Here is a 470,398-nt window from a genome sequence, read left to right as displayed (position 1 = left end):
ATTTTGGCAATTGTATTTCACTGTTTTCTCTATTTGGTCATCGTATTTTTTTTGTTGTTGATTGACGATTGCAATGAATTTTTTGATTTTTTTTTCTCGCTCTGTTTTTTGCTATTCAATTTCATTATTTGTAATTCCAAATGATGAATTGTTATTGAAGAATGTAAAATGAAACCATAAACTCAAGTTGTTTACCCAAAAAATATAATCTAATCGAAATATTTGGTTTATGTTTATATTATCGATATGTTATTATTGTATTTCAGTTGTGTTGATTTGAAGCAGATTTTATGTTTTCTCTTGACATTCTCAAATCGTGATTCTCAATAATAATAATAAGAAGAAGAAAAATGATGTATAAGGAACATTTCTTGAAACAAGTTTAATTGAATTTTTTTTCTTTTTTTTTGTTATGATTTCCACCATATATACTTGACCGTTTTGAAAAATTAATTTCATTAGGAATCATAAACAGGCGAACAAAAAATCGTTATTCTTTTTCTTTCTTTTTTGTTGTTGTTGTTGGTTGTTTCTTATGTGAATGATGAATTATTTATGAAATCATTTTCAAATTTAATCTTAAGAAAATAAAAAAAAACGAATTCAATCAAAGAATTTCTGGTTTTGGTCAACAACAAAAAAAAATGGATCAACAAACAAACAAAACTCCGGTGCCCTCTGGCGATTGACATAGATATCTATTCTATCTAATCTAATCTAATTCGTTAACGTAATCAACAACAGAATTTGAAGAAAAAAAACATTATTTGCTAATCAAGTTTATTCATTCATTCATTCATTCAATTCTGTGGAAAGTCAACAAGGAAAAATGAATCTTGTATCTTGTCTATTTCGATTTTTTCTTTCATTTTAAAGATTCATGTTTCCCGGTTTTTTTTTGTTTAGTTTCCGTAAAGAAGAAAGATCAACTATGATATTTATATTGAACAACAACAAACCAAACACAACACTTATGAACGAAAAAAAAAACATATAGCACAAAACATCATTGGATGGGAATTTCTTTTCCATTCATTGAAACTTTCATATTATCAAAATAACGGAAAATGAAATAGAGAAAAAAAATCAAAAGATGTGGGTATGTTTACGGTGTATGATGATGATGATGATGATAATCATCATCATATTAATGATAATAATCATATACCGAGTTGCTCCAGAATTCACTATATGTGTACACTGTGCATATTTTTCATAGTATTTTTTTTTCCTTCCTCTATCATTTCGGTTTTCGTTAATATTTCTGATGATAGTAAAAATTGTTTTTTTTCTCTCTTGGTTCTTTCATTTGCTTCGTGATTCTATCTGCCGTGCAATGGTAATACAACCAACAAAAAAAAAAGAAAAAGATTCAATCATTGACACATGTGCATTAATATATTTTTTTTCGAAATGGTCGAATGAGAAGAGAAAAAAAACCTTCGTAAACGTTTTCATTTTTTCATTATATCATTTCTATTGTTAAAATATCTGGATTATATTTGAATGAAAATATACCGCATGTGTGTATGTGTCTGTGCATGTGTTTTTATCATGACGATCCTGGACGATGTGTGTGTGTGTAAAAGATGACATCAACATTGAATAAAAACCAAATATACCATGTGTGTGTGTATAACTAATATAATTTATTTCTATACTGTTTTGAAGTTTGTTATAATATCCGATAATAATTTATGGAACATCAACATCAATATTGAATCGCAAGAAAAAAAAACATGATGAGATAAAAATCCATAACGACTACAAATATCAGCATCAACCAAACCAAACCAAATATCTCGCATCCATTGAAAAGAAGTGGCAAAAATAAATACATGGTGAATTCAAAATGTCAATGTTGTTGTTGTTGTTGTTGTTGTTCTTGCTTCAAATACAATAGATGTTGTATTCTGTTATTCTGTTTAGATATACGGAAATATGAAAACTGGAAAGAAAAAACAAAGCAAAACAAAAAACTTGTTTTTTAAAGAATAGCCAAAAAAAAATGTAGAAGAATCAATATCTTTAAACATTCACTAAACATCATCATTCTCATTGACTATGCCCGCCAAAAAAAATGAATGAATGAATGAATAAATATAGAATATAACAAAAAACCTGTGCCATGTGTGTGTTTGTGTATTTTGAAACAGAAAATTTTTACAATGAATTAGTTTGAAAAACTCGTGTTTTTTTTAAATTTTTTTTCAGTTTTGTTTTATTTAGTTTTATTTAGTTTTGTTTTGTTATTTGAGAATCTATCCTCTTTGTTTTACTTTTTGTTCAAATATTTTTTATTTTCTCTAAATTTCCTTCTTACATTTTTTTGTTTCTCCTGTCTTCAATTTCATTTAATTTCATTAATTTAATTTGATTCTAAATCAAGATTCTTGTCAAAGTTTTTGTGTGTGTGTGTGTGCCGGAAAAATCATCATCAAATTATTGTTATTCTTGTCATAATTATGAACTGAATAAAAATGGAATCAAATTTTGAAAATACATTTGTTACACAATTGAATAATTTCTTCAATTGAATTCAACTGAAAAAAAATAGTGAGATAGAGAAAAGAAAAAAAAATATCATTAATTTAATTTAATCATTTTCGATTCTTAATGTGTTAATTTCATAATGTGCCTATCATCATTATCATCACAGCTGCTGTCATCATTATAATATAATGATAATCATCATCATCATAATATGAATTTATTAATAATAATTTCATTCAATCAAATGTGTGAATGTTATTCGTTTTAATTCAATTGAAAAGCCTTTATCTTTTGCTTTTGATAATCATTTTTTTAAAAAAAAAGTTTGATTTGATTTGTCACATTTTGTTTGGATTGATCAAATTAATTGTGATCAGCAAATTGATAAGAAACAAAAGAAAAAAATGTATTCAATTTGAATCTGCAACTTTATCAATCACTGGATTGAATTATTCATTTGTGGTCAAAAATTCAACATTGACAATTATAAAGAATCGATATTGTTTGGTATGAAAAAAATGTTTTAATATTGTAATACATTCATATAGACAATATTATAAAGAATTTTGTTTTAAATGATAATAAAACCATTAAAAAATATCATAATGAAAAAATTATTCTATAATTTATAAATGAATGAATTAATAATGCATGTTTGAATGAATTCATGATTATAATGATGATTATAATGATTTAAGAGTAAAATGATTCACCCAAAAAAAACACAAATTGAAAATTATAGAAAGATTATCGAAAAATAAGATTTTTATTTTCTTCTTCTTTTTTTTTGTCATATTTTATCTGTCTAATGCAGGTGACGATGATGAAATGGCTGACAGAATATTCGGTCAATAATGGTAATTTATCGTTCTAAACAACAACAATGAATAATAGAATCTAATCACAATTGGTCATAACAATCAACATTGTTGATAGTTGTTACAACAAACTGGGAAAATGTAAATCATAATTTTCTGTTACGATGGTAACGATAATAATAGCAAATATTATTTTTTCAAAAAAAAAGAAGAAAAATGTGAAAAGAATCGAAACAACAAAACAACAACCATATATAGAATATATAATAGAATTAAAAAAAAATGATGAAAGATGTCGATTTAATCGATCAATGAGAATGTCGTCCTCATCAAAAACTAAAACAACAACGACAACAACAAAAACTAATGAAAAGTTTACGATTGCTGCAACCACAACAACAACAACAACATCATCATCATCAGCAGCAGTTACGACGACAACGGTGTCATCGTCATCATCATTATCATCAGAAATAGCAACAATAACCGCAACAACAACAACAACAACAACAAATACTATAATAAACGCAACTATAACAGACGCAATGACAACAACAACAACAATAAAAACATTGACAAAATCCAATAATAATAATAATAATGATAAATGTGTTGGTGGAGCTAATAAAGTAGGCGGTGGTAATGATGATGATGATGATAATGATAATGATGGTGTTGAAGATAATGGCGACAAGAATAATGATAATAAAAAAATGAAAAAAATTGAAAAAAATTATCGTGGTTATGGTGATGACCAATCAAAATTAATCAGTAGTACGCCATTATTGAAAAATTTGTTTATATCAACAACAACAACAACAGCAACAACATCGAATTCGGTAATCGTACCGCCTACAATTGTACCACCAAAAACATTAATAGCAAATATTATGACAACGACCAGTAATAATCAGATTTTCAGTTCGAATAATAATAATAATATAACTGTGACAACTGCAGAAGTTGCAGCTGTTGCTGCTTCTACTGATTATTTTCCCGATGATGATGATGATGTTGATAGTAATATTGAAAATAAAGATGGTGGTGGTGTTGGAACAACAGCAAAATCAGCACCACCAATACCACAAGCACCATGTTTTATATTTGATTATGATCCACCTAGTTCACCATCATTACCATCATCATCATTGTTAGAATTACATGATTATCATCATTCTCATCATCATCATCATCATCAACAACAACATCTGCAACAACAAAGTTCAATCGATTTATTTTGTTCAAAAGAATTGATAGATCAACATAATAATAATAATAATAAAAATCAAGAAACAGACAATCACTATCATAATCGTCATCAACAACGAGAATATTCATTAGAAAATAGTGTGGTTATTGTAACAAATGATGAAATCAATCAACAAAAAAATGATGAATTCAATTCGATCATGTATCATCATCAACAACAACAACAAAAACAGCAACAACATCATCCTCATTATTATCATCATCAACCACATCCACATCCACATAAACAAACAACATCATCATCATTATTAACAAGACAATCAAATTTTGGCACAAATAAAAAAAATATTCTTTTAACACATAGTTATAATGCTATTAATCAGCCAACAACATCATCATCATCAACTTTGATATTTGAACGAATGCATTCGGAACCGGAACGTACAGTTGTACCATCGATCGAATTGATATCACCACCACCATCATTGTCAACGACAAATGCTATTGATTCTGTTTCTAAAATTGATGGAAATTCAATTGAATGTTCATCACCGCCTTTGTCATCGTTATCCGCTGTCCAAGAACAACAACAACAACAGCTAACAACAGAACAATCATCATTGATCGAATTACAGCCATTGAATAATCATCCAAATCATCGTTCTTGTCCAGATATTCTTCCTGATCGTATATCATTGATGATGATGGCAACCACAAATTTGAATTCAAGTTTAAATAGCAATAACTCAAGTTTGATTCGTCGTGATTCAAGTATTACAAGTAGTAACCGTGGTTCATTCTCCCGAACAAATACATTGATTTCAACGTCGACGGTCGGAGGACATCGATGTTCGATAAGTGGTGGTCCTACTTCTTCGGGTATGAATAGTGGTGGTTCTGGTACAGTAGTAGGATCTGGTTCGGGTACTGTTAATTATGTTGGTAACGTTACTAGCGGCGGTAGCGGATACGTCTGTCGGGTCAGCCCTCGTGTCAAGCGCCATCTCTGGCCATCGCATGCGCGTTCATTGTTGAGTTCCCGTTTGGAACATAGTTTCCTCACACGTACAGTATCTCGGGAGTCGATGCGATTATCCACGCACGCTCTCAATGTTAATCCAAATAACAACAACAACAACAACAACAACAGTAATAACAATAACAATAATAATAACAATAGTAGTAGTTGTAACGAGATACAACCTATGATGGCTTCGAATTGTCACTCGGGTACATCGTCTAACTACCTGAGCTCGTGTCCTCTGTCATCACAAGGCCCATATGCTTTAAGTTCGCATCTAGTGTACAGTCCAACAACGACATTATTTCGATCACAGAATTGTGCGCCAAACTGTTTATATCATCATCATCATCATTATCATCATCATCAACCACAAAATCATCCATTTCATCATAATCATAGTATTACAAGTCAATATTCAGGCCATCATCGTACATCCGTACTGGATAATGAAATTGCTGAAATTGCAGCTGATTCATTACGAATCAATGGTGCACTTCGTCAATTTCGTCAGTTAAGAAATGCATCAACATTATCAATGCCAGCTGAAGATAAGGGCGCATATATCGCCACAAATTCATTAGATGTTACAGCCGATGCTAGTACACCTCTAATGAATGCAACCACTGATCATCGATCACCACAACCATTCAATTCACAACGTTCATTTGCCTCTAATTCATTAGATAGTGACAAGAAAAAATCCACAACAAATAAAAGTGGCTTCCATAAGCCCAATGTGGGCTATCGTTTAGGTCGCCGTAAGGCCCTATTCGAAAAACGTAAACGAATCAGTGATTATTCACTATTAATGGCCTTATTGGGTATATTATTAATGGTTTTTGAAAATGAATTATCATTACCACACATCTATGAAAAGGTTTGTATTATAAATTTAAATTATTTTTCAATCAATGAATTCAAATATTCAAATATTCAACCGTCATTGATTGATTTTTTTTTCTTTCTTTGATGATATTCTCTTTCCTAACATTCATTCACATTAATATTCATATAATTCCATTCATTTTGTCAACAAAAAAAAATTATATCATTTTGACTATTTTCAACCGTTATGTTTTGTTCATTTATTAGAGAAATGAAAGATGAAGAAAAAAAAATGGTGTGAATTTTTCTACATAACATGTATAGAATTGTGAATAGTGTTTATTATCAGATTGTAATCCATTTTGATTACTATGCCGACGAAATGTGCTAAATATTCTTTATTTGTAATCAAAAAAAAAAAAAAAATACCTGTACTTTGTTGTTGTTTCCAAATTGAAACAAGAATATTGAAAAAAAACAACAACAACAACAACCCGAATATATTTTCGATTTCGATTCTAATCAAAGATCAGTAGTTCGATTCAAGATAGAGAGTGAGAGAAAAAAGCTAATTCAGTTATGTTTAATTAAATTTTTTATTATTATAATACCTATTCTTTAAATTCATTCATGTGAAAGATTCGAACGATGGATAAGTAATCTGAATTTGAATTTTGAATTTGAATTTAATAAACAAAAACCCCTATTCCATAAAATTATAGGGGGGAAAAAATAAATAAAAATAAAAATAACAAAATTCAAAGATTATTATAAATGAAAAAACAAATTTCAAAAAATGATCAAAATTATTAGAGTTACAAAAATATGTACAATCATCGGAATTTATCAAATTATAAAAATTAAATCTCTCATATGCAAAACGATTACAATTGTTAATTAGGTGCAGTGATGATTGAACTTGACAAGAACAAAAATTGCAAACGGAAGAATTTGAAATACGGAAACGCGAAAGATATTGATTAAATTTTCCATGATTCGTTAAAAATTGAGTAATGATAAAACCTGGTATCAAACAAGAATCCAATCGATGTTGAATAGTAGGAAAAAATTTCTTAGTACACGAGCCATTAGTTGTTGTAGTCCAATTCTGTTGCCAATTGTTAATCATTAAGGATTTTAAATTACGATGCGCGAAAGACAGAGGAAGAAGATCGAAAGAAACATCCATCAAAAGAGTAGCTTGCTTGGCGTAAAAATCAGCTAAATCATTACCGAAGCAACCATTATGAGCCTTTATCCACTTTATGCAAATGCGACCGGTATAATCAGCAACCATCTTAAAAATAAGTTGTACCAAAAAATTAGTAGAATGAAAGTTACAGATAGATTGGATAGCAGACTTGGAATCGGAAAGAATAACTGCATCCGAGACGCCATTCTCGATGACCCAGGATATAGCATTGCAAATTCCGAAAAGTTCAGCTTGATACACTGAACAATTACTATTTAAACGATAGGTCAATACCAAAAGAGGAGAACGTTTTTCATCATTAGCAAAAATAACGACCGCGGAACCAACTTCATCATTAATTTTCGATCCATCTGTATATATGGTATAACCAGAACTATTACGATCATTATCAAAGACGTCGGATCCACAAAAATCAAATAAGATATTAAATTTAGCAGGATGAACTGTAACAGAATAATCAACCGGCAACTGATAAATATGTTCTGAAGAAAGACCATGTTTGATAGCAAAAATTTTAGTAAAATAAAGAATCTTCAGATCAATAGGTGGAATATTAGCAATGACTAAAGCAGCTTCCAAAGAAACAGTGCGGTAAGCTCGAATCATACTAATAGCAAAACAACGTTGCAAACTTAAAAGACTACAACATTTGGTTGAACAATTCAAAATATCCGACCAAACCGGACAAGCATATAAAATAATAGGTTCTATTGCTTGAAGATAAATAGTGCGTAGTACATCAAAACTCAAACCCCAATTTGATCCATGTTTCCATCTTATCAGGTTATAAATTTTCATGGCTTTCGATTTAATATAAGAAATATGATCATTCCAAGTTAATTTGGAGTCAATCAGAACGCCAAGAATTTTGATACAACGTACTATATTAATCATGTGTCCATTCAAGAAAAGATCCGGAAGAACGAAATTACGTCGTTTTGTTACCATCATAGCTTGTGTTTTCATAGGATTAAAAACAAGACCATTATTCAAACCCCATTGTTCAATAATCTGTAAAGCATTGTTAGTTAAAAACGCACAATTTTCAATGCTCCTATGCTCACAAAACAAAATGGTATCATCTGCATAAGCCTGTAAAAAGCAATTGGAAGGTAGTGGTAATTTGAGCAAATCATCGAGCAAAACATTCCATAATAAAGGGGAAATCTTCCCTCCTTGTGGACAACCACCAGTAACTCGTTTTGATACCATAACATTCAATAATGGCAATTCCACAATACGATCTTTGAAATAATCAACAATTACAGCATAAATATTAGGCGGAATTTCGAAATTTCGTAATCTTTGCAAAATGATATCATATCTGGCACTATCAAAGGCTCCTTTAATATCCAAAGAAACCATAAATGCAAAAGATTTGTTGTCGAAAACACGCTTCATTTTATCGACAAGCGAAAACAAAGCCAATTCTGTTGATTTTTGGGGTAGAAATCCGAATTGTACATACGATAATTTAGAATTAGAAAGCAGAAAATGTTGTAATCGGCGTGCAATGATCCCCTCAAAAATTTTGCCCAAAACGGGAAGTAAAGAAATTGGTCTATAACTATTTCCAATATTTTTCGGGATCAGTTTCACTATAGATTTTTTCCAACATTTGGGAAAATTAGCAAAAAATAAACATTTGTTGAACAATGACTTTAAAAATGAAGGGAAAAGTGAATGAATCGATTTGATAATGTTGGCGGAAATCGCATCATAACCAGGACTTTTAGCGTCATTTTCCACCTTGATTGCATAATCGACTTCTTTATCAGTGATCAATAAATCATTTTCAGTTAAACAGGAAGAACAATACCATGCATGGATAGGATCATCAAGATCGTGTGAAAGATTCGGAAAAAATTTATCCAAAAGATAATTAGCAGTATCAATAGGAAGAATGGTACACGTATCATCATCTTTTTTAATAGTTGTTAGTGTTTGATTAGTCATTGAAGGGTTTTTCCAGAAACGATAAGCACTTTTCCAAATATTATTACGATCAAGCGAGGAGAAGAACTCCTTACAAGCATTAATTTTCGATAAATACAATGATTCCTTAAAATCTTTAACACATGTTAAATAACGGTCACGCCATAAAATTCTATTCGTAGTATTACGTTGCCGCTGAAATCTACGTCTTAGACACTTAAGCAAGGACAATTTAGCAATCAGCTCCGACGACAATTTCTTTTTGGTTAAATTTTGCTTCAAAATAGGTAAACAATCATTACAAATCTGCATCAAAGAAAGCATAAAATTATTCACAAACAAATCAATTTGATCATATGACATTATATTGTTTACGGAATCTGCAAAAACAGAGAGATTAGAGGCAGCGTGACGAAAATTGGACCAATCAATATTTTTGTATAAAATTTTCGTGTTAAAGATTTTGAATTAAACGACAAAGATGAATTATAACAAAAAGAAAATAAACGATGATCAGAACCAGAAACCACATCTTCTATTTTCCAGTCAGAAACTAATGATAATGCATTTTGATTTACAAAAGTAATATCTATTGCACTCTGATGTCTGTCATTATCAAATGTCACCGAGCCATCATTCAATAAAATCATATTTTGACCAAGGATCAAATCCATCACCATCGTACCACGTTCATCATTAACTTCACTGCCCCAAACTGTATGATGAGCATTTACATCTCCCGTAATTATAACTGGATAAGACGAAAAGACGTGATCAAATTATCAATATGTGCCAGATCCTGTTCCAAACAAGACAAACCATCATTACGAGAAAAGTAGACCGAACAAAGAATAAAAGGTTTAAAACAATTAACAATAGCACAAGCACAAGTTGATGTCGTGAATTGATCAATTTTAAATAAATCAAAGGTTGACACAATAGCACTTCTCGGATTCGTCACATGATGAACCTTATTAAAACAAGGAAAACCATTCAACGAATCCGAGAAGTGTGGTTCTTGTATACAGAAGACAGAAGAATGTAAATATTCAGCATTAGTAGTAAAGACTGTCGTTGATTTAAGACTATGTTGAAGATTTTGATTCAGAATTTTTATCTTTTCTTGATCAATAGCCATAATCAATACTATTATTAATGCGCTCAAGCGCCAGTTTGTAATGGGGACAGTCTTTACTAAAAACCGAATGGCCTGTATCAACGTTAGCATTAGATCTTCTAGGACGATGCTGGTTAGACCACATACAATTTATGCAAGACGATATTTGGTCAGTAACAGAACAATCTTTTGATTCATGATTTTGATTGCATTTGAAACAAACTGGAGCATTAGTACAATTGACTGTTTTGTGACCAAATCGTAAACATTTAAGACACTGACGTACAGTTACATTATTCATAACAGGACAACACTTGTATCCGATGAAAAGCTTGCCAAGACCAACACAGACTTGCCAAACAAGAGGAGAAGCATCAAGTAATACCATTTTTGTGCCAACTTTGTCATCATTTGAGAAAGCAAATTTTAAAAATTGTTCCTTTTGATTTAAACAGCTTTTAACTTGATCATTTTGAGAGGAAATAAGTTCAACAATTTCAGCGTCCAGAACATCTTTTTCGACGCCCAGAATCTTCAATTGTGGATTACGTTTATTAGGAATTTTGGCTTTTATACCACATTTAGCCTTAGCAATTTCTTCTTGAATTTTTAAGCAATCGGATTTTGTATCACATTTTATTAAGACTTTTTTATTTCGGATCGGTATTTGTTTATTAATTTTTACTCCACATTCAGCAATTTTTTTACTTGAGATCGCACCTTTAAAACAGCTGATCGTTTGATTAGAATCAATAATTGAGGCATTACCTTCTTCGGGTTCCACAATACATACAAATTCGGTTTTTTTACCATTATTATTATCAGTAACATTGCGTACAACTTGTGCATAACTTTTGTTATTCAAGTCCGAAACAGATTTTTCAAGATAATCAACTGTTGCTTTAGCCGATGAAACCAAAGATTCGATGAAAACAGCACAATTCGCCAAATCAGCTTTATAAGGATTAATACCTGTATTACCATGCATTTTTGATAAATCATCTAGGTACTTAACCCATTTTACGGCACAATCACAATTCTTAAGAAAATTCGAAGAAAAATTGGTTGTCATTGTTCTTGACAAAAATAGACACCAAAATATGAACAAGAACAATAGCAACCACCAAGAATCAGAAAATGATGAATACGATAAAGAATGATACCAATTAATAAGGTATAATTAACGAAAATTGCAAATTAAGAAAACAATCAAAAAATAAACACGTGTGTTCACAACAGTGCAAATTTTATCATTATATGGATAAGTAATCATCAAAAGTTTCAATGAAATTTATTTATCTCCCTTCAGGAAATAGTACTATAGGAAAAAGAATTCCAGGGAAAATTCTCGAAATAAAAAAAAACGTCATCTATAATGTATCATTTGATAACATTGTTTTTTTTACTGTTTGACAAGTTTTTCATTTTCACTTGTTTTTTACAGATTAGAATTGAAAATTTTCAATTCTCTTTTTTCTTTTCTTCACTCGGGTTCAGATGGTTAAATTTCTGGTGAATTTTTTTTTTTTTTGCTTTTTGATATTTATGTTAGTGTAACCATAGAGACCTGACAGGAAAATTTACAATCGCCATCATGATATACACGAACAAAAAAAAACATATGTCACACAAGTGTTTACTATAGAGAACCTCTATTTTTATAATACAACAACAACAACAACAACAAAAATCAAGTTTCTTTTATTAATGTCCTATCATTTTGGTACAAATTTGTAAATATGATTTTAATTAATATTAATAGAATACTGAGCTTGAATCATTATGTGAGCACAATGGCAAAACAGTAGCAAAAAAAGAAAAAGTTTTTCAAATCAGAAAAAAAAGATCATTTTCCACTTTGATGAATTTGTCTGGGAAGAAAAAAAAAGAAAAGAATTTAAAAATTTACCGTTACCGAAATGAACAACAAACAAACAAAAAAAACGATCATATCGTCTACCTGTAAAATAAACATTTTCTCTCGAACAACAACGATGAAATTGTTCTTCAGTTGTTGTTATTATCGATTTTGGCAATCATTAACATTTGTAATGGAAATATACTTTTTTTCCACTTTTCTGTTTCTGAATCTATTATATTGATGTCGTGTTACATTCATTCATTTTATATTGTCAACAATCATTTTGTTGTTGTTTTTTTTCCACTGTTTGGTTCGTTGAACATTTTGTCTTGGTTAATATTCTTGGGCTGTCAAATTTTTTTTCTACTACTAAATGTCCAGAATCGCCCTGTTTTCCATTTTCTGTTCTGTGAATCTTCTATTTTGTCTCTGAATCCTGAATGACTGGATGTTATCAAATGTAAATGATGATGAAGTAAAGGGATAAAGAAATAAGGAAAATGAATTGTTTTTTTTCTTCTGTTGTATATGTCAAAAAAATGACTGAATTAAAGAAGTGAGAATAAGAATAATGATTATGATGATGATGATGATGATGATGATCCTTACTAATGATAAATGTTTTCAATTAATTCATTCATTTATTCATACATTCATTCATTCATTCATTATATAAATAACATTGAAATTAGTTTTACTGTAGTATAATATGAATGATGCTCTTCAAAAATAAAAATAATGTTCGTATATATTTTTGAATTGAAAATTGCTTTGTAAACAAACACAGACACAAACACCCAACAAATAATTGTTACCATTATAACAAACATTCCAAAAAAAACAACCATATATCATTTGGTATACTCAAGAACCAAAAAAAATACGACATATCTCTTAATGGATTATTAGAATTAGTAGCAACCAAAGAATTTTTTTTTGTGTTTTGCAAAAAAAAGAGCCATTTAAAACAAACAATAATTTAAAATGCAAAAAAAGACGAATAATTTCATGCAATTTAAAAAAAAAGAAGAAATTTTTTTGCTTTCGAACAAAAAAAAACAAACAAACAATTCTTGCCAAAATTCTTCAAGCAACATTGATTTATTCAAAGTATTGAAAACAATAGGAAACTAATGAAGATATTTTCTCTTTTTCTCTCTTTCGGATTTGAAGTGTTTGATACATTTGTTTTGCATACCAAATTTGTGATTTTTTTCTATTTCTGTTTTTTCCCAACACTCAATTTTGCAGAACAGAAAAAAACGAATCAATGGACAGTTGATGAAACTTTTGATTCAAAAAAGAAATGCTATTTCCAAATGAATCATTGAATGAATAATTTCTGTGTAAGGCTTTGTTATCTTTTTTTTTGCAAATCATAGAATTTTATCTATTTTCTGCTAATGTTTGCAAAAAAAAGAACGAAACAAAAGCTTAAATTTTTCAAAATCAAATGAATTCCAATACTGAACAATAATAATGATGAATCCCTTCAGATGATTGAAAATTTTTGAGTGAAAATAGTGGAAACAAAAAAAAAATCAATTTCGATCATTATCACAAATATATTGTGTGTCGGGTTTCATTTGCAACAAATTGATTACTGCTCAGCATCAGTCGGTTTTTCTTTCATGATCATTGATTGTTTGTGTTTTCTACATTCATTTTATTCATAATGTTTTTGAATTATCGCTTTTTCTTCTTTTCATTCAGCAAGAGAATCCTTATTATTATTCTCGGGCTTTTATCAAGAATTTCATTTGAATGTCCATTTTTACTTTTAATTAAAAATTATAATTTTTTTTTCTTCCAATTATCAACAACAATAAACCAAAAAAAAACAAAAATAAATTATATTCATTAGTCATTAATTTATTGGCTATCCCCAAAAGTATTTTCAAATCATATTCATTAATTAAATTCCAAGAATAATGAATATTTAAATTAATTAAATTTGCATAACTATCTTTGTAAATGAATGAATGAATGTTATCCTCTAATGATTAGGCCATAATTAATGTTACTGTCATGAAAGAATAACGATTTTTTCATTATAATTCTAATTTGAGTTTTTTTTCAAAATTCTTTTTTATTTTATTTTCTGTTTTTATTATCATTATTGGTGCTTGAAAAAAAATAAAAATTTAAATTCATTCAAGGATTCCGTCTACTCATATGCAGTAAAGACGTTAATAACTGTTTCTACATTAATATTATTAGGATTAATTCTTGCCTATCATTCATTAGAAGTACAGGTATGTTTTTTTCATAAAATTCACTAATTAGACAACAACAACAACATTTAAATTCAAAAAAAACTCTTCTTTTTTCTAGCTATTCATGATTGATAATTGTCTGGAAGATTGGCGAATTGCAATGACATCACAACGTATTGCATTAATATGTTTAGAATTATTCATTTGTTCTGTACATCCAATACCGGGTAAATATGAATTCGATTGGACGACAAAACTTGTCAATCATGGTGGACGTTTTGAAACCAGATCGGTTACGGTAAGTGTAGCAACAACAAACAAGAAATAATTTTTATTATATTCTTTTAACTAATAATAATCAAGGTGCCTGTCGATGTCATATTATCATTGCCTATGTTTTTACGCCTTTATCTCATATGTCGTGTTATGTTATTACATAGCAAATTATTCACGGATGCCTCATCACGTAGTATTGGTGCATTAAATCGTATCAATTTTAATACACGTTTTGTATTGAAAACATTGATGACAATTTGTCCAGGTACATGTTTAATGGTTGTATTAGTATCATTATGGATTATTGGATCATGGACAATGCGTTTATGTGAACGGTATGTGTTGTTCTTTTGTAATCATTCTTTTCTTTTCAAAATAAATTAAAATAATTACCATTTGAAAGTCTACTGTCGATCATCGTTTCCCATTCAAATTGATCAATTTTATAGAAAATTTTTATCATTGCTTGGTTGATTGACAATGACATAACTGTTATTACATTGATTGTATATCAAAATAGATACCTTCCAAATGAAAATCTTGATAAAATAAAATTTAAATTCTTTCAAAAAATGAAATGAAGCAAAAGAATAAAAAAAAAATCATATCAAGCAAATTATTAAAAAAAATGAAAAGAATAAAAGTAGAAGTAGAAAAAGAGACATAGTTGAACAAAAAAATTTCTATATATACGATTATGGTTTTTCTTCGGAAAAAAATTCGTTTTAAAAAAATTCACTTTTTAGTTATTATTATTATTATCAAAATTATATGTTCAAAAAAAAAAAAATAAAAAACTCATAATCTAAATGTCAAGAATTTCCAGGAACGGCTGCTACACTTTCATTTTTTTTTACCTGTAAACCGACAATTTTCTTCCCTTGAGAAACCAGGTTGATGATGATAATCCAAACAACAAAAAAAATTTTATTTCATAATGTGTGACATTTTTTTTTTTTTGTTATAAAAATATCTTTTCCACTTTTTTCTTGATTCTGGATCATTATTATTATTATTATTATTATTACAGGTTATTTGGCCTTACAGAACACTAGAAATGGAAAAAAATTTTATAATAATAAAAAAAACAAAAATATAATCAATTTTAATGAGAATGATGATTCATTGAAACGATTATTTTTTTTCTCAGTGACAGTTATTTCGAAATATGTGAAAAAAAACAACAATAATCAGGATGATTCAATTCAATTTATTACAATAATAATTTGTTCAAATCCAATCAGTCTGACCATTCTTTTTATTTTTTGGTCTGAGTGTTACATTTTTGTCATTGTTTTGTCACATGTTTGCGTGTGTGTGTGTGTGTGTGTGTGTCAATTGTCATATAATAAATAAATGAAAATAAAGTCAATGTAATTTTACGAAAACCGAAAGAATTATAATTTCGGTAATCGTTTTTACTTTTCTTGCATTGAAATTTATTAATATTTTATTTTCGTAATCTGGTATTTTTAATAATAACTTTTCATTAAATAACAGTCTTTGTTGTCTATAGTATTTCATTCATTTTACATTAAGATTTGTAAATTTTATTTGTTCTTTGTGATTAAAAATAATAAATCTTTCATAAAAATAACAATCACAAATGATATGTTTGTTTAATGATCATTGATTTGTAATCGAACATTTGTGGATCAAAAAAAAAATCATATAATTTATGCTACTGTTTTCGATGATGATGATGATGATTGTGATTCTTATGGTTGGATCATTTACATTTCTATTCAAGATTCATCCGAATGATCATTATCTTAATGACGTTATTGTTAAGTATTCATTCTATGATCATTTTCATTTATCCAAAAAAAAAGAAAATGTATAGAATTTTTCACATTTTTATGGTTAGAATTATAAATAATAAATCTATGGATATCATTTTCATTCTAGATTATAATTATCATTATTTTTTTCGAGACAAATAAAAAGACAATATTTGTTCAACCATCGTCATCGAATGAAATAATGATAATGATTATATTTCATTACATTGAAGAAAAAAAAATATGAAATCAAAAACTTTTTGTCCATCCTATTTTTTTTGTTTTTTTTTTTTTGTCTGAATGTCTCTTACCAAACATCAATCAGCCATAAGAATGTCAATGTTATGTGAATCAAAGTTTTCAAAAAAAAATATTCTTAATTCTTTCATTTATCCGATTAAAAAAAAATAAAGTAGTTGATGAGATATAGATGTTTCCATTGAAATTTCAAACAAAAAACTTTTGTTCTGACATATGGCCAATTTTGAAATGAATTTGGGATTTTGTTGTTGCTTCAGTTTTCCATGTTAATTTAATTAATATATTATTTCAACTGATTAGATTATATAATGATCTTTTCATTAGTCAGACAAAGAAAAAAATCTTTTAATAGCTTTTCGTTTGTCTTTTTGAAAAAAAAGATCGGATTCTTTTTTTTTCTTCTTCTTTTATCTTCTGTTAGTGATGACCATTACACTTACCAAAACATACATTGGCGTCATCCGAAATGATATCTGGTCGAATAAATAAATGAATGAACAAAAAAAAACGAAACTTTCTTTTTAATAGTCATCCTTGATGACGCCTTTTTTTGACGCTAGGAAACAATATTATTAATGATAAAATGATCACATTCACATCTTGGCCTGGTTTGTTTTTTTGTTGTTGTTTCGATTATAACGATCATTGAAATTGAATAATGTTTAGATCAAACACACACACACAAACAAAATATTAATCAATCTAATTTCAATCTGAATTCAACATTCACCCGAATAAATAACATTAAAATGAAAAAATAAAATGACAATGATAAATGCTTTTTAGATATTTATGGTCCTTGTCCTTGTTAGCAGTTGTCAGCATGTATTATCTATTGGGTCCATTGACTTTTTTTTTATCATACTAAATCATTCAATCAAGATTTTTTAATCTTTTGTTTCATTGATTTTTTTTTGTTTCGTTTTGCTTTGTTTTGTTTGTCATTTCCAAAATAAAACATTGATTTTATTTTGTATACGATAATGAAGATGATGATGATAACAATACCGATGGACTGAAACTTTTGTTTTATCCAACCAACACAAAAGAAAATTGTTTCAGTTAAAATAGTTTTTGTTAAATAATGATTTTTTTCTTTGTAATTCATTTCTCTTCCCAATAAATAATATAGACATCATGATGAAGAACATGCCAATCTATTGAATACAATGTGGCTTACTGCAATCACATTTCTTTCTATTGGTTATGGTGATATTGTGCCTAATACGTAAGTTTTATTTTTATTTTTTTAATGATATCAAAATTTTCAATTTCATCCTATTTACATATTCTGATTATCAATTTAATCTTTATTTCTTTTTCTTTTTCTATTGATGCGAAAATAAAATCCATATCAAACAACAATAATGATGATAATTCTCTAGATACTGTGGCCGTGGAATTGCCGTCTTTTCCGGTTTAATGGTATGTTGTATAGTTGATCAAATGATTGTAACTGCAAACTAAAAAAAAAACAAACTTCAATCCATAAACATATATACATTTAGAATAGAAATAAAATTTTCAAAAAAGTAAACAGAAAAATTATGATAAAAAAAATGAAGAAAAATATATAAATCCATTTCCCTAATGACTATTTGAAAATAATAATGATTTTTCGTTGTCGATATGTATATTATATGTATTCTGTTCTGTTTCTTATTAATATTATCATCATATTGTAACTTAATTAATTGGAATTATTAGGCCAATTTTTTTTTATTTGCTTTTATCTTTTTTTTTGTCCGAAGCAAGAAAATCGAAATTTTCATTATAATGCATGCATATGCATATGATGAAAACAACATACATAATCACTTTAGTATTGATTTTCCATTTTATTTTATTTTCTGTTTTTTTTCCAAAATCTTGTGATGATTCTCATAATTTATTTTCGATTATTCTGTATTATTATCATTATTATTTTGATTCTAATAATGTTTATTGCAAAAAAAATAATAATAATAAAGGGTGCCGGTTGTACTGCATTAGTTGTGGCTGTTATTGCAAGAAAATTAGAATTAACTCGAGCCGAAAAACATGTACACAATTTTATGATGGATACACAGCTAACAAAAAGGGTATGTTTATATCTCTTATTTTGTGCGTATGTTTTTTTATTGTTGTTGTTCCAAATTTAGCTAAAAAATGCAGCAGCAAATGTTTTACGTGAAACATGGTTAATCTATAAGAATACAAAATTAACAAAAAAAGTTAACACATCTAGAGTTCGGACACATCAACGAAAATTTTTACTTGCCATTTACAGGTAATAATGTTTGTTAAATGTTTGAAATTTTGTTGAAATTTAATTTAAATTTCTATTTATTTTATAGTTTACGAAAAGTAAAAATGGATCAAAGAAAATTAATGGACAATGCCAATACAATCACCGACATGGCCAAGGTAATAATTGATATTAATAATTTTTGACAATTGCAATAAAAAAATAAATAGTTTTTTATATTTGTCAAATTCAATGTATTCATCAGTGTCTTTATAAAGTGTTATAAAATAAAAATAAAAATACAATCTTATTTTTTATTTATTTTTATTTTTATTTATTTTAGTTACAAAATAATGTTTATGAAATCGTATCGGATATTAATGCTAGACAAACATTAATTGATGCAAAAGTTCTTACACTTGAAGAACGTTTATTAATTATTTATGAACAAATTGAACAATTACCTGAAATGATCAAAAAAACACTACTATCAAATCCACATCAACGTAGTTCACTGCCAACATTAGTCGAAAATTTAACGATTAATGGCCAGAATATTAATGTTCCAAATAATAATGCTAGTAATAGTTTTGATGATAGTCAATCTCAACAACTTCCACCACCATCATCATCATCATTACAGCCACCACCACCACCACAAACATCATCATCATCCCCATCACATCAACTAACACAATCACATTTAACTAAACATACATTTTTACATCCAAATGATGCTGCATGGCTATCATCAAGACCATCTTGGTCAACATCAAATATAAGTCCATCAAATCCAAATTATTCTTCCGGTATTGGCAGTAGTGGTGTACAGCAAACAATTCAAACTGCAAGTAGTAGTAGTAGCAATACTAAACATTATCTTACACCAAATGTATTACGGACAACATCATTCGATACCTGATAACAAATCAATCGATAATACAAAAAAAATAGGAAATTTTAATTTTTTTTTTAACAAACAGAAAAACAAAAACTAATTGTCCATATTTCAAATTTTGTTTTTCAAAATTCTCTTATCAAATCACTTATAAACATTACACAAACACAATTCGTTGTTGTTGAAAACACATAAACAAAATACCAATTTTTTTTTCAATGGTGATATTTCAATAAATAATTTGTTGCCTAATATATTCTATATATATCTATCAATTATTTTTGAAAGAAAATAATTGTTTTATACACAAACATTATATTCTCACAATAAACTCACATACACACACGTTAACTAAAACTTGAAAAACGCCCAACACCGAATACATACCTGAAACACACACACAGAATTTTTCTTCATGGTGTGTAAAACAAAATTCAAAAAATGTACATTTATAAAAATTCCACCATCATTCTCATCGTCATCATCGATATCAATGAAATAAAAACCATTTTTTTATTATTTAAATTCTCTTGATTATCATTCGATGGACAGTACCATGATTTGTAAATTATGAAAATGTAATCACACATTTAGTTGATTACAATTAATGATGACTACGTGATATAAATCCATATATATTTTTTCTCCTTCTCCTATCATCATCATCATCATCATCATCATCATCATCATCATCATCATCATCATCATAGTCATCTTCATTTTCATTCATCATTTTTTTCTATAGTTTTATTTTCAATCCTGTTAAATTCATAATAATAATTGCAAAGTTTTGTTATTCTTTTTCATTTAGCCGATATAAAGATATACACACACAGGAAACACATTCTGTAACGAATGTACTTTGTGAAACAAATGAATTTCAATTCCAAATAAATTAAAATCACTGATGGAATCCAGAATATTTCTATACACACACACACACCAAACACATTCACAAATCAATCAATCAATTTTTTTTCTTTCGTTCAATCATAATGAACATTTATTATTTTGACCAATGGTGACCACACCATATGTTACCAATTTCAATTTGAACCTTTAGAAATATTGTTAAATAATTTATTTTGAAGAAAAAACTGAAATATAAAATTCAATCATTTTTGATTAGTATCATAATATTTTCAGGAAATATACCTCATAATCATTACACCCACAAACATACACATCACTTACACCCACACACATACACTTAAGCGACCAATATCGAATAATTTTAATTTTCGATTTTTTTTCACATAATTCAATTCATTAACAAATGTTGTTGAATTTCTATCTTTTTTTCTGTTGTTAAACATGATTCATTTTGTCTTTCTGTATATTTTATTTAAGAAATAATAAAAATTACCAAAAAGAAAATCAAAAAAGAAATATTTTGTTCCAACATGGACAGATGGCAGTGTTGGTTGGTGTGTTTGATCAGAATAAATTCTGCACAACAAAAAAATAAAAATGATTGATATAAAAGTGGTGTTAATGGTATATGATGTGTTATCATCATCATTAATCTATTGCTAGGCGCGATCAATGTGTGATATTTGTGATCACCGATATACACACACACATATTGTGACCAATTATAAGATGAACGATAATTTGTTGTTGTTGTTGCTGCAAAAATGATAGATTACAAAATAAAATTACATTCGAATTCATAATAATTCGTTTGACCTTCAATCGATGACGTCTGATCATTGGATACTGGAGGTATTGAGAATTGAGAAAAGAAAAAGAGAGATTAAAATGAATGTGTTTAGTTATTGATAAGGTTCAAAACGATTCACATATTTTTCATCTTTTTTTTCAATTGATGATGATGATAAAATCTATCATCATCAATATCAATGAATTTGATTTGAAAGCGACAATATTAATGACTTGGGAAACATTATTCATTCACATCATCATCGTTAACTTTGTTTTATAGTTTAATTTTTGTTTTTTCAATTAATAAAATTTGAAAAAAAAACATTTTGTTGTCCTATAATTTCAGATTTTTTGTTCATTCAATCATTTGGATCAAAAATCAAACAGAAGCTGCAACGAAAAACAAAATTTTTTAAATTTCTAAATTTTTATCAATGAAAACAACAACAACGGAATTTCATTCATTCCTTTGCACAGAAACAAATTCATTGAGAAAAAAAAATTAATAAATATTATCCCCGGATGTCTTCAGGCGGCAATCAACTATTGACGAATTTTGATTAAGAAAAAATTTTTTTCCCAAAAAAATTATAACTGTAAATAAGAAGAAAAAAATATCTTTAAAAAAGATATGATGATAGGCATTATCATCATTAACAGGAAACCGTAATAACGATATAACAACATTACTACTACAGATATTATTATCATTATCATTATGATGATTTTGATGTTGATGATGACAATTTTTTTTTGTTTTTGGTCACGATCATGATGGCGACGACCACCATCAATGGTAATATTATTATTATCATCATAATATATGTGAATGACAAATCTTATCGGACCTGATTTGTTTGTTGGTGGTGGTGGTGGTGATGGTGATGGTCAACATCGATCTTCGAGCTGGTTGATAGAAAAACTGAGAGAGAGAGAGAAATGCCTTGGCCGTCGAAATTGTCGCCTTTTAACCAAAGATTGTGTTGAAAGAAAAAAAAAGTGTCTCACATTCGTAGTGACCATTGGAGAAGGTCACGATCATATACAAAAAAAAAGATTGTCATCTATAGAAGAAGAAGGAAAAAAAACGACAAAATGTTAAGAAAACTAAAATCTAAAATCAAACATGCAAATATATAAAAAAAAATTTCTCACTAATCAAATCTTCACATATATACGGTATCTAGTCAATGAATTCGGAAGATGAAGACTTTTGAGAAAAAAAAATTTTAAAATCGATAAAAAAAATTGAAATTATATCGAAGAAAGAGCCATGAAAAAAAGGCCAAGCTATTTGAAAAATTTTTACCCATCATTCATTCGTTTGCACTATTCAAGTGAATGAATGAATGAATGAATTCAAACATTGATAAAACAATTAAATTGTCAATTCAATCACAAAATACAGGTAATAATTGATAGAACAGGTACACTGAAAAAAAAATATAAAATAACCTTAGAAAAGGTTCAAAAATTGAAGATTGCCATTACAAGCAAAAAAAAAAAATGAAGAAGAAGACGACATACCAGACACGGATGCAACAAAACATGATGATCACACAAATGATGATCATCTTTCAAAAAGATCGAATCAGATGGTCATTCTATTTTTGCTATTAATATTTAACCATTATGGCGGATCAAAGAAACAAACGATAATTTTTTTGAAAAGTTTAGAAGTAAATTTATTACCACGACCTTGTTGTTGTATGTTTGCATTTCATATAGATTTTTTTTCCGAAAATTTTTATTTTATTTTTCATTTTAAAGTTCCAAAAAACAAAAAAAACAAGACAAGACTAAATGGACAAACAAACAAATAGAAAACAACAACAACAAAATGCAAAATTCTTTCCTTTTTGTTTTCATTATCATCATCTGAAAATTAAAAATCCAAACCGAAATGGATGTATTTGTTTGTTTATTTATTTCAAATGTTTGGTTTGTTTGAAATGTTTGATTGGCTCAATAGGTTCGTGGTGGCAATGATGATGATGATGTTGGTGATGGCCATGGTCACCAATTTCACGATGGGAGACAAATATATGCCAAATGGTAATAAAAGCAACCCAGAAAAAGAAGAAGAACATCAGGTTATTGAAAAGATTTTCTTTAAAAAAAAAGTCGACCGAAGAATTAAGATGGAAAAAAAAGGTAAACGAAGTTTTGTTTTTCTTTCGTCTTATTCTTGTTCTTGTATGGTTTGATTTTTTTGTAGCGTTCATATGAATGGCCACAAAATTTTTAATTTTTTCTTTTTATTACGTCTGATGATGATGATTGCTTTTATGGTGATGAGGATGATGATGATCAACCATTACTCGATAATTATTGTTTTGTTTTGTTTTTGTTCATTTGGTGATCAAAGAAAACCAAAATGATATGAACCGATATGGTTGAATTTGTGTTTTTTTAAAGAATTTTTTGTGTATGTTTGATGTTTGTCACTTGCGCAACATGACAATTTTTTTGTTGATTGAAAAAAATACATAATTTTTCTTCATCGTTTTTTTTAGTTTTCTCAATGTTTTTTACAATAATAATTTATTCCGACTATAATGAACTAAGCAAAAAAAAAACAAGAATTTCTTGAATAATCTTCGTGTATTGTATATCCTATAATACTTTTATACCGAATGAATGAATATGGGCCGGTTTATTTTTTATTTTGGCTTTGCCTTCTTATAACATACATCGACATTCACTATTATTGCTATTTGTTGCCGCATCAATCACCAAAATGATAATGATAATAATAATAATAGTGATAATAATATAAAAATGATGCTTAAAGTGGGATGGATGAATCTTTCTTTATTTTTTTTCGGTTGTTGTTGTGCTGCTCTTTTTTTTTGTATTATATTTCGAATGAATGCCAACCCAGAATAAATGATAAAGTATATTCATTCCAGTGTATTCAAGTATGTGTTGATTATCAAAAAAAAATAATCTTCAAGGACATTATGCATCAACACAAAGATATTATAGATATTATCAATGGAGAAAATTTATTTTTGGATAAAATTTTCAAATTTTTGATGACTAAATTACAATTATAAATGTTTGTTGTTATACAGAATTTGTTTTTTATTTGTGGTTTTTCTCCTTTCCAGAACCGTATCCTTGATAAATTGTGATTGTAGAAAACTGTCAATCAACGATCAATAACCCAATAACAATCAATATTGAATCATCATATGAGTAATACAGGAAAAAAATAAACAAACATTACAACAACATAAACATATTGCAAATTTGTAACAAAATCCTGTTTGCGAACAATGGCACAGGACATTGTTTTTGCTTCACTTTTTTTCAAATTACGGAATTAATGATGATGATGATAATAGAATAATCAAATTTCCAATCAAAACAAAAACAATCAATTATTTTCATATTGATCCTTGAAGTTCTGAATTTATTTATTTTTTCCTTTTCTTTTCGCAAATACAGAAAAATTTTCTTCAAATAGTTTCTTATGAATGGATAATTGAATAAATAAATGAATGAATGAATGAATCATTGAATTATTACATCAAAATATCGTTTTTTTTTCTTCTTATCATTGATTGACAAGAAAAAATAAAAAACAAAATTGTCCACTGAAATTATATTCGACCGGACTTGATTTTTCTTGTTTTTTTTCTCTCTCACTGTTGGATGCGAAATTTTTTCTTCTCAACAACACTCTGCGCCTCAATATATTGTCGCCATATAATGTTTGTTGCTGTTTTGACATTTATTCAATGAATATTTGCTAAAATCAATGTCTGCAATGATAATATAAGATAGTTTTGGTTGGATTTTTCTTCGATAATGATGATAATGATGATCAATCCACTGCGCACAAAGCGATGGGTCATCATCATCAACATAGGGAATTTCGATGAAAACATATTTTTTTCTAGTTTGTCATCGATAAAATAAGAGAAACTTTTTTTTTGGCCAAGAGAAACCTTTATTGCAATTGATGATTATGATGATGACCGAAAAAAATTAAAAAATTCCTCATTAGTTGTTATACATAAAGATGAAATAAATACAGAAGCAATTAATTAATGACATTTTTGAAATTGATTCGATTGATATCGGCTATTACTTTGATTCTAATGATAAAATGATGGCTGTATTTGAAAAAAAAGTAATATCAATTTCATATCAACATGGATGAAAAATTTGAAGCAAAATTCAAACCATGGTGGCATTTTTTTATTGAAAAAAAAACAAAATCCAATCAAACTAGTTGAAAGGATTTTCTTCAAATAAAAAAACTGATTACTTAATCGTGATCATTGACCACAGCCAATGAAACATCAACACTTCTACAAAAAAATGTTGATTTAATGGCCAATGACCAACAACAAATAGATGGTCAGGATTAATTAGTCAAATTACATTTATTTGAATCGAATATTTATAAATTCATTTTGTTTATAAGCTGAGAAAATAATTAATCAATCAATGTACGGGAGCATCAACACACGAAGAAAATTAATGAATGAAATAAATAAAAAAAATGGCATTTTTCTTCAATGATTTCAAAATCATCATGAAGTTTTCCCAGGATAAAATTCTATCAATGGATTGATAATTTCAATGGAATTTATGCGGAAACATGTGAGAAAGAATACACCCAAAAACAATATTGACATTATTATCATCCATTCATTCATTCATTTTTTTTTTGCTCCAACAAACAACAACAAGTCATAGATCATTGGATTATCAATTGAAAAAACAATCCGATTATCAATGACAATCTATTCAATTATCACTAATTTTAACCATCATTACATCATTTAATTCTTTTTTTTCGATTTAACGAAAGAAACAGATGAATAAACGAATATTTTTTTTACAAAAAAGACCGAAGAATTGAACCAGAAAAATATAAATAACCCACAAATACCAATTCCAACAAACAAAACATTGAAAAGATTTTTTTGAATCAAAAATGAAAATGAAAATAAACGAGAAATTCTCAGCATGTGTATACTGAATGTATGCTGAAATATTCGTTTCATTCACTTATTGATATGGTTGAAATATCGTGCTTGGACAAACTAAAAAAAAATCAAAAGAAAATCAAAATCAAAAAGCAATGTTTGGCCCAAATATTGCAAACCGTTTTCGTTGAATGATAGCAATCATTATCGGCTTTTGTTGTTGTTGTTGCTGTATTAGTTGGCTGTCGTTGAATCGTTTTGGTTTATTAGCAAAGAATTTAGCGCAAAATTTATTACCCTTAAAAATGTTCAAATTCAATTGAAACACTTATACACACATACACAAACATACGGATTGTCGTGGTCGTCGTCGTCATATTATATTGGACGATTGGTAATCATCCACAAACAAACAAACAAACAAACGAAAAAACAGCCGAACAATTTCAAATGTTTTCTCTCTCTCTCGCTCTCCATATGATGATGATGATATCTTTTCGCCTCATGTTGACGAGATTCATAATGGCCATCATCAAAAAATGTTTGAAATGTTTTTTAAAAAATAAAAAATTTAAATGTTAAATCGCTAATACATAAAAAAAGTGGCTGGAAATTTACCTGAACAAAGAATTTTCGTAAATGTATGTTGATCATCAGCAGAAGTAATGATAAAAATAAATAAAGAATTGATTTTTTTACAACTTTTTGGCAAAGTGATCTTAATCTGATGACTTGGATTTTGTTTTTTCTGTTTATTCGATTCAGATATTTTTTTTGGCTCTAAATTCCTCAAACAATTGGTGGTAATTCTTGTGCTATTTTTTTCCAACTTTGATTGATTAATTATTGGTTTTTGATTATCCCGTTTTTTCATTATCATTATAATAATCTTGAAAATCAATAATCAATCAATTTGACAATGTTTGATTCATACAGGCCAAAATCATAGATTCTATCGCTTTATCCATATTTTCAAATAGAATAATTGAACAAACATACAACAGAATTCAATTTGATGGTAGCCTGCTGGCTAATGTTTGTTGATTGTCTTCGCCAATCAATATATGTGTGTTTTGAGTTTGTATGATTTTTGTTGTTATTATGTGTGTATCTAATCGGTTAAATGAGTTGGTACAAGAAAAAACCTGAAAAAACTTGTGTGTGTGTGTGTGTGTGTGTTAAGTTTCATAATAGAAATCATATTTACTTCATATTCATTTATTTATGGGAAAATAAGGCCATACCAAATGCAAAACAGAAAAAAAGGTGAAAAAGCATGCCAAAAAAAAAATCCTTATTTACGATAAATATTTAAGTTTTTTTTATCCAAAACAAAAAAAAAGGAAGTTACCCATTTGCAAAGATAAAGTTAATGATGTCTAAATGATGTCCAAACCATTACTACAAACACACTAGGCCATCGAAAATCAATTGAACCCAAGTCCATTTAAATACAATTTCCTTTTGGTCTTCAATATGATTTTTTTGGTTTTGTTGAGAAACTACCAAAAAAAAACGACCAAGACCAAGACAACGATTTGAAATTTGCCCGAAAGCCATCGACACTTCATGCTTTGATCATCATCATCATCATTTTTTACACTATTTTCATTTTAATCGTCATCATCTTTGATCATCGTCTAGTTTTTTTTTCTTTGACTTAAAATGAGCAAGTAATTCGTAAAATGTTGGACAAAGGTATTTGTATAATAATTTTGTTCTGCTTGCTAATACTTGGAATTTGTTTTAGCCAGGTATTTGCTTATTGCACATACAGTATGGTTGAAATTTCATTTCATTCTTGAGATTTTTCTATTTCATCTTTCTCTAGCATATTTTATTCATCATCATCATCATACCATCGACCTCTTAACCGACTAACTATCAATGATATGATGATACCTTTAGAAAAGTTCAAAATTTACAAAGTAAAAGGAAATGAAAATTCGTCAACCGAAATAAATCTGCTATGATGATGGTCATTGCCATCGATGTAAGAAATGATCAAATTTTTGATGAAAACCATAGAGAGAGAGAAGAAAACTATACGGACACACACGTTAAAATATTGCAATTAGTGTTATAAATCAGTAATCAGATACCGAAAAAAAGGGTGTGTGTGTGTGTGTGTGAGTTTTGATTCAAATCAACGTTGTCGTCGTCGTCGTCGTTGATGATGTTAATTATGATCATATTACCGAGGCGACGAAATTTTTTGAAAAATTCCATTGATAAAAATGATTCCGTTATATGTGTTTATTCATATTTTAATCGTAATTTATTTATCAATTTTGGGGTTTTTAATAAATAAAAAATTCCAATGAGAATTATCCAGGTAAAATAATTATTTGGAAAACACAGATAGAAACAATGACAAGTAACGAAGAAAAAAAAATTCCTTTTAAAATTATAATTACGGTAGTTTTGGTTCATTTTTTTAAAAAAACTACGACGGGCGTGTTTGGTCATTGATGATTATGATGATGATGGTGATCAAGTTCAATCAATTGATTATGATGGCTACCAACTAACGAAAGCAGAAAAAAACCGACACAAATCATTTTAAACTCAATGATGATCATTGACGTTCTATTCTTTCTTCTTCTTCATTTTCTGTTTTTCTGGATGATAATAACAAAACAAACATGCTAATATAACATCATCACTATTCACAAAACAATTGCACGAGTATATTTGCAAAATTGCATTGCAAAAAAAAAAAAAGAGAATGCGACAAGAAGAGAAGAGATAGAAGAAAATCAAAATCATTTCTGTTGAAGATTACCTCGCCAGAGACAGTTCCCACGGCCAAAAGTTTCGATCGAAATATTTTCTCGTCTTTTTTTTCCAATCATGATTTCTTTAAACTTGTCTATCGTATCTTTTTTGTTTATTGATAATCAATAGGAATACCAACAACAAAAAAAGAGAGATGATTAATAATGATGATGATTATTATTCTGATGAGCATTTATATACAAAAGACAATAAGATGACATAGTTTCAAGTTTAGATTCCTTAACAAACGAATGTTATAATCAAAACCGTTTTTTTTTGTTTTGTTTGAGGTGAGGGAAATTGTTTTCAATTAATTCCTATTGCCGCCATTCAATTTATCTGTCTATATGTGTTTATTTTCGGGATTTTTGTTTTTTTCACTGATTTGATTTGAAAAACATTTTTATCTTGAATTTTTTTTTCTTTCACTTGCTACTGTTATTTGATATAATTTTCTTTTTTGTTGGTTTAAATCATTTGATCATTAAAAATCGCCTTCTAGGCACAAATATCATGGCTAATCTTTGATTGAAATGAAAATGAAAATGAACATTTTTCTCAATGAAAAAATGCTAATATAATATGTAAACGATGACGACAACAACAACAACGTTACAAGAATCAAGATTAAGCATCTCCGTTTCACATTTATCAAACGGTATTTTCTGTGTTTGTGTCGTTTGACATTGTCAACATACATACATAGAGACAACCCCAAACAAAACAAACAGGTAGAAAAATGTCGAAGAAAATGAGAAAAAATAAATTCAGTTAGAACATATAATGATGGTAGCTATTATCGTCCAAAAAGTAAAAAATCTTCTTGACTCTCACCTGTTGCTCTGATGATGATATTCAAGTAGCTACCAGATTTCTCTTTTTCTCTCTCACTGATTTTTTTTCAAAGTCCAGGTTCAAATGTCACACACACACACACAATATTGTTGAGAATGTCATAGACCCCCTAAAGTTCGTAATCATTTATCTTTAAAATGTTTGTTTGTTTGAAGAAGAAGAAGAAGAAAAATTCTATACGAATTTAGTCAACAAAAACCAAGAGAAGAACACGTGTGTTTAGGGTTTTTTCCAGGTTAAGCTACCTGATAACAAAAAAAAAAATGAAAAAAAAGGATTTTATTTTCTGAAATTATCATATCAGGATTATTTATTGTTGTTGTTGTTAAATAAATAATCATCAATCTAGAATCCAAAAACATTTTCATGTATGACATCATCATCGATCAGAAAAAGAAATTGACCATTTTCAAAATGATCATATATGATCGATGTCGATGACATTTTTTTTTCCTGAACAAATATATCAGAAATTTTATTTTTCACTCTTTAAATTTTCACAATTTTACAAAATTCAATTCATATTTTTTTCACCTAAATATGAAAAAAAAAAATTAAAGGGGGTACATTTTTTTGTATATTTTCCCATGGAATTTTGTTTTTTTTTACATAGGTTATTGTTCTTTACCTAAATATCGATGATAATGATGATGATCATAGTGACAACACACAGTATCGATTCATTCATAAATTCTTTAATAATCACAATAAAGAAGATGTTTAAATCACACTTACACAACAGATACAAAACACACACACATGATATTTGATAGATTCACACTTGTGATATTTGTCATTTGATTTTCAAGTATTCATGTGTGGATGACCTAATAATGTAAATAAAATCTTCTTCATTTTAATGATAGATCAATTGTGTATGATGAACGATATTATCATCAAATATTTTATTTCATTGACAACTTTGTAGAACGTTCTATTATCATTGAATGATTTAATGTGTATAATTTAAAAGTATCTAACACACACCGAAAATGATAATCTGTGTTAAAAAATATATTGTTTTTTTTTCTTCTACCCGTCATTTAATGATTATAATCATCAAAACAGTTTTTTTAAAAAAAAAACTGACCATATAATTTTGTTTCGAGAATTGAAAAATTCCCAAAATTGAAAAGAATTTGTTTATATCTATTTCTTCATTTGTTTGTTTGTTTGTTTGTTCAAAACTTGTCAAATCTTGAAATCCAAGTTGATGATGATGATGGTATGGTGTTTTCTTTTTCAAAAAAAAAAAAAAAAAATTGGATTCTAATTTTGAAGTGAAAAGAATTTTTATTTGAAAATGATCCGCCAATTTTATCATTTTGGAGGGTAAGATAAACAATCAAGTTGATTATCAATCAAACCCAAAGTCAAGGTTGTTTGTTGTCGTCGTTGTTTTTGTTATTAGCCACGAAATCTGATCGAATTTTTTTGTAACACAAGCGAAGAAGAAAAAAGTTTTCCCAAATTCCAAACCAAAACATGTTTTGTTTACCCGCTTGAATCAATTGAATATTTTTCTGTTTTTGATTCTGGTTTTGTTTGTCTGGTTCGGCCATGTTTTTTTTAAAATATTTTTCGGCTTCTTCTTCTTCATTTTGTTTATTTTCTTTGTTGTTTCAGTTTTTTTCTTCAGGAATGGAATGGGGTGTTTAAAAAAAAGGGAATGGGAAAAAAACTCCTCACAATAATTTTTGGTAATGAGGAAAGAACGAAAAAATAGTGAAAAACGATTCTGCGCAAGCTAGTCCCCTTTAGGTTGTAATAGTTTCTTTTGTGGAGAAATAAAAAAAAAAATGTTCGATTTCTATATCGACACTTGTTGAATTGAGAATATTTTATTTGAAGCAAAACATACTGAGACGATTCGAAATGCTGTATAGTTGTTGTTGTGCTGATCACTCCCCTTAATATCTTATGAAAATATATAAATCGAAATCTTGGCCATTTTAGCAACAAATAAAAAAAATATGCGTTTCAAACACTTAGCCATTCACCAAGCTAGACACTTGTTGTTGTCAATGATGATGATGTAGATATTGAGCTTGGTACGTACAATCAATTCGGCAGACGAATTTTCCCAAATTTTTTTCTTTTTCTTTTCTATTTGCAATGCACGAAGAAAAATACACTAAAAAGAAGGTGTTGTTGTTTCATTCATTCATTCATTCTTGTTGTGATTAATAATAAAGTGCATTGATTTTTTTTTCTTCAAAAAATATTCCATTTTGAACGTTCAGTCGAGAACAGACGCTCGGCTAGATTATATCGTTATGATTGGCTATCTGTGTGTGTGCATGTGATTCGAAAGAATTTAAAAGTCATAATATTCATTTAAAAGTTAAAAAAATCAACAAACAACAACAATCATATCATCATCATAATGGAATAATCGATTCTTGATTTTTATTTGAAACACCAAAAATCCAAATTCTTTCTTTGTGTGTGTGTGATGTTCTTTCAATTCTTCGTTGTTTGTTTGTTCCTATATTTTCATCAATAACAACCATATGTGAATAAAAACAACCAACAAAAAAAACATATCGAAAACCGGCATCGATTATGGAATTATTATGCATTGAATCTGAAACTGAACCAATTGCTTTATTCGATCCAAATATTGTTGATGATGATCGAACATTAACAAATTTAATATTTACTGAAGAACATTATCTAATAACCGGATCATATTTCAAATGTTTACAAACCGATCTAACAACAAATAATCGAACTGAATTGGCCTCATGGATGCTTGAGGTATGTTTATCTTCTTCTCTATGTTATGTGATATGTCTGCCTGCGTGTGTGTGTGTCTTATTTGACATTAGTTTATCTATTAAAAGCATCTTTATTTCGAATTTTTTTTCTTTACACTCATCATTATCATCTTTAAATCTAATAAAAAAAATTCATCGGATATTTTTTATTTTAAATCGTTTTTCTTTAATTTTCTTTTTCTCTTTTGAAATTTCAATTTTGAAAAAAAATCAGGTTTGCGAAGCCGAACAATGTCAAAACGAAATATTTCCATTGGCAATGAATATATTAGATCGTTTTTTAGCATTGGTTAAACTAAGAAAAGGTCAATTACAATTACTTGGATCAGTTTGTCTATTTATTGCATCAAAATTACGTCAATCAAAAACAATATCACCACAGAAGCTTATATATTATACAGATTGGTCGATTACATTGAATGAATTGACTGTATGTTTTGTTTTTTACTTTTCTTGTCTTGATTAAGATTTTATTTATTTATTTTGATTATTATTATTATTTAAATTATTTCCAACCATTTAAACCAATCAAACAACAACAACAACAATAAAAAAGGATTGGGAAATTCTTGTATTAAGCAAACTAAAATGGGATGTAGCGGCTATTACACCAAATGATTTTGTTGATCCATTATTACGTCGTTTATGTAAATATTCAACATTAATTGATGAACATCAGAATCGTATACGAAAACAAACATTAAATATGATTGACCTATGTTCACTTGGTGAGTAAAAATACAAATAATTTTCATTTTAATTACTTTTTCTGTCCTTGAATAATACCATATTACCTTGTTGTTATACCTTGCCGATGATTAATTTACATACAATTCTTTAGACCACATAAACCATAAATTTAATCTAAGCTTTTTTATTTCTATTTCTATATCATTTACTTTTCGGTTGATTTTGTTGATATTTTGTTGCTTGTTAACGATAATTTCGAAGGAGATTTTTTTTCTTCATTTTCCATATGATTGTTTATTTTAATTATTGTTGTTCTTGGTTCTATATTTTCTGGACGATCATCATCACTATTCTTCATTAACAAACAAGCAATTAGATAGATTTTATTAGATTTTTTTGTTTGTTAATTGTGTTTATATTATTATTAATCATAACTAAAGATAGTTATGATTAGATTGGTGAAATATTGGATACATCAATTAATAGACATTATGAAAAATGAAAAACATTTCTGTTTTTTCCCATATATAATGATTATAACCTTTGATTTTGTTTTCACTGATTGAGAATTTGTTATTATTATTATTTCTTGTCTCTGATTCTCAGATGATCATTGTGCAATAATAATTTTTTTCAATTGCTTTTTGCTTGTTGCATCAAGAAAAAAAACACATACATGTAGACAGATTAGCAGACAAAAAGACATCATATTCTGATGTTTTTTTTGAAAGGACCTAGAGAAAAATGATGATAATAATGATTATTTTTTTGACTTTGAGCCATTTTGACACCTTTTTTTTGTTTCGCTGTCATTCATTTCTTCTATTTTCTTTCATTTTTTTTTCAAAATTCTTATTTCGTTCAAAGAAATTATTATTATTATTATTTGTAATAATTCATAGAATTATGTCTAATTTTCAATATGTTCCAAATGATTTTTTTTCTTTTGTGTGTTTGTAATTTTCCAAATAAATACAGGTAGAAGAAGAAGAAAAAATTTCTCTCACAATTTTTCTTCTAATAAAAAACAAAACAAAACAAAATCTATCGAACGGTGCGAAATTCGCGCCTACCACCTACTGATAGTTTTTGAACAAAAAAAAATTCATTTTCGCTTCTTGATTCGTTTCTCATCATCATCATCACTTTTGTTTAGTGTTTTTTTTTCTTTACAGGAAAGATCAAGATCAATTTGTAGGGAATTATATACACATACAGGTTTAACTGAGGTTTTGATAGACAGGTATGAATGTATGTCAAAAATTTCCCTCTCTCTCTGTGTCTTTGTTTTTTGAGAAGACCTCTTGTTTTGAAGGTCGAATGGCGCCGATTGTTTTTGTGTCTGTTTTTTTTTCTTGTTAATACTGTTAAATCTGATCAAATATGCCAGTTCAATTATTAATGTTGTAATTAGCCAATATTCTGTTGCTGTTGTTGTTGTTATTAGGCAAGAAGAATAAATGAGGAAAGCCAAGTAGTTGTTTCGTTTTTTCGCCGGGCAATTTGACCTTTTTTTGTTTTGTTTTATCCTAAGGCTATTTTCATTTATTGATTTTGTTTTTAATTTGGGTTTGAATTAAAAATCAAAATTTCATATGCTTATTTCACCTTTATTTTATCATTAAAATTAGAAAATTTGTTACATTTTTCTATGTTAAAAAAAATAAATTTCCTATTAACAACATTCATATTTTCGCAACAACCAAAAAACAGGAAAAATTTATGAATAGGAACCCATTCTGACAAAAATTGATTCATATCGTATTCGACAAAGGAAGTATGTTGTCTGATGATGATGATTAATAATAATAATATAAGGCGACGGATCTCCTTTTCCTTTTTGTTTTTGCTTAAAGATTTCATCATTAGAATAATTGAATTCTTTTGAATGAAAATCGAAACAAACAAAAAAAAGAGGAAATAAAATACGTACACACATCTTGATATTGAAAAAATGTTTGTGTACTCTAAAGAAAATCAATTAAGATGTTTCTTTGCGTATAATTATTTCATTTTTTTAGTTTAAAAACATCATTCACGTTTCAAACTTTAAACTTTCGTTTGAGGAATATAAATTAATTAAATTATTTAGAAAAGATTGAAAACGGTTAACCACGTTTTTCAATTGAATAACAACAACAAAAAAATAATCAACTGAGAAACATGACAAGCGACAATAAAATCGCCTAGAGTTAAAAGTGTCATATCCTGTGACATTGAATTTTGTTCATTTTCCATTTAAAATGAATGAATGAAATGAAATTCAATAAAAGAATTAATACACTATATTTATCCCATTTGGCTATAATTAATGTCGGATGATGATATTGAATGATGAAATTCATACCATTTAATGGAATAATATTCATTATTTGTCGGTTAACAAAAAACAACAAAAAAAAAAGATTAACAAAATGACAATGTAATTGTAGAAATCTTATTCTGTTTGAAGGTTTTCTTTATTCTGTTGGTTTTACTATAAGATGAAAATTATTTTGTTAAAATGTCAATGTCATTATCAACATCATGATCATCATCATAATCACATCAGCTAAATGATGAGTGAATGATTTTTTTCTAAGTAACTTCTTTCCTTTTAAAATTTTTCTTGAATGATCACCAAGAACGACATTTTATCTGACCAATGTCTTTTGTTTTCAAGGTTGATTTGATTTTTGGTTTAAAGACTGAGGCACATTTTTTCCAAGTAAAGAAAGCAAAAAAAAACAACATATGATTATTACATTTTGACCACCTTGAAAATAATCATAATCTGTTTTTGTTTTGTCGTCGTAACCAAAAGACCGGAAAGACGAAACTTGTCATGTGTCCGACGTTTATTTATTATCAAAAAATCTTTTTTCGTTGGGTGTCAATTTACCACAAACACATGGATAAAATATTGACCACGAAGAAAGAAAAAAATTACATCATCATTATTATGAAAGTCATCGTAGAAATCGATTGTTTTTTTTTCGTAATTATTTAGTTTTTTTTACCGAATATCAGCAATTTGTGTGTATTACGCATCAATGTCTATCATTAAATGTTTAGCCTCACTAAAAATAATTGCTTTAAAACTTGATTACTGGTATTGCTAAACGAAATGAAACATTCTTCGGCTGATTAAAAAAATAGATAAAATCTACATCTACATTTGCAATAAAAGTTTTTTTTAACCAAAAAAATCGGAAAACATTGAGAAATATTTTCATTTTTGATGTGAAATTATTTCTGGAATTTTTTCTTCCAATGTTTATTACAATGTTGACAATTGTTTTTGTTTTCATCTCTTGTTTCATACATATGTGATTTATATTTATTTTGGATTCAATTTATGATGGTCAGAGGTCAGTTATTTTTGGTTGTTGTTGTTTTTACTGATTTTATTCATTTCAACATTTTTTTTTCTCCTTTCTAAATCATAATAATAATTTTTTTTTCTGGTTCAACATTGTCGCAAATGTCTTTTTTTTTCCGTATGTTGTTGTTGTTTGAATATTGGTGTGTGGGAACATTCCAATGTCTTTTCTTTTTTTATTTGGTTGGCTCGTTATTCATATATAATATGTGTTTGTGTGCATATATATTGACCACTTGTTACAAATTTCGGCAAATTTTCTTTCTTAATTCTGGTTGTTCTTGTTGTTGTTTTTCTTAATATTAATATCCAAAGTCTCTTTAAAAAAAGTGAATGAAAAGGAATCAAACTAGATCATAGTTGAAACTTAGTTTTAGCATAACAGTTATTTTTTGAAATAGTAGATTTTCTCTTTAAAGAAAAATGTTCACCATTCATGAATAATAGACAAAAAAAAAAAAAACTGAACTGAATAAAGTTAGAAAAAAAAAAATTTTGATCGGCAAAACTTGGTTCACATAGCCATAAGTTTTTTTTTCGAGAATGGCAAGCCAAGAAACAAAATAATCGACTATTGTATTACGCGTTGTTGTTTTTTTTTCTTCTTCGTTGCTCTTGTTGTCATCGAGGTTCCGAGAGAGAGAGAGAGAGAGAGAGAGAGAGAGAGAGAGAGAGAGAGAGAGAGAAAAAATGTCCAAAGACCGATACCGTTGTTGTGGTGACAGAATTTCTTTTTTCGTAAAAAACTTTCAAGGGAAATTTTATTAATGAAAATAAATGAATGGGTTTTGAACTTTTCATTCATTCATACATTCATTGAAAATTGAAAACTTTCAATGAATTAAATTTTCAATTTTTTTCCCGAGTTGATTGTGGTGGTTGTGGTGATAAGCAACAAATGAATGAATGAATTTTTGAAAGAAATTTCTCCTGTTATCTATCATTTCAGTTTGTTGTTGTTTTCATGATCATCATACATTTCGGTATTTCGATCCATGAATAAATCAAAATAAGAGTGAAATTCTTTTCTTTTCATTTATATCACACTAAACATTACTTTTTTTCATATGTATAGTGGATTACACTTGAATAATGACAATCAAAAAACAACCGATAGTAAGTAATGATCGGGTTTTCGGATTTGTTGAAAAGAAGAAGAAAAAAAATGTCAAAGATTTTTTTTTTTTTTTTTTTTTTTTTGATTAAAAGACGATAGGGAAAAAATGTATGAATGAACGATATGAAACTAGAGAGTGAGAGAGAGGATCCGATTGACGGTCATTATCATCATCATCATCATCATCATCATTATGGTCAGTTGATGTAGAGAAATGCTAATCTTAATGAAAAAATATTTGAAAAAAATTATTTATTTTCATTCATGAAAACCATATTGGTCAACCAGCTGGTCATTCTGATAATTTTTGTTTGTGTCTTTCTCTGTATATTTATGGTGTTTTTATTTAGTGGTGATCCCACAAAAATGTTCCAACAAGGATTATGTGTGTTTTTTTTCACACACACAAACACAAATATTTGGAATAAATGTAAATCTGGAATTTGTTTTCTTTCTTTTTTTCTGGTCACATCAAAATCTATGTCTTGATTATCGTTGTTTTTTACTGTTATGTTTATGAGCGGGAATTTTTTTTTCTTTTGAAAAAAAAGAGGAATCACTAGAATGTGATGACTGAATATATGAAAAGAGTTTGTTCTTGTATTTTAGAAAGGAATGTTGAGTTTTTTTTTCTTCTTGGCAATGAAATTGATGTAAATTGATACCAGAAATTTTGTTTTTCAAGTTTGTCATCAAGTATCATCGGTATGTCGTTTTTATTTATGTTGTAAGGATATGTGCTGTGTGTGTGTGTGTTGAATTACAACCAAAATGTCATTTGACCTTTAAGTTTTTTTCTCTTCTTTTCAACAACAAATAAAAGTTCAATATGGTGTTAAGAATTATAACCGGATGATTAGTTTGTTGGCTTGAAAAACGATCATTATTTCCTTTTATTCAAACACCATTCTTTCTTTTCAAATTTTCTTAATTAAATTCTTATTTTTTTCGTTTGTTAATGACTAAAATATGCTAATTGTTTTCTTATGGTCTTTTTTTCATTCAAACTTTACTTTTTTTTCCAGATTTTAATTTTTCAATGTATCCACCATCGATGATTGCAGCGGCAAGCCTTATATCAGCCATAAATGATCTATTAAAATCATTTAAAAATCATTTTGTTGTTTATCGTTCGATTTCATCACAAATACTTTATCAGCTACACGAATTGACCGGTATTGAAAAGGTAAATATGAATTCTAATTTCATTTTTTTTCCTATTCATCTTTCTTCATATTTCTCTTGTATTCTCATTATCTTAAATCAATCAGTTGTATTCGATAACATTGTTCAAACATTTAAAACATGTTTTTACGATCCCATTTTTTTCCAATCTTGATTCGAGTTTTTCAAATGAAATCAGTGAACGAACCAAAAAAAAACTGTCGCAATACTCTTTGATCACTGAATAATTTTGTTTTGAAAAAAACGAAATATCCATTTTCCCTTTTAAATTTCTTCATTTGAGCTATACAACCAAAAAAAACTCAATCTCAATAGCTACCTCTAATTTCATTATATGATCATTTTTTAAATGCCAATGACATAAAGCTACACATAAGGATTCTTATGTGATCATAGTTTTTTCTCTCAAAACCCTTTTAATTGTTTTGAATTTTATTATTATTTAAAAAAAGAAAAAGAAAATCCATTTGCCAGGGTTAAAGATTTCAATATTCAAAAAAAATCCCAGACATTCTTGTTGATTTTTTTAAGGGTAAAAACAAAAATATCTGGAAAAAAAAATTTTCTTTAAAATAAAAAACAATGAATGAACTTTAGCCTTCATAGCACTTTTTTTTTATTTTGAAAAAAAAATCCCAAGGCCCAAGGTCTACAGGTATTCATTATTCGTTGTTGTTTATTATATGTTGTTTCAAATTTTGTTTTCTCTCAATTTGAAATGGCTTCGAACTATTTTCGACGAGCCTGTAACAATTTTTCTTAGATTTATCCATTTTGGAATTGATTTATATGTTTTTTTTGCTTTTCTTGAGGCCTATTCAACAACAACAACATTATTATATACCCATATATAATCTTTCGTATAAGGCCGCCATCGATTGTACCAAAACTAGCAATTTTTTTCACTTTTCTGATAATGAAAATAACGAAATTGAAGCTCAGAAAATAACAACAACAACAACAACTATTATATCAAGGTGACCGTCATCGTTATCATTAACCAAAAATGATGAAATTTTTTAAATTTTTCCCTATTTTTTTCTTCTTAAATTCAATAATGATAAACAACCAACGTTAGATATATTTTTCACACTCTCACACATATGATGACTGAATATTATCATCATTATTATTAGTATCCATTATTATTAACAGCATAGGTAAATTATCATTATCATCATCATCATCATCATCTTTATCAATCAATATTTTGATGGAAAAATTGTTTATTGAATAATGAACGAATCAAACAAACAAACAACGTGATTCTTCTTATTCTTCTTTTCGGGCAACAAGTTGGATCTTTTGAAGAATAGGAACCCCAAAGTTGCCTTTTGAAGAATAGGAACCCCAAAATTAAGCTATTGAAGAATAGGAACCCTGATTTTTTTGCAAAATGTTTTCATTAATGATTGTTGTTAAATATTGTTAATTAACTAAATTAAATAAAATAACGTAGCATTTTTATTAATTGTAAGTCTTATTTGTTAATCAATCAATCATTTTATTGAAAACTTTTTCCGAAATTTCGGATATTCACGTCGAATAAAAAATTTAAAAATTTAAATTTAAATTGAATGTGAAGTTTGATTTGTTAGATTTTTCTAATCTTTTTTCTTTATTAAAAATTTCAATTTTATTCTTTTATTTAAAAATAATCAAATTGATAGAAAAACACCTGATTTCCGAAAGAAAACCTAATTTCCCTAACCTAAACTAACCTTCCTTAATTAAAGTGGATAATTTTCAACTTTTTTTTGTTTTTTGGAAATATGACTTTTATTCTTTTGTCGTTATTTTCATGTAATTTTTTAATTTTGTTTTAATTATTTTGTTTTTTCTTTTCAAAAAAAAAATACTTCAAAATTCTTCAAGAATACATTTTCATGTTATTTTAAAAATTACATGATGAAAAATTTGTTTTATTATTTTCATATAATTTTTTAATTTTATGTTATTTATTAATTTTAAAAGTAACACTCTACCAAAAAGATGGCATTTGTGTTCATTTTAGAAAAAAGAGAAGAAAAAGAAAAAATTATAATTTTATGTTAACATACTGTTTACATATTTTTAATTTTTCAAATCTTTTTTCTTTATTGCAAATTTTAATTTTATTCTTTTTTTTACAAAAATCAAATTTAAAACAAAACACCCAAAGATGCAAAAGAACCTTCGTTGAACATGATTCAAACAAACATATTGCTGTTTGATAAAATTATTTTGTTTGCAAAATTTGTTCCAAAAATTGCTTTTTTTGAGTTTGATCAGGTAGGTTTTCCTCCGGAAAACCTAACTGACCTAAGAAATTAGGTTTTCCTTCGGAAAACCTAATTTCCCTAACCTAAACTAACCTTCCTTAATTAAGTTAGACAATTTTTAACTTTTTTTTGTTTTTTGGAAATATGACTTTTATTCTTTTGTCGTTATTTTCATGTAATTTTTTAATTTTGTTTTAATTATTTTGTTTATTCTTTTCAAAAAAAAATACTTCAAAATTCTTCAAGAATACATTTTCATGTTATTTTAAAAATTACATGATGAAAAATTTGTTTTTTTTTCAAAATTAACCTATTGAAGAATAGGAACCCAAAATTTAACCAATTGAAGAATAGGAACCCAAAACCACTCTGGGGTTCCTATTCTTCAATTGACCCAACAAGTTTGATCTAAGAGAGAAAAAAAAATCACCCAGTAAAATAAGTAGGAAAAATAATATCAAGTAGTCGCCACTGAAATTATGATTATCTCCTTGTTTTTTTTTGTTGTTCTTGTTTAATTTTCAATCTATAATGTATTCTTTCATTATATTTTCTTTTTAGTAAGTTAATAAGTTTGTTTAATTTATTTTCTCATCATCATCATTGTTGTTGTTGTTACTATCATTATGCAGTCTATTTTCACGTTTGAACCACTAAAATCTATATGTATTTTGTTTTAATATCAGGTTTTAACTGTAAAACAAGATTGAAAATATTCGTGCAATAATTAGCTTTTACAAAAAAAACATCATCATCATCAGCAAATTATGAAAACACAATCAAAAAAAAAAAAAACTTCGGGGCCAAACAAAAAATCGTTCCAACACTCCTAGTGTCTAACTAATATAGGGACTTGTATTGAACCAATATTTTATCCACTTTTTTTTTGGTTGTTTGATCGATTGATTGATCTTTATCATTATCATTATGTTTGTATGTGTGTCTATAGTTTCGACGAAACGAAACGAAAAAAAAATGAATCAAGGTCTCTAATTAAAAACCAAAAAACAAAAAAGTTATTGATCTTGTTCATTTTATTTGTATTCGTGTTTTTCCAATGAACCGAAAGAATATTTGTTTTATATTACCGACTTTTCTGCCCAATTGATTGACCGATTATGAACATCCTTTTCAATGTAGTTTTTTTTATGTTCATATACAAAAAAATACATGATATGTTGTCGATTAATTTTTATTTCCAACAAAAACAAACTTTTTCAAGGCTAAGCAGGAGGTCTTTTTTTTCTAATTTTTATCGATTTCAAAATTTCAGAGGATCGTGACATCGATTAATTTTTTTATTTTCCCGTTTCTTCGAATTTACCTTTTTTTTCTTATAATAATAATTTTCATTGAAAGAAATTATTATTATTACAGCTAAAGAATAATTTACTTTTATGTTGAAATGAGATTTAAAAAAAAATGTAAAGAATGTTTGTTCGTTTGCTTTATAATTCTTACATTACATTTCGATATTGTTCTCAATATTTCGATATCAATCAATCAAATGAAAGAAAAAGAAAATCCTAGAATTTTTTTACCACTTTTCATCAATATCAAAATCTTTTTATTCGATAATGATGACCCACTGACCACGATTCGTTTTCTCTCTCTCTCTTTCTTTCACTCTTTCTTTCCATACTTGACCAATTTCAAGCATAAACCCTTTAAATAATAATAATAATAGATTTTGGGCTAATTTCTGACACTTTTTTTTCTTCTTCGTCGACTATTTTCAATGTTTCTTTTCCATTTTTAATGTAATAATAATGCATATGAAGAAAAAAGTATCTAATTTTGCATGTTAATGGTTTTGTGATTGAAAATTTTCAAAATTCTTTCGTTTTTTTTTCACAGAGTGGTCATTCGTTTTCTTTTTAAGTAAGAAATGAAAATCACATATTGTTGTTATATTGATGATTTTGATGATGATTTTTTTTTGGTGGATATGAGGGGGTGTGTGCGTGTGTTTGAAGCACACAACATAGGAAAATAAATTATCAAGGTCCGTTTGGTAAAAGTACCAGTGTTTGTGCATGTGTGTCATAGTTAGTGAAATAATTTATTTCTTCATCAACATTGAATATCTAAGTGAATTTTTTCCCCATTCGATCCAATATGAATGGAATAACAAAAGTAAATTTATTTAGGGTTGAAGGTGCCACAACAATGTTGGTATGCTATGCTGATTAAAGGGAACGGTCGCAAACACACACCCATTGAAATAAGCCGAAAGAAAAAGTCAAATTTCCATTTATTTTGGACCTTAAGTTTGTTTTTCTTTCTTGTCTTTTCTGGCTTGCATATATAAACAATCTGATCTGAATTTAAACACAAGTTTTTTTATGAAATTTTAATATTCAAAATTGCTATGTTTTTTTTGGGTAAATATTAGAATTAGAAAAATGCCAAAAACATATTCCGACCAAAATAAGTGAAGAAAATTTATTTATTTTCTATACATTGATCCAATTATCATTATTCTCCGGGTTTCGATAAGAAAATGTTATGGAAAATTTGATTCTCTCTTTTTTCTAACCTTAGGTTATTGAATTATGAAAATTTTCATTTTGCCAATGTAAACTAGATCCTATCGATGATTATGTCGTTCACACACACACACACACACAGAAGTTTTTTCTTCTTCCATATTTTCTATTGACTTTAGTAATGATGATGATGATTATGATGATGATACGTGATAGTTGATCATAATTTATAAATTACCATCGTTTCTGTCATTGAAACCATCATCATCATCATCTCCGGAATTTCAAAATTTCCAGATCAACAGAAAAAAAATTGTCGGCAAATTCCTGTTAATTTTTTTGAATTGAATTTTTCATCATCATCATCATCATCGTTTGTGTATAAAATAGGAGAAAAAAAAATGTTGAAATTTCAATCATTCAATTAATAGATTTTCATTGGCTAAATAGTTATTTACATTTTTTTCCGCTCTAAAATGGATTTTTTTGCCTGTCTAGACACTTATACAGATTCATAGAATTATTTTCATATGGGCTGCTACCACTGATTTAATGGTAAACATCATCATCATCAACAACAACAAAAGAAAATTGGCCTATATGCCTCTGGCATCAATTATTATTATCAATGTTGTTGTTCACAAAAAAAAAAATTTCCAGAAAAGTTTCAGAAGCTATTATAAACATCTCACCACACTTTATAACAAGGCCTTCTTTTTTTTAAGGAATTGGTTTTTCTTTCCTCCTTCTCTTTTTTTTTCTTTCTCCCCATTTTTTTCCCGTTTAACCTAAGCTAGGTTTCGAATGATGATAAAAATGTTTGATGATGTTGGTGATGATGATGATCGGTGTGGCAAAGGTGAGAAGTTATAGTCATCATCACGTTGAATTGGTGATTGGTTTGGCATATGATGATAATAATAATAATAAAGGAAAAAAAATCTATTTTAGCCTAAATATGTGTGTGTGTGTGTGTGAACCTTGTCAATGAAAAAAAACTAAGGAATTTTTCTTTTTTTTATTTCGTTTCACGTTTTTTTCGTTGTTGTTGTTGTTGTTCTGTTTACATTAGAATTTATTCACACATGCATGTATATTGGTTGGAAATTATTTTTTTTTACTTTTTCGTGTATAAAACATTAATGTCGAAGTTCAAACATAAGTGTATAAGATGTGGATCGATCCGACAAGTGAATTTTTTTTTTTTGACTCGTGAGATGTGATTAGGTGATAGGTTGATAGGTAGTTGGTTTGTTGGTTTTTTTCTCGTTGGTTGGTAAGCTGGTGTTTGTGATGATGATAATTGATTGGTCAGATCGATTTTTTTTATTTCGTTGTTTTGTTAAAGGTCCAAACCATCAAATTATGACCCCAAGAGAATTTGCATTTTTTTCGAATCCAAATAAAGGAAAGGGAACTGATACGAATTTTGATAGGAAAAATTCAAAATGGCTAAATGAATTAATGGAAAATAATTAAAAATGGGAATATTAGAGCTTAAATACTTTTCTATATTCATTTTTTAAAAAATACCTAAACATTCAATTTAATCAATATTTTATAATGAAATTATTTTCAATTATAGGAATTATTATTCGAATGTCATTTACAAATTGAACAAACAATTTTAATGGCTATGAAAGAAACTGATGATACCATTATACATCAAACATCATTGGATCATAATTATCATTATCATCTTGAACGACAACAAAATGATCATCAACAACATCATTATACTAATAATCGAAATAATCGTTCATTAATATCAAGTGAGAAATTATTATCATCATCACCATCAGCATTTTCACCCGAATCATCCACATCATCATCTTCATCATCATCATCATCATCATTTGATGATTGTCTAAAAGAAAATTATAATTCATCAATCAATTGTACGGATATTCATCATCATCAAACATCGACAAATACAACATCTTCATCATTGATTAAACAACAACAACAACATCATCATCATCATCACCATCATCATCACCATCACCATCATCATCATCATCATGCTAATTGTGTTCCAGTAAATGATACATCCATTGAAGTTGAATATTGAAAATTTTTTTCTTTTTTTTTTGCTCAATTTTTTTGTCAATGAATTAAAAGCACACACAAAAAAAACGGAAACTCCGACCGCATTGTGATTTATTATTTGATTGTGATTTCTTCCTGCATTTTTTTCGAATTACAAATTCTTTTCGAAAAGACAAAAAAAAATAGATACAAACAATACAAAGAAACTTACATACAATAGTACAGGACTAAAAAAATTTGAAAAATTCCCGTGCCTTAATCATCAATAAGAAAGAAACAAAAACAAAAAAAAACCAGAACACAAAACACTGAAGATACATTTCATCATACATACACCAAAAGACACTAGTCACCGATTCAAATTTGAAATTTTTTTCCTCATTCAAGATGCCAAAATTTTGTTTTTTTTTCAAAAAACTTTAAAATTACCTATTGCCATAATGTGATATGAAATTAATTGATGGAATTAACCAAACACCACAACAACGACATTGACAACATCGATGACAACAATCAATCATCAAATCTATCAAAATCTACTTAAAAATATCCGATCAATTTGAATCAAAATATTAACCATTTGCCATAAAAAATTTCAATGAAAAAAACAATAAAAACATCAACGAATTGCTCATTCTAAATACCTCATCTGATTAGTTATTTTAAAGAAAAAAAATCCATTTGCTCAAAATTCTATCGACCATAATATCATTTAGTAATTTGAGTAAGAATTATTATTTTTTTGTTTCATCCGCCAATTTTGTGTTCATCCATTTCATTAAACATCCATCATTAGGTTTAAATAATAATAGATTCAAACAATTTTTTTAAAAATTAAAGAATAAAATTGCTGAGCATTAATACCATCATCATCTAGCAGCTTCATATAATTTGTTTCAATTCGAAATCGATATCTATGGCTTAATACACCATCAACATTATCATCATCAACATTATTATTCATCATACATGACAAATATTGTTGAAAAATTATTGATACAAAATGAATATTACAAAAATAATAACAAAATCAAATCATTTCAACACACAATTTTCCATATTGAATTTGTTTTAATTTTTTTTCTGTTTCTTTTACTTTTTTTCATTATTATTATTTATGTTTGATTAATATTTTTTTTCGGAAAAAAATTGAATTAAAAAAAATTTTATTGAATTTTTATTCAATTTAACAAAATAAATTCTAAAATGATGAAACTTTAAAATCATTTCCATTTCTATAGCCACGATTATTATGGCGACGACGTTTAAGTTGTTGTGAATGTTTTTGATGTTTTCGTTGTTTACGTTTAATTCCAGCCACAGTATTCATTACCATCTATAGAATTTTATTGATTTTTTTTTGAATAAAAGAAAAAAGAATTTCGGATTAATTAAAAATAGCAACAAAAAAATGACAGAAACAAAATCAATAATAATAATTACCTGTACAGCTCTCTGTTTTCTACGTTCTAATCGTCGATGAGAAAGTTGATTTCGGCATTGATTATATTGATCAATAAATAATTCACTACCAACAATATTACGAAACATTTGTAATACTTGTTTAGCTAGATTCTTTAATTCATCAATGCCACCACCAGTACTATTTCCATTTGTTGAAGATTCATTGCCTACGGATGATCGATTGTCCGTTGACGATAAAATCGTTTCACGGCATAAAGGTGGAAGAAAAAGTGGCAAATATTCTTGTAAATGTTCGTGACCAAGTTTCAAAGAAACCGCTGCCAACCATTTGACGAATAATATTCGTTTTCGAGTTTCATTTGGTCTATATTTGATTTCAAATTTGGTCTCGAAAAGTAATTTCTTCACTAACCATTCAAATAAATGTTTTTTTTCAACATTTCGATTTTCTGTTTGTTCAACAGCAACGACATTATCGTAGTCATAGCATGGGTTACTATAGTCCATTATGATGAACACTCGAGCAATATAGATTAGATTTTTAATCAATTGTTCAGCTAAAAATTGACAGGCATAAATATCACGAAATATAAGGGAAAATTTTCTAGCTAAATTGATCATTTTGTCCTCCGGGTTTGTGAATAGAAAAAATGTCAAAATATTCAAACTGACACCTGATAGTTGGCCAAATGATTCCGGATCAAACCAAGAAAATATTTGGCCAAATATTTGAACACAAATACCACGTATCCAAACATGTGGATGAAGAAGATATGTTGAAACAACATAAGCCAATATTTGGTTGATATGATTTTGAAATTTGTTTTTCACGATAAGATTTTTTCCCGTTTCCATTTTCAACAATTTAAAGAGAAAATTGAAATGTTGAAATAATAGATTATCTTCGTCTTTAGCTAAATCATTATTATGTTTTTCACCGGATTTTAATGATTCGTAGCGATCCGGATCTAGTTGTTCGGAGATTAATGGTAAACAACTAGGTAAACGTTTTTCAAAGCTAGATTTTTCATTTTCCAAATATAAAGTTAACATTTTCGAAGCAAGTGTTTGTTTTGGTAACGAATCCGATCTTAGCCAAGATAAAACAAAATTTTCAAACATTTTATCAATATTTTCTTGATCGATTTTTCTCAATAATATTGCCATCGTTTCATGAACAAGTTTCAAACATTCAGGTGATTCTTCATTTACTAATCTAAGGGCTACAATAACAAACAATTGATCATATACCATGGCCAAAATATCACAGGATAGATTTTTAATCACATTTTTAATCATAATGATGGCTGCTTTACGGCCGGAAACATGATCAACTTCTAACTGTTTTGCTAAATTAATCAATTTTCCCTTTAAACGATTACTATTGATAGGATAATCAGTCAAATATTTGACATACAATTCGATGGCATGATCACGAACATGATCAATTTCTGTGACTATAGCTATCACCATCAATCGTTCCATTAGTTGATGAACTTCTTTTGAAATGAATTTTCTTGCCAATATCGATTTAAGTAGATAATAAATTGAAACATTTTGACTATTGTTTTCAATATCATAGTCAGCATAAGCTATCAAAATAGTCAACTGTTGATCGGTTAGTTTACAATCTGAACGAATATTGATAAAATGTGCGATTGTTTTAAAACATAATGTTGTCATTTGTCGATTATCATCATTGAGAAGTCCGGAATATTTTTGCAATAAGAGAAATAATTGTAAAATTATCGATTCAGCATGGCGATCAAATGAAATAATGGCAGAAAATTTTGTCAACATCAACAATAAACAATTTAAAGCTGAAGCAATGACTTTTAAATCGTTTGATTTTTGCAAAAACATATTTAAATGTTCCAATGATTCATTGAGAATGTCATGATAAGCATCTGATGATTTGATAGATTTATTATGCTTAAGGATGTATAGATAACATTCAAGAGCAAAATTTGATACCACATGAAAATGTGAATGTGAATTAATTTTCGAAATTGGATTTACACGACGTAATGATTTTTCCGGTATAATGAAGCTATCGACCATTATTCGTTGTTTTTTGCTACTATCACTATCAATGCTGTTATCATTCATTTCTGATTGAATTTTCAGATTAATAGACAAAGATGAAACAAAGATTTCATTCAAAAATTTTAACAATTTTTCAATAGAGATATGTTGATTGTGAACTAATCCACATCCGATTCGATGAAATGCTTTCTCAATTTTTTGCATCTTTTTATGATCATTTGTTTCGAGCAATAATGCTTTCAATGGTTCAATCAATGTTTGTAATGATGATTCCGATACTGATCTTGCCATTATTTCATATATATCATATGCTTTAATTTTCTTAGCTTCTTTTGTTTTTGTTACTATCTGTGAAATTTCTTTCTCTTCGGATAACGATCCGAATAATTCTTCATGACATGCTTGAATTAAATCTAACAAACATTTGTCTAAATCACCACCATTCAATTTGTTAATAATTCGTTCTAAAAGTAGGTGAACAGTATAAATAAAAACATGTCGTTGATAACCTCTGCATAATAGTACTTTCATTTCATTAAAAATATTGACAAAATATTTCGGTCCAATAACGTCAAGAATCTGTGCCAATGTTTTACGAGCAATTTCACGAATACTTTGAGCTTTTGATTGTAAAAATTGACATAATCTTAATATGATACTATTCAGATTTGTTATGAAAACACGGCGATCGAATTGTACATGCTGTAATAGTTTAACAATGGCCAATGATATTGGTATCGTTCGAATATGAATATTATTATCATTATCATCATCATCATCATTGAATTTGTTAATATCATGAACATTTTCCATACGTGATTGTTGATGTAAACATCTGTGCAACATGGGTAATAATTTTCGACAAAGAGAATCATAAATTTTCTTGTAATGAAGAATGTCGCTGGGGGTGATGTTGTTGTTGTTGTTTTTGTCATTATCACCGTGATCATCGATATCGTTGCAGCTTTTATCGTTTAGAAAATCTTCCGAACCGATCTTATCATCATCGTTAGTAATAATAGCATCAAATGGTTTCTGCTCTTGTTGTACATTTTTCTTGTCGTCGTTTTGATCTTTGCCGTTGCCACAGTTTTGCTTTACTCGTTCTTTTCGATTGTCATTTTTATTATTATTCGACGATTTTTTTGCCTTCGATGACGATTTTCGTAATGATTTACTTCGATAATTAAAACCATATTCCGAAGTAATCCGTTCAAAATCATTTGGCATTAATGTTTTTTCGATTAGTGAAACATGTTCGGGCTTCAAAAATGAAAATTTTTCTAATAAAGCTGATATGATTTTGATTGAAATTTTTGGATCAACAACATTCTTGACATTTGTCGTTGTTGGCGATAGTAAATTATTTACATGTCGAGACAATATGGCATCATATTTAGGCCATGAACAATATTGAAAAAATGTTGCCAATGCTTCCACTGAAGTGTTGAACAAGCTAACATTTGTTTGCTGACCACCGGGAGATGATGAATATGATATTAGATTCTCAACAATTGGTATTAAAAAATTCATATAAACAGCGCTTGAAAATGATTCAAGCAATTCTTTATTTTGCAATAAACGATTCAATGCACGAGCTCGACGATGTAATTGGATATGGCGAATGTTCTGCCAAAAGTCAAGTTCTTCATCATCATCACATAATTTTCGTAATTGATCAATGTGAATATTACCCAAAGACGAAGATGAACGGATAATTTCTACCAATAAGTTTATAAATTCAATCGAAGCTGATTCTTTAGTATTTCGGATTCCTTGTGGAATGATTTCGAACAGTATCATATTAATGACGTATTTGTTGAATAGGTCGGCCGATGATTGCATTTTGAATAATGAACTAATCTTTAATATGATTGAAGATGATAATTCTCGTATGCTAAAATCATCAAACGTATTGAGAAAGAAAGCACAATTTAGCAGTAATAAATCAATAAATTTAAGTTGTGAGAATGATAATTTTGCCGGATTATCAATACCATCTAAATATTCGGAAATTTTATTGAAAGCAGAAATTCTACAATCATAATCCGGTTCTTCGGGATATTTAGAATTCAAAGAATTAAGATCTCGTATCATTTCGGCTAATGGTAAGAAGAATTCATTTTTCTTGCTTAAATTCATTAGATAAATACACAATTCTTTTCTCGGTATTGGTCTCTGTACTAAGGAAAAAAGATTGTAAGATGAAGTGAGAATAACATCAAAACTTTCGACAGATAAGTTCTGAGAAAGATGAGATAATATTTTAATGATGAAAATTTCTTTTTCTTCTTCTGGTCTTTTCTTGCGTGATATCGATCGAATCAATAAAATCATGATTGTATGTGAATCGGTTGCATCAGTCACATAAAGACTAAGACGTGCTAAAATGTTGATTTCTTGTAGCGAAAATTTTGGATTACTTTTTGATTGATAATTTAATTTCATTCGTTCAATAATATCTTTGATATGCGGGATCAGAATCAATGAACCAAAGTTAATGGATTTATTATTGAATTCCGGATACTGTTCAATACTTGGAATCACAAAGTCAAAATTATTGATTGCCAAATGGGCAATTGGTTCATCAGCAATCAATAGATTCTCAATCAATTTCACAATAAATCCAAAAGTTATTGGAGACAGTTTAGAATTCTTGAATAACTGTATAATCGACATCAAGGGCGTCGAATCTGTTTTTGAATCAAAATGCTTGATCAATAAGATAAAATATCGTGGATTTTCACTCCAAACATTGAACAATCGCAATAATGGAGAAGGATAATTTTGACTTTCAGTCGAAATATTAGCAACAAGTGGACGTATCAAGGATTCGAATAGAATGTCGATTTCTATCTGTTCAAATGGATAGGTTAAAAAATTATTGAAAAAATATTCTGTGGCTTTGAAACAGTTTGTACGAAATATCTTCAATTGATCAACAATATGTTCTTTAATTTTGGATCGATATTGAACAGATAAAAGTTGTGAACAAATTGATGAACAAATTATTAAAACTTTGAAAATGTATTGCATGATCCTAGTCGATTGATTGCCAAAGTGTTTCATCAAAAATTCCAAAGTAGTTATAAATGATTGAAAATTTTTGAATGGAATGAATGCTTCAACATTGACAAATTCATTGCTAATTTTTTCCAATAAATAGGCATAATCAGTTTGCAATAATGGTTTTATGGAAGCATAAACAAAATCCATAAACATTATTTGTTGTTCATCATTGAAATTACATAAAATTTTCATTATTAATGAACGAACAAAATCAGCTTTGCTTTTACCATGTGTTTTAGTACCGGCCGAAGCAATCATTTTTCCTATGGTGATTCTTAAAAACAAAGGCAATACTTTTGATCGATCTTCCACAGCAATAACATTATCTTCATCATTGTCACGAATCATAAATGAATTAATTTCCGAAACAAAAGATTTATCATCAATTAATCGTGAAAAATTTTCACGATATTTAGTCAAATGCGTTTGATTATATGTCAGTAAACAATTGAATGCATGATTTTGACATTGAGAATTTGGAGATGATAAAAGATCTAGGTAAATTTGATTTAGTTGAGGTTCTTTATGTACGGCTTTTGGATTCTTGAATTTTCCAAATACATCAAGGAAAGCAAAAAATGTCTTCCAAGTCATTTTAGTATTTTCCATTCTGCTTTCACTAACCATGTCGGATGTAATATTTTCACGACTATTAATACGAGAAATATGATGCTCGTTAAACTCTTTCGATAAAAATTCAAAAAATAAATCAACGAATTCACTATTCCTTCGTTCGATAAGATTTGGAAATTTTTCAAAACATTTCAACAACAACAATCGATGATTCAAATGATCCGAAGCAAAAATGTTTGTTTTGTTAATAAATTCAATTGCAATTTTAGTTCTCAAACTCCAAGAATCTAATTGAGATTGAGATGCTTTGATAAAGGATTCAGTTTGTCGAAAATGATTAAATAAAATTTCAATGAATCTGATTGGTTTATTCGAATTACTTTTAGCATATGTTTCGATAACTTCGATGATTTGTTTCCATAATACATTCAAATTTTCGTACAATGTTCCAAGAAGAAAACATACTGGTGCCATATCAAACTTGACCTCGTTCAATGATTGCGGTTGATACAAAGATATATAAGTTGAATCCAATTTCCAAATTAATCGTAAACGTTCTCGATAGTTTTCCAGATCAACAGGGATTGATTCCGCATTCAAACAAATTTGAAATACGGACATACCTTTGGGATTCTCGTCTGTGATCGGAACATGTAAATCAAGCAATGTCAACAAATGAAGACACACCAAACGATTTAATCTCAGTGGCGAAGAAAGATTATGTTCAAGTAATGGATACAAATCAGAAAGTTCAGCATTCAATTTTTGTGTGAAATCTTGTGATGCAATCGGTTTATTAAAGCTTATAAATAAATCCAATGATTGTAGTATTCGCGTACAATTGGGATTTGCCCTAAAAACAAAAACTATTAAAATAATTTCTCAGAAGATCTTTAATTACCTTAGAAACGTAGTGAACGTTTTAAAATCAAATTTCGTAATAGGAGAATTCGGATGGGAATTAAGAATGGTAAAAATCATCGCTTCGTACAATAATTCTGCATAAATATTTGAATCTTCGAATGAAGATGGTTGTAATAATGAAGAGTCAATAATTTTTATTATATTTTCATTGATGAAATCATCAAAGATAGAATTGAATTTATTAGAAATACTAGACAAAATTGTTAGACAAGAATACATGATTCGAGGATCATCACATTTTATTGTTTCACATAAAATTTCAATAACCTGTTGGTTATCGCAACCAAAATCTATCGAATATTTTTGTATCTTGTCCAAATCTTTTCCCAAAACAGGTCTAGGTTTTTTCTTCAAAATTACATTTGACATGAATTCAATTACACAAATTCGATCGTCGATATTGTTTGATAGTAAAACTTTAAAAAACAATTGATGTAGATATTTGAACAAGATTATATCATAAATTGGACTACAAATAATTTTCGATGTAAAATTCAGTAAATCAATAAGTGATAAACAAGTGTTTGGTGCGTAAAATTTTTCACATAATATTTCCATACGATCCGATGATAAATGTTCATATTTGTGAATGAAAATTTTTTCAATAATTTCAAAGAGTTTTTGCTTTGTTTCAGGATCAAATATTTCGAATAAATAGTTTACCGATTTGAATGCAACATCAAAACCATTGTTAACATGTTTACACCTTTTATAGAGAACAATTTGATGAATCAATTCTATTATTCTAATCTTATGAGCTTCATCATTAGGTTCAATCATTAATAATTTCCAAATGATTGTGAAACAATCAGGTTGCTGAATATTATCAAATGCAAACGTCAAAAAATATTTCATCGAATTTAAAGTTCCATTTGGACTTTTTCCATTCAACTCATCGAAACAAATCTGTAAATAAGATTGAGCTTTATGGTTTATACTGCCTTGAACACCTTTGATACTTTCGAAAATGATTCGGCCCACTGCTTTAGATAAGTTGTCATTTTGCTCAACATTTTCAAAAATGATTTCAAACAATTTGCTCGGATCTTTGGATCGCCGTATCAAAAAAGCAAACGTTTCGCCAGTGAAATTTATGACATATTGTTTTTTGCATGTAAAAGCTTTTTTAAATATCTGAAAATGTTCTTCAATATCTTTGATAATATGCTTCCATAGATATTTGAATAAAAATGTTTGACAAACAAAAATGTTCTCAATAATTTCGGGATCTTCATTTTGCATTGATAGATTGACAAGACGATCAAATATGGGTGAGAAATATTCATAAAATTCTGACTGTAAATCTCGCGACAAAGCAATAAGAAGTTCAAGTATTGCATTCAACGCTTTATTTTCCGGATTGACCATTGCATCTAGAAGCGTATCTATTAGTATTTTTTTCTTATGTACGATTTGAACTAAATTCTGAACATCTAACGGTGAACCGATTCGTTGTCGCAATTGACGAAAATCGTGTGTACAATTTAAATCGGTCCATTTCTCTAAGGCGATGGCAAAAAATGAAATATCTTCATCTGATTGATCATTTTCCACCAGCCGTCTTTTAAGATTATTAACGGCCGATATATTAATCTTATTCAATTTTTCATTGAATGTTTCAAACTGAAAAAAAAACAGAAAAAATTATATCAGCAAAAAATCCTCAAAAAAATGTCAAACCTTGTGTGTATTTTCTTCTTTGTGTGCATGTGATTTAAATTTTTGAAATTCTTTTTTCATGTTTTACGATGTTCAAAAAAATAATACCAGAGAAATGAATCTATTCCTGAAATTTTTTGTTTTCCAACATTAATAAAAAATCAATTCAATTTAAAAAGCGAATTATCAAAACAAATACACGTGGTTGAAACAAACATTTCATGGATAGGTTGAAATATTTGCACATGCATGCATGGGTAAAAATAGAAATAAATATCAAAAAAAAATTTTCATTCGAGCATGCACATTGAAAAGCGCATGGGCTGATTTTTTTTTCTTTCCAATGTTAAATCGGCAAACGACTAGAAAATTCGAGAAAGAACTCGTTTGTCGATCATCAGCGTATGTCGTGGAAAATACTTGCACAAAAATATTACACACAGAAACACGCCACTCAGCCGCAATTCAACCATTTATAAATTTGGTATTATTGAGTGTATTGTGAGTCGTGTCTTTATATTTTTGTGCTCTCTTTGTGTTTTTTTTGTGCGAAGTTGATTTGATTTGATTTTTTTACTTCGTTCATTTTGGTTTATCACAATCGGGTAAAACGTGCATGCAACATATATTTTGGTCCATATTTTAGCATTATCTTGAATTTGAAAAGAAAGCGAACGTAATTAATAATCAAATTTTTCACCTTTTACAATTTCATCATCATTGTATCATCCTCATCACCGTCATCAAGCATTTGTTATTTATCTTTGTTGAATTATTGAACCTCTTATAATTTGTAAGTACTTTTAATCGATTATCGTTAAGGATTATCAAATTTTTTTTTGTTTTCTCCAGAAAAGTTTTTGCTTATCGTTTCCTGAGCTGTTCGATTGGTTTTTTTCTTTCAATCCTAAAACATTAGGCTTGATTTCATTCAATTTTCAATTCAGCGTCACCAAAAAAAAAAAATTTAATTAAATTTGTTTCTACAGTGATTTAAATATATTCCGATTTGATCAATTGTTAATTCTAAGTTAAAGAAATGGTAAAAGAGACCGCTTATTACGATTTACTTGGTGCATCGCCAACATGTTCACAAGATGATCTGAAGAAAGCCTACAGAAAATTAGCCCTCAAATATCATCCCGATAAAAATCCAAATGAAGGTGAAAGATTTAAGGCCATATCTCAAGCATATGAAGTATTAGCAAATGAGGAAAAGCGTCGATTATATGACATGGGCGGTGAGAAAGCCATCAAAGAAGGTGGTATGGCTTCAGCAACATCACCAATGGATATATTTGATATGTTTTTCGGTATGGGCCGATCAAAACGTGATCAAGGACCTCGAAAAGGAAAGGATTTGCATTTCGCATTGGGTGTAACACTCGAAGAACTTTATAATGGTTCCACACGTAAACTTCGTGTCTCACGTAAAGAAATATGTGAAGATTGTAAAGGATCCGGTACTCGCACACCAGGTGTCAGCGCCGAAAAATGTGCTGCTTGTCAAGGATCAGGAATGCAAATTCGTGTTGAACGGTTAAGAAATAATTCTAATTTCATTCAACAAATTCAATCAATTTGTACCGAATGTCAAGGAAATGGTGAAAAAATTGCAGCTAAAGATCGTTGTAAAAAATGTAGTGGAAATAAAGTCATAAAGAATTCGACATTATTAGAGGTTCATATTGATAAAGGCATGACTGATGGTCAGAAAATTGTCTTTTCCGGTGAAGCCGATCAGGATCCATCATATGAACCAGGTGACATTATTGTCATCTTGGAACAAAAGGATCATGATGTTTTCAAACGAAGTCACGGTAACAATCTACTGATGACAATGAAAATCAATATAACCGAAGCATTATGTGGTTTTCAAAAAACTGTCACCACTTTGGACAATCGAACATTATTGATTACTAGCCATCCTGGTGAAGTAGTCAAACATGGTGCTATTAAATATATTGCTGGTGAAGGTATGCCGACATATAGAAATCCATTCGAAAAGGGTAAACTCATTATTAATTTTGCCGTCGAATTTCCGGATTATATTGACCCTGCTCATATTCCAAAATTGGAGGCTATATTACCTCCAAGAGCGATACAAGATATTCCAATGACCGATGTTGAAGAAGTTGAACTACATGATTATTCAATCATAGATGAAGAACGCTCACGACAGAATCATCGTGATGCATATGAAGCATATGAAGAAGATGGTGATATGAATCATGGACCAGGTGTGCAATGTGCCACACACTAAAATTCACACACGAACTTTGAGCATATTAAATGACTCAACTTTTTTTTCATTCACTTTTTTTCTAAAAAAATGGATGAAATTAAACATGAAAAAAAATATTTTCGAAATTGATCGTAATTAAACACATACACACACATTCACACAAATTAAACATACATCATTATAAAATTTATAAATATACTTAGCTTTATTTGTTAATAATGGATTGAATTATTTTTGAAATGAAATAAATTTCAATTCAATTCATTCATCTAATTCTGTGTGTTACTATTAGTCTTTTTTTCAATCCAAAGTACAATTATAAGCAAAAAAAAAATTAAATAATTTTAACAATAATTTTTTTTAATCCAATTCTCAATTGCTTGCTTTTTGAACATCATCCTCTTTGATGATCTATTTTTTTTTTCAATCATCACCTAAACACCCACATGCACTTAAAAACAATGTATTTGATCGACAAGACTTTTTGTTGTTGTTAATTTTGTTTCGTTTCTTTTTTTTCATCATTATCTTCTTTCATCATATTTGAAATTTTCAATTAACACAAGTCAAGTTGTGATATGCTTACAAACATTACATAATAAATTACAATAACACTCTCCTCTCTCTCTCTTTTTTCCCTACATTCATAAATATACATTACAATTTATAAAAAAAAATAATCAATGATTACAATAAAATTAGGTATTTATATACAATTAATAATAATCATATTGATAATACAATTTTTTTTTCTTTTGTTTAAATTTTTAATTTAATTTTCCAATTGTAAATCCTGTTTTTATTTTTTTATCATTATCATTTTAATTTTGATGATGATAATTAATTTGATGAACATGACTATTAAAAGGATTATCAATAATATCAATTTTAAATTTTTCATTAATTAATCAAATTACAAATAAAAATTTTGAAAAAAATTAACATGATTTCTATTTATGGGTTAAATTTTGTTTGAGATTCGGTGGTAAAAGTTTTCTTTTTAAATTATTCATTAATTCGACTGATTATATAGTTTGGATTTTTATTATTATTTGTCGTATTCGTACCAAAATGAGGTAATGATATTTTTCTTGAACGATTATTTTTATTCTTTATTTCCGATGTTCGATTATTATTATTTTGAATTCTATTATTCATCATAATTGAATGATGTTGATTATTATTGATTGTATTCGAATGGCCATAAATTGTATTATTATTTTTTCTATTCAACATTTCAAATGGATTTCTGCCAAAATTATCCGGTTCATTTGAACGTATTATTGGTGTTTGATTATGATTTTCATATGTACCATAATAACCAACATATGGTGTTATAGCTAATGCTGTTATTTTTTCAAATTTTAATCTATTTTCACTTGGTGGATAACGTTCATGAACACTTTGTACGACTAGTATCATCTGTATAATATTGGCTGGTATTAATTTATTTTGTTCGATTAATTCTTTAAGTTTATCTATTCAACAAAATTGAAAAATAAAAGTTTTATTTCATGATAATAGATGGCAACGTTAGATTTATCAATGAATTCATTGTTCCAATTACCTTCAAGTAGACTATCAATGAGAATTTTATCACGAAATATTACCAAAGTTGTTTTACGTATTGAAACATTATTGAATGACTGTTTAAGAAGAAAAAAATTAAATTAATCAATTAATTAGATACAAATTGGATTATTTTTTTTTTGATAGTGATGATGATGATGACAGGAGACGAAAAAGGACATCAAATAATGTTGATCATGGTAATTTTTTTTTGAAGTATAAAGTTTGAACAACAACAAAAAAATATATTTACCTCGATACTGAAAAGCATACATTCCAATGTTGAAAGTATGTCATGGTAGAAAGTTTTCCATACTGATCCTAATGTATTCAAATAATTTTTTCCATCACCATCACTGTCACATCCATCATCATCAAAATCATGATCGATCTTTGATTTAAGTAAACGTACGGCTTTCGGTAGCACTTGACTCTTGATTGATTGAAAATTTTTTTAAATTAAAAAAAAACATCATTATCTGATCTAGATAATAACTGAATGAAAAAATAAAGAAACATTTTATTTATTTACCTTAAGACGATCAAAGACAAAAATACCGAAATTTGAATTCAAAAGTGCCGTAATATCTTCATGTGTTTGTTTCAATTGTCCATCAATTAATTGGCCAGAATTTTTAAATAAATTTATAATAGATTCTTCTAAACTATTGAATAAATTGATGAAATGAAAATTTTCTACTTTTTTTTTAACAAAAAAAAAAAGTGAGACTTACCGTACCCAATTGGCATTTTTAGCACATGGAATTAGAAATTCACTTGATAAATTACCCACACATATTGTATGGAATAATTTTTCTGCTTGTAAATCTTCTAATTCATCGGTTGCAATTTCAATACCATTTGGTTGATGATGATGATTATGGCCACACGGTTTCTGTGAATTTGATCGAAGTTTAGTCAATTCTATTTGTCTTAATGTATCGAATGTTTGTTGACTTTTATTTGCATTAAAAAACGGTACACGACGATTGAATGGCATCGTTTTTTTTCAAAATGATTGACGGATGATGGATGAATAGAAAGATTTTTTGGAAAAATGATTCCTAAATGAGATCAATAGATTGTGTTTGTATACTGAAGAAAAATGCTGAAAAAAAACAAAATTAAAAGAAACATTTCATCACTTTATGAACATGATGAGAAACACGGCTAGAAACGCGTGTTAACTAAAAAAAAAAAATTCAAACATGCACACACCAACAACAGCAATGTTTAAGAATTGGAAAAAAGTTTGAATGAGCGCCAAACAGAAGAAAAAAAAACGAAAGTTAAATGTGATACATCCTGTCATTTTCATCATCATCAACATCAACAATCGTCGTTGCTGTTGTTATTGTTGCTCATCATCATCCTCATCATCATCATCATGAATGTTCGTCGCATTTGGTATTTGGATTTGTTGATGATGATGATTATCATTATTATTATGTTCATGTATGATGTCATCAAAAAATAATCATAAGGTTTTTTTTATGTTTCTATTTCATATTTCGAATCAATTCAATTTTTCTTTCTTTGATGATAATTTTATAGATAAAATAATGAAAAGACGCACTTCTGTTTAATAAGTGAAGAAGAAAAAACTACGAAGAAAACTTTATCAGGATTATGAGATGCTGTACATCATTTACGTCATAATTAACAATTACGATTTGAATTTGAATGATGTATCTGTTTTTGGTAATTTTCTATCAAGATAATCAACAACAAAAAAAATGATTGAAGTATACATTTACATTTTAAGAGTCCGGCTGATTGAATCGATAATCATGTAATCATTAATTGGCAATTATTTTATTGATGGCAATTATCATATTCAAACAGTTTAACTGAATTGATTGAAGAATGATTGATAGATTTTGGATTTTTTTCTTTTCTATTTCGAAAAGAATCGTTTCCTTTTGTTGATAATCGATGAATTTCTTTTTTCTTTGTTTGTTTGTTCATATTTTGTTTCACATTCGATTCACAATCAACAACACAAAACTAACTTGTATGCCATTTCGACTAAAAATCATAATGTGTTTTTTATTTTATGACAATCATTATCATTTATTAGAAAAAGACATTGTTTTTTCTGTTGTTAGCAAGGAAAATGAAAATGAAAAGAAACCAACAGATTAGGGATTAAATAATAAAAATTAAAATAATAAAATTAAAATTGACAATCAACAATTGTCAATTGTTTTTATCGTCATTGTCAGTATTTTGTTAGTATATCACTTGGTGAGGATTATGAGGTCGATCTAAATTCCGTTTGAACAATCTATGTTTGGTTATGGCCATTATTATTTAGCCATTTTGCATTGAAATCAATATATTTTTTTTTATTATCAAAATAGCAATGATTTTTATTTTCCGATTTAGTTTGTCACTTGTTTATGTTTAGCTGTTGATCTAATTTTCTGATTTCTGTCTTTCCGGATATTTTGTTAATGGCAATAGATGGAGCCTTTGAAGTCGATAATGATTTCCTGTTTATTTGTGTTTTGAAAATAAAAAAAAACATTACCACAAATCAAGAAAGATAATCAGGGAGAAAACAAACAAACAAAAAACTGAAACGGCAGCTGACAGGCAATGACAATGGCAAAAAAAATGTTTTTTTTTGTTGTTTTGTTTTGCTGATGAAAATTGCAGCAGGCATAAATTGGGACACACTTCATCTTGGGGAAAAAAAGAAAAGGAAACAACAACAACAGCAACAGAAAACCTGACGATCACCAAACATTGATTGTCAAGGTGTTCGATTTCATATTCATAATACGCAGATGATGATGATGAAATCTTTTTATTATGATGGCACGTGGCCTGTGTGTGTGTGTTCTAATTTGAATCAGAATTCATAATTTTTATTGTAACCGAAAAGGGAAAAAATTTTTTTTGGTCAAAATACATTGTGTGATTTTTTCTCTGTTGTAAATATTTGTTACATCCATAATCAACAACAACAACAAACAATATGCAAATGACCTTGTTTATTTTGCATATTGTTTGTTGTTGTTTATCATGATGCCGAAAAAAATCCTAATGAAATTAGTTAAACAAACAGAAAACCACACAACGAGAGTAAAGGAAAAAAAGGGGGAAAATAATTGAATAATGAGATTTGAGAAACAAAACTAACGAAAAATCCATAATCAATTAGCTTCATTTTAATTTGGATTTTCGTTGTCAAATTTTTTTTTATTTTGTTCACAAATGATTGATTGATTGATTTATGGCAAAACAAATAATAATCATTATCATTAACATAATTTTGTTTTTTTTGTACAAAGTCATTGTCGATTCGATAAATTTGAATTAATTTATGTTTGGATATTTGTTATTGAACGCAATATTCATTTTGAATATTCATTCTGGCTGTATTGTAATGATACGTAAGTAAAATGATGACTTTCATTTTAAATTATATCTTGATTCATAAATTCTGTTTCATATAATGAATTCAAAGTCATTTTGACAAAAGAGTGGGAATTTTTTTGTAACCGTCAAATTCAAATTCAAAAATTTATAATTGTCATTTGATGTTGAAAACACTGTACAGTTATCATCATATAAAATATATTGTCAAAATATTATTATAACTGTACTGTAAATTACGATTGTTGGTTACGATGGAAACCTTTATGTTTATCATATCATAATATCATGGTCATCGAACCAGTAAATAGCAGAATTAGAAACAAGCAAAGGTGAATCAATCAAAAACAAAGAAGAAAGTTGTTTCTCTTACCGCGCACGTTGTGATCATTCAAGCACGAATCAAATTACGGTTTTTTTCTGGTTTTGTTTGGTTCTCATCATTCCCATGGATTTTTTTCGAATTTTTAATTTGTAAAGGATATATAAAATTGTTTATGAAGATCATTCCATTTTAAGCAACCAACAAATGATTATGGCCATGAATTTCGGTTACAAAATTTGTATTTTTTTTGATTATGATTCCCATGCAATTAATCAATGTTTGTGGTTGTCCATTTTATCATATAATAAAAGAAGTACTCACTTGGTCATCATCTTTTCAATTCATTTTCCACCCTATTCATTGATTAACAATGATTCAATGTTGTAATAAAAAATTTACGAGTTTTTCAAGCATAATAATAATCACTGAACAAATTTTTTTTTCATTCTTTCAGTAATTCCTTTGGAATTTCATCATCATCATCATTGTCCATAATCATTGATGATGATGATCGATCAAGTTTTGATCATGATCAAGCATAAATCTTCTTCTTTTTTTTGTATAAAAAAAACAAAATTATTCGTATGAATATCTACATAGTTTTTGTGTGTGTGTAACAGAGAAAATAAAATATTTAATCAAAATGATAGATTTACAGAATTGAGTACTGCTTTTTTTTCCGCTGAATCATATTCTGTTCACAATCTAATATCTCAATTGTCCAATTGATGTGATTGAATCGTTTGAACAAATCTATAATCAAATGACTATAGAACAATTTATATTTTTTTCTGATTACCAAAACAAATCGCATTATTCATATATGAATTGGATTTTGTTTGTTGTTGTTGTTGTTGTTTGTTTTTCCTTACTTGTCATCCAAAAAAATGTTTGAGAAAATTTCTCCACAAAATTTTTTATTTCTAAATTTTTTTCTGTTTAATATTCATTAATTGGATTTCAAATTTATGCATAAATTGATTATAGATTGGGAAATTTGTATATAAAAAAAACAAAAAACAACGATATACCTTTGATGATACTTGAATGTATACATGTACTTGATTGGAATTTATAAAGAAAAGAAAAATTCAAATTCAATCATCAATCAATATCGACAACCAACGTTTTTTTTCTCTGGTTGTTCTATGAACAAAAATGTGATAATAACGTGATTGATATATGATCAATAATCAATAATTTCGAGAAAAACAAAAATCATTTGATCGAAGAATATTCAATAAACAAGTATTACACACATTTAATTCAAAGTAATTTTTATGATTTATAGAAATGTTCTTGGATGCTGAAAATAAAATCAAAAATAATTAAACTGAATAATTATCATTTCATCAGTATTCAAGTGCTTTTGATTTTCTTCAAAATAAAATAAAATAAACAGCTAATTGCCAATGGCAATTGACAATGATGTAACAAATTCAAATTCAAATTTTGTGCTTTATCATTGAAATAAGAATTTTCTATTTCATTTTTGTTCAAAAAGAAACATGAAAAATTCGTTTTTTTTCTTTGCTTGTAAAAAAAATCAAACATTTATCATTCAAATCAATTTCTTGTTATCTTTATTATTATTATATAACGGTTGTTATTATTTTTCCAAAACGATGACGTTTGAAAGATTTTTTTGGGTGTCCATTTCTGAATCATTGTCAATCAGCAGCTGCTACTGCTATCAATTGATACGTTTTTTTCTTTTCTTAAATTTTTGGTCCAAGGATTTTGTTTCTGGTTGTTGTTGTTGTTGTTTTCGTTGTCCAAGTTTTGTCCATTGAAACACCGGTTATTTTTGTTGTTGTTGTTCTTTTCATTTTCATTCGATTTTTCTACCGTTTTTTTTTCATTTTCAATTTCGATAGAGCACGTGCCAGATTTTTTTTTGGGTAATACTTCTTCCTTTCATCAAAGATCTTATTAAATTTTTCCATGTGTTTTTTTTTGGTGAAACCTGATTTTGTGTGTGTGTAGCATCTGCGGGAAGTTTGTATGCAGTCGGCTGGTCTTTTTTTTTAATTGTCATTTTCAATATGGTTAGTTGTCAACATTTGTCACCACAATCTCTATGAACAAAACAACAACAACAACAACAACAAAATTCGTACCGTTTGTTTTCAATAATGTTTATGTAGAAAAATTCAAGGATCCTGGATGTGGATAGAGATCCTATAGGAAAATAAAATGATCCTGTTTGCCTATTTATGTTCGTGTGTGTGTGTGTGTATATACTTTATGGGGTATGGGTGTAAGAAACCGTGTCCTAGGAAATAATGATATTCGGAATAAATAAGTCGAAACAAAACACCCTAAAAATTGATATTTGACAATAATAATAACTACAATCGAAATAAATGAACCATAAACAACGAACGAATTCATGATTGTGACTCGTGACCTAAAGAGACAGTAGATGTTTATTTATTTGTTTGTTAGTTATAGCTGTATCTGGACACATTGAAATAATCATATATAGCTGTACATTATGTATGCACACGTAAAATAAATAAAGCACGTGTTTACCTGCATTGATAATGGCCACTTCATTATGCATTATTTTTTTTTTGTAGATGTTTTTCTTTTTCTTCTTCTTCCTCTACGGAACATTTCCTTTTTCGAAGTTGTTTTATTTCTGAAATATTTTACTCTTTTTTTTCATCGACGAAATCACATCACCTTTTTTTGGATATCTGCTCAATTTAATACGAAATTATTTTTAAAAAATGAAAATTTGACCAAAACAACAATTTCATTAATCATTTCATTAATTATTATTTTCATCACACATTTCTTCGACTAAATCTGAACGAAAATCTCGACAAATCCTTGTTGCTGTTATTTTCGATTAAACATTTCAAAACATTTAGTAAATTTCAATTTTAGAAATTATATTTTCCGTTTCCGTTTATCTCAATCAACAATGATATCAAAGATTCTACATTATTCATTCATAAACAGCAAAATAGAAAAAACAGCCTGAATACCGTAAGATCCAATCGAAATTCCAAATAAATGGAAATGAAAAAAAAAGAAATCATTTTCATAGTAGAAAAAGGTGTCTCTCACTCTCTTTCTTTTTTTCACTTTATGAATGAAATGAATGAATGTTTGATAGTTTCAAACATTCATATGTTATAACTGATGATACTCTTATACGGATCGGGGCGTGTATTTCAATCAATATCGTAAAAGTAAGTTGTAATGTTGATGTGTGTGCGTATATGGGGGAATTGTGTATATGAAATGTGAGGGTTTACTGTTTTTTTCAACATTACTACAGTATATAACCGTATACAATTTATGTCTGTTTGGGCAAGGTATGAACATTTTCTACTTATTCATTGTATTTTTTTCGAATTGAATTAAAATGAAATGATAATCAACAAACATACATTATATACATAGCAAATGTTTGATGGAATTGTTTGGGAAAATAAATGAATTCCTATTTTTTTCAAAATTTTGCGTGTGTGTTGTGCGCACCGTTGAAATAAAAACATTATATTACATCGACAAATGCTACTTCTAGCTTCTAATATGATGATGATGATGATTGTAATCATCATTCTTGTTTAAACATTCTAACTGTGCAGACATACAAACAAGTGATGAAATTTTTTCTTCTTCTAATTTTATCGTTTGTTCCATTTTATATTGTGTGATCTAAATACAATTTGATTGATGATTATTTTATCCATAAAAAAAATAAAATCCAATCATCATCATTAACTTATGATTAAACAAATCTTATCTAATTAATTAATTAATTAATTAATTAATAAGCACTGATTTAATCATTTTGTTGTTGTTGTTCTTGTGGTTGTTATTATAATTCGATTCTTGGAATTTTTTTCTCTTCTTCTCATTTTTATTGATGTTCATTACAAAATTTTTTCATGGCAAATGCTTTTTTGTGGTTTTAGTTTTTGGTTTCTTTTCAATCTCATCTCTATCGGTGTGTGTGTGTTTATCTTTTCCAGCATATTCAATGAATGACAACTATCATCATCGGTGATTCATAGTTTTTTTTAAAATTGTTTGATGAGAATTTACCGTTTTATTGTTTGTTGCTTTATTCCTATTTCTTATCGTCAAAAAAAAAGTTTCCGACATTATTTGTTTAATGATAAGAATGAATTCAAATTAATCATAAAAATTTTTCATCTAAATCCTAATCAATGATTGTGTGTAACCAATGATTTTTTTATTATTATTGTTGTTTTACACTCAAGTTCCGGTTCGCATATCATTGAAATCACTAAAATAATGTAAGTCTAATTAAACTATTGCAGATTTTCAATGAATGATGATTATTTCATCAGAATTCTAACAACAACAACAAAAATTAACTATTTTTTCTCCATAACCATTCATTTTATTAACCATTCATTTTTCGACTATTTCAACATTGATTTTTCATCGAATATTTTTCGGTTTTAGTTTCGAATGAACACCAATATGTTACAATAGCCAAAAAAATGATGATAAATAATCATATTAATTCTTGGCTTCAAATAAAGCCTTATTTTTCAAATAACAACAACAAAAATCCTGCTGTGATGACCACTATTAATGATGATTATTTGAATTGTTGTTGTTGGTGGCTATGGTCATGGCTATGTCCATCAACAATCAATCAACAACAAAATCAACAAATTCATTTCGATTATTATTGGACCAATAATGGTAGATCATCATCAAAAATTACAAATAACACGTGTCTTCACTTCAATACTTTAGTACCTTCAACACTATTATCATCAATATTTTATCAAAATTGTACCATAAACAATTGCCACCACCAACACCAACAACAACAAATAAAAAACAAATGGCAAACATTTACCTTAATCAGTTCAAAACAATCTTTAAATAAACAACCGAATAATTGTATATTCAACAATAGTCATATACAACAACAACAGCAATCAAGGTCGGCAGACCAAAGAATTGGTTCAAATTCATCATCATCATCATATTTAACGCTGAATTCGAAAAAATCTTCACTTACTACAATTCCACCATTATTATCAACAATGTTCATCTTTAGTTTACAGTCATATTTAGTCAAACAATTTTACTATCTATTCTTTCTAGTCTTATTTTTTTCATTATTTACAACAACGTCAGCAACAGCAACAAACGGTAAAAAATATTTTAACTTAATTTTTGGCCTTGATTTTTTACCTTTATGTTTTCTTTTTCACTGAACCATTTTGGTATATTGAAAAACTATTTGTCAATTGTTCTATTTATTTGACGCAAAAAAAACAGAAAATATTTTTAAAATCACCAATTATGGGATTTGTTAATTTTTTTTCTGCACCAATCTTTCATCGTGTGCAATCATGATGATCATCATAAAAAAGCTTGCGCGACAAGACTCTTTTTTTTTTGTTGCTCCATATATTTCATCATTGATTCTGTATGTTTAAAGATTTCATATCATACACACTATAAGATAGAAAACGACAAGTAACTTTTGAAAGAAAGAAATATCCCGGTACATTTGATCAATCTATGATGATTGTGACTTATGATTTGTGCAAGTGGTAAACAGTTTATAGTTTGACAATTATTCTGAAGTAAAATATTGCCTCTTTTTCTCTTATCTCGCTCTATCTTTCTATCTCTCTCGTTCTTTAAATGTGTGTGTGTATATAAATGTGATTGGATGATTCAATTATTAAATCAAAGTTTAATCACATTGCAAATAAATAAATAAATATTTTATTGCAAACTTTTCTATGGAAATATTATCATCATTTTTGAAAAAAAATAATATCACTGGAGCAACCAGATTTTATAAAGATGCCGCATATATTTCATTATGAAAACGTGTGTCATATGTGTAGAAAAAATAATATTAATAATAATGTCATTTTTCGGCAATGTCAAATGGCCAGGTAATTCATGTTTTAATATGGTTACAAATGTCCAAAAAGAAAAAAAAATGTTTGTTGTCTGTGTTTTGGATGTCATTTTGCTATTTAATAGTAATATCCGAATATGAAAATAGTAATAAAAATTTCAATTTGTTTGTCGGGCGACATCATAATGAATCAAAAATTTTTGTTGATGATATATAAAATGTGAACATAATAAAGACACACACCAGCTTGATTCAAAAAGTTGTTTGTTTGTTTGTATATTTTCCGTGTGTGTGTCGCACACACACTGTTTTTTTTGTATCTTGGAAACCAAAATTTTATCCAACAACAACAACAACAACAGAAACAAATCATTAATTTTATGGTCCAAAGGTCATATAAATATTACGATTATTTTATTTTCAGATTGTTTTGACATTTAAGGTCACAATAGTGGAAAAAAATATTGGTCTACAAACATTCCATCATAATCATCATAATTATTATGACAAATATTTGATGAAAAAGTAATTTATTTCAACCAGAAAAACAAATCCTGAATCTTTACCAGATATTTTTATGATTAGATTCATAGAATAAAAAGATATTATATAATTGATTTCAATCAATCAATCAATTCATGAAAGAAAACGTCATAGTCAGAATATTTGAAAAATAAACCGAAAATAATCAAAAAGATAAAAAAAAATGTGAAGCGACAAATTTTTCTTCGAAAAGGTATTGGATGTTGATTATGCAGACAACCAACATTCAGCAAAAAAAACATCCCTGTGGTGAAGTGAAATAAAATAAAAAAAAACACAAAAATTATGTAACGAAAAAAAATCTTATAACGATAATGTTTAAATGATAATGATGATAAATGGTTTGTACGGAATACAAATTCTAATGTGTCAATGTGTCTTGGCGACAATTGATTAGTATAGTCGTTATCATCATCATCATCATCATCATTATCGTCATTATCATCATTATCGTTGTCGTCGACGACTAAGACGACGACAACAACAAAAAATTATTCGTTTTTTAAAAATAGCTAATGAAAATTCGAAATGAGAAAAAAAAATATGATATACCAGAGCTGGCCAAACTGCGGCTCGCGAGCCGCATGTGGCTCGCGAGCCACACTTCTATAATTCAAAAATCGAGGGTGAGGAGGGTGAGCTTGGCCACCCCTGTGATATACATTCTTTTGGATTTAAATTCTAAAGATTTTTCTTTTCTTTGTCCAAAATAAAAAATGAACTTTTTCAAATTTTTTTTTTTGTTTGTTTGTTTCGAAAAAAAGAAACTTTTTCTTGTCGTGTCGTAACAACGATTCGGATGATGATCAATCATTTTTTTCTTTCTTCTTCTTCATATTAACTTTTGAGTTTCTGAATATTTACTTAGAACATGTTGGTTGTTTCAAACAAAAAAAAAAAATCCATACTGTTCAAGAATTTAAAATTAAAAAAATTTATCGATTTATGCAATCTGAATTCTGAACATTGTAAACATTGTGTACATGTTTGACATATTTTAAATCAGCGAATTTTATTTGTAAAATGTGGCCAGGCAATACGCACAGAAACAAAAAAAAATGAAATTCATCCGAATGAATGAGGAATTTCAAATCAAAAAAAATCTCTTGAAGGTAAAATGTTTGTTATGTTTAGTAAATATACAAGATTAGCGTTTTGATTTTATAAGTTTTTTTTTGTTTTGCTTTTCGTAAGTTTTACAAATTCAAATCCACCAATAATAGTTTTAGTTTTGAATTGTGAAAACAAAATTCTTTCTAATTTATTTGACATTGAATTTCTTTTTTCATTCATTTATTGGCAATAAATCATGTTTGATTGTTGATTTTTTTTGGATCACCCACACACACACACAAAACAAATAAAACAAATATGTAATTAAAAGTTTCAAACTTATAATTACATATTTGTGATACAATATAATTATTTATATTCGTTGATAACAAAACAAAATCAACAAGTAATTATGGTTATCCAATCAATTGAAAATGTTAATTCTTTTGCCAAATTCATTTTTGTTTGTAATAATATTTTGTTAATAAAATTATTCCTTTGAACACCCGCACACAACTACAAAAAAAATCTATGATGGTTTGTTGACCTTTAGAGATCAAATTGACAAATACAAATGGATTTTACTTTCTAAATTATGAACAAGACATTTGTATTCATCGATTATTTTGGCCAACTTTTGTTTGCTATAGTTTTTTTTTGTTGAATCAAGATATTTACAGTTGAAAATACATTGCTGCGCCTGTTTTTTTCGCGTACATTTGTTTTGGATCTCCAGACTTCCGTGTTTTTTTTACTATTGGTTATGGTAGGTTGAAAAATAACAAGAAAAAAAGGTTGTCGTGTTTTGGAACACCTTTCACTTTTCATTAGATTTCATTTTCATTACTTAAAGGTTAAAAAGGTTAGCAACCTAAAGACGACAATGATGACAACGACCTAGCCTCACCTATTATGTTTCTTGATCAAAATTAATTCATTGTGATCGATCTTAAAGTTCGTTGTCCAGCAGTGTTTATTAGGTTGGAGTCGAGCTGATTTTTTTTTGGGTGCTGAATTGAATGAATCGAAAGTATCTTGTGTTACGCACGATTAATCATATATTCAGCTGCTGCTGCTATTGCTGTTGACGAATGTATGGATGAAAAAAAAATAAACGTGTGCGACAAACGTGTGTGTGCCTGGTTTCTTGAAGTGAAAAAGCCTAGAGAAACAACTTTGAAACATTTGTCGTTGGGACATCCATCCATTCATCCATTTAACGTCGACCGGCTGCCGTTTATAATACAAGATGATATAGTCAACAACAATTATATATTTTGCCCTATGGTTTTTTTATAATAATGGTACGACACCATCATCATCATCATCATCATGATCATTTGATTCACGTGCCACGTGCTGTCGATATATACCGTTGTGATATCAACCCAAATAAGCAGGTGGTCTTTGATCTTGGCTGATGATGATGATTATTATTTCAAAAAAAATAAGCTCAAGATATATGAAAAGAGTATCAACAATTACCATCTTGTACCGTTTGATTGCGTGTGCCACTTTATTTCTGTTTCTGTTTCTTTTTTTTTCAAAATTTTTACATATAAAAATAATGTAAGCGTGCATAGTTGAACGATGTCGATAAAAACACCGTTATTATGATTATGATTTTTCATCATCATAGAGGAGGTAGAGGACTACTGATGATATTCAGCTAAATGCAAATTTAAATGTTAATCATAATCAACAAGAGAAAGAGAAAAAAAATAATAATTGATGATAATCCAATTGGATTTATGATGATGATGTTGTTGTTGGAAATTCAAATAAGTTTCTCTCTCTGTTACCTTACTCCCTCGCATATATTACCAAAAAAATTTTTTCCTCCCAAATAAATAATCTCCATATGTTGCACATATGTTTTATTCGGTTTTTCTTTTCATCATATATTGAATATAATTGAACGTGTTCGACGTCTACTTTAAATGATTTTGATTAGATTATTACTATAGTACTGTTATAATTTGATGGTTTAATTTAGGAAGCAAAAAAGTCAATAATTTATATGATTATAATTTGATGAAAATTTATTCAATGGTGTTGTTGTTGTTGTAATTGATAGGTGAAAATTATTTGATAATTTGATTCATTGAATTTAAGCTGTCGAAATAGGTGAATTTGATGTTTTAATTTCACTTTTTACAATACCGAGGGCTATTGAATTTTTATATTTGAAAAAAATAAGAATAAAATTTATGGAAACGTTTTTTTGTTCGTTTGCTGTCTTGATTTTTTTTCATTTCACTAATGATAAAAATAAATTTAAAAAAGTAATTAATTTCGTTGTTTGATTTAATTTGGTTTGGTTTACTTTCTGAATGAAAAATGATATTTGAGAAAAAAAAAGAAACCAGACTGAAAAATCTAATAAATAAAACAAAACAAAACAAAATTCATTAAATGAATGGAAAAATTTAAAATAAAGCTAAATTTAGCTAAAATTTTTTCTTGAAAAAAAATTCTAGTTACAAACAGATTCCAAATTCGTTGTCTTTGATCTTTGTTGTCAAAGAAAAAACGTCTTCTGTTCATGGCCATAATGTTGATGATGATAATAATAATTACTGCGTGTGTATTTTCGGTTTGGATTTGGGTGTCCAAAGATTTATGAGTTTTTTCTTGCTTTCTTTCTTTGTTGTTTGTTCAAGTGCAAATGTGTGTGTGCAAATGATTGCTTGATGGTAAAATCAAGCTGAATCTATTCTATGGATAAATTCAATAAACCGCTGAACATGAACCTTAAAGTTTGTTTTTTTCTTTGAATAACAGATTAATATTCCTGATGATGCTTATTGGCGGCCAGAAAAAAAAGAAGGGAAAGAATATTTGCATATCTCGCAGTTTTTTTCTCACTCTTCAATGTCGATTTTGAATTTTGTTTGTTTGAAAACCATAGAATGTTCAGATCATTGACATCGAATTGAATTGAAATGAAATGAAAATAATGAAAACGAAATCAATAACAAAATGAAAATGATCAACCTGTTTAATGTTGGTGTTGATGAAAAATAATCATTTTCAACAAAAAAAAATTTGATTTTTTTTGTTGATGATTACAGTCCAAATGATCTTCGAATCATAAATTATCGACAAGTTTCATGATGAAGGCCATTGGCCATCGATAAGAAAAGTATATCACCTGCTGTGTAACATCGACCAAAACAAAAAAAAACAATCGATTTTTATCATTTACCAACTTGTTGCATCGTACAAAGATAATATCATAAATATTGATAACCTTTTTTTGAAATGATCTGCTGAAATTCGATATTTCCGATATCTATAAACAACAATAGCAATGAGAATTTACTTGCAAATTTACACATTCCTAATCATCAAATTTTATGTCTATGATCGACTGATTGATTTTGTTTGACGATCTTTTTTCCTCATTTGATTATTTTCTATTGTTTCTATTCATCCATATTTTATCGGTTATCGTTCCGTGGTTCAATGCATCGTTTGGCTAGACAAAATATTCATGTTTTGAATGTTATTGATAGATTTAAACATCATTAAATATATATAAAAATAGCATAAAAGAATTAAAAAACATTGAATTCATTAGAAGAGCGAAAAAAATGGTCAAAGGTTGTCTGGTTTTATTTTGATTTTATTAATTTGGCAATCAAACACCATAGCTAAATGATAATTTTTTCTCTCGTTATATGTGTGTGTGTGGCAGCCGGTTTTAAATTTTTTTGTTTTTCTCTAAATTTCAGACATCAAACAGACAGATACAGACAAAGATTAGATCGGATCTTATCCGACACGAATATCATCATCATCTTTAGGCGTCCTGAATCTACTTATGTGGATGGCTGCCGATTTTTTCTCGATCAACAAAATGTATCGATAATGAACAAAAAAAACAAAACAAAAAACATCAATCAATTCATGCAAAATAAAGTTAAATAACCGACAAAAAGATTTGATTTTTTTTCTTGAAAATCAATTTTCACATAGTGATCGATGGATTGATTTATCGTATCAATTGATTAATTCACCTGTATAACACCATTCGTGCTTGTGTTTTTTTTTCAATGAAACTTTGATGAGGTCATGAAAAAATGAAATAAAACTTTTATAATAAAATATTTAAATAGAAACAAAAAAATTCTTCATCGGTCAGTTTGAAAATGTGTAAATGATCGAGACGACAACAAACCAAGCAACAGATTAATCTGGCTTTAATATTTATATACGACGACGATGAAAAAAAAATCCCATTCCAGCCAGTGATTATATAATCTTCTGAACAGAAAGAGAATTAACAAATTTTTTCTATTACTTTTAATCAACGACGACAAATTATTAATAATAAAATGTTCATCTTTTGTTCTACATTTTTTTTGAATTCAGATATAATCAGGAAAAATGCAGCTGTAATCAAATATATGATCTATATTCATTCATTCATTCAGTAGTAAAAACACTAAAAATATCATTGACAATTTTGATAAATAATGTCAATGTCATTTACAATAAGTAAACTTTTTTTTTGTTGTTGTTGGTGGTCTGTCTGATTGCTTGATCCACCAAACTTCATTTCGTTTTTATTTTGTCTGTAAAAAAATCTGGAACTAGCCGGTAGTTGCAGCTGCAATAAAAAAAAATCTAGATTTGTCCTAGTTTTTTGTTTTGTTTTGTTGTTGCTGATGCTGAAAAACATTGCCAAAAGGGGATGGAAAACATTGGATAAACATGTAAATATGTATAATAATAGATATTTTACGAAAAACAACAACAACTGAATGAAAAAGTTTGAACAAGTACCCTTCACATTTCAAATTTATGCAATATCAAAAAAAATCAAAAAAAATGTTAGCTTAATTTGTCAATTCATTCGTGGTTTATTCGTAACACATTTTTCACATAAATATTGTCAAATAATGTTCTTTCGATAGATTGATTGACATTGACAATCAATACTATAAAGTCAATCAACCGTATACGCTAGAATATATTTTTTCCCCTTAAAACAACATCAAACATCTCTCATTTATATCAAACATATTATCATTAAAAACTTTAATTACGGGGGTGGTAATTTTCTTCACTCACTTTTCGGTTCTGTATATAGGTACGAAACAAATGATAAGAGAACATAAATGATTTGTTTTGATTGTGGGTGGAAGAAAAAAAAACTTTGACAATAGGGAACAACAACAACAACAAAAAAAGTAATATTGAATGATTTCAATCAATTTCACATTATAAGTCAATTAAGGTAAATTAACAATTTTTGTATTTCGATTAGATATGTACTAAAAATAAATATTGAATCATTGAACTTTGAATTGAATGGACTGAAATGAAAAGAAACTAGGTCTTTTTTTGGTTCACCTTTTTTTTGTTGATTATTTGATTATTTGATCAATCTAGATCATCATTATTGTCGTTGTCATTGTCGAAAGAAAAAAAAGAGAACGGTAGGTCAATTCAAGGGTTTCTTCTCTCTCAACATTTAGTTTTCTTTATTTCATTTGACCACATAATAAATCAGTAAATGTCTCTGTCTGTATGTCAATATGTTTGTGACTGCAAAACACCGGTATTCAAGATCACAGACACGCGTACAAAATTATTATTATTATTTCAATTCATCATCATCCACATCAAATAAAGTACACACTATTCAACAACCGCCAACGCCAAACAACAACAACCAAAACGTAAATCAAGTCCGGATGCAGATGTTCACGTTGTGAAATCACCAAAAATGACTTATGATTTGAATAGAAATTCACTTTTTTCTTTTTTCTTCTTCACCAATTTTCTTCATTCAACACTATCTTTTATCATCATGATCATATTGGCCATGTCATTGATTAAAGTTATTTGCTTGAATAAATATGAAATTCTTTTATTTTCAAACATTTTCAAATTTTTTTATTCGGGAAACATTTTTTTCGGTTTTCCATTATAAGAAAAATAATATTCTTGTCACTTTTTAGTAAAACTTTTTTTACACTTTCCGTTTTCATCTTTGTCAACGTGTATTTCCTTAAACATGTTCGATTTTGAAATTTTGAAATAATGAATTTTCATTCATGTTTCAAAATTTGAATTTTCCCATCATTTTATTCATCCATCATAATTTTCGAAATAAAAACAGTAAACAAAAGCGAAATTATCCGATCAATTTTGTCCACCGATTCATGATGATGCAAAAAAATCGAAAAAGTTGCAAATAACATCGACCACACATAATTGATTGGATGGCAAAATTCTGATTTTCCAGCAGAAAAACCAAAAATTCAAGATTCCATTATCAACCACATTCACAAATTTTTTGCATTGAAATCATTCCATTAGATAGAACCATAGAATGAAGAAAAAAACAATAAGGAAAATTACAATATCTGGTCGCACATTTGGTTACAAAAAAAACTAACAAATTTAATTTCACAAAAAAAAAGAAAAAGAATAGGAAAAAATTCGCTGTCTTTGTTGATCAACATCATTTTTTGTCATTTTCTGTTTTTATTCAAATTATCAGTGAAAAAAAAGACGGAACAAAAAACATCACAGAATTTTGCTGTCGTTATCACAAAAATGCAAATCACAATCTATGAAGAACATTTGTTTCAAAAAAATTTAAATTTTTTAATTTAAATTTGTTCAATTGTACATCTACTTTTCAACTATTTTAAAATTGTACATTACATTTGTTATCAGCATTTTTCATTTCGTCACCCTGCTCTTTTTTTTTCATTCGTTATTGCCATTTTTCACTGATCATTATATATTGAACGACAATTCGATTCAATTTAGCCAATTGGCCATTGTCGATGTTAATTTTTGTGATTGTTTTTTTCTCATTCTCTTTCTCTATTTATTCACATTTCAATTTTATCTGGCACATATGTGTTTCGAAACATTTCTTTCGTAAATTTGATACCTGTTTTTAAATTGAACATACAATTTTGTCCATTATGAAAATTGGAAAAAATAAAAAGAATTTCGTCGCTTTTTACCATCCATTTTCAAAAAAGTTCCTAATTGAATCAATAAACTAATGATGATAATTGTTATTATTGCTTGAACATTTCGATTTAGCGATTCGATCATTAACATTCAGATTTCCGGTCCAAAATGATTATTTTATTTTTTTTCATTTGTAATAAAAAATAACCTAGCTTTTGTTGTTGTTGTTGTTCATTCCTAATTCAGTTTCTGTGCAAAGTAATGGTTCATAGCATGTATAACTGATGATGATAATGATTTAGTTTGACCATTTAATGATTCTTAATACCGGAGAGAGAGAAAAAAAGAATAAGAATCAGAAAAAAGAAAACAATGCATATGCAGATATGGATTAAATTGTATGCAACCAAGTATGTAATGCTGCTGGTCAATTTCTCATATCTTTTGTTTTTTATTGTTTTTGGTTCAGACTGTTATTGTCTCAAAATTCGGATCCATATGATTATTGTATTTGTCTGTTGTTGTTTCTATGTATGTCTGTGTGTGTGTGTGTGTGTTAATCGAACCATAGAATATTCAATTTATTTTTCGTTTCTTACCATAATGATTTTTCTTTTCCGCCCTTAAACAAAAACAAAAAAATGGAAAAGTGAAAAGTTTTTACAATTTTTATGTCTTTTTTTTGTCTGGCAATATTCCTTTATTGTGGAATATTTTTTTTTTTGTTTCGACCCATATTTTTCCATTACGTTTTCTTATTTTCAACTAAACTATTGAATTGATTGAAAAAAAAGGAATCGATTTGATTGATGACCTTATTTTTTTCATTTTTTTTTAATGATTTGGAATTTTTTTTTTCACCGATTTTAATCGTTTTTTTCTTATATTTTTTTCGATTGAATATATAGAGAAAATAATCTCTTGTCCTGATTTGAACACCGAAACTGAACAATCATATATCAAACAAATAGATCTCATAAATGAATTAAAAATTCAACAACATTCAAATCAACGTTCCTATTATGGCCTGTTATTAGATCAACAAAGAAATATTCTACATTTGTCATCAACAGAAGATGACAATATCGATTCAATCAATCGTCAGATTCGTCTTAATGATAATATTAGCCGAAGGGCAATCGAAATCATATCAAACAGTAATGATGTGACATTTTTGATTACACTCAAACAACATCGTCATAATGCTGGTGTTATATTTGCATTTACAAATGGAATTCATAGGTAAGATTTTTTGTTGTTGTTGTTGTTGTTAACAAAACGAGATTGTGTGATGATAACAATGTCCGATCGATAATACATTTTTTTCCATTTATTTTTTTTTCCTATAATGATCCTGTTTCGTTTAGAATTCTTGAAATACAAAGCAGTAGCCGACGTAAAGAACTACGTTTCCATTATCGTATCAACGATACAATCTATTCAGAATCATTTGATGTTGATATTGTTGATGATAAATGGCATAAAATTGCTCTAACAATTAGCTATTCACAATTAGATCTGCATATTGACTGTATTCATCGATTTCGTCGTACGATACAACCATTGGATAGATATTTATTTGCTCATAATAAAGATAATAATATTACATTATGGTTAGGACAACGTGGTCCGAATCATTTTGTCTACAAGGTAAGAATAAACAACAAAAACAGCAATTCACAATTCTTATTCTTATTCACATATACAGGGCTATATTGGCGATTTAAGAATTATTTCATCAGCGAATGGATTTCGAATACAATGTCCATCCGATCTTGGTGCAGGTAATTCTTTTCTTTTCTTTATTTTGTCAAAATTATAATGTTTTTATTTTTCACTTTTTTTTAAAGCTTGTCCTACCTGTGGCCAATTCAAAGAACTAAAAGATTCAATCAATTATCTGGAGAATACTGTCAAATATTTGACTGAAAAGGTAAGTCAATATTTGAAATGTTGAAATTTTTTTTCATCTACAAAAAAAAACAAACGAATTGATTACACTTGAAAAAACTAGGATTTAATTTAATATTCAGTGTTAGATTTGAATTTGAAATTATCATCATGCATTATTCACACTTTCTCAAATGATAACACCGCAAAAATTAATTAAATTTGAATGGTGCAAATTTATTTATAAATAAACAAAAATTGTGATTTCACTTTTCAATGATTGTTTTTTTATATAGCTGCTGATGATGGAGCAACGATTATCTAATCGTGAACAACAATGTGAATGTTTACGATCCTGTTATATGAATGGTACAAAATATATGGATGGAAATGAATGGATTTCCAATGATAATTGTCATCGTTGTCGATGTTCGGTAAGTTTTTTCTTTCTTTCTTTTTTGTTGGTTGATTGCTTATAATCATCATCAATCATTCGATGAAATTCGATACTGCTTGCTTAATTATTTAATGGTTGAATTTATAATCAAGAATTATGTGCAATATTTGACTGTTTTCTCTGTGTTTATTTTAATCAACGATTCAGATTACAGCGAAAGTGATATTCTAAACATTTGCAATCATATACCCTTTAGCTAAATTTAACATATTTCAAATATTAAAATGATAATGTTGTTTAGTGACAAGAAAAAGCATTTCTGTTCATATTCACAAACCTTAATTAAATCTTGATTTCAATCTAACAAACCACTTATGTACATAATAATTCAATCATTAATCTTTTTTTAACTCTTTTTTTTCATTTTCATACTTTAAATGTCATCATTATTATTTTTTTATTTGATGCTAATTATAGGCCGGTTCGATTGCTTGTTATCCAATGACAGCTTGTCAACATCAACATCATGAATCACATTCACTTCAAAAAGTTGATTCCAATATTCCATCATCATTATTATTGTTGCCAAATAAAAGTGAGAAAAACTCTTCATCATCATCACCATCAACGTCGTCGTCTTCATCAAGTAAGTTTTGATCATGAAATAGTCATCTCACCTGCTGATCAATGTCATCCGCAAAAAAACCTATACATCAATTGAAATCATTGCCAATTATTTTTAACATTTTAATCCTTTTCTCACTTGTCTGGTTTGTCTGTTTCTTAGGATGTCTTTATAACAAGAAAATTTATTACGAAGGTGAATCTATTGAACGTTGGACGAATAAAAATCAACCAAATCGTGCTAAATGTTTTGAATGTGTTTGTCGATCACGTTCGATGCGTTGTAAAGAGAAACATTGTCCGGTATTAAATTGTCCACCATCCAAACGAATACAACCGGATGATAAATGCTGTATGATTTGTGAAACGGATTTCTGTTCACTTGGTCATGATTGTCATCCAATGGCTGAATGCCATAATTTAGCTACGAATTATACTTGTCATTGTAAACCCGGATTCAAAGGAAATGGACACACCTGTCAGGATATTGATGAATGTAATATTCTTAATGATGATGTTGTCGATGATAGAATTACTCATCATAAAATGATTGAAAAACAATTGAATAATAATGTATATCGACATAAATGTAATACTGCCAGTTCGATCTGTGTCAACAAACCTGGTTCATATGAATGTCAATGTAAATCCGGTTTCATACCACAACCAGACAATCAATATGAATGTATCGGTAAGTGTGTACAAAATAAATGAATTCTATTGAATCGATTGACAATTATCTTAATGATAATATAATTATAATAATGATGATGATGATTCCGGCATTGATTTTCCCTTAACATCCGTTATCTTTATTGTTATTGAATAAATCGTATTAAGGTTTTTTTTCGTTTCGTAACATGAATCGAATGCAATAGTATTTTATGACTATTTTTATCAATGTTTTTTTTCAAAAATAAGTGTGGCAGTTAATGATAAATGAAAATTTTGTTTGTTTGCTTGTTTGTTGTTTATCATAGACATTGACGAATGTTTGAATGGTCAAAATAATTGCAGTCAACATGCTATTTGTTTAAATCAGCCTGGCTCTTATCAATGCCAATGTAAACCAGGCTACGAAGGTGATGGAATCAATTGTAAACGTAAGTGAAAAAGATTGCTTTTTAGCTTGACCATCATAGGTCAATACACCTTTAACATTATATATTGGTCAATTTTGGAGCTAATTTTTGTTCTTTTTTTTTGGTCCTGGTTTTCATTTCATGCTGCACGAACGAACGAACAACAGCTGTATGTAAAGATTTGTGCCTGAATGGTGGTCATTGTCAAGCACCAGACACGTGTTCATGCCGAAAAGGTTATTACGGTCATCGTTGTGAAGAGGGTAAGTAAACATACATACACACATTATTTTTGCATTTAGATCATATGGTGTACGAATAAAAAATAATAATTGATTTGATCCATCTTCATCAATCATTATCATATTTATAGATATTGATGAATGTGAACTAGATATACATCAATGTCCAAAAAATTCCAAATGTATCAACAAATTAGGCTGGTATCGATGTGAATGTAATCAAGGTTATGAAGATCGAAAAGAATTATCATTAAATGATGATGAATTTAGTACATTTGATTTTGAATGTCGAGGTTTGTTTCTCTTTTGCTATTCATAGAGAATTTCATTCATTCATTCATTCATTCTTTCCCCGCTTATACGATACAGATATAAATGAATGTATCGATCCATTGTTGAATACATGTCCAAGTAATTCTAAATGTATCAACATTGAAGGAACTTATCGTTGTGATTGTAATATTGATGGCAATAATCATACCTTCCATTTTAATGCAAACATATCATTGACCGATTCAATTTGTCCGAAAACTTGTATCGTCAATGGAATGGAACGTAAACATAATGAACGTTGGCCAGTCAGTTCAAAAGATCCATGTACCATATGTCAATGTGTCCAAGGAGTTGTCAGTTGTCAACTTAAACAATGTGATTGTTCACAAAAGAATTCGATCGATTCTCAATGCTGTCCAGAATGTCATATAAATAGCGATGAAAAAGTTTGTTACCATCAAGAAAATCATCATCGTGTGTATAAAAATGGTGAACGTTGGACATATGAATGTGAAACCTGTGAATGCATGGTAATGTCATTCATTTATCTATCTTGCTAAAAATATTTTCATTTATTGATTTTTTTTCATAGAATGGTGAAATTGATTGTTGGAGTGAGTGTCCGCAAATCAATTGCCTAAATGCTGTACGAATTCCTGGTGATTGTTGTTTACGTTGTGAAGATGATCCATGTCAATCCTCATCAAAATCTGATTTATTAACTTTCAATAATTTTACCGGATTAGCTGGTTGTCGTCATCAAGATCGTCATTATCGATCTGGTGAACAAATAGATTCAATCAAGGATAAATGTGCCACATGTTCATGCCAGGTAAGTAAACATATCAAAACTTTCAAAAAAAAAAAAATTAAAATTTCATCCACATTAACAAACAACCATTTAATTAATTGCTTACTAATTTGATCAATAAAATCATAATTATCTTTTCAAATTAACCAATTATCATTCATATAATATTTTTTTTTGCTCATTATTTAACGATAGAGAAAAATCCTTTGATTAATGATCTTTGATAACTAATCCTTGAAAAAAAATTATAAAGAATCTAATCCATGCTTGATTCAATAATTAATCCTTATAGCTTGAAAATTAACAATTTTAACTCAAATTTAATGGTTTATTTTTCCTGCCAATTCTTATAGCCATTACTTATTGACAATTTTTTTTTGATCATCATTTTCAATGGATTGATGATTCATATCTACTTAAGAAATTTGAAAATTTTGCTGCTTGTGTTTTTGTTTTTGTTCATTATAGTATTCCATCAAAAAAATTAATCATCAATTCCTTATGTAGCAATTACTTTAGATTTTAATCAGCTTTAACAAAAAAAAACCGAATCTTGTAACTCAAAAGTAGACCAAAGTAAACATTTTAGCACACACACACACACACCCACTGAATTTCTGATTCTTTTCTTTGTTGATTTAATTTCGTTTTTTTTTTGTTCGCTTTCTCAAAAAATCTGTTTTTCGGATTCTTTTTTTGTGGAAAAATTTTTCAAGAAAAAAAAACATCATTTCAAATTTGTTTATACAATATGTTCATCATGATTGAACATTTGTAGAATTTTGTTTTGTAGAATTTTAAAGATTTTAGGTAGTTGTTTTTTTTGGTAGTTGTTTTTTGTTTAAATTGGTGGATAATGTTATCATTATTTTTTTCGCTCAAGAAAATCAAGAATATTTTTAGAAATAAGAAATGTTGAAGTATTTCTACAATGATTCAAAAAAAAACATTGATGATCACACACATCAAACAAAATTCAAACATACATTTATAATGCATGATTCATAATTAACTTACCCCTTTTTTCAAATTTTCCATTTTTCTTTCCCCCATATTTCGATTTCGTACAATTTCATCCACGCATCATCGTAGATGTCAAAATTGTTCATTGAACAATTACGATTATCATCAATATTATCAACTATATCCGAATTATCATCATCAACTGATTTATCATCAAAATCTTCAGCCGTAACATCATCCGCATCCTCTATCCCAAAACTACTAATACCAATAGGAAAACCATATATGCCCTTAACGATTTTAGTATTGATAATAATAATGATAATAATAAGCACAATTTCCGGTAATATTATTTGATTATAAATTCTAATTACGAGAAACAGCTTCAGATTTTCTCAATTTTCTTTTTACCACCAATCCGATATTATTGTCGATGCACCTTTTTTTTATTATTGTTGATCACTCTATATGTATGTCTGTGTTTATGATTCTTAATTTTTGCACCGTTTTTTTCTTCGAAATCAAACACACAATCAATCTTTTTTTCTTGATGATTGAAAATTCTTTTTATGGTCATGGTTTTTTCTGATCATCCTCATCATCAATTTGTCTGATTTCATTTTCTTATCTTGATGATGATGATGAAATTATTTATCATCGTCATCATCAATGTTCATTTATTCAATCGTAACCAATCATCATTCAAAATGTCACCTCTATGTTCTTCTTTCAAATCACTTATATTTCTACTGTTTTCATAAATAAATCCATAAATCTCGCATGATGCTTGTATTGAATGCAACCAGAAAACCAAAAAAAAAAAAAAAATCATTTTATTTGATTTTAATCACATTGATTGATTCACAATTTATACAGAAAATATAATTGCAAATAAAAAACAACAACAACAACATATAACTATTTAATCATCTTTTCTTATCTTTATCTATTTAAGATTATTATCTTTTCATGCACCCTACTATTTCTAGATTTAAATTTTTTTTTCCGGTTTATTTTCTGACCTGATATGATTTTATCATAGGTTTTTGGTCAGAATTATCCATTCAACTTCACACATTTTAAATGAAAAAAAAAACATAAAGATTCATGGAAAATGCATGTTATGTTCACATCATTTATTATGAACGCTTTCAATCCTTATTGCATCTTGTTATGTTATTTTGATTTAACGAATTTGAAAAAAAACATTAACCCTCCACTAAATATTGTTGATTTTAAGTGGAAATTATCTTATTTTTATTTTTGTTGTTATTTCATTATCCATTTATCACTAATTTTAATTTGTTTTTTTTTCTTTTGATTTTGTTTTCTATCAATCCTCATCTAATCAAACAAAATGTATTCATATCAACAACAAAAAATCAGAATGGACGTCTTTGTTGTTCATATAGTTATCCATGTTTGAATGAATTAACTAATCATGATTATTCAAGATCATCTTCCATTATGACCGATAAGACTGCTGCTATAAGCCGATCAACTGGTGATATTGCTTCAAATGATGTCGATGATGATGATGATGATGACGGTCGAAAACAACATGGAAATGGAGAATATATGCAATCATCAATCGATGATGATTCTCACAACAGTGAATTACTGAAACCATTCATGAATTCTTTAATCGGTCATGAACAAGAATCAATGGAAAAATTTTCAAAAATTTCGTCTAATAAAAATGCGAAGGAATTCGATGATCGTGACAATAGTATTGATAACGATGATATTGATAATGATGATTTTCCGTTATCGTCATCAAATACAAACATCATGCATATGAATCAACCATTAACAATCAAACAAAAATCAACAAATTCAATCAATAAAATTTATGACAAAAATAATGATGCAATCGACAATGATTGGTCACATGAAATGGCTTCCAATTAATCAATTTAAACTAATTGATTTAACATTTTTTGATTCTAGTCTTGAAACAAAACAAAATTTTTCAATCTTCAACAAATAAAAACTCAATGAAAAAAAAGTATTAATTACAATGCTCACAAAAAGGAATTGAAAATTTTTTTGTTTGTTCAAATTCATTTCAACAAAAAAACTATTTGATGAATCAATTCTATAGGAAAAAATTTAGTCCAAATTTTCATTCAATATTGATTCTCTTTTTTTTCTTTATTACATCAATCTTAATTCGTATTCCCTCAATCATTTGTTAACTCGTTTTTTTTGGTCTTTGTACATATAAATGTTGTAGTAATAATGAATTGTAGATTTTACTATTATTTAAATCAAAAATCTTTTGTTAAATAAGAATAAAAACTCACACACACACACACACACACACACATACGCTTGTATTATAGACATTTTTTTTGATGATAAATGTTGATAATTAAAATAAAAATTTTCATTTCAAAAAAAAAATTCCATTTCTACGATTATGTTTTATTTTCGATCAATATATTATCGAATCATAATGATGCCATTTATGTGTTCACCAATATTAATACTTGAAATTGAATTAATCATCGTTCAATGATAATTTAATTAAGTACATATAAAGTTTATTTGAAATTTGATTCAAAAAATTATTCAATCATACAACCATAATTGTTATTTGATTTCCATCTCTTACTATTTGATTGTAAAAATCTATGGTAAATTTTGAAATAAATTGTTTGTTTTTCTGGCTGATAAGACAAAATTCAAAGTTCTTCGTTTATTATTATTTTTTTTTTGTTTCTCAAGGTAATCGTGTTTATAGAAACTTGTATTTCTGTGTGTATACGAAATGAATTGATTAACAACAGAAACAAAAATCTAATCAAATCGAATCGATATTTTAGCTACCGAAAAATCAAGAAAATTTAAAGCAAGAAATATTTTTTTCTTCAACGTTCAAGAAGGGAATTTCAATTTCTCTCGTATCAAAATCATCATCATCATACTCATTAATCTCGTTCATGATGTCATACGACGGTATATTGTGTGCGTGAATGTGAAATGATATAAATTATCAATCATAACGATCATGAACGAATCGAATCATCCAATAATCATTCGAATATTTCAAATATTTTCAAATCGGAAGATTTTTTCTCTTGAATTTCATTTTTTTCCCGTTCGTTCGCTGTTTTTTTTTTAAATTTCTTTTCTTCTGTCTGGTTATAATTTATTATTATCATCCAAAAAAAATTGAAAAGATATGAAAAACGAAGATAAATTCGATCATGATTGTAATCAAATAAACGATATGATTATTAAATGATAAGTGAAAAGTAAACATTTTTCTTCAAACTATTTACGAATATAGTGATTTTATTTTCAATTTTATTTTCAAGTTTGGTTGGTTGGTCATAAATAAAAAAAAACAAAATACTTATAATCCGAAATTTCCTTAGAATCGTTTTTGTTTATTTTCGTTTTTTTTAAATAAAAAATTATGGCTTTTTCGACAAATATCATTAGATTCTATCAAAATCCAGGTCTTTCAAATGATCAGGAGAAAAATATTCTACATAAAATTCGACAACAATTCAATAATGGCAATGAAATTATCAAATCGATTAAAACAGAATTTTGTTTTAATATTGAACAACAAGGTAATGGTGAATTGATGAAAAAAAAATTACTGTAACATTTATAATCTTTATCTGATTATGATAGACATCAAAAATCAAATCATTTTTTAACTTCTGATAATTAATTATTTTTTTTCCACAATTTTTTTTTTGATTCAAGCTCAACTTTCGTCCGATGAACTTTCGAAAATTGAATGGATTTTAACACCAGATTTCAACGTAAAATTAAACCGTGAATCATCACGGTTACGTTCGTTGAATTCATCCAGCAAGAATACAATATTGATCGAAATTGGACCACGATTGAATTTCAGTACAGCATTATCGACTAATGCTGTTTCGATTTGTAAAAACATTGGACTTGATGAAAAAGTATCTCGAATTGAAAAAAGTACAATCTATTTGTTTGAAATCGAGGTAATAATTTGATTTTTGTGTTTTGTCATTATATTCTGAAATGATTTTTTTTCTTTATTCATAGAAATCGTTGACGAAAGAACAGGAAAATCAACTTGTAGAATTATTACATGATAGAATGACTGAACAACGTTATCATACACCAATTGAATCATTTAAACTTCCACCAAATGATGATAAATGGTTTGAAATTGATGTTATTGGTCGTGGTGAACAGGCATTACGAGAAGTGAGCGAAAAATTAGGTCTATCATTTGATGATTGGGATATTACATATTATTGTTCATTGTTTAGAGATAAACTTAAACGAAATCCAACATCAGTCGAATGTTTTGATTTAGCACAATCGAATTCGGAACATTCACGTCATTGGTTTTTTAAGGTAACGACAAAGTTCATAAATCATCTCTATATATATACAGGATTGATAACAGAATATAAATTTTGTCATTTCAGGGACGAATTTTTATCGATGATAAAGAAGTACCTGAATCATTGTTTGCTATGGTCACCAGTACACAGGAAAATACTAATGATAATAATGTTATCAAATTTAGTGATAATTCATCGGCTATCCGTGGATTTTCCGATCTAAATATTTTGATACCAAAAGATTCTACTGAAGCATCATCGATGGAATTGAAGAAAAATCAAACACGTCATATAATTTTCACTGCGGAAACACATAATTTTCCAACAGGTGTTGCTCCATTTCCTGGTGCTACCACTGGTACTGGTGGACGAATTCGAGATGTTCAAGCTGCTGGTCGTGGTGCACATGTTATAGCTGCAACTGCTGGTTATTCATTTGGAAATCTTCATATTCCTGATTATCATCTTGAATGGGAAGATAATAATGAAATATATCCACATAATTTTGCTTCACCTTTACAAATCTGTATTGAAGCAAGTAATGGAGCATCCGATTATGGTAACAAATTTGGTGAGCCAGTTTTAGCTGGTTTTGCTAGAAGTTTTGGACAACGAATTCAGAGCAGTAAGTCATTTTGTCAAAAAAAAGAAAAGAAAAAAGAAATAGTTTAACATTGATTTTGGATTAGATGAACGAATTGAATATATTAAACCGATTATGTTTACTGGTGGTATCGGTACAATTGATGATGGTTATATTCAAAAAAATCATGCACAAAGCGGTATGAATGTTGCTAAAATTGGTGGACCTGTTTATCGTATTGGTGTTGGTGGTGGTGCTGCAAGTTCCACTGAAGTTCAAGGTAGCGAAGGAAGTGAAAGTTTAGATTTCAATGCAGTACAAAGAGGTGATGCAGAAATGGAACAAAAATTAAATCGATTGATTCGTGCTTGTATTGAACATCAAAAAGGAAATGTTATTGAATCGATTCATGATCAAGGAGCAGGTGGAAATGGAAATGTATTGAAAGAGATTAGTGAACCAATGGGAGCAAAAATCTATTGCAATAAATTTACATTGGGTGATCCAACTATTAACACAATGGAACTTTGGGGTGCCGAATATCAGGAAAGTAATGCCATTCTAATACGAAAGGAAAATCGTGAAATTTTGGACAAAATAAGTAAACGAGAAAAATGTCAAGTTGATTATGTTGGTGAAATTACAGGCGATCATCATATTACATTGATCGAAAATGAATCGGCTCAAAGACATCCAGTACATTTAGATCTTGATCTGGTTTTAGCATCAATGCCAAGGAAAGATTTCCGTTATCAACAGAAAACGATTCCATTGAAACCACTAGTAATTCAAGGAGAAGATAAAACAAGATTAGTTATCGAATCATTACATAAAGTACTTCGATTGCCATCTGTTGCTTCGAAACGTTACCTAACAACCAAAGTGGATCGATGTGTTACAGGACTTGTTGCACAACAACAATGTGTTGGTCCTCAACATACTCCAATCGCTGATTATGCATTGATAGCGTTGAATTATTTTACATATCGTGGCAGTGTTACATCGATTGGTGAACAACCAATCAAAGGATTAATTAGTCCGGAAGCTAATGGAAGACTTTCGGTTGCTGAAGCTGTTACTAATTTGATGTTCTGTGCCATTACCGAAATAGCCGATATCAAATGTGAAGGAAATTGGATGTGGCCTGCTAAATTAGAAGGCGAAGGAGCATTATTAGTACGAACTTGTGAAGCTATGTGTGAATTTATGAAACAAATCAACATAGGTATCGATGGTGGTAAAGATTCACTATCAATGGCCGCTAAAGTTAAGCTTCCAAGTGGTTCGGAAATTGTTAAATCACCCGGTACATTAGTGATCAGTGCCTATGCTCCAGTTCCAGATATTCGCATTAAAGTAACACCCGAATTGAAAATTGATGATTGTAGTTTGATTTATGTCAAACTTAATGGAAACGATAAATTCAGGCTTGGAGGATCAGCATTAGCTCAGGTTTATAAGCAACTTGGAAATGATTGTCCGGATATGGAAAATCCATCCCAATTGAAAAATGGTTTTGGTATTGTTCAGAAATTAATCAAAAATAAATTCTGTACTGCTGGTCATGATGTTAGCGATGGTGGTTTGATAGTCTGTTTGTTGGAAATGGCATTTGTTACCGATTGTGGTCTTGATGTAGACATACCAAGTTTTGGACAAGATCCATTAAATGTATTCTTTGCTGAAGAATGTGCTGTTATTATTGAAGTTCGAAACGAATTTGTTGAATCTGCTCTGAATGAATTCAAATCATGCGATATAATTGCCCATAAAATTGGTAAAGCTATCCGTAAAAAAGATGTTGTCATCCGTTACGATAATACTGTTATGATTTTGGTAAATATTTTTTTCTCCCATTTGTATTTCGTCGTTTGTTTATTGTTCACATTTTATTTTAGGGACATATGTTCACATTACGTGATGTTTGGGAGGAAACAAGTTTCCAATTGGAAAATCATCAAGCTAATCCAGAATGTGTAATGCAAGAAAAGAATGGTTTGAAATTCCGAAAAACACCCAATTGGAAATTAACTTTTGAACCATCTAAAATTAATTTAAGTAAGTGATAAAATGTTTTTTATTTAATCTGTTCTTATTAAAAAAATCATTCATTTTTCTAATTATCATAGACATTGATTCACATATAACTAGTGCTCCAAAAGTTGCTGTACTTCGTGAAGAAGGTATCAATGGTGATCGTGAAATGATTGCCAGTTTTTTCATGGTTGGATTTGATGTTGTCGACATTACTGTTACCGATTTGATTAATCAGGCTGTCAACTTAGATCATTTCCGTGGATTAATTTTTCCCGGAGGTTTTTCATATGCTGATGTTTTGGGAAGTGCTCGCGGTTGGGCTGCAACTCTTAAATATAATTCGAATGTTGAAGCACAATTACAACGATTTAAACATCGAAACGATACTTTTTCACTTGGTGTTTGCAATGGTTGTCAATTGATGGCGCTTTTGGGCTGGGTTGGCAGTAAACCAAATGGTTCGGAAATATTACATCCATCCGCCGTTTTGAATGATTTAATTTTAATTTTTTTTCATCACAGGAACTCAGGGTACTTTGTTAACACATAATACTTCGGGTCGATTTGAATGTCGTTTCTCTTCGGTTATGATACCGGAAAAAACACCTGCTATGATGCTTAATGGAATGCAAGGAAGTGTTATGGGTGTTTGGGTTGCTCATGGTGAAGGTCGATTTGTTTTCGAATCGGATCAGATCAAGAAATCGGTTAAAGATCTTGTATCAGTAATCTATGTCGATGATGATAACAAACCGGCTACAATGTAAGATTGTCTAAGATGATTTCGTGATTCATAAATTGTTATAAATTTTACCTTTTCAAATAGGTATCCAATGAATCCAAACGGAAGTGTTGATGGTATTGCCGGTATTTGTAGTCCAGACGGTCGTCATCTAGCAATGATGCCTCATCCAGAACGAGCAACACTTTCATGGCAATGGCCATACATTCCACCAACGATGGAACATATGAAACAATCATTGGCCAGTCCATGGGCTAAAATGTTTGAAAATGCATACAAATGGTCAATGGCTACTAAAATTTGATTTATTTTGTGTACAGAATTTATTCGTTTTAAAAGAACAAAAAAAATTTTAATTAATTAAAGTAGAAATTTATACAATAATAATTCGGTATAGATGAGCTGCATTTGTATCAAACAGAAAATTTTGTATCTCCATAGATTCTACATAATGATATTTTCGTATCATAAAAATCATAATAAGCTTGAAAGTGGAATAGAATATTGGTCAAAACGAATACATATTCCGATGCTGCAAATAATGAATAAACACCAGTTTCACAATAATCATTATGTCGAACATAAAAAAATAGTGCGAAAATCCATGCAAGTGTATTGGTACAAAAAATTTTCATCTTAAATATTGACCATAATTTATCTTGTAATAGATGGATAAACATTCCTAAGAATGATGTCGATATGAATAGTAAAAAACAATTTGCATGAAATACTGAAAAAAAAGATGAAATAAAATTTGAATAATTAATTTTTTTATCTGATTGAATTTTGTTTACTTACAAAATGATTCGGTTGACGAAACGACACTTAATCCAAGTAATGCACTGATCTCTATCCAATTAATTATTAGTAATTTTTTCGAATCATGGAAAGCCCGATAGTAAATATATGTTACAAGATAACGTGGCGATGAATGCAATGCTATCGTTGAACGCCATAAATACTTTTGTGGCGAAAATGATCCGGTTGATGCACTAACTGATGGAAGATATTCTGCCACGCCACAATGTGTAGAAGTTGAGTCAACAAAATTGAACATCAATGACCAGACAACACAAAATATAAAACCAAACAATGGTAAGGCTGAAGTTATTATCGATAATCGTTGAAACGAAACGATTCCCAATTCATCTTGGAATTGTTGTTGTTTCGAGGCAACGCTTGACGACGATAATGGTTGATAGCGATTTCTAGGACCATAAAAAAGGCGAAGTAAAATTTTTTCTGCTAAAAACCGAAATGGCATTACAATGATATTTATGATAAAAGCAACATCACAGTAATAACCCATAGATAGAATCAAATTTTAAAGCCAAAATAAAATTTTAAAACAAATAAATTTTTTTTATGTCCAAAATTAAATCATTTCGGATTCACAGTAACGAGTTTTATGAACAGCATAGACTGTTTTATTTAAGCCAAGCCACATGTGATTTTGGCCATTCTCATTCGTCGAATTTCTGCTGCTTTATCATTATTATCTCCATTTTCGGTTTCTTTTTTTAATTCGTTATAATTACCTGTATTTAATTTGTCCGTGACAAAAAAGACAAAAATGTCGTCCGAAACAAATGTTCAGCCCGATTCATTGAAAGAGAAAGAAGAAGAAGAAGAAGCAGCTGAAGATGTTGCCAGTGTTGAAGATATTACTGTACTTGTATGTATAATCATGTTTAATAAAATAAAAATTCATTTTTTAATTTGATTTTATTATTTTTTCTATAATTTATATCATAGGATAAGCCTAGTGATGATGATGAAAATAAAACTGATCTGAAATTGGAAGATTTGGCCAGTGATAATGTTTGTATAAATAAATTGTAAAAAATGTAAATAGAAGTTTCATTATTTGGTTATTGAATAATTTTTATAGATAGTTACGCCGATGAATTCGGAAAAAAGTAGCGATAATGGTCCATCCGGAACGGTAGCCAAAATAATTACTATTTTGAATGATGATATCGATGATGATGATGACGATGTAAATAAAATATTTGAAATAACTTTAGAAAATAATCTAAAATTTGATAATTTGTTTTTTAGGAAGAATTTGAGGATGAAACAATTGTTGAAAGATTGATTGGTTTAACCGAAATGTTTCCCGAACCTGTTCGTGATTTTACCTGGAAATTCAGTACAAGTTCGTACAGTTTTGGAAAAGCTTTTTATGAATTTAGTCGTTCGGCCGTATGGATCATATCAACAACAGCGATTATTCTTTCTGCGCCTGTTCTAATCGAAAGTGAAAAATCTCAATTAGAGGAAATGAATCGTCAACAACAGCGTCAGGTATGTATTTTTAAATCTTGACTTGATAACTATCTTAATTATGCCATTTTTTTCTTTTTAATTTAGATATTGTTGGGACCAAGTGCAGTTGGCGCAACACCATCATTGACACCTCCATTAAAATCAGTTTAAATGACGAATGAAAAAAAAAACGATGAAAATGAAAAAAAAATTAATTATCAGTAATAGCCATATTTTGTTTAAATCAATGAATTTCTGTTTGTCAAAATAGTAAACATTTGTATTATTTCCTTTCTGTTTATATTGTCGTTTTGTTTCCGCAAAAAAAACAACAACATTCATGCAAAACGTCACTGAAAACAAAATTGATTTTTTAAAAAAAATTTAGAATAGTTTTTCTCTCTCACATGTTCAACATTCTTGAAGAGGAAAAAAAAATATATAAAATTGAATTGATCATCATTTTTTTTTGCTTGATGATAATGATTAAATTTAGTTAACATTGTAATAATATCGTCATTTCGTTGTATAAAATGATAATAATAATAATATAGAAAGTCAAATTATTTCTTTATCGTTAGTTTTTTTTCTCTTGTTTTCGAATAATGATATTAACCATGAGAATGATGATGATGATGATTTTGTATTTGAAAACCGATTCCAGCGTTCATTTTCTACTGCCGAATCATCATCCATCAAGGGATGTGTGATTATAATGAGAAGAAACAAAAAAAAAAAATGAACGAATCATTTCATGGCTATCATTTTTTTTTTGTCATTGTCATCGGACGCATCATATAATTTCATTAATGCTTTTTCTCTTTCTACAGTCAAGACATTGATCTATCCATGATGAATTTAGCGAATGAAGAAAAAAATTCATACCACCATGAACTAAAATTTTTGCTGTTGTTGATGATTTGCGATTTGTTAAATTTAAATCTATTCGTATTTGCGTCTAAGATGAATGGAACAACAACATAAATTGTTTTTTCCTTGGCTTACACCACACACGCAGACACACAAGTTGAATCTTACTTTTTTTTACCTTATTTCAATTTGTCATTATTCATTGGCAATTTGATCGATTTGAATTGGTCGATCAATGATCCAATCTAGCCCTCTATGATGATGTTGATGATGATACAGCAACATTTTGTTTGAATTACAAATCGTATCAAATTGATTTAATCTTCATTTTTTTTTCTTTTTCTTCTTCTTCTGTCGATTTAACGACGATTTATCTAAAAATCAAGAGAAGAAGAAGAAAAAAAATCATCATCATCTTTGATAAATTATGGCTATGATGATTGCTTAAACTTGGATAAACTTGGATTTTAATATTTTCTTTCCATAATGATTTTTGATTATGATGATGACGATACAGTATGGACTTTTTTGGAACGTACTTATTATATACAAATTAAAATCTGTACCAAACAGCTAAATGATACAGTTATTTTTTCAGTAAAAAAAGGCAAAATTAATTATTATTTTGAACTCTAATATAACAAATTTTCACGTAAGAAAAAAAAACAAAAAATTGTATGAATGAATTAATAATAATTAGGGTCAAAGTTTATTTACATATCCAATTAAAAAATTGATGATTTAAATCAATACAAATAACATTGTAATAATGAAAAATTGAATTTTTGCCTTTGTTATTGATTGTTGAAATCCAAGTTTATTGTTTTTTTAGAAAATAATAATAATTTTATCCAAGAAGTCACATCAGGAAGTTGTTTTTGATTTTTTTTATAATGTTGATTTTTTGATTATTAACGATAGAATTGTATCGATAAAAAAATGATGAAGTAAAATGTGTGAAAATTCAAACATTAAATATTTGAAATAAATTGTCTTCGTTTTTATTATGTTTTTGTTTTAGAAATGTGTGCCTTAGATTTTATTTATTATTATGTAAATGAGATGAAATGAAATGAAATATTGTTTTTCACTATTTAGTTAATATTATGTGTTTGTGTGTGTATATTGTTTCAAGTTTATCCAAATTTGATGATGATCTATTTAAACAGGTAGTTTTATAGTCATATTAGGTATATGAGTGTGTGTTATCTGTGTTTTATAAATCTCATTATTACGCCTTTTCATATTATGGATAATGATAAATATGGATCATTCCTTGAAATCAATGTGTTTCACATTGGTGTGTTTATCTCAAAAAAATGACCGATATTAATCAATAATTGTGTTGTAATAATAAATTCTCATAATGTTTTTTTTTCGTTTTGATTAAAACATTATTCAATTTATTCATTTCATTGAACAAAAAAAAGGTATGTATCTGTTGACACACCTCTTGATCTTCATCATATCCATGTTATTTATGTGTGATTCTATTTGCTAAAGTTTGAAAAAATAAGGAATATCTTGTTTTCTTCAATCTTCTAATAAGATTATCAAATGTAATGTTGTGTTATAATAATAATCATTATGATTAATACACACATTATACAATGTCAATGATTATATGATAATGTTGAAATCAAATTGAAATCATCTTTTTTTTCATTTCAATTTGATTTTGTTTTGTTTTTGTTGTTGTTGTTTTTATTTCATTTAATCAGTATCACCATCAGATTCATTCATTTTTTTCAATATTGCGAAATTCATTCGAAGATGAATCAATTTATAGCATAATCAGTGAAAACAAAAAAAAAAAAGAACAAATGACATCGACATTGATTTCTACATACCTGTTACCTGTCAAATAAATAAAAATATAGAAATTTTTACACAAAATTCAAATGATAATCATTTTTTTCTTTAATATTAACAAAATTATGATTATTATCATCAGTTTTCTTTAGTTTCACGTCCCCATTATTTCTGTTTTTGGCTGAATAAAACTTTTTTTGGAGGTCATTATTTTAAAATTTCAACATTGAATTTAAAAAAAACAACAACAAATAAATTGATTTTCTATATTCATCACTTAATTTAGTTTGTTGTCTTTTTTTCCAACAAAAAAAAGGATTAAGTAATCACACTGTAAATAGTGTTTGGTTGTTTTGGAATGATGATTCCGATATGATTAGTAAATATGTAAACATACGTAAAAAAAGAGCAAATTTGAATATGAAATCAAATACAATCTCAATTCAAAATCGCAAAATCTAAATGATTTGATAATAATATTTTTGTTCGCATCGTATTGAAGCATGAAAAAAAACAAAAACAAAAATGGGAAGTGATTTTGTTGTTGTTGTTGTTGTTGTTTTCACTTTTCATCGTTCAAATATTTAATATGCAAATCAAAATTATTTGATTTGAATCTTTTGCAATTTGCAAGAATTTAGAATGAAATTATTTGCTTAAACATTGCTATCGATAAACAAAACATTAATTTCATCGAATAAGATGATTCGCCAATGGACATACATTGCCATTGTCAATCGTTATTTATTGTTTCTATTGTTTGTTTTTTGGAAAATATCAGACAAGATCAATGATAAAAAGATGAATAGATTATTAATGGATATCCGAAGGATTTTTTTTTACTCATTTCCAAAAAATCATTCATGCCAAGTGATTTATGTTTGAAACATTATACACTATCATTGATATTAAATCACATCATCATCATCATTAGATTATCAAACATTGGTCACCATCATTAATTTGTCTGGATGATCAATGACTGATCATGTTTATATGGTGTGTGTGTGATGTAGTTCCACCTGAGTAGAAGTATTAGTTTCCTGTTTATCATTAAGACCTTTTTTTTTGTTTTTCAATTTTGTTTTTCTATTCTAATTTATCTTGAATTTTGAAATTTATAAATTAAAAACTAAGTAAAATGTGAAAGATTCAATATTGAATGATGGGCATGGTTTTCATCAACGAAACTGAAAATGAGAGAGAGAGAACTGAGAGGGGAAAGAAGGGAAAATCATCATTATTCACATCTTTATTGAATTTATCAATTTTTTATTTATTCGTTTAGAAAAAATAACTCTCATTTTGTTTTAGTATCATTCCATTGTACAAATTTTGTTCGTATATGTTTTTTTTTGTACATCATGAAGAAGATGTTGATGATAAACAAGATGGCCGATAGCCATTATAAAAGCAATGTACAGCAAAATTTTTACTCATTTTTTCCACTGTTTAACCGTATCGACCATTTCATTTTGTTCAACACAAAAAAAAGTGAAAAATGATGTTCAAGGTAAATTCTTTTCTTTTCTTTATTTGATTACCAGTTTGATTCGATTCTATTATTTGCTTAAATTTTTGTGTATTTTTCATAATTATAAAGATTGTCATCTTGTCGGTCATCGTTGCCTTAGCTCATGCTGGTAACAAAATCAAATACAATGCCTTAACTATTGGTGATACATTGGCACATCCTGAAATGGAATTTGAATTGGGCGATCCAAAACCATATGATTGGAAAAATGAACCAACACCAAAACCATATGTAAATGAATTTAAAATCGCTCAACCATTAGATGATGCTGCTCGTCATGCTGAACCGGAAATCCCACAACCACCACAACCATTTTCATTCGGTTTTCAAGCAATGGCTAATGATGGTACACAATCACGACAAGAATCACAAGATGCTTCAGGCAAAGTTACTGGTTCATATACTATTGTTGATGCTAATGGTGCACAACGTATTGTCGAATATTATGCTGATGACACTGGTTTCCATGCTAATATAAAATCTAATGAACCGGGTATCGAACAAGGTGAAGGTGGTGCTGGTGCTACTTATGAAAAACTATAAATAATATTTTTTTAAAAATAAAATTCTATATGTAAAAAAAAATTCAAATAAAAAAAATTTAAAAAACTATTTTATGAGTGCCATCTCTTGTTGAAAATCAAAATATCTTTATTCTTAATTGTAAACACTGAGAAAAAAGTGCTGGAGTTTAAACTCCAATCATGAGGTTTATTTTCAAAATTGGAGTTTAAACTCCATGACAGGATTGTAAACTCCAAAATTGCCTACACTGAGAAGAAATTATTGGAGTTTAAACTTCATTAATAAGCTACAGTCGTCCCTCGTATAACGCGGGAATTGTCGTTCTGCGTAGTATATCGAAACCGCGTTATACGAGGGACGACTGTACAATCAGAGTTTAAACTCCAAAATAGATCCCATAACTGGAGTTTAGACTCCAAAACTCAGCGAATTGACGAGTTTTGAGTTTATTCTGGAGTTTAAACTCCAGCACTTTTTTCTCAGTGAACATGTGACAAATTGAATTGGAATCGTGATGGAAACAAACAAAATAACCAATCATGATAAAACCGAACAAAGTCGTATTGATGAATTCAAAATTGATTGTGATGTTGTAAGTATCGGTATTGTTGAATCAATATTCAATCGAAAAAATGGTACACCACGTCAATCGGGAATCTGTCCACAAAGTAAAGGCATTATTCGTATAAATAAAAAATTATTCAATAATCCTTCACATCCATTGATTGGTATTGAAAAATTTTCATATTTATGGATAATTTTCTATTTTCATGAAAATAAAAACAAACGTCGTTTTATTGCCAAAATACATCCTCCCAGATTAAATGGTTCAAGTTGTGGTGTGTTTGCATCACGTTCACCACATCGACCTAATCCGTTTGGTTTGACGATTGTCAAATTGGATCGAGTCGAAGGTATGTTCGGCTTCATTATGACTATAAAATGTTTTAATTATTCGAATATTGATAATTTTCAGATGGTTGTTTATACATATCTGGTTTGGATATGATTAATGATACTCCTGTTATTGATATTAAACCATTCATTGTTAAATATGATTATCCATACGATTCCATGATATCGAATCAAATCAATCCTAATATTGAACCAGATGAAAAAACTGATGATGTTCAAATCTTTTCTGAACAGAATCAAATGATTCCTGAAGAAAAGACTAAAAATCTAGATTGGATAGATGGTGAAATTGTTCATGAAGTTCAAGTCGATTTTACTGTACGAAGTTTGCAACAATTATCTTCTTTTCATTCTCAATCATTTCATATGGATAATTCTTCTAAATGTAATCATTGTTTTCGTTTACTCAACAATGAACATGATGCAAAAGAAGCAATTATAAATCTATTAAAAGCAGATCCAAGATCAGTTTATCGAAGAAAAAAATGTGTTGATCGTTTATATTATTTTACTATAGATTCTATACATATTACCGCTTGGTTTGACATTGAAACGGATATAGTCGAAGTGATCAAAATTAAACCATGGAATCCAGAAAAAAAATAAAATATGTTGAATTAAAAAAATTGTCAATTATATTTATTTTCTTCAAGAATATATTATTTTTTATACAAATATTTCTATATTTTAAGCATTTTTATATGAATTATTATTATTATTGTTGTTGTAAATATGAAAAACATTATAGAACGTGAGAAAGCCAAAAAAAAAAACGAATTTATAACATTCAATAAGATTGCAATCGAATGAATTGAAATATTATATGAGAGATGAGAAACAATTACATTGGATTTTCATCCATTAATTGAAATATCAAAAGAAAAAAAAATATTGTAAATCAAATTGAATAAAGAATAAAGATCAAATTAGAATATTTTTTTCAACCATTATAATTAAAAATAAATAAAATAATTAATTACAATTTGTTTGTTTTGTTTTTTGTATTCGGAAATATGTGAAAAATCCTACTTATTAAAATTGTGATTGAAATAATGATTCACAATGTGATACATACAAGTTTGATTTATTTCTTATTATATTTTGGTCATCAAAATAGATCATTTTAATTGCAATTACAATCAGATTTTTTGTTTGTTTATTTGTTCATCTTGTTAATCCACTTTGACGACACTATAGATTTTTCGTACAAACCAAAAACAGGCGAAAAATCCAACCGTACCAGTTAATAAAAAGAATAAGAATACCATAATTAATGTATAGCCAAAATATAATAATGTCGATATTGTTCCGGTGATGGTTAGCTTGGTTAGAAAATAATGAATACAATAAACAAACAAATAGAATGCGGTAAAGCCAGATGTCAGAAATGATCGCCACCTATTTATAATTTAAAAAATATATTTTTTTAAAAATTTTGTTCAAAATTGAAATAAGAAAAAATTATCTACTTACCACCAATGATAATCTTCAGCGCATAGATGAAAATAACACAAAAGAATTGTTGTTTCTGAACAGGTAATTATCAATATGATAAATACCAGAAACAAGAACCCAAACATATAATATGTTTGATTTGACCAGATACTATTCAATAAGAAGAATAATTGAATAAATATACAGCCAAATGGTAATATTCCACCCATTATAATACCAGGCAATGGTTTCGTATATACTGATTGTTCGGGTATCTGTCGCGGAATTTGATTCGTTCGAACAGGTTGTTCAATTGCACGTTTACGGAAACCGAAATAAGCACCGACAAATGTTAATGGGAGTGATACCAAAAACCATAATGCCAATAAAGCGATTAATGTTGAAAATGGAATGGCAGCCGAGCTACCTTTTATCCATAAGATGATGTTCATAACGAAAAATAACGAAAACACTATTCCTGGACATAGAAGAGATGTTAATATGACGTTCATTTTCCAACGATAACCTCCACATGATTTGTAGATACGTGCCGAAACAAAACCGGCTGGTGTACCAAGACAAACATAAAGTATTAGAGCACAGGTCATTAATGCACCACGATTAGCTGGTGATAAAAATCCAAGACATGCGAAAAACAATGTGATCACTGCCATACACAAGACTTGAACACCAGAGCCAAGAAACACAGACAATAACATTGAATGTTGAGGTGAACGAAATATATCCCCGTGCACTAATTTCCAACCAAATTCTTCTTGAGCATCATCTTCAAGATCAATTTGATTATATCGAGCAATATCTTTATGAAGAGTGCGAAGCAAAATCATAGCCACCATACCGGTAAGAAATAGTACAATGACCAATGAATTAAGAATCGAAAACCATTGAATATTAGTATGTGGCATTGAATCGAGTATATAGTCCCATCTCGATGACCATTTTATTTTATCATTACGTGAGAAATAGACTGAATATGTATAGTAGACATCGATTATTTGATCTTTACTTAATTCGTTGGGAATTTCCATTGGAAAAGGGGTGGGTGGACAATCGATTGGTGATTCTGGTTTATGTTGTATGCTTTTTGGTACAATATTCACAGCAGTAATTCGACCACCATGATCACCAAAGCCAACACCCCAAGCTTCATTTTGACCACTATGAAATGTGATAGTGATATCAACATGATTGAAAAGATAAAATGTATCCTTTTTATTGAATAATATGTTCATTACACAAGCATCTCTAGCGATGCCTTCTTTATCAACATAACAGCCCATAGGAAAGCCAGTTGAACAATATTTCTGTCCACCTTCGACATCATAGCACCATGTGACGGGCATATTGTCGACGATCCATCGATGTTGATAATTTTTCATCATACCTTTTTTCAATGATTCTAATTTTTCAAAATCTTCACGCTTTGAAGTATCATATTGTTTATGGCATAGAAATTTACATTGTTCATTTTTAAGAAAACTAATGTTATATGGAGAAGTTCGAATACGTTCACCAAATACAATTTGACCAAGATTTTCAACCGGTGATTCATTTTGATTGATTGCTTGACAAAAATCAAAATGAGAATATTCATAAGGGATGACTGAATCCTCAGAATCTAAACGATTAACATATAGTTTAACGTCTGAACGACAATTATCTGCTGGCTTATTGAATTCACAATAATTAACCGGCGCTAGACCAGGCAAATAAAATCCAGATACACGTGCAATCAGTATCAATATGATTGTCGTCAATAATAAACGTGTACATGTTACAAACTTTTCTTTTATTATCAACAGCATTATTATAATTAATGATGATATTCCAACAAATACATTAGTTATTTATTTAGAATGTTTTTCCAATTTTCCCTTCGCTAGAAAATTCAAGAAAATTCCGTTAATAAAAATAGTTCATTCAAGTATTACATAAAAATACATACAATTTTTTTAGGGATCAATTGATAAAAATGATAAAACAAAACCAAATTGAATTGAAAAAAGTGATGACGATTAATTTTAAAAGTTTAAAATTTGATATTTTTTTGAAATATTACTGGCACGATGACATATACACACCAACACACGCACACACATACCGAAAAAAAATACAATACGTTTTGATGATTTGGATTAACAGTATACAGAAAAATACATTTGATGAGAGATAATCATTCGTTAGATACGGAATCCCTTTTTATTTTTATTTTTTGTAACAAATAATAATCAAACACCTAAATGGTAAAAAAAGACACGCCATACATCACCAAGGAAAACAAAAATAACACACACATTCGATTTAGGCAAAAAAAAAAATAGAAAAAAATTAATACTCCTCATCGCATTCACACGTACAAATACAATGGATCATCAATAAAGGACGTGTCCAATTCTGTAATTCTTTTTCAATACCCGAACCAATGAATACAATATTTATATAATAATTTGGTCATAATTTTAAACTTTAATTTTAATCTTAAAATTGTTCAACATTAGAAAATAATTATAATGATGTTTATAATTTTTTTTATAAAATGAATAATTAAAAAAATTGGAAGATAACTTTTTTCGAAAAAAATTCTGCAGCAAATAAGGTGGAAGAAAATTTTGTTTTGTAAATTGAGAGGATAGATTTTTGTTTGTTTGTTTGTTTTTGACTTTATCACTTATAATTAAGCTCGATAAATTTAATTTTGGAATTTATTCAGGATTTTTGATAGCAATCCAAAAGTTCTTGAACGTCTTCACGTGATCCAAGAAATACCGGTACACGTTCATGAATTTTTGTTGGTTGATGATCAAGAATTGGTATTTGGCCAGTGGTTGCTAAGCCTCCTGCTTTTTCAATAATATATGCCATTGGATTACCTTCATACATCAAACGAAGCTGAATGTAAAAAAAAGAGAGAAAATAATGAAATGAATGACAAATAATTTCCGGACAAAGATGAGACATAGAAAAAAATATCGCAATAATAATAATCATTAGACAAATGGACATTTGGGGGAGAAAAAAAATGATTTTTGTTGTAATTTCATTTCCATATAATCATCATTTTACCAAAAATGAATACAATAGAAACAAAAAAAAAGGAAATGCAAATTACTATTTTAACCCAATTGTTTACAGGGGAAACTCCTTTAATAATAATAATGATAATGATATCAAACTTCAATCATTATCTAAATGAATTGAAATGAACAAAATCTTTGCGATCATGATTCATGAAAAAAAATGTGAATCCAGATTTTATTACCTTGCCACTTGGAGCATCTTTGGTAGCTGGATACATGAATATTCCACCATATTTTAATGTACGATGAACATCGGCAACCTAAATTATGAAGAATGGTAACAAAACAACAACAAAAAAAGTTATTATCAGGTTATGGATCTAAATAAAACAATCAATAATTATTCTCTCTTCCGTTTTGTGAATAAATGCAAGAATGGAAGATGACTTAATTAATTAATTAATTGTGTTACCACTATAACCTTAAAACTACCATTCGACACAGATCGATTTGGTCGAGCTAAATTTTGAAATCCGAATAATTATTCAAAAATAATCATTCATGATGATGCAAATGATAATATTATTATGTTGATCATGATAAATGATCTTAATGGTGTGACAGTTGAAAAAATATTTCTAGTTAAATGATCAATGTTAGTTGTGGTGGAAAGATAAACAATAAAATCTAGGGATGTAAACAATGAAATGAAATAAATAGTGCAGAAATAGAAATTTTTATGCATATAGTAATGACAATAAAGAATTATTATAAATGATAATGAACAATACATACCATTGAACCAACATAACGTGCACCATACGGTTTGCCAGTCTAATTTTATTAGACCAAGAAAAAACAATGAGAGAAAAAAAGGGTAAATAATTATCATTTCATAATGATCATCGATCGTCATACCGATGGATGTTTTTTCGAATTAACATATTTTTTTACAGCATCATCCCATTGTGATTCATAACCTTCATTAATGCTATAGATTTTACCACGTGATTTAATTTTCATATCCGGATCGGTAAGAACAAATTCACCGATTGCCTAGAATTTGGAAAAAAAATTATTTTTGATGAAAATCAAAAAAAGTTCAGAAAAAAATGGCTTTCCAACCGGATCAAGAAGAAATCCATTAACTGGTCCACCACCAGCACTTAATACAATCATCGTTGCACTTCCATATAATGCATATCCAGCAGCAACTAATAAATTCAATGATTATAATTATTCAATTTATCAATTAAAGTCCAAAAAAAATCAATCAATGAATTTACCAATTTTTCGTCCAGGCTGCAATGCATCATTAATTGCAGGAGGATTATTATGATCCTTGAAAACAAATAAGAAAAACAAAATTAATTAATTAATTAATTAATTAATATTACATTCTTTATGGAATATTCTAATAAAGATTCTATAATTAAGAATCTGAATTCTAGAAGATGTTAGAAAAAGTGTGTTTTATGTTCTGCGGCAAAGATTGTACCAAAAAAAAAACAACAAACATTAATATTGTCGATAATTATTAATGAATTACGAAACGATAATTAGAACAAAAATCAAGAATCAACCTTGTTCTGTATATTCATTCATACGCAATGTTTTACCATCATAATTAGAGTTTGTGTTTGCCTAAAAATAATAGATCAATTTTGTTATTATTAAAAATTGATGATAAATATTCCAATGTTTTCCGATGATGATGATGGAAAAAAATCAAATATATTGGTTTTTTTCTGACTTTTACCATTACAATTTCTTGCTTAACAGTAATTTTCATTGGAAAAACAACAACAACAACAAAAAAAGAACAAAAGGTCATGACGAAACCAATCACAATTGACCAATCATAATTATGGCACGCAATCATCACCCATCATAATCAAGTTGATAGTATTAGATTTCGGAATTTTCGTTTTTTCTTTCTCGATGTTTTTTTTTCTTTTTTCGTTCAATAAGTTATTCATTTCTAATATTCGATTCACATATATATCATTATAATGCAAAGCAATAATAATAATGATGATTCTTGATATTAAAAATGTCAATTATGATCACTATTATATTGTTATAAACACACACCAAACGCACGAATCAATATTTCATCATCTACTTTTTTTTTGATTCGGTCTCTATTTCACAATTGTCCATTTTTTTTCTCATTATTTTGTCTTTTTTTTGTTTTGTTTTGTTCATAATGTATGTCTAGAATTGTATTTTATTTATATGATTACCTTTTTATAGATGGCAAATATTGAACCAATCGAAACCAAACAATCGATATTTGAAGAACCATCCAATGGATCAAAACATACAATATATTTACCTTGACGATCAGTTTCAACTTCAATTATTGTTTCATTTTCTTCCGATACCAATAAACATGTTGTATATGATGATTTAAGCATATTGATGAATAGATCATTAGCAAGAATATCCAATTTTTTTACTTCTTCACCTTGTACGTTTGTTGAACCGGAAACACCATATCTATTTTTAATAAATGAAGAAAAAATATGAATAAATTCCATTGATTTTTTGAATAAATCATTTTTTTTTTTGTCATTATAAAATAGAATTTTCAGAAGAAAAACTGAATGTTTTTTTTTGTTTTGTTTGTTCGCTACCTAATTAAACATTTCCGATATGATCATTTATTTGATTCAGAATAAATGTCAAACGATTGACCTAATATAACAAAATCGAAAGAATTGAACCTTGACTCATATTGGAATGGAACATTCAAAAAAAAAAATTCATAGACATAAAATACAAATTGTTCATATCATTGATAAACAAAAAGGTATGGATGATTGATTAACATAGAAAAACCATTCTAGCGCAAATATTCATTTGCATATTGTGAACAAACACCAAAATGTGAGAAAAAATCAGAACAGAATTTTTCGCTTCTTTAAATACAAAAAAAAAAAAAAATAAAACCCGAAAAAACTGTTATTGTTTTTTTTCTCTTTTGTCGAATATTCATTATAATAATTTATTATTGATTTCGCTTCATATATTGTTTTTGTTGTCAATGTTACATCATCAAATTAGAAATAAAGAAAGCAGGAAAGCAAAAACAAAAAAACTCCTTTGAAATCAAATTCATTGCAATAGTTTTTGTTTGTTTGTTTGTTTGTTTGTTTTGTTTTTTCTTTTTCTTCATTTTTTTTCTGGATCCAATAAATTAACATTGTTCGGGTTTTTTCTTCTTCTCTTGCTTTCACTGTTGTGACTTAATATTTGGCACATTCTTGTTTAATTGAATCAAACACACACACAAACGAAGAAAAACCCGGAATGATAATTGAATTTTCATCAGAATCGAACCAAACAAACCAAATGAAAAAAGCATAAACACACACACACGAACACATTTTTTCTGGAATCAATGTGAAAACAAATGAAAAAAAATTACAAAAATTGTGAACCTTATCGAACGTGATGTAAATAATCAATCAAAAATAAAAGAATAAGAGAAAAAGAAAACAAAATAAAATGAGAATGAGTTTTGCTTCAACCAACATCAAAAACAATGATGTTATATTCATTTTGACAATTATTATATTCCATATAGGTCATTTTAGCCTACAGTTATAATATGTTCAAATTTTTTCCCTTTTGTAAATTTGAATTTTACAATATAATTTCTCTTATCTTACGTTATTGGGATGGTAGAGAAAAACCAAATGGATAGAAAATTTGTTTTCTTACAAAATTTCTGAAAATGATGAATTTTTGTTATTGTTGTTGTTCCTAAATTGGAAACAAAATCTAATTTCGTTTGTTTTCGTTTTGTATGCTTTTTAAAATTCAGTAAAATATTACATTAATAACAACCGATTCGAAAAGAAAATCGATCCAAAAACGATCAATAACCATTGCCAATTTTTTTTCTGTCAATGAAAAATTCAAATTTTCAATAATCTTTTCTGGTTGAAGCAAAAAAAGGAAAGATGGGATTCTTTCATTTGAAAAAAAGCGAAAGAAAGTTGCTATAAAAAATTCAACAATGTCACATTTTTTTTGCTAAAATGAAAATTTCCATTTTCAACAACATGAAACAGTGTATTGGCGAACACACTCACACAGACACAAAACAAAGCAAATCACAAAAACAAACGCAAAACCATTCCCATTTATGCATATGTCAGGTGGTAATGATGAAAACGAACGAACAAAACGGAAATGAAAGTTTTTCTCCCATAACCGATAAAATGAATTGAGAAATTTTCATTGTGATTGAAAAAAATGAAGAAAATTTGAAAACCAAAAAATAATAATGTCATTCAAGAGGATTCTCAACATCATCATCATCATTTTAAACTGTTTCATCATTGAATCTAATATATTGAAAAAAAAGTTTTTTTTTCTTTATTTTGGTTTATTTTTCTTGTTCATTACCTTCACTTTATATATAGTGATGATAGTGTGTTTTTGTTTGTGTGAACAACAAATGTTTGACAAAAAAAAACCGATTGATTCATGAAAGAAAACAAGAATGAATTCGGAAATCCAGATGTTCATCACAAATATTATTTATAATAAAGTTTTTTTTTCTCATTTTCCATATGAAATATATTGCATGCTGTGTCGAATATACCAGTCAACATTTGTTGGCGTGGGTTCGAATCCCACTCCTGACACCAGTAAGGAAAACCAACACACGTCAATAACACAAGCAGAAAAGAACATTTTATTCATTTTTCAACAATCTTTTTATATACAAGAGCATCGTCAACCAACACCGATGACTTGTGGTCACCTCACACGACCACAAGTCATCGGTGCTGATGACGCGCAGTTCAATACACACTGCAATATACATATTGAATCATGGTATATGCTAATTAGTGAAAAATGAACCTTTCCCATAGGTTTCATAATTCTTCTGACATCTTGATTGGCAACGAAGAAAAGATGCCAGTAGGAAATTTTTTCTTTCTCTCAATTTTTCTTGAACAATTTTCCTATGGAATCTATGTAGTTGTTGTAAAGGTATTCTTAAAGTTTGTCGATGACAACCTACCAATTCTGGTTGCTGATGACATCTTTATTCTGTTGCAATTTTTTTCCGACAAATGACATTGAGATCTATAGAAATCTAGGTATGAACAAGGTTATAATAAAAAAAAAGTTTAAAACTAAAGTTTTTTCGCTCTTCAAATGATTTCATTAAAAAAAACAAAAAATAAAACATTGATAAATTGGATTCTAATGATGATGTTGATCGAATCATGAATGGACAGGAATTTATCATTAGCAAAAAAAAATGATGTGCAAAAAAAAAAACTTTTTTTTTTGCATATTTAATGAGCATGTCAGATTTATTATTTTTTTTTGTATTGAGGGTGTGTGTTTGAATATTGAATTCCAAATAACACACACACACGAATACCACAGCAAAAAATAATTCAAATGTTTCAATGAATCAAGCCGGTTATATGATTTATTCATATTTGTTATTATTATTATAAATATTTTTCCTTTCATTCGTATATAAACTTTTCAATTGTCATCATTTTGTTTTGTTTTGTTTTTTTCCTTCACATTTTGTGAATATTAAAATTCAACAAAAACAAACATTTGCTACAATTATCATCATTGAAATAATGAAGACAAAACGGTCGACACACAGAAAAAAAATTCAATTAAAATTATTTTATGCCCAATAGAAAAAAAACTTTTAGATTTCATTTCCCAGGTTCTTCGATTTTATTTAATTATCAATTTCAACAGAATTGAAAGTGAAGAAAAAACAAATAAAAATTGATTGAAAAACAAGAAAAATATCTGAATAAGTTTTCTTTAATTTGACATTTTCCCTGCAAACACACACACTGTGTGGATCTCATTTGTGTACCAGGAAAAACTAATTTTCATTCTACCGGTACGGTTGTTGTTGTCATTTTAATAAATTTATTCATTCAACAACAAAAAAAAACAACAACATTAACAACGAACAGAAAAACATAATCATTTGCCCAAACGGTTTATTGTTTTTACCTGAATTATTTGCTTTGCATATGAACAACAGTACCAAAAAAAAACAACATTTGATTCGAAAATATTATCCTAATAAATAATGATCTTTACGAAAAATACAACAACAAAATTTCATTTTATTCCACCTTTGACACAAACAAACATACAAGAATACATTACGTTATCAAATTGAAAACATTCAACCAGATTATTATTGTCGTCGTCATTTGTGTTTGTAATTCACATTTTCATCTCTTTTTTTTCCTCTCTATCTTTCTCTTATCATTTAAAATTCATTCGCTTCTTATTATATCTATACAATTCTTTGAAATAGTTTTTATATATTATCATCATACAGGAATAATTCTATCATCATCATCAACAACGATAACAACAACAACAACAATAATCATAATAAACTTGAATTGAAATTGAAAATAAGAGACAACAACAATAAACTAAATGGAATCGTATTATCAACAACAATAATAGCAGCAGCCATCTATGAATTCTATCATTTTATTTCAAATTGAACATTTATTTACTTTATTTTTATCGTTCGTAGAAAAAATTTTTCAATGCAATCACAAAATCCTTTTAATTTGTTCAGTTCTTAATTGTTAAATGCTTTTTTTTCATCTATTATCATCAATATTGTCATTTAACGATATAAATTGTTGATTGAAAAAAATAGCCAATCGTTGTATTCATTGATATAGTGATGATGATTAAGTGTGTTAAAGGTTTCAATGATGATGATCATCATCATCATTAATTCATTAATAATACAAAAATTCATTAAAAATGTACACCATATAGTCAATTCAATTCTATCAATGTTTATTATTATTATCAAAAAAAAAAAAAACAACAAAAATTATTATTACTTATTCTATATAGGAATTTTGAATCTCATCCATTCATTCATTCATTCATTGTGTTCCAGAATTCATTCTTCATCTTTCTTCTTTCTCCTTTCCTTCTTTCATCTCTTTCTCTCTCTCTTCTACAATGATAATTATTGTTGATGAGAATCATAATAGTTATATGGTAGTTTTATGATTCAAAAATGTTTCATTTACGTCTTTTTCATCTTTTTCTATCATCATCATCATCATCATCATTGTGGATCATAAAGAATTTTCCCTTTCTCACTATCTCTTACTTTACTGAACCGTTCAGTGATTGCCATTAATTATTAATAAAGTTCATCTTTTTTTCCCTTTATATATAAAAACACTATATGAATGATGATGATCTTCAAATAGAATATTTATGTTTTGTTTCCCCGTTATATAAATTTTGACTGGGACAAAATTTAGTATATATTTTTAGGTTGACATCGTCAAAATTTTTTCGTTCAATTTTCATTTCAAATTAATCATTCGAATCATAATAATCATCATGAAACGAATCATCAAAATTGTTGATTAATATTAATAAAATAAATCGAAACAAACAAAAAAAAATACTTACAATCGTGCAATACCGGCTTTACGTACAGCAGATGAAACAGCTTTAATAGCTGTTTGTAATGCATTAAGTAATGTTGTTAATTCACCGGTAGCATCTTTACGTGATCGTTGTTCAGTGATTACATAACGAGTTAATGTCATACAATTTGTATCAATTGCTTGTGCCATTCTTTTTGTTTTGTTTCCTTGATGAATTCAATCAAAAGCAAAAACGATGATAATGATGAATAAATTATATTAATAATCGATTCGAATCAAGAATCAAATAGAACCAGTAAGTTTTTTATTTTCGTTCTTTTTTAATGTTCGAAAAATTTCATTATAACATCCCAAAAAATTATCATTCAATTTCAATGATGAATTTTATCACATGTGAACTTTGAATTCTTACAAAATGATAAACCAAAAAACAAATCCACAATCAAAATAAACAAATAAATGAACATAGTAGTTGTTTGACTAGTTTTTTTTTCATTTCGCCAATCAAATATATAATTTTTTAACATAAATTTCTGGTTTTACTTTTGCATTTACTCGAAGAATTTTATCAAAGAAAAAAAAACTTCTCTTTCACATCAACATTATCATGCATTTTTTATTGGTAGTGGTTTTTTAGATTGTTTTGTTTTTTGTTGTTGTTGTTTGGCCATCATCATGGTGTGTGTTTACGGTGTGAGTACGAATGTAAACCATAGCAATACGATGATATTTTCAATGACAAAAATCCTGTTTATGTCTGTGTCTATGTGTATGTGTATCTGGATATGATGATAATAATCAATGTTCAATCAATATTTTTTTTCTTATTTTTCTTTTCTTGTTTATCCTTATTTGATCTAATATATTTATCATATCATCCCTGAATGAATTAATGAAAATTTATTATAATGATATGATCATCGATCGATTATAACTTAATCACTTTAGAATATTGATGTATTTTTTTTTGTTAGTGTGAAGTTTGCTGATTAAATCAATTCTAGTCATGTAAAACAGTAGGAAGATTATTCAATCACACATAGAGATATGTTGATCAATCAAAAAAATTCTTATTCTTTAGATGAAAGAAAATGAAAAAATATTGCTTAATAAATGTTTGGCGATTATTTTTCTTACTTCATTTTTATTTGGCAAACCGTTCACTTGATGATGTGATCAATTATTCAATCATTTCTAATGAAATGATCAACCCAACAGATTGAAAGCTTCGAAAAAATTTAGCTCGATTGATGATAATGATGAAGCCAACAATAACAAAAAGAAGAAAATAAGCTTGACAAGACAATCATATTTGTATTCGATCAAATATTTTGAATGATAATGTTTGAATATAATGTAATAATAGAAAAAAATGAAATATTTTTGTCGTTCGTTAAATCTGATGCAAATTCTGTCAATAGCAAAATGATAAATTTGATTGAATTTTGATCATTGAATGGATATTGAGAGAAATAAAAATATCCAAAATGGATCGATTGGTAGTTTTTTTCAACTTGTCATAGTTTATTTTTTTTATTATTATTTTGGCCAAAAAATTTTTTTATTCTCCTCAAATTTTTACGATCTTATATAAGAATATCACATTAATAGAACATGATAGGTTATTTGTGTAAAATTTTTTTTATTATTTGCACATTTATTCCAATAATGGCCATTATTATTTTTTGGTTGAAATTTCATCAATATGGATTTTATTTGAAAATTTTTATCAATGAAAAAAATGGAATACTGTCTTTTTTTATGGGAAATATTTTGGTAAATAATTCTTTTTTTTGTTAGTCGTTTGTTGAAAATGGTGGGAACAAAAAGTATCAATCATTATTTCTTTATAAAAAGATAATAAAAATCATCATTGATTTATATCATCATCATCATAATCATAAACCAAAGATGTTTAGATCAAGAAAAAGTAATAAAACAAAATGTTTTTAGAAACAAGAAAAAAAGGAATTCTCAACAAACCAAAAAAACGGATATTACACGAAAAAAAAGTTAATAATAATAACTATCAACACGCAACAATGATAGAAATGTATATTTTTCCATCTATATAGGGAAGATACAAACATACAAACTGTATACTCCCACATACAATCTAAAGCAAAAAAAAATGGACAATGGAACTTTTTTTTCAATTTAAACAATAACGTATATGACAAGAAGAAAAAAAAATCTCATCACCGAAAAAAAAACAGGGCCAAGAATCATCAACTATTTATACATGTGTATGTCGATGTGGAGACCTTCGGTACACCTACAACATAAATTACACAGGTATATAATCAAGGATTTTTTTTCCTGGTTCGAACAAAATGGTGCTCTTTGATTTTATAAATATTATTTAGTAAACAAACCCCAGAAGCATTATTGATGATGATGATGATGATGATGATGATGATGATAATGAACACAATGAATCGATTGATCGATCGACCTAAAGATTTTTTGGTTCTTTTTCTGGTTTATTCGACCAACTTTTTTTTAACAGTTGTTACCATCATCATCATCATCAGCCATTACAATTTTTCTTCTTCTTTGCTTTACGTAAAAAACAATAATGATAAAAATGTTGAAAAATATCTTAATTTATTTGGATAAAACAAAGACATAAAGAAACAGCAATATCAACAAACATGATGAAAGATGTTCAGATTTTTCTATTTAGTTTCATTTTGTTGTTGTTATTTGGATGCTAGCTTTTTTTTTGTTGATAACCAACCAAAAAAATACACCATTGTCCATTTTGACTTTTGCTTCTTCTATTCTTCATAAACATTTCTAAATCATAATAAATAAATCTACAAGAATTTTACGCTTATTATTTTTTGTTGTTGTTGTTGTCGTTTATGAATTGAAGCGTTGAATACATATTTTTTCTCTTTTGTTCCTGTGTTTGAGCATCTTATATATGATTTTGTCTTATTAATGTCCAAACAAAATAATAATAATAATATCGTATCTGGCAAGAAAACAAAAAAACGAAGAAAGATAGCAAAAAAATACTTATCATCATCATCATCATTTAAACATACCATCCATCCATTTTAATGTTTAAAAAAACAAACCAGAATATAGAATTCATTCAAGAAAAAAAATAGACAAAACTATAGAGAGATAAATTGATTCGTATAGTCCAGGAACCGAGAAAAAATTCCTCTATTACCTTGTATAATATTTGTAGCTCCAGGTATATATTTTTATTTTTTCCTGTTGTTTTGTTGTTGTTATTATATTATTCCACAACAACAACAAAAAATTATTTGTATGTAGTATTGAGCTATATTCTTTCGCGTTTTTGATGTTGTTGTTGTGAATGAAATGGGAATATAAAACAACTACCCAAAAACAACAGAATCAAAATTTTTATTATTATTATTAATAATAATGAAAAACACATAGTGCAAGAATTTTTTTTCCTTTCTTTCTTTCTTTCTAGTCGTTTTCTGTATCGAACAAGCATGTCATGAATGTATGATATGTGTCATTTGAGAGCTAGACAAAATAATAACAACAACCACAAAACATAATGCTAATGCTATTAACACGACCACAAAAGGTCCAGGTACAAAATGTAAGTAAGTAGATAGATAGATAGATAGATAGTTGAGATGGTCCCCATTTTTGGTTTCATATATTTCATACTGGGAAAAATTTCTGATTTTATATTTGGAGATGCGCTAGATGTTGTTGTTGTTGTTGTCACTTACATGTTACGAAAAAGCCGAACAAAATGAAAATCAAAGAACACTAAATCAGTTTGGTGTAAAAAGTGAAAAAAATGAAAGAAAATGATATGGGAAAATGTACGTGTGTGTGATGTGAAAAGTGAAGAAAAATGAAAATAATAAATTTTCACTTTGGTAGCTATTATCATCATTCAACATCGAACAATGTGTATAATATCCGAAACCAGAAAAAATATAAATTTAGTATAGACTACATCAGAGACAACAAAAAGATTCCTCTATAATTTTCAACAAAAGTTTCAACTTGTAAAGTGAAACAAACAAAAAAAAATTGAAAAAAATGTATTGTGATCGAAACAAACAAAAAAAAACCAAAAGTGAAGGAACCAGAAAAAAAATCTCATTTAAAGCAGTGAAGCCAACCTAAGCAGCCATTCAATAAAGATCCAAAACTGTATCATCATCGAATAGTGTTTATAAGGATTATTAAGATAATGATAAAAAACTGTTTAACCACGTTTAAATTTATTTTAAATGTTTAATATTGAAATTAATAAAAGTTTTTATTCGTTGAGAATGTTTTGTAAAATATTCTTCAGGTTTTTTTTATTGAATTAAATCCGGAAATGGTAAATTAGTTTGTGTTGCTGTCGTTGAAATTATTTGTTTTATTGATCTTCCTGTACGATTCAACTCCGTACTTATCGTTGATGTATTTGACGATGATGTTGATGATTGCGTCTGATTTTGACTTTGTAATTTGATTTCCTGTGAACTTTCTGTTTTATTTTCAAGAATTAAACTTTCGGAATTACCGGTTGATCTCTGGCCAGTAAAAAATTCACTTTTTTCATCAATCATTTCAATTGGCAAACGTTCTATTAATCTAAGGTAAGTTTCTTTCAATCTTTTTATTTTCTCTTCAGTCGTTTCTGGAAAAATTTGTTTTTCGGAGTAGATTTAGCATTAAGGAGAGTTTTTGGCAATTAGAAAGAAATCCATTCACTCAATGATTTTCACTCACCGATTTTATCTATTTTTGTAGATGTAACTGGTGTGAATGTTCTGGACATCAACTGACCGACCGATGTTCTTTTTGTAGATGCAGCTGGTGTGGGTGTTTTGGACTTAATCTCACCAATTTCTGAACTTTCCGGATTACCGGTTGATCTTTGACCAGTAAAAAAATCACTTTTTTCATCAATCATTTCAATTGGCAAACTTGATATTAATCTGAGGTATTTTTCTTTCAATCTTTTTATTTTCTCTTCAACCGTTTCTGGCAAAATTGGTTTTTCGGAGTCTGTTAAGCATTAATGGGAGTTTTTGGCAATTAGAAATATATCCATTCACTCCATGATTTTCACTCACCGATTTTATCTCTTTTTGTAGATGTAACTGGTGTGAATGTTCTGGACTTCAACTGACTGACCGTTGTGTTTTTTGTAGAAGGAATTGTTGTGGGTGTTTTGGACTTCAACTGACTGACCGTTGTGTTTTTTGTAGATGGAATTGTTGTGGGTGTCTTAGACTTCAATTGACTAACCGTTGCTCTTTCTGTAGATGTAACTGGTGTGAATGTTCTGGACTTCAACTGACTGACCGTTGTGTTTTTTGTAGAAGGAATTGTTGTGGGTGTTTTGGACTTCAACTGACTGACCGTTGTGTTTTTTGTAGATGTAACTGGTGTGAATGTTCTGGACATCAACTGACCAACCGATGTTCTTTTTGTAGATGCAGCTGGTGTGGGTGTTTTGGACTTAATCTCACCAATTTCTGAACTTTTTGCAGATGGAATCGCCACTGGTATTTTTGATTTCAGCTTACCAATTTCCGAACTTTTTGCAGATGAAATCGCTATTGGTGTTTTTGATTTTAACTTATCAATTTCCGAACTTTTCGCAGATGGAATCGCTACTGGTATTTTTGATTTCGAATCCCTCACTTCTGATTGCGATTTTCGTGCATGTGTCTCTTGTTCGAGTCCCAAATCCATTTCAAGCTTTTTTGAAATTGAATCCGCTTTTGGCTCTTCAGGTTTGTATTCATTTTGTGATTCAGGATTTTTGACAAATTTTTTTATTGTTTTGGTTAATTTTCTCGCTAGGCTAGACTTTGAGCCTTCACCTACATCGCTTGAGATGTCGATTACTTCTGTGATCACCTGTTCAAGCTTGGCATCTTTATCAATTGGTTCGACATTTTCTGTGATCAAATTTGCTGTTGGAATTTCCGATTTCAAACCACTATCTGATCGCAATTCTGTTCCCTTTGCTTCTTGTTTCATTAAATCTAATGTTGACTTGACTTTTGGAGCTGATTTTAAAGATGGTTTGGCTGATTCACTAATTTTTGTAGAACTTTTTGCAGATGAATTCGCTACTGGTATTTTTGATTTTGAATCGCTGACTGCTGATTGCGAATTTCTTCCTTGTGTCTCTTGTTCGAGTCCTAAATCCATTTCAAGCTTTTTTGAAATCAAATCCCTTTTCAACTCTTCAAGTTTGGATTCATTTTGTGAATCCGGATTTTTGACAGATTTTTTAATTGTTTTGGTTAATGTTCTCGTTAGGCCAGACTTTGAGCCTTGACCTACATCACTTGAGATGTCAATTGTTTCTGTCATCACCTGTTCAATTTGAGCTGATTTTAAAGATGGTTTGTCTGATTCACTAATTTTTGTAGAACTTTTTGCAGATGAATTCACTACTGGTATTTTTGATTTTGAATCGCTGACTGCTGATTGCGAATTCCTTCCTTGTGTCTCTTGTTCGAGTCCCAAATCAATTTCAAGCTTTTTTGAAATTGAATCCTTTTCCAGTTCTTCAAGTTTGGATTCATTTTGTGATTCCTGATTTTTGACAGTTTTTTTAATTGTTTTGGTTAATTTTCTCGTTAGGCTAGACTTTGAGCCTTGACCTACATCACTTGAGATGTCAATTGTTTCTGTCATCACCTGTTCAATTTGAGCTGATTTTAAAGATGGTTTGTCTGATTCACTAATTTTTGTAGAACTTTGGGCTGATGTTGTAGAATCCGTTTCGAATCTATTCGCTGATGGAATTTCTTCTGGTATTTTTGATTTTGACTCACTTACTGTTGATTGCAATTGTTTTTCTGTTGTACCTTGTTTACCAGAATCCGATGTTGTTTCGACTTCTGGAGTTAACAATTGACCGTGTTTATTGGTTGTTGCATATTTTTCTTCTGTCACAGGATCGGCAATTTCAGGATTTGTTGAAATTGTATCCAATTTTTGAGATGTTGATCCTTTGAGTTTGGATTCATTTTGAAATTCAACATTTTCTAAAACTTTTTTTGTTGTTTCGGTATAATTTCTTACTTGTATTGCCTCTGAGTCTTGTCCTTCATCGATTACGGATGATGATGCTGTTTCTTGTTCCACATAAATCTTTTCAGTTTTTTGATTTATCGGTTGCGAGTGTTGAAATTTTTGTGCAATTACTGCTGATGTTGATGTTTGCTCCGGTTTTTCAGATGTTTGAACATCAGCATCAGTGATGATATTGGTTTTTTCTTCATTACTATTAATGTTTTTCAGTTGTGTAGTCTTTAGTGATCCATTATTTTTATCAACTTGATTAAGATTTAGTTCACTTGATTCAAAACTCTTCTCACTTGTTTTAGCTAATCCTTTATTCAAATCAGGAATTGTCAAATTACTTCCTAGCAATGCACTGAAGTCATTTCTACGCTCGTTTCGCATGCTGGTTCTAGTCTCTTCCAATTTTTTCATCCAATTATCCAGTTGATTCATCGTTTCGAATTCGCCAAAATTTCTAGTTCGTAACATTTTATGATGGACATCAACCTGTTCTTGATTAAGACTGACGATTACTTTCGACAAAAGTGAATCGCTTTTTACGTTTTCAATTTTTTGTCTTGGATTCATCAATCTAGTTAATTCCCTTTCCGCTACCGACGTTTGATCAGTTTGTTCCATTTTCGCTAAATTTTCGAAATACTTTTTATCTTCTGTTAATCTTACTTGGTTGTCCTTTTCGATGTCTTCATATTGTAGACGAGCTTCCGTTTGAATTAACTCATTTCTTCTTCCCTTTTCCATGACAGCATCGACAGTTTTCTCTTTTGTTTCTACTTTTTCGGTTGATAATTCAGAATAATATTTTGATGGATCATTTTCAAAATCATCCCAAAAATTCTTGTTTTTTGCTTCTTTATCAATACCTGACTTTAATTTGTTTTTAATCCTCGCCTCCTTCATTTTTTCCCATGGTTTCTTGAACATTTCACCTACGTTTTTCCAGAAACCCTTTTTTTCTGTTTCCACTTCGGTCATTGATTCTAAATTTGAATCACCCTTTATCTGTTTAGATGTATTTCGATACCATTTTTTGTCAAGATTATTTACTTGTTTATCATACACATTGCGAATAGATTCTGCTTCATAGAGTTGATTGATTTTTTCTTGTTTATACAATTCCATTGCTTTCTTTTCGGGAGTAATTGTGAGTCGTTTATAACCTTTTACACAAGCATAAATGGAAATTGCAGTTGTAATGGCTGCACCAATTACATATAGGACATATTTCCAAATTTCTGTTGATCCCTCTTCAACGGCCTTTTTACAAGCATTATTTGACATAATCCGTTGACATGATTTGTCAAACAATCGTCGGGTTTCTTTTTCATTTCGATCAGAATATTCTTGATCACATTGATATAAAACTTTCGTTTCACATTCTAATACTTCATAAACGAAACAACAAAAATTCACTGTTTCGGTATACTATGGAAAATATTTGGAAATTAATTTCATATGCGAAAGATCAATGAATGAATAAAACTTACATAATCAGCCAAAGCTATATTCCATTTTTTAATCGCATTCAATTGACATGTACGATAATTTTCGTCGATTATTCGATGATCAGAATTTTTTGTGCATTTATTTGAAAGACCATACACAGTTTTATAAGGTATTACCTTATTTTCTTCATTATAATTAATGTCGTTTCGTTTTTGATATGCATTCTCAACATGAATTATCATCATTTGTAAAATTATTAGTATCAAACCGAATGAACATACACGTTTCAATTTCATTTGTTTTCTTGTGTTCATTTCGATCCAATAAACAAAGAAATCAAAAAAAAATCGAATCGAATCGATATTTTATAATATTTCTTAATTTTATGTTACAAACAAAGTATTGTTGCTTAATTAAATTAATTTTAATGCATTTTTTCTTCGATAAATTAAAATTCCTTTTGTTTTCCTTGTAACAATTGAATCGATTATTCGATATTGAATCAACAAGTTTTCCAATATAACCGAATCGGAACCAAAAAAAAAAAAAAATTTCTAATGAAAGTAAACGCCATCTAGCGTAATTGAAATTTTTATTTTTTGTTGTTGCGATTGTTGTTGAAATATTGATTTGGGTAAATTTTTACAAAAAAAAAAAATTCTAAAATTCTTGATTCGATGTGCGAAGGGTGTGTGGGAGATTAAAATGATTTATCGATTCAAAAAAAAAAATTGATATAAAAATATTATTGCGCACATGTTTTACCATGATCCGCTTATTTTAAAAAAATGTAATTTTATGTCACAATCATAAAATTAATGTAATCAATGGGAAGAAAAAATTGGAAATAGTTTTGAAAATTTAAGAATTTTAATACTGTGTGGGTGTGAAATGAAAAATAATAATTGGAAAAATTTCATCCAATTCAAGCAATCATTATTCTCCAAATAATTGTCAATAATAATAATAATTTCATTTTTATTTGGTTTATTTCTCAAACCTATCTCTTATTTATTCGTTCATTATTCTGGTTGATTTTTCATTTTTTTTCGCTTAGAAACTGAAACAAATTTCATGATAAACCAAAAAATGGTCATTATTACTACATTTACAGATATATTGTTAGATCAAAGTTGAACAAAAAAAAAAAAGAAAAGAAAAGAAAATTTACTTGAAATAATATTTCAATATAATTTATTCTTTACAATTTTCTTCATTCGAATGTTCATTTGTTCAGTTCGGTTTTGTTTCATCGTAATAATTTGATTTATCATTTCAACAACTCTGGCGCATTCTTGTTGTCTGTAAGAAATTTAAAAACAAAATCGAAAAATTTTTTTTCTAGATTCTTTTCGAATAAAAACATTATTCGGTTTATTATATGGTTGTTTTTGGTTAGGTGTACCAAGTTTTTGTTCACCAAAAGAAAACAAAACCCATAAAACAAACAAATAAAACAAACAGAAACATCTCCACAGTGATCATTTTTTCGAATCGGAAATTTTTTTGTTTTTGTTTCTTTGTCTAATTCTTTCTCTTATGATTAACGATTAGTGAAAAATATTGTGAATTTTCAATTTTGATTATGGTGAACAATTAACGACACAAAATATAATGATAATTTACAAGAAAATTTACTTTTATTTTTGACATTTTTTTTCAAAAATTGCATCCCAAAAATAAATTGAGTGTAAAGTTTTCTTTTCTTTTTATTCTGGAATTTAACAGTGTTCATTATAATAGTGAATATTTCTTAATTATGTTTGAACCGAAAAATAATCATCATCACTATTTGATTGGATGGATGCATGAATGTTCCCGTATATGATCGATGTAAATTATTTTTTCTTGCTTGCCTATGAACCACTAACGATCATGAACTAAATTATATAAATTTCGTTCTCTCACTCTCTCTCTCTCTCCTTCTTTAATCTTTATTATTATTATTATGTGGATGTTGTTTTTTTTCAACTTTATCATTCTTTTCCCTATTAATGTATATGTTCGCTATTGATATTAATTATAATGATTATTTGGGTAAGTTTGGTTTTATTTTTTTTTCTTCTCGGTTCTTGAATCCGTGTTTATATTCTACTTTTATTATTTACCAAGCTAGATCCATGTTGTTGTTGTTGATGTTTTTTTTCCATATTATCATTATTATTATAATCATCAGCATCATGTCAAATGATAAATAGCTAACCGTATGATAAAATAAATATAGTATGATGAATGTAAGTAATGTATGACGCCATAAGCATTAGTTATTAATTATTATTGTTATGGTTGTTGTTGTTGTTGTTGTAGAATATTCATTTTCTTTAGGGCTTAATTTCGATTTTTTTTTTTTTTTGTCTGGTACTGAAAAATTATTTCTTTTCTGGTTTTATTTTTTTGTGGTTTTTATCATCAATGTTTTTTTTCTGGTTCGTGTGTACGTAATGTGTCAAAATAATGATAATGATGATTATCAGCAGAGATACAAAAAGCATCCATTTTTTTGTTGTTGACCATAATTTCTATTTTGTTTTCGATGTAGTTCATTCTATCGATTCGGTATAGAAGAATAGTACCAGAAATTAAGAAGAAGAAAAAAAGATCAACTTTTTTTCTGGTTATCTTTTTTTGAATCGATTTGATTTTGATCAAAAATATTTTCTCATTGATGTTTCTAATGTTGTCCAAATTTCCACCGATAGAGGACGTTGTTTGCAGAAATGTAATTGTTTCATTTCGTTTTGTTTTGTTTTGTTTCAATTCAATTCATAAAATTAGTTTGTACAATTGTTTCGAAAAACGTTGTGACGGAAAAGTGAAAAAAAAATGTAATCAAACAAATCGATTTGATGATGATGATGATGATCAAATGATATTATCACCATCATGTATAATATCGAATCGATATTATAATGTATTCAAGACACTAGTTTTTTTTTCTTCAATAAAATAATTTGATTCTTGAATCGAAAATAATGGAAATGCAAATAATAAAAAATGAAAATACATTTTTTGATTTGGTTGATTGATTTTTCATTTCAAAGAACGAAAAAAAAGCAAAGAAAAAAAATTCAGCTACTTTTTTCCATCATCATCATCATCATCATCATTGTTCGTCAATTCTAAAATCCCCAAAAAATACTAATTCCAAACTATTTGATCATAATAATGAAAAAATGATTGTTAATGGCTTTGTGTATCATTTGATGATATACGAGGTGAATTTGAATATTTAGTTTTGCATAATTTTTTGTTGTTGTTGTTCCTGTTCACTTGCTAAGAAATTCATCGTTGAAATCAAGAAAAAAAAAGAATTGCCTCAAATATGTTTTCACTCAGTACGAGAGAAGATAAGATTTTTTTTTTATTTCTTCTATTTCCAACTTGATTACAAAATTTTTTTTTTTTTTGCTGTTAAGATTTCAGGAAATGAAGAAGAAAAAATTTATAAATTCGCGTGCCATACAATCATCAACAATCATTTTTTTTCGTTGTTGGAAATTTATCATTATATACCCTTTTCAAGGAATCCTGATTCTTTCATTTATGAAAACTTTTTTTTTCGATCACATTAGCCGAGAATAGAAAAATTGAGGTTAACAAAATGTCATCAAATATTTTGAAAGAAGAATTTGTTTGAAATTAAAAATTAAAATAACTTTTTTTCTTCACCGATTTTTTTTTCGATTCTCGTCATCACATTCAATTCATTTTGAATTTAAATTCGTTTCCGTGTAATTCAGTTTTCATGATATAAACAAGGAATAGGAAAACTTTTTTTTTCAAAAATACCATCAGTGGACCAAAATCATTGATTGAATGAAAAAATGCTGGTATGTTTTTTTTTTTTTGATTTTCTCAATTTTTTTTCTCTTGAGCAAAAATCAATTATTAAATTGAATATGATCCTGAATGAAGCGAATGTTAAGGATTAAAAAAAATATTCTACGTTGAACATAATGATAATTGAACCACATTGAATTGGTTCTTTTTTTTTGTTCAAATATAACTATTACCAACAAACTGTGAAAATAATGTGAAAATAATGTCATCATTTTATTCTTTCTTATTTAACTCTTTTTCACATGATTTTCACTATTCAACGATTTATTTTTCAATCTTTATTTCTCGATTTTGTTTGCCATAAAATGAATAAAAATGATTTTGTTTTTTTCGCTGACAAATTGCTCTTTAACAAAAACAGAAATAAAATCCATTTAATGTTGGAAAAAAATTATTCGGAAAAAAAATTATGAATAAAACTTCAAATGACGTATATCGACATAATGTGAACAGATACCATCATTGACATTGATTATGGTTGGTTATTCTCATCTACATCCCTCATATTACATGCACACAACATATTATACAACTCCTCAATTTCAATAAAGAATTGCATTTATAATTGAAAATGTGAAAATCATCCATTTTCAAGTAGCCAAAAAAAAAAATTCACCTTTTTGGTGTGTCAAAATTCTGCAAAACAAATGAAAAAATCTTTCAGGAACAATATAAAAATGAATGTTGAAATGAAACAAAGCCAAACGAACCAGAAATAAATCCAAAATTCAAATATATAAAAAGAAAAAGGAAAAACTATTGACAATTTAGCAAATAAACATCATCATTTTTTAAAAAAGTTTCGTGAAAATTGTTCTTTTCTTTTTGCTGAATAATTTAAATGTTTTTGATCATTCTCTTATTTTTTCTTTCTTTTGTTTTTCACACAATCTGATTCTTGATTACGTGAGATATTATTGAATTGATGAACTGATTTTGGGTTTTTTGTTTCTCGAAAATTTTTTATAATCATTGTTTACTTAAACAACTACTATGTATTAAAAACTTTGGAAATCAAACCAAAAATATATTTTTCAATTTATTTCAAACATATCATCTTTTTCTTTGTTGCTGATATGATTATCATTATTATAATCTCTATATTGACAATAACATTAAATTGAACGACAGATATTTGTGTTTGGGCAATTTATTCATTTCATTTGAACAAAAAAATAAACCAAATATCATGTCATCCACCCAATTCTGGATTCAGATTGAACTCTTTTTCTCTTGAATTTGTTCCTTTTCAGTATAATATATGTTGTGATAATGTAATCTACTTCTGTTAACTTTTTTCTTCTTTTTTGTTCTGCCGAAGAATAAAAAATAAGAGGGTAACAAAATAATACGTCGACACGATAAGAGTTTTCAAACTTACGGTAGCAACTGCGTGTTTTCTGCAAACTTTCATCGGTAGTCGTCATCGTCACCATCATCATCATCATTTGGTTTTTTTTTGTTCGTCATTCGTTCGGTTAGTCGTCCGTTAGATTTCTTTTCTGTTCAAATAATGTCGAATTCTGTTTGGTAGAGGTGTGTATTGTATGAATGTATGTTGGCAAAATCATAACGAAAATGACGCCCGACGCATACACACACACACACACAGCGAATACTTTGACTATTGACGACACGTTTGAATTCATGCCTTCCACTCAAATTGATATTGATAAAAACCAAACGATTTGATTTGAAAAGAATTTACTATCATCATATTCAATGTCTTATATTTCATTCGATCGAATGGACATCAAATGATCATTCTAATGAACATCCTAATCATTAATTAACAAGAAAAATTCTGCCTATTTTATTTTCGCTTTCTTCTTCTGTTTTGTGTGATTGTATTCAATCAATGTTATAAATGTATTATCATTGAATATTTGTCTGATGATAGATGGAAAAAAATTGTCGACTTTATTCTCGTTATCTTCTTCATTATCATCATTATCGTGATAATAATTGTTTTGTCGATGATATTCATTCGAACGAATGAATGAATGAATGAATGAAAAAAACAACTAACCAGATCAACTAAATTGTGTTATGAATAATCAATCAATTATGATAATTAATATTATAAAATTATTATTATGTTTTTGTTCCTATGAATAAAGAAGAAAACTAAAGATGTAAATGAATACGGTAACAATCATCATCATCATCATATTTTGTCATCAGCATTAATTTTCATGTCATTTTCTATGGAATATCAAATTCATCGTTTGATCGATCATTTTATTCTTTCTTATTAATTATTATCAAAATTATTATGATTAAATGATAATTATCGAATGAAGAAATGAATATACAGAGAATATATTGAGAAAAATTGGAAACCACAAATTCGACTTGAAAAATAAAACAATGTTTTCAAATCTATAATATTTTTTTTGGTCGAAATATTATTTGTTTACAGGTGTATTGTTTTTTTTGTACCTGAAAACAAATGAAGATAAATAATGAAAAAAAAGCAAACTTGCATAATAAAACCAAAACAAAAAAAATAGAAGATCAACAAAATTATCATTTATCATTGATTATTATAGAAATTCTGTCCGGACCATAATCATTATTATATCAACAACAAAACAAAAAACAATGAAGTATTTTTTCTTATAATAGTTCAATGTCCACAAATGTCTTGGGTATTACGAAGTGAACAAAAACGAAAAACGAAACAAAAATAAACCGATGAAAGACCGAAGAAAAAAGTAAAAATATTGAACCAAACAAATAATATATTTTTGGGAATAAAACAAAAATAAGAAGAAAAATCAATAATAATAAAAAATAATGAAAAGAAAAAATTTCTGAAGCAATAATTTGAAAAGAAAATAAAATTTTTTTTTTTGAAAACATTAAGATATAGCGGTAAAGACGGTGGTATACAATGTCTACTATTAACAATGATAATGATAATGGAAAAAATCCAGTTGACAATACCGTTACAATGACAACAAAATCATCATCATCATCATCATCAACAAAACAAACACCATCAGTGCCAACAACAACAACAACAATATTACAGTCACAATCGATTTCTTCACAATCGACCAAGTAAGCAAACGAAAAAGACTACCAAGACATCTGCTTTTATCATAAAAATCCAATTAAAATTTCATCGAATACTTTTTTTCGATAAAATTTTAAACTGTTTTCATTTTTCTATTTTTGGTAAAAAAAATTTTCATCATTCCTTGCGAAATAAGTATAGTGAGATTAGAAAAAGATATCCAACAAAAAAATTTGGAATTTTCTATAAGGTATATTTTCAAAGGAAACAATAGCAACAAAGAATATCTATTCTGATCATTATTATTTCATCAGTAATTAATTTGTTTGGTAATTGTCAGTAAATTGTTTTCCTAAAAAACAAAAACAACAAACGATAAAATAATCATTCAATTTGGACATATTGAGAACAAAGAAAACAACAAAACTTTGCAATTCTGAGTTCAGAATTTTTTATTGGAATTGTTTGAATTCAGTTCCAGAATACTTAATGAACAAGAACTGATTGATTAGAAGATATTTATCTTTTTTGTTGTTGTTGTTGACTGTTTTTACTTGAAATTACAAATTGACAATCATCACCATAAATTAGTGAACAACAACATTATTGTTGTTGTTCCTGAATAACAAAAAAAAAGAAAACTTTTATTATTTCCTTGTATTATTTTACGTTATAATACAATTATTATCATCATTTTGGTTGTTCGTGTTTGTCCATCGTTATTTTTTTGTTTGGTTTCCATAGTATGTATGGTGGTGAATTGTGTTTGAATTATTATCAGTTTGATCTCTTTTTTCTTTTTTTTATCTTCTATTTTCGATCGATAAAAAAAACAAAAGAAGAAAAAAAATCGTTAAATTCAATTTATTTGAAATTGAAATTATTTCATTCGACTATAAAATTAGTGTCAAAAAGATTCTGTATTTGGGAAAAATAAAAAATTCTGACAGAATAATTTTCCTTACACACACACCTCACAACACAATAAAATGATTTGATAATGGCAAAAACATTTTTGGATTTTCTGAAAATAAAGTGAAAATTTTTTGCTGTTGCTTGAATTTAATGTCTTCCATTTTTTCTTCAGTTTTTTTATTTTATCATCGTCGGCTGCGGCGATGATCATCATATATGGAAATAAAAGTGAAAAATGATAAAATTTTTTGACATTTACATTTTGTGTAATGATGTGTGTATGGGAAACCCGATTATCGATCAATATTATTTCACAGATATTTTTTTTCTGATCAATCACTTTGATTGATCCTGAATTGATATGTAGGTATATTGGTTGTTTCTACAGAAAAACAGAAAAACAATCTAATTCATTGATGGAATTCATCCATTATTATCATTATGATCCATCATTGTAATATATTTTAAGTTTGTTTTTCTTTGCTTGCTTATCAAGATTAAAAGCTTGATGCAGTGATTATTTGTTGGTGTTTGTTGATTCAAACCATTTTTTTCCACTATATCATTGTCATCATCATCATTTTTCACACACAAACACACTTTATTTTGTTTTTTCTTCCAACTTTTTTTGCTTTTCTTTTTGATACCTCGTAATTGAACTTGTAGTGAGAGTGAAATTCCACATTTATTTTTTTCACAAGTACAAGTTTTGTTCTCACAATAACAACAACAACAACCAAAAAACATTAAATAGAATAGAATTCCTCTATAGAATCAAATCATATAAATACACACAAACAAAAGTATATTATCGTAATGATGATGATGATAATAATAATAATAATAATCTAAACAATGTCTAATGTATTTTCTATGTCACAAATCTTAACCAAAAAAAAATAAGACAATGGTTTTTGTCTTACTTTCATTCAGATGTTTTTCGTTTCGTTTTGTTCTGTTTTTTTCTTTCCCACTTGGAAATTGGCGTCTGTGTGTTTTTCTTGTGGTTATAAGATTCATTCGAAACAGTTTGGTTTTTTATCAGCGTTTGTTTTCTATTTAATGAGGATTTCCTAGATTTGAATTTTGAACCATATTAACATTATGATCATTATACTAACTAACTTTGAACATATCTATCGTATAAAATGACGATTATTATATTTTTTCCGGGAATTTTCAATGATTCGTCATTATTTCTGTCGATTAAACCGAAATAAATGTGTTTGCTCGTTAGCCTGTCAAAATCTATTGATGGTGATTTGACAGTGTTCACCATAAATTCATGATTCAAGAAAGTGAATTCCTTTCGAAAATTATTTCGATAATTTCAAATTCAAATTTTTTCTAGCGATTTTGTAAAATATCGGTTTGGTCATTTAGGTTTTATGGGTAAATTCTTGAATCATATGGACACGATAAAAATAATGAATAATATTAAAAAAACTGTCATCATCATCATCATCATGGTTCTCGATTAAATTTAATTACATTAATTATTATGACTGTCATCAGTAATTGGAAAAGTGAGATTTTTCTTTTCGTTTCTTTTTTCGTCGAACGCAGCATTCGTTCATAGTGTCAGAATGACACTTCAGTATGAAATTCATTTTATTCATTTTTTTTCACGAAGAAAATTCTAAATTTTTTTTTCACAACACTAAATTTGAATTGAATATGAGTGAAAAGTGAATATTAATTTTTTTTTACCCGGCAAATGAATTCCCATGTGAAAATTCATAGATAATGTTATGATCAACAACAACGGAAAAAATTGCTAACAACAAATTCTGATTTAAAAAAAAAATCTTAATGAAAGTCCCTATACAAACATTACAATAATAGTCTATAGAGACATAAGTTTTTTTTCTGTCACTGTCATCAAAAATTATTATTTTACTATGATTATAATTTAAATTGATGTGAATAACAGAAAAATTCTCTCATTGAATTGCTTGAACAGCTTGAAACGAGAATAAATGAACTTTGATTTCTCTATGTGTTCCAACAACAACAAACAAAAAAGAAGAAATTTCCGTGAAATCAAGAAAAATTAAACAAAAACAAAACAAAACAACATAGAATTTACAAGGTGAAAATAAATACAACATGAAATAATTGGGATTTTCATAAACAAAACAACAAAAAAAAAGTCAGAATAATTTGGATGAAAACATTTTCTGTTTTTTGGTCGATAGTTTTTGTTTATCAAGTTTCCATTGTTATTATTATTGTTGTGTTTCTGGCTAATTAAGAATAACGTCGACGACACCAACAATAACATTTAACATTTATATTCACTACCTGATCTTACTCAATCGTTAATAACATTCATTCATTCATTCATTATAAAATGAAGATGAAAATGTTTATTTGAATTCATTCATTCATGTTGAACCATAAGCCTGATTTGATTTTTACTTTTTTACTCTTATTTTTCTTGTCTGTATATCGTTCGATAAGCCGAAAGGAATTTTTTTCCATTTTTGTTGTTGTTGTTGTTGTTGTCTTAGTCATTATTTTTTTCCAATTTTATAAATCTCGATTTGATCCCTATATGTGATTATCAAATATTTTTCTGTTTTTAGTTGGCCATATAAAAACAAAACTAAATTCATTCAATTTAAACAAACAACAAAACAAAACAAAACAAAACAAAAAACATTGATTGTAAAGGAATTTTTCATTAAAATCTTATAATAAAGAAGATTCTTAAGAAAATCGGATATAAAAAATTTTTGTTTTGAAATCCGTATGTTATTTTTTTTTGGTTCGAGTAGATCAAATAAAAAAATGAAACAAATTTCCGGTAGAAATATTATTTCAATTCTTTATTGTGACATTCTTTATTGTGAATCTCCTATTATTATTTGAACAACAGCAGAAAAAAATGATAGTATACTATCGTCATTTCCTATTTAATCTCTTTGTGATTTTATCCACAGAAAAAAAATACAACAACAAGAATTAATCTCATTATTCGATGAATTAAACATAGACAAGCAAACGAACGAAAATCTAAACTTTAAATTAATGGCCATGAACTTTTTTTTTGAAATAAAACTTTTTGATGTAAAACTTTTTTTTTCGTTTTTATTTATTTATTGATAAACACTGTCTATGTGTACTGATCAAATGAATATATGTTCTTTTGAAATCTTAATTTTTTCCTGAATATTTTTTTACCCAATTCATTCACAATCAATCCAAAAGAATGATTGGATATAAACAAAACAACAACAACAAAAAATCCAATTTGATGATTGAACTAATAACGATTACGAACAATAAAAAGATAACTGAATCTATCATTCCGAAAAGAAAAGATATTCACATCGATAGTATGATAAGCATTTTTTTTTGTCTCATTATTTCAGATTGATAGATCAAATTCAAGAAACAAAATCGATCCATTTTTGTTTCCTTGCTTGTTTTATTTTGTTTGTTTGTTTGTATAATAACGACGATGTATAATCAATACAACAACAACAACAACAAAAATGTTTGTATATTTTCGGTATTTTCTTATTCTTGTTATTTTCATTAAAGTAAACAACCAAAAACACACACACACACATATATCGACAAACACACACATAAAAGAATTTAGTAAGAAAACAAAAATCTTCCATTCAGATTCATACGACAACTATTTGATTTTATTCTTTTTTTTCCTTGTCTTTTCGGTTTTCATTTCGATCTGTATTTGTGAATAAAAATCAAATAGAAGAAGAAAAAAAGATTGCTTGTTAGTATTATTAGTTAACAACAAAACATGAAATAAAACGAAACAGCCCAAATAAATCGTTTTAGTCACTTTTGATTCATAATAGAAGAAAATCTTTATTTTGATTCTAAATTTATTTATACACCATACGCGATAGACAATTCTAAATCCTAAGAAAATGAATGGAATGATCTGCTTTTTCTTTTGACGAAATGAACAACAATCAATCGATTGTCATTGTCAGTTATTATTATAAATTCAATTCGAACAAAACTATCGAAAACAAAATAATAATAATAAAATTGGTTCAATTTCAAAAGTCATCACTATAAAGTCATTTACAATGAATGAGTATAGCAGGATGAATGTCAGAATTTGAATCGTTGAAGTAAGGAAAATGAAATTAAAATTCCAGCCAATTACAATTCTCGACAGCAATCGGCAGACATACATTCGAAACAATTTCAATTTTGTGCCCGTTTTTTTTCTTTTAAAATCAATCTTTTTCAACCTCTACAACATTTAATCAAATCAAGTGTAATTGGAAATGAATTACTTTTTCACTTATGAATAATGATAATGATAAGGATAACTTGCTTTTCTGATTTGTTTCTGATCGTCTTTTTTTTCGACAACCATCAAATAATTTTCGATTATCCAAATGGGAATTGCCAATATTGTTTCAATTGACAAAATTAAAAAAAATCGATTAAAACTTACAAATAAACATCAATAATCTTTTTTTTTCAAATTATCTTTTATTCACTACAGTTTCATCTATTCTGTGAAATAATAAAAATCCTGTTTTTGTTCAAATTTTTATTTTTCTTTTTACGAATATCATTTCAGAAAATTTTCATATCTTTTCCACATTGATAAACAAAAAATCATAGAATCTTAGATTGAGAAGTTTTGACAATGCACAACATAATATTTAACGTTTCGAGATGTTTGCAAAAAATGATGATTGTTTTTTTTCTTCTTCTTCTTCTTTGTTGTATGAATGAATGAATGAATTATCATTTTTCGACAAGCAAAGAATGAAAATGTTTATAATAAAAAAAAAACTTTGAAATGATGCATATCTGAAAATGGATATCAGAAGCAAAAAAAAACGAATGCGAAAAAGAAAACATTGTATGTGTATCCTGTGGATGGGTCCAGACGTCAACTTTTTCATTTTGTCACAATGTAATGTTCTGGTTCGGTGTGTGTGTGTGTTTTGTGATATTGACACTCGGTTTCATAATATACAAGTAAATTTGAATGAAAAAAAAATACAACGTCAGCAGGTGAATAATTTTCCGTAAATGTATACATTTACCCGTGAATGATCTATGGTTGGAAACAAACAACAACAAAGGTTATTTATTCTAAATTTTTTTTCATTTCATTTTGATTGATCATGCCCATGTTTATATGGATATGGAGTTTTTCAACTAATTTTATTCATATTTTTTTTGTTGGAAAGTGAATTTTGCTAGAGTTTTAGAAACCAGAAAAAAGGTTTGTGAATTTTCGGTTTTTTCGAAAGAAAAATTCAAATGAAGCATGAATATACCTATCTGGTTTGTTTGTAAGGGGGTTTGTCGAATTTTTTTTTTTGATATTCGTTGTTTTCTCTTTGCCCAATTTAATTTTCAAATACAAACGAATGAATGAATTATTCTGTTTAAATAAATAGAAAAAAATCGAGGGAGAGATAAATATTAAAAAAATAACGCCAGAAGAAATTTCTCGGTTTAATTTGGGAAATGTTTTTCCTGAAAATTCATCCATTATCTTGTCATAATTCTCCTATTTTTCTTTTTTCTATTTTTGATTATGTGTTTTAGGCCAAATTTATTATCATTCGATGATGATTATAAACAACAACAACCACAGTCATTGCAATCAAATGATTCGACGATAATCAAACCAACGATAACAACATTATCATCGACTACCGGTGGAATATCGACAACAACATTAACAGGAAATGTTGTTATAAATTGTAATACTGCAAATAATAGCCTATTATGTCGTCGTAATCGAAGACGTTCATCAAGTTTAAGGGCTTCAACAACACCGAATTTATCGCCTAAATATTCAAGTGATACAAATAATACTAATGATGTTAATGTAAATGCTCAAGTAGCAGCACGTGCATGTTATGATTTTCTTCGACGTTCCGATACAAATAATTTTATAATCGATGCAATCGATGATGAACAATTGGAACAATTATTATTATCAAATAATAAATCACCAACACCTTCTAGTAATCAAACATTACGAAAAAATCTTACCCTATTGGGTACAAATAAAACACGTTTAAGTAATGGTAAATTACAACATCAACAATCAACAACAGCAGCAATCGCAGACAATCATCCTCATTTACATCATACAGATAGTGTTTGTTGTTATCAAACAACAGTCACCGATTTTATTGATGATTATATCACACCGGAAATAATGAATTATACAAAAACGGATAATAATTCAATGTTACCACAGAAATCACCACCAATGATGTTTAAATCATTAGATTCAACTGCATCGGCTGGTGGAATATGGGATAAAGAAGATAATATTAGCCTATATGGAACACCAAAAGAGGAAATGTTACCAAGTCTTGGTGATTCAAAAGGACCATCATTCATGCGCAGCCAAATTGAAGCTTTATTTCAACCCTCAGGTATGAAACAAGTACAAAAATTGATTACCAAACCAAATTAGAAACAATATTTTAATAATTTCAAAATTTAGTCGTAAAAAACATATGTCATCAAACATTTTTTTTTGTTCTGTTTCATAGTCATTAGTCATATGTAAATATCAGTAATCAAGAATAAGTAACCCAAATATGTTGCTGATATTGAAGCAACTAATTGAATGAATTTTGGAAGTTTTATTTCCAAAATGTTCTTTATCATTTCATGTAATTTTTCTTTGTTATTTTCGAGTATTGTATTTATTAATCATTTATTTTGTTTCTCTCTCCCTCTTTTTTTTTGTTCATACAAAAAAAACCAGATAACAAATTGGCAATGAAACTATTTGGTAGTAAGAAAGCCTTAATGAATGAACGAATGCGACAAAAAGAATCGGGCCTATTCATCATTCATCCATGTAGTACATTCAGGTCAGTATTTTTTTTTTTTTTTTTTGTTTTTGTTCTCGGCAATAATTTCTCCCAGTTATTTTAATAATCAAACACTTGTATCCGATAACATTATGAACATTTGTTTCATTTATTCATTCGACATATTTTCAAGCTGTTTTTTTTTGGAACAGATATCAAAATGAAATGAACAGATAATAATAAAAAAGTAAAGAATAAAATGTTACGATACAATTTTTTTTCACTTCCTTACTATTTCCTGGAATATTTCCATATATATTTATATGTGTTTTTCTCTTTGTTTTTTTTAATAATCATTCTAAATCAAGGTTCTATTGGGATCTTTGTATGTTATTATTATTGGTTGCCAATCTGATTGTATTACCAGTGACAATATCATTCTTCAAAGACGATTTATCTACACGTTGGATTGCCTTCAATATTTTATCCGATACTATTTTTTTTACTAGATATTTTGGTCAATTTTCGAACAGGTAATTTATACTATTTTTTTTGTTATTGTTGTTGTTCTTATTATTAAAAAGATTAAACTAATTACAATCGACCAGACATAAATACAAACATTTTGAATAAAATTGAAATTAGTAATTACAAAATAAATTCATTTTCATCATTATAATCATATTTATAATAGCAACAATGATTCTCAATGGAATCGTTTTTTATTTTGGAATTATTTTCCCTATTTATTCATTTTAATAACAAGTGAATGAATGCAAAGAAAAAAATTCGTGTCTAGAATCTTTTTTTTCTCATTCAAATGTGTGTTCAACATTTAATTAAGCAAAAAAATTATGCTCCCTATAGACAATTTATAACCAATAATAATGTTAGTCAAGAGTCAGAATTTCATCAGATCAGAAATTCATAAATTATTAAAAACATTATTATTGTTGTCGAGCCTTAATTAGTTTGTGTGTTTATAATTTGTAAAAATCTAATTTCGTGAGAAATTAAATAATATGTTGATAACTTTCATTTTTCTTTTCTACTTTTCTTCTTTTTTTCATCAAACAAAGGAATAATGAATCCAGATTTGCCAGAACAAGTGATTCTAGATCCAAAACAAATTGCCCATGGTTATATACGTTCTTGGTTTTTTCTTGATCTAATCAGTTCAATTCCATTGGATTATCTTTATCTTGTATTTAATCAAGATTTTGATGATAATTATCAGGCAAGCATCTGGCAAGCTGGACGTGCATTACGTATATTACGTATATTAAAAATGTTAAGTCTTTTACGATTATTACGCCTTTCACGTTTGGTTCGTTATGTTAGCCAATGGGAAGAAGTTTATGTAAGTAAAAATTTTTATTTTTCTGATTCATTTATTTTCATTAATTAAATTTGTTGTTTTTTTATTAAAAAAAAAATTAAATTAAAATTCATTTTCAGATTTTTTTTCACAATAATAATAATAATAATTAGTAATATGCTAATGAGATCAAGAGATACTGATTTTGGAAACAATCAGTATTCTATCACTAATTTGCTTTTTTTTTCCGGTGAATGTGTGTGCGTTCGTCATTGATTGATTGATTGATTAAATGAATTTCATTTTTAGTTAATTAGTTAGTTTGCTTATTCTTTTGATTAATTTTTTTTATCTCTCTACATTTGGAATCGATACAATGAATAGCCGCTTCTTCTTCTTTTTTTTTAAATTTATGTTTTGGTTCATTCACAAAGCAAAAAATGTCACATTTGATTGATTAATTTGATGAAGAACAAATAGAAACAACAAAACCAAAATGTTTAGATTTTTTCTGCTTTATTAACATTTTTTTTTTCATTTTGAAAAATGATTATCTTTTCATTTGCTCGGATTGAAAATTGTCTTTTTTGTTTTGTTTTTTAGTTACAAAGTTTTTTAATTTAATGAATTTCAATTATATCATAACTTTAACATAAAATTTTGGAAACAAATAATGACAATTGACAAAATATAGGGGTTGTCACGACAACCAGAATGACCAGGAAGAAGAGAATTGTTATTTCATTTGGAAAATTTATAAAAATTTTTTTTCATAGAGATTTAAATCCAAATTATAATTGAGTTTTTTTTTAATTTTGTTTTTAAAATTCAATTTTTATCATTCTATTCGTTCAAAATACTAGGCCAAATTTTTACTATAGTTTCTCTCTCTCTTGTTAAGATCTTAATCATTTAATGATGATTTATAAACAAATTCTTTATTATCTTGATTCATAAAATTCATAGAACCATGCAAGAATTATTTCAACAACAACAAAAAAATAACATTTTAATTGTCATTTTTTGTTTTCTAAATCAAAACTGAATAAAATGATGATTATTTCGCCTGTTTTACTACAGTGATATTATAATATTATTCTCGATTCATTTAATTTGACAAGGAATTTTTTTCTCTACCGATATAGCAAACTAAATCACACAATTGCAAACGCAAACAAACTGATGATTAAGCCTTTCATTTTGCTGACTCAATTCATGCAAAAAAGTGAAACAACAAATTTCTTCTCAATTTAAAATTCAAATTTTTTCATTCAAAATTAAAGAGAATAACGACGGGGACCGAAAAGATAAATTGTTGAAAAATCATCTTTGCCAAATCGGTACCAGAATCTCCAAAAAAGAAAAAACTAAGGAATTTCAATTTTGTTTCTTGATTCTAGTACCCAGGAAATCATTAACCTATCTTGGAGCAAAGTAGAAATTAATAATAATCACCAGATTGATAGAAATGAAAAAGAATCACATTGTAGCTATATCATAGATGAGTTTCTATGAGTTTTGTTCATTATATCATCAAATCTTTTCATTATTTTCAATCAGCTTTTGGCTATTTCATCGAAATTTTTATTCTGAAACAAACAAAAATAATTGATTCTTTGTCTTTTCCTTCTTATTTTGCTTTTTTTCTGTTTGTATCTTATGTGTGCATGTTTATCAATTCTTATCATGATAATTGATTTTTTTTCTTGTATTTTCTTTCGCACATTGTTCGTGACGATAATTTTCATCATTTAATGATCATCGCACATCATCATAATGATGATAATAAAAAAAAATATTGACAATGATGATAAAATGAACATTTGCTAAAACAAAAAATAATTTCGTGCCAATTATTGCCAATAATAAAATCGAAACAAAACAAAAAAAACATTTTTATCTTGAAGAATTTGTGATCAGAATTTGCCATTAAACGTATATGTGTGGATGTCTGTTTTTCTCGAATTGTTTGTTGATTTTTTTCCTTTCTCTCTCTCTTCAATTGATTGTCCAAAACTAAATCTTATGAATGGTTACACAATATATGAAATAAGTGGTGCAAAATTATTGCCTGTACTAAATGCTTGTTTGCTTTTTATTGTTTCTCTTTTTTTCCCTAAATCACCTGTTAATTTTGATGTTCAAGTGTTTGCTTATCATTACGTAATTATTATTCGTGTTTGCATGTCTAATAATAATGCTTCATAGATTTCTTTCCATCTATACTACTTGATTGATTTGGTTTCAAGCTTTTGGTTAAAAATGCATTTAGCAAAACATTGTTTGTTTGTTTGTGTGTCGTTTTGTGCTGTGTTTGGAATGTTTCTAGATTCTTGATAGATGATGATAATTTTTACGATTGGATTGTCTAATATAATTGATCTAGTTAATTATAAAGTGTGATATATAGAATAATAATAATTATTGAAAAAATTAAACATCCAATCTAATATAATTCCAATTTATTTTCTCTTTTTTTTTGTCTCTCTTTCTTTCTCTTTTAATTTATTGTTCATTTCTCCTATTGAATCTAAATTTCATCCTCGATCCATCATTATTATTATGATCATCATCATCATCCTTATCTTCATCTGCCAATTAATCTTCACCAAAAACAAAAACAAAATTCTTCCATTGAAAAACAAAACGAAAAATGTTTTTCACTGATATTCCTGTCCCGATTTCTTTTATATGTGCTTGCAAATTATTTATATGTAATGAATGTTCTTCTTCAATCCATCATCTTTTTTCACATTCCTAAAATTCCAAAAAAAATCCAATGTTTTTTTTTCAATTTTCTTTTGTTTCATTTTTTTTGTAACACCCATAATAATAATTGTTAACCTGGAAAATCGCCATTTATATTTATCGCTAATTGACAATAACATTCGCTTTAATCGGAAATTTGATAAATAATAAATAATGAATCTGATTTTTTGGGGGCGAAAACAAACTTTAAAAAACTAAAAAAAAAAATGAATAAAGATGTCAAACTTAGCGAATATGACAATGTCGAAAGATCAAAAATGTTTTTTCATTAATCTAAGCAAAATACCCGGTTATAAAAAGGTAAATCCTTTTTGTTTTAATTTAATTTTAATTTTATTTTTTGTTTTGTTTTGTTTTAAACTCACTAATTAACCTCTTAAAAATTCATTATTAGTTTTTTAATAGTGTTAAAAATACTTATAATTTTCTTGTTATTTTTTTTTCTCTTTCGAAAAATAAATTCCTTCAAAAGCATGATTTGTTCATTCATGTGAAATCGGGATGGATTGAAAGAAAAATTTTCTTGTCCATTTTTTTTTTTGTTGTTTAAATGTGCCTATGCTGTTTGATCTTGTTTTAAATGTTTGTTTGTTTATTTATCTTTTTCTTTTTTCTTTTTTTGGTACGGTCACGATAATACCAAATCAATGTATCTTTTCTTTCTTTTTTCACAAAAATATTCATGAAATGATTTATTTCTTTTCCTTTTTGTTTCTCTTTTCAGCATGAATTCATTTAATCTGTTCATTTTCTTTCTATGTGTGCTATTTGAATAAGAATCTTTTCATTTTTTTTTATTCTGTTTCTTGATTATGCGTGTTTCGCACTTTCTCTCTGTGTGTCTGTGTGTTTTCCAAAAAATTTTCAAAATGCATGCATTTCTTTTCATTGGCTTGAACAAACAAACAGAAAAAAATCATCAATTATTGACAATTACGATTGGATTTTGTTGTTTTTGTTGTCGATGTTGCTGTTTCGATAGTATTATTGTTTGAATCACCGGAACTAGAATCAATCGAGTGAAAAACGTAAGGAAAATAGATCCAAAGATTTGATTTTCTTGTTCGTTATTTTTTTCTTGGTTGCCATTGTAGTTGATCATCATGAATGTTCTTGATTTTTGAAATTTTTGGTCAAACAAAAACAATGAAAATCTTAGTTCAGCAAATTTTTTTGTTTTTGGCCCTTTTTTGGAACAAAATGACCACATAATAAACAGAATATTCAAAAGTCAAAAAACAACACAAGAAAAAATAATGAAAAATGATTTTGAGAATAGCTTTTTTTGCAAAAATTTAAATTTTGTTTTTGTTTTATCCAAAAGAATCAAATTGTACCTAGAGGAGATTTTTAAATAAATAAAAAGTCAACAAAAATTATCGATGATTTATAGCCACCAACACTATCAGGATTTAGATTTTCGTTTTCTACTCCGGATCGATATCTGATCAATAAATTCATTTCTTGCCACCATTCTTGGACATTCGGTTTATACATAAAATAGACAATGTTCTTTTTCCATTCAAAAGTCTCTACATTAGGTATAGGAATGAAAAACTTGAAATTTAAAATTAAAATTAAGTGAAGAAAGAAAAAAAATAAAATTCTAATGAAAAGTTAAAAGTTTAAACTGGGCAATAAATTAAAATGAATAACATTTTTTTTTCTTTCGAAGTGCTAAACTGCATTTCAAACACAAACACACAATCCAATCACCCATTAAGACAACCAGATGTTTTGGCATCTCACTTCTTCTTCATTCGTTTGAATCAATTCATAAACATAGACATATGTTTATGAATTATGATTTATGATGATCATTTTCATTTTACCATATTGTTTTTTTTTGGGAATTCAAAACAATTTCAGAAAACAAAAACATAAAACAAAAGGAAAGTTTTCATTTTCACAATCACTTTCGGATTCAATTTTATTGATTTTTGAAAAAAAATCAATTCATTTCATAATCAGTATCGAAGTTAGAAAATTGAAAAAAAAGCTTGGATTTATTAATGGAATCAATCTAAATTGTTTTTTTTTTCGTTTTGTTGAAATTTTTGAATGCCAATTTTTATTTTATTGTTTGATGATGATGATTATTATTATGTAAATCAATTCACTTTGCAAACAAATTTAAAATATATTAAGAAATGTTGTTGCCTGTTTTTTTCCTGTGTGTGTGTGTGTGTTCGTGTATGGATAATTCACACTAGAATCGGTGGAATTTTTCAAAAAAACCACAACAGAATCATGATTCCAAAAATGTGGTTGATATTTGTGTGTGTGGGCGTATATATTGCCTGTAGATGTTTGTCTTCATTTTTGTTGTTGTTGTTTTTGGATTTTTTTCAATTTTCGTTTTTCATTTTCATTATTATTATTATTATTATGAAATCTAATCAATTATTTTCGGTTTGAATGAGGGCAATGGAATGTATTTGATAAATTAAAAAATAAATTAAATTTTTCAAGCTTTGATATGGCAAATAATAATAATCTAGTCAATCTAATCTGATGTAATGTTTGATTTATCGGAATTGTTATTGATTATTTTGTTAAAAAATATTGTATTTTTTTCCATATTAAATTAATTAATTAATTATGATTTTAGTAACAATATTTTTATTTTGTTTTGTTTTGTTTTGATTGATTGATATTTTTTTTAATCAATATCATTATAATTATTACTTTTTTTTGCAAATTCTCATATGTATCATCATAATATACAGTTTCTTAATATGGCAAGCGTATTTATGAAAATATTCAATCTAATATGTATGATGTTATTGATTGGCCATTGGAGTGGATGTTTACAATTTTTAGTACCAATGTTACAAGGATTTCCATCCAATTCATGGGTAGCAATCAATGAACTTCAGGTAGATTCTTTTTTTTTTAAATTCAAGGATTCATTTCAAGTTTCATTTATGTTTGCTTTGAAACTATAATTCCATAGGATGCCGATTGGTTTGATCAATATTCTTGGTCATTATTCAAAGCAATGTCTCATATGCTTTGTATTGGTTATGGACGTTTTCCACCGCAAAGTTTAACAGATATGTGGCTTACATTGCTCAGTATGATTTCTGGTGCAACTTGTTATGCATTATTTCTTGGTCATACAACTAATCTTATTCAATCACTTGATTCATCTCGTCGTCAATATCGTGAAAAAGTAATTTTTTGAAAAAAAATTTTTGAAAATTTACAATTAATTAATCAATTTTTTTTTTGTTTGAAAAGCTTAAACAAGTTGAAGAATATATGGCATATAGAAAATTACCAAGAGATCTTCGTGTACGAATTGGTGATTATTTTGAACATCGTTATCAAGGAAAATTTTTCAATGAAGATACTATACTTGATGAATTATCTGAAAGATTACGAGAGGTATTTGTTTGTTTGTTTTTTTTTCGTATGATTCATTATTTCAATTTTTTTCTAATAAAAATTATTCTCTATCAATTTCTATGCAATCATCCATTAAAATCACCCGATATCGATAACAACAACAACACACATATACAGGATGTCATTAATTATAATTGTAGGGCGTTGGTTGCATCGGTACCATTTTTTGCCAATGCTGATACCGATTTTGTCAATTCAATTGTTACACGTCTTAAATACGAAGTATTTCAACCTGGAGATATAATCATTAAAGAAGGTACAATAGGAAATAAAATGTATTTCATACAAGAAGGTATTGTCGATATTGTTATGATTACCGGTGAAGTTGCAACCAGTCTTTCTGATGGATCATATTTTGGAGGTAATGCTAATGATGATAGCTCATGAATCAATCATTATTTGAACGTTTTTTTTCTCTTGTTTTATTATTGATTTGATTACATTAATCGTCTAATGATATTTTTCTTCTTCTTTTTCTCTCCCTGCCAAACCATTTTGTATTTTTTCCATTATTTCATTATCTAATAGAAATCTGTCTATTAACCAATACACGTAGAGTGGCAAGTGTTCGAGCTGAAACATATTGTAATCTATTTTCATTATCCGTCGAACATTTTAATGCTGTATTAGATATGTATCCATTAATGCGTCGTACAATGGAATCAATTGCTGCTGAACGTTTAAATAAGATTGGAAAAAATCCAAGTATTGTTTGTCCACGTGAAGATTTTCAATCAGAATTAAAAGCTGTTAGTGAATTATTAACAATGTCGGCACAAAGCCCAAGTGATGATAGTGAAAGTGATGTATCAATATTCAACAAAAAAATGAATCATTCGAAAAATAAATTAAAAACATCAACATCATCATCAAAACTGCCTAGGCCAAAATCTGAATCATGTTTTCCATTAATGAATACATTAAGTATTAGTAATCATGATAATAAAAATGTGGATAACCAACAACAACAACAACAACAGCAATCATCAACACCGACATCAATCAAACAGGATTTTACAACAAGCCTATTTCAACGATCTGGATCATTTTTTCGTGGTAATCGTGGTAATCAAACACAATCATCATCATCATCAACTACCGATCATCATCATCATCAACAACAACAACAACATAGCAATCAATCAGACAATCAAAATCATCATCATCAACAACATCATTATCATCAAAAAAATCAAGAGCAAATTAATTTATCAACATGTATAACGGTAACATCACCATCAACATCATCATTAAATAAACAATAGATTTAGAGCAAACAAACAAACAAAAAGTTGTTTTTCATTCACTTTCATCATCATTATTTGTAACAAATAAATTTGCAAATTTTACAGAATTTTTTTTTCTACTAAAAAAATCACCAAAGAAACTTTGATAATTATTCCAGAATGCGTTGTTATTGTCTTATTGTTTGTTTTCTTCTTCTTTTTCTTATTCAATTTCACTCAATCACAAGCCTTTAGCCTTTCATACACATAAATACACCAATACATTCACACCAACAAACAACTGATAACATAAAGCCAATCATCACTTTAAGATAATTATTTAAAAAAATTGGATTTTTTTCATAATATAATTATTATCGATTATATTCAAATAATTCAAATAGGATTATATATTTGTTAATTATAAATATTTAAGAATGAAATTTTATTTGAAAAATAAATAAATAAATAAATAAATCACAAATTAAAAATAAATAATTCTTTTCCGGTTTATTAATATTATTCTTTGCGAATTTACTAAGATAATCATCAATCATCATTTATAAATAAAATCATTTATATGTGATAAACGTTCGCTATTCATGATAACTGTTTTTCCGAACGTTCTTATCCGTTGAAGGTTGAATTTTTTCTCTGGTGTTTCATCTTCCGAGTACACTTCGTACCAGATGGAACCTTCAACCATAATTTGAAATTTGATCGCCTTCAACCACATCTTGGTTCGATAACCGGGTATGATGAGTCTTTTTAATACATTTTTTCCCAAAATGAAATCTCCTTGATCTTGATTTCCCAACTCGAATCCAAGATTTTGGGCTTCATAAATCGACAACGTGGATTGATTGACCCATTGATCCGTCGTGATTTTTCTGATAGATGTAACCGTTTGCCTCAATGCAAGGCGTTCGGATAATGTAGCTGCTGGAGATTTCCAGCAACCCAGAAACCTGATTTACTATCCAAATTTTCCTCGATCCCCATCCTAAGTATGTTAGAAATATGATTATCAAATTGTGGAAAGCAATAGTTATGAATATTGATGAATTCTCCTTCAAAAAAATGTTCATTACATTCCTGAAGTTTAAAATTTCAAAATAAAAAATAATTAGAAATATATCTAATGAACGATTTGTCTAATATATCTAATCAAACTGTAACACTATCAACTTTCTTTAATAAAAATGAAGAACACGAAAATGGTCTAAGAACAACGATTTTAATTAGACCGTGCGTGAGGGTATACAGCAATCGAATGACATGCGAATGAGTGTGTTCATGTAACTAGCATGTATGTGTGTGCCAAATCCTAGAAAGCACATGGCGGAAAAGGACGAGTGAAAAGGAAACATGCTGCGGTGAGCAAGCGAATGCTACAAAACAAAATTAATACTTGGTCGAATCGCTACTCGCAACTACAAGCTATCAAATTTTGTTCTTGCGTTTCTACCATTATTTTCTTTGTAATCATTACAACTAAATAATGTCTGTTTATCAACGATTCACAGCTATGCGCCTCTACGAGGCATTTGATCCCTTGCTGACTTATTTCCGTCAACAAGATTCCCGTTCCCCTCCCCCCGCCAATATAATCTATGGCTTGACCACTGTCGAGCTTTCTTTCGCATATCTGTTGGGCTTTGAGATCGACGATTTCGTTCGTCCCAACAATGCAATCATCTCAACGCCAACCTTGTCATCGTTGGCCCGTTTCATCGATCGGTTCCCTTCCGCCGATATTGAAATCGTGATGGATTTACTCCTTCCTTTTACTCCTACTTGGTCGAATTTTATATTCAATTGAAATGAATATTTCAATGGAATGATAAAATCGAAGAATGATGTAATGAATTTTCGAAAAACAAAATTAATACTTGGTCGAATTTTATATTCAATTGAAATGAATATTTCAATGGAATGATGAAATCGAAGAATGATGTAATGAATTTTCGAAAAATCAAACAAAAATTGATTCTTCCACTAAAACGTTACCTTCATATAAAGTGTACAATAAAAAATACCACCTTGAAATGATATTGGATCGAAATTTATGAGACAAATTGTTTCATCATGGTTATGACCGCACAAATTACAATTGTATTTTGTGCAATCACGACTCAAATGATCTTGACCAAAACATTTATAACAACGATTTTCCTGAGAAATGATAAAAATTTTGCCGAAAATTTCCATTTTACAGTCTTTAATCGAATGGCCCACGTGCCCTAACCCATTTGGGTTAGTACTAACCCACTTTACTTTTTTTTCAGTGTAACTTTTCTATATTGGAGAGTGCTCTCCAAAATTGGAGAGTAGCCATCGATAATGGAAGAGTATTTCTCGGTTTTTTCCATGTGTGTGTGTTTGTTTACAATTTTGAATTTTGTGATAATCAAAAGTATCAAAGTTTTTTTTCATATTTATCGAATCATGGGCAAAAAACAACATCAAAAAGATAAATTATATTTGACGGCCACCGAATGGCGAACATTATATGGTGGTAGACGTGCCAATGATGAATATCATACACATCAAGAAGGTTTAGAATTTAAACGTTTACCATATGATCATTGTTCATTATCATTACAACCATTTCGTGATCCATATTGTACAAATAATGGCGTTATATATGATCTAACAAGTATTGTTCCATTTATCAAAAAACATGGTATCGATCCATGCACAGGTGAAAAGATTGAACTGAAACAATTGATTAAATTGAATTTTCATAAAAATACAGAAAATCGTCATCATTGTCCAGTTTTGTTTAAAGTATTTAATGAAAATACTCACATTGTTGCCATTAAAACTACAGGAAATGTTTTTAGCTATGAAGCTGTTGAACAATTGAATTTGAAAACAAATCACTTATTCGATTTGATAACAGATCAACCATTTACTAAAAAAGATATTATCGAAATTCAAAATCCGCTTGATTTGAAAAAATTTAATATCAATGATTTTTATTATGTTAAAAATAATTTAAACGTTTCGGATGATAATGATGAAAAATCAAATCTTCGTACAATCAATCCTGAAACAAGAGAAACATTAAAAGAATTGAGCACTAAAGAAGAAAATGAATTTCTTAAGAATTTATCCCAAGAAGCGCAATCATCGAAATCGATATCTAAAGCAAAGACAGATAAATTCAATGCAGCACATTATTCAACTGGTCATGCTGCCGCATCATTTACATCGACAGTTATGCCGGTCGTATCAACTGTTGAAGCTGCCCAAATGGATCAATACGAAATTCGTTATCAATTTGTCAAGAAAAAAGGTTATGTTCGTTTGGTTACTAATTTTGGTAATCTAAATTTGGAATTGTATTGCGATAAAGTGCCACGTACATGTGATAATTTTATTCAACTTTGTCGTCGTGGTTATTATGACAATTGTCGATTTCATCGATTGATTAAAAATTTTATGCTTCAAGGTGGTGATCCAACAGGCACCGGTAAAGGTGGTGAATCAGCTTTTGGCAAATGTTTTGAAGATGAATTCTGCAAATTATATTCACATGAAGGAAGAGGTGTATTAAGCATGGCTAATAATGGACCAAATACAAATAAATCACAGTTTTTCATAACATTTCGTTCATGTAAATATCTTGATAATAAACATACAATTTTTGGACGATTAGTTGGCGGAATGGATGTATTGAATAAGATTGAATCAGTAAAAACGGATGCCAAAACTGATCGACCATTAGAAGATATTATTATACTGAAGACAATGATATTTGTCGATCCATATAAAGAAGCTGAAGAATTGATTGAAAATGAACGAAAACAAGACGAGAAAAAACAGCGACAATCATCATCTCAAATGAAAAAGAAAGATGATATGCCGAAAAAATTACGTAAAGGTGTTGGTGCATTCATTAATTTAAATGCCATCGATAACAATGATAACGAAGACGAGACAAATATTCCCAAAAAGATTTTAAAATCTAAAACAACAATAAAATCAACATTTGGAGATTTTAAAAATTGGTAATCACTTTATTTGAATTATTTTTCAATTATTTCTGTACAATTTATTAAAAATGAATAAAATTAATACAAACGCATTCGTCGTCCAGTTCCTGGACGATCTAATAAAATATTAAATTTGTTTGCATATTGATTAATTGAATTTGAACATTTTGTAAGCGTTCCAAGATAGGTGATCAATGCAACATCATTACATTGAATGTAAAAATCTTCATTAAATGTTTCCGAACTGATTAATGGTAATCGATGACAAAGGTTTAATATTTCACGTAAAATCTCATGATTTGCCGGAATATTTTTGTTTTTAACATCTTTGACAAAATCCAAAATCAATTTAATACGATCACGTAACATTTTAACGGCACTATGTTGCACACGAAGATGTTCGGTAACGACGGAATTGACATTTTCTCCGTTATGCGATGTGGATGTCATTCGAGCCATATGATCCAAAACAATACGTTCAGCTTCTTCAGTGGCCAACGTAAATGGTACATCAACAAACAACATTGTCGGTGCACCGGCAACCATATCGATGATTGATTCATAAATCTTGATCGGCAAACCAGTATGACGGCCCAATGGATTAAGTTTCAAAAACAAACAACTTTCATTAATTTCAACCATTTGTTTATGAATTAGCATATCGTTTTTATTGGCTGCATCGCCATTTGTGTACCAACCAAGGAATTCCATTTCGGCAAATACTTGTTTAAATTGTGCCTCTTTTGATCGATAAAAATCCATATCGACCAATGGTGCATTATCGATTATATCCAATTTAAGTTCGAATGAATTCATAATTTCAATATTGCGTCCTTTTTGTTTACCAATCAGTGCTCCAAAAACTTTTGTTTGCTGTTGTTGACCATTATTACAATTCAAACCATTTTGTGCACATTCTTGAGCACGAATCCGTGTCCAATGTTCGGAAACATTAAGAATAACCAATGGATGTAATGAAACAGAAATAGCAGCTGTAATCACTGAACTTGATGCTAAAACTGATTCACCATTGTTTGTATCTTTCGTGACATCATGCATTTCGCTATCGATTTCCATTGCAGCTCCAACCTCAGGAACGTTATCATTTTCACTAACATCCATTTTAGATATCGAAGTTGTTGTCAATTTGGCTAAAAGAAATAAAAAAACGAATCAAAACTTGAGAAAAATTTCACGATCGAATCAAACAATGAACATGCCAATTTGGATCCATTCAAAGAATCAATGATCTTGAAATATTCGTAATACGCAAACTCCAAATGTGTCTCAATAAATTTTAACGCTGAGGTGTCTTTCGGCGGATTCTTTTTTCATATATGTTCCATTGATTCATTCATTCATCCATTGGATTGTAATATTGTCTGAAAGGTTCCAAACTGTGATATATTCGTTTTAATCATCTCATTATTCAATTAGTAAAATTGTATTCAACATTTGAGAAAATGTGGCCAAATTTTGCCATCATTGTTTTCTTTTTAACATGTTTTATTCTGGTCACTTTTGCTGGGTAAGTTGTTTACCATCAATGTTCTATCATATATTGGCAATTTTTTTCATAAATATAGGCGAGATTTTTATGATATACTTGGAGTGTCCAGAAGTGCAAATATTAACCAAATTAAAAAAGCTTATCGTAAACTTGCCAAAGAGTTGCATCCGGATAAGAATAAAGATGATGCAGATTCGACGAGAAAATTTCAAGATTTAGGTGCTGCATATGAAGTTTTATCTGATCCTGAAAAACGTAAAACATATGATCGATATGGTGAAGAAGGTTTGAAACAGGATTCATTCAGTGGTAGTGATCCATTTTCAAGGTATGTTTTATTACTTTGTTTAACTTATCATTTAAAAATTGATAAAATTTTTTAGTTTTTTTGGTGATTTTGGTTTTTTCGATTTTGGGGGTGGTTCTCGACATGGTGAACAACGAGAAATTCCAAAAGGTGCGGATGTCGTAATGGATCTATGGGTTACATTAGAAGAATTATATTCGGGAAATTTTGTTGAATTAATACGTAACAAAGTTGTGTACAAACCTGCATCTGGTACAAGAAAATGTAATTGTCGTCAGGAAATGGTAACAAGACAGCTAGGTCCAGGTCGTTTTCAAATGATGCAGCAACAAGTTTGTGATGAATGTCCAAATGTCAAATTAGTGAATGAAGAAAAAATGCTAGAAGTAGAAATCGAACCTGGAATGGAAGATGGCCAAGAACAGCGTTTTATTGCCGAAGGTGAACCTCATGTTGATGGAGAACCAGGTGATCTTCGGTTAAAAATTCGTACATTACCTCATCCGGTTTTCGAACGTCGTGGTGATGATCTTTATACTAATGTTACCATTTCATTGGTCGATTCATTGATAGGATTTCAGATGAACATTACACATCTGGATGGACATCAAGTTCATATTACTCGTGATAAGATAACATGGCCTGGTGCACGAATGCGTAAAACGGGTGAAGGAATGCCAAATTATGAAAATAATAATCTTCATGGTATCTTATACATAACATTCGATGTAGAATTTCCCAAAGGTGAACAATTAAGCGAAGAAAAACGTGCTCAGATCAAAGAAATATTCAAAAGTGAAACAAAAGCTAATGCCTATAATGGTCTTCGTGGTTATTAATTTTTAGTATCGGTCTGCAAAAAATGAATATACTCTTCTCTTGTAAAATGATTCTCTTTGGTTGAACCATCTACAATTTTTTTTTTTTTGATTTAATTTTTTTAGGGTGTAAATAATTAAACATTTTGTTTATTGAATAAATAAATAAAAAAAAATTCAAAATATTCTATTTCGAATATATTTCACTAGATGGAAGCTTTGACTTTGATTCGCCATATTGTTAATTTTTTTTTCTTCTTCAATAATTTAATTTATTTTAATGGCTATTTTTTAAAAATGTTTTTTAAATTCGATTTTATGATAATAATGTATTCGTCAAAAGTTTAAAATTTTATATCCCCCTTTTTTTAAAGATATTCTTTTCACTTTCACTTATGCATAAGAAGATTTTTTATTCTCCAAACAAAAAAAAACACACATATGTTTAGCTAATTAAATAGTCAGGAAATTCTGGAAAAAAAACAAAACAATAATAACAATTCAAAAGAAATATATTTCATTTGTAATTGTCATTGTTTTTTGTTTTGTTTGTTTTTATTGCCTGAATTTGCAAGAAAAAGAAGAAAAAATCGGATATAATTCAAATGAAAAAAACACTGTCGTTGTTTTCTATCACTTTTGCCTTATATAACCATTTCGAAACACAACAGAATTGTAAATACACCAAGGACCAGAATGTATTTTTTTTCCTCTATGCTATCATCATTTCAAATTCATAGAATCTTTTTTGTTTTCTCAGTAGGTTTTTCTCTTTATCAATGTTTATTTTTCCATGGAATATATAGATAAATATAAGTGTTTCGTTTTCTTTTCGAGAAAAAAAAATTTATATCTAATGTTACACATCATATCATTTCATTGAAACTACTACCAATATTCTTCCAGTGAAACCAAACAACAACAACAAAAGATTCCAAAAAATTTTCTAAGCAGAAGCAATAATTGACTTGGCAAAACAACAAAGTGATAAAAGAATAAAGAATTTCTAAACACAAATTCTCCCACCAATACACAGACACATAACAAATATGTGCTGTATGTTTTTTTTTGTGTGAATGGTACTATGTTCATTGTATTGAACAAACAAAAAAAAACTAGAACTGGTTTTTTTTGTTTGATTATCAATGAATAGAAAATTGTTAGCAAATGTGCTACTGTTACTATTTACAATTTTGTTGTTGTTGTTGTTTTTGTTCCAGGAACCAAGTGATAACATTAAATAATGCGTCTGCCTTATTTTCTCACACTCATCTTTATCATTTGAATTTAATTCTGTCAATATTTTTTTGGTTTTTTTTTATTTTTATTTAAAAAATTTTCAACTGATAATGTAATTTTCAGCTATTTTCTTCGGATTAAACGGGAATTATTCAAGAATTTCATAATTTGGAAATTATTAATAAATCGATCCAAAAAACGTTCCAAAACTGTTTTTTATTTTCATTTGAAAAAATCAAACTACAATCTAACCACCCAAAAAAAGATTAAAAATTACCTAAATTTGGTTCAAAAAAAAAAAAATCTTTTCAAAATTTGGAATTACTCTCTGTGTGTTATATTTATTTATTTATTACCCGAAGGGAAACACATGGACAAACTACAACATTATTACAGATCAACATAATTTTTTTTTTTTGTTACATGTTTCAAAGATAATAGAACCTAGAAATTTTATACATGCTGTGTGATCAACGAAAAAAAACATGTAAAAATGATCTGTATAGGGGATTGTTATTGAAAATAGGAAGAGACCTCACTGTTTTTTTTTGTTGTTCCATAATGCGATTTTGGACATTGGTCTCTCTCTCACTCACTCATTCAATGATGTCCCCTGGTGTATTTTGTCAAGATTGATGATAATACTTTTGGACTTATGGTTTTCATGTCGGTGTGTGCTGTTTTGGTGGAACAAATCACCATTTTTACTAAAATATTCAACGAATTTGTTAACCAACAACAAAAAAAATGATGAGGATTTTCTGTTTCATTTCCATTTATTTCAAAAAAAAATTAAAAAATAAAATGCTGCAACAGAAAGAAATGATAGATTGATTGATTGATGAAGAGCGAAAATTAATCAAATGAATGCATCGAATAAAAGTTTTCCTGAACAATTTTTAATCGTTAGTTTCCAATTTAAAAAAATTTCAATTTTGATTCATTTTAAACATAATCATTTAGATAACTAATTATCATTCCATCTTTTTTAAATGTCCGAATTTTCTTATTTTTCCAAATATACCGACACATGTAACCGATAACTACTGGAGATAATGTAAATATTTTGTTCCATAAATATTTTACGGGAAGGTAGTAAATGTACGAAAACAAAGAACAACAAAAACAGCAAAATGTCTAATCGAGATTATGCATATAATGTTGAAATGAAATGGCGACTATGATTCGGCTTTTTTTTTTTGCTATTGCTACTTCTACGGGTTGGCTGTTTGGATGATAATGGCTGACAATATCCTCACTCGCTATATACATTGAAGCGGCTTGCCGTTGAAATTTGAATCGATTTTTTTTTCTTCTTTTGCTTTCTTTGATAGAAGAGGCCAGGCATTATGAATTGCCATTCAACTTTTGGTAAGACATGAAACGAAACGAAATGAAATGAAACAAAATGTGAATGCAATGAACACAAAACATACGAACTGATCTGAACTGAACTGAACTGAACTAAACCGACAACTATTCAATGAGATTGAGAGTCAACCATTCATTCATTCATTCTCCATTATCATAGACAAAACATAACTATTACAAAATGGTAATGGCTACAATACAGGAACTTAAACCAAAAAAAAAAAAACAACCAGAATCAAACGAAATGATCATTATGATCCAACAATTCACTGGTCTTTTCGTAGAAAAAAAATGAAATGAAATAAAATTTATGTATTTTTTTTGTAATCACCGATTAGTATCAATAAATTTGCTTAATCGATTGTGACTACACACAATCAACCAGAAAAAAAAAGAATAAAAAATCAAACATGATCATCATGCTGAATGGAACGCGTTTCATCGTTTCATTCATCTTGTTCGCGCTCTATTCTGTGTATATAAAAAAAACACAACCACATCATATCAATTGATATACACTGAACAACGATTAGTATATTTTCAGTGAATATTGTGTGTGTGTGTGGGGCTCTCTTCAGTTCATACACAATATATATTTGGCTTTGCTTTTTAATATTTTCTTCCCCCCGAATGTACTTTGGGTTTTGGGTTTTATTTCCATTCATTCTTGTTGTTTTTCCCCGTCAACGGACTGGACTCTTTTGAAATATTTTTTTTTCTCTCTCTCTCTTGTTTTTCCTTTGGAACCTCTCTTGATAATTCTATATATATAAAAAAAAAAATATTCGACTCTTTGTATTTATATCGAATTTGATTGGAATATTGTTTTTGAGAATATTCTTCGGAATATTGTCAAACAAAAAAAAAATATGCTAATGAATCCTGGATTTTTTTTTCTATTTGCTTGTTTTAAATTTTCACAATCATCATTCAATTCAATTTTTTTCCCTCATACTGATTGATTGGATTTGATTCGGAAGAATTTCTGGGTAAAAATTTTTTTTTCCCTGACCAAATAAAAAAAAATCCTCATTAACACCATCTCATTTTTTTCTCTCACGTTCGATTCAGCCACAAAAAAAAACATTGAGAAAAAAACGAATCAAAAATTATCGAATCATTAGCAAAGAATTTTTATTTTTGATTTTATTTTCTAAATTCTTTAATTTGAATGTTAACAAAAAAATATATATTCGAATGTGATGACATAATAATACAATGTATAATAGTGATGATCATACGAACAGAGCCGAGTGATGACTGTAGTTTTTTTCCGCTCTCTTGTTTCCAAATCTTTTTTTTTCGGCTCATTTTTCCATCTTTTTTTCTATGTGTGTGTGTGTATGTGTGTTGTGGTTCTCACCAATCTTCTTTTTTTTCGACGAATATTCAAGTTGTACTTATATACGTATAGTATTTGGATTGGTATAGTGTGTTCTGTATTTGTATACGAAACTCAGATAATAAAAAAAAAAATGAGCGAGTAAGTGAGTTGGTTTGTCTGTCTGTGTGTGTTTTTTTTTCGGTATAAGAGTTTTATTTTATTTTTTTTTCTTATTCCTTTTACCCGAAATTTTCTTCATCATCATCATCATCTTCGTCTGATTATGATGTTGATGTTGATTGTGATGATGATGATGGTGATGATAATTTTCCAATACACAAACACACAACAACAACAATAACAACCAGATCTTTCTCTATCTTTTCAACAACAACAACAACAGAAAAAACTCCTGGATCCATTCAACCAACTAAGCAAAAGAAGAAGAAAAAAAATGAAAAAACTAAAACCATTGAAAGAAAAACATCCTCACATACATAGACTCATACACAACACAACACACACCTAGCTATTTGTTGTTGTTGTTGTTGATGATGATGATGATTTAGTTTTTTTTTCTTGACTTTTTAATAATTATTCTTTGTTGTTGTTGTTGTTGTTCAATTAGAATTCGATCCAGAAAATCGATGGATTTTATTTTTCTTTTTAAAGAAAAAAACAATTGTGTTGTGTCTGTGTATTCATCATAATTGAATTTTTTTTCTTCTTTATCATCGTTGAAAGAAATGAAATTTCTTTCATCCATTATGATTTCTTCGATTTGATCGAGGAATTGTGTGTGTGTTTGTGAATTTCTTCGAATTTTTTTTTTTTTTTTTTTGATCTCTTCACACCATTTTCAATTCATTCTTTCAACAGCAAAAAAAAATTATTATTTTGTTCCTTTTTGCCGTAAAATATAACACATCTTGTCTCGATGATTAATAATAATAGAAAATATATTTTTCAACAAATTCTTCATTGTAAAAATCTTCAATATTGTTCAACGACGATAAAAACGTCGATGACAATAATTGTCAATAAAATCAATATCCGTATCAATGAAAGAGAAGATTCAAACGGCCGATATTGAGGACCACCATCATAAGGTGGATCAACATCATCATCATCAACATAATCATCATCAACATAATCATAATCAACAAAGTCATAATAATCAGCAACAACAATCGGATCATCTTAATTTACAGCAAAAAAAAGTTAATAATAAATCACAACAATCATCAACAACAATTGTTTCGAATTCATCATCATCATCATCATTATCAACTAATTATCGAAAACAACCATCTTCCGAATCGAGCAATAATAATAATAATAATAATTTTGATGATGATTATAATGAATGGGATATTAGTATTGGAGATTTAATTATCGATTTAGATGCCGATATTGAACGGCAAACCACAACAACAACAACAACAACGACGGCTAGTGAAGGTGATAATAATAATAATAATAATAAACAATCTTTATCAATAAAAAATCGAAATAAATTTATTAAAAATAAATCTAAATCATCATCATCATCATTATCGCCGATAATCAAAAAATCGTGTGGAATGTCTTCCAATTTTAAATTGAATCGTTTAGGATCATCATTAAAATCATCATCACCTTCGTCGTCGTCGTCTTCGTCATCGTCGTCTTCATCTGGAATTTTATCAAAACAAAATTCTGGAAATAGTATTAGTAATAGTAATAGCAATAGTAGTGGTATTAGTAGCGTTGGTGGTGGTGGTGTTAAATTATCACCATCTTCCTTATCATCATCATCATCATCATCGATTCAAACATCAATCAATGGATCATCATCAAAATCAATTATAGCTAATTCAATAAATTCCAATAATACAAATACAAGCAGCAATAATATTAATAATAACGGCCACATGAATCGTCACTCATCAACATCATCTTTACCATCATCATCTAATTCTTCGACATTATCTTCATCCAATGAACCAACATCTTCATCTTCTTCATCATTGAATGTTATTACAAATAGTCATAATACTAATAATAAGAATTATTCAGCCAATTCGACCAATAACACCTCTTCCACATCAGTATTATCGATAGGATCTTCAACTTTAACAACGACAACAACAACAACCCCGACAACTACAACAACTTTATCATCACCAACGACAACAGCATCTACATTATCCATAACCAATAAAAGCCTCAATTCATTATCATCAACAACATCGGTGGCATTATCGGCCACTACGTTGATTGATTATCAACAACCACAACACAACCAACATCAACAGCAACAACATGCCAAAAGTCTTAAAATGAAAATAAAAAGAAAAAATATTGGTGGTAAAATTTCCGAAATTAATCACGAAATTGTTTCATCAGATACAGCAACTGCTTCATCATCATCATCATCGATGGCTTCTGTTACAGCATCACCTTTATCATCATCAACACAATCGATGACATCAAATGTTGTTAGCTCGAAATCCTCACCATATTCAACGATCAATTCACCGGCAACAATTACTGAACAGCAACCAAATTCATCACATATCTCTTTAAATAATCCCACAACAACATCAACATCATCAACAACAACTACAACAGCGAAGAATATAAATGATTCAAATCATCATCAACATAATAATTCTGTGATCATCAATAATAATAAAAAAGATGTTTGTGAATCTTCATCAACAAATAAAAATAAAGATGATATAATTACTTTGAATTCAAATGCTGGTTTATCAACAACTGCTAATAGTTCTGGATCAACATTGGATTCTAAGTCATCATCATCATCATCATCATTATCAACAAGTAAAATGAAAAATATTGGACATCGTGAAAAGAAAGATCATCATCACCATCACCACCATCATCATCATCATCATTCACATAAAGATATTAATAATAAATCAAATCGAGATAAGGTTAATAGTACAACCACCAATAATAATAACTTTTCAATTGCGACTGCAAATAATAATCCGGTTCATCATCAACAACAACAATCAACACTGATCAATGATCAAAATGATGAATTATTAGGTTTGCGATTGAATAGAAATTTTTCGAAAAATTCAAACTAAATCTTTTTCTTTTACCAAATATTTAGCATCATCATCATCGTCATCGTCGTCATCGTCATCAACTTTATCTAATGTGAATGCATCTTCATCATTATCATCATCTGGATCAACGCTTAAATTTACAAATTCAACTGTGATCAATCAAATTCAACAAACGACTGAAAAGGTTTGTTTTATTGATTTATTTATGAAATTTTTCGAAAATGGTTTGTTTCAAAAAAGGTTGATGAAAATATTGCTGATCGAGTGGATTCTGGTACTATGACCAGTATTGCTACTATAACCGAACCGGATTGTCTTGGACCATGTGAACCTGGTACTAGTGTTACGCTTGAAGGAATTGTTTGGCAAGAAACAGAGAATGGTATTCAACAAATTACATTACATTTCTTCTTATCATTAGAATTTTTGTTTTGTTTTTCTGTATAGGTGTTTTGGTTGTGAATATAACTTGGCGTGGCAAAACCTATGTTGGAACTCTGTTGGATTGTACTAAACATGATTGGGCACCACCCAGGTTTTGTGAATCACCTACAAGTGATATTGAATCAAAATCCTTGAAAAATACCCGTGGAAAACGAGCCCGAAATAGTTTTATTGCAGAAAATTCGATCGACACAAGATCAGTTACTAGTAAGCTTAGAAATGGAAAAGGTCGCCGTACAGCAAATTCAGGTTATGTTCCTTCAAGTCCGGCCAAAAGTGATTCCGCAATTAACTCATCATTATCATCATCATCATCGTCAAATAACAAACGTAAAGGTCGACCTAGTGAATTAGATTTAGCTATTGGCGATGATAATGCTATGAGTGGAAACGGAAAACGTAACAAAATTTCCAATATTAATTGCGATTCTGGACAACCAAATTCACCGGCATTGATTGAATGTCCTGAGCCTAATTGTTCAAAAAAATATCGTCATATCAATGGCCTCAAGTATCATCAATCACATGCTCATTTTGGCAGCACGTTTACCGTTAGTGATACTCAAGAATTCAATGATTCTCAAACCAACGATCCCACATCAAACACAGATGAAACAACACCGATTAAAGGTGGCGATGTTTCCGACAGTGATAACAATGATTCTGATTCTCCGATAAAGAAATCTGATTCTCAACAAAATGAAACGCCCGATCAATCATCAGAATTGAAAAACAGTAATGGTACCAACGATGATGCGACACTAGTCGATGATTGTAACAAATCATCCCATTCGGCTTCATCATCTCAGCATAAAATTGTTACAGAATCGATTGATTCAAAGAATATTGATCAAAGTGATGTTGCCAGTGACAGTGATCTTGGAAAGAACAATTGTGAAATGGTTGATGATAAGCCCGTTGCTAGTCCAGCATTTTCAGATATCTCTGATGATAATAGTAATAATAATGACAGTAACAGCGGAAGTGGTGGTGTTGTTGGTGTTGCTTCCACGTCTTCTTCATCCGAATCAAAAGTGACACCAAAAAGCCAGGATTCATCTATCGACACTAATGGATCGAAAAAGATTTCTACTAATCAATTCAATCCACTTGGTGGCAGTTCTAACTCTGTCACGTCATCACCATTACCGCATCACTTTTTCAATAAATCTCAATTTCTTATTCCACCAAATCATCAGACTGATTCTTCGGAACAAAAATCCAATAACAATGATCTCAATAATAAAGAAGATAATAAAGATAATTCAATCACTTCTGATTCTCGTCAACCATTCTCACCGTATCCGCCCTCTTTATATTCTGGGCGTGGATTTGGTGGATCATCATCGAATAACAATGACTGTGGAAATATTAAATCTGATAATGAAACTAAAGATAATTCAATAACTAGTGGTGCCCCTGGTTCTGCTATTGCTGAACTTCAAAATCTAAAGAATCGAATACAATATTCATTTGATCAACAACCAGGCAATAATGTTATCCCATATAGTGAACATTTGCCCAAACAGCCTTCTTTATCACAGCCACCGCCGCCGCTGCAACCATCCCAACATCCGAAATTTTCATCATTTGACATGGAAAGTAGATTAAAAGATAAAGTTGGAAAATATTCATCGACACAGACAAAAATTAAATCCAAAGATCATAAAGACGACAGTAATAGCCATCATCAGCAATCAACAAAGGATTCATCCAATAAAACAAGTAAACATGATGAAGGAATAAAACCCACCATGGAAAGTACCGGACCACCACCCATCACTAATGGTTATTATTACAGTCCCTCATTTTTGCCACCATCATTCGGTGGACCATCACCATTCGATGCAATGTTTCGTAGCGGTGTTGGTCCTAATTCGATGAATCCGATGGTCATGGGACCACCTTATGGTCCATCTCAAACACCATCCGGTTCATCACAATTTTTACATTCACAAATGAGATTTCCATCACATCCAATGAATCCATTGGATGGTCTTCCGTGTATGCCCGGCAGTGTTCCGAACGTGTCAAGAAATTCAACAATATCAACATCATCAACATTACCGCCTCATTCATCATCGACATCTAACAAGCTAAGCTATTCATTATCGCCATCATCTTCACCATTCAATAGTCACAATCCAAAGATATTTTCAACAATTGCATCGAGCTCCGTATGTGTTCCATCATCTTCATCATTGCCTTTATCATCATCATCATTATCAACAACTCCATCAACTTCAACTACATCGATTTATCATAAATCATCGCCAAACAAATCATCTGAATTCCTTGCTAACAATCATTTAACCGGTGTTCCACCCCTTTCTCAATCATCATCATCATCATCATCGATACCTTCAGGACCTGAACGTAGTCATATTCCATCAATGCATCCACCACCGTTGCCACCTAGACATTCATTACATACATCGGCCATTGGATATCCAATATTCGATCCGTACAGTGGTAAGTAGACAATTGAAATTTGTTGTTTTCATGTATTCATTTTTTTTTGTTTTTTGCTAAAAATACAATTTCATTTTGCCATAGCAATGATTGTCAATCATACGGTACCTACTAATACTGTTCATCAATTCACACCCAAATGACGATAATGTTTTGCCGTCAAAACAACAAACCGATCATTAAAACGGCAAAAACATTAACATTATGAATATGAGCTAATTGATATTTCGAACGCTTTTTACTATTTTTTTCCCATAAAAATTTCGAAATGATTTATTTGGAATATGGCCTTGAAGATTCTTTCACATCATAATAATTATTCATTCATGCTGAATTTAATGACAATAATCATCGGGCTGCCGGAATAACATGGTCATTTGTTTTATTTCGACGTTTATCATAATAATCATCAAGCCTTTGGATAGAATCTCGAGTAACTTAATTCTTGATGAATATTTTTGTATTCATGATCATCATTCACCATTTTGACCCGATTTATATTTCACTCCCTACATTGTCATTATTATCATATTTTTCACTTTTGTGATTTTTTTTATATATTGTAAATTCCATTAAATTACTCGCGCACACATCTTTTTCGTGACGTTTTTTTCATCTACATGATAATATACAAATGCCTAATCAAAAAAAAAAAGGATTCAACTTGATTGGGATCGATTTTGTTTGTTCTTTTTTTTCTTGGGTGTTTGGTTGTATTTTTCTTTTCACATCTCTTTCATTATTGTAAATAATCATTTTTTATCATTATTTTTGAATTTAAAATCTTTATCATCATAAATTTTTTATGTAAAATTAATGATTTTCTGTAGCAAATTCACAAAACACACACACACACACATATTATTGTGACCAGAAAACACCTATGATATTTAATCAGTAGGAATTGCTTATTTTTCTAACTAATTATAATTTTAATACAACCGATATAGCACATTACAAACACACAAATATCAATCAGAATAAGTTTTTATTTCCGGCTACGTTCATGATGTTTATAGCATTACTTATGTGTAAACTTTTTTTTTATAATTTACTATAATGACAACACAACCACAATGTCTACACAATGATTTTTAATTTTATTTTGTAAACTATAATTTGAACTAATTAATAACATTTTTTTCGTCAAAAATAATAATTAACAGTTTTTATAGTGTTGATTTTAAATTTCAATTTGATTTTTGATAATTAATTCGACTGATTGATGAATATCATCTGGATATTGAATGCATTTCATATCGACATTGTACTGAATTTCGTTTTGATGATTGATTTTTATCAAATAATAGTAAGATTTTAAAAGTGAACAAATCCTTTCAACTTGTTTTTCACAAATCACCTCATATCTGACCAAATAATAATCAATTACGTAATTGAAAAAAAATGTTTTTTTTAATTGTAAATTTTTTTTTAATACACACTTTCAAACATACGAATTGTATTGTGTAATTTGTAAATTATATTTGTAATGATACAACAAATAAACGCTGATGTTTTTTATATATAAAAATTTTTCAAAAAAGAATAGATTTCGAAATATTATGATAATGTAATTCGAATTCTGTGTACGGGTAAGAATTTAAAAGGGTTTTTAAAAGTTTCGATAAATTCTAATGGAAATAAACAACAATAATGACTAAATTTTTTTTTGTTTGTTTGCTTTTCAACAATAATAATCATACTAATGTCGATAATTCGGCTTGCTGATATGATGTCGATGATAAATTATTCGTATTGTTTAATTGTCCATTTTCATAAACAAATGAGGATTGTTGTTGTTGTTGAAGATTTTGCTGCTGCTGTTGTGATTGTGGTTGTTGTTGTTGTTGTTGATGATAGAATTGTTGCATCTCTTGACTGGCTTTAGTTTTTTCCCACTATTTGTGAAACACAAAAGAGAAAATGGTGGATTTGAATCTGATTGATTAAAAACAAAACAATAAGACCTACCTGCCAAAGGTAAACATTTTGAACGGATGCAATACCACAGAATATTATACCGATTCCAATTATAATCGAAGTTATTAATGCAGGTATTTCATCAAAATTAACAAATGTATAAAGAATTACACCTATCGACAACAACAACAACAACAAAAAACATGAGAATACAATTTAGATTATAAATTATAAACAATGATTAAAAAGAAACTTACCAGTGAAAAAGATTGGTATCGAAACAAGAAATGCACCAATCGAAATGATTCGTATATGTGATGTTTTCCGAATGAATTCGAATGATCTGTTTTTTTTTTTTTTTGATTAACGAAAAATAAAAATGAGTTTATTGACTTGATTCGGTTATAGACAAAATAAATTTGTTAATTATTATTATCATTATTTTTTTGTTTCAACACAGACATACTGACCTTCGAACTCCAAACGGTGTTTTCAATAATTTAATAATGGATAAAAATTGTATACAACATACGAATAAACAGCAAAGATCTAATGCAATAGTCAATGTACTTAATGATACCGAAATTTGAAATACTTTTACATATTCTTTTGCATTAGCAACAATTTTTTGATTAAATTGTCCATCATTATTATTGATATTGGTTGTATGAAATAATTTCGAATGTTTTGAATGTAATGAATTATTATTATTGTTATTTATTAATTGTTCATTTGGTATCATCATATTGGCAGTGTTGGCAGATAATTGTGAAATTGAATATGATCTTTGAATAAATGATAATGCTAAAAATGCCATCAATAATGATAGTATACACATTAAAGCTAATGATGCCAATAATTCACCAATACCGTTTAAACGATAAAAATTTCCGGTACAAAATATCGATGATGAAGAAAATGATGGTAATAATAATTGATTATGATTTGGATTCGATTTCGTATGGATAAGATGATCATTTACACCGGTTGACATTATCGGTGATGGTTCGTAATATTGATGATGATTATGATGATGATGATGAGGATGATGACTTCCGTTATTATTATTAATCATTTGTTGACTAGCTACTGTTGGTTGATGCTGCTGCTGTTGTTGATGATGAAGTATCGATGATGATGATGATTCCAACATCGATAAACTATTGAGCAATGGTTGCTGTTGTTTATTTTGTTGTGAATGAAGCTGATGTTGTGGTTGTTGTTGATTATGATGTTTTGGATGAGAATGTTGACTATGAGGAAATTGATGTTGTTGATTACCAGCAATCAGGTTATTTGGCGTCATCATTGCTAAAGAAATATTTGTTTGATAATTTTTTCCATGATTTTGTCGTTGTCCAACTGTAGCCGATACCGATGGTAATGATACCGATGGTAATGATACCGATGTTGTGGCTGTCTGATTTGATGTGTTCGAAATCTGCCCCGAAGTCATTTGAACTTGTGATGATGATGATGAAGGCGATATTGATGTTGGTACAACAAGTGTCACCGCTGTTGATTTGTTTGATTGTGGAGATTCATTCAATAATGTTATTTCAGCTTTGTTTGTCAACAATTGTGGCATTTTTGTGATGTTCATTTTTGACTGTAGATCGCTTTGATATTTTCGAAATTTCGTTCCATTCATACTGCTATAGTTGATGCCATTTCGAATTGGCAATGAACTGACCGATAATTTATTAGCCATTAATGTTGAATCTTGTTGTTTTTGTTGTTGTTGTTGCATTGATTGTAAATACGATTCATTCGTAAGATCATCGACACCATCAATCGATTGTTCATTGATATTATATCGAAATTGTTTATTATATTTATCGGAAGTAATAATTTGATGATGATGATGTTGTTGTTGAGGATGACTAGACAAAGATGATAATGAAGATTCATTAAACGGATATTTATTGGTTAAAAATGTTTGATCAATATTAACCATTGTACGATTTCCTTTTGCCATATCTTTTTCTATCTTTTATTTCATTTGTAAAGTGTTGTTTTCTACATATGGATGCAAAAAAAAACAAAAGAAAAATTTGAAATAATTTATAAAAACAATGGAAATCCAATGATGATAATTGAAATGAGATTAGAAAATTATTTGAGAAAATTTTTCAACAAAAAAAACTTATTTGAATTCAGAAAACAAAACAAAAAAATCCAATCAGAATGACAATGATGATGAAACCCAAACCCAAAGACTAAAAATACCATAATCATAAATTAGACAACAAAAAAACTAAACGAAAACAATAAACCAAGATTATTCAGTATGATTACGATGACAGAAACGAATAACCACATGAAAGAAAAAAGAAAAATTGAATGTTTTCCATTCGTGTTTCAAAAATGACATCTGAAGATCTTCTTTTCATTCGTTTTTATTTCTATTCATGCGTCCGTTTGATGGGACATTTTTGTCGTAGTCGGTTGTTTTCAATTCACAAACTGTTATTTTAAGATTTATCATCATCAACAACAACAACAAAATAAATGAAGAAAATTTAATCAGACAAAGAAATTTTAAAAAAACTATTCTCATCATAATCATTGAATTTTATATCTTTCGGTTTATGTGTTGATTATACCTTATTTCAAATTTATTTTGGAATTAAAAATAAACTTTTATTTCGGTTTGATCATTTGAAAGAATTATTGATGATTTTTTCTAGTCAATAATCTGATTAGCATTCAACGGGATAATGTTTTGATTTGCTTCTTGAATTTAACTTTGTTTCGATTTGTTTTTCGATGCATTTCCATTCATAAATATTTCAAAAGTAAAGAATTATATTCACAAATACCGAAGAAAAAAAAACTTTGATCATGAAAATTTTATTAAAATATTCTTGCAAAATTCATTTTCGATTGGAAAAACAACAACAACAGCGAAAAATTCATTGACCAAAACTTGAATGTTGATTTTTCCTTTTTTGCTTTTTGAAGATTTATTAAATAAAAAAAATTAGTAAAAAAAACGAATATAAAATACTTTCGTATTCAACCCGATCAACAGACAAAAATCATTTAAAGGGAATAAATATAGTAAGAGAGATAGAGAGGGGAAAAAATTGAAAAACAACGAAGGTCAATGGCAATTTGGTAACGAAAGGAATGTTTGGTGTGTTTAATTTCCATTTATATGAAAGTTGTTCACACCGCCCGATGATAATAATGATGATAATGATGGTGGCGGTGGTAAAAATGAAAATAAATAAATAAATAAATAAAAAATCAACGTAAAAACAGACCTTGATTGTGATGTTTACCTTAGACAAACTAAATAAACTAGCAACAACATTCTATTTCTATGATGGTTATAAATATTGAATTGAACAAATGACGACTATACAACAACAACTTTAACTAAACGATTTTGGGTGAAAAAATTGATCAAAGAAAAAAGAATTTTTGGGATAAGAATCTCTCTCTTTATGAAAAATTTGATAACAATAAAAATTTAACCGCTTACCTGAAAAATATGATTGAAATCAAATATTGAAAAAGTTAGTATTCACACAAAAACGTATTATTATTTTTTTGAGAAACAACAATCAACAAATTTTCATCAAAAATTTTGATGAATTCAGGTAGTGACGATGATGATGATGATGAAAATTAAAATCAACACATCAACTACTATACATGTACATAATAACTATACAACAACGAAATTCAATGACAATTTTAATAATGATTTATTTTTGACATTGATGGCTGCAAGAAAAAAATTAAAAAAAGATACAATCGAGAATCGAAAAAATGTATTCAAGTAGGTGGATTGTTTCACACACACACACACCATGTGAAATTGATGTTAGTGTTTTGCTTATTGTGGTCGTTGTTATTGATATTTAGATTTGATTCGGTTCATTTTTTTTTGTTTCCTGATGTTGTTGTTGTTGTTGTTAAATATTTCGCAAAACACAATGGCCATTGATGATGATGATTGATCAATGAACAAAACGATCGATAATGATGATAAAATTTATCAATTGAGATCATTGTTTTGATTTTCTTGTTGAATATTTTTGAGAAGAAAAAAAATGAATTTCTTTTTCTTTTACTTTTTTCCATGAAATTGGCGCGTAATTTTTGCAATTTTTCTGTTTCTCGGGATTGTGTACACACAAAATGAAAACTTTGCCGAAACAAGTTGCAATCAGTTTAAAATAAACGAAAACACACAATACACACAGAAACCCGAATAAGGTTACCTGATTTTGTTTTGTTTTCAAATAAAAATTTCATTTTATTTTACCGACTTACCGTTGTATTGTAGTTGTTGTGTATATCAAAAGTGAATGATTTTTTTGAAAATCGGTTATATGTGGTGTGTGCATGTGTATCTTTTCACGTTAATCACACACACACACACACACAAGACAAACACGTTACCATGCCATTTTTTTCAATTCAAAAAACCGTTTCATTTGAAAAATTTTTGTTTCGCGTTCCATACGAATGATTGCAAAAAGGATAAATGTATGAATGAATGAAATGAAATGAAATTGTTTTTTGAAACGAAAATTTTAAGCGATAATAAAAAAAAATTTCTGATGTGAACAGACAACAACAACACATACACAAATAGCAAAAAACCATCACCAATATCAAACCACTAACTAAATAAAATCAAGCACAATGATAATGGTTAAACGGGCAATAATGTTTGATGATAATGATAATGGTTTTCTTGAATCTTGTTTGTTTGAATGTTGTTTTTTTGTTTATATGTTTAAATATTATTGCGCGCCATTAGATTTGATCTTCATCACCATGTTATATAATAAATGTTGTCCGTAATCTGAAAAAAAAGAGACGATGATGTGAATGCATATTTATATGCACAAAATAACAGGATAACATACACACATAGACAGATAGCAGAAGAAGAAAAAAGACCAGAAACACTTTTGCCTAAAAGTTTTTTATTTCAAGTTTTTAATACCGTGGGAGCAGCTGAAATTTGAACATTTTCGAATATCCACTTTATATGATGATGATGATGACTATAGTATCGTATTGATGTCGACCGATCTGACGACGATCAACTAAAAATAAAAATTAAAAAAAAATTGCGCTTTCATCGGCTGTTTTTTGTTAAAAAAAAAGTTTGTTGGATTTTGTTATCCATAATGTGTGTGTGAGAATGAGAGAAACAGTTGGTCTAGCTGGAAACGGAGAAGTACCAGGAGAGAATGAAATAGCGAAAGAGAGGTCTAGCTTGCGCGCGTAAACAACAAAAACACAACGAGAGAAACCAACTTGTCAATAAATGAAAAAAATACGAATGAAAAAAAACGACCGTTTTCCGTTGTCATCGTTAATTTCGATGTTATTTTTTCAGGGGTTTTTTTCTACGAAACAAAAATATAGACACGCCTTCCTGTTGCTGTATGATGATTTTTCGAAATGACATTTTTTAAATGTCAAATATCGAATCGATTCTTCATTGATATTTATCCAAGCACAAAAAACTTTGCCTAACCATTTTTCATGCTTGTGTGTGTGTCTGTGTTTTAGCATCCTCGCCCTGAAAACATTGTTCGGAATGTTGTTTATTAATTTTATCAAATATCAATATTCTGAATGACGGTTACATACACATCAACATCAACATTTATTATTGCAAAATGAAAAAAAAGGAAGGTTTGATTGATAAATTAAACAGGTGAAATTCATTCATAAACAATTCATATTCGTTTTTAGAAAAACTAAATTATTTTGTTTTGTAGCAACATAATTAAATTAGATTACTTTTACAATGGATGTTTGCAATGAACAAAAAGGTGACAATTTTTGTTGTAACTGTGATAAATGAAATAATAGTAACAACAACAACTTGTTGCATAGTGGAAAAAATGATTATGATGGAATCATCAATCAAAATGACTAAAAACTTATTCATAATTTGAATTATTGTTGTTAATTTGAAATTTCAAAAATCTTGGTCGTTTCTTGTTCATTTTCAAAGTAACAATTTGAAATTGTTTCGTTTTTTTTGGGTCAAACAAAATAATTTTTCATTTTGTTTTTGTTTTAATCCGATTATAAACACCATGGACAATTTTTTTTAAATATATAAATATTTAATGACACCCACTACTATCAACACCATTATCATTATCATCTACCATGAACATTATTATTGTATTATTAAAAGAGAAAAATGAAATAATGAAAGATAATTTTTTTTTATTTTGGATTTTTTTTTAAATATCTCTATGATTATCTTTATAATTATCATTATCATTATTCGAGTGTGTGTGTGTGTGTGTGTTATATAATGTCACACAGACACATATGTGACAGCCATGTTAATGATGATGAGTTAATATCAAAAAAAAGAAGAAAAATTTATTTATAGAATCATTTTTTTTAATATCAAGATTCATTTCATTTTATAATAGTGAATGAATGAATGAATAATAGTGGTGTCTGTCTTATTAATTTTATATTTTCAATTAAACAAAAATTATTATTATAATTTTGAATATTTTTGAACGTTGAAACAAAAATCAATTGAAACATTATGCTTTTATTCGGAACGTATTCTTGAGAAATGTCAAAAATTTTGAATCAGGCTCTTTGAATCAGAACCGACATCATCATCATCATTATATAATCTTGTTGTTACTGTCAATCAATTCAAATAATTGAATATAATTGAAGCATATAAACATCCTGCTATCTATGTGTATGTGTTTGTGTGTTGAAAAATGACAACATCCTGTGTCGCCCACATTTTTTTCCACTAATTCAACAACCGAATAGAACAGGATTCTCATTCCACATTGTGACAAGAAGAAAAAATTCAAAAATCTGGATGACAATAAAAAAAGAACTTCCATTCATTCATTCATTCATTCATGTGAATTTTTTATTTTATTTTGAAAATTTCAAGAAAAGTAAAAAGAAAATCCTCCTTGTTATCCATCATCATTATTCATGAATTCTTTCGAAAAATAAAAACAAGGATGATGACGATGGAATTAAGAAGAAAAAGAAACATAAAATAAAACATCTGGAATAGTTCTCGTTAGTCATGATGATCTTAGCAAAGAATCCGGATTCTCTATTTTGTTTTTATTCATTTTGCTCAGATTCTATAAATAATAATGATGATGATGAGAATAATGATGCCGTAAAAAAACGGAAATTTTTTCAAGAAATAAACTTTAGATCCGATTGAAAATGTTTAGGTAAATGATATATTCATGAATGAATTTTAAAGAAAATTTTCAAAAATTAATCAGAACATGTCGAAAAGGCCATGTTCAATTTTCATCCAGGATTTTCATAGATAGTGTCATACAATATAAAACGACAAACAATGAAAAGAAAAAAAAAGAGTAAAATGTTTTTTTTCTATTCACTTTCTCATTACTTGACAAACTGGTAAAGTTAAACAATTGTATGAAAAAAAAACATTGCAAAAGATAATGGTTATGCAATTAAATTCCAGATGATAATTATGACAATAAAGTGAATTGTCATCTTATCATCATCATCATCAGTGTCATTATGACATGAAGTTAAAAATGTCTAGAATTAACACAACTAAATAAATAAACCACACACATATGGTTTGTTGGAAATGGGAAAAAATTTTGTTCCACAAAAGTATTACTGAAGAAAAAAAAAGATGATACTTTTCAAAATGATTTGATACAAACGACTGACCCGATAAAGCCAGAAAAAATTCAAGCCAGGAAATCATATACTTAATTTGGATGAAAGATAAATAAATCTTTCATGTCATCTTTAACATCTTAAGATGTAACAACCAAACATCAAACGACAATCCAACAGACATCTGGATCGAACGGATGTTCTTGCCACATTTTATCAGATACTAGGTCTATGGTTTCAATTTATTGTCGTCTAACTTCAAAAAAAAAAAAAAATATTTGTCTGTCAACAACAACAACAACAACAATGATATTATGAAGTTCAAGTTTGTTTATTTGGTCTATTTCGTATTCGTGTATATCTTCAATTGTTGTTCTTTTGTTAGATCTTTTGGTTGAAACTAAACTAAACTAAAAAAACTTCGCTATTTTGTCAGACATGAAATTAGAGCGGAAAATAACATTATCGATAAGTGTGTTTTTTGTTTGGCACGCGTTTGGCACGTGTGTTCCATGTTTTAAAGAATGAATGAGAGTAAAGAGGAAAAGGTCATCATCATGATCACCATGATGTGGTCTGGTATGATGTTTTTTTCTCTCCTAAAGATCATCATCATCATCATCATCATCATATTCATCAAGCTCGGCATAAATCGCAAAGGACAGCTGCGCTATTGTCAGTTTGGTTTGTTCCATTTGACTTTGCAAGCTGGCTACAGCAACACCAATCATGTCGAACACCAAATGTCACGTTTTTTTCGCTTATTTTCCATATATGATGAAAGAGCCTTATGGCTAGGTAAAAAAACCATACCCAATCTTCAAAACAACATTATTTATTTCGAATGAAGAACTAGGTCTAGGGCAACGGTAATTTTTGGGCAGGTAATATGTCTGTTGCTCGTGTATTCGCGCGAAACAATTGCACACACACACTCACACACAAACTGCACCTTGTGTTCATGTTTTGATGAACTCTTCTAATGATGATGATGATGATGATGACAAACACAAAATGGTTCGCCCTTTTCCGATTCGTATATCATAAATTTATTGAATGAAAATTTAGAGAAAAAAAAATTATTTTATCAACCAACATCGGAAATGATCATAATTGTAATCAAAGAAAAAAAAAGTGGACAGGTATCGATTGAGATGTGAATTTTCGTTTTGTTTTGTTTTGTTTGTTGCTATATTTATCTTTTATTTCATCAAAATCATTCATTCATTTCATTCTAGTATCATTCTACATTTGTAGCATAAATGTTTTGTATTATTCATTTGAAGATGCAAAAAAAAATAGAACATTTTTTTCGAAAAAAAGCAAAGGAAATAGATAACAATGAACCGTTTTTTTATAATTTGGTTGTTTTTCAATGAGAAAAAAAAATGATGATGATGATAACAGGAAATAATATGGAATTTTATTTTCGTTCATTATTCTTCAACAAATATTAATAATCATGACGTTCAACGCCTATTTCCCAGCGAATCAAAAAAAAATTGTATCATTTTTTTTGTTTATAAATATCACACCCTTATATTCAATTTAACATTGAATAATATAAAAACATTCATTGAAATAAATCTGTAAAACATATTTCTTTTTTTTAACGGATGAAAAATCGAAAAAAAAACAGTAAAATAAACATTTCGGATGAGAATTCTTTCGAATGTTACAAACAGGAAAAAAGACGATAAAATTCTCCATTCATATAATCTGTATATTGATTTTTGTTGCAGGGTAAAGAGATCTAATATATTAATTATGTAATTAATTTGTTTTTTTTTAAAAAAAAACTTAAACACTGTAATTTCAAATTAAACAAAACAAAAAAAAATTAATTAATAATAATAATTCATCACAAATTACAAGATAAAAAGAAATTCAACATTTAAAAAAATAATAATAATCAATTAGAGATTTTGATCGAACAATAATAATTTGTTAAATTTTGAAAAAAAACACAAAAAAAAAGATTAAACAATTATGATTAGAATAAATTCATTGAATAAATGTGTGCGAGACAGATTTTTTTTCATGTTTCGAAATGGATGAAACTAGAATGATGATGATTAAAAACATAGTGAAATCTAGTTATGTGAAGAAATATCGAAGATCTTTTCATATAGATATGATGATATAATGAATAGTCAGAATTAATCGTTTCGTGATGGAGTTGTAGAAGTGAATATTGTATTAAAGAAATCTTTTCGATGATGATCATTGATAAAATTTTGTAAATCTTTTGGTATTGTTTCGGAAATCGGAATACCGTGTTTGATGATGGTTTGAGCGCATAAACATTGAAGCGATACATATTGAATTTGACAACGATTTTTCAGTTTCTGTGGTTTATCATCAAGTAAATCCAATGGTGTCAATCCTTTGTCATTACGGAGATCAATATGCGCACCAGCATCTACTAAATATTCAACCATTTCAGGATTCACTTGATCACTGTCCATCAGAAAATGTAATGCTGTATTGCCTCGAATGTCTACAATGTTCAAATTTGTACAAAGGTCAACAATGAATTGGAATACGTTGAAAAAAGAAATTTCATTAGTCGATAATGTTTCATTTTCGGAAGATAATATGCATATGATGTGCAATAATGATTGAGAATTTGCTGATCGAGGATCACATGATAGGAAGCGACGCATTAATTTCTGGAACTCGATCCAAATATCTGGAGACATTTTCGTTTTGAATTGGCACATAAAATCAATTAAATGAATAACGATAAGGAACTGACGATCTAATGGGTTAAGAAATCCGTTGAACATGAAACGTTCATCCTTAACTAAAGCTTTATTGTCGAATATACACTGAATACGACTGTTTCTACCACCGGCAACATTATTTGGTGTTATATTGCACGAAATCAATACTTGGGAGATGGCCATCTCTAACACTTTGAGTATATCACATGCGTTTAAATCAGATTCTTTGTTATTGCAAATCAATGTAAATAATTCAATCAACGATAGGAAACTATTCTGCGTAATATCGTTCAATGGTTTTGAATAATTTTGTTGCTGCTCAAGATTGTACATCCACATTGATAGACAGCGTGAATATTTGCCTGATTCGGCCAACGATTCACCATGAATTCGAATAAAATAATAAGTATCTGGATGATGAATGCTTAGAACACGTTCTCTAATCATCATTGCCTGATACTTCATAAGTTCAGGATCATATAAAAGATTTTCAAGCTCTTCTTGAGTTCGAAATTCGGTGGAATTGTTGTATGCTTTCTTATATGATTCACTATTATTGATTAAACTGTCTAGATATTTTTTGTTACATTTTGTCGTCAATGATGCGGCCTGTTTCCAATATTTTAATGCTTCTCTCATATTATATAGTTTATCGACAAATGTTGCACCCAATAATCGATAAGCATCCGTTTCCTCTTCAATTGTACAATTGAAAACCGATTTAAGATAATTGAAAATTTCAATGTTGCCATTGATACATGCTGTCATTAATGGTGTTAAACCAAAACAATCACGTTTAGGAATGGCACCATTTTTGACCAATAATTTCATTATGTCCATACTATTGGATTCGGCACAATCATGTAGAGCAGTGTTGCCTTCAAAATGTCAATCAAGATAAACAAATTAAAAATTTTGTTATTGATAAATGAATAAAGAAAAAAATCATTTAGTCATCATCAACATACCTTTCATACTTTGTCTATTGATCTGACAACCTTGTTCGATCAAATATGAGGCTATATTATAATGACGTTTAAAACATGATATCATCAAACAAGTGTGGCCAAGTTTATTTGCTATTTCGATATCGGCACCATTCTCCACCAAATACTTGACAATTTCAAAATGTCCATCAAAACATGCAGCTCGTAGTGGAGTGGAATTCGTATAAGTCGTACAATTGACATTAGCACCATGTTCAATTAATAATTTGACACAATCAATATTTCCAGCGGCTGCAGCGCACCATAATGGGGGCGTATCATGTACAGTTTCGCCATCGAATTCAACTTTTCCAACCTAATCACAATTCAAATTTGAATAGCAAAAGTTGATTAAATAAACAATAACAAGAAAAATATCTTACCTGTTCGATGTCAACATCACAATGTTCGATCAAATATTTGATAATATGATAATGGCCATGTCGTGCAGCGATCAACAACAATGTTGTACCTTCAAATTTGCTCGATGTTATTGTTTGAATTTGGATTTTTGTCAAAGGACGAATCAAATCCTGAACAAAAAATAAGCCGAAAAATAATCAAGGTTATGTTATTAATATTCAAAATGAATAAAAAAAACACGGACAATAAACACCTGCGTCAATTGTTTGTGTTTAAATAGCCGGATATTGTATTTTTACTAACCTTGAGCAATGATAAATTCTCCTGGTAAACAGCATTGAAAACATTAAAAATAAGAACTTCCATTCAGGAATTATTGTCGATTTATTTTCTTAGAAAATCCTAGCTATTTTCAACAAAAATCATTCGTCGTAAAGAAGAAAGAAAAAATGAAAAACAAAATCAAAAAATAAATAAAAATGATGTAATAAAGAAAGATGTTTTTTTCAATGATTGAGAAAAAACAAATAAGTTTAAAAAATATGTGAAAAAAAATCATGTGATGTGTTTACTATGTTGTAATAATAATTTCACACAAACAAAGTAAAATTTGACAACAAAAATTCCAATTGTTTAAGACGAAAACAAATTCTCAAATACCAAAAATAAAATTGAAAGAAGAAACTTTATTATTAGCAAAATATATTTTTCACTTGTCATCATTGACGACGATTATTATCAACGACGACGATTACTATAATAAACGATGATGACGTTTCAATTTATAACAATTCAAGAATGTTTATCACACCATACATTGAATGTAAGAGAATATTCTTCTTCTTCAATTATTTCTAACAAAAAAAAAAAAAAAAATTTGTTGCAATGTGTGTTTCACGATAGCAATATGACGATGATCATGAAAAAAATTTTCCTATTTTTTTCAAAATTTTCTTTTCCTCAGAATAACCGAATCCTATGGAATAAATGAATTGAATTATTTTTCTAAAATGTCATATTTTATATTGCTTTTTTTCGAAAAAAATCACTAATTCAACTCACACACACACGCAGAACAATTCAATTAAAAAAATTTATACCAATGAAAATGATGATGATGATGATATTTTTTTTAAAATGATGAATGAAAAATTTCGATAAATTGTTGTGTTGTTTTATTTAGAATGAACAAATATATTTTTTTTTTCAATTGTCACTTTCGTTATGTGTAGATGGTTTGTTGTATTGAGGATATATTTCATCAGTATAATCGTTTACGATTTTGTTGTGTTGTTGCAATGATGACGATTAATAAGTAAAATTTGTGAATGTATGGTATTTAGCGATGATAATCATAATAATAAGAAAAAAAATGATGAGAGAAATTAAGTTGACGTGTTTTTATATATACACACACAGACAGACAGAAAGATTGTACCCTGAAAAAACACACTTGAATGTTTGATTTTCATAAACCGATATAATAATATATATTTGTGAAAGTTAAAAAACAACTTACTTGAACAAAAATTAAACACACAGAAAAGGAGGAAAAAAAAAGTTTTGTTCAATTCAGATCAAATATTGATTGAATTTCATTTTGTAGTTGTTGTCGTCGTTTGTTGTTGTTGTCAATCATTTAATTCGAAATGAGAATTTTTTTTTTTGTTTTTCGAAAACAAAACTTATAAAAAAAATTCCAATCAAAAATTCAAATGGAACAAATATATCGATAACTTTCTCTCTCTCTCTCTCTCACTCTTCTTCTATGTATCACACTTTTGATTAGTTTTAGTTTTTTTTTTCTTGATCGTCTTTTTAAATCATGTTGCAATATCGATATATTTCGATGTGATATGATGATAATGATGATAATAATTATATATAAATGGTGAACTTGAAAAATTTGATGTCGGTGTTTGCAGTGGTGGTTGTGGTGGTGGTGGTGGTCATGGCGTCAAAGATATAACTAAAAAAAATGATAGCGGCTTTGAATGGATCCAACACCAAATGCATACATGCATGTATCTGTTTGTAATATGTTGAATTGGTATGCGTGTATAGCATAATCATGATGATGATGATGCTTGAAGTTATAATATTAAAAAAACAAAATGACGCCGACGTTGAAATGAAAATGTAAAAATTTTTTCATTTACTTTTTTTTCTTTAACAGTTTTTGTTGTTGCAGAAAAACTTGAAAAAAAACACAACCATAGTCAACAATAAGAAGACAGAAAACAGAAATCAAACGATACTATTCGATGAATAAATGAATGATGATTTTTAATGATGATAATAATGGCGTTTAATAAATGTTTGGAGCGAAAGTGTAAAACATACATAAATAACTTTTTATTTCTATGGTATTGAAGGTCGTTAGATGGCGGCCACCGCTATTATTATTATCAATAACATCATTTAATAATTCGGTGCGTGGATCGATCATCGTGCCGAACCATTTCCATATAATAGATAGATACACAATGCATAGGAATATTATGAAATCATCCAAAATCTTTATAGGGGTTTCACACTAGCAGCAATGTGAATGAAATATTTCAAATGCAATATTTCACTACATTTCAGCCTTATGGACTGAAATATTGCATTTGAAATATTTCATTCACATTGCTGCTAGTGTGAAACCCCTATTAAAGAAATGATAATGAAATGAAAATCCTGTTTTTTTTTTTGTTTTTTTTTTGTTTCGTTTTCGTTTTCGAAGGTAGGTAGGAGTATGGAATTATAAGATACCAAGAAAATCTGGTTGCTGTTTGGTTCTTCTTTTAGTTTTGGCAATACTATTTGTCAGAATACACGACTAGCCATCATCATCATCATCATCATCACTAATATCGCTACGACGACTACCATCAAACATTCGTATTGTCAAAGTTATGGAACTCTTGATATGGTTACAATTTGGAAGTAGTATGCTTTGATGATAATAAAAAATGACAACCATTCATACTACACACTAATAGTAGACAATTGTTTGAGCATGTTATAAAATATCTTTGTTGTTTTTTTTCTGTATTCCTATCCATTGGAAATTTTTATCCAATTCTCTAAATTTCATTTCCAAGGTGAAGGTTTTTTCCCAATTCTCTATTCATCTTGTTTTTTTTTAATTTGCCCTGAAATCTGGTTGATGTTTTTCTCTCGTTTTATTATCATATCCATTATTTTGACGCCCACACACACACAAAAAAAAGTATAATAGAAGAATTTCATTTAGTGATGTTTCGGGCCACTAAAAAAAATCTCCAAGTTCATGGAATTGACCTTGATAATAGTATCCACTAGTATTCTATGATTGTATAGAATATTCTTTATTATTGACCTTGTTCGTTTATCAAGGCCATTTTTTCTTGTATGTGTGTGTGTGTGAAGATGGAATTCTTTTACAGCTGTCTGCATTCAATTTTGTACATACTCAATGGTTCCAAGTTCATATAAAAATCTATATACATGTTACACAAAAAGCCTTTCATAAGAAATTCAAAATGGTTGTTTAACAACTATATCAATTCATTTGCTATATATAATTTTTTTTTCAAATATAAAGTTAAAATGGTTTTGAAGATGATGTTGAAATTTCATGGCCGCCTTTCGCTATATATACACGCACACCAAATTCTTCGATAATATTCTTTGTCAAATTTATATATGATGTATTGCAAAGAATCGGATTTGAACTTGAACTAGTTTTACATTACATTCATTCTTTATTTCAATATAATTTCTATCAGCCTTGATTTTTTTTGTTTGTTTGCTGTTCAATAATGTTAATTTTTCTGCTTATTCATGTTCTATCGGCAATCTAATGGCAAGGATTTTGTTTTGATGATGTTGTTGTCATCTTTACAATACTTTAAATCAGGAGATGGTTATTTTTTTGAAAAAAAACGAATGAAAACACAATAAATATGAGAAACCTATATTTTTATTTGTCAAGGTATGTGTCCTAAATAAAAATTATTGATCATTGTCTAATAAAGAACAAAAAACAAAATTTCCATTTTCGTTTCGTTTCGTTTTTTTTGTCACCATAGCGCATCATGAAATGTTTTTTGTAATTAAGAAATTTCCCGGTAATAACTTGGTATAACTTGGAAAAGAAAAAACAATGAAGCGATACAAACTATGTTTATCAACTTCCTGACGGGGCAAAAAAAAAAAATTGAATTGTTTTTTTTTTTTGTTGTTGTTGTTGAAAAAATTTCACATGAATTTCGTTATGATTATGATGATGAAATCATACAACTAAGGAAAACAAATCATACCGAATCTACTATCTTGATCGATGATCAATCGATTGATCGATTGAAACCAGTTATTCGATTACAAGATTTGGATGTTGCATCTTATCACAATTTTTTTTGTTGTTGTTGTTGCTTCGTTCAAATCGTTCGTGCAAATCTAACTGATGATCATCATCACAACAAACAATTTATTGAAATTATAAATTCCCAATAATGATTTATTTTTAATTGTTCATTAAACAAACAATTTGAAACATTGAAATGGATCGAAATGATTTATTGATGAAGGAAAAGAAACAAATACAACAAAAATCTTGGGATTTTTTACAAATTTTTTTTTGATTTTGATGTCAGAAAGTTTTAGAAATTTCAAGAAAAAAAAGAAGTTTTTTTCATGATTAATTTTATGTGACGATTATAATCATAAGACTTTTTCAAAACAAATTCCATAATACAAAGTCTTTTTGGTAATTGATATCATCATAATAATGATAATAATAATTCATTCGATCAATCAAAAATCAAACACGCTCTATGGTGATGATTGGTAAATGATTGGACCGAATATATGTTACATACCATAATATTACGATAACATCGAATATTAGATTGAGAAACGAAACAAATTTGATGGAAAATAAGCCAAAAAAAAAAAATTTTTTCTTCATTATTTTATCATTCGATTGGGAATTTCTTTATTTCATTTTTCATATGGATTAAATTATTATTATTGATCAGCATCATCATTGTGGCGAATGAGCTTAAAATTAGAAATCGAAAACGGAAATTATTTTATCTAAAAATCTAACTTTAAAGAAAAAAATCCCTAAGGAATACACAATGAAACACGATAATAATGGATACATCCATTCAAACAAGTTTTAGGTAGACAAAAAAAAACAACAATAATAATAACAACAGTAAAAATTTAACCACTATCATCATCATCATTATCATTGTAAACAGAACAAATGATTGACTAAATTGAGATTGAAAAAAAAAATCTATAAATGAAAAATCGGGGTAAATGATCGTTATTATTATTGTAAAATTGTTTGTTGTTCGTGATGATGTTGATAATAATGGAAAATATATATCATTTCATCTTGTCTATTTTGTCATCATCATCATCATCATCATGATTATTATTATTATCATTATAAATGAAACGAATAACGGAAATCCTGTAGATGATGATATTATTTATTTGATTTTATTTTGGAAATTTTTATGTTGCAAAAAATGTTGCCTACTGGATTTTTCTTCTGATTGAAGGTGAAAAATAAGAAAAATTCAGTTTTTTTTCAAATGAATTTCGATGATAATTGAAAATTGTTAAAAACAAATAGTAAATGATTGATAACTGTAATTAGCAATAATAATTATATTTGCAATTAATATCTGGTCTTGTTTGACTTTCATTTTGTTAACTATCACTATATGTTTGACATAATAATCATGGTTATTATTGATGGATGGTACCAATCAACATCTCTATTGAATCAAATGATCCAAAATCGAAATATTAGCTTATTTCTGGTCGATTGTTGTTTTTTTTTTTTGTTCGTTTAACACTGCGAGGAAAAAAACAACTTTTGACTCTTTGCTATTGATTTGATTCGTATCCAAAAGAGAAAAAGAAAAATTTTTCTCTTTTTTTCACAAAAACAGAATGATAAAATTGAAATTTCTAAAAAAATTGTTTGTAGACCTGATCCTATGTGTGTGTGTGTGTTTGTGTCCTATCTTTAAATGTAATGACTTCTTCCACTTCATTATCATCATTTATTTGCCATTCCTTTACCCAATATTCCAATTTTCAATTCATTCGGTTTCATTTTAGCTGTTCTCTCTATTTTGATTTCTTCTTGATATGATTGAAAACAGAACATAACAGAAAAAATAAAAAATAAAATTTGAAGAGATTTTCTTTCATTTTATTTTGTCATGTTTACAAACGGAGCTGGAACCTGTTGTTGTTATTGGCATGTATTTTTTTCTATTGCAAACAAGAACAGGATAGGGATTTGAAGAGGATAACCATTGTCAGGATTGTTGTTTTTTTTCTTATTATTTTTAAAAAAATTTCTATTTTTTTTCAAACTGAATGAATGAAAAATGTTTGTATGGTGGATATGTATACAGTTGTCATTCATTCATTGTATAACAAGCGTATGTATCCGATAAAAAAAAAGTATTCTGGTCTAACTTGCTGGGCGCGATATTTTAGTTCTTGTTCTGTTTTTTTTTCTGTTGTTGTGTTCCATTAAAAATAAGCTGTCATTGAGTCTTATTGATACTATTTCATTGGCCGCCATCATTATTAAGAACTGTTACTATAACTAATGTTGTTGTTGTTGAATGCTGTTCTTGTTGGTCATCATCATCATCATCGACAAAAGTCGATGTCCATGCTGATGTTTAATGTTGCTCCACATTATTATTTTGCCACCGTTATATATAACAAAATGATTATATTTTTTTTTCGTACTTAAAAACTAGTAAAACGGCACTCTGTACACACACACACATAAATTGAACATACTCTTTCATTTCCAAAAAAAAAGTTGATCATTACATGAATTTGAAAAAAAGAAGAAAAAGAAAAAAAAGTAAATGAAAGATTCAATCGACAAAACATTAAAACCAAACATCATCATGATTTTGTATCATCATCATCATCATCAATATTATTATCCAAATATTTTATAATCAAAGAATCATCACAATCTGTTGTTATCCATGTTGTGTGCGTTTCTGAACACCGATATAATGTGACAATATTTTAATATTTCGATTTGAATATCGTCATTGAGCAGCTTCATATCAATCGAATTTGATTAATTAATCAAGATTTTTTTTGTTGTTGTTGTTGATAAAATATTGTGATTTAATTGTGAAAAATTTTGTTTCATCATTATCCATATCACTAGCCTAAATCATCTGAATTTTCTTTTTGATTTAGATTGTTTTTTTTTAAATATCACGACAAAGTTTAAATCACCTGTCACATCTATTTGTTTTTGTTGATTTGTCATCTGATTTTATATTATCTGAGTGTGTGTTTTTCTCGAAAAAAACGAATCACTGCCACAAATATCAACAATCATCAATAAATTTGATAATAATTATGGCCATCATCATGGTAATGTAGCATTTTTTTTTTTTGATCATATCCGAAAACAACCAATCGTTCAATCAATCATATTAATGGAGAAAAAAATTCGTTGTTGTTGTCAATATTGATAATGATTAAATAATAACAAAGAAAAAATTGATATCCGAATATAAACACGTGACCTCATTATTATTATCATTACTATCTTGCAGTAATTTTCATTGATTTTTCCCTTTCTCTTCTACTTTTTCGCTGTTGTTCGGATGTTTCTGAATTTAGCATCATTGTATGATGCTGTTATTTTTAAATGGATGAATTGAATCGAATCGAATCGAATCGTGTATGTTTGTTATTGAGACGAACAACAATGATACTGAAATAATATTAAAGGGTCTTCATTATTTCATTATAATTGAAGTTTAGTTTCTAAAGTTTTTTTCTCGTTATTATGGTTTTATTTGATGAAAACAATATATGGAGCAAAAGTATTGAGAATTTCAATCAATTTTCGTGAATTTCTTTCTTGTTTTGCTTTGTTTTGTTTGGCTAATGAAAAAGTTTTCATTTTCAATTTGGAAAAAAAACTGAATCCATAATAATTATTGTTTGAAATTAAAAATATTTATTCAATTTTCTCTCTCCCAATCATGGCCATTTATATTTTAATCCACATTTATATCGTGACATGCTATTTAAATTAATGTCTTCATTTTATTCGATTCGAATGATGAAATTAAAAAAAATGATTGTTTTCAAAAATAGCCATAGTTATTCCTTCGTGGGTAATTTTTTTTCTGTTGTTTTTTATTGTCACATCCAAAACACATTGATATATTCATCTTTTTTTTGGGTCGTCTAGGCAATATGATGATTTTCTTGCCACAAAAATCATTTCAAAATAAGGGTTAACAACAATTATTATCATCATCATAATCAATGAAAAACATTAAAAAAAATCTAAATCAAAACAATAATTTATTTGTCAACATACGCCCATAATTCTATTCAATATATAAATATTATATTTCATGGCCATAATCGAGATCAATGAACAGATTGATCAATAAAATCATGAAAATGATCTGTTTTCATATATCTTGTTTTGATCAAATAGATGTGTGTAGGTGTCTATTTTTAATTGTTGTTACAAATTTGAATAGGTCGTTCATGAATTTTTTTGTTGTTGTTATTGAATAATTATGTTTACGTTTATCATTCATTCGTTGTTTGTTTATTCGATTTTTTCGTTTGTTTGTTTGCCATTTCATGACATACCATATTGGATATAGTGAATGAGAGAAGAGAAAAAAAAATGAGACCATAATTCATTACAAGTTTGACCGACAAAACTAGATTGGTCAAATCAAGTTTAAAGAGTGTAGATAACAGAAAATTTAAGGCAAAATAACGTGGGTGATTTTCATCATCAAAATCATTTTTGATAATGATTATGATGATGATATTCGACTTTGATAATTTTATTAAAACATTCAAGAATTTCAGTATTTAATAAAATTCAAAACTATTAAATTCATTTATCATTTTTTTTTCTTCATATTAATTCCATTGTTTTTGGCTTGTTTTTGTCATTTGAATGAAAAAAATTTCAAATTGTTTACTTTTTTAATGATAATGATGATAATGATAATTATGTTGGAAAGATGTAGTGTGATAAGTTTCGAACAAAACAACAATCATACTGATCAAGTGAATTTAATTGACATTTAATTGAAATACGAATGTCTTGAATGTCTAAACTTCTGGATTAGATCTATAGTTCAGTAATAGGTCGCTTTTTGGAAAAAGAAATTCAATTAAAAAGATTGAGACGAATGAAAAATTCACACATCAAATCATTGCCACCTTCATTATTATGTGAAAATTATTAATTAATTATGAATAAAATAATTATCATTGTACACGAAATCAAAAATCATTTTCCTAATACTAATATATCCTTTTGACATTAGACTTTTGTACAACGATTTCATCTATTCACTATCATATTCCTTTATTTTGGCCTAATTAGTCTTTCACAATCTCGAAGGTTATATCGTAAGTATTATTTATTGTTGTTGTTGTTGTTGTTTTTTTTTTTTGATTTAATGAAAATTTTTATATTGAAAAATTATTCATAGAACCAAGAGTATCCAATCAATTGTTATCATCATCATCAACATTGATGAAAGAAAATGTTCAGTCGTCAAACATACCGAATAAACGTTTGGTTTGTTATTATACAAATTGGTCTCAATATCGACCAAAAGAGGGCAAGTTTGTTCCCGAAGATATAGATCCTTTTCTGTGTACGCATATAATATTCAGTTTTGGTTGGATGAAAGCGAATAAATTAACATCATTCGATTCGACTGATGAAACATTGAATAATAAAAAAGGAACCTATGAACGAGTAGTTGAATTGAAGAAAAAAAATCCCAATCTTAAGGTATTATTGGCCGTTGGTGGTTGGTCATTTGGTACCGAACGATTTCGAACAATGGCATCAACTCGTTATAATCGTCAAGTGTTTATATTCAGTGCATTGGATTATTTGCGACAAAGAAACTTTGATGGCCTTGATATTGATTGGGAATTTCCTAAAGGAAGTGATGATAAACGAAATTTTGTTGATCTTCTTAAAGAATTACGTATTGCATTCGAATCGGAAGCAATTGAAAAAAGTTTACCACGTTTATTATTGACTGTGGCTGTATCGGCTGGAGCTGAAGCAATCAAAAATGGTTATGATGTTCCAGGAGTAGCAAAGTATGTTTTTATTGTTAGAAAAAAGTGATAAATAAATGATGAGACAATAATTTTTGTTTAATTTTCCAAATAAGTAATGTCGATTTTATCAATATTATGTCTTATGATTTCCATGGTAAATGGGAACCTAAAACCGGACATAATGCACCACTTTATGCATTATCAACTGAAAGTGATTGGCGTAAACAGCTAACGATGGTTAGTATCGATTTTCTTTGTAAATTGATTTTGATTATTTAATACTATTTTGTTTGGTTTCTAGGAATATGGTGTAAAAATGTGGGAAAAACTTGGAGCTCCTAAAGATAAGCTCATTGTCGGACTTGCAACATATGGAAGAAGTTTTACATTATCATCAACTGGTAATAATGGCTTCAATGCTCCAAGTTCTGGTGGTGGTAAAGCCGGTGAATATACAAGAGAATCAGGATTTTTAGCATTTTATGAGATTTGTGAAATGCTTAAAAATGGTGCCAAATACATCTGGGATGAAGAACAAAAAGTGCCATACGCTATTCAAGGTGATCAATGGGTTGGTTTTGATGACGAACGATCAATTCGAGAAAAACTTCGATGGGTCATTGATAATGGTTATGGTGGTGCTATGGTTTGGACCGTTGACATGGATGATTTTAAGGGCACTTGTGCTGGAATAAAATATCCATTAATCGGAATCATGGGCGAAGAACTTTTGGGTAGGCCAAAACAAAAATCTAAATTTGATTCGATCATTCAAAAAGCCATGATAGTTGATCCGTCAACCAAAGTATTCGTGCCAAGCACTGATATTAACATGATAATTGATAAGCCAAAAGTTATGCCGACTGCTCCAACCATAAATAAGCCAGTCAAAAATGGAAATGATACAAACGCTCGAGTTGTTTGCTATTTCACCAATTGGTCACATAAAAGACCTGGTCAAGGTCAATTTACACCGGAACATTTAGATCCGTTTCTTTGCACACATGTTATCTATGCATTTGCTAATCTAAATAGTGAATTTAAATTAATTCCCAGTGAGCCTAATGATGAAATAGCCAATGGCCTTTATGAACGAGTTTTATCATTGAAATCAAAAAATCCTAAGCTTAAAATTTTAATTGCCGTTGGTGGATGGATGATGGGTCCCATACCATTTCGAACATTAACAGAAAGTGCTTATCGTCAGACTTTATTCACATTTAATGTAGTCGAATTTCTGCGTAAAAGAGGATTCGATGGACTAGATCTTTGTTGGGAATTTCCTCGTGGAATTGAAGATAAAGAACGTTATACAAAATTATTAAAAGTTTGTTGCTTGGCAATAATATTGGATTTATTCTAATTTATTTTAATTCCTATTCATCAAATTATCAGGAACTTCGTGAAACATTTGACGGTGAAGCTAAAGGTTCGAATAAACAACGTTTATTACTTTCAGCAGCTGTACCAGCCAGTTTTGAAGCTGTAAACAGTGGTTATGATGTTCCCGAAGTAAATAAGTAAGAATTTAAGAATTTAATTTATATTCATATTAAACTTTCATCATAAATATATTTAGATATTTAGATTTTATCAACATTATGACCTATGATTTTCATGGTGATTGGGAGAAAAATGTTGCACATAATTCACCATTATTTCCAATACAAGCTGCATCCGATTATCAACGTAAATTGACAGTGGTAAGTTTTTCTTTTATAATTTTCATCTCCTATGATGATTCAGATAAACCAGGAAACATAAACCGAAACAACAACCGATTTTGGTTGAACTCTCTCTTTCCGTACATCATTATCCAAATCCAATCTGTTTAGTTTTTTTTGTTGTTGTTGAATTGTTTACAACTTTCATTCTCTCAACTTTCGATTAGGTCAGCAATCTGTTTGTCTCGTCGGGTCAAAAAAAAAAAATTTCTTTTCCCGTCGTTTCATTTATTCAACCAATTCGTTTTATTTTCATAATTTTTTTTGAAGAGTTGGTTTATTTTTCACTTTCATTCCAAAACTTCCGTGTTTTTTTTCCGAATCTGTCTAGCTCGGTGGCTGCTATTAGTTGTAACTGTTAACACAACGGTATCAACTCGCGCGACCCTTTCCAATTTTTTCACTTTTAGTTTACACACAATTCAACTCTCTTATATATTCCAAAATACAAACAATGACATAGCACGTGTTGCGCGTGCCGTGTTCATTATTATTTTGGCAGATTTTTTTTCTCTTTACAGACTGGCAGATTTTTCATTCATTAGAACACCAATACTCTCACTTAAAATGTCATTTGACCCATTCAATTTTATGTCCGTTATATTTATTTTTACTCAAAAACATTACAAACATATGGAACTAATAATAATAATAATGCATTTGTATTACCATATAGGATTTTAGCGTCAATGAATGGATCAACAAAGGAGCTTCTAGAGAAAAGATTGTTGTTGGATTACCAACCTATGGTATTGATGATAAAATTTCAATTTCAATTTGATAAAATTTTTACTATAACAATATTGTATATCCAAAAATATGTAGGTCGATCATTTACATTAGCTAGTCCAAATCTGACCGATATTGGTGATCCAGCAATTAAAGGTGGACTTCCGGGAATGTATACAAAAGAATCGGGATTCCTTTCATTTTTTGAGGTATGGTTTTTTTCTTATGATTTTTATTCATTTATAAAATTCACTTATTTATCTTTATAATTATGATGATTACAGATTTGTGATATGCTTAAAATGGGAGCAACATTAGTCTGGGATAATGAACAAATGGTTCCATATGCTTTTCTTGGTGATCAATGGGTTGGTTTTGATGATCCAAGAAGTTTCAAAGTCAAAGTATATAAACATTTTATTTATAGCTTTTTTTTCATTGATAATAATTCTGAATTTTGTTTTCTTCTTAAAATTTATATTCATTTTAGACACAATGGCTTAAACAAGCTGGCCTAAGTGGCATAATGATATGGTCAATTGATATGGATGATTTCAGTGGATCATGTATGGGACAAAAATTTCCACTTATTAATGCTGCCAAAAATGATCTGAAAGGCTATTATGTGGAAAATCTTGATGAAATCACTGCAAATACATTGTCTACTCAATCTGGTATGTAGATTCAAAAAAAAAGTCAAATTAAAAAAAATAGCTTTCTTATTCGTAAATAGCATTTTAATGAATTTTCATCCTCGCAACAAAAACAAAATTCTCAAACAAAAGTTTTAGGATTTAAAATTACAATATGCCATATATTTAATAGTTCAAAACTATCTCTATTCTATTCTTAAATACTAGATAGCATCATTATAATCCTAGATTATTCTTGAAATTCTAAGCTGAAAATCTTTTTTTTCTTTTATAAATTCAATGAATGATTCAACTTTTTCAACAACAACAAAAGAATCAATTTGTCTTTTATCCTAAAGAAAATGATCACCAATGCTTTACAACAACAACTGAATTCAATGATAGAATATTATTATTTATTTATTTTTGAAATGTTTCCCAAATGAAAACAACAATTTCTATTCTTTTTCATACAGTTTAGTTAGAGAAAAAAACAAAATAGAAATGATTTTTATGATCCATAGAATTGAGATTTTATTTCAAATTTCATAAAAATTTTGCCGATGTGGCAAAAATAGCAGCAAAATATCTACAAATAATTCCCAAAATTTTCAATTCATAAATGGAACATTTTCGAAACGAAAGTGTTATGATGGTTCCATTTGCTTTGAAATAATTCATCATTTGTTCACTTTCTTTTCTTGTTGTTGTTGTTGTTGATGTGAAAATGTGCTAAAATTTATTGCCATTTTTTCTTTCTTTTTTTATCCAACAATGATGTTAACTTCAAATTCAATTTATTTGTACAAAATGTGTACATGTGAATGTGGATCTTTTCAATTTTTTAGCGGACAACAACTTTTCAAATTGAATTATTTTTATTTTTGTTCATTTTTTTGCGATCTATCTTTGGGGAATATTCTCAATATATCAATGTTGGTTTATCATCAGGATTTTTTTTTATGGCAATTCATTCGAAACAATTCATATTAATGAATTCCATTTAAAATGTCCATATAGTTTGGTTTTATTTTTGATTAAACTTTATTCAAATAAATTTTCCATTTATTTCCTACTTTTTAATTGTTTATTTTAATCATTTTTTTTCTTTCTTTCTTTCAGAAAATAAAGATGAAGTTAAATGTGATGAAGCTGATGGACATATTAGCTATCATAAAGATAAAAATGATTGTACGATGTATTTTATGTGCGAAGGTACTAGACGTCATCATATGCCTTGTCCACAGAATTTAGTATTTAATATAAAAGAAAATGTTTGTGATTGGCCGGAAAATGTTGAAGAATGTGCAACGGCATTGCTGGGCAATGGCGACAATAATAAATCTACATGATAAATTTGACATCAATGAATTTGAATAATGGCAATTCTTATTTAGTTTTTTTCACCCACATACAAACACACACTCTCTCATCATTTATTATCAATTCAAGATAAAGCCTATTCATCTTTCATCTCATCTCATGTTTCATTATAAATGAATTTTTTTTTATATGAAAACATTTTTTGGCAAATTTCTTAAAATTATTTATAATCTATAAATTAAAATTTAAACAGCTAGTAAATTCATCATCGATATCATCATTGAACTGAGTTTCGTATCAAAACAAAAAACAAAAATGAAAAATTCAATCAATAAAACATATACGAATCTTTATTATATTAAGACGTTTTTTTTTTGTAAATAATCTAGTGAGAATACACACCCACGCATATTTTCTAAATAACTTTTTTTTTAAAAATATCAATGTACCATATGTCAAAGCTTGAAGATAATTATTATTTTTATAATTAAAAATCCTTTTTTTTAACTTTTAAAAACGAATAAATTTTTTCCCCAACAACAACCCGCATATGGATTGCATATGGTTTGAATATGAGGAAAATTTTCTGTTTATATATTTGATGCATATGGATCATCTGCCTGATGAAAAATTTTCATTTTTAGTTGTATTTTTGGTCAAATCTGGTTTTTGGTAAAAATATGTTGACCATCTGCATTATTGATATTCATGACTGGCACGTGGCAATCGTGGCAGCATCTTGTTATTATTATCATTCTTGTTTATTATAAATGAATCGATTTTAGACCAGACCAGACTGACTGACTGAATGGTAATATTTGCAAGGTCAACTTATTTATTTTTTTCATTATAATTACAGTAACAACAACAAACCACGATGACGATGACACCAGCAGGCAAAAAAAAGTTTCATTTATAGCACGCGAAAAGTTGATGCGCTTGTTTGTTTGCTGTTTTTCACACCTACACCTGGTGTGTATTTATATTGGTGGATGAAAATAACGTTATTCCAGTTAGATTTCTATAAATTCATACAATAAAGTTACAGTAATCCAGACACCACCATCACCACTACTATCGAGAACAACCATAAAATAAAGGTGGTTGAATGACACGATCCATACTTGCCAATGGCAATGAACCGTTGTTGTTTTTTTTTCGTGCAATATACGATACCCGAACGGAACGGATCGGACCGGACGCTCGAAACGAACGACGTTTTTTGGAAAAAAAAAGTTTTCTTTTGTCACCAAAATAGCTTATATGGTCGTATATGACACCATCATCACTGGAATTATTTGGCAGCAGTAACTTTTACTATCGGCAATTGTAATAGTTAAAAAAATGATCCGTTATATTTTTTTTTTTTTTTTGTTCTGACATTATTTTGGGCCATAGGGTCTTGAAATCGTGCTACTGACCTGAAACAAAAGTCGGCCAATAATGTCAATGTTCGCCAATGTATATTACATGTTATAATTCATTTGAAATGAAAGTTACCTGTTTTTTTTTAATAAAAATATTGTAAAAACCAATGATCCAATGGTTCAATAATATTTGAATTGAACAAAATTGAATAAGGATACATACATCTGCAAATACACACTGTCAATAACCATGTGTATTTTTTTTTATTCAATAAAAATGAAAATGAAATGTTATTGAACTTTTTTTTTGTTTCCATCATTATTTTATTACAATCGAATCTTTTTTATTATTGGATTTTTTTTTCTTAAATCTTGGATTTTTTATTTTGGAACTCATCTCTATATAATATTTGAACATTATGGGTCTTTGACACAGACAGATAAACGTCAATGAACGTCAATGTACGTTGTTGCATTCAAATCAATTTGAAGAAAAATCAAATTTAATTGTCTTTAGTTGTCTTTTTTGAGATTAAAGTATTCTTCTTAATTAACAACAAAAAAAACACCAATTAAATTGGTTTTAAAGTTCATTGTTATTCGAAATTCGATCAAAGATTTGATCTGGTTTGGCGCGTGGCACACTCGTGTCGAATATTGTTTGTTGTTTATTATGATGATATGATGATGTTTTTTCCATTGATCATCACAGTCATCATTCTTATTGACCAGGTGGTGACCAAGTAAAAGCTTTTCAGTTGGTTTATATTTACCATCGGGCATATGTGTTCGAGAATCGATCAGTTGTTGCACATGTCATGATGTTTTTTTTTGATTATAACAATACCTGGGCATCTGGCACGCGTCTATCGAATGCACCAATACAGAAAGACTGAGAGAGATGAAATAGAAAACATAAGGCCAAGGTTTTAACTCGTTATCAGCACCAATATTGCAATGACCAAATGTCCACCACATTTATTATTCTTATCCATCTGCTCTTATTTTATTCTGTTCTGTTAAATAAGTAACATGTGCTTCAAGAAAAACCAATCAAATATCAGTAAATATGGGCAAGAAGAAAAAAACGTCTTAAAAAACACCTTATATTGTTGGTTGTATTTTTATTTTTTAGGCCAAAGTTTAAGACATTTAAACAGAAGGTCTTAGTTTTGTATGTGGAAACAACAAAAGTAGGTGAACCTTTATCTTTAAATTTTCTTTAAGAAGGACCGACCAATACATGACACGTGCCACCATCATTGTGTGTGTTTGTGTCTGTGTGTGTCCATTGATTTGGATCTTAAGTTTAAATGAACTAAGACTTTGGCCATATGTTTGTAATAAAAACTTCTTTCTTAAGGCTTTTTCATCTGAATGTTGACAGATTGTGACAATTTCAATGAACAAATAAACAGACTTACAACATCATTTCTTGAAGATCTGATTTCATTCATTGCCGAGGTCATATCGACGGAAGCTTATACAAATTAATTGATGGAAAATTTTTATTTTTGCTGTTTTCTTTTTACTTGAAAGAAACTTTTTCTCTCTTTTGCTTTCCTAATTTACATACTTATATAATGATGATGAATGAATGAATGACTGATTATGTAATTAGTTTGGCGTTTCCCAAAAAAAAAAAAAAAATAATCTAACTGTTTCCGGCGGAGAAAATAGAAACAAAAAATCCTATCTTTTACTATTCTCTAACAATAATACCTGTATGGAAAAATTTTTTTTTGAACCAAAGAAAGGTGTGGTTGTATCATCTTATATTTTCTTCCTGAACCAATGAAAAAAAACATACAAACCATCAAAGTCAAAGGTCATGGATTTTTTTCGGCTTTTGTTGACACTTGTTTGCTACTGTTTTGTTTTTTTTGACTTCAATGTTGTTGTTCCACATAAATTGATTGTTGACAAAATAGATTATTTGTCCAGAATAGTCAAATTTATTGAAACAACAAATTTCGGGTGTTGGCTGTTTCAATGTTTGTACTTTTTTTTTGTTGAATTTCAAATAAAATCCTGTTAATGATGATGATGAATTAAATGTTTAAATTTTATGCTAAAAATAAACAAGATTCGAAAATGCTAATTTAACGAATTTTGATTTTGTGTTTTGAAATGAAATGGATTCTGAATTATCGAGAAAAAAAAACATCAGCTGTTTGTTTGTTTAAATCTTTCCACTTCATAGGAAAAAAAATAATAATTCTCGTAAATAAATTGATTTTTTTTCAGCTTCAATGGCCTTGGCCAAATCAGAAAAAAAATGATCCAAAGTTCTTGTTGTTTGATATTTGATGCGAATGTTTTTTTTTATTTTGTCTGTTTTGTTTTGTTTTGTTAAATAGTTTTATAGCCAACAGCACACCAGGTGCATAATGAAATAATGATAACATAATCGAATAGAGAGAGAGAAAGAGAGTATGAAAGCGGGTATGTGGGGGTGTTAGGATCTGGTCGAATGGTGAAAGGTCATGGATAGAATCGGAAATTTTTTTAAATATATTCGATTTCTATGTTGTCAAACTACAGAAAGTCAACATAGAAAATTAAAAAGAAAAAAAACATCCTACACTCTCACTATCGAAAAAAACAGAGATCCAATCAGCATCCAACCATGTTAGAATGAATAATCATGGAAAAAAAAAGTCCAGAACCAATGGTCCATTATTGCGAATAAGAAGAAGAAGAAGTGCAAAAAAGTTTGAACCATACGTCGAATGTATGTTTATTCGACCAATAATTCGTTAAAAACCAGCCGTTTGTATGATGATGATGATGATGCTGATAATGATGATCAAACATTCATTCATGCTTAACAACAGAAAACATAAAAATGAATCTTTTATCCGAGTATATACTCCAACTATGATGAAACAAAAACAAAAAAAGAAAAGCAGAAAAATTATTCAACTTTAATTTTATTTTTTTTTTTGTTGTTGAAATGTTTTATTTTTGAAGGGGACGCGTGGCAAAAACCTCCTCTTATTGAATTAAATTCAATTGATTTACTCGCTAACTTGCTACGCTTTCTCTTTTTTTTTCTACGTTGTTGTTTAGTTGACACAAGGGTCGGTCCATTTGTTCAACAACAACAGCAGCAGCAGGAGCAGAGAAAAATACCCTACGACCAATGGCAACAGAACATACGGTCATGGTTAGCTGATCATGGATCAAATCATTATCGTTGTTCGTTATAAAAACCATCTGCAAATTTTGATTTCAAACTATTATTAGTTTGGATTTTGTTCAAAATCGTTCAACAATTTAACCAACGAATCTTTTTTTTTGTTTTTCTTTTCTGTTGAAAAAACTTTGATTTTTTTTTGATTGTAAAATTTCTCCACTTTTTTTTGTCGAGAATCATCTATAGTTTTTATTAATTAAATATTTAAACTCAAACAAACAAACTAGAAAAAATGGAATTACCGTCGGCAATGATGATAATGTTGATGTTGATATCAACCGTCAACACTTTATTACATTCATCTTCACCATTTTCAAAAGAAACTACTGAACAAGCTTCAATATCGACAAATAATATTACTTCCGTGATTTTGAAATCAATAATAAATGTATCAACAACACTGCCACCACCACCATCATCATCAACAACAGCAAAACAAATGAATACAACAATATTAAAATGGAAACAGCAATCACATCAAAATATACCTACAAATGTAAACAATAATAATAATAATGAAAATAATCGAAATCAAAAGAATTCAAATGTATATCGGTTTGATTTGCCTGAAGATGGGAAAACACAGAATGTACGAAAAATTTTATCATCATCATCAACAACAACATCGACAATGGAAAAAAATATTCAAACAAGTCCTGCATCGAATTCAATTATCAATATGCCCAAGAGAATAAACTATTTTGGTACACAACAGCAACCGAATCAACAACAGCCATCATCATCATTATTAAATTTAGATTTGAAAAACAAACAAATTTACGGAACAAAATCTACTGCTAAAAATACAATGACAAATGTGAATCAAAATGATGATAAAAATTGGTTACTAACAAAAGCATGGCTTATTGATAATATTAATCGATTAAGACGTGAATTAAGTGAATTACAACGTGATTATGCAAAACATATTGATGATGTACATCGTGATAATTTAAACAATCAAAAACAATTGATTGAAGATGTAACCAAATTAAAAACTGATCATCAATTTCTTTCACAACAACAAAAACAGATTATTTATCTAATTAAACGAAGTCATTATCTGAAGACAAAATCAAATGATTTTAAATTAAAATTAAAAATGGCTGATGCACCCGTTCAACATTCTTTAACAAATACAAAATCAACGCCTACAATGGAATTATCCGAAAAATTAATGAAAAGGCCAATGGTGAAACGAGATATTTCTCGACGAAATAAAAATCAACAATTTAATCATTATGAACAACAACAACAACAAAATGGAGAGAAATTTGAAACCGAAACCAAACGTAATATGGAAGAGATATTTTCCGAATTATCAGCATTACATGATATAAGTTTGATTTTATTTGATGATTTAAAAACATTGGAACGAAAAATTGATATACGAGATAAATTTCTTGGATAAAAAAACTTCTTTGGAACAGAAAAAAAATGGAAGTCGTTTTTTTAAATATCATTTTTTTTCTTTTTGTTGAAACTTTTTTTTTAGTCACACACAACACAACCAACATATACATCTACTTTGAGAAAAACCTACATAGACAAAAAATCAATTTAATTGTATTGTTGACATTTCAAATCTTTTCATTTCATTGTTTTCTTTTCACTCTACTCTATTGTATCAGATATCATCATTATTATCATCATAATCATTATATACACAGACCTGATCAAATTTTTCAATCTGTTGTACAAATTCTATACACAACAACAAAAATATATAACGATCTTGATTCTTGTCAATCAATTTATAATGTAAAAAATAAAAATCAAAAACTAAATAAATAATAAAAAATAAACTTTTTTTTTACGAATAAACGCCTTTTTTGTTTCTAATTGAATAATCACCGAAAGAATAAGATTATAAAGAATGTCAACAAAAAAAAAAAGATTAGAATTTTATTCATCAAACATTTTTCTGTGTGTTGTTGTTGTGTAGACATTATTTTGTAACAAGATAGAAAATATATGGATAAGAATTGTTCGAGAAAAGAAAGTGGGCGATAAAGACCAGAGAAAGAAACATGAGAGGTGATATAGAGGTAGAAAAAAAATGAAAAATAACAGAAATGAAAAACAACAGATCAATCAAATTTGTTTGACAAATAGGAATATTATTTTTTTCCAAAAATAATTTCGACTGTAGGAGTAAAAAGCTATTAGATATAAACAGAAAAACAAAATATGTTCTCAGAATAGAAATATCCAGAATGTTTTTTGTAGATGATGATGATGATGGGTGTTTGGAATCTTTCACTTTTTTTGTTCTTAGTTGTTTTTATTTTCATGGAATCATTTGCACTTTCTTTTCTCAATAATATTGATGTGTTAATGCATGAATGTAATGTATTGTATGATGGCCAAACAACATTTTCAAAGATTTTCATAATAGGAAAAGAATTTGTATTAATTAAATACTTTGTTTTTTGATATGAATAAATGAGATTCATTGGATGATTTGGTTGCAAAACTTTCGATGTAAGAATGAATGTCTTCAATAAATAAATGGATTTTGTATAAATATAGAATCAAAAAATTTGTAAGCTTTAAGATTTTGACAGAAGAAATAATTTCATTTGATTTTTACAGAGTGGATTAATTTTTTTATTCTTTACATTTTGTTTTTTGGTTTGTTTGCTTATGCACACAATACACACAATATTCTAATGCAGTTTATACCATTTAATTATTTGTCGACGAGGTTTTCGTAGAATTTCAATCCATGTTTGACGATCCAAAATAAAATGTCCAATACAGGATTCTTTTCGCAAACTATTTCTGGGACTATTTTTAGATGTTTTTTGATTATTGATGTTGTTGTTGTTATTATGATTATCATTAATTATGTTTTTGTTTGATGTTATCGTTGATGCTATTGACGGAAATGTTGAATTTGTATTGGATTGTTTATTATGATTAATTTTGACAGATGATGATTGTAATGTTGGTGGCTGTGGATTTTCTGGACTATCCGGTGATTCTGGTGAATTTGAATCCTGCATTTTATATGCTAAAATCAACATCAATGACATCTGTTCACTGGATTCTTCAGGTAATAAATCGAATGAAATTATTTCATCTTTACCCCACGCTAATCGAATGCTTGAGGAAGTTTTTTTCTTTTTAATCAATTTTCCATTTAGAAACATAAGTGCCTTTATATAGAAGGCTATATTCATTAAAAGTAAATGAAAAATTTTGAAAAAAATAAACAAGGAAATGGAAAAATGAGATAAAAGTTGAATTTTATAAAAGAAGAATAATTATTATTTGATTAAGAAAAGAAACAAAAAAGAAAAAAAAGTCAACTATCTGATACACTTACCTTGATGATTAGATATTGGAATTGATTGATCAATGAATCGAAATATCGAATTACGTATTGTACCCTTGATGATTGTAATATTTACACGACGAGATGTTGGTAAATAACAAAGACCTACCATTAGTTCAGCTTTAGTCTGTACATTATTATTATTTTTCATTAATTTCAATGATAAGAATTAAAGAAAAACCCATAGAAATGTTATATAATCACATTTGCAATCATTTTTTGATTGAACTTACTTCTTTGATTGGAAATAATGTATAAATATTTGATTGAAATTGTAAATTGGATTCGATATCATCATCACCATTATTATTATTACTATCACCAATATTGTTCAACGAATCGCTATCTTTATTATCACTATTTTCATTATTATTAAAATTGTCAACATTTTTATTCATTAATGATTGTTGTTTTAGTTCTTGAAATGATTGAATTTTTTTAAGTGGTATACTTATTTCGCCCAAACAAATATCATTGGCATAACGTTCATCATGCATTAATCGTAATTTTATAACAGCATCTTTTAATATATTTTTTGATAATGGTTCACTGATGAATTGTTTTTGTTGAATAAAATTTGAATCCAATGTACGTTTAATCGTTTCGGTACGAAACATTTCATTTTGTAAAACTAATTATTATTTAAAAATAAAAAATAAATGAAAAAAATAATGATTCAATTTCGAATGAAATTTGATTTGAATTTTTTTTTATAACAGAGAAACAAAACAAAAAAAAATTGACATTTTACATCAACAAACAGGATTAAGAATTAGTCTGGGAATGAAAAAATTTCTGTTTTCTGTTTAACTGAAATGAAATGAAAAAAAAATATTTTCATTAATAAAGAGTAATCAATTAAATCCGATTGACGAAACAGACTGTATATCTCATATTTCATGTCCCAGATCCTTAATCTTTAATATTACAGAAAAACTAAGAAAAAAAAATTCAAATAAAATAAACTGGGGAGAAAATAAAATCCAAAAATCCAAATTCCTGATCCTTTAACCAATTTATAATCATTATTATTCAGACAATCAACCAAAACAACCAATCATCCACCCACTTGCTTTGATGTATAAAAAATTCATGTTTTTTTTTCTTCTTAATTTATTACTTCATTGTGTTAACGGAAACAAAAAAAAAAGAATTTTTGAAACATAATCAAAAATTTTTTTTTTTGAATCCTCATCAATAATTCAATAAATGTTAAATGTCACGATCATTAAAGTACTTCATTCAATACTTATAGTTGTTGAAAATCATTGTTTTTTTTTCTTCCTTTCGGTTAATTTTTCATCAAGTTTTTTTTTCATCGAATATACAAAAAAAATTATAATGTCTTCAAAGAAAAAATTTTGTTACTTTCAATGGTTTCTTTACAAGTTAAATATTTCTGTTTTTGTTTCTTTTTTGGATCATGATCAGGATCATGATCGAAGCAAAAATACGTGAGAAATGAAATTTTCGAACATTATTTTTCATTTTCTGGTTTCCGAAGAAAATGATGAAATCATGAACAATTCTGTTGGTTAGCTAATTCAAGAACAAATATTTAATGAAATAAGAATGTTCAATAAGGAAAACAAAAATCTTATTTCTTATGAAATATAGAATTTTGTAATTCGTTTACTAATTGGAATTGATTTCTTTTCTTTTTTCTTTTTTGTTGGTTCTGATGATCATCCGATAAAATCAATTTTCATTGTTGCAGAAAAAAATAGAGGAAAAACTTATTCTTTGGAAAAATTAAACAACAGTCATTTGATTTCATTGGAATTTTGTTCATAATCCAAGAATTCTGTGTTATTTCATTTCATTTTATTTTTATGTTTGTTTGTTTTTAAAATATCATTTTTCATGAACTATAGAATCTAGAATTATTTCATCATGTGAATGAAATACTTCAACAGAATCAATTTCGAATGAGTAATTATCTCTTTTTCTTGTTTCTATTACATAAATGTTAATGGTTATGTTATGTTATTTTTTAAAAATAATATAAATTTAATTAAATTTAATTACCTTTATTAATGACTAAACTTTTTCGTTGTAAACGATAACCACCGGTTAATATAGCTACCACATATGGTGATGGTTCGATTGAAAGTTCATTGATGGAAAGATCAAAAACACGATGAATAGCCATATGTATACGAATGTTTGATGATTCATTATTATTAATATTGGAATTTTCCATTACGGATATTGATTGATAATAAATTGTTGCTTCTAATTTTGGTAATTTGACATTTATTGATGATATTTGATCATTTTTATTATTATTATCATCATTATTACTATGTAATGAATAACGTAATTTTGCTAAATTTGTTAAATGTTCAAATTGATTGTTCAATATTGGATGATGTGGATGGCCATTATTATAGGAATGATTTTTATACTGTTGTTGATAATATTGTTGTTTATCATCTGATGATGGTGTTGTAGGTGTTTGTAAATGTGTTTTAGTTCCATATACAGGAACAATAGAAAAATGAAAAAGTTGTGATTCAGGATTCTGTTGGTTAGCTATCGTTGGATAACTAGTTTTTAAGGCTTTTTTCTTTTGTTTTGATTTCAATATACAACGATGAAATGGACACCATGGACAAACAACACAAATTGTTACCAATAATGTTAATAAAATTAATGTTGCCGCAATAGCAATAATAATTAATTTATCATTATCATTAAGAATAATTGCCATGATGATTTATAGTGGATGATAAAAAAAATTCGTAATTAAACAGTATAAAACAATCGACGCCACCTATTTATTTTGATCTTTATGACACAATAAATTTTTATTTTTTTTTAGGTTTTAAAGTTGGAAAAAATCAACGATAAAAACAATTAATTTCTGGTAATGTTTTTTTAAATCAAATGTGTGTGTTGGACAAATATTTGATCATGAAATTGAATAATGGTATAAAATACTGGATATTTGATAACAATGTTTCTGTTTACTGAATTTACTAGCAGCTAATGATTTTCGGTCCATTGATTATTAAAAAATCATCAACAATATATCTGGGTAGTAATTATTCTCAAGATTTTTTTTTGTTTTGTTCACACATACCTTTTGTTTCTTCTGTTGCTTTTGTTCGTATTGAATGGGCACAAATTCTTTTGATGTGAAAATTTATTGAATCAATTTTTTTTTATTCAAATTTGGATAAGAAGTTTGTTTCGATAATTTCAAAATTATTTTGAAACACAAAAAAATACGCACGATTCCAAAAATGGATTTAGAATTTTGAATGAAATATCAACCATTATACATTAGTGAGTGAAAAACCAATGAATGAATGAATGAATGATTCATATTTATGCATCTTGTAAATTTTATATAATGAATGAATGATTTGGTCGTTCGATTCGGTCTATTCGCAAGCGTATTACTTAATTTTCAGGAACAATCACAAGTTGTTTGCTACATTCAACAAAAAACAACGAAGAAACATAAAAAAAAAGTTTTCGTCATCAGTATGAAACATACAGAGAGAGACACACAAACAAAAAAGTTTCTTCTTTTTAGGGCAATCCAGTTCAATCGTTGCGGATGTTTCCATTATTTATATTCCAAAACATACATACAACATATAGTTAAATTATAACCGTAATATTTTACTTGTCATGTGCAAAAGAAAAAATATTCTCATTTTTACCGAGTCAGTGCAATACCAAGCATAGCAAGTGAACAACCAAGGGGAAAAAACTAAAATCAACGTCACCAGCAACAGTTTGACCATTTGGTTATTTAGGATTCTGTAACCTACGATTGATGATTATATTCCTGAAATATAATATAATGAAATTTCACCTCAATGATTATATATAAAGTGATAGAGTTTCAGAATGTTCAATGATTCGTCGTATTGGCCAAAACCTAGAGAGAAAGAGAAAAAAAGACCAAATCGACAAATAAACAAAAAAACACACACACACACACTCATAGAATAATCTATATGGCTATTTCTTTTATTTGTTGCATTAACATATGGAAATAATAAAATGATAATAATAATTTGATTTCCGACGAAATATGAAGAAAAAAACCAAATAATATTCATGACATTTTCATATATATGAGTTGGAACGAAGAAAAAAAAGAAGAAAATATCTTAAATTCCGAATGAATAATCTATGATGATATTTCAATTGAGTTTTCTCTCCTTCACCATCATTCCAATTACATGTATCTTGGAAAAAATGAAATTTTTTTAAAACAATTTTTTATTTATTTTTCAAAAATAAATTGAAAAAAAATTACATAATCAATGTGTGTGTGTGTTTGTTTTCATGTACATTTGTGTGAATAAATGTCATACATTATACATAGGAAATTTTATTTTTGGACACAATCCATAGTATGGAATTTTCATTTCTTTCATCATTTGATAAATGTACAAATGCCATTTTGAATTGGACAAATATTCTCATTGAATTATAATTAACAATTACATTTTTTTTCTTTATTTATCAAGGACAAATTGGTGGATTACCCATCGGCATTTAGATATTGTTGATTGATAATAATTTTCTAGAGAATTAAGAAAATTAAATGGAATTTTCTTTTCTTTTTTTCATTAAAAATCGTATGATTTTTATTTTTTCATTTGATTTGTTGATCATCATCAATGATCGGATGATTTTTTTATTGGATGAATATCATAAACAACCGAAAATGATGGATGACTTTGTTTTTTTCTTATGAAACGAATAGAAAATTTCCAAATTCATTTTTATCAGATGATTTAATGTTTCATCATATTGAACAACAACAACGACAGAAATTTTCCTTTTCTTTTCCTTTTTAGATTTTTTTATTCGATAATAATTTTGTTGTTATCGTTGTTGTTGTTGTTGTTGATGATGTTGTTTTCAATTCAAAACATCTTTATCAATCATCTCTTTAAAAATATTTGTATTTTAAATGGAATGACAAGGCCGTTTGTGGAACTCTCAGATTCGTCAATGTTTTTTTTCCTTCCAAAATTATTATCGATCAAACAAGTTTCAGATATTATCATTCAATTATGATTGGCTATTCATTACACAGATTAAAGAGAAAATTTCATGGATAAAACTAGTGATGGCAGGTAAATCTTACAATATTATTAGCATTTTTAAAAAGAAAAAACCAAAAGCAAAATTAATACTGATTATTTTCAGATTTCGAATCATTTTAATTTTGACATTCCAATGGTCAACAATTTTGACAAATTTCTGATTCAATTCATTTCACATTTTGCATCAGCATTATAATTTCAAAAAGGATTTTCCTTTTCTAAAATAATTGCGAATTAATAATATCAATTTTTTCTTTCTCTCTCATTTGCGTTATTTTTTTACTCTTTTTTAATCATTAATCCTAAAAACAAAAATGGTTTTCAATCAGGATGAACAAAATGGTGATTCGGTAAGTCTTTTTGTAAATATTAGAGCATTTGCTTTGTTCTGTTGCATTTTTTTTTTGTATTAACAATATTCGAGGATTTCATCAATTTTTCATCGCATAAATGAATATTGATTCATTATAATTCAATTAATAAATCATATAAATATTTAATCAAATTTTTTTCTGCTTATCATAAATGAAGAAAAATTTGGCTACATCACCACAACGTCCAGCAAGAGTCAGTGGTTCATATATTATTGAACAAATTATGGGTGGCCATCGTGATCCGGTACATATTATATTTTCAATGAAAGATGGTTCAAAAGTTGGTTCACTTGCTGATGCATTGAAAATATTTAAAGATTTCAATATCAATTTATTTCGTATTGAATCACGATCATCAAAACGTTATGATAGTGATTATGAATTTTTGGTTGAATGTTCATCACAAGCAGTTGGATTGAGTGCAGCATTAGATGAATTGAAAAAAGAAACACAATATATACAAGTAATTTCACGTGATAAAGCTAATGATGAAACTGTTCCATGGTTTCCACGAAAGATTAAAGATTTAGATCGATTTGCTAATCATATTTTATCATATGGATCTGAATTAGATGCTGATCATCCGGTAAATATGAATATGATTGAATTCTATTGTAATGTTAATCTGTTTTTTCCTATTTATTAAAAATATTTATTAGGGATTTAAAGATCAAGTGTATCGTGGAAGACGAGCTTATTTTGGTGAATTAGCAATGAAATACAAACAGTAAGTAATTATGTATTGACCACAAATTAATGTTTGTTAGGGAGAGAGAGAGAGAGAGAGAAAACAAACAATATTAATCCTTTTTTCGTTGTTTGATCATCGATAAATAATCATGTTTTTATGTTTGTAATTTGTTAGTGGACAACCAATTCCTCGTGTTGAATACACTGAACAAGAAATCGAAACATGGGGAACAGTGTTTCGTGAATTAGTAAAACTATATCCAACACATGCATGTAAAGAACATAATCATATTTTTCCATTGATGATTGAAAATTGTGGATATTCCGAAACAAACATTCCACAACTTGAAGATGTTTCAAACTTTTTGAAAGGTTTGTTTTTTTCATATGTTGTTTAATTTATATAAATTTTTTTCAATTATTACCCTAAAAATTCAAATCTTGATTTCTCTTAATTCAATAGATTGTACTGGATTTACATTACGACCAACAGCCGGATTATTAAGTTCAAGAGATTTTTTGGCCGGTCTTGCATTTCGTGTGTTTCATTGTACTCAATACATTCGTCATTATTCAAAACCAATGTATACACCAGAACCGGATGTTTGTCATGAACTATTAGGTCATGCACCTTTATTTGCTGATCCAAGTTTTGCAAGATTTTCACAAGAAATTGGCCTTGCCAGTTTAGGTGCACCAGATGAATATATCGAAAAGCTAGCAACTTGTTATTGGTTTACAATTGAATTCGGTATTTGTAAACAAGATGATCAATTAAAAGCTTATGGTGCTGGTTTATTATCTAGTTTCGGTGAACTTGAAGTAAGATGATTGATTATTTTTTCGTGAACTAAAAACAAATCTTAAATTCAAAAATTTTTCTTTTAAAAATGAAAACAGTATTGCCTGAGCGGTAAACCAGAGATAAGAAATTTTGATCCAAGACAAACATCTGAACAGCAATATCCAATCACTGAATTTCAGCCAATCTATTATCTTGCTGAAAGTTTTTACGACGCACAGAAAAAATTGAGGTAAATAATTAATGATTTGATCCATGGATAACAAAAATTCGATAAATTAAATCAAATTATTTTATCTCATAAACAAACAGAGAATTTGCTTTTTCAATTCCAAGGCCATTTACTGTACATTACAATCCGTACACATCAAATATTGAAATAATAGATTCGAAAACGCAGCTTGAACATTTAGGCCGTGATATTGAAAGTAAGTGTTATTGTTTTTTTTTGTTTAATTTTGTTTTTTTTTTTTCATTTTCAAACCCTCTTCGTGCCACACGCCTACGCAAAACATATATTGTTTACACAAAACGGAAATAATAATTGATCGATAATCTTTTATTATCATTTATTTACAGATGAAATGCAGATTCTGGTTGAAAGTATCAAAAAGATTAATACGCTTGTGTAAATCATTCAAATATCTGATTTGAAATTTTGACAAAAAAACTGAGATTTAAAAGAAAAAAAATTTATCAATATCTTTTATCATCATTTGTTTGTTTGTTTTGTTGTTACTGTTATTTTTTGAAAAAAATAAAATTTGAACGAAATGCTGTGGGCAATGTTGAATGTTGTTCATTTTGTACATTTGTTGTTCTACAGAAATTCAAATCTTTTTTATCATTATTATTGATGTGAAATAGATTAGAAATTGATCTTTTCAACGAACGATTTTTGACATTTTTATGATCAATATTTTCATCGATTCGAACATCATCGTGATCATTGCAAAACAAAACATTCGAATTATTTAAATAACGAATGACGGGAATATAAACCAATTCTTCTTCAATACATTTAACATTAAAATCTTCATTGACAAATTCATCATTATCATCTTCCACATGGTTCAAATTGTTTGAACATCCAACATTCAACGATTGAAATGTATAATAATATGCAAATAATTTGTTCAATTTAGATTTCAACTATACCAAAAAACATTGGAAAAAATTGGAAAGAATGAAACAAAAAAATTTTATTCATAGAAAAACGTGGTCGGAATAAATTTCATTTGTTTCAGATACTTACATTCTGTTCGGATTGAAGTATATTTCGTTTATCATTTTCAAGTTTCTGTATGGAAAAAAATCAAAAATCAAAAATTTACATTTTGTTTTTTTATGGAACAAATAGACCAAAAAAAAAGAGAAAAATAAAATTGGAAATCTTTCTTTTTTAAAAAAAAACAATGAATTTTAAATTAGTATTCGTTACTTTTAAATCCAATTTCAATTGCTCAACATGTTGATGAATCAATGAATCGGATGATAATGAACAAAGTTCAATTAAATTGATTAGACGATCAATATTTGTTGTTAATTGTGAATGTATTGTTGTCATTGAAACATTATTAATACGATGTTGTAATTCATAAATAATTTGTTGTAATTCATTTTCAATATGATCATCAGTTTTTTTAACATTTTGAAATTGTAATGACATATTTTTTTTCGGAAATATTCGTGTGACAAATATTATCAACAAACAACAAATGTCAAAAATTATTTGTTATTTGTCATATTTAATATGATCATTCGGTTAAATCAAGTTAAACAAAAAGAAAAGAAAAAAAAACATGTTTGGTTTCGGTCCGAATACGATAAAATTTCATGACATTTCATAGAATGAAATATGAAGATGAGAAACGAAAAATAAAACAGAAAAAAAATCTTATATTTTAAAAATATGTTGGCCTTTTTTTTGTTCCAGATTTTCATCATTATTATCATTTGTAGTATTCCCACGACCATATCCGAATATATTTCTGTCAATTACATACTTGAATAAATAGAAAAATCTTTGCTATTATTATAATCCCAAATCCAAACAAAAATTTTCCAACTCATACTGAAAGATTTAAGAAAACGAAAAAAAAAATTCGAAAAAAAGAATGCTCCGCGTACGGGAATCGAACCCGTGTCTTCCGCGAACTGCTCCATTTATCCATTTTAAGGATCAAACTTTGACAGGCGGATATACTCACCACTATACTAACGCGGATGCTTAACATCAAATCATTGGGCGTATGCCTAACCCATTGATCTATTCCATTTCTTATGGGAGTTTTGGTTGTTACCCAAACTCTCAATACAAAATATCATTATTGTTAAAAAAACATATTTGACTGGAAACAATTAGATAACAATGATATCAAGAACTATGGTAACCATAATTAAGAATTGATTCAATTTTTAAATGAAAATATGACCGGTAAATAAAGATGATAAAAATCAGGAAACTATTTTAACACAATAGGTAAAATATGTTCAAAAAGATTTTGTCGAATTTTTTTTCTTGCGACGTGGCCAGTCAACATAAATTAATTCGAATCGATTGTTTTTTATCCAATCATCGAAATCACGATGGCTGCAGATTGGGAAGAGGTGAAAAAATTGGCTTCTGATTTTCAGAGAGCTCAGCAGATGAGCTCGGCTTTGAAGTAAGTTTAAACGACAAATAATCAATCAAAAACTAACTTATTTCATTCGAAACACAGACTTTCAGAAAGAAATTGTGTCGATATTGTGAAAAAGCTAATCGAAAAAAAATTGATCAATGTATTGTTTACAAACGATGGCAAAGAATATTTGACTTCCGATCATCTTAGATATGAAATCGAAGGTGAACTCTATGCTGCTGGCGGACGAATTTCCATTCCTGATTTAGTCACCATTTTGAATGTCGATTATAGCCATGTAGAAGCTTCGGCCAATCAAATAGCTCGAAACAGTGGTGGAGAAATCAACATTGTACTTGGGCAATTAGTTTCACGTGATTACAAGGACAATCTAGCATCGGAGATTGATCTGCATCTTCAAGAATCTGGATCATTGTCGATTGGAGATCTATCAAAGCAGTATGATTTACCAGCTGATTTTCTTGCCAATCTAATCCGAGAACGATTAAATACATTAATTCAAGGTCAACTTGATAATGATGCTCGAATCATTTACACATATGATTATCTAGCTCGATACGAATCACAAATAATTGGAATATTTTCTGCCATAACAAAATCGATTGCATTGCAAACGATAATCAATCGTTATAATATTTCGGAAAAGATTCTAACATCAACTTTAGATAAATTATTGGAAAAGAAACGAATACTTGGTGTTGTTTCTGGGCCAACATTCATACCGGATATTTATTCGAAAAATCAGCAAGAATATGTTAATAGCTTTTTCAAACATAATCAATATCTAGACTATTCAACATTGATCAAGCTAGGCATTTCCAATCCGCAAACTTACTTGCAGAAAAAATTCGGTGATCAACTTTGTTATCTGAATACTTGTGCCGTTGATCAAATGTTGAGCATTCAACTTGAAACCAGTTTCGAAGATGTCATACAGAACAAATCATTTGTGGATATATTCGAAATGATTCCATCAGTTCTGACAACAGTCGATACCGATTTGTTGATTAAAAAGACCTTAGAAAATAAAAATTATGCCAATTCTATCGAAATATTATGTGATACTTATGTGACGAGCAAATCATTTTTGGAACAAGCAAAAGAATATTTTGAACAAATCAAAAAAGATAGAGCTGAAGAAGATTTGAAAAATGGTGTGTTGCAAAATTATTTTTTCAGATCGAAAAGTTCTATTATAAAATCTACCGAAGTTGAAGATAGTAAAAAATTTACCAAGGATGATCATGGTGGAAGAAAAGGTAAAGGTAAAAGTTCCGGTGGTAGTACTGGTGGTGGTGGCGGTGGTGCAACTCAAAAAAGAGAAGTGAAAACAAAAGCAGTAAAAAAGAAATATAAACCTGGCCAAAAAGGACAAAAATCTGAACAAGAACAAGATGATTCCGGTGTGAGTGAATTAGAATTTCTTTCAATGGAACAAGTGATCAATGTTCTAACAGAAAAATTGACTGATGATGTATCAACTGAATTTATCGAATCGATTGCCGAATCAATAATTGAAGATTTGCGTAAATCATACGAAGTATATGCCAAAGAATTGTTCATCACACGAAATGCTGAAATGAATAAAACGAAGAAAAGCTTCGCTGAATTGCAAAGCTTTGTTAATTCCAACTATTCGAAAATACTATTATTCAATAGATCCATTCAATTTATTGGTGAATCCAGTCAATGCTTTAAGGATTTGCAATCCCGACTAGCTAAACATTTGTTACGAACATTGGCAACAGATATTGTTAACGAATTGGTTTCATTTTTCAATGATGAAATATTATCGGAAAATATTTCACTTGAAGCTCGTACGAAAATAATCAACAAACTTGATTTTGAATTCAAAAATGAATTCATCAAACTTAATGAATCTTTGAATTCAAACGAAGTACAAGCTTTTATCGATGAATTAGAGGAATGTGCTGCTAAAATTGATCTGATGATCAAAAAGATTGATGCAAAAAAAGAAAAATTAATCTTATCCGAACACCAACAATCACTTTTGCTGCAATTGAACGAATGTCAAGATTCTATTCTGTGTTTACACATTCTGGTATTGCTGGTTTTTCAAATGGTTCATCATCATATGTTGCATGCAAGTGGAAAATTTGTACCACAAATTCTACAATTCCTTCAGAAAAGCACAAACGAAGAAATATTTCAGGCTATGAAAGAATGTCAAGATGATATTCTGCAATTTATTGCTGTCAAAGATGATCAGGCTAAATCTGATACCAAGACCAAATTGAATCAATCAATTGGTCATTGTAAACAATTGTTGAATGATTTTATTGCAAAAAAATTACCATTATCTAAGGTTTAAAAATAAATTTTAAATTTATTATTTATATTCCCCGATAGATGGTAGTAGATTGGATTCTTTTATTCATTTTTTAATTCTGCCATGTGATTTCATGTTTTGAATATATTCATTGAAATGAATTCGACAACCAAATCATCGATAGCTCATGATCTTGAAGCTAAAATTTGGCGATCACAAGATGTTGATCCATCAAAATACAATGAACCGATTTCGAGTCAAATCGAAATTCGTACCCCATCAAATAATCCTGATTTTGTTCTGAAAAATTCAAATAAGAATACGACGTTTTCATTGATGAAAATTGATAGAGAAATTGTTGACAATCTTAAACGATGTGGCTTTGTATGGCCATCACCAATTCAAACAACTTGCATTCCGATTGCAAGGCTTGGCATCGATTTGATTGCTCAATCCAAATCGGGTACCGGCAAAACAATCGTCTTTGTTGTTTGCGCACTGGAAATGATTCGACAAGATGTTCAGAATGAAGTTCCATGCCCAAAAGTATTAATTTTAGCTCCCACGCGCGAGATTGCTGTTCAAATTGGCGATCTAATCAATGTAATAACTTCGGGTTGGGAAAATTTTTCTTGTTATAAAGCAATCGGTGGGACTAAGGTTAGTGATGATGTTGAACAATTATATCATTCACAAATTGTTGTTGGCACACCTGGTAGAATTGTCTCATTAATTGAGATGAATTTTCTCAAACCACATTCAATACGATTGTTTGTTCTAGATGAATGTGATAAATTAATGGAAGAAAATTTTAAGATTCAAATTGATAAAATTTATAATCGTTTGCCCATCAACAAACAAATGATTGTCACATCGGCTACCATGTCCGACGAAATGACTGAATATTTATCCAAATATATGCGCGATCCTGCATTAATTCGAATGAATGCTGATAAGCCTTCGTTAATCGGAGTTGCACAATATACATTAATGGTTGATGGTCATTGTTTGGATTATATGAATTTCGAATCAAAAATTAGTCCATTACTTGAAGTATTGAATTCCATTCAATTTAATCAATGTTTTGTGTTCCTAAATTATCAAACACGTGTCAAATATCTTTACGAACGTTTAAATAGTGAAGGCTTGTCAGTCATTTACATTACTGGTGATATGTCACAAAAAGAACGATCAAAAGCAATTGAAATGTTTCGATCACAACGATATAAGATATTCGTTTCGACTGATCTAACTTCACGTGGTATCGATATTGAATCGGTCAATCTTGTGATCAATGTTGATGTACCAATCGATTGCGAAACTTATCTACATCGAATTGGACGTGCCGGAAGATTCGGTTCATCTGGTTTGGCGATTACGATTGTTGGTCACGATAGTAATGAATGTGATAAATTTTCAGCAACATTGTCTCAATATAATTTAGAAACAAAACGATTACATTTACCTTTGGCTATTGATCCTTGGGAATATTTCCGCCGAGAAAACTCTCATTCTCCTGACGGCTTTTTGTCGTCTTCAACATCAACTACATTAAAAGTGAATCCATTATTCAAACAATTAGAATGTCTATATAAAAAACTTTTAAAAGAGCCTGAATCAATTGTACATTATAATTTCAAGGCTCCGAATAATCATATCAATCAGAGATCGCGAAAACCTTTGTCTCAGATTTTAGAACAATTAACTCTCCAAAAAGACGGACATTTAATGGATAAAGAAAACAATTCAACTATCAAGAATCAAACTGGAAGCGATAAATTTGAATCAACAATGATTAAATCATCATTATCAAACAAACATGATCCGACACCACCCGAATCATTTGCATATCAAAACATCAGAAATGACAACGACAATGACGAAAATATCTCTATCAAAAGAGAAAATGATCATTTAAACATCATTTCCCATGCATATCTTAATAATAAAAAAGTTGAATGTTCAAATATTCAAAAACATTCATCCAAGAACGTTTCCTCTGCCTTTACACAACAACAACATCTTCAAAGGATTTTTCATCAAACTTTTCTCAATCCAATGAGGATAATCAATCATTATAATCCGACAAATTGTCCCATATACGAGCATTTAAATAATAATCATCATTATCAAAATCAAATCCATTATCAAATGAATTATATCTGCCGTTTCCTATTGAATGGTGGAAAATTTAGTTGATTCGATTTTGATAATGATAATCAGCATTTCATGATCGATGATGAATCATTTCAAATAAAAAACTTGAAATATATCTGATTTATTTGTTTGTATTATGATAATCTTATTCACAAAATGATTGTTATTCATTGTACAATATATTTGTGGCTCTTTTTATCAGTTTTTTTTGCTTCAAGTCAATTACACAATTGTAAATGATTGAAAAATCAAAAATAAAAAAATAATCCCGAATTGAACAGAAATAATCATCATTGTTCAATTACATCATCATTCGATTCCTTTCTCACTAAGACTTTTTTATTTGAAATGATCGAGAGAAAAAAATGATCATTCATTTTTGAGAACTTTTCAGTATCAAGATCCTGAATGATGGTGGCAATGGAACATCATCAATATTATGGATATAGCCACAACCTGTTCCACTAGTTTTTCATTATTTTTGATCGCTTTCTCTATTATTCGTTTCTAAAGATGACGATTTGCGATCTACTATTGTATTAGATTTTTTCCTTTCGTTCTTCATTCATGTATATTGCCCATTTCGATGTCAAAATCATCAATGCGAATTTTTATATACGTACAAGCTTTCCTGTGGTGTCGTTTTGTACAAATGTGAAACGAAAGAATTCAAAAAGATGGTTGGATTTTTTATTTTTTATTTCTGACTCTCTTCATGAAAATTTACGAGGCCAAACATTCATTCAGTGATGTTAAGGATTGTCGAATGAAAACATGTTGAGCCAAATAGTCACCTAGTTTTTTTTCTTCTGCATGTATGTATATTGTATATGTTTGTTCTTTTGTCCATTCAAATTAACATCAATCGAATACTACTGCCATTAAATAATAATGATAATGGCGATAATCATCATCATTCCCTATGGTTATTATTCATTTATCTCACGATTGTTTCATTTTGTTGGAACACAAAATGATCATCATTGTCGTTGATAATGATGACGAAAACTATTGAACAACGACAAAACAAAACGATGCACGAAATTCTCTTCATTATAATCATTAATTGTATTGTTTTTGTTTTCTCGAAATTCTTATCTTCATTATTATCATAATTCATTTATCATTTACAGTCAAAAATTATTTATTTTTTTCGTTCATTATATTTATGATAAAAATTGACAAAATCACTGTGCCAAACGAAAAACACATTTTTTCTGATAAAAACATTTAAAATCTTGAAATACACTGTGTATGTTTAGAAATTAAACGATGATTAAAAGCATTTATACTTTATTTGAAAGCCTTTTTTGGTACATTCTATCATCATCATAATCATGTCACTAATTCAATTTTATTCAAAATGAAAATACTTAATTTGGTCGTCAAAATAATTCATTAACTTCTGTTGTTTTTTTTAGTAAGACGTATTTAATCATTGAAGAGGTAGGTTGATTGAAATAATTATTTTCGTTGACTTTGAAATGAATCTTTTTGATTGTCTATTTTGTTTAGCTTAAATTTTACAATTATGGATCTACAACAAACCGTACAGGATCTATTCACGTATGAAAATGGAAAATTCACACAATTTTGTCATCTGTTGCATGCGGAAAAAATCATGTTAAACATGATGCAACCGATAAATCGGCGAAGTTTTAGCAATCCAGAGCTTCGTGATGATAATGTTATAATAAATGAAAATTTTCATCGATTTCGTCAATTTTTGATAACGAAAAATTTTCAACAAATTTCAAATAATGAATATAACAAAACTATTGTACCTAATTCTAGTGAACAGCCAAAACCTACAGATAATTGTGATAATTTCAATATATGTGATATAAAACATATACCCGAAACACGACCAACGCCTATTCCACGTAAAAGTCGCAGCAAAAAGATACTAAATCCAGATAATTCAAAAAATTTGAATTCGTTTCAAGATGAAATTCAACAAAACAATGAATTGATCATGGAACCTATTATCAGACAACAGAATTATGATCATAATGACGATTCTGATCATTTGTCAATAAAAACGTGCAATAGTTTACCAACTCATATTCCAAACAACAAAAATGTTTTCATACAAAAGTCATTTGAGCAATTAGCTAAATTGCCCAACCGATTAGAGATACCGGCAATAAAAACGCCCACCAAAATCAAAACAAGTAAAAGTTCATTTCGATCATTTTTAATGATCAACAAAATCAAAACTAATAAATTTCTATCATTACGTGGTAGAAATTCCAATAGAAAATCAGTCACCGAAATGAATGATTATCACCATCATAAACATCATCATCGAGAACCAAGTGGTTATAATCGGCCAACTCGAATTCCACCACCACCACCTGATGCACGATTTCGACCTCCGGCACCATTACCCAAAGAAATAATCGACGATGAACATCGATCATCGCTACAGAAAACAAATGATACAATCAGTGAACTATACCACGATTCGGCTAATTTTTATGAAATTGATGATCTTTATTGCAGTGTTGAAGATGAAAGTGTCATTAAAAGTAATGAAAAAATCGACAACAATTTAATAAAAAATAATGATGATAAAAACAATGTAAGAAAAAGTACAAATGCCAATTCTTTATCAGACAATGATGAGGAAGACGATTATTATGATGATGGTCTTTGTATTTATGAAGAATTATCATCGGGAGAGGGAACAATTTATGAACCTTATGGCCAAGATGAGGATGATGATGATTTCATCTATGATAATGTTGATTTTGATGAAATTACCGAAAGTGATGAACAAAATAAAAAATGTATAAAACAGGTGAAGAAAATGGAAAAAATTATGAAACGTTTCAATATGACTGGTAAAGAAATTCCTGTTAATGCTGGAATTGTAAAAGAATCCTATAAAAGTCGTTCAAAATATGATCTATCAGTAAATCAAGATGAAACTGTTCTCATATTACGAATGGAAAATAATCCACCGGGGAAATGGTTAGCAAAAAATGAACGTTCAAAAATTGGCTATATTGATCTCAATAATGTATATCTGGAAACGGATGCTATCAAAGCGGCATTTCAAACTTTAAATTGAGAAAAAAAAATGATCAAAAATTTTATCGTGTAATTTGTGAATGAATGAACATAGCCGAAAAAAAGAAAATCTGATTTACAAAATTGAAACATTTCGAATGTTTTATATGAGGAAAAATAAAAATCAATTAAGAATTTGTTTCATATAAAAATAACAAAAAAAAAGATTGATTTCCGTTGGTCGGTCATGCTCTTGTTTTAATATTTCTTTGTTTCAAATTATTGTTATTATTATTTAACACAATGAAAGTCACAATTGGCATGACAAAATGAATGAAAATTATGTTGTTATTTTGTAAAATCGATTATTTTCAGTTTTTTTTTGTTGCTTGATAGTTGAAATAAATGATGATCACAATCAAAGTTTGATTTCGTTTTTTGAGATGTTCTGTTGAAAACAAAATCGGAAAGTAGAAGAAATTAGTTTGAACTCAATTCGATTTGATCAATGCAGCGAAAACAGCCCATATTAATTCATTGGTGTTTGGTTTTTGACTTTCAGCTTCCATATCCAATTCAAGAAGCTCACGTGTACGTTTCATTGCAACTTCATAATCATCATCCGATAATGACATGAATGCATTATCCAATACATCCGATGAATGGCTTAATAATATTAATGATAACATTCGTTTATCCATCCGATGTGGATCATTCACCCATTTGGATAATAAAGCATCTTGTACTTTTTTAATAATCTTATTCTTTATATTCATATTGATTAATGGATGCGTTGTCATATCAAATAGGAAAAAATTGTGCTTTTCAGTTGTTAACACGCCTTTTTCAACTAAATTTTTGGCTAAACGCTCACGAACATTTTTCAATTGATATCGCAATTTCAATAGGTTCCACGTTTCTCCTATGTAAAAGTTATTGATAAGATGAAATGAATCAATCATTAAAATTAGCAATAACTTACCGCTAAGATAATCAATCCAGCTTTGTAAAGTTTCGGGAATTTCTGTCTCGCGGATATGTTTCAATGCTTCATCAAGTAAAGCATCACCCGTTGATTCGGAATTTTTAATAATAACTTTACGCAACAAAAGTCGCCGTTTTCTACCTGGACATTTTTCCAATTCAATTTTATCACGTAAAGCTAATTCGACTAATATACATCCTCTAAGGCCGGTCGATATGCAATCATTCCAAAATGAAGTATAACCCTTTTTAATTAAATATAAAAAAATCAATAAAGTTTTCACAGTTTTTATTCAATTAATGTTTTAATTACCTCTTTATCTTTTAGACCTAATAATAACACTTCTTCCATCAATGTTAATCTTGTTTCTTTTGACGATGAATCATAATCACCATTATAGCAATTATTATCTTCATTTTCTTTATTGAGATTATTGGCGCTTGCTGAACTGGCTACACGCCTTTGTACTAATCCATCTGTTCGCTGCATTCTATTATTCTTATGATTGTTTTATGGCTAAAAATGTAGAGAAATTTTTTTTTCAAATAATAAAATTAAATTTCAAAAATTCTAGAAATATAGAAAAAATTAATTAGAAAATAATTACCTTTATTTTTGAGAAAACAACAATTAATAGATGAAAAACATTTCGAAATTTCAATTTGCAAAGAATAGAATAAAATTGGTCCGATGTATTATTATTATTGTAGAAACGATAATTTAAATTAATGGTATCTGAAATTTTTTTTTGTCTTAACAAATTCTTACTGTTTATTTGCCAGATAATTGAAAGACTTATTATTTTATTGGAAAAGATTTAATAAATGGCCTACGGTTTGTGTATACTGTTGGTTCACTCTGGAATTGATTAGAAAACAAAACGAAAGAATGGATGAATGAATGTTTGATGATTGTTATAAATTTATCAAAAGATTTATGGCACTGGCCATCAATGATGACGAATTGTTGATGAAGATTAAAGAATTTGCAGGATGGAAAAATCGAATATTGTGATGTGTCGATTGTTAGTTTATTATTATTTTATTGTTGTTGTTTTTGTTCTACCATTCAATTGGACATATTATCGATAATTCGAATAAAGTAAGAAACAATGATAAAATCCAGAAAAAACGCCATAAAAAAATGTCGCTGATATTAGAAAAACCACCGATAATAAGATGGTTATTTAATGACTGATAAATAAAAATTATGAGCGATAAAGACAATTGTAGCAACAGTCAAATCACACGGACAAACAAAAAAACTTTTTGTTAATATCCTTGGATTACGATGATGTGTAATATAATTAATTTATTGGATGATCAATACGAATACAAAAATATATCGAAAAAACAAAACAAAACACAGATTTAAATTTAGAATAATTTGAATGCCATCAAAAGCATCACAAAAATAAATAAAAAGATATTGGAAAAGTTTAAAGTTTATAGGATGGATCCGACAATTCAATTTGATGATTATGCCTTAAAATAAAACAATCATAATTGCTCATTCGATCACATATAGCCCAATCATATACACACTTATAGAATCAAACTTGTCCTAATCGTAGTCGTTGCCGTATTTTTTTTGTTTGTGATGATTAAAGTCAGTATCGATGTTTAAATTGCAACAACAGATCGCATCCGATCATCATCATCATCATCATTGAATTGATTAAGTTGCTGTAGCTCAAATCTAAAATGAGCATGCGTATTCTGGTTCAGAAAAATAATAAAAAACACTAGATGGCATTTTTGTTGAATTTTTTATTTTATCAATTTTAACAATAATTTTTTGCAATTGTTGTTCCACAATTCTTCATAACCATTTTTCCCAAAAATGACTTTTAATAATAACTAAGAAATGATTGTTATATTCAAGGTGTTGTGTATGTCAGATCAGTGTGTGTTTAGAAAATACAGATCTTTAGATTTGAAATCAAGAAAATTGATATAAAAAAAACGGAAATTTACATGCATGTTATAATTGATTCTTGTTGAAAAAGGAATAAACCACTGTGTGGAATTGTTTTTTTTTAAATTAATGTTCATAATAATACAATGAATGATGATGAATTTGATGTAGAAAAAAATATGATTAATTTTCTTTCCTATTTTCGCATATGTACACTTTTTATCTTTCTTACAAACCAATAATTATTTATGTTCATTTAAGACAGCCAAACATTGGGCAATCGTTCTTGATTCATCTCTGTCCTCAGCAGCAGATATTTCACAAAGCAATGATTCAAATAATTCCAGTGATCTATTGAAAAATGAAAAACAATTTTCGTATCAAAAAAGCAGAAAAAATAAATGAAACTTACTTTTTAATGAAATGAGATCTTTTAGCCAAATTTCTCAGTATTAATGCTGTTGTCAAACGAATACTAACTGTTAATGGGGTTAGTGGAGTAATTGGTTCCGATGCTTCTTGCTATGAATAAAATTGCAAAGTTATTATTTAAAAATAAAGTTGATTTTATCATTTACTAACCATTGTTTTATTTGTATAACGGCGAATAGCTAACATAGCTGCATTCTGAGCATAACCCGGATGCGCTGGTGGAGCAGGAAGTATTATGTTGGTTGAACCAGTCGAAGCTATTTGCTTTTTTCGTTCTAATTCTTGTTTTAATGCATTTGGGTTGCAATGATAATCCTGTCAAAAAAAACATTTGAAACGGAATATAAATTTTAAAGATCACGAGAAAATACCTGTAAATGTGTAAGTAAAGATAATTTAGGCCGTTTCGAAAGACATCCTGGTCCCCGTCCTTCAGCACCTCCCCAAAGACAATTCATAAAATTCGGACATGAAGGCGTCATTATGTGTTGAGAATGTACATGATAGAAAACGTCCGATGCTCTGGAGAATCTCCTGTAAAATTATTCAAATGAAATTTTATCAATGAAAATAATTTAGGTTTAACATACATTTGGCAATTATTCCATTGGCATTCGAATTCAAGGCTGGAATTGTTCGGACAAACTTTTTGTTGTTCAATCATTTTAATCTGCACATTTGGGGCTGATATCTTGGCTATTTCTTGGGTTGGCAATGAAATACCATTAGATTTTGTTTGAACAACTTGTGATGGTTCATTAAGTTTCAATCTTTTGTTAAGTTCGGTTGCTTGATTTTCCAATGAATGTTTTGTATGGCAAGAAATTTCGGCGCTTGTTGGTGTCAAAATGTTCATTTTTCCGGGCGTTTTTAGGTCACCATTCACAATGGTTACCGGTGCTGTTGACGCTGGAGTGGTTAATCGAATATTGTTCACCAATGCTTGTCGTGCTGTTATGTTTGGTGTCGGTTTGACATCGGGAACAATTAATTTGGCTGATGATTCAACGCTTGTGGGTTTCACTGTTGGTGTTTGATTATTTGGCGCAAGAAATATCATCTTAGGTTGTGCTATAACAGTATTTGGAGCTGATGTAGGAGGTTGATTCGGGATGATTGTAGTGTTTATCGGTTGGGCAACAGATGTGGGCACAGTTGCAGCCGTAGGAATTATCTGAGGTTGAGGTGTAGTGTTCGGTGTATTCAAAGTTATGGATGCTATCGTAGGAGCAACTGAAGAATTGCGTTGATTAGGAAAATCTGGTAGTTTTCCTTTGTCCAACAATACGTTTAACAATGGTGAGGAATTCGCAATGGATGAATTTTTCATGATAGGTGTTGTTGCCGCTACTGGAGCTGGTCTAGATTGTGATGGTATTGTCACATTAGTTGAAACGATAACAGGAACAGCATTTCCAGCGGTTGAAGTTGTTGCTTGTGATATTAAAAAATGTTGCTGAGAAACGGATGATTGCTGTGAAATCATGGGATTGGTTTGTATGGAATTGTTTGCCACAAACGCAGTTTGAACAAGTGGTGTTCCCGTTGTTAGACCATTGATATTGATTGCACCTGTTGGAGCTGCAGAGCATTGCGGAACGGGCAATCGTTGCTGAATCATTGAAGCTGGTAACAATAATCTAACCGGAGTATTTGAATTTTGTTGACCTGTTATAAAGGTGCGAACGAGGAAGATTTGTTGAGAACCTTGAAGTGAACCTTGTGGTAATGACTGGTGAATTGAAGACGGAACGATAATGTTGTTACCGAAAACGGTAGGCGCAGTCAATGCGAACGATGTAGCGGGCGAATTCTGTGATATTATTATGTTTTTCTGCTGTTGAGGTTGTGATTCATTTACCACCGGTTTTGATACATCTGATGGCGCAAGATTTGAAGCTATGGGTGTTGTTGTCTGTTGTATTGCAGCAATATTATTCATTTGTTGTTGATGTTGTTGTTGTTGCTGCTGCTGCTGATTATTTCGAAGTTTATTAGCCAACAAACTTTTTATTAATGTTGATGTGTTGGTTGGTGTTTGAGGTGCAGCGGATGCTGGTGTCGTTGCATTTATTATCGTACCATCTGGTAGTAGGGCTTTCGGAGGTGTACTCAGATGTGCTTTTAATATAGGTGACATCTGATTGTTGACCGTATTGTTCATCAACGGTTTTTTCTGATCTTCGATAATTGACATAGTAATTTTAGGATTCAAACCTTCAACAGATTGCTGTTGTTGATTAATCTGACATTGCGGAAAACATCGTTTCAGGAGGAAATTGAATGATTGAGCAGCGATAACATTACGGCGAGAATTTCGGCAACAATGCTTAACATATTCAGCATAAATATCGTTTATTTTAAGTGAAAAATTTGTAGACTTTTCTTCATAAGTCGTCCGTAGCCAATTGATTGCGAATGATTCATTATCCAAAACGTTAAGATTTAACGTGGTAGCCGGTATCGGTGTCATTATCGGCTTCTGTATTATCTGTTGCTGTTGTTGTTGAATTTGATGATTGATCATATTGTTGGTTGGAACATTTGAATTAGATTGTATTGCAATCTGAGGTTCTTGTTTTGTGGGTACTTGAAGATGAGGTATAATCGTTGTAGTAGTTGTGACCGAAGACATATCATGATTAAGAATAAATTGAGTTGGACGATGAGCCACTTCTTCGTTAGGTCTAGTGTCAATTATTTTAATCTTTTGTAATGCACCTGTAGTAAAATATTGTGCCGTCTGACAATTCAATAGATTGACTAAGATTTTCAGAAATGTTCTGCTATCATTATTAATTAGTATGTTTGGTCGAGATTCGGAAAGTGCAAGGCAAAATTCCAACAATGCCAATATTAATGCAATATCGTAATGACATGTAAGAAGTTGTGTTATCCGTTCATAAATTCGATCATTTTGAAAATGAGCTTCAAGCAATAGATTTGCCTCATTACTTGTAGCAGAAATATAACGGGCCATAATTTCGAATGATTTTGTCGTATCGTGGATATTATTGCTTATTAATGATGTTTCGACAATACGTTTAAATAATATGTGTAACAGTGCTAGAAATTCATGTTCATAAGGTCGTTTAAAAGAAAATGATAAAGCTGGTGCAATATTCGATAAAATATCCAAAGATATGTTGGTGAATTTAACATTATCAGAACAGAATAAAAGAGATAAAAATTTTAGCAAAGGTGTCATAGCAACAAGATTCGATTCATTTTGATCATATGTAAATGAAATATTTCGTATCATATCGGCGATCAAAGTTATTCGTTGTTCAATCTTTTTACATAAATGTGTAGGTAAATCTTTGAATGACACGTTAGAATCAAAATCTATTTCATCAAGGGATTCATAGAACACTAAATTCAACAATTCTTCATTCGAACATGTTTGATGCCAAAATTTAAGAAAGCAACTGCATTTATGTTCAATAATTTCGATAGCATTTTTCTTCAATTTTGGTATTTCAAATTCATCTAATTTAGAAATTCCATTTAATTTATTTGTCGATCTTTTTTTGTCATTTTCATTAGTATCAAAGTTTTCATTGGATTTATTTTTAATTTGAAAATTTGATTTGATCACGTTTTCTAAATGAAGAATTTCATCTTCTTCGGTAAAATCTTTACGGCCAAATTGTAGCTCTTCATCAAAATGATCACAAACACAACAATATGATTTAATTGATTCAACTAAAATATTAATAAATTTAAAATCATTATGCCAATCGAATCGATGACTATTGGTCAATATGGTGGCAACATCATAGGCAAATTTCAATTCATTTGGAAGGCCACTTAATAGTGAACAATATAATTTACTATCATTATGTATCTGACCATTAGATTCCGTAATATTATTTAAATAATCACATATTGGTGGTTGATTCAATGAATTTTGATGATTGTTTACATATTGACCAGAATGGTGATGAGAGTTAGAAAAAATAGCACTACTATTAATTTAGAAAAAAAATTAAATAACATTTGTTTATTATTGAAAAAAAATCTTAAACTTACTTTTCATCATCATCATCTTCATTCCATTGTTCGCTGCTAAAATTTCCGTTACAGGATTTTTCATATTGCAATAAATAACGATTAAAAATCTGTCGTAATGCGACAGCAAAATTGGCTCCAATATAATTTATTTTAAATAATTTAAAATAAATATCATCCCAAAGATTGAATTGATTAACTTTATAGCTACCACCTAATTCCAAAACACGGGCATATAATTCAGAAAGATCAACATTTTTTCCATTCAATCGTGCAACGAATTGTGATGGATGAGCAGATGAAATTCCACGATTACGATAAAATTGTACAAGATCATTGATGAATTGTTCTTGTTTTGTTGCCATTATATCATGTGAATGGATCAATGATGATGATGATCAATACTGTTGAAAAGGGTTAATATAAAATTTTTTTAATAATGATGATGCCGGTATCGTTGACGGTAAGGCAGACGATAATGATCATGATTGGCAAGTTTAAATACTTCAATACTCTATGAATGAATAGATAACATTTCAAATATAAGAAGAGTGAAAAAAAAGGAAATGAAAAAAAACAAAGAAAAAACTAAATCTAACAAAAGATTCACATGGTCGAAATAGACATTTATGATGCATTCGCGCGCGCGATTTATAACCAGATAACTAAAAAAAAGAGATTTTTTTTTCAATTTGAAACCAGATAAAAAACAGTATTTTTTGGGCGCCAACAAATATGATACAAAGTTTCGTTTTTTTTGTTTAGTCTATTTCTTGCCACACTGTGTGGTTGATACCAAACAAACAAAAAAGAAATCACATATAAGGAATATAGCATTGGAATAACATATAGCAAAATATTTCCAATGGAAAAATTCTCAACTTGTTCATCACACAAATCAAAGTGTTATTATATATATTGTTTTCTCTGAATTCAATTCAGAAAGAAAGTGGCTAATTTTAGTGCTTGTATTTAATTTTATTTTCTGGTGGTAGCATACCCATCATACAAACATAATGTGGGTAAATATATCCGAATATAAATGGATATTCTTTCATTATTTTTTCACATTCTAACTCTCCCAAATTAAATAATGCTATTTAAGAGAAACAAGATGTTAATGTACTTGAATTGCATGATTTGTTCTCAATTACTATTTTTATTACTACTACTACACAACTATATTCTATTATTTAATTCTGTTGAAAAAAACTTTGGTCATAGGTCATCGTTTATATATCTAACACATGCGATTCTCAATTGTTCATAGAATTCGTATAAGAATATTTTCGAAATGAATTTCTTTTTCATTTAAACCGGCAGATTTAATGATGCTAATGATGTTAAATTTTAAAATAAAACAAAACTTTATGATTCTGATTGATTCTCTTTGAAAAATCAATAATAAACTATAATGGTATCAGATACATTGTATCAAGTATTGGTCTCAAATAGAGATAGACATAATGAATTGAAATAAAATGAATAATAATAATCAAATAATCCTGAGAAGTGCGCGCGGTTCATACTTTAACATCTTTTATGATTTTTTTATTCGATTATCAATTCAATATACTCATTCATTAGTATTAGCTGTAATTTTGGTATCAATTGGTAATTAATTAAAAATTTTTCATTACTTACGATTTATGATTTTAATTGTCGATATGTTCGAATGAATTGATGATGTAATAAACAACTTTGAATATAAAAAATTGTCGTTGATTTCAATCACGAATGCTGTTGATGTTGAAAATCTCGCGCGCGCTTTTTTTTCTATCAACCAGATAACACGAAAATAAGAAATCCGCGCGCGCGAGTTGTTTTTTTCTTTTTTGTTTTCACTTTCTCTAGCGGAGATTGATTTTTTTGAATTCTTTATTTGATATAACTTCTGTTCAAGATATTAAAACAACGACGACGGCCACACGATGATTCTGAATCTGGGATCTGAAACGGCGGACAATTGGTCGTTCCAATTGGAATCCAGTTAAGTCAAATATATACAGGGCCAACGAGCAGTGCGTGCGTGCAAATTAAACAAGAAAAACGCTCAAATTACCACCAGCAAATATTGAACAATGCATACACAAAACACACACACACAATAAAATGAAAAGAGAGAGAGAGGGAAAAAATGAGAAATAATGAAGATAATTCATAAATGACGTTTCGTAAAAATAATTCAACTTTTTTTTCAATGATCAACTTACGACAATCAGTTCCGTTTTATTCGTTGTTTTTCGTGTAAACAAGATTATCATTAAATCCATTTGTGCATAACATGTAAATCATCAATTACTGTTATTGCATTTATCATCGAAATATATGACATGAAAGCATATGAAATAAAATCATCCACGAGAATATTCTTTATTCATACAACTGCATTCTATATATATTCGAATTGGACATGCGCTCAAATCAATTTCATTCGATTACAATTTCCATTTGGATCATTTTTATTTTCTTAAATTTTTTACTTCTAAAACAAGTGATTAGATAACTCATAAAAATAATAATTAATTGGTATAAAAAAAATTGATTGACGCATGATTATTATTGTATTTGTTATGGTTTGCAAGTTATAATTATAATTCGGAATTTCATCTGCCATCGGAGAAAAAATTTCCGTTCAATTTGTTTCCAAAATAAAACAATTCCATTTCTCTTTTTTTTGTCGAATACGGAACGAAGCAATTTCCGAATGCGCGCGCAACAAGTTTTAAAATGTTTATTTTTTCGGATTTTTTATTCGAAAAAAACTGTTGCTTTAACGCGCGCATTATTATCAAATGATCATAATCATCAATTGGATTTTTTGTTATTCAATACAACCGATAATCATTTTATGTAATCCTTTCGATCAATATCAAAACATAATGTTCGTTTTATCATTCATAAATGATATTTATCTTGATAAGTCTTCGACATCAAATCATGCTGAATCGAATTCGATTTTTTTTTAATACGACAGCAATTACGCCATCTATTGTTTAACAATCACAAAGTTTTCACCATTACCAGCATCCGATTTCCCGCAGTATTCAAAAAAAAACAACAATCGATAACAAATATCATATAGAATGGTAAATTGTTTTTTTCCCTTATCCTTTTACATCAATGTCATTAATTTTTTCCATTTGATCATCATCATTTTCAAAAAAACAATAACAATACTGCTGATGATAATGATAATGATACCATTAAAAAAAAATCTATTTTCATGATAAACTAGATGGATGCCAATCGAATTTCAATTTATAATCCAATGAGGATATATAGAGATAATTAACCTGTTGCTAACAGAGACATATCCGAATGAATTCATGTCATCATTTTATCAAATATTTGGTAAATAATGTTGAATAATTTTTGAAAAAAGTTTCTTTATAATACGTGTACTTGTATCTCTCTTTCTCTATATATATTTGCTTATCATTTGAAAAACACACTGACCAGCATCTTGAATAATGTGATGTTTTGTTTCGTTCATTCGTGTTTTGTTTACAAAATTGGGCAGACAAACATTTTTTTTCCCGGAGGTATACAAAGGTGAAAGGAGTGGCCCTTGTGGCTAAACAATCATAATCATCAACGATCATCCTCATCATTCATTCATTCATTCATTATTATCATCAAACCAACAACAGTAACAATAATAACGAAAAAAAAGAATCAAAGTTGTTCGAGAGAGAGAGAGATAGTTGTGTAACTAAAATGATAGAAAGCTTGTTCGTTTAGTTTGGTCTTCTCTCACTTATTCTATCTCCTGTCAAGCTATCTATAGATTGCGATACATGAATTAGATGAGTATATGTGTGTGTATGGTAAAGTCGATTTACCATTTTTTTTCGTAGCCATAGTAGCCATCAAGTCGTCGTCATCGTCATCTATCCATCCAATATTATTGCAGAGGGAAAAATTATTATCATCATCATCATCTCATGACATATACCTGGTGTTTTGGTATGCGTTGCTATCACGATTTTATTTTCAAAAATTTTTTTTTTTTGTTTTGGCCGTTTATTATTTGTTGTTGATTTGATATTGGATTTATGTTTATGATTGTTTGGGATTCGATAAATTTTTCTTTTTTTGATGTTTATGTCGTCAATTTATTTATTTATTTATCTATTCTTTTGGTTTAATTTGTGTGTTTTTTCGGTTATCTTTTCGGTTGATACTGATTTCTAAAGCATAATGCTTAAAAATCATAATTTTTCGCACCTTTAGCATTTAGTTTTCTTGTTCGATTTTGTTTCAATGAATGAACTGTGTCATTATTTTTATTCTCAATTAAATCATTTTAAATTTGAATTTGAATTTATATTTGCAAACAATTTTTCCTTCCTGAATGGAAACATTGAGAGGAATAATACCAACAATACCGACAGAAACTGTTGAATTTATTAAAACTGTACCACAAAAATGGAAATGTGATAAATGTGGTGTTATTACCGGAACATTATGGCGTTCAAGCCCGGTAATAACTAATGGTCATCATCGATTATTAAATGGTTCAAATATTAATGGTGGTTTATTAACACCATCACCATCACCATTATCAACAAATTGTGTTCATCGTTTTTGTGGACAATGTTTGGATACTATATTTATTGGTATTCAAACTGTTGGAAAATGTCCATTAGATTCAATGACAATCTATAAGAAACAGGTAAATAAAAAAAATTCTCAATGACCTTTTTTTTGTTTTGTTTTTGTTTTCAATTATTTGGAATCGATTTGATTAAAGAAAATGAAAAATGAATGAAAATTTCTATTTATATTTCGTTTTCGTCGTTATCATCGAATTGAAGAGAGAAAAAGAAAGAAAGAAAAAAAATCAGCCGACGAATAGACCGTAAATCATTATATAAGAAAATAGAAATGAATCAACAGTTTGTATGAGCATAAGGAAAACAAAACAAAAAAAAATCTTTAGATACATCAATCATTTTTTTGTTGTACAATAGTACAAAGAAATAACCCTTGACCTAGATTTTTTTCACTGATTTCTATTCTATTTCTTTGTTCTAGTTTTTTCATTTTTTTTCCAGAGTTAGTTTAACCAGATTTAATTTTGAATGATTATTGATGATCATTAGGGTTTTATAATAATAAGTAATGTTTGAAAATTGTAACTGTCAATCAATCAATCAATTGATAAATCAATAAATTTATTGCCATTTATTATTTACAAAAGAAAAAAAATTACTAACAACATTAATCTAAATCATTTTATTTTCGTTTGTTATAATTTTTATATTAGATGATTGAAAGTATCACCAATATTGATAGTATTCTTTCACAAGAAGTATATTGTACACATAAAGGAAGAGGATGTCGAAAGACATTACTTTTATCAGAATTAGAGGTAAGTGCAACAAATTTAAAAAAAAACATCGATCGATGAACAATCTTGATCAATTTTGTTTTGTTTTGTTTCATATCAAATCATGATAAAATAGAATCATCTTAAATCATGTCTTTATGGCCTTGTACATTGTCCATTAAAATGTGGTCAAGGTGTTACAATAAAATCATTACCAATTCATATGGCAACCGAATGTCCAAGACGTGCTGTATCATGTATTTATTGTGAAGAAGATATTGTTTTAGAATCAAAAAATGAACATGAAAATCAATGTCCTAAAAAGCCAGTAATTTGTAGTTATTGTAAAAATAAATCATTATTACGTGCAGATTTAAAAGATCATCTTGAAAAATGTGAATTAAAACCACGTAATTGTCGTCTGATTCCGTTGGGATGTAAATTTTCGGTAAGTAAATAAATTTATTCAAAAAAAAGAATTTTTTGTTTTAAATATGATTTTTAATTTTTTTTAAAAAAAGGGAACACAAACAGAAGTTGAACGTCATGAAAAAGATTGGACAGCTCATATGGATATATTTGTTAAACATATACTTCAAACCGGTACGATAACACAGGATAAACCGCCAAGAAATCGATTAGCGGATGTTGTAAATATTGTTAAAAATTTAAATGCTGAAAATGCCGAATTAATGGATCGTGTTAATGAACTTTCATTAAAAGTTGAACATTTAGAAGAAACTAATAGACGATTAAATGATCGATTAATTAAATTTGAAACAATACAAAAAGCAGATATGGCATCCATTCGAACTGTGATCGAATTGATGAGAAAAGAACTTGAGGTATGAAAATATAATTCCAAACAATATTTCTAATTTCTAATTTTTTTCAAATTTATTTATAGAATTTTAAAATTGATTATAGCCGAACAAGAGAAGACGATGAAGAATCAGAAGTTTGATATCGATAGAATAATCCAGCTATATTGATATTTGCAGCATTTTATATCTAGTCATTTCAAATACACAATACATTTTTTTCAATTACCAAAAAAAAAGTTAAAAATTTCAAACACACACATTGACACATATAAACATTTTTGAAATTCCAAAAATAATTGTTGATTATGTTTTCTATAAAGGAAAAAAAATCATCCGTTTTTTTCTATATATTAGCATTGTACATATAATAAATTGATAAACAATAATAAAGTATTGATGATTTTTTTTCTAATCAAATTGAAATCAAATAGTTCTTATTTGTTCATTGAATAAATTTGTAACTAACATTCATTAAAAATCAATTTGAATTGTATTGTTACGGGCTTTAGGCATTATTTTCATTTTGATTTTGATCAATGTCATCATAATTCAACTGAATATCTTCTGAAACATTTTTTTTACCATATAATCATGATGATTGTGGTGATGTTGATGATGAAATTGACGCCTTGTTCGATGGATCATTTTCAACATCTGTCCGTTTCAAACAATATTTTTCATTTTGCTTTCAATTTTTAAATATATTGAAATGGCACATCTGCTGCCGGGCCTTCATTCAGAAAAAAATTTCAAGTTCAACCAACCTGTAAACAGGTCAATCAAATAATCATCATTTCGCAATCAATTTTTTTTTGACAAAAAAGAGATGTAACGTCATTTATGAATTTTGCCTAAAATGATATTTTTCTCAATGAATTTCGTTTCTCAGGTGGACAAGCTAGCGGCAAACTGACGTGGCTATTTGATCAAGATTATAAATTTGATTTTAAATTAAAATTATCTTTTCCATTTTCATCAGGCTTCAATTATGGTATTTATTATTGATGATTTAATAACAAAATTGATTAATTTATAATTTCATAACCAAGGTTCTTTTAGCCAGTGCCGTCATTTCCAAACAAAATGGAAAAATTTTACTTTCGAGACAATTCGTTGAAATGTCTCGATCTCGTATCGAAGGTGTTTTGACCGCTTTCTCTAAGCTCATCACCAAAGATAAACAGCATACGTTTATAGAAACTGATACGGTAAGCGTTTTGATAATGAATCTGATCGCTTCTGACGCTGATCGTTTTTGGAAATAGGTTCGCTATGTTTATCAAGCTTTGATGGACAAGCTTTATTGTGTTCTAATCACAACAAAAACTTCAAACATTCTTGAAGATTTGGAAACGCTTAGATTATTTGTTCGTGTTATAAATGAATATACAACAACTAGTAAGAATCATTCGGATGAACAAGCCATTTTGGACAATGCATTCACGTTAATCTTTGCTTTCGATGAGATTGTTGCACTTGGATATCGCGAAAATGTAAACATGTCACAGGTTCGTACATTCATCGAGATGGATTCAAATGAAGAACGTGTATTTGAAGCTGTACGTAAAACGCAAGAACGTGAAGCTAAACAGAAAATGCGTGAAAAAGCAAAAGAATTAAGTCGATTACAGCGTACACAACAAAATGAACGATTGACTAAAATGCCAGGTATTGGTAGTGGTGGTATATCATCGAATAGTTCGTCGTACACCGGAATCAGTTCATCCACAAACGTATTCGACAATAGTTATGATAGCCATAAAAATATTAGTTCTTCTATTTCATCAAGTAAACCACAGAAACCTAGAGTAAGATGATAAATTTATTTATTAACATAAAATCATGAATGTTCTTTCTTTGATAGGGACCTTCAAAAGCATTGAAATTAGGATCGAAAAGTACTAATTTATTTTCAACAGAAGAACAATTATCCACTGAACTTAAAGAAGAGGTTAAACCAGTGGCCAAAAATACGTCCCAAGAACAGGTGCATATTAACATTGAAGAAAAATTGAATATCGAAGTTTCCCGTGATGGAGCTGTACATTCATCCGAACTGACCGGTGTATTGCATGTTCTCATTCGTGATGAACAATTTTGTCGTGTCAAATTTTTGGTGGATTGTGAAGACACAGAAAATGTTCAAATTCAGGTTAGTCTCACCACTATCAAATAACAATGAAATAATTTAAATATTGACATTCAAATTTTCCTTTCAACAAACAATACAGAGTCATCCAAATGTAGACAAAGAATTGTTTCGCCAACATGGTCTAATCACGTTGAAGCAGAAAGCATTTCCATTGAATTCAAGTGTTGGCGTGTTAAAATATCGCCGTACAAGTCAATCAGGGAAAGATTGGCCGCCACTTGTATTAAATTGCTGGCCAAATGGAAATAATTGCAACTTGGAACTAATCGTCAACAAATCGTTGACTGAGTTATCCATATCGATTCCGTGAGTGACATTGATGGATTACTTGTTTTAAATTCATATCATCATCATAGTGATGATGATTATTATTATCATTATTAAAATTATGATGAATAATAATCAACTCTAATGTTTTTTTTTCAACAAATTCATTGAATACAGATGTCCATCACAACCAACTGTAAATGAATGTAGTGAAGGTGATTATTCATATAAACGTGGCTTTCTTGTATGGGATATTTCAATGATTTCGCCTGAAAGTAAAACGCCAACCATTGATTTTGATCTTTCATCATCAACCACAGCATCGGTTGAAGACTTTTTTCCAATCAATTGTACATTCAATTCTGCACAAAATTTAGCGGGACTAATTGTAAGTTGTTTGTTACGGCTAATGTTTAATCAAAATATAGTAGCATTCATTAGTAATTTGCAAATCATAATAATTATTGCACCTGTTCAATAGTATATTTTTACTATGTTGTTTGTTTAAAAATCAATATAATTTAAACTTGAATCATTCTTATTGTTTTTTTTCTATTTTGAAACAAAATTTAGATCAAAGAAGTTCTAGATGATGAAGTTGAAGATATCAAATGGAGTTTTGAATCCAAATTGAATGTGGAAAAATATGAAATTGTATAGCCATTGTGGTAACTGGCCAATTAAAAAGTCGGATTTCTAAAACAAAACGAGAAACAAATTCTTAATAAAAAAATGATGTAGAAAACTAAAATGGACACAAAGAACCAAAATCAAATCTAAATACCAATAGGAAATCAACAACAAAAAATTGCAATCAAATAATAATTTTTATTTTTCATTCTCAATTATTATTTTCTGTTCGTATGATTTGTGCCTTTCTCTTTCATTTTTTTCCGTTTATTTTCTCATTCATCATTTTTTTTCTTACAATGAAAAATTTTCAAGTTTAATTTTTGAATGAATAAAATAATAGAAGTTTTTTTCAAAAAAAAATTTTGATCAAAAAATTTATGATGAATTTTGTTGAATTTCAATTCACTATATTTATGTATTTTCTTGTATTTTAAACCAAGTTTTTCGAATAAAATTAAAAAGAAAAAATAAAAGAATTTTCAATAGAATATGATTATCTCTATAGATTCATTTATCAACACAGAGTGAAACCAAAAATGGTTTCGAATATAAAAATGTCATTGTTTTTTATTCCACCGCTATCAATAATTCAAAATTCTTTTACAAGGTGTAATATATAGTGTATGGAAAATGAAAATATTTCTATATAACATATAAAACATAGTGGTATAATTGGTTTCTTTATATTTCACATTTGGATGCTATTTGTTGGTATATTCGAATAACCGACGATAACATATTTTGCTTGATGCGAATATATACAGATAAAATATTTGTCTTTGTAAATATATAATTACGTGAACACATCCGAGATGATCATCATTGTTTCGAGAAATGATGAATCTAAGTAAAAAAAAGAAGAATAGTTATCGGTAAAGTGCTATTCCATCTGAATGATTCGAGAATTTTTTTCTTCTTCTTTCGTTTCAATATCTCTATATGCTAACGATTCTATTTGAAAGAATGAACGATGCAGAAGACAATTCGATTCTAAAATAAAACTAACGACAGTAGCAGTATTAGTGAATGATAATGCTCGGTTTTTTTCTGGTTGTTGTAGTTTTGTTGACGGGATTGTATGATGCATTTTTTCTTTTATTCCATTATTCGCCCAGGCGCCATTCGGTTAGATTCTTTTACTTTAACATCGTTGAAATTTTCATTCATTAATGTTTGTTGTTATTTGCTAGCTCATCAGAGTAAATATTGTCCCAACAACTTTTTTTTTGTATGTTGTGGATATGATTCGTCGGGTTTTCAGTATGCTTCGGTCATTATAACCGGAGTTCTAGTTCAAAGTTTTTATTTCCTAACTGATTCGGCATTGCATTTCTATACATAGCTCATTATAGAAAATAATATAAAATGCTATAACATTAACAACAGCATCATCATCATCAGTAACCTAATTTTTAACCAGTGTTCATCATCATCATCATCATCATCAGTGTCCCAAAAAAAAAGAAATTCGGATTTGGACCAAATCGATCCTTACTTGAAACGAATGAATAAATATACCGCTAGGCCTCGAATATTTCTATGTTTCTTATTGTATGTGTTATATATAATTGATAATGGTTCTAGTGTGTTGTCCATCGAATATCATATCTTGTTTGGTTTGGTTGGATTTTATTTTCTGTCATCTTCATCGAACACAAATATTATTTCGACGTTTTCATTTATTTCAAAGTCGTTTCTATTAATTTTCAAAATTCTTGATTAGAATCTATTCGCTACAATTTTATTGTTTACAATATTAATATGATTTTAAAAGATGATTTACAGTAGCTTTGATTGGAAGAAATTTCTTACATCAATTTTTACATTTTTTTTTCTCTTATCATCTTTTCATTGTTTCTGTGCAGAAATCAAAACGATCTTCTATATTTAATTTATCATTCTGATATTATATGATAATTATCAGCCGTTTATGATGGCCATCAATTTTTTGTTGTCAATAATGAATATAATATTGTGATTTATTTGTTCGTGTGTGTGTGTGTGTATGTTGCTGCGAACGCTTGTAAATTAATGAAAATAGATCATAATTCTTTTGATAAATTTTACCATTTTCTTTCCATATTTTTATCATACTGTTAACCTATTTTCTAAAAAAAAACTTCATCTTCTTGTTTTTTCAATGTAAAGATATTTTCCTGTTGTTTTTCACAAAAAAAATTGTTATGACTATTTTGTTGTGTTTGTTCATTTACCTGGAAATCATTAATCATTTCATCATTTTATCATCAATCAAACTATAGTTGATTATATAATTAAAATCCGAAACTCAAAAGTTCACTTTTGCTCAATCTCCCGTGAAAAAATTCTCTTGATATTTTATTTTATTTTATTTTTTTTGTTTTAATATTATCAAATACAGACACAGTAACAATGACTGTCGAAAATACTAAAGTTGGGTAAGTTGAAATTTTTTTTTAATATTTTTTTTGCTGATAAAATCAATGAAAAAAATTGGAAAATGGAATTTTGTTTATCGGAATTTTTTCGAATTTAATTTAAAAAGGGAAACGCCAATCTTCACAACCAAAGCCCATGTGTTTCATATTGATCCACAAACAAAACGATCTTGGATTCCAGCTAGTTCGGCAGCAGTAAATGTTAATTTTTATTATGATTCCACACGATCATTATATCGAATAATTAGTGTCGAAGGTCAAAAGGTAGATTATATAATTTTATCGTGATGATTGATTTAAATGCAGATTTGAATTATATTTTATTATCATTTCAATTTCAATTCATTAAAGCCTGTCATTAACAGCACGATCGTTCCGAATATGACGTTTACAAAGACTTCACAAAAATTTGGACAATGGTCTGATATTCGTGCCAATACTGTTTACGGCCTAGGATTTTCATCGGAACCAGAATTAAATCGAGTAAGTTTAGGCAAAAAACATTAAACTTGATAAATTTGATGAAATTTCTTTGAAAAAATTTAGTTTATTGAAAAATTTCAAGAAGTTAAAGAAGCCACGAGGATCGCTCAACAGAAAGCCCTACAGCCTAATGGCAATATTACTAATACTGGTGCTACGGCTGCTGTTAATCATTCATTGTCAGCACGCGATTCACCGCGATTATCATCGGAATATCAAAATGATATCCTAATGAGCAGTAATCTTATTCTACATAATAATTCATTGCGATCTTTTTTTCTGACAAGCTATTTTCTTTCTCTTTTTTTCTCTTGATGGTGTTCGGTTTCAATTACCGAAAATTCTTTAATTATTTTTAGAATCATTACTGCCTCATCAACGAAGCCAAAGCTTATCGGGTCTTCAAGCCAAAGTAAGTGTCTAATGTAAAATCACATACGAATGTTTAATGAGTTGATTTATTGGCAATTTTTGTTATTACCATTAGAATCTAACTGATAGTCCAAAATATCGAAACCGTGACAAACAAATTTCATCGGTTACACTTCCACAATCATCTAATGAAGCACAATTGCGTTATGAAAATGAAAGGCTTAAATTAGCTTTAGCTCAGAGGTTTGTATTTATTGTTTTTTTTTTTGCTTTAATTATCATTTGTTGTTTTTGTTTTTGCTTTAGTTCGACGAATGCTAAAAAATGGGAAATTGAATTACAAACATTGAAAAGTAACAATACTCGATTAACGAATGCGTTACAAGAATCAACCGCAAACGTTGAAGAATGGAAAAGGCAGTTGCAATCACTTAAAGATGAAAATACTAAAATGAAACATAAAGTAAACCAAAAAAATACTTGTTTAATTAATATTCGTTTAATTGTTTTAAATGTAAATCATCATCATTTTAGATACTTGAACTGGAAGCTAGTCACGGAAATCCCGAAGCCATAGCTGATCTACGCAAAGAAATTCACCATTATCGTACGCATTGTGAAAATCTTGAAACCGAAATCAAACAAAAAGATTGTGAAATTGATTTGTTAAAAAAACGTTTAGAAGAACAATGTCAACTCTATGGTTCATCAAACCAAAAAGTTGATGATAAAATAAAGGTAATGACGATGATGATGATGATGAATCCACAATCGAATACGGCTTCAGCAGGTCAACAGCTTAATAAAAAACGATAATAATTATAATCGATAATATAAAAACCTACCATAATTTAAATCTAACTTATTACATATCAAATAATTCAATTAATATTATTCAAGTTAGATTATCTAAAAACTCATCTTATTACAAACCATTCCAACAATTCCTTTCTTATTTCATTCTGTTGTAGATTCTTTTAAATGATAACGAAAATTTACGCCAACAACTTAATCGTCTTTCATCGATGGACAACAATAGTGATTCTTGTATTAAACTGAGCGATAAACAATATCGTACATTATTGGAACAACTAAATGTTCGTTTTGCCCAAAATATTCAAGAGCTACGTTCGATACAACAAGAATTCTCATCATTGCTCAATGCATCTTGATAATTTTATGAAATGTTGGTTTTTCAATTATTAATCTATAGATCAAACTAATATATAGACGAATTTGAAATGTTCAACAGTTTAACTGTTTATCGTTTTATGATGATCATGATGAAAATTGTGACGATTATATTATTTCAACAATGAATGGCATTCTTTTGCAATCAACAATCAATTTTTCGATATCAACGAGAAAAACCAAAGAAAAAAATATACACATTTGTCTGTAAACAAGCAACGGTTATAGAATAATCACCAATAAGTTTATCATATTTTTTCATCAATTTCCTTTATATTTTTCATGATTATGTATAAACATTTTGTGGTAGAATTTTCGAAACATTATTCTATCAAATTTAAAGTATCATTATGGGAAACAAAAAACGATGAAGATTAATTGTTGCTTGTTGTCACCACATCGTCATTATAATAATAATTTCAATGATCATCGACGTTTGCCAATCGTTCTGTTCTGTTTTTGTTGATATTGAACGTTTTCCAAAAAAAATACGCCAATAAAATGTGCAAAAAAAATGTTAAATAAAATTTCTGTGCAATCGAAAAACACTTCATCGATGGTTGATGATGTGTTGCCTAATCATCACGATCATCAACACCAATGAAAAAATATTCTTTTCTCTTATTTTCTTCATATTCTATACATCGTATTCTTAATTATGATTAATTATTATAATTATTGTTGTTGTTATTGTTTTTTTTTGATTGTTAAATTCTAGAACAACTATACCCAAATACATAATTCTACTATACAGAATTCGATACAATTCTGAACAAATGTTTTTTTTAGACGATCAAATGCACACTACCTACCATGAAATCATTCATACATAAATACTCGAGCCCCTACAATGACATTCATTGATCATTTTGAACCACAACAACAACAAAAAAAAAGTCAACATTCCTATTCAACGAACAAGAAAACTCACACCCATTTACAACATCAGGATGTAAACACAAATTTCTTTTTTGTTGTTGTTATGTTAATTTTAAACAAAAATGATAATAAATTCTCTAAATCAATTCAAATAATTAATCAATAATTAATCGGTTTCTTAAAAAAAATCATATTCCGGATCATCATTCAACGTGAAATAAATTTCATGGAATGAAACACATCAATGAGATCTTATTAGATTTTTTAATTTCTCAGTAAAAAAAACATATACAATTCATTATTGTAATCATCATTCAATCTCGATTATTGAAATCATCATCAAATTGGTTGTGTTTGAATTCAAACAAGAAAGAAAGAAAAAAAATTCATTTTTTCGCTTCATTGATTTTATTTCAAATTATCATTATCCATAAAGAAATTAAAAACAAAAAAAGTGTATGTCCCTGTACCAAATTTCCCGCACCCACACCCCTTATCTGAGAATATAGAATAATTTTACCAAATTATAGAATGATATTACCAAATTGGTATTCAAGCAAATGTGTTTGTGTGTGTGTTTGTTTGTTTGTTTGTGTTCATAGAAGTATTTATGTACAAGAAAATTGAATTGGAAATTTTTATCGAAATACTCGTGGGAGTAGAATAATATGTAAATTTTTGTTTTGCTTTGTTGTAGAATTCTTTTTTCTTTCCAGCATACTTTACATGATTACAATTTTATTTTTCATTTGTAGTAAATTTCATATCTTTCTCTCTATATTTGTCCATTATTTTTTCTTCCATTTTCCAATGAAAATTCGTTTGATCGTTTCATTTATACTTGAACCGGATGTTGACTTCCAACATTTACAGCTACCATTCACTAGAAACCAATCATAATAAACTCGTACAACGTAGCAACCAATTTTATCATAACCATCACAATGTTTTGATTTGTCATTATTGTTTGATGAAGAAGAATTCTCTATCGAATCTGAAACATTATCTTCAACATTATTCAGCTCATTTCCATTTATATCCTGTTGTAATCGAGCTTTTCTAGCCAATAATTCTAGATTTTGTAGACCAAATTGATGAAGATGATTATTATTAAGTGAATGAATATTATTATTATGATTATTATTTGTGCTTCCCAAATGATTGATCAATAATGATGGATCATTATTAATTCGTTTTGTTAATAAATTAGTTAAAGCATTCATATCTAAGCCATTCAATTGATTCAAGTTTATCGATGAAGCAGTTGAGATAATTGGATTGGAACCAGATTGAAATGATGTTCGTTTGCCATTATTGTTTAACGTTTGTTGTTGTTGTTGGGCGTTTTGGTTCAATGGTTTGTTGTATGTCGTTGATCCTTGTTGTTGAATCATTTGCTGTTGTTGTTTATATAACATTGGCATTATTTGATTGACCGGAAAATAAATATCCGGGTAGAATATTTCGGCTACCAATAAGCTGACCCACCTAATATAAATTGAAGTCAATCAATTAATGTTATTCAATAACAATGAACAACGACAATTCAAATACAGGATTAGAAACATGTTATACACTAATGCTAATGTTTTCTTTACCTTGGTGATTCTCTACATGATCCTTCAATTAGATCACATTTATTTTTCCTATTAGTTTATGATTGAAAAAAAAACATTTTCAATATTAATGATTTTTGTTACGTTTTCGGTTAATTCAGGTAACTTACAAGCAAGTTGTTTGTTGAATTGTTTGAGTAAAATACCTGAACAATGAACAACGAAAAAAGAATGAGAAAAACTTTTTAAAATTCCTTTTTTTGATATGATCTTACCCTTCGTTTGGTATTTGCACAACATATTTCCATACACCTTGATAGTTACGAGCGTAAGTCGGTGAAATATATTCTTCAGTTGACATACATGGTGTTTGAGGTTTTTCATTTCCATCAGGAATAATGTCCTCTACATCTGGTGATGTTTTTCGTTTTGTTGCAAATTTAGGTGTCTGCAAACTTTGTAAATAATCGATTATCGATAATAATGGACTGTAAGAGCTTCCTGTTCCGGCATTATTATTATTGTTATTGTTATTGTTATTATTGCTGCTGCTACTACTTTCGGAGCCGATGGATGATAATAATTGTGATAGGGCAAATCTTTGACTACTAGATGATGGATTCGTTTGATTCACTGATTGTCCGTATTGATCGATTAAAGATACAACACTATTGATACTTGCCACATTTCCAACAGCTGAAACAACATTGCTCAAAAATGATTTGGAAAATGGACCTTCTTCTTTCAATGATTCGATTGCCTGACAAATACTTAGAAAAACGGGGACAATTTTAATTATAATTTGACAATTTTTTTCGAAATATACATTTAACTTACACATTACCATCGCATCCATTTTGACGGTTTTGTTTGGTCATATTATTAGAATTTGTATTCATTTTCGATTCCATGAATGACATTTGTGATGCATTAGTTGAATTTTCTATATTTATATTCAATTCCTGCAAATTTGCCTGTCGGGTATGTCTTTTGGAATGACTATTTACATACAATGATAATAATAATAATCATTATTGTTCAAAATCAAAAATTTTATCAATAATATACTGAACTTTTCGAAAAATTCTGATGGCTTTACAAAACGGGCAACTTTTGGTACATTATCGATTTCTTCTTTTAAATATGGCAAAGTTTTTGATAAATATTGTAGAGTTTTGTTTTTGATCAAATCACTATTAATTTCAAATATTATTATCCCATTTTTTCATGTTAAAAAGAATTAGATTAACTTACAATGGATATGGTTCACCATGAACATATTGTCCCATTGGATTACGAGGAATTAGACCTCGATTTAAATCACCACACATATTATGTTTTGAAAGTAATGAACTAGCATCTTGAATTCCTGTTGTTAACAAAAAATAGCCATCAATAGTAAAAACAATATTATTTTACAAAAAAAATATATTTACCTGGACATTCACCTGATATTGGTAAATATGGTGGTTTACGTACTTTAGGTGGTCTAGCATTTAATGCTGCTTTACCAAATGCATAATATCCTTTCGGAAGTGTTTGTTCTAATTGAACATTTTGTCCTATCGCTGATGATGGTTTTTGTTGTTGTTGTTGTTGTTGTTGCTGCTGTTGAAATGCGAATATATCGTGAACAATTGAAATCAAAAACACCTAAAGAAAATTATAATGAATGACATCAGATTAGAAATAATAACCACAAACACCATATACACAAACACATCATTATCTATAAATATAAAATGATAGATATATCAATTACAATCAATTTAATGATGGTGATATTCATGATGATGATGTTGATGATAATGATAATGTTTTTTTTTTCTATATATTATTAGTTTTTTTCGCGATTGTCACACTTATTGCTATCTTTATTGTGGAATTTATTATTTCAGTGAAAAAAAATAGATTCAAATGATGTTTTTTCAATCAAACATTGTTTATAAAATGATCAACTTTATTGTTGTTTAGTTATATATAGAATTTTCAAAAAATATGTTATATAATCAGAAAAACTATACTTCCTTTAGTTCTGTTAGGTATCTGAAGAATGAAATGACTAAAGAAAAAAATATTTCAAGAAAATGAAGTAAAAATTCATGATGAATACTTTATCAGCAAGAACCAGTTCTTATTGGATGATAATAATAAGTCAGTCAGTCAATAGAAAGAAGAAACAGGAAGAATAAGATGATTTTTTGAAAACGGACTAACTAAAACTGAAATAACCTGTTTGTGTCGACGAACCAACTTGACCTTCACCTGAACGGTATTTCATTTTCTTTACTGTTTTTTTTGTACACATCAATTATAATTCTTGACAGAAAAAAGAGAAAAAAAAACAAAATGAAAATCAAGCTATAAGAAGCCGCCAGAAACAGATCAATTTAAACTATGCTTAATTGATGATTATGATTATGAGGAATGAAGCTGAAGAAAATAAGTACCGTTTTTAAGGCTTGATGACTACTGACTGAAGTCAATACTTGATGCCTCGTTTTTTTTCTTCTTTTGACTTGATTACCATCATCATTTATCATCCATTTGATTCTCATGAATTCAGTGTGTTTGAATGATGTTGATGGTTGTCCCTTTTGGACATTGAAATCTGATGATATGGTTGTTGATATTCGATGCTATGCTAACAAAAAGAACAAGAAAATTTTTACAAAGATATTCCATTTCCTCAATCAAGTCGATTATATCAATCTCATTTGTTTGATTGTGAAAACAACAACCACAAACAGGTCATTTGGCCCAATAATCTCTTGCACACAGTGATGGATAATATCATCATCATTATCAATGATTCTCCATTCAATTTCATCTTTAACCAATAAAAAATCATGATGACCATCAACGGGCATCATTATCATCATCATCATTATTTGACTGTCGTAAGATAATGATGATAAACAAAAAAAAATTTCAAAAAAATCAAACCATTTATTTTACGTTATTAAAATATTTCTATGATACAAAAAAAATTGAATAAAATGGGATAAAATGATTAGAAAAAAATAATGATAATAATAATTTATCTGATTAAAAGTTCCAAAAAAAATGATTCATCATGAAAAAAATGGCAAGTTATCTATAAATCTTATGGAACAAATGTTTGTGATAATTGAGCTTCAAATGTAAGTGTGTTTGTGAGTGAGTGTATTTGACGAAAAAAAAATTAAGAAAAAATTTTCATTTGAAAAAAATGTGGAAACGAGGAAAGGGAAATGGGAAAACAAACATACAGAATTTTCTTTCTTTTGAAAAGATGATAATCATATTAAATAATAAATGTAATGTAAAGAGGATTAATTTTTTTTTTACTTGTAGAGGAATAAATTGATTCTTTGTGTGTGTTTTTACATTAATCGGAGAAGCCATTTGCATCTCAGGTAGGTTAATTAAATTTGATGTTTTTTTTTCTGTGTGTTTGATGTAATTTTTCATTTTTGGAGAAAAATCTTTTAATTGTGACCGATTTGTTGTTCTTATAGGAAATGATAATAATTTAAAATTTAGAAATGATGGTTTTTTTGTCATAATCATTTCTAAATTAACGGATTATTATTAAAACACAGAAGAAAAATGAAAGAGAAATCGGATTTTTTTTTTGTGTATAACAAAAAAAAAAAAGAAATAATGAGAAAAAAACGAATGAATCAATGTTTATGGGATATTTCTGAAATGTATCATATGAAAAGTTGGACAAGTTTTGTTGTTTTATTGATTTTCTTAGTTGGCGACAAACAAATCGATGAATATATATTGATCGTTTCGTATATTGATCAGTACGGGTAAATTGATTTCGGTGATACGGTTCATTTGGTTTAATGGAAAGGATGAGGAAATAATTGAAAATTATTTTAATTTCTTTTTTTTGGAAGTAGATATTCTTAATAATTTAATGATCAATATGCATATGGTCCGATTCCATATTGAGATCCATGGTAAGTATATGGGCCAGGATATGCATAAGCATAATTCAAACCATATGGACTACGTTTATCTGGATAGACAGGCATTAAATATTGCATATTTTTTGTTTGTTCCAAACGTTTTTCACTACGAATACATCTGGCTGCAGATAAAAACATAATTGATGCAACCAATAATTGACTGATGCCAATCCATGCAATTATATATGACCATCCATAATAGAATTCGGTAACGCCCGGTTGTTTAAGAACCTAGAAATAGATGAAAATAAAAATCGAATGTCATAACACCCACAATTACAATTATTAAAAAAAAACATTGAGATACGAACAAAAATTGAAAAGAAAATTGATCAATTATTGATTTATTTGATCAATCAAAAACAAAAACAAAAAATCTGAAAAAGAAAACTGTACACAATAAAATACATACATCAGGCCATGCTGCATACGAATATTCATCTTTCAATTTATGATGATCATAAAATTGAACCGCATGCCATAATCCCATTGCTCCAGCATCCATCAATGCTACATTATAAATCAATGAAAATGTTAATTATGAAAAAAAAATGGAAACAAATACCATCAACACTAACAAAATAAAAGTATGTTGTGATCATATTTTTTTTGTTGATCAAACAACAACAATTACAGGACAAAGAAAATAATCACAGCATGGAGAAAGAAAAAAACTTACATGAAAATAATTGTAACAATCCAGTGGATACAAGATTTGCATGTGATCGTTTCCAACATCCTTGAAATCGCAAAACAAACGATAAATTTATTTAGTTAATCAATGGGAGAAAAATGAAAACACAAAAATCGATGATTGAAACAATGAAATAAATAAAAAATTTAACAATCAAATATTTAGTCAAGTTTCGATCGAATCGTGATTGATTATTTTCATTCATTCAATTCGTTTCAATCAAACATACCTGCAACACCGGTAAAAAATGAAAGGATTATAAAAAAGAATGCCATTATGTATAAAGCCACTACTGATCGTGCCATATCTGGATATGTTGAAAAAAATAAATAAAAACAAAAATAGAAATTTTATATAAATAAATCACGAAATGAAATTTTTGAATTTTAGATGAAAATTGTGATAAATTTTGTTGTTGTTGTTATGGTTGTTCTTTTAGTTGTTGTATCAATCAATTGATGGTAAACAAGCGGAGAAAAATATAAATATGGCGCCTACATGATCAATCTATAATGACCATAACAACCACCACCATCACCACATTTGCAATCAATCGTGATCATCATTCATGAACCGTTCGAATTTCAATTTTTTTGTTGGCATAAGAAAAGCAAGGTTTTCCATTCGATCCATTCGAAGGGAAAAAAATTCAATTCCATCGAATAAAATGTGTGTTTCGGTGAAGCAAAACTTTGAATTGTGTGATTATTATTTTTTTTTCTCCATTCATTTTTGTTGCACAATGACTATATGTGGCTAATTTTGTTGTTCGCACAAAATTATCAATTTGGCGTAGATTTTTATTTTTGAAATTTTCATTTTTATTTTCAAAATTAACAACTTGTTGCTTGTCAATAATGATAATCATCATCAACTTGATGATTTTAAGAAGCAAAATCTAATTGAATTCTTCATATCTAATCTGCTCATTGTTGTTTAATCATTAATGTCACATTTGATGATGTGATTATGTTGATGATAATGATGACCCGATTGCACAATTATGTTGAAATGAAATTTTTCAATAGAATTAACATAAACTCAAAATTGTTATATTAAAAAACTTTTGCTCGAATTTGATTTCGATCACATTTCAATAGATCACACTGATCGATCGATCGATCGATCAATTGTCGATTGAAGAAAAGAATGGACACAATCCAAAATTAGCAACATAGTTGCTGTTATTATTTTGAAAAAAAATTGTAAGAAAAAAACAGAACTTACGTAAACGTTCCCATCGTGTATCGGTAAAGCTATCGGATTCTTTATTTTCCGGTATATAATAATCAATGTTGAAACATTCAGTCTGTGTTGGTGATAAATATGTTGACACTATTGAAAATGAAAAGATAGAAAGAAAATCATAATTTTTTAAAAAAATTGAATTCAAAATGATTATTATGTTTCAATTAGTCAATCATCATCATTATAACATTATTATTATTATAATCATCATCAGAAAACAATAATAAACAATTCATTTCGGTGTTTGTTCCGTTATAAATCAATCATAAAGTTGGGCAAAAGACATCATCATCATAATCATAATCATAATCATCATGATGCTAAATTTAGCCATTTAATGTTGTTGTGTTTGCATGATGATTATTATCATCATCAAAGAATGTTTGTTGTTTATTCTTTTTTTTCAAAAAAAAAGAGGAGAATTAGAAAATCTTCTGTTTGTGTATGTGTGTGTGTGTTTTCTATTTCAATTCAAATAAAATCATTATGGTAATGTTGTTGAGGTAAAATGGTATTGTTTTTTTTTATTTGCTGTTGTCTTTTAATTTTCGGATACGATCATCTACTGTACAAATTTCATCATAATATTATAACATCTAATGAATTATAAATGTCAACTACTCCCTAAAGTTGTCATTTTCAGAAAAAAAAAGTAGAAAACAAAAAGATTTACATTTCATCTTTACATTGTTTCATCAACCAAAATGTAGAATGTTGAATACACTACATTACACACACACACACCCAAAGAAGAAGAAGAAAAATAAAAACAAAATCAAAAATGACCAAAATGGAAGATTTTTAAAACAAAATAAATCCATTTGTCACAAGATTTTGACCATCAATTATCATCATTTTTAGCTCGGTAAAAAAAACTACTGCCAGTGCAATAAAACAGTGAAAAAATTCAAACCAAAATATTATTCAAAACCAATATTCATACCATTATCCGAGATAGTGTGATAAGTAGGATAATAATAACAACAACAAAAACCAAAACAAAAACATGGACAAAATAACACAAACACACACAACAATATATTCGGTATGTGTGTTTGTCAATTGTACTTTATTTTTATTCAAAGAAAAAAATATAATACATTCATTCACATTTTTAGATACCACGCGAAAAAATCTTTACATTTTTGGAAAGAAAGCAACAACAACAACAACAAAATTTGCATTTCCAACTAATGTAGATCCTAATGTAGATGCTAGAAATAACAACAATGATATTCATAACTGAGAATATATAAAAAAACAACATACAGACATATATAACCATCATCAACAACAAAAGAAATGGAACAAAAGAAAGAAAGAAAAACCTGTAGCAAAAAGCTACCCGTTGATTTGAAAAAACATCGACAATAAACAACTCGAAAACAAATTTAAATTTTTCCAACAACAACAACAAAAAAATACATCATCCGGTTATTTGTAAATGGGAGAAAAAAAATATTTATCATTCAAAGATTTTTTTTTGGTGAAATTTGTTTTTTCCATTTTCGAAAAATCATCTTTTTTTGTGAATAAAAAATGTATTTTGATTTCCCAAAATCTTGAAATGGAAAGCAAATATTTTTAAAAAAAATCATTTGATTGGAAATCATAATGGATCGATTTTGTTTGGAAAATTTTTTTTCTTTGTGCAAGAGAAAAAAAAGTGAAATGAAAGAAACAATATTGGGTACAATTATAATAATGATCATCATCATCATCATCATCAAAAATGATTGTAATTGTGGTCGATGATGATGATGATGAAATCAAATTCAAAACTATTTTTAGGTAAATAAAATGACAAACAAGGAAAAAAATTAACTTTTTTTAAAAAGTTTTTTTATTCTAAAATGAAAATAAAATTATTGTCCACTTTGAATATAAAAAAAACAACAACATTTGTTTAGATTATATTTTAAATTGATCAAATAATCAATGGTGAATGATGTCGTCATCATCATCTTCAATCCATTTGTTTGTTTTGTTGAGAAAACCAAAATACAATCCAAAATGATTATTTTGAAAAAAAAGATAAACATCCGAAAATATCAACAATCCAAAAATATTATCGATGATAAATCTTGATGATAATGATGTTCATGAAATGAAAAGATTTCGGTGAAAAAAAAACAAAAAAACATGTTTGTTAACACTATTGTTGTTGGTAATCATAATTGACCATTGATGGACATTATTATGAATTTGTTTGCAAAATTTTTTTTTCTGATTGAGAAAAAAAAATAAAATGAAAAAGATGAGCAAAGGAAAGAAAAACAAGTAAACAAAACACTAAAAAAAATTCAAATTTTTTTTTGTTGACTTCATAACGGTTCACTGTTGTTGCCTATTTACATCATCATTATCTAAGCATCATCATTTTATAAGCTATACACATTGAGAATTGTATACAAGAACAATGAAAATGTTTTTCTTTCTTTCATATACCATACAATCTAATCAACACATTGCATTATTATATGGAAATGTTTTAAGTCATCATATCATGGCTACGATGATGATATTCACGAATCTTCTAAACATAAAAGATTTATCATTCATTTTTGTTTTCTTCCATCCAATATGTAAGATTTATATCATCATCATTATTATGAGAAAAAAAACAAAATGTTTTGTTTTGAAGAAAAAAAAATGTCCATCGTTTTCGTTTCAAACATTCTATTCTGTGAAGGAAAAAAAACAGAGAAATTCGCTGTAATTAATTGTCATTTGTTTTTTTTTCTGAAAAAAAAGAAACACCTAATGATAAATAGCTATTTGTTTTATAAAATTTTATTGAATAAGATTTAAATTTAATTTAATTCTTTGATGATACATTTACTGACTGACTGACTGACTGACTGTAAAAGTGATAATGATGATCAACAGAAAAAAATACATTCATCAACATCAAGGTCTAATTTATTTTCAATTATTTATTATTCTCAATTTCTATGATCCAACATGAACATTGTTTTTATTTAAGATTTTTGTTTTTTGTTTTCGGTGGTCTGAATGAATGAATGGGGCATTCGATGTTACATTAATTTCCTTTATAGACAAATGAAAACAAATGTTGAAGAAGAAAAAAAAACCTGTTCTCGTTTTCTTGTTACAAGTTTGTCATCATCAACATCATCATCGACAGACATGTCAAAATTGGCCATAATAACTGAATTTATTCATTCAATTTGGATGAATAGAAATGCTTAATTTCATTTTGTTTTTTTTTCTTCTTCATCGTTTTTTTCCTTAATTCAACTTTCTTTAACCGACGATATATTATGAATGTTCCGTTAGCAAGCATGTTCCAAACAAAGTTATTACAACCATATTTGTGTGTGTTTGTGTTTGTAATATAAAGATGAATGAAAATATTTGGCAAATAAAATAAAAAAGCTTAAATGAGATCGTGAAATGAATGAATGAATGAACATAACTGATTTTAATGTATACATTTTATTGAATAATAGCAAAAACACAGAAAAAAGTTTCAGAATTAAAATGCCGATCATGTCAGAAACGAAGCTATTTAACAGGCGAACCAAACATCTTACTATATGGAAAAATCAAATTTTTTTATTGTCATTTTTTTTCTCACATTTTTTTGTTTTGTTTATTTTCCCAAAACTTTTATTTCAAATAATCATTTTCTTCAATCAAACCTAAAATGAAATCAAATTGATTCGATTGAAAGTAATGATGAATTTTTTCACATTATTCAAGAGGGTGGATAAAGTAAAAAGGATTTCATAATGTGAAATTCATATTTTTATTTGATTTTGAAACTTTTTTTTTGATAAAAAAACAACAAATTGTGGTCATTAAAAAAAGTTGAAAGTTTCTTTTTTTATCCTTCAAATACACACAGACAGACGATAATAGAACATTCAGACAAACATCGATATTTAAGGATTCGAAAATCTTAAAGGTATTTTGGATGAAATTATTTTCTCCATTTTGTTTTTAAATATCATCAGATCAAGTTTTGAATCGCCGAAAAAAAAATTATGTTGTTGGAAAATTATAACGGTGGACATGTTTAAAACAGGCACATTCTTTTTATTGCCTCAAGCTTACCTTTTTTTTCAGGTTGATTATCAAGTTCTCATCTGATTCATTGAATGATTAGACGATGAACTTGTTCAATGTTTTTTTTTCATTTACAAACTATGAATATCCAGATTGTTTTATTTCCAAAAAAAGGGGGATAGAGCAAGAGAGTTAATCAAAAAAAAAGTTAGGAATGTCGGTCAACTTATATGCTAACCAAGTGACGAAACTAATGATGATTTCAACAACATCCAAAAAAAAGAAGATTAATAATGTAAACTTTTATCAAAAACAATAAATTCACTAAATAATCATCATCATTGACAAATTAATTTATCCATTCATTCTTTCCTAAAAACTATTGTAAGAATTAATTTTCTTAATTTTCAAATTTTATTATTCACAAAACTTATTAACATGATTAATATTACCAGTTATATTTTTAGTATATTATAAGATTAACCATGCAGCCGACCCCTTTTTTTCGAAGATTCATTCATTCAATAGCATCCTACAAAAATATTTTCAAAAGTTTGTTTTTTTTGCTCGCACCCCTATTTAGCAATGAAAATTTCTCCTCATAGATTCGATAAAATTATGATACCAGTAGCATCGTAGTTTTTTTTCTTATGATTTTGAATTTCATTGCACACCTGAAATTTTGTTTCCTATGCCTATGTTCGGTTAATTTGGTTCAACAACAAAAAAATGGCTACCTGACAACAATTTTTTGTTTTGTTTGGTAAACATGAAATAAATGTATATATGATTTATATTTGTTCATGATGTTTATAACTTTTTTTTGAAATGATTATGGATGATAATGATATGAGGATAGTCAACAAGTTTTTATTATATTTATTTGATTTACTTTTTGTTGTTGTTGTTGTTTGATTGAAATGTTTTATCATTTCGATTGATATAATGGTTCAGGAAGTTTAACTCAAAATCGATATTCGTTGTGTGTTATTAACAAGTGTTAATAATAGCTTTCCTTATATGATTATAATGATGAACGGGTTTTTGTGAACAAGAAAAAGAAGAAGAAATGATAGTTTTTTTTCAAAAGAGAGAAAATTTATAAGAAAAAAAAGTTTATTGATAATTTGATTAACCCTTTCGCTAATAATGATGATAATTATATGCAGAATAATCTAAACTCCTTTAACAATTCTTAATTTTGGAATCAGGTTTGTCATTATCATTCAATGATTCATTAAATTGAATTGAATTACTATTTGTATGAATGAATGTGAAATTAGATCAATTTCGATCAAAAATGATAATGACTATTTAAAAAAAAATCTATTGATAAAATGTTTTATTGAATAATTATATATGGTTATCGATATTCTAGATCACTAGATAGGTATCAACAACAACAACAAAAAAGATTGATTTTTTATTTTTAATCGATCAATGGTATTGAACGTATTGATTGAATTTTATGTAGAGCAATTTTATTATTTTTTATTAAAGATCTGCTCCAGGTGATGATGATGATGATGGTGGTTTGTGTGTATCGATTATTAATAGTTTTCGGAGAAAGAAAAACGTCAATGAAAAAAATAGCTTTTGATTGATGAACATTTTAAAAGAACAAACAAACGGGAAAATCAACCAATAACCATTCAATTTTTATTTTTTTTTGGTTGATAATAATCAGAAAAATGTGGTTGGATATGAAATAAACATCAAAAGATAGAATTGGATTGCTCAGATACGGTACACACACACACATCATTTCGGATAATGGCCAGACATTTAGTCATTCTTTCAATTAGAGAAAAAGAGAGAATAAAATCCCTAAACTAGACAAAATCAAGTTCATCATCATCATCACCACATCCGACATCAGCACTTTGGTATTATCGACCGGAGAAAAAAAAAGTTTAGTTAGAAACTAATCGTATTTGAACATCAATTTTTATGCAAGCATTAAACGTTTTCAAGTAAAAAAATCAGAAAATAAATATTGAGAAAATAAAAATCCTGTTTTCAAATGAAAAATCCAAAATGATTCATTCATCTAAATATAAAATACATAGTGATTCAGTCGATATGCAAGTCGATCATGAAAATATTTACCGATAATTTAAATCTTGATGGTGCAAGGAAAAAGATGTGATCTTTGTGTATGTGTGAGTGTCGGTCAGGTATTTGTAAAACCCGAAAAATGATTTCATAATGAATGTACTGAGAAATTTTGAAAAAATCGAGAAAAGTTTGAGTAAAATATATTTATATGTTATGTCAACATTTGATTCAATTTAAAGTTATAACCAACGTTTGACACCAAAAAAAAAGAAGTTCATAGTGGATTCACCACTACCGATCATCATCAACTTAGAATTGTGAATGATGGGGGAGGGAAGGAAAAAAATCGTTCAACATTTTACCACGACACACATTCATCCATCGGGTTGATGTATGTATGAGTAAATTAGGATCAACAAGTGGGAAAAAATGTGCCATTCCATACATACGTAAAGATAAAGTTTTAAATCGACAATGTAAATTTCCATTAGAGAGGACAAAAAGAGACACTTCAATATTTACCGGAAAAAAAACAGTTATCAAATTCAATTTACCCAAAAATGAAAGAAAAAAGAAAAATTCGAGGTCATTTATTTGCATAGATTTAACATTAAAAAATTATCTTCATAGATAATGATGATAAGAAAAAAGAACTCAAGTATACAAATTCGTTGATAATGATGATTATCAAATGAAAATTTTGTTTAGTTTTGGTTTGATTGTTTATAAAATATTCATTTCATTAAATAATAACAATAAATAATGGATTGACAAATAATTGGAAAATAAAATTCATTGCAATTTGTATATGAGAAGGAAATAATGGTCAAGATAAACTAACCAATTTGGTTAATTGAACAATAACACAAGAAAATAAAGAAGAAATTGATACATACATTCTCGAGGTTTTTTATCGGCAAAACATACACGAAATAGTCCTTCATCACGTGAATAATAAAGATAATTAGAATCATAATCGGATGGTAGACTACCACTATTATCAATAGCATCCAAATATTGTCTTGTTCTATTCGTATCGACTCGTATTTCATACCAATTATCGGTACTAAAACCGATAGCTAAACAAGCAACAGCAATAACCGATAGCACAGTGGCTACGGACAATGTTACAGCTGAACAGGACATGATTGTATTTGTTTTTTAATATATGAAAAAAACCACACTATTAATCAATGATGTTTGAATAAAAAGTTGTTGTTGATTGTTATATATAATCGTTTGATCGATTTGACAAGAGACAAGAAGAAGAAAAAACACAAAAGAAATTTCAATAAAAGATGGATTAAATATTCACATTGAAATTTTTTGTAAGAGAATGATTTGGAATAATTAAGATTTTTTTCTTATTGAAACAACAAAATGGATATCAGTATTATTATGTGATAACAACAACGATGATGATTTTTGATGACAAACAAACAAAAAACCATGAACAAACACTAACATTGACCACAATGATCCAAAAACAAAGGCCAGTTTCAACAGAAAAAATTTCCAATTTTCTTTTCTTTTTTTTTAAATTGACGATTGCGATGATGACAACAAACAAACAGACAACGAAACTGACCAAAATGAAAAATTGATAATTTCAGCTGAAACCAAAATGTTTATTAATTTTTTTTATGGATAATAATTTACTAAGATAGATGATGATAATGATTTCACATGTGAAAATTGAAGGGAAAAATCAACAAAACAACAATACAATTTTTTCACAACTGAACTGATGATCATTTGACAATTTCAAGGAAACAAAATTTGCTGCAAAAAAGAAAAAAGGTTGATTTTGAAAAATGAAAATTATTTTTTCTCTGAATCAACCGATATTATTGCGGAAAAAAAAGAAGATTATCTCATCATTGTTTGATTTCAGGAAGATGAATTATTTAATGATGTGGAATGTAATGAAACAATTTATTCACAATTTGATAAAATTGTGAAGGAAAAAAAAACTAACATTTATGGATTAAACACAACACACAATTCACAAATTGTCTTTTTCTTCTTAGGTCCTGTGTACACACGAATATAAAGTAAATGTTGCAACAACAACAAAAATTCACGTAGAGTATAAGCGCCAATGATGTGATGTAAAAGTTTTTTTTATTATGATGAGGTATAGAATGAATGATCATTCGATGAGTTACAAATATTTTTTGGATTTTGCCCGGTGCCAATGCAAAAAAAAGGTCGAAACAACAGGTCGACAATGTTTGTTCATTGACTGAAATTTGGACTCGGCTTTACTTTGATGGTTAACACCAGCCACACATCGATACAAAACAGAAAAAAATATTCGGATCCAAACACAATTCACTAGCGCGGTACGATTGGTGGTGGTGGTTTTGATGATCGTCGTCTTCGTCGTCAATCGTGATGGTTTGTAGTGGTGGCATCAAACGAATTTTTGTTGTTGTTGTTGTTTATTTGTATATGTGTGAAACACCTGAAATATACACAATGTTTAGGTAGATTTTTTTTCTATGGAAAAACTTTTGAACACAAAAAAAAATCGTACATACCACATCTTTAAAGTAAAGAGAGACGAATAATTTATCTAGAATGGAAAAAAATAAAGCAACACAGGTTCTACTATCAGCCATCTTTTTCTTTTTCTCTCTTTCAGTCCTGTTGAAATACCTTAAGTATATATGAAGATTTTATTCGATCTTCTCTTCTATTTCTCGTTGAATTCATCGAAAACATCGACATCAATAACAATAACAACAACAAAATGACGTTGATGATAGCCTAGCCATAAATTGATTCAGAGAACCTGTTCTTTTACCTGTTATTTCTCTATATATTTTTTAAAAAAAGAGAATATTATTTAACGAAATATTAGATGAAAAAGACTGGATTGATAGCAATGAATGCAATAACGGCCAATTCGGAAAGGTGATTTTTATTTATTTGACAATTTAACTTTATATATGCCTGCAGCTGTTATGAACATATTGGCCATATATCGATGAAAGAAAATAGAAACAGTGAACAAAAATTTAACTGATGACCAAAAATATCAATCAACAATCAATAATGATGGATGGAATCGAATCGAATCGAATAAAAAAACCACATCATCATATAAATACAATGAACAGTTGAAAAAAATCCCTGCAACGGTCATGATCAAATGATCATAATACGAATCAAATATCATTCGGAAAATGTTTGTTTGTAATAGATGGTTGTAACGGTGTGATATCTATAGTAATGTAATGATAAATCGATATTAATGATGATCATCTGTCACAATTGTCATTCGAATAGATTGATCGATTTTAATGAAATTTTAAGTCGCCACAAAGTACAGTTATTTTGTATACAATCGGATTCGATTTTATTTATTGGTATCAAAATTCATTAGGTCAACCACCAAGCAGCAGCAGCAATAACAATTATATTCTCATTTAACCAACAATTTGTATTTATTGCCTAATAAATAGCAATTACTATCTCTCAAATTTAGCAACAAAATAATAATAAAAAACCAATTATTGGCAAAAAAAAAGAAAGAAAAAACAATCAAAGTGAAACAAAATATGTTTTTATTAACATTTAATGAAATAGAAATCTTTGGAAAGGGATCGGATATATTAAAAATAATCTATTCGATCTATCGGTTCGGTTCAATGATCATCATCATAATCGATAATGGCAATAGATTTTTTTTTGAAGATTCATTCGACATATCCATTCATAATTTATTTATCTATAAATATTTAGACATTATCATTATCAGTTTGATTATAATCAATATCTAAACATTGACCACAATCCAATTGTTAATGTGTTTTTATTGATTAATCAATTTAATATTATCAAGATATGAAGGTAATAACGGCCACCACCTTGTACGTCGACATGACTTTTAATTGAAATACAACAGTGAACAGGAGAAGAAAAAAAATTTGAATCACAAATTGAAAACAATTTTTCAAATGTTTTCCAATTTATACCAATGTATAAATGATTTTCTATGGAATTCAATGATTGTTCAAGGATTCATTTGAATATTGATAGAAAAAAAACTTTGTCCCCACATGGCATCAAATTTTGAAATCGACGATGAATTGGCGCCCAAAAAAAAATATATTTTTAAAAAATCAGATAATAAAACAGAGTATGTGTAAGATTTTTGTTTCTTTATTGTAAAAATTGAAATCTTAATCTTTAATCACCAAAAAAAAGAAAAATTTATAAATTGAAAGATGAAAATGTGAACAGTCGAAAAGTGTAAACAAGACAGATTTTTTTTTGCAAATAAAAAATGAAATTTAGAAGCAAAAGCTAAAATGCAACAACAATAGTATAAATGAGAGATGAAAAAAATAATAAATTTAAATACAAAGTTCCAGATGAATGGCTTCTTTACATTCATTTTTCAAAATGAATTTTTATCGTATGTTAACAGAGATTGAATTGACGAAAAAAAAATTGAAATTATCACCGAAAATGGTAGAAATGTACTGATGACTATAGAATTGACTTTTTGCATAGATCCATATTTTATATCATTATGATCATCGTTTCAACATACAATTCAATTGAATTTTATTCAGTTAATTTTTCGTTTGAAAATACTCAGCATTTTTGTTCGTCGTCGATACATGTGTGACATTAAAAAGTAGGACGCTGAATATTGTGTTTTATTTTTCGTTTTCGTTGTCACCATAAAGATAAACAAGAAAAGATACAATAAAATTATTTAAAATTTAATTATTGGATTTAATGATTCAATTAAATGAATCGATATAAAACTTACTGGGAAATAATGTGAAATTTAAATAAAGCCGTAAAAATGTTGGCATGTAGAATGAGAAGTTCATTGCATTCGGTAAAAATATCGAAAATTTTTCATTTGCCTCTAATAATGGAATACTTAGATAAAGAATGATGGCTAACAAAATTTGAAAATTGATAAAATTAATTTTTTTCTTCAATTTGAATAAGTTTTTTTCTGTTGAAACAATACCTTCGAAAATGAAACCTAATGGATACAGTACCATCCAGGCACTGTAACGAATCCATGTTACGAAACGGATATTTACTTTGAATATATGGAGCATATAATATGGATACCTAAAATTGATAAATGAAACAATTAGCATTGATGATCAAAAATAATAATTAATATAAATGTCACCTACCTAACCAATTCCGAAATAGTATAAACAAGTAGTAAATAGAATGTAGCATAATGTGATTGTATTTCAATATGATAATCAATCAATATAAATATGAAAAAAGTTCGGCCCAATAATTGGAAAAATGGCATCATTGCTGAACCTTCAGTGTAGCCAATTAATGGATGTAATATTTCTAAAATTTGCATAAGATTTAAAAATTTTATAGGATTTCTTAAGGATGGATAAATGGTTTGTATAGTTTCTGAATTCAATTATTAAAAAAAAACATTATTATCATGTTTGACATCTAAGAATTGAAAAATTTATACCTGGACCTTCTTTAATGTAATGAATAAAAAATATAACAAATATATAGATGTAGCCCACAAATTGAAATAAATTGTATAGAAACAAATATGCTGTTTTAAAATCTTGTACTGAAAAGAAAATTTTCATTTTATAAAAAAAATTTTGATAAACAATAGACAAACTTATATTTTACCTCGATTCTTTCTTCCACGTCCAAAATTTCTATCTTTGTACATTCGTGGAAGACGATTTGTTTGATTATTTAATTCTTCCATTTCGCTATCTTCGGATGTTGTATCAAAATCTTGTTGTTTGATGCGATCAAAATCAACTTTAAGCCATTGTGGTTTAATTGATGATTCTAATAATCTTGGCCATGAAATCATCATCTTTTTTCGAAGTACAAATTCAACATTTCGATCGGATATTTTATAAAAACTTTTCTACATTTTCAAATTTTTTTAAAAATAACCATCATTAATCAGATTGACATAATAGAAATTATGTAGATAGCAATACCTCTGGAACGACTTCAGAATGGAGTGCAACCGAAATGGAATATTCATTCAAACCTTTAGCTCCAACACCAACTGCAAAAAAGTATAAACTTTTATCTTTGAGATCAATAACTGGTGACTAAAGATTGAAACAAAAAAGATTGGAAAAAATAACAATGATGATATTCACAATGTTAATAAATAAAAAACTGAAAACATACTTTGACATTTTTCAAATCGATAATCAATGTAATTGAATCGGATGTTTGTCCCCAATAAACAAAGGGACTAAGGCTTTCGGTAATGTTCATCATTTTGGTTTCAAAAAATTTTTCCTTCTACGTATTAATATGAACAATCAAAATGATCGTATCTTTTTTTTTTAAATCAATTAGGCCAATATTGTTTCAATTTTAATCGGAAAAATATACCGGTATAAAATGAAATATTCGTCAGTTGTTTTGGAAACCTAAAAACCAAGATTCATTCAAATGCAATCAACACAAAACAAACAAACCGAAAAACATCAGATGAGAAAAATCCAGAATATTATGTTTGATTTCCTTTTCACCAGATGGAAATCCGATTCAACCAAAAAAAAAAAAAACCAGACAATAAATTATTCTTTCGAAATTTTCAGTGTAAAAAAGTACAAAAAAAAATTTATTAGCAACAAGTATCATCGCAAAAGAAATTTCAATTTTTATTTGTAAAATTATCAATAATGGCCATCCATGATAATGTTGAAGATCGAATCCGATGCAATCGATCTTTTAGATCATTCATTGTTGCTGTCGTGTCTGATGATTCGATTTGTACATCATCAAGTTGATTTATTTTTGTCATATTTTCTTTAGATGTTTTCCGAATCATTTGATATAGATCGGAAATATTTTTCAAATTCATGTCAAGAATTTTAGCTATTTCAGTCGTCGAATCTTCCGACAAGGAATGCTCCGAATCTAATTTGAATACATTTGTTTCCATTGATTCGATTTTTTGTCGCAATTGTTCAATCAATCCATCAATGTTTTTTATTTCACTATGACAATCAAATTTGTCAATCATTGTTTTAGTATGATTGGATTTGGCAATTTCAGCATAGAATTTATCGAAATTTTCAATCATCTCTGATTGGAACAATACTGGCTCATTATTATAATCATTGATCACATCCTTAAATTGTTGATTGTTTACATCGATCTGTTGTGACACATTTCTCATGGTTGCATGGTTGAAGAATTTTTGAGCATTTCGTTTGTTTTTAACTTTACAAACGACATAACTTAAAACTTGTTGCAAACATCGTTTCTTTAACATTTCATGAATGAGCGCTTCATTTAAATCTAAATTTAACTCGTTTTGAGCCCAATTTTTGATTTGATTTTCGTCAATATTTTCGGGTAACATTATTATATAAATCTGTTATTTGTTGATTGTCAATAAAAGGGGGGAATGATATGAATTCAACGAATGAATTTCAAAATTGTTGCGAAAAAAGTAAATTTTAATTTATTTTGCATCAAACCAAAAGAAAAAAAAAGGGGGGAATTTTGTATTCCAACGATCCATTAATAAACGACGTTCATTTTGAAAAATTCAAAAAAATATTTTTCTTTAATTAAAGAAAGATGGATAAAGATAGATAAAGAAAGCAGATAATATAAAATTCATAAAGCAAAGAAAAACAACATATAATAATTATAATTGTATAAAAATTTCATATAAATAATATATTTCAATTCAATTTTTGTTCTTCCAATTTTCTTTCCAGTAAAATCAAAAGCGATCTTTCATTGTTGGTTTTTTTTCTGTAGCTATAGGATTGTTCATTGTAAATTTTTTGCATTTGCTGAATTTCCAATTTGTTTGATGTTTGCTGAATTTTGTTTAATATAAATGATTTATTGCGCGCAAGCCATTCGAAGCCATTTTAAAAAAAACAAATTTTAAATTTTAAAATAATTCCGATTCCAATTTCATCGTATCCAATCGCTGTGAGGTAAAAATAAAAATTTAATTAGACTAAAAAATAAACTTATTATGAACTTACCATCGGACTAGTCGATCGACGTGATCCACCTGGCTGTACAAATGAACTAGCACGTGTTCTTGCTCGTAATTTAGCCAGATTAGTTTGACTATTATCAGCTCTATCTTCGGCTTCTTCTAATTCTTGCGTCAATTTACGATATTTAGCCATATTCAATGCTGCAATCTCTTCAGCTTCTTCAATCTGTCTTTTGTATGCTTTACATTTTTGGCTTAATTTTTCAGCTAAATCTTGTAGATGTTCGGTATTCTTTTTCATTTCATCCAATTCGAATTCCGTTTCTTTAATCTTTCGATCAGCTTTGCGTAGATTTTTGGATGATTCGGCATATTTTCTTTGTTCACTTTCTAATTCTTGTGTCAATTCACGAACACGTGCTTCAAGTTTGGCAATAGTTTTACGGCCAGCAATCATGGCAGCTTGTTCAGCTTCATCCAATCGAATTTGTAGTTCTTTCACCTGTTCTTCCAATGTTTTACGCATTTTTTCTTCCGCTTGTGCATGATCTTGTTCCTCTTTAAGTTCATCGGCTAATCTAGCAGCATCCATAATGGCTTTTTTGCATTTATCATCCAACAATTTCAATTCATTCAATGTTTCATCAAGATCCGATTTTAAAATCTGATGTTCACCTTCTAATTTACGTTTGGAATTCGACAATGCTGCATTCATTCCATTTAATTCTTGATTCAATTCATTCAAATCACCCAATTCATTTTCTAGATTACGGCATTTACGGTCAGATAATTCTAACATTGTTCTTGTTTGATCCAATTCATTATGCAATGCATGACATTTACGTTCAGAAGCGGCATATAATTCTTGTGCTTCCTCTTTTTCACGTCGTTCTCGATCACATTGATGTGAAAGATCTTTAATATTATCTTGTAATTTATGAATAAAGTTTTGTGCTTCGGATAATTGTTTATTAACACCATCCAATGCCATTTCCAATTCGACGACATCACTTTCAAGTTTCTTTTTGGCTTTCAATGCTTTGGCACGACCACGGGCTTCTTGTTCAAGACTGACTTGCATCTGATCTAAAGTCTTTTGCATATTTTTGCGAACACCTTCAAATTCTTCTTCTTTTTCACGAATATGCCTATCATGGTCAATTTTAGCTTGTTCTAATGCCTGTTGAGCAGCATAGACTTTGTTCTCTTCCATTTCTAAAGCAGTTTCCGCTTCTGCCAATGCATTTTGTAACTCTTCTTTTTCCATTTGCAATCGTTTTCGTGTCATTTCCAAATCATTAATTTGACGACTACTTTCACTTAATTGGTCCAAAAGATCTTTGATTTCACTCTGTAGATTTTTATTTTCACGTTTGGCCGATTCGTGTTGTTCTTGTAATTCTTCGAATGCAGACTTCAATTTATATAATTCGGTTGAATAATTGCGGCATTCTTTCTGCGAAGCATCAAGTTCATTAGCCAAATCACTGCATCGTTGTTTCCATTCCATAATTTCTTTCAAACAAGCTTTCACCTTTTTATCCAATGTTACAGCTAATGCTCTCGTCTGTTCCAATTCATTAGCTAATTCTTCAGCTTCTTCAGTCAATTTCTGTTTGGCCTTTTCTAAACCGGAAACCTTAAAATTCAATTGTTCAATGTGATCATCAGCTTCTTGAAGTCGGATGGTCATTTTCTTGCGCATTTCTTCCATTTCTTCACGAAGTACATAACCAGCACTTTCAAATTTAGCTTTCCATTGTTGAACTTCTTCCAAAGCTTTGCTAATTTGATTATGAAGATTTCTTTTAATTGTTTCATCATCTTCAATTGTTTTTCGTGCACCTTCCAATTCGATTTCGAGGTTACGATATTTGCTCAAAATAGCAAGGCGCTCCTATATAAAATCAAATGATAATTATTTCAAAAAAAACTAATAATTATAAATATTTAATCATACCTGTGTTTCATGAGCAACTTGTGTTTTCGCTTCCTCTAATTCACGTTTCAGTTGATCCTTAATCTTTTCAATACTTTCCAATTGTGCTTGTGCTTCTTGGTATTGTTTTTCTGCTTCCAATTTTTGATATTCAATTTTCTTTTTCGATGCTTCCGTATCCTGTATGATACGTTGTGCATCTTCATATTTCTTTTTCTCTTCTTTCAATTGTAATTCCAATTGTTTATTATGTCGTTCAAGATTGGACTAAATAATTTTCAAAAAACACAAAAAAATAGTTAGAATTTTTTTTAAAAAAAAAGTTCAGCATTGATTGCATTCTCGAATGATAATCCCAATGATTATCATTCGTACATTTAGATGATGACAGTTGGGTAATTTATCAAGAATTTTTTTTTACTTTCAGTCAAACAAAAAACATGCAATCCACACACACACACCCGTCATCGTTCGTTGAAAATTATTGGTAAAAAAATATGTCCATTTTTAGTAAAAGAATTTCATTCATTATAGAACAACTAATTAGAAAAAAATATTAATTTCAATAACAAGCATAGACAGCGATAATCATTTTTTTTCACGAGAAAAAGAAAAATAGAGGAAAATTTTCTGCATAGAGACAACATGATATTCATTTAATTTTAGCAATAAATAAAGAAAATTACCTTCAATTCTTTCAAAGTTTATTTTGACAGACAGTGGCAGACATTCTCTTACTCTTTCACACACACACTAACACTATTTATGCGAACGAGAATTTGTTGCAGAATTTCGTTTATTTTTTTAATTTTGGTTGCCCACTTTACTATAATTAGCATCGATATACGGCCACAAACATCATCAAATATATTTGTCAATGATGATGAGAATGAGAATATTATTGCATTCTGTTTGAAATGATTGCAGTCAGTTTCAATCTAACTTGCAAAAATATTAGCTAAATATAATATTTGAATTTTATTCCTATAGGAATGAATTCAGTTTTAACAAATGGATATTGGCTGATTTCATCATCATTAAGAAATGTATTCATAATATTAATTATGCAAAAATAACAATCTTTCTGTTGGGGATTAGATTCTTTTTTTTCAACTTACCTGCATTTTTCGTGCATTTTCCAATTGTGCTTGCAAATCGGATACCTGAACCGTAAGGTTTGCATTATCTTTTTCGGCCCTAAAAAATGATTTAATTCAAAATGTTGATTGAACCATCGATAATCATAATAAATAGAAATTTGAATAGGAATACTAACTTGGATTTTGCTCTGTTTATCTGATCGATTTGTTCTTGTGTTTCATTAAGTATATCCGTATTTCGTCTTCGTAACGATGATACTTCGGTTTCGTGATTAACATTGGATGTTTCCAATTCTCGTCGTAATTTGCTGACTTCAGCTTCTAATCGTCGAACTGCTTCGTTTGATAATGCATTTTGATTGTCTAATTCATCGCAACGATTATGCAATTCATCAACTTCTCTAGTTAAATCAGTTCGTTGTTTTTCGGCTTTAATTCTTGATTTTCGTTCTTTGTCTAATTCTTCTTCGAGTTCTTCAATTCTTGCCTAAATATGCAATTTTTCAAAAAATTTTAAATTTCAAATTTTTATTGTTAAAATGAAAGAAAAAAAACGATTGTAAAACTTACCTCATAAAGGAAATGAACAACACGAGAACTAGCTTGTAGAATCGGTGCTTGAGCTTGTCGTACAATGCGTTTGCTTTCGGCACTTAACGTAACCGTTGGTGACATATATTGTGCTTTCTGTTGTAATGGATAAAATGATGATTTATCTTCCAATGAAGGATCATCTTTAAAATTAGTTTTAAGAATTTGTTTAACTTGTTCCAAATCTGATTGGGCTGTAATTCTTTGTTCGCGTTCTAGATTGGAACTGATAGTATTTGAATCGCTTGTTGATTCCATTGTGTTTGTTTCGGTTTGTTCGGATGTAGGTAATTTAGCGGATAACGTTGTATTAATATCAACGGATTCACTTTCACTCATTATTGTTCAAGTTCAAACGATGGGTTTTTATTCGATTGAAATTAATTTCAGAAAGAAAGAAAGAAAAAATTTCACCTAATCCTGTATGATACGGATGTTTTCGATCAAGTGAACAGACGGTATAGAATAAACACACACACACACACAGAGAATAATCAATGTGCAAGATAATCCAAACAAATACAGAATGAAATCGATCACAGCTAGACGTACTTATGAAATGAATGGATGATTCTTAGTGGTTTTTTCATAAACATAAGCAACTCGATGATGATTTCTAATTTATGGAATCGAAAATAAGAAGAAGATCGTCATCAATTTGGCACCAAAATCAATATATAATCACTAATTATTCAAACACAGAGACTAAACATACAAGCATCAAGACACTGACAACACGAAGAAGAAGAAGAATGATCATAACCAAAAAATGCGACAAAGTATTCGAATTAGCAGAATTTTATTTTTCATTTTAAAATATTTTGGTATATTTATTTATTTTTTGAATTTCTGTTTTGGTTTTATTCCTTCTGTCGATGTTATTTTTTTCTTCTTTTCTTTCCTTCTTTTTTTTTGCATCAAATAATTCCTATGTTGATGACGACAAATTTTTGTTTTCTTTTTCTAAATGAAATACATGCAAAGAGAATAAAAAAAAAACTTTTTTTTTGTGTGTATAAAAGTTGTGAATGCAATTCTGGGAGTCATAATAATAATTTGTATGCAAGAATTAGAGAGAGAGAGATGAAAGTTTCTTCCATGTTAAGAAAAAGAATCTTTTTTCATAATCAACAAGCGATTCATTTTAACCATTGGGAATGTATTTGTATGGCAACAACGACGACGACGACGACAATGAAATGGAGGCTAAAATTGATGAAATTGTTTACCCAATTATACCACCACCACCGTCATCATCATAGATCGAGAATTGTAAGAATAACATCAACGAACCAATGAATTTTTTTGTTTCACTTTTTGGCTTCGAATAAAAATGATGAGAAATAATTTTTAGATTTTTTTTTGTTGCATACTAATTTTATTTTATTTTATTTTTCTAATGATGATGATGATGATGATAACGACATGGTTTTGCCATGGATGGATGTCTTAGCTTTGACATATAAAGACAAAAGAGAAAGAATTGGAAATTTGTGATTTTCATCATTAATCTAAAAATAGTTAGGAAAAATTTCATATATAGATTGATTGTAAAACGGTTCATTTCCAAAAACGAAATTACAAATTTTAATTCGACTGTTAAAAAAAAACAGCAACTAAACAATTCTGAATCAAGAAAACAAAACAACAACAAAAATGATGACATAAATCTCGAATGACAATCATTCATATTCAATGATGATGGGCAAGAAAAAAATAATAGTAATGACAAATTTGATTATATCAAGATGATGTTCAAATTTATTTATTTAAAAACAAATCTGGATTCAAACACTAGACGTTCTTTGTCAATTTCGGTAATAAACGGCTGAGCCGATTAATTTTTGGACACATTAATGATCCAAGATGGATTCCATAAGGACTTATATATGCATTGTCGTTTTTGATAAAATTTTTCTTTCATTTTTGGACACATTCGATACTATCGATTATTGTTTTTAACTATGTGATGGGCTGTCCTGACACATTTCTCTGCTTTAATTCGTGTTTATGATTTTGTTGATATGACCACGTGTATTATAGAATAGTTTCAACAATTTCGTATCATGAGTCTTAATCCAAATAATTTGGCCATTATAAATCGAGATTATTCTCTCAAGTATGTATCAAGATGGTCGAAAAAGATTAAATCTAAAATTTAATGTACATTTATAGCGTTAGTTCCGTATTGAACAAAGATCATAAACAATTTGGAAAGTCATACCTGACCGATGGTAATGAAGAAACGTGCTGGAATTCGGATGAAGGCAATTTTCAATGGATACTCTGCACATTTCATTATCCGTTTATTTTGAATGAATTGAATATTCAATTTCAAGGAGGTTTTTCTTGTAAAAAGATTTTGATCAAATATCTTAATCACAAAGATCAACAAGAACTTGGTGAATCAATTATCTATTGTGAAGATAATAATTTGACACAGAACTTCAAGGATATCAACCGTCTTCAATTTTCATCTCAATTCATTAAAATTTTCTTTCTTGATTGTACCGATACATTCGGCCGAGTGATTGTATACAAATTTGAATTATATGGACAACGAAGCGAAAATAAAGAATCGCAACATGATTAAAACTTTGTTAAACATTGATAAAGTTCTCAATCATTATCAATGGCTCATGGATTCTTATGTTCTTGATTTTTATCTTGATGGCCATTGGTGTAAGCTACCTACAAAATGGTCTGAATGTTTGAACAAATTAAATCTGTTTGATATTCCTTGGTTACTTGGCTTCAATGATCAATCTAAATGTGTGCTGCCATTAACTTTACTCTGTCTCCGGTCATTATCTACGACTATTCGAATGATCCGATCGAAGCCATTCAATGAACAAATATTTTCATCACCTTATACAAAACACTCTCAAGAGAGACATCAATTTTCGGAAAATCTTTCCACTGGTTTAGATCATATTCTTACCAGAGGCATCAAAGCAAAGAAACGCCATGAAATTCAACAATTATGCAAGCTTATATCGACTGTGATGAATAAATTTGACAATAATCTTGATATAATCGACTTTGGATCAGGCAAATGTCATCTTTCCAGAATATTAGGCATTTGTTATGGATTCAAAGTATTCTGTATTGAGGCAAAAAGTGAAAATTTAAACGGGGCTATCAAACGCGAAAACAAAGTTCTGAAAGCACTTGAAAAGTACAAACGTTTCAATGTTTTTGAAGAAGAAATGCCTGTTAAAGCTAACTGTTTCTTGACTAAAGAAAATCGTATCGATGAACTTTTTGGTGATAAAATAACTAGACCTCATCTCTTATTGGGTTTACATGCCTGTGGTTCACTTTCGAATTTGGTACTTGAAGAGTTTGCCACTAATCCTAATTCTCATTGCCTTGTACTGGTCTGCTGTTGTTACATGAATTCGGAACTTTTTCGCTTTCCAATGAGTCAGCTACTGAAGGAGAATACCAAATTCACGTTAAGCATTTCGGCCAAAGAATTAGCTTGTCATGCAATTGAAAAATTTCTTGATGATTTTAGTAAAAAAGGTATTATTATCTCAATATTGTTTAATTCAAAATTTATTTTTTTATTTAGAATTAGATTCACTTAAAGTTCATGGTTATAGAGCCTGTTTGGAAGTGTTATTGGAACGATATGCACCTGAAAAACGTTATCAATCAATGAGAAATGTTAAAATTACGACAGAAATAACATTCAAAGAATATGTGACTAAAGCTACCAAAGGATTAGATATATCGATACCTGAATCGATTTTCGAATCAAATGAAATCAATGATTTTATCAATCAAACGGATCAGGTTATTCTTTTCTATTCATTGAGATTACTTATTGCACCATTAATTGAATTGTATATTTTAATGGACTATCGTCATTATCTTTGTGAACAAAATCCAGTCAAAAATACTTATCTAATACCATTGTTTTCACCATCCATTTCGCCTAGAAATTTTATTCTAATAGCTAACAAATAAATGTCAAGTTGATTTTTCTATTTCAATTTTTTTTTGTCTATGATGATATGAATTTTGATTCGGAAAAAATTATTTCATAAACATCTGTTCATAGAAAAAATTGTCACCGAAACTGTGTAAAAAAATAAGTTATGCAATTGAATCAATATGATGATGATGATGATGTTAGCTCAATTTGACAAATAAAATAAAAAAAAAAGATTTTAATACTCTTACAAACTTACACATTCTTTTTTTTCCTATTCTTTAATCTGATAATTGTCTTTTGACTTTGATATAAAAGCCCGGTCCATATAGATATGATATGATATGAATGACATGACAATTCAATTTAAAGTCATTTGCAACACCGCATCAACAACGAAAATTTCGATTATAAACTCTCTGGTACCGAAGTGTGTATTTGAAAACAAATGTCCATTTTCTCAGGTGTCGAGTGGTTTAACATTCGCAATCAAGTGCACAGTTTCTGTCAACACATATGATGATGATGATGATGATAATGTATTTGTTAGACCTATAATAAAAAAATAATTATAAATGGTAGTGTTCCTGATAATGTCCCGCATCTAACGGGACCAAATATTCGATGCTCCTCCCATTTTGTCTTGTCGTAAGGATCGTGTTCATGACCGTCCCGATTGATTGATCAACAAGTTTATTGTTCCACTCATAGAATATGATTTTCTTCCTGGATCAAACGCCAATGAGTAAAAAAAATGAAAATGATAGGATATAGAAGAATATGATGTTCAAACGATTCATTTAGAATTTGATTGCTCTATTGATCGGTTCTTTCGATTCGAAAATCGCTGACGACCAATACGATAAAATGTTACAATTCCGTACAAATGTGAATCGATGTTTAGTATGTGGAGATCGAGCTTCCGGTCGTCATTATGGAGTATTAAGCTGTGATGGATGTCGGTATGATCACAATACTAATGAACAAAGAAATGAAAAATTTTAACACTTTTTTCTTGTTTTCAAAGTGGATTTTTTAAGCGCAGTGTTCGTCGTAATTTGAATTATCATTGCAAACATAATAATCAATGCCATATCAATATCAATAATCGTAATCAATGTCAAGCTTGTCGATTTAGAAAATGTTTGGCAGTTAAAATGAAACCTGAAGCTGTTCAACATGAGCGAATTAATCTAACCACTTCATCAGGTAGAAAATCAAATCATATAATCAATGGTAATGGACCATCAATCAATCCGACAACTTCAACATCATCTTGCGGAAATATTCGACGAAAACAGACTGTCAGATTGAATGATTCTTCATTATCTACAAGATATGCTGATAACGTTAATAAAATAACAACTTCTACAACATTATGGAACAATGCAAATCTGTCCAACTTTCAGTTGGTTCTTTCATGTAAGTAAAACTGTGATCAATAAACAGAAACTGAACTTTTGGATTTTTATTAAATATTTCAAATAGCCGATGAATCGGCCATATTGAATCATATGCAAAATTATCGTCATGCCAGTTATTCAAATACAACAATATCGCCAGTAATGTTTATTCATATTTATCATCTCATCGCAAATGTTGGTATGTTAATCTATTGATTTTATTTACAGAAAATTTAAATAATTTTTACATTTCATTAAGTTGATTGGTTTTTCAAAAATTTCACGTTCAATAATACAGCTAAGAAAGATTATATACATCTATTGGAAGAATCATTGAATAGATTGCTTATCATTGATCTATCGGTTCATCACAATTTTTCTTCACCATATATTCGTTATATATACGAATGTTATTTTGTCAATCAACAAGATCAGAAAATCGTGAATGATGTTATTCCTTTTATGAATTCATTGCAATTAGATATGGCAGAAGTGGATAGATTGAAATTGTTGATTTTATTACAATCCGGTATATATTATTTAAATAGATTATTTACATTCATTCATATTAGTTTATCATGATTTTTATTTAGATCATGTTTCACACATACCGCATTTGGCAACAATTTCATCATTGTACGATCAGGTACAGATGCAATTCTATCAAGAATTGAAAAGAAAAATGTCTGGAACGGATGCTGAATCAATAAGTCATCTAATTGAACAAATAATGTTATTGTTGTCCACGATGAAACGTTTACGGAAATCTCATTTTCATCCAATTCATTGTGCATTTTTACGCTGGGTTTCATTGAATCATCATCAGTCCAATACCAATACTAATGCTAATAATAATAATCAAAATAACACAGGAATCGGAATTTATAACAACAAGAACATCCTGTTGGGTCATTCAAACATATAGGATATTGTTAGATGTCAGATTAAAACACATTCATATTTGTAACGTGGAAAAAATGGGACAAAATCATTGATGAAAACATAATGTAAGATTTTCCCATTCCATTTTATTATTTATAATAAGCCAGATATTTCTTTAGGCATTGAATAAAAAAAAACAATTTTAAAGTCCATACACACTTTATTATTATTATAATTAGATAAAATTTGTATTGATTAATTCCCAAAATGAAACCATGATTACATTAAAGGTATGCAATTCATTACAAATATGAGAGCAAAAAGAAAAAATAATTGTATTAATGGGAAGAAAAATATATATTACAGCCGCAATCAGAATTTATTAAGACATTTTCGCTAATATCTTTTCCATCCACCACCACCACCACCGCTTCCATTTTTCCATCTATTGTTCGTATTATTTTGTTGTCGATTATTTGAATAATTTTGTCCATGTCGATTATTTTGGCTAAAACGATTATTATGATTGATGGATGATGTTGATGATGGCGATTGATTATGATGATGATGATGATATGATGATGACGATGAAGAGGAAGAACTTACATTACGATTATGATGGTGATGTTGATTATGATGACGATTTGATGGCGATAGACTTTGTATAGAATCACCATGTTGAAAATTATTTACATCAACAATATGACTTGGAATATTTGGTATAATGTTCGAAATTGATAATGGTGTAATTGATGATGGTTGAGGTGCGCGAAATGTATCGAGATCATTGCTATCAATCGAAGAACCAAGAAATTCTTTAAACGATGGAGGAGGAATTGGAGGAGGAGGTGGTGGTGGTATGAAACAATATGGTCCGGCCATATCTGGCGTTCCAATGAACGATGATAAAGGTGGCAATAAAGATTTTTGTGCCGGATCTATCGAATGGCGGTCTTCATCTTCGGAATCACCAAGATCCATGTCGGCTGGTTCAAAATTTTCGACAGGATTTTCATTCCCAAACGATCGCGTTGTGATAACTGATTCAATTTGGTTGACATCTCTGGACAAATTTTTATTACTTTGACCGTATATTACAGGATTCAATGGAAATGGTCCTGCACCAGACATAAGACTTGTTAGACGTTTATCCAGGCTACTAACTTGCTGATTATCTGTTTGCTGAAAAAAATTCAACACTGATGATAACTGAGAAGCATTCATTTCTGGCGGAGTATTCAGACTAGAAAAATTGTAGCCATAATTATTCAGTTTTGATTGTACTTGTCGCAGTCGTACTTCACAATTGTTAAATGTTTCGGCTATTGCTTTCGATTCTTTCATCTGTATATCATAATAGATTTTACTTTTCTCTAAAACTGTTAACAAAGCTTTTCGAGTAGCAATCTCTTTTTCAATGGCTACTTTAGCCGCTTCTAAACATTTGGTTGCATCATCCAATTCTTTACTACATTGTTCTCCATACGACTTGTCTTTGAGTTTGTTGAGCAAATCAGAATTGGCGAAATCCAATTTACAATTAATCAGATTTTGATATTTTGCACGAGTAGATTGCTCAACTTTTGTAGCATTGACAATCTGATTGATCAAATCATTAAGGTTAAAATCTGAGATAATTTTTGAAATGACTTCGGCTTCGATTTTTTCTCCACAAAGCAATTCTCGCAATTCATTAATGAATTCCTTATTATAAACAGATCGTTCTTGCCAGATGTTTAGAATACGATGTATAACGTTTATTATTTTTTCATCATTTGTCACTTTACATGCTTCACGCAAAGCGTTCATAAATTCACTCAGATAATGAGATAGATTTTTCTTCTTAGCATTCTGCACAATGTCATTGGCCAGATAGAACAGCACTAATTGACGATCACTTTTTTCTGTTTAAATAATAATTTAAGTTTTTCGTTTAATTAATAAAATTCATAGAAACAAAATCCTTACCTTTAGTATAGTATTTAAGCCATTGATCGACAATTTTTTTATAATGTTTCTGATAATGAAGAACCCATAATGATAATGATTGAACACTTTCCTGACTGCTAGTAACAGTTTCCAATTTTTTTACTAAATTTGCTTCACTAAAGCTGGACATTATGATTTTTTTTGTTGCAGTCGTTGTTTAGAATGTTATTCCAGAGATTAGATTGATTAATTCATCAACTAAAATATAAAAACAATCAATCAGATAATAAATCACATAATTCTATTAAAGCAATCAAAACAACCAAATTTGATCAATGATTGAAATAAAATATAAATTGATATTTGTTTGAAAATTTGAAAATATCATGCATTCATATTATTATTGTTGTTATTTTTATAAACAAACAATAAACAACAACATTGACAAACTCAATCATAGCCGCCAGAGCATCATCAAACGTGTTCCTACATGTATACTTACAATGGGAGTATACTCTTTCAAATGCCTAAAAATATGAAGATATTTTTATTCTAAATTGGATTCCGGATCATAGATGGAGCATGTAATGGATTCATAAATTTTTTTCTTGTATTTTCCAGATTAAAGCGCGAAAGCAAAAAATAAAATAATTCAAATGATTAAATGATATAAAATAACTTTGGGTCATCCCATTTTTAATCTATGGTTGAAATGTCTGCAAAGTCTAATAATTAATATCAATTTCATTAAGATAAGTTAATCAAATGTTTGAAATTTTTTTCACTTCATACATTTTATTATCAATCTCGAAAATCAGTGATATCATAGAACATTAGATTTCGAAATCAACATTGTAACCAAAGTATGTATAAGTTATAAGATGAATTATTATCATAAAACTTTGATATGAATCGAATCAAGATCGAATGACAATGACAAAACCACGATCCAAACATGTGTGTGTGTGTGTTGTATGATGATTTTACATATAAAAAGTATACGATTGTACAGAAAAGAAATGGCTGATTTTCTAAAATAATGATAAACATTAAAATTGAAAAAATAAACTATGCGGTTATGACTAAATTAATATTATCAATATGTAGCTATGAACAATCCTTGGTCTTTGGAATCGATCACTGTTGTTGGATCTATAAAAACTCGACAATTAGTTATGTTTCGCTGTGAATAACTTTATTTGTACAACCCACTGCGGTCACATTAGATATTTCGATTTTCAATAAACTGAATTTCTTTTTTTAATAAAAAACCCTCGTCATGGCAAACAATGAACAATGTAAAACTAATAATGAAAACAATGACGATTGGTTTGTTGAAACAGGTGTACTTAATTCAGATCAATGTCGTTTAGCCATCAAAATCGACCGTAAATTAATCAAACGACAATCCAAATATCAAAATTTATTGGCATTTGAAAAGTAAGTTTTGAAAGAATGAATTTCTTTTTTTGTGTTTACATTTATAGATAACAATTTGCTATCGTAGTGAAAAGTTTGGCAGATGCCTGGTATTAGATGATGCCATACAATGTACTGAATTGGATGAATGTTCATATCAGGAGATGATTTCTTTTTTACCGTTGAACATTCATCCAAATCCTGAACGAGTATTGATTATTGGCGGTGGTGATGGTGGTGTAGCACGTGAAGTTGCTAAACATCCATTAGTCAAAGAAATAATTCAATGTGAAATTGATCCGGAAGTCGTGGAAATATCAAAAAAATACTTACCATTTATGGGCGTCGGATTTGAAAATGAAAAACTGAAATTATTTTTCCAGGATGGCTATGAATATGTTCTTAATCATAAAAATGAATTCGATGTAATCATTACGGATAGTTCAGATCCTAAAGGTCCGGCAACAACATTGTATCAAACAGAATATTATCAAGCACTTTATGAATGTCTTCGTTCGGATGGTATCATCTGTTGCCAGGCTGAATCCTATTGGTTCGATTTGGAATTCATCAAAAATTTATTTCGAAAAGTTCAAAAAATTTATCCATCATTAGCATATGCATCAACAGCTGTTGCATCATATCCATCTGGTCAGATTGGATTTCTTATCGCATCGAAATCCAATGATGTTGATTTCAAACATGCAAAACATCAAGAACAATTCAATGAAATTGGCAAACAATTACGGTATTATTCACCTGAAATGCATTCATCATCATTCATATTGCCAATGTTTGTCCAACAACAATTAGATCAAGTCTTGAATGAATAATTTTTTGTTAAAAATTCATTCATTCGGAAATTTTAATTTCAAAACATCGAACGAACATAAATAATGCATAATTAAAATCTACGATTTTTTCTAATAAAAATTAGTTTTTTCAACAATTCATAGAGAAAAAAATCAAACGAAATTCAAGTTTCAGTAAATTAAATTCCGTCTTTCAATGACAAATAAGTATGTTGGTCTAATCATTAGGGGAAAATTTTGTTATGATTGAAACAAATGATAATAGGATAAACATCATAATCATTAGGAGATAGCGTATGAGACAGAAATTAATTTGATTTTTCTGGTTGAATTGCAGTCATTCCTTCATTTTCACTTGCTGGCAACGTATTTTATAAGGTCGACCACTCGGTTGCTGTAGCCGAATTCATTATCATACCAGGCGATAAGCTTCACAAATGTTGGCGTTAATGCAATGCCAGCTTTAGCATCAAATATTGAACTATGTGTATCCGAAATAAAATCCGATGAGACAACCTGAATGACATAAGAACAATGGATATAAATTAGAATGTAAATATAAATCTATAATTAGATATAACCTACCTCTTCATCAGTATATTCAAGAATGCCTTTCCAATGATCACTTTCGGCAGCAGCTTTGACAGCGGCTTTAATCTCGTCATAGCTGGCTGGGTTTTTCAATGTGACAGTCAAATCGACGACCGAGACGTCCGGAACCGGTACACGAAGTGCCATTCCTGTAAGTTTACCATTCAATTCGGGAATAACTTTGCCAACAGCTTTGGCAGCACCAGTTGAAGCTGGGATAATATTTTGTCCAGCGCCACGACCATCACGCCACAATTTGCCACTTGGACCATCTACTGTTTTTTGTGTGGCAGTTATAGCATGGACAGTTGTCATCAAACCATTCTCAATACCAAACTTGTCATTGATGACCTTGGCCAATGGAGCCAAGCAATTGGTGGTGCAAGAAGCGTTAGAGATAATTTGTTGTTTTGGATCGTATTTGTCATGATTGACACCCATAACATACATTGGTGCATCAGCAGACGGTGCTGAAATGATAACCTTTTTAGCTCCACCAGCTAAGTGGGCTTTAGCTTTTTCGATGGTTGTGAACACACCGGTCGATTCGACAACATAATCAGCGCCAACTTTTCCCCATGGAATTTCGGCAGGGTTACGTTCTTGGAATACTTGGATCTTTTGTCCATCGACAACTAAAAGACCACCTTCCTCTTTAACTTCACCTTGATAACGGCCATGTGTTGAATCGAATTTGAACATGTAAACCATATATTTTACATCCAAAAATGGATCATTGATGGCGGCAACTTCAACACCTTTTTTGATGGCAGCTCGCAAAACGAGACGACCAATACGACCAAAACCATTGATACCGATTTTAACCATTTTTACGATTTAGAATTATTTATTATTTATTTAAAACTATGGTAACGATAAAACAAAAGTAAATTATCAGAAATAAAAAATAAAGTAAATTTCCTCAGTCAACATACGAATGCAAGCAAGTGAAATAAATGAGATGCGAATGATCCCATTGACCGGCTGGTTTAATATATATAAGCTGACTCGTTAAATGCCACTTTTACGCGTGCGTCACATAGTAATATTCGAGAATTATTTAGTAAATAACCTTGAGATGATAGGATTTTTACGAAGCGCATGCGATCATTAATAAAATTTCAAAAAAAATAAGAAAATTTTCTGATAACAGCATCATCCATCCATACACACCCCTCTCAACGATATATTTAGTTACTAACTGACGTGACATTTTGTCTGTATTAAATAAACAGGCGAATTGCAATTGATTGGTATCATTCCTGCGTATATATCGAAAAACATCTGGAATTCAAATTGGAATGAATGTACACCATATGGCGCCATATATGCCACCATCGTTTAGCGTAAATGAACGAATTGTCAAATTTTTATAAAACAACAATTTGTTGATTAATTTATACAAATATAATAATTACATAAATATCGAATTGATAGAATTAAATTTTAGGTTCAGAAATATATGACATTCCAATCTTTTCACCTGATTGTTTTTTCTTATTAATCAATGCATTAATCTTCTGATATTCCCGATCTAGTTTAGCTTTTTCATCTTTCATTCGTTTCGTTTTGTTTGCATTAGATGATTTTGAAGAGTTACCATATTTCATTTCTTTCTCTTCATTATCACCATCATCATCATCATCATCATTATATTCAAAACGATTATGTGATTGTCGATTTTTACCCTTAACGACTTTATCATTATCATCATCGTCATCATCTGTATCGATGATAGCGTCATCATTCTCAGCATAACCGGGATAACATTCTGCATAGCTTTCCGGTTCTTGTTGTAGTTTAGCTTTTTTAATTTTAGGAATGGTGGTATTCATATTCGAAGCAGCCAAATTTCCAACGACCGAAGCAGCCATTTCCAATGCTGCTTGTTTCGAACTACCACTTTCATGATCTTCATATTTGTTCAATTTTTTTGTAGATTCAAAATATGATTTACGTTTGCCATCATTGTTTTCGCGAGTTGATGATGATACTCGCTTTGTTTTAATATCTGGTATATAATCACCAACATCATCATAAATGTTATCATCTTGATATTTTGTCTTGTCCTGTTTGATTGATGATTCATTCCTTGATGAGCTGGGTAAAGATTCGAATTTTCTTCGTTGTTTTTTACTTGATCCTTGCCTAATATGAGTCCAAATCTGAATTAATTTATTCATGATAATTTCATTTGTACTGATTGAATTGTATGCATCTAGATTAGGACATTCAGCTTTGCTTCGAATTATAGTGGTTGGTATTTCATTTTCGGGAAAATCATTGGCTAGTATTCCAAAAAGAAAAATTAATTTCATATCAATAAAAAAAATATTAAAACATTCATACTTAGATCATATTGATATGCCATTCTTCCTTGTCGAAATAATTCATTTTTTTCGGGTAGATTTTCATTGAAAATAATCTTCAATAAATTTTCAACTTTTTTATTTTTTATTGCGTAACGATCTTGATCATCGAATGTGCTGGAATCTTTTTTCGAATATTTCTTCATTTGTTGTCTTTCTTCTTCTTTTCTTGCCTCCTCTTCTTGTTGTTGCTGTTCCCGTAGATATTCGTCCTCGTCTTCTTTTGTTTGTATTTCAGCTTTCACTTTTTGTAACAATGCATAATCAAGGCCTTTGACTAAATGAGTATGTTCCATATCACCACCAAGATATTTTGATTTCTGTATAAGTTGTTTTCGTCGTTCGGTTGCATCCATATCAAAATTATCCGGACCAACAGCATGATAAGCAGTACTATTAGTCAATATGTCCGAATTTCTAGCCGCATCCATATTTGATCCGTCTCTTCGCTCTTTAGCTCGATCGCGATATTTTTTCGCTAATTCATTTAATACATCACCATCCTGTTTTCGAATCATTTCGTATATCTTTTTTTTCTTTTTAATATTTTCACTTTGTTCCACTTTCGGTTTATAACCAGACCGGCCATGTTTGTTTCGAATCGAACCACGAACTGAACCAGGTGTTGCTGATTGCCCGTGCATTACAGATCTCGGTGTCATCATTAATTTACGAAAATCATCATTGGTCAATGGTTGTGATCGTTCGACGGCATGATTTTCAGTTTTGGATGGTAAAGCAGATGGAGGTGCTAATGGATTCGAAAATGGTTCGTTATCCATTTTTCGATGAAAATCTTTGAACAATTGAGGAAAAAAGTAAATCCAGAATAATTAAATGTTGCTGAATCTAAAAATCAGAATCCAAAATAAATCACGTGATATGCCACACAAGTTGCTTACCTGAGTGAAAATAGACTCGAAATAGGTTTTCGCTGTTTTCAATTTTCGCTATATTTTTTCAGCCATTTTGAGAGATAATTCCAAGTCGTAGGAAATGTCTTCGTTAAAGTATCGGATCTTTAATTTTAAAAAATGATTATTTCCAATTTTAAACGACAATATTCAGACAATCGGTTCGTAAGATTTATGATACGAAATGCATTTTTGCAGCCATCACCTTGGTCGATGCAGCAATTGATATCGTCGTCCTTCAAAAGGACAAGAGCTTTTGTTCGACATTTATTGGGTCGTGGTTCATCACTATATTCGTCAAAGAAGTTCATCCCGAACAATAAGAACATCGTTCTCATTTCGAAGAATTTCTATACACAATCAAGACTTGTACTTCATTTGTTTCGGCAGCGAGAACATTTTACCCGTTTCTATTTCGGTAATTCTCCATTTAAAACATTCAATAGACGCGTTTTTTATGGAACCGGGCTCACATTTGGTTTAGCCGGTATTTATTGTCGCGATAGTGATGGTTATCCTGATTTATCCAAAACTTTATCCCATAAACCTCAGAGTCTCGACTTTAGAGACTTTTTCAAAACCGTGAAAAGTCCTATATTCGAATCCGACGAACTTAGAGATGATATAACCAAAGCTGATTATATCGAGTTCGATGATTTTATTTCGAAAGGATGTTGTGGTGCTGTACACAAAGGAAAAATCAAAGATTATGAAACCGAAAAAGTTAGATACGTTGCCGTAAAAATGTTATTCAATTATGATATGAGCTCAAATTCTATAGCCATCATGAAAGAATCGATTAAAGAATGTACACCATATCGCGGAACTTTTGGAACAATTCCAACGCGAAAAGTTTTATCTTCGCATCCAAATATCGTTAAAATTTTATCAGTGTTTGTCGACGAATTCAAACCCGTAAAAAATAGTGAAAATCATTATCTACATGCGTTGCCACCAGCATATGGTGGTTTCGGTCATAATCGAACATTATTTGTTATGCAAAAACTCTATGATATGTCGTTGAAAACATATCTTATTAGGAATCCGTTTCCGATGGAACTTTGTTCGTTGGCTATATTAACTCAATGTTTTGAAGCTATTGATTTTTTAAATAAAAATCAAATAGCTCATCGAGATCTCAAGTTAGATAATTTTCTCGTAGAATTACCTAACAATGATAATGATTATCCATGGATTGTCATCACCGATTTTGGACTCTGTTCAACAAGTCTAAAAATTCCTTTTGAAACAGATGAAGTTTGTAAAGGGGGCAACAATGCATTAATGGCGCCTGAAATCAAAACAGCTCATCCACGAAAACGTGCAATATTAGATTATAGAAAAGCGGATCTTTGGTCCATGGCCACTATTGCATATGAAATATTTGGCTCATTGAATCCCTTTTATCGAAAAACGATAAATCAACAAGCTTTTGATGGAGCAAATTATTGTGAAAATGATATACCGGCATTTCCATCTCAATTGCCTTTGTTGGCATCGATGGTGAAGCGAATTCTTCGAAGGAATCCAGACGAGGTAATTTTTTTTCATACCATGAAATTAAAAATTAAAAAATAAATTTCATTCCAGCGTCCTTCGCCTTACCTTGTTTCGTCTTACTGTCATCTTCTGTTACAATATGGACCGAAACAAATGGATGCACTTTTAGTGTCTGAAGATCGCCAATTACAATATCAAATGTTGAAAAATTGGTTCAAATCATTATCGTATCGAACATTGTTTGAAATAACAAATGGACATTTGTATCAAATCTCAAATTCTTATCGAATGCAAGTAATATTTCTGGCTAAATATAATAGTAATCAACTTGTTGATATTATTGAAAAATCATCATTTAAGTTTATTTAGTTTATTCCGTGTTTATAAGAAAAAGAATTCGGAAAATAAATTTAAATAAAATCATGAGCTAGTGTGTTTCGATTTTACGATTTATATACAATGTATAATTTATTTATTCATTGTTCTTCGGTTTCATCGGGGTCAAGTTCAGTTTTTTTCTTTTCTTTTGCATTGCGAATCTGCTGCTGTTTCCATTCTTTGATTTCCTGACGAAGCTTATCATCTAATCAAAAAAAAAGTGTTAAAAAACATTAAAATTAGCCTGTATAGAATAAAATAAGTACTTACCTGGTACAAGCATATCTTCGGTTAATGGTTGTCGATTGAATGGATCAGTAGAAGCGTTCAACAAGTGACGAATTATCACAGATCGGTCCATAATGTTTCCACTGGGTAATATGACTGGATCGTCCATAATGGTATCCATCAATGGATCTTTATAATTTTCAGGCGCATCGCTAAAATCAATTTCCATTTGTTTTTTAACCTCAAGAATTTTTTCCACTTCTGATATGATCAATAAAAATGATTCGATTTTATGCTGTGATTTGATATGGATACGTTCCATTTTTGATGCAGCATCTTTGAATAATTCATGACTATATGATCGTTCATCATTGGCAATGGCCTATTCAAATTTAGATTAGATTAGTTTGAAAATAAAAATTCAAGGCTTACTTGATAAAATTTTTTCGATTTTAAATGTAAATAAATGTCTGTAATCTTATCGAGTAAATATTTTGGATCCCAGCCATATTTTTCAGGGTTTGGAACTTTGAGACTTTTGCATTTTTTACCGCAAAGTTGATGTAGATTGAAGTTGAGCATTGCAGCTAATCTATCAATGAGTTCCTAACCAAAAAAAAAGAGGGATATGAATTTTATATGATTTCAATTGTTTTCTTTCTCTCGCAAACTTACCACAGCTTCAAAAGGTTTTTGTACCGTTTTTGTCAGATAGTGCAACATGTCAACATTTTCGACAGCCAAAATCAAAAATGAACGACATTGTCGCTCATCGAATGCCAATTGTCGTTCACGAGTTTCTCGCTGCTCACGTGTTTGTCGATTCCAAGTTTCGGAATTTTTCATATCTTCTTTGACTTCATGAATGCGTTTCAAGGAAACTAATGCTTCGTCCAATAAGAAAGTTGTGTCATTCATCAACATGTTGATGAATTTGACAAAATTTTTTCCGTTATCAGCTTCATGAATAATGGCTAATTGTTGTTTTTGATTTGCCCAAAATGATTTGAATATAATACTAATATGATAACGAATGGTAAATTTATCATAAAATTCATTCGATGTTCCAGTGATTTCAACATCCGTATAGAACTTCATTAGGGCACGAACTAGATATTTATCGGCTAATGGATGGTGCATAATTTTCGCGTGAAACGTGGATGAATGTGTATTGACGATCGGACTGGATAGAAAAACAATTTCAATAAACTTGGCTGTCAAATATGGATTGTTTATATAATGTGGCGAACAGATGACAACTATAATGAATAGAATTAGGCATTCGAAATTGGCCGAATCATAATATGGATTCGGTGGTTCCAATATAGTAGAACAATGTTGAATTATAAAGATAAGAAAATCAGCCAAATCTTCTAGATACCAATCAGGATAGCTGGCAAAGATTGAAGGTACAATTTGAGGCAATGGTAAATTCAGATCATATTCATTATCACAATCGATTAATTTCAATAAGAAATGAATAAATTGATTGTAAAATATCATGCAGCGACCAAGAAATCGTTCATCCAATAAGCCAGCTTCGGCACAAAGTTTTGATTTATGATATCGCAACATCTGCTCTTTATAACGACGCAAGCGATTAGATTGGTCAGACTGATGAGCTTCGATAAAACGATTCAATTCTCGAATGGTTCTCAAACGTCGCATATGTTTTCGAATACATGGTATAACGCTGAGATGATGTGCATGCAAAGTTTGAAAAAAGCATTGTGTTGAAAATGTTACTTCATTCCAAATGAAATTTGGTTTAGCGATCTCCTTTTCGAGCCAATTTTCTGCTTCGGATTGTGTAAATTTGATTCGTGAATCATCTTTTTTCACGGCTAACGAGTAGTTTGGATTAAACGGAAATAATGGATCAATTTTTTCACGTTTAATTTTAACTGAAAGTAATTGTAAAACGCTAGTGAGATTGGTAAAAAAACCATCCGATGCAACCGATTTTTCATCAGAATGCAAACGTGCTCGAGTGCTATTTCGCAGTAATGCTTCAGAAAAAAATTCTACAGTCCTTGCTCGACTTTTCTGATTCAACAATAATGAATGAAAGATTGGATATAATAGATCACGACGAATATAATCCAAAGTATTCTGCAAATCAATTGTTGTTTGTTTGACTACGTCATGGCCATGTTTGCTTGGATAGTATTTTTCGACGATTTTGGGATCATCCTCAGCAAACACTGACAATCGAAGGAATGGTGACATGAAAGCAAATTTAGAAAATTCACGACCTTTCGAATCTGAAACGTCGGCCGGTAACCAATTTGTCATTTGAGTTAGCAATTCACCAATCGGATAATTTGATTTTCCAACCGAAACATTACAAATCTGGTTAAGTATTTGTAATGGTAATTTATGATTATCATAGATGAATGAACAATATGAATTCATGTCTAGCCAAAGTTTTCGAAGAATTGGTTTAAAAATTGCTGCAAACAATGTCGACGAATAATGATTGTAAGTGTTTACAATAAAACTATTGATAAAATCTGGATGTAATTTTTCTGCATACAATAACTGTAAAAAATAATTGATAAGATATGAATCCGATTCCGATTGATTCATAATCAACGCAACAAAATCTATGCAATGATTTTTGATTGATGCCAATAAATCACGAATGATTGGTGTTTCATATTTGTCTAATGTTAATTTTTCTTCTTTGTTTGCACGATTAAATGAATCAAGTACATATGATAGAGCCAAGATATATTTGTTTCGATATGACATGAAATTGACAGCTTCGAATTCATTGCTCTTTTTTATTTTGAATGTTGATTGAATAATCGATACAAAATTTTCGGGCTTAAATTTATTGAAATAGGCGAGACTTTCATCAAAATTCACAGAGTGATTGATAAGATTCGTCACAATTTCCATGAGAATAAATTGAATAATATTTTTATAATCATCGGTAGGTTTGATTTTTGTTTTCAACTCTTGAAGATTTATGGTAACCGGAGAATGAATCAATTGATCATTGCAATTATTTTCATTTGTAGTAGAAATTTCAACATTAAATGTTTTGGAAATTATATTGAAAATAGTCAATGATAATGAATTTGATTCTTCAAAAGAATCGAGAACATTTTCAGATTTAGATTCAAATGAATTATCTCTTTGTCGTTTGAGATTTTCACGACGTTCTTCGATATTATCCACATCCATCTTTTCGATACGAGTGTCTGAACAGCCAATGGTTGGATTTATTTTATCATTATTTTCTTGTGGATGAGTACAATCAACATCCATTGCTGATGGTGGTTCATATGCAGATCTTTTATCTGAAACGAAATCCAAATTTACATTAAACTTATGTAATTCGTTTCCTTGTTGATTGTTATTCTTAGTCGGGTTATTCACTCCCTGTTGATGATGTAGGTGATGGAGGGTGTCATTTCTTTTCTTATTATTTGCTGTAGTTGTTGATGAATTGCAATTCATTGGCTGTTGCTTTGGAAGAAGACTTGATTCGGCAAGCTGCGGCAAATTGCCAGATGCTGTTGTTATGGTTGATGCTTCTACACTTATAGATGATTGAACTTGATGTCGTTGTTGGCCGGTAAGGTTATTGTTATTATCGTTATTATTATTGTGGTATGCTCCAGCACCAGCCAATCTTGAAAGTCGTTTGCGTCGTAACTTGATAAAACAATGAATAGAGGCGAAACAACATATTACAAGGTCATTATTCGTTCAGTTTTTTTTATAATGTAAGAATTTTCAAGTAATAAAGAATGATAGAAACTTACCTCTTCAGGAGTCAATTCACGCGATGTATGTGGAACATAAATTTCTGGTAAAATGGGATTCAAATTAGATGATGATGATGCTGATATTTGTGGATCAATTATTGGATTATTATCATTTTCTTCTGAAGAATTTTTCGGTGTTGATGCATCATCTTTTGTTTCATCCATAATTATAAAAACTGATCAAATGCAAATGCTGATTAATGAAACTATTTCAAAAAATATACAAAACGATAACATACCTTTATGACTTGGTTTTTTTAGAGACAAAAATTGTGTTTTTTCAATAAAATATTAGAATCACATTATTTGATATAACTTTGTAAAGAAAAAAAATTATCAAACACTAATAATAATGATGAAATTGATTGTAAAATAAAAATTTAGATTAATCACTTTGGGTTTAAATATATAAAATGAAGATAATGGATGATGATGATCAATGCATGCAAAAAATTAAAAATATGATGAAATTATTAATGTTGAAGAAACAATCACAAACACTAAAGCATTTTTGCCATTTAATTATAGAAAAAACAAATATAATGAAACGGCAACAACAAACGCGATGCAATACGATTGAAACTTAACAAAAAAAAACTATATTGAAGCAATGAGCATCAGACGACGACGACGACGATAACTATACAATTGTAAATGTATACAAGTCAAACAACAGTATACACATACAAATGCAAGATTTTTTTTTCGTTTTGTTTTTGTTTTTTGGTTTAACTATCAAAAAAAAACTTAAAAATTCGCGAATAAAAACAAAATTAGTTGTAGGCGTTCCATACATTTGTCTTGTTGTTGAAGAGAAAAAAAAAGATGTTTAAGAAAAAAATTAGATATTTTTCCTCCCCCCTTTTAGAAATTCAGCAATAACATTGTCGTTCGTTGTAATACAAAAAAGAAAAAGAAAAGATTCCTTACAATCAAGAATTGTTAAAATTTTTTTCTTTGACAGAAAAATATAACAATTTTTTTCTTTAGTGATTAATTCATATGATGATTATATGATTGAAACACAAATCGTGTGATAATGATATTGTCAAGTTTTTTTGTTTCGTCGTATGATTATGATGATAAATGCAGGGTTAGGACATTTTGATAAAAATGTGATACGATATTTAGCATGAATTATATTTAAATTCTGATTAAACATAACCAAGTAAAATTGAATAAACATGAATCTTTAAAGCAAATGAACTTTAGAATTTAAAATGAAAATTTTTAAATTGCCAACATCATTCAGTCATCATTTGAGAATTTTAAACATTTTCTTTCCAGAATTTATTCATTTGTTTCTTACTATTTTTGTTTACGAAATATTTGCGGACTACGACGACGATGAAGACAAAAGGCCTTGTTTGATTAAACCACGCAATTTCGTAAATGTATATCGAATGAAAAAAAATCTTTCCCAATACGGAAAACAATAGTGTTGAAGGCTGTTACCCTGAATTTTTTACTTAAATAATGTAAATTGTTTGTCTGTTTGTGTTTTGTGTGGATAGGGTAAAAATTACGCATGCGTTTTATTTATGAATTTTCCCAAAGATATAGCAAAAAAAAGTTTTTTCTGTTTCATTTAAAATGTTGGATGATTTTTTTTTGAAGCCAAAAGATCATAAAGTTCATTATACCCAAAAAAGATTAAATTCATCAATAGATCAAAAGATCATGAATTCGGATAAATTCATCGGAAAAAAAACAAACGAATTGAAGCCAGAAGCAAAAAGATGAAATTCAAGTGCGTCTTACATTTACGAAGACGATGTGATTTCATTTGAAATTGTAAAACGATAGAATCTTATGATTCATTCTTAATTTTTTTATTTTTCTTGCGTTTTCTTGCGTTAGTTTTTCTTCTCACCCTCTTGACATTGAATCTTGAGGATTGATTTATAAGGGGAGTAAAAAAAATAACAACCTGATGCAATCACATCATCATTATACGTAATAATATCATCAATAGTACCGTTATTCTAAAATAAATCTAACTGAAAAAAACTCCCAAAAACATTTTCAAAATTAAAAAAAAATTTACAGTTATGTCAAGTTTTGTTTACTTTGCTAATCTTTCTATTTTCATTAATGAATAACAATGATGTTATGGTGAGAAAGAAAAATATTGGATAAAATGTGACATCAATATCAATTATGATACACAGTGTCAACTCTGTTTTTTTTGTTCGTTGTAATTATAATCTTTTAAGATGTTAGAATTACAAACAAAAAGATGGAAAAAAATTATAATAAACCACATCATTACCGTAGAATTTATAGATAACAGTTGACATAGAGAAAAAAATTTCCCAAAAATTGGCCAAATCATAATACTGATATGTGATAGGTGTTTCTAATTTTAATTTGATAATGATGATGATGTTTAAAAAAAAACAATAGAAGAAAATGTATTGAAATTTATAATTAAATTTTTTTTTTGTCACAATAAATTTCTATATGCAACAAGTCGGTTATTTTATTGACAATCAATAAATTGAACGGTAAATCGAAAATCGGGTAAGAATTTTTGTTTTTTTTTTCTTTGGTAATCATTCAATCAAAACCTATGATGTTTTTGAGTTTGAATATTTTTTACTCATCTATGATGTTGATCTTTTGAGATGTTTCATAATCCTTTATTTTCAAAATAATTATTGTAAAATCTATCGGAAAATGGGAACAAAGTTACAAAAAGAAAATGAAAAAAATTACTTTATGTCATTTTTGAACAAATCATTTGTTGTTGTAGATGTTCATGAGATGATTGTTGGTGGTTATTGTGGTGGTGGTGGTGGTTGTTGTATCAGCGAATACCTGTTCAGTTGGTGAATGGTGAGTGAGAAATTATTTTGACAAGTTAAAAAAAATCTTGCTAACAACTGGCTTCACTTCACTTGTGTCCTATATTTTCTCTCTCTCTCTCTCTTGCACCATTAGTTTGTTTTGTTATCATCATCAATCATACAAACTATAAGGGAAAAAGAAAAAAAATTCATTCAAATCTTGAAAAACATTCATTCTATCGATTGAATATTCTGCTAAATCAAACTATTCAGAAAAAATTTTCATAAATATCAAATATGCCACCTGTTGAATGTTTGTACATCATGTGAATGAAATCAAACATCAAATGAGAGTTTGGAAGAAACAATTTTGATTGAATCATTTTTTTTTCATTCAAATTCAATCAATCAATTCCTAATCATTTATTTTGTGTTCAGTGTTATTTGATCTATTCTATTTTTTTTGTTTTGTATCGATTATTGATTTAGGAATTTTCCAATAAAAAAAACTTTTTGGAATGAAAATTAATCGTTTTTAAAAAAACAACAATCATCTTTTAATAGGAAAATTAAAGTCATTAAACTGTAATTGTATCACATCATCAATAAACGCATAATCATCATCATCATAATCATTATTAATTAATAACTAAAACTGTGTAATCAAGCCGACCAACAACAACAGCAACAACAAAAGAAAAGAAAAAATGTCGTTCATCGATGATAAAACATCCGAGTATGTATTATTCAATGTTTCATATTTAAATGATTAATATCAATTATAATTCAATAATGAATTATTTTCAGTTCAAGTTATAGTTTTGATCAAAATGAAGAACATTTTGAATTTACACCACAATTTAATGATGATGATGATGATGATGTTTTAATTAATGATGATGAATTTATAACGAGTAATACAAGTTTTAATAATAATAATAATAATTCGATATCAACAAATGGTAGTAATGATAATCATTCATCATTAAAATTTATACAACGAAATTCAATACGGAATTCAAGTTTTCGAAAGTATGTTTTTAATTTCCTCAACAAAAAAAAAAATATTCTTTTTATCGAAATTAATGTTTTTGTTTTTTTTTCGTCAATTTATAGATCAACACCGATGAAGAATAAACATTCCAACAATCAAATAATGTCGTATGTATTTCTTTTCTTTTTTTAAATCTCCAATTCATCGATCGTTTACCCTGTTTTACTCGATAGTAATTTAATGATGATGATTTAACAAATTTTTTTTTCTCAATATCCTAACATAGACAAAATTCATTAAATGGTATGAATAATTCACTAAACTGTGATTCCGATAATATGCTCAATGATAATAATTCAATGGAAGAATATATTATTCATCTTACCGAAAAGGTATATTAATGATCATAATTTGACATAGATATTTAACAAATTCTTTCTTTCTTTTTTTTTGGTTTTGTTTTGTAATGAAAGTTGAAAAAATTACAAGATCAGGTACAATTTCTACGTGAAGGACAAGAAAAAAATGAAGAAAAATATTCCACAATGAAAAAAGAAAATTCTACATTACACAATAAGTAAGATTATTGATTTTAAATATTAAAACTTGATAAAAAATTTAAAAAAAATCAGGCCAACATTTTTTTCCATAATAGATCTCTTTTAACCCCTTTTTCTAACAAAATAATCCAAGCGTTTTTTTCTGTTGTTGTTGTTATTGTTATTATGTTTTTTCTCTATATTTTCAATTCGAGGCCATCATGTCTATTCAATGGAAAATTACTTTTGATTTGATTTTAAACACGTACAAATATAAATCTATTCAAATACCAACAATTTGTACACAGATTTACAGCAAAGATAAAAGTGCATACAGCTGAATTTTGTATTCAAAAGCTTTTATTGGTTTTTTTTTCTCATAAATATTATCATCTTTGTTATATCATATTAACCTAGATGTTTAAATAGTTTGGTACAAATGTTTATCTTTTTTTCCCCAAGTATCGATGTTTCTCTTTTTTATTTATTTATTTATAAAGAATAGCCAGAATGAACAAAAAAACATATCAAAAACGTTTTCGAACATCTTCAATAGAGACATTTGAGCCAATAGTGGTTAGTTTGTATTTGAAACATTTATCGTATTTCGTGTAAAAAAAAGTTTTAGTATTTTTTTTCTAATAAAAATAAACATAAATTGATGTTTATAATAATAATGATGAACCATACATATCACACATAAACATATACACAATAGACCATTTTTTTTATATTTTCAACCACAATCACATACCTGTTGTTGTGTTCTGGTAGTTAGTTTTCTTTTCGCTTTTTCCTATATGCTTTATTCAAACTCTAAACACCATCAACGACAATTGCCATGTTGATGATAATGATGGTCATGAGAGCAATCGTTTGTGTGTGTGTGTATGTGTGTGTTACACGAAACATAAAACAAAACGAAAAATGGTTTGTGTTGTTTCATTTTCTTTTTCTTCTTTCATTTCTGTGTGAGCCACATTTTGTTTTTTTTTCGGTGTTTTCTAGCTAAATTATTATCATTATTATTGTAGTTGTTACAGTTTTGTTGAATTAAAGGATCGTTTCATTTTCTTTCGAATTTTGTTTTGATAAATGTTGTTTTTGTATGTTTTGCTTCGGGTGTTGTCAAACCAATGTTTCCATGATTTTTTTTCTCGTTAATGTTGTTTCATGAAATTTGTTTGTTTTTTTCTCGACCAAATACTTGTGTGTATAAACACGATTTATTCGAATTGAATTGTTATCATTTAGAAAAATAGGCAAATTATATCAATTCAAATTCAAATGTTTTCCATTTCCTAAATTCATTCATATACAATGTGATTAATTTCAGACTCTTTTTAATTTTCTCTTATCTTATCTTGATTTTTTTTCATTAAAATAATTTCAATTTGTGTTGTATTTACTTTTCTTTATGTCAACTGTCATTGTTATCACTGTTGTCATGGTCATTATCAATCATTTGTCAATAAATTTTCAGAATCAATTATCTTGAAGAACAAATCCGAGACATTGAATTACAATCGGAGGATAAACGTAAAGAAGTTGAACAAAGATTTCGTGAATCAATGGCTCGTTTAGAACGTGAAAAAGCACAAGAACTTGAAAATTGTGTTACAAGAATCTGCTCTCTACAAAAAGAATCCGTTGAAGCCAAAGAAGAGATAAAACGTCATCAACAAACAATTGAACGGCTACAGGATTTAAAAGAAAAATTAGAAATTGAAATCCATGATAAAAATGATGAAATACAATCATTAAAAGATGAGATTCGAAAACTTAAAGAAATAATACGGCTAAAAAATGAAGAACGTGATGCAATCGATTCATCGCTGATTGAAGCTCTTAATTATGAATTATCATCTATCGAACGCAATCATAATTTATTTGTAAACAACAATGATCATAATCATCAAAATAATAATCATGATAATGATAGTGAAATGTATAGCAGTATTCATTCGGAATTGGAACAACAATTACGAATATTAAAAGATGAAAATAAAACATTAAAAGAGAATAATGAAGAATTAACCGCACAATTGCTAAATAATCATCTGATTGAAGGCAAAAGCCTATTAAAAGAAGGTGAAGCCATCTCATCATTAGCTAGTGAAATCAGTGATCTCAATTTGGAACAGGTAAATATACAATTAATTAATATTCATATTGAAAATAAATGTCCAAACATAAAAATCCCATTTGTTAATTGTTTTTTTTCCATTCATTTTTATAGTTGAAAACTGCCTTAAGAGAGCAGCAAGATGTCAACGCAAAATTACGTTCATACATCGATGGTATATTGCTCAATATTGTTGAAAATTATCCACAATTGTTGGAGGTAAAATCAAATGGTACCGCTAAAGTTGCTGCTGTTGCTAAACATCAATCATCATCGACTAATAATGGAAACCGTAAACGATTGTGATATTTTGTAAACATTGTTTTTTTTGTTCGTTTATTTCGATATATTTGAATATATCATCATCATTATCATTTCAGCAAACTTTAATTTGAAAAAAAAACTGAAAATTTTAGTTTGCTTGGTTGTGATTTTTCCCATCCATATCATCATCATCATCATCATATAATTATTCATTTTACTTTTATATAAAATAATTGGGGTAACGGAAAAATTCGATCCAATATCATCATTATCATTGCCAATCAATTGTTTGATCATATTCATGTTTTTTTACAAGAATTTTTTTCATAATTTTTTTGGTTATATCTTTTGTATGTAAAAATATCCCATTATTTAATTTTATTAACATAACAAACAATTATTAAATTTGATATTTAAATTATTCAAATTTACAATTATTTCAATGATATTGAAGTTGAATATCAAAGATTCAAATTAATTTGAAAAATGAATTCGTTAGATGTCGCTATATACGATGGATTTATATCCATGCCGGATTGTTTGTCAAAGATTTTTTAAATGAAATTTTCAACTAATGATTTAATTGATATTAACCATGGACATTGAAATGGCCGATAAATCTACCGTCAAAAAATCTGATCAAAATGACCGTGATTTCTTCTATATTCGTGTACCAAATGATGATGAATCTGATTTGTCCGAAAATGATGATGAAAATGATGGAAAAAATCAAATAATTGACGACGAAAAAGAAATTGATTTCGATGCACTTCTTGAACAATTGAATATAAAATATGCGAAAATTCGTGATGATATATCAATATTAGTTGATAAGAAAAATGTTACCAAAGGTAATTGGAATCCTGAAAAACGAGTAGTACAAATCGTCGGTAAAGATTACCTGAAACAATACACTCCAAATGCTAAATGTTTAACGCCATTCGAAGCATTATTTCTGCTCGAATGTCGATCATTAGCCATTTATTATCTAGATATTTTATTGAGCATTGAAGATGCTTATGAATTATTGCTTCATGATAATCGTGAAGTTAAACTTTATAAAATTTTCTCTACATTATCTCGAATTGGGTTCTATGTTCAACAAATTGTTTCGAAACCTTTAGAAATTCCCAAAATTGACATTGAGAAAGAGCAGCAATCAAAAAGCATCAAAAGAACTGTGATGGATGATAATGATAATGATCAAAATCAGATTGATTCCAAAAAAATCAATACATCAAATAATGAAAATTCAAACGATAACTATGCAATCATTACCAGTATTCAGCCGTTGAAAATGGAAAATATACCAAAATTGAATAAAATGGACAAAGAATTGATACAGCATTTTAAATCAAAAGATGGGTCTGATGAAGAATTATCACCATCGACAAATTCATATTTATATTGTGTAAAAAAAGCAGCAAGACCTGCGAATCTATCACAATTAGTTCGACCATTGTATAGTCAAAAACATAAGCCATTGATACCACTTGGTTCTATTTTGGATACCGAAAGTCTTTTCCAATCAATTCAACAACAAGCGCCACTCTGTTTTGATAATCTTGGATCCAAATGTCCTGTTTCCATGTTAAATATTGATTTTAACATTTATCAATCTCAAGCAAATAAAAAACAAAACCATAAACCATTATTTTCTGTTATTGTTGTCGATGAAAATCAACCTACACCATCGATTGAAGAAATATATCATTTTCGTGAGCTTATTATTCAAAATGGTCCGATTCTTTTTGCGGTCCTCGCTCAATTTACATTTAATTTTTATAGTTTTGAGACATTGATGGCAAAAAATAAATTTCCACGTCTATGGGAACAATTCTATCATCATAAAGGTGGGCGGCGTTGATTTCATACATTGTTATTGTATAATTTAAAACCTAAGCAAACAATAAGTACACATGCATTATTTTTTGTTTTTGTATCGATTTCATTTATTTTAAAAGTCAATAAAAAGGCTGTAAAAAATTAGGATCATTCTCATTTATATTCATTATTAATTGTGGAGATTCTAACGTTATTGGTGGAAAAACAGATTCATTATCAAAAAAATTGGTTCCAGGGGACTCTGGTTGTGAAACAAATTGATCATAATTTTGTGATAATGATTGTGATGAAAAATTTTGCAAATGGACTGATGGTACCAGATTTTGTCTATCATGATAATTATTATGATCATTAGATGATGGATGAGTAAGAAAAATGTCCGAAGATGATGCTATATTTGAATCATAATCATAATGATAATGTTGATTGTGAAATCCGTTATGGTTATCAATTGCGTGAGGATCGACTGCCATTTGAACAGTCGATGTAGAAATATTGATGATATTGTTTTTGTCGTAAGTTTGATTGGAATCAATGTAGAATTGAACACAGTTATCATTCATTGGAATTATTGATGATGAATGGTCCGTTTGTTGAATTGAATGAACATTGTTGTCGAGATCATCGATTTTATTAGTTGCTTGAAATTGAGAATTCTCATTGCTATTTCCTGTGTTGATCGTATCGAATAATTTTTTTAAAAGACCTAATCCAAGTTCAGGTTTATAATGTCCAGTACATGGCCATTTTGATCCTGAATTCGATCGAATCTGTGGATGATTACGATGTGGATTATTATTATGATCAATAGTACAGGTGAGAACATTGATTTCGGACATTTCTTTTTGAATAGTATTTGTCTCAATATGAACAATTTCCTCGTCGATATAAGATTCAAATGCGCCCATATTTTTTTGAATTGATTCAAAATGTTCAACTATTCTTGATGTCATTATGCTTTGGTTTAAATTAGATTGAGATCATCCGTAGTTTTTTTTTCTCCCAAACAAAGCACTCACTCATCCTAAATATTGTCATCTACATTTCTCATTTATGCTGATGATCCGATCTATGACAAATCGTTCGCAGTGATTGGAATTAATCGATTAATACTGTTATTGTCTCGGAAAGAAATCTGATTAAGATAATCCCCATTTGGTTACCCGTTGCAACAATCTATTGATAAACATTGAATCAATAAATTGAATTCTAAGAAAAAAATATTTGATTAAATATTATTTCATTTTTAGATATAACAATCACAATAAAAACGAAATATATTGGCAAAGAATAGTTTCAATTTTTTTTATTTATTTCTCATCCCGGAAATAACTTTACAAAAGTTACGCGCATGCATAATATAAATGCACAACAAATAATTTATTTCGGAATAATTGCTAGTTCCTGGTTATTGGATGTTCATGAATATGAAACAATGTCATTAACCTATCATTGTTACAATTTAAATCTTCATAATGTAGAAAAGAAAGAAAACTTTTGCATTTATTGACTTATTAAAATTTTATCCAGGTAAACGTCATCAAGAATCATAGAAACGCCGAAACGGTTTCCAAGGGCAAACGAACTACCATTCACAACTCACGACAAACAAACAAACAAACAAAAACATTCAGTCAATAAAACAATAAAGAATATCTGTTAGATAACTATTCTATTTATGTTCGTTTTCACATGGATAAAATGTTTAAGGTTTATATGGTTGGTCCCATTAACGATTAGTGTTTATGGTAAGTCGAATGGTATTATTCGAATAAATATTTGTGAATGACATGCCTTTTCCATCATCAAATGGATTTATAAACGAACAATCCAATATTATTATAACAACCACCGAAATCGATGATAATGAAAACGATAGACAACAACAGCATCAAATTCCAAGGTAATTATCGATTTTACAAGGAGAATTTTTTAATACAAATGAATATTTTTATATTCAGCTGGCTATTGGAATTTCATCACGATATACATCCATTGCGAAATAAATCTCGACCATCCAGCGATAACAATATCACAACTAATCGACCAAAGTGGTTTGAAGAGTTGAGTCAAAAACGTAGAATGAGTGATATTGCTGATTTTAAATACAAAAAAGAATCTTTGCGCGAATCTGTTGTCAATCAAAATGGAGATTCAATTACTGATCATTATTCGAAATTTGAAGATAATGATACCACGATCAAAGATTATAAACAACCAATCGATACGGAAGATATATCGAAAACATTTGAACATTCATTTGATTATAATTTTAAAATGAAAACTCCAAGTAAATCTGCTGGTGTCATAGATATACATGATGATAATCTACTTTCATTCACATCGGCAACATTCAAATCAATCGAAAATTTAAAACTTGATGAAAAAACCAAAATCATTGAAGACTGTATCATACCGGAAATGCCGACCGGTATTGAACTATGTCTGATATTAATGGAGAATTGGGGTGATCAGAATTTCATCGGTCTCAATGGCATCGAAATATTGGATCGATTTGGCAATCGTCCATCAATTGAAAATGTCTAATTTCTAATTATTATTAGTAGATATAAATTTTCTAATTTTATTCTAATTAATGTTGAATAGGTATTTTTGAAAAATGATGAAAATCGTAAAGAATATAATGATTTATATAAATTGATCGATAATGTTTATCGAACACATGATGATTCTCATATTTGGCAATGTCGATTTGATGAAAAAAAAGCATTACCGATACGTATCATATTTCGATTCGAAAAACCGACAACAATCGCATTGATTCGCATATGGAACTATAATAAATCTCGTATACATTCATATCGGGGCGTTAAATATGCAAAAGTTAAATTGGATGAACAAACAATATTTTGTGGTGAGATTGCCAAAGCTTGTGGCGATCTAACCGGTACGTTGGAAAATTTCGGTGATGTATGTATGATTATGCAATTTGTTCAGAAAAAATTTGCAATGATTTTTCCTTTAAATTGACAGACAATTCTATTCACCACTGATGAAGAAGTCCTTGAACATATTTCACATTTTGATATTTCATTTCAAGAACTACTAATGGAACAAATGAACTAATCTATAAATTGAATGTCCCCAAAAAACTAACTTAACTAAAATAATAATCAAAAAAAAATCTTGATGCTTTGCTTCAAAATTTTTGTCTAATAAAATGAAAATAAAATCATAATTATTTTAATCTCAAATTTATTTTTCTTTGCAAATAATAATAATGTATCAATTTGGAAATCAATCTACAATGAATAACCAATATTCATAGCCATACGATCAGTATCGTACATATTAGATACGACCGGGAAAGATGCCATTTTCTCGTTGCTCGTCCCATTTAGCGATCTAGATTTAAATGTTTGTTTTCAAAAATTAAAAATAAATAATCATCATCATTCAACTTACCCAGCCGGGTGGACATAATTCATTATAGGCAAATTTATACCATGAACATGGTTCATAATCTTCACCTTTAACTTTCTGGCATCGGAAAAAATCCAAATAATTTTGATAGCAGTTTCTATGATTGGGATATTAAACGTATTATTCAATCGAATCTGAAACAATGTCGAGTATACCTTGTTTGATTGGTATTTGGAAATCGAGGATCATACGGCACAGTTTGTCCTCGTCCTTTCAACATTTCTGGGTTCTTGACCACAGCCTTATCGCCTTCTATTTTGATTTCAACAACATTCATCGTAATTGAATTGATAGTAGCAAAAATAATCGATCAAGAAAATGAAAAAAAACTTTGATCAAATGATCTGTTCTCAAATGCGTAAAATTGTAACGTTGAGGTCAATCAAAACAACACACACAAATGACTAAATTGAGCTTTTCATATACAATGTATAGCAATTTCGAATTACAATTCTTTTTTATTTCACTTAAATTCAATTATCATCATCATATTCAATGTTTAGCTTTGAATAATCGTGGCATATCGCATGTAATACATCGTCGAATATATTGACCTGCGGCCACTTCTCCTTTCGGCAAATTGAATAAATCATATAAGGAAAAATGTGGTGGTGCCTTAGTTCGTGTTCGATATGGTGTCCAAGGTGTAACTAAATCACCGGAATCGGCGTCAACATTGGCCAATAGATTGATAATAGCCAAAAAGATAAAGATCTATTCGAATATTGAAACATAATCTAAAAATCATTCAGATTGATAGACAATCAAACTTACCAAGTGGATGACAATTGCATAAATCTTCATGTTCTACAAATAGGATATGATGATTAGAAAAGAAAGTCAGACCTTTACATACGAATGATAGACGAGAAATGAAATAAAAAAACGATTCAATTCAGGTTTCATTTGGTCATTTTTTTTGTTAGAATTAGGTCACATCATCTTTCAAACAAGTTCTCTTTCGGACCAGTGTTGAATATAAGCTATTTACAACTATTTTTATTTTATCATCATGGTTGATGGATGCTATTGTTCATTAGATGGTTTTTTTTGTATTGTCTGTTTGCATGTATCCCTATATCCACGATCCGTGTCTCAAATCACGACATTACAATTTGTTTAGTAAAAGTAGACAAAAATAATTAAATAGGTTCAGGTATGGAACAGGAAAATTGATGGGTGAGTGGTGTTCGTTTTTTTTTTAACATTATGAATAATAAACAAAAATTCTAGACATGAGCATTATTTGAAAAAAATTCTGAATAAATTAATATGGCCGGCTACTCGTGTCACCATCGGCGATGATATATTTCCGGTTCGATTTATTCGATCATTAATTTTTAATTGATTACTTAGCCAAGCATTCCGATTGGATCAAAACCACCCATATCTCCAAGACCGCCGAGGCCACCAATATCACCGAGACCGCCACCACCGCCTCCGCCACCGCCTAGATTTCCTAAACCAAGATCGCCAAGGCCAAGTCCATCGCCGCCGCCACCACCACCAAGTCCAAGATTCCCGAGTCCAAGATTTCCAAGATCAAAGCCACCACCACCGCCTTGTTGGCCAAGACCTAATCCTTGGCCCAATCCTTGACCAAAGCCACCACCACCACCTTGTTGACCAAGACCACCCAATTGTTGAAGAACATTACCACCACCTCCACCTCGGCCACCATCAAGACCGAATCCAAGGCCACCTGGACCACCTTGAAAACCGCCACCACCTGGTCCACCACCTCCAAGGATATTTCCAAGACCTCCAAGGCCTCCTAATCCTCCCGGTCCTCCTCCACCACCACCACCGCCGGAACCAAAACCATCACCAAGATTTCCCAAGTCGAATTCATTTTGGGCATAAATATTGTTGATATTCGATGAAAACACAATTACAAACAAACACCATAATAGACCGTATAGATTTGGCATTTTGTGGATTGTGAATAGTTTTCTAAAACAATATTTGATGAATATGAACACAATATATTGCATTAAGATGCAAACGAATAGAAGAAAAAAAATTCACTTCACAATAATCACAAAAAATGGTCGACAATATTCGCCGTTGATGTTATAAAAGTTTTTGTTGTTGTTTTATATTTGTCTTTTGGTGTTATGTGTATGTGTTACAAAACAAAAGAAAGCTCAAAACCAAATGACAAACTTTTGATTTGAAACGGCTAGATTTAAAGGTATTTTTAAAAATAATATAAACTAAGTGAAAAAGATTGTAAAAACAGAAAAGAAAATTAAACAAAAAACAAAGAAAGAAAGAAAAGAAATGTATAGCTCCATCCAATCCGTTTCCCTTCAATACGACAAATACGTTTGATACAATAACCAATACGATACGACCTCTACATGATTTCCGGTTGTTAACTTCAAAACAAAAGAAAAAAAAATTGTTGAAAATTTCAACATTTGAAATTTGAAAAAAAGGCTGCTATTATTATTTTTGAGCTTTCGACATCATCATTTCTCTTCCGAATCATTTTTTTTTAATTTGATTCGGTCGAAAAAATTTAACTGATCATTTGTTTAATAAAACAAAACCAAAAAAAAATTCAATGGCACTTTCAAAATAACTGGAAAAAAATGATTAAAGAAAATGTTTTATTGAAAAATTATTATTTGATCAATAAAGTTCAAATGATTAACATCATCATCATCATAATTATCGATATGTAGATCAGGAAATCAAATTTTAATTTTAATTTTCTTCTTTGCATACAAAACTTTATTCATATTTGATAATAATTTTGACATTTTTTTTTTTTTTTTATTCAAACAATCATTCATTTTATTTCAAGCTTGAATACATTTGACATATTACAGGTATGAAAAGCAATACAATACATCAGATGAGAATATTATTACATTGGATGGAAGTGTATGTGGTTTAATATCCGGTGTCTTTTTGTGTGATAACTGAATGTTTTTTATATAAAAAAAATTCAACTTTGAAATTTAAAAATTACATGTTTGTTGTCATTCGGAAATAGAAATGAAGAAAAGGAAGAAACTGACAAAAACAAAAACAAAAACAAACAAAATTAGGTGAATTGTACACCAAACAACAGGTAGACAAAATCAAATTAAATTTGTTTCTTCTTGTTTTTAAAGAAGTAATAAAAGTTGTTGGTCAGCGAAAAAAAAATCCAAACAATTGATAATCGTCGGTTTTTTTTGAAAGTTTTGGATTTTTCTGTCGATTTCTCTTGACCTTGACGATTGAAAATGGCAAATAAAAACATTAACCATTTAAAGACCACCAATATCGGAAACCAACAAGATAAGGTTCATTTGGAATGAAAATTTTTCTTTCTTTTCTTTTTTGAATATTACAAAATAGCGAAACACAAGAAAAAACAAAAGAGGTAATCATTGTCTAATTATTGTAGCAATTTTAAACCTTGTAATTGATCTCCGTCCTATATTACGTAATGGATTATGCAAAATGAAAAAATTTTGACGTTTTTTTCGGTAGCCAATCAATTGACAGAAAAAAAATCTATTTATCTTTATAATCATTTCCCCTGGATAAAAAAAATGATGAATATAAAAAAACTGATTTTGAAATTGTTTGGTGAAAAATAAACGAAAAAAAAAAATTAAGCCGGTTTCCGATTTCTTTTATCCTTCGAAGTAAATCAAACGTCGTTTATGAATGGGATTTACCGAAAAAAACATGAGCATGCATGCATGTGAATATATTCAATTCAATTTTTTTGTTTTATAAATCTATGATAATCGTTTAAGCTTTTTTTTCTGTCAAATTCTTTTTCATCGTGCATCAAGATATTTTATTCATTATCATAATTGTGATTGACTTAGTAAAGAAAATAAAATAAAAATGAACCAACATATTTCCGACAATAATAATTCTGTAATAGCTCCAAATTCTGGATTTTCTATAACAGAAATGCCCAAATTGGAACAAGTATATTCTTTAATCAAAGCAATGTATGAACAAGAAGAATGCAAAGAATTGGCTTCAAAATGGTTAGAAGAATTTCAACGATCCATATTTGCATGGAAAATATCCGATCAATTGTTAATAAATAAAATTGATTTTCAATCATGTTATTTTGCTGCACAAACATTGAAAACAAAAATTTTACATTCATACACTGAACTACCAGTTGAAAGTTATGATTCATTGAAAAATTCTCTCATTAATCATTTGATCAATATGAAAATGAAACCGATCGAAACTCAGCTTTGTCTCTCTCTAACTTATATTTGTAAGTAAAAAAATGTATTTAAAAAAAATTAAAATTAACTTATTTTGAATGATTCAAATTTTCTTTTAGTTTATATCAATGATAATTGGCAAAATCCATTTGAAGAGCTTTCGCAAAAATTACCCAAATGTACATTTATTGAAATTCTCATATGTATCGCACAGGAATATGATGAAAGTAGACCAATGTTTAAGCTACCTAAAACACGACGTGATCAACTTGAACAGTATATGTCAAATAATTTTGCAATGGTCATTCAATTGTTGATTTCCTGTTTTCAAGAGTCACGTACTTGTGATAATATTACACAGGAATTCATTAGTCAAAAATGTTTTTCATGTTTCGAATCTTGGCTAAATTTTACCAAAGATAATGTCGATCTTATTCGTTCAATGTTGGCTATCACTTTTGAATTTTTAAGAAATCCCGATTGTTCGGTTGATACACATGAGAAAGCATCAGATGCTCTATGCAAAGTGATTTATCAATGTGAAGCACATAGTCATTTCGCCGATATACGTGTTGAAGTTATCGAATTAGTTTATGCTTTGGAATCATGTTATGATAATGCATTGGCTACTGAAGATTCTGAAAAATTAAGAGATTTGACAAGAATTTTTGTCGAATTAGGCAATTCAACTATCGAATTTCTAATTTATGATCAAATCGATTTGAAAATCATGCACTTAATTCTTAAATGTGTTGGGCATTATGAATTTGAAGTGGCAGAAATTACATTCAGTTTTTGGTATAATTTTTCGGAAGTTCTTCGAAAACATGATCATACTAAATTCGCTCCATACTACAATCATTTATTTACATCTTTGACACGTCTTTGTCGTTTAGAAGTTGATTCAGAAAGTATTATTGATGAAAAATCCGATGTATATGATTATCGATCTCAAATCCATGAACTAATTCAAGAAATTTGTGTGTGCTTTGATTGGGTTAATTATACAATCTCAATGAATGTTATGGATAATTTCAGGCCAACAACTTCGTGGGAAATTATTGAAGCTCATTTATATATCATGTATTGTATTGCCTATTCTGAAGGTATCGATGTTGAGAATCCACACAAAAATGAAGTTCTATCCGGAATGATTAATCACATTCTCAATTTGATCAATCAACCCGGTGCCGAACAGGTACATATACAGATCTATGCCACGAGTTGTGATCTGATTGGCGAACTAGATGAATGGGTCAATGATAATCCAAATTTCTTACAACCAGTCATAATGTTCTTGCTTAATAATATTACCACCAATCATATCAAGCAAACCAAATTATCGATAAAAGCTGCAATCGCTTTAAAACAAATACTGAGCACTATGAATAACATTGTTGATTTTGATTGGATTTCCAAATTATTTCATGATCTGGAACAGATCTATAAACTAATTGAAGATCGTGTTGAGTTAGGTGTACCGATTATGGCCTGCTGTACAGCGATACTGTCTATTCAGAATAATGAAAAATTTGAGCAACAAGAAATTTTATTTCAAAAATCATTGCAAAATTGTCTTGACAAAATTCAGGTCGTATTGAATCAAAAATCATCGATAGAAGAACAAAAACTGAAATGGGAGAAAATCATTGACAATATCTATGCAGCATTCAAAAATTTTACTCCGAACGAAAAGACCAAAAATTCGACTGTGATACATGCCCACATTCGTGATAATATATGGCCATTTTTGAAAGAATCCATTACACATTTCGCCCCGATCGATTCACAAGTGATTGAACATTGTTCACGTTGTATTCGTTGTATTATTCGTTCAATGAAACCTTTATATCTTTTGCAGCCTATCGTTGATCATATCGTTCCATTATATCAAAATTTTCCAAGCAATTCTTCCCTTCTATATATTGCTTCCGTTTTGGTCGATGAGTTTGCGGATCCAAATAATCAAATTTTGGCCGATGGCTTAATTCGGATGCTCAACGTAAGTTATAGTGAAATATTTTTCTTGTCCTTTTTTTATAAAAAAAGAAAAATTTTCATCATTATCTTTTTAAAAATCATTTCGCCTTTGGGTAGGCATTTTCTATGGCTACGTTTGGTTCTCTAAATGAAAACAATCTCAATCTTAATCCTTTTACGGTTGACGATTATTTCAAATTATGTACACGTACGATGACCAAGCTTCCCGAAAAATTTATGACAAATGTTGAAACATTAAATGGAATTATCAGCTTGGCCATTATGTCCATTTATTTGCCACAAAAAGAAGCAAATGAATCGATAACAAAATTTTTTGTTAAATTTTTACAGTTAGGACATCCATTAGTTTCCACACAATATTTGGCAGCCGATTTTGGTCGTAATATATTTTATTCATTGATCGATTCAATAATGTTTAAATTGCCTAGCTTTTTTATACCGGATATGGTCGAGGCGATCTGGTTGTTTAAAAAAGAATACCCTGAGGTAAGATTGTTATAAAACTGAATAAACATGAAAAAAAATCGAATGACAAACGATTGTCAATTTTGTTTGGTTTTGTTTCCTCTTAATTTAAACAGTTTTTTGATCGATATCTACAATATACAACGGAAAATCTATATCAAAAAATACAGAAAGAGGGATATAATATCAGCCATGATAGATTAAAAAGTTTCTACGATAATTTACGGAGGTAATTTTTTGTTGTTGTCCTTCTTTATTAAATGATTAAAATTGTTTCAATTCTTATTTATAGTGCCAGCCATCCTAAACATATGGTCTGTGAATTGCGTTACTTTCAACGTTTTTTTACTTCCCGATGGTGATGATTATGATGATAAATTTCGATCTGACGACATTGATTTATCAAAATAGCAATTCGATTTATAAATGTATATAAGAATGATTTAGGGTTGTCGATGTCAAATAATTTCTATAAATTCGTAAATTGTTTTTTTTTTGCCGATAACAATAAATTGAATGAAACACAACAACTATAAAAAAAATAAAAAACTTTCAATTTTTCAAATTATTTTGTAATTTTAACCATTTTTTCTTCATATTTTCTTCGATGTGATTAATTAAATTATTATTTGTTTAATCATTATGAAAATTGCAAAGAAATAATTAATGCTTTATAATTTTTTATTTTTGTTGTCAATAATAAATTAAAATTTCACCAAGGCGACCAAGACTAATGGATCTTAGCCAAAAGTATTCTTTTTTATTACATAATGATCATTTATTTCAAATAATTAAATTGATATAAATTACGTACCAGCTATTCTTTTTTGTCTTACAGTTGGACTGGTGAATTAACAACAATAAAAATCATGTACTATCCTAGAATCATCAAGCGAAATATTTCGACGCAAAATGGCATCAGTGACATTTTTGATAAATGTTTCGAATGTCTTAACTATTATCTACTTCGTATGGATTATTCTATCATTGATTATCGAAAACGACATATTCATTGGACATATCGAACATTTAAATGGGCTGTTTGGATCACGATAATTTCAGTAATTTTAAACTCCATCATGCTTACAATGATTAATCGACCAGAATCCGTAGCCGGTTTGCCATTATCATTTATTGATTTTGAAGAAACTTTTGATATTCAGCGAACAGATCTAATCATCATACATTTAGTCATCACTTTTCTAATGTTAGATTATCTATGGTTTTCAATGTTCAAGAATATTCTTTCTTATAATTTTCTAGTGAATGATTTGCTTATAAAATATAATGATAATAATCTAATGGAAACACGGTTACAAGAATATCTGATTTTTTTCTTTGGAATTATTGATTATTGTTCGACATTATTTTATCGTTTATCAGCAATAATATTAACATTGGGCTATGCTTTATTCATTATCCATGTTTGCCGTTTGAATCAGAATAATAAAATGACTTTTTTACAATGGCTTTTATTTCTTCAATTATGGACCATGTTTAGATTTCGTTTGATTTATTTGATGGGACAATTATTTGTTGCCATGAAATTTGTATTGTTCGCAGTAGAATTCTATAGAATTCAATTGATAAAAATTCTAAAAATAGCTAAAGCTATTTTCACTAGAACAATTGATTTTAAATATACAGCAAATAGAAGATTAATTTGGCGAAACTTTCACTGTGAATATCTTACATTATATCTAGATGCATGGAAATTTGATAAAACAATGAGAATAATTATGTTCGCAATCGAAATGATTGCTAAATCAGCAATCATCAATTGCAGTACATTTTATAGTAAACAACAAAGAATGAATACAACAAATAAAGGAATAATTGTCTTGATGGGATCGGCATACCTGTATACAAAAATTATTTACTCATACGTTTCATTGATTCCATTTTATAATCAAATTTTTACCCGATTAATTATGAATTGGAATGCTCGAATATATTGGTATCGATTTTCTCGACAAAAAAATCAACAACAATCATCGAATCGAGAACAATTGAAACAACAACGCTTTGAGGCATGGATTACTTTAAGATATACAATTAAATCGAATTTATTCATTCAAACAATAAAAAACAATCGTTTTGGTATAAATTGTGGACATATATTCTTCATTAACAGATTCAAACTTGTAGAATCAATTCTGATGGATGTTATGCTTGTTTTATTGTTTTATAAAAAAATTTGCATGCATTGATTTTCACTTTTAATTTTCAATGTATTTCCCAAATATAATTAAATAAAAATAGATTTTATAACAAAAAAAAAATTAACACACATTTTTTTTATTATAATACAGCTCTTTGAAGAAAACTTCTAGTAGGTTTAATTGCATCTCTGCTAAATTTTTGTCCGTGATTAGTAGTTTGTTGTTGTTGCGGTAATTTTGACATACGATCCGATTGTCTACTTGAACCACGACTATTATAGCCCGACTTTGAACTGGTCCCAGAATCTTTTGCTTTACTCATTGATGAAGCACGACTTTGTGAATATTGTGAGGGGTTTGCTGTGTCTACACACATCACTTGACTGGTGACATTTGGACTGGATGCGATTGCCATTCGTATGTGAGATTGTGAACCAGTTTTTTTATTGGATTTAAATGCTTTAAACTTTTTATAACCAATCATGCATATCAATACGAGAATAGCAAAAGCAATTGCTACTCCAATAGCAATCAGTAAGTAAAACAACCACTTACCTACTTCTGGTAATGCGTTACATTTTTTAGTGTCGAGATTTAATCCGTCACAATCTGCACCCACTTTACAACCATGTATTCGCACCTGTTCACACCATATTCCATTTTTATAATCCGGATCGTTGTTACAATGATCTTCAAAACATTGACACATCAATATTTGACTACAACATTTTAAAATGTTGGCGAGACCTTGTTTATTGGCAATAATACTATTACGTTCATCATTACATGTTATATTTAGCATTGGTCTAGATGAAAGTAGAAATTGTAACGGCTTTGTTTCATAAATAAAAGTCATGTTTTGACCACTGGTTGATAATTCATTGCCGATAACATTTGTGATATTCAATTCCGATATTGAGGAATTATCGGCATTGATCAACACAAACAGTAACAGTTGGAATGATAAAATCAATTTCTTTACAATCATAATTTACAATTCGATCGACAAATTTTTTTGTTCTCATTCAATTCGAGAAAATTTGAACTTTTATATCGATTAGAAATTATTTTTTTAAAATGTTATGATTTGATTATGTAAGAATTCAAAATTTTTGGAAAAAATTTGTTTCAAGCCTGACAGATGTCAGCATTTGTTTTATTGAAAGATTTTTCTCATTTGGTTGAAAATTTTAATATTCACAATTTCATAAGTTAAAAAAAATTAGAATCTATTTTCCTGTTGTCCGCTTTATTTCTGATACGTTTAATTGATTTATTTTTGAAATTTTTTGTCCTTGAAAAATTAGCTATGTATAAATATCCAGCCGTAATATTATATGCATAACGGTATTATATTTATATTTATGTTTGCTATTATTCAACCATCACTTTGGCAAATTAATATTACATTTGAATGGTGAATAATAGTGAATGGAAAAAAAATTGGCAAATGTGTTTATACCATATGTCGAATGATGGATACACACGAAGTGAAAATTACTATTAAATCGTACAAGTATCAAAAAGAATTTTGAACAAAATGAATTCTTTTTCTTTTTTCTTTTATTATTACGATTTATCAAAGGATTGTAACAATCAGCAGCTAAACAATGAATAGAATTTAAAAAAAAATATTATTAGATGAGGGCGTGTATATCATTGAAGAAATGTTAAATGTGAGAAATAAAAAAAAAGGTGAATTTCATATCCGTGAATCTTGAATGCCATTTAGGTGGTTATTGTTGTCATCTTATTTCCATAATTATCATAATAATAATCATCCTTATTGCCATTATAATTGAATACTGTTCATAAGTTAGTTAGATCATTGCAGGTTTTGTTGCAAATACAAATTGCCTTGGATTTTTTTTTTTTGCAATGCTTTTTTTTTGCAATAAATCGAATTATCATCATCATCATCATTATCATTAAAGAACAAAAATGATGATGATGATGATGATGGTAAACACCAAAGAAATTAACAAAAAATAATGCAATAGTTTTATTTTCAAAATAGGGGAGAGAGCTCACAAACGAAGAGATGAATTTCATTTTGAATTTTGTATTTCAGCGGAAAATTCTATCAAAATTTTGAATCTATGCGCATGTGTGTTTCGAAAAAAAAATCTCAAAAATTCGTAGTGGTATACCTAACTATATATAGTTTCCTATATAACTATAGTTTCCTCTTTTACTTTTAATTTTGAATCCATGCCAATCATCAGTATCTTGTTCTTCACATTACATAAAATACCACTACTTTACAATAACGAAAAAAAATCCCAATCAAACATTTATGTATACACACCGTTTGGAGCGCAAACAATGCCACGGTAATAGAATTCTTGTCATTCCAATCGTTTTCTTCATCAATATCAATTATATATACAATGGAAGGTAGTAGCATAAAATAATGACAATATTTCATACATACCCACACACATAGTTTGGTATACTAGAGGCATATAATCCAATCCAATACGATCCAATAACGGCATCAAGATTCTTCAATTCAAAAAAAAACTACCATTCTATTTCGCACATGCACACGTACTCTTTCATTTTTTTTTCTTTTTGCATTTTTGGTTTCGCTCAAGTTATCTGTTCATTCGCGCGCGCGGATTTTTTTTCCATTTATATCCATTTCACATTTCACATTCTCTGATCTTCGTCGTTTAACTTTTTTTTTTTACTTTTGATTTTGATTTTTCCAATCTGTTTTGCTAAACTTTGATTTGGAAGAAAAAGTGTGGCGCGTGTTATTTGAAACATCATTTTTTTATTGTTGAGTTCATTGTGTGTTTATCATTCAAAACATGATAATAATTTAATTTAATAGCAACATCGAAGACAATTTTTTTCATTTTCACGCTTAATATTTTATGTGATCCAATGTTGACGGTGGTTCAATCGGTTTAAACAAAAATTACATCCCTTTTATTGTATTCAACATCATTCAAATTCAAAATCAAATAGAGGTAAGCAATGATATAATAGAAAAATTTTTCAATGTCACTTGGCCACGAGCCATACACACGTTTGTCGAAAACATACATACACACACACACACAGATGTTCCAACAAACCAACAGTAACATTATTTTAAAAAAATGACACGAGCAATGTCCTAAATAGCACACATATGTTCGGTAATTTTTTTGTCCAACATATAAAGGATCGTCAATTCAAATTCAAATGAACCGAATCAAAATTGCCGGTTTCGAAAAACAAACTACCTAACCAAATGATGCACATCTGAATAAAGATTGTTGATTTTCAAATCAAACCACGAACATATTATACAACGGTCGTCAGGATTTTATAACGGATCAATCTTTGATTCAATCTCTATCTTTTTCTATCCAAAATGAATATCATTTAACCTAGCAGCATTGGTCATAATAAAAAACATTTTTTTTAAGGGACATATATGCACACACACCCACCTACCATACATGCAGATGGTTTTTTCCAGAAGAAAAAAATCCATTATATTTTCATTCACGTCACTATTATTATTACGATTAACGGTTATTCAAGCGACATCATCAACAAACAATAGTATTAATAGTAGCAGCAGTTTGTTGCTAACCGAAATATTCCAATTATTTTATGGTTCCGCATGTTTGGAATATTTTTTACAAAAGAAAAATAAAATCTATTCATTTATTTAATGTTTGGTAAAGTAAAAGATTTTCATTTTTTTTCATCCATATCATCATCATATTCTGTGAAATTATGTTTATGTTTGTTTTTCTTAGTAAATAATATAATTTTCAACAAATCAAATTCAGAATGACAACAAGTGGTTTTCCTATATATCTCTCTTTTTCTCTTCTTCCGTTCAAAATGAAAAAATCATTGATAATTAATTCTAAGGTAATTCATATTTTCTAATTCATTTTGTTCTTCGTTATAAAATCAAACAAGGTGTTGTGTTTATTTACATTTGCTTTAAAAACAAAATCCTATATTTTTCTGAATTTCATAATTGATGTAATCAAATATATGATTTCATTTATTCATCAATTGAAATGAAATGAAATGATGATGATGATTCGAAAAATCGATTGATTATATTTATTTAAATCATACCTGTTGATAGGTTTTTCTCACATTTATATGGATAAAATATTCAAATCAATCAAACAATCGATTGAATATTTTTGTTATTCGTTGATTTATAGTTGTTATATATACATAGTTTCGGATTAGGATTCGTTTAAATCGATCAATCAATCGATTGGAAAGAGAAAAAAAATTTGATCAAGGTTAAAAAGATAAGATGAATATATTTTTTCCTCACTCTTTTTTCTTCTTCTTTAATTCGATTTGAATCGAAACGAATTTATCAATACATCTTATGTTCACATGATAATCTTAACGAATCTATTTTAATTTTCTTTGATTTAATCGCTTCCTCAATTGCCTAAACGAATAAAAAATAGATGAACCGAACTAAATTGCAAAATAAATCGTTTTGGTTACAATATGAAATTGATGAAATAATCAATCAAATATTTATCGGATGAAAAATTGGAAATGAAATTCATTTTTTTCTTCTTCTTTGATATTATAAAACATTTGTCAAATAGTCTTAATTTCGTTTTTTTTGCCCAGTGAAAAAAAAATTAAAAGATCCAATGTTTTTGTCCCTAATCAATAATATTCAAATCGAAATGTCTGTCTCTAAGTGTTTGCACTCATCATCATCATTATGAAAATGAATAAATGATTTAAACTCGAACTGTATCATCATCTTCATCATAATTATTTTGATTGAATAAAATCTACGATTGTAGACAACATTCTTGTGAAATTGTTTTCATCGACAGATTTAGCAGTGAAATGAATATTGCTGGTTTAAGCCCTTTTTCTCCCCCCACGCACATTTCATTTGGACTAAATCAAACTTTTTTTCTGGTTGTTGAATATTTAATGATAATGTGTGTGTGTGTGTGTAACATATTTTTAACGACAATTATAATTGACATTTTAGTTGAAGTTTCTTTGTAATATTTAGTGGTTGATGATAATGATGATGATTTTGTTTAGGTTTTATTTTCCAATTCATTTACATTTTTAACCAATGATTAATTCAATCCTATCCAATCAATCAATGTTATGTTCAATTTCATCATCATTTATATAATGAATGAATGATTATTGTAATTAACAGTGTAATGTTTTTTTTTGTTGATGTAATCATTTGATCCTTGATATTAAATTTTGGCTTTTTATATTTGCATATTTTTAGAAAAAAAATGATGTGTTATATGTCAATTCAATGGTTAAATAGGTAAATAGAAAAATTATGAACTGATTTAAATTCATTTATCCTTCAGGTATTTACTGAGATTTATAGTTGAAATGTTATGTTATCATTAGATGATCATTATTGTGTTATGATTTTATACATCATTATCATTTGTGTTTGTTTGTTTGTTTCGTTGTTATTTTTCGAACGTGTATCCATGATATGCAAAAATGAATGTGTACAAATTATGACTACTGAAATCCATTAGATGAGATTAAAAAAATACTGTTTAAAATGATAAACGATAAAACAAACAAAAAAAATCAAATGTAATGTTGAACACTACCTATAGGTTTTCTTTCGATTTGATTGATTGATTGATTGACTATTGCAGGTTACAAAATAATTAAATCGGATAATAACGAAAAAAAAACACATCAACAACTAAAATGTTATTCAGGTAAATCAAAGAACGAAAAATAAAATTATGATCACGAATTTATTTAGATGTCTTATTTATTTGTCATTTTGATCAAATATAATTTTTTTCACCTTTATGTTTCATTGATTGATTGATTGATTTTTCAACAAAAAAAATTGTCATATTTCTTGAAAACATTGTCTTTTGAATTGAATGATAAAAATACAAAAATAAATACCATAACCTTGAATTCATTATTGGACATTTGACCTCGACGGTCAACATCAAAAAAAAAAATATTTAAAGAGAAAAACACGAATAATAATTGTTTCAATAATTTACAAAAAAAAACATTTGTAATGACATCCTTTTTAAGAATTATATATATTTTAATAAGCTTTAAGTTTAGAATAATGATTGACGATATTGTTTTTCTTTCCCTCTTTTCTTTTGATGACCATTCAACACAACAACTTTCATGAATTAAAATATGTCATCAACATTGTCAAACATTAATATGTCACATTGGTGAATATATACATGCTGTGCTAATCATTCAATTCATTGGATTCTTGTTGTTTTTTTGATAATAACGATGTTGATATTTTTGAATGAGAAAAAGAAAACGAAATAATAATAAATTTTCTTTCAGTTTAACAAAAACCCCCTTCCATTTAAACAAAAATGAATGAAAAATTGTTCCGGTCAAATAAACAGATGTGAGCATGCACACATTTGAATGATGATTTGGTTTTTTTTGTTTGTTCACTGTTTAGTTAAATAATTTGAACATCCGGTATTGATGATTCATATCTGATTTTTTCTGTCTGTTTTTTGTGTGTGTGAAAAAACAATGAAAAGAATCATATGTAAGAAATTACCTTATTTCAACTCGATCTATCGAGTTTTTTTTCTTCTAAAACATCTTCTTTCAAATGAAATTGGAAAAATAAACTGTTAGGTAAACCTTTTCGTCCATCCAGATGAATGAATACACACACACACACACCTAGCAAACATTGAAGAAAGGGTTGTTTGTCTGTGTTGCCAATTTGTTCTTTGATTCAACATCTTTATGATCAAAGATGTTGATTTTTTTTCGGATACGATGACCGGTTTTTTTTGGTTTGTTTTTCGTTCGTTCTTACTTGGCTTCAATCAAATAAATTTTGATTAATTTTACTCGTTTCGTTTCGATAATGTTGTAATCCTTTGGTTACTCGTTTTTTTTCTTTTCTTTCTCATTGCCTTTGGCTATTGAACGAATCGTTGTTGTTGTTGTTGTTGTTGTTACTCATCACATATTTCCTGTGTTTTCTGATTCATGTTTGGTTAGTTTTTTTCTCTTTTCTCTCTCATTCGTTTTGTTTCTGATAAACATATATAGAAATGTTGTTCAATTAATAATAATTTTATAGAATTTTTAATGAATCATTATTATTTTTGTTCAAATATTAATGATAGATGTCTTATCTTGTTTGGTGAATAATCTTATCCAATAAATATTATTTCTTTATTGATTATGTATTGTATATTTTGATTCAACAATCGGTTATTATGTTTCTTTGAAAAAGAGAATAATGAATTGCTCATTCAATAATAATACGATTTGAATTGAAAAAAAATAGATGGACAATACAAATCAATAACAGAAAAAATTGGTTGCTTTTCTACTTTTATCAAAATGTCATTTTTATCCATTACGAAAAACTAAACTAATCTTTAAATGTTTGAATAAAAGAATTGTCGTCTTTTTCAGTTTCATTCTTTCTTGTTGAATTTTAATTGCTTCAAGTTTTCTTTTCTACACTGAATGCATATTATCTTAAGAAAGAAAAATTTTTATATATTTTTTTTCGTCATTCAACTAAACCTATTATCATTTTAATATGCAGTGATGTGATGTTTTTTTTTGTCAACCCTTTCTTGGAACCTGTTAATAACTATGACGATTGTCAAGGTGCTTGTTTTGATATTTAACAACAACAAAAAAAAAGATGATAATGATGATGATGATGATGGAAAAATGACGTAAATCCAGATTACAACTCATCATCATTCATTTCGTTTCATTTGGTTGAATTTTGTCTGTTTTTTTTTGTTGTTGTTGTTAATTATTTGATTGAATAAGAAGAAAAACGTACCAAATTGAATAGATTTTTTTCAAAAAAGAGTTATCATTAGTGAAAAAAAGAATTAAAGGGTTAAATTTGAATTTTTTTTTAATCACATAGTGATGATTATAAGGAATTTTGACTATCTTTTCGTTGTGGTTATCTTAAGAGATGATGAATTGCATTAATCGACAGAAGCTAATCGTCATGGATTAATGATTCATCTGGATTGTACCATATGGATAATGATAATGATAACGATGGTTATGATGATGATGATAATTATGGGAGGAGTAGTGGTGTAGGTGGGGATAAGTTTTAACGAGCAAAAAATAAATAAATAAAAAGAATTCCAAGTTTTTCGATAAAAAAAAGAAAGAATAACCATAATTATTATTATCAATTCATCATTTAACCCTTTCAACAACAACAACAAAAAAAACGATTGAAATAATTAAACAAAACAGACCAGACAGAACAAAATAATTTTCAACTAAAATAAATAAACTTTAAAATAATAATAATAAGTATATTGGGTAAATAAAATTATTTTTTTTCGAATTTAATTTAAAATTTTTTTTACGAGTTCGGTCATTGATTCTGTCATTGTCATCATTATTATTATTGTTTCAAATCAGATAGATGTCAACGACCAGGCAAATATAAATTTATTTTATTTTTTTTTCGAGTAAAAAACCTATGAAGGCTATAAGCTTATTATTATTTTTTAAAACAAAAACAACAACATAGATTTTGGATGTGTTTCACAAATGTTTTTTCTTGCAAGATTCAATGAAAAATAATTTTTTTATTATGATTCATTTTCTATAGGTTTTTTCTCTTTCTCTCATTCTCTGTATTCACCAGTTTGGAGTGAATCGAAATTGAAATGAAATTGAAATGCATGATGATGAGATTTAACAAAATGCAAAAAAAAACGACGTTCCAACTTTATGACCTTTGGAAAAGATCTTTTTATTATTATTATTATCCAATATATATGATTCATGCTTATTCAGGTATACACGAAGGTCGTAGAATCACACCACACACACACACATTTATTCAAATGAAAACTACCAAAGAAGATAGATTAGTATATTTTATTAAAATCGTAATAAACAAATATGATAATATGATGTTTTAACCTTTGCTACTGTAAAATTTTTCAATGATTATGATGAATGAACTGATCATTTTATCTAAATTAAACATTTAATGAATTTCAATAATTTGAAAAAAAAAATAGAAAAAAATAAAACAAACTTTGAACAATTTATCTTATGTTCATGTGATATATTTGTGTTTGTTGATTGAAGTAACACACAACCTATTCAACAAAAAAAAAATTACCTTTCCTTTTGAGATTCATACAGAAAGACAGATTCTTGTTCTGTGTGTTTTTCTCCATTTTTCATTGCTTTTTTTTTGGCCATTTATAGCATCGTTCATTATCACCATAACGTATTGAATGATGTTTAAGATTTTTTTTCTCCTGACCATCATATCATCATCATCATCATCATCATATAGGTGATGTTGATGCTACAAACAAAACAACTTACCTGGCTGGTCATTGAATTGAATTGAATTGCCTGAGTGAATCACTGACTGGTCACCATCAGTACAAGTTGAATGTTTCTCGTTTCTGTATATGTTCATCATTGTGTGTGTATGTCTAAGTTTGATATATCTTTTGATAATGAATTGATGATGATGATGGTTATTGCACCTTTTTTTTCTTTCATTTCTTGTTTTTTTTTCGTTTCTTTCTTCAAATATTGAAATACTTGACACATTATACCTACCATTCGATGATATATATCGAAAATGATGATGATAATATTATAAAGCATTAATGTTTTGGAAACCTTTTTTTAAAAACATTATGAATCTTATGTATTCAGAATTCAGATTACAACCATAATGTTTATATGATCTATCTATGAATTGAAGAATTTTTTTTTTTGCACCATGTATAATAGTAATCGATAGTGTTGACCTGATTCCGCTGACATCTATGAAAATTATCAAAAAAAACCGAATATGAATAAAGTAAAAAAATAGGCAAAACCACTGATCAATCTATCGATCATTCAATTGATGATTGATCATCATCATCATCATCATACATAAATGCATACTCTTTGGGTGGTTGCGGTTTTTTACATATTTTTTTATCATTCATTTGTTATGCGCTAATAATTTTTTCCAAAATTTTTCAATCCAACAAATTTCTGGTATTTTGCATAACAGCGTAATTTCTCTCTTTCAATCATTTAGCCAAAATTACGAATCGATTATCATTTTGAAAAACAAAAAACGAAACAAAACCAGTGAAATTTGGAAATCGTTGCATTATTGTCGTCCATTACTTGTTATGGATTTTCCAATCATCATTCATATTCGAATGTCAATGTCATCATTATTGTTGTTGTTTTTTTAAATTTATCCAATTTCATTAATGTCTCTCTCTCTCTATAATTAACATCGATGATAATGATGATGAATATTTTATTTTATTTTATTTTTTCATTTATTGCCCTAAAATGATACAAAGATACTGTTGTGTATTCTTTCTTGCTCCGTTTGTATGATGTATGTGTATTTATAATGTTTATATGGAAATCCCTTGAATTTGTGTTTTTATCAAAAAAAAAAAAAGAAAAAGAAAAAGAAACTTATTATCTGAAATATTGATTATCATTAATTAATTTCATTTCTTAACTACTTAATTGTACATATTATGTGTATACGTGTGTGTGTGTGTAATATCTGCAATTTTCTTCGTAAAATACACTATCGATTTAATTTGATTCAAATTAAATTAATGATTGAATGATTTCAATTGAAAAAAAGGAATTTTTTTTTCTACTGTTGTTTATTTTATCAAAGTAAATAGATTAATGTGAATAAAATTTTCCCAAAAGGTTACATCTTTTTCTTTTATTTTAAAATTTTAAAATTCTAACATTCATTTGTCATTATGTTGTTCATATCACATTGACTATTATGACATATATGATCATCATTCTGTTATATATAAATGTTATTTATTGTTCAACAGATAATTTATCAACCAAAAAGATTTATTATCTTTAACATACAATGGATTTTGAATCACCTGAAAATGATGATGATGATGATTTTCACATAGAAAAAATACAAACGAAATTCATAGATAACAACTGTGTGAATCATCAACGTTATTTAATTGAATTAACCTGAAGAATATTTTTATAATCTAACTCTATAGTAAATCAATAGTTAGATGATAGTAAACAAATTTTTGTTTTCCATGTCATATATCAAAAGATATGTTTGTGTGTGTGTGTGTAAGCTTGTATCAAGAATATATCATTGAATGGGTTGTGGTCGATATTTCAATGTGTTTTTCGAATTGAGCGATAGAACATTAACTTGTTGCTGATATAAATTTTTTTTCGTTGAAATTGGTGATGATAATGGTTACATCTTATAGTTTATCATTTATCAACAATCAAGATCATAACATAGGTGTTTCATTGTCAATCGGATTTTTATTTTAGTTTGTTTTTGGTTAGAATCCTTCCAATGATTAGTTATCATCATCTTCGAAAATGTTCTTATAGTTTTTATTAAAAAAAAGAAAATTCCGTGAGAATTTCAAAACAAAAGACAAAATAAATCCTCATTATCGAGTGAATTGATGATAAATTTTCATTTCACATTTTTTTCTTATTGAGAAACGAACATTTCACACACACTTGAATTAATACGGAACAATAAAAAAAAGGTCAACAACAATAACAAGAATTGCCATTGCCCGAATTATTATGATTATAAATGTTCAAAAATATTCAAATAACTTATTTTATTTATTTTGCCTCTTGTTCATTTTTTTGTTGCATCCTTCAACTTGTTCAAATCAAACGAAAAAAAAATTCAATGATGCAGCAATGTGAAGCATTCTGTTTATTACATAATGAAAAATTTGTCGTCATTTTTTGTTTGAAAATTTTAGAAGAAAAAAAATTCATACAACATTTTGGTCGTTTATATGATGATGAAAATTACTTTTTAGAAAAATCAACCAATGTCGAATGTCGTTAATCAACAAAACGACAAAACGACCCGAAATTTAACCTGTGTGTGTGTGTATTTAAAGATGATGATGTTGATAATGATGGTGATGGTTGTAGATTTCTCGTTCCTCAGTTTTTTTTCTGTTGGGGACCAGTATTCAACATTGTCGAATCGTTGTTGTACATTTTCTTTGGCATCGACGACAAATTCAAAGAAGAAGAAGAAAAAAGTCCAGCTTACCTTTCCACCTAGGTGAATGCATTTTCATTAGATTGCAAATGAACTATACGAACATCGTATACTTTTTTTCTTGCTTCTAAATGCACCGCATCATCAGCCATCAATTCTGATTGCCATCATCATCATCAATGACCATCATTTCATCAACACCACCCAAATAAAGTAAAAAAAAATAACGAATGAAAATAAAATCAAGTTCGTTGTCGTTATTTTTCCACCTAACTTTAACGAACGATCAATTTGTTCCATGTTTGTATATTGGACTGTTTGTCTGTATGTATGCACAACCACAAATCGACCCTACCGATGATGATCACTATCTTTGATTTTTTTTTTTCTTGCTGCCAATATGTGTATTTTAAAGTTTTTTTCCTATTTCGCTGACAATATTATGAAAATAATATCAAATCCCTTATATTCTTTTTCAATGTTCAATGTTTTTTTTCATCTCTCTTTCTGTTTCTCTTTTTTTTCCATCAATATGAATCAAAATGAAGTCAAATCAAATCGAATCAAATCAGATTATCATTTCGTATGTATTTAGACAATCTGATATACACAATAGATTCGTTTTTTATTTATCATCTTTTTTTCTTTCCTTTTTGGCTATCAATATTCACCTGTCGAAATAAAATTCAAAAGAAAAATAATATATTTTCGACTTTTACCTTTGAACTTGATTCTCTTCATCACATGTTAGTAAACCATTGAAAATGTGTAAGTGTGTGTGTGTACCTATAGTTTTACCATTTATTCATTTCGAAGGTCATTTTCGATTTCTTCGATATCCAGAAAAAAATGATGATGATGATGATGTACATAAAGCTCTAATTTTTATTTTTTCCTCTATAGGTGCAATAGACATTTATTTACTGTGTTGTGTTTGTGTGTGTAATTTCATTTTAGTGTATTCTTTTCATCATCATCAATAATTATTGCCTCGTTTTCAAATACATAGGTTGATTGTAACATCAAATAAATTAATGATGGGTAGATTCTTGTACACACAAATCATTTGTTTGTCTGTATTTTTTTAAAAAGATTCTCTCACTTGTTTGAATGACCGTTTTATACTTGTTTTGTTGTTGTTGTTGTTCGTGATGACCTCAATCGTGTTCGATCTGGATGATTGCAACCAATGATGATGATGATGATAATGATGGGCCAATGTTTGTCTGTGAAGGTTAAAGAACAAGGTGATCAGGTCGATGTGTAGTTTGTTTTTTTTTTTTTTTGCATCATTCGATCTCATTATATATTAGTCATCGATATTTATAAGGTGTTTTCTTTTTTGTTTTGCACTGATCCAAACGCCTAGAATTTGTTATTTTATTCATAAATTAAATAAATTTGCTTTCATCATCATTATTTATTTTTGGAAAAGTTCTTATTAATAAACAAAACAAAACAGAATATTCTGTTATATTACACCATCTTTCAACTAACAATACAGCAACAACAACAAAACTTTTATTAACTCTTTGGCATTGGTTTTAAATTGCAATCCTTTTTTTTAATTTTTAGTATAGTTCTTTTGAACAAAAAAGAAAAGGAATTAACTAAGAAAATAAGAAAATACTGATGCTGATAATCAAAGGAAAAAACTCCTTTAGGCAATTAGCCAGACACACACACACTTGACATCGAAATCAACAAAAAAAAACACACGAATACATCACACACACACATCTTTTACTACGAACTATCATTTCGTTGTTGTTGTTTATAATGATGATATAGTAGCAGTATTTATTTATTTAAGCAAAAAAAATATGCTCTATATTTATGATTTTCAAATTTGTAATATCAAAAAATTCTTGATAAATGTGTCATTGTTGTTTTGTTGTTTCTTTATAATTTTTTCCGTTTCTCCTGAATATCATTTATATCACAACTTTTTCTTTTTTTTGAAAAAGAACTGAATTAAAATCTAGGTGTGGGTGTGTTGTATGTTTTTGCACATTGATCAAAAATATCAAAAAACACAAACCTCATGCATTTAAATTTCAAGAAAAACAAACAAACAACATAGTCTAATTATCTTAGACTTTTTACAAGGTTGTTTTGTTGTTGTTGTTGTTAAATGGATTCATTTGCAAAAAAACAACAACAGATCAATACAATGACAATTTTTTTTTGTGTTATCACTATGATTAAGATTAAAATGTGACAGAAATCCTGTCGTAATCTTTGATTTTTTTTTTTTTTTTTGTTTCTTGATTGTTAACAAAATAGAGTTCGCTATTCTCAAAAGACCTTTAATTTCAATTTCAATTTATTTCGGTGTATTAGGATTATTATCAAATTTGGTATTCTATTCATAATCCATTCCAGAATTCTCTCTCTATTTTGATTTAAAACATTTTTTATCATCATAATTGGGTTAATTTTCATTGGCAAATCAAGAAAAGAAAAAAAATATGAAAAGATTTAGCCTTTCACGTGATCTTGATCTTGAAAATGTAAATTATTTTTGTTATTCGGGTTCTGTCTGGTTATTTTTTTTTCATCCAAAAACAATCCTGGATTATAATTTTTTTCACCGTTTCGTATGCATTTTTTTCGTAATTAAGATTTCGATTTATAATTCTGGATTCTTCTCCCTCTTTCTATGTAATCTTTCTTTCTTTCTAATCATATGATAAGACTATAACATTTATATTTAGCTTTTTAATCTGTAAAGATTTTCTTTTTTTTTCGGGCTATGTTATTGTTATTGTACGAATTAAATCGTCTATCGTTTATGTGACTCGATGGTTTCTCGATGTCCAAGTTCATTTTTTCATTAAATATTTTTTCTGTTGTTTTCGCTGAGAAAGAATAATTTTTTAAAAATCAATGATATAAAAAACCAAATGAAAATCTATGGTTCATCGTAAATCTAGTATTATAAAATTATTTTGTCTTTTTAGGTTTTGTTTTTCTTTCTTTCTTTCATTATTCACCTTTCAAATCCAATTTCCATAGGATTTTGAATCTTTTTTTTCTTAAAAAAATATGTTTCTGGAACATGTAGAGCAAAAGAAAGGAAAACGTTTTTTTGTATTTAACTCATATGTGAGTAACGTAAATCATCATCACAACCAATGATGATGATGATGGTTTCAAATTCGCCATGTGTTCAGCGTAACTAGCTAAAGCTGAAAAAAAACCTAATACATAAAACCAGAGCGCGTCAAACGTTTCATCTCAAATTCATTCATTCATTCATTTCATTTCATCCATTTCATTTCATTCATCTTTTTCAATTTAGCTTTACTTTGTTTCTAAGACACACACACACACATTTGTTGTTGTTGTTGTTCATTCATATGATCCAGAAACGGCTGCTGTTGTTGCTCGTAATTTTTTTCTATTGGTTTTTACTTCGAAAATTTGCATAGGTTCTTTTGGTTTTGTTTGTGATGACCTTTGGCATTACCACTTTTTTCCACTGTAGAAAAAAAATTTCATCACTATGAGAGGCTTTTTCTTTCCTACCATATATATTCCAAACATTTCTAACAACAACAACAAAAATATAAATATAGTAAACGATAATGATGAAACGATGGAAACCATTCAATGTATTTATGCTATTTTGAGCATGTTTGGCACTCGGAAGTTTACTTTTTGCAGCAAGTTGTTGCGCTTTGTGTCTTTCTTTCTATATTTGCTCTATTGAACTTTGTCTTTAATTTTTTTTTCGTTTTTCATTGTCAAACTTATGGTTCGTGTAGAGAAAAAGAAAGAGAGAAAAGATTTAACAAAAAGAAACCTTGGACCTTATTTTTCTTATCTTATCGAGCAAATGAAGAAAAAAGTTAACGATAAATGATGTGTAGCCTATTCATGATAATAGTTTGTTTGAAGTAAAAAAAAGTCAGCAACAAGTAGTAGCCTGATCAGAGACTATGGTTCGATCAATTATTATTTTTTTTTCAATGTACCAAAGTTGTTACCTGGTCCAACAATCGACAACCACCACAACGACGACGACTACAAAAAAAAATAATCACTACCATCATCACCTGTACCATCAATGTGAAATGAAATTGAATTGGGAGAAAAAGAGGGAGGTAGGTTGGTATTAGGGCTAGAAAATAGTGAAAGAAAAAGCGAGAAAACATTGATCAAAACAGGACAGGTGTGTTGTGTATGTGTATGATTCAGAAAAGTAAAGCTTTGGTACTATGGTAAAAAAGAAACCGATAAGCGCATATGCTTAGGTTTTTTCTTATTGTGATCATGTCTGTCAAGGCTTTTCCTTTTTTTTTGTTTCTCAATTTTTTTTTCGTTGATGGACGTTACGTTACGACAACGATTGAAAATAACCATAGGGCAGAAACGATAATCAATCCGATTTTTAAGCAAGGTACCAGCTGTTGCTATTAATGGTAATGGTTGTAGTGGTGATGTAGACCCAGCCAATATATGAAAATGTTTGATTTGTGTGATTTCCACATGAACAAGTGGTGGTGGTGAAGCCAAGTTGATATATTTTCTCTCAATTTCTCCTTGTGTATCTCAAAATACACGCGCGTATTTTTTTCTGTCTATAGACACACATACAATACAATGAGAAAAAGAAAAGTCCCTAGTTTTTGTGGTCCTTTGAAAAAAAAGAATGAAAAAGTAGAAGTTAGTTTGAACAACAACAACAAAAAAAATTTTATTCAGTCAGGTTCTTGATCTTGTTTTTCGTTCTCATTCAAATATCGAATTGTTGATGATGATTCAAATTTAGCTAAAAAAATTATTTGGTTTCTAGAAATTCATCGGTTGATACATTTTTTTTTCTTGTTGGCTATTTGGAACCAAAAGAATCAAGACGTGGAAAAAACTTTCATTCGAAATTTACTTGTTGATACAAAAAATTTTTGTTTCATCATTATTGTTGTCATAACGTTTCATTAGTTTTGTGATCCAAATTTAATAATAATTTTTTGAATTTATTAATCATTGTCCATAGTGATTTCTTTTTTTGTTTGTTTGTTTGTTTCATAACAAGAAATGGACATCAACATTATCATAATCGCCAGCAATAGCAACAGCAACAACAAGAAGTTTTTTTTCTTGTAAATCATGAAACTTGCAAAACTAGTTTTCTTTTACTTCGATGTCTTTCTCTCTTGAATTGATTTTTTTTGAATAAAAATTGTTTTTTTTCTATCTGTTTAGTTTTGCCTCATTTCTTCGAACTACTACTTGATTCAGAATATATACTTTTTTTTCGAACGAAAAAAAATATTGTCGTTTCCATCATCAAACTACATTTGGTTAAATTTCGTTTTTTTTCACCCAGAACCAGAACTCTTAACTACCACCACCACCACCAACAACAACAACAACAACATTGAAGAAATCATCATCAAATGATTTTAAGATTTCACGGACTTTATCGTTGTCTACAAGTATTTTTTTCAAATAAAAGATTCGTCAAAGTTATAAAACATAAAATATACGAAGAAGTTTATGATCATCAAAACACGGTATTGAAATTTTGATTTTCAACCAAAAAAAAGAATCAACAATATATAATCGAAATAAATAAACTCGACCAACAAACGACGACGACGATCATAGATTGGAGAAAATAAGCATCACCATTACTTAATGCTACTACGAAGAATAAAAAATTTCAAGAGATTCTTCAACGAAAACACAAAAAAAAACATCAACGAATCACATCACATTACTTTTATTCGTTGTTTTTTTACGACGAATTATTGTTGTTGTTAGCATCCAGCCAAAATTAAAAAAATAAATAGAAAGAAAATGTGGAAAAAAGCTCCCGTGTCTATGTAATGTGTATGGATTTGAAAGAAAAGCGTTTCGTTTTTTCTTGATGATTTCATCGTTTTTTAGTTTGTTGCCGTCGTTCATTGTCGCCGTTGTCAAGATCAACATCATCATCTTATCCTCATCACATCATTTAATCGTAATTTTTATTTTTATTTTTCAAAGATCTCACATCATAGTTGTTTTTTTAAAGTGTGTATGTGTATTGCAACTTCGTTTGATCATAGATCATCGTCATCGACATTAGCTACCAATAATATTTTGTCCATATCGTTATTATCAGTATGTATATCCTGTTATGGGTGTCTATGGTGATTTTGTTTTTTTTTATCGCCCACCCCTTTTATATTTTCTGTGTATTTTTTCTCTCTGATTGTGTGCATGTTTATATGCATTTTTCGCAAATTTTGAACCAGAAATGTCATTACGAAATCCATCAATGAAAACCACAACAGTAACAAATATAGCAGACAATCAGAGAGAAATAAACATGATGATAATCAAACAGATTAAAACAAAACAACTAGAAACAAACAACAACAAAAAAAAGAAGAAATCATCATTAGCCATCATCCAATGTAGATCTAATCCAAAATCCGTGTTAATAATTTTGATCTATCCATAGTGTTTTTATTATATAAAAAATTATTGTTAACAAAATGTTTGTATACCAACAACAAGGTGGCTATAGTAATATTATATTGATATTGCTAATGATGATTAGTTAGTTAGTTAGTTTGTTTGTTGGTTAATTTTTTTTAGGTTTACATAGATACGTGTTTTTTTCATTTGTCTTTACTTTTTTTTAAATAATATTAATTTATTTTTATCTTATATCATGTATATGAGATATATTGGCTCACGATGTGTGTGTGCGGAGGAGAGGGGGGGGTTAAAGAAATTATAATTACGACAACAAATATGTTTTTGTTTTCATTTATTTCTTTTCTTTCGTTGTAAATAATTTTCATTTGTTTCTTCTTTTATTTTAATTAGGTTAATTATTCAATTCAATGGGAAAAATCGCTCATATGAAAAAAAATTTCAACTAATTCGGTCGATGGATAAAATTGATGGCCAAAAAAAAAATTCAAATTTTGTTTATTCAATAAAATAATTTTTCCCGCGCAATTCTCATCATCATCATCATTTTGAATCCAACGATTAATCATTCAATATTTGACAATCATCATCATCATCATAAATGAATCCATTCCAATAAAGAAAAAAAAGCAGAAATTCGTGTCTTCATTATATGTGTGTTTTTGTGCGGATGTGTTCAGATTTGTGATCTATTTTCTATTATTGTAGTTCAATTGTGTAACAAATTCGTTTTTTTAATTTTATTCAAGTGTGTTTTTTGGTTTCATTTTTTCAATTGTTACTTTGTCCATTTCTATCCTTTTAAAAACATTTTGTTTGTTTTTCATCATCATTACTACGTTCTTCAAACGTTTTTTCGTGAACGTATAGATTCGTGTGTTCTTCAAACCCTACCTATCTCCAACTTAAATTTTTTCGGGTTTTTTTTGTTTCTTTTACGTAACAAAAATTTCGTTCATCACGAAATCGACAATCATGACCAGCGGAGCGCCAGCTTGGTCTGGAAGTTCCCTAAAATCATATGCCGAATCTGATGGCGCAGATTCACATGATGATGATTCCAGTAAAGATGGTTCATTAAAAGGTGGTGGCAGTGGTTCAATTGATGGTTTAAACGGTACCAATAATGGTGGCAGTTCAGATGCCGAAGGTGTTTGGTCACCGGATATTGAACAAAGTTTTCAAGAAGCATTGGCAATCTATCCACCTTGTGGTCGTCGTAAAATTATACTTTCCGATGAAGGAAAGATGTATGGTAAGTGAAAATTTTTCTTAAAAATAAATTTGAATGGTAAATGATTTCATCATTGATTTTTTTTTAAATATTAAAAAACGAGATTTGTCTTTATTACACTTAGCTATTATTATTAACTAGTAAAAAATTATCATTCTGCTTATTTAGCTACCTTGTTCCAATCTTCAATGATAATAATAATAATTGAATTGAATTGGAAATGGAAAATTAAGAGTTGATTAGAAAGGCAAACATTGCAAACATTTTTTTTCTGCCCAAAACATAAAATTAAATGTGATGCATACTATTATTATTATTTTTTAAATAGTTTTTCTTTTTTCTGTTGTTCAGTCTATTATAATTTCATAATGTGTGGTCATTTGTGTTGTCATCGTCATTGACCACCAATTCTTATTTGATTTATTTCCATTCAAATATCAATAGACAACAATAACAACAAAATTTATGATATCAGCCCATTTCAATGAATGGAAATCGATTTTTGTTGTTGTTGTTGTTGAATTTTTTTTTCCAAAAACAAATTTTGTTAATTCAATTTTGGAAAATCTTAATATTTATTACTTTTGCAAGAACATTATTTGAATGATAATAATAATCATAATCATTATAAATGTTTTTTTTTCACTATGCAAATCCCAATAATTGGTTTTTTTTCTTCTTTCAATTAATTGTTTCATGTTAATTTTTGTTTTAATGCAAGTCACGGCCCTTATTTGTTTTTAACGTTGTTTTGTTTTTTGCTTTATCCATTCAATATTTTGCTGGTATTCCATCTATTAATTTGTCCATTGTTTTTTTTTGTGGCAAAAACAGCAATCATTTTTGTTTCAATCAATGATTATCGATTTTGTTGTTGATCCATGTTTATACATGATTTTTTCATTGATAAATCTACAATTATATCTTTTTTTAAAAAAAAATCTTAAAATAATTCTTTGAACTCTCTCTTTCTCCTTTAAATATTTTGTACATTTATCATTAAAATTGAATACAAATTTATAATAAGCCGATTTATTGTTGCTGTTTTTCTATTTTATACAAGGGCGATCGATAACAAGCATTTTTTTCTTTTGAATGATTTGTTTCATTAATCCTATAGAATGATATCTATAAATGAAATTGAATAGAATTTACATGATTATCCGAATATATTCTTTATGCAATTTGTTTTGTTTTGTTTTGTTTTTTTCAAATGTTTTATATATGATTCTGATTTTCCATTTGAATTTCGATACGAAAATAACCAGAATAACCATGTACACAATTATTTGTGTCTGTGGACAGCCCGAACATGACATTTCCATTATTATTTTCATGTCAACAACAACCACTATTACAACTAAGCTTAATAGATGATGATGATGATGAAGAACAAATTCATTTTGTTCTTGTTGTTGTTTCATTGCCAAGAAATTATGTTGAAACAAAACAGGGATCAAGATACATTTTTTTCTCTCTATTTTTTCTTGCCTAGATTTCTTTTACCAGGTTTTTTTTCTTTTTCAATCATTTTATTAATAAAATCATTATTATTTTTTCTTTTTGTATGTGATATGTTCATTCCATTTTAATGGTAAATGGTATTTGAAAAATTTCTTTTTTTCCCCGAAACAAATCAAATGAAATCCAAAAAACACTTTGATCGATTTCGATAAATCAATGACTACGATTTTGTGATGTTCATTTATTTTTAGCCAAATTCATAGATGTGTGTGTGTGTGGGTGTGTGCATGTGAGCATTGTGTTTGTATTTTATCTTTATTGATTTCAATTGTTCAATTTTCATGTTAATATTACTTTTTCATGTCTATATTTAATTGATTTACAAATTGAATTACTGTAACGAAAATAAATGAAAAATTAATTGAACAAAAAAGTATCCATCGTTTCTTTAGCATCATTCCAACAACAACAATAACAATGAAGAATAGAATAATTGAACAAAGAATTTCGGAATTTCATGATATTTCCAGTATTGTATAGTTTAGCAACAACAACAACAACAACATTGTTTGATATATGTGATTATTTATTTGATATATCGATTGTTGATGGATAGAAAATGATTTTTTTTCATACTTGCTAATTAATTAATAGAGATTTCTTCGTCTCTTAATGAATCATTATTTACTAAATAAATCAATCCATTTTATTCATTCATTTTTTTCTCATTATTATAATTTAGTTATTTGTCTAAGATTTATGAACCAAAAGAATCTGGCTACTTTCCCCTACAAACAAAAAAAATTCTTGTTATACAAAAGAATTTTCAAGTTAGATAGCGAGGGGGAGAAAAATAAATTCTCTTGATTGTGAAATTGTTGTTTAGTTTTTTTTTGGATCGATGAATTTTTTCATTCGCACTAACCACACATAGAAATTCCGGTTATTGTATTACTTTATCACGATAAACTGGTATATCGTCAATTTAAATAAATGAAAATATAAAAATATATGAAAACAAAATATAAATTCCAGCTATACATTCCAATGTCTATGGCGATGATGATATTGGAAAGCAAATAACCTGTATGTTTAAATAGCATTGATTCATGATTTTTTTCTGGTTTTGATAGAATAGAAAAAAAAATCGTAGAATTACTATAAAATATTTCAAATATTCTGGCCATAGGGGTGTAAGTAACGGTTTTGTAATGAGTGTGTGTGAAAATAATAATAATGATGATGATAAAATTAGATCAAGATGTCTATTTATTTATTGTAACGGTCTGTCGGTTGCTATTCGGTCGATCGCATCACAACTAATCATGGTGAATAAATAATAATAACGACAACAACAACAATGGTTAATAAGCTTTTTGATTAATGTACTTTTGATCAGACTAATTGTGTATTCAGTATAGAATCAACTAGATATTTGGTGAATTTTCTAGTTTTTTTTTATTCTCATTCATTCATTCATTAATTCCGATCTTTGAAGGATTTGTCAATATTTTTTCGAGAAATTCTTTTAATGTTAGAAAAAAATTTCGCATCATATTATTTATCATATTTCTTTAACGAAAAAATGAATAATAAATGGGTAGAATGGGAAACTTTTCTGCCATTAAAAGTTAAGAGAGAGTGAAAAAATTTCTGAAATTGAAATTAAAAGAATGATTCAAATTATTACAGATGAGCAATGACGATGTAAAATGATGTTCTTTACTGAAGAAATATTCGGTTGATTTGAACAAAAAAAAACAAACGAACTGTTGTGGATAATAATTTGAATAATGTGTAGAATTTCGTAACAAGCAGTTTTCCTATCCATTTCTTTTTTTTCAATTTTAATTGTAATTTTTTTTATGTCTAATATTGATTTTGATTTATTATTCATTCACATAAATTATATAATTTTGTCTGCTGAGCAACAATAATAACATTGTAGGATGAAATGAAATCAAAATTCAGAATTTTTTTCGGTGCAATGATATTGTGAATTGATTAGATGATTTCTTTTGTTGAAACCCTTTGTTTTCTATGATGATAATGTTAATGATGAACATTCCAGATCAATAATTTTTAGAAACAGAAAAAAAATTAAATCTATTTCGAAATTTATTCAATTTATAATCTGGTAAAATATTCAGATTTTGATTTCATTTACATTTTTTTTCAAACAAAAAGAAAAAGAAAAATTAATTTCGTTTGTTGCATTTTCATTTCATTAACGTTTATTCGTTCGTTTGTTTTGAAACAATGAGAAAAAAAAAGAATATTTTTCCGCTATTTTTCAATCATGAAAAATAGTAGTAGAATTCGATTATCTTATTTGTATCTCAAATGAATAAATTTACATTTCTCATATAATAAATCCATTGGTCTCATTTTACTATCACTATAATTTGAATGATAATTTTCTTTTGCAAATCTATTTTCGTTGTTGTTGTTGTTGGTTATTAGTTTACAAATTTGATTAACATCCCGGAATATTTTTGGAATTTCTTCGATTGAATTCAGAAAATTTATACAATTTTCCAGCATTGTATTATCATTATCATCATTGAAATATACTATAGTGATATGCATGGTTAATTTTTTCGTTTTGTTAAGAATCGATAATGTTTAGTTGTCAAAATTTGAATGTATTGTTTGATTTTCTTATATTTTATCGAGATTAATTTTTAATTAATTCAATTTGATTTTGTTTTTCGTTTTTTTTCCCAACCATTTTGGATTCGTATTTCCGATTTCTATTTATAGTTGATGATGGATTTTACTAATTTAAAATCTTTTATTTTTTTTCCTTTTTATTCGTTCATCAATCCTTTCACCCATATTTAATTTTGTTCATTTGCAATACAAATTTATTTCTGATTTGTATCCAAAAGTGTATGTTGACTGTGAATTGAATTGCGTCAAATCTAATCCATCAAAAATTTGCATCTTTGTTTCATTTTAATCTTATTTCTTGTTTGTTTTTGTGCCATGATCATTAGTTTTGTTTTACCCCATATGGAAATTCGTTATAACTCATAATAATAATCGGTACTCATGGTGTGTATCCTATTTTTTTAGCCTAGATGACTTCTTTGGAATTTTTCTCTTATTTTCCCTCCTATCTTCTTAATTTGGTAATGCAACAAAAACCAGAATTTAGAAGTGGAATAAGAAAAAAAAACTGCAACTTCAATTAATTTGAAGCCGTTTTTCTCTACGATCTTAACACACGCACACACACACACACCCGAAAATACTAGAAATTCAGGGGATCATTCTTCATTTTCTGACGAAGCAGACATTTTCCGCTATTGCAATCAATTCATTCTTTAGGGAACATTACAAATGTTCTTTATATTTATTCTTGATGATGATGATGTTGATGAAATGTTCTAGAAAAAAAGTTTCACTTTGTTGAAAATGTCATCATTTTTTTCTTTCTTTCTCTCTATTCGTTTGTTGGTATTGTAGCAAAAAAAAATTCACCGAATTCTGTACGCGTACCAAAATCTAGTTAAGCCAAACGAATCAAATCAAATGAAATTATCATCATCATTGTATTTTGTAACTGATAATGATAATTATTGTCTTTATGGTATGTAAAGTAAGTAATGAAAAAAAGAAGAAAATTCCAAAAGCCTAAAGACAAGAAAAAAAACAAACAAGCATAAATGAATAAATGACTGAATGAATCTAATTCTTAATTAATTAAATATATATGTTTTATTTGGATCACCGGATATTCAAATTAGTAATTTTGCTTTTGGTATTAACATTTTACCTTTTTTTTAACATGATACGCTCACCTTCCATTCAATTCCATCATACAGATGATGAACAAAAAGGATTTTTTTTGAAATTTTGAATTTTTCAAGAATCATAAATGATTTTTCGGTGCGGCAAAAAAACCAAAACCAAACGAAATGTTTGCTTTTCATTCAGTAATGTTGAACACATATATCGAAATAAATTCAAATACATTGAGAGAGAGAAAACTTCAATTATTTTTTTCCATCTTCTATTGTGTTATTAAATTTTTTCTTTCTCTACCTCAAAATGAAATGACAATCACAATATGAAATTAATTATATTGAAAAAAATAATAATTCTACGAAGAATTAGACAGAAAAAAATGAACCAAACTGATTCTATCATTCTTCACTTCGGGGCATTTTCTTCTTCGTCGGTGTTCTATCAATAAAGATTATGAATTTTGATAGAATTTTCTTATATATTTTAATTCCGTTGTCATCATAGTCATCGTCGACGGTTTACAACAACAAAAAAATTACAATTATTATTCACATTTATATTTGACAAGAAAAAGTTGTTAATTTTTTACCTATGGATGGAAAAAAGTAAATGAAATGCTATCCAAATTCCTAATGTTGATGATGATGTTTTTCTTTACAATTCTTTTGATGTTTTTTTTTGTTGTTGATACCATTTACAACAACAACAAAAAAACTCAACAATTTCATATGTTATAATGATCTGTGTATTGTAATGTTGTTTGTTGGCAAATATCAATAGAATATTAAATTTTCATTCAAAAAAAAAAACGAAAAAAAACACAGAATACTTAATTGAAGTTTTGCACACCCCGTATATAAGAAAGCATTAAAATGAAAATGATTTTTTTCCAAATGGAATCAACATTATGATTATTTAGGAGAAGAAAAAAAATTCACAAAATAGAATTTCATTATAATCATAATGATGATGATGATGATGATGCAGGAACGAAGCAAAATGAAATGAATAATCATTTGGACAAAAATTCTTCTTTTTTTTTGTTGAAAATTGAGAATTGCAAAAAACGATGTAAAATTAAATGTTTTATAAAATTGAAAATGAAAATCCACCAATTTGAATAGTGAATGAATGGATGAAAAAAATTCTCTATTCATTTTAAATATTCTATTCAAAATTGAATATATTTCATCAAATCGTTTGTTGTTTGTATATGAATCAACACGACGATGATGCCAACTATCATCATCAATAGGTTTTGATTCTAATATTAACCCCATCAATTGAGTGGTATGTTTTTTTTTTTTTTTGAAGAAAAAATCGTTTGTATAATGTATGTGTGTGTAAATAAGATGCACGATCTTTATTCTCCGATCACACGGTTATTATTTATTGCTATGATCATTTTTTTACATTATTCTTTTATTCTGGTTTTTTTCAATTCCGAACTGGTCGGTTGTTTTTTTTTGCTGGATGCGGTTCTTTCGATTTCAATGTAAAGTTTTGTGTTTTTCCCCCTCTTACTCATAATAGCAAAGAAAAACATCATCTTGGTTGTTGATAGTGATGATGATGATGATGATAATTTAGGCAAATTTTTTTTTGGCCGTCGTCGATTCTTTTCTAATTTTATTCATTCATTCATTTTAAGCTGGTATGTTTTTCACCACCATTCTGTTACCATAAACATACACACTTACATTGGATAAATTTGTTCGCTTTTCTTTTCTTTTTTATTTATTTATTCGCACAATTTAACAATAGCAAATAACTTTTTTTTCATTCATCCTCTATCAACCATTTCATATGGTTATTGTATCCATATAATATATCCGTTCCAGGACTTTCCTTGCACACAAACACACACACGCATATGGATGATTCTATTTCACACCAATGATGTTTTTTTTCTACAAATATTTCTTTCATTGAATTTTTCATTGTATTTTCTATCCCATTTCGACCATCACATCGTTTGCATCGGCAAAATAATTCGCTTATTATTATTTTTATTTTGTATCGTAACAAAATAAACAGGAAAAAAAATAGTACTCGATCCGATCAAATAATAATAATAATCTAGTGATTGTTTAAGTAAACGATTAATCGACATTACTTTACAAGACACCGTGCCACCAAATTGATCTTATTTGATTTATGATGAATTTAACGAAAAAGTTTTTTTCTTTAAAATGTATTCTTCTCGAATAACGAATCTATATTTTTTCCAATTGATTTTTTGAAAAACAAATCGATCAATTTTAAAATGTTCTTTTTTGTTTTTGTTTGAATCATTATATAACAAATGTGCAATTTTGCAAATATTTGTGACAATTTTATTGCAAAAAAAATGAAAAAATTTAAATGATTCATAATGTTATTTTTGTGAAACAAATTTGTTTCAAAAATTTTCCAAAAACAAAATTCCCAATTTAAAATATTCTTATTATTAATCATCTACAACAACACCAAACGATTACAGCAGCAGATTGTCACATACATATACACACACAAATTGCCGTTAGTAATTTGTTGTAGTTGATGATCATTGACCAACATTGATAATAATGATAATAGCTGGAAATACCCAAAACGAAATCTCTAAATCCTATAGAATTTTATTTATTTTCTGGTTCGATAACATGTACTTGTTGTATGTTTTTTGTTGTTGTTGTGGTAATGATGGTGTCTATGTTTATTATTATATAATAATGATGATGAAATAGGAAAAAAGCAATTTTTGTTTTGTTTTATCATCATCAGTGATGAACGTGAAAAAAAATTTCCCACTATATTTCGAATATTCACTTTAATCGATTGTATCGAAATTTTTTTTTCATTCGGTTTTTTTTCACCGAAACAATCATATATGATAAAATGTAAATTAAAATTTAATTATATTCCATTGACACTGAAAATTATCATCATCATCATCATCATCATTGAAATGTTGTAATTATCTTTTACAAAAAAAAGAAGAAATTTATTATTATTAGGAATTTCATGATAATGAATATATGATTGCACATGTGGTTTGTTATTGATATATAAGTGTGTGTGTGTGTGTTTGTGTTTCAAACATTTCATGTTTCATTCCAATCATTAATTTGTATATGACATTTATATAAAAGAATTTTAGGCTTCTGTTTTTAGTTATTATGAGAGGAAAAGGAAAATTGAAGCGAAAAAGTGAGGCCATTATCCTATCTCTATGGATTTGTTTTTTTGGTCCCTGTTTGTGTTTTGTTTCTACAAAAATCTAAATTGGATTGATTTTTTTATTATTATTAATATCATATTATGATTATTACATATATTGATGACAATGTTGAACATATTATTGAACATGACATAAACACACACGCATACACATTTCATTTAATATTAGATTTGATTATGAAAAAAAGGAAAATTATTATTATTATTAAAGTGTGTATCAGCAATGTGTAATCAATTTATAATGGATTCGTTTAAGAGATGTATTCATTGAAATCATGTTTATTTTACAAACAACAACAACGACCAAAATAAAAAACAATTAAAAAAAATTGTCTAGTCTCTCACACTACCTAGCTAACTTTCTATATTTATCTCTTATAAACTAAATGAAATATTGAAAAAAAACTATATTACATTGGAATAGATGAAATTATCTATTGAAATAGAGAAAAAACAAAACAAAACATCGTTGTCTACAGCAACAACAACAACAACAACAGTAAACAATGATGATGACAAAATAGGCAGCAACTATGATAAAAAGAAAAAACCAAAATTATGTACCAAGAATCTTCGATTCATTTGTGTTGTGTTTGTATCTACGTTATTAATAATAATAATAATAATTGTCCTCATCGTTTTTTTTATGATGACATATAGAATCCAATAGTTATATTTGATAAAGTGAAACGATATCAACAACAACAACAAAAAAAGTTAGCTTGAAAGACAACAAATAAATGAATGAATGAAATTATTTTATTAGAGCACCGAACCGGAATTCAACGAAAATGAAAATGAAATTGAGAATTTGTTCTAAACATACACACACATACATACACTTTTTACGGATAGATTTCATAGATATTCTATAAGCGCCATTCATCTATCTCGATTCTTGATTTTTGCTTATTTTTTTTTCTCTTTTTCCAAGTGGATCGACGACAGTGATGATGATGATGATGATGATGGCAATGGCAAACGGAGACAACAACAACCAAAAACCAAACGACAATGAAATGAATTGAATGGTGATGATGATGATGAAAAAAAACGAGCCACATTCCAAGCATTCCAATGTTACTATGGGATACACAAACACACACACACACACACTTGCCATAACGGTATTCTTTTGTTCCTGTTAGGAGTTTTTTCATCCCGTTTTTTTTTCTCTATTCTGGTGTTTCATTCATTCATTCATACATCATTTGGGTTGGATTCATTTCTGTCCAGTGGTTGGTCGATCTTTTTTTCCCTTTTTTTCCTGAGATTGATGATGATGATGATGGTGATGGTGATTCCGGCAAATTGAATCGACATTGCCCATTTGCAATGAATTTCTTTTTTTCACTTGTTCACTTTCTCCTGGTTTTTTTTCTCTCATTCTAGTCGTTGCCATTATTTCTTATTCTTATTCTTTTATTTTATGATCAGAAAATTTATCGTCTTTCAAGAATCATATATGTTATTTGGATGAAAATCGACAACGATGGACATGTTCCTATGTCTATTCCTATCATCATCATCAGCTACATGGCTATTGTCGTATTTTTTCATAAATTTGACTTGATTTTTTCTTCCCCCTCCATTTTTTTCATCAACCAGTCAACAACAGCAACCACCCACTATTTTTCTTTTCAACAGGGGTGTAAGAAGAAGTGAAAAAGAAAATGTAAAAAAAAACTTAGCCTGCATTATATATTTGTCCTGTATTGTCGTTGTTGTTGTTGTTGATTCCAAAATGGTATGCATTTTTTCAGAGTTACATCCATAGAACTTTCATAGTTTTTTTTCATTTTCGTTGGAAAAAAATGTGAAAAAGAGAAAAACTTTTTTCCATGACGATCCAAAAAAAATATAACATTTATATGTTCCGTTGAAAAACAAAAATATATATCAAACCAAAATGAATTTTGTCATTTATTCTTTGCTCACATGGTCCATCATCATCATCATCATCATAGTCATTGAGCGGAAAATATTTTTCTCATTTTGATTTTTTTATTTTTATTATTTCATTCCATTCATCCATCTTTTTTCCGTTATTTTTACTTTTTGTTTAGAGAAAGAAAGAGAGAGAGAGAGAGAGAGAGAAATATGTTGTTTGTCCAAAAAAAAAGATCTAAAAACATGTTCGTTGATTTTAAACAATGACAACAAACAGCAAGTAATGATTTTCAAAATATAAAAAACACTTGAATCATCGGTGTTTTTTTCTCTGGTAAAAAGTAAAAACTTTTTTCTCCCATTCCATATCGTTTTCCCCACCAAGTTTCATTCTGTTACATTGTTGTTGTTGTTGAAAGAAAAAAAACAAATTCAAATCAAAACAATACAAATAACAAAAAAAAATGAAAAAGAATATTCCTTGTAAAAGAATTCAATAGTGTGTTGGAAAGAAATTAAATTCAGCCAGTCAGTCAGTCAGTCAGTCAGTGAGGAAAACAAAAATCAACGACAATTGCGATTTGATTGTCTATGTTCATGTTTTGGATGACAATTTCTTTATTTTGTTTTCACTATAGAATGGAAAAAAAATGAATTTGAAAATTATTATTGCCAAACATTTTTGTTTTGTTTCAAATGTAAATAAATAATGAAAAATATCTTTCGATATTAATGAATATTATGATGATGATGATGATGGCGGCGACTATTATGACAATGACAAACAAAATTTATTCATATTATATGTGATGAATAAAAAAATTCTTCTTTTTTTTTGTCTAAACGGAGAGAAATTTCCAGATTCATTCTATCCAAATGAATTGTATTCGCATTTTGTTTTTATCTGATTCTAATATTTGATTTGATGAAAAATTCCATAATATTCTGATATATTGACAAATTCAATGAATTTTCGAGAATCTTCTCTTCAGCAAAAAAACAAAACAAATACAATATTTTATATTTGTGAACATAAACTCGTTAAGTTAATCAATATATATTTTATTTTTCGATTCCATTCTTCGTCTAGATCTTTATTCTTCTACTCTCCTCCTCCCTTTTCATTTACTAAAAAAATTATTGTTCAGGTTGTCGATATGATGATATAATAACTCTAAAATAAAACATTATTATTATCTAATAAAACAAAAGAAATGAAAAAAAAACAGAAAGAAATAACAATGATAATAAAAACAACAATAATAATAATAATAATAATAATCATCGTTATTATTGTCATATATAACTTTATGTTCGTGTTAAGGCCCAATATCTTTTTTTTCCATTTCAATTATTGATATCAAAAGCAAACGAGTGAGAGATAAAGTAAGTGAGATAGATACAAATTTTTTCATTTCATTTTAGATTCAAAATTCGGGGACCAATTTTTTAATTGTCTATACACGCACAAAGCTAAACAAAACAAAAAAATTCCATCTTTTTATCTATTCCACTACTTATCACACTATCATTTAGTTCGTTCACTTTATCACTCTTCATTTATTCATTCATTCATTGATCTAATCACATTGTTTGGTGGTTGAATTTTTCTTCAATTTTTATTATTATTATGATTCCAATAGTCAAAATTCATCATTTTTTCTAAGCTTGATTTTACAAATTACTTGTTTTATAATACGATGAACATTCAAGCCTTGATGATGATGATGATGATGACAGAGGTGGAACAAGAATAAATGATATAGATACAGAATTTATTACTGTGAAATTTTTTTCCTGTGATTTTCAAGCTCACGATTTAAATTTATATGATTTATATATGTGTGTGAATGAAAAGAAAATGAAAAAAAAGATTTTCAGTAATTTTTCTACATTAAACTTTATAGTTTTTGCTTTTAGTGTTTTTGTTTTGTTTTGTTTTTGCTGTCATTTTTGCTTTTTATTCAATCGTTGATTCTCGATTTCCTATCCAATTCCAACAAAAAAAAAAAAGAAAAGAAAAAAGAATAAATGAATGAATTTCCTCTCTTATTTCATTATTATTTGAAGGCTTGTGTTATTGAAAATTAAATGGAACTCATTTTCATCATCATCATCATGTGGCGTGCGTTTAGGTTTCAAATGAAATTCCATGAATTCTTTCATTGTAAATTCTTATTGACTGCTTTTGCGTCGTACTAACTTACTGGTTGACTGAATGACTGACTAACTGTCTGTCTGTTTGTTTGATTGTCTGACTGATTGAATGACTGTGTGTGTATGTACGGTTTCTATTATTATTTTCATTTTCATTAAGATTTTGATTCTTTTGATATATTTTTCTTTGTCATCTCCGGTGAATATTGATGATTGATCTTTGAAAAAAAACACAATGTATGTCCTTGTGAATTAAACCGGACATTTTTCTTATGAAATTTACTTGGTTTTAAGTTTCTACAACCCATTTATGTTTTTTTCTTTAGAAAAGTGCATTTGTATTGATATTTTTTTTCAGATTTCAAAATAGATTTCTTTGTCTTGTTTGTAACATCATAATTACGATCGTTACATTTATTAATCAATGAAAATAATTATAAAAAAGCAAGAAAAACTATGGATTCTTCACTATTATAATTTCATTATTGTTTTATAACTTTGAAACGTTTTTTATTACATTTAGTAATTTTCCATAGAAAAAAACGAATATATATTGCATAATATTAAATGCGAATATTGTCTATTCATTACATTCAAGAATTGAAAATGAAACACGGTTCGATCAGAATCGATATTTATAGAAAGTAAAAAAGAAAAGAAATTAATCTTCATACACACACACACCTACACCATTTATAATGATAATATGGAAAAAAGCTGCACTATTTTCTTCTTTTTTAATTAAATTTATCATTCATCAAATTCATTATTCATCGATGACAACTTTAATGGAAACAATGATTACATGTGAAAATAAAAAGTAATTCATTCCAGGATAATATATTATAAAATTTAGCTTAACAACAATATGCACGTGTGCGTGTGCAGGTTTTGAGGTTCAGAGGTTTTTTTCACGCAAAAAGTTTTCAGAATAATTTTTCTTTTCTTTTTTTTATATTCCAATTTCATTTGAAGTTTGAATTTGTATATTTGTACAACGATAGTTGTTTAAGTGAATGAGTGGTGGTATTGAATTCTGTATCATTCCCAGAAAAAATAATACATTCTTTTGAAAATATCGATAATCATAATAATAATAACAATAATAAGCAACAAAAAAACAAACTAAGATCATAAATAAATTTTTTTTCTTCATAAGTCACGTCATTTTTTTTAATTTTTTTTCTTGGAATTTGATAATTTTGTTTATATAAATAAATGAAAAAAAATCTCGAATTGAAATCACACCAGAATTGAAATGAAATTTTTCAAATCATTTCATTTCCTTTTTTTTTGCTGTTGTTGTTGTTTATCCACATGAATCATTATCATTTCTGTTTTTTTGAGATTCTTCACATTCATTTCTTGTCGAATAAGACGATGACAGAGGGAGAGAGAAAAGAACATACGTAAAACATCTAGCAATTGATCGACCAATTGATCGATTTTTCTTTTCTTGTTTTTTTAACAACAACAACAACAACAGAGAAAAGTCAAGAAAAAATCTTTCATCTCAAAGTTAAATGTTTTTTCATTCTTTACAGATTCTTTTTGTTTTCATCATCATCATCATCAAGTAGGACCCTTCTCTCTAGGATCAGAAAAGAAAAAAAATCGAAAGCAAAGCAATTGCTGATTGCTGATGCTAGAATTATTTTTCTTTCCCTTATTTCACACAAACAAATATAGAATAACAACAGCCATATAAATTTCAAATATAAATCAGTGTTGTTGTTGTTGTTTGTTGGAATGCCATTTAGATTTGTCAATGTCTTGTCATCGATGGCGCGGCTACATTTGTTGTTTCAATGAAAAAAAACAAAAACAACAAAAACATAGAATAAAATGAATTCAATCGATTTGTTTTCAACAATCGTTTGTTCATTCATTCATTTATTTTCGATTCATATCCATCCATTCATTCATTTTCAATTCAATAAGAATGAAATATAATATTGATTTTTTCACACACACAAAACTAGATAACCCTCGTTATGTTCGTACCCTTTTTGGTTTCATTATGGAGCAAATAAATAAAAAAATTGTTCGAAAGACAATATGATTTTAGATGATCATAATGATTATATGAGTGCGAAACTTTTTTTGTTTCTGTTTGTGTTTTGATTTTATGAATCTTGAATCAAAGATGATGATTATTGATATATTTGATTTTGGCTGGAAAGAAAAAGAGCAAAATGTCTTTGGAAATATTATTGTCATCGTTGGTTAATGTTAATGTTTTCTTGTGTTTGTTCATCTGGGATCAGAAAATCTCTACAATCGTTGATTATACAATTATCATTATTCTTTAATGTTATTCTTGTTCCATCATCAAATATACAATATAATCGGATAAATAAAATAGAATAAAATGGGTGGTGTTTATTTGTTCATTGCTTTTATTTGAAAAGAAAAATTTGAATTGATTTTCTTTTTTTTGAAGACTGCGTTTATATAAATTCTTCATTGCTATAATGAAAGAAAATCAGACCAAACCAAACAACAAACACTGATTTTGGTTGAAAAGAATCAAAATGGAAAGAAAAAAAGCAGTGTAAATTAAATAATAAATGTATCTAATAATATTCGAAAAACATAAAATAGATAGGAATAAAAAGAATATAAATAAATAAAAATAAACGAATTTTTATTACTTATAACATGATGATTATGTAAAACATTTATCTAAGCTACATTGAATTTTTTTTCACAAATATTTTCTCGTTACATTCGATGTTAGGTAATAGCAACCCGATTTATTTATTCATTTTTTTTGTAACATCAAAAATAATGATAATATTGTTATTATGCACATAATGTCAGAATATTCATTGGTTCTTGATATCACACACATACACACACATAAAAGTGAATTCTAAATTCCATAATGTTTGTTTGTATTTGATATATTTCTAATACATGAATGTATAAGATGATGCTTTCGAAAAAAAAGTGAAATTGTCATTTTTTGCCCCATTGTTCTTTTCCTTCATTTTTTTCTATTTTTCTCCCAATACGTATAACATTTTTTTTCTTTCATCGTCCCAGAATTGGCCTGTTCAAATCAACATTCATGTATGTGTTGATAATATTGAATTTGATTAAAAATGTTTAAAATTGATTTCAATGGGAAGGGTATTTGAAAAAAAAATTTGAAATGATGTCAAGAGAATATTACACTGATGATATATATGATGGTATATATTGGAAAAAATAGAATGGCAATCCTTTTTTCACTTGTTTTGCCTATACATATTATTATCATCATCACTATTATTATCGATTTAAATCAATAACTTTTTTCTTTTTCGATTTTACTGACAGAGAATGTTTTTTTTGTTGCATGAATATATGATTTGAAAATGACGGAATAAGATACCCGTATATGACATGTGTGTGCGTTTGTTTGTTCTGGATATATATTATCTTCGTTCCAGAATCCAATATATTTTGCAAATTTTCAAAAAAATTATTAACAACAAACCATTTGAAAGATATTATGCAAGCAAAAAAAAATAAGAATGTGGTAAAAATATTAGTTTTCACTATAAATTTTTTTTTGCTATTCCAGATAAATTGTATACAAAATCATGACAAGTTCATATTGAATTGAATAAATGGTTTTTTGTTATGAAATAGCGAAAAAAAATTCAAATTTTTCTCTTCTTTTCTATTATTCATATTTATCAAAATTTTTTCAATACTTTTTTTTCGTCTAATATTGAATTATGTTTGCATGTGTTTATCACGTCAATTATTTGAAGTATATGCCATGTTTGTGTTATTGTTCCTGGTGGTAACGATTGGTTATATAATGTATATTGAAAAACTTTTATGAATAAATATGGTCCAAACTTTTCTATTCCATTAAAAAAAATTTCACACACCTACAAACACATTCTTTCCAACAAAAAATTTGTTGTTGTTGTTGATAACTTTCATTTACACACCTACAATTGAAATAAAATTGAACCCAATTTAAAATGCTCATCCATCTATAAAACATCATGTTTTTTTCAGCCAATTCAACAGAAATAAAAATGTTTTATCCAAAGAATTTTTTTTTTGCAACATTTATAAAACATTTATTATATTATCGACACATTTGATCTTTTGGTTTTTATCACACACACACAAACGAATGCATTAAATTATTAAATTATTAAATTTTTCTTAAAATAAACAGTATTGTCATTATGTTTGAACGAGACAAAAAAAGAATTAATTTAGATATAGATTGATAGGAATCGTTTTGTTTTTCTTTTTAACGATGAAAAAAAACGATATTATTTTTGTGGATCTTTTTGTATCTATTTTTTTTATACTTTGTAATTGTCCAACATGATTCTAAAATAAATATCTAGATAAAAGAAATTGACGTTTATTTTTTAATAGCTACATTATTACCCACCTATATTGTTGTTGTTTATCTATATATCTTTGAAAGATCTTAGAAATGATACGATTATATAGCCAATAGAAAAAAAACCAGAGAAAAAAACAATACAATTTCATCATTTATTCATTTTATTTTAGGTTTTGATGTCCAATTTTGGGTTACCCCGGAATTGATCATTATTATTATTATTATTTGTTTTTGTTATACACGGTAATGATGGGAGGAATTGAATCGAATTAAGGGTGACCAGAAACAAAAACTGTTTATATTTATCTATTTAAGTCAATCTTTATGATGACAAAATAGACGATGACGTATGATGATGATTTTTATTTTTGTTTATAGTGACGAAATACGTTACGTATACAATTTGTGTTACATAACAACAACAACAGCAGTAATGGGCCATTGCCAAGATGAGATATTTACCGTTTTTTTTGCCTTCTTTGATGTTTGTGTTTTATTTTTATGACCATTTCATTTCATTATATAATTTTTTTAGAGATAATTGTAATTGCAATCCATTTTATTTTATACCTTTTTATAACTGAATGTAAGGAAAACGAAGAAGAATGTTGACTTTTCTTTTTCTATCTTTCTCAAGTCGTTTTTTTCTTATTTACGTTAAAATATATTGCATTTGTTCATTCTTTTCATTATTTTGTCAATTTTTTTTGTTTCTTAATATAATGAATTCATTGGAACGACAGAATTATTTTTTCATGTATATTCTTTTGTTTGCATGCCATACACAATGGTTTAATATGTCTATGTCTGCATTTTTTTTGTGTGTTTGTAATACCGGAGAAGGAAAAAATAGGTTGGTAATGTGTGGTGTGGATTTCAATAAAGTAACAATTTTTTTTGTATCAATGATAATAATGTTGATAAAAATGAAAGGAAATATTCTTAAGAATTCGGGAAATAGAGAAAAAACACGATGAATTTTTCTGTGTAAATAATTCAAATGAAATAAGAATTAATTTTTTTTCTATACAATACTATTATGCGTTAAAGAGAAATGAAAATTCATTATAAACAAAACTATTAGTTGACAATAATTGATCATACAACATTGAATGATGAAAATGTTTAATAATTTTTCATTATTTTGTTGTTGTTGTTGTTCATTCTATACCTTAATTCATCTGAAAATCAATTATAATTTTTGTTTTTGTTTGGTAATAATTATGGTTTCATTTTGTTTTTCTCATTAATTTTTTTCAGGTCGAAATGAATTGATTGCCCGTTATATAAAATTACGTACAGGAAAAACGAGAACTCGAAAGCAGGTCTCTAGTCATATACAAGTATTAGCGAGAAGAAAACAACGTGAAATACAGTCAAAAAGCAAAGTATGTCATAAAGGATTATTCTTGAATAAATTGAAAACAGTTTTCATCATTATTTTTTTCCAATTAAAAGGATATTAAAGAAAAATCCGGCATCCAATCACCATTAACAATTGCTACACCAAAACCTACAACTATAAATAGGATTCATCCCACATTAGCTGATCTGGCACCACAGGTGACTGCTCCTTATCCATCGGTATGTTGATTTTTTTTATATCGATAATGATTTTATTGATCTTAATTTTATCATCAATATAGTTTTGGTCACCAGGAATTTCTCATAACGATTTAAAGAATTTATGTATGCCATCAGCCGGTGCTCATTATTTTCCAGGTGCAAATGGTACAAGTCCTTTAACCAATGGTTTTGGTCCATTTTTTGAAGGAAAATCTATAGCAACGCAAAAATTCCGTCTTGTGGAATTTTCAGCTTTTATGGAATACCAAGAACATGATACTGATAAACATTTGTTTGTTCATATTGGACAAACACCAACATCATCAAGCGATCCAATGCTTGAATCGGTTGATATTCGCCAAATATATGATAAATTTCCGGAAAAGAAAGGCCTCAAGGAATTATTCGACAAAGGGCCACAAAGTGCTTTCTTTTTGGTAAAATTTTGGGCTGATCTAAGCACATCATTGCCCGATGATTCTGGAGCATTTTATGGTGTGACCAGTCAATATGAAAGCAATGATAATATGACTATTGCATGTTCAACAAAAGTTTGTTCGTTTGGCAAACAAGTTGTTGAAAAAGTTGAGGTAAGAAAAGAAATTTATATTTAAAGATAATGATATTATTTTTAATTTGCAGAAAGAATATGCCAGATATGAGAACGGCCGTTATGTTTATCGAATCAATCGATCTCAAATGTGTGAATATATGATAAATTTCATTCATAAGCTTAAACATTTACCTGAAAAATATATGATGAATTCAGTGTTGGAAAATTTTACAATTTTACAAGTGAGTATTATTGATTGTTTAATTACATTGATTAATTCGTTTAATTATTTTTTGATGAATCTTATTAGGTTATTACTAATGCCGATACTCAAGAAACATTACTCTGTATCGCATACGTATTTGAAGTATCAGAAACGGCTGGAACTCAACATCATATATATCGTTTGACAAAAGAATAATTAAATTGTATCTGATTGATTGATTGATAATCTCCCAAATATTGAATATACAGAAACTGGAACACAAACATTTCAGATCTACCTACACACACACACGCCCACAAGGCTCCTATACGAATTTTGTTATATTTTGTTAAATATCATTTTTTTCTTTTTTTGTTTTATTTATATCATTATAAACTTAAAAATTGTATCCGATAAGCTCAATTCTTGAATATCTCCTTTTATTCTCATTTCCAATTTATCTTTTCGGTCATAAATGATGATGATCAAGTGCCTCCAACACATTTCATTCATCAGATATATAAACAATACATACACGTTTATACAATTCAAACTATAGATAAATGTGTGAGTATGTGTAGATTTCAGTCAGATTTAACTAGGCATTTCCGATTTTTTTTCATCTTCCCTTAAAAATAAAAAACAAAAATAATTTGATAAATGTAAATGAATCAACATTTTCACCACAAACATAACAAAACTGAACCGACTAATTCCATTCGCTGTAAACTTGATATTTGTGCCTATCAACAAACATACATACATACGCCCACTAAGCTTACAAAAAAAATGATAATAATTTAATTACAATGGTAAACAAAAAAAGAAGAATATCAAATATAGATTTGTTTTTCAATCTTTTTTTTTCTCGCCATAAAATCGGCTAAATGAATTTCTTTTTCTTTTTCCTCTTGCATGTTTGTTTTTTTCTGTTTCATCATTTCTTTTGTTTAAAAGATAAGAATCATCATTTGCTTCGATTATTTTATCATAATATTCGTTTGCACACACACACACGCATACGCAAGCACGAACAAATCGTAAATTTTTTTTTGTTTTGCTTTTTTTTTGTTTCACCCTAACCACCATTTATTCAACATAATTTTATTCATCAATTATTTTTAAAAATAATTATTATTTAATACATTTTTTCTAATTATTTTCAATGATCGCATCATATTATGTAATTATCAATGAAAATTGATCGAAAAGTTAAAAATTGATTTTTTTCAATGCACATAATTTATAATAGATATTTGTAATAGTTTTCTTTTGCCCATCATCAAACATTACATTAATTTACATCAATATTTCCATAACAATCCAGAATTACTAATTTTATCTTCCGTATTTTTTTTCTTCCTCATTTCTTTCCTTCTATTGTTTCCCTTCCTTCTGAACGATCTCAAACAGTGCCATTTTTCCAAATGATTATTTGCTTAAAACACACAGACAAAACAGAATCGAACAAATTTAATCCGAGCAAAGTTTTCTTTTATTTTTTCTAACAACACACCCATTCAATTCATGTATGTATTTTGCACATTAACTTTTTTTTGCATATAATTCAGAACACACACACACATAAGTACACAAGATTCAAATTATCCAAAAAAATTTGTTAAAATTTTTCCAACCAATTGATCCTGGGAGCGCACGATTATAATTTTCAATCATGATTATGATTCGGTTCGAACGATTCCTGAAATAAGGAACATCTTTATATTGCATTTATTCAATCAATCTCAAATTATCCAGAATCAAGAAAATTCCATTAGAAAATTAAAAGGTTAAAAAAGTCATCCAAACGAGCTATCATCAATTCAAAACAATGTCAACGACCCAGTCACTTACTTTGATCTCAATGCATATAAACAAACAAAAACGATTTGAAAATCTTTCAAACAAAACAAAACGAAAAATCGATACATCATAATATATGTGTGTTTGTCTCGGAAAATTGATTATTTCAATTGATTTATCATTTGACATTTATAACAACGACAACAACAAAAATCCATAAACAACTGTAAATTGATTGAATACATAATGTATTTTGTATTTTTACCTGTACACAATCGATATTTTTTATAAATAATTCATGCAAATAATAACGAAATGATTATTACTAATTTGATTAAATTATTTCAAGTTTAAACCATAGTGTTATGTCATTGCAATTTCGTAATTGTTTAAAGATTGCATTTTTTAAATTTTTAAGTTTTTTTCTTAAACAAACGATGGCAGCATTATCGCTATTTCTTTTTTTTTAAATTACAAAGAATTAAGAAATCAGTCTACAACCGAATAATTTTTCCAGGAAATAAAATTTTCTTGGTGATTTATATCTTTTGTTTCATTTATTTAATTTTTCAATTATTAATAAAACTAATTGTTAATGTAAAAGCGTCTTTATGATGAATTATTATCAAAATCAATCACTTGAATCATTATTATTATTATTATTATTATTGATGTTTTTGTTCTGTCCACTGCTGCTTGTTATATTGGTGTCAATAGTGTTATTATTGTTATTGTTTTCATTATTATTAGTGTTGCTGCAGTTGCCATTATTTCCATTAGTGGAACGATCTACATAAATTGTTTCGACATTAGTTGTGACATTTGATGAACCAAGATCAACACGGGCCACTGTTTCAGAATCTAAATTAGGTTCATCACCATCCAGTGAAAGATTCGTAATTGATTTCGATCGAACACATTGAAAATCAACGTGACGAGATTTTGCCTCTTCCATTTCCCATGACATACGTATGAATGGTCGTTGGATATAGTTGTAAATAACTTCAGGACGTCGATCACCAGTACGTCTACGAATTTTTTCCTTGTGTGTTGGAAATCCTTGAAAGAAAAGCAGATTAATTTAGATTGGAAAATTGCCACAAAATAATTTTAGAGATTTGTCAACCTTCAATGCCAAGACGTATCTTCTTTAATCCTCTGTCTTTCAAAACTTGTTTGGAAACGTCACGATTTTCGATGTATTTGAAAAAACGGTACATTGGAGTTGAGTAAATAACTGAAAATTATCGATTTATATATAGAAAAAAAATCATAGAATCGATATATAATCATGGCTATTACACATACTCTGTGAATATTCTTCTCCAGTTTGTGGTGGATATTCTTCATCCCAATCGACATTATCATCGTCCAATAAAATCACGATATGGCATTCTCGATCTCCACGCTATAATCAAAAAAGATGCATTCATTGATGATTAACATATATCGGAATATTCTTCAATTTTTCAACTTACTTTAGCAGCATTGACCATTTCTGGCAATATTTTTTCGTAAAGAAAATTTTCAAATTGTTCTTTAGCTCCTTCATTACTTATTTCATGCAATAATCCGCCTAAACAAAATTAATGAGATTGACATTTAAATTCTTTTTCTTTTTCTTTCAATCAACTTACGTAAATTGTGACATTTGATAGTGGAGGCATCGAATGGAATAAGGAAATAGTCACAAGCTTCATGTAGTTCTGAAACACTAACACTTGGTGGACACTTGATCATACCATTCTTGAAAAAATCCTAATTCAAAAAAGATAATAGAGAAAAATTTATTAGCATCCGTAACGTTATTTAAAACTGTGATTCAAAAAACAAAATCGTCACCACTAATCTAATTCTCATTTCGAAGCTATAAAGTCAAAGTTCCTGGAAATGGATTATATTGTAAATTCGTATGTATGTGTGAGCTGGTAAGTAAATGTACATCAGAATGTTTATGTCACATTAATCGATAATGAACAAGATGTATGAGATGCGCGTGGCAAAGCCTGAAGAAAGAAAAAAAAAGTTGAGCTACTTGAATTCTAGGCCCCTAATACATCAAATTGTCAAGTGATTGTTCGACTTTCCTGATGGATGAATGAAAGGATAAATAGATGGGGTAAATACAATATAAATTGGGTTGTTGATTAAATTTAGGATTCAATGTGTGTGTGTGTGTGGATGTTCCAATGTATAATAAGCACACACAATGGATGGTAAGGCGCTTACTCACCAAAATAGCACCAAATACAGTTGCTGAAAAGCCTTCAATTACGTATTGTCCTTTTTCATTCGGTTTGGCAATGCTTGGTGATGAAAAAAACATTCGATAAAGCATTGTATCTTTTTTTGATGAAAATATTTCCGGATTGACCACAAATGTGATATTGTCAACCAACAAATTTATCGTTTCAACATTATTAGATGAAGAAGAATTGCCATGATGATGATGATGATGATGGCCATGAACATGATGTGATGATGATGATGATGATGATGATGATCCTGATACATCATTCGAATGTCCAACATTCGATGATTTATTTTTCGATGTCGAACTCATATTATTCACGTTGATTAATGTTTAACAGAATCAGAAAAGAGGTGCTTCTTGAAATGTTATTATCCTAATGTTTTATTTTCTTTTCTTTTTTCTCACTGTGTTGAGTGGATGGTTATTTTCGTTGCAAAAAAAAATCTGAAACGAAAAGAAAAATTAAAAAACATACAAATTAGCTGATTATTATCTAAAAATTTTCTCTACCACATTACACTATTATTATTATTTTCAATTTTATCATCATTACTATATAGATCATCAAATAGACGAAAAAAGGTGGAGTTCTTTTTTTTCGCAAACTTTTAGATTATTCATCTGAGTATGTTTTGATGATCAAGTGAAGTGGTTTTCATACAAATTTCAAGAATAGATAGCATCATCATCATTATACATTACAGATGGCTTATTTGAGTAATAACTAGACCAAAATAAAAAATGAGCTGAAAAAAAGTGAGAAAGAAAAACATTTCAAAGTAAATGAAAAAGATGAAATAATGGTAAAGGATAATTGAGCGTTGTCCTCCGCCCTATTCATGTCCATTTCTCTTTGCTTGGTCTCAGACTTAACCCGATTCTATACGATCAACTTACTCGATGTTCTATGAATAAAATGATTCGAATATGATGAGCATTAAAATGACTAGACTAATTAATAATAAAAAACAATAAAAATTAATTAAATTCCAGTATCAACTGTACGAAGGATGATGAAAATAAAGTTTATTTATTTATTTTAATATATTATGATAATTATTTAAAGTTTTTTTCCACCCCATCATAATTCATTTTTGTAAGCTAAATTATGTCGATGGTGGTCGCAAATTTTGAAGAATATAAAATGAATAGAAAAACTTTGTATTTTATCAGGGGAAAAAAATAAAAGAAAAGAAAATATTATTATATAATAGATATACGGACATCCGAGAGATGTTTTCGATGGCAAGTGGTAACAATTAATCAACTTAATACATAGCAACATCTTTATGAATATCGAATTACTTTTAAGAGTAATGTATAGTTAATTAAATATAAGAACAATATACAGAATAAATTAACGATTTTTTTGTCATTATATTCTTACAAAAAAAAAAGTTCACAATTTCAACAATGTCAAATAAATGGCTGGCTAAATCGAATATTCGAACAATATGTTCGCGACAACAATTGTAAATTAAGTGAAAATTCTATCATTGTTGAATAATGTTTTCAAAAAACATTTAAATTCTTTGAGTATGTATAATATTGAATGCTTTTGAATTTGTTCCTGATTAATTTCTAGTTTCGTTTATCAACTTCTATTACAAAAAAGATACTGGAAACAAGCTATTTTGATTGGCTGAAAAATATGGAACTGGTAAATTTAAATCTACAAAAAATTGCAAAATGGTTTGAAAACGGATGTGAATTTGGAATGACAAACAATAATGATAATAATAGCAAAAAAGATTCCAATAATAATATTTGTAATAAAGGTACAACAATGCGAGGCAATCAAAACAATCGAATGGTAAACAGTGATGGTGGTGATACTAAAAAAGAGAATCGATATTACATATTAGAATGTAATGATATTTGTCTGTTATCAAAATTATCCGATATACAATGTGACACATTATTGGATCGTGTTCATAAACAAATGATGACAATCACAGATCCATATAATCGAAAAGAATTTTTATTGTCTATTGTGAATGAATTTTTACGAGATGGACGAAAAACAATAGCATTACAAGCCATTAATGATGAGATTGAAAATCGAACCGAACTATATCAACAATTTAAATCGGATCTATTGTTTTATCGTGCATTATGTCATTTTAAAATGGATCGCCCTACTGAAGCATTAATTGATATGTATGGAGGTTTAGATAATTCCATGATACAAAAAATCGATTCAATACATAAACAATTAATGGAAGAGACGGGAAAATTTCTGAAAAATAATAAACTTTCAAATGAACAAGTGGTCATTGTAAAAGATTCATATCAGATGACATTGATTGAAATATTAAAACAATATGAATTTGAAGTAAGCCGCCTTTGTCAACAATCTCAACAACAAACATTAAATAATGATCATCATGGCCGAAGGCAACATACAAAATGGCAATTCAAAAATTCTAACCATTACTCTTGGAAATTTTATAATAACAATGATTTTCTCAATATTTCTTCAAATTCTTCATATGTTCATTGGCCACGATTACAACAAAATCCGTCAACATCATCATCATCATCATCATCATCATCATCTGCATCTGCATCTGCTGCTACTAATAACAGTGATAGAATTGCATCTACATCAACAGCAAGATTATCTCAAACACAAGAACAAGAGAATCGAGCCATAACAATAACATATAAAAACAAATTAATGGCAACTAAACCAAATCCTTTGAATGATTATTATTTTGATAAAAATAATAATAACTATGGAAACAATAATAATAATCCATTAGAAATGGATAAAAGACCAATGAAATTGTGCGACCAACAACGATATAATGATATGATTCTACAACAAAATAATGAACATGTAATAGACAGCACTAATAATGAAAGTGGAAATAATAATATCTATACATCGATTCAACAACAACAATCGTTCAATATTTCAATATCATTATCAACTAATATGATACTAAGCATAAAATATAGATTAGATAATCTACCGATTATTGTTCGTAAAATATTCAATGAACCGATCATAGACAATATATTTCATTTGAAAGCAATATTAATTGAAAATTTATGTCATGATTATAATATCGATTTATTGTATGAGATTCTTGTTCATTTTGGTAACATTCTACAGATCAAGATCAAAGACGATAATATAACAAACGATATTATTGATGATGAAACAAAATCGAAAAAATTGATTGTAGAATATGATAATGTTGAATCGCCAAGTAAATGTATATCATATTTGTCACACATCCAATTACCCGGAATAAGTATACCGTATAAATATTTGGATTTTAAATTCTTTAAAAGTGAAAATCAAAAAGATTTTCGTATTTGTAAACAAAATCAGATACGTTCATCAAAAGAATGTTATTTTTGGCGAACAACTGGTTGTCAAAATTATGATTGTAAATTTTATCATAATCGTTGTGCAAAAGGAGTTGATTATCAAGAATGGATGCGTATCAATACCGAACCACCATCATCATTAATCAACACTGCAAACAATCATAACAATAGTAATAATAATACTATGGTGAATTCAAATTATTCAAATAATTTTACTACGACAAGAATCATAACGAACAATAAAAAATCGGTTCAAAAGCAGCAACAGCATTGATGAGAAATGGACATAAACATTGGATTCGATCATATTCATGTTCAATGATCATCAACAACCAATAATATTTAATGATAATAACAATAATAATAATAAATAGCTTTAACACAATAAACATATAATAATAAAGAATATGTTTTGGTTAATGAATATTTTTGTCAATAGTATATTCAATTTGGATTGTTATGCATCCATATTATAGAAAATATGACATATAAAACATTGATGATAATGATGATGTTCGAATACTTCACATATAGGTCATTACATCGATAAGAAGAAATCAGCACAAAAGAAGTGTGTAGGAAGAATAGAATAAAAAATAAGAACAGAAGCCGAAAAAAATGAGATGAAAAAATGAATTTGAGAAGAAGACTTATTTGCATTTGGCAAAAAAAATGAATGAATAGGTCTTAATAATATTATTATCTAAACCCCTCAACATATATACTTATGAAATGGTATAATGTGCTCGGATATTATAATAAATAGCGATAATAATAGTCGAACGAAAACTCAAATGAACCTTTTTTGGCAAATTCTTTTGAATGATTATGAAAAAAATCATTCATTAGGAAAATTAATCTTATTTTTTTTAATCATTAAAAATGGATTGATAGTATCCTTATGAATGAGAATGTGAATAAATGATGATAAATTTTGTTTTATCCAAATGATTATGATGATATTAAAGAAATATGTATTGCTATTGGGATTTTTTCGTATGTGTGTGTATGCATAAATGTATAGATTGCATAATATTGCATTTATATTTTAATTTTAGAATCATGAAAAAAGATGATGATAAATCCATCCAATATATTACTATTGATGTTCATTTTTTTCATCTTTGCAATAGGAAGATTATATATGCACAAAGATTTCGATTGTCTCCGATATCGTCACAGTTTTTTTGTTGTTGTTGAATGATATCATTTCAAATGTAAAATAATAGATTGATCATGAATAGAATATTTCCATTTTTTCAATCATTTTTCATGAATTGATAAAAAAATTCAATTCTAGCAGATTTTGATTCAATAAAGAGGAAAAAAAATTACATTGACGTAAATTTTAATGGAAAATTTTGGGAAAAAAAGCCAAATTTTTTTAAACCACCAAGATATGATGATAAAGAATGGTTATTAAAAGAAATTTTTAATTCATAAATTTTTAATATTTTTGGAAAAAATAATTACCCGAATAGATCGACAAATGCACACACACACACATGAATGATTGAAAATAGAATTGAAACTGGTACAATTTTTACTAAATACCTGTGACAAGGCAATAACATTTGATTTGATTTTATTTCCAATTTGACATTAAGTTATTTTTAATATTGCATTTGTATTCGGTGAACATGTTTCATATATTGAAAATGAAAATAAAACATGTATTGCGTGTTGTTGTTTCTTTTTGGAAGACGAAATAGCATAAATTTTTATTCATTCATTCAATCAAATATGGTTGTTGATCGAATATCCGTTTTTTTCTAACCTTGAGCATTGAGGGTAAATCAATGAATGGGATCATTAATATGAATAAATAGAAGAATATTTTCACAAAACAAAAAAAATCATGACAAAAAATCTTGTCCATCGAATGATTGATAAATAGAGTGATTTTTTTCTGGTTTTTTGGTTTGTTATATTTTTGTTATATGATTTGCATTTTAACCGAATGTCTATCTATCTATGTTTCATCTGTACCTCTCCCATCAACCTTCTATTTATCCAAAATAAAACAAAAAACAAAATCGCAATAATAAAACAATACATTTATTGACTTTGAAGACAGAAACTCATCGATCATATTCTCTTTGTTCCATTGAACAATTGAAATGACAAACAATAAATATGAATGTAATGAACAGCAACGACAAATCTGAAACCGAATAGAGAATTAGAATCATAAATAGCAATGAATATTAAATATGTGAAATTTTGCTTGTTATCATTTTTTTTTGTTGAAAAGTTATAATTTCAAGTTTAGTAAATCATGGAAAAATAAAAATTTCACAATCACATTCATCATTATTTTAGTTTTAAATCATTACTTTTAAACAAGAAAATTGTTATCCAAATCTGGTTGTCGCTATTATCAATGTATATATTCGGATTTTCACACAAACGGACAATCCATTATTATTCTGGGTTTTATACAATGTTCGGGTGTGATTCAAAAGTTTTTTTCTCATCCTGTCAAGTTTATCATCACCATCATCATCATCATAGTCGTCGTCAGCACATCTAACCAAAAATATGGCCAACCAAAAACTTGTGTGACATTTTTGTTTTGTTTTTTTGTTTTGCTTTTTGATCCAGATTTATAAGCCACTCTCCATGACAATGATATGAAGCCTTTCATTTTTTCAAACAAAAAGGAGGGGGTTATTTTTGAATCAAAATATTGCCATTATTATTAGGATTTCTCTCGCCTAGTCGTCAATTGCGAGAAAATGAGAATGAAAACAAGATTCAGATTCGAAATAAATGAATCAAATTTATAGAAAAAAAAAACATGAATATGAATGATTTTGATGATGATGATGATGATAATAGAAATAATCGTTTTGGAAAAATCGAAAAAGTAAAAACGAATTTGTGCGAGAGTAAGCTATCAATTATTCAACATTCATCCAACAAAAAAAACAACATAAATTTAAAATCGAAAAAAGAATAATTATAAATTTCCATTAAAAATCTTGGTTTCATTTCAATTCAATTCCAATTTTAATGTTTGACGTAGGGTGGTTTGAATTCATCCATAAGGGATGGCTTAAGTTGACTTTTAAAAGGCAATAAATGGATGAATCAAAAGTCTAGTTGAGTCAACAAAGCAAAACAAAACAAAAAAAAGATTGTTGATACAAATGTCTTTAGCTTCATTCGAGGATTTTCTCTGGTTTCGAAATTCGGGCAGAGGATTTTCTCTGGTTTCGAAATTCGGGCAGATGATTCTCTCTTTCATCCATTCTCTCTAGTGGATTCCATCATCATATAAACATTCACAAAAAATTTGATGACGTTTATCTATTTTCAGTGGTTTTCAATTTTTTTTATCCAATAGCGAACATGACAAAGTCAATGCTAAAATATACCAGATCAAATCTCAAAACTGGACAATGGGTCGACTGTTGAAAACCTCTATTTGATCTAGTTGATCAAAAAGGACATTCTATATATCAATAAACAATGTGATGAGATGATTTGCAATAGCTAGAAAACCATCATCATTATGTCAATATCATTACTGAATCAGCATAAAAAATCGAATCCTTGACGAGAAAATGAATTACAAACATTCTAACGCAAACGGTCATTGAAGATGCTGAAACAAAATGAACTTTGAAATCTAACAACAACAGTCACAACAAAAAAGATAAAAGCAAAAATAAAACGATGTTGAAAAACTAATGAAAACTCATTTTGCATTTGTTTAGATAAATGATCTCAAAAATAGGGGAAAGTTTCTTTTGAGTAAAATCAATCATAATGAAAGAAAACAGCAAATAAGTTCAATTCGAAAAAAGGTCAAATTCATTTATCTATTTTCTTCTGAAGAAAAACAAACATTATTTGAACAAGAGAATTGCCGTCGTATTTTGACAATAAAAGTGTTTTTATCAAAACAGTTATGGTTTGTTTGTTTTTTCACAGTGAAAATTAATGATGAGAATGAAATCTGTGACGACCATTTCAACAAAAGTTTTCGTTTTTGGCAAATTCAATTGATAAAAAATATCAATGGTCAATTTTAGTTTTCAATTCAACAGGGATCTGGCATTTTTCAATCCGAAAAAAAGACAGTAGCAGAAAATAAAAAATTCTTAAATACAACAATATTCAAAATAAAGAAATCTTGCGAATAGAATGATTAATGGATTGATTGGCTAATGTGATTCTTGATTATATATAATATACACCAGATGATTAGAATGATGATGATGACGATCAATGAAATTGTTGGAAGAAAAAAAAGAATCGATTCGTACCCGACAAAAAAAACAGAAAAGAATTGATAAAAATTTTGTGCGTAAGTGTGTTTCAATCAAAATTGAAATACAAAAAACGAGATAGATATAAATAGAACTATAGATAGATAGATCGATAAATAGATATAGAAAGAATAATGATGATAAAGTCAACTATCTATCTTAATAAATGATAATGATTATTATTATTATTACAATCATTATCATTCTGAAAGAATTGAGAATAAATGAATCATTCAAATTGATCGAGAAAAAAGCAAAATTTGGGTCGAATTTTGTTTTTTGTTTTTTCGTTTCTTCTGCATCTCTTTCTCTCTTTTTACACATTTTTCCAGCTAAAAGAATCAAAGATTGGTATCGGCAATAAAATTTGAATTTCAAATCATCTTATATATACTGAACCTAAACAATAACTTGAAGAAGAGTGTAAGTGAAAAAGAATTTCATACAACTTAAATGGTAAAGTGTAATGAAAAAAATGTATATCGAAGCAAGAAGATCGATTTAGGTCCGAGGTTTTTTTTTGCCAAACACACAATAATAAACTCTTATTTTGTATTTCTCTAATAGGGGTTTCACACTAGCAGCAATGTGAATGAAATATTTCAAATGCAATATTTCACTACATTTCAGCCTTATGGACTGAAATATTGCATTTGAAATATTTCATTCACATTGCTGCTAGTGTGAAACCCCTATAAATAAAATAAAAAAATGATGAAACAGTGGAAATAAAGTTCTTATATCACCAGAAATTGGACATTATGAAAAAAATAGTTATTTATTAAATAGGAAAAAATGAAATTCTGAAAAAACCGTTTTGGGACTGAAGAATCAGAAGAGAGAAAGAAAAAAAATACTCGAATTGCTTTCAAGAAAAGGTTTGGCAATCATGAAAAGAAACTTTTTTTTGCATCATTGTTTTATTCTTGTTATTTGTTTGCAAATTTTTTTTTCTTTGCTCTTATACAATCAATTTCTCAATACACACTTTTCTTTTATATATATTTTGTTTGAGACTAAAACCATTGGCATGACAATATTAAATACATTGAAACATGCCAATAAGAGAAAAAGCTGAATGAATACGATAAAATGAACCATGCAAATAACAACGGTCGTGTCTATGAATAAAATTATTTCAAAAATGCATACAAAAAGAAAGAAAGAAATTCTTTCAATAATAATAATAAAAATGAATGCAAAAAAAGAAAATCTCTAAAGAAATTTTTCAATTCATTATTTTTAATATGAATTGAAAAATGCAACCAAGAAAAAAATGTCTGGATTCAAATTTCCATTGAGGCAAATGTTTGAAAAAAAGTGCAATATAGTTGTAGTTGTAAACAATTATACAATGATACCATAATGAATAACAAATGAAATGTTTGTATATATTTTTTTTCTCGAGCCAAAAGTTTTACTTAATGTTTTTTGTTTTCTTCTATTTATTTCCCTGATTCACCATCACTCATTTGAAATAGGAAACGAATTATTAATTTTGCAATTTCATGTTGTTATTGTTATTATTGTTTCAATTTGTTGTTGTATTTCGGTATTTGATGTAATATTTTTTGCATCCATACAATCAATATATAGTGAACAAGATATTTCCATTTTTTTTCGGAGCATTTTTTTCCCAGAAATGTTGTTCATAATTTTCATAATTTTATGATTCCATGTATCATAAAATCATTATTGTTCGACAATTTTTTTCCATCCAGAATCCATAATGGTAAATGCGTGTGCAAGAGTGAACAAAAAATCGAAAAAACGTGAAGGAATTTTAAAGAAAACTTCATTCGTTTTTTTTGTGTTTGAAAAAAATTGTAACGAAAAAAACGTCCCATAAAAATGATGGTTGATGATGGCAAAAGGTGACAGATTGAATAAATGTTAGCTTCACTGCCATAATTCATTTTATATATTCCTTTTTTATTATCATTTCCTATTTTTTTTTGTCAATCGTTTCTCAATTTCATTCGATTCATTTTAAAATCAAGCATGTCAGAAAAAAGGAAATTTTCATAAAGATAACACACACACAATTATCACAAATACACACAATGATCATTAAACGGTAATGACCTATATGAAATACATTTTCATATGAAAAATATTTGATGATCACATAGACACTTGAAGTAAATGATATTTCATATATTGATCTCTCAATAAATGAAGGAAAAAAAATAAATAAATGGATTTTGAATTCAAATTAGTTCAGTTCATATTCTTTTTCTGAAGAAAAAAAGAGCTTTTTTTCTTCTTTCGCCAATTGTAATTTCCATAATATTTGCACCATTATTTCCTGATGGAATTCAATGTCTAATCAATCAATAATAGAAGCAAAATATATCATCAACAACGATCAAATCCACATGTATCATGATTTTTCTAGTTTTCTCTATATGATAAAATAATATCCGAATGAAATTTTCTTTTACACATTTTTTTCAATATTTCATAAATGAATAAAAATTTTCCTTTTTTTTTGGATTAATTTTAACAATGGAAATGTTGAGAAAAAAGATATTTATCATTAAACTTTACAATAATAAATGAACAGAATATTCAAAGAAAAGAGATTTGTTTATAAAGCAATGATTTTTTTTAAATAATCTAAAATAATGATAATATTAATAATAACAGTATATAATCAAGAAATAATGTGTTTATTTGTGTAGAGGCGTTATATAATATGTTGTATGTTTGATAGACAAATGTCGAACATTAACAATCAATGATAATCAATTATAATAATAATAATAATAAAATGAATGAATCTGGAAATGAAAATGAAAAAAAAATTATAATTTGAAATATAAAGCAGGCGAGTGAAAAAAAAGATGAAATGTACATTGTGTTTTTGTCAGTTACAATTTACAAAAAAAAATCATCACCATTGTTGTTATGATCATCGTCGTCATTATTGATAATTTAGTTACAAATTTTTTTTCATTGGTTGTTCATCAATAGTTGTGGCGTGTAATTTGGTGAGGAAATAATTTTTGTTGTTGTTGTTGTTGTCAATTTGTGATTCGGATGAACAGCAAAGAAAAAATCGATCAATCGACTAAACTCAATTTAAATTCAAGATTATTATTTATATTTAAAATGAATGAAATTCTATATACAATGTTTAAAAAAAAGTATTTCATCATCATAATCATCTTTTGTAGAATTTCAAGAAAATCGTTTCACGAACTTTCTAACTTTTTTGAAGAAGAAGAAGAGATGAAAAAAATTCAATTGAAAAATCCTCAACAGAGAAGAAAAAAATGCTTTCAACAGTAATAAAATCCATGATGATGATGATGATGATTGTTTGTCAACAAAGAAAAAAATGATGTTAGCTTGATGAATTTTTCTTTTTCTTTTCTCTTGTCATCATCAACATCATCAAAATATTATAGTAACAAGAATGAAAAAGAAAAATTTGAAAAATTCATAGTAAAAAAAAACATCAAGATTTGGGCATGTGTTTCTCATTTACGATTGACGATCATCATTTTGTGTGATTTACTGAATTCTTTCGCACTCTCTTCATCACTTCTTATATTCATCAATCTACAATAACAACAACAACAAAAACATTGTAATATACACAAATAAATAATGATAATAATAAAAGACACAATAGAAATTTATACACACAAAGAATCGACAAGAATAAAATCATCACCATCAACCAGAAAAAGATGTAGATTTTTGGACATTCTGTGTCTGTTCCAAGAAGCAAAGAAAAAATCAAATAAAAATGGTAAACGGGGGAAGGGGAAAAAGTAAATCATTTAGTTTTTTTTCGGTTGCAACAATTTTTTTATATTATCATCCATATAAGAAATAAACATTGTACCAGAATACTGTTATGAATTTTTTGTTTTGTTTCGCTTTGTTTGAATTTGTGTGTGTGTCGGCTAGAGTTTATTGTTGGTTGTTTTTTTCTATAGATATTCTTTCACTCGTGTTGTTGTTGTTGATTCTTATAAAAAAGTTATATTAGTTTCCAGCAAGCAACTGACGACGACCAATGATAATAATAATAATAATGATGATAATAGTTATGATGGTGATGATGATGATAATAATAATAATAATAATAATGGCTATTATAACGATATTATTATATGGTTTCAAGACCTAGACTAAATTGTCTAGAAAATTTTCATTTGTGTTATCTGTATAAGGTTGATTTTTCTCAATATGTGTATGAATGTTTGTGTGGTTAATTCAGAAATGAAAATCAAGCAATATTTACGATTGACAGCGCCTGGATATTTGTTTTATTTTATTTTATTTTCTTTTTTCGTAAATATATCTTATAAGATATTAATAATAGGATCATTTCATTTAGGTTTGACCTTGTCAAAAATATTTTCGGTTTTTTTCTTTAGGCTAAGATCAAGAATGTTAGATTTTTGTCTGTCTAATGACAAGATAGAAAAAAAATTGTTCCAAAATATTATTCTTTTCGGGTGTGTTTGTATGAGAGTTAATTATCTGTGAGCATCAAATTCGTCTGTCCATATATGGTTAAATTGTTATGTTTGAATTGTTATATATAGTTGTGTTTGTATGTATATTTTTTGTGGTCACCATGTATTATCACATAAGATAATGAAAAAGTGGCGATAGAACAATAAAACCAATGATTAAGAATGCAAGTAAAACAATAACTAATGTTGATAGTTTCATTAATGGCGCCGATGATGATGAAAATGGACCATGTGAAGTATGCCGATGCATGACTGAGGAAGACGATCGTAGATTGTCACCAATTTGAAAACCACGACGAACAAAAGTTCTATTAGCCTGTGATTGTGATGAACGGCGAGGAGTCAAATTTTGAAATACACGAAATGTTGCTTTTGGTAGACCGGAATCATCACCAGCACCATTACCACCACTTGTACCTGGTCTTGAATGAGATGTTGGATGTGATGATTGTATTGGTGGACCAGAATGTTGATGTGATGGTTGTGGCACTGGTTGATGTGGATGATGATGAAGTTGATGTTGTGGAGGCAAAGAAGGCGGATGTATATGAGAATCACCCGGTTGTATTGTTGCACTATTGTGATCGTTTGTTGTTTGGCTAAGTTGATGTCCTGATCGATACGAAGCTGGACTATCATTAGTTACTGGCAATAAAGGTGCAACAGTAGTTGCAGCACTACTAGACGAGGCACCGATGCCTATACAATTGGCACCAAGAATATTCGATGATCCATAATGACTTCCATATTGTGTCTGTTGTGGTTGTTGATTATAACTATTCTTTTGAATATGATGTGATGATGACGGTGGCAGTCCAACACCGGCAAAATGAACACTACCGACACTTTCTGTTTGACTTTGATAATTCGAATCGAGTTGATGATGAAGAGGATAAGGATAATGATGTTGCTGCTGCTGCTGTTGATGATGATGAAAATGTGAATGTCCGGGTAATAATGATGGCTGCTGATGACAGATAGAAGGCCGCATTGGTGATGATGAAGCTACTGAACGATGAGTAGGCTGAGCCCGCCGTTGGGAAGAATTTGGCGTTGATGGCAGCGATTGTGCAAGGCGCATATAAGCAACGGATGAATGAGGAGGCAATTGATGATAATGTTGATTCTGTTGATACTGATAATGTGATGGGGGTGGTGTTTGGGGTGGCACTGTTGACGATGATGTATGAGGAGGAGGTGTATTGGACGCGGACGGTAATGAAAGTGGATCGCCACCAGAACTGCAACGACATAATTGTAATGGATTACTGCCACCGCCAAAACTACTACCAAGATGTGGTGACGAACCCGTTGTTGCGGTGGTTACAACCGAACGATAGTTGGAATGCCAAAATGGTGTCGATATGTGTGGACCACTATTTTCTGTCAAATTTTGATCGTCGGACCTTTCAAAATTGATAGCCCGATTTCGACGATTTGGTGAACAACCAAGCGATGCGTGTCGTTGAAATAATACACTGCTGTTAGGTCGTGCTTTTGAAGATAATTGCCGTCGAATCAATAAACCACCACTGCCACTTCGAAATCTAGTTCGCTGATTGAAGGAACCTCTTTTTGAAGTGAGTGATGTCGATTGTATTGACTGACGATGATCAATATTTGAATTTGTAGGCAAATTAATAATTTCCTCTTCCTCTTCTTCACCGTCGTCGTCGTCTTCTTCTTCTTCTTCGTCACCTCCAGTGCTGATGTTGATACCACCAATACCCCCACCACTATTACCTTTAATAACGTATGGAGATGAAACAATAGAATGATGATTCACACCAATAGATATTGTATCAAAACTATTGCTTCCGTCACTGCCAATACCGTTGCGATTATTATTTGCACCGGCAACAACACCAGGAGGCACTATAAATGAGCTTCGTGGTGTGGATGAACCAACACTGCCAACTCTAACCAATTCCAGTGCGAATCAATTTTGAATTAAATGTTTCCAAATTGATAATATATTTGATTGAATATATAATAAAATTATGATTATTATTAATAACAATGATGATGATGATGATGATAAGAATGATAAATATAATAAAATTATGACAATATCCTGAACTATATTCCAAAAATGATATTCGAGCCGTTATTTCCGGTTTTTTTTTGTGGTAAATTATATTTTCATTTAACTAAATGAAAACAATTTGAATATGATGATGATTATTTATATATCTCAGTTATCTCGGTATAGGCACTACTTTTTATTGAAATTTTCAATTGAAATTATTTTCTGCGCGTTTATGTATTTATTTATTTAAGTAGACTGGTAGAAAAAAAAGAAACGGATTGAATTATATTTGAGCAATATTACTAAGATGATGAAGATAAATTTAAAAAATGATGAATAAATTGATGAAAGTGAAATTTTTTTTTCAACGAACATTAAAGCTCGATTGTTTTCATTTTTTTTCTGTGATTTCGAATAAATATTGTGTTTTTGTTGTTGTTGAAACAGAATATCCAAGTTTATGTCAATATCGAACACCAAAGAATCTGGATCGATAATGAAAATTTGGTGATATTATAAGAAAACGGAATAGAGAGAAAGAGAAACCCGGAATTTTGTGATGTTGTGAAAATTGGACACAAAATTCATTGCATTCGAAAATCTTGTCGTTGTTGTTGTTGTTTTATGGCGAAATTCGATTTTTTTTTTTTGCTTTTTCGTATTTTTTGCGTTTAATTTCTTTGCATTCAATTCAACATGATTTATGATGCCATCACATTAGAAAATCATCATCATTTTCGGGTATATGTATGTTTATGCGCGTTTCGGATTCGTTTGTTATTTGTTTCGAAGAAAAAAGGAAGAAAAATTTTTCTTTTTTTTAACTACCACTTTTGATGATGACAATGATGACGACGATGATGATGATAATAGTAGCCATAAATGTGCCATTATTTTTGTTTTCATTTCTTTCTTTTTTTCTCTCTCTCTGTAGAATAATTCTTCTTCTAGACCCAAAAACTATGATGATGATAATGATGACAATAAATCGGTTTGATGACAACAATTTTCTACTTATTTATCTCTCTTGTTCCCTTGACGAGTTGATTTTTGTTTCTGGTTTTCGAGGAAAAATATTTTTGATTTTCTTCTTTGTTGAAAATGTCTGATCAATGATGAAACAGAATGGATCTATCAAATTTCGTTTTTATTTTATTTTATTTTTCTTTGTTTCACTTTCACTATTATTTCGGTCGGTAGTTGATTGGTGCCAACCAAATTCTATTTGATTTCAGAATATTTTTTTACGAATAAATTGTAATAATAATAAACATTTAAACAAAAATTATGATGACAACAATGATGACAATGATTTGAATCAAATTATATAACGAAAATAATGAAAATGGTAGAAAAAAATGATGATTATTATTATGATATGATCAAGTACAATTTATTATTTCGTGAAGTGATGAATCGATGATTAGTTTTATTGTTCAATTCATTTGTATTCGTGTGTGTGTGTATAAATGTTTTTCAACAAAAAGAACTATAGATATTAAAAAATAAATGTTTGAACAGACACACACAAGAATAGTGAAAATGAAAGAGGAGAAAAAGATTCAAAGTCCAAGATGATGATACTCCAGAGAGATAGACGGAAAAAAATGTTTTTTTTTTTAAAACTTTTTTGTTGTGCAATAACAATAAACGAATGTTTTTTCTCATTCCAAAAAAAAAAAAACATTCGTTTTGGACAAAAATTCAATGATAATATGATCCAAGATTATTCCATTTTCATTTATTGATGTTTTATTTTCTTCATTGAATTTGTTTATTTGAATGATTGCAATTTAAACAAAATAAAACAAAAAAAATTCATGTTATTTGTCATTTGTTTTTTTTTCATTTAGATAATTTGGTTGCCAAAAGGAAAAAAATCAGAAGAAAGAATAGCAGAATACAATCACAAGTTGCAATGATAAAACACACACACACACACAAACACAAATAAAGAATTGAGTCATTGAATCAATGATTTTTGAAACAAGAAAAAAAATTCATGAGAAAACAAAAAAAATACTGAAACCAAATTTATGAGCAAAGTCACGAATGTTTTTTTTTGTTTTGTTTTCATTTGGATTCATTTTCGTTGTTGTTGTTGAACTCTTGAATCGAAATACAATTGATCGTGTCGATGTTGATGATGATGATGATTTTTTTTGTAGTGATAACAATCTAATTCGTTTTCATTCGTTGAATTCTTTTATTTTTTTTCTCTCTTCTGGTTTTCCTATCATTTAATATTGAGTTTTTTGCCAATTGCTTTTTTTTTTTTTGTTCCTGGATATTATGATTGGCAATTTGGATCGATCAAACAAAACAACAGTTTCAGAATGAGATATCAAAAAGAATTCTTTTTTTTCTGATGAAGATCGACCAAATTGGTATTAATGGTGTTATGTTATATTTATAATAAAAAAATTAGCCAGGAAGATAGTACAAGATACGAATATGAAAACAGATAAAATAACACAGACACAAACACAAATATGATGAAAATATTTGAATTTCTTTGAAAGTCTTTATGTTTTTCTCACGGTAATGTAATAGAATAATTCAAATAAATCACAACGATTAATTTGTTTCAATATTTTTTTTTCTATTTCCAACGTTTTCGTCGTTTCATTGCTTCAATTTGATTATTGAAGCCTTTTTTCAATAATAATAATAATAATCTATAATCGAAAGATCTGATATTATCAATATTGATGATAGATATTCGATTTTTTTTATTTCATTTCATTAATGTTGTCATCATCATCATCATCTTTGATGATTGCCGATGAATTTGATCAACCCGATCAAAACGATCGACCGATCTTCATCATCATTATTATCATCGACATTGATAATGACATTCTTTGTTGTTGTTTATGATATGAAATTGGATCAATGATTATGATGATGATAGCGGGAAAAAAGAATTCATTCAAGATATTGGTATTGTAAGTTAATAAATTGATTTCAAGAGGAATTTATTGTTGTTGTCATTTTGTTGTTTTTGTTGTTGTTTTTTTTTTACATCGCATCAACTATATTGTTATTGATTGTATTTTTTTGAAAATTAATTTTTCATCCGAATTCAACATTCGACGCCTGGTATCGACAGTTATCGTTATAATACGACAATGACAAAAGCAATGAACATTATTATTGTTATTATTGAATGTTGAGATTTTGGCCATTATCGTTGTTCATGATGTTTTATTTTCGATGAAATTTCTTTCGTCGACTTCAAGAATAACATCAACATTACAACCAATCATGTTTTTTATTGTTGCTAGAAACTAGCAATAGGAGAAAAAAAGTCTTAGGCAATAATTCTCATTCCACTGCTCAAAACAAATGTCCGGAAAAACAGTGTTCCAAACACACAAAACAAAACCAAAAGATCAAAGGTTATCAGATTATTATTCGTAAATGTTATAAAGTTTTTTTTTCGCTGTAAACACAAGATCAACATACACATACATACAGGATGTCATAGAGAATTGAAACTCAAAAAAACTTTTTGATTCTTTTCATCATTTAAATGAAAATTCAAGTTTTTCATCGAAAAAAAAATTGTCAAAATCTTTTTTTTTCTTGTTAGAAAAAGTATAGTAAAAATGAACAACCAACAAGAAGAAATAAGAAATTGATTTTGATTGATGTCCCCTGCTGGTTCACTATTTCGATAAATGTTGTTGTTGTTGTCGTTGATGATGTTATGTAATTTTAATGGCGAAAAAAATTACAACAATCAATAATAAAGAAATAGATACAAAGAAGGAAAAAACTCTTTAAGCAAAAAGAAAATTGGCGTCAAGAATCAATAGAGCAAACACATACAAATCAACAACAACACATTCTTTTCACCAAAAAACAAACAAAATAAGAAAATGAATGAATGAATGCAGAACCAGGAGAAAAAAAATCATGCATTCATTTCCATTTCTTCTGAAATAACTTTTAAATTGGAAAAAAATTATCATTTGTTCATGGGGAGCAGAAAAAAATTATACAGAATTTTTGTTCAAACCAAAAGAGAAGAATTTTTTCATTTTCAATCTCGGTAATATATTCGATATTTGTCATTGATTGGACATATAGATGATGTTCGACAGAAAAATAATATCAACTTTTACCCAACAAACAACCGAACAATGAAACTAAAATGTAGAAAATTTAAAATACAACAACACCCACACACAAACACAAAATGAATGGCGAAAATGCATATAAATATTGTAGATTGATCGGGTTGTCGGTCGGTCGATCTTTCGGTTTTTTTTTGTTTGGATTGTTGAAGCTAAAAAATTGAAATCAACGACATGACGATGACGACACATATATATCGAACCAAACAAAAACTAGAAAAATGAATCTACTACAATGAAAGAAGAAGAATTTTTGAATGATTCTTTCGGTTCGCTAGCTGGTTTGGTTTGTTTCGTTTCGTTTCGATTCGATTCAAACCAGAACCCAAATATTTTTGAAAAAAACCAGAAGAACAGAAGAGAATAACAAGTAGCAGAAGCAATGATATCTGATGTATGCGCTTGTATATATTCTGTATATGTGTGGTATGATTTTAGCTTTCAAGCACCCATTCGGCATTATATGTTTGGCAGCCAATACCATGGACCAATTTGAGGACAATAATGATGATAATAATAATACCATGTCGACGTCACAATCACAACAGCAGCAGTAATAATGAAGAAACAACCAATCATCCAGGGTTCGAAAATGACATACACACACACACACAACAGGAATCAATAGGAAAAAACCGAACTGATCGACCAGCTAAAAAAAATGAGAAATGAAATGAAATGGGCGACCAACCAAATGGGAACGCGTTCATTTTCATTTCTGAGAAAACGTTTCATTTATTTTTCTATTCGTCATCATCATCAACATCAAGATCGGAAAAATATATACCAAAAAGAAGAAGAAAAAAAAATATTGAGACATTATTTTGTTCGTTTCATCTTTATTTATATATATCTTAAAATAGTTTTTTTCAAAGATATTTGTGTTTAGTTTTTTTTCATTTTGATCAGAAAAAAATTGAATATTTTTTCTTTTGCAACGCTTCAACTCTTTTACTGTTATTATTATTATCATTATGATCAACATTATGAAAAAAATCCTCAAAAAAAACAGAAATGTCAAGAGTTTCGTAATCGGGTTGTTTGCAAATAAATAACCAAACAATATTTATTGATTGAATGCGCATGATTTATTTTGCCGGTGATTGGAGTAATTTTTTTTTTTTTTTTGAATAAAAAAGAAAAATTTACATTGAAAAACAAGGATAACAATTCGTACCAATTTCTTTGTTGTTGTCGACAAAGATTGATCAATATGAACAAAATAAATAAATGAATAATGTTGTCATGGTTCGTGTCAGAACAAATAATACATTATAATGTCTATGTTTATCGATAAACATCATTTGTATTTTGATTTACAATGTGTGTTTTACATTAATCAATTACAGATGTTTGAAAAAAATGATGATAATAATTATAGATAATTGTATCCGGAAAAAAATTCTTTATAACAAAAAAAAAAACAATTGCTAATAATGATTCTCAGATTAAAAATAAATAAATCCAGAATTCTGGAAAGAAAAATATGAATAAACATTCATTGAATGAATGAATAAACATGTCAAATTATCATTAAGTTGTTTTCCACTATTTATTTATAGTCATTAATAAAAAATTTATAATCTTCAAGATTATCTATGACCAGAAAAAATATATGATAATGAAGATAATAAAATACCGGCAATGATAACAATTATGATGATGATGATGATGATGATGATAGGCAACGCTAAAGGAATATGACAGTGATCTAATCAATGTCAGACTGAAATGTTGTACCAAAATAAAATAAAATGAAAAACAAAAAATCCATTGTCAAAACAATTAAATGATGATGACGTTGATAGTTTCTTGGCACCCAATGAAAAATGAACTACATTTTCAAATTCATACAAAATTCAAATGAAAATTTCGACAAGTGAAACAAAAAATAAATAAAACTGTTAAATACTTGAATGATTTTTGAAATCATGTTAACAACACATATTGTCAGTTTGATAAATAAATATAAAAAAATGGTTATAATCAAGTTTTTTTGAGGTTTTCGCTCCGATTGCTTTACATATACGTAGGTTTCACAACCAACAAAATTTATTTCATTTTTTTTCAAAAAAATTTTATCTGAAAAAAAATATGAAACGAAATAATAAAAAACACAGAAAAAGAATCTAAAGGGAATTCGAATGAAATGAATGCAAAATAGTTGAATGATGATGATGGTTCAATGATTGAAATGTTGAACAGAATAAAGATATTGAATTTGAGCAAAAAAACAAAACCAAAAAAAAACAACAGCAAAAACCATAAACAATCTGATTCTAGGGTCCGTTTTTTTCATTCATTCATTCATTTATTTGTTTGATCATTTACTAATGATCATGAATGATAATAATAGTGAAGAGGAAAATAAAAATAGCCTAAGTATGTGTAGAAATTCCCGGATACCCGGGAATCATCATCGACTACTTATACACCCAAAGCACATTTATGAGAAACTAATAACAAGGCCAACACGCCAACGCCAAATAGGAAAAAAATCGAATAACAAACATTGAATGTGAGGAGGAAGAAGAAGGCGAAGAAAAAAAATCACAACAACAACAACAAAAAAGCAAAAAATAAAAAAAATGAAAGGTTCCAGAAACAATCGGGAATCAAAACAGACGCTTATAACATATATATCAATTCATTTCATATATGACTGATTAGCGATCGACAATTTTTTTTCCTTCTATGAATATTTTACCATTGAATTAAATGGATGAAGAATAATGATTAGTATTTGAAAATCATTACCCAACCACCACCAAACCGTAAAAAAAACAACGAAAGCAAAAAAAAAAAAAAAAAGAATGAAAACAATGCTGTTGATGATTAAATTTGAATAATAATCAAAACCGATGACGACCAGAAAACAAGATCAGAAAATGAGCAAAATACAACAACAACAACAACATTAGAACAACAACAAAAAACACAAACCATAAAGAGAATGAAAGAGAAAATTGTGTGATAAAAACAACAAAAAAAAAGGAAAAAGAAGAAACAACCGAATTATAATCAAAATTCTGATTATGATTATATTTGTTTTGTTTTTTTTGGAAAAAAACAATCACTATTAATATAAAATAGGTGTATAGCTGGCAAAAAATATGTTCAAATTTTGTGTCTTTTGTCATTCTATTCATTATTATTATTATTATTATTAATGATAATAATTAAAAATAAAAAATCACATACATTAACAAGTAATTATCTAATCAGATCAATTATAATTAAATTCAATCAACAACAACAACGACAACAAATATTAGAAAAATGTTTTATAAACAGATAAAATGTATTCAACAACAACAAAAACCACTAACAAAATTTAGAACCAAAGAATCAGGATCAGCAATAGAAAAAGAAAATATAATATCACTCATTTGCGTGATGATCATGATTCTTATTTGTTTTTCCATTCCATTAAAATTGATCATGATTTTAAAAAAATTCAATTTGATAATGTCATTAAAAATTGTAGAAGAAAAAAAACATCTTCTAGCCACACACACGCTTTAGTATCATCATCTTTAAACATTCGTGTTTTTGTTCAATTGCTTTTTATCTCCAGAAAAAAATGAACACATGATGATGATGATCACTTAACAAAAAAAACAAGAATTGAACAGTGAAAGTGATCAATTTTATTTCATTTTTTTCATATATTTCAAAAAATAATGATTTGATCACGAAATATCAAAGGTTAGTTTATGGATTCTTCTTCATGGAAAAAATTTTCATTCCTTTTCACCACCTCAAAAAAAAAGGTCAACAAAGAATGGTTTTTGATTATTTTGTCATATACAAACACACAAACCAAAAAAAAAGTAAACCAGAGAAAAAACAATACAATCAAAAAAAATTTGAATATAAATTTCGTTTGATCATCTATTTTCTTTCTTTTTTATTTCCATTTTTCAAAAATATTCAATATGACAAAACATTCATCGATGAGAATGAATCGAGACCCAGAGAGAGAGAGAGAGAGAGCGAAAGAAACAAAGAAAAAAAATTCCATTCCACAATTCAAAATCAATAAATCAAACAAAACAGGAAAAAAAATCGCGTGCTTGGAAATATAAAAATCGACAATTGCCCAGGAAAAAAAAATTGGCAAAATAATAAGAAAAACAAAGAAAGAACGAAAAAAAAACACAAAAAACAACCAAAGAAAAAAAGAAAAATAACATCAATGTGTGACGATGATGAAAAGAAGAAAAAAAAATTCCGATAATTCCAAACAAACAAACAAATAAAAAAACAATATATGAAAATCAAAATAATGGAACAGTGGAAAAAAATGTGAATTTGTTTGTGTTTGTGTTTGTGTGTGGATGAATTGTTTGTTGAGAGAGTAAACGAACAAATCATAAAAAAAGAACAAATAAATAAATAAATTTTGAATATACCATACGATTCGTATTCGAATAAAAATTTCAATCCTGAAAACAAATGTGATCAATAAAAAAAACAGAACAAGATTGGTCCGGTAGTTTTTCTTTTTTGTTTTTTGGTTATTTTCAATATAAAGTACAAATACAATATATATCTATAACAACAACAACAAAAATCGATGATTTGAAATATTTTTATTCCCATTGATTATCGTTTGACATATTTGAGAGATGATAACCTTAACAGAACGGAATTTTTTCTTTCGGGATAAGAAATAACAATATAGAATAATAATAAAGATGAATAACATTTCAACAAACAAAAACACACTTATCATCATCATCATCCTCATCAATAACAGGCACAGAATAAAAAAGAATCATAATGCATGGATGGAATGCTTTGGAATCCTGTCCTGTTCGATGATCAATGTATATTCAGCAAAAAAAAAGCTCTCACTCCTTATTCTTTAGTGATAATCCATAAACAACGTTGCAAAAAAATGGAATAAATATTCCATGCAAAAACTATGCAATAGGAAGGGAAAAAATCATTGCTTATAAATGCAACAATGTCATCCATCTTCTACATTTTTTTTCTCATTCTAGTGACGATGATCCTAAAAACCTATATGAAAAAACCGAGAGAACAATAAATTTCACCAGGAACAAAAAATAAAATTCACCACAATTCCAGAATATAATAGATTTGTTGAATACACTCAACAAAGAGAAAGAAAGAAAAAAAACGAATTATATCATCATCATCATCCATCGAGCAAAGAGAATTATGACATTAGAAAATCGATTGAATTTATAAAATAAAAAATTGTAACAGAGTGGGAAAAAAGTTTGAATAACTGACACAACACACACATCATGAATGAATTGAATGATTATATGGTTGGTTTTTTTCTGTCCAGGCAAAAAAAAACCAATAGAATTCTTATAAAAATCTAAAGAGAAAAAAACTTTTTTATCATCATCACCACAATACTATTATCATCATCATCGATTCATAAAATCAAATTGAAAACCGAATTCATTTTATCAAAAAAAAAAGAAGAAAAAAAGCGAAATAACACACGCACACACATACAATCTAATTATGTAGCAATCATTCCGGAAAGTAACAAGAAAAAGAAAAGAGTTTCCTCACAGGAATATTATCATCATTATCATTGTGACAACGACAAAAAAAACGATGGATATCTAAATAGAAAAAAATCATTGAATTGTGTGATCATCATCATCAATTGAATTGAAAATTGTATGATTCATTTCAAAAAAAAAGTTTTCATTTTTTTTTTACTTTCATTTTCACTTCAGGGCGGTCAATTTTTTGTTGTTGTTGTTGTTGTTGTTGTACGGATATATAACAAATAATAACCAAGACTTTGACGGAAAAAGATCTTTGGAAAGGAACAAGAAAAAAATAATAATAATAGGACCAGAAGGCTTGTTCTTCCATCATTTTTTTTTTGATGAGCAAAACTGAATGAAAAAAAGTAAAAAAAAAATTATAATGAGAAAATGGAATTGGGTCCAGAGAAAAAAAAACTGTTCAACATCGGTTTTAATGTCTATAGGTATTTTTTTTCTTGTTCTCTACTTGGGAAAGAAAACATGTTTCATATGTAATAATTGAATTTTATTTCATTCATCATTCGATAACGCTATGTACAGATGATGATGATGATGACAAAAAATAGATAATAATTAATTTTGGTTTCAAAATGACAACAATAGTCATGTAAAAAAAAAGATGGAAAAGAAATTGAAATTTGAATTTACAAATGAAAAAAAAAGTTATGATGACACAAACAAACAACCAGAATATCAGATTGAAAGAGAATGGGAGAGAGAGAGAGAGAATAAAAAGGAAATTGTTTAAACTAATGGTTTCAACATTTTAGTTTTTTTTTAACAAAGAAAATGAATAAATGAGTAGTAAAAAAACCTTTCAAAAAAAAAAACAAAATGTACAACAAATAAACAAACAACATCAGAATTCAAATCTTAGATTGCCTTTTTTGTTTTGTTTGCCAAAAACAATGTGTCTTAAAACTTGTACATTTTTTTTGGGGGGGAATTCAATTCTTTTCATTTGTTGGTATCAAAAACCGGGAACAAAAATTACTAATTTCAAAAAATGAAAAATAATCCAGATGTTTTTATAAATAAACAAACAAACAAACAGAAATATATTTAGAAATGAAATGTTATAAATCCACACACACAAATTCATTTGTATCATTGAATCTAAGGTCCACATATTTCGGATATGATCAAATGTGTGTGTGTGTTTGTGAATTAATCAACAACAAACAAGTCAAACGTTTGCACAATGTTAAATCATAAGCAACTGTGTGCGTATGTTTTTAGCTAACTTCCAGAAAAAAGGATGATGATGAATCGACAGAATTTTCTTGAAGAGCAAAAAAAACGTTTTGATCAACAAAATTGTTATATATTGTAGAAATCGAAAAGAAGAAAAAATAAATAAATAAAAATCAAGAATTTAATTCTGATCAAACACAGAATAAAATTACTGTGAAAAAAAAATCCACAATGGTTTGAATTCTTGATTTTTTGACAGGATAGCTTGGCATACTTTCAAACAATTTTTGTTTGTTTGTTTCCCCTTTCTACTCAAGCTGTGTGAGATATAGAAAAGTTTCCGGTCACATTTGACATTTTTCTATCCTCTATCAATTTCTCAATGTTTTTCTATAATAATAATAATAATAATGGAAACAGGAGAAAACAAAAAAATAAAACTTGCAAAGAAAAAATTCTTGAGAATAGAAAAAAAATTCGACCAAGAACAACAAAAAAAATGGGGGGTGGAGTACAGAAAAAAGTCGTAGAATATAATAATAATAATAATTTAGTTATGATGATGATGATGGAAAACCGATTGCAAATCAATAAACTTAAAATAAGTGAGGAAAAGTATACAAAAAAAAAAAAAAAATAGTGTAGAAGAAGAATTGGAATGGATTATAGAGAAAAAGCACAAACCCACAACGAAAAGAACAAAGAATTGAATCTAAATAGCAATAATAACAATTTGATTCAATCCAGACGAGTGAGAGAGAGAGAGAGAGAAAAAAAAAGTCGATCACACATTATTCTAAACTTTTCATTGTGTGAATAAGGAGTATGAAATCTTTTTCGATATTTTTTTCCATAGAAAATCGTAATAATATGATTTTGAGCAATGGACAGAAAAAACTTGATAATCAAAGCATGATGGATAAATCATCTTGCCCAAACACAACACATAGAAAGAAAAAAAAATCGACCATCATAATAATTTCCAATAACATTGAAGTGAAATAAAATATAAAAAACATTAAAGAATCTTCTTTTCATCAAAAATCCAAGATAAGAAGTTTTGAGCATCAAAATTGGTTTATAGTTCAAGTATATAATGAAAGTCAATGAAAAACATTTGTTTGTAGTGAATACAGTAAAAGTTAAATAAACAATATTAACAACAACAACAACAACAACATAATGTTTGACAAGTAATATCAAATATTGTTGTTTTCTTATGGTAAACAAAGTTCTTGTATCCAAAATTGAGAAAAAAGATTGACTTATTATGTGAATGATGATTCCATTCCATTTTACATCTATTTTTGTCGATCCAAACAGTTTTTTTAACATAATCACCGATATCAATTAAATCCAGAATTCATAAATATTTCATATAAAATTGAATAAATTCTAGTGAAAGTGAAAAAGAATCATTGATATATGGTGTTTAGTGTTTAGAAAGTAACCATCACATTTTCCAATGGGGGGATAGATAAAATAGTGACTTTTCAAACAATCAATAGATTGATTTTTTTTCCACTTTCATCTCTCTAAAAATTTGATCATTCATTTTTTTCCCAGTGTCTACTATAGAAATATCTAAGTATATGAAAAAAATGAATTCAAGAAAAAATAAACTGAATACAAAGATAATATCTATCCGTGTTTGACATTTTGTTTTCCCTGTAATCCAGAAAAAAACATTCATTTGTCGATAAGCATCCAGCAAGAAAAAAGATGCACTAAAAAGTCATTTAATAACATTGTTAGCCATCATGATGATGATGATAATGGTAAATATCAATGTGGATAATATTTACATCAACATAGTAATGGTTGTAGTGGAAGCAATATTAATAGTATAAAAGTAATATCAAATGGTCATTTCTCTGGTATAGATGACCAATATCATCTTTATCATTTATGATTATCAATAATGGGGAATGGATAGCCAAAATAATACAAAATAAAAACACAAACACACACACATTTGATTCAGCGAAACATAAGATCCTCATTCTTTTTACAGATCTTACCTAATATTATTATCATTATTTTCTATATAATCCATTACTTTATTCATGTAATGATATTTAAAAAAATAACAGTAAAGTTATGGTTAAAAGAATGCGAAAAAAATCATAACCATTTATTCTATAATGATATGATATTTAAAATCAATTAGAATGATTTGTTCACTCAATGATTATTTCTTTCAGATCCATTTGATGATGACGTTCATAAACTCATATATACTCTAATATCATCAAATGACAAGAATAAAAGAGAAATAGAGAATCATTATAAGTACATTTATGATTCTGATATGATCAACAACAACAAATATACCAAGATCATCTAATAATAATAATAATATGAAGCAAATCAGAAATAAGAAAAAAACAACAAACAACAAGAATCTAGGAATTTGAATGAATAGAAAACAAAAACAAAACAAAATTGAAGAGAATTTGAACGACGCCCAAGATGGCCATTTAGGTTTTCTTTTTGTTTTATTTGTTTCATGACCGAATGAATAGAAAAAAACAGTGGCCCGTGTATTAAACAAGAGATAAACGACACAACTAAGGAGAGACAAAATCCATTTTGAAAATATGAAAAAAAATTTTATTCAAAATGTAAAAAAAATGAATAATCAATCAAGAATGATGGCAAGCACAAATAATAATCGAAAAGAAAAAAAAATCATGAAGGTTAATTTCGAGATTGAAAAAAAATCATTTAGAGCAAATTCTAGCTGTCCATCCAACCAACCAACCAACCAATCTGTCAATCAAATCTAATGATGACGAATATAGGAAATAATAAACGCTAAAAACCTTGTGTATGAAAATAGAAAATTATTCATAGTGTGTATTCAAAAAAAATTCAAAGGCCAAATTGTGAATAGTGTTTCCATGTGAACCGTATACTTTAATGGCCGGGTTATTATTAATATTATGAATAAAAAAGAAATTTTCATATTAAAATCCAACAAGTCTATATATAGAACACAGCATATAGATATTGAATGTAGAAAAATGAACAATAGCTAAACATACACACGCACACATATGTTTAGAATATGAAAGTCAATCGATTGTCGAATAAGAATCATGACATTCTTCATTGACATTCATTCATTGTTAATGTCGAAAACAAAAACAGAAAAACCAATGAAAAAAATGAATGAATGAATAAATAAATGGAAATGAAAATTTCTATTTAAAAAAACAAAACTGCTGCCATTCACACGCGCAAAAGCATATGACATTCTTCCTTTTCATTCTCTATGGTGAAAAAAAACAATGAAATCGACCAGGAAAACAAAAAAATGATTGAACCTATTAATTAACACGACAACGATGACGACGGCAACGACGACAGGAAAAAAAACTGAAACAACGAAAAGGCAGGAAAAAACATTTTTTTTTCTATTTCACATAGTGGAATTTCATTTTCTCTTTTCACTCAATACTGATCTGAGGATGAAATGATTTTCTATCCCCTCATCAAAGCCCAAAACAATTTCATTACAAATATCCGAAAGCACACACACACACACCGCTGTTATTCAATCATAATAATCATAATAATGTAATGACAAATTCATTTATAAATATTTTTTGATCGACACGATATTTTTGTATAAAAATAACGGTTGGTAGGTTTGGTGAAAAGAGAAACGGGCGAAATTAATAGAAATCGAAAGCACATGAACTTCGATTAGATTTTTTTTTCTTCATATGTGTGTAATCGACCGAAGCCGAACACACACACACAATTCAAGAAGAAGAGAACATTATCAAACAACAAGGTCGTATGGCGTTGCCATCATCAAATTTGCCTGAAAAGAATATTCATAAATATATAATATCTCATTTGATTCATGATCGATTTAGTTTTGCACAATAAAAATGTTGATTATTAATTCTGATAATTTTTTTCAAACATTAAATATTAGAATTGATCATCATCGATGATGACCGACATTAGAATTTTTTTTTCTAAAGTTTTATCCATCATTACATGTATAACAGAAAAAATAGACCAAAATATCGATGAGTGTTATAATATAAAATGTTAAAACAAAAAGTTTTTAGGAAAAAAAAATGAATTGGTCATTTCATTTTGGAAGTTTTCCATCATCAAAAACATTTGTGGCTCACAAAATAGCAACAACAACAACAATGATGAAAAGGAAATCATGACAATTAGCCAATATGTGCAGCAGGACAGCCAAATAAAAAAAAAGACCAAACGGAACTTGCAAAAAAATTCAATTTGTTTGGGAATAAAACACATAAAATATATATGAAAATGTACATATATAGTTCATATCGTTCGAATATTTGTCATCAACCAATCAAGCATAAATGAATTGCAAGAAAGAAAAATCTGTTTTCCATCTGTTCAGTTACATCAGTTGCAATGTAATAATAATAATAATAATAATCAAACTATGACCAAATATTTATTTAATAACAAGAAAAACACTTTATCCCTTACGGGAACTATGACCAAATAGAATATATTCACATATATGATGTGTCGTTTTTTCAATAATAATCATTTTTTTTACTTCTAGTAAAAATATTCTAAATTAAAAATTGACACTTGTGATTCGATTATTTGATTATCAGTCTAAAGGGAAGAAAAATATTGAAGAGAAATAAGAATCATAAAAAAAATTACAAAACCAAATCCATTTAAAATTCAAAAGAATCATCATTGACTGAAACATTTTCTTCATGTCAACAACCAAAATAAAATAACAAAACTCATTATACTCATTATACTGTACAATGAAAACGACAATCAATTTGTAAATTTTTTGAGAAAAAAAAGAAACATAGAACAAGAACAAGAAAAATTATATTCTCTGTTGTATCAACATTTAGCCAAAGACAAATGACAAAAAAATGAGTATCAATTCAAATGTAGATTTAACAACTATGAAAAAAAGCCATCATATTTGTAGACATGAAAATAAGAATATAGAACAGAATATAAATTCAAAACCAAATGTGATACAATAATAACAATGCGACAACAATAACAGACCAACCAACAAACAGTGGAAAAAAATGAAATGAATAAAGACAAGAAAATCTAGTCCCTTGTCAATGGATAAGAGAGAAAGATGCAAAATGCGAAATGATTCCAAGGAAAAAACGAAACATAAAAAAAACAAACAAACAAACAAAATGTTTGTCGTCAACGTTGCCGTTTCTTTTCTTGGAAAATGAAATCTTCATGAATTCAAAGTGTTTGAAAAGTAAATAGTCATTTTTTCCATTAAATTCTATGGTAAAGAATGATATTAATTTTTCGAACATTTTGCATATGTAATACAATGACAAAAACAACAACAACAACAAGTTTGATTTTGAATAGTAAGAAATAGAAATAAAAGTAATAGAAAGCTATTGGCATAAAGGTTTATGAGAGTGAAAAAAATGAAATGAATACAAATCTATGGTGAAAATGTGTGGAATGGAGGTAAAGAAAAAATTTGCATCTTTCATTCTTTCTTCATTTTTTTTTTTTTTTTTTTTTTTGGTAACCGAAAGGGTTTTTTTCTCTGATGAGAATGAAAAGAATTTAAAATGTAGCAAGAGTAAAATAAAGAAAAAAAGTAACCATGTTCGATTCATTCGTTTTGTTTTATTGAAGAAAGAAAAAATTGAATCCATAATGATCTCACGCACAAAAAAAAATGTTGAGAATCGAGGGCAAAAAAAATGAAATTTGAATCTTCAAAAATTTTTCGAAAAAAAAGAAAGAAATTTTTCTTTCTTTTGTCTTTTATTTCCATTGATAATATTTCATATATGACAAAAACAATAATTTTCAAACAAAATCTTTGTTTCAACAGAATTCTTTTCATTTTTATTTTTACTGTGGTCAGATGAACTTTTTTTGCAACAAAAATAAGCCATTATATGCAAATTGATCATATTGAAAAAAATTAATGAAGTGTACGTAGTGTGTTTGTGTGTGCGGTAAACATTACATAATAATACATTAAAGCCATGTTTATTATAATTATGGAAGAAAAAAATTTTCCACCATAGTTTTTTTTCACGCTATGTTTACCAATCCATTTCATTTTCATTCAAAGGAAAAAAATTATATTTTAATGAAATTCTGGACTATGAATGTCATCAAGGAAAGAATAGAAAAAAACATCATCTTTTTTCATTCATTTTCATGATTTTTTTTCGAGCGAAAATTAGAAAAAAAAAGAAAATTGAAAAAAAATCTAATAATTTTGACATGTCATATACAATCATTTCATGTGTTTGCGTGTGTTTAAAGTATAGATGTTTGTTTGGAACATCCGCCGCTGACATTGTCATACTATATTCTGTGATGACAACAGTGGGCTTCACTGCCAAAAATGGAAAACAAAATTTTCGGTAAATTCAAAATTTTGTTTTTATGAATTTGATGATGATGAAAATTGGTTTAATAATGTCATCATCATCATCATCATCAAAAAAACAAGATGATTCTCAAACAAGCTGTTTCATTACAGCAAGGAAATTTGACTAAACTCAAATTCAACTTGGTGATGATGAGAAAAATGTAAATATAAAAAACAGAGAATAGCGAAAAAAAAATTTTCCCATATGCAAATCAATTTGATTAGGATTTGATGATGATGATGAACTGAATTGTAGCGATGAAAAATTGTACCTTATCGTGGAATTTTTCTATTGAATAATTTCATTTTGTCCTGACACAGTGAAGCAAACATTAAAAAAATTCCTAAAACAACAACGTACACGCACAATGATCAAAGCCAAGAAAAGATTAATTGTGATTGGCATATTCAATTAACAGAAACCACAAATGAAATTTTAACCTGCATCAAAATAGACAAATAATGGAAAAAAACAAATAAGCAAACACAATAAAATGCTAAGCTTTGAAGAAAAAAAAATGAAAAATTCATAGCAAATGTTATCGTTGCAAACATCTGATAATTAACAGTATTGGATTGTACAAATGTATCGATCAATGTTTATATTAATAGAATCTTTTTTTTTTTAATTTTTGAAACCCAAAAATATAATCTCTAATAGTTAATCATAGTTGATACGATTGAAACAACAAAAAAAAAACAATCAAATTGTGAAACACAAAAACAAATTTCCCAATGCACAACCACCCACGATCACTAAAATTTTTACATTAATTCTATCATTGAAACAATTAGCAAATTATCAGGAAAAAAATAATGAAGCAAACAACAACAGAACAACAGAAGCAGCAGAATAAATTTGTAATCTAAAAAAAGCAATGGCGAAAAGAATTTTGTTTTTTTTTCCTGGAATAATTTGAAGAAAAAAAAACATTCATTTGGATCATTCAGGGAATTTTTTTGTCGTTTCTATTAGTTCATAATGAATTGATTGACATTCATTATGACTAGATAGAAAATGTTTTTCTTTTTTTTCTCATTCAATGCAAATGATGACAGAATAAAACATTGAAACATAAAATTAGCATTGAGAGAAACAAAAAGAAAAAAAACCAAATGACGTTGCACAAGAATCAAAACAAAAAACAATTAATTTAATGTTTTAAATTGGACATATTCTCTATCTTTCACTATTTTACCTCTTCCACCACACACGTTTGATTATGAAACAAAAAACAAACTTGATTTTTTTTTAGAATTTTACTCATTAAAAATCATTGGAAAATTCTACGGAAAAATTATTATTGATTCAGAATTTAAACAAGAAAAAAAAGAGAGACGTCATACGCATTTTCCTGAAAATCTATTGAAAGAAATGAACAGAATTTTTTTCTACGATAAATGATTTGTGTTGAACCAAACAAAAAGCAACAGAAAATTCACATCCAAATTACAGAACAAAAACCAAAGCAAAAAATTAGTTTAGAAAATCACTTTTGTACACAAAAACTAAAAATCAATTCAATTGATGAATAATATTATGTTTTTTTGTTTTCAAAATGCAATCGAACAAATAAAATACAAATTTCTACATTCAGACAAAAAAAAAAAAAAAATGATCTTGATTATGTATATTATAAGTGACAATTTCAATGATAAAGTTGTTACAAAACAACAACAAAAATGGAATATAAAAAATTTCTAGGGATAATATTCCCGAAGGCGCTCTAAAGACAACTATTACTTTTTCATTAAATTATTCTTAATAAAGATAAGATGACGAGAAAACAAAATTTTCCCATCATATCGATGATAAATACAACAAATACTATTATGATTTATAAAAGAAACGTAAATCAACAAAAAAGCATAAACATTAAGGAAAAAAAGACGAAAATATCTAATTAGAATATTAATGAATTTATCAATAATATTAATAAAAAGAAAAATCAAATTCATTAGAAATGTATTCGAATACCGAGACGAAAAAAAAATTATGATAATAATATGATCATATTTTGTTGTCAATAAAATGAATGCGGTCAGGCGTATGAATTAAAATGAATAAAAGCCAAATATAAATTGGAATTTAAAAAGAAAAAACAGTATAGCATTACAAAAATCTATTATATAATAACAGATATTCAAATTTCAAAAAATTCATGTTGATTTAGTTTTTTTTCATTATTCATCTCTATTCGAATATCATAAAAAAAAAATATTTTTATTATTATTTATAATCATAAGGCGTCAAGATGGCAATTATTATCATAAAAAATCCATTGGAAAATGTCGTTAATCTCTCTTTCTATCTCTTTATGTTTTGTTGTTTTTTTTTGTTGTTGGGTTGATTATGAATTCAAATCACGCGGTCAATTTAGTAGCTTTGTTTTTCCATATACTCTTATATTTCCTTCAATAATCATTATCATTGTGATGATCGTCGTTGTCATCATCAAAAGCAAATAAAAATTCAATGTCAGCATGGAAAAAAAACGATAAAACTTATAACATAAACTTTCAAAACAATCAATGAACCTATGAAATGATGTCAGTTTTATCTCAAAAATAAAATTTCAAATTTGTTCATGTTTTCATTTATCATCATCATCAATGACGGTCATGAATAACAAAATATTTGTAATCAAATTTAAACCAAAACATTTCATGAAAGAATAAGATTTCTTTAATTGTTATCAATTGATAGAAAGAGAAAGTCATACGAAAATCGATGAAATTGATTTCTTCTTTCATTCTTTATTTTTTCATTTATTCAATTCTTTCTATTATCAAATTCAATAGAAAAAGACGTGAACGTGATGAGAAAAAAAGGGCAAGATGTTGAAGAATCATGACAAATAAATAAATTGGATTTTTTTTCTTGTTGTCGCTGTTGGTTATCGAGAATAGCTGGAATCTGAAAATTTTGCATTCATTCAGTTTAGACACATTGCTAGGAACAAAAACTTTAAATTCAAACTTGGTAATCAACGGAAAAATGAATTAACTCAAAAACCGATGTTACCTTTATTAAACAACGTATCAACAGCAACAACAACAGAAAAGGAAAATCGAAATTCCAGAATAACTGGATGGTTCAGAACAAACATAAATGATGATAACATAAAGTGTGGAAAAGTTTATCAACAAAAAAAAATCCTCATTATATCATATTACAAAATTGGAAAAAAATTTGAATCCCTATCAAGCTAGATTAGTTTATCATTTCATTATAATTAATCTAAGCAATCGATCTTGTTTTTAGCTTGTTCATCATTGAGGGTGTGTCATTCAAAGGTTTAAATCAAGAGATTTGATATCATAAAAGATTTTATATGATGAAAATATATGCGAGAAAAATAATAATATCCACATCGCTACAAAATCAAATATTAAATAGAGACCATCATCATCAACCGTTCAGTAAATAGTTCATGTAAACAATAGGATAACCAAAATTTAGTATCGATTCATTCATCCTGTCCATGAATTTTGCTTACGGGTTTTATATCTGAAAAACTTTATTCTGTTGAAGAGATGTGGACTATTCATTTAATTTGATTCCCAGATCTATTTTCGCACAAACAAACACACAAATTAAATCGAAGTAAACACATCCTTTCCCTATTCTTTTCACTATTACTTTTACACTTACAAACAAATCAATTTACGAAATAAAATGAAATGGAAAAAAAACAAACGAAATAAACAATGTGAAATGATCATTGTTTATTTCGTTTGTTTCGTATGTCCTCCGTTATTATCATTATTTTTTTTTATTCGCTATTTTTGTCCTCTCCAATCTACTATTGATTGTACTGGAATTCCAAAGATTTTCAATATTTTATTTTCGGTAGCCGTCATCGTCATCATCATCATTGTAGTTAAATTAGATTCAATGAAAAACAAAAACCAATAAAGATTGGCTACAAAAATAAATACAAACACACAAGATGGGCAAATTTATCCATGAATAAAATTAATATCTTCAGGGATATTCTATTTTAACATTATCATTACTGTGTGTCATTGTGTGTGTGTGTGTGTTGTGTTCATGTACCAAGCAATAACCCGAAACAAAAAATATTCGATCGAACCAAAAAAAATTCTCCCAAAATTGAGTAGATAGAAATAAAATAAAAGAATCTGAAATTCGAGAAAAAAAGAGGCAAAAAAAACTTGCAAATATACAAACAAACCAAATGCCAAAAATATATAGTAAATATACATCATCATAGATTTACAAGTACAACTTGATTTTGTCATTTACACTAAAATATAGAGATCGAACATTCAATTCATTCATTCACACTTTGACATTTTCTTCAGAATTTTTGTTATTATCATTAGTTTCTATAACTTTAATCGATTCGAATTGGATCGAAATACAGAACAGCCAAAAAAAATGACAACAACAACGAAAAACTGTTTTTGCTATTACTGATCAATCAATTAATCAGACAGAAAATAAGATGAGAAAAATAAGACATGTGACGAACTGAAATGACCTCGAATAATAAGAAAATTTGTACCAAAGAGATAATTCTTTTTTTTTGCTTGATTCGGGAACTTCATTTTTATTATAACTTCTAATTTTTGTTGTTGTTGCTGCCTTCAAATGATAAAATGACAGTGTTATTAGCTAAGATTAACGAATTTGTTGTTGTTCACGGAACGGAACAAACAAACAAACAACAGGGTGAAAAAAATGGCAAATGAGTAAAAGAAAAATAGGAAACAAAATTCATAAGATTGACAACAACAACAACATAAACAAATGGAAATGGTATTAGCAACAACAAAAAAAACATAATAACGTCGTAAACAATAATCATGTATTGGAAATTAGATAACTAGGAAATCATCAAAATGTATAGGAAAAAAAAGTAAAGAAATCAAATGAATGAACATAAAAATGAAATGAAATTGCATTTTAGAATGATTGAAAATTAATTCAATACAGGTTAAAGGTGTGGCTTCTTGTTTTTTTTTCATTTTATTTTTGATTACAAAATCTTACAATGTTTCATTGTTTTGTTTTGGTTTTCTTCATCCACCTCCTCCTCATTATTATTATTATTAAAAGAATTTATAAATGTCAAGATCACCATTGTTCAATAATTTTTAGTGATTCCGTTAGAAATACGTAAGCAAATAAGAAATAGTTATGAAATGTTTAACCAGAATTTTATCTCCAGAATTGAATCAGAATTAAATGTGATTTGTGTGGGTGAAAGATTTACTTTATCACTTGTGGTATAAAAAAAATATTCAAGAAAAGACCAGAAAAAAACCAAACTAAAGAATGATGAGTGATGAATCTGGACCAAAAAAAAACACACACACACAGAACATCCATTTTCTCCCAAAATCTTTAAACGATAAAAATAAAGCTAGAATTCTTCTAGAATTGATAAACAAGTTAAGTCAACAACAGATAAACAAAACAAAACAAAAAGAAGTGGAAATAATAAAAATATCTATCTATATAGATTAGAAAGTGGGAAGGAAAAAAAACGGAAAATTCTTGAAACTATTTTCAATTTGATATCGCATACAATTTTTTTTCTCTCTAATCGATTCAAGTGAATTTCTATTTCATTCCATTCAATGGAGAGAAAAAATAAGCCGTCTTAACAACAACAACAACAACAAAAAAACCCAAGAATCTGATATCTATATCTTTATATAGAAAGATAAACAAACAAACAATAACATTAACACAAACAAGTGAATGCAATTGATTTTGGATCTTTTTTTGTTTTGTTTTGTTTTAATTCTTTTTGAAAAAAAACTATTATTATGGACTCTGTTTGTTTGCTTATGTGTATGTGTGTATCGATGTCAATGTAAGTAGCCATCATCATGAAAAACAAAGGAAAAAAAGTAGCAAAAATTTTTGAAGATATATTTAACATGAAAAAATATCCGAATGAGAAAGAAAGATGGAAAGTAAAAGAAAAAAAGAGTAGAAGCATCAATATTAACCACTAAAATCGATTAAGAAATAATTTCAAAAAATAGGCTCATCTATTATCCTACGAATGAAAAAAAACCAGAAAAAATTTCGATCCACTTCTTGATATTTTCAAAATTTTCTTTAGATTTTTTTTAAACCGATAAGGATACATTAAAGTGTTTGCGTGTGCGTAGATTGATGATGTTTGTTTACAACATTTTGTTTTTTTTGAACTAAAAAGAAAATTTGATGAAAAATAAGCAAAACAAATCAAAAAAATAGAATGAAAATGAAAAAGAATTGAATCAAATTGCAAATAATAGAAACAAATGAAAGAATCAAATCAATTCAAGATGTGAATCGATATATTTAGACAAACCAATACAATAATCGAGAACCATTCTTGAGAAGAAAAAATAATAATGAAAATGAAAGTAAAGAAATGGAATTAAGTATATTGGACGCCCATCATTATCATGATCATTATGAAAATGCTATGGACAAGATAGGAACTGATGAAAATTTTTATCAATAAAACTTTTGGGCAAATTGCCGGCAAATTTTTCAATCTAATAGTTCAACGAACAAAATCACCAAATAGAAAAAAAAACAGAAATCATTTATTAATATGGAAATATCTATTCTTAATGAATGTTAAAAATAAATTTTCTGAATTTAAAGAATACACAAAGAAAAAGAAATCATTTAACAATGTTCGATCCGAAAGAAAATTTCCGATAAATAGACTTGATCAATAATGAAGAGAGAAAAAAAAAGAGAAAACCGATAACCACCAGTAATAAAAACATAAAAATATTCAATCTATAGCTGAATTCTACAGATTATTATGACAGTCATAAATTATATCCAGAATATTAAAAAAAAAATTTTATTTTCATTTTTTCTCCTGATCAAAAATCATCGAATCGTGTTGTCAATCGAGTTATTGTTTTTTCATTGTATTGTGATAGTAATAGCAGGAAATATCCTTGATTTGGATCAATTTTTTTTGAAATTTTCTCAATAATTCAACGTTTTATGATTTACATGCCAAAAATGACCGATAGAATTCGATTTTATTGATCATACAATAGTGTCCAGAGTGAAAAAAAAGAATATTTTTAAATGAAATAAAGCCATTAAATATATTCTGTTCCAAAGATAATTCTAATAAAAATAAATTTTCCAATTGGATCAATCATTTGTCGAAGTTTTTTTTCGATTAGAGAATTTTATAATTCCCTTCTTCTTGTTCATTAAACATTCAATAATTATTTTCCCCCAAACCATTACCATCATTACTATTATTTTAGATATACACTAAAAAATAATAATGTCTAAATTGGTTAATTATCATTGGATGGCAAAGAATAATAAAATCCATTTGAATCTAGGCCAATCATTGAATGGGAATATTTGAAACTATCGCGGAAACACACATGATTGCCATCTATGAGATAAGATACAAAATGATTCAGGATGCTTGCGTAATCAATAAAAATAAACAATGAGTTTTTGTCATTCATAAATCAAAAACGTAAAACTAAATTGAATTAAAGCGAAAAATAAATTAAATCTACCTTTTTTCACGGATAATTTTTTGTTGAAAATATATTATTCCAATAAAACACAATAAAACAACAGTTTGCCCAGGAAAATAATGATAAGCAAAATTTTTACGCTGAAAAATCTTCGTCGAAATTTAATGAATGAAAGAATCTGAATTCATAAAAACATATTTACACATTCGATAATAATGGATAATATATATCGTCTGAATTATAATTTTTTTCAAAATTAAAATTACAGATTTCAACAAAAATTTAATCAGTAGATTTGTAGAAATGTTGACACAAATGAAAGTTATCGTAACGGGATTCAAAAAAACAAAAAATCTGCCTGTTGATTTATTCAATTTAATGTTTATTCAATATTTTTTTATAGAAAAAAACGAAACTGTAGAATCAAATGAATTCGTTAATAGAAATTCTTCACAAAATAATAATAATTTTAAAGAAAATATTTATAAAAAAAAACACAAGATTCAATTTACAAACTTTTGTTTGTTTTGTCAAAAATCAAGAAAATGTATGTACAGGTATTGAATACAATTAATAGATGACGTTACGTTTACAGTTATATTTTTTATAATTTTCAAATTCTTTTATTCAACGACAAAAAAATTGAATGACTTTGAGTATGATGATGAAATTTGTTAAGAAGAAAAAAAATTCTATGAAATCAGGGAATTTCAATTAACCTTCAACAATTCATTTATGTTCATGCATATCGTCCACCTCTAAATGTATTAAATCGAAACGGTTTTTCTCCGGTGAACGCAATTGGCGCAGCCAAAATTATCGTTGGTGTTGGATGTTGTGCCATGAACGGTGCTGGAGCGGCAGTCAAAATTGTCATTGTTTGTGGCATATGTGGAGCTGCCATTAAACAACTTGGCCCAGCTGAAGCATAAGTCATCATTGGAGCAGCTTGTGTCATATATGGTGATGGTGCTGCAGCTAATATCGTCATTGGTGCCGGTGCAGCAAATCCAAATGTTGGTGGAGGCATTATCCTTCCATAACCGTATCCAGGTACGGCACGTATTGTCATTACCAATGTTCCAAGAATGATCTTTAGTGAAGAAAAAATGAAAATTATCTTAAAATTCCAGCAATGATGACATAACAACTTACAAGTAATTTAATCATTTTTAAAAAAAAAGTTTTTAATGTCAAATTGTCGATCAAATTTTTAAAGAAAATCGTTCGCGTTTCAACAATGTTCATTTGAAAAAATTTTCGAATAATTTTTTGTTTTTATATACAATCGATGGAATGCGATGACCATATTATGTAGATGGTGATGATAATAATGGATAATTTTGATTAACATCAATGTTAATGAAGATTGTTCCAGAACTTGAATGTAAAGATGAGTGAGATTTGTTTGTATGCCATTATCATTTTAATGGCATCTAATGTAATTGTTTTTTTTCACAACCAAATCAAATGTATAGTATCTTTTGAATCATATGATGATATGATCTTTATTTGGAAAAAAAATTTGTCATCTTTAATAACCTGTTTTCTATCGATGTAATCTTTTTCAATTTATACATAACTTAGACACATCGAATTGATCGATGTGATCAGAATCCATGCAAATTATTTCATTATCAATGCGCTCATTTTTTTTTCTAAACATTTTGATTGCCAAACACAATTTGCGAAAGGATATATCATTGCTTTTGTTTCATGAACGAATGAAAATGAAAATAATTTTTAATCAAGCTTGTCAATCAACAGCGAAAATTAAAAAAAAAATTCAATCATAATAATATATCCGTCGTTGTTTTTTTTAATCAATTTGAACCGATCAATGACATTTAATGGGATTCACAAAAATGAATGTCACAACTGACATATGATTCCTGTTCCGCCTTTGAAAATGTTAGCCGTCTTTTGTTGATAAATGGCAATTTTGTTGAGGATTGCTCGATCAACAATCATTGATTATTATATTAATGTTAATTAATTAATGTAACTGTTGTTACCACTATATATACAGACCATAGTTCAGTACTATTAAATATATCTTTCTACCACTCTACCAATACTTCTACTGCACTATACTTTATCAATAGGTTATGGGCCTTGACACGTTATGGCAGTTTGAAGTATTGAATCGTAATAATGTTATTGCCAAGAATCATGGAGTTGATGATGAAGTCGGAGACGTAAAGTCTGTATCATCTGAAATGGCAGGTTTGCCTTGTTTGTCTGATTTGCTGGGATCATCATGGACAGCTGATGAATACTGTGAAGTATTCGCTGATGGTGGTGCAAGTGGACATATTTTCAATGATCGGAAGTACTTCGTGGATCTCCATTCTTGCAAGGTGAATGACATTATAACGCGTAGTGGCTTAGTTAAGGCGTCTCGGATTGGCACAGTTGAACTTGAATTACATAATGGCTTTGAGTGGAAAACAGTTAGTTTATCCAACTCGTGGTTTGTCGAAAGCTCACCGATGAATTTGATATCACTTGGTCAGTTGACAAAACGTGGTGATATTCATTTTAAGGGTGATTACGACTGCACTGTTGTTTATCAGAGCGGAAAACCAGTGATCTATGCAGATCGATCAAGTTGCCATGAGAATATGTATTTGGTTCGTGCCAGAATGCCGAAAGCTAAAGTGTCGTTGTTGTCTTTTTCAAAAAATTTGGTGGAGAGACAAGAAGAGCGACAAAATCGTGTGGAAAAGAAAGGTCATTACAATTGGATGAAGAAAGAAAAGCGATGTTATCGAAGTGATTGTGATCAAGGAATTGTGAACAAATTCGAATCAGTCGAAGTACCTGTACAGAACGGCATAGCAGAGAATAGTGTTGAACAAGTTGTTACAGCTATTTCTGGTGAAAGCTTGCCTGACGTTTCTGATGATATTGTGGTACCGTCAACTTCGTGTGATGAATCGTTTGTTGGATCATCCAGTGAAATTGTAAACAAGTGTGATGACAGACAAGAAGTGTCTACGCAAATAGGGGAGCTTGAACAAGTTTTGTGGTTCACTCTTCCTAGGACGTTTGCTGGAACAACGACAACTAAGAAGCAAGTTCCAAATCTAAATCGTGATCAGATTGCGGCAATTGTCTATCGATGGTTCATTGTGTACAACCATAATTCTGATGGATTGCCTGGTGGTCTTTTACCATTGTTACTTGGTCATTTATATCAAGGTCGTATTTTAGTGGTAAATGATTGTATATCGACAAGGGGAGTGTTGAGGATTGCTCAATCAACAATCATTGATTATTATATTAATGTTAATTAATTAATGTAACTGTTGTTACCACTATATATACAGACCATAGTTCAGTACTATTAAATATATCTTTCTACCACTCTACCAATACTTCTACTGCACTATACTTTATCAATAAATTTATTTAATCAGAAAACAATTTTTTTTAATATTAATAATGAAATTTGAGAAAAAAAAACCAATAAATCATAAATTTATTTATGTTCAAATGAATATTTTTATAAAGTGATAGAAAAAAAGGAAAGATATTTTCATGTTAAACAACAAAAAATGTTTTATAAAATGTATCAACTCATGTGTGTGTGAGTGTGATGTATGCATTTCCTGTCGAATCTGAATGTATCGTTACATTTACATAATCCACAGATTATTTCGGAATCATTTGTTTTCAATTATTCATTATCATTCGATTTTTAATCAATCTTTCAGTTCTCGTAATTTTCGTTCAAAGACTTCTTCCAATGTATTGGCGAAAAAACAATATTGTGAATTTGGTTCATTATAATATCGACAATTATCGAATATTTTATGCATATCATAAATAAATTCAGTAAATCGTTTATAATGACGGCCACTAATTTGATTTGAAATTTGTTGAAGATCTATAGTTTTTTTGTTTAAAAAAAGATTAGATGAAAATCATTTTTAACAATGACTTACCCATTGGCTCTTTAATAACTGTATAATAATCGGGAACTTGTTTTCCATCAACAGGTTTTAAAAATGGCCACGAACTTCGATGTGACTGAACATTTCAAATGATAATTAGAAAAACTATATAATTCGATTTGGTTGAAAACATACCTTGACAGTTTTAACAATTTTTTCCATTCGTTGAAAATCAGCATCAACAAGTGGTCGGATATTTCGATAACTTTTGGATTCTTCACCTTGACATCGTGGACAAAAGTATTCATCAATTTGATCGGCACGAATACTGGTTACTCCAACACAGCGACCATGAAACCAATCATTGCATTGGTCACAGCAGATGTAAAATTTGTCGCTTTCATATTTTTCATGACAAAAACAATATTCTTTATCATCACCATTATCATCCTGTTCAATTACTACATTATGATTATCGACTGTATCATTGCTGATGCTGTTATTACTGTTATTATTTGCTGCACGGTGATGTTTAGGTTTACGTCCCGGACCAGATTTTCGTTGTACGTTCGCTGATCGTGGACTTGATTTACTGTTTGATAATGAATTAGATTTTTTACTTTGATGACTATTATCATTTGATTTCGGATTTCGATTTTTACAATCTGAGCAAAAATATTGTTCCATATTATCTGCTTCTTGTTTCTCCATGCCGATACATTTGATATGATACCAGTGTCCACAATCATCACAAGCGATCATCATCGATTTATCATCGGTTCGATTGCAAATACAATAAGTTGCTGATGTTTTATTTTTTGGTGATTTTTTAGGTGTTTGATTTGCTTGATGTGGACTTTTTCCAACGTTGTTAACATTATTCAACATTGATGAATCAACAGTATTTGATGATGATTTATGACCACTATTGGAAACGGTCAAACGTGGTCGTTTGTTTGTTCGAGTTTCAGATTCTGGTGTTGTTACTGATGAGGAACTATTGGATTTGCTTGTATCATGATCTTTACTATCGAGTTTATGTTTAACACCAGTGATCGTTACTTTAACATTATTCGAATGATTAATAGTCTGTGTATTTGATGATGCTTTCACCATCGGCTTGACTGGCGTAATTAATTTTTGCTTAGCTTGTTTTAATTTTTCATCAATTTCCTGTTCGACCATACATTTTATATGTTGATTAAAAACAGATTTTCGACGAGAAATATTTCTTCGAATGACTTCGATATGATTCTGTCGATATTTGATTTTCATTTGTATAGCCTTTTTGTGTCTTCTTTCGGCCATTACTTCTTTATGTTTCGTTGAACGTTCCTCTTTTTCAATCTTATCAACCATCTGTTTAATAATATTCGAGCAAATTCTTTCGACATCTTCCTTTTCATCGCGAATAATACGAGAAACTCTGCTATGTCGTTCTGGCTGTGGATATTCGTAGATGAAATCACTATCATTATCATATTTGGATCGAGAATAACGAGAACTTCTTGATGATGATCGGTTATTTGTTCGATGATTAGATGGAATATCATTTCTAGATGCAATTGATTGCTGTTGATTTAACTGTGAATGATGTGGAGAATCGGCTTGTTCTTGATGATGTTTTTGTAATGCTAATAATTTTTGTGCAATCTCTGGAGCTACATTTGGATTCATCAAAGCTTTTCGGACAATATCTTGTGTCATTTCTGCTGTCACTACAAAATTTTTCTCTTCTGATTCTTTGTTCAAATCACTCGATATATTAATAATAGCTGCTTTCGATAATGTCGATGCGGGAATCGGATCAGTTTGCTGACCAGTGGTCACAACATTCGGATTACGAACTATGATCGGATTTTTGGTCAACATCGTCGATGATGGATTATTACCAATTTGAACAGTTTTGATTCCCATTTGGTTCACCGTTGGCGTTGTCGTAGGAGCCGCTGAATGTAGTATAACTTTTTGATTATTCGCATGTGTCAAGACGATTGTATTGAGTGGGGTTGTTGTCGGTAACACTGAATTGTTACTACTTGCAACGATGATCGTTCTTGATTGATTATCACCACTAATACTAGTAGTTGGATTAGTCGTAGATCCAAATGCATCTGAAGATGATGGATTTGTTGGATTAATAATTGACTTAGCCGTCACAAAACGAATATGATTGTTGGAATTCAAAGCAATTTGCAAGGTTTGATTGGAACCGGCAGCTGTTTGTAATGAACTTAAAGGAACATAATGTGTTCGGCCATCACTTAATTTTAATGGTAGACAAGTAATATTTTTATTATTGTTTCCTGCAACGTTGATCGTTGGCAAAACTGTTGATGGAGTTGATGATGATGATGATGATGATGTAGTTGTCAAATTTGTTGCCGTAGTAGTTGTAGCTACTGTTTTTAATGTATTTGTTGTCAATATAGCATTTACGGTTGTCGCTGTTGATATTTTTTTGGGACAATTGGTGGCAATAATTGGTATCGAATGTCGAATATTCGAATGAATCGTATTCACTGATCGTATCATCGGTGATGTATTCAAAGTATTTGAAATGAAAATTGGTCGACCTGAAGTGGCTGTCCCACCAGTTGAACTTATTGGCGTTCGCACAATGTATGTTTGTGTTCGATTTGGTGTTACAGGATTAGCCGTTGATGTAAGCAATTGGAAATTATTTCCTGCACGTATAAAAAGCTGAGGTGATGGTTTAGTACCACTTGTTGTTTGTAATCGGACTAACGGACCATTCGAGGTGTGAATTGTTGATCCATATGGAACCGTATTCAATGTAGCAATGGTCGGATGAGAAGTAGATTGAGATGTAGTGAGTTTTGGTGGTGTACGATTTGTGATCAAAGTCGAGAATTTTGCCGATAATGATTTAGAGGGCGTTGTGGTCAAATTAATATTACCGCCATTAACAAATCTGACAGTATCAACTGATGTTTTATTATGAAGGCTTCCTGTTTCTTGTAATTTTCTTTTCATTTCCATTTCTTTTTGACGCTGTTCTTGAATAGCTTTTTGTCGTGCTAATTGAATCTGTTTATCATTGAATTGCTTGATTTCCCATAATTCTAATTCTTCTTCGCGAATCCAATTTTCATCCATTCGTGGACCTTTGTTCTGTGGTGATTCAGGTCGTCGTCGTTCACGTAATCCACTACGATTTGGTGTTGAAATCTCACGTGTACGATAAATAGGAACATCAATTGGAACAGTAATTTTTCTGATACGATATTCGGAACGTAAACCAAACGGTGGTATATCTCTTCTCTTAAGGATTTCGACTGTTTGAACATCAACATCAGTGGTGATAGTATTCGTGCCAGAAATGGGTGGTTTTTGTGCTAAATCATCCCAGCGAACTGACGCCCATAGAACACGAAGCTGTAAAGCTACACAATGTAATGTAGGTAAATTGTACACACGATAAAGCCAAGTTGTTCGAAAAGATGGTCGTGGTGTTAAACCATATGGCCATATTGATGGATTGATTTTGGCATTATAATTAAAACCAAAAACTTCATATTGGCCACCAGATCTTCCAAGTTGACGAAGTTCATAATTCAATGGTATAAAAATCGATTTAAATTTTCCATTAGTGAAACGAGTACTTGGTGGTAGTTGTCCTTTGCTAATAAACGGAACAACTTTTTTTGCAAATTGTTCGACACCATCAACACTGATAATCTTCTTCAGTTCAACTGGTTCGGTAAGATCTTCAAAAACCATTTCTTCTTCTTTAATTAATGAACAATTTTCATTTATAAGATTTTGATTTTTTGATAAATAAGAACAAAGTGGTGAATAACAAGAATGATTCTGAGAAGAAGAAGGAAGTTGAGAATTCGAATCACAGCTAATTGAATAACAAGTTGATGATGTGGTCGATATTGATGTAATTGGTGGCTGTAATTTCGGTTTAATCAAAACATTTTTCTTTTCATCATTACCATCATCTTTTTTATGTTTACGCTCGAATTCTAGCTGAGCCATACGAAGCGATAAAAGTTTATCCAATTTTGATTCTTTAAAAATTTTTGGATAATAAAGTTTTCGTTTTAACGAATTTTTCGTCGTCAAAAATTCAGAAATATTAACAATAAAATTTTCATCATTTTTATAATCAATTTCATCATCAGTTTGCATGTTGATATTGGAATTTTCAACAATTTTTTCATCATTGCTTTCATCTTTCATTTCAACATTTTCATTATTGTTGTTGTTATTGTCACTTTTTTCTTCTTTTAAGCAATCACTATTTTCTTCATTAGATATTGTTGACAAATCTTGTTCCATATAACATTTAGCCACTTTGTATGAATTTCGTATGCTATTCAGCCAAAACCAACCGCCGACTCCGGATAGCCGATATTCTTCACCTTTTTGTTTCCATATCTGATGTCGCAATTTTCCATTGACTAATTTGACGCCTGCACCACCTAATGGATTATATTTTGATGCTAAGGATGAATCGTTCGGGTCCAACATACTCGACATCAATTCGGACACATCAAAAACTGCAGCAGCAGCAGCAGAACGACCACTTTTCTTTTCTTTCTTTTTCAATTCATCACGTTCCAATTGAGTGGTACGTTGAAGAACAGTAAAACCCAGTAGATCATTGAAGGAGCTGTTGAATAACACTGGTTTCATGGAAGATTCCAAGATGTATAATGCTAAACCAAATTCTCTAGGCTCTGAACAGATCTTCACTGCTTTGATCCAATTGTCTCGATGACGTTTCCAATTTGGATGCATGAAAGGATTGATAAAATTCAATTCAAATTGCAATAAAGCTTGTCGTAACGTATTAATCAACATTGGCTTTGGTCCGTGTGCTGTTGTAACAGGTGCTGCCGTTACAACCTGATTATATGAAGCCCATTTTAAATCGGACATAGGTGTTAAACTGAATTTATGACTTAAATGCCTTCGACGATCACGATCATCTTGCACCTGATTTCGACTCAAAGCCATCGGTATTAAACTATAAATATTCTGATAATTACGATAATTTCCTTCGAAACCAAGATTGAACAAATTCATCTGAAAATATGATACAGGCAATGCTCGTCGTTGAGTACGAGTTAAAGTTTTTTCATCATCTGCTATGATTATTACGGTGTCTTCATCACGGAATGCTTGAATCGTATTATAAAGACTGGTATGATTTCGTAACGGATTCATTGCCAGTGGTTTTTGTGGCAAGGTACCAGTTTTTAGTCTAGTTTGCATACCACCACCTCTCAAATCTTCTTCATCAACGGCTAATTTTACCTCCAATTGGGCTATTTTTTCATCGATTGTTGACTGATCAGAATCTGTGGCCTCTGATTTCAATTTTGAAGATCGTTTGAGGTACAATTCTTCATTGATCACTTCGAGATAGCTTTTTCGAGAACCTTTGGCTATTTTGGTGAGTTTTTCAGTGATGCTCATTTGCCGATAGATATCTTCTTGCAATTCGGATAACGTTTTACACAAATCCGATTCATACATTTCATCATCAAGGCAGTCGAGTAGTTCATCGAATTGTAATCGGGTACTATAATAAGAAACTTTATCGGTTTTAATATCTTCAACAATGATACGACGAGCGAGGAACCAATACTGTCGACCATGACGATCCCAACCAATCGGTTCTTGTCGTGGCATTTGACGTTCATATTCATTAACACAATCGGTAACGCCCATCACCTGATTTTGTTTACAAATTGGACAAAACCATTCCTGTTCGGGAACTTGTTTCAATGGAGGATCCAGACAGGATAAATGAAATACTGCCGGGCATGTATCACACATTAACATTTCACCATTTTTGTGACATGAACGACAATGTTCATCATGATCAAGCTTTCCTTCCGAATTGATTGCATCCTTTACAACTTGTGTGTTGAGAAAATCATCACATAAATGTTGGAGAAGAATTAATTTTTTATCTAGACTGGTGAATGGATAGGTATCATTTAAACATTTATCCATGATGGGCTTATTTTTCTTATAATCAGATGAAAGATAAATTCGAAGCACTTCAGGCCATGTAACATGATCACAAAGATATAGGTAAACGTTAATAGAATCTCGAATATCTTGTGGTCCATGTTGTGTACCGATCAAATCATCTTCACGAATCAAAGCTTTCAATAATTGAATATGAATTTCGGATAATAAATATGTTTGTTCATCAATTAAAAGTGCTATGCAAAAATCTTCAAAACGAAATGGTGATAATCGTAAAGCATTACTAAAATGTCGTAAAATTTCATAAATACTTAGTGCACGAATCAACTCACTACCCGATATAAGTAAATCTTCAGATGAAGATGGTAACAATAATTCTGGTACTTCTTGATCATCAAGATAAACAGGTGCTTTTTCACGTGGTGGTCTTCCACGTCGTTTACCGGTTTCTTCTTTTTCATCTTCAATTTCTTCTTCTAATTCTTCTTCTTCGAATTCATCTAATTCATTCACATCATCATCATTATCATCACCGTCATCATTATCTTTATCCGAATCTTCAATATCATCATCACTTTGTGTTGCTGGTTCTTCATAATAATATTCATCATCACATAATTCATCTTCACTTTCGGTTTTTTTACGTTTACGGCCACGTTTTTTCGTCGATTCTACAGTCACACTGTTCAACCGTGTTGATGATCGTCGGCTTGAACGTGTTTGATATTTATTATTCGTACCAGATGATCTTGATGTATTCGTTGTAGATGAACTATGATTTGAATCTTCATCATCATCATCGACAATTAGTTTATTGGTTTTTGCATTCAAATATTTATTATTATTATTTGGTTGAATTTTTGGTGGGCGTCCACGTTTTCGCGGACGATGGTTACGCATGACGAACAGATAATTAAAATTTATCGATAAAAATATTTGATTCAAAAATATTCAAATAATCAATTTGATGAAAAGTGTGTGGAAGTAGGGGCCAAGTCGTAATCGAAGTCGATGATAAAATTTTGGTTGCTATTGAATGGAATAGAAAATATAGAAAAATTTGAATAAATGAGGACACCAAATCATGTTATGGGAATTTAAAATTCAAAATTTACACTGTTGTGTGTTGTTTCGGTAACTGTAAAAGGCGCCAAACATAAGAAATACAAGATTGAACATCAAAACACACCACTGACATATACAGAATAGGGTAAAAATTAATGGCTGCCGTTGAGTGTGTATTATATTCACACGCGATCAAGTTAATGCTGGCCTTTTTTTCTCTTGTCAATGCCTATGGGCCTTATGCGTATAATAATAATATGAGTGGTGCGCGACTTTGTGCACCCTCATCGACCATTCACATACTATGTTACAAGAATAATTCAATGTTTTTTAATAAATAATCATAAAAATAAACATTTGTTATTATCATTCCTGCTAGCAAGTTGGATATTATGTCAAACGATCATCAACAGCGAACAAATTTTGTCAAATTTTCGATGTTTTTTTCATTCGAAACAATTATTTATTCAAAGGACTCAATTGACTCACGAAGACTCACCCAGTTACCACAGTCACTTGATTGATGAATATCAACACTGTCGCTCGTTCAATCTTCACCGATTTTTAAGTTTTGTTTATCGCTTTTGGATCGATTTTTACAATTTCCCAACGAATTGATCAATTATTCTTCACAATAGAAACAAAAAAGTAAGAATTTAATTTTCTCACTTCTTTTTAGACAAACATATAATTGTTTCCAAGGAAGATTTTTTTATTTATAAAGGACTTATCGAGAACATTTCTCTATATGTATACTTGCCTATAGAGTTCATTATTGTGTCGATTTACGATTGAAATTTCTATATTTATTATTCGATATTTTCTCAATCGTTAAAAAATCGGAAAATAATGCCAAAAATTCGTACTGTAAGAAATCGTAATCATCAACCACCAGAAGGATGGGATTTAATTGAGCCAACCATTGAAGAATTGGAGGCCAAAATGCGTGAAGCTGAATCCGAAACCCATGAAGGTAAACGTCGTACCGAATCCTTATGGCCAATATTCAAAATACATCATCAAAAATCTCGTTACATTTACGAACTTTACTATAAACGTCAATCAATATCCAAAGAGTTGTATGAATATTGTGTTAAGAATCGTATAGCCGATGCTGCTTTGATAGCTAAATGGAAAAAACAAGGTTATGAAAATTTATGCTGTCTTCGTTGTATTCAGGTTCGAGATACAAATTTTGGAACAAATTGCATCTGTCGTGTACCGAGAGATAAGCTGGAAGAAGGTCGTAAACTTGTCGAATGTATTCATTGTGGTTGTCGTGGATGTTCCGGTTGATGAATTGAACTTTCACAACTATAAACTGAAAAAAACTATCTCGCATTCATTATTGGTATTTGTACATTTAATTCATAATAATGAATTTTTTATTGCATTATAATTAATTATCAACAGCAAAATAAAATATTTTAATTAAAAAAACTATCTACATTAATGCTATTTATTATCCTTCGGTAAGCTTATGAATACCAAAGTTCAGTCTTAATTGTTCCATGAATACGAATGTCAAAATTGTATGCGGGGCTAGTCGTATGAATGCTGGAACATAACCTTTAAAAAATCCAAAAATTCCAGATTCTTTATACAGTTCAGTTATACAATGGCCAACACTTCGATATTGATTTTTAGCGGAATTCATCATTCGAGTCTTCAGTACATCAAGCTATTAGAATGAATTGTGTAAATTATATTGATCATTTTCAAGGGTGATTAAATTAATCAAAATTACTTACTGGTTGCGTTAACGATGTAGCAACCGCACCAGTCAATGTACTTGCTGTTAAATGAGTGGTAACATTATCCTCGAAAATCATCGGTAAATATTTCAGCAATAAATATTTGAATTGATCATACATTGAAAGCTGAAATGAAGGAAAAAATTGTCTTGAAAAATAATCCAGCAAAATATTATATTTCAAAATACCTGTCCAATAGACATCATAATAGCTCGAGCAGTGGCCATTGAAGCTCCATTGAACAATGATTTGGCGCCTTCGAATCGATAAACTTTGATAAGACCATCGATGGCATTTTTATAATTTCGACGATCTTTGGCAAGCAATTTCATATCGTTTTGCATCCGAACATTGATCATATCGGCCGGTGTGCCTATTAAAGGAATTCATTTATTCATTTTAAATCGAGTGGATGACAAGTGAATGATTGGCATAAATTAGTAAATTATACCATATTATCCACAATGGATTAATAATTACCGACAAGACCGCCCACAGCACCTGAAATTCCAGCCAAAATTATCCTTTGGTAAAATGGTATCGTTGATCCATCAGGTGAAATTTGCTGTTTGGCCACTTCATAAATACCAAAACGTGTGGTCGAATAGGTTAATTGTCGAAGTAATGATGCTGTTAGTCCATTATATAAAGCCAATATACCATCACTTTTCACTAATCTGACCGCTGTTGAAAACATAGTTGGCCGTCCTTGGGCCGTTATGCTTGTAGCGGACAGATTTGTTGCAGTCGTTTGAAAATGAACTTTGATCAAATCCAATGGATGTGTACAACAAGCTGCACCGGCCGATCCTAGACCACCGAAATACCATCGCGATAATATCACTTCGTTGGGTTGAACACTGGACATCTTTCAATGATGAAGGAAAAAATGATGACAAATATCAAATGAATAAATACAAATCTATGGCTATCAACAATATCGAATATTTTGGTCAAACCAGACGATAATGTAAAATGTTAATATTAAAATCATCAAATGAAAAAATACAATGTAGTTGTAATAAATTTCTTTGCGGTTTGGTTATGTTTTCAAAAAAAACATTATGAGATTAGTAGTAAAAACAATGTTCTGACCTACTGACGAATCTAATATTGTCAACAAAAATTTTATCAAATTAAAGAACATATAAATTGTGAATGTTATATTATGAAATATTCAATTAAAGTAAATTAGGGAAAAAAACATTTCCACTCATTTGAATACTCGTAATTCATTTCATATACAGTTATTTTTTCTCTTTCTTTACATTTGTTTTTTCATGTCCATGAGATCGATATCAATATATTGCTGAGTACATTTCATAGAGATAAGTTATCTTTCGAAAAAAAAAACATCAGGCGACCAGTTTGTTAAGTTCGAGAATAATTTTTCAAACTTGTCGTCTTGTTCGTAATGAATGTAATTCAGTTATTTAAAAACATAAATAAATGTTGAGCAGAACAATCATTTTTATTTAGTTGGAGGTTAAAAAGTTCTGTTCGTCATTCGTTTTTGCCAATATAAAATTCCTATTGCCATTTAAAATGTTTAGATTCGTTTTTTTTTCGATTGACGCAAACTCAAAACAAGGGGATAGAAAATTGAAATTTTTTAGGCATGTGATCATATAATTTGAAATGGATCGAATGTTATTCAAATTATTTTCGATAAATATTTGATCGTGGAATATCGTGAGAATCTGTTTTTTTTCTAAATCAAAATCCGTGATTGTACACAAAGAGAGGTTAAGAGAAAAAGGTGTCATTTTGTACATTACTGTAATAATGATTGTAATCCATACACATTACAACTGTACATAACAAAACGATTGATTTTAGGTGTTTACCTTGTAATTATGAATAGCACAAGTCTTTTATGGGAATGGATTTCAATGGTCAGGCCACACACACACACACACACAATCGAACAGACACGTACTAGAAACGTAAAAATCATGCCACATTTAAATGTACCAAATATTAAAATATATAATTCTCACGAAATTCCGTCGATCAAAATGTCTATAAAAATCGTATAGATAGAATCTAAATGATTCATATCGAAAACAATGATCGACAATATGAATTCAGAACGAAAAATTCGTCTGATGGAAATATTGAATCGAATAATGAAAAATCGAAAATTATCTAAGAATGTTAGTCGCCGTTTATATCCGATTTGTACGGCTGAAGAAAATCAACGTGTTTTACTTCTTGAATGGACACGAATACATCGGATCGAATGTATGCAATATGATTTTGATTTTATCAACGAAACACAATGTTATTTGGAATCAAATTAAATGATTTTATTTTTCAAAAATAAATGGTAAGAAAAAACGATAATTCTTTTTAGAAAACATTAAATTTAAAAAGATGAATATATTTAGGTCCACCAACAGCTAATAATGGCATCGATCGATTCCAGCTTATACCACGACCAGCGATCAAATTTCGTTCAATATATGTCTATAATTTTATAATAAAATCATTTCAGTGAATAAAAAATTCATTATTAAATATTACCTGATTCGTAATAAAATTTTTAACTGTTAAAAAACTATATGGCCGTCCACGATAAGCAATCAATTTACTATTGTAAAATGAAAGCTCTGATAAACCTTCAAAATTGGTTTTTAAAATTTTAATTGGTAAACTGGTCAATGAAGTATCCCAGAAAAATAGATCACGATCGGATGTACAACCAATGAACAAATTGTTCTCTGTACACCAATCGCTCGATGTTAATGGATATCGATAACAATCGAATGACATGACAGCAACACGTGTTATTGTGTCATAAAAACGAATCATTCCTTTCTTTTCGGCAACTAAAAGCTAAATGATTTACGAATAAAACCAATTAATTTGATTGAATCTATCAATCATATTTCTCACTTTATTGGGTTCGGTAATATGCCATTTAACGCTAACGCCAGGCGATGAAAGCATTAACTTGGTAATGTTTTTGCCATCCGATGGTTCTCGTAATGATCGAATTATACAGGTACAATCATCGCCAGTCGATGCTAATAGTTCACCAGAAATCGGTTCAAATGCCATGTCGTTGATATGATTGATGTGACCAGTAAAAAATTGCTGCTCAGCATTATTAGTCGACGGATGGTCATCATATTGGATTGACTGATTCAAAAGCAAGATGCAAAAATCATCAGTAGCTACTGCTAAGCTTAAGAAACCTTGTTGAGATTGAGCCGAAAAATTTGTTCTCGGTCCGAAAGCGATCGATGAACATTTCGATCCACAAATATAATCATAAATGAATTTATAATCAAATTCGGTGCCAGCACCTTGTTTATTGTCATTATTATTTGTTGAACTCAAAGAAATCTGATAGATAAAAATTCGTTCCCGTACACAACAGGCTAATATATCTGTTGCACCATCGAATGGACAAAATTTTACAGAATTAATCGTATTTTCTGTTGCTTGTTTAAGATCAATTTGAAATTCTTCATAAAAAACTTGAACCTTTTTTTCTTTGATTGTCATATTATTCATCGATGAAGCGACATTGGTAAAAGGAGAATTTGTCAATTTTTGGCCAATCATTTTGATCAATCGATCATATGTTTAACAATAGCAAGTTTTTTTTTAAAGGCGCCAATTGACTCGGTATTTTGCTTGCCATGTGAAAAATGGCGAAAAATTCGTTGTTACAAAACGGTATAAAAGATGGAGACATAATCGTTGGTTAGATGTTACAGAAAATATGAAAAATTTTCTAAACTTTTAATTAATCACAATAATTTATTAATCCTTTTTTTATTTGATAATCATAATTTTTTAAAATTTAAAATTCTTATTAATCATTTAGGTATTCAAAATGTATTTGTACAAATTGTGGCATAAAAGCTGATGGTAATCGGAGAGAATATAAAGAATTTCGAACGCACATATTTCAAATCACAATGAAAAATTTATGACAAAAAAACTAAACTTATTTCATGATATTTTTTTTAAATAAAAAAAAATTACAAATTAAACTGTGAATGTTGTTTGTGTCTGTTTTGTGTTAATATTGCTAACAACAATGCAAAATAAGAAAAATTAAATCAAATACAAATACCTTTGTTTTCGTTTGTACATTTCATATGGGAATTAAATGAATAGATGAGAAAAATACATTTGTATTCAGTCATTATAACAGAATTGATCAAAAACTTTTCATGTTACATTCATTTTACTGATAATAGAACAATGGTGATAATTTGCACATAGCAAAATTTGTAATATTTTGGGAAAAAATGATATAAATGTTGATTACATGTTTTACATATACAAAAATAATTGTTAATATTTAATTATAAATAACAATTCTCTGTTACTTGATGATAAGTCATAGAGGGAAAAAGAGAGATATTAGGCATATGAGTATATTGTTCTGTGAGTGGATATAATCGACGGCAAATATTAATTATCGACAATATTCTGAAGTTTTCGATACAATTCCTTGAATATGATGATAATTTCTTTGACTTTTCTGTTTTCTGGCATAGTTAATATGTTGAGAATCAATAGTAAATCGATAACGCAGACAAGTACAAGAAAAAATCGATTAGAATAAATCTATTTTGTATCGATTGACAAGTAAAGTTTTGTGTTTGTGTGTAAGGAGCACGATAATTTTATAAATCATTATTGATATCAACTTAATGTTACGGCATTAGTATTGCTACTATTTTTAACTACCGTAGCATTATTATTTTCAAATGAACTTTTTTTCTTGAGACTTTCACATTTGTTCAATATTTTTTGTTTAGTTGCTTGGATTTTTTCTTCCACCGAATTCGAACGAATACAATCGAATTTGGAATTTTTCAAGGAACGTTTATGATTATTATTATTATTGGATGTGATCATATCGTCGACGATGTTTGATGGTGGACTTCGAACTGAATCTTGACTTTGAGAAACGATCATACCGTTATGATTTTTATTATTAGTTGATTGTTGATGTTGATCGATATGACTTTTATTAAACAATGAATCACCGAACGTATCAGAATTCTCATCAATGTCATCATCCGAATCTTCATTTGGATTTGAGCTTGATTCATAACGTGGAATGTGTGTAATACCTTCCTCAGCTAATTCATTTATATGATATTCAATTATCTCTTGACCTTTTTTGATATTCTGTGAATAATGTTTAACAGCTAATCGTTCGACAACATGTTCGAAACCCCAAAATGATTTGATTTCAAGACTTGCTTGTTGTTCAAATATAGTCCATTCCTCATTTTCGGGTGAAACCTATTCCAGAATGAATAAAAGATGGACAAAACAATGAGATTAGATTATCATTATTACGAATTTGATAATGCTTACCCGATAATAACACAATTCATGAATATTAATATGATTACTGAAGCTTTCATTTTTTGCTTCGATTTTCAGTACACGTTTTCTTCGATTCAATGTATTTCTTTGTATGAATAGAACATGATCTACTCCAGTAATCTACAATTCATTTATTCATTATTAATACAGAAAACGAATAATGAAACGATCAATCAATTAGAAAAAAAATATTGATCATTAATAAATCTAATACCTTCCGAAGCAGATATGGAGCATCAACACTAATACGACAACGACGTTCAATCACATGAATAGAACCATCATCGCTTATATTTTCATTGATTGTATCACTACCAACAAATACTGGTATTAGATGACATGTTGGAAATCTTTTTTCATATGCCTAAATAAAAAATGTTAAAGAATCAAGGAAAAAAAACAAAATTAATGAGAATTAAGTAGAAATGTAATGTATGTGTATTATGATTGTCAAAAGATTGGAATGAGTTAGAAAAATGATATTCCGCAACAAACAAATCACTTAAATTAATGACAATAGAGACATTTGACAGAATAAACTAAAACTCTGAATAAATTGAACTATCAATCATGCAAACAAAAACAAAAAACAACAAATATGAAAAGTTTGAAGATTTTTTCCTTTTGATTTCATTCCATTCAGTAAGAATTAAGGCGGAAAATTTATTAGTTTTTTTAATAATAAAAATTGACACGCAAAATTTATTCATTTATTCCCTGACACGAAAACATGGAATTATAAATGGATAAAATTGATAAGGGAATCTATGTGAAAATAAATTCGGAAGGGCAAAAAAAATGACAATTTTTTGAATGTTCCAAATAAAATCTGTATATAATCAACACATACCGCCATGACCAATTCGAATGGATATTTAAACACCCGGACGGGTGCCTTATATTGTTGAACCATGTTTTTGTTTTTGTTTCGATGATTTACCACCAATATTCACAGATTAAGAATTTTGAAAATATCAACAACAAAAAAAACGTTTGCTAAAAAAGATCACTACCTTCGATAACAATGACGTTTGAACTGTTGTTTTTTTCTCACTTCCTTATGATGATCAATCAATATTGAATCTTTTTTTCGGAGAAAAGTTTTTAAAATAAAAATTGCTTGCTCATATCACAAACATGAAATAGAAATTGAATTTCGATAAAAAAAAATTCAATTTCTCTTTTTTTCCATTAGAAAATATTATGACTAGTCAATCAAACAAACAAACAAAAAAAGGATACAATACTTCCTTATAGCACCTAAAATGATCATATTCATCATTATCATATAGTCATTATCACCTAGAAATCAAAATCGTCACCATAGATGATATGATCACGGGAATTGGCAGAAATAGTATCCTGCTTTGTTTGCTATGTGTGTGTGTGTGACGACGTATGTCTTGATCACTTTGTGAATATCACAACGAAAAAAAAAATTGAAATTATTATGTCGGATTTATTTAGAACATAATCGTTGATTTATGGATGGATCAACTAATATGAATGGCTAAGTAATTAGAGTGAGATCAAAATAGTTGAAAAAAGCACTTGAACAATAATTCGATGAATTGACGAAATTGGATCCGAATTTTTTTCAGTAAAGAAAACAACTTTTGATAATGATTATTATCACTTAATGTGGTTATTAAGATGTTTTTTTATTTATTTTGAATGTTCATTTAGAATTCATATCTGAATTTATTTTTTTTATTCAGAAAAAAACAAAATTAAACCGTATGCTGAATAGTTTTCTGGTGAATTTTCGTTTTATTTTCCAATTCAATTTGGCCAACATTATAAGAATGATTGGATGATGAGATAGACGATATCTTAGATAGATGAGATCCTTTTTTTATGGCTCAACATTTGAGTAAACAATGACTGAGTGAGTGAATAAATGAAGAAATTCTTTTAACGACAACGACGACGACGACGTAGTAAAATACACATACATAGAGAATCCGATATTATTGATTGTTGTTGTTTCTATAGGTCTCAAGTTCCAGAAATGATCATCATAATTTAGATAATGAAAACATCAAACCAGTTAATGTCAACAATGTTCGGGTTATTGTTGTTTTTATAGTTTTTTTTTCTTATTTAATGTCTATCATTTAATATTTGGCTGAATATTTTCTTATCATTTTCTTTATTTTTAAAAGAAAATATTCAACGAATAAAAAAAACACCAGATAAACAAAATAAGATAAACACTATAATGAATTTTATTTCTATGTAAAATAACCCGAAAAATTTCCAATTCAAAATTGGTTCATTTCAAAATATTCAACATTCTTCACATAATACACTTAAACACAATCTTCAGAATCATCATCTTTGAATGAATGAATGTTGGGTATATCTTCAAACTGAAATAAATATCATCATATATAAACGAATGTAGATAACTATAGAAATTATAAAAAAAAACATTGAGCCAAACTAAATTCAGCTGGCAAATTTTTCTATATAGAAAAATATATTGGCAAAACAAGTATTATACGAACGAAGAAACAAAAACAAAATAAACGAGTATCCTATCCATCCGTTTGTGTTGTTGTTGTTGTTTTGTTTTTTCGATCGCTATGTTCCTAATACATTGGAACCAACCACGTACACAAACAAACATTGGAAAATAACATTTTGGAAAATTTATTCATTGAAGAAAAATAAAAAGAAACCATGGAAATTGAAATGATTTTTGGAAAAGTTATGTTTTCATATTTTTATTTTCATGTAAATATATTTTGAAGATGATAATGAAGAAATCTGATTCTTCTTTATTTGCTGTTGTTGTTGTTGTTGTTGTTGTAGAGGTATATTTTCCTTGATAGTTTTGATTTTATTATTATGATGATTATATTTTCTTCTATATAAATTCGGGTGAAAGAAGAGATATTGATATTTTTCAGTTTTGGAATCTTATATTTTCTAGCAGGAACACAATATATATAGAAACATTTTATATAGTCGATTTTTAAAAATCAATATTGCATATTTTGTCATTGAAAACTATGAACCACCACCATGATGATGATGGCCATTCTCTATATATCATGGGATTTGCTTTTCAAGATGTTTATCGGAAATTTTGTTCGATTTTCTTCCTATTGAATTACGATGTGAATTTCGTTTGAATCGTATCATAGGATTAAAGATAGGAAAAACATTAATGTCATTACTTTTTTTTCTATTATCAAAATTCTAAAAAAAAGATCATTCTATTTGTTGAAACAATAAAAAACATTTATCGATGTACTACCGTACATAATCCATCCATTAAATTATTAAAATTTAGTGCAACAATGAGAATGATAATCTTTGTTGACCTCAATTTTTTGTTTTTGAATGTCAATGTTAAAATGCAATTTGTTAAAAAAAAACTTTATTATCATGGTTGATTGAGAAATCAATGATGTTTAGGATTTTATTCCAAACAAATAATACAAATTCATTATATATTTAACATTTGATAGATGTGTTTTTAATTGAAACGTTCGTTGTTTTCATTAATAATTGAATCTCATGGGGATTACATAAGATCTGTCCGAATAAATTGAATTTTAAATGAATGAATGTTTTTGACAAAGACAGATAAATTATAATGATTGAATAGCTTGTCATTCGGCATCCGATATTGGCAAAATAATGAATCTATTAAAATGATCGTTTGAAAATTGGCGCCCAGATAATAAATGTTAATGTTCGAAACAATCGATATATGGTATCGATATTTATTTTGAGCGTGCATTCATGCTTTAGCTTATAATCGAGTGTTTAATTTACTTGAAATTTAAGAAAAATGTCTGTGAATATTATCAATAAGATTAGTGAAGGTGAACGTTTATTTATTACAAATGGTGTAGATTTAAATATCCGTTCGGATGGTCGGTCTTGTGATGATCATCGTATGGTAATGATTGAACAAAATGTTATCGAAACATGTAGTGGTTCAGCACATGCACGTTCAGGAAACACCGATGTTCTAGTTGGAATTAAACTTGAATTAGAAGAGATTATCAACAACAACGATGATAAGCAAGCTGTTGATGATAAAGGACGTGTTCAGGTATTCGCCGATATATCAGCAATTGCATCCCCTGCATTTGAAGGAAGAAAAGGTGAAGATATTACCTGTCAAATTGAAGCATTGTTTTCCGAATTTCTACCAGATTATCTCGATCTGGAAAAACTAATCATCGTTCCTAATAGATCCCATTTTGTTTTACATATCGATATTGTCATCCTTGAATGTTCTTCATTGTCATCATTAATTGATATAACCTCAATTGCTATCAAAACTGCCCTATACGATGTTAGGTATGAAATTTATTCTCTGGTGTTTTTGTCCAAACTATTTCCCATTACTTTAACCTTGTTTTTATTTGGACCACCCTAATTAAGAATACCAAAAATCAACATTTTAAGTGTTGACCAGAATGAATTCACCGTTTCCGAAGATGAATTCGAATCTATTCCATTGGATGCTAGTCGTGTACCACTAGTGACAAGTTATACAAAAATCGGTTCGAAATTTGTTGTCGATGCTACTTGGGAAGAGGAACAAGCAAGTGTTGGTACCATATCAGTTGCTTTTCTTCCGCCTGATCAGATTATTCTGATGAAAAAAATTCGTCATGGATCGATTAGTACCGATTCGTTTCCATTGCTATTCGAAGTAAGAATTTTTCCCCTATGAATATTGTTATTATAATTAAATTTTATCGTCTTCTTTACATATTTCCTGCAATAGCGTGCAACAAAATTCGGTTTGGAATTATCACGAAAATTTGATGCCAAAATTTGTCAATGTAAAACATTAAAAACAGGTGGTAGAATTACATTTTCAATAAATTAATGATTCGAATGATTATCGGACCACCCCTATCCTTTCAACAGAACACACACCGAAAATCCGTTAATTTTCTACCCGAAATTATGAAGAATTTCAAAGTCGTTTGTAAATAAATGAAAAATGAATTAAGGCGCAAAAACCAAAAAATTTGATTTGTCCGTGTGTGTGTTGATTTGTTTGTATACAAACAAACATGCCATGCTATAAACAATAATCCAGCGTGCTAATCGATAGTGTCGTTCATTACCAAAGCAAAGTCGAAAAAAATTTTTGTTTATAAAAATTTTTGTGGTTTTTTTTCAATTGGCTAAAAATAAATTTTTCTTTTCTCATTCATTAATATGATCCAGTTATTAAATTTTTGAGATTTTTGTTGTCGTATGTGTATTTGTATCATAATCGACATTTTTTTAATTGGAATAAAATACCAATTTGGCTTATCATTAATTTTTTTCTATTGTTATTTCTCGAAATTTGCCAACAAATCAATCGATAAATACAAAATAACATTTTTCTATACGTATCCTCCTTTTTTTCTTCAATTCCGTTTCATTATAAAAATAATTGTGAATCAAAGTGCGAATTTATTTTCGCATTTTAGTCTCTATACATGAAATTTTTAAGGCAAAATAAAGATTTTGAATCACATGAATTTATTTGGCGATCAAAGAAAAAAATATCAATATGTTGGCGAATCAATATCGACGACCATGATTGCGATGAATAATAATAATAATAATAATAATCTTATCAATAATAACAACACGAATCATCATCATCATCAACAACAAGTGCTCAATAGTTTTTCGACGACAACAACCTCTGATGGTTGTACTACTACAGATAAATCAACCGTTTCATCTGATAGTAGTGGTGTTTGTACTCAATTCGGCGATGATTATCGTGATGTTTTCGTTGAACCGAGACATTTGGAAGAAATCAAAGGCCATGATAATCATATAAATCATAATTGGCGCACAAAAGAACGTGTATGTTTTTTATTTGATTCGAATAATGTTTATGATTTAAATTTTATATAATTTTTCCATATTTCAGATGAAAACTGTTAGCGTGGGAATCGTTCTTTGTTTGAATATCGGTATCGATCCACCAGATATAATCAAACCAATTCCACATGCTGTTTTACAATCATGGACCGATCCGTTTGCATTGGCTGCCAGCAAAGCGTCAGATACAATAGCTAATAATTTAATGAAACAATATGAAAGATTGAATTCTCGTCCACGATATAAACATTTAATTGATCCAACTATTGAAGATGTGAAGAAATTATGCACTTCATTGCGTAAAACTTCGAAAGAGGAACGAGTTTTGTTTCATTATAATGGACATGGTGTTCCGAAGCCAACACTCAATGGTGAGATTTGGGTGTTCAATCGTAACTATACCCAATATATTCCATTGTCATTATATGATCTTCAACAATGGATGGGCTCACCATCGATTTATGTATTTGATTGTTCAAATGCCGGAATAATTCTCGAAATATTTCAACAATCTGCCATACAACATCAAAAAGAATATGAAATGAATCTAAATTCAGGAGCCTTTTTAAACACAAAAGATGGCGATCTGGTTAATGGTAACATGCGACCGCCACCGGTTCCAAACTATCAAAATTGTATTCTATTAGCTGCATGTAGTAAGGGCGAAATTTTGCAATTACATCCCGATCTTCCGGCCGATGTTTTTACATCTTGTCTTACAACTCCAATCAAGACATATTTGCTATGGTTTCTCAAGAAAAGTGGTCGAAAATTAACGCCTGAATATACATTAGATTTTATCGACAAAATTCCTGGCCAGCCGAATGATCGTAAATCAATTTTAGGAGAATTACATTGGATTTTCACTGCCGTTACTGATACTATTGCATGGAACACGCTTCCGCGTGAACAGTTTCAACGTCTTTTTCGTCAAGATTCTTTGGTGGCAAGTTTATTTCGAAATTTTTTACTTGCTCAAAGAATCCTTCGTTGTTATGATTGTACACCTGTATCTAATCCATATATTAAATCTACTCATTCGCATCCAATGTGGGAAGCCTGGGATTTCGCCGTAGATCATTGTTTATCACAATTGTTCAAAAATGAGGAAATCAAAACTAATCAACAAGCTTATGTACCAAGTCCATTTTTTGCCGAACAATTGACTGCTTTTCAAGTATGGTTGAAATTGGATTCACATTTACAAACAATGCCAGAAAAATTGCCAATTGTACTTCAAGTACTTCTTAGTCAAGCTCATCGATGTCGCGCTCTTGATTTATTAGGGAATTTTTTAAATCTTGGTTCCTGGGCAGTTAATCTGGTAAAAAACATTGAATTTATTCTTCATATTTCTTCATTCATTTTTGTTGTTGTTATCTTAATAGGCCTTATCTGTTGGAATCTATCCCTATGTACTTAAATTGCTTCAAACATCTGCACGCGAGCTTCGTCCGTTTCTGGTATTTATCTGGGCTAAAATATTAGCTATCGATGAAAGTTCACAGATGGAATTGATTCGAGATAAAACGCATCGATATTTTATGGTTGTTTTAACCGATTCCAACATATCAATTAATCATCAAGTGATGAGTGCTTTCATACTATCCGTGATGATTCGCCATAATCCAAACGGACAGCGGGTAGTCATACAGAATAATTCGGATTGTCAGTTTGGATCAATAATCGATATTGCCCTTAATCTGTTGATGGACGATACTTATGATCAACCTAATCTAAGAAAATGGTTAATTATTTGTCTGGGAAATGTATGGGAAAATAATGAAGATAATAGATGGTTAGCCACTCGGAATGCTGTGCACGAACAACTATATTCATCACTTAATCATTCCGTGCCTGAAGTTCGCGCTTCTACCGTTTTCGCCTTAGGGACGTTTATTAATAGCATTACGCAACGTAACGAACATGCTAATGAAATTGATCGAAATATTGTTTCGATATTATTACAAAAGGTCTGCTATGATTCATCACCTTTAGTCCGTAAAGAATTGCTCGTGGCATTACATTGGTTTATTTTGATTTTCGAAAATAATTTTCTGCCAATTTTTCGTAAAAAAGCGTTCGAAGATCACATTGCTCGCCAACACAATCCGAATAAATTCTCTGTAAAAGATGCAATTTTCGATTCTTCGATTCATCAATCCATGTTGTCGATAAATCAAAATAATAGTGTCAACATTCCCAGTAGTTTTACAGCAGGTATGTTGGATTTTGATTTTATTTCAGATTTAATTTTGATTTTTTGTTCTGATCAAAAGCTGATTTCATCAATTCAAAAAGTGATGTCGGGTTTAATGTACGACAAATGTCTCGCGAAAGAATTTCTCAAAAATTATTAACAGTGCCTGAAAATGTTGACTCGGATGGTAAGAATAAACAATTGTTCAAGATTATCAGGTTTTCATGGATTTTTTTTTCTATTAGATAAATCGAACAAAACCAGTGAATTCAATACCTTTGCTCAAATTACACCGCCAAATAGCATTCAAATGAGACATTCGCATTCATTTAGTTCTACTTTAAACACTTTGACACAGTCGTTAACGAGCATTTTTGATAGAGTATGGCTTGTGATCGAATTGTATAGAATTGATCCACATCCAGAAGTAGCGAGCTTAGCATCAATCATTTATAATGATATCAGTTCCAAAGCATTCACAAGTAAAGATAATTGTTCCGATTCTTCTGAACCATCATCACCAACTAATCGGTCGAAATATCTTTCAAATGAATCTCCATTAACTAATTCAATGGAATTTGTGGAAAAGCCTCTATTAATGAATGAACAATTGAAACATCATTCTGGTCGTGTATCTGTATCCGGTTTAACCAGTCCATATTTGCCTCACTCTAATAATCATGCTCTATTTATTAACCAATATACTATGAAAAGAAAAATCTTCGGAAAAGATCCATCATTGGTGAGCGAAAAGAAAGAGCTTAGATATGGCCCTCCCAATGGAATATGTGATATACCTGTAAAATCATGTAAAGAATCGACATCTCCTCAAAATAATTCACTTAGTGAATCATCGTATCAAACTTGTCGAAAGCCACTTATTACGACACCATTTGTTGATTGGTGTACCAAACAATTTAGTCAACCTTGTTCGCCTGCTGGAATCTGTTGCTGTACAAATAACGAACTAACTTATCACGATGAAATCAGTGAATGGCGAATGAATATTATACAAAATTATTGTCAATCTAAAACAAAGCTTTTACTCGAGGATCTTGTCACATCAAATAAACCGAGTAAGGTGACAAAAAAGCTGATGGCTCATTCGATCAAGTTCCATCCATTTGAGAAATATCTAGCTACAGCCGATAATTATACCTTTTCAATATGGAACTATTCTCAAGCTAATAGTCCTGTTGTGTCCGCTGATTACTATGACGTACAAACATTTAAAAATGACCACCTTTCTAGTGCCAAAATATCCGATTTACACATAATTAATACTCATGGAAAGGCATTACTGTTGGTCGCAACTGAAGATAGTGCTATTCGTGTTTGGCGTAATTTATTTCCATTAACATTTTCCGAATTATCCTTGGAAGAATACGAATCGCCTCATAAGCCGGATTCATCGATGCCAAAATTATCATCGGCTTTTTTCATGTTTGAAGATTTGCCTTTGCGAACAGAACCTCGAAAACGATTTGTATTGGCATATGATGAGCAAAAACAACGAATCATTGCTGGTGGTGATAACAAAGCAGTTCGTATTTGGGATGCTAATCATGAAAGTAGAATTCGAGATATGGTTACTGGAAGCGATGTTGTGTCGTCAATTCAGGCCGATTCCAGCCATTTTATTTGCGTAGGTTGTGAAGACGGTGCTGTTCGAGTATTCGATGATCGTGTCAAATCTAATGATGGTCGAGTATTGTCGTTTACATCAAAAATGACCCCTGTTGTAAATGCGAAATTCTGGGCAAATTCAGATTCTATAAATATGGTTAGCGGACATGCTAATGGTGATATTTGTTGGTATGATAAACGTATTACAACCAAAGCAGTTCGTGTAGAATGTACAAAAAGGCCAATTACGTCGATGGTGTTCCATAATCTTACTGATGTGTTTGCATGGTAAATTTTTCTCTTATCAACAAATTTATTTTTTAAAAAATCATTTCTATTTACAGTGCTTTTGACTATGAACACTCTGAGATTCAATACTTTTCATGGGACACATTCAAAGGGTTAACGATACGAACTCGTAATCGAAACGTACAGAATATTTCGTTTCATCCGCTCAAGGTAATCTTTTTTTTTGAATTATTCATTACAAAATTTTCATTAACTGTTTTCTTTAGGCAAAAATTGCAATAGCTACTTCCGACTCGACAGTGACAATCTACAAATCTCCATTGCGTACTCCTTTTATCTATAATTTATTATAACAAAAATACGGACCTGATGATTTTGTAAATAACCAAAGTTATTTAAACGTTTTTTTGATGGATGATAGTCCAAATGAATTTGTGCAGCAAATATTTTGTGATATTTATTACTAATTTGTCTTCAATTATTTTTTAAAAAATATTATTATAACAAAAGAATTTTCAATCTTCCTTTTACACACAAAATGAATTAGGAACTAATTTCATTACAAAAACAAAAGGGAAAATGTTTTAAAAATTATTCACATGAATGATACAAATTGATTGTTAATTCCATTTATGTCGTTATTTGTTGCATCCAATTGTATACAATAAAATTGTTTTATTCCGACAAACAATCATAAAATTTGATTTTCACGACCTTTAAATCCAGTGGCTAAAACGTATAATTCCGTAGAATCTGCGCGGCTAGCTTCGGGTTTAACTTGACGCACTTTTTGAAACATTTTGCTCAAATCTTCAATTAATTTTTCAGTTTGATTTCCATTGAAAATTTTCGCTAGAAAATTACCTTGATCTTTGAGACAAATCGATGAAAATCTTATTGTCGAATAGACTAATTGCATAATACGTTCATGATCATAATCATGTTGACCACTGACATTGGGTGACATATCACTTAATATAAGATCAGCTTTCCGATCACTTAATGCGGATAAAATGTTTGCTTGACTTATATGACTAGTAAAATCAGTCTTCGGCAAACAGATAGCACCAGGTATAGGAGCAAAATCTGCTTTATCCAAAGCTATGACAGCACCAGTTTTATAGCATTCTGGTGGATTAAGACGTAAACATTCGACTATAACTTGAGTCCATGATCCTGGTGCTGCACCACATTCTATTACAATCATTCCAGGTTTCAATAATCTGTAACGATCATTCATTTCGATCAATTTAAATGCTGCTCGTGAACGATAATTTTGATAACGAGATTGTTTAACAAATGTATCGCGTACATGTCGTTCCATCCAGCTTTTTGAAGACATATAACGAATCAAGATTGAATGGTACGATTTCATTTTTATATGAATGACTGAAATGAATCATAACTTCAGGTGATGAATGAACATTAACAAAATGATCAGCTGATATTGATCATAAGGTTTTTTTTAATGAACATTATTAATGATATCATTGTGTTTGGATATGAAAAATAACAAAAAAAAATTTAAAAAAAAACGTGGATTATTTTTTTGGAGGCGACGGGTATCGATCCCGCTACCTCTCGCATGCTAGTAACATTACTGGAACATTGCTAAGCGAGCGCGCTACCATCTGCGCCACGCCCCCACAACAGGAATTTCTAAGAAGATCCGTTGAGCTAATCCTCCGTTTGCATATGTGATTTGAGGGTTTTAAACAATTATAAATGAAACTAAAATTGATTTGTAACGTATTCTAATGAGGAACAAAACAAAGCATGTTTCTAAACATTTCGTTACACATTCCAATTTTTCATAATTTGATGATTTTCTTTTTTAAATGAAAAAATGACTTCCCGAAAACAAACACCAAACGATTTCCTAAAACAAATTATCGGACGTCCAGTGGTTGTCAAACTGAATTCTGGAGTCGATTATCGTGGTAATTTAGTTTCCATGACATTAATAGAATTTCAATAGAATTTGAATTATTATCGATGGATTTTTTTCTGTTTTTTTTACAGGCGTTTTAGCTTGTTTAGATGGCTATTTAAATATAGCTTTAGAACAAACTGAAGAATACGTTAATGGACAATTAAAACAAAAATATGGTGATGCATTTATTCGCGGTAACAATGGTTTGTTTTTATTGTTTATGTTTTCTATATATTTATTATTTTTTTTATAGTATACTACATTAGTGCTCAAAAACGAAAATATTGATCATTAAACATCAACAAATCCTTCATGCATCGGTATAACTGTGGATTGATTTTTTAATCTCACCACTATTGAAGAGTTTTTTACGATCTCTATCCATTCTATTTCTTCATTAATTGATGTGAATAAATTTCGAATTTCTTTTTCTGACCATGATTGTAATAATCTCAAGGGTATTTTGATACGTTTTTTCTCTTCTTCACGACCATTCTCATTTCGATATGTAAATCGAACAATGTATAAAAAATTTGGATCAATTATTTTCGGCCATTTTTGTTCGAAAACATTTTTGTCATAATCGAATCCATACAATTTTGAACATTCATTTTCTTTCGTTTGGCTCGTGAATGCTTGCCAACATTCCGAAGCAAAACAAGGAACAAACGGTGATATCATTATTATCAATGATGCTAATGCACGTTCATATTCTTTAGTATGAACAATGTTGTTTCGAATGTTGGCTCGTAATAGATTGACCAATTTATGTATTGAAGATGTACCGTTTCGAATTTGATAACTCGAACATATCGAATATAAAACATTAAAAACATGTTGATCTGTTGATCGATCGAAATCTTTTAAAGTTTCATCAAATTTTAGAGAATCCAATGGTTTAATTTTTGATTGACCACTTTTGATTGCTAAATATTCTTCGATAGTCAACAATAATCGATGAAAGAATACAAACGTTGGACCAAATTCTTTTTTTTCGCTGTCCCAAAGTCGTTCAGATTCAGGATTTCCAACCGAAAGTATAGTCCATCTTACGGCATCCGAACTATATTGCTGTACCAATAAATCAGGATCAACTCCGGTGCCTTTGGATTTAGACATTTTTTCAAAAGTAACTTCAACATCTTTTCGATCCTTCGCCTCTTCCGCGGTAAGGTATTTTCCATTCAGTTTATATGTACGTGCTTTAACAATGGCCTGCATAAGTAGCGTATGGAATGGTTCTCGGAATTCGAGATATCCTTTTGATCGTAGAAAATGTGTAATAAAACGGGCATAGAATAAATGTAATGCTGAATGTTCTTTGCCACCAATATAACAATCGACAGGTCGCAAACGAATTTTGTCAAAAGGTTGCGTATCACTTGGTTCGGTAAAATAACGTAAAAAATACCATGATGAATCAAAAAATGTATCACAAGTATCAGTTTCTCGTATGGCATCATGCGTTTTGCATTTTGGACATTTAACATTTAGCCAATCATTGGGTGCAAAATTTTTCAATGGACTAGAAATATCATTGCTCGAATAGCTAGATATTTTCGAATATTCAATGTCGGGCAATTGTATTGGCAGGTCTTGATCATCAACAGGAACCGGACCACAATTCGAACAATGAACAATCGGAATTGGTGTGCCCCAAAAACGTTGTCGCGAAATTAGCCAATCTCGATATGAACGTGATGTATAATAACCCCCGAGACCGATCGAACGAGCTCGATCTAACACTTCTGCTCGTTTTGTTTCATCTGGATGCATTTCTCTTGCTATGAATAACGTTGCTTGTGTTGATGGCGGAAAATTTGCATCTTCAATCAATCTGATATCCATTTTTTCATCGGTTAGAAAAGGATTTTTGATTTGTCCTACGATTTCACGATGTTTTTTACCATTGGAAAGCCAATGTTGCTTCGAAATTCCAATGAAAGTTTTCGAAGTGCAAAACAATTCTGGGTATGGTGTGAATATTTGTAAAATATTATCCAAACCAGATTTATCCTCATCCATGGTTAAATAGAATAAATAACCACTTGGCTTCTGTATCCACCATCTTTGATGAGCTAGAATGAAATTCCAATGACCGGTATCGATAATGTCTTCTCCTGCATATAAATCATTAGCAAAGGCATTTGTTTTGATAAACCATTGTTTATGGAATCTTTTTTCTACAAGAGCACCACTTCGCCAGCTTTTTCCATCGGAATCAACTTGTTCATCGGCCAATACTGTACAGTCGATGGGATCCCAATTAACTTGACTAATTCCTTGATATGCCAAGCCCGATTTGAACAGTTCAGTAAAAAGCCATTGCGTCCAACGATAATAAGATGGATCGGATGTACTTTCACGCCAATGAAAATGATAACCAAGATTTTTCAGTTGACTTTTCATCTGTTCGATGTTAGAAATGGTCCAAACAAAGGGATTTTTATTGTTGATTCGAGCAGCATTTTCTGCTGGTAATCCAAAAGAATCGAATCCCATTGGATTAACCACATTTTCACCACATAAATAACTGGTCTTGAAAAGCAAATCGGCTGTTGTATAGATTCTTGTATGGCCTGATTTTTATGAAATCATCATTATGAATCAATTATCTTGCAAAAAATAATCCTAATTGTAATACCTAGATGTAATTGCCCACTCGGATATGGAAACATCGACAAGACGTACTTTGTATTGGTAGTTGTTTGATGTTTAGCGACAACATTCATCCAATATTTATCGACTTTGTTTTTCCATTTGTTTTCGATATCTCTCAAAATCTCTGGAACATATGAATAATCAAATTTGCTTTTAAATTTATTCGGTTCACTGAATACTGTTGTGGCATATAATCTGTAAGGAACGATTTGTTTAATTCTAAACGCTAAGGGCCTAAATAATAGAATAATCATAATGAATGGATAATTTGAATAAAAATCGATTATAAATCACATGTATATATTTTCGGTAAACCATGTGACCATTTTTTTTAATTTTGATCACTTCAAAGATACAGTGATACCGGTCCGCATACTCGCACGTTGTATCTGCTTTGTTTAGATCAGATTCCAGAATATACTTGAATTGTCATAATAAATTCTCATTGAATTTTGAATTATTAAGGTCAATATTTTTTTTCCTGAATATCTAAAATGACATGCTAAATATGATCAATAGTGATACTGAAATAGTAGACCGAATGAAGGTCGAAAACGTTTCAAATATGTCTATAAAAAATGAACCTGAAGATTTTAATGGTTTCAACAGTGAAAGCCATTCTCATCTCGAAGAAGAATCATTGGATGATGGTGGTTCTAGTTTCAACGCATCTTCCGATTTGGATGAAGATAGTTCTTGTTCTGATGATACAGATAATGATGATTCTTCAAATGATTCTGATGGTTCAGAAATATCATCCATTGTCAATCCTGATTCTTCAGAAATTTCTTCGGTTGTTTTTCCTCTTGAAACTATACAAATCATTTCGGAACAAAATGAAATTCAAAAAGAACTGACAGAAGACGCAGCTTTATCAATTTCCGAAGATGTTAGCTATAGGATACGTGAATTAATACATTGTTCTTCCCAATTTATGCGACATTCATTTCGTACAAAACTGTCAACCAAAGATGTTTTTCAAGCTATGCAAGAACTTGATTGTGATCTGATTTTCGGTCATAATAACACTATTTCGAATAGCAATGAAATGACCGACAAAGAAACTCATTATATAGAAGTGCCATCAGCTGAAATTTTTGTTGAAAATCATAATCTAGTTGATCTCAAACAGGAAACTTTCAGATTATTGAAGATTAAACCACCGAATAAAGATGATGAAGCTAAACTGTCACAAGCTTTCGAAATTGATTGGTTCAGCCTTACTAATCCTATCTGTGATAATATCTATTATATTAATGGAAAATCTAATCTAATTGACAATTATTTTCGAAAACTTACTGAATTATTGTTGAACAATTCAAAAATATTATCATCAAAAGAACAAAATCGTTGTCTAAAAGTATTCTGTATGGATCTGTCAAAAAATCGTTTGGTCAAATCGCTAATTTGTCCACTAGTTTATTTTACTCGTAATACGATTATTTCTTGGGAAAAACTTAAGCCTTCTCATGAAGAAATCGATTTAATCAAATTCAATCAAACACGATTAAAATCAATAAAACGGCTATTGACGGTACTTTGTTCAATTATACGCAATGAAGAATTCGTAGATCTTACATTTGATTCGAAAATTCTCGAAGATTTTGCCGAAACGATCCTGATGCTTTGTTTTGAATCCAATTCCTTGAGTCTTTCTTTTACTCTCGATAGTTATTTCCAATTATATCCTTTAGTATTACAAATACGATCTTTTTCCGCATATTTGTTCACTCAATTATTGTACAAATTTTCCATCCCATTAACCGACATTCAACATCGTCTTATGAAAATGCTATGTATAAAAATCAAAAATCGTGCAGAAAAATCAATCGATAATCTTCTCGACATATCATCAATCGATTATTCTATTTTAAATCTGTTCCGTTTTCTAGGTTTCGACATGTGTATGCGTTATCTGTTACCATTACTAACTGATGAACAATCATTTTTCCATTCTTATTTTAAAAATCATGAATATAATGATCGAAAAGAATTTATGATTTATCAACAGGTACGAAATCTAGTATTGTGCGAAATAGTTATGATTGGAAAATTAATCCTTAAAGGGTTAATTTTACTATTAACTCAAAAACCCGATGATTTTGTCCTTGTTGAACAAAGTGATTCAGTTTATACATTTTTCGGTGAATTTTTCGGCGATTCCTTGTATTGTTCATTGATTCCTGTGATTGAAATACTGCGATTAAATGGACAGAACTTTGATATTTGGCTAAAAAATTGGCGTAAATTTGTTCCAAATAAAAAACAAAAACTAACGGAATATCATTCAGATACATCAAAAATCGCACAACAAAGTTCGGAAAAATCGCCTAACAAATCACACCGGAAAAAAGGTACTGGATTACTTGAATCAATGCTTTCAACCGATACAACCAAAATGCCGAAAAATGAATCACTTTCAATGTTTACGGACTCATTGTTAGATTCATCTCATAAGCAATACGAAAAAGTATTCCTTTATCAACAGGATTTTGATGAAACGCTAGAAGCTCAATCTGATCATTCACCCGAATGTTTGATTGTATTTGATGGACATAGATTGCCACCAACCAATACTGATGAAGAAGATGGTAATTATTAATTGAGATGAATGAATATTAATTAAAGCTCTAATTGTTTTTTTTTGCAGAAGGTGCACCCAAAAAAGTTAAGATACATTCATCGACGATACCGTATAAAAATTCTGAATGGTACAATCTCAGTGTTAATTATCGATTCAAAACGAAAACATATCATCATTTTATCATTAGCAATATCAATCAAAATACGAGCCAAAAAATACGTTTCGATCCGAACCGACATGCCAGATTTCATTATCATCGAATTCATCATCATACACGAATCTGTACAAGTCTTTACACACATCTTTAGCATTATTGCTTTTTAAAATTTGTTTTATAAAATGAATAAAATTGTTTTATTGTTATGTAAAATTTTTTTCTGATTTTAAATAAATCTATTCATTTTGTGGTGATTCTCGTGCATTAGGCACACTTGATGTAATGGACATTTGTTCGGTATTTGTTTGATCAATGAGATATCCAACATACCAGAATATAAACATGGATAGCAATTGTAAAAAACCTATAGTAATGAATATCCATCCTGGTCCATTGGAAATTGGTTCAAGAACGGCATTGTAAATCTCTAAGAAACCGATGCCACCAGTGAAAAAACAGATTGATTGTATAGCTGCTAAAACGGCAAACATTTGTGCTTTTTCGTCTGGCTCAACGATTTTGGATATCATGGAACGAATAGCTGGTATTGGATATTCAGCAAATATGATTGATACTAAAGCAAAGATCATGAACAAATCGCTCGATGCTATAGTTGATAATCCTATCATTATGATGGCCAATGTTCTTGAAAGTAAACCGATTGTTATTAATGTTCCATCATTTAATGGTTGCTGAAAATAGTTTCCAATGGCCATTTTTCCGCTACCGAGCAAATATTGGAGAACGGGCAACAGACACAAGAAAATACCGCTAAGACCAAATTTGGCACTGCTAAAATAAGAATATTTCCATGGTGGCCATTTTAACATATTTCTCGTATAGATAAACAACATGGTAGTAATCGCTACATTCCAGTAAGAAATAATAATGAAAGCGATCAGGATCAGATAAATGATTCGACGTTGATAACGATATGCACGTTGGCGATTTATTGTTCGAAATACTGATGTGAATAACATCGTAATAGCCACTTGTGAATGAGCTCGATTAGGCTTCGTAAACATTCGACGTTTAAAAATCACATAGATTATCATGAGCAAATGTATTTTTAAGAATAAACCGAAATTCAAATCATAACGTTCTAATGAATTCGGATATCGACGAAAGATAGCACCGGCAAAAGTAAAACCGAAAAATCCGCCACCGAAAAGACATGCTTCGACAATCGTAATTCGCGATGTTCGTTGTGATTGATTACATTTTTCTGCGACATGTGCAAAACAACTGGACAATAATGTCGATGTTCCGCCAGTGATACCAGAAATGCATGAACAAAGAAATATGATAAATACGCCTTTAGATCGTAATAGGAATGGAATTTCTTCGCTAAAATTGTTGAACAATGATCCAAGAACAAACAATTGTACGATGGCTGAACCAATTATTGGAATAATGATTGGCCAGAATTTACTACGTCTATCAGCATAGGTAGCTGCAATGAATGATGAAGCAATTGAGGTTGCATAAAGGATACCATTGTATATTTTTTGAGCATTATTTGCTTCTTTCGAAACGGCATTAGATATTTCAGAACTTTTATTATGCTTGAGATCTTCAGTACATAAATGTAATTGATCGGTGGCATTTAATTTAAGATGATCAATACATTTACTAACATAGAACAAATCCCCCACAACATCGTATTCAGCAAATATGGCCAATACGTAGAAAAATACTACAGGTTCGATTGATATAAATCTAAAAATTGATAACATGATCACCATATATCAATCGGATGATCTAAAAAAGTAGGATATTAAATCACTAAATAGCAAATGAATCAAAAATACAACACATTTATATCATTTTTTTGTACATTGTTATAAAAATGTTATCCTAATGACGATATGATTACAATATAAAAATCCTTTTATGGATGATATATTTTTTGATTGAGGATGCTAATCTAATATTTCTAAACACAAACAAAAAATCTGAAGATGGTAGCCCATGCCGACTTAATCACGTGATAGTTATTATCATTGGATATATGGGATGGCCCAAAAAATAAAAAATTCAGCTCAAATTCAAAAACAAAGATCCAAAAAAACTTTTAATTAAAAAAGAATATTATACCGGAAAAACACATGAATATAAAAAGAAAAAAAATGACATCCAATGAATTTTGTCTAAAAAATGTATGTGTATTTATAGGATGTTTTTGTTACCACCGAATGAATTATTTAAAAATATATTTAATGCAATGACTTTAATGTTGATGACAATGATGAACGCGTTGTAATCCAGCCATTTATAAACAGTTTACGCCTTGTATGTTATTTTGCGATATAATTAAATGATAATAATAAATTAAATTGTAATAAAATTATATCGCCATTTTTTTTGCGATCATAATGGGATTTTGATTTGATCGTATAATTGTTTTAATTATCACAGTTTGATTTCAATTTTTATTGATGATGGATCAAAGAAACGTTCGCCTTCGAACAACCATTGATACGATTCCGTCGGGTAGTTTTTTAAGGAAATTCCAAGCTTCAGATCTGGTCATTTCTTCCATTGGATGATTATTAACAAATAATAATTCATCACCTTCCAGTAGTGTACCTTCTTTATCAATAGGTCCACCTGTTGAACAAAAAAAAATTTAAATTTTCAAAATCTAAGATAAAAATTTCCGATTTTACCTCGATAGATTCGTTTAATCGATATCGGCTTATCACCAAATGATGAATCTTTCCCACCTTCAATCATAAATCCAAGACCAGTGACGTCTTTTGTGATATCAGCTTTTATAATTTTGAAGTTATTGTTGTTAGCATCCGTATCCGATTCTATTGATATCGTTGAGGCTAATTTCGGCGATTCTTTGTTATCGGTGGGAATGGATCCCAAGGAGAGCAAATAATCATCATTCATTTCGTTCTTATTGGTTTCATGTGGTCTGGTAAAAACAAGGACAACTTTTTCACTCAAACAAGAACTTTTAAGCAAATCAATGATTTTATTATGCGTCATCCCAGCTAAACGTTTACCTTACAAGTGATAATATCATTCAAAGGAATTGAATCTATAAGCATATGGAGAAAACTTACCATTAATTGAAATAATTCTGTCGCCTTTTTGCAGACGGCCATCTTGTGCAGCCATACCATTCGGATCAATACTTTCCACCTATGCAAAGCGAAAATATTCAGAATGGATAAAAATTCTTCTCCACACTAAACTTACCGTAACATTATCTGAGTCAGAATCAAATCCCCCTTTGATTGTGAATCCAAGATGAGAAAGATATTCTTTTTCATCATTAAGATTTAAATCATTTAGTTGAAATATAATAGCTCTCATCGAATGTTGTTTCTGATATATGACAAATTCATTCATTATCTTTTGTTTAGGTTCATCTCGAACATTGTTTTTGTTTTCATGTTCAGAATCATTTTTAACAATTAAATCTTGATCACTTTCTTTCGGTTTAGGAGGGAATGGAGGCGGACAATTCATTCGGACCGGTTTCATTGTTTTACTTAACCTTGGTTTAGGTGGTATGTTTGGACCTTTTACCGTTTCTGAATTAATATTTTGTTCGAGTTTTTCGCCATTCAAATAATCATTAACTGGCAAAGAAAATACACGCCTTTTGAACATTGGTGAATATTTTGGCACAGTAACATTTGCCGGTTTTAATGGTATAATTTCGATAGGTTGATTATTTTTACTTGTTTGTTGATTTATTTGATTTACTTTTAATGAATTGTTTTTGTTCAAATCTTCAATTTTTAGAATTTCTTCACTGATTATTGTTGGCAAATCAATTTCAATTCGATCATCGACAGTTGAAATCGAATCACATTCATTTTGTCCATCGTTGATTGTATCCGGAATAATCAAACCTTTTAGTTTGCAAACATTTTGATGGCGACGAACCGTTATGAAAGAATCACGTGATAACAACGAATTTTCTCCAGATGATGAATTTGCTTGTTTTTCAGATAGAATAGTCTTCATCGGAGCTATTACTTCAGTTTCACATGGCGCCGATGACGAACGCGACAATGAAAGTAGTTGATTTCCATTATTATTCACAGCCATTTGTTTGTTTTGATTCGTACATTGCTGTTGTTGGTTTTCAGTGGTAACTTGGGAAATCTGTGCGAACATCAAATGGTATTTTTAAATTAAAAATATTATTTGGTGATAAGAGATAATTTATCATCGAACTCACTTTTTCAATAGCTGGTCTGGCTAACAACTCAGGACTTGGTGAGTGTGAAAATTCAGATGTTGATGAAGTATCATCTGAGGCGAAGATTCCCGAGTCTTCTCGATGCGGATTAGGTGTTAGAAAGAAGGACGATTTTTGCAAATTATCAGATTGATGTTGATCATCGTTTTCAAAACTAACAGATTTTCCTGCTGTTTTAAATGATAATTTTTTATGATTAAAATTATCTGTCAATGAGCCAAGCGATGAAATCGATGATGTCGATGTAGATGATGAAAGTATGGCCACCTCCTCTGGCGACGATGAATAAAGATGATGTTCGCCTGATGATGAATTCATCTTGTCGGTCAATTTTTGCTGTTGTTGTTGATTATGATGATGATGATCTTGTTTTGTTCTTGTTTGTACAATGGGAAGATCGCCTACATTCAACATTAATTTCCATTCAAAAAATGTTAAAATATTTCGAAATAAAAAAAGGTCAAAACGATTAAAAAAGTTGAGAAGAGAACATAGGATTTAGAAATTTAGCATAAGATGATTAACTTACCGTTGATGGTCAATTGTTGTTTTTGTTCCTTATGTTTTGAGGGATGTTGTTCGATTTGATCCATAAAACAGACTCTATGTTGTTGATGATGCGGACGTTTTGTTTCAAATGTCCAATCAGGATTTTGTGAATTATTATTATGATGATGAATAAGTTGAAAATCTGAACTATCTGAACAAGTTGTTACAATATCGCTTGATTCAGAATCTGAAAGTTGTGAGGATGATGTTGATGATGAAGATGATGACGAAGATGAGCAACTTGATTCACCGAAATTAGGTCTCGTTTTTATATTAGCAGTAGCTGTTGTTTTTTCTTTTGTAATAACTTTTCTTTCAATTCTATTTTCTTCAATAGTTTGAACAATTGAATTGCTATTGTTATTATTATATTTATTCGATTTGCATGAATTTCTTAAAATCGATCTAGGTTGCTGTAATGGAACTACTTCTTCATTGTCTGATGATTTATTCGATAATGAACAACTTGTTGATTTGATAGTTTGGTCGATTTTACAATTTCGAATAAGATTTTTTGATGTTTGTTTCAAATTATTATTATTATTATTATTCGATGATATTTGTAGTTGTAAGGAATTGGTTGTTGGTTTTACTTTCGACAAAGACAATGGATGATTACCAATATTGTTGTTTGTTGTGATGACCGTATTGTTTTTGTTATTATTTAAGTTAGTTCGTAATTTTGATGAATTTTGATTATTATGATAATGCCAGAAATTAGAAGAATTGGGAGATTTCTGTTGTTGTTGTTGAATTTGTGTCTGATTAGGATTCAGCCAAATGAGGTTTTTTGAATGTTCAAAAGATGAAAATCCATTAATAGAACTATCATCCCCGTTTGCTAATGAATGTGATTCTAATGTATTATAATGATTATGATCTTTTTCTAAATTATCATGACGCAAATGATGATGAAGGTGATGATAATCATTCAATAAAAAAGGATTGCCGTTGTTGGTCGAATTTAATGAATCAGAACGAAACAAGTTTTCATTGCTAATCAAATATTGTTTATGATTATTTACAGTCGATGTTGGTAATCGATTAGGATTGAATTGATTTTGATGATAGTTATGATTAAATGATTTAAAACCATTTTGTGATTGTAGTTGATGTTTGTTTTTTAGTGTAATCAATTCTTTGGTTGTTATCAATGTTGGCTGGGTAATCGATCCTACATTAAAGGAAAGAAAAAATAAAAATAAAATAGTGATCAACAATCACTCAATCGACAATATCAAATCTATGTCAATTAATTAATTATAATCCAGGAAAATACATTCTAGCGGTTTCATGGGAATAAATCAATATTTACAATCTATATGATATGGATAATGAAAGCATTGAGAAAAACGCAACCCACCATAACATTCACACAATCATTAACGATCTATAGATCTAATTAAACATTACGTGATGATAGATAATGAATATTGAAAAAAATAACAACAATAAAGTCTTAAAATAGGTAAAAAATATATTCATCTGATTAATTTATGCGATGGCATTGAATGAGTAACTAACAATTCAATTTTAGGTATGTGTTAATCATACAATCATCATCGTCATTGTTGTCGTCATTACCAGGATGTGGAAAGTAAATAGTTAAAGAATGACGGCATTGATAAAAAGAAAATTGAATAGAAAAAAAAGACAAGTCATTGAATAGAAAAAAATTAGTCTAAAAATACAGAAACAATTGGTAAAATCAGATTGAAAATATCTACAATCGATTATATAGGATTCAGGGTAAATCAAACAGGTGGTTTTTTTTGTTATTCATTTGATCGGTGGTAGATCGTGATCAAGATGTGATATTGAATAATACTAACCGAGTATTGAGCATAAAAAAATATCAAATTCACGAAAATCAAATCGATCACAATTAAAATTAAAATTGAATACAAAATGATTATAAAATCAATTGTTCTAAAATTTCGTTTCAAAACAAAACAAACAATCAAGTAGTAACCAAAAACACTATCAGCAATCATGAAGTAATATGATGGGAAAAGGCAAATGTATCAAATGTATGTTTGAAATAATTTGTTCATCATAATAACATTGAATGGGAAAAAATGAACAGTCATTTTCGGATCGTTTTCCAATATTTTTATTTCATAAAGAAATCCATCTTCTCTTTTCTGTTTGGAATTCGGTTTTAGATTTCTCTTTTTTTTTCTCTCAATGTTTCCATTCAATCTATTTGAAAACAAAACAAAAAAGTTTTGGAACAAAAAAAAGAGGACCTGTCAAGTATTGTGCAGGTAATTACATTTTCAAAAATGCTAAAAAAGTTTCCCATTTGGCCAAATTAACTATTCTTATCATCATAATTTTATTCATTTTTTTTGTTTGTTTGTTTGTTTCAATAAAATAAACATTTACGATAACGATATTATATAAAAATTGAAGTCTATCAATATGATAATTTTGAAAGAGGATTGGATATTATATAAAAAAATTATGCAGATAATAATAACAAATATCAAAAATTTATTTATTGAATGAACACACAAACGCACACACACACAATGGATAATGATGCATTGATGATAAAAATATCCTTCATAAGTTGATTGGATTCATTCAAACTAATAGGTAGAAAATGGGTGAATAGATTTTAATCGATCGTCAATGCAAGCAAATACGGGAATGTCCATAAGGCGAAAACGCATTTTATTTTAATAACGTGCAAGTTCTGTTATAGAAAATGATGATTAAAATAACCAATTTATTAAAAATGTTTCATCACGTCTTATGTCCAATATTTTAACAAGTGGTAAAATTATTGCATCTCCATGTTAACTATTTTGTTCCTGAAACTTTTTTTTGAGAAAGAAGAAATTGAAAAAAAAGATTGCCAGATAGTAAATGAAAACTAATTATAATCGAACTAAAAATATCATAATATCTCCATAAACTAAGTCTGTTTCTGGATTTATGTCTGCAATGATGATGAATTCTTATAAAGACGATGAAGATTGAGGCCAAAGTTCAAACGGCGAGTAGACAAATATTGTGAAGACAATGAAAATCGTTGAACAATAGAAATAAAAATGATGATTCATAGAAAAGCGATCCAAAATATTGTTACATAAACAAATCAGTTGAAAATTCATTGTTAAAAACATTTTAATTCATCACTCAAATATATTTGATTTTATAATTATTGTAATCATCATAAATAAATGTAGTAAATGTAGAAATGAAAAGAAAAACATCAACAAAGATAACGAAAAGTTTGTATTCTAGTTAAAATATTATTATGGCAAAAAAAATCAAGTTGAATATACATAGTGACCGACAATTTGAGAAAAAAGAGATTTTTTTTAATGCAAATATACTTTTTTGGTGTTATTCAATGGGAAAAAATCAATGGCATAAACAAATGAAGATTATGATACAGCGTTGAATTGAAGTTGAAAAAAATAATTTAAAAAATTTCTTCAAATTGTTTGGATCTAAATGCAGCAACAGGTGGTTTAAGCGTACAATGATTCTTGAATAAAATGATTCGATTTTTATCACTGTATTTGCTATCATTATTGTTGTTATCATCAGATTCTTGTTCAATTTTTTGTAACGGATATGTACAATTACCATCACCATTTGTAATAGAATTATTATTTGGACAATATGTTCGGATTTCTGTCACCACAGGAATAGGTTTAGGTTTTATCGGTTTTTTAGGCGTTGGTGATAAATTGGAATTATTGGGTGCAAATAAACGGGCATATTTTCGTGCATTAATGTGCATTCGACCGGATATTTTGTTTCGGGTAGTGCCTATGACATGATACACACAAATGATCATTATATAGTTTATTCGTTTAAGAATATTTTGTTTACAGTTAGTAACGAATTTAATTAGATCATTAGTTTAGTGTGTATGCTTATTCAGTCAATTAGTGTCAGTAAATGTGATTATGGATTTTGCATCATCGATGATATTATGAGAAAATGTCTATCGGTTAATGTTAATTGAAATTTGCTTTACGGTCAACATTCATTTTTAAGTTAGTTACATTTGATATATTAGTATGCTAATCTATGCAATCAAGAAATTTATTTTGGTTTTTTAGTTTAACTAAGAGAATAAAATAAATAGGAAATAAAAAATTCAAGAGAAAATAAATAAACTTACCATAAGTTAAATCAGTTAATGATGTGGTACGAAAATCTCGTGTATTTGATGATTCGTCCTGATTGATCGATTGAACATTAGATTGATTGTGTCGATTATTATTATTATTATTGGTTAAATTATGGAATGATGTTTGTTTATTTGTAGGACGGGGTAAACTACCGGTATTATAAACATTTGTACTTGATTTTGAAACCGATCTTGACAATGAACCATAACCATATGGTGATCCATCATTATGATTAAGACAATTGTGATGATAGTTTTTTCCAGTCGAAGTTGTTGATGAAGATAATGATGATCCAGAGGTAATATTTGATTGTCTTCTTGGTGTAGTTAATGTGCCATTCATTCTTGATGTAGGTTTTGTTGAACGTGATAAAGAATTTGTAGAAAAAATCGATTGCATTGATGTTGATCGATTCAGGCAATTGTGACTGGTTGTACGATTAATAGTTCGTTGTTGACTAACATTTTTTAAATTGCTATTATTATTGTTCAACGTAGATTGGGGTAATGATAGATTAAAATTAGAAATTGGTCTCGGTATTAGACTAGGTTTTGTTTCGATTAATGAAGTAAATGAACCGCTACTCATTGTGCTGTTTGATCGGGTAAAAATGTTTGATATCGATTGTGAACGTTTGTTTAAATTGTTCAATGATGGTTTAGACATCGTAATTGGAAATAATGTTGGAATTTTCGAATCGATTGGCTGATCCACCTTGTTGGTCATTATTATCGATTTATTCATCATTACTGGCGTGGGTTGCTTGCATTGTTGTTTTGATGCTGGTGGTGGATTAAGTAGTAATTTTTGTGTATTAACTGATGATAAGGGTGGTTGTTGATCAGATAAACAAACTGGCAGGCTGGCAAAATCCATGGAACTCTCTGTTTGGGTAAGGTTATGCGTTGGTGTTCGGCCATCGGATCGTTTAATGTTCGCGATCAATTTATCATGAATATGATGTTCGGATGGTGGAAATTCATGATCCGGTGAAGATGGTGTGGATGAATGTGATGATGTTGATGATAATGATGAAGAAAACATAGATGATGATGAAACTGAAGAAGTAGATGAAGGTGATGATAATGCAATAAGCTCTTCAAAAACATCTTTACCATCCAAAAATCGTTGTAAATTTTCTCGTTGATCAGATTCCTGTAAACCTCGTAATGATTCACGAATACGCATTATATCATCGATTGAATCGATTTTATCATTTGTTAACTCTAACATTCGTTCAACAAATTCGAAATCATCAGCAGCTTTGTTGAGAAATTCGAAAACATTATCAAGACTGACTTTAGTTTGATCAGATGACGATGATGTTGATGATGTTGATGAACCACAATCAGAAGTATGGCTTCTATTCATCTCATTATCATTAAATTCGTCTTTCAAATTTTCCATTTGTTCCTTGTTTTTATTATCTTGACATTCGTCATTAGCAATTAACATTGGATTCAATTCATTTATTTTAGCCAAATCATTATTCATGTTGACTGGTTGGATGTTTCCGATAATTGGCTTTTCGGGAACAACAGGTTTTTGTTGTTTTTGTTTTTCAAGAACAGCTCTATTTGTATCAATATTATCGTTAAATTTTGCTTCAAAAGTAGAATTGTCATCATCTTCATCTTCTTCAGTGATTGATGATAGTTCACTATATGAATTCAAAATCAATTCACTGCTATTGTGGTGAAACATAAAACGACTTGATGATTCATTTAAATAATCAGTATCAATCATAAAATCATCTTTATCATCGTCTAATCGACTAAATAGGTCATTTTTGATTTCATTCAAATCTTCATCATCAGAATGATCATTCTGTTTGATTATTGACAAATCATCAGATTGTTTGCGATCAACATCAACACCACCATTAGCTTGAGGATGATCTCGTCGAAAATCATCAGTATCGTTTCCAATACTGTTCGGAGATGCATCAATCGGAAATAATCGATCGGCATCAATTAACATCGGTTCGTTAGCGATGGCACCATTTTTTGTCATCATGTTCGCCTTCATCGTATTCATCATCATCATCAACTGTTCATTATCATTGATAAGCACATTGTCTGTCTTATCGGATGACAGTTGGTGGTGTTGTTGTTGCGAATGATGTTTATCAGTAACAATCGCTAAATTTGTGACCAATGGTTGAGCCAATAAATTCATTTCCGAGCTATCAGTAGCAGCTGTGATCACTGGTGATTTGTGGACGGGAAATTCTTTATTGTCCAATTTTTCGAAAGGACTTAATACCCTATCGACAATCGATAAATTCGCTATTTCATAATCATCAACATTTGCAGCATTTTCTTGTTCTACGACCATATCATTGCCATGATATGGTCCTCGTTCAATAATGGTTGATACTGAAGAGCTTGTATCATCTGTATCAGATTCAAAAGACTAGATTGATGTTTGAGAAAAATATAAAGAAAAAATTAAATTTATTAGTGATAAAAATAATTTTAAAAAGAAAAAACCGATACTTACCTCTTCGGCATATTGATTAAAATCTGAATAAGATGCAGCGGTCGGTGGCGGTGTTGTTGTCAACGTAGTGCTCGAAAGTGATGCGGACGATAATGTTGTCGGTTTTTCTTCAGCTTCATATTCAACTGTAGATTTATTATTATTGCTATTAACTAGAATGACATTATCAAGCTTCATTCCTTGAATTTTTTCCTTATTATCAATGGTTGTCTTAGCTAAATCAACGATTACGGTTGTCGTATCGTTTGAATTACGACTTTGACCGTCATTGATTGAATTCATAATGACATTTTTTTCTTCATCTGAATCTCCATTCGATAGTGATGAAGATGATGATGATGAAATTGTTTTTCCAGAAAGCTTCCGATGTAATTTTTCAGCTGTCTGACGAATAAATGATGATACTTTTGAATTGGATATATTAAATGTCACTTTAGCTGTGTTGTTTGATGTAGACTTTGATGTTGTAGGATGTTCATGAACATTTTCGGTATTCAAGTGGCCTGTTTTTATTAATAGTGTCGATGCAGCAGCTGAGTTTATTGCCGAATGACATGATTTTGGTGTCATTAAAGAATCATTAGATTTCTGTTGTTGGCTGCTCTCTGTAATCGATTTATCGCAATCAGGATCGAAATCCTTTACTTTACCTAAATTCGAATTCGTAGGAGAATGAATGACTGTCACTAATGATGGCAATGATTTAGCAGTTGTTACAACCGGTGTCGTAGGTTGACTAACACCATTGCTTATGTTATTGTTGTTTTGATTTTGTATTAAATTGACATTAACAATCGACGGTGTAGATTGTATTCGATCTATTGGCGGCTTTGGTGGTGGTCCTTTCGGGCGTCGAGGCGGTAACGGTGGTGGATTAGCATGACCATTAACATTTTGATGACCTGTACCATTTTGGCTGACATTTTTTCGCCGTGGAGGTTTTTCGACAACAGCGGATTGATTTGTAGTCGACTGTTGATTTTGTTGATGAACAATTGGAGTGGAATATTGTCTATGTTCAATGTCTCCACTACCACTATTTTGTTTGATGATAATTGTTTGTTCGCTTGATTGATTACAACTTTGATTAGTTAATGAATTGACATTACTATCGATTCGATGATGTTGATCAGCTACAATTTCATTAGGATTGTCTACAGTTAACGTTGGTGGTATAGGCATTGGCCTTGGTTTACGTTTGGATGATAATGTTGTTGTTGCCATCCTTGGTGGAACCGGTGGTGGAACTTTTTTATTGTTTGCTATTGATTGATCAGAACAGCTATTGAGCAATTGATTCAACAATGGTGTATTTGCCGCTGATATCAACGACGATGTTGACGACGATAAGGATACTGATGACTTGGTCAAACGATTCTGTGAATCATTGTTATTGTTGAGATGATTATGGTTCGAATTTAAATGTAGACTGTTATTTGGCAGATGTATAGGCATTTGGCAACAATTCGATACTTTTGGCACTGCTACTGTTGTCATTGTCGTCATTGTCGTTGTTGTCATTGATGTTGGATGCTGTTGTGATGGACATTTCTGACAGTTTTGGGTCATCGGAACACTTTCATTATCTTTACTATCGTTTAGAGAGTTTGGACAATTTCGCCGACGAACAAACAATCGAATGCAAACAGGAGCATCACGAAGTAATGTTATGCATTCTAATCGAGTCAGGGATGACGATGATCGACCATCGATTTGCAGAATTTCATCACCTTCACGCAACATACCCAGCATCAAACCGATCGCTTTGGCAGATGGCGAATTCAGCGTGATACTTTGTACGAAAACACGACGAATAGTTTCTGTTGCACTTTGACCGCCATCAAACCTTAATGCCATGCCCAAACGTTCACCTGGCAAACGATAAATTATCACTTCTTCTTCAATTTCACCACGTTTATTATCAACAAATATCCTTTGATTACTATTTTGATGGTTATAATTAGACAATGATCCCGTACCATTCATTGTGGTTTGATTGGCGGAAGTAGTTGTTATTGTTGATGAAGAGGGTGTCATTATTGTGGCACCGGTTGAAATAATTGTCAATACAGTAACAAAATCGCTATTCAGACCAGTTAATTGTTGATTATTATGATGTTGATTAAATGAGGAATTTTTCGATGACAAAGAGTTAATAACCTCATGCCCATTATGATAACTGTTACTACAATATGGATATGTTGATTGTTGCAATTGTTGTTGATCGATTTGTAATACAGTTACATGAATATCTCCATCATTAAGTGATGGTAAAGATTCACTGTTTTGAGAACCATTTGCTTGGTTAACACCATTGGTTGTTGATGGATATAAATGATAATGGCCATTTAATGGATAATGATTTCCTTGATTATGATGATGAAGTTGATGTTGATGTGGATGGTAATAGGAAGAAAATAGGCCACCATTCGATTGAATGGGGGTAGTTGGTGGTGGCAATGTTGCCGTCTCTGATGGTCCATTCATTTTTCTTTTGAGTTTTTTTTTGTAATATTGCTGCTCAATTGTTAGCAATTATCGATAGTTTTCAACAAGAAAGATCAAAATTGCCATTTTTTTCGTTGATGAAAAAAAACTAATAATGGTTTCAACCATAGAATTTTTCATATAATAAGCACATCCGAATCATTATGATGATCAACGACCGTTCAAAAAATCATCGATTCGTTTCCTAAACAATTTTCGGATTTTTCGTTTCGAAAATTTGTGAATGACAGACACAGCGGTCAATCACAGCATTGATTCTGTCAGAACGAGAAAAAAAAATTAAAGAATAATATTAGTATCGATTGAAACAGATTTTTTTTTGTTTATTTATTGTGAACAAATAGGAGTTAGAAAGAAAATATATGTTTGGAAAGCTACCAGCATTATGCTCGAATAGGCAAGAAAATTATCCAACAATATTATAGCTTTGCAAAACTAAAATCAATCAATCAATCATTTTGGTCATTCATCAGATGTAACAATGACAACTCCGACAATGGATCGAAAAAAAAACCAGAAATCATTGTTGTTTGGTAGTGGTTTGTTTGTTTGATTGATTTATAACAGGTGTTCGGAATTCGATCATTATTGTTTGTTTGGTTGTTGTTGTTTTTTTTCTGTTGGTTATGTTTGTGTGCTACTTGTTTTTGTCTGGTATAATCTTTCGATAAATCTAATGTTGATTAATAGAGAGATGATTGGAATGATGATGATGGTGATGGTGATGATGATGAAAACAAAAAAATTGATCGACAGATGAAAATATCCACCTACAATCAATATATAATCATCAACTGTAGCAATGATGATGATGATGATCATCATCATCGTTGTTTACTTGGAATCTTTATTTCTATTTTATTTATATATTGTTGTTAGATTTTTTCTTTTTGACCAATTGTTGACCAATTGACCAACATCGATCATCGACATATATTTGTGATTCGATTCGATTCGATTCAATCGGTTTCGATTTAATGAAATGCAAAGGCGTCCTAAATAGATTTTGTATACAAAAAATAAAATAAATCTTAGCTAACAAACCATTCATTTTTTACATCACATATATTGGGGGTTTTTTTCCTATCACAAACAAATTGCTACCTGATCATAGTCCTTGACCTAAAACCTGTTACTCATATCAATCATATAATAAGAAAAACAAACGAAAAAAAACTCTTTGGCCAATTTGTTAGTTTATTTTCAATTTCCATTAACTATCATCAAAGCTACATCTCCACTTTTTCTCAAAATAAGAATGCCCAGAAATAACAACAAAAAAATGATAGTTAATTATTGCCACTTTGGACACCCAACTTTGAACGGTTTATATACTCGATTATCTAATCTTTATTCATTTTTTTCCTATTTTATTTATGGTTCATCATCATCATCGTGTCGCCATTAAACCAAACAGGAATTACCATTTTAGTTTTTGAAGGAAAAAAAACAAGAAATTTATAAAAAGACAATCAACAATTCATGCATTTTATTTATTTTGAATAATCATAATTTTGTTGTTGTTGTTGTTGATTCTAATTGTGTTAACCATCATCATCATCATTATCATATTAATATGATGGAGTCATTTATTCATCATTTTTATCCGTTATAACGTTGTTCATCATCATCATTAGCATTTTCAGTGCGTTTTTTCTTGCCAAAAAAAAACAGCAGGATGTCGTGTTCATTATTTAATTTGATCAAAAAAAGTTACATCATCAATTGATGATGCTAAATATACTACGAAAATACGCGTTTTTTTGTTTTGTTTGGATCATCACAGTCAGACAGCAAAATGTAGCATTATTTTTGGATGGAAAAAAGTCATGAATTTTTATTTTCGTTGTTTCATACTGTGTTCCAACACAATTAATATTGAAAAATTATTTTTCATTTTGAAACATATTTTGTAATCCAAAATCGATGAATACAACAATCGGTCAAACAAATTGACCTGAACTTATTCGTTCTCCTCCCTTCTTCTTGTTTTGTTTTTCAAACTTGATCAATAATTTTATTTGATTTTCAAACACAGACACATACTAATATTGAATTTTGACAAAATAAAATCCATTCCAAAATATTTTCATTGTAATCACACGAATGAATTAGAAACACACACAGAAAAAAAACAATAGACGAAACAGAAACAAAAGAAGAAGAGCGAATACAAAAAAAAATGCCATGACATCAATCAGACAATCAAAATTGGTTATTATTATCAAAACATCAACAAAAATTGTTTGATCAAAATATTGAATCGATATTGATCATCATTATCATCGATACACACATCAATTTTCATACAGATATTATCATCATGAATTGATCCTGCTACCGGCATCTTTATCATATAGTAAACATACAAACAATTCATTTTTTTAAGAATCCTTGTTTTTATTAATCAAATCAAAACAATTGAGTAATAAGGAAAAAAATATCTCTAATAACAAATGATTTACCAAAAAAAAATCAGGAAGAAAATTCGCCCATCACTTGTTGATGTTGTCGATCATCATCATCATCGATGATTTGATCGATTCAACTTAGATCCAATCAATCCAATCATATCAATTTTTATTTATTTACTTTACTCTACTCTAATCTTATAATCAAATTTAGCTTTTTTCTGATTTTGTTTGTTTGTTTTTTTTCACTAGTCAAACGATCAATCTAGTCAATCATCAATCGATAAACAATGTTGATGATGGACAAATGTTATATGTATGGCACACATCAATTTAAAATTCATTTGAAAGAAAATGATGCAAAAATCGATATCATTGAATAAATTAACCATCAAAATGAAAAAAATGGTCATTCTTATAAAAATTGACAGATTGATCCAATGAAATTTGTTCAATCAAACATGTGTACACTAACTTTTGAGTTAAATTTTTTTTTAAATTTATGTATGTTCAATGTAAATTTTGAAATTGAACTAATCCAAACAACAGCATATAATAGCAGCTGTATAACTGAAATCAATGCAGAAAAAAATATCCAAGCAAAATTATGATCAACGCCATTAGCTATTAGAATCATGCTGATCTTGTTAAAAAAAAACAAAATTTGGCCTCTGTACCAATCCAGTTCGACACATCATCGATCAAGGCGAGACCTCGAAAATGAAAACAAAATATAAAAAAACAAATTTTTTTCCCCTTTGATCAAAAAAACAGAAACTGTACAGACCGAAAACAAAAAAAAGCGTCAAATATGTTCCAAGTTGAAAAGAGAGTGAGACAAAACAAAAAGGGCAATGAATTCAAATCAGAAAACAAAAAGGCCAGCTTAAACAATAAGAAAAATGATTACTAATGACAATAAAGATTTTGATTTAGATTTATCCTAATGCAATAATAATGAAAACAAAAATCAACATTATGAACTAATAATTATCGTTCAAATTGATCCATCAAAATATTCGATTAATTTGTTTTATATTTTTGCAAAAACAAAAGAAATCCATTTTTTTTCTCTCTCTTTTTCTTTTAATTGTTCGCTAAATTATCATGCATTCTGTAAAAAAAATCATTAAGTTCTATTTATATATTCTCAATAGGTTAATCATCATGAATCATTGTAGTCTATAGTCAAATTGACTTTTGAAATGTGTGTGTTTCAAGTTTCTAATTGATTTTTTTAAAATATAAATTTTGTAATTCGTTAAATTTTTTGAATCATCACCATTAGTTTTCGCGGGTCTTGATTATTGTTGGCCAAATGTTTTTCATTTAATGGCTTGTTAGTAAACATGAAAATTATTTTTCTGTTACACGTTTTCTCACGCTTTTATTGGCCAACGAAAAAAAAAAAAAAAGAAAAACATTGTAAAAAGTGAAGAAAAATTAATTAAGATAACGTTTGAAAAAATGATAATAAAAAACAATTAATTAATCACACGTTTAGATGTGCATTTAATGTGTTTCGAATTTTTCATTTATGAATTTGTTAAGGTTTGTTGAGGTCAATATATTGATAATATTTGTATATCAATTTGACCTATTCGAATGTTTTTTTTTGCTGCCTCTTCGATAATATTTATTATCATCAAAATGCTTGTGTTTTTGCTGGAGAAAAAACACAATTTCATTAATCAATATTGTCATTTAGAAATTTTCCAAGATGAAAAATTATGTGTTACTTTTGGTATCGAGGTTGAATATTATTATTATTGATATTTATTATCATCTATCATCGTACGATGAGGATATTTTAATTAGATGATATAATATAAAATATATGCAAAGGATTTCGTGGAAAAAAATATTGTTACAATGTTGTTGTTACATTCTTTAATGATAACAACAATACATTTTCAGATTGATTGATAGATCGATCGATTGATTGTTCAATAGATTGTCATCGAATTGTGTGTGTGTGTTTGTAGCCATCATCAACCAATCAATCAATCGATCAATAAATCCATCGAAAAAATGTGTGTGAGTGAGTGCACCTGTTTGACTTGATCCTGACGATTGATGAATCTTTTTTTTTTGAAAAAAAATATTATCGATATAAAAAAATCCATAGAAATTTTCAAAAGTTTCGCCCAGGAAACTCATAAAATGCATGATTTTTATAAAACCACGTAGAAAACACACATACACATACACAATGTATTTGAGCTTTTTTTAAAATACCAAAAAAAAGCTTAATCTTCATAGATAACAATAGTATTTAAATCCAAAGCTTTCATTTGTGTTCCAAGAAACGAGAAAAAAAAACATGAAAAAAATGTCAAAATGGGCGCTACGCACAAACACACACACACACACGGATAATAAGACTATTTTAGATTATTCAGATTTTCAGATTCACTTGTTTTTATTTAAATTTTCTCTGTTTAAATTCTCATGACCATCATCACCACGATGTTTCTTTTTTTTCATCTTTTATTGCTAAACATGAATGAAGAAAATATAGCCAAAAATCATTTTCACAATCATCGTCATCGACATTAATGATGATGATGGTGATGATGGTTCCAGAAAATTGAACGAAATCCGAAAAAAAATGAAATGTTGAAAGGGAAAATGTATACGAAAAAAAAGTCACATCATAATGATAATATAAAGACGGTCGGTTTCGCCAAAAAAAAATGTTACGACAACAACAATCAAAAAAAAGAAACATTGAAATTGATGATGATACTTTTTGGATGAATGATAATCATCATCATCAATTAACGGGTTTTTTTTACTACGATTCATGAATATAAGATGAAGATATTCACAATGATTGTAACAACAATCAAGAAAACATTAATCTGGCCATACACAGACATTGGAGAACAAAATAAAACAACATCATCATCATTATGATTACTTTTTTTTGTTTGTTGTTATCATCATCATTATTACTATCATCAATGAATGATGAATATAATGCTAATAATAATATGGTAGAAATGTTGATCATTTCTTTCATTCATTCATTTAATTCAAAGAAAAAATGAATACGAATTTGGATGAAAAATTGTTACATCTTTCAAATTTTTTTTTGAAACAAACTTGTAGTGAAAAATCCAAAAAAAAAACATCTTTTATTTATATATGCGGCTATTTATTTTACAAGAAAAATAAACCATTAATCAATTTTGTGTGAATTTTGTTGTTTTTTTTTGGGAAAAATTTTAATTATGTTAATCAACTATTTAGTTATAAACACTTTTTTTGAAAAAATTATTATTATTTAATCATAAAATTAACTTGAAAATTTGGATAAAAGTGAATTTAGTATGTTTTTTTAGCTTATGGCCAGAATTATTTCATATGTGTGGTATGTTTGCCAGCCTGAAAAAAATTTTAGGCTGAAAAGTGAAATTGAATGAAAAAAACTTAAAAATTTTGAGAAAAAACTTCCATAAAGCCTAAATAGGGAATTTTTTTAAATTGAAACATTTTTTTCCAAGAAAATTATTGTTACTGTCAATGTAATCGGATTAATTATAAGTTGATTTAGATTTTTTTTACTTTTCTTTGCTCGTTGTCGAATTTTAGTGTTTTTTTTCAACACACCTCAAATTTTGTTGTTGTTGTTGAAAATGATGAAGATAAAAATGTGAAAGATTCATTCATCCAAATCGAATATTATCTTTTAAACCACCTACACAACTAAACGGAAACAAGTATCGTTTTTGTTGTTGTTGTTGTTACCTGTCATCATCCAACACTTTAAAATTATGAATTAACATTTTTTTTTCTTGAAAATTAAATGTCGCCGACATTAGACAAAGGAAGTGTATAACGGAGTTTTCTTTTCTTCTCTTTGTTTGCTTGTTCCAGAAACATGAATATTTTCGGAAAAGAAAAACTCAACCAACAACAACAACGACGGCAACGACGATAACAACAACAACAATCATTGTGAATAATCATTTGTCTCATAGCTTTTGGATAATAATAAACATTGTGTGTATAAAAAAAGGATTGATATGATAAAAATGACAACAATTTGGCCATCATCATCATTATTATTATTATTATTATTATTAATGACGACAGCCAAATTATATTTGAAATTTTCTTCTCTCATTCTCTTGTCTTCAGGATTTCCAGGATATATGTGTGTGTTTGAATATTTTTTTTTTATTTTTTCTCACTGATTATTTCATTTCATTCAGATTTGATGATGACAATAATGATGCGACTATGATGAACCAAATTTGTATGTGTGTGTGTGGGGGAATATAAAATGTCCATCCATTTCACATGATGAATAATTGTTTTGAAATGATAATATCGGACAACATGTGTAAAAAAAAGAAATGAAAAGAAATCAATGTTGATTCATGAATGGATCATTGAATTTAGTGATAATATCTTTTCTTTCATTTAATTCAGTTCATTGCCAAAAAAATGTCCAATTCTAATCATCATCATCGTTATCAATACTTGTCAAGAATTCATGATGATATTCATAGTTTTATTTCTCATCATATAATTTATTTTTTTTGCACATAAAAGATGTAGATAATATTTATTTTTATTATGATTTTCTTGTTGGATAGAAGTTTTTTTTCCAGCCAAAAAAAAATGTCATAAGAATGACATGGAAATTTCTATTTTCTGACATGACAGTTAAGTTATTACATAGGACACGCGTGTGACAAAAAATTAACAATTGAATGATGATGAGGATAACAATAACTTACATCTCTCTGTGTGTGTCAGAAGAAAAGAAAAAAAACCAGATGGATCATTTATTTTATTTCTTGGTCACAGACACACACATGTGCACTTGGAAAATTTCCCAAAAAAAAAAATTTGACCCATTCATATTTGGGCCAAAAATAATCCATTTTTTCCGTACTAAGCAAGTAATTTTTTTAAAGAATCAAGGTGTGATCTTTTACTTTGTTTGTTTGTTTCATACATTGAATGTATGGGAATTTTTTTTGTGTTCTTTAAAATCTAAATTTAATTTTTCATTTTTTTTTCGTTAAAAATTTTTCTTGAACAAAATGGTACGGATATTTCACAGGATCACAAATTATGAATGAGTATTTTTAGAAATTTTTTTTTACAAATTTCAATCATTCACGCAATCTGAATGTGAATTTGAAAGAATTTTTCATTATTTTATAGATGGATTTATTATATACAAGGCTAATAGGTTCATTGATAATCACACACAACACACACACCCAGTATTAGACAGATCAGTATCATTTATCAATGAGAAAAATCAATCTATCACGAGCATAATTATTGACTGTAGTTAATTTCAATATTTTTATTTATTTTTTTTGAAACAACAAAATATGGCAATAATTTTCTTCTTTCATCTTCATTATATCTAATATGATCTTATTATTTTTTCTCGAGAATACAATACAGCAACGAAAAAAATATAATAATAACATATACCGATGGTAATATTGGATTCTTGTTTAGGCAGTTGGTTTGCCCACCTCGAAATAGAAAACAGTTCAACAGGTCATTCAAAAAAGAAAGGTCTTGGTCGTGTCGGTTCTTAAATATATTTTATGATTCAATCATTTGAATGATATGACCGACATCAACAACAACAACAACAACAAAAAAGAATAATGAAATAGCCAAACGATAATAGCCAAACAAAGACCCACGCGCATAACAATTTGAAATTATAATTTTTTTTTATTTTGAACAACAAAATAAAAATGCAGGAAAAAAAATTTATGATAAGTCAATGTTATCATCAAACATCATAACATCCAAGGTGAATTTTGAAATTTTGGTCAGAAACCAGAAATCAAAATTGGAAAAATGAATAATAAGAGCTACTATGAATGAATGTCAAAAGGGCAAAGATCAAGGTGAAAGAGTAAAGGTGATGAGAAACTTTTTTCGCTTGCAAATTCGTTATAAATGAAATAATGTTTGAGAATGATTGAGAACAATGAAGAAAAACAAAATTGCCGCCAAACAAAACCGAAAGTGAATTCGACGAAATTCTGAAATTGATGATGAATGATGCAACATTATTTTATGATTGTCATGATCATGATCACCACCATCATCATGATTCAATTGTGTTTCATATTTGTGAATAATTTTGACGAACAATTTTCATTTTCATGTGCGATTAGCGATTTTTTTTTGCTGTAATAAACACGAACTATAAAAAATGAAACAAAATGAGACGACTCAAAAAGTTCTTTGTAATTGGTCTGATAATAATGATCATGTTTGTGAGCATGATCAAATCGAACAAATGTATCGAATCTTTTTTCTCTCTCTCTCTCTCTTTTTATTGGCTAATAAAATTGGCCACCATCATAATCATCATCATGATGGTGATGAAACGGATCTTGAAATCTGATTCTGTTCGTTTTTTTTATTTTATTTGTAAACCAGTATTTTATGGAAGTTTTTCTTTTTGATATTTGTTGATATTATAAAGATTATTGATAAAATCAATGAAAATAGATTTTATTCTTACAATAACCTTTGATCTTTGTTTTTTTCAATAAATATCATTTATTACAATCGACCAGGTCAAAATTGAAAGCGAGAAAGAAAGAAATTGTTGAAAATAAGCGGCAAAATATGATCGATAATAGAAGGAATTGATCAATTTTTTTTATCGATTTTATTCAATGAAAACGAGATATGCCTAAAAAAACACCAATCAAAATGCTCCATTGTTGTTGTTGTTTTTATTCATTTTCATTTTCGAAAACAACAAACAGAAAAAAAACCTTGTTGTGTCTGATTATTTTTGATCAGGTAAAATTGAAAAACAAGGAAAACAAAACAAAACAAAATGAATTTGAAAGAATATTTGAATAAAAGGAAAAAAATTACATTCAAAAATGTTAATTTTCATTGTTTTCTCACACTTTTATTCAAAATCAATGTTAAATTACAAAAATGAAACAACAAAAACAAACAAACAAAAGTGAAAAAAAATTTGAAGGAAACACACAAATGTCGATTAAATCATAATCATGATGAATGAATGAATTATCGAATCGTTAATCAAAAAAAAAAAAAATTCAATTTCAAAAACAAACCATTGGTTGTTTGTCTTTTGTTTTTTTTTCATTTTGCATTTTTGATCATCTAATAAACTTAACAAAGTTCGTCAACCTAACAATACAAACAAAATCCAAATCAAAATATATCAATAACGATGTTAAAACGGAAATGAAAAGTATTCAATGATAATAAAATTATTGATAAGAATAAATCAAACACGGATAGTGAGATGGAAAGAAAAATTATGACAATATTTATCTAAGTGTACACAAATCAAACAGCAGCTTATCGGTTTTGCAATATAAAAGTCAATTATTATTATCATTATTTGAATCAATCAGAGACGAAAAAAAAATCAAATTTTCATAGCTAGCAAAAAAGATATTATTAAAGAATCAAAATTATGACTTCCTTATGTGATCATAAATATAAAATTTGGAATGCTTTTTTGGATGGTTACTATTTGATTTTCTTTTTCTTCTTATTTTTTTGTCGTTCGATAAAATCATCCTTATATTTATCGTTTCATTTTTTTTAACATAGGTTATTTTTTCTTTGGATTTCAATATTCACTTTTGGATACCTGTGTGATGAAAAAAATCCTCGTATCCATTTCATTCATTGAGTTCAATGAATGAATGAATGAATGAATGAATGAATAAATGTTTGTGGTGTGTGTGGCTCGCCCGCTGTCTGAATGAATGAATCCAAATCTAATTATTATGATTATGATTATGATATGACAAGTAAATGAGAATTGAAGAAATCAAATGAAAATCAATTGCTGTTGTTGTTGTTGTTGTTATATTCGTTTATATGTAAAATATGTTCAAGGAACAAAAACAAAAATTGGATCAAACAACAATTTTTTTTTTGAAGACAAGACAACAACAACAACAACAACCAAAAAAAAGACGAGCATTATTCATTGATTCATTCAATTTAGTTTTCAAATTTGTTGTTGTTGTTGTTTGGAAAAAAAACATGGCCAAGTCAATCAAGGCGTATCCGATCATTTATCAACAACAAGGGATTAAAAAAAAATATATGTTAAATGTCAAGATTGATTTTTCTAATTAAAATAGGGCGATTATTATTATTATTATTATTATCAGTTGATTTGATTTTGTGTAAACGTATAATTATTATTATATAATATTCGAATAATGTTAATCAAATTGTCAATTGGATTAGTACATCGATATATTATTAATCAGAATTTATTTTTGATCATATTTTAAATTGTCTAATCAATAATGATTTGATCGAATGTTTCTTGATTATCTTATTATCCAATTCTGTTTTTGGTGGAGATAAATCAGGAAAATAATAAATGAGACATTATTATTTTTTCCCATTGACATTTATGATGATCATTCACATTAATTTTCGAATGGTTCATTTGTAAAAACAGGGCAAATGTTTTTAACTTGTCAGGAAAAAAAATTGAAAATTAAAAAAAACACCTTAAGGATGCTTCGGTATTGATTTGACAAATTATCTAGAGTTAATTGAAAAATTTTTCAATTTTTTTTCATCCATTTTTAGGTGCGAAAAAAATGTGTTTTTTTCGAAAATCTAATCTAGAAAATCTAATCAAATCTTGATTGGGTAAAAACACTGTGATGGATAAATGTTATTTTTGGGCAAAATTTTAGCCTTGTTTTTTTCGAATTGAATAATCAATGTAAAAGAAACAAGGTGTTGTCTGACCATTTTAACACATTGGATGTGAAACAAAACAACAAAACGAACATTGAACATCGAACATACAGTCAAATGAAATGAACTTGATAATGATTAATCAAGATTTGATCTAGATTGAAATTATTGTTCTTGGAATTTAGAACGAAAATGAAGATCAACAACAACAACAATAAAAAGAATTAAAAACATGGTAATTATCACCTGAAAAGATCGTGAATACACGTTTTATTTTCTTAGTATTTTTATATTTGCGTGAACACACAAATATAAAAAAAAACAGGAGCAGATCAAATCTTTTATACATGATGATGATAATCATTATTTATATATCGAACATATATAGTGAGAACAACAGCTTGTTAATTATCAACAACTAAATCATCGTTGTAATAAAATATCATAGAAGATATTATTCAAAATTTTAAAATTTTAAATTTTGAAATAAGTAAAACAAAAATTGGAATGAAAAACTTGTGAAATAACTAATTCATTTTTTTAGTCTGTGTGATAAATGAATGAATTTAAATTGTTCCAAATTTTAACAGACAAAATTGCAGAAAAATGTTACATAATTAGTTTAATAATCATTGGTCATTTTTGAGTGTTGGCAATTTTCCTCCTAATAAATTCCACCATTTGGTCCCAAAGTATAAGAACGGAAAATCTATTTCAATCAATCTATTCATTGGAAACAATTGACTAATTTTTTTTTCACAAGTGAAAACCAGTGAAGAAGAAAATATAAAAAAAATGTAAACTCATTTTTCGTTTTTGAAAAATGAAATTTTTAATTTCAATTTACGAATGGAGTGTATGTTTGATGGGAAATATGATAAATTTTGTTTTTGTTTTCTTCTTTCCTGAATACCGATTCGTTCACTGATCGAGCGTGTGTGTGTTTTTGGCCTATATTTTTTCAATCAGTTATTTTTCATCGAATACCGGTAAGAAGATAACCGATAAGAAATGATTTGGCTGGCTGATTTTCTCTCTTCTGATCATTTGTGATGATGGTGTACTAAATATATAAATGATTCAATTTTATACTCATCATTTCATTGATTGATGACAAAAAAAAATAGTTCGGTTTTCGGATATCGCGACTAGTACTAGTGAAAAAAAACTACCATTGATTTTAACCAAAAAAACAATCGAAATATATCCGAAACCAGATGATAAACCAGTTCAAACAGTTTTTTGTCCGGGATTGTTCATCCAAACACTATTGAATCGTGTGAAAATTTGTGATATTTGTTACATGGCAATATAACAACATTGTAAATCATTTTGAACATTGTTTTTTTCCAATAAAAAAATAATGATGAATTTTTCTTTTTTGATTTACCTCGATGATAAATGAGGATGATATCAATGAAAATGATTATTATGTTGTATATCCTAATCATTATCATAGACTTGACAATGAAAATTTTCATTCATCTACATATTTTTATCGCTTCTCGATTTATTTATTGGTAGGTTTTTTTTCAAATTGAATGAATGAAAAGAATGATGATCATTATATAATGATAATCAACAAAGATATCATACATATATAATGTTACCATCATTTTCTAAATTCATTCTTTTCCTGTCATGAACACCAGAAAACAACAATCGTTCGAGAAAAAAAAATCTTTTATATTCATAGAATTATTATTATTACTGTTTAATTCAATTCAATGTCATTTCAATTGGGTAATTTATCTGTATATATAAGAAAGGTCAGGGGTAAAGAAAGCTAACAACAACAACAACAACAAAAATCAACGAATCAACATAATAAATGTTCAGTTTTTTTTAGTTCAAGGATTAAAAGCATGTTTGAGGTCATCATCATCATCATTCTCGAATAGAATGGAATAAAATAAAATGAATTTACCAAGAAAAGAAAAAAGATGATGATGAAAAAAAATTGAATGAAATTGTATGATGACCCTTTTTTTCCTCTCCATCATCATCATCAATTCAGGTTCTTTGTTGTTGAATGATTTTTTTTTGTTGTTCTTTTGCTGAACAAACATGACCAGAAATGAACATTATTTTACGAAAAGATAAATCAGTAAATATAGAGATGTTGATGATCATGATCATTATTTGTTAAATAATGAATCAAACACTTAAAAGATTTGTTTGAAATTCAAAAAAAAATCAGAGTTTTTATTTCGGTATGATTCAAGAGATGAAAGAGAAAAGCTTCAAAATTTTTGCATAAGAATTGTGTGAACCAAAAAAAACAAAACAAAACAAGCTAAAATTAATAATAACTGGCAATGACAAATGAATCTAATACGATTTACTATGGATTTATTTTTTAATTAAAACGAATCAATAATATTTTTTTTTTGGAAAATATATGACATGTATACCCAGAGATTTATAAGCAAAATATCGATAAATGAAAAACAGAGAAAAACATACAACACACTTTATACAGAGAAATATAAAAGAAAAAAAAACACGGAACAGGTTTTTTTCCTCAACCCGTTAATCAATCGTTGATCAAGAATGGGAAAGAAAGAAAGATTGAAAAAAACAGACATATTTTCAACCAGAAGTAAAAAAAAATAAGATAAATTTCAAAAGCTAAATCAGAATTTTGATCAAGCAGCTGATCATACCATCAACAAAGTCGTCATCGTTATCACGACAACGAAAGACGATAACTTCCTGTGTGAATTCGGATATATAAAAAAAAATCTGGTTGTCTGTAATGTCAAAAATTCAGGTTCGATTATCATCAACATCAACATCAAACATTAACATCGTAATCATAATCGAAACAAATATAATGATAATGATGATGATAAAGGTCATCATCATCATATATTTACCGTTTATCTTTAATATAGAAAATATTCAGTAAGCAAACAACAATTTGATTTATTATTTAATCAAATGTTATGTTTCTTCTTCTTTTTTTTTTGCTACATTTTTTTTCATAAACCCCTTTTCGACATTGATGTATATTTTTGATATACAACATTTATTTATTTATTTAGATTATGATCGAGTGAATAACCAATGCAATAAGATTAATCTATCTAATGCACTTGAGAAATTGAACCTTAACCCTCATCGTTATTATTTTATATTTGGATAGATAGATGTACCTGGCACACATTTCCTATTAAAACTGACAACTATAATTCAACTAATCAAAAAAGAAAAAACAGCAGTAAAAAACTTGACCATTTGATTGATCAAATAGCCAAGAAAGAATGAAAAAAAAACAGGTTGGCCTTTTATTTCGGTTTTTTTTCCATTTCAAACACCATTCTCAGGTTTATTATCGTTGTTTGATATTTGTTTATACTGGTTGTGATTATCTATACGAGAAAAAAAGGATGGTGTTCAATTTTTTTTAACGTCAATGATAATTAGGTGAAATTAGTTGTACCGGAATGATGTATATATTTTACAATATAGTTGACCTATTCAACTAGATATGTATACATTTATACATCTTGGTCACTATTTTTTGTGATCATAATTTATCAGTATGTAATCAATTTTTCTGTTTGTTGTTTTGTTAGTGGATAGTTTTGCCATGATGATGATAATCATCATCATCATGAACAATCAATCTTTGAATAAACCACTAAAATAATAATAACAAACAAACATAAAACAACATAAAGATGAATAGAACCCCTTCACAGACTTTAACCTGTTTCAAATGAGCACGACATCGACAGTTATGGATAGTTTTTAATATATACACACGATTATTTACATAACACCATCGATCAAAAACCAAAAAAAAAAAAAATATTTTCTGGTTAGTATTTTTTGTTGTTGTTGTTTTGGTTTGTAATTTTCTGTATCCGTATTCATTGAGATGGATGAGAGAGAGATGAGAAATTAAATTTATCCTCACCACTTGATAATGATGATGAGGATGATTTTAGAATAAACATCATTATCATCATCAACATGATTAGGATGATCAATTTCATATTCAATCATATGTTCGATATATCATTCTTTGCTTTATTATGAAAAAAATGCACACTGATAAATTGCATTTGAAACAAAATTTTTCATTTTATTAAATTTTTTTTTTCATTATGTAAATTTAATTTAAAAAAAATTTCTTATCAAACTTGAAAAAAAGGTCATCAAAAACAATAATAATTACCTGATTTTTTTAAATTAAATAAATTTAAGTTCAGTATTTTTGAATGGAAATTTTCATTTGATGATTAACATCAGAAAAAAAATGAAATAAAACCCGGCATAATTAATTTAATTTAAGTTTAAATATGGCTTGGACTTTTTTTTCTTGTAATGAAAGTTGATGACACTTTTATTATTATTATTTTTTTTTTTTTGCTGAAATGTTTATCACTTGTTGATTGATCCAGTTAAAATGAATTATTGAATTAACCGGTTGTGATGGCCAAATATAGATTTTTTTTTTTGACTTTCCAGAAATTTTTTTGAAAATCAAAAATGTGTTGATTTTATTGATGAAATGTCATTGATCTTTTCATGCAGTTTTAGATTATGGTTTTTGTTTCCATTCATTGGGTTATTTAAAAAAAAATCTACATAGAATTCTCAGAAATATATGGCACTTGGGTACAAAACAAAACCCGAATAATTTTTTTTTGTTGATGTTGTAAAGTTTTTTCATTCAATTCACCATTGAATTATTTGATCAAATTCTCACAATTAGTAATAAAACACCGCGACACTTGAACAAATATGTGATTGTATTGAAATCACAACCGGAAGAAATCACAGAAACAGGAAAAAGATGAATAAATTTCAATCAAAAGAAAATAAAAAACCAACACACACACCGACAAACAAACAAACATCAACAGGTGTATTTGTTTAGATTTGAACAATGACAATATGAATTGATTTGAAATCGGGATTCAGATTCAGAACAATTCAAATTCTTTAACTAATGAATGAACATTATTAGATCGAAGACTGAAAAATATTTGAAGCTTTTTTTTTGTTCTCGATGTTGCCGTAGTAGTTGTTGTTGTTGTATGAAAAACTGAATAAATCTATTCAAACGACAACAACAAAAACGAATTTGCAAGAGAACCGAAGAGAACTGTGTAAACCAAAAAAAAAAAAGTATGTCTGTTATGCCGAACGATATATATTTTTTTTGGCTGTAAATTTTGTCGAACACCGCCATCATTTTCCGATGATAATAATCATCATCGGAAAAAAAGAGAAGGTAAGATATGAAGCGAAATTTCTCGACTCTTGACTCTCTCTCGCTCTTTTTCTCTCCATCAATTTCTCTCTTTGCCGAAAATCAATTCAAATATGAAAAGAGAGAGAGAGACTTTGTTCCCTTTTTCTTTTTTTTTTTTGTATACAATTTCATTCTCATTTCATACTACCGAAGGAATTAATGTTGTTGTTGTTGTTTTTTTGGCCAACTTTGTTGTTGTTCACCATGTATGTATTTGATGATGGCCCAATAAATGTTGTAGTAGTCCAGGATAATGTTAAAATATTATTTATTCTATTCCATTGACATGGAATATATTTGCTGTTGATCCAGAAGCAGTCATTAATATGAATACCTGAATTTATATGTGCAACAGGTACACTAAGAAATTAACAACAAAATAAATTTACACATAAACATTGATGCTTCTTCCAATCAATGTAGTTATTGTAATGATGTATTGTATGGTACAAATTCTGAATGATCAATTTTTTTGAAAAAAAATCTAAGCTAAAAAGAGAATGAAATAACTTGACACCATACAAAAAAAACTGAACAACAGTTAAATTTTCACGGACTGATTATTATGAACAGTATTTTCTTGTTGTCATTCACAGAAGCAAAAGAAAGAAAAAGGGTACTTAATATTTTCATGGGAATATGAATTTTTATTAATTTAAATAGAAAATCGATAGAATCAATCAATAAATCTCTTTGTGAGAAATATTTCAGTTTTTTTTTCTTGGATCCTGTTTTTTCGAATAAAACGCAGATAGAGAAAAAAAAGGATATGACATTTGAACTAAATTTATTTTTTGTTGTTGCTAATTTATCTACTTTTTTTTCATTCCAGGAATCGATTATCAATAAAATGTTTGTTTTATGCTTTCGTTTTTTTCTTCATTATCTATCAATTTTCTTTCACATAATTATTCGATTGACCAATGGTCATTGACCACCCAAAATCGTTATCTAGATAGAGAATTCATTCGCCAAAAACAGCAAAAAAAAAATCATTGAACCAAATCATTTAGATCAAGTGTTTTTGTGTGTATGTTTTTTTTATTTCTTCAAATTGAATTGATTAATAATAAAAATTTGCATTTTTTTTTATATTTTCAAAGAATTTTCTTGTGGTTGTTGGTATGCACACAAATTATTAAATAGAACAAAATCTAAACATCGATGGATGATGATGGAGGAAAAAAAATTGCGGTCAGAAAATAAACAAGTGAGAGAGACAAATAAATAAATGTCGGTACTGTCATAAACGTCGAAAATGGCAAGCAAAATATTAAAAAAAAACAATCAAGAAATCCTCAACAAAATATGTGAATAAACATCTCGAAACTTTTACTTTTGACAGTATACGAGAAAAAAAAACATCGACAACAAAATCATTTACAAATCGATGGCCAAAAAGATAAATGATTCATAATGAAAATTGGTTACGGTTCGATAGGAGAGTGGAAAAAAAACATCAATAACATCATCCAGAAAAAAATGCAATGAATTTAAAAAACAAAACAAAAAATCATTACATTATGTAAATCCAGCAAACTGAACGAACAAACGAACCGAAGTAATACCAGAAAATAATAACCAAAGTTTTTTTTTTTGTTTGAAAAAAATGGCTAAAATCATTATCATCATACAACAACCAGATCGAATGAAAAAACAACAACAGCAACAACAAAAAGAACCACATGAAGAATATCCAAAAATAGAATCGAATGTTTGATCATTTTCTTCATTATTGTTATTATTATTATTATTATTAGTTGGTGGTGATGGTGATTATCATCCATACGTTTGGTTCTTGAATACTGTTCAGTCATATTTTGTTGTTGTTGTTCCAAATTGCGTTTTTATATTCAATGAATGACTATTTGTATATAGCCGGCATATTTGGACGATGAAAAATTATTGATTGGTATATGAATATATGTGTGGTCATTTCTATCAATCGATTCGGTCAAACTGTTTTTTTTTCTTCAAATGTATTTATATGGCATTGTTGTTGTTGTTGTTGTTATTGTTCAGCATTCATCGAATCAACAACAACAGCAAGTGACCGACCAATTGAATGAATGAAATGTTTGCCCATTTAGCCATATAGCCATTCATTTCATTTGGGCCATAATTTTCTTTTTTTTTCATATTCATAACATAACATCAATGAATGGCCATAAATGATCAATAATGATAATTTTATTAGAGGACGATCGACGACCGATTGTTGATGTTGATGTTGATGATGATGATGATGTTTATCATTCCCCATTTTGGTTTCTTCTTCTCCTTCTTTTTATTTAACTTTTTTTTCTATTTGGCCACACTCAACCAACAATCAACATCATCGACAATCGATTGATCGATGGAACCATTTCGAATCGATCGTTTCAATGATGATGATGATGAGATGTGTTCCAGTTTTTTTCATCCTTTCTTTTTTCTAAATTTTGTTTGATGAATTTTTTTTCTCTATGAACAGAATTTCTTTCTATTTTTCTATGATCAATATTGATTTTTTCATCAAGTGAGCCAATCTGATAAGATATCTTTCACAACGAAAATGTTATGACAATTTAACAATTTGTTTTCGCAATTTTCTTTCAACCGGTAAAATTTCACCTAATTGGAAAACTTTGTTTACAGAAAAAAAGACAATTCATTTTTTTCAGATAAATAAATAATAACAAACGAAATTATCAATGAAACATAAGAAAGAAAAAAAGTTATTCAACCAGAAATTTGATAATTTTCTTTTCTTTTTTTAATTTTATCAATCTGCTGATCAATCGGATGAATTTTTGTTTCCTATTGGAATTCTATTGAAGAAAAATAATGAAAATTTCTTTCTCATGAGAAAAATCCAATCAAAATATTGTAAATATATTAATACACACAATATCATTATCAACACTTACAATCATCATGTTGATGATGATGTCAAAGACAAATGAACATTTTCAAGAGAAAAAAGATTGAATTAATAATGATAATCAAAATTAGCATTTTCGTAATTTTTTTTTCTTGACTGAATCGATTCGTTTTTTGTTCACTGTTTCTCTTGAATTTTTCTTATCATTATCAACGAAAATATTTCATCATCATAATGATCATCAATCGTCTTTTGGATCTAACACACACGAAAAAACACGAATGGAACAACAACAGAACAAACTATGCTTACCAATCAATTCGATTTGCATTTTTTTTCCATCCCCTTTCATCATCTAATCATTAGTTGTTTTTTTTCGATGAAAATATTCAAAAAATTTCAGAAAAAACGTATTGTTCACTTTTAATTTTTTGTTTTTATCGATTCGTTGAACATCATCATTATCATTGTGTATTTGATGATCACTGAAATAATTCTATTCTAAAACAAACAGAATGAAATCAAAGTAATTTTCATATTGAATGAATAGAGATATGTTTTGTTTACAGCAACACAATTCCTGATGACCGTTATTTGCTAAATGATACTCTATACAACCATTGAAATGATGGCAAATGGCATTACATCTCAATCAACCACACAATTAAACACCTGTCTAATGATCATTCACGATAAAAAACTTACAAGTCTTGATGATTTTTAGATATTGAAAAAAATTTCACACCTGTGTAATTGTCCTGTATTAATTTTCATTTTGTTTTTTACTTTTTTGGTTTTATTTTTCAGAAAAATTATCGTATTCGTTTAGAAAATAATTCCATTATTGATGATTTGTTGTTTTTGTTGTTCCATTACCCTTCATAAATAACGTTAAATCATTGCTTTTCCTGTTATTAAAACTTTTGTTTTTGTTTTGTTTGTTACATTTCGTGAGTAGTTTTTTCTTTTCTTTTTTCCTGAAACTAAGCTATATAGCAATGAGACAAACTGTCAGTTCTGGTCGAATTGTTTCAACAACAATCATTTATCATCATTGTCATCATTTATTTGATTATGTCCTTGATTTAATTAAATTCCGTCATTGTTTTTTTTTCACTTTAATTTTGTTTGTCACCATTCAATTTATGTTTTGTCTGAATAATAATGTATTAAATCACTTTGTTACTTTTTTTTCTCTCGAAATACTTACTTTTAATTAATAAATTCAAAAGAACATTAGTGAAATGACAATCATCAATTCTCATTTTAACTGGAAATGGACATTGAACAAATTCAATCAAATCGTCAAATTTTGCTTTTTTTTTTGTTGATCATTGGACCTCATTACAAATGATGGACGTGTATAAGGATAATCGTAAATTAGATTTTTAACATGGATCATCATCATCATCATCATCATCAAACATGCATAGAAAATATCGAATCACGATAATGAACCGAAACTTGAATCATTAAATGAAAATGATATCTACAATCAATAGGTAGAAAAACATACAAACATACATTTTTATCTTAAAATTTGGGTCTCTTGTAGATTAGGAACCCCAAAACACCCTTTTGTAGATTAGGAACCCCAAAATGAACCTCTTGTAGAATAGGAACCCAACCCATAGTAACTCAATGCTAACTTGCTACATACATAAATAGAATAAAGCAAATAAACATTCCTTGGTTTTTAATTAATCAAACTTAATCTCGGCAGGTTAGGTTAGGTTAGGATGGGACAGTTAGGTTTTCCGGGGAGGAAAACCTAACTGCTGACAAAAATATCTAATTTAAAAAAAGATATGATGTATTTCGTTAGAATTGTAATCGTTTCGTTCCTTATTAAGGTTCATGTAGATTAGTAACCCCAATGAACCTCTTGTAGAATAAGAACCCAAAACAGCATTGGGGTTCCTATTCTACAAGAGATCCTAAAATTTCATTTGTATTTTAGATGGATAAAAATGTTCAAATCTTTTGTGGATCTAATGTTTTCTGAATTATGAATCGAACAAAACAAAACAAATAAGATTGGATACTATACATAGAAGTCGTTTTCCTCATAAAAACAACAACAATGTTATATAACTAATTGATGATATTTTCACCTTGATATAAAAATCATCATGAATAGCATTTTTGGATCAAAGATAATAAAGTGGAGAAAAAATTGAGAACAACAAAACAAAAACAAAACGACGGTCATCGTTATCATCATCGTCATCATGAACTTCAAAAGGATTAAGATGAATCTGTTTATATAAAGAAAAACGAACATATATTTCACATCTGTATTTATGATCGAAACATGGAAAAAAATCTTTGATATTTATAAATTCAGCTTTATAAATTTTGATCAATTAAAGTGAAATGAAAAAAATTTCCATGTTCACTCAAAAGAAAACAATCGATCAATCGATATTCAAGTGTACAATAAAAAAAAAGATGATAGATAATGATGATGATGATCATCTTATAAAATCTAAATCCAATGGCACGCAAAATTGAATTCAAATCTAATCTGACTGACAACAATTGATTGACAGATAGTACAAACAAAATGACCCATTCATTCATTCATCCGTTTCAATAATGACTATCGAATCGATTTTCAAAAATTTGATTCAATGATGATGATCATCATCAGTTAGAATTTTGATCTTATTTTTCTTTCCTTGAGGACACTCATCATCATCATCATCGTCAACACTATTCTCATTTATTCTGAATATATTTTGGATTTCGTTTTTTTTTTTTGATTGTCGAAAAATCGATTTGATTGATGAAACAGATTTCTAGTTAGATTTCTTCTTCTTTGAAAATTTATCATTATTGTTTTGTGATTGAATTCATGAAAATTTTTTTTTTTGTAAAACCAAAATTGAATCGGATTGATTTGAACTGAAATTGTTTATTGATTGTGAAAAACAACAACAACAACAACAAAATTTCAATTTTCAGATTCGATTCATTACACAGTAAAAAGAAAACAGTAGATACTTATTTGGTGACAATTTTCTTTAGCTTGAAACTGGAAATATCTGTTGACTATGATGAACGACAACAATAACAACAACAAAATAAACGATTTTTAATATCCTAAAATTATTTTTATCCGTGTAATATTGTTCCTAACCTTTTTGATATTTATTTTTCTCTCATTGAATTTGCAGGTGACTTGCTTGATTGAAATTATATCTGATTTTTTTTTCCTATTATTATTTATCAAACAAACAGGTGTCAATGTTGTTTTTTTGGATCGATTATCATTGGTCGATTGTAATCAATGAAAATATTTTATGTAAATACTGTAATTTATTCGATGAATTATATTTTAACAAAATTGAGTAAATGTCATGACCAAATATCATATAAAGGTAAGGAAGAGAGATCTGTTATCGGTCAACAAATAATCTTTTTTTTTGGTAATATCTTACAGCCAAGTCAAATATGATAAGAAAGATCATTTCGATGTATCTTGATTTTAATAACAGTTTTTTTTTCGTTTGATCAATTTAAAAATTTCACCCCAAGTTTATCAATAACTTTAAATTTTTCATTCGCATTTTTATTTCAATTTAAAATTTTCATTTATATAACGTAGATTTTCAATAACAAATGGCCAATGACCGAATAAGATCGGTGTCGGTCAAACAACAACCCTGACAAGATTTACCCTTGAATTTTCTTCTAACTAATAAAATTGCCGCCTATTGCTGATAAGAGAAAAATACTTTACACTTCGTAATTTTTGGGAATTTTTACTTCATTAGTGAAATGTTTGATCAAATATTTAAGAATTTGTTTTTAAATTTTCTTTTTTTTCTTACTCTATAGAGATGTGTTCATCAAATAAAGACAAAAGAAAAATTATTCAAATTATAAACACTTGAATGGAATATTTTAACATCTTTCGACGAGTGAGATAACAAAAAAAAAGAAAGAATGTGCGATTCCTTCCACTAAACTTGATTTAATTTTTCTTTTGTTTGTTTCCCAATCAATTTGATTCAGCATAGATTTTTTTCAAGATGAAGATCAGATTCATTTTGGTTGAGAAAACAAAAAAATGGATAAACCATTCACAATTTTCATTCAATCACACTCAGAATCAGGTCATCATTATCATCATCATTTGTTTCATATATCGAATATTGATTCGACCTTCAATAAAAAAAATGTTTTCATTTTCTTGTTGTTTGCTGTTCTTATTACCTCGATACCTAGACAAGTTTTTTGTTGTTGTTATTGCTGTTATTCATCAATAAATTCATTCATCAAACATAAGAAAAAGTTTGAAATTATCATTATTATTGCTATTGGGGAAAATTATTATTATTTTATGCTACATCTTCTTCCACCGCCATTATCATCTTTGTACTGGCCATTTGGCCAGCAAAAAAAAACACTTTTTGTTGTTGTTGATGTTGTTTGTTACTATCTTATCTTTTTTACTGAATAATTTTTTCCAAGTTTTTCTTTACTCAAATACAGATCAATGTTTTTATCATTAATACTATTTCAAATCTAGAAAAAACTGTTATTCAGTTGTTGTTTCATCATAAATTGTTATCGATAAAAAATGAACAGTAAGTAGGTAACATTAATATAAAATCAGATCAAAATGAAAATAATTGGTTTATTGAATATCTGATCTAATAGATTAACATTAATGCTATTTTCGTGTTACCCTTTTTCAATCGTACATATATTTTTTCACCTATATTTCTTTCATTGATAATTATTATCATTAAAGAGATGCCAGTAATATTCATCAAATGAAAAATGTTAATTCTTTTCAATTCTATGAGTAAACACCTTTTTTTCAATCTAAAATTCAATCAAAAGTTGAAAAAAGATAATATATTTTTTTTGTTTTGGTTATCAATGCCTGTTTTGTGTGTCTGTGTGAACACAACAATCAGGAAACTGATTTTTACCAAAATCAAATCAAAACTTTAAGCTATTCTATCTTAAGGCTAAAATAATTATCCACTAATCCAATAATGGAAAAAAAGTGTAAGCCGAAAAAAATTTGTCATTTCAATCAAAAATCATTTTTGGTTAAATGCATGTATATACATGTCATCATGATGAAATTTAATTCTAAATCGATTTATTAAGCCAAAAATTATTGAATAAATCATCATTTGATTAATGATTGAACTTATTTTAATTAATACACTAATCGTGCCGAAAAAATTAACTGGTTCTGGTTGTTTAATTGTCAATTAAAAAAAAGATTTCCGATTCGGTTTGTCAAAAACCAGTTTTTTTTTGGTTGAAAAACATTTCCTTACCCTTTCTGTTTGACGAGAATTTTCACGCTGATTAAAAAAAATGATCACTGATCAAGATTTTCCAGAATTTTGATCTGTATTTCTTGAGAATTTAGATTGTGAATCAATTTTGACATACTGCTATCATTTATTGAACTTGTTGAAATTCAAAAAAAAAGATAATGAATAATGTCCATAAAACAAAATATTATCATTTTCTTTCAAAAAATCTTTGGTTTCAAAAATCATCTACAATCAATCCAAAATTGGTAAAATTGTAACAGGATGAAAATATTAATTTCGTCGAAATGTTGGACTGTATGTGTGTGTGTGTGTGTGTCTGTAATGATTTATATTAAGATTGATGATTTACGATAATGTGAATGATTTTATTCTTTCAATTAATTATACATAAGATGAATCCAAATAAATGTTTGATATGTCAGAAAATCCTGTTATAATTTTTCATCTATCTAGAAATAGAAAATATTTGTCTTCTTCCTTCTTTTTTTTCTTCATTCATTTGATTCATTGGAAACCTAAAAATTAAATGACTGCGTGATGATGATTTACTAACATCATCAGCATCATCGTCTTCATCATAATCATTCAGCCATAAAAATCAAATTATTTAATTTAAGTTTTGACATATCCCGTATGCTTTAGTTTTTCATTCATCCCTCAGTTACCATTCGATATCAATCATCATCTATTTTATACTTTGTCCATATAATCGTTTTATTTGTGTGGTTTTCAATAGTTATTTCATTGAATGAATATTGAGTTTTCTTCATTTTGATTCGGTCATCGTTTTGGTTTTGGAACGGATGATCATCATTATGTGTTTTTATCAAATTTTTTCCCAGATAATCATATTTGACTTAATTTTTATCGGAAAAGCACCGGACAAGTTAAAAGGTTAAGCTAATATGACATTTTTTTCCTAAAAATTAATCATTATTATCGAAACACATGATATAAGAGAAAATTATCCATACTTCCGTTTTATGCTACGATGATGTTTTGAGATAAAAGTCTTATTATTGAAAAAAATTTTAATAAAATTATCATATTTCTCAGACAACGATCTTGATGTGATAATATGATCATCAAATATTTATCATATCATCATCATAATCAAGGAAGGATGTTGTTGATCTTCAAATGAACAGTTTTTCGGAAAAAAATGAAATCGATAAGTTATGAGAGAAAAAAATTCAATTTTCAAATTACAGGAATTAACACTTGATGAATTAATGACATGCTTCTGCATTCGATTTGATTTGTCCGAAAAGAATCGACGCCTAACATTCAAAAGAACAGAAATGCTTGATAATAGATCATTTATCAATTTTATTTGGAAAAAATATGACAACAATATTTTATATGGATTAAGGATTAATTTACACCAAACGATCAATAAAATCTTGGGGCCAAACTCTTTTATATTATTGATATTTGGATAAAAATTATCATAATTTAATAATCCATATGATGAAACTTATGATGTTTAAATGCCGATTGATGATTTGATTTGATTTTTTTTTATTGTTTGGCCCATTTTTTTACATCTTCAACTGATTCATCTCAATAAACTAAGTGAAGAAAAATATTTATCGATAGATTTGGGACTGACCTATTATCGATCAAACAACAACAAAAAAAAATTTGACAATAAAATTCATGGATTAGATTATATAGTTTTAGCTATTTTTTTCCTTGAAAAAAATATACTTTCATTACACAATTCAATCTAATCCAATAGAAATCAAATCAAATCAACAACAATGAAAGTGTTGATGATGTATTTCATTCTGCAAAAAGAAAAAATATTTTAATCGCCACTGAATGTATATGGACACACCTAATATGATTTCGATGATTCGATGGTGAAAGATGATACAATTATAATCCGTAAACAATTATATCAACCAAAAAAAAAGATTTAATAGTATTAAATAAAAGAAAGTAAAATTACCATTCCATTTTAACACATTCATCATGCACAACTGAATGAAACTGATATTTGAAAAGAAAAACAAAACTATTTTCAGAACTGAAAAAGATTTCCGCGCCCAAATTATTTAATTTTTATTTTATTCATTCATTTATTTGTCAATGAATATTGATTGTGGAAAAAAACAAGAGAATGAATGGTTGGAAAAATAAAAACCCAAAAACCAAAAAAAAAGTCTGAATCGTTTTTCATTCAAATCGAAACGGTATCCCAAAAAAAACAATGTGATGATTGTACACAAATCGATAAATCGTGTCTTAGTTACTTCGAAGATATTTTTTTTTCTTCATCATTCTTCTTGGTTTTTTGAATGCTCATATCGAAAATTTCCAGACATTCGTTGATGACATGAATCATTTTGTTTCTTGTTTTTTTCCCCTTTAATATTAATAATTTTGGTTACTTGATGTTTCATCGATACCGAACAATTATTATTATTATTCATCATCATTGAATTTAATTTCGAAAACCGTTCACTTTTTTTTCTACAATTTTTGTGCAAGATTTCCTCAATTTTTGGTTGTTTATATTATTACAGGAAAATTTTACCTACCTAAATGATTTATGTTGATGTCTAGTTTTGATTTTGCCATCATCAACAATATCGACAAATGAATGATTTAAACATGTCATGATTTCCACCTGTTGATGAACAACCGATCAAATTATAGACTCATTAGACTGATAACATTTCTTTTTTGTTGCAAATTTTTTATAATTTTGGAATCACTTTTTCAACAAGTGGCAAGGTAGTTTAATTTTTTTCAAACAAAATTTACTGAAAAATACTAAATTATCTTTAAATGTTACCATTAGATTAAATGATTTATTTGAAAACTAATTTTGTTTCGTTTCATTTCAACACGTGTTCGGTCATTAGTTGAGCATCGTATACGATGGTAAATTATTGGGTAAAAAAAATTATCATTTCTTTCTTGAAACATAAAATGAAAAATTTAGTTAAAAATAAATTTCAAAAAAAAATTCAACAATTTTTTTGAAAAAAGTGTACCATTAAAATCTATTAGCTAGTAATTGATGACTGATAATTTATAGAAACTTGTACAGCTTATCTATTTTAAACTAAATTAAACTCAATTATTTTTTTTAAAAAATAAAAGTTTCCATTGAAACAATTACAATTAACATTTGTGTACCGATATTGATGGTAACAGGCAAAAATAATCATTTTTTTTTTTTTTTTTTTGGTTAGAATATTTGTCGGAATTATGATTGAAGATAATAATGGATTGAATTCAATTAACATCAATTATTCATAATGGAGATGATTTGATTTTTGAATTTTTTTGTGTTGTTTTTTTGGACCATTGTTTTTCTAGTCGTTTTCTAGATGTTATCTTTAGGAACAAAACAAAACAAAACAAAAATAAAAATTTTTATTTTGCATCAAAAAATAGTATGATGATGTAATTATGGGCAACCAAGTTGAAAATATGAATAATTTGAATTTGAATTATGGATTACAATGATCATTTGTGTTAAGATTGTCTAAAATTGTTGATGTTTTTTTTTTAAAATTGAAAAAACAGCAAAAAAATGCTTGCACTTCATTTTCCGGACATTGTAAATTATTTACAATTAATATTTTTTTTCTTAATTTACTATGACGATGATGATAAGGATAACAATCTTAATTTCTAAAATCACAATTTCAAAAAAAAAAATTGATTAGTTGTAACAATTTTTTAACAGTAAGTTTTGAGTGAGAAAAATAACATACCAAAGGTTAGATCATTGATTAGGAAAAAAGACAAGATTTTAATTTTGGTTTTTTTCTCGGAAATGGATTCTTGTTGCTAAGTTGTTTTTCGGTGAAAAAAAATGAAAAACGGTCATTCATTCTAACCCGATGTAATCACGGTGTGAAATCACGATTAACTTGAAAAAAACATTGACAAGATTTAGTATTTTCAATGTGTGTTTGTGTTTGTGTGTGTCATCATCCCTTAAGAAAAAATATTGAATTTTTCATATCCGAACAAGATTTGTGAATGATAATTTTTTTTGTTGAAATAAAAAATACAAACAAAAAACAAAAGCTTCTTAATCTTTTTTTTTTAGTTATATCTGATCGTTTGTTCCAGTTTTTTTTGCCATCATTTTTAAAATCCATTCGGAAAAATAATAATCCTTCAATAAAACGCCAACTGATTTGCTGGTGTTTATGGTAGGATTAAATAGTTTTCATTTGGATCAATCGAATAACAATCATCAGATATATTTGTATGAAGATGAATTATCAAGATAAAACAAACCGACAACAGAAAAAATGAACTTAAAAATAATGATTTTTTTTTTGGTTGATGAAAATCTTTTTTTGAACGGAAAAAAGATTGGACGAGCCCAACCAATTAATCAATAACATTATGGATAAATGGACAAACGAGATCAATGATTTTCAATCTATTCATTACTCAAGATTTTGACATTGTTGAATAGGATTTTTAACCTGAGAAGAAGCTAAAACAGCAAAAAATGGGTAAAAAATATAAACCCGTGAATCGTTCATCTCATATATTCAAGCTTCTCGTTGGTTGATAAATTGATTTTTTTTCATCGTTGTTGTTGTTGTTGTTGTGAATTCTCCACCTTTGGATAATCAGTGCAAAGGACAAAGGACCAGAAAAAAAATGTTGGCCACACCATTCATGATCATCATTATCAACATCATCATAAGATCATCATCAACTTGAACATTTTTTTGTTGTTGTTGTCGAACCAGACACTATTATCGTTATTGGTCGATATTATCATTTGGATATCCAACCTCGAAAATAATAATAATAACAAAGAACAACAGCTAAGAAAATAAAACGTTATCCATTCCAAAAAAAATGAAATGGTCGCTATTTTTCTTCTTTTTCTATATATATTTTATCCATAAACTTTGAATATCCATCAGCAACACAATTTTAACCAGAAAAAAACCCGAAGGAAAATTGTTTAATATAAAAAAGCAAACAATAACATCAATGATGAATGATGGATGCATCATTTGTCATTGATGATAATGATGATGATGATCATCATCAAGATGCACACAAACAAATATAACAGGAATGGAACAATAAAATAAAGTACCCGGTTTTGATGTTATTATTTTATATTCATTCGTTATTTTCAACTAAAAATACACAATACATGTTTTTGCTTTGATGTTTAAAATTTTTTGGCACACTTTTTTTCTGATAGCTTTAATGTTTATATTTCAAAATTTAAGTGTAAATATGTTCGTGTGAACTTTTTTTTAAAACATTCAGAAGCTGTATATATAAAATATTTTTTTTTATATAATGGTCATCATCAGATGTAAATTTTACCAGTAATTTTTTTTCCAGCAAATATATTCCAGTTGAGTTATCAATTTCGGTGTCATTTTTATCATTATAATATCTACAACAATTTCATTGTCATTTTTGGAAAATTTACGGAATCATTAGCGTGAGGGATGTGAACAACAATTTTGATGATTTTTTTGTTTGTTTGCTATGGTTATACAGGTCAAAACCAGGTTTTGACAAAAAAAAATCAATTTTCCATTTCTATATTTCGGAAAATGTTCATCATCATCATTACCAAAAAGATTATTTCGATTTAGCATTCAATTAAGATTATGTAAAAGAAAATTCAATGTTTTGATGTTTAGTTAAATGATTGATCCGAAAATCGATTAACAAAGTACATACAGTCGATTCGATTGATATGTTTCCGTTTTTTGTTGTTGCTTGTTTTCATTTTGAGAAGAACAAAATTCGATTACAATCGATTGAATCGATTGTTTCGGAGCGGGAAAAAAAATCCTATGTCTCAAGTGAATGATGATCAGCATATTATAATTTTTTTCAACTTCCATCAGCCAATATTTATTCAATCCAATCGATTCATCCAATTGATTGACCGACAATCGATTCGATGATAATGTGGACAATTTTTTTTCTGTTTTTGTTTTGTTATTTTTCCTTCAATATTCAATCAAGTTATAGCCTAGATTTTTAGTTATGTTATTTCTTGTTGTTGTTGTTGCTAAAAATAACAAAAGAAGATCAATTTTACATCATCATTCATTCAATCATTCAAATCGATTGGTCATTCTCACATCCATCTCCATCATCATCATTGAATAGCTTCTGGATCGATTGACGATGGTGTCAAAGAAAAAGAAAAAACTATCCAGCTTCATATCACCACTGTTCGAATCGTAAAAAAAATTTGTATTTTGATCGTAAATAAAAAAAAATTATCATTATTTTCAACAGTTTTATTATTTTGAAAAATGATAAAGTTGGTGAAAAAAATATAATTGAATGAATATAGAGGTAAACAAAAAAAAACTACAACCACATTCAATTCAATTCGAAATTGTAATGTTTGATTTTGCCATAATGATTCGTTACATCCGTTTGGGCTACTTTTTCATCTATGAACAAAAAATTAAACACTGTTTGTCGAATGCAACAAGTTTGTACGCGTTTTCCCCTAAAATGGTATGAGAAAGTTTGTATCAAAAATAAAAAATTTAACCAGTTGTTGATTCTCACATTTGATATTATTATCGTTTTTTCCTATATAATTGTCGGCTTTATTTTTTTCGATAATTTTTTTCATTTTTTTTTTCTTTTTGAATATCCAAGCAGAAATGGAAAAAAATCAAGTTAAATGAACGATAATTTTTTTTTCACAAAACTAAATTAAACTAAACTAAACGATCCGATAATTATACATGAAAAAGTTCACAACAACAACAAAATCCTGAATCTAATTTTAGTTGCATACCATATTCGGTCATCATTTTGGAAAAATAAAAACATCGGAAACAACATTGGACATTGTTTTATTTCCCGTCCGATTGGAAAAACAAACAAACAAAATGAAATGATAAAATTTCCTGTCTTCTGGGCTAATAATCACAATACTATATATCGATCATTATTTATTTCATCATCATTGTTTTTTTTGCTGTTGAAAAGAAAACAACATCTGCATATATTGATTTTATTATCATTATTAGCATGATAATCACAGAGAAAAAAAGGTAAATAATAAATAAATAATATAGGATACAAACAAACGATAAAATAAAAAACAAAACAAAATATCGCACAAACTAGCGATATTTTTATACAATGTTTTATGTTTGTAAACTAAACTAAAATAAAAATAAAAATAAAATTGACCAAAGAAGGAAATGCACATAGAAATTTGGTGTTTTGTGCGTGTGAATATTAATGTGTGTGTACATATGGTTCATGCACATTTTGGTTTTGTTTTTGTTCAAGTCAATTTTTTTCTGATTGATCGGATACATCGGATATGATTGACTATTGATGATGATCATCAATAATGAAAAAATAATCAATACTACAAACATAAAGCAAGAAAAAAAGAGTGAAACAAACAAAATTCAATCTAACCGATTCATCTATCTGGATATTCAATCAATCGATCGATTGTTGATAATAATCAAAAAAAAAACACTAATACACACACATCTATTGAAACGGTCGATTTTTTCCCGCTCAATAATTGAAAACATTATTAACATTATTGATGATTGCATAAAAAACAACAACAACAACAACAAAATAATTTCATCAAGCAACAGGAAACAAATTTTCAATCAATAATTAATATTTGTATTGATAGAGAAACAAAAACCAAATTAGAATAAGAAATTGAGAGAAAGGAGAGGTGTTGTAATGATTGGTCATTAAATCCAAAATCGATTCATTAGAAATATGGATAAAGAAACGATGGAAAAAAATTATGATAAATCTAATTTAATCCGAATGAAAATGATAAATTCGTGGCTACGAAAAAAAAATCAATTGCTATGAATTTTGTTGTTTTTGTTTTTCTGTTATTCATTTCGATTGATCATTTCCTAAATGCGTGATAATTGAATATTATCTGGTTCATCATCATCATCATCATCATTATGATCATAATCACGACGGATGTGACCATATCCATTTTTTTGTTTCGTAGGCGGTAATTGTTTGGGGAAAAGAAAAAATTATGGCAATTTTTTTCTCCTACAACCGGTATCATCGCATATAAATAGCAATTGGAAAATTGATAGATTTATTTCACATATGGACAGAAAAAAACATATGACTATTGTTGTTGTTGTTGATGTTAAATGATTATATAATTTGTAGATAATTGTCGTACAACAACAATTTTTTTAAAAGAATCGTAGGCATATAACTATGATTCGAAACATATTTTCAGTTACAATTTATCTATCGTGAAAAAGATACATAACATACATTTTTTTTGTATGGATAGATAATTGTTTCATAAAAATAACTTATATTTCGTGTTTTACTGTATGTACTGGCGGGAAAACAATCATCATAAATAATAATTTTAAAAAAATTTGTTTGATTTTTTAAAAATCATCTTGAATTTCAAATGTTTTCAATTGAAACAAAATCATACAATAACAATAATAATTATTATTACTATGATTATTTGTGAAGAAAACCGTTTTTTTTAATTACCGATAATCTTATCGTATCAAGAAGATAAACATTAGATAAATTAACGGTAATTATCATCAAATGAAAGAAAGAAATAAAAAAATCTGTGGCGTATCATGGTGGTAATGATGCTGATGTTTGCCGGTTATAATGATAATAATCGCAGCGATTAAACACGTAATGAAAAAGTAAGAAAATTTTGTCCATTTTTTTGTTGTTGTTGTTGACGATAATTACTTTATTTTCAGTTTCTAAATTTTTTTCTTCAAAAACAATGATTGTAAAATGCCGCATTTTTTTCACTTAAGAAAGCCAAGACTGAAAACCTAGAAAAAATGTTGGATTTTTTCTTTTTTTCCAATCTAGTTATGGTGTTATTTTTGATGTGATGGACAAAAAAACATTCAATCAAACAATAAAAACCGAATTGAATGAGATTGAATCTTTAATTCGGTTGTTTTATTTGCGAAATTTCATTTGTAGCTAATGCTTCCACGGTTGTCCAATGCATAACAAAAAATATATTTTGGATTTTCTTGTTCAAAATATACTTCATTTCATATATGTTAATCAGCAAAAAAATATGGCTCATTTAAAATCGAATCGATGCGGATACATTATTTGACCGTCATTGATGATAAATCTAATGAAACGAAACAAAACGAAATCAAAATCGCATGACGACCATTTTAAATCATATGATGTATTTGACTTGAAGATAAAAAGACATAGGACAGATACAAACACAGTTGAAACAGAAAATAACCGTTCACATCAAATACAATGGGATAATATTTATATATGGATTCTCAAACTTAAGCAAAACTTATCGACTTTTATAAACAACAACAACAAAAACCGTTAAATAATACGAATAAAAAAACAATTGATCACCATAATACAATGAGCACAAACAAATACAAACTTTACAAGAAATTCAAAATGCTATTCAAAAAAAAAAAACATTCTATTTTCTGAATCTCTAGACAATGTTAATGTTATGTATAGTAAAAGATTTTACAAATCAAAAGAAAAGAAAAGAAAAAAAACAAAAAATTGAATTGAAAAGAAAAGATTTGTGATCCTAATTTTAGCCATTTAAAAACAACAACAACGAAATCAAGTAAAGCAAGTAACAAATTGTTCCAAATGTTTCGTTTTTTTCTTTCTTTTGGTGTCGCTTTTTTGATAATGATGATTATTATTATTTTGGATGAAACAAATGAAATCATAATCACATAAACCAGAGAAACTAAAAGTTTTTTTCTGCTTCTATGCCAATCCCAATCCAAAATCGGCTTCATTTTTTTGCCGTATAAATTTAATATAATCCACATTAATCGTTTTTTTTTGTTGACCAAATGGATGTTCCATATTCATGTTTCATTCATACATTTACACACTATTCATCGTTGTTTTTTTACTGTGAAAGTTTTAGCATCATCATTATAATGGCTAATGACCAAATGGTAAATTGATTAATTAAAAACAAAAAACAAAAGCAAAAAAAAAAATCATTTGTTCTTGGTTTTTATCATCATCATCGTTTTATTTCAATGATGATCATTATGATGGAATATATAAAAAAGAAAACTTTAGATGAATACAAAATGTAACTTGTGTATTTGTGTGATTATAATAATAATCATCCGAATAGGTGAAATCATGAACTACATAAATTGATGATGATTATGGATAAGCGGATATCTGAACCAAAAATTGAATTTGGGCTAAATATTTTTTTCAATTATATAATCATATTTAATATACAATAATATAGTAGAGATAGTAGGAAAAAAACCGTTGTGGATTATAAAACATAATATTGATGAATTGATGATGATGATGATCGAAATTTGATAGGTTGATTTATGTATGTGTGTGTGTGTGCCCAGTGGTTTTCAGTTATTCAGGTGTCCGACATCTATCGCTTTTCTACTTTCTCTTTATGTATAGAAATTTCGATTTTGTATTTTACATGGCCAACAGCAATAGTTAACAGGAGGAAAAAAATACTAACCCTGTAAATAAAAAAAAAGCCGCGTCATCATCATTTTTTCCCGATCATATCAGATCATTTGGATCAATCAAAATGATTGCAAATTGAATCGACATCTAATCGATGCTCTAATTTTTTTTCTCCCGAAAAAAAACCGATTTGATTGATTTTTATTTATTAATCATAATAATAATGATCCGTTGTTCCGTTTTCACTGTTTTTGTTAGAAATATTGATGAATATAACGTCAAAAATATTTGAATTTCTAACGAATCGAATCGATCGATTGATGGACAACAAGGATGATAATGACCAATGTGTGTATTGACCAATAGAAAATATTGATGCACAACACAAAACACACACACCCGATTATTCATAAAGAAAAAATGATGGAAATTATGGACATCGAACATGGATATACAATATATCCAATGAACGAAGAAAGGAAAAAACTGTTGCGGTCGAACGATTTTGAATAATAATAAAAAATATTTTCTCTGGATCAAAATTGATGTCTATGTGTCTATGTGATTGTTTTTTTCCAATGTTATAATTCAATATTTTTTCTATTCCCCGTTTCATTTCCCCTTTTTTCACTCTCTATCCCACCCCCGATTATTTGTTAACCAAACGAAGAAATTTGAGATTTATGTTTGTTCTTTTTTTTTGTTGATTGAGTGAAGAACAATCGATAAATGAGGACATAGACAGGAGTTATATCGGACATCTCTATCAATCCCTATTAATTCAAATTGACATCATCATCATCATCGTCATAATCGATGTAATGACATCAAATACAATCAAAACAAATGAAAAAATTCTATTCAATTGAATGATTGATGAGCTACTACTATATTCATATTAGCAGTTAGATTTTACATTTGATTTGATTTGATTCAACCTAGATTTGATTGTTATTTATTTATTCATTACAAAAAAAAACGGTTACATCATCATAAATAAATAAAAAAGAAAGAAAGAATGATTGTAAGATGTCAATCACATTGTATGTGACATTAATAATATTTTCATTTTGTTTAAAACTCAATGTGTGTTCCTGTTTCGATTCAAATTGTTATTGTTGAACATTTTGTGTCAGTTAATTTAATTCCTTGTTTTATAATGATTGTTGTTTTTTTTGCATCTTTTTTTTCTTAAATTTAAAATTAATTAATTCAATGAAATTTGTTTTCAGTTGTTTTTCTCTCGGTGCAACAAAAAAAAACATTAATTAAAAATTTAAATCTATTTTATTGATTATCCAATGGAAACAGAAATGTTTTTGTAAAAAAAACACGTGAATAGATCAAAATGATCACTATTTTTTATTGTTTGAATGAATGATTTATTTTTGGTGATGATGATGATAATGATGATCATCATCATGATCATGATTGCGGTAATGGTTGTTTTTATTTTTTTTTATATAGAAGAAATCAATTTTGTTCTTTCAATCTCGTGAGTTTCTAATATTTATGAGTTGTTTTTTTTATCATCATCATTATCATGGATCGTGGAGTGTTGAATTTTTTGTAGCAAACTTACACACATACAAGATAATGATATTAAATAGCACACACCAAATAGGTTCCAAAAAAACGATAAACAAGTCACAATCTTAATCGGTAACTATCGTTGAAATTGATTCGAATCATTCATGATATCCAAATTGTAGTAGACCAAATTGAAGAAGAAAAAAACGTTGCTCCTTGAATAAGAGAAAAAAGGATTGTATGTGTGTTTTAGTGTATTTAATTGTAGAAAAAACGAATGAAAAATAACTTCCATCTCTGTGTGTAAAATAATGATTATAATGATGATCTGACCAATTGATCGATCAATCAATCAATAAGGGATAATCGTTCGATATATAGCCTATTGTTCTTCTTTTTCATTCTCTTTCTTCCTTTTGTTCAAATACATTATTAGGTTCTGTGATATTAAATATATATTCACAGAAAAATATTTCGAAATGATGAAATGAATTAAATAATAATTATGTAATGAATTGAATTGTTGATTGATGAAAAAGATGTTGATTAAAAAAACTGTCAGTGATGATGATTAATATCCAATAATAATCCATATTACAAATTTTAAAATTAAAGAATATTTCAACATCAAAATAAAGTTTAGAATAGAAAATATTCAATGGAAAAAATAACTAATGAAAATCATTATCGGTGGTTATTACGCCATCTCTTGTGAATTATCAGTGTGCTTGTTTTGAATTTTTTTTTCTTTAATTTCATTGGAATTTATTCATTCATTTCATCATAAATTAATAAGATGGGTTGAATGTAATGGGAAAAAATTCAAAAAAAAACATCATTTCAAAATGAATTGATTGGCCATAAACATAAAATTCGTGAGTGTCAAATCATCTATTTGAATGAAAATACAATTTACAGTTGTATCTTTTGGACCTGATTGAATAATGTTTGATGAATGCAACATCCATATTCAATTTATTCGGATTAATATCAACAGCGAAAGAAAAAAATTGTTATACGATATTGATGAGGCAACATAATAATGACTGATTTAATATTCAATTTTCACACTTGTCAAAGAAAACATATCATCAGAAGAAAAATTGATCTTAAAAGATTTTCTTTTCAATTTTTTTGGCCACTTATTGATTTTGTTATTCTGACCAATCATTTTCTTTTGCCGTTGTTGTTGTTATTGTTAAAGAAACAATGTTTTGTGTCTTGATTCAAGGTTGCCATCACAAGATGATCACAATGATTCATTCAAATCAGCTATAATAAAAAAAGCTTAAAAATTGAATTTTAATGTTTGCTCAATGTTTACGATTGATGGGATCATGATGA

General features: G+C 28.5%; 73 protein-coding genes, 3 long non-coding RNA genes and 2 other non-coding genes across 105 annotated transcripts; 41 read left to right on the top strand and 37 right to left on the bottom strand.

The window, feature by feature from the left end:
* The first annotated feature begins 1,493 nt into the window (after nucleotides 1-1,493).
* Nucleotides 1,494-20,679, top strand: SK (small conductance calcium-activated potassium channel). 2 transcript variants are annotated; one of them, XM_075819380.1, is made up of 11 exons: nucleotides 1,494-1,841; nucleotides 3,308-6,421; nucleotides 14,655-14,750; nucleotides 14,830-15,009; nucleotides 15,075-15,322; nucleotides 18,162-18,257; nucleotides 18,415-18,454; nucleotides 19,000-19,110; nucleotides 19,171-19,298; nucleotides 19,366-19,435; nucleotides 19,600-20,679. In XM_075819380.1, the coding sequence occupies exons 2-11, from the start codon at nucleotides 3,476-3,478 to the stop codon at nucleotides 20,176-20,178; spliced, it is 4,494 nt and encodes a 1,497-aa protein (XP_075675495.1). In that variant the 5' UTR covers nucleotides 1,494-1,841; nucleotides 3,308-3,475; the 3' UTR covers nucleotides 20,179-20,679. The 2 variants fall into 2 exon arrangements, with proteins under 2 accessions (XP_075675495.1, XP_075675494.1); XM_075819379.1 differs by lacking the exon at nucleotides 1,494-1,841 and adding an exon at nucleotides 2,866-3,000.
* An 11,630-nt stretch (nucleotides 20,680-32,309) lies between these two features.
* LOC113798117 (G1/S-specific cyclin-D2-like) lies at nucleotides 32,310-47,504 on the top strand. Its single transcript, XM_075819397.1, has 5 exons — nucleotides 32,310-33,158; nucleotides 33,393-33,608; nucleotides 33,735-33,906; nucleotides 39,372-39,532; nucleotides 45,867-47,504. The coding sequence occupies exons 1-5, from the start codon at nucleotides 32,964-32,966 to the stop codon at nucleotides 46,350-46,352; spliced, it is 1,230 nt and encodes a 409-aa protein (XP_075675512.1). The 5' UTR covers nucleotides 32,310-32,963; the 3' UTR covers nucleotides 46,353-47,504.
* Nucleotides 47,480-56,325, bottom strand: LOC113798074 (small subunit processome component 20 homolog). The gene is made up of 4 exons (XM_027348557.2): nucleotides 56,048-56,325; nucleotides 54,345-55,990; nucleotides 47,774-54,296; nucleotides 47,480-47,666 (listed from the first exon to the last, which is right to left on the bottom strand). Exons 1-4 carry the CDS (start codon nucleotides 56,105-56,107, stop codon nucleotides 47,532-47,534), a joined length of 8,364 nt encoding a protein of 2,787 aa, XP_027204358.2. The 5' UTR covers nucleotides 56,108-56,325; the 3' UTR covers nucleotides 47,480-47,531.
* A 294-nt stretch (nucleotides 56,326-56,619) lies between these two features.
* Nucleotides 56,620-58,544, top strand: Droj2 (DnaJ heat shock protein family (Hsp40) member A4-like). Its single transcript, XM_027348547.2, has 2 exons — nucleotides 56,620-56,819; nucleotides 56,879-58,544. Exon 2 carries the CDS (start codon nucleotides 57,066-57,068, stop codon nucleotides 58,287-58,289), a length of 1,224 nt encoding a protein of 407 aa, XP_027204348.1. The 5' UTR covers nucleotides 56,620-56,819; nucleotides 56,879-57,065; the 3' UTR covers nucleotides 58,290-58,544.
* A 253-nt stretch (nucleotides 58,545-58,797) lies between these two features.
* LOC113798065 (proline-rich protein 5-like) lies at nucleotides 58,798-60,840 on the bottom strand. 2 transcript variants are annotated; one of them, XM_027348548.2, is made up of 5 exons: nucleotides 60,575-60,840; nucleotides 60,373-60,505; nucleotides 60,094-60,273; nucleotides 59,839-59,917; nucleotides 58,798-59,749 (listed from the first exon to the last, which is right to left on the bottom strand). In XM_027348548.2, the coding sequence occupies exons 1-5, from the start codon at nucleotides 60,838-60,840 to the stop codon at nucleotides 59,277-59,279; spliced, it is 1,131 nt and encodes a 376-aa protein (XP_027204349.2). In that variant the 3' UTR covers nucleotides 58,798-59,276. The 2 variants fall into 2 exon arrangements, with proteins under 2 accessions (XP_027204349.2, XP_075675513.1); XM_075819398.1 differs by having other exon boundaries at nucleotides 60,373-60,500; nucleotides 60,575-60,732.
* A 368-nt stretch (nucleotides 60,841-61,208) lies between these two features.
* LOC142644842 (uncharacterized) lies at nucleotides 61,209-62,058 on the top strand. Its single transcript, XR_012846013.1, has 2 exons — nucleotides 61,209-61,324; nucleotides 61,395-62,058. It is a non-coding gene; the product is annotated as an uncharacterized LOC142644842 (long non-coding RNA).
* Nucleotides 62,059-67,497: 5,439 nt separating this feature from the next.
* Nucleotides 67,498-86,267, top strand: LOC113798059 (protein kinase C-binding protein NELL1-like). 2 transcript variants are annotated; one of them, XM_027348543.2, is made up of 15 exons: nucleotides 67,498-67,829; nucleotides 68,002-68,706; nucleotides 78,883-79,216; nucleotides 79,342-79,624; nucleotides 79,683-79,758; nucleotides 79,825-79,907; nucleotides 80,161-80,298; nucleotides 80,739-80,907; nucleotides 81,049-81,576; nucleotides 81,866-81,988; nucleotides 82,135-82,230; nucleotides 82,341-82,502; nucleotides 82,579-83,012; nucleotides 83,075-83,314; nucleotides 85,643-86,267. In XM_027348543.2, exons 2-15 carry the CDS (start codon nucleotides 68,040-68,042, stop codon nucleotides 86,165-86,167), a joined length of 3,858 nt encoding a protein of 1,285 aa, XP_027204344.2. In that variant the 5' UTR covers nucleotides 67,498-67,829; nucleotides 68,002-68,039; the 3' UTR covers nucleotides 86,168-86,267. The 2 variants fall into 2 exon arrangements, with proteins under 2 accessions (XP_027204344.2, XP_075675510.1); XM_075819395.1 differs by lacking the exon at nucleotides 67,498-67,829 and adding an exon at nucleotides 84,386-84,599 and having other exon boundaries at nucleotides 67,956-68,706; nucleotides 85,643-85,820.
* Nucleotides 86,268-87,591: 1,324 nt separating this feature from the next.
* On the top strand, nucleotides 87,592-92,357 carry Pfas (phosphoribosylformylglycinamidine synthase). Its single transcript, XM_027348541.2, has 9 exons — nucleotides 87,592-87,840; nucleotides 87,980-88,236; nucleotides 88,301-88,618; nucleotides 88,693-89,233; nucleotides 89,298-91,027; nucleotides 91,090-91,249; nucleotides 91,321-91,686; nucleotides 91,751-91,991; nucleotides 92,055-92,357. The coding sequence occupies exons 1-9, from the start codon at nucleotides 87,681-87,683 to the stop codon at nucleotides 92,272-92,274; spliced, it is 3,993 nt and encodes a 1,330-aa protein (XP_027204342.2). The 5' UTR covers nucleotides 87,592-87,680; the 3' UTR covers nucleotides 92,275-92,357.
* LOC113798070 (acyltransferase PGAP2-like) lies at nucleotides 91,245-93,412 on the bottom strand. The gene is made up of 2 exons (XM_027348554.2): nucleotides 92,769-93,412; nucleotides 91,245-92,700 (listed from the first exon to the last, which is right to left on the bottom strand). The coding sequence occupies exons 1-2, from the start codon at nucleotides 93,277-93,279 to the stop codon at nucleotides 92,384-92,386; spliced, it is 828 nt and encodes a 275-aa protein (XP_027204355.2). The 5' UTR covers nucleotides 93,280-93,412; the 3' UTR covers nucleotides 91,245-92,383.
* A 94-nt stretch (nucleotides 93,413-93,506) lies between these two features.
* Nucleotides 93,507-94,533, top strand: LOC113798071 (uncharacterized). Its single transcript, XM_027348555.2, has 5 exons — nucleotides 93,507-93,645; nucleotides 93,726-93,791; nucleotides 93,862-93,969; nucleotides 94,032-94,277; nucleotides 94,344-94,533. Exons 1-5 carry the CDS (start codon nucleotides 93,544-93,546, stop codon nucleotides 94,407-94,409), a joined length of 588 nt encoding a protein of 195 aa, XP_027204356.2. The 5' UTR covers nucleotides 93,507-93,543; the 3' UTR covers nucleotides 94,410-94,533.
* Nucleotides 94,534-98,278: 3,745 nt separating this feature from the next.
* Nucleotides 98,279-99,066, top strand: LOC113798072 (uncharacterized). Its single transcript, XM_027348556.2, has 2 exons — nucleotides 98,279-98,433; nucleotides 98,524-99,066. Exons 1-2 carry the CDS (start codon nucleotides 98,422-98,424, stop codon nucleotides 98,995-98,997), a joined length of 486 nt encoding a protein of 161 aa, XP_027204357.1. The 5' UTR covers nucleotides 98,279-98,421; the 3' UTR covers nucleotides 98,998-99,066.
* Nucleotides 99,067-99,365: 299 nt separating this feature from the next.
* On the top strand, nucleotides 99,366-100,688 carry LOC113798069 (tRNA (adenine(37)-N6)-methyltransferase-like). Its single transcript, XM_027348553.2, has 2 exons — nucleotides 99,366-99,893; nucleotides 99,956-100,688. The coding sequence occupies exons 1-2, from the start codon at nucleotides 99,494-99,496 to the stop codon at nucleotides 100,498-100,500; spliced, it is 945 nt and encodes a 314-aa protein (XP_027204354.2). The 5' UTR covers nucleotides 99,366-99,493; the 3' UTR covers nucleotides 100,501-100,688.
* Nucleotides 100,689-100,802: 114 nt separating this feature from the next.
* Nucleotides 100,803-103,635, bottom strand: TM9SF2 (transmembrane 9 superfamily protein member 2). The gene is made up of 3 exons (XM_027348545.2): nucleotides 103,295-103,635; nucleotides 101,368-103,228; nucleotides 100,803-101,292 (listed from the first exon to the last, which is right to left on the bottom strand). Exons 2-3 carry the CDS (start codon nucleotides 103,152-103,154, stop codon nucleotides 101,067-101,069), a joined length of 2,013 nt encoding a protein of 670 aa, XP_027204346.1. The 5' UTR covers nucleotides 103,155-103,228; nucleotides 103,295-103,635; the 3' UTR covers nucleotides 100,803-101,066.
* A 160-nt stretch (nucleotides 103,636-103,795) lies between these two features.
* On the bottom strand, nucleotides 103,796-112,231 carry fbp (fructose-1,6-bisphosphatase). The gene is made up of 8 exons (XM_027348552.2): nucleotides 111,843-112,231; nucleotides 106,613-106,868; nucleotides 105,653-105,707; nucleotides 105,492-105,580; nucleotides 105,285-105,422; nucleotides 105,162-105,200; nucleotides 104,609-104,686; nucleotides 103,796-104,238 (listed from the first exon to the last, which is right to left on the bottom strand). The coding sequence occupies exons 1-8, from the start codon at nucleotides 112,007-112,009 to the stop codon at nucleotides 104,056-104,058; spliced, it is 1,005 nt and encodes a 334-aa protein (XP_027204353.2). The 5' UTR covers nucleotides 112,010-112,231; the 3' UTR covers nucleotides 103,796-104,055.
* A 3,804-nt stretch (nucleotides 112,232-116,035) lies between these two features.
* On the bottom strand, nucleotides 116,036-120,693 carry LOC113798060 (uncharacterized). Its single transcript, XM_075819393.1, has 4 exons — nucleotides 120,361-120,693; nucleotides 116,899-120,298; nucleotides 116,552-116,830; nucleotides 116,036-116,459 (listed from the first exon to the last, which is right to left on the bottom strand). The coding sequence occupies exons 1-4, from the start codon at nucleotides 120,631-120,633 to the stop codon at nucleotides 116,134-116,136; spliced, it is 4,278 nt and encodes a 1,425-aa protein (XP_075675508.1). The 5' UTR covers nucleotides 120,634-120,693; the 3' UTR covers nucleotides 116,036-116,133.
* A 5,660-nt stretch (nucleotides 120,694-126,353) lies between these two features.
* Nucleotides 126,354-144,071, top strand: Ih (hyperpolarization activated cyclic nucleotide gated potassium channel Ih). Its single transcript, XM_075819396.1, is given in 12 exon segments — nucleotides 126,354-127,225; nucleotides 133,659-134,503; nucleotides 134,842-134,950; nucleotides 135,259-135,388; nucleotides 135,390-135,423; nucleotides 135,970-136,250; nucleotides 139,194-139,277; nucleotides 141,707-141,856; nucleotides 141,934-142,152; nucleotides 142,221-142,367; nucleotides 142,506-142,749; nucleotides 142,917-144,071. Coding segments are annotated over 12 exon segments (3,150 nt in total). The 5' UTR covers nucleotides 126,354-127,055; the 3' UTR covers nucleotides 143,654-144,071.
* Nucleotides 144,072-145,656: 1,585 nt separating this feature from the next.
* Nucleotides 145,657-147,763, top strand: LOC113798063 (RING-type E3 ubiquitin-protein ligase PPIL2). The gene has a single exon (XM_027348546.2). It carries the CDS (start codon nucleotides 145,958-145,960, stop codon nucleotides 147,632-147,634), a length of 1,677 nt encoding a protein of 558 aa, XP_027204347.2. The 5' UTR covers nucleotides 145,657-145,957; the 3' UTR covers nucleotides 147,635-147,763.
* Nucleotides 147,619-148,737, bottom strand: CSN6 (COP9 signalosome subunit 6). The gene has a single exon (XM_027348551.2). It carries the CDS (start codon nucleotides 148,735-148,737, stop codon nucleotides 147,694-147,696), a length of 1,044 nt encoding a protein of 347 aa, XP_027204352.2. The 3' UTR covers nucleotides 147,619-147,693.
* Nucleotides 148,738-148,934: 197 nt separating this feature from the next.
* On the top strand, nucleotides 148,935-150,435 carry shv (DnaJ heat shock protein family member shriveled). Its single transcript, XM_027348550.2, has 3 exons — nucleotides 148,935-149,143; nucleotides 149,202-149,453; nucleotides 149,509-150,435. Exons 1-3 carry the CDS (start codon nucleotides 149,079-149,081, stop codon nucleotides 150,269-150,271), a joined length of 1,080 nt encoding a protein of 359 aa, XP_027204351.1. The 5' UTR covers nucleotides 148,935-149,078; the 3' UTR covers nucleotides 150,272-150,435.
* A 3,917-nt stretch (nucleotides 150,436-154,352) lies between these two features.
* Nucleotides 154,353-161,374, top strand: LOC113797586 (uncharacterized). Its single transcript, XM_075819365.1, has 5 exons — nucleotides 154,353-157,241; nucleotides 157,309-157,448; nucleotides 157,505-157,646; nucleotides 157,712-160,180; nucleotides 160,265-161,374. The coding sequence occupies exons 1-5, from the start codon at nucleotides 155,246-155,248 to the stop codon at nucleotides 160,321-160,323; spliced, it is 4,806 nt and encodes a 1,601-aa protein (XP_075675480.1). The 5' UTR covers nucleotides 154,353-155,245; the 3' UTR covers nucleotides 160,324-161,374.
* A 152-nt stretch (nucleotides 161,375-161,526) lies between these two features.
* On the bottom strand, nucleotides 161,527-167,427 carry LOC113797419 (uncharacterized). 4 transcript variants are annotated; one of them, XM_075819366.1, is made up of 7 exons: nucleotides 166,990-167,427; nucleotides 166,388-166,925; nucleotides 165,591-166,259; nucleotides 162,571-164,119; nucleotides 162,358-162,443; nucleotides 162,152-162,273; nucleotides 161,527-162,078 (listed from the first exon to the last, which is right to left on the bottom strand). In XM_075819366.1, the coding sequence occupies exons 4-7, from the start codon at nucleotides 164,076-164,078 to the stop codon at nucleotides 161,878-161,880; spliced, it is 1,917 nt and encodes a 638-aa protein (XP_075675481.1). In that variant the 5' UTR covers nucleotides 164,079-164,119; nucleotides 165,591-166,259; nucleotides 166,388-166,925; nucleotides 166,990-167,427; the 3' UTR covers nucleotides 161,527-161,877. The 4 variants fall into 4 exon arrangements, with proteins under 4 accessions (XP_075675481.1, XP_075675482.1, XP_075675483.1 ...); XM_075819367.1 differs by having other exon boundaries at nucleotides 165,591-166,224; XM_075819368.1 differs by lacking the exon at nucleotides 165,591-166,259.
* Nucleotides 167,428-171,154: 3,727 nt separating this feature from the next.
* LOC113798049 (protein fem-1 homolog C) lies at nucleotides 171,155-175,880 on the bottom strand. 2 transcript variants are annotated; one of them, XM_027348531.2, is made up of 5 exons: nucleotides 175,348-175,880; nucleotides 174,132-174,234; nucleotides 173,849-173,998; nucleotides 173,448-173,781; nucleotides 171,155-173,357 (listed from the first exon to the last, which is right to left on the bottom strand). In XM_027348531.2, exons 2-5 carry the CDS (start codon nucleotides 174,192-174,194, stop codon nucleotides 171,913-171,915), a joined length of 1,992 nt encoding a protein of 663 aa, XP_027204332.2. In that variant the 5' UTR covers nucleotides 174,195-174,234; nucleotides 175,348-175,880; the 3' UTR covers nucleotides 171,155-171,912. The 2 variants fall into 2 exon arrangements, with proteins under 2 accessions (XP_027204332.2, XP_027204333.2); XM_027348532.2 differs by lacking the exon at nucleotides 175,348-175,880 and adding an exon at nucleotides 174,929-175,197.
* On the top strand, nucleotides 175,834-178,368 carry LOC142646409 (uncharacterized). The gene is made up of 4 exons (XR_012847354.1): nucleotides 175,834-175,967; nucleotides 176,020-176,260; nucleotides 176,561-177,789; nucleotides 177,887-178,368. It is a non-coding gene; the product is annotated as an uncharacterized LOC142646409 (long non-coding RNA).
* Nucleotides 178,369-180,959: 2,591 nt separating this feature from the next.
* Cht7 (chitinase 7) lies at nucleotides 180,960-188,856 on the top strand. Of its 2 annotated transcripts, none has more exons than XM_027348530.2 (12): nucleotides 180,960-181,241; nucleotides 183,185-183,269; nucleotides 183,353-183,980; nucleotides 184,055-184,178; nucleotides 184,243-185,268; nucleotides 185,337-185,461; nucleotides 185,521-185,644; nucleotides 186,342-186,414; nucleotides 186,491-186,603; nucleotides 186,679-186,798; nucleotides 186,885-187,068; nucleotides 188,149-188,856. In XM_027348530.2, the coding sequence occupies exons 1-12, from the start codon at nucleotides 181,227-181,229 to the stop codon at nucleotides 188,376-188,378; spliced, it is 2,847 nt and encodes a 948-aa protein (XP_027204331.1). In that variant the 5' UTR covers nucleotides 180,960-181,226; the 3' UTR covers nucleotides 188,379-188,856. The 2 variants fall into 2 exon arrangements, with proteins under 2 accessions (XP_027204331.1, XP_075681367.1); XM_075825252.1 differs by lacking the exon at nucleotides 180,960-181,241 and adding an exon at nucleotides 181,661-181,699.
* A 2,035-nt stretch (nucleotides 188,857-190,891) lies between these two features.
* On the top strand, nucleotides 190,892-194,672 carry LOC113798052 (uncharacterized). Its single transcript, XM_027348535.2, has 2 exons — nucleotides 190,892-190,909; nucleotides 192,789-194,672. Exon 2 carries the CDS (start codon nucleotides 193,148-193,150, stop codon nucleotides 194,324-194,326), a length of 1,179 nt encoding a protein of 392 aa, XP_027204336.2. The 5' UTR covers nucleotides 190,892-190,909; nucleotides 192,789-193,147; the 3' UTR covers nucleotides 194,327-194,672.
* Nucleotides 194,673-194,833: 161 nt separating this feature from the next.
* Nucleotides 194,834-200,447, bottom strand: LOC113798050 (uncharacterized). 8 transcript variants are annotated; one of them, XM_075825042.1, is made up of 8 exons: nucleotides 200,085-200,447; nucleotides 199,930-200,036; nucleotides 199,761-199,791; nucleotides 199,341-199,694; nucleotides 198,284-199,045; nucleotides 196,489-196,886; nucleotides 196,247-196,382; nucleotides 194,834-196,090 (listed from the first exon to the last, which is right to left on the bottom strand). In XM_075825042.1, the coding sequence occupies exons 5-8, from the start codon at nucleotides 198,966-198,968 to the stop codon at nucleotides 195,585-195,587; spliced, it is 1,725 nt and encodes a 574-aa protein (XP_075681157.1). In that variant the 5' UTR covers nucleotides 198,969-199,045; nucleotides 199,341-199,694; nucleotides 199,761-199,791; nucleotides 199,930-200,036; nucleotides 200,085-200,447; the 3' UTR covers nucleotides 194,834-195,584. The 8 variants fall into 8 exon arrangements, with proteins under 8 accessions (XP_075681157.1, XP_075681158.1, XP_075681156.1 ...); XM_075825043.1 differs by having other exon boundaries at nucleotides 199,930-200,029; XM_075825041.1 differs by having other exon boundaries at nucleotides 199,930-200,447.
* A 993-nt stretch (nucleotides 200,448-201,440) lies between these two features.
* Nucleotides 201,441-203,985, top strand: Hn (phenylalanine hydroxylase). Its single transcript, XM_027347941.2, has 8 exons — nucleotides 201,441-201,683; nucleotides 201,865-202,293; nucleotides 202,367-202,434; nucleotides 202,573-202,769; nucleotides 202,861-203,219; nucleotides 203,298-203,431; nucleotides 203,512-203,627; nucleotides 203,779-203,985. The coding sequence occupies exons 1-8, from the start codon at nucleotides 201,648-201,650 to the stop codon at nucleotides 203,829-203,831; spliced, it is 1,392 nt and encodes a 463-aa protein (XP_027203742.2). The 5' UTR covers nucleotides 201,441-201,647; the 3' UTR covers nucleotides 203,832-203,985.
* A 1,334-nt stretch (nucleotides 203,986-205,319) lies between these two features.
* On the bottom strand, nucleotides 205,320-205,426 carry TRNAD-GUC (transfer RNA aspartic acid (anticodon GUC)). The gene is made up of 2 exons: nucleotides 205,390-205,426; nucleotides 205,320-205,354 (listed from the first exon to the last, which is right to left on the bottom strand). It is a non-coding gene; the product is annotated as a tRNA-Asp (tRNA).
* A 264-nt stretch (nucleotides 205,427-205,690) lies between these two features.
* On the top strand, nucleotides 205,691-208,201 carry Ufl1 (UFM1 specific ligase 1). Its single transcript, XM_027348537.2, has 2 exons — nucleotides 205,691-205,865; nucleotides 205,923-208,201. The coding sequence occupies exons 1-2, from the start codon at nucleotides 205,789-205,791 to the stop codon at nucleotides 208,174-208,176; spliced, it is 2,331 nt and encodes a 776-aa protein (XP_027204338.2). The 5' UTR covers nucleotides 205,691-205,788; the 3' UTR covers nucleotides 208,177-208,201.
* Nucleotides 208,202-208,221: 20 nt separating this feature from the next.
* On the top strand, nucleotides 208,222-210,484 carry LOC113797597 (uncharacterized). Its single transcript, XM_075825227.1, has one exon. The coding sequence runs from the start codon at nucleotides 208,291-208,293 to the stop codon at nucleotides 210,331-210,333; it is 2,043 nt and encodes a 680-aa protein (XP_075681342.1). The 5' UTR covers nucleotides 208,222-208,290; the 3' UTR covers nucleotides 210,334-210,484.
* A 1,120-nt stretch (nucleotides 210,485-211,604) lies between these two features.
* On the top strand, nucleotides 211,605-214,771 carry LOC113797607 (uncharacterized). Its single transcript, XM_075825228.1, has 2 exons — nucleotides 211,605-211,737; nucleotides 211,807-214,771. Exon 2 carries the CDS (start codon nucleotides 211,823-211,825, stop codon nucleotides 213,365-213,367), a length of 1,545 nt encoding a protein of 514 aa, XP_075681343.1. The 5' UTR covers nucleotides 211,605-211,737; nucleotides 211,807-211,822; the 3' UTR covers nucleotides 213,368-214,771.
* Nucleotides 213,534-214,780, bottom strand: sau (Golgi phosphoprotein 3 homolog sauron). Its single transcript, XM_027348539.2, has 3 exons — nucleotides 214,604-214,780; nucleotides 214,289-214,535; nucleotides 213,534-214,228 (listed from the first exon to the last, which is right to left on the bottom strand). The coding sequence occupies exons 1-3, from the start codon at nucleotides 214,778-214,780 to the stop codon at nucleotides 213,798-213,800; spliced, it is 855 nt and encodes a 284-aa protein (XP_027204340.1). The 3' UTR covers nucleotides 213,534-213,797.
* Nucleotides 214,781-216,446: 1,666 nt separating this feature from the next.
* Bap170 (Brahma associated protein 170kD) lies at nucleotides 216,447-222,754 on the bottom strand. Its single transcript, XM_027348536.2, has 7 exons — nucleotides 222,296-222,754; nucleotides 220,673-221,165; nucleotides 217,231-220,608; nucleotides 217,012-217,174; nucleotides 216,791-216,955; nucleotides 216,621-216,730; nucleotides 216,447-216,559 (listed from the first exon to the last, which is right to left on the bottom strand). Exons 2-7 carry the CDS (start codon nucleotides 221,014-221,016, stop codon nucleotides 216,451-216,453), a joined length of 4,269 nt encoding a protein of 1,422 aa, XP_027204337.2. The 5' UTR covers nucleotides 221,017-221,165; nucleotides 222,296-222,754; the 3' UTR covers nucleotides 216,447-216,450.
* A 1,136-nt stretch (nucleotides 222,755-223,890) lies between these two features.
* On the top strand, nucleotides 223,891-227,146 carry LOC113797525 (TNF receptor-associated factor 5-like). 2 transcript variants are annotated; one of them, XM_075824973.1, is made up of 6 exons: nucleotides 223,891-224,005; nucleotides 224,114-225,329; nucleotides 225,924-226,028; nucleotides 226,123-226,434; nucleotides 226,508-226,831; nucleotides 226,894-227,146. In XM_075824973.1, exons 2-6 carry the CDS (start codon nucleotides 225,009-225,011, stop codon nucleotides 226,948-226,950), a joined length of 1,119 nt encoding a protein of 372 aa, XP_075681088.1. In that variant the 5' UTR covers nucleotides 223,891-224,005; nucleotides 224,114-225,008; the 3' UTR covers nucleotides 226,951-227,146. The 2 variants fall into 2 exon arrangements, with proteins under 2 accessions (XP_075681088.1, XP_027203730.1); XM_027347929.2 differs by lacking the exon at nucleotides 223,891-224,005 and having other exon boundaries at nucleotides 224,093-225,329.
* A 547-nt stretch (nucleotides 227,147-227,693) lies between these two features.
* On the top strand, nucleotides 227,694-230,208 carry deltaCOP (coatomer subunit delta). Its single transcript, XM_027347915.2, has 7 exons — nucleotides 227,694-227,801; nucleotides 227,860-228,018; nucleotides 228,076-228,618; nucleotides 228,675-228,962; nucleotides 229,042-229,268; nucleotides 229,407-229,617; nucleotides 229,803-230,208. The coding sequence occupies exons 1-7, from the start codon at nucleotides 227,799-227,801 to the stop codon at nucleotides 229,887-229,889; spliced, it is 1,518 nt and encodes a 505-aa protein (XP_027203716.2). The 5' UTR covers nucleotides 227,694-227,798; the 3' UTR covers nucleotides 229,890-230,208.
* A 765-nt stretch (nucleotides 230,209-230,973) lies between these two features.
* On the top strand, nucleotides 230,974-235,359 carry homer (protein). 2 transcript variants are annotated; one of them, XM_027348291.2, is made up of 9 exons: nucleotides 230,974-232,279; nucleotides 232,387-232,543; nucleotides 232,631-232,762; nucleotides 232,826-233,000; nucleotides 233,122-233,174; nucleotides 233,250-233,377; nucleotides 233,441-233,597; nucleotides 233,669-233,872; nucleotides 234,106-235,359. In XM_027348291.2, exons 1-9 carry the CDS (start codon nucleotides 232,254-232,256, stop codon nucleotides 234,304-234,306), a joined length of 1,233 nt encoding a protein of 410 aa, XP_027204092.1. In that variant the 5' UTR covers nucleotides 230,974-232,253; the 3' UTR covers nucleotides 234,307-235,359. The 2 variants fall into 2 exon arrangements, 1 of the variants encoding a protein (XP_027204092.1); XR_012847296.1 differs by having other exon boundaries at nucleotides 230,976-232,279; nucleotides 233,669-234,033; nucleotides 234,106-234,233.
* Nucleotides 235,360-235,593: 234 nt separating this feature from the next.
* Nucleotides 235,594-238,797, bottom strand: spz6 (Spaetzle domain-containing protein 6). Its single transcript, XM_027348030.2, has 9 exons — nucleotides 238,523-238,797; nucleotides 238,197-238,413; nucleotides 238,015-238,129; nucleotides 237,834-237,953; nucleotides 237,598-237,759; nucleotides 237,036-237,530; nucleotides 236,931-236,966; nucleotides 236,803-236,850; nucleotides 235,594-236,692 (listed from the first exon to the last, which is right to left on the bottom strand). Exons 1-9 carry the CDS (start codon nucleotides 238,547-238,549, stop codon nucleotides 235,993-235,995), a joined length of 1,920 nt encoding a protein of 639 aa, XP_027203831.2. The 5' UTR covers nucleotides 238,550-238,797; the 3' UTR covers nucleotides 235,594-235,992.
* Nucleotides 238,798-239,689: 892 nt separating this feature from the next.
* On the bottom strand, nucleotides 239,690-251,465 carry LOC113797845 (claudin domain-containing protein 1). 2 transcript variants are annotated; one of them, XM_075824962.1, is made up of 7 exons: nucleotides 251,298-251,465; nucleotides 249,651-251,221; nucleotides 242,644-242,751; nucleotides 241,646-241,723; nucleotides 241,402-241,461; nucleotides 241,135-241,232; nucleotides 239,690-240,953 (listed from the first exon to the last, which is right to left on the bottom strand). In XM_075824962.1, the coding sequence occupies exons 2-7, from the start codon at nucleotides 249,898-249,900 to the stop codon at nucleotides 240,675-240,677; spliced, it is 873 nt and encodes a 290-aa protein (XP_075681077.1). In that variant the 5' UTR covers nucleotides 249,901-251,221; nucleotides 251,298-251,465; the 3' UTR covers nucleotides 239,690-240,674. The 2 variants fall into 2 exon arrangements, with proteins under 2 accessions (XP_075681077.1, XP_027204091.1); XM_027348290.2 differs by lacking the exon at nucleotides 251,298-251,465 and having other exon boundaries at nucleotides 249,651-251,277.
* A 1,520-nt stretch (nucleotides 251,466-252,985) lies between these two features.
* Nucleotides 252,986-255,268, bottom strand: Hacd2 (3-hydroxyacyl-CoA dehydratase 2). Its single transcript, XM_027347823.2, has 8 exons — nucleotides 254,935-255,268; nucleotides 254,736-254,852; nucleotides 254,410-254,659; nucleotides 254,237-254,344; nucleotides 253,929-254,169; nucleotides 253,754-253,860; nucleotides 253,544-253,678; nucleotides 252,986-253,413 (listed from the first exon to the last, which is right to left on the bottom strand). Exons 1-8 carry the CDS (start codon nucleotides 255,025-255,027, stop codon nucleotides 253,337-253,339), a joined length of 1,128 nt encoding a protein of 375 aa, XP_027203624.1. The 5' UTR covers nucleotides 255,028-255,268; the 3' UTR covers nucleotides 252,986-253,336.
* A 127-nt stretch (nucleotides 255,269-255,395) lies between these two features.
* Nucleotides 255,396-256,252, bottom strand: LOC113798106 (uncharacterized). Its single transcript, XM_027348595.2, has one exon. It carries the CDS (start codon nucleotides 256,121-256,123, stop codon nucleotides 255,410-255,412), a length of 714 nt encoding a protein of 237 aa, XP_027204396.2. The 5' UTR covers nucleotides 256,124-256,252; the 3' UTR covers nucleotides 255,396-255,409.
* Nucleotides 256,253-256,311: 59 nt separating this feature from the next.
* On the bottom strand, nucleotides 256,312-261,056 carry LOC113798098 (myosin-4-like). The gene is made up of 6 exons (XM_027348586.2): nucleotides 260,333-261,056; nucleotides 259,939-260,249; nucleotides 259,781-259,859; nucleotides 258,684-258,929; nucleotides 256,767-258,620; nucleotides 256,312-256,708 (listed from the first exon to the last, which is right to left on the bottom strand). Exons 1-6 carry the CDS (start codon nucleotides 260,690-260,692, stop codon nucleotides 256,670-256,672), a joined length of 2,889 nt encoding a protein of 962 aa, XP_027204387.2. The 5' UTR covers nucleotides 260,693-261,056; the 3' UTR covers nucleotides 256,312-256,669.
* A 1,095-nt stretch (nucleotides 261,057-262,151) lies between these two features.
* Nucleotides 262,152-262,946, top strand: LOC113798108 (nuclear receptor 2C2-associated protein). The gene is made up of 2 exons (XM_027348597.2): nucleotides 262,152-262,472; nucleotides 262,529-262,946. The coding sequence occupies exons 1-2, from the start codon at nucleotides 262,420-262,422 to the stop codon at nucleotides 262,944-262,946; spliced, it is 471 nt and encodes a 156-aa protein (XP_027204398.2). The 5' UTR covers nucleotides 262,152-262,419.
* Nucleotides 262,947-262,992: 46 nt separating this feature from the next.
* Nucleotides 262,993-264,348, top strand: LOC113798102 (methyltransferase-like protein 25B). The gene is made up of 2 exons (XM_027348590.2): nucleotides 262,993-263,881; nucleotides 263,931-264,348. Exons 1-2 carry the CDS (start codon nucleotides 262,993-262,995, stop codon nucleotides 264,326-264,328), a joined length of 1,287 nt encoding a protein of 428 aa, XP_027204391.2. The 3' UTR covers nucleotides 264,329-264,348.
* Nucleotides 264,349-265,126: 778 nt separating this feature from the next.
* LOC113798103 (uncharacterized) lies at nucleotides 265,127-266,887 on the top strand. The gene is made up of 5 exons (XM_027348592.2): nucleotides 265,127-265,255; nucleotides 265,321-265,715; nucleotides 265,782-265,895; nucleotides 265,956-266,225; nucleotides 266,290-266,887. The coding sequence occupies exons 1-5, from the start codon at nucleotides 265,161-265,163 to the stop codon at nucleotides 266,619-266,621; spliced, it is 1,206 nt and encodes a 401-aa protein (XP_027204393.2). The 5' UTR covers nucleotides 265,127-265,160; the 3' UTR covers nucleotides 266,622-266,887.
* Nucleotides 266,779-269,314, bottom strand: LOC113798100 (uncharacterized). 2 transcript variants are annotated; one of them, XM_075824957.1, is made up of 3 exons: nucleotides 269,300-269,314; nucleotides 268,547-268,765; nucleotides 266,779-268,482 (listed from the first exon to the last, which is right to left on the bottom strand). In XM_075824957.1, the coding sequence occupies exons 2-3, from the start codon at nucleotides 268,695-268,697 to the stop codon at nucleotides 266,975-266,977; spliced, it is 1,659 nt and encodes a 552-aa protein (XP_075681072.1). In that variant the 5' UTR covers nucleotides 268,698-268,765; nucleotides 269,300-269,314; the 3' UTR covers nucleotides 266,779-266,974. The 2 variants fall into 2 exon arrangements, with proteins under 2 accessions (XP_075681072.1, XP_027204389.2); XM_027348588.2 differs by lacking the exon at nucleotides 269,300-269,314 and adding an exon at nucleotides 269,010-269,160.
* Nucleotides 269,315-269,524: 210 nt separating this feature from the next.
* Nucleotides 269,525-272,286, top strand: SpdS (Spermidine Synthase). Its single transcript, XM_027348594.2, has 2 exons — nucleotides 269,525-269,947; nucleotides 270,015-272,286. The coding sequence occupies exons 1-2, from the start codon at nucleotides 269,787-269,789 to the stop codon at nucleotides 270,757-270,759; spliced, it is 906 nt and encodes a 301-aa protein (XP_027204395.2). The 5' UTR covers nucleotides 269,525-269,786; the 3' UTR covers nucleotides 270,760-272,286.
* Nucleotides 270,741-272,157, bottom strand: LOC113798104 (glyceraldehyde-3-phosphate dehydrogenase 2-like). The gene is given in 3 exon segments (XM_027348593.2): nucleotides 270,741-271,137; nucleotides 271,140-271,254; nucleotides 271,324-272,157. Coding segments are annotated over 3 exon segments (1,011 nt in total). The 3' UTR covers nucleotides 270,741-271,075.
* A 390-nt stretch (nucleotides 272,287-272,676) lies between the features above and the next one.
* On the bottom strand, nucleotides 272,677-274,588 carry beag (IC cytokine homolog beag). The gene is made up of 2 exons (XM_027348589.2): nucleotides 273,679-274,588; nucleotides 272,677-273,616 (listed from the first exon to the last, which is right to left on the bottom strand). The coding sequence occupies exons 1-2, from the start codon at nucleotides 274,478-274,480 to the stop codon at nucleotides 272,769-272,771; spliced, it is 1,650 nt and encodes a 549-aa protein (XP_027204390.2). The 5' UTR covers nucleotides 274,481-274,588; the 3' UTR covers nucleotides 272,677-272,768.
* A 54-nt stretch (nucleotides 274,589-274,642) lies between these two features.
* On the top strand, nucleotides 274,643-276,538 carry Pink1 (PTEN-induced putative kinase 1). The gene is made up of 2 exons (XM_027348587.2): nucleotides 274,643-276,148; nucleotides 276,203-276,538. Exons 1-2 carry the CDS (start codon nucleotides 274,733-274,735, stop codon nucleotides 276,479-276,481), a joined length of 1,695 nt encoding a protein of 564 aa, XP_027204388.2. The 5' UTR covers nucleotides 274,643-274,732; the 3' UTR covers nucleotides 276,482-276,538.
* On the bottom strand, nucleotides 276,450-281,061 carry Ube4B (Ubiquitination factor E4B). The gene is made up of 6 exons (XM_027348585.2): nucleotides 280,737-281,061; nucleotides 280,495-280,673; nucleotides 277,394-280,384; nucleotides 277,151-277,324; nucleotides 276,761-277,100; nucleotides 276,450-276,695 (listed from the first exon to the last, which is right to left on the bottom strand). Exons 2-6 carry the CDS (start codon nucleotides 280,660-280,662, stop codon nucleotides 276,589-276,591), a joined length of 3,780 nt encoding a protein of 1,259 aa, XP_027204386.2. The 5' UTR covers nucleotides 280,663-280,673; nucleotides 280,737-281,061; the 3' UTR covers nucleotides 276,450-276,588.
* A 1,836-nt stretch (nucleotides 281,062-282,897) lies between these two features.
* Nucleotides 282,898-287,629, top strand: LOC113798107 (uncharacterized). Of its 4 annotated transcripts, none has more exons than XM_075824961.1 (8): nucleotides 282,898-283,020; nucleotides 283,776-284,022; nucleotides 284,094-284,318; nucleotides 284,403-284,447; nucleotides 284,567-284,672; nucleotides 284,754-284,857; nucleotides 286,303-286,963; nucleotides 287,059-287,629. In XM_075824961.1, exons 2-8 carry the CDS (start codon nucleotides 283,994-283,996, stop codon nucleotides 287,248-287,250), a joined length of 1,362 nt encoding a protein of 453 aa, XP_075681076.1. In that variant the 5' UTR covers nucleotides 282,898-283,020; nucleotides 283,776-283,993; the 3' UTR covers nucleotides 287,251-287,629. The 4 variants fall into 4 exon arrangements, with proteins under 4 accessions (XP_075681076.1, XP_075681075.1, XP_075681074.1 ...); XM_075824960.1 differs by lacking the exon at nucleotides 282,898-283,020 and adding an exon at nucleotides 283,197-283,335; XM_075824959.1 differs by lacking the exon at nucleotides 282,898-283,020 and adding an exon at nucleotides 283,197-283,335 and having other exon boundaries at nucleotides 283,441-284,022.
* A 74-nt stretch (nucleotides 287,630-287,703) lies between these two features.
* On the top strand, nucleotides 287,704-289,197 carry Tsen54 (tRNA splicing endonuclease subunit 54). Its single transcript, XM_027348601.2, has one exon. It carries the CDS (start codon nucleotides 287,804-287,806, stop codon nucleotides 289,073-289,075), a length of 1,272 nt encoding a protein of 423 aa, XP_027204402.2. The 5' UTR covers nucleotides 287,704-287,803; the 3' UTR covers nucleotides 289,076-289,197.
* LOC113797623 (uncharacterized) lies at nucleotides 289,133-290,809 on the bottom strand. Its single transcript, XM_075824963.1, has one exon. It carries the CDS (start codon nucleotides 290,004-290,006, stop codon nucleotides 289,173-289,175), a length of 834 nt encoding a protein of 277 aa, XP_075681078.1. The 5' UTR covers nucleotides 290,007-290,809; the 3' UTR covers nucleotides 289,133-289,172.
* Nucleotides 290,810-290,814: 5 nt separating this feature from the next.
* On the top strand, nucleotides 290,815-292,268 carry LOC113798114 (uncharacterized). The gene is made up of 4 exons (XM_027348603.2): nucleotides 290,815-290,956; nucleotides 291,015-291,594; nucleotides 291,661-291,984; nucleotides 292,048-292,268. Exons 1-4 carry the CDS (start codon nucleotides 290,844-290,846, stop codon nucleotides 292,138-292,140), a joined length of 1,110 nt encoding a protein of 369 aa, XP_027204404.1. The 5' UTR covers nucleotides 290,815-290,843; the 3' UTR covers nucleotides 292,141-292,268.
* On the bottom strand, nucleotides 292,250-292,889 carry COX6B (Cytochrome c oxidase subunit 6B). The gene is made up of 3 exons (XM_027348604.2): nucleotides 292,653-292,889; nucleotides 292,480-292,594; nucleotides 292,250-292,419 (listed from the first exon to the last, which is right to left on the bottom strand). The coding sequence occupies exons 1-3, from the start codon at nucleotides 292,772-292,774 to the stop codon at nucleotides 292,366-292,368; spliced, it is 291 nt and encodes a 96-aa protein (XP_027204405.1). The 5' UTR covers nucleotides 292,775-292,889; the 3' UTR covers nucleotides 292,250-292,365.
* Nucleotides 292,890-296,207: 3,318 nt separating this feature from the next.
* LOC113798112 (transportin-3-like) lies at nucleotides 296,208-299,799 on the top strand. The gene is made up of 5 exons (XM_027348600.2): nucleotides 296,208-296,743; nucleotides 296,813-298,695; nucleotides 298,791-299,180; nucleotides 299,276-299,388; nucleotides 299,452-299,799. Exons 1-5 carry the CDS (start codon nucleotides 296,353-296,355, stop codon nucleotides 299,519-299,521), a joined length of 2,847 nt encoding a protein of 948 aa, XP_027204401.1. The 5' UTR covers nucleotides 296,208-296,352; the 3' UTR covers nucleotides 299,522-299,799.
* Nucleotides 299,800-300,028: 229 nt separating this feature from the next.
* Nucleotides 300,029-301,397, top strand: LOC113797644 (uncharacterized). The gene has a single exon (XM_027348060.2). It carries the CDS (start codon nucleotides 300,029-300,031, stop codon nucleotides 301,367-301,369), a length of 1,341 nt encoding a protein of 446 aa, XP_027203861.2. The 3' UTR covers nucleotides 301,370-301,397.
* Nucleotides 301,398-301,441: 44 nt separating this feature from the next.
* Nucleotides 301,442-302,338, bottom strand: LOC113797475 (uncharacterized). Its single transcript, XM_027347858.2, has one exon. The coding sequence runs from the start codon at nucleotides 302,307-302,309 to the stop codon at nucleotides 301,461-301,463; it is 849 nt and encodes a 282-aa protein (XP_027203659.2). The 5' UTR covers nucleotides 302,310-302,338; the 3' UTR covers nucleotides 301,442-301,460.
* Nucleotides 302,339-318,578: 16,240 nt separating this feature from the next.
* Nucleotides 318,579-342,367, top strand: sd (TEA domain transcription factor 1 homolog scalloped). The gene is made up of 7 exons (XM_075819377.1): nucleotides 318,579-319,481; nucleotides 320,196-321,057; nucleotides 339,146-339,273; nucleotides 339,344-339,469; nucleotides 339,532-340,041; nucleotides 340,094-340,246; nucleotides 340,315-342,367. Exons 2-7 carry the CDS (start codon nucleotides 320,778-320,780, stop codon nucleotides 340,423-340,425), a joined length of 1,308 nt encoding a protein of 435 aa, XP_075675492.1. The 5' UTR covers nucleotides 318,579-319,481; nucleotides 320,196-320,777; the 3' UTR covers nucleotides 340,426-342,367.
* Nucleotides 342,368-342,550: 183 nt separating this feature from the next.
* Nucleotides 342,551-344,575, bottom strand: mri (BTB/POZ domain-containing protein mrityu). The gene is made up of 6 exons (XM_027348582.2): nucleotides 344,246-344,575; nucleotides 343,650-343,770; nucleotides 343,491-343,588; nucleotides 343,321-343,420; nucleotides 343,139-343,249; nucleotides 342,551-343,071 (listed from the first exon to the last, which is right to left on the bottom strand). Exons 1-6 carry the CDS (start codon nucleotides 344,573-344,575, stop codon nucleotides 342,644-342,646), a joined length of 1,188 nt encoding a protein of 395 aa, XP_027204383.2. The 3' UTR covers nucleotides 342,551-342,643.
* LOC113797654 (uncharacterized) lies at nucleotides 343,243-348,032 on the top strand. Of its 4 annotated transcripts, none has more exons than XM_075819376.1 (4): nucleotides 343,243-343,940; nucleotides 345,481-345,584; nucleotides 345,665-345,802; nucleotides 345,882-348,032. In XM_075819376.1, the coding sequence occupies exon 4, from the start codon at nucleotides 345,918-345,920 to the stop codon at nucleotides 347,880-347,882; it is 1,965 nt and encodes a 654-aa protein (XP_075675491.1). In that variant the 5' UTR covers nucleotides 343,243-343,940; nucleotides 345,481-345,584; nucleotides 345,665-345,802; nucleotides 345,882-345,917; the 3' UTR covers nucleotides 347,883-348,032. The 4 variants fall into 4 exon arrangements, with proteins under 4 accessions (XP_075675491.1, XP_075675489.1, XP_075675488.1 ...); XM_075819374.1 differs by having other exon boundaries at nucleotides 345,368-345,584; XM_075819373.1 differs by lacking the exon at nucleotides 343,243-343,940 and having other exon boundaries at nucleotides 344,736-345,579.
* Nucleotides 348,033-354,459: 6,427 nt separating this feature from the next.
* On the bottom strand, nucleotides 354,460-359,933 carry LOC113798094 (uncharacterized). Its single transcript, XM_027348581.2, has one exon. The coding sequence runs from the start codon at nucleotides 357,460-357,462 to the stop codon at nucleotides 356,491-356,493; it is 972 nt and encodes a 323-aa protein (XP_027204382.1). The 5' UTR covers nucleotides 357,463-359,933; the 3' UTR covers nucleotides 354,460-356,490.
* A 22,421-nt stretch (nucleotides 359,934-382,354) lies between these two features.
* Nucleotides 382,355-384,855, bottom strand: LOC113798096 (uncharacterized). The gene is made up of 3 exons (XM_027348584.2): nucleotides 384,363-384,855; nucleotides 383,247-384,300; nucleotides 382,355-383,148 (listed from the first exon to the last, which is right to left on the bottom strand). The coding sequence occupies exons 1-2, from the start codon at nucleotides 384,453-384,455 to the stop codon at nucleotides 383,947-383,949; spliced, it is 447 nt and encodes a 148-aa protein (XP_027204385.2). The 5' UTR covers nucleotides 384,456-384,855; the 3' UTR covers nucleotides 382,355-383,148; nucleotides 383,247-383,946.
* A 1,805-nt stretch (nucleotides 384,856-386,660) lies between these two features.
* On the bottom strand, nucleotides 386,661-394,785 carry E(bx) (nucleosome-remodeling factor subunit NURF301 E(bx)). 2 transcript variants are annotated; one of them, XM_027348565.2, is made up of 4 exons: nucleotides 394,647-394,785; nucleotides 387,302-394,111; nucleotides 387,158-387,242; nucleotides 386,661-387,099 (listed from the first exon to the last, which is right to left on the bottom strand). In XM_027348565.2, exons 2-4 carry the CDS (start codon nucleotides 393,980-393,982, stop codon nucleotides 386,915-386,917), a joined length of 6,951 nt encoding a protein of 2,316 aa, XP_027204366.2. In that variant the 5' UTR covers nucleotides 393,983-394,111; nucleotides 394,647-394,785; the 3' UTR covers nucleotides 386,661-386,914. The 2 variants fall into 2 exon arrangements, with proteins under 2 accessions (XP_027204366.2, XP_075675486.1); XM_075819371.1 differs by lacking the exon at nucleotides 394,647-394,785 and adding an exon at nucleotides 394,198-394,384.
* Nucleotides 394,652-395,590, top strand: l(1)10Bb (BUD31-like protein). Of its 2 annotated transcripts, none has more exons than XM_027348577.2 (2): nucleotides 394,652-394,795; nucleotides 394,850-395,590. In XM_027348577.2, the coding sequence occupies exon 2, from the start codon at nucleotides 394,997-394,999 to the stop codon at nucleotides 395,441-395,443; it is 447 nt and encodes a 148-aa protein (XP_027204378.1). In that variant the 5' UTR covers nucleotides 394,652-394,795; nucleotides 394,850-394,996; the 3' UTR covers nucleotides 395,444-395,590. The 2 variants fall into 2 exon arrangements, with proteins under 2 accessions (XP_027204378.1, XP_027204377.1); XM_027348576.2 differs by having other exon boundaries at nucleotides 394,655-394,795; nucleotides 394,854-395,590.
* On the bottom strand, nucleotides 395,147-397,327 carry Dic1 (Dicarboxylate carrier 1). The gene is made up of 4 exons (XM_027348573.2): nucleotides 396,382-397,327; nucleotides 396,090-396,274; nucleotides 395,899-396,027; nucleotides 395,147-395,828 (listed from the first exon to the last, which is right to left on the bottom strand). The coding sequence occupies exons 1-4, from the start codon at nucleotides 396,767-396,769 to the stop codon at nucleotides 395,610-395,612; spliced, it is 921 nt and encodes a 306-aa protein (XP_027204374.2). The 5' UTR covers nucleotides 396,770-397,327; the 3' UTR covers nucleotides 395,147-395,609.
* Nucleotides 397,328-397,354: 27 nt separating this feature from the next.
* On the top strand, nucleotides 397,355-399,908 carry LOC142644834 (uncharacterized). The gene is made up of 3 exons (XR_012846002.1): nucleotides 397,355-398,230; nucleotides 398,292-399,588; nucleotides 399,740-399,908. It is a non-coding gene; the product is annotated as an uncharacterized LOC142644834 (long non-coding RNA).
* Nup37 (nuclear pore complex protein Nup37) lies at nucleotides 398,186-399,474 on the bottom strand. Its single transcript, XM_027348570.2, has 3 exons — nucleotides 398,800-399,474; nucleotides 398,428-398,739; nucleotides 398,186-398,370 (listed from the first exon to the last, which is right to left on the bottom strand). The coding sequence occupies exons 1-3, from the start codon at nucleotides 399,472-399,474 to the stop codon at nucleotides 398,254-398,256; spliced, it is 1,104 nt and encodes a 367-aa protein (XP_027204371.2). The 3' UTR covers nucleotides 398,186-398,253.
* retm (real-time) lies at nucleotides 399,672-404,000 on the bottom strand. Its single transcript, XM_027348572.2, has 4 exons — nucleotides 402,116-404,000; nucleotides 401,480-401,629; nucleotides 401,254-401,385; nucleotides 399,672-401,178 (listed from the first exon to the last, which is right to left on the bottom strand). The coding sequence occupies exons 1-4, from the start codon at nucleotides 402,176-402,178 to the stop codon at nucleotides 400,570-400,572; spliced, it is 954 nt and encodes a 317-aa protein (XP_027204373.1). The 5' UTR covers nucleotides 402,179-404,000; the 3' UTR covers nucleotides 399,672-400,569.
* Nucleotides 404,001-404,996: 996 nt separating this feature from the next.
* Nucleotides 404,997-406,459, top strand: LOC113798088 (exosome complex exonuclease RRP42-like). Its single transcript, XM_027348574.2, has 3 exons — nucleotides 404,997-405,588; nucleotides 405,673-405,946; nucleotides 406,022-406,459. The coding sequence occupies exons 1-3, from the start codon at nucleotides 405,071-405,073 to the stop codon at nucleotides 406,124-406,126; spliced, it is 897 nt and encodes a 298-aa protein (XP_027204375.1). The 5' UTR covers nucleotides 404,997-405,070; the 3' UTR covers nucleotides 406,127-406,459.
* A 150-nt stretch (nucleotides 406,460-406,609) lies between these two features.
* On the top strand, nucleotides 406,610-412,693 carry raptor (regulatory associated protein of MTOR complex 1). Its single transcript, XM_027348566.2, has 7 exons — nucleotides 406,610-407,112; nucleotides 407,180-408,454; nucleotides 408,519-409,350; nucleotides 409,410-409,517; nucleotides 409,576-411,244; nucleotides 411,301-411,415; nucleotides 411,472-412,693. The coding sequence occupies exons 1-7, from the start codon at nucleotides 406,771-406,773 to the stop codon at nucleotides 411,556-411,558; spliced, it is 4,428 nt and encodes a 1,475-aa protein (XP_027204367.1). The 5' UTR covers nucleotides 406,610-406,770; the 3' UTR covers nucleotides 411,559-412,693.
* On the bottom strand, nucleotides 411,749-412,580 carry Mrm2 (Mitochondrial rRNA methyltransferase 2). The gene has a single exon (XM_027348575.2). The coding sequence runs from the start codon at nucleotides 412,578-412,580 to the stop codon at nucleotides 411,897-411,899; it is 684 nt and encodes a 227-aa protein (XP_027204376.2). The 3' UTR covers nucleotides 411,749-411,896.
* A 62-nt stretch (nucleotides 412,694-412,755) lies between the features above and the next one.
* Nucleotides 412,756-412,851, bottom strand: TRNAA-AGC (transfer RNA alanine (anticodon AGC)). Its single transcript has 2 exons — nucleotides 412,815-412,851; nucleotides 412,756-412,791 (listed from the first exon to the last, which is right to left on the bottom strand). It is a non-coding gene; the product is annotated as a tRNA-Ala (tRNA).
* Nucleotides 412,852-412,994: 143 nt separating this feature from the next.
* Nucleotides 412,995-416,123, bottom strand: LeuRS-m (Leucyl-tRNA synthetase, mitochondrial). The gene is made up of 2 exons (XM_027348567.2): nucleotides 415,783-416,123; nucleotides 412,995-415,717 (listed from the first exon to the last, which is right to left on the bottom strand). The coding sequence occupies exons 1-2, from the start codon at nucleotides 416,051-416,053 to the stop codon at nucleotides 413,430-413,432; spliced, it is 2,559 nt and encodes an 852-aa protein (XP_027204368.2). The 5' UTR covers nucleotides 416,054-416,123; the 3' UTR covers nucleotides 412,995-413,429.
* On the top strand, nucleotides 413,005-413,573 carry LOC113798091 (U6 snRNA-associated Sm-like protein LSm6). Its single transcript, XM_027348578.2, has 3 exons — nucleotides 413,005-413,145; nucleotides 413,228-413,341; nucleotides 413,392-413,573. Exons 1-3 carry the CDS (start codon nucleotides 413,052-413,054, stop codon nucleotides 413,424-413,426), a joined length of 243 nt encoding a protein of 80 aa, XP_027204379.1. The 5' UTR covers nucleotides 413,005-413,051; the 3' UTR covers nucleotides 413,427-413,573.
* A 39-nt stretch (nucleotides 416,124-416,162) lies between the features above and the next one.
* On the top strand, nucleotides 416,163-418,753 carry LOC113798083 (uncharacterized). Its single transcript, XM_027348568.2, has 2 exons — nucleotides 416,163-418,390; nucleotides 418,450-418,753. Exons 1-2 carry the CDS (start codon nucleotides 416,299-416,301, stop codon nucleotides 418,689-418,691), a joined length of 2,334 nt encoding a protein of 777 aa, XP_027204369.2. The 5' UTR covers nucleotides 416,163-416,298; the 3' UTR covers nucleotides 418,692-418,753.
* Nucleotides 418,710-420,484, bottom strand: LOC113798084 (lysosomal proton-coupled steroid conjugate and bile acid symporter SLC46A3-like). The gene is made up of 2 exons (XM_027348569.2): nucleotides 420,378-420,484; nucleotides 418,710-420,301 (listed from the first exon to the last, which is right to left on the bottom strand). The coding sequence occupies exon 2, from the start codon at nucleotides 420,283-420,285 to the stop codon at nucleotides 418,777-418,779; it is 1,509 nt and encodes a 502-aa protein (XP_027204370.1). The 5' UTR covers nucleotides 420,286-420,301; nucleotides 420,378-420,484; the 3' UTR covers nucleotides 418,710-418,776.
* A 103-nt stretch (nucleotides 420,485-420,587) lies between these two features.
* On the bottom strand, nucleotides 420,588-432,741 carry LOC113798078 (uncharacterized). Its single transcript, XM_027348564.2, has 8 exons — nucleotides 429,977-432,741; nucleotides 427,465-429,889; nucleotides 423,298-424,491; nucleotides 422,748-423,169; nucleotides 421,754-422,671; nucleotides 421,618-421,696; nucleotides 421,210-421,557; nucleotides 420,588-421,150 (listed from the first exon to the last, which is right to left on the bottom strand). Exons 1-8 carry the CDS (start codon nucleotides 432,461-432,463, stop codon nucleotides 420,987-420,989), a joined length of 8,037 nt encoding a protein of 2,678 aa, XP_027204365.2. The 5' UTR covers nucleotides 432,464-432,741; the 3' UTR covers nucleotides 420,588-420,986.
* Between the last annotated feature and the right edge of the window lie 37,657 nt (nucleotides 432,742-470,398).

This window comes from Dermatophagoides pteronyssinus, unplaced genomic scaffold (assembly GCF_027571235.1).
Source record: "Dermatophagoides pteronyssinus isolate colony J.1.1.1.1 unplaced genomic scaffold, Derpt_VIB-CSIC_2022.12 sq0003, whole genome shotgun sequence".
Lineage (NCBI taxonomy): Eukaryota > Metazoa > Arthropoda > Arachnida > Sarcoptiformes > Pyroglyphidae > Dermatophagoides > Dermatophagoides pteronyssinus.
This window is presented reverse-complemented; position numbering and strand designations above follow the sequence as displayed.

Coding starts and splice junctions, on each gene's coding strand:
- SK (XM_075819380.1), top strand. CDS start 3,476: ATGGTAACGATAATAATAGCAAATATTATTTTTTCAAAAAAAAAGAAG. Junction 18,455..18,999: donor CCGTCTTTTCCGGTTTAATG/GTATGTTGTATA, acceptor ATAATAATAAAG/GGTGCCGGTTGTACTGCATT. Junction 19,111..19,170: donor ATACACAGCTAACAAAAAGG/GTATGTTTATAT, acceptor TTCCAAATTTAG/CTAAAAAATGCAGCAGCAAA.
- LOC113798117 (XM_075819397.1), top strand. CDS start 32,964: ATGGAATTATTATGCATTGAATCTGAAACTGAACCAATTGCTTTATTC. Junction 33,159..33,392: donor TGGCCTCATGGATGCTTGAG/GTATGTTTATCT, acceptor AAAAAAAATCAG/GTTTGCGAAGCCGAACAATG. Junction 33,907..39,371: donor GATTGACCTATGTTCACTTG/GTGAGTAAAAAT, acceptor TTTTTTTTCCAG/ATTTTAATTTTTCAATGTAT.
- LOC113798074 (XM_027348557.2), bottom strand. CDS start 56,107: ATGAAAAAAGAATTTCAAAAATTTAAATCACATGCACACAAAGAAGAA. Junction 54,297..54,344: donor ACGTTCACTACGTTTCTAAG/GTAATTAAAGAT, acceptor TTTTGTTTTTAG/GGCAAATCCCAATTGTACGC. Junction 47,667..47,773: donor GAAAACAGAGAGCTGTACAG/GTAATTATTATT, acceptor AAAATTCTATAG/ATGGTAATGAATACTGTGGC.
- Droj2 (XM_027348547.2), top strand. CDS start 57,066: ATGGTAAAAGAGACCGCTTATTACGATTTACTTGGTGCATCGCCAACA.
- LOC113798065 (XM_027348548.2), bottom strand. CDS start 60,840: ATGCCATTCAATCGTCGTGTACCGTTTTTTAATGCAAATAAAAGTCAA. Junction 60,506..60,574: donor AAAAATGCCAATTGGGTACG/GTAAGTCTCACT, acceptor TTTATTCAATAG/TTTAGAAGAATCTATTATAA. Junction 59,750..59,838: donor CATTGATAGTCTACTTGAAG/GTAATTGGAACA, acceptor TTTGTTGAATAG/ATAAACTTAAAGAATTAATC.
- LOC113798059 (XM_027348543.2), top strand. CDS start 68,040: ATGATGATAAATAATCATATTAATTCTTGGCTTCAAATAAAGCCTTAT. Junction 79,759..79,824: donor TCCATCCGATCTTGGTGCAG/GTAATTCTTTTC, acceptor TTTTTTTTAAAG/CTTGTCCTACCTGTGGCCAA. Junction 81,989..82,134: donor TGATGGAATCAATTGTAAAC/GTAAGTGAAAAA, acceptor AACGAACAACAG/CTGTATGTAAAGATTTGTGC.
- Pfas (XM_027348541.2), top strand. CDS start 87,681: ATGGCTTTTTCGACAAATATCATTAGATTCTATCAAAATCCAGGTCTT. Junction 91,250..91,320: donor ACCATCTAAAATTAATTTAA/GTAAGTGATAAA, acceptor TAATTATCATAG/ACATTGATTCACATATAACT. Junction 91,992..92,054: donor GATAACAAACCGGCTACAAT/GTAAGATTGTCT, acceptor CTTTTCAAATAG/GTATCCAATGAATCCAAACG.
- LOC113798070 (XM_027348554.2), bottom strand. CDS start 93,279: ATGGGTTATTACTGTGATGTTGCTTTTATCATAAATATCATTGTAATG. Junction 92,701..92,768: donor TTCGTCAACCGAATCATTTT/GTAAGTAAACAA, acceptor CTTTTTTTTCAG/TATTTCATGCAAATTGTTTT.
- LOC113798071 (XM_027348555.2), top strand. CDS start 93,544: ATGTCGTCCGAAACAAATGTTCAGCCCGATTCATTGAAAGAGAAAGAA. Junction 93,792..93,861: donor AAGATTTGGCCAGTGATAAT/GTTTGTATAAAT, acceptor TAATTTTTATAG/ATAGTTACGCCGATGAATTC. Junction 93,970..94,031: donor TCGATGATGATGATGACGAT/GTAAATAAAATA, acceptor TTTGTTTTTTAG/GAAGAATTTGAGGATGAAAC.
- LOC113798069 (XM_027348553.2), top strand. CDS start 99,494: ATGGAAACAAACAAAATAACCAATCATGATAAAACCGAACAAAGTCGT. Junction 99,894..99,955: donor CAAATTGGATCGAGTCGAAG/GTATGTTCGGCT, acceptor GATAATTTTCAG/ATGGTTGTTTATACATATCT.
- TM9SF2 (XM_027348545.2), bottom strand. CDS start 103,154: ATGCTGTTGATAATAAAAGAAAAGTTTGTAACATGTACACGTTTATTA. Junction 101,293..101,367: donor GCTGAAGATTATCATTGGTG/GTAAGTAGATAA, acceptor AATTATAAATAG/GTGGCGATCATTTCTGACAT.
- fbp (XM_027348552.2), bottom strand. CDS start 112,009: ATGGCACAAGCAATTGATACAAATTGTATGACATTAACTCGTTATGTA. Junction 105,581..105,652: donor GCAGCCTGGACGAAAAATTG/GTAAATTCATTG, acceptor TGAATTTATTAG/TTGCTGCTGGATATGCATTA. Junction 105,201..105,284: donor ATTCGAAAAAACATCCATCG/GTATGACGATCG, acceptor TAATAAAATTAG/ACTGGCAAACCGTATGGTGC.
- LOC113798060 (XM_075819393.1), bottom strand. CDS start 120,633: ATGAACACAAGAAAACAAATGAAATTGAAACGTGTATGTTCATTCGGT. Junction 120,299..120,360: donor ATATAGCTTTGGCTGATTAT/GTAAGTTTTATT, acceptor TATTTTCCATAG/TATACCGAAACAGTGAATTT. Junction 116,460..116,551: donor TACAAAAATAGATAAAATCG/GTGAGTGAAAAT, acceptor AAATTTTTCCAG/AAACGACTGAAGAGAAAATA.
- LOC113798063 (XM_027348546.2), top strand. CDS start 145,958: ATGGAAGAGTATTTCTCGGTTTTTTCCATGTGTGTGTGTTTGTTTACA.
- CSN6 (XM_027348551.2), bottom strand. CDS start 148,737: ATGGATGTTAGTGAAAATGATAACGTTCCTGAGGTTGGAGCTGCAATG.
- shv (XM_027348550.2), top strand. CDS start 149,079: ATGTGGCCAAATTTTGCCATCATTGTTTTCTTTTTAACATGTTTTATT. Junction 149,144..149,201: donor ATTCTGGTCACTTTTGCTGG/GTAAGTTGTTTA, acceptor TCATAAATATAG/GCGAGATTTTTATGATATAC. Junction 149,454..149,508: donor GGTAGTGATCCATTTTCAAG/GTATGTTTTATT, acceptor AAAATTTTTTAG/TTTTTTTGGTGATTTTGGTT.
- LOC113797586 (XM_075819365.1), top strand. CDS start 155,246: ATGAAAGAGAAGATTCAAACGGCCGATATTGAGGACCACCATCATAAG. Junction 157,242..157,308: donor TCAAAATGATGAATTATTAG/GTTTGCGATTGA, acceptor CCAAATATTTAG/CATCATCATCATCGTCATCG. Junction 160,181..160,264: donor AATATTCGATCCGTACAGTG/GTAAGTAGACAA, acceptor ATTTTGCCATAG/CAATGATTGTCAATCATACG.
- LOC113797419 (XM_075819366.1), bottom strand. CDS start 164,078: ATGGCAAAAGGAAATCGTACAATGGTTAATATTGATCAAACATTTTTA. Junction 162,444..162,570: donor ACACCGTTTGGAGTTCGAAG/GTCAGTATGTCT, acceptor AAAAAAAAACAG/ATCATTCGAATTCATTCGGA. Junction 162,079..162,151: donor AAAATGTTTACCTTTGGCAG/GTAGGTCTTATT, acceptor TTTCACAAATAG/TGGGAAAAAACTAAAGCCAG.
- LOC113798049 (XM_027348531.2), bottom strand. CDS start 174,194: ATGGAAGTTCTTATTTTTAATGTTTTCAATGCTGTTTACCAGGAGAAT. Junction 173,999..174,131: donor AGAATTTATCATTGCTCAAG/GTTAGTAAAAAT, acceptor TTTTTTGTTCAG/GATTTGATTCGTCCTTTGAC. Junction 173,782..173,848: donor GTGATGTTGACATCGAACAG/GTAAGATATTTT, acceptor AATTGTGATTAG/GTTGGAAAAGTTGAATTCGA.
- Cht7 (XM_075825252.1), top strand. CDS start 181,676: ATGAAAACAATATATGGAGCAAAA. Junction 185,269..185,336: donor GTTATACAAAATTATTAAAA/GTTTGTTGCTTG, acceptor TCAAATTATCAG/GAACTTCGTGAAACATTTGA. Junction 187,069..188,148: donor TACATTGTCTACTCAATCTG/GTATGTAGATTC, acceptor TCTTTCTTTCAG/AAAATAAAGATGAAGTTAAA.
- LOC113798052 (XM_027348535.2), top strand. CDS start 193,148: ATGGAATTACCGTCGGCAATGATGATAATGTTGATGTTGATATCAACC.
- LOC113798050 (XM_075825039.1), bottom strand. CDS start 198,968: ATGGCAATTATTCTTAATGATAATGATAAATTAATTATTATTGCTATT. Junction 196,383..196,488: donor CATTATTTCCAATCAAAGAA/GTAAGTTCAATC, acceptor AATAATGTACAG/ACTAAAGCTGAACTAATGGT. Junction 196,091..196,246: donor TCCAATATCTAATCATCAAG/GTAAGTGTATCA, acceptor TAATGAATATAG/CCTTCTATATAAAGGCACTT.
- Hn (XM_027347941.2), top strand. CDS start 201,648: ATGGTTTTCAATCAGGATGAACAAAATGGTGATTCG. Junction 202,294..202,366: donor AATTAGATGCTGATCATCCG/GTAAATATGAAT, acceptor AATATTTATTAG/GGATTTAAAGATCAAGTGTA. Junction 202,435..202,572: donor TTAGCAATGAAATACAAACA/GTAAGTAATTAT, acceptor GTAATTTGTTAG/TGGACAACCAATTCCTCGTG.
- Ufl1 (XM_027348537.2), top strand. CDS start 205,789: ATGGCTGCAGATTGGGAAGAGGTGAAAAAATTGGCTTCTGATTTTCAG. Junction 205,866..205,922: donor CAGATGAGCTCGGCTTTGAA/GTAAGTTTAAAC, acceptor TTCGAAACACAG/ACTTTCAGAAAGAAATTGTG.
- LOC113797597 (XM_075825227.1), top strand. CDS start 208,291: ATGAATTCGACAACCAAATCATCGATAGCTCATGATCTTGAAGCTAAA.
- LOC113797607 (XM_075825228.1), top strand. CDS start 211,823: ATGGATCTACAACAAACCGTACAGGATCTATTCACGTATGAAAATGGA.
- sau (XM_027348539.2), bottom strand. CDS start 214,780: ATGCAGCGAACAGATGGATTAGTACAAAGGCGTGTAGCCAGTTCAGCA. Junction 214,536..214,603: donor TAGGTCTAAAAGATAAAGAG/GTAATTAAAACA, acceptor TTAATTAAAAAG/GGTTATACTTCATTTTGGAA. Junction 214,229..214,288: donor CTGGATTGATTATCTTAGCG/GTAAGTTATTGC, acceptor ACTTTTACATAG/GAGAAACGTGGAACCTATTG.
- Bap170 (XM_027348536.2), bottom strand. CDS start 221,016: ATGGCAACAAAACAAGAACAATTCATCAATGATCTTGTACAATTTTAT. Junction 217,175..217,230: donor CAATGGAATAATTGCCAAAT/GTATGTTAAACC, acceptor ATAATTTTACAG/GAGATTCTCCAGAGCATCGG. Junction 216,560..216,620: donor AGATCTCATTTCATTAAAAA/GTAAGTTTCATT, acceptor ATTTTTCAATAG/ATCACTGGAATTATTTGAAT.
- LOC113797525 (XM_075824973.1), top strand. CDS start 225,009: ATGGAAACATTGAGAGGAATAATACCAACAATACCGACAGAAACTGTT. Junction 225,330..225,923: donor TGACAATCTATAAGAAACAG/GTAAATAAAAAA, acceptor TTTTTATATTAG/ATGATTGAAAGTATCACCAA. Junction 226,029..226,122: donor TACTTTTATCAGAATTAGAG/GTAAGTGCAACA, acceptor ATGATAAAATAG/AATCATCTTAAATCATGTCT.
- deltaCOP (XM_027347915.2), top strand. Junction 228,963..229,041: donor CAGAAAATGTTCAAATTCAG/GTTAGTCTCACC, acceptor CAAACAATACAG/AGTCATCCAAATGTAGACAA. Junction 229,269..229,406: donor GAGTTATCCATATCGATTCC/GTGAGTGACATT, acceptor CATTGAATACAG/ATGTCCATCACAACCAACTG.
- homer (XM_027348291.2), top strand. CDS start 232,254: ATGACTGTCGAAAATACTAAAGTTGG. Junction 233,001..233,121: donor AAATGATATCCTAATGAGCA/GTAATCTTATTC, acceptor AATTATTTTTAG/AATCATTACTGCCTCATCAA. Junction 233,175..233,249: donor TATCGGGTCTTCAAGCCAAA/GTAAGTGTCTAA, acceptor TATTACCATTAG/AATCTAACTGATAGTCCAAA.
- spz6 (XM_027348030.2), bottom strand. CDS start 238,549: ATGAATATCACCATCATTAAATTGATT. Junction 237,760..237,833: donor CCATCAGAATTTTTCGAAAA/GTTCAGTATATT, acceptor GTATGTAAATAG/TCATTCCAAAAGACATACCC. Junction 236,967..237,035: donor GTGCAAATACCAAACGAAGG/GTAAGATCATAT, acceptor TTCATTGTTCAG/GTATTTTACTCAAACAATTC.
- LOC113797845 (XM_075824962.1), bottom strand. CDS start 249,900: ATGTCCTGTTCAGCTGTAACATTGTCCGTAGCCACTGTGCTATCGGTT. Junction 241,462..241,645: donor ATTTTTTACCGGTGTTGCAG/GTATGTTTGATT, acceptor TGCGATTTCAAG/GATGTTGGAAACGATCACAT. Junction 240,954..241,134: donor CGTATGCAGCATGGCCTGAT/GTATGTATTTTA, acceptor ATCTATTTCTAG/GTTCTTAAACAACCGGGCGT.
- Hacd2 (XM_027347823.2), bottom strand. CDS start 255,027: ATGATGAACATTACCGAAAGCCTTAGTCCCTTTGTTTATTGGGGACAA. Junction 253,861..253,928: donor ACTATTTCGGAATTGGTTAG/GTAGGTGACATT, acceptor TATCAATTTTAG/GTATCCATATTATATGCTCC. Junction 253,414..253,543: donor AAATTTCACATTATTTCCCA/GTAAGTTTTATA, acceptor CACAATATTCAG/CGTCCTACTTTTTAATGTCA.
- LOC113798106 (XM_027348595.2), bottom strand. CDS start 256,123: ATGTTACCCGAAAATATTGACGAAAATCAAATCAAAAATTGGGCTCAA.
- LOC113798098 (XM_027348586.2), bottom strand. CDS start 260,692: ATGAGTGAAAGTGAATCCGTTGATATTAATACAACGTTATCCGCTAAA. Junction 259,860..259,938: donor ATAAACAGAGCAAAATCCAA/GTTAGTATTCCT, acceptor ATCATTTTTTAG/GGCCGAAAAAGATAATGCAA. Junction 258,621..258,683: donor AAGTTGCTCATGAAACACAG/GTATGATTAAAT, acceptor GATTTTATATAG/GAGCGCCTTGCTATTTTGAG.
- LOC113798108 (XM_027348597.2), top strand. CDS start 262,420: ATGAGTCTTAATCCAAATAATTTGGCCATTATAAATCGAGATTATTCT. Junction 262,473..262,528: donor AATCGAGATTATTCTCTCAA/GTATGTATCAAG, acceptor GTACATTTATAG/CGTTAGTTCCGTATTGAACA.
- LOC113798102 (XM_027348590.2), top strand. CDS start 262,993: ATGGATTCTTATGTTCTTGATTTTTATCTTGATGGCCATTGGTGTAAG. Junction 263,882..263,930: donor TGATGATTTTAGTAAAAAAG/GTATTATTATCT, acceptor TTTTTTATTTAG/AATTAGATTCACTTAAAGTT.
- LOC113798103 (XM_027348592.2), top strand. CDS start 265,161: ATGTTACAATTCCGTACAAATGTGAATCGATGTTTAGTATGTGGAGAT. Junction 265,716..265,781: donor CTTTCAGTTGGTTCTTTCAT/GTAAGTAAAACT, acceptor TATTTCAAATAG/CCGATGAATCGGCCATATTG. Junction 266,226..266,289: donor GTTGATTTTATTACAATCCG/GTATATATTATT, acceptor ATTTTTATTTAG/ATCATGTTTCACACATACCG.
- LOC113798100 (XM_075824957.1), bottom strand. CDS start 268,697: ATGTCCAGCTTTAGTGAAGCAAATTTAGTAAAAAAATTGGAAACTGTT. Junction 268,483..268,546: donor GCTTAAATACTATACTAAAG/GTAAGGATTTTG, acceptor TTATTTAAACAG/AAAAAAGTGATCGTCAATTA.
- SpdS (XM_027348594.2), top strand. CDS start 269,787: ATGGCAAACAATGAACAATGTAAAACTAATAATGAAAACAATGACGAT. Junction 269,948..270,014: donor AATTTATTGGCATTTGAAAA/GTAAGTTTTGAA, acceptor TTGCTATCGTAG/TGAAAAGTTTGGCAGATGCC.
- beag (XM_027348589.2), bottom strand. CDS start 274,480: ATGGATAACGAACCATTTTCGAATCCATTAGCACCTCCATCTGCTTTA. Junction 273,617..273,678: donor GGCATATCAATATGATCTAA/GTATGAATGTTT, acceptor TTGGAATACTAG/CCAATGATTTTCCCGAAAAT.
- Pink1 (XM_027348587.2), top strand. CDS start 274,733: ATGATTATTTCCAATTTTAAACGACAATATTCAGACAATCGGTTCGTA. Junction 276,149..276,202: donor TTCGAAGGAATCCAGACGAG/GTAATTTTTTTT, acceptor ATTTCATTCCAG/CGTCCTTCGCCTTACCTTGT.
- Ube4B (XM_027348585.2), bottom strand. CDS start 280,662: ATGGATGAAACAAAAGATGATGCATCAACACCGAAAAATTCTTCAGAA. Junction 280,385..280,494: donor GTGAATTGACTCCTGAAGAG/GTAAGTTTCTAT, acceptor TGTTTTATCAAG/TTACGACGCAAACGACTTTC. Junction 277,325..277,393: donor AAAAACCTTTTGAAGCTGTG/GTAAGTTTGCGA, acceptor TTTTTTGGTTAG/GAACTCATTGATAGATTAGC.
- LOC113798107 (XM_075824961.1), top strand. CDS start 283,994: ATGTCGTTCATCGATGATAAAACATCCGA. Junction 284,023..284,093: donor ATCGATGATAAAACATCCGA/GTATGTATTATT, acceptor AATTATTTTCAG/TTCAAGTTATAGTTTTGATC. Junction 284,673..284,753: donor TTATTCATCTTACCGAAAAG/GTATATTAATGA, acceptor TTGTAATGAAAG/TTGAAAAAATTACAAGATCA.
- Tsen54 (XM_027348601.2), top strand. CDS start 287,804: ATGGACATTGAAATGGCCGATAAATCTACCGTCAAAAAATCTGATCAA.
- LOC113797623 (XM_075824963.1), bottom strand. CDS start 290,006: ATGACATCAAGAATAGTTGAACATTTTGAATCAATTCAAAAAAATATG.
- LOC113798114 (XM_027348603.2), top strand. CDS start 290,844: ATGCCTTTTCCATCATCAAATGGATTTATAAACGAACAATCCAATATT. Junction 290,957..291,014: donor CAACAGCATCAAATTCCAAG/GTAATTATCGAT, acceptor TTTTATATTCAG/CTGGCTATTGGAATTTCATC. Junction 291,595..291,660: donor ATCGTCCATCAATTGAAAAT/GTCTAATTTCTA, acceptor AATGTTGAATAG/GTATTTTTGAAAAATGATGA.
- COX6B (XM_027348604.2), bottom strand. CDS start 292,774: ATGAATGTTGTTGAAATCAAAATAGAAGGCGATAAGGCTGTGGTCAAG. Junction 292,595..292,652: donor CCAAATACCAATCAAACAAG/GTATACTCGACA, acceptor TCCCAATCATAG/AAACTGCTATCAAAATTATT. Junction 292,420..292,479: donor AATTATGTCCACCCGGCTGG/GTAAGTTGAATG, acceptor ATTTAAATCTAG/ATCGCTAAATGGGACGAGCA.
- LOC113798112 (XM_027348600.2), top strand. CDS start 296,353: ATGAACCAACATATTTCCGACAATAATAATTCTGTAATAGCTCCAAAT. Junction 298,696..298,790: donor GCTTAATTCGGATGCTCAAC/GTAAGTTATAGT, acceptor GCCTTTGGGTAG/GCATTTTCTATGGCTACGTT. Junction 299,389..299,451: donor TTCTACGATAATTTACGGAG/GTAATTTTTTGT, acceptor TCTTATTTATAG/TGCCAGCCATCCTAAACATA.
- LOC113797644 (XM_027348060.2), top strand. CDS start 300,029: ATGTACTATCCTAGAATCATCAAGCGAAATATTTCGACGCAAAATGGC.
- LOC113797475 (XM_027347858.2), bottom strand. CDS start 302,309: ATGATTGTAAAGAAATTGATTTTATCATTCCAACTGTTACTGTTTGTG.
- sd (XM_075819377.1), top strand. CDS start 320,778: ATGACCAGCGGAGCGCCAGCTTGGTCTGGAAGTTCCCTAAAATCATAT. Junction 339,274..339,343: donor AAATACAGTCAAAAAGCAAA/GTATGTCATAAA, acceptor TCCAATTAAAAG/GATATTAAAGAAAAATCCGG. Junction 339,470..339,531: donor TGACTGCTCCTTATCCATCG/GTATGTTGATTT, acceptor TCATCAATATAG/TTTTGGTCACCAGGAATTTC.
- mri (XM_027348582.2), bottom strand. CDS start 344,575: ATGAGTTCGACATCGAAAAATAAATCATCGAATGTTGGACATTCGAAT. Junction 343,771..344,245: donor CTGTATTTGGTGCTATTTTG/GTGAGTAAGCGC, acceptor TTTTTGAATTAG/GATTTTTTCAAGAATGGTAT. Junction 343,589..343,649: donor TATCAAATGTCACAATTTAC/GTAAGTTGATTG, acceptor AATTTTGTTTAG/GCGGATTATTGCATGAAATA.
- LOC113797654 (XM_075819376.1), top strand. CDS start 345,918: ATGGAACTGGTAAATTTAAATCTACAAAAAATTGCAAAATGGTTTGAA.
- LOC113798094 (XM_027348581.2), bottom strand. CDS start 357,462: ATGCGCCTTGCACAATCGCTGCCATCAACGCCAAATTCTTCCCAACGG.
- LOC113798096 (XM_027348584.2), bottom strand. CDS start 384,455: ATGAACATTGTTGAAACGCGAACGATTTTCTTTAAAAATTTGATCGAC. Junction 384,301..384,362: donor TAAAAATGATTAAATTACTT/GTAAGTTGTTAT, acceptor TCTTCACTAAAG/ATCATTCTTGGAACATTGGT.
- Dic1 (XM_027348573.2), bottom strand. CDS start 396,769: ATGTCCAGTGTTCAACCCAACGAAGTGATATTATCGCGATGGTATTTC. Junction 396,275..396,381: donor TGCTGTGGGCGGTCTTGTCG/GTAATTATTAAT, acceptor TTCCTTTAATAG/GCACACCGGCCGATATGATC. Junction 396,028..396,089: donor TTATGATGTCTATTGGACAG/GTATTTTGAAAT, acceptor CCTTCATTTCAG/CTTTCAATGTATGATCAATT.
- Nup37 (XM_027348570.2), bottom strand. CDS start 399,474: ATGATTGGCCAAAAATTGACAAATTCTCCTTTTACCAATGTCGCTTCA. Junction 398,740..398,799: donor ATATTACCGAACCCAATAAA/GTGAGAAATATG, acceptor TAAATCATTTAG/CTTTTAGTTGCCGAAAAGAA. Junction 398,371..398,427: donor AAAATTTTATTACGAATCAG/GTAATATTTAAT, acceptor ATAAAATTATAG/ACATATATTGAACGAAATTT.
- retm (XM_027348572.2), bottom strand. CDS start 402,178: ATGGTTCAACAATATAAGGCACCCGTCCGGGTGTTTAAATATCCATTC. Junction 401,386..401,479: donor CTCCATATCTGCTTCGGAAG/GTATTAGATTTA, acceptor AATGAATTGTAG/ATTACTGGAGTAGATCATGT. Junction 401,179..401,253: donor ATGAATTGTGTTATTATCGG/GTAAGCATTATC, acceptor ATTCTGGAATAG/GTTTCACCCGAAAATGAGGA.
- LOC113798088 (XM_027348574.2), top strand. CDS start 405,071: ATGTCTGTGAATATTATCAATAAGATTAGTGAAGGTGAACGTTTATTT. Junction 405,589..405,672: donor ACTGCCCTATACGATGTTAG/GTATGAAATTTA, acceptor ACCCTAATTAAG/AATACCAAAAATCAACATTT. Junction 405,947..406,021: donor CGTTTCCATTGCTATTCGAA/GTAAGAATTTTT, acceptor TTCCTGCAATAG/CGTGCAACAAAATTCGGTTT.
- raptor (XM_027348566.2), top strand. CDS start 406,771: ATGAATTTATTTGGCGATCAAAGAAAAAAATATCAATATGTTGGCGAA. Junction 409,518..409,575: donor TGAAAATGTTGACTCGGATG/GTAAGAATAAAC, acceptor TTTTTCTATTAG/ATAAATCGAACAAAACCAGT. Junction 411,245..411,300: donor CTTACTGATGTGTTTGCATG/GTAAATTTTTCT, acceptor TTCTATTTACAG/TGCTTTTGACTATGAACACT.
- Mrm2 (XM_027348575.2), bottom strand. CDS start 412,580: ATGAAATCGTACCATTCAATCTTGATTCGTTATATGTCTTCAAAAAGC.
- LOC113798091 (XM_027348578.2), top strand. CDS start 413,052: ATGACTTCCCGAAAACAAACACCAAACGATTTCCTAAAACAAATTATC. Junction 413,146..413,227: donor TTCTGGAGTCGATTATCGTG/GTAATTTAGTTT, acceptor TTTTTTTTACAG/GCGTTTTAGCTTGTTTAGAT. Junction 413,342..413,391: donor ATTTATTCGCGGTAACAATG/GTTTGTTTTTAT, acceptor TTTTTTTTATAG/TATACTACATTAGTGCTCAA.
- LeuRS-m (XM_027348567.2), bottom strand. CDS start 416,053: ATGATTATTCTATTATTTAGGCCCTTAGCGTTTAGAATTAAACAAATC. Junction 415,718..415,782: donor GAGTGGGCAATTACATCTAG/GTATTACAATTA, acceptor CATAAAAATCAG/GCCATACAAGAATCTATACA.
- LOC113798083 (XM_027348568.2), top strand. CDS start 416,299: ATGCTAAATATGATCAATAGTGATACTGAAATAGTAGACCGAATGAAG. Junction 418,391..418,449: donor CAATACTGATGAAGAAGATG/GTAATTATTAAT, acceptor TTTTTTTTGCAG/AAGGTGCACCCAAAAAAGTT.
- LOC113798084 (XM_027348569.2), bottom strand. CDS start 420,285: ATGGTGATCATGTTATCAATTTTTAGATTTATATCAATCGAACCTGTA.
- LOC113798078 (XM_027348564.2), bottom strand. CDS start 432,463: ATGAATGGACCATCAGAGACGGCAACATTGCCACCACCAACTACCCCC. Junction 423,170..423,297: donor ACAACAATTGACCATCAACG/GTAAGTTAATCA, acceptor TGTTGAATGTAG/GCGATCTTCCCATTGTACAA. Junction 421,697..421,753: donor CTGACTCAGATAATGTTACG/GTAAGTTTAGTG, acceptor CGCTTTGCATAG/GTGGAAAGTATTGATCCGAA.